Below are 576,716 nucleotides of genomic sequence, written 5' to 3'. Positions count from 1 at the left end.
ACCTTTGAAAAGGGCTATAAATGTTGGGGGTACAGGGAAAAGAAAGCATGGAAACTGAAGCAGAGTTGCTGTCAGGGAACCTGGAGAAAAGGATAAGACAGTAAGTGGTTCATTCTCATCTTTCCCTCTCTACCCAATCCTCAGTAAAATAATCATGTTTTTCCTTAAGACCTTGAAGACATGAAACTGTTCCTTGAATTTGTTAAAGGAAAGTACTAGGTTCTCCTTCAAATTGGTTTTGCTGCAGGAACAATGACTGTTCAAGAGTTACTACATTCAAACAATGTAAAGTTTCTGAATTGTTCATCACCACATTGCTAGTGGGAGTTTGGGATTAGAAACAACCCAATGCCCATCGCTGAGGAATGGGTAAACCAAAATGGAAAACATCCATCTGGATGCCATTTAGCAGGAAGAAGCAACAAACTATGTTGTTTACCAGAAATAGTTGGAGAATATAAAAACAAAATGATGTTATTAACATAGTGCCATTTAAGTAAATGTATAACATGCTCACAGCAATAAAAATACTATGAATTTTACAAGAGTACATAAAATTTAGAGTTGCATATTCAACATATTAGAATAGTGGCATAAGAGTGTACAGAAGTAGTAGGATGGACGGATGGATGGATGGATGGATGGATGGATGGATGGATGGATGGATGGATAGATAAATTTTAAAAATCAAACAAAAATGACAGACTTTGAATGGGCCAGTGATTATGGAATTGGGGAAGATGATTAACTCAACTTTTTATACTAAACCACCTCACTCTTCAAAACATTTCTGCAGCAACCTGGAAATCAATAGCAGCAGTAAAATCAGCCCTGTAGATTTTGCCTTGTTTAGGGACCTTGCAAAATCAATACAAATTGGTAGACCACTCCTAGTGAACTTAAGAGCTAGTTTCACAGATTTAAAAAAGTTAAAATACTATTTAAAAGCTAATCTGAAAAGGCTACATAATATATAGTTCAAGCATACGACATTCCGGAAAAGGCAAAACTATGGAAAGAGTAAAAAGATCACTGGTTGCCCAGGTTCTGGGGATAGGTGGGTGTGGGGAGGGAGAGATGAATAGGTAGAGCATGGAGGATTTTTTAGGGCAGTGAAACTATTCTGTATGATACTATAATAATGGATACATGTCATTATACTGTTGTCAAAACCCATAAAACAAAATATATCACATAAAGTTCTAATATAAGCTCTGAACTTTAGTAAATAATAATAATGTATGGGTTGGTTCATTAATTGTAACAAATTGAACCGCAGCAAAAAAAAAAAAATAGTATTTCAATGCAAGACATGTTATAAGAGAACACAAGGGCACAAGGACCAGGGAGCTACATTAAACTGAGGCTAAGATGACAATCATTCTGGGAGAAGTTGATATCATGTGCCTCCAAGCAGACCAGAACCAGGCTCTGAGCAGAACATGTTTTCTCTAAAGAAAAATGGGATAAATAGGTGCACTGCTTATATAAACTAGAAGTGGTTATGCAAATACTCTTACAGGGAAAAACATGTCTACTATCCTTTGCATATTGCAAAATAATTCTAGCAACTGCAGCAGTATAGGATAGAAGGGGATGAGGCATCCATTTTATTGATTTATTGATTGACTAAAATTTTCTGTGAATTTTCAAAGCCAGGAGAAGCACATCTCAAAGACTGAGGTAGAAGTGACTTAGCTCTTGCATTATAAACTAGATCTGTTTAATTTCCATTGCTGGATCTCTTTCTCTTCCTTTATAAGGGGAACTAAAAGAGCTAATTGATATAGAGTTATTTGAAAGCAGTGTGAAAATGTGTATGTGTATGTGTTGGTGGCAGCAAGGTGAAGGTGGAAATGTATCCTTCCATTAAGAAGAATATGATATGAACTACCTTGATAGCTGGTAAAGGAAGTGGATATAGAACAATGGTCTAAAGAATTATCCTGAAACATTATCCAAGGTCACTAATTTCACCAGGGACTATCGTAAAACGCACTCATGTTGCAATCCTTTCCTCAAGCTCTTTGACAGAGCAGACTGTGTGTGGGGTCATACGATGACTCTTGATAATTAGTCAAAGAGACAGAGCCATGTTTCAACACAACTCAGCAGGCTCTAAATTCAGCACAGAGCAAACGGCTTTTTCCAACTGACCCATATAGAAAGAAAGTCTAATGGAAAAAGGCTAAGGAAACAGATTGATAATGTGGTAGAAAAAGGCAAGTGTTGGAGTCAAAATGATCTGGGCTGTAACACCAATTCAACCACTTATTAGTTACATGGCCTTGGGACAGTTAGAAAATTTGATGTTGTCTCAATTTCATCATCAGTAAAATGACAGTGGGAATATTTACCTTTCAGAGTTGTTACAAGTACTCAAAACAGTCAATATAAATCACAATATCTGGCACACAGTCAGTATTCAATGAAAATGGACATAATATTATGGTTACAGTCAGTGTTTAAGAAAAGTGCTAATCTCCCAACAGCAGTGCTGTAAAAGAGATTATATAGAGTTTTCCAAAGTCCTCAAAAGGATAAGGATATCTAATATCATTGTCCTTCATTTTTTGTCTTAAAATGCACAGAGTGGAAAACAGCCTTCATGGTTATGGAGGAAAATCTCTATCATAGTCTTGGTCCCCCATGGTCTGTATCATCTCCATCACAACAGCAATAACAAAAGTGCCTCTTATCTGTTTAGTGCTTTACAAAAAAATTGTCTCATTTTCTCTGACCCCTTAATTTTCCTGGCTCTCCAAAACATGGTACTGAATTGCTCATATTGCTGCAGCTGGTAATTCAGCTCGTCCCTGGGTCTTCATGCCTGCCTTGCTATGGAATATGTAACGCATTTTCCTGGGGAGACAAAGGCTGAAACTGGCAGTCCTAATGAGTTTACTACTCTAGGGCTGCTATTCCTCAGCTCGATCAAGGCTATGTGAGGCCTGGACTGGGAAGCAAACCACCATCTTGTTTTTATAGGGGTGGAGTTGTCCTAACTTTGAATGAAATGACTTGCAGGAAGATGACTTTGGAACACACTCTGCAGGTCAGGGTCTCTGTCATTGGTGGGCCAATTGCCTCACCTCTGACAAAGCCTGCACACATTTATGGGAATTCCTAATCTATTCTATTTGTCCGGGGAGGCTGTCAGTGGGCTCAGAGGCAAGGGAGTTGGGTCTGCAGCCACTTCCTTATTTCCAGAATTGGGAAACCAAGTTTGGGCTTCCCCACTCACTCTCCTGCTTGCAATAAATGCTATAAGCCTAGTCTTTATGGCTATATATGTTTTTAAGTGAATGGAAGTAAATCACTCGGTAGAATCCAGGGGAGTTATTTTCATAGCATCAGCAGAAGTATTCATGTGACCACAGCTGTGGATGTATCTGAACAAGAAGAAAGGAGTCATCTAGCAGGAGGCAAGGACATGACCTCTGCCAAAAGTCTCTTTCTCTAAGTTATTAATTTTTTATTGCAGTTGTACTCCCAGAGTTCTTAATCTCATGTTTTAAAACCTCTGAATTCTTCCATTTCTCTAATCAATATAAAATTGGTAAGGAATTATATACTTTGGGTATCTAGGTGGCAAGATCTAACAGGATCTCATTTTTTACTTACAACAACTTTCTGGGAAAGGTAATACTATTACAGCCACTCTACAGATAAAAGCATGTAAAACTAGAGAGACTTGGGAACTCACTCAAGGTTACCCAGCTGGCAAGTGACAGATTCAGAAGCTGGATTTAGATTTATTAGACTCCAAAGCTCATTTCTCTAATCAATAAGCTGCAATTACTCAATGCTTTCTCATTTTTAAAGTACATGATTTTGAAAGTGTAGGATTGTTATTTAAGCCTTCTACCAGTCTTGTAAGGTAGGCAGGACAGACACTGTTATCTCAATTTAACAGCAGAGGGCAAGAGGTTTAGGTGGGTCAATGACACAGCCTAGGTCACCAGGTAGCAACTGGCGGTGAATGGAATATGGACTCTCAGTTAAACAGACCTGGATCTGGGGCTGCCCCGATGTTGTATTCAGCTGGAGATGTCACCTATATTCTCAGTGGTCTCATCTGCAAAGTGGAGCTATTAACACCTCCCTTATAGAAAGATTGTGTGTGTGTGTGTGTGTGAAATAGATAGTTTGGGGGCAATTTAACATAGTGGTTAAAAGTGAGCACCGTGGAGTCAGACTGTCTATTTTAAATGGTTCTGTGACTTTGAGAAAGTCATTTAATCTAAGTTTTTGTAAAAAGGGTATAATAATGGTACTTAATCTGTGGTGTCCTTGGGAGGTATAAATGAAATAACTTTTGCAAAATAATTAGTAAGGAGCAAGTGCTCAATAAATATTAGCTGTTATTATTAGTAAAGCCACTTACAACATTCCTAATAGGTGATAGGCAATCAACAAATGCTAACACTCTCCACCATTGCCCACTTCCTTGATCTAGAATGTGCACATCAGGATAATATCCTCCTTGGCTCAGGAGAGACCTCCCTGCCCTTGTGACTTTCACCTGCTTGAACATGGGCCTTTGGGAACCAAGTAAATGAAGGTGAGAGATGCCATTTTCAAATTTAATAAACACACAGCCACTCACAGTGCATCTCTCATTCCCACTGGCAGGTTATAGGCAGTCTTTTCTCAATTACTTGTGGCTAATTTTAATCCAAGACCAGTTGTTTTTTTCACTTTGCTCTGCATGTTCACTTGTGGGCTCCTCCTGAGTCCCAAATGGGATCTGCTCAGAGAATGTAAGCCCATATTAATATCTTGAGCAAAACATAATTAGAAAGCTAAATCAGCGGCCACAAGAATAGCATAATGCTTTCCAAAGCTATATAGTGAGTATGGGGAATGCTGGGCTTTATGCTTTTTAAAAGACATTTTCATTTGCTTCGAATTATTCATATCACCTTTATCAGTTTAGAAAATCAAGAAGATGGGACATCTCTCTTGATTCCAGTGCAGAGGTTGGCAATGTAGGGCCGGCAGCCCAGCCTAGCCCAGCCCATGGCCTGTTTTTGTATGTCAAGTATTATTGAAATATATCCATGCCCATTTGTTTACATATTGTGTATGGTTACTCTTGAGCTACAGTGGCAGAGCTGAGTAGTTGTGACAGAGAACAGATGGCCCATGGAGCTGAAAATATTTACTATCTTCCGTGCTAGAGAAAAAGTTCAGTAATCCCTGTTCTGGCTAGCCTTTAGAACAGACCAAGAGGGGTTCTTTTCTCACTCGACACTGATAGCTACCACCTACTCCTAAGACCAGCAGGTGGCCAGGATTTCACAGAAATGGATGCTTGGCTTACGGAATAACCTAGCAGATGAAGATAACACACACGACATCAGGGCTCCACGGGCCCTTCCTGTATCACTCTGTGCTCATTGCTCCCATGGGATAGGAGCCCAGGGAAGACCTGCTGGATCCTGCAGGGTCTGGAGGTTGCCTTAGAGACGATCTGATTCTTGTGACAGGAAAGCTCCTATGTGGTTGGGATAATCTCCCTGATGAATGTAGCCTGAGTTTCATAACTCACAACCTGTGTGGCCTGAGTTTTACAAATGTACTTGGGGGTTCACTTTACATCAACTATAAACAACAAAGATGGAGGTTGTTTGACAACTATTAGTGTGCCTAAGAATTCCCTGGAGTACCTGGGAATAATGCAGATTCCTGAATACACCAAGAGACTACCAGTTGAATAAGTAGGGTAAGGCCCAGGAAACTCTGTTTTGTTTTTATGTATTTTTTTAATTTAAAAATTATGCTGGTTTTTGTTGTTGTTGTTGTTGTTGTTGTTGTTTGCTGAGGATGGTGCTCCTGCAAGCTGCCAGCTGCCTCTTTCCCTTCTGGTAGGCTTACGTGACAAGCATTCTTCCTGTGTGATGTGGACGTGTAATGCCGACCCCGGTGAAATCACAGGATGGGGAGGGTTACACGAAGCCATATGTATGCAAGCAAGTTACAAACTCTAAAGTGCTATGCACACACAAGTGGTTGTGATGATGGCATGTAAATCATAAGGGGCTGCATTCCAGATTCACATCATCCTTGGTGGTGTGATCATGTCCTTCAAGTCCAGTCTTAACAAAATAGGCTATGTGTTCAGTTTTCCTTCATGCTCCAGAAATTCAAAGCATTGTCTCTGCAGGACATACCTGGTAAAATAACTGACCACTGGGTATTTCCACTTTGGAGTCCTCCCTGCACCCCCAAACTCAATGTGCCCCAAACCCATATGAAATTGGCTCTTCTCCCTCCTTATTTTCTTGTTTCTCTTGTGATTGGATGTTATTTTGTGATATTGATGTATCACCCTTCCCTTCTCTGTATTTTTCTCTTTCTTCCCCCTCCATCATATTTTGTTCTTGCTACAGGGAAGAAAAGCAGAAGTTTGGGACTTTTGCTGTGGGAAAGGGAAGACTATTTTATGTAGGGTGACCAAGGAAGGGTCCCCTGAGTGGAGAACTTTGAAGGATAAATCTGGAGAGCAGGAGAATGAGTCATGAGTATAGGAAGAACAGGGTGCTCCAAGCCAAGGAGAGGGTAGGTGCCAGACCCTGAGCTGGAGCCTGCTTCTCATTTTTTTGGGAATAGAAAGGAGGTCAATATGGCTGAGTAAAATGAGGAAGGAGAGATGTGGTGGATGATGGGGTCACAGAGACCAAATCCCATATGGCCTCAAAGCCATGGTCAGGACTGTGGCTTTTATTTTGGGTGATTCAGGAAATGAAACTTACATTTTGAAAAGATCATTCTGGCTTTGTATTTAGAATCAGAACCACCTTTGTAAAGATCTCCCTCTCGCTGTGTAGAGACAAAGGCAGAAGCCGACAGCCCAGTTACGAGGCTTGTTCACAGCCTGGCAAGAGATGACTTGCTTGGACCTGGGGCATATTTGCAGGAGGTGAGGATGGTGGGATTATGGCAAAGTACTGGATGTATTTTGAAGGGAGAGCCAGCTTTGAATGATGGGTTAGATGGGTTAGATGTATGAAAGAAAGAACAAGATTCAGAACATGACAATTTCAAGATGGTGACATCTTAGGAGGGAATAGGCTTGAAGGTGGGCTTTGTTTAAGCCATGTTAAGTTGGAGATGTGCGTTAACATTCACATGGAGATAGTGAGTAGGCAATTCAACAAATTAGTTTGGAGTTCAGAGGAAAGATCCACACTAAAGTCAAGAGTATACTCCGCAGTGTTCAGATCATGTTTGGCAGCCTAAGATTGGATGAATGTGCTAAGGGAGTGGACGTGGACAGAGAAGAGTAAACTGGACAACTCCTGTGTAAGAAGTTGGACAGAAATAAGAAATTAACATAGGAAACTGGGTAGGGGATGGCTTGTTAGAAGAGAGTCCTATAAGCAAAGAAAACAGTTCAAGTAAAATTATTCAACAATGTAAAATGCCATTGATAGGTCAAATGAAGGCTAAGAAGGGGCCATTGGCTGTCATGTTTGACCTTGACAATAATTGTTTCAATGTAAGCGTGGAAACCAAAGCAGGATTGGAAAGGGCTCAAGAGAGGATGAGAGGAGAGGATTGAGAGGCACCAAGCACAGACAACTCAAAAGTAGTTTGCTGGAAAGGGTAGAGAAAAATGGGACAGTAGCTAGAGAGAAAAATGGCATCAAAAAGATTTTCTCTGGGAAAACATTACTATATGTTGATGAAAATGATCTGGCTGGGAGGAAAATAATTGTGATGCTAGAGATGGAGTAGAAATTGCTGAAGCAAATACCTTGAAGAAGTGGGAGGGGTGAGTTCTAGAGCACAATGAAAGGAGCAGAGGGAAGCCCTTCCTTCAGAACCAAGAAATTGAACCTTCTGGATGTGGGCAGGAGCTGCCCATTTCTCTGTAGTCCCACAAATTTTTTTTTTTTTTTTTGAGACAGAGTCTTGCTCTGTCACCCAGGCTGCAGTGCAATGGCATGATCTCGGCTCACTGCAACCTCTGCCTCTCAGGTTCAAGTGATTTTCCTGCCTCAGCCTCCCAAGTAGCTGGAATTACAAGCGCCTGCCACCATGCCCAGCTAATTTTGTATTTTTAGTAGAGACGGGGTTTCACCATGTTGGTCAGGCTGGTCTCAAACTCCTGACCTCAAGTACCTCGGCCTTCCAAAGTGCTGGGATTATAGGCGTGAGCCACCGCGCCTGGTCCCCATGAACATTTTGAGAGCTGACAAAGTAGATCCCTACAAGGAAGGCCAAGATACATTCCCCCACAGAACCACTCAATGCATATGTAAGTCGACCATTTGTGATCTGTAATTGCATGCATCTCTCTGAGAAAATTTAGAACTATGCCTGTTCAGGTTGGTTCTTCCTCTGTTTGCCTGCCTATGGCCACTGGCCCACCTTGGCTGTCCCACAGTCCCCACAGCCAGACACCAAGACACTTCCAGATAGGCTGAACCCTGCAAAGAGGACAGGCCCAGGAAGTCGGCAAAGGACATTTTAAAACTATCACTGGAATTTTTCGATCAAAGTTATGTAAGTTTGCAGCTTAGTTGACGATATGTGAATTGAAGAAAATACCTTTTCCTGACTCTTGCCTTTTCCTGACTCTGTAGAAAGGCTCTAGCAAGGTGTTCAGAGCCACTCTTTCTATCAGAATGGGAAGTTCTTGCATGTATAGCAGTGAAAGAGGGATCCCAAATTAGATGTTAGATACACTCCCATACGAGCATTGGAGATGTAAACAGAAGAACCCAAATTCACAAAAAGGAAGGAACTATGAATGAGGCAAGGAAAGGTGCAATCCAGAGGGTCTGAGGGATGCTATTAAATGGTGTTGTACCTGGGGACCCAAGGATATCCCTCCCTCCAAACCTACACATCTATCTATCTATATCTATAAATTGTTATTTAATCATTAGTAAGGGTTTGGTCCAAGCCTCAGTGTAATAATCTGATAAGCTGGTTTGGGAAGCATGACTAGGAATGGGGGTTCTTATTTCCCTAAGTATTAAATAATCTCATCCTAACGTAGACTATGAGGCCTGCTCTGTATAATCCCCCTTCTCCCAATTCCCCACAATACTGCCCCAATACAACCACATACTCTAGAGCTAACTTTAAATGTCAGTGCCAGAGAATTCCAGAAGGTTTTGTTCACAAACCATTTATTCAGGCCTTACTATATACTAAGCACTCTTCTAAATGCTTAAAGCACCAGAGAGTTGTGTAAGATCCTTGTTTTCAAGGAGTTTACAGATTGGAATAGGGTGGGGACATGTAGCAGACATATAAACAGATAAAGTGAGTGTCACATGGCAAGAGAGAGACTTACAGTCTCAGGGGGTTGTGGGAGCACAAAGAAGAGGTCCCAAGGCCAGGATGTTGGGAGACTGAGGGACAGATATGTAGGCTACTTAGGAGGCTTTCTAGAGCCAGAGATGAATCTCCCAGGCTGAGCAGACAAAGGAGAATGTTGATGGCAGATAATCATGGGGATGTCACAGTCAGTTTGGTGTTCTTGGAGCAGAAGCAGCAGCTAGGAAGAACCAGGATTACGGCTGAAGACATCACCCTGGGCCATATTCCAGGGCAGTCTATGGGAAAAGCTTTATCTTTATCTCTTAGTATTTGTTTTCTATCTCTGCTGTAACAAATTTACTACAAGCTTAGGATTTAAACCACGCAAATTTATTATCTTATTCATCTGTAAGTCATATGCTTAGCACAGGTCTCATGGGTCTAAACTCAAGCTCTAGATAAGGATTTGTTTCCTTGCTCACTGGGGCTGTTGGCAGGATCCACTGCCTTGCAGTTCTAGGACAGAGGTCCCCATTTTCTTGCTGGCTGTAAGCTGACATCCTCTGCTTCTAGAGGTTGCCACATTTCTTGGCCTGTGGTTCCCTTTCTCCATCTTCAAAACAATAATCACAGGTTGAATGCCTGTTAAGTCACATTTCTGTGAGCCATCTTCTGCTACTCTCTTCTACTCCTGTGATTAGATTGGGCTCACATTATCCAGGATAATCTACCTATTTTAAGGTCAGCTGATTAGAAATCTCAATTCCATCTACAAACTTAATTCTCCTTTTCCATGTAACCTAATATGTTCTTATGTTCTGGGGATTAGGACATCTTTAAGGAGCCATTATGCTGCCAAGCACACTACACATAGTAGAGAACCATGGAAATATTTTAAGCAGGGTTATAGGGAGGATACATATAGGTATTGGTCAGGGAAGATTCCTGTGCTGGCAATGTAGACCATCTTGTGAGGGGAGATTACATTTTTGAATGCTTATTATAATCATCAGATGACATATAAGATAAGTCTATATTAATGCAGTGACAGCTGAATGCAATAGTGTGTCCAGCAAGACCCACTGATTGGATAGATGTAGGGAAGGGGGGACTATAGGAGAAAGAAGTTAGAGCATGATAGCTCTAGGGAGGCTGGGAGCTGGCAATGAGAAGAGTTGTTCCATGCAGACAGAATTTGGGAGTGTTACCAATAGTAGCCTGAAGCAGGTCTGTCATGCCTATTACAGAGTTGATAAGAACAAGGCAGGGCCTGGCTTGAAGAACATAAGATACTTCTCAGTTTATCAAAATAGAGACTTGGATTCAAGGTAATAAAATAAAAGGTGGCAAAAGATTAAGCATAGGGATGAGGTAAATCCTCAATAAAAGCACAAGGTTAGCCCTGGACTGGAAGCAAGATTGTCTTGACCCTTAGGAACCTGACTACTAAGTTCTGTCTCCTTAAAGAGGCTTTAGCAGCAGCACTTTGACCTAGGAGGCTTGGATGGGGCTGAGTTTGTGGTCAAAGTCAAGTGGCTGCAGCTGTAAGAACTGGAGGGCCATGGAGGCAAAGTGCCCGTCTGTTAAACCTCCTGCTCTCAGTGAGGGTCACCCAGGGAAGATTTTGATGGTTGCTTAGACCCCTTGCCTCCTGGCCTTCTACCATCTGTGTGCTCCTGAAATCAAATCACGACTGTTCGGATTTGGGGAAGTTGTCTGTCCTCCCTAATGGGTTGTAAGAAGATGCTTCATATGACTTCAGAAGACTTGATATTTAATGCTTAGTATTCAGCGAATTGGTCAGTTGTGAACCGGTGAATCCCGTCATTGGGTTGTCCAGCCTTTCAAGGTAGGCTAATGTGCCAGTATAGTTGAATTCATTTATTCATACATTCGTTTACTTAACAGACATTTCTTGACTACCTCCTATGTGTGAGGCATTACACTTTTATCATTAAAGGGTCTTTCCTAATACAGTTCTTTTTGTTGTTCGGATTAACCATATTATGTAATTCCATGCAGGATCTGGAAAATTTATACGCTCCTTTCTTATCAGGCTGTCTAATGAACCTGATTTTTGTTCATATAAGCTTTAAGAGGTTATTTTAAAAGTGTTGGACTTGGAGCCAAGAAACTCTGAATTTGATTATGAATTGGTAACTTCTCGCCAACTGAGAGCCTCAGTCAAAAATTATTTTAGCCTCAGCCATAGGTAAATCTAGGATGGGAAAACCACCTTGGCAAATGGTTGTGAGGCACAAATGAAATATTATTATTGCTATTATTATCAAATCACAGCAGCACACAGAATCCGATTTGAAGCTAAACCACACTAGGCTGATAGCCCAAGGCACTTTCCATTGCTCCTTACTTTGCTGGCTTCTTTGGCTTCAGCCTGTCTGCTCTCGTGTATAATATGTTCCCATCAGGACACCGATACCAAGTGGTCAATTCCAAGGAGAAGTGTGTGTGTAAGAGTGAGGATGAGCGTTCCTCATCGTGCACAATGCCAGAAGGAGGTGTCATGGGAAGAGCATCAGCAAAAGAGTCCAGAGCTTGAGACCTAGTGCTGACTTAACCTTGGGGAACTGAGCCTCAATTTTCTATCTGCACAATGAAAGATAATGCCTAATTCATGAGTAAAATGATGTATGTCAAAATAATGAAATATACAATGTTTAGTAGCTATTGGACAAGGTAGGAGTTGCTGGAGCTGCCAGTCCCTACCACTTCTCAGCTTCAAGCTTCAACAAGATATCACAGCATAAGAATTCATGAGAATAGGTGCAACACACTACCTTCAACACACTGCAGCCACCTCTGTTTGCTCACTGGAGAAAGGTGGAGTTTGTCTACAAAAAATGTCCCCCAAGGATGTCTATAATATGTTAGCTTTGATATGTTCTTTACTTCTCTCAAAGTGGATGGTCCACTGGTTTAAATCACTGTGATATACCTGTAATCCCAGCACCCTGGGAGGCTGAGGCAGGAGGATCACTTGAGGCCAGGAGTTCAACACTAGCCTGAGCAGCTTAGTGAGACTCGTCTCTACAAATTTAAAAAACTATTTACTCTGAAGGGTCCTTCCTTTTTTCCTTGTTTCCCTTTTCTGTGAGTGTCAACACTTTATTTTGGTGTAAACACAGGGATCTAGAAAGTATATGGTATTTGAAATTTTCTTGGTTCCTGAGCTAATCTGTTTAAATTCAAATACTTAAAGGGTAGGGGGGAAGGGAGAAATAGGGAGAGATTTGTTTAAGGTCACAAAATTAAGCTATATAAGAGGAATAAGGTCTAGAGTTCTATACCACTATAGGATGACTGTAGATAATAATAACATATTACCTAGTTTCAAATAGTTAGAAGAATGAATGTTGTTGAATGTTCTCAACAAAGAAATGATAAACATTTGAGATGGTAGATATGCTAATTACCCTGATCTGATCACTATACATGTGTGCAACATTACTATGTACCCTATAAATATGTACAATGTATGTCAATTACAATTTTTTAAAAAGCACTCATAAATGTATAGGTAATAAGACAGGATTTTGGTGGAGGTGGCCATGTTAAACTTTGTGAATTTTGCAATGTTCCCTGGGATAAAAAAGAAATTATTTGCCCTAAGAAGTTGAAGGGATGTTTTTGGATTGAGACTAATAATTATTCAAAAAAGTGAGGTTAACTTGACAGATTCCCATCTGCTGAACACGGAGCCTGCCCTTTTCTCACCTCCAGAGAAGTGATTTTTCATCAGAGGAGAAACCTGTCACACCTTTGGGCTGCCAAGTCATAAATCTTCTTTCCACCAACTTGCTAATAGTTTTTCTTGCCACCTTTCCTGATAATCCAGAGTAATTGTTATGAAATATGGGCTTGTTCTGTCTTTCCCAGCTGCGGCCTCTCTGTCCTCTGCGGGTCCTGGGGAGAGGCAGAGGCTCTGTGTTTGTCACTGGCTGTTCGTTAGAAGCACAGCAGATGCTGTTACCAAAAACGTGACATCCCGACGAAACTGGAGGCGCCACACAGCAGCCCTGAAATATGAGAGCCAATGGCCCCTTCTGCCCAAAATCTATCAGCAAGCGGCCTCTGGTTTATTTAGAGCATTCTGTTTCTTGGAGAAACAGAAAGAAAATGACCCCTGTTTAATCACAGGGATGAAAACATTCTTTCATGCATGCTTTTACTTATTCCACAGAAATGTATTGAGCATCTGAAATTGTTCGGCAGAGTACTGGGTTAAGCTTGAGGCAAATGAGCAATTCGACATAAACTTGCATACTTGCACATCTTATAGAAGTCATAGTTAACTGAAAGGATATTTTCTCTGGGAAGACTATCAGGAGACATTGGGCTGGGGGAATTCAGAAAGTGTGGCGTTAAGTCTCCCCTGTTCCTTATGAAGAATATGCTCAGATCAGTGGCTAGGGAGTTTTGCCTGCCCAATACAAGCTCCTGCCAGATCTTGGAAAGCCCTGAGAAAGACTTGCCAAGCCTCTTAGATTCCCTACATGAATCCTGAAATCTCAACATGGTTACCTTAATGGTTGCAAAAACTGCCTTTCAAGTCTCATGTCCATGATACATATCTGGGATGAGGGTCCAAGTTCTTGGTATGCACCTACATGCCATCTTGCTACACTGACCACATGTTCTGTAACAGTGACTGGACACCATAGATACACAATTACCGTGTAACTCTGCAATAATAGATGTCAGTGGACATGTGCAGTTAATTGTCTACGAGGCCTAAGTGGTACCAATTATGGCAGATGAATGCAAAGCCTCGAAAAGCACCTACAATTGCCACAGTGCTAATCACTGGAGATATAAAGTTGAAGATAATCCATGCCCCAGAAACTCAAATAAAAAAGGTTTGTAAACTGTAATTGACCTTAAAAAAACAAACATCCTTGGCAGATCTAGCCCTGGTCTTAGTTCATGGATCCCCTGGCTAAACATGTACCTCAGTCTTGGCTGCTGGCTGCCCAGTAACTGAACATTGGCAAGTTAGGGTCTGATAGGATTACTTTCACAGTTGCTTGAACAGTGATATCTGCATTCTAGCTAAAACCTAACAATTAAATTCCAAGTTTTATAGTTTAATATAGGGAGTGCATTGAGTCAAGTGACACAACACTAAATAAGTTTTGAGTTTCAGATGCCTGTTTCTAAGAAAATGCCAGTACTTGAATTAATCAACTAAAATTCATCAAGCTCCTCCCCTATGCCAGCCACTGGGCCAATAGCTTTAAATGAGTTGTCTGTTTTAATTCACAAACCTCTGAAGTAAATACTGTCATTTTCTCCCATTTTATAGATGAGAAAAACATGAGTTCCAAGGCAGAACTCAAGCCCAGGATGTGTGTGCCTTGAGCCTCCCACCCTAATTCTCATGATAAAACATTTCCTCATGCAAGATTTATTTGGCTGTGTTACACCTTTACTTGATGAATGCTGACACATTCTGGCAGGTTGTGGTACATGTACATAATTTATTCAGCAGAATAGTGAGGGCCAGGGTGGGAGACACAGATGGCAGGACACAAAGATAACATTAGCAAAGAAATATAAAAATAATGATCAGATATCACTTTGGGTCAATTTCCCTACCATCTTTCTTATACAATGCTATTGAATAGAATTTGAAATGCAAATCTCCTTTCTTATCCTTGAGATGAACAAAGATAAGAGTTTTTAAATTTACAGAAAATAGTAGGAGAAATAAGATGTAAAGTCAGAATTCTACTCAAAAATCTCAGTTGGTTAAACATGATCCCATTCTTGCAGCTTTCTTACCTTTACAGGTGATGTTTTTCTTTGTCTGGATCACCCATTTTACCCCTTCCTGCCTTTCTCCTCCAGGACAACTCCTTCTCATTCTTCAAGATTCAGCCTAAGGGTCATGTCCTCCAAAAAGCCATCCCTAAGTCCTAGACTTAATTAAATGGCCCTCCTTTGTTTTCCCTTGTCCTCATAGGATTATAATTGTTTGTGTGCTTTGCTGCATTGTACATTGGCCTATGAACTCCTTTAATATACAAAATGTTTTACTCCTATTTATATATTTAACATGTAACAGAGTGGCAAATATCTAATAGGTGCTGAATGAATGAATACATTCTGACACTGACCAGGTAGGTTTGGTCTGCTTATAACCAGAGTAGTCTACAGGCTTAAACTCAGTTACTAGTCACTTGATTGTAGCACAACACACACTCACCCTCACAACTGGGAATGGAACTCATCATCTAACAGAAACTTAAACCTAGCAGGGATAACAAAGATAAGCTAGTTCAGTCTTTGCTTTATATAGATAAAGAAGCAGAAGCCAAATGGATTGAAGAGCTTTCCCCAAGGCCCCCCCGGTGGTCAGGGATAGAACTGGGAATGAAACCTAGGATTTCTGACTGCTAAGCCAGAAGTCTTTGCACTTCACCAGAGTTCTCTCCCACTGGAGGGTCCTTCCTAGACTGCCCTGTAAGGACAGCATGTCCTTCCCAATGGACACTAAAGAGATTCGAAAGGTAATCAATGAAAAGCAAATTTATTTTCTCACATATTGTTGAAAACAACTCACAAAGTCTCTGATCCCTCATAGTGCTCAACCACTGGTTCTGAAACATGCTTCAAAAACTCAGTTATTCCAGGGTATTGTTTATTTTTTGTAAAATAATTTTGTGCACAAGACATTTAAAAGGCCTTGCAGACAGCATATTTTCTTTGAATGGACAGCCAAGGACATCTGCCATAAGGAAAATTCTCATTTCAGTCAGAATGCTGACTTCCAATAAATCTATTCAAAGGAATAAAGTGGCTGTTCTGCCTTTTGGTAAAATACACTCACAGCTCACGAAGTATTTTGTTGATAGAAATGTTAGCAAGTAGTGACAGAGAGCCAGGCAGCCTGAAGCCAGTGAAATGTAGCATAAGACCCACCAGTTACTAAGAATTTAAAACATTGTTTAGGTGGGCACTAGTAAGTCTAGTATGGTGCTCACAACATTTCGGTATAGATAGTACTGGTGCATTGGAAAGAACAAGGGCTGGGAAAGTGGAAAGATCTGTTTAAGTCCAGCTCCATCATGTATTACCTCTGTAGCCTCCAACAAGAGGTTTCATCCTCTTAGTCCCATCCATCCATTCAAGAAATATTTAATTAGTATCTATTTAGTGCAAGCTCTTTTCTAGGCACTGGATGGACAGCAGTTAAAAGAAAAGAGAGAGAGAAAACTACTCTCATCAAGCTTACATATTTATAAACGGAGACATCTGAAGAAAAACAACACACACACATAGAAAATGCATGTTATTCAGTGACTAGTATTATGGAGAAAAATACAGTTGGGGAAGAGAGAGTGCTGAGAAAAAAACAATTTTATTTTATTTTATTTATTTATTTATTTTGAGATGGAGTTTCGCTCTTGTCACCCAGGCTGGAGTGCAGTGGTGTGATCTCAGCTCACTGCAACCTCCACCTCCTGGGTTCAAGCAGTTCTCCTGCCTCAGCCTTCCGAGTAGCTGAGATTACAGGTGCCTGCAACCACACCCAGCTAATTTTTGTATTTTTAGTAGAGATGGGTTTTCACCATGTTGGCCAGGCTGGTCTTGAATCCCTGACCTCAGGTGATCCACCCGCCTCGGCCTCCCAAAATGCTGGGATTACAGGCGTGAGCCACCGCACCTGGCCGAAGAAACCAATTTTAAATAGGATGATTAGGGAAGATATCACTGAGAAAGTAACATTGGAAAGAAGGTTTAAGGGGTAAAGAAATCAATCAGGTAGGTATATGGGAATAGAGTGCTCCAGGCAGATAGAAAGCAAGATTACAAGCCCTGGAGAGGCAGGGGTCAGAAGGGAGCATGGTGTGTTCAAAGACCAGCAAGAAGTCTGTGTGTCTAGGGCACTATAAGTGAGAGGGAGAGTAACAGGGAATGAGCTACAAGAGATTTAAGAGGGGAAGCAGAGAGCTGGACCTTTTAGGGGCTTGGGAACTATTATGAAGACATTGGCATTTGTTTCCTGAGTGAGATGGGAAGCTCCTGGAGAGTTTTGAGCAGAGGAGCGGAATGATCTGGCCCCAGGTTTTTGTTTTCTTTTTGACGGAGTCTCACTCTGTCACCCAGGCTGGAGTGCAGTGGCGCGATCTCGGCTTCGGCTCCCTGCAACGCCCGTCTCCCGGGTTCAAGCAGTTCTCTTGCCTCAGCCTCCCAAGTAGCTGGGACTATAGGCGCAAGCCGCCATGCCTGGCTAATTTTTTTTGTATTTTAGTAGAAACGGGGGTTTCACCTTGTTACCCAGGCTGGTCGCGAACTTCCGAGCTCAGACAATCCTCCCGCCTTGGCCTCCCAAAATGCTGGGATTACAGGCGTGAACCACCGCGCCCAGCGAGCTGGCCCCAGGTTTTGAAAGATCGCACTATGTTGAGAATAGTCTGCAGGAGGGAAGTGATGGAAGCACACAGAACTGGTAAGAGGCTATTGAAATGATCCATGCAGGAGATCATGGTGGCTTGAACCAGGTAGGCAGCCATGGATAAAGTGAGAGGGGGCAAATTCTAGATATACTTAGAGATAGTGCCACCAGGATTTGTTGATAGACTGCATGTTGGGTGTGAGGGAAAGATAAGTCGATAATAACTTCAAAGTTTTTGACCTGAGCCATTGGAAAGAAGGATTTGTCATTAACTGAGTTGAAGAAACCTAAGGGAGGAACAAGTTTATTGAGAAAAACAGGTGTTTGGTTTTTGATATCTCAGTTTTGAGGTGCCCAGTAAACATCTAAGAGGAAATACTAATTAGGCCACTGGGACCACCTTGTTGAAAAGAGGGCTAGACTGTAGATTTAAATCTGCCTGTAAACGATTTTTAAAGCAATGAGAGATGAGATCACTCAGAGAAGAGTAGTCATGCAAGGACTAAGACCTCAGGTGCTCAATGTTAAGAGGTGGGTAATCAAAATAGCTGCCATTCATGCAGTGCTTACCAGGTGCCAGGCTCTGTTCTAAGTGCTTCCATATATTAATTCATTTACTATCTTCACGGCAACCCCATAAGGTAAGAACTATTTATTATTCTTATTTGATAGATGAGACAACTAGAAGAAAGAGATTAAGTAACTTTCCTAAGATCACCTACTGACTTGCACAACCAGGATTTCAACCTAGGCTTTCTACCTTTAGAGTTTGGGCTTTTGACTTCTTTCTGACACTCTTCTGTAACTGGAAGAGAGATGCTAGCAACAGAGGAGACTGAGAAAGGACAGCTGGTGAGGGAGAAGGAAAAACAGGCAATGTGGGGGCCTGAGAGCCAACTGAAGAAAGTGTTTCAAGGAGGAGGGGAGGGATCACCTGTATCAAATGATGCTGGTAGGTCAAAAAAGATGAGGATTGACAATAGAATTCTAGAGGTCGTCAATGACTTTCACAAATGCAATTCGGTTGATGGGTGGCAGTAAAAGTCAGATTAGAGTAAGTTCAAGAGAGAAAGGGAATTTAAACAATGATTTGACTATTCTTGAGAGAATTTTTGAAATAGAGGGGAATATCTAAATGGGCAGAAGCTGGAGGTGAATATAGGATCAGCTGAAGTTTTTATTTTTTTAAAGAGGAGAACAAATAGCATAAACCTGTTGAGAATTATCCAGTAGAGAAGGAAATATTGATAGGGAAATAAAGATTTAAGAATATTGCTGCAGTGATGTCCTTGAGTAGTCAGAAGGTGTCCTTAGATGAGGAAAGCAACAATTCATTGACAGTAAGTGGAGGAGGCAGAGTCTGCAGGCACAGATGCTGGTAGTTTGGCAAGTGTAGTCATGGAACTTTGTGAACATTCTCTTCTAATTGCTTCAGTTCCTATGCCTCAATTTCCTCATTCATAAAATTGGAATTATAATATCCCTTTCCCATGGTGGTTGTGAGCATTTAATACGACAACATACGTAAAATGCTGGTGTGATGCCTGGTACAACTGATGAGCTCAAATTATAGGAATTCTTTCATCTGTGTCCTTATTGGTTATTATTATTAATTACCAGAATTTATTGAGCACTTACAATGTAGCAGACACTGGTACAAGTACTTGGTATACATTCCTCACAAAATGGCATTTCCATGGTGGGGTCTTATTAAGGCTCTCTAAGCTCTTAGAAGGAACCAGTGTGTAACTTGGTTGACTGATTACGTCTTCAGTTCTTCCCTTTGTATCTTAAATTCATTTTCAAATTTACAAATTCATTTTTAAAGCCATGAGCGATGATATATCCCTTCATGTCATCCCCATGAGAGAAGACTTTCCAGGAACTTATCTGGTTGAGGTTTCTAACATTTGTTCATTCACCCTGATTCATTGGGAGAGTAGTGTCTGGGACACAGAAGCCTACTTTCCATCTAATGTGCTTTGCGGGATTAGATAGGGTACAGTAGACTGGGCTAAGCTATTTGCCAACCCTGGATCTATTTTATGTTGGCTCCACTGGTAGAAAGTCCTTGAAACTGGGCAATAGGCATTTTTCCAAGGGCTGGGGCACAGGACAAGCTTTCTTCTGCTGTTTTTGGAGTAGTGGGAGGCAGGAGAGAAGCCAGTAAAGACCAGACCCAGAACATCAATGTTCTCAATTGGGAAAAGAGAAGTTAGGATGAGAATGCCCTAGAGATCTACTCAGGCATTAACACTGTATTTTTTTTCATCACTTGAACACACTCTCTTTTAAGTTTTGAAATGAATACAGATTTCTCCACTGAGGGTCCCCTTGTCAAAACCGGTCAGCCTTTCTCAACAAAGAGCTTCCATGAAAGTAGATTCCCATTCTGTACTTATGAGGCTGTTTCTAAGAGTAAGCAGCAGAAGTCAGTGTCTTCTTCGTACTGAGCAATCTTGATCAATCTGTGGTTCTGTTTCCCACAACTGAGAATTGGACATCCCAGGATTCTTACATGCTTGAGACCTGGAATTTAGGGCTGCCCCAAATATGTGTAAGTGTCATAACCTGTTTCCTCTGAGGAAGCAGTTAAGGTTCAAATGGACCGTTGGAATGATCCTGGTATTTTACAATACAACTACAAGGACTTTCATTAAGAAATGAGGAGTCCCCAAAGTGAACTGTGCAGAGGGGTGGATCTTTATATTTCTTATGGGGTGCCTACTATGTGATATGCATTGAATGCAATTATTTGTATATACTATCTCACTTACTTCTTGCAACCCTCCTATGGGGTAAGTATTATTATCTCTAATGTGCAGATGAAGAAAGAGATTCAGAGAGGACAAGGACTTTGCCCAAATTCACACAGCTAAGAAGTGATAGAACTCACATTTAAACCTAAGTCTACTTAAATTTCTATAAGCTCTGGTCTATTTGAAAGCCTTTAACTTTAAGTGATATTACCTCCTTATTGATTTCCACAATGTTGAACATGTCTGAGGGTTGCAGAATCCTTCTATGACACTATGTCTATATGGCTTTACCTGGAGCCATTCTGGATGCTATAAGTTCATAAATAATGTCTCTTCAACTTGGTTAGGCTCACAGTGCCAATGTAGACAGATGATCTACGGCTTTGTATGGTATCATTGTTAGCTAATGTGTTACTTCATAGTCTTGGGTTGCCATCCCCTGGAGTGTTTTGATGCGATCAGTTGTCAGTTCCAGGTCTGTTGTTTCTCTCACCAGAAGCCCAGCCGGTGGAAGCTAACAGCCCCAAAGCCCTGCTTGTGTTAGGGGGGCTATCAAGCACGGATAATGACATAAACGAGTCGGTGTTCATCTGGGGAATCTCAGACAAAGCAGCCCAGAGGAAAACCATCTCTGTCGATGAAGGTTTGTTTCATCTGCAACAGGAAAAGCAGCAGCAACAGCAGCAGCAGCAGCGACTGGAGCCCGTGCACAGGCTGGGAAGAGGTAAAGGGAGGCTGAGGCTGCTGCATGTGAGTAGCATTTTATGATTTCTTTGCAGCTGGGAAAGGAATGCTGGGGAGGGGGCTCGGCTCTGAGGTGGGCATATGTGTGTGGGTTGGGGCTGGCAGCAATTAACAAGTGCATTTGAAATCTGTCCTCCTCTTCCAAAGGAGGTAGAGGAGTGTGCCCACACGCACTTGCATTTTCTCTGCAGATCATAAAAAAAATATCAGCAGGTGGGAAATATTTTCTTTTTTTTCCTTCTTGTTCTTCAGTCTTTAAAGTGAGCTGCATGGCGAAAGACATCGCTGTCCAGAAGAGCTTTCCCAGGTGAAAGAACTCCCTAGAGGGTTTCTTTCCCAAGTTTCTTTTGCAGATGTGTGGATCTCTATTTCTTTGCCGTCAAGCTCCTTAATCTGGAGGGGCATTTTCATCCCTCTAGCTGCAAAAAGATGAGGGTGACTTTTGTATCTCTGGTTCTCAGCTGGAGTTGCCTGTAATAAACAGCACCAAATCCAATATGATTTAACCTCTCAGTTGTCAATGTTGAATGTGTTCAAAGAACAGTCTGGGCACGGAAAAGCATGAGTTGCATTTTACCCATCCTCTCAGCCTGGGGAAAATAACGAGGTATTTCAGCATTGACACCTGTTTTGAACTATGGGAAAGTTTTTTCTTTTCCTTTCTTTTTTTTAAATTAAGCCCTGAGATTTGCTATCTGTGAACACTGGATAGATTGAAGTTGAAAGGAGACAGGTAAGAATGATTTTGCTGTAAAGCACTTTCGCGGTGAGCATCAGATTGTCTTAGCATAGGAAAGTGCTGTATACCTTTGGGTAATGGTCGTTACTAATGCTAAATAATGTGCTGAGCAAAAGTGTATCTGGTCATAAAGTTGCCTGTATCCTGGTTATCTGAAGACACAGGATCCCCCTCCCTGCCCTGCCTCTTTCTTTCTTTAGAGGCTTTGATGTTTCTCAGCATGTCATGCTGAATGTCTAGATATTTGGGAATCTGCAGTAAATGCATACTAGTTCATTTAAGAGAGGGGGAAAGAGGGAGAAGGAAGGAGCACGAGAGGAGCACTCTGCTTATCCTTAGAGCTGGCTTTGAGCAGCTGTGTGTAATGAGGGTTGAAGAGTCTGAGGCACTCCACACTGGGACTTGGCCAGGAGTGGCATGGTCGGCTGGATGTTTGGATGCACAACTGAATGCTGTTATGCAGGACAGTCAGGGCCCCAGCTCCCAAGTTGCTATGGGACATACAATGAAATATGAACCAGGGGATGGGAACTGGGGAGAGGAAGGAACCATCTGTCTTCTGCAAGGAATCCTTTCACTGAAGCAGTTCTCCCCATGCTTTCCCCCCCACCCCACCATGACACATGGGGGTAAACGGAGAAAGCTGTTCAAATCAGGTGATAAGTAGCAAGAGGGCTCAAGTGGCCATCCAAGTGGACAGGGCTCAATGCTAGGGACCAGCACCATATCTGGACCCTTCCATGACACAGTGGTGTGCCTTGGCAGACAGGTTGAGAAGACCTAATTTAAGCAACCCAGGAAAAGCCAACAAAATGGGGCAATATGAATAATCTGATGCCTGTGACTCTTTATTTTTTCCTGTGACTATTAATGCATTGCAGAAATGTTACAGTGTTTTTAAAGGATCTTCTCCTAATCTCACCCCTTTAGCACGTCTGATTTTTCCCTGTGCCATCTCCCAATCTTTGTCCATGTATACATTTTTGACACAGTTGTAACCATGGTTTAATATTTGTATTTGTTTTGCTTTATTCCCTAGTATTATTCCAAAATACTTTCCCTTATTCCAGTACAACTTTCATATAGATTATCATCTGTGGTTGGATTGAATGAATTAATCCCTGATATGGATATGCTGTAATCTATTTAGCAATTGTTGGATATAATTAAATTACTTATAGTTTTTTTCATAATTATAATGCCACTTATGAATATTTCTGTGCCCAAAGCATTTTTACTTCCTGGGGGGATGAATTCTTAACATTGATATTACTAAGAAAATATGAATTTTTTACGGCTTTTCATGCCTGTTACCAGACTCTTCTCTGAAACGTGTTTCTATTTTCCAAAATCATCAATAATATGGTCCAGATAAATACAAATTATCTAGAGCCTGATGCACATTAGATTCTTTATTTTTTTCTCTCCCTAAATTAGGAGCTGTAAAATTATACTGGCCCCCTTTTTTAAAACTTGCTTTGAGTCCTAGTGAGCCAAGCATTCTTGTCCTCCCCAGGACAGGCCTGCAGCTTCCCAGGTGCCTTCACTCTGTCCATGACAGGCACGAGGAAATCAAGCATCAAGCTCAGCAGCCTTTCATTTCCATCCCTGTAAAGGATGAAGAAAGGAAAGGTAGAAGATCTCGATCCTGTACCAGGGCACCTGAAAATCATGAGCCAGCGCGTGCAGGAGGGGAAGCCAGCCTAGAACATTTCCAAGCCCTAGAGCTCAATCCTGGCAGATGCCTTGGGGCCTCTGTCTTCCTTCCCTCCCCTAACAGAGCCAGCATAGAGCTAAGGGCACTTCTTGGGCAGGATTTGAAGCTGATGTCTGGCAGAGTGGGTGTGGGGTTTGGGGGAAGGTGAAGACTAGCAAAGGTAATCAGGGGAAAAAAAGGAACATGTCTTATGGTTTCCACTGCCCTGTAATGATCTCACAAGTGCATGTGCTTTAGTGATGGAGGCCAGACAGGGCGTAAGGGTTTCTGAATGTCAACCCCTATCAAATCAGATTTATAGAATACTTCTTTTTCAGTGTCTACCTGCTGTGGGGACAATTTTTTCAAGTTATCTTTTCTTTTATTTTCTCCTCCTTTGTGTCTTATCCATTTAGAGATGAATCTGTGCTTCCTCGACCTCCTAGGTAACTCACTTATAAATTGCTTCAGTGATAATCTCTCTTATTCATTCAATAATGATTTGTGCAAAGGCCAAGAGTGCCCAGTGGCAACCACACAGCAGCTCAGCATGCATTTGCCCACCCTGACCTGCACAAGTGGGAAATAACAGTGTCTTGGGAGCAAGACTTTCCTACCATATAGAAGCGGGTTTCATAAATGTGATTTTTTTTTAGAAGCTTTACTGACTTTTTCAGTCTGCAAGGGCTTATTAGAAGAAGCACTGCTTTACAAAACTGGGGAGCTACTGGAAGCTGGACTCTAATCTGAGTGTGATTTCCAGTGGAAATGGTGGGGCAGTGGTTCAGGAAGGAAAGGAAGCCTGGGATGGACAGACCAGGAGAAATGGCATGCCTGTGGCCTGCAGAAAGGAATAAAGCTTTGGTCCACTAAGGAGAAGATAAGAGGCTTTTAAACGGTAGTATTTAAGAAAGACATTAGGAGGACTTTCTAAATGATAACACTTCTCAATCTTTAGTGTATTATTGGTTTAAGGTCTAGCTTTTCTGCAAAATTATATTCAGGAGGGCAAGTGTGGTTTCAGCTTTATTCACTGCATGCATTCCCATCTCTCACCTAATAATGGCAGCTTCCACTGCTGTGTGTGTTGGCCATGCTTTAAGTGTTCTAGCTACATTGTTTCATGTCATCCTATGTGGTGTGCACTATTATTATTTCCCTTTTACAGGTTTAAAAATTAAGATACAAGGAAGTTATACCAGAGAGCAGATGGGGTCTCACGTATGCCAGCCAGCGGATAAGAAGGCATTGCAGAAGAGAAAAGGGTCTCATGCCACTTGAAAGTTGTAGGACCACAGTTTGAGCCCAAACAGTCTAGCTCCAGAGTCTGCATTCTTAATCACTGGACCATCAGCTCATTTAACATGGGATGAAGGAATGATCAAAAGTCTAAAAGAGCATTGAAACACTACTGTGTAGCTAAAATGTACTAGTAATAATAATAATAACAGTAATGATGATGAGGTCACAATAGTGACTAATGCTATTTACTATGTACTGGATACTTTTTATAGGGGCTTTGAGCATATATTATTTTACTTTTTTTATTTCTAATATTTGTGGGTACATAGTAGGTGTGCGTATCTGTGGGGTACATGAGATATTTTGATATAGACATAAAATTTGTAATAATCACATCAGGATAAATGAGGCATCCATCACCTGATGCCTTTATCCCCCACCCCACTTCACTACCCTTTCCAGCCTCTGGTAACTATCCTTCCACTGTCTATCTCCGTGAGTTCAACTGTTTTAATTTTTAGCACCCACAAGTGTAAGTGAGAGCATACAAAGTTTGTCTTTCTGTGCCTGGCTCATTCCACTTAACATAATCACAACTTCAGTTTTCTCCATGACATTGCAAATGACAGGATCTCATTCCCTTTTATGGCTAAATAGTACTCCGTTGTGTATATATACCACATTTTCTTTACCATTCATCTGTTGATAGACACTTAGGTTGCTTCTAAGTCTTGGCTATTGTAAACAGAGCTGCAAAAAACATGGGAGTGCAGATATCTCAAATGTACTGATTTCTTTTCTTTGGGGTATATACCCAGCAGTGGGATTGTTGGATTTTACGGTAGCTGTATTTTTAGTTTTTTTTGAGGAAACTCCAAACTGTTCTTCACAGTGATCGTACTCATTTACATTCCCAGCAACAGTGCACATAGGTTCCCTTTTCTCCACATCTTCACCAGCATTTGATGTTGGTTTTTAATCAATTTCCTTAATTAATGAGGAAAAAAAGTATTCTTTAAAAAAATTATTTCAATCACTTTTGGAGTACAAGTGGTTAAGTTCTATAGTGGTGAATTCTGAGATTTTAGTGTGCCTGCCATCCAAGTAATGTACGTTGTACCTAATGTGTAGTTTTTTTATCCCTAGCCACCCTTCCTCCCTCCCTCTTCTGATTCTCTAAAGTCCATTATATTACTGCATATTAAAAAGTCAAAAAAAAAAATAGATATTGGCTTGGATGTGGGGAAAAGGGAATGCTTATACACTGCTGGTGGGAATGTAAATTAGTACAACCTCTATGGAAAAACAGTATGGAGATTCCTCAAAGAGCTGAAAGTAGATCTACCATTTGATCCAGCCATCCCACTACTGGGTATGTACCCAAAGGAAAATAATTCATTATATGAAAAAGACACTTAAACATGTGCACGAATTTTTATTTAATCCTCACAACAGCCATGAAAAATAGCCACCATCCATATCTCTTATTTCACCAAGAAACTCATTCAGGTTTTGAGATGTTTTGCAACTTGTCCCGGGTCATAGAGCTAGTGAGTCTGACCCTGATGCCTATTACAGGCATGTCTCAGAGACATTGTGGGTTTGGTTTCAGACCACCAAAATAAAGTGGATGTTGCAATAAAAAAATTCACATGATTTTTTGGTTTTCCAGTGCATATAAAAGTTATATTTAAACTATTCTGTAGTCTATTAAGGGTACAATGGCATTATGTCTAAAAAAAAATCAGTGTATATACCTGAATTTAAAAATACTTAATTGCAGACTGAGCATGGTGGCTCACACCTGTAATCCTAGCACTTTTGGAGTCTGAGGCGGGTGGATCACTTGAGTCTAGGGGTTCAAGACCAGCCTAGGCAACAAAAAATATAAAAATTAGCCAGACTAATACAAGAATTAGTCCCGGCTACTCAGGAGGCTGAGGTGGGAGGATCACTTGAGCCTGGGAGGTTGAGGCTGCAGTGAGGTGTGATCACACCATTGCACTCCAGCCTGGGTGACAGAGCAAGACCCTGTCTCAAAAACAATAAAAATAAAAATAAGTAAATACAAATAAAAAGCTTAAATTGCTAAAGAATACAAATGCTCATCTGAGCCTTCAGGGAGTCATAACATTTTTCTTCATCATTGATGGCTGCTGACTGATCAGGGTGGTGGTTGCTGAAGGTTGAGGTGACTGTGGCAATTTCTTTTTTTTTTTTCCTCTGATTTTCTTTGATTCAGAGGGTGCATGTGGTTGTTTATTACATGGATACATTGCATACTGGTGGGGATTTGGCTTCTAGTGTACCCATTACCCAAATAGTAAACATTGTACCTGATAGGTAGTTTTTCAACCCTTGCCCACCTCCCATTCTCCTCCCTTTTGGAGTCCCTAGTGGTATTCATTATCTCCATCTTTATGTCCATGTGTACCCATTGTTTAGTTCCCACTTATAAGTGTGAACATATGGTATTTGGTTTTCTGTTTCTGAGTTAGTTCACTTAGGATAATGGCCTCCAGCTTCATTCGTGTTGCTGCAAAGGACATGATTTCCTTCTGTTTTATGGTTGTGTATTATCCCATTATGTCTGTGTGTGTGTGTATTATTCCATTATGTCTGTGTGTGTGTGTATATATGTGTGTATGTATGTCTGTGTGTGTGTGTATTATTCCATTACGTCTGTGTGTGTGTATATATATGTGTGTATGTATGTCTGTGTGTGTGTGTGTGTATGCCTAATGTGGTATATGTGTGTGTGGTATATATAAATATATATATATGTATATATTTTCTTTATCCAGTCAATCACTGATGGACACGTACTTAGGTTGGTTTCATGACTTTGCTGTTGTGAATAATGCTGCAATGAACATATGAGTACAGGTGTCTTTTTATATAATGATTTCTCTTTCTTTGGGTAGATACTCAATAGTTATATTGCTGGATTGAATGGTAGTTCTATTTTTAGTTCTTTGAGAAATCTCTATACTGTTTTCCATAGAGGTTGAAATAATTTATATTCCCACTGACAATGTATAAGCATTCCCTTTTCTCCATATCCACATAAACATCTGTAGCTTTTAGGCTTTTTAATAATAGCCATTCTGACTAACATAAGATATCTCATGGTGGTTTTAATTTGTATTTCTCTGACAATTATTGATGTTGAGAATTTTTTCATGGTTTTTTTTTTCTTTTGCTGCTTATATTTCCTCTTTTGAAAAATATCCGTTCATGTTCTTTGCCCAGTTTGTAATGTTTTTCTTTTTTCTTGTTGAGTTGTTTGAGTTCCTTGTAGATTCTGGATGTTAGTCCTTTGTCTAAGCATAATTTGCAAATATTTTCTTCCATTCTATTGGTTGTTTGTTTACTCTGTTGATTCTTTTCTTTTGCTATGCAGAATCTTTTTATTTTAATTAAGTCCCATACTGCTAAAAGTAATCTACAGATTAACACAATCTTTATCAAATTACTAATGTCATTTCTTACAGAATTAGAAAAAACAATTTTAAAGTTCACATGAAACCAAAAAAGACCCTGAATAGCCAAAACAATTCTAAGCAAAAAAAACAAAGCCAGAGGGATTGCATTGCCTGACTTCAAATTATACTACAAGGCTGCAGTGACTGAAACAACATGGTTCTGATATAAAAATAGACACATAGATCAATGGGACAGAATAGAGAACCCAAATATAAAGCCAAGTGCCTACAATCAACTGATCTTTGACAAAGTTGACAAAAATAATCAATGGAGATAGGACGGTCTATTCAATAAACGGTGCTGGGAAAACTGGCTAGACATATGCAGAAGAATGAAACTGGACCCCTATCCCTTACCATATATAAATAATTAACTCAAGATGAATTAAGGCTTAAATGTAAGATCTGAAACTATAAAAATCCTAGAAGAAAATTAGGAAAAACTCTTCTGGACATTTGCCTAGGCAAAGAATTTATGATGAAGACTCCAAAAGCAAATGCAACAAAAAAGAAAATAGACAAATGGGAAATTTTAAAAAATAACAGTGAAGTTTGCTGCATTGATTGACTCTTTCTTTCGCAAAATATTTTTCTGTAGCATATTTTGTTTAATGGCATTTTGTCCACAGCAGAACTTCTGTCATAATTTGAATCAATTATCTCAAACCCTGCTACTGCTTTATCAACCCAAGTTTATGTATTTTCAAAATCCTTTGTTGTCATTTCAACAATGTTCACAGCATCTTCACTAGGAGTAAATTGCATCTAAAGAAATCACTTTCTTTGCTCATGCATAAGAAACAACTCCTCATCTACTCAAGATTTATCATGAGATTGCAGCAATTCAGTCACACCTTTAGGTTCCACTTCTAATTCTAGTTCTCTTGTTCTTTCCACCACATCTGCAGTTACTTCCTCCACTGAAGGCTTGGATCCCTCAAAGTCAACCATGAGGGATGCAATCAGCTTCTTCAAAAATCCTGTTAATGATACTTTTACCTTCCCCCATGAATCACAAATGTTCTTAATGGCATCTAGAATGGGGAATCCTTTCCAGAAGGCTTTTGATTTAGTTTGTCAAGCTCCATCAGCAGCGATATACTTAAGAAGTATATTTCTTAAATAATAAGACTTGAAGTCTGGGCACAGTATATACAGCAGCAATAGACTTAAGAAGTATATTTCTTAAATAATAAGACTTGAAGACTGGGCACAGTGGCTCATGCCTGTAATCCCAGCACACTGAGAGGCAGAGGCGGGCAGATCACTTGAGGTCAGAAGTTCGAGACCAGCCTGGCCAACATGGTCAAAACCAGTCTCTACTAAAAGTACAAAAATTAGCCAGGTCTCGTGCCACACACCTGCAGTCCTAGCTACTTGAGAGGCTGAGGCAGGAGAATCACTTGAACCCAGGAGGCGGACATTGCAATGAGCCAAGACTGTGCCACTGCACTCAGCCTGGGCAACAGAGTGAAACTCTGTCTCAAAAAAAAAAAAAATGTGTTGAAATAACTCCTTGATCCATGGGCTGCAGAATGGGTGCTATGTTAGTAGGCATGAAAATGACATTAATTTCCTTGTAGATCTCCATCGGAGATCATCTTCATCTCCATCAGAGCTCTTCAGTAACTAGATGCATTGTCAATGAGCAGTAATATTTTGAAATAAATCTGTTTTTCTGAGCAGTACTTTTCAACAGTGGATTTAAGATATTTAGTACACCATGCTGTACACAGATGTGCTGTCTGTCATTTAGGCATTATTTTACATTATTTGCGTAGCACAAACAGAGTAGATTTATCATAATTTTTAAAGGCCCTAGGGTTTTTGGAATGATAAATGAACAATGGCTTCAACTTAAAGTCACCAGCTGCATTGGTCTCTAACAAGAGAGCCAGTCTGTCCTTTGAAGCTTTGAAGCCAAGCGTTGACTTCTCCTCTCTAACTATGAAAGTCCTAGATGTCACCTTCTTCCAATAGAAGGCTGTTTCGTCTGCATGGAAAATCTGTTGTTTAGTGTCGCCACCTTCATCAATAATCTTAGCTAGATCTTCTGGAAAAATTTCTGCAGTTTCTACATCAGCACTTGCTGCTCCACCTTGCACTTTCATGTTACGAAGGCAGCTTCTTTCCTTAAACCTCATGAACCAACCTCTGCTAGCTTCCAGCTTTTCTTTTTTACTTTAAGTTCCAGGATACATGTGCAGAACATGCAGGTTTGTTACATAAATAAACTTGTGCCATGGTGGTTCGCTGCGCCTATTGACCCATCCTCTAAGTTCCCTCCCCTTGTCCCCTACCCCCCCAAAAAGGCCCTGCTGTATGTTGTTCCACTCCCCATGTCCAGGTGTTCTCATTGTTCAACTCACACTTATAAGTGAAACCATGCAGTGTTTTGTTCTCTATTCCTGTGTTACTTTGCTGAGGATGATGGCTTCCAGATTCATCCACGTCCCTGCAAAGGACATGATCTCATTCATTTTTATGGCTGTGCAGTATTCCATGGTGTATATGTACCACATTTTCTTTGATGGGCATTTGGGTTGGTTCCATGACTTGGCTATTGTAAATAGTGCTGCAATAAACATATGTGTGCATGTGTCTTTATAGTAGAATGATTTATAATCTTTTGGGTATATACCCAGTAATGAAATTGCTGGGTCAAATGGTATTTCTGGTTCTAGATCCTTGAGGAATCACCACACTATCTTCCACAATGGTTGAACTAATTTACATTCCCACCAACAGTGTAACAGAGTTCCTATCTCCCCACAGCCTCACCAGCATCTATTGTTTCTTGACTTTTTAATAAACTCCATTCTGACTGGCATGAGGTGGTATCCCATTGTGGTTTTGATTTGCATTTTTCTAATGATAGGTGATGTTGAGCTTTTTTTCATATGTTTGTTGGCCATGTAAATGTCTTCTTTGAGAAGGCTCTGTTCATATACTTTGCCCACTTTTTTTGAGGGGTTGTTTTTATCCTGTAAATTTGTTTAAGTTCCTTGTAAATTCTGGATATTAGACCTTTGTCAGATGGGCAGCTTGCAAAAATGTTCTCCCATTCTGTAGGTTGCCTATTTACTCTGATGCTAGTTTCTTTTGCTGTGCAGAAGCTGTTTAGTTTAATTAGATCCCATTTGTCAATTTTGGCTTTTGTTGCAATTGCTTTTGATGTTTTTGTCATGAAGTCTTTGCCTATGCCTGTGTCCTGAATGGTATTGCCTAGGTTTTCTTCCAGGGTTTTTATGGTTTGGGGTTTTTGCATTTAAGTCTTTATTCCATCTTGAGTTAACTTTTGTATAACGTGTAAGGAAGGGATCCAGTTTCAGTTTTTGGCATATGGCTAGCCAGTTTTCCCAGCACCATTTATTGAATAGGAGATCCTTTCCCTATTGCTCATTTTTGTCAGGTTTGTTGAAGATCACGTGTTGTAGATGTGTGGTTTTCTGAGGTCCCTATTTTGTTCCATTGCTCTATATGTCTATTTTGGTACCAGTGCCATGCTGTTTTGGTTACTGTAGCCTTGTAGTGTAGTTTGATGTCAGGTAGCATGATGCCTCCAGCTTTGTTCTTTTTGCTTAGAATTGTCTTGGATATACAGGTTCTTCTTTGACTTCATAAGAAATTTAAAGTATTTTTTTCTAATTCTGTGAAGAATGTCAATGGTAGTTTGATAGGAATAGCATTGAATCTATAAATTACTTTGGGCAGTATGGCCATTTTCACGATATTGATTCTTCCTATCTATGAGGATGGTATGTTTTTCCATTTGTTTGTGTCCTCTCTTATTTCCTTGAGAAGTGGTTTGTAGTTCTCCTTGAAGAGGTCCTTCACATTCCTTGTTAGCTGTATTCCTAGGTATTTTATTCTTTTTGTAGCAATTGTGAATGGGAGTTCATTCATGATTTGGCTCTCTGCTTGTCTATTGTTGGTGTAAAGGAACACTTGTGATTTTTGCACATTGATTTTGTATCCTGTGACTTTGCTGAAGTTGCTTCTCAGTTTAAGGAGTTTTGGGGCTGAGATTATAAGGTTTTCTAAATATAAAATAATGTCGTCTGCAAACAGAGACAACTTGATTTCCTCTCTTCCTTTTTGAATGCCCTTTATTTCTTTCTTTTGCCTGATTGCCCTGGCCAGAACTTCCAATACTATGTTGAATAGGAGTGGTGAGAGACGGGATCCTTTTCTTGTACCAGTTTTCAAAAAGAATGCTTCCAGCTTTTGCCCATTTCATATGATAGTGGCTGTGGGTTTGTCATAAATAGTTCTTATTATTTTGAGATATTTTCCATCAATACCTAGTTTATTGAGTGTTTTTAACATGAAGGGATGTTGAATTTTATCAAAGGCCTTTTCTACATCTGTTGAGATAATCATGTGGGTTTTGTCTTTGGTTCTGTTTATGTGATGGATTACATTTATTGATTTGTGTATGTTGAACCAGCTTTGCATCACAGGGATGAAGCCAACTTGATCGTGGTATGTATTTATTTGATTTGCTGCTGGATTCAGTTTGCCAGTATTTTACTGAGGATTTCTCACATTGATGTTCATCAGGGATATTGGCCTGAAGTTTTCTTTTTTAGTTGTGTCTCCTCCAGGTTTTGGTATCAGGATGATTCTGGCTTCATCATAAAATGAGTTAGGGAGGAGTCCCTCTTTTTCAACTGTTTGGAATAGTTTCAGAAGGAATGGTACCAGCTCCTTTTTGTACCTCTAGAAGGATTTGGCTGTGAATCTGTCTGGTCCTGGGCTTTTTTTTTTGGTTGGTAGGCTATTAATTACTGCCTTAGTTCCATAACTTGTTATTGGTCTGTTCAGGGATTCAACTTCTTCCTGATTTAGTCTTGGGAGGGTGTATGTGTCCAGGAATTTTATGCATGTCTTTAGATTTTCTGGTTTATTTGCATAGAGGTGTGTATAGCATTCTCTGATTTCTCTGATGGTAGTTTGTCTTTTTTTTTTTTTTTTTTTGAGATGGAGTTTCACTCTTGTCACCTAGGCTGGAGTGCAGTGGCATGATATTGGCTCACTGCAACTTCTGCCTCCCAGGTTCAAATGATTCTCCTGCCTCAGCCTCCTGAGTGGCTGGGATTACAGGTGCCTGCCACCACGCCCAGCTAATTTTTTGTATTTTTAGTAGAGGCAGTGTTTCTCCATGTTGGGCAGGCTGTTCTCGAACTCCTGACCTCAGGTGATCTGCCCACCTTGGCCTCCCAAAGTGCTGGGATTACAGGCATGAGCCACCACACCCAGTGGTAGTTTGTATTTCTGTGGGGTCAGTGGTGATATCCCCTTCACCATTTTTTATTGTGTGTATTTAATTCTTCTCTCTTTTCTTCTTTATTAGTCTAGCTAGCAATCTATCTATTTTGTTAAATTTTTCAAAAAAACACCTCCTGGATTTATGATTTTTGGAGGGTTGTTCATACTCTATCTCCTTCAGTTCTGCTCTGATCTTAGCTAGCTTTTGGATAGTTTGCTCTTGCCTCTCTAGCTCTTAGAGATGTTAGGGTGTTGATTTGAGATCTTTCTGGCTTTCTGATGTGAGCATTTAGTGCTGTAAATTTCCCTCAACACTGCTTTAGCTATGTCCCAGAGGTTCTGGTACATTGTATCTTTGTTCTCATTGGTTTCAAAGAGCTTCTTGATTTCTGCCTTAATTTCATTATTTACCCAGGAGTCATTTAGGAGCATGTTGTTCAATTTCCATGTAGCTGTGTGGTTTTGAGTGAGTTTCTTAATCCTGAGTTCTAATTTGATTGCCGTGTGGCCTGAGAGACTGTTACGATTTCAGTTCTTTTGCATTTGCTGAGGAGTGTTTTACTTCCAATTACGTGGTGCATTATAGAAAAAGTGCCATGTAACACTAAGAAGAGTGTATATTCTGTTGATTTGGAGTGGAGAGTTCCATAGATGTCCATTAGGTCCACTTGATCCAAAGCTGAGTTCAAGTCCTAAATATCCTTGCTAATTTTCTGTCTCATTGATCTGTCTAATATTGACAGTGGGGTGTTAAAGTCTCCCACTATTATTGTGTAGGAGTCTAAGTCTCTTTGTAGGTCTCTAAAAACTTGTTTTATGACTCTGGGTGCTCCTGTATTAGGTGCATATATATTTAGAATAGTTAGCCCTTCTTGTTGAATTGTTCCCTTTACCATTATGTAATGCCCTTCTTTGTCTTTTCTGATCTTGGTTCAAAGTCTTTTTTGTCAGAGACTAGGATTGTAATCTCTGCTTTTTTTTTTTTTTCTTTCCATTTGCTTGGTAAATTTTCCTCCATCCCTTTATTTTGAGCCTATGTGTGTTTTTGCACACATAGATGGGTCATAGATGGGTCTCTTGAATACAGCACACCAGTGGGTCTTGATGCTATCCAATTTGCCAGTCTGTGTCTTTTAATTGGGGCATTTAGCCCATTTACATTTAAGGTTAAGTGTGAATTTGGTCCTGTCATCATGATGCTATCTGGTTATTTTGCACACTAGTTGATGCAGTTTCTTCATAGTGTCATTGGTCTTATATTTTGGTGTGTTTTTGCAGTGGCTGGTATTGGTTTTTCCTTTCTATATTTAGTGCTTCTTTCAGGAGCTCTTGCAAGGCAGGCCTGGTGGTAAAGAAATCCCTCAGCATTTGCTTGTCTGGAAAGAAATTTATTTATCCTTCGCTTATGAAGCTTAGTTTGGCTGGGTATGAAATTCTCAGAGGAAAATTCTTTTCTTTAAGAATGTTGAATATTGGCCCCCAATCTCTTCTGGCTTGTAGAGTTTCTGCTGAGAGGTCCGCTGGTAGTCTGATGGGCTTCCCTTTTTAGGTGACCTGGCCTTTCTCTCAGGCTGCCCTTAACATTTTTCCCTTCATTTCAACCTTGGAGAATCGGATGATTATATGTCTTGGGATTGATCTTCTCATAGTGTATCTTAGTGGTGTTCTCTGTATTTCCTGAATGTGCATGTTGGCCTGTCTTGTTAGATTGGGGAAGTTCTCCTGGATAATATCCTGAAATGTGTTTTCCAGCTTGTTTCCATTCTTCCCATTTCCTTGTACGCCAATCAATCATAGGTTTGGTCTTTTTATGAAATCTCTTTTTAATTGGTGGCTTTGTTCATTCTTTTTCATTCCTTTTTTCTCTAGTCTTGTCTGTATGCCTTATTTCAGCAAGGTGGTCTTTAAAACTCTGATATCATTTCTTCTGCTTGGTCGATTTGGCTATTGATACTTGTGTATGCTTCACAAAGTTCTTGTGCTGTTTTTCAGCTCCATCAGGTCATTTATGTTCCTCTCTAAACTGGTTATTGTAGTTAGCAGTTCCTGTAACCTTTTATCAAGTTTCTTAGCTTCTTTGCGTTGGGTTAGAACATGCTCCTTTAGCTCAGCATGGTTTTTTATTACTCATCTTCTGAAGCCTACTTCTGTCAATTCATCCATCTCATTCTCCATCCAGTTCTGTGCTCTTGCTGGAGAGACATCACAATCATTTAGAGGAGAAAAGGCACTCTGGCCTTTTGAGTTTTCAGCATTTTTTTCTCATCTTCGTGAGTTTGTTTAGTTTCGATCTTTGAGGGTGCTGACCCTTGGATAGAGATTTGTGGGTGATTTTGTTGTTGTTGATGATGCTGTTGTTGTTGCTTTCTGTTTACTTTTCTTTCAATGGCCAGGTCCCTCTTCTATAGGGCTGCTGCAGTTTGTTGGGGGTTCACTTCAGGCCCTGTTCATCTGGTTCACTCCCATACCTGGAGATGTCATTCAAGGAGGCTGGAGAACAGCAAAGATGGGTGTGTGCTTCTTCTTCTGGGATCTCTGACCTACCTGATGCCAGTAGAATCACTTCCGTATAAGATGTCTGACAACCCCTGTTGGAGGGTCTCACCCAGTTGGGTGGCATGCGGAGTAGGACCCACTTAACGAAGCACTTTGTCCCTTGGTGGAAGGGGTGTGCTGCGCTGGGGGAAAACCCACTCATCTGGGCTGCCCAGATTCCTCTGGATTAACAGGAGGAAAGGCTAAGTGTGCTGGTCTGCAGAGACTGCAGCCACCACTCCCTCTAGGGGCTCAGGCCCAGGGAGATCTGGGTTCTGTCCCTGAGCCTCTGGCTGGAGTTATCAGAGTCCCTGCAGGGAAGCCCTGCCCAGTGAGGAAGGATGAGCCAGGGTCAGGCCTGAAGAGGCACTCTGGCCGCAGTCTGCCACCGCTGGTATGTTGGGCTGTGGGGGACACATCTTGAGACCAAGCCATCCAGCCCCCCTGGCTCCAGCAGGGGAAGAGCACAGCCTGGAGCTATAGCGATAGATGCCACCTTTCCCCCACCCAGGCAGCTTAGCATGTTAGGCAGTTGTGACTCCCAGTACTGGCTGCTGCCTCTCCCCTAAGGAGCACAAATGGCTTAGACAGCAGGCAGCCGCAGCTGTGGTGCTGGTCGCCCCTCCCCCCAGGAGCTAAGTAGGCTTAAGCAGATTCCAGCTGAGAGGATGTTGAGACTCTGTGCGGCTCCGGGGTTGGGATGATAGGCCCCCGTGGTGTGGATTCACGAATGGGATCTTCCAATCTGTGGGTTGCACAATTCCGTGGAAAAAGCATGGTTTCCCCACCTAGGTAGCATATTCACTCACCACCTCCCTTGGCAGGGGTGTGGGCTCCCCTGCCCGTGGGACTCTCAGGTGGGGTCACTGCACCACACTGTTCTTCCTTCCTCTCCGTGGATCACACCAGCTGCCTAGTCAGTTCTGATGAGAGAACCTGGATGCCTTCATTAGTGGTGAAGGATCCTCATGCTTATTATGGTTCTTTTCAATGGGAGCCTCAGATTGCCACTGTTTCTAGTCAACCGTCTTGGCCCTGCACCTCATTGTCTTACTATGCTATTGCTTCCAACTTTTCTTCTGAAGATTCTTCACCTCTCTCAGCCTTCACAGAATTGAAGAGAGTTAGGGCCTTGCTCTAGACAAGGCTTTGGCCTAAGGGAATGTTGTCACTGGTTTTATCTTCTATTCAGATGAGTATGACTTTCTCCATATCAGCAGTAAGGCTGTTTGGCATTCTTATCATTCATGTGCTCATAGGAGTAACACTTTTTATCTCCTTTAAGAACTTTTCTTTTGCATTCGCAACTTGTCTTGCAGCTTGGCACGAGAACTTAGCTTTTGGCCTATCTCAGCCTCTGACATGCCTTTCTCGCTAAGTTTGATCATTTCTAGCTTTTGATTTAAAGTGAGAAAATTGCCATTCTTCCTTTATTTGGACACTTAGAGGCTGTTTTGGGGTTATTAATTGGCCTAATTTCAATATTGTTGTGTCTCAGGGAATAAGAAGGCCCAAAGAGAAGAAGAGAGATGAGGGAATGGTTGGTGGAGCAGTCAGAACACATACATTTACCATTTAATTTATCTGTCTCATATAGTCATGGTTCATGGCACCCCAAAACAATTACAATAGAAACATCACAGATCACTGATTGTAGGTCACCATAACAGATACAGTAATAACGAAAAAGTTTGAAATATTCTGAGAGTTACTAAAATGTGGCACAGAGACACAAAGTGAGCACATGCTGTTTAAAAAATGGCCCCAATAGACTTACTCACTGCAGAATTGCCACAAGCCTTCAATTTATAGAAAATAAAATATCTGCAAAGCTCAATAAAGTGAAGCAACAAGATGAGGTATGCCTGTGCCTATGACCACACCTTAATGACATACCAACAGGTTAGAGCTAGAACAAAGGCCAGAACAGCAACAACAAAGGATTACCTCAGACACTGGAGGTAGCTCAGTGGCCTCTTCTGATCTCTTTTGGCTTAGAGTTCTGTGATGGCTTTTAGATCACCCACGCATGGTGCTACACAAAACCCTTAGATCACAGCCCATTACTGGTAGTGCTCAAAGGCCAGTTCCTAAAGGAAGAAGGCTTGGAGAAATATCACCATTGGGGAAGTCATTGTACACTTATAAGAGAAAGAAGAACCCCAGCTGAGCCCCCACCTCTGTTCAGTGCTCAGTACCTGTGCTGTCTAATATGCTAGCCATTAGCCACAGGTGGCTACTGAGCATTTGTAATGTGGCCAGTCCAAATTGACATGTGCTATAAGTGTGCATATACATACCAGAATTCAATAACTTAGTATAAAAAAGTAGACTATCTGAATAGATTTGCATTGACTGCGTATTGAGGCAAAACTATTTTACTATAATGGATTAGATAAAATGTATTATTAAAATTAATTTTACCTATTTATTTTTACTTTTGAAAAAATTGTGGTGAAATATGCATAACATGACTTGTATCATCTTAATCATTTTTAGGTTAAGGTTCAATAGTGTTAAGTACACTCACATTGCTGTGCAACCAATCTCCAGAACTGTTTTCTTCTTACAAACTCTGTACCCATTAAACAACTTCTTCCCCTCCCCATAGCCCCTGGAAACCACCATTCTACTTTCTTGCTCTGAATTTCACTACTCTACATGCCTCATATGAGTGGAATCATATTGTCTTTTTGTAATTGACTTATTTCACTTCATAACATTGTCAAGGTTCATCCATGTTGTAACATGTGTCAAAAAGTTTCCTTCCTAGGCCAGGTGTGGTGGCTCACACCTGTAATCCCAGCACTTTGGGAGGCCAAGGCGGGCAGATCACCTGAGGTCAGAAGATCAAGACCATCCTGGCTAACACAATGAAACTCCATCTCTACTAAAAACACAAGAAAATTAGCCGGGTGGCAAGCGCCTGTAGTCCCAGCCACTCAGGAGTCTGAGGCAGGAGAATCATTAGAACCCAGGAGGCGGAGGTTGCAGCAAGCCGAGATTGCACCACTGCACTCCAGCCTGGGCAACAGAGTGAGACTCCATCTAAAAAAAAAAGTTTCCTTCCTTTTTAAGTCTTAATAGTACTCCATTATATATATACCACATTTTGTTTATCCATTTATCCATCCGTGGACACGTGGACTGCTTCCACCTCTTTTTCCTTTCTTGACTGTGTTTATTACAATATTTAAAATTACATCAGTACTTCATATTTGTGGTTTACATTATACCTCTATTAACAGTGCTGCTCTGAACTTTTCTGCCTTCCTTGATGTCTCCTTTATCTCATTGCCTCTCTTTCTCACTCCCATACATAAAGCCTCAACTACCCTTCACCAGGTGTTAGTTTGGCCTCTCTCCTTCCCCTTCCCTAAGACCTAAGCCAAGAATCGCAGCTCTGATCAACCACTAAGATTATAAGGATCTATGAAAGGCTGTCACATTTAGCTAAGTGTTTTTGTAATTAGATGAAACTGTGACATTTCTCAAGAGGAATTTTACCTTTTTTTCCTTAATACATAAGTAGAAGACCCAATAAATTGGGACTGAGAAGGAAAAGCTTTTGAAGTAATTTGATTTTTTAAAAAGTCAACAGCTTTACTCAGCTTACCAGCTGCAAGTAAATTTTATTAACTACCGGCAGGGAAGAGTGCAAAAACCAATAAAGCATAAATTCAGAGCAGAGATTGACACCAGCTTCTCATTTCTGGCATACAGTTTTCCTGGAAAGACCTGGGCATCTAGAGATGCAAGGCATTGGAATGTCATCAGTGTCTTTGGAATTTCTCGTCACTTCCAGAATAAAACCCCAAAGCCTTAGCCTAACATCTAAGGCGTTTCTGCTTGTCAGTTTCCTTTTCTGCCACTCCCTGCAGACCTCTCTATGTGAAGACAAGTATTCCTTATTACTGCCCAAATACGCGGTGCACTCCTGGGCTTCCCAGCCTTTAATACTTCTTTTAACCTCGGCCTGGGAGACCCCATCCCACCTGTATGCATCTGGTGAAACTTTACCCATTCATCAGGATGTAGTTCAAAGGTCACCCCTCTGTGAAGTATCCCTTGACCCCAGTATCCATCAGGGTCCCAGCAGGAAATAGATGTCACACTCCAATGAGTGGTTAAAGGGAGTTGAATGATGGAACTATTTACAAAGGTGTGGGCTGTGTTAAGAGAAATTGAGATGAGAAGGTGAAGCAGCCTAAGGCTGCTGCTGGAAGCCGGAAGAAGGAAGGAGTTGCTGGGACATGGCCAGATTCAGAAGAGTGCTCTAGGTAGAGCAGTGGCTGCACCTAGTGTGGCAGAAAAAGAGATGTCCTTCTTACACCTTCTCATGTCTTGCCATTGTCTCCCACTGACTGAGCCATCTGAAAGGCAAATGGCATGAGTGCCCATAGAGCTCACCAGCCCCAAGGCACAGAGCAGGTGGAAGAAGGTGGTGGAAGATTCAGAGGGCAAGCAGAAACTGTCCAGCACAATTCCACAAACTCTTTCTCCAGAAACACTCGCTTCTCAAGACTCCTTAGCAGCACCGTTTACATTGCAGGATAATCTTTTTCATATTGTCTTCATATCATTCAATGAAATGCCTTTTCCCCAAATACACATGAGACAATGAGTTCTTTGAAGGTCACACTCCTTCCTCTCATTCATACACATATTTCTAACACCTGGCAAAATACCTGGTAGAGAGTAGGTGTTAAATACAGACAGAATAAATGAATGTATTCCTTTATCACATATGTATTTCTAAAGCCCTCTTTGGAATCTACATGATGTATGTTGATTCTAGACTGGGAATTTCTCAATGAATTAGATATATAGAATTAATGTCCCCCTTCTATGAATCTCAGCTAGGGAGTTAAAATGATTCAAATGAATGATTATTAGTGCCTCACTATTCTGTAATTGATAGCACATTAAGTCATGAGGAATTGAGGAAATTGAACTTAAGTGGAAGGAATTAGCAGTAATTTAGGCCAACCATGAAAATAAGTGTTTGTGTGGGTGCTCACAAAGAACAATACAGTTGTTTGAATAAAAATTGGGGAGTAGAAGTTTCATATATAATAAAACTTTTTCCTGGCCTGTTTAATTGGATTTTTCATATAAACCTATGTGGCAAGAAGAGAGAGACCAGAGGGTTTAATGCTTTGTATCTAAAGTGATGGGGATGGAGTGTCTGGGGTACAGCACGAAATGCCAGTTAAAACAGCGAAAAGCAAAGGCTGACCTGAGACTGGACCTTGACCGTGAAGAGTACGTTTAAGGGATAGGTTGACACAGGCATGAGTATTCCAGGAACAAAGTTTCACTGTGACAACTGGACATTCCTCCTAAGCAAACCACTGAGTGAGGATACATCTCTGAAATATGTTGGTGCGTCTTGGTTTGCTCCCTCTACTAGGTCAATTTTTGAACTGGAGTTTGGAGGGTATGTTTGTTTCCTAGAGCTGCCATAAGAAATTACCACAAACTGGGTGGCTTAGAAAACAGAAATTTATTCTCTCACAATCTAAAGGCCAGAATCCTGAAATGAAAGTGTTATTGGAAAGGGATCTGGATCCAGATCCCAAGAAAGGGTTCTTGGATCTCCCACAAGAAAGAACTCAGGGCGAGTCCATACAGTAAAGTGAAAGCAAGTTTATTAGGAAAGTAAAGGAACAAAGAATGGCTACTCCATAGACAGAGCAGCCCCTAGGGCTGCTGGTTGGTCATTTTTATGGCTATTTCTTGATTGTATGCTACATAAGGGGTAAATTATTCATGCCTCCCCTTTTGAGACCATATAGGGTAACTTCCTGACATTGCCATGGTGTTTGTAAACTGCCATGGTGCTGATGGTAGTATAGTAGAGAGGACAACCAGAAGTCACTCTCTTGCCCATCTTGGTTTTGGTGGGATTTTGCCAGCTTCTTTACTACAACCTGTTTTATCAGAAGGTCTTTATGACCTGTATCTTGTGCCCACCTCCTATCTCATCATGTGACTTAGAATGCCTTAACCATCTGGGAATGCAGTCCAGTAGGTCTCTGCCTCATTTTACCTCACCCCTACTCAATATGGAGTTGCTCTGGTTCAGACACCTCTGACAAAGGTGTCCGGGCAGGACTGCCCTTCCTCTAGGGGAGAAGGCTCTAGAGGAGAACTGTTCTTTGCCTCTTCCAGCTTCTGGTGGCTCCAGGAGTTCCTTGCCACGGGGCTGTGTGACTCCAGACTCTGTCGCCTTCTTTATATGGCCCTTTCCCCTATGTGTCTCCCCTGTGCCTGTGTCAAATGTTCCACTCTTTTTTGTTATAAGGACACCAGTTATTGGATTTAGGGCCCATCCTAAATTCAGAATTACCTAATCTGGAGATCTTTAATTATATCTTTAAAGACTGTTCCCAAATAAGGTCACATTCATGAGTACTGGGGGCTAAGAAATGAATATACCTTTTTGGGGCCACTGTGCACCCCCACTATAGAGGTTTATGATTGTTCTCTTAACCTGCCACCTCTCCAAAGCCAAACCTTCCTTTTGAGTCCATGTTGTCTCATCTTCCTGAATCTAGGATCTTGTTCTGTTGATAATGTCCATTTTCTCTTTTGTATTTTTTTCTTTGTTTTTGAGACATACTCTCACTCTTACCAGGCTGGAGTGCAGTGGCACAATCTCAGCTCACTGCAACCTCCATCTCCCATGTTCAAGCGATTCTCCTGCCTCAGCCTCCCAAGTAGCTGGGACTACAGGTGCGCACGACCACTCCCAGCTAATTTTTTGTATTTTAAGTAGAGATGGGGTTTCACCATGTTGGCCAGGATGGTCTCGATCTCTCGACCTCATGATCTGCCCACCTCGGCCTCCCAAAGTGCTGGGATTACAGGCATGAGCCACCGTGCCTTGTCTCTTCTGCATTTTTAACATTTTCGACTTGATCCTTCCCTTCATCCTACAAGTATGCTCTAACGTTAAACAAACAAGTTCTCTCTGACCGATTCTATATTTGACATAGAAACTCCTTTCTAACACCACCAACACCTCACAAAAGCCTCCCCCTCCACAACCATTCCAAGGAAGGATCCCTTCTCTCTTTCATTTTGCACCCATTTCCAGGCTGAGTTTTGCTCTCATTGCAAAAACTGCCTTTTTGAATTTACCAGGAAAGTTCAGGTTGCTCAACCCCTACTTAACCCCATAAACTTTGGTTCTCTTTCGTCCTTGTGATTCCCTCTGCAATGACTCTTCCTGTTTGAAGTTTCTCTCTGACCTTGGAGTATAAAGTTAGGGCTTACAGGGGTTCTCCAGCTAAAAGAAAAACTCCCTCAATAATACTCTGCCTAGATACTAATGGATTATTTTCCAAACTTAACATTTGTTGTATTCCTCCTTTCCATATCAACTGGGTTGACTTTTGCACATGTACCCGAAAACTTAAAGTATAATAATAATAAAATTTAAAAAAAAAAGAATCAACCTAATGCAAAAATAACATTTCCAACTGCCTGTAAAGTGGACAAAGGTGGCTTCTTGTTTTTTGTTTGTTTGTTTGTTTGTTTGTTTTTATAAAAAGATATCTATTACAACAAAAACATTATATCCATCTACCAGTGTAACTTCACACCTGTTCAATAGGTTTGAGCCATCCTAGTCTAATCTAGTAATCACCTGGCTTTGGGAAGGCAACCAAGACGAGGACATATCCCAGTGCTTTGCAATTTCATAAGAAATGGATTTAGACTCTAACCACAGTGACTTTCACCACCTTTTATAGGCAGGGTTTTGGAGTTTCTGCAGAACAAGGCACTCACCATTCACAGTGGGCCCTAGCCATTTGCTAATTGGTCATTCTGAGTGCATGTTCTGGGCCCTCTGGGCACAGCAAGAGACCAGGGATTTGTGAATTCTGCTATTGTTCAGACTCCAGACAGCAGCCACATCTGTGATTGGTTGCTGCTCCCTTGCAATCTTAGTTTTAGTCATTTTCTTAGAAGAGCATCCATGTCATTAAGATTTTTGAGGCTATTGGGATAAATCTGTATACAGTATTCTGCTGTAAAATGTTAACTCTCTCTGTATTGGTAGTTATATCTCTTCTTATTCCTAATATTAATCACTTGTGTTTTCACTTTCTTTTTATCTTTTTAATTAATCTCTTCAATAAATTGGCTTCTGGTTTACTGATTAATTTTACTTAACTGTCTTTCATTCATTTCCTTTTTTAACTGTTATTGATATATAGTGTACATATAAAAAGGCTCACATAGTATAGCGCAATGGATTTCCACAAAGTAAATACACTTGATTACACAAGTGTAATCAACACTAGATCAAGAAACAAAATAGTACTGCCACAGCTCAGTTAATGTTTCCTATTGCATGTTCAATGAGGCTCCATTCCAGGAAAATTCCCAGAACCCCCATTCATGAGCCCTTCTAATGCTACCTCCCAAAAGTAGCATGATCTTCCCTTTTAACAGCATAAATTCATTTTGTCTTTCTCTTTTCCTACTTTATATACAATCTACTTATATGAAACATATGTACTCTTGTGTCTGATGTTGCTATCCTTGTAGCAGGTTTCTCTTCGGTAACTCACTTTGAGTGTTTTCAGAATTGGAGACGATCAATGTAAGTCACCTAACACAGGCTCTGGTCTGTAACTGAGGTGTGTAAGTCGCAGTTATTATCATGAAAAGATGGCATTATCCGCAGATGGGTGAAGTGCAGATGAGAAGCGAAGGTGGGGAAAGGGAAAGGAATATGTGCAGCGGACAAAGCCCAAAAAATTTATCCTCAGAAATTCCCAAATGTATCCTGGCCAGGACCAAGACCAGAAGACCCATATTAGAAAGCAGGATTTTGGTACCTCCTTTCTAACTGCCTGCTGAGATAAGTAAGGTTTTATTATTTTCTTAACATCCTAACGTTTTATTATGAAAATTTTCAAACACATCGAAACATTGACTTTTACAGTGAATACTCACGTGTCTACAACCTGGGTTCTACAATTAGCATGTTACTTTTAGTGCTTTGTTCCATATTTATGTCTGTTCATTTGTGAGTTCATCTTTATATTTTATGCATTTCAAAGGAAGCAGCAGACTTTTAGTAATGTTTTTCTTTAAAAAAATATAATTCATAGAACACAAAATTAGCCACTTTAAAGTTAATAATTCAATGGTATTTAGTACATTCATAATGTTGTACGACCACCACCTATGTATAGTTCCGAAACATTTTTATCACTCCAAAATAAAGCTTCTTACCAATTAAGCTGTTACTCCTCATTCTGTCTTCCCTTCAGTCCCTGGTGACCACCAATTTGATTTCTGTTTCTGTGGATTTACCTATTTTGGATATTTTATGTGAACAGAATCATACAATATATATTTGTGTCTGACCTCTTTCACTTAGCATAATGTTTGTAAGTTTCATCCACTTCTAGCACATATCAGTAGTCCATTCCTTTTATGGCCGAATGAGATCATTGTATGCAAATATCATGATTTGTATATCTATCCATTGATGAGTATTTGGGTTGTTTCCACCTTTTGGAGATTGTGTTATTTGAGCATATGAGTATAAAGATTTGTTTCAGAGGTTGCTTTCAATTCATTTGGGTATATACCTAGGAGGAGAATTTCTGGATCATATGGTAATTCTGTGTTTCCCTTTTTGAGGAACTGTCAAACTATTTTCTTGGTAGGAGGTTTTTGAACTCTGGGAAATCACTTGCTCAATCTGGATCATTCTCTTCTTCAGCTTTTCCCTTGAGTAGCTTCCTCTCTGGATAAAATATGCAGGGATTTTAGTGGCATGTGAAAAGAGGCTCTGACTAGACAGGCTACAGTTTCCTCTCATCTCCTGTAGGCATGTCAACTCACCTGGCATTAGAGGGACCCAGCGGATATAACCTGCAGGGACACCCACAGCTCCGTTAATGGTTCCTGTTGAATGATCAATGAGTCTCCATTCCAGGGAACTGCCACGTAGAGCGAGACCCCTCTGACACTGCGTGAGCCCTTGATGGCTGAAGCAGCACCAGGCCCCCTCATGGTTTCCTGGGTTCTACTAGGAGCTAAGTACAACAGGTTTGAGTCGGAGGGAGTAATTTGCCAAAGAAATGCTTGGGAGTGGCAGCTTCTGAAACAGGCGCTGACAGCTGGTGAGGGATTTCATAGGGCTGCCCCTGCTCCACGAGCCTGAGAAAACAGGAGAAATTCCAACTGTTGCATGATATCATCTGTGCCTTAGTAGCATTTGTTTTTAAACTGTGGATTTAATTGCTGTTCCATTAGCTCCTATTTCTTCTTTCTCCCAGAAAAATGGAATATTTGAAATTCCCATGAAAGCACATTCAATTGCCATTTCTCTTCCAACTTCAAGACAGAATCATCCTTAATAATGAAAATAAATCTGTTATTGCCAAAGCGTAGCCAAGTGTTGCTTTAGGAGAGTCAGGAAAGGGAAGCAGCAAAGGGAGAGTCAGAGCAGAGCAGAGCCAGCCACAAAGGCTGTTTGTAAGCATGCCAATAACCCACCACATTTTGTACAGCATGTTATCATGTGCAAATCAGGTTCACAACAACCTTGTCACGTAAAGCAAGAAGGTGCTGGTGGGTCTTGATTTTGCAGATGAAGAGGTCCAGATTAAAAATTATATGGAACTTACTCAAGGTCATAAAGCTAGCAGGAAACAGACCCAAACCTCAAGCCCAGTACTATTGCTGCTGTATGAGGAAGAGATCATAAGAGTCCAAGGTATCAGGAAAATAAAACTGTGGAGTCATGTAGCACCTGGAATTGCTCTATTTTCATTGTGATTCAGCCACTGACAAGCCACATAACCATGAGTAGGTTATTTAGCCCCTAGCTTCGTTTTCCTTCTCTATACAATGGAACTAACGATGCTTAACCCATAAGGTTAATGTGTAGTTAAAATGTAACAATGTACGTGAAGTACCTTGCATACTAGTAATTGCAGGTGTTCAAAAAGTCGTAGTTTTCTTGCCCAAACTAGAGTATGCTAACAAATTTTAGAAAATCTGTTCTCAGCATCTCCTCAAGTTTGGCTCTTTTTCTCCATAGTGTCCTAAATTGCACATGCTCCAGCCCCAAGCAGAGTTCTTCCAGATGAAAAATATTATTCATGGCATAAGAACAATGGAGGCACTTTGAGATGACGGGCCCCTTTGCAGTCAGAAGGTAGAAAGAATCAATGCTCATTACTTAATTGAGATAAACATTCATTTATATGTACAGCTGTCAGGAAGCAAAACCTGATCAAAGGCCTATTAGTCACAAGGCAGGCTTTGCAAAGGGCCACTTAGTTAAGGCAGTGAATTTAACATGAAAGGGAAGAGGGGCTGGAACACTGCAGCCTGGTACATTGTGCATTAGTAATTATTTTGTTCCTAGTTCTGCAAGCTTCCTCAAACAGAAGTTAACTGGGATCCTGAAGACTGACCATATCAAGCACTGATGGCAGACATAGGCAAGTGATAGTTTTTCATCCCCTTGTACAATTTCTGAATTGGACAAACTTGACAACAAGACTGAGAGGCTTGACACATTTTTCAGAAAATGCTGGTCCTCAAAGACAGACTAACCCTCTTGAACCATTACAGGGCAGAACAGAACTAATTGCTCTGGCATCTCTACCTATCTCTGATACACAATTTGGACTTTGCTAGATTTTGGAAAGGTCATTCAGTCTGAACCTCTGTAAGGTCCATTCTGTACACTAATATTTCAATAGCATTTTTCTGTAATATGGAATTCTCATCCATAACAATTGTAATATTACTAGTAATATTTATATCATTTTGTTCTATAACCAATGTGAGCCATAAATTAATATGCATTTGTTCAACACCCACAGGGCACCAGGTGCTGCTACTATATCAGAGATGGGTATTGAAGAAGTACATGGAGAGAGAAATGATTTTGTTTATTTTTCACATTTTGGAAGCACATATTCATTATACAAGCTCTCAGCACATTTGCATAATCTGCTAGTTGAATTAATACATTGACAATGCATGATGGAATTGCCTTCACTGTGTTATGAAGGTATAATTGTCATTATTGTTATAATTACCCTCACTTAGTGAGCCTCTACTATGGGGGCACCACATGGGGATAGCAGAGAACAATGATTAAGATCACCATCTCTGAATCCACATTGCTGTGTTTGGATCCTGACTCTGCCACTTACTGTGTGCCCTTCAAATGCAGTTTGCTTTCTTTAAGCTTCCGTTTCTCCATCTGTGGAATGGGATTGATAACAATAGCATCTACCTTATAGTATTGTTATAAGGACTAAATGAAGTAACATTTGTAATGCAACCAGCTTACTATTTGGTACAATTTAATAATTATTATAATTATTATCATATGCAGGTAATTTGGTGGAGAAAGCAGAAAGACAAGAAAAAAACTAAACTATTTTTGAGTAAACATCATCAGGTAGCATTCTCTTCTGTTTGTCACCAACCTACCTTTCCAAAAATAAGAATTGCATCAGTCTTATGATTGATTTGATTTCTGGGATATCTCTAGGGTTGTGGTATTATGGTTAGTAGAAATAAAATCTTTGCTAAGATTTTATATTCTCATAGTATCTATTTTTCAATAAGGAATTAAAACTTTGATCTAACTCTGAGTAGGAGTAATAGCAAGACAAGGAGACTTATCCACCCAAACCAAATGTTATCAATGGCTTTGTTGTGTGAGGCAGGTAGATAATATTGGAGAGAAATTAAACTTGGCCTTATGCTGGCCTTGGTCCTGAATTGGGAAGGTGATACTTCTTCATCTAGAATAGACAGGCTTCCCCACTGTATTGGTCAACCATTGTATTCTTCCATTTTACCCATGGAGGGTAATGGTAACCCTTGATTCATCCTCTGAAATGCTTTCCTCTTGAGACAACAAAGGGACAAAGAACCTTGGGTTGCAGGGCTAGAATGCCCTTCATGGATAGCCAAAATATGTCCACCATCACAAGGAAAATTCAGCTGCAACCTATGGACCTGATCTAAACCTTCCTTCCCAAATTCTCAAATCCTTGGCCCTCACCAACTTTTTCATAAGTGGCCCTGCTCTTGTCTTTATTCCAGCCCTGACATGTACATACCTGTGTGTGATTTTTTACCCTCCTGGCACTTTTTGGACTGGCCTTCTGGCTCCTATTGTTTTCACATTTGGCTTATTTTGAGCATTTTCTAAACCACTCTTTACTCCCCTTCTCTGGCCAACTCATTGGCAACTTTGACAAGTAACTCAAGTGCTGATCTTCCTTTCAACGTATGCCTTGCCCCTACTTCTAGGGTTCTGGATCCTAAATGTGCTAGTAATGACAGGTGTGCTTTCTCTCCCACCTTGGAATGTTTACTGCATTTGGCAGCCTCTTGGTGGGAGTTTCCTGTGATATCACCTCCAGAACCAAGGAGACATAGGTTGTCACTCATCCATTAGCTGCATGCCCCTTACTTTACAAACACTATGCTAAATACGTTATCTTGTTTAAGTCTCATAACCACTCTTAAGAGGAAGTTTTTGTTATCTCTATTCATGGAGAAATTTTAGATTGTGTTCTAGTCATTGTGTTGGTATGCTGTGGAGATTCTAGATTCTGTTATATTCCTCTAAATAGTGTTAATATTTTTGTTGTAGCAGGCAGTAAATTTGTTTAGATTCAAATTGCATACTCTGTCTAGTAAGACACCTGTGGTAGGCAGCAGCTCAAATCTCAGTTCAACTCTTTTAGCTGGGCTACTTTTAGTCTTCTTCATGCATATGTGATTTGAGAGTAAGGCAGAGACCTGGCCAGAGTTGACACAGAACCTGGGGCTCCCTACTCTGTCATTTTCCTTTCTGGGCTTCCTTCTTCCCTTTCTTGAAGCCCTGGTCACCTGGGGTTCTATCTTCAATTCCTTAGGCCACAGAGATGGTGAATCTTCTCTTATGCCTTCAGCCAGCCTGTGTCATACCATGACTATGGACCATTCCTAGGACAAAATTGCAGGAAAAAAAATGGGGGAGCTCATGCTCTGTTGATCTCTTCTTCCAAGTTTTAGCTCCCATCTAAAATCCACATACCTTTGTTAGCTGTCCATAGTCTTTGAGTATATTGTGTCTTTTAATATTTTGTCCAGAGTTTATAACTGTTGTTTGTGCATGTCAGATTGCTGGGTGATTATTCCACTATAATGAATGCAGAACTCCAGAAATGCTCAAAAAGTGAATACTCTAATTATTATTCTCATAATAAGTCCTCTCTTTCTGAGAGTCACAGAAACACAGATACCCTGGGCAGTCATCGTGGAGCTGACAGACAAAAGGAGCCAAAATGTATCTCTGGAACATTTACATCACTCAGCAGTGGTTCTCTCCAGAAGCTGTGTGGGAACATCACCCTTTCTGAGTCTCCATATATGTGGAGAAAAGGAGGAAGACTTATTTTCTTGAGTAAAGCACAGTTGGTGAGGTGTTAATTCTCTCCTAGCCACCTCTCCCACGGAGGACACATAACAAAGAGCTCTCACTTTAGAGACAGGAGGATTTTCAAAGTACACCACACCAGCAGGATGGGACAAGCCAGCATTTTAGAGTGATCAAGAGGGCAGAAGACTCCACCCAAGTTCCTTGTAGCTCTTAAAGGAGTGGGGCTCACAAATAGGGCCAGCTCATTCTTCTAACCCCTGCTGCCAGAGCTTGAAGTCTATCTGTGGAAAAGGAGCCAAAGGTTGTTTCTCATAAGGAGTGTGGCAAGGGCCAAAAGGAAAGGTAACTGCCCCTGAGGAGGCCTTTCATGCCACAAGGCAGCAGAAACAGATGCTGCTTGAGAATGATTCACTTCTTAGATATCTCCATAGCATCAGAAAGCACTCCCAATGCACTAAAACAGTTTGAAAACATAGACACTTCCATTCTGCCTCCCCACCATACTGGTTCCAATCACACACCTAGCAAATAGTCAGAGCCAGAACCAACCTCATTTGTGCCAGGACCAAACAGAGGATGATACCACCAGTGGGGCCTAGCAGAGAAGTGACCACACACAGCCAGATGATGGCACAAGCTCCTGGAAGCTGACCTGCCCTATTCATCCTCACAAGCCAGGCACAGTCAAAATAAGTGAAAAGAAGAAATAGAGTCAGAAAGAAGACGAGAGGAAAGACCCGTGTGAAAGATACTGTGAGAATGAGATTGTAGATTAGACATTGTCTAAGACTCTGACTATCAGGACTGGGCTGGAAAAAGAAAAAGAGAAATGACAAAAAAAGAAGCTTCCTGCTCTAGGCAGATAAAGAGTTTGGGGCCAATAAAAAATATCGCAGTTCTGAGGATAAAAGGGAGCTTTGCATCAGAACATGACAAGGTGGTGACTCCCTTTTTGCACTGCCTACATGCACAGAACTCTGAATCTAGATTCTGTAAAAAACATTGGCACATTTGAGCACATGGAAATTTAACCTCTGTAAGTTGGGACGCACTCTCAACAGGCTAAAAGACACATAAGAGGGCAGGGTAATCTATTTATAATAAATAAATTAAAAGACATGTCAACAAAGTAACTCAGAGGAAAGGAACAGTTGGGCAAATCACAAAAGCAGAGAGATGAATGTCTGAGAAACAAGAAACAAAAAAGCCTTTGTTACTCAGGGATTAATGGAAATGCAAATTAAACAAGAAAATACATTTTTCCACCTATCAGACTGGCAAAAGTGTAAAAGATTTTTAATTTTTAATGTTGATACAGAAATGGGGGAGACAGACACTCTTATCTCATGATGCTGAAGTCCAAATTAGGACATACAGTCTTTTCAGAGAGCAATTAACAGTACCTGTCAAAGTATTCAATGTGCTTATCTTTTGATAATCAGTCATGTATCTATCTTATAGATTTTCTTCCAAGTATGTAAGAATATATGTACAAGGATTGTTTGCTATTACTTGACTTGTAATTGGGAGAAACCAGAGGCAACTTCAATGCCCAACAGTAAGGGAATTATTAAAGAAATTATGGCTAATCCACAAGATTCAGGATTCAGGAATATTATTCAGCCACTAATAAGAATGAGGTACATCTGTGTAAATAAAAGAGAAGCTTGTCCAAGATAATCGCTGAGTGGCACAAGGATGTTGCTAAGCTTTTCTGTGTGTCAGTCTCCATTCTCAGAACGTTATACTAATTCACTCATTTAATCCTCCCTATACTCCTAAGACTGATGCTATTGTTTCCACACCACCCCCACCCACCGCCATGTTAACCATGCGGTAACTGAGGCCCAGAGAGCTTAAGTAAATTTTCAAGGTTGGCTACAGAGTATGTGTCTTTAACTGTTATGCTCTATTCCCCCTTATTTGTGTATGTATGCATGTTTTATGTTTTCATAGAAACATAGAAAGTGTGTATGTTTTGGAAAATGCATATAATGCAGTATATGTCTGTAGTGTGCTACCTAGTTGCCCTTTAAAGAACAAGGCACACATTCACCCACATGCTTGAGCCATTAGCTGCTGATGGCTCATCACTGAATCCCTCCCCAGAACTGCCCTCCATCAAAGGGGGCTGCCTCCTCCATGTTTAAAGCCCCTTCTGCAGGGCTGAGGGGCAACTCACATCCAGTGATGCTGGAAGAGCGTGGAATACAAAGACCTGGCCCCTTGCCTCCTTTTAAAACGATTCTGAAGGTCCATCTTGTTAACAGTGGTGAATCCGTGCAGGTCAGCAGCAACCTCAATTCTTGCCTCCTCAGAAGAAAGAATCCAACTGAGAGGCATATGGCAGAAGAAGAGACCAAGGCAAATTCTAGAACAGGAGTGAAAGTTTATTAAACAGCGTTAGAGCAGGAATGAAAGGAGGGAAATTACACTTGGAAGAGGCCCAAGCTGGTGACTTGAAGGACAAGTGAGGGGTTTGACCTTTTGACTTCAGGTTTTATTTATTTATTTATTTATTTATTTATTTATTATTTTTATTTTTTTGAGACAGAGTCTGACTTTGTTGCCAAGGCTGGAGTGCAGTGGTGTGATCTCAGCTCACTGCAACCTCCACCTCCAGGGTTCAAGCGATTCTCCTGCCTCAGCCTCCAGAGTAGCTGGGACTACAGGCACCCACCACCACGCCCAGGTAATTTTTATATTTTTAGTAGAGATGGGGCTTCACCATATTGGTAAGGCTGATCTTGAACTCCTGACCTCAGGTTATCCACCTGCCTCAGCCTCCCAAAGTGATGGGATTATAGGCATGAGCCACTGCACCTGGCCTGGCTTAGGGTTTTATATGCTGACCTACTTCCGGCATCTTGTGTTCCATTTCCCTTAATTCTTCCCTTAGGGTGAGCTGCCTGCATGCTTGGTGGCCTGCTAGCATTTAGGAGGTGAGCAAGCACAGTGTGTTTTTACTGGAGTTGTACACATACTCACCTGAGGCTTTCTTCCCTTTTCTGGTGGAGTGCCCCTGGAAGGTCATAAACCAGTTAAATTCTGCCATTTGCCTCTTAGTGGGCATGTGTGAGCCCACGCACCCAACTCCTGAGATCTTATCAGGAAGCTTCTGATCACCAGTTTTAGGTTTCTCTATCTACAGGGAAACTGCCTTTCCCTGGTACTGGCTGCGACCAATTATTATTTTACAGAGGCAGTGTGACAACTGCCTGACCATCACTTGATGGGTGCCTGACTTTCCTGGTGGGGTTTGGGGGCCCCCTCCTGCCCTGTTCATGTCTGCCTAGCTACCAGTTAGTAACACATCCCAGTTTCCAAGCTCCCCACACAAATCAGCTAAAGCCTTTATGGAAACTAGACCTCAGTTAATCTTCTCCTCTGCCCAAGCTGCTTCCTGATACAACCAAGTTTTTTGTTGTGTTTTGTTGTGTTTTGTTTTGTTTTGTTTTGTTTTTTGTCCTCTTGGCTTCTCCAAGTTTTGTCTGGAAGATTTGATATTTTTTAATCTTCACGGGCTCTGTTGTCAGATGGTAAAGGAAACCTGCTGCATTTTTTTCTCAAATCCCTACCACAAAAAAAAACGTGAGGCACTGAGCCTTGTCAGAGTTCTGAATTTATTATATAAAATGAAAAGAGGTGTGCATTCAGCCCATTGAGAGTAAGATTTGCTGATGGAGAGGACATTGATTGATTTGGTGGTTAGAACAGAAGCCCAGGAATTTCTAGGTCTCCATTTTACTTGAAAAACTGGTGCCTCATTTGTTCATTCATTCTCTGTGCATTCATTCATTCATTCATTGATCAAAAGTATGTTGAGTGCCTAGTCCCTGTCAAGTATTATGCTTTGGGGAGGTGGACGGGCTTGATCACAATCTGGTGAGACAAAACAATGATTTCCTTATTGGTGAGTTACTCTCTAGATGTTAGCAAGGTACCATTCAGTGAACTTGGTCCAATGGAGGACAATCAGTTGCCATTGCACCTGTCCCAGTGAGCTCTCCAGGGTTTAGGTAAATTTGAGATGAAGTGAGTCACTCCAGCCCACAGACAAAGCTACTGGTTTGTTTCCTGAGTGGTTGCAGAGATTCTCTTTTATACCATGTAGAACAAATATAGGAGATTTCCTGTTAAATTTAGATAACAAATATATTGTGATAACTGCTGATGATAAGAGCAGCCTTTTGCTCTTAAAGAATATTTGGGTGAGTGATAAGATTCTGAGCTGACAGTCGAGAACTGAAATCACATATGCAAATGGAACAGTAGGGAAGCCAAGTGGACACTCGGGGAATGGATAAATGAATAAGTGAATCAATGAAACTCAACTGTGCCTAGAAGAATGCTTTACACATTGCAGGTACTCAATAAAGATCACTAAAACAAAATGGAGAAACTGAAGCCTACACACTGGGTAACTTACTTCCTCTCCATCTTCCCTCCAAAGTATTTTGAGCACCTATCATGTGTCAGACATATGCTTGGGACTAATGCCTTTGCACAGGCTAAGTCAAAGCATGCTCTACAATTCCAGGCAGAATTGTTCTCCACACTCCCTCTTACTATTTTGCTATATCCAGATCTTTTAAAAAGAGCTTCTACATCCAGAGAGGAAGAAAGGGAGAGACAGAAAATGAAAGCTCAAAGTCATTTCACATGTAGCTATTGAACTTAAACCAAACTGGCTCTTGAAATGATTCTTTTGACAGAGGATCTGCTCTTAGAGCAACAGAAGCATTATGTCAGTGCAGTGATGACTGAGATATTTTTAGATGCCCATGTTCTAACTTTAAGCAGAATACGAAAGTGGAGCTGTCCAGTACTCAGCAGAAATCGGCATCCAAAGAGCAGAAACCTCTGGTATTGGGGGGACGCAGAGCTAAGGTGGCTGAGGGAAAATCCAATCAGATGTTCAAGCTCAAATTTTTATGAGAGATTAGATAGGACCTTCGTTTGTGGAAGTCACTTTTGAGCTATGAATAGCACTTGCCTATTCTTGAGTAGTCATCTTACAACAATGTAAATGACATGCTTAGCTGAAACCTACTGAGTGAATACCAGTTGACAAAAAGAAAGGATTCAAAGTAAAATGTCCTCAGACTGGTACCATGAAGGAAAGAAGCAGTCAGGTGGGAACAGTGGTGACCTAGAGAGCCTGTACTCAGAGGGAAGGGTCATCAAACTCCAAATTCAAGCCCATTATATACCCTGTGGGAATTCAGACTTTGGTATGAGCCTAGGATGTTTCAAGAGAAGCAGGAAATCTTGACTTCTATTGAAATTTCTCAATATTTAAGAAAGAAATAGGCACCCTCTAGAGACATATTTTTGTTAGGTTTAACCAATGGGAGGCACCAGAAGGCAAATGGCCACCTCAGAGAGTGGGGACAAGGGAAACCAAGAGGATGAACAGGATGTGCAGCAGTTGGATGTTGTCACGGCAACCAAGAATGGGGTACTGGGAAAGGATAACTTCCTTCTTCCCTTTTTTCTTTTGTAGCTTTGGCATTTAGATAAAAACCATGAAGGGTATTGTGTGAATAAAGACCTGATTTACCCTGTAAGACACATTTGGTTTTTCTCTCACACTGTTCTCCTGGCTTTGCAGCACCTCGGAGAAGTCGGGAGAGGCCCTCTTAGTTCTGAGGTGACTGAGCCTCTATCATGTAGGCTGGCTGTGTATCTGAAAATATCGAGCTGTACTCCAAAAGCTTTTCCACCGGGCAAGGGCCCGGTCCTTCTTGCGTGTTGACAGTGTATCTTTGAGGAATTTGTAGGAAAAGGTGGGAAAATAGAATGTGTCACCAACCTTCTTTAGTACAGATAAAATATACCTCATGCTATTCTTTGTTTTATCCTTGGATTTTCTAGAACTTCATTTTACTATCTGAAACTTCCTTTCCAGGCTTGATGAAGAAAGCCTTCAAGTTGTAGAATGAGATGAAAGTGGCTCTGGGCTAGGGATCTGGGGACCTAGACCAGTTGATAATAAGTTGAGTTTGGTCAAGTGTCTCTGAAACTCAGTTATTCTTACTTGTAATGCAACAGCAATAAGGTGATGGGCTACTGTGAAGTCAGGAGCCTCAGACCCAGGGCAGGCAATCTGGGCTCAGTTCAAGATTTGATATAATCTAGATGTGTGATCTTGGTAGATCATGTCTCCTGGTCTCAGTTTCCCAATTGGTAAAATTAAAGAGCTGAGTTGTTCATTTATCCAACAAATATTTGTTGAGCTCTTAATATGTGCCAGGTTGTTCAGGAATTGGACTAATGTTAAATATTTCATAGTTATGTCTTAGCCTTCACTGGTTAAATGTTGCCCTCATATATATATATATATATATATATATATATATATATATGTACCTCCACATCCTAATCCTGGGAACCTGTGATTGTGACCTTATTTGAAAAAAGGGTCTTTGCAGATACAACTAAGAGATAAGATGATCCTAGATTACCAGGTGAGTCCTAAACCCTTTGACAAGTATCCTTGTCAGAGACATGCAGAGGAGAGAACCACATAGGAATAGGCCATGTGAAAACGGAGGCAGAACTTAGTGATGTAGCCACAAGCCAAGGATATCTGGGGACACCAGAACTTGAAAAGGCAAGGAAGGATTATCCTCTGGAGGCTTCTGAGAGAGTATGGCCCTACCAATACCTCGATTTCAGACTTCTGGGTTCCAGAACTGAGGGAGACTAAATTTTTATTGTTTTAAGCCACTGAGTTTGTGGTAATTTGTTATGGCAGCTTTAGGAAATGAATACAATGAGATTCAGGCCCACCACCTGGCAACTGACTTCTCCTCTTTTATGGGCTGACCATCTGTGGATGCACAAAGGACTTTCATGAAACAGCAGCACCATTTGGTTCAACTCAAAGCTCCCTGCTGAGGGTACAATCCAAGATGGTTCTTTCTGCTCAGGTTACCATGGTCCCCACCACATGACGATGTCATTCTTGAGGGAAGCAGCTGGTTTACCAGGAGAAAACATCTGACTCAAGCTTGTAAGCAGGCTGTGATGAACAAATTGGACCGATTAAATTCTTCTCTTTGCAGAGTTTGAATTTAAGACACACAAAAAAATTAGTTGGTAGAAGATGCAAAAGAAGGAAATGGGAAGAACCTACAAGGCGGTGGAAAACATATATAATTTAATAAATGTAATATAGCATTAAATAAATAATTAGAATAAATAATTTATTCTGAATAAAATTTAGAATTTAATAAATAAAATATAGAATTTATGGTAGAGAAAGTATGCTTTTAAAAATCAATTTGTGCCAGGTGCAGTGCCTCACACCTGTAATCCCAGCACTTTGGGAGGCCAAGGCGGGAGGATCACTTGAGGTCAGGAGTTCAAGACCTACCTGGCCAACATGGTGAAATCATCTCTACTAAAAATACAAAAATTAGCCTGATGTAGTAGCAGGTGCCTGTAATTCCAGCTACTCAGGAGACTGAGGCAGGAGAATCGCTTAAACCCGGGAGGCGGAGGTTGCACTCAGCCAAGATCACACCATTGCACTCCAGCCTGGGCAACAAGAGCAAAACTACATCTCAAAAATAAAATGAAAATAAAAATCAATTTGTTATGTTTGAAAGTGGATTGGCCTCCACTGGGAAAAGTATTACTGTTTCAAAGTTAACATTTCCAGTGTCTTATCTTGCCACTCTCCCCATTTGTCAGTGCATTTTCAGGTTTACCCCATTTAAGGTTTTTATCAGGCTGGCCAGAGGCTTCACCTGGATTCTTCTCCTAGGGCTTCTTACCTGAACCATATGTTGGAGATAATGCCGTCCTGGGCTGCAGTCCTGGCTTCCAGAAACACTGGCCTAGCCCACAATGTCTTCTTTTTTTGTTATCTGAGACATGTGCACATTGTCCTACGGAAACTTACTAAAAAGTCACAGAGACCTGCAGTAGATGACTGTTCTCGTTCCATGCCTAGTGCCAGGTTCACACTACCCCTGAAAAATGATTAATAAAAAGGATAATAATAAGTATCATTTCTTGAACTCCAATACCAGGTCAAGTGCCACAGTAGGAATTTAGCATGAATTATCTTGGATTCTCATTATAATTCTGCCAGGGGGATAGTATCATCTCCTTTTCAGGCATTTATTATTAACAGTATTTATCTGGCAGAAAGTTTTTGAAGACCATCGATGATGTGTCTAAAATGGTACATAGGAAACACTTATGTTGGTTGTTGCTGCTGCCACTACTACTACTGAGGAGAGTAGCTCAGGAGGTTACATAATTTCTCCAAGGGTCACAGAGATGGCACTGATGGAGCCAGGATCTGTTCCTTGACCTGTTTGATTCTGTGTCTGTACTACTTTTGACTACTTCCCAGGTCTTTCATGGGGAACAAGGCAATGGCTAAGCCTTAGCCATGGGTGAATCTGGTCACTGACATGACCTGGATTGCTCCAGAAGGGCACTGTGGGCTACACAGTAACTCTTCACTCTCAGAAGGGAAGTGACTGTGGACAACAGTGACCATGATGCCTCACCTGACCTTGGAAAGCACGTGGAACCCACTATGTCCTTTCAGAGAGACCGTGGTTTCTGTATCCGGGCAGTGTCTCTCTACTCGGCACTCTCTAAAATCCCCTGCCTTCTGCTCTAGATACCTACTGCTTCTTTTGCCCTTCAGTTTGGCTCAACGCCAGTGGACTCCCCTGTACTTGATGGTGACATCTGTTTCCATTCTAGCCTCCAAAAAATTTTTCAAAAAGTTCCCCTTGACCCACTTGTTCATTGCAATTTTTGTTGGAACACCCCTCTCAGTCCTCGAAGGTTAACATTGTGATGGATGTCCTGCTAGTTCTTCTAAAACAGAGGTTGGCAAAGCACAGCCACTGGTCAAGACTAGACAACTGCTTGTTTTTATAAATAAAGTTTTATTGGAACTTTATTAAATGAGCCATGCTTATTTGTGTGCATATAATCCATGGTGGCTTTGGCACTGCAATGTCAGGGTTGAGTAATCGCAACAGAGCCTGTATGGCCTACAAAGCCCTTTACAGAAAGAGTTTGCTGACCTCTTCCCTAGACTATAGAATATTTTCTATGTACATACCTTTATATGTGTGTGTGTTTGTTTGTGTGTGTGTGTGTTTGTGTGTGTGTACGGTTTACTGAGACTCAATCCATTAGGTATAGTCATGAGAGGTTTTATTAATTCCAGTAACCATCTTCACCTAAGTCACGTTGCTCTTACTTTCCCTCCAGGTAGAACCTTCTTTAATGATATCTAGGTCCACTTTTATAATTTTCAACCACCTTCAGTTATTAAAAGTCTCTGCCTGGTAAACTGATTAATACATCTCGTTTTTTAGCACCAGCTAGAAGTGTGGCCCTAGCTATTTGAGAACATATTCCCTGGCTGCAAGATACATCCCATGTCCCTTTTCTACTCATGAAACAATTTTAGAGGAATGAGGAGGGAGAGGTGGAAAAGTTTAAAACTGCTTACTTTACTGATGATACTGCATTTCTCTCTTTGGTTAGACAAACTTACCAATCTTGCTGTCTGTCTGTCAGCCCCATGAAGATGGCTGGTGGCTCCAGTGTGGGGGAATGAGTGGTTAGTTGCCAGGCATGGGAAGCCCCTTGAGGCATCCGGTCACTTCTTCTAGCTGGTTTCTAGCTGGTGGCAGTCACCACACATCTCTCTGATATGTCCCTCTTTGCCTCCCCATCCCCCAGTACTGCATAGGCCCTGTCTCCAGCCTCCACTCTCATCTCCTCTCCCCAGCTACCTCTGGGGCATGACTCCCTCCACCTATCTTCCTCCTGTTCTCCTTTCTCCTGGCTGACATCCTTCCAGGGAAAATTACTGTGATTCCTCCTTACAGCACACACTTCCCACCTTAAGATGGGATTTTCTGTAAGCTTTGTCCTCCCTTGTGCTCTCCTCCCCCTTGAGAAGAGGAATGATAACCTCTCACTTCAACCCCTGTATACCTCACAAGGCTAATAGCTTCTTTAGCATCTCTTGTTATTGGCCCAGAGGAAGGGAAAAAGGAAGCACATGTGTAATGGTAGTAGAATCAATTCTGGCTTGGTCTAGCATGGCTTAGAGGAGGGTGGCCACAGCCAGTTGCTAGTTGCTCTCCTTAGAATGTAGGATGCTTAGCATTTGCTCTCGTCTTCGGATTGTAACCACTATACTGATTTAAAAAAAAATCACTTGTCAATTTGAAAAGTTTGCATTTGTATGAATGTATGTGGAGGAGAATATTTTAAAAGGGTGAGGGACTTTTTTCATTTTGAAGAAAATAGGAAAGTGCTCTATTTATCATGTCAAAACTTGCTTTTACCTATTCACTGATATATTGTGAATATCTTTCTGTCTTTGTATGTATACATTTACATTAACCTTTTTAATGTCTGCATAATATTCCATCATACTACATCCTCTGATGTATTTACTCATTTTCCTATTGATGAACACTTAGATTGCATAAGGTTTTACTACCGTAAATAATACTGCAATAAATACACCATATATATGTCCTTGCACTTGATTCTAGTTATTTCTCTGGAAGAAAGTACTAAAAGCAGAATTGCATGCCAGAGCATATACATAATTTTATTCTGATACACAGTGCTAAAGTGCTACTTTAACACTCCCCTTAACAATGAATTAAAGAGATTATTTTTCTTCTACCTGCTCTCCAATACTGAATAGTGTCAATCATTTTAAGATTTGCCAGTAGGAAAAGTGATATTATCTTTTTCTCCCCCTAATATAAATTCAATTCAATTCAATAGATGTATTTTAAGTGGCTGCCAGGCATAAGGCACAAAGACAGGAAGAAGAACCATCTCTGCCTATATCCCCATAAAGGTAGTGAAGGAAGGCTCTAGGGTGTAATGGAAGCAGCACTGTCTTTGAAAGAAAGCCTGGTATTCGAACTGTAGCTTTGCTATTTACCAGCCGGGTCACCTCCAGCAGCAGCTCCCTGAGCCTCTGTTTCCTCATCCAAATATGTGCATGATAATAACCTGGTTCTTGGCACGTATTGGCTGGAAAACGACATCTACTACCGCCACGGCAAGAGAGACTTTGCTAAGTATGTACAATAGGAAAGGGAAAGATAGAAAAGAAAGCATCCATGCTCACTGTTGAAAAGGGAAGGATATCAGGGAAATATTTGTGGATTTGAGTTGGACTTGTTTCTTTGAAAGATGGGGCTGCAAGGGAAGAACTGTTGTAGGAAAATGTGTGGAGAAAGATGCTAAGCATGACAAGGTGGGAGTGGGGGCAGAATGCAGTTCTGAGGGGCTGGGGCAGAGCATGTCACGGAGAGAAATGGGGCGCTGTGTAGTGTATGAGTCAGAATGTGAGCACTGAGTAGCAGGTGCATGTAAGTCATTAAGTTTCCAACCTATCTGCAATAGAGAAGAGCTGAAAATTTTGGAGGAGAAAAGCACAGGAAGAGAGCAAGCAGTATGTCACCTGAAAGGTAAACTTCATAAGGACTTCTAACCCACCATATTCAATTTGCTTCCATACTGACTTATCCTAATAAAACAATGACCCCAAACCGTGATCACCTAAAGTAGCAATGGCCTTTTCCCAATCTATAGAGAAAATTAGGTGTAGAATTGTCTCTGAGCTTAGGGTATTCTCCTGCCTTTTTGCTTTTCTTTCTTTAATCTTTGATAGTCACAAACACTGTCTACTCTAGATTCTAATACAAAATTGTATCTGGCGCATCATAACATTGTAAAGTGTTGCTTTTTTTTTTCAGATGGGGTCTCACTCTGTTGCCCAGTCTGGAGTGCAGTGGTGCAATCATGGCTCACTGCAGCCTCAAACTCCCAAGCTCAAGTGGTCCTCTCACATCAGCCTCCTGAGTAGCTGCAACTATAGGCACGCACCACCACATCCGGCTAATTTTTAAAAATTTTTGTACAGATTGGCTCTCCCTATGTTGCCTAGGCTGGTCTCAAACTCCTGGGCTCAAGTGATCCTCCCAACAAGGCATCCCAAAGTGCTGGGATTACAGGTGTGAGCAACCATGCCTGGCTAGGTGTTTGCTTTAATTTGAATATATTATACCAATACCAACGTGGTGTTTGCAAAAAGTATGAGGAATTCTGTGTCTCCATCTCTGGGACACACTTGTGAACAATTGTTACAAACTATGAGCATCTTCAGGGCAGAGAGAGACTTGTGCACTATTTATTCTTGTTTTCCTCCCAGAAGCTGGTCCAAAGCATAAGACGTAGTAGCGCCTCAAAAAATTCTTGTTGAAATAAGTAGAATATTCTGAATTCTGTAGAGAATGGTAGAACGTGAAAGAGAGATATAAAGTCCTATACCAACCCAGCAAAGAAGTTGGCAAATGGTTCAACAAAAATGACAGACACATGATAAAAACATTAATCAAAACTGTAAAACAAAATGAAACTGTAGGCATGATACAATAAGGTCATTGAGTAAAATTGTGCAACTGATATTGCAATATATGTTTTAAATGAATAGGGTTTATTTATCAATTAAAATTTATTTTTCAAATGCTTCATTTTTCTTCCAAACAAATGACACATACACACACACACACACACACACAGAGTCCATTTCTCAACATTCTTTTCACTGCAACATTTGACATAGGAATAGAAACAGATCGTTGAACCAGCTTTTTAACAAATGTGGAGCAGCAGGTTCTTTGTTGAAAAAATATTTCCACTTATCAAGAAATGTTTTTCTCTGAAAAGAAGTGAACATTGTGTTCAAAGCATTGACTTCCTTATAAAACAAATTGGGAGCCAGCTCATTTTTCCACGCTGATAACGTTCAGATTTGAATTATTTCAACCAAAGAGGGAGATGCTCAGGATTGACCTAACCTAAAGAAGCCAGAGACTATGTGGTCAAGAAAACCACTTTATTTGAGAGGATTGTGATTCCAGCTAGTGCTGCAGAGGTAAATGTATTAACTAGTTGAATTGATATGTAATCCCCTGTAATGTATATGTAAACTTCATGTGCGTACATGAAGAGGGACAGGGAGAGTATCATTTCCCCCACCTCAAATAATTTCTAGAACTAAGTTAAATATGTCACTTATGGAAACAAACTTAATTGGATGGCATTTCCAAATTGCTCTTACCTTGAAAGCTTGCAACAAGATATGTAAAAGAAGAAAAGAAGACAAAAGAAAAATTATCATAAAGCATATGTTTACAAAAGAAAAACAATGTAGCTTGTCTGCACAAGTGCCCCCAGGGCAGCTGGAAAAAAGGGTTGGTACAAATTAGAAATGGTCTCCACTATATAGAGACCAATCTGCCTAGAGGAACCAGTAAGATATTTGCTCTTTCTTTTCTTTTACTTTGTTTGCATCACAGTGTAGGCACAGGGAGTGAGGTAGTATTTTTTTTTTTTTTTTTTTTTTTTTTTTTGAGATGGAGTCTCGCTCTGTCACCCAGGCTGGAGTGCAGTGCAATGGCACAGTCTCGGCTCACTACAAGCTCTGCCTCCCGGGTTCAGGTGATTCTCCTGCCTCAGCCTCCTGAGTAGCTGGGACTACAGGCACCCGCCACCACGCCCAGCTAATTTTTTGTATTTTTAGTAGAGACAGGTTTTCACTGTGTTAGCCAGGATGGTCTCAATCTCCTGACCTCATGATCCACCCACCTCGGCCTCCCAAAGTGCTAGGATTACAGGCGTGAGCCACCGTGCCCAGTCGGTAGTATGTTTTTTAAGCTGTGCAACAAACTGCTGTGAATTTAGCAGCTTAAAACAGCACCCATTTATTAGCTCACAGCTCTACAGTTCAGAAGCCGGGTGAGTTTGTTACACAGCATCTCACATGGCCAAAGTCAAGGTTTTGGCCATCTAGAGTCTTGTCTGGGAGGGTCTGGGGAAGAATCTGCTTCCAAGCTCATTCAGTTTGTTGGCAGAATTCAGTTTCAAGTGGTCGTAGGACTGAAAATCCTTTTTCCTTGTTGGCTGTTGGTGTGGGGTTGTTCTCTACTCTTAGAGACCACGCTCCTTGGGGACCTCCACACTCAATGCCTGCCAAGTTGCTTGGAATTTTCTCATGCTTTGATTCTCCCTGCCTGCAGCCAGAGAAAACACTTTACTCTTCAAGGGTTCCTGTGATTAGATTAGGTTCACCTGGCTAGCGTGCCTTTTGATTAATTCATCATCAACAAATTAATAATTTTAATCATATCTGCAAAATCCTTTATGCCAGGAAGCACAATGTGATCTCAGGCATGATATCTCATGATGTTCACAGTCCCAGGAATCAGGGTGGGCCACCATGGCGGGGAGAGAGGTGTATCCTAGGATTCTGCTTTCCACAGGGAGCATGACCAAGCCCTGTCATGATGGCATGATATTAAATCATTTATTTTATTAATTTCCTTCTAGCACAAAGAATTCAGCAGCTTAGTGACAGGATGTGGGCCATGGTGTCAGTCTACTTGGGCTTAAAACCCAGCTTCTCAACTATGACTGTATGACCTTGGGCAAATTATAAAGTCCCTTCTGCTATAGTGTTTGTTTTGAACATGCCAGTGTTTCCAGAGACATTGGCATATAGGGAAGATTTTGAGCATCAGGTAGGCTTCCCATTTGCTTATGCACAATTTCCTTCTCATGGAATACTAAGTGCAAAAAACGGCACCCAGGAATAAGAACTGCCATTTAGGAATACACAAAATGCACACATTTCAAACAACTTCCTCAGTCCACTGCGTGCGTTATGAGCCACACCCATCCAAGAAGTGCTACAACTTGCCTTCTGATTTCAGATGATCCTCCTTCTACCACTTCCCAAGTTTGCTTTCACAAGTAAACATCAAGCCCCAAGGCGAAGTTCCGTATTTATTGTAGTATTTGTGTATTTCTTAACTATGTAATATGCATAAAACTATACTACTGTTTTTATGAGTTCCCTACCTTCATTTTAATGTGTCACTGATGAAGTTTCTTGAGTGTGGTACCTGTTACAAGTTGAACTGTGCTCCCCAACCATTAGTATGTTGAAGTCCTAATCCCCAATACTTCAGAATGTAACCTTATTTGGACATTAGGTCTTTTCAGAAGTAATGAATTTAAAGTGAAGTAATCAGGTAAGTCCTCATCCATTATAATTTCTGTCCTTATAAAAAGGAGAAATTTGGACACTGACAGACAGGTACAGAGGAAGAATCTGTGAACTCACACAGGGAGTATACCATATGACCATAAAGGCAGAGAGCAGGGTGATGCATCTGCATCCCAAGAAATGTCAAAGATTGCCAGCAAGCCACCAGAAGGCAGGAGAGGGGCATGGAACAGAGTGAACCTTACAGCTCTCAGAAAGAACCAACCCTGCCCACACCTTGATTCCGGACTTCTGGCCTCCAGAACTGTGAGATGCACTTTGTGGTATTTTTTATGGCAACCCTAGAAACTAATGCAGACGTAATCCAAATTTTCTCATAAGCCCTATGGATATTATTTCATGGTTTTGCAGAGTAAAATTATGATTTTCAGCATAATTTTCAGCATAATTTTAGCATAGGAGGATAATAATGCTTAGGAATGTATATATTGCATTATAGCAGAAATGACTGTACTTAAATACTGTCTCAGTTGTTTCTTCTTCTTTTTTTTTTTAAGGTGGAGTCTTGCTTTGTTGCCAGGCTGCCAGGCTGGAGTGCAGTGGCATGAGCTCAGCTCACTGCAACCTCCGCCTCCTGGGATCAAGTGATTCTCCTGCCTCAGCCTCCCGCGTAGCTGGGACTACAGGCACACACCACCACACCCAGCTAATTGGGTTTTTTTTTTTTTTTGTATTTTTAGTAGAAATGGGGTTTCACCATGTTGGCCAGGATGGTCTTGATCTCCTGACTTCGTGATCCACCCACCTTGACCTCCCAAAGTGTTGGGATTACAGGTGTGAGCCATAGCGCCCAGCCTGTTTCTTCTATTAAATGGATTCCTATATGATTACTGTGAGGACTAAATGAGACTGCACGTAAAGTATTCAGAATGAAATTAGCACTAGTGAATGCTGGCTATCACTGCTATCCTAATTAAACTGCCTGTTTCAAAACTGAATTTTGGGTTAATTCCAAATAGCAGTAAGGGTTAAATTGTGCTCCAAGTCCCAAATAAACAGCCTAAAATCTTTATGCAATGGCTCACTGTAGTATAAGCGTGTGGAAACGGCTTCTTTAGAGAGACCCATGTACTATGCAAGCAAGAGAATACGGATGCTAAATATAGTGCCTCCATCAACACTTGCCCAAACTGGGTATTGATAAGGAATATTGCTGATTTGGAAAAATAGACCTTTTAAGAGCAATGTAACTATTTTCAGCCCTTTGATTGGCTAACATCAGGACAAGTTCAGAGGAAACTCACTCAGCTGCTTGTTGAATGCTTTACTTTTTTTTTTTTTCTCTGATACGTGGTCTTACTCAGGGTCTCAGGCTAAAGGGAAGTGTTGCAATCATAGCTCAGTGCAACCTTGAATTCGTAGGCTCAATCAATCCTCCTACCTCAGCCTCCTGAGTATCTGGAACTACAGGTGCATGCCACCACACCCAGCTAATTTTTTGTGGGTTTTTTTGTTGTTGTTGAGATGGGATCTTGCTATGTTGCCCAGGCTTGTCTTGAACTCCTGGCCTTAAGCAATCTTCCTGCCTCAGCCTCCTAAAGTGCTGGGACTACAGGCAGGAGCCATCACATCCGGTCTGAATGCTTTAATTTGGATGAGGTGTCCTAGAGAGCTAGCGAAGCTGTAGAAAAAGAAGCCAGGCTTTATGTCTGGGGGAAGTGCTTATGCCCTGAGCGCAAAGCATGTTGAGTTCCTTGTGAAAGCCAGGGGAGGTCACTGGGTTGCGCAGGCATTGAAAGATGGTCTGTGACTCACAGGAGTGTCCACGATGGAAGCAGAAATCCAAAATGCAGGATCTGTGCAATGTCTGACTTAGTTAAGTCAATAAATTCCCAGAGAAGTAAGAAGTCCTTGGACCAGAATGGCCTAACTGAGCCCTAGGATTTTAGTCTGATGTAAAGAACGTGGGATCTTTGGAATCAGAGATGCCTAGTGCAAATCCCAACCCTGCTGTTTATTCGTTATATGACCTTGAACAATTTTATCTTATTTCCCCAGGCCTCAGTTTTCATGCCTATAAAGTGGCCATAATAATAGTTTACTTGTAAGGTTGTTGTTAGCACTAAATTAAAGAGAATTTATGGACAGGGCCTGGCACATGTTAAGTGCCCAACAAATGACAGGTCCACATTTGTCCCTTCTCTACAGCTGCTATGAGCTATGTTTCCACAGGGCATAGCTCTTCCCACACCAGCTAGAGACCAGGATGTGGTCGTCTGATGAGAGAGAGATGTAAAATGACCTGACCGATTACTGGTACGTTATTGTCCTGTGCTCTACAATGTTCTCTCATGTTTTCATTTCTCAGTATCTTCTGCCTGCCTCTGCCCACCCCAAATAGTCCTAGAAATGACATTTGAATTAAAGTCTACCAGACTTTGGTTCAGATTCGAAACAATAGTCCCAAGGTGCTTTAGAACAGTTGGAATTGCTTTTATCCAAAGGAACTCTAACCCAAGGTGGTATGTTTGGTAGTAAATCTTTACTGATGGTTTAGGATAATGGAAGAGGAACAATAGAAAAAAAAAGGTTCAACATCACTAATCATCAGAGAAATGCAAATCAAAACCACAATGAGATACCATCTCACACCAACCAAAATGGCTACTATTAAAAAGTCAAAAAATAACAAATGCTGGTGAGGTTGAAGAGAAAAGAGAATGTTTATACACTGCTGTTGGAAATGTAAATGAGTTCAGCCATTGTGGAAAGCTGTGTGGCAATTTCTCAAATTTAAATCTTAAAACAGAACTATGATTTGACCCAGCAATCCCATTACTGGGTATATACCCAAAGGAATATAAATCATTCTACTGTAAAGACACATGCATATGTGTGTTTATTGCAGCACTATTCACAACAGTGAAGATAAAGAATCAACTTAAATGTCTATCAACAGTAAGCTGGATAAAGAAAATGTGGTACATATACACCATGGAATACTATGCAGCCACTAACAAGAATGATATCATGTCCTTTGCAGCAACATACATGGAGCCAGAGGCCATTATCCTAAGTGAATTAAGAGAGGAGCAGAAAACCAAATATCACATATTCTCGATTATAAGTGGGAGCTAAACATTGAGTACAGATGGATATATGTGTGCTTGAGGGTGGAGGGTAGGAGGAGGGTGAGCATCAAAAAACTATCAGGTACTAGGCTTATTACCTGAATGACAGAATAATCTGCACACCAAACTCCTATGACATGCAATTTACCTATATAACAAACCTGCACATGTACCCTTGAACCTAAAATAAAAGTTAAAGAGACAATATAGGCAATAACTTAAAAATGAAGATTTTGGAGATTGTATGGCTAAGATAACCCAGGTATCCCTGCCCACCGAGGATCATTTACTGCTGATTATTCCCCAGTTTTGCCCTGCCTTAGATTCCAACTTGCCTTCCTCTTACTGGACCTGTCACTGTAGTCCACCCCATCCTCCCTTCTCTCTTTCCTGCCACCAGTTTGTAACCTCCAAAATGCTTGTTTCTTTCTTACTTGAGAATTTTTATTCTTCAAACTCCAGGCCCACTGAAAGCTTGTTCTAGGCTTATCTGCACATCTTCAAAAATGCATCAATGGTCTGTTAGGGTGGAGTTTGTGCCCAGTCCCTCTCCACAATCTAAGCAGAGTCCTTAGGTGAAACACAGTCAGTTCATATCACTCTTCTGCTCAGAACCTTCCAGCGACTTCTGCAAAAGTCCTTTCCAGCCTACATGATCTTCACAGCTACACTCTGTCAGCCTCGTCTTTTCATCCAGGCATACTGGATTTCTTGCCCCTCCTTTATCAGGCAAGGTATGCTGGTTCAGAGCCTTGGCACTTGCTGTTTTCTTGGCCTGAAGCGCTGCTCCCCCAGATTTCCTATCTTTATCATATTATTTGGGTAATATTATTCCTCATATTTGGGGGACTCAATGGTAGCCCTCCAAAAATATATCCATGGTCTGATCTCCAAAATCTGTGAATGTTATCTTCTACAGAAAAGATAAGATTTAGTTAAGAATCTTGAAAAGGGGAGCTTATCCTGGATTCTTGGGTGGGCTCTAAATGCCATCACAATATCTTTACAAGAGAGAAGCAGAAGGAGATTGGAGGAGGCAATATAACCACAGAGGCAGAGGTGGGAGTGATGCAATCACAAGTCAAAGAATTGCTGGCAGCTGCCAGAAGCTGGAAAAGAATGGATTCACCCCTAGAGCCCAGAGAAGGAGGATAGCCCTACTGAAGTCCTGATTTCAGACTTCTGGTCTCCAGAACTGTGCGAGAATGAATTTCCATTGTTCCAAGACACATAGTTTATGGTAATCTGTTACAGCAGTCATAAGAAACTAATGTAGTCTCTATTTATATTTGTTCATATTTCATCTCAGGGAGATGTCTTTTGACCCTTTTATACAAAAAGAGCCCCCGCTACACACACACCCTATCCCCATTCCACCAGCCAGATTTACTGTTCTTCATAGCATTCATCACTCTCTGACACGTGATATACTTACGAGATCATTTATGTATTATCTATCTCCTACTCTATCACGTAAGCTCCATAAGGGCAGGGACTTTGTTTTATTAACTGATATATCTCCAGAACCTGGAAAAGCACTTGGATCAAAGTGAAATCTCTCTAATTACTTATTGAGTAAATGAATGAAAGCCTTCCCCTTTAACAGCATAAAGAACCTTAGAAACTTTGAAATTATAATTTATATTTGAACACCTCACTGCAATCCAAACCTCACCTTCAAATGTATGACCAGAAAAGTAGCAATAAATACATTTATTCTACTGCTGCCAAGAGTAAATCTCTAGAAGTCAGAGGGGTGTGTGTGTGCGTGTGTGCATGTGTGTGTGTGTGTGTTGGGTGCTGGATAAAAGGAAGAGAAGGACACAATGTCTTTGCGGTTACATCTGCCAAGCTCAGATGCCCTGAGGTTAAGAGAAGAGTGAGCTGCATCTTTCCAGCCCGTCCACACCTGCCAAGTTGTTCTCTACTATTTTATTATTTGCCCAGCAGGTTTAGAACAGGAGCTGTAATGGAGGGATAGTCTTACTTTGTCACAACTCAGAAGTGACATGCTATTTTTCTGTGCACCAATTTTCTACCCCAGGAGGCTTTATGAGCGGTGGATTAAGGGGAGAGAAAGTGGTTCCTATTTAAGTGCTGAATCTTGTTAGTCAAACAGGGCAGAACTGAGGCTTTCACTCTAAAGAACACAGAAAGGGATTGATGGACCAGATCACAAGTTACTTTGATGCTTAATTTTCTGGCTTTATTCCTTCACTGATGTTTCATGTAACATATCTGAAAAATCTCAGGTGAATAGAATGCTGACTTTACACTGGGAGGAGTTGGTACTATCTTAGAATTCCAAGCTTCCCTCCTTCCTCTCCTTCTCATTCCACTCTAACTCATCATGCTTCCACCATTCTTCTAAGGGTGTTCAACACCTTTAGATTCTTCTAAGGGTGTTCAACACTTGTAGATTAAGTGCTTACTAGATTTCTGCCACCAGATATTGTACTCTGGGGACACAAAGGTTGATTAAACCCAGTCCTTATTTGCCAGATGGGTCTTGGTATCCTGGAGAAGCCAGAAATTTACACGTTGGAGCACAGCCTTAAAGAACGAGTAGAAATTCTCCAGGCAGAATCTAAGGAGAAGGAGGTTCCTGGTAGAGAACCAACGAGAATGAAGAAAGTCTGTTCTTCATTTGAGAGACAGCAGATAGTTCTGCATGGCCGGAGGGTAGGGTAATGACGGAGGTGGAAACTGTTGCTTGAGAGGCAACAAAAGCCAAGTCATGAGGCATTCCACCATGCTCAAGTACTGGGACTCTAGCCAGTGGGTAACTTTACAGAAGGACATTCACTGGAGAGTGACCTGGTCACTTCACCCTTCTGGGTGTACATGGAAGATAGATGAGAGAAATGAGCAGAAGAGGGGGACTGGTTTGGTGGCTATGCCAATTTCAGAAGGAAGAGATGAAACTCTAACAAAGAAAGCGGCAACAAACACAGAAAAGATGGAACGAATTAGATGCAAGTGAACCCCACAGGCACTACTAATCTGCTCGAAATAATTATTCTCTCCAATATTCAAGCCACAATTCTGCTGCAAAATGGCAGTGAAGGCAGGACCAGAAACTGAAAAGAACTTGTGCACTCTCAAGTATTCTGTATCTGTCCCATCTTCTCTGCAAGGAAGTTGTTATAGAAGTAACGGATGAATCAGATATGGAAAATGAGATTGTGGAAGGAGCCTGCTGGAGCTCCTAGGATTTTAAGGTTAGGTGTCTGTGCCATTCAACTTCTCTGATGATTGTTGTAGCTGATGAAATGGAGCCAGTGAGCATAACCTATGGATCCCTGTTGTGTTTGGAGACAATATTTTCCCTCAGATTGTGGACAGATCATTGTATTACACATGAAAAATGTAGCAGAAATGTTTTAGTGTAGTCATCAAAGCTACCCTGACATGCATCTAGTGAACCACATGAGGATTATTTTATGACATATTAATTAAGTAGCAATAGTAAACAGTTGCTATAATGATAGCTCTTGGCCTTCTATTTCTAAAGTTAATTCCAGTGTTTTTGCAATCCCCTAGTGAGAGAGGAGATCGGAGGAGGCAGTAGGATAACAGAGAGTTAGTAGTCTTCAGATATCCCTTCCCTTCTCCAAGCCAAGCTTTCCAGCTGAAGCCTTAGACCTGAGCATCCTCAGGGGCATCTTAAAGAAAAAGTCTATTCTGTCCCAATTCCCAAATTTAGGATGTAGCGAATTTGTCTTTTGGGGTTCCCCCAAACTTCACCTGTAGTTTGGATCCTATCTAGGTTTTCCTGGATTAAGAACACAGAACTCTTTATAGAGGGTTCTGTACCATTATTATGGGCTGACTGTGTCCTCCTGAAATTCACATGTTGAAATTCTAACCTTCAATGTGATGGTATTTGGAGGTAGGGCCTTTGGGAGGTAATCAGATTAGGTCATGAGAGTGGAGGAGGAGACATTGGGATCCACCTGCACCCCCACTTTCTGCCATACATGGATACAATGAGACAATGGCCCTCTACAAACCAGGAAGTGAACAGTAGGCCCTCACAAGACCCCAGATCTTCCAGAGTCTTGATTTTAGACTCTTCAGCCTGCAGAGCTATGAGAAATAAATGTCTATTGTTAATCCACCAGTGTGTGGTACTCTGTTACAGCAACCTGAAATGACAAAGACAATTGTCTTCTTACAATCCTTTCCTCCCCACTCCTTCTTTATCATACAGGAAACAAATCAATGTCACAGATCAATCTTTCCATTCTCTTCTCCTCAAGCTAAATCACATGCTGCCAAACTTCCCTCTTCATTAACCTACACTTTAACCAATTAGATATTCATTTGTGTCAAAAGCCATGATTGTTAGGTCCCCTAGGATTACTAGGGTTAGGGACTTCTCAGCAACTCATACTTTAATGAAGTATTTCTTAGCATGTTATATGGTAGTACTACTCAAAGTGTGCTCTGTGCACCAGTGCCAGTCCTCAAGAGTAAGTACTTAGAAACTTTTTAAGCAAACTGTCACTGGCACAACCTCCAAGGCATCATCAGTAGATAATTTTTGTGGAATAGGACATACACCAGTTTGGATCTAGTCAAATTTCTGTGGTTAAGTTCCATGAATGAGCTGAGGGACCAGGTTTTGGCAGCAAATAGAGATGCAAAAATAAAACTGATCATTCAGAAATAGTTTGAGAAGCACGTGTTGACCAGTCTCTTGCATCAGAATACCTGAAGCTCTTATTTAAAATGCAGATTCTGGGCCGCATCCTACGACCTAATGAATCAGAATCTCTAGAGGTAGGGCTATAAGATCTGCATTTTAAACAAGCAACTGAGATGCTTCCTCACAGTAATGTTTGAGAGGCAATTAGTTATGTCAATTTGAACATAGTTTTGAAAGATTCCATTCCTGTTTCAGCCATTTAAAATGATTGTCCTTAAGGGCAGAGATTGCGTTTATCACCGAGAAGTACCCCTGGAAACCCACCTCCAACACTTGGGAAATGTTTCAAACTCCATATACTAGTGAAGCCACATCCTATGTGTGTACAAAAAAGAACTCATTGTAAAGAGTTTTTACATATTAACAGATAGTAATGCACTGCCCCCCGCCCTACAGTCAAAATCTGGAGATACTCCTTCTTTTAACATCATTTTATCTGGAGCCATTCAGTGAAGGGGCAAACAATGCCTCTTTTACTTTAAGGTCAATTATGCATGAGCACATCACTAGACTACATCATAGTACTTAAGATTCAAGGTGACATTTGTCATAAATATAAAGGCTAATTATGTTCCCTACATTCTGTTTAATAAATTACATTTTACAGCAATATTACATAAATGGTTACATGGTTAAATTCTTGAATTTGTAAATGGTATTTATCTGGAGTTCATGAATAGGGAACATCTCATTCCCTGACAGTGTCATATGAAGCAGTGGCTCTCAAACAGGGACAAGCATTAGAATCCACTGGGGGAGATCCTGAAAAATGCCCAAGCCCTTCCCAGCCTTTTTTGTTTTTTCAGGAAGTAGAGTCACAGAATCTGTATTGTTAAGTTCTCCACATGACTGAGGTGTGCATGCAGATTTTGGAAATCACTGAGTTAATAACACTATTCCTATAACATCGTCATTATTATTACAGATAGGATCTTACTCTGTTACCCAAGCTGGCCTCAAACTCCCTTGCTCAAGCGATCCTCCTGCCTTGGCCTCTCAAAGCACTGGGATTAAAGGCATGAGCCACTGTGCCAAGCCTATCGCTAAAATATTGTAACCCAAGTACTGAAGTTCTAATGAGAGAATTGTGTGTGGTGGGGAAATCAAAGCTCTGAGAAACATGGATGTTTGATAATTAAATATTACATAAATAGTATGCAGCAAAATATGTAAATAAGCATCTGCTATTTGGTAGTTAACACAGCGGGACGTTTAATAGGGCTGCTACCTCTATGATCCTGGGGACTGTGTGCATCTGGATATCTATAAAATGAGCAAAAATGCTGACTGCAGTTGCCTTTGAAAAGTCAATCAGCACTGAAGGAGAGAGTGAGGCAATTCAGGTAATGAGGGACATGAAAAAGAATCTCATTCTGCCATGCTATGTATCCTGCCTAGAATTGTACACCCTGAGTTCTGCAGGCTGCATCCCTGGCAGAGCAAGAGGAGCAGAGCTGAGCAGGATCAAAGGCGCAGGAGGGAAGGCACAGATGCCATTAATGGCAGCCTCTGGTTATCAAGTCTGGAAAAGGCCAAAGCCAAAGGCACTGTAGGAAAGTGGAACACAGCAGCTTCTTTTAGAGAACATCTGCTGGAGGAGGACCGGAGAGCAGCATGCATCATGGGGGAGTTTGAGCAATGGCTTCTCCTTGCCAGCAATAGCCCAGGGGCTTGCAGAGGGTTGGGCGACAGTGCTCCACCGAGTCCCATTGGGTGTGTGGTTCTTCCATGAGGTAAAAGTGATTTCTTTTCCTGAACTGCCCAGCAGATGTAGGATCTGCTGAAAAGAGAATTCAGTTTCATTCAACCAGCATACTCAAGACTGTGTCTCAGGCTGATGATAAGGAAATGAAATAAACAGATCTTGCTCCCCAGAGTTCCCAGTCTGTAGGGGAAAGCAGACATAAACAGCTGCCTCAAATAAAACAAGAAGTGCTGGTAGAGGGTTATGTACAGAGTTGGCAGGGCCCGTCCAGGAAGCAGCAGTTCATTCTGCCTGGGGCCTTGGGGAAATTGACAATGTGATATTTGAACTGGCTCTTCAAGGATCCGTGGGACTTCACCAGGTACCCAAGCGGTCAGAGTAAGATGGGGAGGAAAGGAGGGATATTCTTGGCAAAGGAAGTAGATAGGCTGTTTGTGGCATGCCCAGCAATTATAAATATTCTCTGATGTGGCTCCAATATAAAATAGGGCTATGAGCAGAGCAAGCCATTGATATCCTCTGCTTCTGGTTCTGAGGATGTCTCTGTCTTCTTCTTGGCTCATTCATGGAATAAAAAAACTGGAGTTGAAAGGAAATTTAGAAATCATATGACCTGATGTCATTTAAACTTTATTGCAACCCGTTTTAATATGTAGATTGTATACACGTACACTCACCTGGGAAACAACATTTCTCAAAAATATACTTGCCTTTGCAAAGCACAAGGCATTCCAATATTTTCTTTTCTAGTCTGTTTCATTTTTCAAATAATGGCTTTAGACCTCTTGATGGATCACAATTCTCAATTTGTGAAACACTTGCCAAAGGCAAGCTCCTCATTTCTTAGATGAGAATGCTGAGACCCAGAGAGGGGAGCTGGCTTGAGCAAAGTCACAGAGAAAGTTAGTCGTGGAACCTAGGTCCCATTAGGGTTTTCTGACACCCAGTTCAGCACACTTACTGCTGTGCCACCCTTTTTTCAACCTTCAGAATAAAGAAGCATAGTCCCCTGTGGGTATCAGGGTTGGGGAGGCTGCTGGCTGGAGGTGCCCAGAGCTAGCCCTTCCCCTGGTCCCTGCCCCAGTGTCCACAGTAGTCATGGAGGTTCACGTTTTTTGCATGACGAATACAAGACAGATAGCAGTGCTGTCCTGTTCACGTTTCCCTTTGGCAGAGCCCTGTGCTTCTGCTCTGCTTCCTGGTATTAATTGTTTGAGTAATGTTTGAGGAGAGAAGAGGTGACAGAAGGGACGCAGGTAGTATTGTAAATCTTTGCACGATGGTGTTTCAGGATTCTAGAGTCCTTGAGGAGAGGGTCACAGGACAACTACATTAAAAAAACATTCATGCATTCAGATATGCTTTGCAAAGCCTCCTTTAGCCAGGGGCCAGGTATTGAGAATCAAAGATGAGTGAGAGGTGATCTTTGCTCCCAAGCATGTCACAGTTTTGTGGGGAAGAGAAATATGGAAATTGGTCATTTTCATTGAGAATGACAAATAGTTTAAGAATAGAGCATATAATGGGTGTACAGAGAGAAATATGCAGCTGCTTTGCCTGGATGGTAATGGGTGAGAAGGTCTCACAGAGGGAGATGAACCTGGGTAGCATCTTTAAAAAGGACTAGGCTTTTACCAGGAGCACTGAGTATGGAAACCCTCTCCAAGCAGTGGAAACAATAGTCAAGGAGCATGGACTTGGAGGGATTGATGAGTGACTGGTTCTGTATGGAACACAATCTGTGTGGGCTGAGAGGACAGGCAGAGGACGAGGTGGAACACAAAGAGTAGTCCAGAAAGATGCGCACTTGATCACGGGAGTCTGCCAGCTACCCCTGCACACCTCCGAGGCACGTGTGAAATACTCGGCTTTATGGAACAGTTCAGTGCCTTTGGATGAAATTATTCCCTCCCTCTCTCACTCTCTCCCTTCCTTCCATCCTTCCTTTGTATATTTTTTTCTTTCTCTTTCTCTTTTTCTTTCTTCCATCCCTCCTTCCCTCCCTCCTGACTTCCTTCCCTCCCTCTCTCCGTTTCTTCCTTCTTTTCTTCCTTCCTTCCATTTATTCATTTTTCTCCTCCTGTCTGTCTGTCATTTTTCTCTTCCTGTCTGTCTTTCCTTCTTGGGGTTTATTATTTCTTTTTTTCAGTTAATTTGGGAGTTTTGGGGGGTTTTGATCTGTGTGTGTGTGTGTGTGTGTGTGTGTGTGTGTGACAGACAAAGAGAGAGAGAGAGAGAGAGTTACATCACAGTGAATTGAGTCAGAAGGCCTTAGATCAGTGGTTCTCAGCCAGACTTAGTTTTGCCCATTCCCCAGGAGACATTTCTGATTGTCACAATTGGGGTGGTGAGAGGATAGTGGTGGTGTTACTGGTGAGAGGAGGTAAAGGCAAGGGATGCTGCTAAATATCCTATTACGTGCATGACAGCCCCTACAGCAAAAAATGACCTGGCCCAAAATGTCAGTAGTGCAGAAGTTGAGAAACCTTGATTTAGACTTTAATAATAATAATATCAATACTATCTGTCATCCACTGAGTATTTATTCTGTGCCCAACATAGAGCTAAGACTTTCTAAATATTATAATATATATTCATTAAAGCAACCCTGCAAGGAGGATACTATTGTCTCCATTTTACAGATGACTTCTGTCACTTTGCCCAGGGTCACACAGCCAGGACTCCAACCAGGTGTGTTTCTAAAACCTGGGCTCCAATAACCTCTGCCCCACCCATCCTTTTTGTACCTTTGTAAATCCGTGGCCAGTGATACCAGCTCTGCCCTTTCCTAGAGTTGTCATGAGGACAACAGTAAGTGAGATGAGTGTTGTGAAAGCAGCTCATAAGCTGAAATGCAATTTATGTTACATGTGTACAAAGGTAAGCATGGACCTCAGATCCCCTTACCAATAAAACAGAGACCTCAGAACTGACTGAGCTACAAAATCCCACCTGGCTCTCAAACGCTAGGCTTTGTGGATTGATTTCACTGCCAGATGATGATAACACCAAATTAATCTGTGGGTTCATTTTCTCTTAGCAGCTTGGATAGAGGGTTGGAATCTGAAATCCCAATTTCTGATCCCAGAACTGTCATAATTTAATCATGACATGTTGGCAAGTATTTGCCTTTTCGGGGAAGTATTTCCCTCATCTTCTCACTTGGGAATAATAATATTTGCTTTTCCTCAAAAATCTCATCTTGAAGGCCATCCAGTCCGACCAATTTCTCCCTCTGGATTTTGCTGAGGAGTAAATAGAAAATCCAAGGGAGGGCGCCTGAGAATGTATAAAGTGAAATGGTTCTGTTTCTGTATAACAATGATTGTTATTGGGAGCCAGCTTAGGTAACTGAAGCAGTGGGCATTTTCCCAGGAATCTACTGAAGAGAGACACACTGAGAGGTTTTTACAGTTGAAATACTACTTTACTCTCATACCGTCCCCAAGAACATCATGGAAGCTTCAATTTTGCATGTGCCTCAACCCCTGTACCAAAGAAAATCATATAATCCAGGGGGCAAAGTGCTCCATTTCTTTGATGTCAGGGATCAAGTGCCTGGATTTCTGGATGGACTTTGGTGGATGTTGGTTTCCTCCCACCTCAGACGCCGTGGCAGGGGGCAGCTAAGTTGCTGAAAGAACCCAGGAGTTTGGATGCTGGCTGGGCTGGGGTTGCAGAGCTTGAAGGGTGGGCTTGAGTTACCTGAAGTCCCAAGGAGGATTCAAGATGCCCAAGAACTTAGGAAGTAAATGGAGACCAGGAATTCCGCCCATCTAGCTTGGTGGTTTTAGATCTTGTCAAAATGCTCCATCCATGTCCCCCAAAAAAGGCCAATAGCTAAACCATCATTCATTTAATCTGGATAGTTTTTGGAGGGTCATAGCAATGAATTTTACAATGACAGGTCAGGTAAGGTGATATCTGAGTGAAGTCAGAGCAATTATTCACTCCCACAGCTTTAAGGCCTGGCTCTGTTTTCTTTATTTTTAAGGGGCTGCGTTTAAGGAGCTTGTTGGGAAACTAAGCTACAGTCAAAATTCTTTATTTCCTGATCCCAAAGAGCCTGCTAGTGTTCTCTCTCATCACACCTTTGAGCTAGTCATCCAGGGGGAATTGCTCCACATTATCCAAACTTGCCTTTTCCCTCAGTCCACATTAGCCTTATTCTGGAAGTCTCACACCTGGCCCCTCCCCTGTGTTCACCTGGTAACTCCTACTCTTTCCTTAAGACCCAAGCAGTGGTTCCTCTGAATAGCTTTCTCTGAACTTCCTGCCCTTAAATACATTCACTGTCACTGCATCCCTATAGTACCTTTTTTTTTTTTTTTTTTTTGAGACAAAGTCTTGCTCTGTCACCAGGCTGGAGTGCAATGGCGCAATCTCAGCTCACTGCAACCTCCACCTCCCAGGTTCAAGTGATTCCCCTGTCTCAGCCTCCCAAGTAGCTGGGACTACATGCATGTGCCACCACACCTGGCTAATTTTTTGGTTTTGTTTTTGTTTTGAGATGGAGTCTTGCTCTTGTTGCCCATGCTGGAGTGCAGTGGCGTGATCTCAGCCTAATTGCAACCTCTGCCTCCCAGGTTCAAGTGATTCTCCTGCCTCAGCCTCCTGAGTGGCTGGGATTACAGGTGCACACCACCATGCCCGGCTAATTTTTGTATTTTTAGTAGCGACGGGGTTTCACCACATTGGCCAGGATGGTCTCAATCTCTTGACCTTGTGATCCACCCGCCTCGGCCTCCCAAAGTGCTGGGATTACAGGTGTGAGCCACGGCGCCTGGCCTCCCATAGCACTTTCATTACATGCCTACACATTGAATCATCTTAGATGGCAACCAGGACTTTTCTTCTTTCGACTCTTCTTTTCTGCTTGCATTCCTTCACCAGAAACTTCATGTGTTTAACAAATGCTTAGAACACACTTACTATGTGATAACCATTGCAAACATTGGATATTCAAATCCCCCTGATAACTCCATGAGAAGAGTACTATTGCTACTCCATCTGATTTTACAAATAAGGAAACTAAGTCATGGAGAGGTACTTAACCAATATAACACAGCTAGTACAGGGCAGAACTGACGTTCAAACCCAAACTCCAGAGTTCTGGCAAATGAACAACAACTAACAATCCTAATTTTTCTGGAGTAACAGGATATCTCCAAAGTACTAGAATTAGGACTAGGAAGAAGGTTTTTTATTTTGTATGTACAAGGAAGTATGGGGAACAAAAGCAAAATATTAAATGTTGAGATACTATCTTGCTTTATAAGCTGAACCTGTTTCTCAGCATCTTTCTGAATTCTTTCAGCAAACAGGTATCAGATAAACAGGAGTAATTTTGTAAGCCACTTTCTTCCCAGTGGCTCTTGGTTAAGGCCGTTCTCCCCTGAGGTCTGTGAACAGGATCCTGAATGACTAACATTTGGTTAATCATTAATAGAGTGGTTAACACGTAGGCTTTAAAGTTCAGATGATCTGGGTAAAAGTCTCAGCTCTGCTTAGCTGTGTGGTCTTGGGCAACTTACTTGACACCTCTGAGTCTCAGATTCCTGATTTATAAAATGAGAATAATCACTGCATCTACCACTGTATTTATCAGTCAGGATGAGCTTATGTCAGAGTAACAGGCATCTCGCATTTATCAGTGGCTCAGTACAACCAAGGTTTGTTTTTCATTCAAGCTTACGTTCACCGCAGGTTAGCAGAAGGGATTTGCCCATTATGGTTACTCAGGGACATGGGTGGATGGAGCCTCCATCGAGATAAATTGTTCTCCACCTCAGCACTATTAACATTTTGGGGCCAGATAATTCTTTGTTGTGAGGGAAGTCCTGTGTATTGCAGGATGTTTAGAAGCATCTCTGACCTCTACCGACCAGCTGCCAGTAGTACCACCACCCCCAGTGGTGACAACCCAAACTATCTGCAGAAATTTCCAATGTCCCATGGGAAGCAAAAATCACCCCTAGTTGAGAATCACTGATTTACACATGCACTGCCATAATCAGAACAATCAGAATGGCTGAAACAAAAGGAAAGGTTGAACAGAACACCGGCAATGAAATGCTCCCACATGAAAATGACATACTTGCTTTTCCTCGCTTTGGATTGACTAAAGCTGGCCACTTGGCCAAACCTAACTTCAAGGAGGTAGGAAGTACAGTATTAATACAAATCAGGAAGGGGAGAGCTGAAATACCTGTCAACAGTCCTAATAAACAACCATCTAAGGCTGCTGAGAGGATTAAATGAAATACTGCATGTGATGTGTTTAACACAGTGCCAGGCTAATAAGAAGAGTTCACTACTTGGGAACGGTTGATATTAGAACAAAATGCAGGGCTGGCCAGGCTGGGAAGAATGGAGCTATGGGTCAAACTAGCTCTACCAACAGCTCTTTTGTAGGGACATAGAATTTGCACCTCACTTGTCAGAGCTTTCTTTTATCTAAAGGCCAGGAGAGGTTGGTTAGTTTGTGGTGCTTAATTGCAAAGAGTGCTCTTATTAACCAATATTGTTGGCCAGTTGAAGATTCCTGTTATTATTTAACAACAACAGCATCAACAAAGAACCCAGCTGAGCCCTGCCTGAAAGCGGTCCAGCCTCATTTTAAGCTAACCTTCTTCTTACTCTTGTGTTCTAGCCACTCGAGCCTTCTTTCCTGAACACACCATACATACCATCTTTTCTAGCTCAGGATCTTTTATTTCTCCTGTCTAGAAGGCTCCCGTCCCATTTATCTAGTTAATTCTTACTAATTTGTTTGCTTTTCAGAAAAGCACTCGTGACTTCTCAGGCTAGATATTCCCTCCTCCACCCTCACTCTAATAAATGTTCATAGACCTGAAGACTTTCCTTCATCACACATCACAATTTGTAATTATATATTTACTTGTGGGACTAGTCGATTAGTGTCTGTCTCCCTTACTGGTTCCCAAATCAGTCATGACTTTTTCTCTTTTGCTCGCCTTATAACCCCAGGGCCTTTCACCTGGAATATAATAGGCACTCAATAAATATAGAGTGAATGAATGAATGAACAAATGAATGAAGGCAAAGTGAATGAATGAATGAAGGCGAAGTGAATGAATGAATGAAGGCCAAGACTAAACTCTGGGTCTACTGACACCTGCTTTGAACTCCTTCCTTTAAACCATGCTGCAGGTAACGATGTACTCACCCCAACAATACATTTTGCAGGAAAGGAAAGTGGGAAAAAGTCCTAACCTAAAATGTCAGGTCCCTCACTTCCTTGAGGACACTCCTAGCAGAAGGTATGCCACCTGCACACACAGTGACCAAGTGCCTCACCCCGGCATGCCACCACAGTAGGTGTGTTTGCACAGAGCTCCCAGTTCCTGGTTGGGAACCATGGTGAAGAGTCTCTAAACAGAGCTGGCTGGGCAGCCTCATGCTGGAGCCCAGGGGAACAGCCTGAAGGCTGGGAGAACTGACAGGCCATTTCCAAGCCCCAGGTGGTAAGTCTGCCCTTCTTTCTCAGGTTTTAGGGATAGCTCTTGGCCTCATTCATCTGGCCCACTCCCCCTGCCCCTTAGCAGCCTGGCAGCTGGCCTTTCAAACTTGAATGGAAGTCCATTTTATTCTTTCCTTTAACCTGGAGGGAATCCAAATCTCTTCCCCACTGGCTTGGGGCCCATTCACACCCATGTGCTCACCTCCAACTCCAGTAAGGAGTGATCAGTTTCTCCCTGGTTAACTGAACCCTGGTCTGCAGAGAATCAGATGCTCATTGCATCTTTCCCAGGCACACATCGAATGGACCTGCTCAAACACCACTTACTCTCTGCCCACCACCTCTCTGCCTCTCCTTGTGTGCCCGTGAGTCTCTTTCTCTCTTTGAAATATGATCATACTGCTTTTTGCTGAGGCCATGCATGCCATACCTAAAAGTAATACAAGTAAATATTTAAGACAAAACTTCTCATAAATGGCAAAAAAAAAAAAAAAAAGATTTGCTGTAGTAAAGCTGGATTACTAGGAACAAATCCCTTGTTACAAATGTATGCTGGAATAAAAATAAAACATACAAACCAACCCCCAAAATAAGCATCTTAGGTGACATCTCCCATAGTTCTAAATTTGTTAAATTACCTGTTTGGGGTATGTAAAAATGAAAATCGATGGTGTTGGTCAGAAAGAAAAAGTCTGATAATTAATGCTAAAGTTAGGTAACTAGCTAACATAATTATAAAGTACATCTTTAAAAAAAGAGGATGGCAAAACACTGGTGGCATAACTCATTGAGTTTATTCTATTAACTCTGAAGAGCACTAGAAATCATAATGAGCAGAATGGCTGCTGTTCCAGCAGCACAGCCTGCTGAACCAATGACAAAAATGGTAATCTGAGGGAGAAATCTATGGTCTGAATCAAGAGTATGTTGCCTGGGCTATATATTTTTACTTAAATGCATGGCAAAGTTCTCAAGGGGCTAACTACAGATGAAATTATCTTCACCTTATAGATTAAATTTGTTCATGCAAGACTTTATTGACAAAAAATTGTTACAGTGATATGTGAATTACTCAGACATTTAGGTCCATTGCTATTATGATGCTGTCTTTTGTTAGAGCAAGAAGTCATTTTTAACAGTCCAGGAAGAGTTATGCGTTGTATAATTCCAGAGCTTGTTCATGGCTGAAAACCATTCTAGTATCATTCCTGAGGGAGTTGACTTACAAAAGGATGGCCTCCCTCCAGAATGGTGAGGAAGTTTAGCTGTGGTTTCTACTTTAATCTGATTTACTGTTTATGAGTCATAATGTGAGGATCTAGTCGGGTTACAACTAAAATCAATTTTATCCTGCCTCTGGTCTTTTCTTTTTTCTCCCATTTTTGATTTTTAATTACTAAAGTAATACTTGATTGTAAAATAGCCAAGCAAAACAGATGTATAAAGAGTAAAAAGTGAAATTCTCTTTTTAACCCATGTATCCAAGCCAAATCTATTCCCTTCCCTTTCTAGATATAACCACCATTGGCTGGATAATGTTTTCTAAAAATGAACAGGAACACACACACAGAGATTATATATGAAAATAAATTCACATGGGGTTAGATTATCTTAAACTTTTAAATAGAATCACACTATATATTTTGGTCTGCAACAAGCTTTTTTCCACTTAAGAATATGTTGTGGAGAACTATGCCTATATGTGTAGATACACCCTAATTTCTTTTAAACTATTGTATAGTGTTCCATTCTATAGATTGCAATGGTTTATTTAACTTTTCTTCTATTGTTAGAGTTTAGATGGTTCCTATTTCTTCACAATAACAAATACGTATCAGATATATATACACATGCATATATATGTATGTCGGTATGTGTGCATGTAATTGATATGTGTGCGTGTGTACTTCTATAGCATTTCTATATGATGTAGTATTTCTGTAGGATGAATTCCATGAAGAGCAATTAACTGAGCTAAATTGTATATGCAACTTAAACTTTGATATCGTCAAAGATACTATCGTGTGACTTTCTGAAAGTGCTCTGCTAATTTACACTGCGTGATGGTGTGTGTGATGGTGCCCTTTTTGCCATGCCTTCACTCCACTAGATATTATTCATCATTTCATTTTTGCCAACCTGGTGGGTGGAAAATCACATGCCAATGCTGATTTCCGCTGCTTTTCCAAGGTTGGGAGTGAGGTGGACGTAGCCTTATCTTTAGGTTTGTTGTGTAATAAACCTTCAGATGAAACAAAATACAGTCACTGAGAACTGTACAGAACCCAAAAAATGAAAGAAAATGAGACCATTTAAGCTCAGAACTGCATACACAATGAAAAGGAGCCCCAGGCTGGCTTCTTTAATGAGGCCGTACTAATTATGTTAAAAGTTAGCAAGATAAAAGAATGGAAAGGGCCCTATTTAGCCTGTTACATGCTGTGTAGAAAACAAGCTGGTGGAGTCAGACTGCACAAGCTTTGACTGAATATCTGGACATGTACTGTGGGACCATGGACAAGTTACACACCTTCTGTGTATCTCAACATTCTCATCCCTAGAATGGAAACTCTAATGTTGTCATTTTCTTAGGACTATTGTAATGAGACAGTGCATGTCTAATCTTTGGCATGGTGCCTGGAAAATAAACGTTGGGCTCTGTAATTGTTAGCCATAATAATGGTAAACACAATAGCTACTATTACTATTATTATTATAAGTCAAATAGACAGTCATACACCCACAGGGAGAAATAGAGTCTTTGAGCAGTGACTAAGTGGTAATTGAGAAGGTCAGATGGATATATGATTAGGAGAGATGTTAGAGGGAAATTCATTGATCCTTTGTAGAGCCAGAGGAGAATGATTAATTATCTTCTAATTGCAAACTAATTGGATGTCAGAAGAGGAGGGGATCTTAGAGGCCATGGAATACAAAAATTTCATTGCGTAGGTGAGAAACCAAGACTCAGAGAGAAGTGACTTTACCTAAGATTATACAGCTACCCAAGCAAGAGAACCAAAACTGGGATCTGTGCCTCCAGCTGCAAGTCCATGTTTCCTCCATATTCATATTTTCTGCATTATTCTTCATCTTTTAGTTAAACAGAGAAAGAGATAATGAAGAATGAGCCTGCAAACGCACCTTTTTATTTCTTGTTTCTGATTCTGGATGACAGCTTTTAGAAAAATAACCAAGTTAAGAACCCTTGCACATCAATAAAGAAATGACACCTCAAGATAAAAATGGAACAAAGTGAAGACTAGGTAATTCACAGAACAGAAAGTACAAATGGCTAACACACATGTGAAAAGATGCTCAATTTTGCTAGTAATCAGGGCGAAACAAAACACTAGTCCTTCGTTTATGCAGTCAACAAGAATTTTTGAGTGCCTATAATGGACTAGAAGTGGTTCATTTTTCATCATCCAGATTGGCAAATATTTTAGAGCATAACATCAAGTGCTGGTGAGAGTATAAGGAAATAGGTACTCTCAAACATAGTGTGAGGGGTGAGAAATTAATACATACATTTGGAAAGCACTTTGGACAGCTCTTGGCAGAATAATTCTCCTACCCCAAAAATATCCATGTCTTAATCCCCAGAGCCTGTGAATACACTGGGTCACATGGCAAAGGGGAATTAAGTTTATAAATAGAATTAAAATTGCTAATCAGCCGATCTTAAAATAGAGAGATTATCCTATGTTATCCAGTGAGAGCCAATGTAATCTCAAGGGTCCTTAAAAGTGAAAGAGGGAGGCAGATGAATCAAAGTCAGAGAAGGAGAAATAATGACAGCAAGGTCAATGTGCTTTGAAGACTCAACCTGCCATTGCTGGCTTTGAAGATGGAGGAAGGGGCCATGAGCCAAAGAGTATGTACAGCCCCCGGAAGCTGGAAAAGACAAGCAAGCAGATTCCCCCTAAAGCCTCCAGAAATAAATGCAGTCGTAGCAACACTTTGATTTTAGTGCAGTGAGATCCATGTCAGACTTCCAAGATAATAGGTTTTGTATTGTTTTAAGCCACTAAGTTTGTGGTAATTTATTACAGCAGCAATAGAAAACTGATATAGTTCTATTAAAATTTCAATGGAAATATGTTGTGCCATTTGTCTCAGCAATTCCTCTTCTTGTTATTACCTTGGAGAATCACTGAGATTTGTATTTGAGGGGCCACAGTCAGGGATGTCCGCTGTGACATTGCTTGTACTGATGAACAATTGCAGGGACTTCAGCATGTTATCCATGAAATGGGATAGTAAGCAGATGTTAAAGTGAATGAAGCAGATCTGTAAGTACTGACATGCCAAATTCTTCAAAACAAAACACACAGAAGAAGCAAGTTGGAGAATATCACATCCAGTATATACCAATCATATAAAATTGTCACTCTCACACAATGAAATGATACATTTTAATAATCTATACAGGTAAATGGAAGGATGCATGCCAAATAAAACAGTTACAACCATGCAGAAAACAAACAAAACAGTTATAACCATGTGGAAGACTGTTGAGTTTGAAAAGTTTATTCCTTATATAATTTTAAAATAAAATTTAATTGAAAAATAATGAGAGATCATCTGAAGACTCATTCTCCCCAGCTCACATACACCTCTCCTTTGGTTTGGTCCACTTTAATGCAAAAGGACCTTGTGCTAACATGTCTGGGAAGAAAATGCTCCAGCATACAGGAGAAAGGATAATTTTGAATGACTGAATTCTCACTGGGGCTAGAAGTCACAGGACTCCCAGTTTTCTTAGTTCTAGTGAGCGAGGTTCTGGTTCTCTTGAGCCCCTGGTCCTACAGGGGAATGGCAAGGCAGGAATCAAGGGTGTACAGTCAAGGCTCTCTAGCACCTTCCCTACTAGCTATCCTATTACATTTTAGAGGACAACAGAATGTTCCATTTCCCAAATATGCATTAACTTTTTTGTGCATAGAGCACTGTAGTGGCCAATATGGGGAATGGAAATCTTTCATAACTCAATTCAAACATCACCACCTCTCCAAAGTCTTTCCTAACATTTCCCAGCCACGTCCCCAGGTAGAACTGAGCATCCTCTTTTTTCAGCCTTCTTAATGTTAGCTATATTTATACTGAATGCTAGATTGCATTCATTGTTTTTACATATGTCTCCTCAACTAGACATACAATCTCTTGAATTCAGGCATAATGCTTTATTCTTTGTGGTATTTCATGCCTTCCAGATAATAGGGCCTTATATAGCAAGTATTGGATTATTATAAACAGGTTGTACTTTTTTACACTCAAAGGATTTACAATCCAGTGGATAAATGAAAGGTGGTATCATTTGCATATGGTTTGTTTGGCCTTTCCAAGTCTCATGTTGAAATTTGATCCCCAATGTTGCAGATGGGGCCTAATGGGAGGTGTTCAGATTATGGGGGCAGATCCCTCATGTCTGGCTTGATGTCATTCTCAAGAAAGTGAGTGAGTTCTCACTTTTAGTTCCCATGAAAATTGGTTGTTGAAAAAAGCCTAGCACCTCTTCTTCTCTTTTTGCCTCCTCTCTCATCGGCTCCCCTTCACCTTCCACCATGAGACGAAGTACCCTGAAGGCTTTACCAGAAACAGTTGTTGGCACCATGCTACTTGTACAACCTGCAGAACCATGAGCCAAATAAACCTCTTTTCTTTATAAATTACCCAGTCCCAGGTATTCCTTTATAGTAACACAAACAGGCTAAGACAGAAGGCAAGTTAAGACAAAAAAGATTGCATTAAGTTAAAATGTGACTTTCTTATGATAGATGTGATGGTTACCTTTCTAGGGGATAGTGACTGCAGGGAGCATGAAGGTGCCTTTTGGAATTCTGGTTGTATTCTATTGTTTTGATCTGGGAGTTAGTAATACAGGTGTACTCATTCTGTGAAATTTTATCAATTATCTGTATATATGTTCTTCTTCAATAAAAAGTTAAAAATTTTTCAACTCCTCAGACAGGTCCATCTTGACCACTTTATCTAAAATAGCTCCTGTTCTTGCCTTATTTTCCTTATTTTTTTCTTCACAATTCTTGTCACTCCATGGTATTACATTATAAATTTATGCCTTTATTAAATCCATAAGGATTGGATTCCTGTCACTCCATGGTATTATATTATACCATAATTCTTGTCACTCCATGGTATTATATTATAAATTTATGCCTTTATTAAATCCATAAGGATTGGACCACTGTCAGTCTTTTTCATCATCATGTCCCCAGAGCCTCAAGTGGGGCCAAGCACATGGCCCTCAATGACTATTTGTTGAATTTTCTGTGAATACATGTAGTGAAAAGGAATGAAGTATTGACTTTTGCTCAGTAACATCACAAAGGACACCTGATTTTAGTTGCATCATTAGGAGACTATTCTTATCTAATGGATGAAAAATAGAAGGAGATAGATTGTGAGCTCACAGTAGTCATCATTGGACTGCAAAAGTACTTAAATAAATGCCCTTAAATTTTCCCTCCAAATGGGATGGGCCACAAAAAATACCACCCAGGGCATTTGCAAAATCCAATTATCTTCTAGAGAAGTTTTTACTGAGTAAGAAATTTATTCAAGAAGGCTTCAAATGTTGATTTACTTTAAAGTTAGACTTTCTGTTGTTTCTCATGATCTACCAATTACTCAGGAGATAGCCAAGAAGAGAACTGGAAAAGGAATAGGCAAAGACAAATAGTATCCATCCTAGGAGGGCAATTTTCTCACTCTTCCGTTTTCTTGTTCTGTAAGGTTTCTTTTAAGCTATATTTTACAAACCATACAAATTACCCATTTAAAGTGTTCCATTCAATGGTTTTTAATATATTCATAAAGTTATACAACCATCACCACAATCCATTTTAGGGCATCTTCATCACCCCAAAAGAAACCTAGTACCTATTAGCAGTCCCTATCCATCTCTGCCAATTCTCCAGGCCTGGCTACCAGACTCATTGACTTTCTGCTTCTATAGGTTTGCCTATTCTGCACATTTCTTATAATAGAATCATACAAAATGTTGTCTTTTGTGACTAGATTCTTTCATTTGGTATGATGTTTTCAGGGTTCATTTACTTTATTGTGTTTCAGTATTTCCTTCTTTTTTATTGTAAAATAATACTCCAGTACATGGATATACTACATTATTGTATCCATTCATCAGCTGATGGACATTTGTATTTTTTCTACTTCTCAGCTATTATGCATAATACTACAATGAACCTTCAAGCACAAGTTTGCAAGGTCGTATGTTTTAATTTCTTCTGGGTATACATCTACAAGGGGAGTCTCTAGATCAGATGGTAACTCTGTATTTAACTCTTTGAGGAACTGTTTTCTAAACTGATCTCAAAAGTAGCCACAACATATTACATTTCCAGCAGCACTGAATGAAAGTTTTCATTTTTCCACAGTCTTTTAACTTTCAAATACATTTTTTGTAATACCTGATTTGCATATAAATATCTGTCATAAAATCAAATGGGTACAGTTATATCTTAGAATCTGTGATATTTACTTATGTCCCTTATTAGTCCCTTACTAATATTGCTGCTGCTGCAACTACTGCTGCTATTGATGATGATACATAGCATTTATTAAGGACTTATGATGTTCCAGTCACTGTTCAAGTATGTTACATATGTTAACACACATTTAATCTTCCCAGCAATCCTCTGAAATAGATAGTCTAGATGAGAAATAATGATAACTTGTACTGGTGGAACAGTAGTGTGATATTAAGAAGTGAACATATTACATCATTTATTTATTTACACAGTCCACAATATTTATTGAGCATGCACTCTCTGCTAGGCATACCGTGTAGTTTACCAAGTTGACTGTTATGAGCAAAAGAGATTTGGTCTCTGTCCTTAATGAATTTGTAATCTATTGATCTGAAAGATATTTAAGAAATGAAATCAAGATGCATTTTTGATTAACTTGATATAGAAAGTGATGTACAAAAAGGTTTCCAGTTTGGGCAACGGGAAGACAGTTGTGCTATTTTCTTAAGGAGCATGGAGGTTTGGGGAGGTGGAAAGGTGGGTATAAGACAGAAAAAAAAAAATGATTTCTATTTTGAACATGTTGATCTTTAGGGATCTGTGAGACATATAATAAACAGTTGGAAATATGGGTTTGAAATTTAGAACAGAGATCTGCTCAATGTATAAATTTTGGAGTCCCATAGATCACTGAAATCATGGGCACAATTGCCTAGGGGAAGGGTAAAAAAATGATGTGATAAGACCTTCTAGGACTAGACCTTGAGGAACTTTGATATTTAAAGACAAGTTAAAGAAAGACAAGGCTTGTAATGCTCCTGAAACCAGAAGAAAACTGTATTTCCTGGAAACAAGAAACAAGAGCTTGTAATGCTCCTGAAGCCACAAGAAAAGTGTATTTCCTGGAAAAGAGCCATCGACAGTTGTGAATGCCACTTAGAGGCCCAGAAGGGTGAAGATGCTTTGGATTGAGAGGCCTGGCGGTTATTAGTGACTTTCTAGACAGCTATGTGGTAGGGTAGTGTGGGAGAGTACACCAGGCCAGTAGAACATGATGGAATGGAGGCAGAAAAATGTTATAATTCTTTTTAAAAGCTTGGTAGAGAAGAATCTGGAATAGGGTGGTAACTAGCAAGGAAAGAAACATGGTTCATTTTGCCTTTGATAGAAAATGCTAAAAGAGTACTTATGGCTATTGGTAAGAATTAAGTGAAGTATGAAAGTAATGATTTATGTTCCAAGTTCAATTATACTTTATTAATTTTCCTGTACCTTTTGTGTATAGACTGAGAAAATGTTGAAAGTTTTACTAAGCACAGGGTAGCAGAAGAACATGAACTACATCCTGGACCTGTCATGTATAGATTAAGTTATTTAATAGCTTTAAGCTTCAGTTTCCTCATCCTACTTTTCAGGATTATTGCAATGATGAGAAATAGCATATGAAAAGTCATTATTATCACACCTGGCACATAGACAGCTCCCAATAAATGGCAGCACTTATTATTTCACTCCACACAGCTGTGTGATTTGTGTTAGTCAAATCCTTTCTTAGGTTTTCGTTGCTGGCAGGGATGTTGTTTCCATTAATCTAAGCTTCAAATAGCTAACTAGGTTTCCTGTTCCTAAGCCTAATTCTCAAATGATGCTTCATTCTTCCATCATCAACATGTATTCATTTTTTCAACATGGGTTTACCATTTCGATTACATTACTCAGCCATATTTTTAATCATCTACTGTTGTCATCATTGTCATTATCATTCCATAAAAGGGAGTTCCCCAGCATCAACCTGCCATTCACAGCCCTGGGCTTACACTGCTTGACTTGATCTGTTTCTACATCTCACTCCATTCTGCCCTTCTACAAGCCACGTTTTCCACTGTTCTCTTATGCCCATCCTTTCATCACCCTTTGGACTTGATCTATGATATTTTCTCCCTAGAGTTGACCTTGATTCCTTTTAGAATGATTCTTATGGTCTTTGGCAATCTTGGGATATGCTATCCTCAGTTTAATCCAACACTTAGGATTTCTTTTAGAATGGTTCTAATGGTCTTTGGCAATCTTGGAATATGCCATGCCTAATAGAATCCAACTCTTATGACTCTCCTACCCAGGAAAAATGCCCACCTGATTACTGCAGCCTCATCTGGACAAAACTTGGACAAGCATGAAAATAAGAGAAAAATTGTAATGCCAATTGATACGATGAGTAATTTACCTTGACAGAGAACTTCCTAGAATGCAATAATTGTTTCACAGCTTCAACTGTCTTCTTGACACCTCCAATGATGGTTGCAGCATCACCTTGAATTCAGGAGGTTTGAGTATTACTTGCCATTATCAGCTCCATTTCTTAAGTGTTCACTTCCTGGCAGTATGCTATTTGTTCTTCCAGTCCAGACTAATATTAGAATTAGTCAAAACTCTAATATCGGTTTGATACCTATAACCCTTGCCCCATACCACCAACTCTACCATCATCCATTTAGTCATCATTACTCAAACTCTTTATTTTGAATTTATCTATTTTTCCCATTTCCCTGACATTTTAACCTATATCCCAGTCTTCCTAGTTCCTCACTTATAGCACTTAGTGATTAATCTTCTCAGAACTGCACTTTGATCATATCACTACCCAGATAAAAATCCCTGTGACTCCATATATTTGAAAAATAATGTCCAGATGTCCCCATCCTACCCTTTCATCTTTTTAATGTCTTCCTGCTTCTTTTTAAAAAATCTTATTCCAAGCAGTGTGTTCTACTTGTTTTTTTCTTGGTGTCGCCCAGGAGTTGTTCTTGCTTTCTCTCCTTTGCTCATATAGTTTCACTCAAAAGCGATCATCTTCCTCAAGGCTCTCTTAAGTTGAACATCTTTCAGAGAATCAGCGCCTTAGTGTTAATGATTCCCATTCTATGAGCTAAGACCACTCAGCTAGCTTAATCATGTCCTGGATATTAGTCATGTAATGCCTTGTGTTTGCCTGTCTTTCATTTCTTAGAATTTTACATCTGACAGCTTCTTAAAGATGACATTATCTTTGGCTGTTTTGCTAGAGGTAAAGTGTTCATTATACGGGGACTTTTGCTCTCGTGTGTGATTCAGCCTCCACCAAGAATGTCACATCAAAGAAGGACAGTGACCAGATGAAATATGTACAGAGAGAGAGTGCTAAGGGAAAAAAAGGGTGGGGGAGAGATCTGAAAATGGGAATATTCAGGGTTGGTAGGTTGGACAGTTGTCTCCACATAGTTATAGAAAAATATTTAGAGTTAGTCCATGTGACCCAGAGAATAAAGGGATCATTAACATGGGTTATATGAAAATATTTTGCAATCAGTACAGCAGAAACAAGAATCAATTAGAAAGGATATTGGCTGTAGGTCCAACGTAGAGCCCTAGAGGGCCTCCTTGCTGTACTACATGTGAAGCCTTTGGTTTCTGGATCATGGCAAAGTTAGACATTCCTCAGAAAGGTGCTGGGGTTTTAGGGTAGTAGGGGTTGCTGGGGGGAGGTAGTCTGGGCAGTGGTTATCTAACACTAGTACAGAGGTGCTTTAAAAACTGACACATATTCACTAGCACCTGCTAGCTGAAGATCAGATCTGGCCGGTTAACAGGTTGACATTCTGAAACTTGGCATAGGAGGAACCTACCCCTAGAATTGGACAGTCTGAGTAGTGGCTTTCCGAGACTTGGACAGCTTTCAGAAATACTACCAACAGGAGGAAGTTATAGGGAGATATATTCTCAGTAAAATATCATCTAAGTTTTAACCATTGGAGTTAATAGAGCACAATGTTGGTCTAGAAGACCTTTATGGCTCCTTCAAACCTTGAAATTACAGTTTTATAACTTTATCATAACCTACTTTCTTCATTTTATAGATGAGGAACCTAAAAGGAAGGAAACGTGCCTGAGATCTGCCTTGTTGTCACTGTTTTACTTCCATATCATGGATTTGCTTTTCTACGTATATTTGTCTTACTCTCAACTGCAGTTTACTTCTTCTACTCCCTACAATGATTAGAAGCATAGTATGTATACACAGGATGTTAATAAGCATGTGATATATTAATGGATAGATTGTTCATCCCTGTCCACATCTCAAACTCAGGATCCCACAGAGAAAACTTCACTCATCCCCTACTCCCTTCTTCTGCTTCAGACTATTGGAACTCACCACTGCTTCTTCCGTCCCTGACCAAATGCTAATGGAGGTGCTAATGAGGCCCTCTGGCCATCAGAAAGAAAGAGAAAGAAAATCAAATAGTCTAATTAATCCACAAATTATAGTCACTGAAAAAAAGTGGTCATATTTCCTATAGAAAGCCAGACAGGGACTAATGGGCACTAAAGCATTGGTCTTGGCTCTTGTGGGTGTGTAGTTTGGAGGTTACCTGTTGTTTTTTCAGGGATTATGAGGCACCACTTGGCTTCCATTTGGGTGGAGCTCACCAGAACTCTGTTCCAAGTCTGAGCTGTTTGCTTATTAAATGGAAAAGGAGGGCAGAGAGTAACCTCTTTGTATAAGGTGAGCCTAATATTAATAGCAAACATTTATTGAGTGCTTATTATGTGCCAGGAACTATACTAAGCATTTTCCTTGGAAGAGTTCATTGAATCCTCTACCATTATTTCCCCTACTTTATACACAGGGAAACTGAGGCATGGACAGGTTAGGTAACATGCTCAAGGTCACACAATAAGTGGCTAAATATGTGGTCAGAGACATTTTAGCTAGTGCTAAATCCATGAGCTGCATTCTGTAGCCCATGCTCTTGACCGTTTCTGCCTATACCATGTCAATCAGAGTGGCTGCATCTTCCATCAGCGAACTCTGAGAATGCAGAACAGCTCCTGCTTTGAGCATCTCAGAGAGAATGGGGCTGAAACCTCACAGAATGGGAGTTCAATGGATAGGTTTGAGGATGATGGGGAGGGCAGGGGTAGGAATATGCCAGAACCATCTGGGGGGTCAGAGCAGAAAGTGAGGTCACTCTGTGACCTGTGTGACCTGTGTTCGGCAGGTTTAGAGTTCAGCCTCTTTCAGGCCTCCCAAAAACACACAGAAGATTTTCACTATAGCAGGGAGCCACATGGGCCTTTATCCAGTGAGAATCAAGACAACTGCACTTTAAATCAGTATTGTAAGTGAAAAGCACATTGAAGTGTGAAATCAGTAGGTGTGCTAGGTTGGAAATCTAAGAAATGAGTCAAGAAGTTAGGAGTAATTAGATGTAAAGAGAGACCTTGCTGCTCATGGATTAACAAACTCAAGTTTGTTTTTTTCTAAAGGCCTTGTGTACATTATATGTGTGAGCCTGTGTGCATGAGTGATTCTGTGTGTGTGTGTGTGACAGAGAGAGAGAAACACACAGAGAGAGAGAGAGAGAGACTGTGCAAGTCACTGCAAGTCTACATGAATTATGAGAGGCATTCCCCAGTAGGCTTAGTCCCACTCTAGGGGTTCAGTAAGAACCCCCAGAAGGCATCTCTTCTGAATTTGGGCTGGCAATTAGTCACACCTGCTGACCAGTAGACGAGGGGTCCATGGTGCGCAGAAAACCAAGCAAGTATACCAACTTTTAATCTAGTCCTGTGTTTAACAAACTCTAAGGTCCACGTAAATCACCTGGGGTGTCGAGTTAAAATTCAGATTCCGATTCAGTAGGTCTGGGACGGGGGCTGAGACTACATTTCTAACAAATTTACAAACATTTTGCTGGTCTGTGAACCACACTCTAAAGTCTACATAATTTTCTCTTTTTATCCTAATATAATGTGTGTGAATTTCCACATTTGACAGATAAAAGTGCTGAGGCATAGAGTACTGAATGATTTGCTCAGTCACGGAGCTGGTGGGTTCAGTCCATGCGTGATGGCCACAGAATCCATGCTACTTCTGTTATACACCACTGTAGCACACATGCACATTCAAGCTGCAGCTTCTTTGAGACTCAGTGTGGTGGCATACAAACGTGGTCCGTGGCACTGGGACACAGGGCAGGCCCCAGCATCCCTGCTGGTTTACTCAGCCCACTGTTTGCTTGGGTCCCTGGGTTTGGTGTATGCTGGGACAGGAGTCTGGCTTTACCCACTCTCACCCTCTTGTTCAGGACCCCAGTCAACTCCTAACCTAGGGTTTGGCCCACTTTCTATTGTCCCAATCAGACGCTCGGAACAACTCTCATTACTTTTGTTGGACTAGCCACTAGACACAACTACAGGCCCTCACTCTGCCCCTTGGATGGAACTAATGAATTAGAACACCACTTGGAATATTCTAGAGTAACCAGGCCTGCTTTTGGGATTATTTGTTTGCCATTGCCAATCACACCCTCAAGGCGCCAGCCCTTTTCTCCCCATATTTTTAACCCATGCTGTCCTTGATTCTCTTTCCTGGTCTCCGTGTGACTCCTGACATGCCTAATGGCAAGGTAACACTATTTCTGGGATGTCTCTAGCTTCCTGGGGCTAACATTTTGGTTGGGGTAATGAATGCAAATAACCAGTCACTTGTCTCTCTGCTTTGCTCTTCTCCCCTGTCTTCCCATCTTTAAATGCATAAAACCTGAGGAATCTACTGCAAACACCATTTTTCCATAGAACCTTTCCTAATCACCTCAACTTACATTGACCTCTCTTTTCTCTATACCCCCCTGCCCAACAACATCTTCCTTTCATATGTCTCATAGGAATTGACACTTTTGACCTTTCACTATGGGCAGCCTTAGCTGTGGCTTCCCTTGTATCTTTGGTTCCTCAAAGGGAGCTCAAAATCTGGTTGGTCCTCCCATCTCCAGCAATATGCTTTGCACATTGTATGTGCTTAGTAAATGGCTGTTAAATGAATGAAATTATTCCAAGTGAGACTAATACTTGGTATAATGAAGGAACAAAAACCAAAGAGGTGGAAGAACAATCGAATAAAAAGGAAGCTGGGAAAAAAGGAGGAGACTCCCTGAAGGTCTCATAGGAGAAATGAGGTTGATCTCTCTTGAAGGGTGAGTAGGACTTCCATAGTGGGATTACTAATAATTATGATAACTAAAAGGTATTGTGTGCTTACCATGTTCCAGATACTGGCTAGACCATGTGCTCATTTTATCCTCCTCATAGCCCTGTAAAGTAAGTTGTTTCTATGATAGTTTCCGTTTTACAAATGAGGAAACACAAGGAAAGGCACAGAGAGGCCAGTTCACTTTCTCCAGGCATGTGGATTGTTTGGTAATTAAGTTATGATTTGAATCCATCACTGGAACTCCACAGCACACACTTTGAATACTAATGCTCTAGGTAGAGATGGAAAAGCTCCAGGCACAGGTAAAGCCATGAGCAAAGGCAAGACAAGAGAGGGAAGCAGCAATGCGCCCCACACAGCAGGGGCAGACAGGCCGGCAGGGGCAGACAGGCCGGCAGGGGCCACCATGGTGCCAGACAAGGCTGGGAAGGTGGTCTGGGGACAGTCCGGGGTCATGTTTTCCCTTCATGAGAATGAAGACTATGAGCCACAGAGAAGAAATACCGAGTCAAATTTGCACTGAGAAGCATTATTTATGTGCTGTCTCTGGCCCTGCCTGGGGCTGCTGTTGTGTGGGGAACGAGGATCCCAGCCAGTGCCCCTGGACTGTTCTGTGGGCCAAGGAGCTCACTGCAAAGTCACACTTTGGAGAATAAAGCTGCTGGTGATGCCCAGAGTGGCCCAAATAAAAGTCAAATACCACATTCAGTCCTCCAGGGGTGTTTTTGCTATTAAATTAAGTCTGGAAAATAAATAATTGTCTTTGGATTTGATTTGAGAGATTTTTGGTCATTGAACACTCAGGGAAAAAAAAAAAAGGGGGCTAACTATTTCTTGAAAGATTCCTTGACTGGCTCCCCCTGCCAGACGACAGCGGATCACAATGAAGGCACGCTGTCTGCAAAGAGATGCTTTTCTCCCCCTCCTTGACACAATTATCCCAGAAAAATAGAGGGGGGAGGGGAGGCTTCGTCATATGTTCCAATTTTTATTGCTGCATTCCTTGGATGGCTCCATATGTTTACCTTTTGCTGACTTTAGACTTGGTGTTCTCTGTGGCTGCTGGCATCGGCCACAGAATTCTTTCATGTCTATTACTTTATTAAGGAATGTAAAAGCCACATACAGACCGACCAGGGGACACAACAGTAGGAGACACAAATAACCCTGAATGCGCTGGCAAAGAGGAGGCTTCACACCTAATTCTCCCAGATGAGTTGTAAGGCTCTCCAGGACCAAAAGGGGGCACTCTTAGCACTTGCTCCCAAGCCCAATCAATAATACCATTTTAATAAGTAAAATAGTGCAGAAACAGCACCAGGCTTTAAGATTGGTCCTGATGAAAGCAGAATGGGGTGAAAAAAACCACCCTCATTACTAGATATTTAAATTTTTTTTCTGACTTTTCATCAAGTAGAAATAGAAGCTCTAAATCATGGGGAGACGGTTAAAATTAAATGGGATAAATGCACAAAAAATTGCTTTGCACAATGCCTTGGCATATCTATCATAAATGCTCAAAAAGAGTAGCTATTATGTACTCAACTTTTACTACCTCTTAAAAGGGGCACTGAAGCTAGGTCCAGATTGGCTCATAGCACAAGAGTGTAATAATGGAATGGGTCTTTATATTGAATACCATTAGGAGTGAGGGATAACAAGTAATTACTCAATTCCTACAGTGCACCGAGCACTTTGCATAAATTATCTTGTTATCATGACTTTGTAGATAAGGAAATTGAAGCTCAGGATGACTGAATATATTGTCCTTGTATGTAGGAGAGGCGGGATTTGAACCTAGGTCTGTCTGATTGATTCCAAGCCTGAACTTTTCCTTTTTTAAAATTTTATTTTACTTTTTGAGACAGTCTCGCTCTGCTGCCCAGACTGGAGTGCAGTGGCATGGTCTCCACTCACTGCAACCTCCACCTCCCAGGTTCAAGCTATTCTCCTGCCTCAGCCTACTGAGTAGCTGGGATTACAGGCATGTGCCACCACACCCAGCTAATTTTTGTGTTTTTAGTAGAGACGGGGTTTTGCCATGTTGGCCAGGCTGGTCTTAAACTCCTGACCTCAGGTGATCCGCTCACCTCGGCCTCCCAAAATGCTGGGATTGCAGGTGTGAGCCACCGCACCTGGCCAGCCTGAGCTTTTTCTATCAGTCAAAAAACACAGTTTAGGATCCTCTGCTCATAATGCATTATTTTCTCACTTAGTCTCAGACCCCCACAATCACTTTACCAAAGCCTGAAGCCAGTGCCAAAAAGCTCTAATCCCTTGTAGATACAATTCCATTTCTATTCAAAGATCCTAATTAAAATTCTTAACTTTCTCAGCAAAGCTTGTCTGTGGAGAAAGGAAGAACTGGGGGCTAGGTAGTGGAGGTAATTCCTATGCCATCAGCCTCCAAAGATGTTTGTTGGTATCTGGAAGATCCTTGCTTGTTTTCCTTTCAATGAGTCTCTCCAGGCTTCTGCACCTGCTATGTAATAGCAAAACTCTTCTTATGAAACACACCAAAACCAAGTCCTCAAACTTCACAGAATAATTCGCTTTATTTCAGCACCAGTCCTCTCCCCTTTTCCTTCCCAGGATCTTCACTCAACTTGAAGATTTCTGCTTTCATAGGAGTTTATAGTCTGCGCTGTAACCACCCAATACATCAACAGGTTAAAAAAAGAGAGCTCTTGCTCAGAAAGAGCTAGAAAGACTGTATAGAGCTAGGGGGTTTGTTTTTACCTCCCTCCCGGAAGCCAATAGCCACTTTTATTTTTCCTGGGAGGTGCTCAGTGATTAAGAGTAAAAATGCTTTGACTTGACTTGCAACGGAAAGACGGAATTCTTTGCTAAGATGACAAAATGTGTTTGCTTTGTGATTTTCCTTGCAATCCTGAAGTGGGTGAAAGACTTGCAACTGAAGAATGTTTTGATTATCAAGAGTGTTGCCCCTTAGCCAAACTAAGAAAGCCTTCAATCTCACTTAGGATTGAATGTTCTTTCGTTGAGTATAGGAGTATAGGGTGTTCTGTTCTGTAACAATGTCCTGGTTTTAAGGCCTTCAAGATCTTCAGAAACAATATCTCTTTCCATCTCTGCATCACTGGTGAGACTTTTTATAAAACTGGATGCTCTTTCTAATGAGAGCTGGCTATGTGTATCTAATGTTTGCACTGGGGCGGTATTTCCCAAGGCAGTAGTAAAGGCTCTGAGAAGTCCTACAGTAAAGAAACCTATGTCACTTTACTTAATCCAGGGATTCTCATATGTACCTGACCACAGAACCCTTTTAGCTAACATCTATTAATATCCCATGGAAAGAGTTTGGGTATAAACATATAAACTCTTGGAACTGCTTAGAAGGGATAACCTCAAATTATTGATGGATTTGGATAGACTATTTAAAGCAGAACTATTGGTCACATATTTGGGATAAACACTGAAGTTGCCTGCGTGGTCTGTCTGCATTATTTTTAGATCTGTGTAAGTATGTGTGCGTGTGTTTATATATACTACATATAAATATACATTTTAGCTGTGAGGTTAGAAGATGATGAGAAAAAAGGAGAAGATACTGCTTTTTATAAAGAAGCAATTGGTGTCTTGCAGGACAAGGGAAAAATCTATTAATTTTAAGGCATCATTGGTACCTTCTATTACTGGCAGGTTCTGGTCACAAAATTAGCATCATGTGGCTTCCTGTAGTGATAAAAACACCTGGACTCCTGTTCTCCATGAATGCCCTGACAATTGGAGATGACGCTTCTTCTCATCAACCTCCCAAGATTCTTTTTATTCAGCCCAGCCCACTCTTCAGCCCCAATGCAGCACCCAAAACACTCCTTTCAAAGTCATTGATACCTATGTGATATACTCACTGGTACTCTTTTGGAGGATCCATTAAGTAATTCAGAAAATAGTGTTGTCTTATTCAATGTTGTGATCTAGTTTTTATTTCCAGAGCATGTTTCAAACCATCTAAAGAAAGTTCTTAGCAACCCACTCTGTAAAAAAAAAAAAAAAAAAAAAAGTACAATGATATATATTTATTTAATTGTTTAAAAGTCATGGGAATTCTTTTTAAATATTTTAAATGAAACATAAGGTTACTTTCTGAAATAGAACTTTACCCATGTATTTTTTTAATTGTCACATATAGGGTGATTTTAAAGTAAATAAGAACACAAGGTTCATATTATTTTAAATGTATATTGTATTTGTCTTCTCAACGCTGTGGTTTTTAGGTCTGTGAATAGCATCATAGTATGGAGCCAGCCTATTAAGCAGCCTGTTTGGGTAAGGAAACCCTTAGACCAGCACAATGTTGTATTGCTCACTGTGTCCTTCCAATATGGTTAGAATTCCACAACCTAAATGATCATTTGTTGAACAAATTCATGCTTTTATTAGTCAAAATACAGAGAAAACAGAGCCTCCCTGTTTCAAGATATTTGCTAATGCATGGTTAATTATCACATATAGCTTACTATAATTCATTTTACAGGGGAGACCTCCTGCAGGTTACATACTAGCAGTTTATGAACCAAAATAACCTCACTATAGATTAGAGCCGTCCCAGGGCCGCTCAGACAGTTGGTGCTTCTAGACCTTCTCACTTCACATTGCTAATTCGAACAAGGCTTTATTTTTATATTTGTCAGCAGCAAGACTGTAGGATGGTTGTTAAACCTCTCCCAGGCCTAATTAGAGCAGCAATGCTCGCATTCATAATGAAGCTCGTGTCTTGCTCAGGAGGCAGTGATCTGGGCTGTTACAGTAGCTTCCTGGCAGGCCCTCGCTGGCAGTTTTAAGGTAGCTAGTGGCTGTGATATTAAGTGACTGTTGAAATTCATTGACTCCACCATGGCTAATGTGTCTAGATGACAACAAGTTTACACGGTTCTTTTATAGTTACAGCAAATGGGTCCATTTAAATATTTATTAGGTGATTATGGTGATGTGAAATGGAAAAAAAAATGCAAAGTGCAATATCTCAAGTATGTCTGTTTTTAACTGTTTATGTGGGGTCCGGATCATGGTATCACTCAAAATCGCTGCATCTTTCCCTTATAAATATTTATACTAGATCAGCAGTGATGAATGTTAATTTATTTGCATTTCGTTTCTTTATTGACTTCTCCCTGGGCAGAGGTTAGCTGTGAAAAGTCACGCAGGTTTCCTGGATTGAAGGATATTTCGATCTGCCAACCAAGGGGCATTTTGATTAGATGGGGGAGGACAGTTCACTTTGCTGAAACTGAAGAGCCCTTTTTGCTCTTGGACATGCAGCCTGAGAGTGTATTCAGGCAGCTGGTGTTTTGCCCTCTGTCAGAGTTGATGTGCACACTGGCAAGCAGTTTTGCCTCCAAAAGACTGCTTTTCTGTATAGCAACTTGTCAAACCTCGTTGGACTGAATTGGGTGAGGCTGGCTGATCTGGGTGTTTGTCAGGCTTCTAACTCAATTTTTTCTTCTTGTTCTGTGAGTCACTTAAAAGATTACATTTTCACAAAAGCAAAAAGGCATATGTCTTAAATTGAATGGGGCATCTGAGACAAAGAGAGGAGCAGTTGAAAGAAACCCAGCTTTGTGCTGTAAAGACTAAACCAGTATGATACCAAAGAACTCAAAAAGTCTGTAGGGGAAACTGTCAGAAAATTCCAGGCAGATAAAGGGCAAATGGACGTTGTCACTTTGCAATTGAGAATTTTGACTCTCTAGGTAGCTAGAACATAAGATAGTGATTCCCAATACACCATCCATAATGCTGTTTATTATTTTCTTTCTTATGTCTTGAAACAAACTGTATCTATATAGCCTCAATATGTGTAAATGTAGAATATTCAGGAGGTTTTTAGAAGCAGCTTTTGAAATAACCCATTACTACATATAGGATGCCCTGGAGATCTGAGGACTGTCTAAATGAAAGTTTGCGTGAAGCACGTAAGGGCACTGAATCAGAAATCTCTGAAGCCACCATAATTGTTTCAGTTGGCAAAATAAATAAATAAAAAATCTCTGACTCTAATTTGTATCTCTTTTTACAAAATGCAGTCATTCAGAGTTTGGTCTGTTCTAGTGGACCCCAGTCTTGAACCTGTTCCAAGGACATTAATCACCCAAGAATCCAGAACTATCTCATGATGTGATCAATAGTATATCCTTCTGGACACGGATGTAGCAAGAATTCACCGCAGTGTGGTTCTACAAAATCAGGCTATTTAAAGAGATTTAAAATTATGTGGGAATCTCACTATTAAGAAAATACTATGGTCAGGGGTGATGGCTCATTCCTGTAACCCCAGCATTTTGGAAGGCCGAGACAGGATTGCTTGAGCCCAGGAGTTTGAGACCAGCCTGGACAACATAGCAAAACCCTGTCTCTAAAAACATTTTTTTTAAAAAGATGAGAACATTATAGTGAATCTTTGATCATATGAAGACTCCTCTGAGGAACAGAATTATTCTGAAATCTACAAATGTGTACTCTAAGAATCTAATCATATGGACCCTCAAATTAAAACTTGTAATCATGAATTCCTTTCAATGTAAGAATTCATGGCTTCATTTACTGTTCACAGTTGTAGCTATTTGCAAGTGACTCATGATAGGTAGTTAGAGATTTCTATTTAATTTGAATCTTCTGAGCTACAAAGATGATGTGCAGAGGCTGATCACTTAGTGCAAACAAAAACCCACATCTTAGTCCAGCTTCGTTGTTCTCAATTAATATAAAAGTACCTTTTAATCCTCTCAGCTCAGTGAGGATGCATTTACTCTCCCCATTTGATACATGAAGAAACATGACATTAAAGCAACTTTGGTGCTTTTTGGAGATCTCAGGTCTGTTTGAGACGTGTGACCTGGCATGGGGCAGTGCTCCTCTGCATAGCCATATGTGGCCACCTGCTCTCAGGGCACCTCTTGCAACTGTGAAGGCTCCACTGTAATAAGTTATCTAGTATATTTCATAAGAGATTCAATCTACCAATATTTTCTTTATGCACAATTCTTCAATTTTATAAAGCAAAGACTGTCTCTAATGGGTTTTCCTAAAATTGGAATATATCAATAAATCACAAACAGAGTAGGTCACTGGGAAAAGTCATGCCTTAGTCTGTCCAGGCTGTCATAACAAAATACACTCAAATGGGTTGCTTATAAGTAACATAAATTTATTTTCCACAGTTTTGGAGACTACGAAGTCCAAGATTAAGATGCCTGTAGATTCAGCATCTGATGAGGGCGCTCTTCTGGGTTGCAGACTGCTGACTTCTTGCCATGTCCTCACATGGTGGAAGGGTAGCCCTCTAGCTAGTTCTCTGGGGTCTTTTTCATAAGGGCAGTAATCCTACGCATGAGTGGGAAGCTCTCCCGACCCAATCATCTCCCAAAGACTCCACCTCCTAATACCATCACCTTGGTGATTAGGTTTTAAGACATGAATTTTGGGGGGAAACAAACTTCAGACCATAGCAAGCCATGAGGATTCTAGTTCAAAATTGTTTACTTGAAAATCACTATGTTGGTGCAAGTGCCAAACACAAAACAGGGAAGTACATTCTGTTTACACCTGAGAGATTATTTTAAAAATTACCATTCAGGCTTACCTTTCTAGATACCAACCCAGGAAAGTCAACTCTCCATTACATTTGCTGGGGGGAAGTCAGTAAAGATGATATCGACTCATTTTTGTCACTGTCATTAAGTGTTTGTATCCTTGAGTTGGCTGGTTAATTTATTTCTGGTGAAAAAACAAGAAATAGCCTTTCCTCGAGAGCACAGGTTCATCGATTTTTACATGGTGCAAGATAATTGTTGAGGGTCCTAGCTTGCATGTGCACTATGACCCCCAAAGTAAACTAACCCCACATTTAAATTAAAATCAACTTCAGCATGGATGACTTCAAACAAAAGCAATAAAACCCTCAGTTTGCTTTCATCTCCTGCTGTGTTTTCCTTTGTTCTGATGTGCTGAAAAATGACAGCCTTAAAAATAGAATAGCAGTGTCTATTTGTTCTCAGCTCTGATACCATTTGGGATGTGTATACCTGTGTGTGTGTGTGTGTGTGTGTATGTGTGTGTGTGTGTACATATATCTATATCTCCTCTTGTGTGCTCATAGATTTTTGGGCTTTCTGGGCTACATTCCATCACTCTACATTTCCATGTCATATGCCGCAGTCTGTACCCACTAATGTCATTTTCTCTTTGATTCTCAAGCTTTGTCAGTGTAGACAATCATTGAATCTACAGATTCAGTGTAGTTCTGGCTGAACTGTACTATTAGAGATAAGAAAAATAAATCCAAAATGTTTCTTTTTTTACTCTCACACACCACTCAACATAATATTTCTGACGCCAGATGTGTAGGGATATTTTATCATACAACAAGCAGTTCTCCAGCACACACCAGCTGGATGTCTTACAATTCAATTCAATTCTGACATTACATACCTGCAGATAGCATCAGATCCCATAGGTTAAGGCCTCAGTTCTGTAAGACTTACCCCGACTTTTGATGCCAATCGCAAGTAGTAGGATGTTACCTATACTACAAGTATACTGTATAGGTATATGGGCTACAAATTGTGGTTCCAACTACTTCCTTCTTGGGTTTAAGAATGGCTCACAGAACTCAGGGAATCTTATATTTACCAGTTTATTAATAAAGGATATAATAAAGAATATAGATAAACAGACAGGTGGGAGAGATATGTAGGGTGAAGTTGAGAAGGGTCCCAAAGTGCAGGAGCTTCTGACCCTGTGGAATTGGGGTGTGCCATGCTACTGGCACATGGATGCATTTGCCAAACCAGAAACTCTTCAAACCCCACGGTTTAGGGATATTTATGGAGGCATCATCATGTAGGCGTGATTTATTATTCACTCCATTTCCAGCCACTCTCCCCTCTCCGGAGAATGGGGGCTGGGGCTGAAAGCTCCAAGCTTGTAACCATGGCTTGATCTTTCTGGTGACCGGCCCCTATCCAGGAGCCCACCAAGAGCAACCTCAAAAGAGCCCACCAAGAGTAACCTCAAAAGAACAAAAGATGCTTCTATCACCCAGGAAATTCCAAGAGATTTAGGAGCTCTGTGTCAAGAACCAGGCTCAAAGACCAAATATTAGAACTAAAGATTCTCCTAGCATCCCTATTGTTCAGGAAATTGCAAGGGTTTTAGCAGCTCTGTGCCAGAAACTGGGGGCAATATGTGTATTTCTTATTATTTCACAGTATAATAAAGAGTTGTAGATAGAAAATGAAATAACTAATTAAGGATGGCATAGCTATCCAAAGCTATAAGCTGAAAAGATAGGTTCTACTTCAAGCTATTTTGTACCCTAGTATAAAATAACCTAGTGCAAAGAAATGTCAATTCTTTCTACCTCCATCTCAATCAACTATTATGCAAGGCATGTTTGTATAGATGTTGGTTTTATTATTCTTTTCTTCTGATGTGTTGCCCTGATGGACTCTTTGGGTAAAGTTGTGATTTCAGAGTTGAGTAGGGGCACTCTTTTTCCTGAAGGCTGAATCTTCCTGGTATCATTCATGCGGTAAAAAGGTTGAGCCTCAGGCCAGAAAGTAGAACTTAGAAGGCCAGATGTTATTATCATCCCCAGTTCACAGAGAGTGGAATTCTCAAACAGGATTAGTGGCCTGCTCAATCTCATATAGTCCCTCTGCTATAAAAAAAATAAATCAAAGAATCTAGGATTATTCATTCTAGCTTATCCTTTTTATAAGGGCTATAGGTTGGCAAGCTACCTTAAAGCTGCAATGATAATTACTTTAAATGTAGTAGTTGTGCAGCACTATTCACCTTCATAAAATATATTTGTGTGTGTGTGAGTTAACCTCACAACTACCCAGTGAAAAACAATAGGGACTATTTTCTGCCCCAAGTCAATATATCCGGAAATGAGATTCGGAATTCAAATAAATAGCCCTAAGCCACACACAATGGAGGAATTTGGATTAGAACCCAGTTCTCTAGATTCCTTACCTGGTGTTCTTTTAACAACATCATGATGCTGATTATGGGCTTTCTACTCTCTCAGTAGCGGCTGCTGAGAAGCCACATGAAGATTCTCGAATATACAGAGCACTTTTAAGAGAAAATGAATGAGAAGGTCATTAACTTGTTCCAGTCAGTGGGGCTTGAAAACAATTGTTCCCTGCAGCTCCGAGATGCTTTCTTGTTCTTCAGGCTTGGAAGTGATGTACAGATTAGAGCTTTCTGACCTTTGGAATCTGTTTTGTGTTTCTCTTCCTCTGAAGTTATTGATTAAGAGTTCTATTTACTCTATGTTCAAGCTTCAGTGGCCATTAAAAATGAAAGAAAAAGTTTGAGGATCACCTTGTTATATTCTAGTTTATTCAAGAATGAACATAATAGGAAGTAAAAAACTAATCCAGGAAGTAAGCAACCAAGCAGAAAAAGATGCCAAAATTATGAATAGAAATAGATGTCAAAAGTTATGTGAATGAGAAGAAAAGAGGAAATTCCACAGAGAATGTAGTGGAGCATGCTATGAGATATTTTGATAAAAAGGTATCATTTCATGCTCTAAGAACAATAAAAGAGATTTTTAGTGGCCATCACATAAAAGAACCCCATTATTATTCCTGGAGGAAATGATCTGTCAGGAAGAGTTTGACCTGTGCCATTCAGAGGCACCTATGCATGGACAGTCAGTCAAAAGACCACAGTAGACAGGGTATGTGGCAATATACCAGATAAGACCCCTGAGTCTCACCATTCACTGCCCCACATGGAAATGAATGGTGGATTGGGGACCCAGAGACCCCAATGTTCTGTATGGAAAATTGTAGAGGGGCACTCAGGACACAGGTGATGTTTTCAGCTATTCCAGCTGAAGGTCATGTCTTTGGAAAAGAAAGGAGACTAAGGGAATGAACAGCTAGAGACAGTGTTGAAGAGAAGATGTTAATTTCCTGGACTGTGGCCTGACACCAGAACAAATGTCCTGGCTAGTATCTGTAGAATCTGGCTACACGTCACAAAGACTGGGAAGAATGTATTTGGCAGACAATTCTGCCCTGATCAACAGAGGGGAAACAGGGTTTTTGTCAGAGAGAGGAAAAAAAGGCCAAATATACTGCAAAACAGAATTATATGAAAGATGCTATATCTGACATAGCAAGATGCAGCACAGTGTGGGCAGAAGTTCCTAGTAGTTCTTAGGCAATAGTAAATGTCATTTATATACCAAACATACAGAATAGAGGGGACAAACAGTTGAACTTGACATGCCAAGATTCAAAGATATATGCAACCTTCTAGATATTTCTCTATTTGCATGGTGAAGCCTATGACTAGAACATACGATAAATGAACCATTATAAAAAAGCCAAAAGAAGAATATTAATCATATCCAGAGAAACATATTTAAATGGCAAATACTTCTGACCAGAATTCTTGCCCTGGCTAAGTCACAAAAGATAAGAATTCTGTTGCTCTGAAAGATTAGGGTTACTCTTCGTACATACAAACAGACACCCTTACCTGGGATCCATCATAACTGCCCACAAAGGAAATAAGACCATTTATTCAAGAAACATCTACTATAGATTGGGTGGTGGAAATGCACAGATGAGGCAGACACAGCCTCTGCCCTCCAGGAGGTTACAATCTGTTAGGGAAGAGAGATGTGAAAAATGAATATTTAAAATCCAGCGGATCAGATATATTTGGAGGTATAATGGGGGAAAAAGTGAAAATCATAGGGGATTGAAAGGGAATGAGTTTCCCAGCAGAAAATGTGACCCTTCTTTGAATACTGGCTTTGGAGGTTTGTGGATGAATGAAAATAATGTATTCCCTTAGGGTCCTGGCTCTATAAGACACAAATCTTAGAAAACATCAGAAGTTGGATGCTTGAGCTGGGTCAATATCAGCGCGCTAAAGAAGTTTCTCATGAGGCAAATCCCTTGCCCAAGTCTCCCTTATTTACTGCCAGCCCTGATAAGCCCTCGTAGAAACTTCCAACCTACCCATTTCAAGCCTTTCTTGCTTGACATTGGCTTGTGGCTAGTCCTGCTTACTTGTAAATCTTTTCTTAATCCCATCTGAAGAAACCAGGTGGGATATTGCCTATCAAGGATAGGAAAAGCAGAAGAATTTAGACCTGTAAATAATGAGTCATTTACTAGTATAAAAACCTATCGATCAGAGAGGGGAAGTAAAGTAAAAAGCATATCAATTGCAATAAAGTGAAAGAGAATCAAAAGTTCTGTTTTGGTGGAATTATATCATAGGATACCTAGCCAGATAGTGTTTAAGGATGATATTTTTCTTATATAAATTATTTAAAATTATTTCCTAATACACAGTATATTTTAAAAATACAGAGATAATAGGATGGGAGACTTTAACTCTACATACATTTACCAGAAGTCTGATTCCATTGAAACTAGAATATCTCACAAACATTAGCCTCATTGACAATTTTATCATCTAGCAAAGAGAGAGCAAAAATAGATGAATTGCCCTTTGACTTAGAATTGGCCTTCAAAACAGTCTTGAATTAACAGGAATTTTGACAGAACCCTCTCTGAGAGGATAAAGATACAGTACGGATTGCTGGACATGTTACCCAAGGCTTCAAGAAATTCAGAGAATAGCTAGAAGCAAGCTCACATCTAGAAGACATCTAAAGTGAATGAGGACTTCTAAATTTGAGGAATACTGAGAGTTAACACTACGATTACTCAGTTGAAAATAATCCCACTGAAGATAAAAGGAAATGGGCAACTCATGAACCCTACTGGATACATAGCGGGGCTTTGTGCATTTAGATCTCAAAAAAAATCCAGCATGGCACGTGTATACATAGGTAACTAACCTGCACATTGTGCACATGTACCGTAAAACTTAAAGTATAATAATAATAAAATTAAAAAAAAATCCATCCAGAAAATGGATTTGAATCTGAAGACGCAGTATTAGTGCCAGTTATTTGCTGACCACTGGGGACACTAAAAACAGAATGAAGTAAATCTTGGATAAGATCTTCATGTCACTGAAGCCTTTCATAGTACTCATACAGAGTGGGTGCTTGAACAGCTATCAAACTGAACTGCTTTCCTGAATAACAGAGAGTAGGAAGAAAACTCAACTTTTTTTTTTCTTTTCTATTCTTTTTTTTTGAGACAGAGTCTTGCTCTTTCACCCAGGCTGGATTGCAGTGGCACAATCTCGGCTCACTGCAACCTCTGCCTCCCGCATTCAAGCGATTCTCCTGTCTCACCCTCCCCAGTAGCTGGGATTACAGGTGTCAGCTAATTTTTTACATTTTTGTTAGAGACAGGGTTTCACCATGTTGGCCAGGCTGGTCTCGAACTCCTGACCTCAAGTGATCCACCCACCTTGGCCTCCCAAAGTGCTGGGATTATAAGTGCGAGCCACTGCGCCCAGCCACAACATTCAACTTCTGTTTGTTTTTTTGATTTTCTAGCAATAATTATCTTTACACTCAATGAAACGAACAATATAAAAAAGAATTCAAGTCAAGATTGAGGGAGAACAATTAGGCACCCATGAGCTCAACTGTTTAGGCCTTGGAAAGTTTTAAGCTCTAAAATAAATATACATATGTCCTCTTAACAACCTTATTATTAATCTGTCAGATGATACAATGAATGGGAGAGTTCTCAAAAGGCTAGTGATCAGAAGCTATCCAAATTTACTAAAATCTAATTCCTTAAACCTAAATTTTCATTAACATTTGTATGTTTTTATTTTATTTTTAATGCCATTATTAAAATCCTTGACAAAATTCTAGAAAAGATGATTAAATTGTAGGCTAAAAAACCAAACAAACAATAAAGTGATCACCAAGAACCCACCATTGTTCACTAAGAACAAATCATGGCAGGTTAACTTCATTTGCCTTTGAGCTAAAATTTACTATGCTGATAAATTAAGGGACTACTCCCAAACATAGCACTTATTAATTTCAACCAGACATTCAACAAAGTATCTCAAATGGATTCACACCTGGTTGAATAATTGCATTCAAAGACTGACAGGCTTGAGGAAATGTTGTGCCATTAGAATCAGGGGTTCTGCCCTCAGCTTGTGACCTGCTCAGTTGGTTGCCAAAATTGTTTTTACTGGCAGGGATAAAGACAAATCTGGATTTGAGCCCATGTGATTTTGCCCCCATTATGCTCTGTTGCCAACAGACAGAGGAAAGCAATAGAAGGTTGAAAACTTTAAAACCATTCTATATCAGGAAATGTTAATGGAACAGGCAAACTCAGCCTGAAGAAGTGAGAAAAGGACCACCCCACTTATACGGGCTGCTCAGAAGTCACTGTCTTTTTTCTGGCCCTTAAATGCTGTATAGGACATTTCTTCTTATTCTCCATAGCCTCATTGCAGCATTACACATTACTGACCACATTACCAACTTTTTTGTATCATCTTCCCTTTGTTTCCACAGTGTTACACTATCTCGGTTTTATACGTTTCTTCGTATCCTTTTCTCTGTTTGATTATTAGTTAATCCATTTCCTCTGGCAACTGGATGGAAACAAAGTTCAGTCCTTAACCTCTGCTCTTCTATCCCTTGGAGCAGTTGTATTACTTCTGCACTAATGGTTCCTAAATCTATAAACTCAAATTTGACCACTTTCCTAAGTTCAAGTCCCACTTAAGCGATTGCTTGATGGACAAGTATACTTAGAAGTCTGCAATCATCTCAAACTCAAAACATCTAAAACATTACTGATCTCTCTAGAACTCCTGCTTCATCTTGGCTTCCTTAATTCCATCAGTGGCACTGCTGTTTCCTAAGTCAAAACTTGAGAGAAGGCACTGACTTTCCATAACCTTTTTTTTCATATCTAGTTAGTCACCAATTTGTATCAATTCCTCACTTATAGATTCTTTTGAATTTGTCCATTAATACCCATTTCCTAAGCCAGGTGTGGGTTAAATCACTATATAGTCTTTCAGCTTGTTTTTCAGCCCCCCTTTCCAATATCCCCTGCATGGCACCATAAGATCAACCCTCCAAAAAGCAGGAGTATGACTCTTTCATTATGTCTTTCCCTTTCTCACTAGTGGCCTGCCATCCTGCAGCTGAAAGACTTTCTTATTTTCTTGCCTTTCAAATTCTAACCTGCCTTCAAAGTCCAACCAAACTTCTTTTCCCATCCATGATGTTTTGAATCCCAACTCTGCCACCTAGTAGCTGGGTGACCTTGGGCAACCTACTTAAGCTCTCTGTTTCTGTTTGTTCATCTAAAAAGAAGTGAATATTCTAGTAATGCCTGCATCATAGGATTGTGAGGAGAATTAAATGAGTCAGCATCTGGTTAGAGCACTCAGAACTAGTAATGGCTATATAACACATTAAATAAAATAAATAAAAATTTATATGTTCCCTAAGTATGCCAAATTGGAACATATCTCTTCCCCTGTGTTCACTATTAATATATCATAGGTATAACCTTTATCTCATCCATTTATTAAATTATGTTGTCACTTACACTCTCAAGTAGGACATCTGTTAACCACATACAGACTGAAAGCTCATTGAAAGTAAAGGTCACATTGTGTGTTTCTTTATATCTCCACAGTCCCTACTATCAGTCTTACCTACTGGATATATGCAAGTAATGATTTAAGCATCGATTTGCTCCTGGCTTTCTGGATGTGCACCCAGATTCTCTAATTCTCAATCTCACCATCTCTGCTTTATTTCTAAACCTCCCCTCACTGATCTTCTCCAGGGGCTTGGTGTGTGTGCTACAATCCACCTCTCTTGTTAGCCATCTCTGAGCGCTACATTTATCAGGGACAGTGGGTTTTGGCAGGCAGACAAGAAACACAAATCTGTAGACAGCGCCACCACAAGCCAATCTTGCCAGTACAATTCCGCAGTTTGCTGACAGCCGTGTGGTGATTTTCCAAGCCTCTAATATGGAATACCATAGGGCCTTTAAGGAGAAGTAGTTGAAGATCGGGGCAGCTGGCGATTTCCCCTCGATTTTCTATCTTTGAAAGGGCATGTGCCTGACATTTGACTCTAAAGTGATCTGGGATGCCATAGCTGTCACATAAAGAATGGTCTAGCAATAGAGTGAAGTTTTGGATTGGAGTGGTGTGAATGCTTCAGCAAATCTTCTGAAGACCATCCAAAGCCACACATAAATAATGAGTTTGGAAGGGCAACAAGAATGCATGGGATGTGGCCTTCTGAATCACCCATATAGTGTTCCTGGAGTGGTGGGATATTTAGGATAAAGGATCATTCGCAAAAACTCATCAGGGTGTGTGTGGGGGTTGGGGGGGGCAGGAATTCTTTGAGCACAGCGTTCCAGTGCAGTTTGAATTTCCACACAAATCCTCACCCTGATGCTGTGACCTCAGCTGAAGCAGAACAATCATTGTGGGGGTGGATAATTTCCACAAATTCATTAACTGTTTCACACCAAAGCAAGCTCAGACATCCTTAATCAAAAAACACTTCCAACCACATGTCAGTGAGTGTGTAAGATAGCCCCCTCTTTTTCATAACCATGGTGTATTTTTTTTTTTTTTTTGAGATGGAGTCTGGCTCTGTCGCCCAGGCTGGAGTGCAATGGTGCAATCTTGGCTCACTGCAAACTCTGCCTCCCAGGTTCAAGTGATTCTCCTGCCTCAGCCTCCCCAGTAGCTGGGACTACAGGCCCTCGCCACCATGCCCAGCTAATTTTTGTATTTTTAGTAGAGACGGGGTTTCATCATGTTGGACAGGATGGTTTCAATCTCTTGACCTCATGATCTGCCTGTCTCAGCCTCCCAAAGTACTGGGATTACAGGCATGAGCCACCGCACCTGGCCAGTTAGGGCCTACTTTATGGTCTAGGCAGTTTCATAGGAGTCAAAAAAGAAGTCACACAGATGCTGCTCTGATAATTTTGTCAACTGGATGGAAATGACAAGTTGAAAATCTCCTTATTGTTTTGTCCCTCCACACTTATGTCAAGAGTAGCTATTGGCCAAGTTCACTCCACGAAGAGTAAATCATTCCTCTGGCCCAACAAAAGATGCTTTTGCAAGCACATAACATTTATAAGCTAGTGATGGGCTCAATGGACACTGGCCAAGAACTTTAATCATCTGCACCACATGCCTAAAGGGTTAACTCACCTCAAACAGGCTTACAGAATGAAATTCAGACCCTGGAAAATTCTGGCTCTAAAGACAGGAAGCTCCAGCTCTAGAAGGCTCTCTGCGCTTCAGACTTTTGTTTGTTCGTCCATCCTATCCTGTATTTCCTCACGCTGAAGCCTTCATTTCTTGAGAACCAGGGTTGTCCCAAAGCAGCAGCACCTGTGTTTTACAGGTGAATTTGAGCTATTTGGCTTCGATACACCTTTCCCAGTTTGTGTTTTGCTGTAGGAGTTTTGTTATTGTAGACTCTCTGTAATTTGCCTTCTGTTTACCTCTCCAATGAGAACTAACTTCTCCACCCTACTCACACCCCACACAAGCCATTCACACAAATACTCTATGATTCCCCACTCCCACCATTTTTTCTATTTGGTCAGTTTACCCAGAGGCAGGATCTGATCACTCACCCAGGAATGCATTTGGAGGCTGAGACAGATGACCATCACCAATGAGTATGAATGAATTTTAGTTAGCATTCACAGGAAGCTGAGATTCTCAGGAAGGGAAGACATTGCAAAGAATTCCAATGATGAGAAGGAGAATAATTAGGGGTGGGGTTGGGGAGTAGTTTGGGGCTTTTTTATGTTTAGATGAGAGGCCAAGTTTGGGGGCTTCACGCATGGTAGGATAGAGGCTGCACTGTTTGAAATTCCAGCCAGCTCAGAGAGGTCTTTCTTGTCAGGTATCAAAGGCAGTGGTGGAGAGGATGGTTAAGCACAGAAGGGGTTCCAGGATCCTGCCAACACTCAAGTGCCAAAGATGGAGTCATCCCCTTTATGACACTTGCAAACCTCTTCACTTTCACACAAGCAGCGACTCCTTGGGACACACTCCAGCTTGTCCCCCAAAACTCCCCTTATGAGCCACTTCCTCTAGAGCCCTTTCCTGACTCTCACTCAGCTGCAATGGACCATCCTCTTCTCTGCTACAATTATGTTCTGTGCTTGCATCTATTTTTATAGTGCCTATCATATTTGATCTTTGCAGTAGATTGAATTGTGTTCTCCCAAAAGATATATCCAAACCCTAAGCCCCACTACCTTATGAATGTGAACTTATTTGGAAATAAGATATTTGCAGATATAATTAAGTCAAGGGTCTTTGGATGAGGTCATCCTGGGTTTAGTATGGGCTATAAATCCAGTGATGTGTCCTTATAAGATAAAGGAGAGGGAGATGTGACACAGAAACACAAGGGGAAGGCCAAGTGAAGACGAACACAGAGATTGGAATTATGCAGCTACAAGCCAACGAATTGCAAGGACTCCCAGCAGCCACCAGAAGCCAGGAGAGAGGCATGGAATGGATTCTTCTGCAGTCTCCAGAAAAAATCAACCTTGCTGATGCCTGGATTTCAGACTTCCGTCCCCCAGAACTGTGAGAGGTTAAGTGTAGGCTTTTTCAAGTCACCAATTGTGTGATAATCTGCTATAGTAACCCTAGCAAACTGATCACTTTATAATCATCAGTCTGGATTTTTATCCTTATCACAAGAGTTGTGTGCTCCCAGAGGGCAGAGGTTGTCTTTTGTTCATCTTTGGATCCCTCCAGCCTAGCACAAGTGCCTGACAAAAATGGAGGTGCATCTGAAAAAAAAAAAACAAAAACTACTCAGCCCAAACCAAATGAATGCAGAGGCAAAAGGACTACAGAAATTCTGTCTACAGCAGGAGTACTTCTATTGAATCTACTACCAGCTATGGCGAAATGATGAAGGGCTCCATGCTAAAAATCAAGAGTACACCATGGGTTGCACTTTAGGTCAGGCTGTTTCTTTACTTTTTGCCTGCAGGTGGATTTCTAGAACTATTGGGTAATGGGAAGAGTCCATGCGCCAGTCTGCACAGGCACTAAGGTACTTTGGCATGCATCCAGCCTTTCTCTCTGAGTCCATGTTAATCAGGTTGTCCAGAAGATAGACAAGTAGCTTGGGTACTCTGATTTAAACCACATGCCCTCATGGGAGTCCCTAGAATGAGGGTTCCAATGCTGCAGAGAATCTGTTGTTTGGTTTGGGTGCTTTCTTCTCTAACTGAGCAAAAAGATGGGCTTTTTTCCTCAGGAGGAGGTGAGTGAGTGAGGATAAAAATATTTACTTAGGGACCACCTAGGCCAGGTCTGAAAATTCAGCCCAGGTGGGAAACTTCGGTCCAGTGAGAGTTCTCTGTTTTTGTTAAAGAAAAAGAAATTGCAGATGGACAGCCGAGGAGCATTGGAGCAGACGTCTGAGGCACGAATCCCTGAAGCAGACCCAGGGACCACTGCCCTTTCCTGCTTTCCATCGCCTCATTTTACAGATGACAAACAGCCTGGCCACTTGTTTAAAGCTCAGGGTTTTCTTTTTCCTCCTTCTCTTCTCTTACCCTTTTTTCTCCCCTAAAAACCACAAGAGTGTTAGGTGATTTTTCCCTCCCTGCCTAGGGAACATTTATTACAGATGCTTAATCTTTCCCCTCTCCTTGGGGCAGTCAGGCCCTCATACCAGGAAGGAGCTGAATTGTTGCCTTGGCAGAAACACTGCCCACACAAAAGGGGTAGGTGTTTTTAATTTTATCTTGTTCTATAAGGCAGGCATGGGTGAGAAACAAGCAGTGAGTGTGCACTGAGCAGGCAATGGGAATTAGAAACCATGGAATGGGTACAAAAGAAATTAAAGGATCTTTCCCTGACTTCAGTGAGCTGTCAGACCAACAGACAGATATAAAGGGAGTCAGAAAAAATAGAATGTTTTTTGCTAGCAGATGTGTAAAACCTGTAGTATTAGTCCATTCTCATGCTGCCATAAAGAACTGCCCAAGATTGGGTAATTTATAAAGGAAAGAGGGTCAATTGACTCACAGTTCTACATTGCTGGGGAGGCCTCAGGAAACTTACAATCATGGCAGAAGGCAAAGGAAAAGCAGGCACCTTCTTCACAGAGCAGCAGGATTGAGTGCCAAGTGAAGGGAGAAGCCCCTGATAAAACCATCAGATCTCATGAGAACTCACTCACTATCACAATAACAGCATCAGGGAAACCACCACCATGATTCAATTACCTCCACCTGGTCCCACCCTTGACACATGGGGATTACTGGAATTAAAATTAAAGGTGAAATTTGGGTGGACACATAGCCAAACCATATTATTCTGCCCCTGGACCCTCCCAAATCTCATGTCCTCACATTTCAAAACCAATCATGTGTTCCCAACAGTACTCCAAAGTCTTGACTCACATCAGCATTAACTCAAAAGTCCACAGGCCAAAGTCTCAGCTGAGACAAGGCAAGTTTTCATAACTAATTATGCCTTCCAAACAATCCCCTGAGGTCTTAACTCATTCCAGCATTAACTCAAAAGTTCACAGTCTAAAGTCTCATCTGAGACAAGGCAAGTTCCTTCTACCTATGAGCCTGTAAAATCAAAAGCAAGTTAGTTACTTCCTAGATACAATGGGGGTATAGGCATTGTGTAAATACACCCATTCTAAATGTGAGAAATTGGCTAAAACTAAGGGGCTACAGGCCCCATGCATGTCCAAAATCCAGTGGGGCAGTCATTAAACCCTAAAATTCCAGAATGATCCCCTTTTACTCCATGTCTCACATCCAGGTTTTGCTGATGCAAGAAGTGAGCTCTCATGACCTTGGACAGCTCTACCCTGTGGCTTTGCAGGGTACGAGCCCCATCTCAGCTGCTTTCACGGCTAGCGTTGAGTGTCTGCAGTTTTTCCAGGTGCATGGTGCAGCCTGTCAGTGGATCTACCATCTACCATTCTGGGGTCTGGAGAACAGTGAGCCTCTTCTCACAGCTCCACGAAGTCAATGCCCCAGTGGGGACTGTATGTGGGGTCTCCAACCCTACATTTTTCTTCCACACTGCCCTAGTGGAGGTTCTCCATGAAGGCTCTGCCCCTGCAGCAAACTTCTGCCTGGACATCCAGGCATTTCCATCCATCCCAAACCTCAATTTTTGAGGTTCCCAAACCTCAATTTTTGACTTTTAGGCACCCACAGACCCAACACCATGTGTTAGCCACTAAGACTTAGGGTTTGCACCCTCTAAAGCAATGGCCTGAGCTGCACATTGGCCCCTTTTAGCCGTAGCTGGAGCTGAAGCAGCTGGGATGCAAGGCACTGTGTCCTGAAGCTGTATAGAGCAGGAGGGCCCTGGGCCCTGGGCCCTGGGCCAGGAAACCATTTTTACCCCCTGGCCTCCAAGGCTGTGATAGGAGGGACTGAAGGTCTCTGACATGCCCTGGAGACATTTTCCTCGTTGTCTTGGTGATTAATTTTCAGCTCCTTGTTAGTTATGCAAATTTCTACAGCCAGCTTGAATTTCTCCCCCAGAAAATGGGGTTTTCTTTTTTATTGCATCATCAGGCTGCAAATTTTCTAAACTTTTATGTCTGCTTCCTCTTGAGTGCTTTGCCACTTAGAAATTTCTTCTGCCAGATACCCTAAAACATCTCTCTCAAGTTCAAAGTTCCACAGATCTCTAGGGCAAGGGCAAAATGGCACTAGTCTCTGCTAAAGTATAACAAGAGTTGCCTTTGCTCCATTTCCCAACAAGTTCCTCATCTCCATCTGAGACCACTTCAGCCTGGACATGTCATTGTCCATACCACTATCAGCATTTTGGTGAAGCCATTCAACAATTTTCTAGGAAGTTCCAAACCTTCCCACATCTTCCTGTCTTCTGAGCCTTCCAAACCATTCTAGTCTCTGCCTGTTACCCAGTTCCAAAGTCGCTTCCACATTTTTGGGTATCTTTATAGCAGCACCCCACTCTACTGGTACCAATTTATTGTATTAGTCCATTCTCATGCTGCTATAAAGAACTGCCTGAGACTGGGTAATTTATAAAGGAAAGAGGTTTAATTAGCTCACAGTTTCACATTGCTAGGGAGGCCTCAGGGAACTTACAATCATGGTAGAAGACAAAGGAGAAGCAGGCACCTTCTTCACAGGGCAGCAGGATGGAGTGAGTACTGATCAAAAGGGGAAGCCCCTGATAAAACCATGAGATCTCATGAGAACTAATTCACTATCATGAGAACCACCCCCATGATTCAATCATCTCCACCTGGTCCCACCCTTGACATGTGGGGATTATTGGAACTACAATTCAAGATGAGAGTTGGGTGGGGACACAGCCAAAATATATCACTGTACTTTTCATTTTTCAAGAAATCTTCATATCCATGATGTTATTTCATCTTCACAAGATTCCTGGGATATAAAGCAGGTGTATGACTTTCAGTTTCCAGATATGGAAACAGAGAGGTTATGGGAATGGACTATTTGTGTCAAGTTAAGATAAAAATCTCAACCTGTTAGCTACAACTTCTACTTGCCACTTTAATAAGGGTGGCTACCCTCTGCTGGATCCTTTTTCTCTGCCAGATTCTGTTCTAAGCATTATTTCATTGAATGCTCACAAGAGCTCTCTAAAGGAAGAACTGTTGTTACTCCTGTCTTACAGATAAAGAAACTGAGACTTATCCAGATAACACAGCTAGTTATTGTTGAAACCAGAATTCAAAACCAAGTCTAACTCAAAAACTCTTTTTTCTTGTAACTCTAAGATTTTAAAATTTCATTTGATGAGAGAGTGCAGAGTAAAGTAGCAGTTAGCATTAAGAGGACTTGATCAAGGAAATTTCTTAGCAGATGTAAACATTGGAGTCCACTTAAATGGAAACAAAATGGGAGGTAACATTTATTGTGTAGTTAAAATAGGTGAATCCCTTTAGAAGTGACACTAATCTAGCATTCTTTACACGAATGGGATGATTCTCCTAATTTTACAGGAAAGAGGCTGAGGCTTGGAGAGATTGAATACCCTGCTTGCAGTCCCACAGCTAGGACATAGAGACAGGATTCACACTTGGGTTTGTTTGACCTCAGACAATTCACATGTTTCCGCTCTGCCATGCTTAATTGTGCTATGAAGGTGGAAGGTGACTGCAGGCCAGATTGCACAAGGTTGAGCATGTTCTAGTTGTTTACAAGGGGACATGCAGGGACTTTGATCAGAACCACCTATCTGTGTTGGAGGAGAACATAGGTATGACACAGCTAAAATGTTTAGGAGGAAAAAAAAATGGTAAAACTTGGTAGCAGTAGACTTTTATCTTCTCTTTTGATAAATTCTTAAAAATTTTCTTTTGCCCAATAGCTGAACAAATAACTGCACATTTCCATTAATTATTTACTTTGCTTCAGATTCTTTTGACATTTCTATCATGTGCTGACAGATGCAAACACCCTCTTATTTTGTCTCTCTAAGGCTACATTTGTGGAGAGTTATGTTAATGACTGCTACTATTTTTTGAGTACTTACAATGAGATAGCACACATTTGCTTATGTCATTCTCCCAACAACCATGAAAGGTACATATTATTTATCCCGATTTTCAGATGAGGTAACTACAGGCAAGAGAGGTTATATAATTCGTTCAGGTCACACAGGGAGCAAATGGCAGAGTCAAGACATAAACTTGGGTCAGTGTGATTCCAAAATGTATTCTCTTTCTGTTGCCTGAAGGTAGTAACTGGATAGGCTGTACATGGAGGCAGTAGGAGGGTGAGAGGGGGTGGTCTTTTCAGGTCATGTTTGTGTATTTTAATTTGAGATAATAGAAGGAAGGAAATGACATGATGAAAGTGGTGTTTGGGGCAAGTGGGGAGAGACTGGAGGCAAGAAACCCCTTTTTCACAGGCCATGAATAGTAATAGGAATTTGAAATCTTGGGCACCTGGATAAAGGATGGTGGCTGTAGAAATAGAAAATGATGTCTTGGGATGAGTAAGCTCTGTAGAAAAATAACTGGTGAGACTTGAATCATAACTAAAGGAAAAGGAAGAGCTGAAATGGCACCAACGGCGAGTTCTCGGGAGGTACAGTCACAGCATCATCACTGTGAGAAAGGAGATGAAAAGGGTTTTGAAGGCCAGCATTGTTTCCTCCTCAGGCTTAAACAGAGAGGGCTAGAGGCAGGGCAGCCACTGTGAATGACTGGGCCACATGTACCTGTGCCAGTGCCTTTACAGGTGGTCACAGGTAAAGAAAGAGCTTCCTTGGAAAGGGGAATTTCACCGTTGTCAGCCCCTCCCCAGATGCGAAGCCTTGAGGTTATGCTGGCTAAGAGCTAGGAGAAGTATGCTTGAGGCCAGTGAGAAAAAGAAAAACCTGTGCTGAGCCACACATGTGTCTACACACCTGGCATGGCAATCCTGTTCTCCATGACAACGTCCCTCCCTACCCCTCCACAAGCCCAGCCTCCTTGCAGGAGGATTCGGGAAGACCGCCTCTGGAGCTGTCCAGCTTCCAGGGTTGGAAGGAAGCCTTTATCAATCCCATCACCACTTCAAACAAAGCCATGCTTTCTGAGGAGTAGATCTTATTATATTATTTTGTTTTCCATTCTTTTCTGTCCGTTCACTGGATCACCCTCTCTTTTGCTGAGTAGCATGTTGACATTTTTTATGACTCTCTGTTACCCTAAGAATGTTTCTACGTAAGATTTTTGGCCTGAATTATTGACAACAGCTACAAACCCCTGCCTGCAGATATCTATGCATACACTGGAAAGTTCCATATAGGGCAGAGGTCACAAAGTGGCAGCCCAGAAACTAGATGTGGCCCACCGATATGTAATTTTCTTTGACCTACACAATGTTTGTTAACACTTGGAATCAACATGATTAAGTTGGGAAATTTCACACATTTTCACATTTCTAGCTTCTCTTGAAAATATGAAAAGCCGTGGCAGTCCTGGGTCAGAACCCCACATGTCAGTAAGCAGCTGGAGCCGGGTTACTGATACCCCCTTCACACGTAGCATTCGGTCCCTATTTTGCCACAGTCTCCACCACTCTTTATTACCTGACACAAAGCCCACTGCCCTCATTTGTCTCACTTAGCTGGCCTCTGTAGGCATTTAACTTTGAGATCCCAATGTGTGGTAATGGTATTGGTTTAAGCAGAAGCTAGTTGGTGCCCAGAAGTTATAAATGCACTTGGGTAGTAGATACGACTGAATTCTAATTCCTTTCCCCTTCCTTTAGGCATTCTTCTGCTAATCACATTCTCTTCCCAAAATGCTCAGCACCTTATGATGAATGCTGAGCACCAAAATATTGTCCCTTCCTGCCACTGTAGTGTAACATAACCCCAGTTTAGCCTCCTTCCACCAAGACTCTCATTCCATGATGTCTCGCTTATTACTCCCTAGCCCAAGCAGAGTGATCTTGCCAGCTGACTCAGGGAGATATCTGTGACATTGCTGTCACTTGAGTCACATATTGGCAAAGGAAAGTGCAAGAGAAAGAATGTGATGAAATAATTAGTTGATTATTTGGGAAAGGATTTGGGACACCGGGGAAGTGAATAGAGTGACTTGACCAGGTGGAATGATCAGCCTGGAGAGCTCACTCTGGGGACAGAGTGAGAGGCAGGATAGAGGGACAAGGACCTGACATGGGGAGCCCACTAGGGAAGCTGTGGCTGAGCGTTTCCAGGCTAAGAGTGTAGTCCCATCTCTGCTCACTCAGTATGCAGCCACCTCTCTGGTCCTCAGTCTTCATCTGTGACTTCCTTATGACCTTAAAGCATTGGTCCTCTATTACTCACTTTGGCACCTAACACCCTCTACCTGCTGTTTTCATCATCAAGGTGCAGTGAGAGGACAGGATCTGCTCCCTTTGGTCGGAATCTTCCCCTGGTTAGTGCTGTCAGCCATGCAAGGTATGTATTGTGTCGTCATTCCCTGAAGAAAATAAGAAGGAAATCTGGGTCCAGATATTCCCAAATGATATGAATGTCTAAAACGCTGGGTTTGTGGCTATGTGCCGGTTGTAATTTGTGCATTTTGTTAGTAGGTTTTGTTGGATTTAGATTAGTCTTTTTATAAAATAAGCAGCATGGTACAGTGGAGAAAGTGCTGGGATGGGGCTATTTCCAGCCTGTCTATTACTAGGAAATGCGCCCTTAAATGGGGCCTCTTTAGAGGAGATGGGCTGACAAAGCCAAGGGTATTGAAAAGAAGAAATAAGCATGTACCACGCAAGCCTAACTGGGCTTTTTGCAACTCTGAGTTTCTGGGGTTTCATAGCCACAATCTGACCAATAGCACCACTGAGAGAGCTGGTTTTTATCCATTAAATAAAAGCATTACTTCTGTTACTCTCAGCTACACTTACTGCAATAAGCCTAAGTAATGTTAAAGACCAAGTCACCTTCATCTTACATAGATTTTAAGCTTTTCGAAGCAGGCAGATACTATACCTTCACCTTGACTTGAATCTTCCCTTGAGCTTAATGTAGCTGACACTCAACAAAACACTCACAAATTGACTCATTGCTGTTCAATTCTTGAATATATGTATCATGCACTTCCTATGTAACAAGCATTTTACTAAGTATTAAAGAGTTTTTTTAAAGAAAAGGAATGAAGCATGGTGCCTTCTATCAAGGAGATTCTATTCTGGTAGAGGGCCATTCCTGTGATTATATATACATGCAGCAACAACTAAATCCATTTGGTAAGCATTCTGAGGAAAAACCGTAAAAAGTACTATGGAAGCTGAGGTTGGGGATAGTAATGGAAAGTTCCTGGAGTAACTGATGCCAGAGCTAAGCCTTGGAAGATGAGTAATATAAGAAGCTCACCATCTTGCAGGGAAATATATGTGTGTGTGTGTGTGTGTGTGTGTGTGTTTAATTTTTCTGAGTGCATCACTGTAACTCAGTGCAAATAGCCTCACTCCATGTTAAGCCCAGATCACCTGCAGAGATACTTATTATTACTTCTTTTCATTTACTTGCCTTTTTTTTTCCTATTGCATAGTAGCAGCAACATTTAGATAGAGAGTTCCCTTGAATTCTCTGTTTTTTAAAAAGCAATTAGACATCATGATCAAGGGTAATGGGGCTCTGGGCTCAAGTCCTCTATTTCGTTCCCATTAATCTGTGGGTCAATAGGTAAGCCACATCCCCTGAGCCTCAACTGCTTCAAAGTACTCATCCTTGCTGGACAGGCAAGTTGCTGGAAACAAGTTTTCCTTCAGCAACCATTCAGGCGGCAAATGTTTTATTGAACATCTACACTGTGCCAGGTACTAGGTGAGGAATCAGGGTCCAATCAAACTCTCCAAACCACTGCTCAACATACTCCTCCTTTGACAAATGGGTTTTCAAAATAAGCATGCACATAATGTGCCTCCTTTGGCACACTTCCCAAGAGATTTCACTCTGAAAAGAAAGGCCAGCCTCAGCCCTTAAAGTGCAGGCCAAATAAAAACTTGCTTGACTATCAAGATTATATTATCATCTCCCCTCCAGTTCCCACCAGACTTCTAGGAAACAGCCAGACAGCTCCTCCAACCAATCCAGTAGCCAAAATAATCCATTCCAAATCTTCAACTGAGCATCTTAATGAAATAATTGTTTACCTGATTAGTATTCAGCATCCGCAGAAGGAGGCTAAAACCCACCCCTTTCAACCTTTCCTCTCTCAGTCTCACTCTCTCTTTCCTTCCCACCCTGTCTCCTTTCAGATATACTTTCGAATCCCACCCCTTTCAGGGGCACAAAGACCAACTCAAATCTGATCGCAGCATCATCAATAAACTTATTCCCTCCCCACCAGGCACCTCCTAAGATATTTTTCACCATTTCTTTCATTCTTTGAAAACGATTTCTTTGTCACCAAGCCTGTGTGGCACTTCCCCTGCCTCTCCTCTTGACCCTGCAGTGTAATCTGGACACTCCTGGAGCCAAGCCGTGGGAGAGGCAGCCATGCTCAGTCTCCCTGGATAAAGCCAGGGTTCCCTTGGCAACGGGACCGTGTGGACATTCTCAAAGGGGTTTCCCTCCACCCCCCCAGATCCTCTTTCAACTCAAGAGCTCAGTCCCGTGTCTCTCATGGAGGCGTCTCTAACCAGGGTAGGAAAACAATAGTTCTGAATATCGGTAATTGGTGTTTGGAGACCATTGTTTTGCATTCAACAGGCAGGAAAATGTGAGTTGAGTGGGCGAGTGAATTCGGGCGTTAGCTGGTGAGCATCCATGGTCAGACAGAGGGAAAGCTGATTTCATTTCTGTAAACAGGCAAATGTTGCTCCGAAGTAGTTTGGGTCTGTAATGTGTGTCTTTGTCTTTTGGGAGGTGGGAGAATGGGGAGATCAAAGGAGAGAGGCTTCTAGAGACAAGTTTTTACTTTATGGTCTGTTTTCTCTTTTATCCTTATCATTTTATTTATATAAAACAAGGAAACCAGGGATTACTTGTCTCCATGTTAATGCCAACTCTTGCTCATGATTTCTGACTGTTCATGCACTCTCACTGTCTCCCACATGGATTCTCTCCTTCTCTCTCTCTCACTTTTTATGGACTTTATTGTCATGATGATGGAGAAGTAAAATTTTTTCTAAAGTTAGAAGTGGACTTTTTTTTTTTGTAAGAGGTCATCTCTGAAGAACTGAGCCAGGGCTAGGCAGGACAGGACTGATTGACACATACTAACCCTGTGGGTTGTGTTGGTGGTATTGGAATTCCTGTTACTGACCCAGGTTGGTCCAGAAGACCTCAAATGTGCCTTTGGTTGATGGAGGAAATGCCTGTTATTGACTTGGTTAATACTAATCACAGGTTTCTACAATAATTCAGAAGGTTATTATTGAAGTCCTGGCTGAGGTCCTGGTAGGGGATACTAATAGGAGGAACTGATTCAGCTACTTCACTTCCCCTCAGGAGTTCAGAGTAGGTGAGGACCTTACCAAAAAGCTTTTCAAGAATGAACCTGAAGCTTAAGACCTTTGAAAAAACCAGAGATAAGTGCAAGTAAGGCATGAAAGGAGGAGGCCAGAGCACCGTTCAGTTTTCCTTTCCTTTTCTCTCTTTTCCTTCCTTTCTTTCTTTTTCCTTCCTTCCTTATAAAATCACATCCAGAGTGAGGCCTAAGCATAACTGCTTATGGAACCTCTGAGAAGGTACTTGAAGTACTCGCTGAGTTTAAACTGGTTACTGAATTAACCTATTAACCAATATGCCAATGCAAAAAAACAAACTAACAAACAAAAAAAACTTATTCCTTTTACTATGTATTCGAACTTTCAGTAAACCCTTTGGGGACAGGAACTATACAGTTTTCAATATTTTACCCCTGATTCTAACCAGTTAGGGGGCCAGGTACATTTGGGGGGCTCCATTCATGATTGTAGAACTGAATTGAATGAACAGTGTGGGGTATTATTACCATTTGTTCCATGAAGTGTAGAGCTAGGACTAGTCTTGTGGTCAGAAGACTTAGGCTCTAGGCTCAGATCTGACACTAATTAGTGGCAGAACTTGGACCATACTATTTCAGTTCTCTAACCCTCAGTTTCTTCATCCATGAAGTGACAGAGTTTAAATGAGAACAGTGTTTTCCCAACAAAAGTAGTTATCTAAAGCCTTCATGCCCCCCTCAACCCTGGGGGATAGGAGGGTTTGGGAGAGGGAGGCCTGTCTTGTCAAGAGCAGCTGCTGCAAAGAGGAATATAGCAGACAGAGGAGGAAGTAGAGCAAGAAGTGGCTCAGAGACTGGAAGCTGGAAAATGCTGGACCTTAGAGGACTCCTCAGGTCCCTTGTAACTCTGACATTTATTCAGAGTCATGAGACTAATCTCTCCCAGTTTTGTGTCACCTCTCCTGTATTAGGTACTTTTGAAGATGACACAAAGCAGTACTGTCATTTGTTCTGATACAGGCAAGCAAGCTACCTTTCTTCCATGAGACAAGGCTTCTCACTTCTGAGAGGTCTGAATCGCTGCCCTTGGAATGTGCCAAGCAGCTGGTCCTAAGCCAGCCACGCTCTGTCTCTTCATTCCAATATAGTCTTTCATTTATTCGACAATCAACAGGTAATTATTGAAAGCCAAGAACTTTCCTTTTTTCTGGATGGCATGGTCCTCAAAGGTTCTCTTTGAGGAGGTGACAGTTAAGCTGAGGCACCAATTAAGTGAAGGAATAAGCTGTGCTTACACTGGGAGAATAGCACTGGCTCGAGGCTGAGGACCCCCATAAGTATGAGGCTCTTGATTTGGGGAGTCAGCTTGGCATGTCTTAAGGCAAAGCAAGGTACCTGGGGCAGAAACAGAGTGAAGCAGAGAGGAGAGGTCAGAAGGTTGGAGTGAGATGACACAGATCACAGGGGCCTTGTAGGTCATGATAGGGACCAATGGGAAGCCATTGGATAAATTTTTACATAGAAATAATTATATCTGATCACTCCGGCAACTGCGCAGAGAACAGTGTTCTATAGACAATATCTGCAAAGTGGTTGGTTACAGTGAAGGGCTTGGAAACTAAGCAGCCTACGTAGGAAGTCACATGGTGTCTGGGAAACTTGGATGTGGTTGGATAGGCCTGGATTTGAATCCTGATCTTGAGGCTGACCTATTATGTAATTTGGGCAAGTTATTTAACTTCCCTCTTCTCCATTTCCTCATATCTCTCTCTCTCTTTTTTTTTTTTTTTCCTTGAGATAGAGTCTCACTCTGTCACCCAGGCTGGAGTGCAGTGGTGCAATCTTGGCTCACTACAACCTCCACCTCCAGAGTTCAAGCAATTCTCATGCCTCAACCTCTCGAGTAGTTGGGACTACAGGCAGGCACCAACACGCCAAGCTAATTTTTGTTGTTGTTGTATTTTTAGTAGAGACAGGGTTTCACTACATTGGCCAGACTTGTCTCAAACTCTTGGCCTCAAGTGGTCCACCCACCTTCACCTCCCAAAGTACTGGGATTGCAGGTGTGAGCCACCACGCCCAGCCTGTTTCCTCACCTCTTAAAGAGGGACCACATTATCTACCTCAATGAGTTGTGAAGATGAAAGCAGAGAGATTACATATGTTATCTCAAAGCAGCTGCTTAAAATGATAGTGTTATTGTCCAAACTAATCCCATGACCTTTGCACTATGGGCCACAGATGAGCAAGACAACAGGAAACGTAAGGTGCATGGTAGGTTTCATATATTATCCTCTTTATACCTTGCTTCCTTTGGGAATGTGGGAGGTGGAAAAGGAAGGAGTAAGGTGACTTGTGCCAAGTCTTGCAGCTGGTTAAGGTCAGGGCTGTGTCTAGGGGCCAGGTTCTTTTTTCCTGCCTCATGTTCTTTCTTTTATGCTTAGAGTTAGCAAACTACAGCCCCACAGGGCAATCCTAGCTTGCCTTCTGTTTTTATAATAATGTTTTATTTGAACACAGCCATGTTCACTCATTTATATACTATCTGTGGCTGCTTCCACACCAGGGCAGCAGAGTTGAGTAGTTACAACAAAGACTGTATAGCCCCAAAAAGCCAAAATATTTACTTGCCAGCACTTTACAGAAAAAGTTTGCCAGCCCCCCATCTGCACCATTCTTCTCCCTTAATTGGCATGGCTTTATTGTATTTAGCTTAGATGTTACCAAATAGGAAGGGCTGGCCTCTCTAGGTCTCCAAAACAGTGGGATTCAGAGGTTCTCTTGAGGAGAGCACTGTCCTGGTAGAATATTGCAGTGAGAGATCTCAGGCCACTGGGAGCCAGCAGAAACACACTGGTCACCTGGCAGGGGACAGAAAAGGGAGAGGATGGGGACTCTGGGCATAGGTACCTGGGTAGAGAAGAAGGGAATCCCAAATACTTACTCTTAACTATTTCAGACCCCAGAGACAGCTATCTAAAACAGTGAGGAGGAATGTAGAGGGCTCAGGAAATGGGCAATGCAGCAGCTTTATCTGACGACCACAACTTGAATGTGCACTGCTGAGTGGGTCTCTCTGGGACACACCTATCAGGGATCAGCTGGACCTCAGGGCTGCTCATCACTTTATACTCTTGGATGACCATCATTAGCACACTGGGAAACAATGCTTGCTTATTCCCAGAGACCACAGTCCAAATGCAAATGGAGTCCTGGCGACTCCTCCTTCCTCTCTTGAGACTTTAGGAGTATGTGTGGACTGTGGTGTCTTACCAGGGACTATTTCCCTGCCTGGCACTCAAGAAGCTCATAGCTTAGCTTCAGGTGTTTGGATTTCCAAGTTCCCACTGAGGCACTTAAATAGGCTCTTCTACATGGACTCCACTTCCTTTAAACTTACTGATGCATTCAGTCTTGACAAGTGATTACTTACCTACCTCAAGGTTTTAATCTAGTGCTTGAGGGTACATTTATAGGTGTAAATCTATAGGTCAAAAGGCAGTGGAGGCTTCACTTGATTGGATACGTGGAATCCGAACTTTAGCTTTACCAGTACATGTTCCTCTCCACTCCCGTTTTCAGGCTTATTGCCTTAAGCAGTGGAAACTGGGTTACACAGTTCTTCAACTCCAGGTAATATAAATATAGTGCCATGTATTTCTTGGCACTCATAACTTTCCAGCCAGCCTACATGGAGAACACCCCAGCTTTCAGCAATGCTAAATAATCCACCAGACGCATCTGCCATGGTGTTTCAGGCTCAGCAGGCTCCTCCCACTGATCCAATGAACAGATGTGCTGATTTTTCACTTGCTGGGAATGCTTCAGCCATTTGAACACCATGGACTCAGGGTTGGATCAGTCACCCAGTGCCCTAACACTCAAGCTAATTCACAGGCTGAGCAACTCCCCTCACATACACCCCAATGGTTATCTTGCCTAATTCCTAGAAGTTGGTCAGTAACTGAGTTCAAGTGGCATGACAATCCAGTTCCAACATGGGCTCATCCTCCCAACTCAAGACCTTTTTAAAAAGAAAGGGAAGAAGAAAAGCAATCTTAGCCTCCACAATGATCCCTTCCATTTGCCTTCTTCCATCCTGGTGCTTAGATGAGGTTACGGCCCTAGCAGAAATGAAACGAAATGAAACTATAAGAAAAAGTCAGCAAATCTAAAACACTGCTGGCTATTATCAGTGCTAGTAGCCTTCATTAAGCCACTGGGGGCTTGGACAAAGCAAGTGGAGCTAGAACAGCTTCTACTTTCTTGGAATGTACCATCAAAATAAGAAACTGCTGAAATGAATTGAGCAAGCAGATTCAAGGGGGTAAAGACAGACAACAACACAGCATGTGGAGAGGGAGGGAATGTTATAGAGGAGCGCATGCTAAAAATAAATGATTTTTTTATAAGTGTGGTTAACTTTACTGAGGCTTAAAATTGCTAAACACCGCATGTATTTTCCCCCCTAAAATAAAAGCTTTGGGGAATTTTGATCTGCCTCACGTGAAAAGCTACAGAAAAGGAAGGTATCTGTGAAAGCTTTTAAAATTATTACCATATTTCAAGTAGGATAATTATCAGGAATACTTGATGCCATCAGAAGTGAACTAATATAGAATTGCTTTATTTACAGCAATTTAGTCATTCGTGTTGCCCCATTAACAAGATTCCTTAGCATTCTTATTTATAGAAAATATTTACCACCATCTAGGAATGGTCTAGGCCAAAAAAAAAAAAAAAAAAAGCAGAAGAAGAAGAAGAAAGAAGAGGAAGAGGAGGAGGAAGAAGAAGAAGTAGAAGAAGAAGAGGAAGAAATGGGCCAATTTTGTTGAATTCTGTCTAGTGTGAAAACTTCCCCTGTCTCCTGAATAAAAGTCATCATTCTGCATTTAATCAATCAATATCCAGAAAATGATATTCCATGTTAAGTGTGACATTTTGTTTTGTGTTTAGTTGGGATTGGAACCAGTTGATTGACTGAACAGGCTACAGTGCTGCCCCTATGAATCAGCACTTGAGTCTGTAATGACCTAATTTCATAATTTAGAATTGGACATCTATCACACAGGCCCTGCCCTGTCTCTAATTTGCCTTTTATTTCAGCATATCACAGTTAGCCTGAGCAGATAGTACTTCTGTGAGTTCTGAACATTTTTTCAGCAACTCTGAAATAAATATGAGACTTATAGCATTATCTTTGTCCAACCAGCATATATTTCCCCAGATATAATTTTGTTCCCATTTTATAAGATGTTGACAAGTAATAACTGCTAAGTGTTTTTATGCGATGTGATTAAAGCTAGTAGTGTGTGAGAGTGTCCATTGGAGACACACTCTAAACTCTACCCTCCCCCTTTCCAAGACACAAGCATTAATAACACTTTAGCACCAGTAGTTACTGTTTTTCTTGAACATCGTCAGTCTTGCAGTCTGATTAAATGCTTTTGCATTTGAGGTTTGGGTTGTATTTTTGTTTGTTGGACAGAAAGATGGAGGGGCAGAGAGAAATGGGACACTGTCAACTTTCCTGCGTGTTGGTAGAGCAGGGATAGTAATGGAAATAGCATTTTAAAATTATAGGATATAACCAAGAGGGCCGGGGCGGGGCAGGGGATAGGAGTAATTAGAGGATTTGACCAGAGCTGGGGGCAGGGCAGGAGGGCAGGGCAGAGAGATGGGAGGGGTGGGCCATCTGGTGTTAAACTCTCCTGCTGTGTGTTTGCAGTGCAAAATAGTCAGGGTACTTTGTCAAGGTACAGTCTGCTTTTGCAGACACAGATGGAGCAAAAGGGAGATTAATACATGTGGTTCTAACCACCTTTCATATCTTTACAGCTAAACATTATTTATAGAAATCAATTAGTCCTCTGTCTCTGCAATTTTATTATGAGGCTCTGTCCAAGTTTCTGGCAAGCTCTTTAAGAGGATGATTGATGGTAAACTTTCAGAATGAATAAAAAATGAACCCTCCCCTAGGAATTGGTGTAGTGGAGAGAAAGGTAAATGATAAAAATTACAAACTCTGCAAGTTTCTAGGAAAGTAATGTAGGATCAGTGTGGTCCTTGTTACACAGTTTTTCCTTATAGCTAACTTTCTTTTCTCTTTCTCTTCCTTTCTTTCTTTTTTTCTTTTTTCTTTCTTTTTCTTTATTTTCCACTACATTCAGCGGTCTGTTTGCTATGGAAACTTTAGGAGAGCTTGATGCCTACAACTGAACTTGTGGGAAAGTAAAGGTTTATTCATTTGTCAAGCTAGTAAATGCCACTTTGATTACTGATGCTCATAAGAGATAAAGAGTTCCAGGAAAAAAATGGAACAGAGCTCTCATGTTTTGTCTTATGGAAACTTTTATAAGAGATGGGAGCTACCGATTGCTTCCATTAAATTAGTCTAGGAGCCGAGTAATGGTAAGTATGAAATCCCATTGTAACGAATCCCGTGGAAGATGCCTATTGATTTATTCTGAAATTCCAGTCTTGGTAGAGACTGCTGCTAAAGCTCACACCCTCCAGGCTCAGAAATAAAACAGTAATGATACCTTAGAGGTGAAGAAGGAATGATCAAATAAATCAAAGTTCTAAACCCAGGAGAAGACAAGAGACAGTGGCACATAGTGCACAGGTTCTCATGCTATTGAACCTTGGGGTGTGAAGTTGTTCTGTTTTGTTAACTATTTTGAAAAAACAAGAGGGCTCTTTTGGCCTCTAATACTTGAGATGGTGATGATGCCAAAGGTCAAATAGAATTAGAGGAGATTTGTATGCCACTTTAAGAACTATAAAGGTTGCTGGAGAGTTTCCTAGTCTCATTTAACCTCAGTTTTCTCCTCTGTAAAATAAAGATTATAATAGTATTGACCTCAGAGTTTTGCTGTAAGGATTAAATGAGATTATGCATTAAATTGCTTAGCATAGTATAAACACAACAAATTCTATCGTGGTAGTATCATTAGGGTTAACAGTATTCAGAATAACTTTTCTCATTGTCTTAAGGTTTGGTATTTACTATAGAACTTGTTCCTATTTACTAATTGAGAAATGTATCTGAAGGGGTCCTAGTAACTGCCTTCAGGGAAGATAATCATTATTTCCATTTTGTATCCCACTCTGTATTACTTTGATACGAAACTCCTACACAGTAGGTGCTCAATAAATACTTCCTGATTTTAAAATTCTAGGTTTAAATGAAATTTGCTTGAGCTGCTGATACAAACTTATACAGGCTGTATATAATGCAATTTGTTAATATATGAAATAACTAATTTCTAAATTTCCATAATTCTCCACATTACTCAGAACATCTTTCAGCATCTAGTTGGATGAAATCAGCTAACAAAATGTGTGACACATATATACTTAATAAACATTTATTGACTGATGAATTATTGCATAAACCCTATAGAGGACTAGGCAAGGAAAAGATTTTAAATTAAAAAAATTAACTTTTCTCTTAGATTTCAGTTAAAAAAAAATTCATGAATTGGATTCTAAATATAATTGATTGCAAGCTATAGAAAATGTGTCTTCCTAACTTAAAAGAAAATAATTTGTAGAAGATTTGGGACAGTTTTCAGGGTCTATGGGAATGCTGGACATCCATGCTTGCCAAAATGCAGGATGCAGGCGGCAACACAGTTGTGAGAGCAGAAACTTTACCAGCTTCACTGATCAGCACCATGAGTAAGTTTCTGTTGTTATTTTCATCCTAGTTCCACTTCAAAGTCAAAGTCAGAAAAGAGTCTGATTGGCCTAGCTTGGGTCACATGTCCACCCCACCCCCAAGTGTAGTCAGGGCAGGGGGTCTTATTTAGAGCCTCACCAAGAATACATAAAACTAAGGAGAGGTACTTCTCCCTTACCTAAAAGAAGTCAGGATTCTGTAACCAAATTTAAAATGTCCACATTATAAACTTAATAATATCTATATGTAATGAGTATGCATCTATGTTTATTTGCTTAGGGCCGCCTCACAAACCACCATAGACTGAGTGGCTTCAGCAGCTGAAATTTATTGTCTTTCAGTTCCAGAGGCTGGAAGCCCAAGATCAAGGTGTCAAGAGGGATGGTTTCTTCTGAGGACTATGAGGGAAGGGTCTGTTTTAAGCTTTTCTTCTGGCTTATAGATGGCCATCCTGTCGTTGGGTCTTCATGTGGTCCTTCTTCTGTACATATCTGTCCACATTTCCTCTTGTTATAAGGACACAGTCATATTGGAGTAGGGTCCACTTTAATGACTTTGTTTTTTAACTTAAGTACTTTAAAGACCCTACCTCCAAACAGAATTATATTCTGAAGTACTAGGGTGTGGAAATTCAACATATGGATTTGGGTGAGGGAACAAAATTTAGGCTGTAACTACATGTTGTAAACACAGATGAGTGGAAATATCAATTAGCAAACACCTATTTTATCTATAACACTTTTAGTAAAAATGGAGTAATCAGCCAGGTGCAGTGACTCACGCCTGTAATCCCAGCACTTTGGGAGACTGAGGCGAGTGGATCACCTGAGGTCAGGAGTTTGAGACCAGCCTAGCCAATATGGTGAAACCCTGTCTCTACTAAAGTACAAAAATTAGCCGGGCATGCTGGCAGGCGCCTGTAATCCCAGCTACTTAGGAAGCTGAGGCAGGAGAATAGCTTGAACCCTGGAGGCAGAGGTTGCAGTGAGCTGAGATCGCGCCACTGCACTGCAGCCTGGGTGACAAGAGTGAGACTCCATTTCAAAAAAAAAAAAAAGAAAAAAAGAAAAAAAAAAGAGTAATCACTTAGTAAAGTCTACAGAGTTATTTAACATTCCACACTTGCTGGTTGAGCTCGTCAGAACAGAGATAAACAGGTTTTTCTCCTCCAACCTGTTCTTTCTCTTTTAAACCCATACTCGAACCTTAAGAAATGAAAGTTGGTAAAACCCTTTCTAACCGAGGTGCCAGTTTTGCCTATAACATTGTTCACAGAGATTTTTCTAAGAGCAGAGCCAAGCAGAAATGACTCATTATTACCTCCACTATGCATACAGATTTTCATCTGGACACTAGCCACTGTTTAAACTTGACACTGTCCAGCCTTGAGCAATACATGAAGCAAGTAATAGTCATGTAGCGGTGCAGAAAGCCCTGGCTGGCTCCTGGGCTATCTAGCTTGCTTCCTAAAACTTCCAGCTCCCCTGGTTTATAATTCTGTGATTCACATTTTCTCAACACACATACTTGTGGGCTTCTTCCAGGACCCATGCCAACTTTCATACCTCCATACCTATGTTTCCTTGGAAAGATGTGCCCTTGGCAACAGGCTTCTACCTACCAAGGAACTGAGAGGTAGCTTACTCCTGAAAGTTTAGAGGTAGTTTATGCTGTTGACATCTTTGTAGGGGGAAAAGTAGCATAGCAGTGCCACAAGGCCTGCCCATCAACGGGAACTCGTCCATTTAGCTCTACCTAATAGTGTTTGCCTTCCTTTTCCTTCCCTTCCAATGCCTGTGAATATTAATCCATCAGACTTAGAAGACAATCTGAACAAACACACAAGCTACATGACTGAAGGCGCCAACTCCCATCTATGAGGGAGAAAGCATCTAGACATGCAGAACAGTTTTGGTTTATTATTCTTTCCTCAGAGTATAGGCATAATGTGATGTGTTTTGTGTGGTGTGTGTGTTTTGGTGTTTGTACACATCATCATGGAATTTGGGTAAATCCGCATCAGCAATAGCAGGCGTGACTTTGGTGTAAAGAGTAATCCCCCATGTGAGTCAAACAGTAAAAATGTGGACCCCCAAGGCCTCTCATGATCTGTCTTCCATCCATATCTCCAGCCTTGTCTTTTGTTCCCCTCAACTCTGGCCACATACTCCGCTCACCTTGCTTTTCCACCCTTCTGTGCTTTTGGATCTGCTGCTCCCTTGGTCCAGAAAGACCTCCATTGCATCCCACCCTCCTCCACACCCAGATGACTTCTACTCATGTGTTGCATTTCAGCCTAGATGCCAGATCCTCTGGGAATACTCTGCCCATCTCCCTACTCCTTGGTCTCAGTCAGATGCCCTTCCTCAACAAGCCATAGTTCGCTGCCCATCTCTACTGGATCTGTTCTCATGTTGTACCCTAATTCATTGTGAGTTTGTCTGTTTCTACCCAGACTCCGTGCTGCTTGAGGGTGGGGATCTATCTCACCTCTTATTCTCCAGCCCTTAGCACAGTAGCTGGCACATGATTAATGTTTAATGGGTAGATCAATGATTGAATGAAGAAATGAATTAATTATGTGAAAAAAATATTTAGAGGCACAGCTTTCTTAATATCAACAATCTGGAAGTTCTGAAAGCCTCTTTATTTGAAAATAGCAAAGTCTTTTTAACACAGTCAAATGCCCCCAAGATTCCAAGTTGAAAATTGTCTGTGACCTGTAGATTATTCTTGGGGCCTCTCATCATAAAGTTCAGCCAGTTTCTCAGGATAATGCATCAATTTGTTTCTCAATAGAAATCTGTTCTGTCAGTTAAAAGTACTTGATGGTGATAACTATTGCACAAGCCACTCTGGAAAATAAAATCCAGTACAGACTGCCAAAATTATAACCTACTAAGAAGAATTGGTAATATACATAAAATGCTCATTATTATGGTGTAGTGAAAAGTACACTGGATTTAGAGCCAAAAGGCATCAAACCTGGTCCCCATCATCTGCTTGTTAGGTGGCACTGGACAACTTAGTTAATGTTTCAGAGCCCACCTAATTTGCTTTTCATCCTGTAAAATAGGTTCACTCAAGTTGCCTTATGAACTTTAAGCTCTGTGTCAGTATCATGGAATGAAAATTGATATTGCTTGAGTAACTGCTGTGTGCCTTTCATTCTGTTAAGTGTTTCAAAGTTGAGTAAACCCAAATGCAGATTCCTTTAAGGTCACACAGGACCTGTTTCTTTCTATACCATCCTCTATCTAGCTCATGGCTTAGCAATTACTTTTCTTTAAGAAAATATTTCATAATCACCCATCGAGTCAGTGTTCCATGCCATTATACTTGCTATTACATAGACTGCTATTCTATATTACACAAGACCACTATTAACTAGGCCACTCACTATTCTAAGCAGGATTTTATTTAAATGAGATAGGGTATGATTTATGTCTCATTTCCTTGTCAAGTGAAGTAGATCTGCCAAAAGGATTCAAATAAGTGTTGTCTAGGTAACATGTTCTACATACCCAAATTTTTCAGAGTCCTAGTGGAATTTATAAAATGTCCACATCAACAGTCAGCACCACACACCCTCTTGTTGCCTCTGAATCAGCCGTGTGGGATGCTTGGCGTCATATAGACCAAATATTCAGATGTTGGACTCATTTTTTTTTTAGTTTTCATATGGCTGTTTGGCCCTCAGAGAAACAATCAACTTCAGCCTGGAATACAGGATCCAAGGATTGTTTAAACATGGGATTAGTCTGGGTTTTCTGGAGGAAAATGTTCTTTTCAACATCACTTTCCAGAACAGGGATCTGATCCTGTTTATGAACAACAGTGCCAGTGTTGTTACTAACAACGAATTGTTTCTCCTCTGTTGAAATCACACTCATCCATCCTTTTTACCTCTAGTGCCCCAGTTCAGTTCCTAGTCCATGAGTCCTAATTCTACTTGGGAATTTACCTAACCCTTCCCTGCCTCTGTTTTCCACATGTCAGTCTGCCTACCATACTCTCACCATCATTTCAATGCAATCTCCCTGCTGAAAAACTTGCAGAGCTTCCCTCTCACCTACAGATAGTTCAAATGCACTAGATCTTCCAAAATCTGGTGCCTAGTGTGAAGAAAAAATGCATAAAAAAAGAAATCAGGTGGTCTTTGTTCTAGTTCCAGTTATGCCACAATGTAACCATGTGACCTTGGAAGAGCTACTTTCCCTCTCTAGGTTGTAGTTACCTTTGAAGAGTTGCTTTTCCTCTCTAGATCTTAGTTTTCTTGAGCGTGAAATGAATGAAGTGATTGGACAAGATCAGAGATGCCAGATGAATGACATTCAGGCACCACTACTTTCCTATAGTGTCCTTGGAATTCATCGTTAATTGATCTTTGGCTTTTTCCCACCGAGCCCTAATGAGCTTCAAAATTATCCATGCAGTCACTTCCAACAGACCAGTTAACTTTTGAAATCAAAGCCCTTTACCTCCCTCAATGGGATGATCTCTGAGGTTGCTTCCTGCTCTAACATTCCACAATTCTACAGCCTCTTTCCGTCTTAACCACCTACTATTTCTAACGTGAAGCCCATACTGCAGCCAACGGCATTTTGAACAGTTCCTCTAAATGCATTTTGAAAATTTTAGGCCACTGGAAGGGCCTAAAATGCTTTCAGTCACAGTTTTCAGTCAAAATCTGACCCGCCCTACGAAGCTGAGGTGAGTTCCACCTCTCCCTTGAAGCCTTTGCCAGTAAACTTAGCTGGACGTGACCATGCCCTTCACTCCTGAATCCCCATAGTATTTTTTTGTTTAGTTATAACATTTATTGACGACAAACTCTATACCCCCTCTCTGAGCTTTTTGACTGCTGTATTGAATATTTGTGTAGCTTTCTTTGCCTTCCATTAGATTATAAACTCCTGAAATTTAAAATCAGACAACCTATGTTCAAAGTCCAGTTCTTCCCATTAGTTGTCATGAGATAAATCACTGAATCTCTTTAATTATTGGATCAGCCATCACTATATACCCAGCCCCTAGTGCTGTGCCTGGCATAGCTTAGAAACTCAATAATAACTTGTTTAACAGAAGGAAGAAAGGAAGAAATGGACATAAAGAGAGAAATTTACTAAGATCTACCTCATGAGCTTAGTGTGGAAGTTAAATGAATATACATATACACATAAATATTATATGTTAAACATGCTATATAAACATATATCATGTATACATGTATGTTACATATATAAATTCATATGTGTGTGCATAGAGATATGTGTGTGTGTGTGTGTTTGTGTGTGTGTGTGTATATATATGTAATTGAAAACCTTGGCTCAAATGTTGAAAATGTCTAAGTTACTATCAATAATAATAATACAATAATAAGAGATAAAATGCTTATTAAATTCCAATTGTATGCCAAGGACTTCACATAATTATGAAAGCTGGCATGGTGTGGTAAAGCAGTGCAAACTTTGGAGCCTAATTAAGTCTGGGTTTGTAGCCCCACTTTTCTGCCTTAGATGACTTTGGGTGAGTTACTTGACTCCTGAATACCTTCATTGTGTATATTCAAATGTACTGCACTGTAGTTTAGTAACAACTCCAAAATCTCAGTGGTTTAGCATGATAAAAGTTTCTCACTCATACTACATATCCATTGCAGGCAAGCAGGAAGCTCTGCCCCATGTAGTCACTCAGGGACCTAGGCTGATGGAGGCTTCACCACCTTACAACTATGTCATCTGGAACACGTGAAAACTTCCAGTGTTCCAGCAGGGGAAGAGGGAGAGAGAGTGTGTAAAGGCTCTCATTTAAGCAATTAATGGCCAACACAGAAGTGACCTATGTCACTTCTAGTCATAGACCTAACTTCAGTGGGCCTGGAAAATGCAGGCTTCCACATACTCAGAAAGAGAGGTGAACCAGATGTCAGTGACCACTAGAAATGTCTGATGAATAGGCAGGTGTGGTGGCTCACACCTGTAATGCCAGCACTTTGGGAGGCGAAGGAGGGCAGATCACTTGAGGCCAGGAATTTGAGACCAGCCTGACCAACATGGCGAAACCCCATCTCCACAAAAAATACAAAAATTAGCCAGGCATGGTGGTGCATGCCTGTAGTCCCAGCTACTTAGGAGGCTGAAGCACAATAATTGCTTGAACCCGTGAAGCAGAAGTTGCAGTGAGAGGAGATCCTGCCAGCCTGGATGACAGAGTGAGACTCTGTCACAAAAAAAAAAAAAAGGCTGATGAGGATAATAATGGCTAGTGTGACTACTGTGTAGGACTCTTAGGAGAATGAAATGTAATAACCTCATCAGGCAGATAGGACAGGCCTTCAGCAACTGTTGGTGTTTTTCCTCTTTTTTTCCTAATGAATTGGGACAAGTTGTATATGTATTTGTTATTCCTTTTTCATTTCAAACTCAAGTGTTTGCACATATTACTCAGTAAATATTCACTAAATAATTTAAATAAGAAATTTGCGATTGTTTTTCATAGGTTATTTTAAATTCACAGGAAATGTATTTTTGTGGTTATAATCAATTGCAAGACTAACTTACCATTTTGGATAATTGTCATATCTAGAATATCGATAGACATCGTAAGCTTTTAGCTTTGTTTTTTCTTGTTTTGTTTTGGTTTAGTTTGTTTTCACAAACGCTTTTAGAATTCACACAACTTGTTGATAAGCCTATATTTCATTATTATTATGTGGCATCTTGTTAGCATGATGAAGCTGGTTTCATACAGGTGCTAATGAATCCCAACATCACCCTAATTGGAACAGTTACTTTAGAGGGGTAGAGGCTATTTGGAAAGGGAGGTTGAGGAGTGAATGGATAAGTGGAGCCAGTAGGCTTAGACCATTGCTTCTAGAATTTTGACTAGAGATCACTGCCTTTGTTGAGATGTAGTTTCAAAGGAGTCTTGTTTTGTTTTCAATTTAATATGGAGGGAACTGAGCCTGCTTGAATACTGTGAGGAATGATCTGGAAGGCAGGGGGAGTTTGGAGATGTAAGAGAAAGCGGGGAAAACAATGGTCTTTAGAGAGCATCAAAGAGGCACATCCAGAAATCATCTGAAGGACTGGCCCTGGACCAGAGAAGGGGCATGTTCTCGTTTGAAGCTAAAGGAGAGGCGCAGAGGAAGTGTGCAGAGGCAGGGAGGTGTGTAGCCCTGGCAGGAAAAATTTAATTTCCATTAGAGAGCTTCTAATTCTGTTTAAAATTATTATCATTATTATTTTTTTTTTTCAGAGACATCTCACTCAGTTGCCCAGGCTAGGGTGCAGTGGCACAATCATAGCTCACTATAACCCTGAACTCCTGGGCTCAAGCAATCCTCCTGCCTCAGCCTCCCAAGTAGCTGGGACTACAGGCACGCCACCACATCCAGCTAATTTTTTAATGTTTTATTGAGACAAAGTCTCACTATGTTGTCCAGGCTGGTTTCCAACTTTTGGCCTCAAGTGATCCTTCCACTTCAGCCTCCCAAAATGCTGGATTATAGGCATGAGAAACGAAGCCCAGCCTTCTAATATTTTTATGAAGTAGTACGTCCACCAAGTGAGAAGGAAAGGGATGGAGGGTAGCAGGATGAGTGGGAGATTTAAGAAAGGCAGAAAAGTAAGATGGGCATTGATCAGAGTGGCAGAGCAGGCTTCCTAGAGATCCCAGCAGACAGCGCCAAGCCATCCCGAGGGCTCAGTGTAGAGACGTTAATAACACATCATGGCAAGCTGCCCTGCTACTCCTGTTCTGCCCTGTTGGCAGCCTCAGTGATAAACCCTAAAGGTGCTTGTGCTGGGGAGGCAGCAGGCAAGAGCAAGTCCCCTAAGGCTGCTCTTTGTAATCCTAATCAAGTAGGTACATTGACTTTGGTCAATCTGATGATCCATCCAGAAGCTTAGACTGCAGAGATTGGGTTAACAGAGAGAGGCCCTGATCAGGTCAATCTGGTAAATCCACATGGATCGGTGGCAGCTATGCTGAAGAAAAAAGACCTTGCAAGCCCCCATCCCATGTCCTGAAAGTGTCCTCTTGTTCTAAGACTGAGGGATTCATTCACCTTCTTTGCTCCATCTTGAAAAACAAATATGGAAGAATATTAAAAAAATGACCTTGGAGTCAAAGAAAATGATTAGTGAAGGCACCCATTCACTCAGTCAGTCAACATTTATTGAGCTCCTACTGTATTCCTCCTCCAGGAGGAAGAAGGAAGGCTCCCTGCCCTTTCAGGGATACCTGCCCAGAGAGTAAGATAGCCACCTAAGCCAATAATTACCAATGCAAATACAGGAGTACGTATAAGAGCTATAAGAACTCAGAGGGGGAGCGACAGAGTCTGCAGGAGGCAGACAGGTTGCTGGAGCTAAGTGGATCATCGGGAAGTATAGGGATGTGTTTAATGCCAATCTTTATTAAATGTATTAAAATAACCTAACAGGCCGGGTGCAGTGGCTCACGCCTGTAATCCCAGCAGTTTGGGAGGCCAAGGCGGGTGGATCATCTGAGGTCAGGGGTTCAAGACCAACCTGGCCAACATGGTGAAACCCCATGTCTACTAAAAATACAAAAATTAGCCAGGCATGGTGGCGTGTGCCTGTAGTCTCAGCTACTTGGGAGGCTGAGGCAGGAGAATCTCTTGAACCTGGGAGGCGGAGGTTGCAGTGAGCCAAAATCACACCACTGTACTCCACCCTGGGCTACAGGGTGAGATTCTGTCAAAAAAAAAAAATATATATATATATATATATACGTATATATATATACACACACACATATATATACTTACATATATACACATATATATACTTACATATATACACATATATATACACGTATATATACACGTATATACATATATACACGTATATATACATATATACATATATATACGTGTATATATACATATATATACATATATACGTGTATATATACATATATATACATATATATAGTGTATATATACATATATATATATGTATAGTCCCCATATTTATATATCTAGTTACCTGCCCTTACTACCACCGCCATACACACATACATCCCTATTTTCTCAAGTTGATGTAAGTCTCTGGAATAAGAACAACTTTTAAACTTATCTTGGGGGAGCTGCAAGGAAATGGAGAGCAGGCATGGTAAAGCTTTCTCAGGACCAGGTGTGGCAGGGGCTGATCCTCAAGAAAGGTATTTGCAGGAGTTAGAAACTCAATGATAGTCTCTGAAGGAAGCAGGGACCAGCACTGGCGGGGAAATGCATAACATGGGAAATGGCCTCAGGGCTTCACTAGGAACCCTCCATTTGAAGGTAGAAGTACCAGGAAGCATTGTCTTATTTCCATCTCCCCTGGCCCCTTGTACTCACTCTCCCTTTTGAAGGAAGTGAGGGACTAGTGCTGAGGAGACTGGAGCCAGTGGTTTTGATTCATGGCAGGGAAGGAACAATGTACAGACGGGAATCCTGTCTCCAGGATTAATTAGCCTGGTGGATGGGCCAGGAGCCTGTGTTTTTCCCTCTGATCTAAGCAGCACCTTCTATACCCCAGGAGGCTCTCTGCAAACCAACGGTCTACAGCAATGGTTATAACAGCAGTGTGATGAGCAGCCAAGCGCATTCCAGGAAGTTGTGTTGTTTATCCCCAAACTACCTCTCCATTTGTGTGAATGAGTGGCATGATTCATTTTCCATAAACAGCGTGGGTGAACAGAAGGGGAAAAAAAGTCCAAAGGCTGGGGACTGGCATTTCACTTTGTAGAAACTGCCAAGGAAAAGTTTTCTTCATTTTGGTATCCCTCTGAGAAGAGGCCAATTCTCTGAAACAAGAGGCTGTCCACAGCTGGGTCAAATATGCTGAGTCTGGGTCTTCACACAGACCCATTAAGACTGTCCAGGCACAGATGAGAAGATAGAAAACAGCAGGGAAACAAGTGATTGAAATGCAAACTCTACCCAGACATACCCTGAGGTCTTAAGGAAGAAACTCCTAGCTAGCAGGGCTAGCAAAAGAATCAAGGAAGGTCTCTGTCCTGGCTTTTCTATTTATCACCCTGACATTTAACCTCCTTGATCAAGATCTTCTAGAACTTAATCCCCAGCATCCTTTGGTATTTGCTGTTATCAGGAACAACAATAATAATAGCAAAAAACAAAAACAACTCTGTGTTTAATTGTAGGCTTACCATGTTCTTGTTACATACGTGAATGATTAATATAGTTTGTTTTATACTCTCTGCTTTTCTGAAAGGTAAGTATTATTATCCTAACTTTATGAATGAGAAAAATTAATCTCAATGTGATAAATAACTCTGATGAGACAAAGCAGAACTTGATTTCAAATGCATGCGTGTCTAATTTGAAAGAATGCATCCTTTGGAAAGGCTGTGATGCGCTATTCCTTTTATTTGCCTTTTAACTTTAGGGGAAATGGTATGTCTAGTCCTCTTTCCCTCAACAACTCCTGTAGCTTTCTTCTTCTGCATCCTTGATTGCAAGCAGCATCTTCTTCTCACTCTTTCACTTATCTGATTTTTAATTATCATATCAAGTGAAACGCCAAGGCATCAGGCTGGGAGGAACTGTATCCAGCAGATTCAGGACCAGGAAGCAGCAAGCAGGTGACAAGCTCAGTGTGATACAAAAGGCAGGGCCATGAAAGCTGCCATGCTCAGTGCTAGGAGGTGGCAGTGAGAGCTCTTATTGGTCCCAAGAGCAGGACATGGCAGGTGCCAACTCAGAGTCTAGAGGCTGAGCCCAGGATTAAGAGCCAGGGGAGCTGCCAAGTAATTGGAGACAGGAGCATGGGGTGTATTTGCTGAAACAAGCTGTTTGGCCTGGAGAGCCGATATGGGGCATCCAGGGAGTGCTGGAGTGGGAGCACTTTCTCAGCTGGCTTTTGTCCCACGCTGTCTTAAAGGTACTACCTGACAACTGATACTACCGGTCAGGCAAGGCCCATTTCAGGAAGTCCTCTGGAACCAGCCAGCAGACAGGGACACACCGATCCCTCCCTGGAGCACTTGTATCATCTGTTGTCGGCACTGCACACTTAGCTCTTGGCAAATGTCATGCTGTGTGGTTAGTTTTCAGTCCCCACCACTGTGATACAAGGTCCTAGAGGGCAGGCTGAGAGCAAGAATGCCAATTACACTTGTGGGTTGGCTTTCTCCATCCATTCCCTGGGCCTCTATCTGACCCTAAGTAAAATTTGTGAAAGTGGATTTTATCAACTAGCTCCAATAATTGTAGTTTTAGAATGATGTCCTCAAACGTCAGCATGCCTGTGGATCTGTCTGTGTGCCTGTCCTCTGCTAGCTCCTGGCTCCCCTCTCTGGTCACTCCTCATCACTCTTGGGCTCTGCCACTTTGCCACCTGGCGGTTGTCCACACACTCCTGCCTTCACCCTTTGCCTTCTGTTCCCCCTGCATAGAATGTATTTCCCCAGACATGGATATGGCTTCTTTCACCACCCATGTTCAAGTATGTGCTTAAGTATCACCTTGTCAGTGAGGCTTTCCTTAACCGTCCTACCACCCCGGTTTATACTGCATAGACACCTGTGCTTCCTACACCTTTGTATTTCCCCATAGAACTCAGCATGTGCCACCTTGCCATATACTTCAGTCTCTCTCCCAGAAGAATGGAAATTATAGGAGAACAAGGATTTTTGTCTTTTTTTTTTATGCTCCCACCCCAGCCTTCCAAGTAGCTGAGACTAAAAATGCACACTACCATGCCCAGCTATTTTTTATTTTCTTTTTTTGTAGCAACAGGTTCTCCCTATGTTGCCCAGGCTGGTTGTGAACTTCTGGCCTCAAGCGTTCCTCCCACCTTAGCCTACCAAAACGCTGGGATTCCAGGTGTAAGTCAACACACCCAGCCAGATTTTTGTCCTTTTAATTTACTACTGTACTGTCTCTCCAACTCCTAGAACAGTGCCTGGCACAGAGAAGATACTCTATAAATATTTGGTGAATGAATGAGTAAGTATCAGCTGGGAAATGTCAAAATTCAGATTTCTGAGACCCACTGATCCCAAATATTAATTACTTGGCTGACATTCTCCACAATCTGCCCTGAGTATTCCTTCTTCATCAGGGTAGACTCCTGCCTCCTTTCTCTGATACAGCTGAGTCCTGGGGCCAGGCAGGTCCATGCCATCTGCCAGGTTCCCCTGTACTTGCTGTGCTATCAGGTGCCATTGCTGCCTTCCAAGAATCTGTGGGTCAGCTTGACATTGTGGGTGGTGCAGTTGGGAGGGGAAGGACTGCATTCATTCTCTGGAGGCTGCATTCATTTCCTGGGCTGGCCACAGAGCCAGATGCCCGCAGGGTTCTCTCTTTGCCAGCAGCTCTTCAAAGACTTGTGAGCCCACTCAGCCCTCCAGAGACACTCTTCACTGCAAAGCCTCAGGCAGCCTAGCCAGGGGACCCTGGAGCTGATGCCACGTGGAATCCCTACCAAGTGTGCAAAGCAGCCACATTCTGGGACAGCTGGATTGGAGGAGGGAGCAGAGGCTGAAGTTGGCTTCCAAATCTTCCAAGCAGTGATCTTTTTAGTGAATTGCTTGAGGGTTCTCTGGCTAGACCTGGTGCAATTACTTGCGCTCCCCCCTCCTTGGAGTCTCTCTGTGCCTTTGGGACAGCCTCTCCCCCTTCTCACCATCATCTTTGGTGATTCATGGTTGTTTTCTGCCTATGGATCAGCTGTTCATTCCTGCTAAGGGTCCTATAATTAGACAGAGTACAAGAGCTACAGCTCCCTGTTTGTGTTTTGCCCAGAGAAGTCTCCAGGGACACTCAGACCCCTACCTACTCACTCTCAAATCTATTCACTGACTCCCACCTCAGAGAATAAGGATGAACAAAGATTGATCTCCCTAGAGGAGTCCCTCCTCCCACCTTTATGATTCCCTTCATCTTTCCCCTCCCCCAGACTGAATGTCAGTTTGAAAGCCAAGCTTAACCCTGGGGATTTGAGAGGGAGTGGCAGGGAACGGATTTTACTCAGGTCAAAATGAGTCTAAAAGATACATAAGCTTAAGTGGACCGTCTTTCTTTATTTTTCTATTAAGTGGGAGGGAGTTAATTATCTCTCTCTGTGCCATAATTTCTTTTCCTGTTTCCTGATCACCCCCACCCACCTTTTGAAATGAAGAGTAATACAGGAAAAAAACCTATATCCACGTTTGTATTAAGCAAATATTTTCTAACTTTTACACCTAGACTACCATCTACCATTATTCTTTGATGTCTGCAGGATTTTACTTATACATAGTAAGATATCAAAATAAGTGCTCCATTGATTGAGGACCTACTTCATATTGTCATTTTTTAGTCTGGAAAAGGTTACTTATGATATGACAGGGTAGGAATTTTGAGTGCCAGACAGTTAGTTCTTGTCGGTTTGTTTGTGTTTGTTTTGTTTTGTTTTTACAAGGAGAGAGGTAAAACGAACAAACAAAAAAATAACAACTAGCAAAACACCTAGATATAACTGGTTGGGAGTGAAGACACTAACACTCATGGACATTAACACCTTGAAATCCCCTGTGTTGTCACGAAGATGATGCCACTGTACCTGGTGCTGTGAGGTGGTGAGTTGAGTTGTTTGGGGAATTTGCTATACACATTGCAAAGCCCTTGTAAGACATCTTCAGAAATGAGCAACTCAGCTCATGAAGTCAGAGCCAGTGAGGCCAGTTAACAAGTGATGGTGAAGTCCAGATCCCCACCTGCCTTCACTGGATAAAATGCCTTGTCACCATCCATTTCCACCATTCCTCACTCCCTCCTTGGACTACTCAGATATGCTTACTCCTGCAGTCCCAGCTGTAGAACTTTCCAGCCCTATGCATTCAGTTATCAATCAATGGAGATCTCAGCTGCACTTGGGCTGGAGCAGGACAAACCAGCCTTTCTTTATGCCAACAGGGAATGCTTGAAATAACTAGACACACAACTCTGATTGATGCAGCCACAGTTTACACACCACACTTCAGACGGTCTGAAATGGCTGGAATTAATAGCCTATTATAAGATAGTAGGGGGGTGGGGGGGTTGGGGGTGGGGGGTCTGGGAAAAGGAGGCAGGAGAGAGAGAGAGACAAAAAAATACCTTTTTGATGATCTCCTAATTTAAATCTATTTATTTGATTTTTGCAGAGTGTGACATGAAAGTGGGTACTGGGAGGGGAGGATTGTTCTTATCACCCTGCTGTGAGTCCGCTGGGGGGCTCCAGCCAGCTTGGCACCAACTTACTGCATTTTTCTAGTAAATGATGCGAATCCATATGGTTGGGCAAGGAGGGGTTAAAGAGGCTAGGGAGTCAGGGACTGAGGGAGGGAAGAATGGCAATCACTTGGTTCGCTTGCTTTCATGCCAGGTTCTGCTAGCCAGCTGGAGAGAGGGGAAATGGAGTTTAAAACCCCTGGTAAGGAATTTTTCCTTGGTCTGAACATTGTTTAAATTCCTGAAGTGGGTGATCCCTGTAATAAATACCTTGGACTTTGTAAGACAGATATATTTACTCAAGTTTAAAGTTTGGATTTGATGGATATGCACTCGGGAATGCATGGGATCGGAGTGTTTGTTATAGGTTGGAACCCATTCAATGCGCACAAGGAGTTAAGAGAACTCCATTTATAGCAAAGCAGACTGTCTTCACCATTCTTTGTGGTCACTATGTCAAAGTCTGTACTTCATCCCTTATTTCGAAGACCGTTGGCCCTCAAAAGACATTAAATGAGAAAGAGAATTTGGCCCAAGGTACTCAAAGCACTTTTTTAAGACTTATGTGCAAATGGAGCCTTGAACTAGGTCACCTGTCTTGTATGTAGGAAAACATTTCTTTGAGGACAGAGTAGATAATATGAAGCAAAGGACAAAGGTGAAGGTAGAGCCAGAAAGAGCTGAACACTCCAGCTTATGTTCTATTTTCCTGTAATGTCACTGCCTCAGGATTGATTACATATTGTAAGAGAAAAAAATTCATCTTATCATTGGGAGTATGGAGTCTCACAGGACACAATGCCTTTTGTCCAGATTGAAACACTTGCTATTCCCCCTAAAGAATATCACTCAATCCTACTGTCACTTAAAACAAGCAAGCCAGGTAATTCCAAGAAGGCCAGGTTGGAGTTTCCAGGAACTCAAGCCATCTTTGCCCTCTTTGACTGTAGAATCGTAAGGATTTCCCCAGAGCCCCCAGGTGAAAGGCCCCCCTGCCCTTTTCTCCTTGGTAAATGACATGATTCCAGCCTGACCAGCAGAGTGAACAGTTGACTATCCACCACAGATTCTGTTCAACCATTTGGTTTGGTTTTCCCAAGGGGGTTCCCATCTAACCACAGGCCTATGCCAGACCTGCATGATCTTCCCAAGCTTCACGGGGTCCATGTTTAAGAGGGCGCAGCCTCAGGCCACTGTGTGCATGCCCTTCTGCCGCTGCCCAACAACACAGATGGAATTTTGGTTTCCCAGCATGGGAATGAATGCCCATTTTCCATGATGCATATGTGTGATGTGAAAAATCATCTCACCTTGGGCTTAAATAGGCCTCTCAGAAGCAAGAGCCAAGTACAAGCTGGAGATTCCTGTTCCATCTGCCCTGTTAAAATAGGTTACAAGGGAATATTTTTCATAATCCACTTATGATTAATTTTCCTCCTTTGGCTGATGCTCAAGCCCACACATCAGTGACTCCCACGTTCCAGATGGACTTAGTTGTGGGAATCAGAATGTGCCTCACAAAATAAAAGATCAATATAACATTTGTTTGAGAAACCACATTCCTCTTATAGGCTGAAGTACGTGATGTCTGCAACAGCAGAAATAAAGATGTGAAAATATTATTTTCTATGATATTGGTATTTTAACTGCCTAAGCTCCTAATTTTACTATAACTGCCAACATAGGTTTTCGGTTTTGTTTTTATTTTGTTTTGTTTTGTTTGTTTTTGTGAGATCCTGGGGTTTATTTTAATACATTATTAATATTTAAGTTATTTTTTATGCAATATTCTCCAATTAAGTTCATTATTTAGTTAGGATTTCACTGTCACTTAAGGAACATCACAATGGAATTGCTTATAAATACAGAATAACTGCTAAAGAAATTTACCAATTTTTCTTGTGTATTAATGTAACCAGCCCTTAAAATTGATGGCCAATATTTTGGGGGTAGCGGGATGTCATTCGCCCTCCCCTGAAAGTCCATACCAACTTTGTTTTAACCAACTTGAAAAGTCCTAAAAGGTTGTAGGACTCTTCAGAGGGAGAGGTGCAGACAGGTGAACTGGGCCTGGATTAAACTCTGATAAGACCCCAGAATGATCTGACCCATCAGGCTGCTTCATGTATTGTATGACTTGAGGGCACCAAGAGAATCATAAGAACTGCTTCAAAAATTTAAAATAGTTATTTGGGGGACATTGATTTAAATATGCCCCACTATAAATCATATCATGAGATACGTAAAGTTCCCAATATAGTTTGGCAACATAAGCTAATTTTGCGGATGTAAACACATTTTAGCCTATGGATTCCTGAGTACATAGAGTGCTAACCTAGATTCAGACTCGAGGATGCATGTGGAGAATCTCAAAGGTAGGAGCTGTGAATTCAACAGTTGTTTATTAGAATTAAAGTCACTTAAAATCTATACTTATGAAGGTACTTAAGATTCTCTAGGCTTTTCCCAAATCAGACTCTCTTGGCGTGGGCCTGAGGATCTATATATTTTTAAAACTCAACCTTGAAGAATGAGTAGGATTTTTATCCTCAGGGTAGGCGGGAATGACATTCCAGGGGGCATGATGGTTTAGTTGAAAGGCATAGGTCGAGGAAAGATAATGCGTTTCATTTACCTGGTTTTTGCTGCAGAAATTCTCAGACCTTTTATATGCTGATGGACATCATAAAGCATTTGAAGGATGTAACGTGTAGCATTTGCCAAACCTATTTGAACATGTTTCTTGATCATAGGATAAATGTCCCTTAAAACAGACTTCGGGAAATTCTATTATTAATATTAAGTCATTTTCTATGCAATATTCTCCAATTAAGTTCGTTATTTAGTTGAGATTTCACTGTCACTTAAGGAAAGTAACAATGGAATCGATTATAAATGCAGAATAACTGCTAAAGAAATTTCCAGTCACTAATTTTTCTTGTGTATTAATGTAACCAGCCCTTAAAATTGGTTATCAGTTTTTTGGGGGTGCTGAGATGTCATTCACCCTCCCCTGCAAATCCATACCAACTTTATTTTAACCAAGTTCTAAAGCCTGTTTGAACATGTTTCGTGATCATAGGTCAAATGTCCCTTAAAACATACTTCAGGGAATTCTAGGCTTAGGAAAGGAGAAGACAAAGCAGAGAGACTCCCTGTTAACACTTTCTAAGCCTTTACACAAGAGCTTCTTAACACAAGAGCATGGAAAACAAACTCTCCTGTGTTTTCTTAACTGGGAGCAATAGGACAGGCTCCTGCCAGTCACCATTGCTCTCTTGGTGCTGACCTGGCCTTGTTTGGTACATCCCTAGCCTGTTTGAAATGCAGTACTCCTGCTCCAGACAACTTGAAGAACGGAACACATTTTTTCAAAGTGCCAGAGGGGGGATAAAAAAACAGGCAAAAATCGAGACAAGAGTCATTTGTAGGGCAGCAGAATGAGCTTTGGCTTTTCTGCCCCTAGCTCGGGCTGGGAAAACACAGAGACCTGAAGGAGCTGAATGTTAGGAAGAAAGGCCATCTGAGGCATGAATTTTAATCCCTGCTTGGCTTCTTGCAAACTGTGTGACCTCAAGCAAGTCACTTTACCAGTCCAAATCTTGGTTGCTTCATCTGTAAAACTGAGTTGTCTACCTACATAGGAGTTCTCTAAGGAACCAATGAAATCATATTTGTAAGATGCCCAGTACAGAGCCTGGTGTTTAGTGGAGACATACTAAGCCTAATAAAGCATTCCTTCCTTCCTTCCCAAAATCTGGAAGCAATTTACTTTAAGCTTACTTTGATTTAAGAAGCATTCATTGCACATTCTATTATATCAAAATGAGTAGATTGAGCTCATCTCATAGCTTGATGCCTAATGAGGGAAGGTGTTCAATAAATACTTTTGTATGACTGAATATTCATACTTGAATAAATAAGTCAACAAAGAGAACCATAGATTCACAGAGGAAGAAGTGATTTCCAGGGGTTGCATGTAGCCTTCTATTCCTCTTCTCATACATGGAGTATTGGTGGGCACTCTTCTGGCCTCTACCCTTTACTCGACCTTCTCCAAGAGAGAAGTGTGGTTACTCTGATAGTTCACTAGACCACATTTTTCTAGGAGGCAAGGTCATATTCTGTCTCTGAGCTACAAGTAGAATAGAGCCAAATTTAGCAGACCTGCCATTCTTTGTTCTACCTGTTGCTAGGTGTGTCAGCGTGTCTGTGGTCCTCATCCATGTTTATGGCTGTGTAAGGGGACTCAGGGTCTCTTCTGTAAGCCCATTCTTACCTCCTCACATTACCCAAATGTGCAAACCCTAAGATTCAGGCTAGAAGCCTTCATCTGAGCCTCAGACTTCTACATAACATTCAACTAAGCAGTTAAAAGGAACTTTATTATAGAGATGACACTACTGAAAATCACCAAAGTATTTAGCATCTAATTTATAAAATGAAATCATAGGTTCCCCCAGTATACAGTGTTTTCATTGGTAGAACAATTACACTGTTTTCAATCCTTATTAACTCTCCTACAGGCGACATATATTGGTATCCCCCATGACAACATAATTAGTATTCTAAGCATATTTTTCGCCAGCTGCTTATGTCTTCAAGTTAAAAGTCAACAGCTAAATATATAAAATGGAAAGAGCATAAACAGTAAAATTGATTTTAGTACTCAGAATGACTTGATTATCTATATTTACAGCTGTAATTAGAGAAAGACTTAATGCCTTATATAATCAGTTCTTTATTGAAAGTTTCACGACACACGACTTGATGCTAATTTACCTTGTAGCATCGAGGAAGGAGTGCTGTTCTCTAAGCCACACCAATGGCTTTAGCTTCTAGGTTCATTAACTACAAAACATGTTGCCTTACATTATGCGTAGTACATTAAGGGCTCTTTATTGAGCAGCTTTCAAAGGGACTTTCTATTCCAAATTGCTAACATAATATATGCCTTTCCCCAGAGTCCAGTTGGCTGTTTGAGTCTAGGGAATGAGTGATGCTCTTTGTTATTAGAAAAGTAATGTTAATTCTGTGTAATGTCAATATATCTATAGCATAACACAGCGAAGAAGTTTCATTTTTCTTGCATGAATGCCTTTTTATCTGGAAAGTTTTAGAGCTATTCCTATATATTTTTAATATTCTTTTTGTATTCTGATCTCTGAGACTGGAGGATTTCCCCCAAAGTTTTTTTTAAAAAAGTACACATTTTCATAATAGCAGTAACTACTAGTTATTGAGCACTTACTGTGTGCCAAATCCTTTGCAAAGCACTTTATATAAACACTGTGTCATTTCATCTTTGCAACAACCTGACAAGGAAGGCACTGTTATGTGTCTGTTTTACGGATGATGAAACTGAGGCTTAGAAAGGTGAAGTGACTAATCTAAGATGACGCGACAATAAGTGGGAGCACTACTAGTTAAGCTCAGGCAGGCTGGCTTTCGAGGATGAATTTCTAATCATCCATTACAGCTGTAGACCAGTCAAGTGCAACTTCCAGTGATCAGATCACTGCTTATTGCCTATTGTTTTCTTTCTCTTCTTAGCATATACAACAATTACCTATGCATGTATGAATGCATATACACACATATGTCATATATGTACGTATATATGTTTTTATATGCTTATATATACAGACATACTCATTTAATTGTGCCTCGTTTTATTGTGCTTTGCAGATATTGTGTTTTTTACAAATTGAAGGTTTGTGACAACCCTGCAGTGAGCCTATGGGCATCATTTTTCCAATAGAATGTGCTAACTTCATATCTCTGTGTCATGTGTTGTTAATTCTCGCAATATTTCAACCTTTTTTGCTATTACTTTATCTGTTGTGGTGATTTATGATCAGTGATCTTTGATGTTACCATTGTCATTGTTTTGGGGCATCACAAAGTGCTCCCATATATGATAGCAAACTTAATCAATAAATGCATGTACTCTGACTGCTCTGCCAATGGGCCATTCTGCCATCTGTCTCCTGTTCCTTGGATGTCCCTATTTCCTGAGACACAATACTGAGAATAGGCCAATTAATAACCCTACATTGGTCTGTTAGTGTTCAAGTTAAAGGAAGGGCCACTCATCTCTCACTTTAAATCAAAAGCTAGAAGTGATTCAGCTTAGTGAGGAAGGCAGGTCGAAAGCCAAGAGAGGCCAAAAGCTAAGTCTCTTGTGCCAACCAGTAAGCCAAGTTGTAAACTCAAAGGGAAAATTCCTGAAGGAAACTAAAAGTACTACTCCAGTGAACACACAAATGATAAGAAAGCAAAACAGCCTTATTGCTGATATGGAGAAGGTTTTAGTGGTTTGGATAGAAAATCAAACCAGACACAACATTTCCCAAAGACAAAACCTAGTCCAGAGCAAGACCCTAACTCTTTGAATTTTCTGAAAGCTGGGAGAGATGACAAAGCTGCAGAAGAATCATTTGAAGCTAGAAGAGGTTGGTTCATGAGGTTTAAGTAAAGAAGCCATCTTCATAACATAAAAGTGTAAAGTGAGGCAGCAAGTGCTGATGGAGAAGCTGCAGCAAGTAATTCTGAAGATCTAACTAAGATAATTGGTGAAAGTGGCTACACCAAACAACAGATTTTCAATGTAGGAAAAATAGCCTTCTATTGAAAGAAGATGCCATTCATGACTTTTATAGCTACAGAATAGAAGTCAATGCCTGGCTTCAAAGGACAGGCCAACTCTCTCGTTAGAGGCCAATGCAGCTGGTGGCCAAAGTCAAAGCCAGTGGATATTTATCATTCTGAAAATCGTAGGCCCCATAAGAATTAGACTAAATCTACTTTGCCTGTACTCTATAAATGGAATGAGAAAGCATGGATGACAGCACATCTGTTTACAGCATACGGTTTGCTGAATATTTTAAGCCCACTATTGAAACATGCTGCTCAGAAGAGAAGATTTCTTTCAAAATATTACTGCTCACTGACAATGCAGCTCATCATCCAAGAGCTCTGATAGAGATCTGCAAAGGAGATTAATGTCGTTGTCACACCTGCTAACACAGCATCCATTCTGCAACCCATAGATCAAGGAGTTATTTTGGCTTTCAACTCTTATTATTTAAGGAGTACATTTCATAAGGTTATAGTTACAATCAATAGTGATTCCTCTGATGGATCCTGGCAGAGTACATTGACAAAATTCTGGAAAGGATTCATCATTCTAGATGCCGTTAAGAACATCTATCATAGATGGAAGAAAGTCAGAATACCAACATTAGCCGGTGATATAGTTTGGATGCTTGTCCCCTCCAAATCTCATGTGGAAATGTGATCCCTAGTGTTGGAGGTGGAGCTTAGTGGGAGGTGATTGGATCATGGGGGCAGATCCGCCATGAATGGCTTAGCATCCCTTGGTAATGAGTGAGTTCTCTCAAAGTTAGTTCACATGAGATCTGGTTGGTTAAGAGTCTGGGGCCTCCCCTTTGCTCCTTCTCTTGCCATATAATATGCCTGCTTTTGCTTCACCTTTTGCCATGAGTAAAAATTCCCTGAGGCCTCACCAGAAGCCAAGCAGATGCTGGTGCCATGCTTCCTATACAGCCTGGAGAACTGTGAGCCAATTAAACCTCTTTTCTTTATACATTACCCAGTCTCAGGTATATCTTTATAACAATGCAAAAACAGACTAACATAACCAGCATTTGGAAGAAGTTGATCCAGCCTTTGTAGATGACTTTGAGAGGCTCAACACTTCAGCAGATGAAGAAACTGCAGATGTAGTACCAATATTAAGAGAACTAAAATTAGAAGTAAAGCCTTCAGATGTGACTGAATTACTGCAATCTCGTGATACACCTTGAATGGATATGGAGTTGCTTCATATGAATAAGCAAAGAAAGTGGTTTCTTGCCATGGGATCCACTCTTTGGTGAATATGCTGTGAACGTTGTTGAAGTGACAATAAAGGATTTAGAAAATTACATAAACTTACTTGAGAAAGCAGTGGCAGAGTTTGAGACGATTGACTCCTATTTTGAAAGAAGCTCTACTGTGGGTAAAATGCTATCTTTCTACAGCATTTTGTAGAAAGAGATATTTTGTGAAAGGAAAAGTCAATCAGTGTGGGTGAACTTCATTGTTGTCTTATTTTAAGAAATTATCATAGCCACGCCAGCCTTCAGCAACCACCACCCTGATCAGTCAGCAGCCAGCAACATAGAGGCAAGACCCTTCACCAGCAAAAAGGTTAAGACTTGCTGAAGACTCAGAGATGATTGTACGCAATTTTTAACAATATTTTAAATTAAGATATGTGCATTATTTTTTAGACATAATGCTGTTGCACAGTTAATAGACCGCAGTATACTGTGAATATAACTTTTATATGCACTGGGAAACAAAAAAATTAATGCGACTTGTTTTATTGTGAGATTTGCTTCATTGGAACTCAACCTGCCATTTCCCAAGGTAGGCCTGTTTCCTACATGCAAATGATATTAACTTTGATTTTGATATTCAAAACCACTTAATTATATTTGTTGCTGTAATTCCTCAAGGCATATACACATATGCACTCCTTTGTGCTTCAGTGTCATTTGAGAAAATTTTCAAACTTTTTAAATATAAATCATCGTTCCCATGATCTCATTTGATCCTCAGATCTGCCCTGAGAGGTCGGCACATCCTGTGCTATTGTCTCATCTTAGAAACGAAGCGACACATCCAAGGTCAGTTCACCACTTGTGGTAGAACTCAAACCAGAACTCCCCCTCAGCTGTTATGCCAGAATGTTAAAGTACTGTGCTGTCTTCCATAGGTCCTCAGGCAAAGAATAACACTCTGGGCTGCACATAAGCTAACAGAAGGAAATAAAATGTCAACCTTCAAGTAAGTGATGGAACAAGAATCTCAGGCACAGTGCTCATGTAATAGCATTTCATGGGTGATTTTGTCTTTTTTGTGGAGAATCCGCCATCTTTGCTTTTCATCAATCTCTGTCCATGTAGTTAACTATGTAGTTCACCTTGTACCACCTTGAAACCCCGACCTAAACTCCAATCCCAAATGTCATCCCAGAGTGTTATATGGTACATATATACTGATGTGACTTCCCCCACTAGATTGTGAGTTCACTCCTGTGATCCTGTTTTCAACATAGAGCCTGGCAGTAGAAGGTCTCAAATATTTATCCATTCATGTATTTGTTCTGCATAAATTTTTGCTGAATTTACTGGCAATTGGAAAAGAAATGGAGAAATAGAAAAGGAAAAAAGTTTGAGACATAAATCCCAGTTTTAATTATTTTGCCATAGGACAGGGTCTCCATAATCTTTATAACCCCCCTTCCCATAATACCAAACTTTGTGTGGAGAAACATCCCTAAGAGCTTCTCTGTCCAAGAATGGGTCAGAGCACGGCTGGTTGTTCCAAAAATGGCCTACAAAGATGTTCTTTGGGGACTTAATGTGCCCTCCAGGACAGTGGGACCTATAAAACTTGTAGGAGGGAATTCTAGGGAGGAGACTAACATGGCAAAGCAAACTGCTCCCTCCCACCACAGAGTTAAAAACAATGTCCAGCCTTTAAGTTGTGGGAAAGAGAATGGTGAAATCATTCTCTGTCTGGCACAAGTTGCAGACTATTAAGTCGTTTGGGAAATGTGGACTTGTACCAATCTATGAGATTGGCCATGGCCATTTTAATATGTTTTTGAAAATCAGCAAGTGCTTAAAAACTTGTAGTAAAAGCCCTAATAAACTAAATTCGACCAGGACTCTGCCAGAATTGTATTTACCTCCTGAAGTGGAGGGTTAGGAAACCATGTTAAAAATTAAAGCGAAAAAAAGAAAGAAGAAAAAGCAAATAGACCCATTAGTTTGGGCACTTGTTTGGTGAAAAGAATTAACTGTCCACTCTCAAAGGCAGCTCATGTTTCAAGTGACAGGTGAGTTTGTTTGATGGCACACAGTTACAAATAATGCCATCTCCCCCCTTTCTACTTTTGTTTTGTTTTACAAGTCTTATTTGTTTTTACAAGGGTAAGTTTGGAGGGGCGTGGGTAGTTACTGTAGCCAGAAGAATAAATGCTTTGTGCATTGTGCATACCCGTGTAGTATACTGAACAAGTACTAATAAGAATAAAATTATTGGAGCAAATAAAATCACATATGCTTTTTAGTCACCTGGGAGAGGGGCCGTGCCAGCCTTCTTGAGCATATAAAAATAATAATTCCTCACATCTGAATAGCATTATAGAACTTATAAAGCCCTTTCACATATATTATGATGTTTGATCCTCAATAACGCGAGTTAAGAATGATCTGTGTTGTGATACCATTTTACAGTTCAAGAGGGGTTAAGCGGCTTGTCCAAGGAGCTACTAAGAATTGGTCAGTGATTCCAACAACATCCTGGCGCCAGAGCATTCCGCGTTGTCCACTGTGACGCAAAAGAGCAAAAATGTATGAATCGGAGCAAAAATCTCTAAGGTCATTTTGTGTAGAAGAAAACTATTTGGCACAGGAAATGACTTATCCCCTGGCTCCCCAGCTATCAGAGAAATGGTCTACACCAGGACAAGAGCACAGTGCTAAGGATCACATACAGCCCAGTTCAGGCACAGACTAGCTGCATGTTGCTTAGGACACACTTGCAAAATGAGGAACTAGTGTATGGCATCCTGTTACCTAAAGGTGTTAAAAATCGCATGGGGCTGTAGATGGACAAAAACAAGAAACGGGGAAAGGATTCCCTATTTAGTAAATGGTACTGGGAAAACTGGCTAGCCATATGTAGAAAGCTGAAACTGGATCCCTTCCTTACACCTTATACAAAAATTATTTCAAGATGGATTAAAGACTTAAATGTTAGACCTAAAACCATAAAAACCCTAGAAGAAAACCTAGGCAATACCATTCAGGACATAGGCATGGGCAAGGACTTCATGTCTAAAACATCAAAAGCAATGGCAACAAAAGCCAAAATTGACAAATGGGATCTAATTAAACTAAGGAGCTTCTGCACAGCAAAAGAAACTACCATCAGAGTGAACAGGCAACCTACAGAATGGGAGAAAATTTTTGCAATCTACCTATCTGACAAAGAGCTAATATCCAGAATCTACGAAGAAATTAAATTTACAAGAAAAAAATCAAACAACCCCATCAAAATGTGGGCAAAGAATATGAACAGGCACTTCTCAAAAGAAGACATTTGTGCAGCCAACAGATACATGAAAAAATGCTCATCATCACTGGCCATCAGGGAAATGCAAATCAAAACCACAATGAGATACCATCTCACACCAGTTAGAATGGCAATCATTAAAAAGTCAGTAAACAACAGGCACTGGAGAGGATGTGGAGAAACAGGAACACTTTTACACTGATGGTTGGACTGTAAACTAGTTCAACCATTGTGGAAGTGAGTGTGGCGATTCCTCAGGGATCTAGAACTAGAAATACCATTTGACCCAGTCATCCCATTACTGGGTATATACCCAAAGGATTATAAATCATGCTGCTATAAAGACACATGCACATGTATGTTTATTGCGGCACTACTCACAATAGCAAAGACTTGGAACCAACCCAAATATCCATCAATGATAGACTAGATTAAGAAAATGTGGCACATATACACCATGGAATACTATGCAGCCATAAAAAAGGATGAGTTCATGTCCTTTATAGGAACATGGATGAAGCCAGAAACCATCATTCTGAGCAAACTGTCGCAAGGACAGAAAACCAAACACCGCATGTTATCACTCATAGGTGGGAAGTGAACAATGAGAACACTTGGACACAGGGTGGGAAACATCACACACCAGGGCCTGTCGTGGGGTGGGGGCCTGGGGGAGGGATAGCATTAGGAGATATACGTAATGTAAATGACAAGTTAACGGGTACAGCACACCAACATGGCACATGTATACATATGTAACAAACCTGCACGTTGTGCACATCTACCCTAAAACTTAAAGTATAAGAATAAAAAATAAATAAATAAATAAATAACTCACATGGGCTAATGTAAGTTACTGTGCCTTTTGGTATTGCCTAAGAACTCACTGGCTTTGAGGTCGCTTTTTCTATCTATATTAATGAAATGCTGGTGGGTTAATTTCCCAGTGTTTCTGTAACAAATTATCCAAAACTTAGTGGCTTTAAACAACATAAATTTATTTTCACAGTTCTGGAACCAGAAGTCTAAAATCAAAATGTCTTTGATTTTGAAAAAGGCAAGGAAGAGGAATCTCCCTTAAAGCCTTCTTCCTTCTAGGGGGTTTAAAAGATATTCCTCTTCCTTGCCTTTTTCAGCTTCTAGAGGCTGCTTATGAAATAATAAGAGATAATTATTATAAGTATTAAATAAGTATACGTGTTTCCTAAATATGTATATGCATATGTATTTCTTATTATATATAGGAAATAAAATAAGATATATATGTGTGTGTGTGTGTGTGTGTGTGTGTGTGTATGAAATATACATATTGGTCTCTGCTCCCAGTTATTTACACAGAGCTCTTGAAACACGTGTGCTTTTCTGAGTGATAGGGGTATTAGAATCATCTTTTGTGCTAATATTTGGTCTCTGACCTGGTCTTTGACACAGAACTCCTAAATCCCTCAGAATATCCTGAGTGATAGGAGTATCTTTTGCCCTAATGAGGCAACTCTTGATGAGCTCCTAGATGGCTTCAGGATGGAGGCTAGTCACCAGAAAGACCAAACCTTGATTAGAAGCTCAAAATTTTCAGTCCCATTTCCCCATCCTCTAAGGAAAGCATAGGGACTGGAGACAGAGTTAATCAATCCTGCCTATGTGGTGAAGCCTCTGTAAATATCCCTGAACTAGAGCTTCTGGGTTGGTGAACACATAGGGGTACTGGGAGGGTGGTGCACCTCGAGACAACGTAAAAATCCCACACCTCTTCCCTATACCTGGCCCTTTGCATCTCTTCCATCTGGCTGTTCCTGAGTTGTATTCTTTATAATCAACTAGTAAACCTAAGTAAGTAAATGTTGCCCTGACTTTTTGTGAGTCATTATAAGCAAAGTATCAAGCATGAGGAAGGGGATGAAGGGACCCTCACTTTATAGCCAGTTGGTCAGAAGTGCAGGTGACAACCTGGGACTTTTGGGATCCGAAGTTGAATACAGTCTCATGGGACTGAACCCTTTAACTGTGGGATCTAATGCCAGCTTATGATTGATAAACAGCTCCAAAAACACTATCTGCAAAGTCCCTTTTATTATATAATGTTGCATATTCACAGGTTTCAGAGATTAGGACTTGGACATCTTTGAGGGGGCTATAATTCAGTCTACCACAGCTGGAATAAACAAAACTTCAGTCTGAACTTGTAATTCTGCTCTATCATTCATAAATACAATTCTAAGACTTGTGGTTTCAATGGAACAAAATAGAGAGCACAGAAGTCAACCCACATAAATATAGTCAACTGATCTTTGACCAAGAAGCAAAGGCATTATCATGAAGAAAAGACAGCCCTTTCAACAAATGATGCTGGGACAACTGGACATCCACGTGCGAAAAAAAAAAAAAAGAATCTAGACACAGACCTTATACATTTCACAAAAATTAACTCAAGATGGATCACAGACCCAAATAAAAAGCATCAAACTCCCAGAAGATACATAGGCAAAAATGTGGATGGTCTTTGATTTCACAATGACTTTTTAAATGCAATACCAAAGGCACAATTCATGAAAGAAAATATTGATAAGCCAGACTTCATTAAAATTAAAAATTTCTGCTCTGCAAAATATACTGTCAAAATAATGAAAAGACAAGCCACAGACTGGGAAAAAATATTTGCAAAAGACATAGCTGATAAAGGATTGTCATCTGAAATATATAAAGAAATCTTAAAACCCAACAAGAAGAAAACATACAAGTTTATTTAAAAAATGAGGCAAAGATCTTAACAGATACCTCACCAAAGAAGATATACAGATGGCAAGTGAGCACATGCAGAGGTACTCCATGTCTTTTGTCACTAGGGAACGAAAATTAAAGCAGTGATATACCACTATACACCTATTAGAATGGCCAAAATCCAGAATGCTGAGAACATCAAATGCTTGTGGGGATGTGGAACAACAGGAACTCTATTCATTGCTGACAGCAATGCAAGCCATTATGGAAGACAGTTTGGTGATTTCTTACAAGACGAAACATACTTTTGCTGTACTACCTAGCAATCACACTCCTTGGTATTTATCCTAAGGAGTTGGAAACTTGTATCCATACAAAAACCTGCACATTGATTTTTATAGCAGCTTTATTTATAATTGCCAAAGGTTGAAAGAAACCAAGACGTTCTTTAGTTTGTGAGTGGAAAAACTGTGGTACATCAGGCAATGGGGTATTATTTAACACTAAAAGAAATGAGCTAACAAGTCATGAAAAGACATGGGGAAGCCTAAATATTTATTACTAAGTAAGAAAAAGGCCACATATTGTATGATTCCAACTATATGACGTTCTGGAAAAGGCCGAACTATGAAGACAGTAAAAAGATCAGTGGTTGCCAGTGGTTAGCAGGGTGGGAAGGATGATTAAGCAGAGCACAGAGTATTTTTAGGTAGTAATACTCTGTATGATACTATAATGTTGGATACACATTAATACATGTGTCTTAAACCCACAGAATATACAACACTGAGAGTTAACCCAGAGTTAATGTAAACTGTAAACTTTGGGTGATAATGGTGTGTCAATGTTCATCAATTGTAACAAATGCACCAGTCTGGTGAGGGAGGCTAGGCAGGTGTGTGAGCAGAGGATATATGGGAAATCCCTGTACCATCTATCAATTTTGCTGTGAATCTAAAACTACTCTAAAAGATAAAAATCTATTTAAAACAAAAAACAACAATATAGGTGAGCCATCCTTTCCCTCCTTCCTATCATTCATCTCTGTTCTCTATGACTCATGTAGACAGCTGAAGATGTTTCATGAACGAAAGAGGGGAGAAGAAACAGAAGACACCTTAGGAGCGGGCACATGAGTTGCATCTCTTAGCTCCCTTTTTTGCATTACAGTGAATATTTGATCAACCTATTTGAACAGTTCACCTAAGAGCATTAATATTCCTTTGGCCTTCAAACTCCTCCACCTAGATTGGTGTCTTCCTTGGCCCTTTTGGGAAGTTGGATGGCTTTTTTGGTGCTCCCATGCACTTTGCACACAATACAAATAGAACATTTACCATTTTGAATGTTAAAAACTAACTTGTAATCCAGAAATCATGTTTTCTCCCTCTCTAGACTCTATGCTTCTCAAAGACTGTGTTTAATTCATCTCTGCCTATTCAAGGGTTTACCTAGCTCCTGCAGGCAAGTCCTTGGTAAATGTATATGGGACGAGTGCGTTATAGAGGATTTTATTTTACACAATCACAGGTCCAGAGGCAAATTCAGTTCTTACTGGTTCCCCTTTCTTGGCCCGCATCTCTAATTGCCTTATTTCCTCCATGTCATTGTCTCTAACCCTGGTGCCAAACATCCAATCTTTACTTAAACAACTAGCTCTGTAGGAAAACCCAGGACCCAGAAGGAAGCAGATGCTTATATACTCAAAGCAAAAAGAATAACTCTGAGCCCATTTCCTTCTCCTCATCAAGTAAACTCTCAAGGGTCTATGACAGCAGCCAGACTCAGGGCAAATGACTTAAAGTATCACTCAGCATATTATTCCCTTTGCTCTGCGAGTGCCTACAGCTTTTCAGCTTCCATTCCATAACAGAGCATGTATCTTTATTGATGATGTTCCCATGTACTTAAACAAGAAGAAAAAATAAAATAAGGAGAAAAAATAAAAATGCTCAAGCATAGTACATATATATGCCACATTGCAGTATAATTAGTTCCTCCCTCAAATATTTTAACACTGCTTATTAACATAAAAAGGGATACTTAAGAGAAGAGATGATATCAAGTAAAGCATTCAAAACGTGAAGTTATGGGCCTTCTCACCTTGGAAGGCTGAGGCAGGAGGATCGCTTGAGACCAGGAGTTTGAGACCAGCCTGGGCAACATGGCAAAACCACCTCTCTGCAAAAAATACAAAAATTAACCAAGTATAGTGGCTCGTGCCTGTAGTCCCAGCTACTTGGGAGGATCGACTTGAGCCCAAGAGGTTGAGGCTGCAGTTATCCATGATTGCACCACTGTGCTCCAGCTTGGGCAACAGAACCCTGTCTCCAAAAAGGCAAAACGACCACCACCATCACGATAAAAGTGAAGTCATGACACCATTTAGGGGACATGTAGATATAAAGAATTGTTATTTCCTCCAGGTACTCAGTCAGGTAATTCTACTAGGGAATCAAGTATGAGAATTGAAGGTTTAATCAGAGTTGCAGCCAGGAGGACTGGATCAAGTGCCTTTCAGTCCTGAGAAAGGGCCAGGCATGGTGGCTCACATCAGTAATCCTAGCACTTTGGGACACCAAGGCAGGAAGATCGCATGAAGCCAGGAATTCTAGACCAGTCTGGGAAACATAATGAGACCCCTGTCGCTACAAAAATTCTTTTAAAAAATTTAGCAGAGCATGGCACCACATACCCTGTAGTCCTGGCTACTCAGGAGGCTGAGGTGGGAGGCCTGCATGAGCCCAGGAGTTTGAGGTTGCAGTGAACTATGAATGCATGACTCCACTCCAGCCTGGGTGACAGAGCAAGACCCTGTCACAAAGAAAAAAACAAAAAATCCTGAGAAGGAAGATTCCCTGATGCTCTTTTTCATTCTGAGCTGCCATAGCTGTTCTGGTGCCTGATAGACTATTAAGGACTTGGGAAGAAGTTATGGCCCATCAGAAAGGTCATGCACATTGTGTCATGCAAATGACCCTTTCTAACCTGGCAATTTGAAATCCTAATGTGAGCAGGTCTAAGTGTGTCTTGATTTGAATTGTGTCGGTATTTACTTCACTGAAACAACTTTACTGTTGGATATTTCCTAGTACTTCATAAAAAACACTTTTGTGTTTGTTCAAATGAAAGAAGATTTGTCTCCCAGGAAAACCATTTAAACATGTAGAGGCTGCAATCTCATTTTCGAATATTAGGTTTCGTTTTATGACATATCATGCTGTTTAGTACAGCGTATCTATATTAAAAAGCATGAACAAGTCAGCCTTGTTCTGTTCCATTCCTGTCCCTCTCTAATGTACATTTATAAAAACACAGACCTATCTGATTCTGCACACACTGTACAATATTTTATCGATTACAGTGGAACTTAGTTATATCGTGTTTCCAGAGACTGAGAAAAGAAAACATAGAAAGTAGGAAACACTGAATTTGATTATGCTAGGCGTGGAGTTTAAAAGACCTGAATTGTGGGGAGGTCTTGTATGTGGGAATAATAAAAATAGGTTTTACTAAAAACTACCCTTTTACAAACCATCGGACAGAGGTATCCCTAGTGTATTCCTTTGTGTCTAGACACATAGTACACACAGCAAATTCCTAGGGAGGCTGCTGTTAGTTTCCATTTTCTTCTGCATTTTCCTCACTGCTAAACTTGAGTTAGGCTCCTGGCGTCTCTGGGTGATTATTCCAATGGTCTTCTAACTAACCTGCTGACTGCAGGTACTCTCTCCTCAGTTAGCAAATGCTCTGAAAAGGACAAATCCCCTTAAAAACCCTTTATGTCGTCTGACTACCTGGATTTATATCCTTCAAAGACTTTTAAACCAAGTGGAAAATAATTTACATCCAAAGATCAGCTAAACCAGCAGTCCTCAACCTTTCTTGCACCACGGACCAGTTTCGTGGAAGACAATTTTTCCATCCACAGGGGCGTGGGAAGGCGGGGGATGCCTGTGATATGTGCCTGTAGCTCCAGCTACTCAGGAGGCTGAGGTGGGAAGATTGGTCGAGCCCAAGAGGTCGAGGCTACAGTGAACCATGATCGTGCCACTGCACTCCAGCCTGAGCAGCAGAAGGAGACTGTCTCAGAAAAGACAAAACAACCCTAATGTGAACTGTGCATGTGAGGGATCTAAGTTGCACATTCCTTGTGAGAGTCTAATGCCTGATGATCTGAGGTGAAGCAGTTTCAGGATGATTACAGTGGAACTTAGTTGTACTGTGTTTGCAGAGACTGAGAAGACAAAACATAGAAATTAGGAAACACTGAATTTGATTGTGCTAGGCACAGAGGTTAAAAGACCTGAATTGTGGGGAGGTCTCGTATATGGGAATAATAAAAATAGGTTTCATTAAAACTATCCTTTTACAAACCATTGGACAGTTTCAGGATGAAACTGTTCCACCTCACGACCTCGATCTCTCACATGCGCAGTTCACAGTAAGGTTGGCGCTCCTATGAGAATCTAATGCCGCTGCTGATCTGACAAGAGGAAGAGCTCAGGCAGTAACATGAGTGATGGGGAGTGGCTATAAATAGATGAAGCTTTGCTTGCTCACCCACTGCTCACCTCCTGCCGTGTGGCCCCATTCCTAACAGGCCACCCACCAACAGGCACCAGTCTGCAGCCTGGGGGTTGGGGACCCCTGAGCTAAACATTTGTCCTTATTTTCTTCTTTTTGGTTTTATTTCCACATTTCACTCTTCAGTGTATCTGAAAATTCGTGTTTTCTATGAGGTAAAAATTACTATTTTTTCTCCCAATATTCAACTATTTATAACACCTTTTCTTAGGTGATCCTTCCTTCCCTGCTGATCTGTATTTTCTCCCATGTTGTGTAAGGAGATGTTTCAGACACCTGTGTCTGTTTCTGGGCTCTCAGCTCCATTCTGGTGTCTTCCTGCCTATTCCTTCCCAAACACAACTCTGATGTAAGGAATGTAGCTTTGGGAATGTTTTAATGTCAGGTAGGGATTGCTACCACCTTCTCTAATCCTTTTTCTTAATAATTATTTAGCTCTTCTTAGTAACTTATTCTTGCAGATAAATGTTAGAATCATTTAGGAGTTCTGGATATATTCCACTGAGATCTTGGTTGAAATTTCATTAATCCTAAAAAATAAATTTTGAGAAAATTTACGTCTTTACATTATTTGCTCTGCTCATATGAGAATATGGCATGGCGCCCATCTTTTCATCTGCTTTTACATCTCTGATAAATTTTTTCCTATAAGTCCTGCACATTTTGTGGTTTTGTAGTTTACCTATAGTTGCTTTATATTTTTTGTTGACAATCCAAATACAATTTTTCCCATTATGTTTTCTAGCTCGTTATTGCTGTTACAAAAAAAAAAAAAAGACACAGACTTTTAAATGTTTATTTCATACTTTATGACCTTACTGAACTCTCTTCTATTCCAACATTTTTTCAGTTAATTCTTATGGGATTTTTAAGAAGATATTTTCTGAAAATAATGATTTTCTTTTCTCTTTTCCAATAGGCAAAGGTCATGCTCTTCATTTCTGCTCTGGTTCTCATTACATTGGCCTGAACTTCCAGAACAATATGAAATCACAAAATCAATTTTGATTTCCCAACTTTGATGTTTCTCTCTCCCCAGCCCAGCCCCTAAATATCCTCCTTTTCCTGGCATTTGATTCGACTCCCCTTAGTGCATTCCAGCATCTCTCTGTGTCTTGGAAAAGAGCTCCCTTTTCTAACACTCACCCCATGGAACTTCATCCTCTAGTCTGTCCAGGTGTACCAGCCAGGGTCGCCAGATAAAATTAACGACACCCAGTGAAATCTGAATTTTAGATAAGCAACAAATACACTTTTAGTATAAATGTGTCCCATGCAATATTTGGAACACATTTATACTAAAAACCTATTTGTTGTTTATCTGAAATTTAGATTTCACTGGGAATCCTGTGTTTTTCTTTGGTAAATCTGGCAACCCTAGTGCCAGTTCCAATTCTGAAGCCAAGTTCACATCTGGGATCACACATCTCTATGCACATTTGTCTATTATCATTTCGTTAATATTCTGCTATAATGATATGTTCATTTGCTACTTCATATCCTCAGAAGCTACTGGCAGCTGATGTATCCTACGCATTTGGTTGTTAAATGAATTTTCAAAATGCATGAATGATGGCAAGCAGATCATCAACTATTGAGTATTACTGGAACACATGAACTGTAAAATGTTTTGAGGCTTAAGTAGAGGAACAAACAGGTGTGACTGAGTTTACTAACTGCCAAAGAATCCAAGAAAAAGAGAAAAGTACAGCCAGTTTTTAAAATTTTCAAAACTGGAATTTTTTTAAATTCAGAAGATAAGTGAATATATGACTTTATCTTTTTATTATTAGAAAGAACCATGAGCACTAAAATGGAATCAAGAGACCCGGAATCTAATTCTGACTCTACCATGAATTGGCTATTTGGCCATGCACAAGTCACTTCAACTTCCTGGTTTTAGTTGCTTCATCCGTAAAACAAGACCATTGCAATAGGAGTTGTTATCAAGCATTGTTTTAGTGGTGGGGTCCTTAGAAATGAAATATTACACAGAACCTCAACATCTAATGCAGGTAAAAGACAGCAATTCTATTTGAAGAAGATGCAGCAAGTCCAAGGTCCCCCAACTCAACTCCCCCTTGCCCTTCGGAGTGGCCCCTTAAGGAACTTTGTAGAACATTGGACACCCTTGGGCTGTACAGTCTTCAAGACCAGCGTCCCAATCTGCTTTGACATATGTACATGGTACTGTAGTATAATAATCAGGTACAGATTACCTGAGAAGATATAGGCATATAGATATATAGAGAGTAACATCTCAAGTAACCAGTGCTTGATATCTACTCTTGATTCTTCTTTGATGAAGCAGAGGCAATCTATTAGTCTGAAGTCATCCCAATCCTCTATAGCTACAGTCTCATTCAATGAAAATAGTTAGTCATAGAGATGATCAAGGTCATCAGAAGATTCTGAAGCATTACATAAAAAGATTAATTTCTGTGGTATGCTAGATTTCTCCTTGCATCTCTCCAGAATAGCCCCAGTGGGTAGGACTACTGCAATCACCTTCTAATGGTGGAGCCCTCACAGTCCAATCTCTTTGCCTCCTCAAGAGTGACCCTTTCTAAATGACCACCCCATCATGTCACACATATTGCAGCCTTCCCACCATTACTGTTGCCTTTCATTGCTCTTAATATAAAATGAACAGCCTTCAGTAAAACTCACCCAGTCCTGGATACCTCTCAAGCACTCTCTCTCTAGCCAGGATGCTCCTCCTCAAACCCACCATAGTTCCTCCCACCATCAAGCCTTTACATCGCTGTTCTTCTACCTAGAAAACTATTCCCTTCTCTCTTTTCCAAGTTAACACCAACTCGTCCAGCAGACCTTTGTTTGAGCACTCCTTTCTCAGCTGTAAGTAGACTGCCTTATTGTACACTGTCATAGTGGCCCATATCCTCACAATCACTTGTTATCATTGTATATCCATGCTTGTTCATATGATTGTTTGATTAATGTCTATCTTCTTTACAAAACTATAAACTGTAAACCCCATAAAAATCCAGCAGCACAGTGTCTGACATATAATGTATCCTTAATAAATACTTACTGATTAAATTACTTATGAGATAGAAAAATGTGTTCATACCTTTTACAAAGATTTGCCACAAGAGTTAAGAAGTAATAAGTGCTTTGGCTGATCGAATGTTATTTGTGAAAAAAACAAATTAGCTATTCAGTATATCTAATTCTGTATATATCTGTAATGGTTGTGACTTAATGTTTTATTCATACCAGCCACAAGTGGGGAAAGACTACTCTAGCGTTTTTAACACAGAAAATTTAATAAAGTATTTTCACAGGGGTAAAACCAATGAAAAACTAAATAGGAGACCATAAGACAACTCACAAATTAGCAATAGCAGAAAACTACTGCTACCCCTGCACTGGAAGAAGAAATAAACTAGGGCCGTCCAGTGGGCACTGAGACCATGGTGGAAGGATATGTCCATGGGAGCCAGAGCACAGAGGAAAAACTGCTTCTGCCGGAGATGCTTCTGGAGGCAAAGTGCAAAGGGCAGAAATGTCCTATCTTCCCCATTCCTCCAGTCCTTTAATCTTTTCCAACCCTTTCCCAGGGGCCAGAAGGCAAAGTAGCCTGGGAAGTGATTACACTTGATATACAACAGAGCAGGGGGAGAGTTGGAAATGGATGTGAGCTCAAAGAAACAGTTAACCCTCATGGTACCCAAAGTAAATTATATGATCAGCAATAGTATCACATCCAAGAGTTACAGAATTAGTACCTAAATGATTAGTAGGAGTCAAAGACTTTCTCCTCCTCAGCCTAGCCTACAGCAGGGCTTTCCTAACTTGTCTCCATGCCTCCAGTCTGGGTGGCCTTTGTATGGTTACCAACATAATCTTCCTAAAACACTTGTATGCACAGAGAGGACACTAGTGGGGGCTTTCTTAGGTTCTCCACAGTTTGTGGAATATTGAGGAAGCTTCTTATCCTAGCATTGCTAGCCTTCCAGTCTGCCCCTACTCTCCTCTCCAATTAACCTATGTATGATGAACCAAAGAAGTCCATAAATCACCCATGATGTTCCTGTTCCATTTCCCCCCTCCACACCCTTTTCACCATTCACCTATTTATCTTTTGGGGACCAATAAATATTCTGCCTCCTCCAAGAAGATATCCTTGATTTCATCAGCTCAGATGAAGTGATTCATAATGGAAGAACATAGATTTGTATAGGGGTAGATTGTCCTTTATAATAGGGGGGAGATACCATGAAGTGTCTGTATATTAGAATATTATGGAACTGTTCAAAAAGGTTTTGAAAAAAATATAATGATGTGAAAGAATGCTCATTATCACGTAACTGTAAAAAGTAAAAAATCAAAACTGTATTTATAATTTAAAAAAATACATACGCATGTATACACACATAAAATACTAATGAGAAATGTTAGCTAAAATGTTAACCCTTATTATTTTGGGGTCAGGGAACTTTGAGTTACTACTACTGTTGTCTTTTTAGATTTCTGTGGTATCTAAACTTTCTGTAACATGCTCTGCTTTTATTATGAAGGAAAATAAATAAAAGATACAATGAACGTGGACTTTGGATACACACAGGCCATTTCAGACCTTGATGAATATTCTCTCTCTTAATTCATACCATGATGTAGGTAATCTACTGTAAGTTTCCAGGGACATTTTTATTTTTAGGAATATATCATCATTCTGAAGGTCTCCCTAAGTATCTAAGATCTCCACAGGACATACATACATCTTAGGCCTTTTCATCCCCAGTGCCTCAAATTGTAGTGCACACATCCCACACTTTTAATAAGGGACATAATGAAGACATCTCCTTTCCCCGTCCGTCTCCTGTGCCCATTCACTTCCATCGTCATGGTGATGCTCCCCTCATGGTGCTTTTCCGACTGCCCTAGCCAAGTCTAGGCCCTCAATATTCATTCCTGATCTCTAGGACTTTGATCTCCGTGGCCAGTCTCCAAGCCGCGCTTCACACTGTGTTCAGCTTCATTTTCCTAAAACATGACCTCAGGGACTGAGGGAATGCCCACCATCTTGAGCCGGACTGTTGCCATGCCAGAGGGCAAACAGAGTTTCCAGAGTCTTGCCTCAGCAAATAAATGAGCTGTCAAGGAAGTAACTTCCTGCTCTTCGTGTTTGCTCTTTACTCATTGGCTAGAACTAGTTATGTGATTTCATTCAGGTACAAAGGAGTCAGGAAGTCAGCTCTCCATGTACCTAGAATATGGAGAGTCAGAAATGTTGGCAAAGAGTGTAAGTAATTATTACGAGGCTCAATAAAAGTTGGATATTGGTTTAGAATACAAGTTAGGCATAATCTAGCCCGGGGCATCTATTTTTATAAAAAAAATATATAACTAGCAAAGGAAGCTTGTAGTGGGATATAAATTGGGAGGAAGAGGGACAAGAAATGGGCAAACTTTCACACTATGCCTGCTTTTTCTCTGAAATGATATCTGAATGGTCCCACTTAGGAAATCAGGTACTGTTTATTTATTTATTTATTTATTTATTTATATTAAATTAAATTAATTAATTAATTAATTTTTTAGAGACAGAGTCTCACTCTGTTGCTCAGGCTGGAGTGCAATGGCACGATCTCAGCTCACCGCAACCTCCACCTCCTGGGTTCAAGCGATCCTCCTGCCTCAGCCTCCTGAGTAGCTGGGATTACAGGTGCCCGCCACCACACCTGGCTAGTTTTTGTATTTTTAGTATAGCTGGGGTTTCACCATGTTGGCCAGGTTCATCTCAAACTCCTGATCTCAGGTCATCCGCCTGCCTCGGCCTCCCTAAGTGCTGGGATTACAGGCATGAGCCACCACGCCCAGCCTATTTTTATTTTTGAGACAGAGTTTTGCTCTGTCGCCCAGGCTGGAATGAAGTGGCATGATCTCAACTCACTGCAACCTCCGCCTCCTAGGTTCAAGTAATTCTCCTGTTTCAGCCTCCCGAGTAGCTGGGATTACAGGTGTCCACCACCACACCCGGCTAATTTTTGTATTTTTAGTAGAGCTGGGATTTCGCCATGTTGGCCAGGTTGGTCTCGAACTGCTGACCTCAAGTGATCTGCCCACCTCGGCCTCCCAAAGTGCTGGGATTACAGGCACAAGTCACTGTGCCTGGCTCAGGCATTGTTTATGATCATACATTACGGATTGAAAACCACTGTCATAACATAGACATTTCAAAATCAATGTCAAACCCTTTTTGTGAGCTTTGCCCCTGTACCTCCTCCCCATCCGTAATCCCAGCACCACTAGTTTTAAAAACTTTGTATTGGCTGGGTGCGGTGGCTCACGCCTGTAATCCCAGCACTTTGGGAGGCCGAGGTGGGCGGATCACGAGGTCAGGAGATTGAGACCATCCTGGCTAACACGGTGAAACCTTGTCTCTACTCAAAACACAAAAGAATTAGCCGGGCGTGGTGGCGGGTGCCTGTAGTCCCAGCTACTCGGGAGGCTGAGGTAGGGGAATGGTGTGAACCCGGGAGGCGGAGCTAGTAGTGAGCCAAGACTGCACCACTGCAACTCCAGCATGGACGACAGAGCGAGACTCCGTCTCAAAACAAAACAAAACAAAACAAAAACTTTGTATTATACCCTTCTTGGCTCCATTCTCCTAAATCAAGATTTCCCTGGCTGCAGAAGGAGGCTTGCAAATCACTGTGATTTCAGGACTGAATGAAGAGTTTATTTCTCTGTGGTACAAAGGGGTGACTACCCAGTCTTGTTCCCCAAAGCACTCTTCAGATCAAAGACATTAGCTGAGCTACTGAAGTATTAATTAGCCAGGTACAATTGTCAAAAATTAGTTTCTGTGTGAACCAATTAAAACAAAATAATTGGGAGTTGTCAGCGCTTCTAAATATTTATAAAAGTTGATGCAAATATTTATTTACATATCATCTGTTTGCAATTTTTATTGCTCCTGCTCTCTGCAAAGTTACTTATAAGCCTTTAGATCCTTTCTCTTGATACTTAAATTAAAACCTAAACTTATTCTACTCAACTGACAGAAAGCTAAAATATTTTTGTTTGAATTCATTTGACAATGTGTATTTTTGGCAGTGTGTTTATATTCCTCATTTATAATGAAAAGTGATACTATAGCCATCCCTTCGAGGAGAAATTTCTGATTTTTTTTTTTCATAGCCAATTCATTCTATTTTTCCATGTGGTATTCATTAAGTCATTCTCAACTTTGTTGATTTTCATTATATCTATAGAGTGTTAAAATTTCTTTCACACTTCTGCAATTGGTTAGCAATATTAGGCCAGCTTTGCTTGACATCTTTTATTGTGCATCAAATCTACACTAGTCCTGAAATATCAAGAAATGTCAGAATCTCTTGGTTAATAATCCCTCCCCTACAGGAGAAGTAATCACCCTTTCCTCTTCATACATCCTCTATCAGATCACAAGTCTCTTCATCACCTCAAAGCATGCTTCCATCCACATTTTCCCTGCCATTTTGAAATTTATTTTTCTGCTTTTCCTGTCTTTGAGAAATAAAGATCCTCATGACTTTATAATGTTAACATTTGCATTAAAATACTTAAAGTTGATAAATTTTATTATTCCTATTATATATCAAATTTAAATTCATAATAAAAAATTTTGGAGAAAATGCCCACCACTTACCAATAGCCCTAGTATATATTTCAGTGTATTTCCATTTATAATTTTGTCTGTATATAGTATTTTATTTTCTATGTTTTCATGTAATTATCATATTATTATCTATTCAATTTTCTTCTGCTTTATTTTCCATTGTATCATGAGCTTTTCCTCCAAGTAATTACAACTGTTCATAAAGTTCTCCCCTCCCCAGGGCCCATGGTTACATGATAGTCCCCTAGTAGATGGATGTATACAGTTTAGTTGAGCAGTCTCTTACTAGATTTGAGAAGCACAGGATGGAGTTTGTTGCCTGAATCTACCTATTCAACCCCCCTTTCTGCTGGTAGGAAATATGCATGGAGAACGGCAAAGAAGACGATGGGATGGAAAGTACTGGGCCCACACTGTGGTTATCAGCTATGGATCACAGTGTTATTTGGGGGAGAAGGGTTGGCAGAAACATCTGGGAAAAAGAGAAAATGTTTTTGGTTTCAGTTTTGTAAGAATGCCGGTCTAGCATTCGTGACCTGGGAGCATAAATAATTGAACATAGAAATTTTGTACCAAGCGATATGAAGAAATTAATACTATCCCCATGCTTCCCATATCCTTTGGCAAGAGATAGGGATGGGCCCATGCATCCTGTTTCCTTTCTCACAGACTGGCCTTTGAGACACTCCTCTCTACTAGCAAAATTAAGAAATTTCAAAGGTGGCCTGTGTCTCTGGGTATTCTTGTGGCTCAGTTCTGTGCTGTACATTTTAATGTTTTTAATTTCCATTCCAGGTTTGAGCCCTACATGTTGCCCCCTCCTCAATGCTCAATCAAGGGTAGGTTTTTACAATAGCCCAGCATCCTCTACCTCTCAGAGCAGAGTGCCCCAAGAGGGAGAGGCCCCTGTCTAAGCAAGGTGCATGATTGTGCCTTCCCCAGAGTTTCAATCTTGTTCTACTTTTTATATTTCTCCATCTGCAGCAGAATCACAGGAGGCAGTGTCTATTGTCTTTGCTTTCTACACTGGAATTCTGTAGACTAGTGCTTCTCAAAATGTGCCCCCTGAACAGCAGCATCAGCATCACCTGGGAGTTCATTAGAAATGCAGATTCTCAAACTGCTTGCAGACCTATTGTATCAGATACTCTGAAGCTGGGGCCCAGCAATCTGGATTTTGACAAGCTCTTCAGGTGATCCTAATGCACACTGTGTTTGAGAACCACTGCTGTAGTCATGTCTTTGAGTGATGTACCTCCTCTGCTGGCATAGTTATCTCAACAGATCTTCCAACTGAAGCTCTTATGGATGCAGCTGCAGCTGGCTTGCTGAGGTAGGCATTCCATCCTCTACCATGTGCTTCTCCTTTCCTTGGTCCTTAAATCTCCAGGCCTTGAGTGAATTATGCTACTTTCATTGATAGCCAGAACATTGATCTCTACCACCTTCATTCCTATTGCAGTGGCAAATGCCTCTGCTGTTTCATTTGTCTTCTCATTCTCCACTCTTTTCAAACAAACTCAGCTGTTTGTAAACGTGTAATATTCTTCCTAATTTGGCTCCCTCCCTTTTCCATATATGGTGCTAATACCCTGGCTGGATCATAGCACATCTCTCCTTTTTCCTTCTCTTTCTCTTTGCTTTCATCCCCATTCATTTGTTTTCATCATGACACTATTCCAGATTTTGTCCTTTTAGATCCTCCTTAATAATAGATGTGAAGCCAGTAACTTCAGAAGCTGCAAAAATATCCATAGTGTAAGCAAATCTTGTCCACGTCTAACTCTCCAAGCAGGATACTTGTACCCATCAGTGCAACATCTGACTCCATCTGGACTCAAATATTGTAGCCCAGACTGGCTTTCCTTAGACAAGATTTCTATTTTTTCTTATTTGAGACAGAGTCTCACTCTCTCTATCACCCAGGCTGGAGTGCTGTGAAACGATTTTGGCTTGCTGCAACCTCTGCCTCCCGGGCTCAAGCAATTCTCCTGCCTCAGCCTCCAGAATAGCTGAGACTACAGGCACATGCCACCAAGCCTGGCCGATTTTTTATATTTTTAGTAGAGATGGGGTTTCACCATGTTACCTGACCAACACCAGGCTGGTCTTAAACTCCTGACCTCAGGTGATCGCCTGCCTTGGCTTCCCAAAGTGCTGGGATTACAGGCATCAGCCACCATACCTGGCCGTTAGACAAGGTTTCTCAATCTCAGCACTACTGACGTTTTGGACTAGATAATTCTTTGTTGTGTGTGCATTATAGGATTTTTAGCAGGCAGTAGCTTCACCCCCTCCCTGCCCCTCAAAATCCTGATTATCAAAAAATGTCTCCAGACATTGGCAGCTGTCCCCTGGGGGTAAGGTGCAAAATCTCCCAGGGGGAAAGCCAGTGCCTTAGTCTGTCTATCTCATTCTCCCTAAACCTTCCATTAGAAGATTACCTGCATGCAGTTCCTCATGATATCCGCTGATCCTGCCTGACTGCTATAATAACTGTGTCATCTTGGCACTAGTGAAATAATCCCTGAGAAATTTCACTCTGATCTTCCTGGTCATCCTTTATAGTCCAATACAAATTTTACACCCCTTTTCGGTGTGGCTGTCCTATTCCTTAATGCAGCAGCTTTAAGAGTACATCTCCTAGTAGTCCCCCACATCTGGACAATCTTTCGGGACAGAGGTCTCCTTTCTTTTCTTTCTTTGCTTGTTGGATGTTTAGGCACCAGTCATGATGCCTCTTTCATTTTATAATAATAATTATTATTTTTTAAGACAGAGTCTCACTCTGTCACCAGGCTAGAGTAGCATGATCTCAGCTAACTGCAACCTCCACCTCCCGGATTCAACCGATTCTCCTGCCTAGGCCTCCCGAGTTAGCTGGGACTACAGGCACATGACTTTAAGAGCATTTAAAACTTTTCATGTTTATATCATCCAACCTAGTCTCTAAAATAACAACATTTTTCCTAAAAAAGTAACTCCTTTTCTTCCACTCATCAAAGCATCTTCCATCATTTTTCTTTCATTTCCACCAGCTCATGTTCTAAATGCAAGATCAAAGCCTGTGGTTTAAACAATTCCATTCTTCCTTACCTCTCTGAGCAAATTTACCCTAGTGCTCTTATCCTATTGACACTATTTCAAAAGATAGAGAAAGAGGAAATCCTTTCTAAATTGTTCTATGAAGGCAATATCACCCAAATACCAAAACCAGGAAAGGATTTAACGAAAAAAGAAAACTACAGATCAATATCCCTGATGATAGGATATCAATAGGATAACAGCACTAGGGTAAACTTACTCAGAAGGTTAAGGAAGAATGGAATTACCCTAGTGTCAAAGAGACAGATTGTCAAGAAAACAGCCTTTTAAATATACTTCTTAGCTGAATGCCTGAAGATAACAAACCAGAGGCCCCAATTCTCTTTAACCATTATCTGAAACAGGGTCTCCTAAATCAGAGGTCATAACCAGATATGCATTTAAGAAATAATATCTTATATAAGAAATAAGCTGTATTGTTTTTAGGAGAGTGACTTTTTTTATTATTTCAATAGGCTTTTGGGGAACAGGTGGTGTTTGGTTATATGAATAAGTTCTTTAGTGGTGATTTCTGAGATTTTGGTGCACCCATCAGCCAAGCAGTGTACACTGTACCCAATGTGTAGTCTTTTATCCCTCACCCCTCTCCCACCTTTTCCCCTGAGTGCCCAAAGTCCATTGTATCATTCTTATGCCTCTTGTCCTCATAGCTTAGCTCCCCACTTATGAGTGAGAATATACAATATTTGGTTTTCCATTCCTGAGTTACTTCACTTAGAATAATGGTCTCCAGTTCCATCCAGGTTGCTGCAAATGCCATTAATTCATTCCTTTTCATGACTGAGTAGTATTCCATGGTATGTATATTATAGCTAGCTAGCTAGCTAGCTAGCTAGATAGATAGATAGATAGATAATGTATGCATCACATTTTCTTTATCCACTTGTTGACTGATGGACATTTGGACTGGTTCTATATTTTTGCAATTGCTAATGGTGCTGCTATAAACATGCATGTACAAGTATCTTTTTTGTATAATGACTTCCTCTGGGTAGATACCTAGGAGTGGGATTGCTGGATCAGGATGGTTTATTGACTTTTAGTTCTTTAAGGAATCTCTACACTGTTTTCCTTGGTGGTTGCACTAATTTACATTCCCACCGACAGTGTAAATGTGTTCCCTTTTCACCACATCCATGCCAACATCTATTATTTTTTGATTTGTTGATTATGGCCATTCTTGAAGAAGTGGGGTGGTATCACATTGTGGTTTTGATTTGCATTTCCCTGATAATTCATGATGTTAAGCATTTTTTTCATGTTTGTTGGCCATTTGTATATCTTCTTTTGACAAATGTCGATTTATGTCCTTAGCCCACTTTTTGATAGGATTGTTTTTTTCTTGCTGATTTGTTTGAATTATTTGTTGTATTAGTCCATTCTCATGCTGCTATGAAGAAATACCTGAGATTAGGTAATTTATAAAGAAAAGAGGTTTAATTGACTCAGAGTTCTGCATGTCTGGAGAGGCCTCAGGAAATCTACAATCGTGGCGGAAGGCACCTCTTCACAGGGTGGCAGGAGAGAGAATGAGTGCCAGCAAGGGAAATGCCAGACACTTATAAACCCATCGGATCTCATGAGAATTCACCATCACAAGAACAGCATGGGGGAAACCGCCCCCTTGATTCAATTACCTCCCATCGGGTCCCTCCTATGATACATGGTGATAATGGGGATTACAATTCAAGATGAGATTTGGGTGGGAACACAGAGCCAAACCATATCACTTATAGATTCTGGATATTAGTACTTTGTCAGATGTATAGATTGCAAAGATTTTATCCCACTCTGTGGGATTTTTACTCTGCTGATTATTTCTTTTGCTGTGCAGAAGCTTTTTAGCTTAATTAAGTCCCATCTATTTATCTTTGTTTTTGTTGCATTTGATTTTGGGTTCTTGATTATGAAGCCTTTGCCTAAGCCAATGTCTAGAAGGGTTTTTCCAATGTTGTCTTCTAGAATTTTTACAATTTCAGGTCTTAGATTATAGTCTTTAATCCATCTTGAGTTGATTTTTGTATAGGGTGAGAGATGAGGATCCAGTTTCATTCTTCTACATGTGGCTTGCCAATTATCCCAGCACCATTTGTTGAATAGGGTATCCTTTCCCTACTTTACATTTTTGTTTGTTTTGTCAAAGATCAGGTGATCGTAAGTATTTAGCTTTATTTCTGGGTTCTCAATTCTGTTCCATTGGTCTATATGCCTATTTTTTTTGTGCCAATACCATGCTGTTTTGGTGACTATGGCTTTATACTATAGTTTGAAGCCAGGTAATGTAATATCTCCAGATTTGTTCTTTTTGCTTAGTCTTGCTTTGGCTGTGCAGGCTCTTTTTTGGTTCCATATGAATTTTAGGATTGTTTTGTCTAGTTCTGTGAAGAACAATGGTGGCATTTTGATGGGAATTGCATTAAATTTGTAGATTGCTTTTGGCAGTATGGTTGTTTTCACAATATTGATTATACCAATCCATGAGCATGTGATGTGTTTCCATTTGTGTTGTCCATGATTTCTTGCTGCAGTGTTTTGTAGTTTTCCCTGTAGAGGTATTTCACCTCCTTGGTTAAGTAAATTCTAAGTATTTTAATTTTTTTGCAGCTATTATAAAAGGGGTTGAGTTCTTGATTTGATTCTCGGCTTGGTCGCTCTTGGTGTATAGCAGAGCTACTGATATGTGTACATTAATTTTGTATCCTGAAACTTTTCTGAATTCACTTACCAGTTCTAGGAGCTTTCTGGATGAGTCTTTAGGGTTTTCTAGGTATATGATCATATCATCAGCAAACAGTGACAGTTTGACTCCCTCATTACCAGTTTGGTTGCCCTTTATTTCTTTCTCTTGTCTGATTGCTCTGGCTAGGACTTCCAGTACTATGTTGAATAGAAGCAGCGAGAGTGGGCATCCTTGTCTTGTTCCAGTTCTCAGGGGGAATGCTTTCAATTTTTCCCCATTCAGTATAATATTGGCTGTGGGTTTGTCATAGATGGCTTTTATTACCTTAAGGTATGTCCCTTCTATGACAATTTTGCTGAGGGTTTTAATTATAAAGAAATGCTGGATTTTGTCAAATGCTTTTTCTGTGTCTATTGAGATCACCATGTACTTTTTGTTTTTAATTCTGTTTGTGTGGTGTATCACATTTATTGACTTGCAGATGTGAAACCATCCCTGCATCCCTGGTATGAAACCTACCTGATCATGGTGGATTATCATTTTGATATGCTGTTGGATTCTGTTAGCTAGGATTTTGTTAAGGATTTTTGCATTTATGTTCATCAGGGATATTGGTCTGTAGTTTTCTTTTTTTGCTATGTTATTTCCTGGTTTTGATATTAGGGTGATACTGGTTTCATACAGTAATTTAGGGAGGATTATCTCTTTCTCTCTTTTGGAATAGTGCCAATAGGATAAGAAATAAGCTGTATGAAGAAATCCAGTTTGAGACCAGAAGCCTGTGGGCAGGCTACATGAATGAGAAGGTTAGTTTTTCAGCAGTCCTCCTTGAGCCTATGCAACTCCATACAAAAGAAAAAGGAACCCAAGTTGGATCAGCTGAGCTAGTAGTTCCAGTGCCTAGCACTATACCCAAAGGCCCAAACCACTCACTGTAGTTCTCTTTACCTTGCATGAAATGTAGCTGGAGTTTTTTTGCTAGTTGGTCCAAATAACACAACATTGGTCTCAGCAGCACATTTACTACAAGACATTGCTACCAAAGCAAGCCAGAAGCTAAGACTGGCATTGCCCATTCATGCTAAAGCTGTTCACAATAGCTGTACCAAGAGCAGCAGCCTCACATCTGAGTTCTTTGTATTTATTCTTAAGGTTTCCAGGCAGTGCACTAACTTATTAGGATTGAGATGCTAATCCTCCACCCCCTCTTCTTCACTAAATGGTATCAAACTATCAACTTTATTGGTAGCCAGGGAGTATCCAGTAACTTTAACATACAGAGCAGCTGGGAAGCTTGACTAAAGAAGCCAAACCAGGGTTTCTAACTACCCTTCTCTAATTGAAGAGCCTGGAGCTGGCACCAGAGCAATGTAACTCAACCATCCCATCACAGGCTGAAAAGCTGGCCCCAAGACAGCAGGCCCCTGACTTGCAGCATCAACACAGGAACCCCGGTCTCTTGTGTACACGAGCAGTGGCTGTAACCAACAAGCCTACCCACTATAAAAACATGGCCCACACTGGATGTCTGGTTTCGCACAGTCCAGTAAGACAATCTCCTCCTAGACAGAGGAGAAAGTAAAAGGGTGAAGAGAGAAGTCAGTCATTCTCACTTCACATCCCTCACTCATGTGTGGGAGTGTGGAAGCCTCCACCTCAAGGAAAATAGAGGGAGGCAGGAGGAAGGAGAAACATTTCTCCCTCCCATCTATTTAAGCTATCTACACCTTTCCCCTGATTTAAGAAAGCTTTGCTATATACCAGGTGTCATCCTAAGTGCTGCCCATAGAGTAACACATTTCAACTTTCTAACAATCTTGGGGGAAGACTAATATGATCTCTGGTTTACAAAGGAAATTGAGGCTGAAGTAATTTGGGATTTCAGTCCACATAACTCTTACCCCAAAAGCTGTTCTTAAAGCAATAAGCACATGGCTATTTAATATATGCTGAAATCCCTTTGAGTTCACTTCAGTTCACTTAAACATTTCATATGTTAGGGATCGTACTGTGCCCAGGGAGGCAAAGGATGGGAGGACAGTCCTGAAGACTTGTTCTTAATATATATCCACACATCCCAAATGGGCATTCTCATGCCCCAGGAAGCAAGAGAGTAGTATGGCAGAAAGTTTAAAACTAGGGTGTCTCTTACTCCAGATATAGGTATAAAAGATGGATTGAGTGACCTCAGTGGTAATTAATTTAAAACATTTTAGTATTAACACAAACTAGAATGTATTTGGGAGCAGAAGCACAATTAGCCTGTATTTATTAAGAGAATACATCAGACTTCACAAAAATGTGGGGAGGTCTCTTTGGCATATCCTCAAACCTCTGGGGATGTGCCTTTAACTCACCTCTGTTGTAGAGCTCTTTTAGTAGAAAATGTTTAGAGGAACGAAATATGCGTTAATAAGAATACATCCAAGATACACAGTGATGATCTCTGTCTGAGATGGTGAAGCTTGAGGGTGGAGGGCATCAAGAAAAGCTTCACAGAGGGGCTGCTGCCTTTCTAAGCCAAAATTGGTCAAAGAGTAGGAAAAGCAAATTTTGAAAATAGGTAAGCCAGGAGTGTGGCCTGAAATAGTTACATCTCTGAGATTACATCTTTCTTGTATTAAAAAACGGGATGATGCTCCCTATTGCACAGGTGATTTGGAGATTCAAATTAGATCATGCATATGCCTCATACATACATGGTTAGCAAAAAAGAATGCTAGTGTCTCCCCCCGTCATTCTTTCTTCAACTGTAGCTCCCACTAACTCCTCATTCTCTCTAATCTGGTTTCCACTCCTTCCACTCTGCAAAATATCTTTCTCTAAGATTTCCCCTGACCTTTCCATCACTAATCCCAGAGGCTACTAGTCAGCCCTCATTCTCTTAGACCTCTGGAATATTTAACCCACTTGTCCTCTTCAGCCCATTTGAGTCTATTTCTCCTAATGGTTTCTATTATCTGCTGCTGTTGTCCTCTGTGGAAAAAAATGGGCTAACATGCAAACAAATAATATACAGCTATTAAAAATAAGGATGTATAGCAATGTGTACTGATATGTATAAACCAACTGCCCCAAGGCCTCTAGCCTTTTGGGGCAGTAACCCTTTCCTTTCATAACCAAGTTAAATAAATAAGTCCCCATCCACATAACTGGAGGAAATCCACCTACTTTTCCAGTATCTCTGAGGATTTCCTGCATGATGCTTATGTTCACTTATGGTTATCTGTCATCCTCGTCTCCAAACTCCTGCCTCTGGTATAGAGTCACCTTTTGTGGCCAAGTAATTTGGGCTCTGTACAAGGAAGCTGTGTACTTTAGCCCTGACTGGGGATGATCCTGGAGCAGCAGAGCACTGTGCTTAGGTGTGAGAGCAGTACACTGCCTGAGTCCAGATCCAGAATCTATCGCTTACCAGCTGTGACTTTGGGCATTGTTTTTAACTTCTCTGTCTGGCCTTCACCACACCCAGTTTCCTCATCTGTAAATTGGGATGAGAATAGCACCTACCTTACAGGGTTATTGTGTGAGAAAGCCCATTACCAATAAGGTGAGCAGACACACTGAGAAGGCTGAGACAGAGGTGAGTTTTCTCAACTTAGAACAGGGGTCCAGAAAACACAATGAAAGGCACAAGAACAGGAAGATGGAGAGGCATGGGCCCGAGAAGAAAGAATCCGATTGAGACAGGAAAGAAGGAGCTCAGGGTAGCCCAAGCATAGGTTTTTCACTTGGCAGAGGAGGTGCGATTCATGTAGATGAAGGAATCAGAAAGCTGCAAAACTAGTTGGGCACAGATAGGGTCAGCTCCATGGGCTTGCACTTAGTGAAGCCACACAGGACTCTGTGCTCAGTTTAATGCTCTGCTGTCACTGTCTTGAAATTCTTAATAATTTTATAACATGGGGCACCATTTTTTCATTTTTTCACAGAGCCCCACAAACGATGTACCTGGTCCCAGGCACAGCTATCGGTGCCAGAGGCAGCGTGGGTGGGAGGCTGCTGGGCAGACAGAATTGTGTTGCTGGAGAAGCCTAGAGGTTCATTCACCTCACTGCACTCTATTGAATAGCCATGATGTGTTGAATATGCTAGACACCATGGAGGATAAAAAGATGAGTAAACAGTTGCCTGAGTTCATGCTCCGATTCATAAGGAATTCAAGCCATTTACTCTCCTGTTAGAAGGGTTTTAGAGCAGCATCAATTGAGGTCACCTTTTGTGAGAAAGAACTTCAGTGTGGCTTTTTTTCCCCAAAATTTTATGTATGTAGGCTTCATAATATTTTGTAAGTGGCCTCAAAGAAAATGTTCTATTAAAATTGATAGCTAAATATGTAAACACTGGTCATTGATCAGCTTTCATATTATCCACAGCAGTTTTGAAAGCAGATCCTTTATTCCTTGCCAAAAACTACTGCTTTGATATTGGAATAACTAATCCTTGGAAATTTATTATTTAATTATAACATTTGGACAGTAGCCTACGAGACATGAAAGATTTCTGTGAGTCTGAATTGTCAGCTGACAACTTGGAGTTAGAAATTTGAAATGTCTGAAAGTTGAAAATATTCAGAGTCGGATCATAATGATGTCATGTAGAAAAGATTTGAATATAAATGGAACTTCGAGGCATCATTGGAGAGAGTCTTTAGTCAAACAACTCTTGTTCTGCTTTTTTATTCTAGCAGGGTTATTACACTGAAGTGGCTAGTGCAGAAATCAAAGACCTTTCTAAATGTTGATGTCAGTTAATCAGAGAAGGGTGATTTCCATAGATGATACGCTCTGCTAGAAAAAGCATAAAAATGGGAGCCAAAAGACCTAATTTCTATTTTTTAAACAAGGCACACTCCTCTGTGCCTCAATTTACCTATCTGTAAAGCAAAGCCTCAGGTGGAGGACCCCACATTGTTAATGATGCTGCTCTTTAGGTGAAACTCTGCCCAGATCAGCCTAAAGGGCCCTTTCTGGCCTCCTACACCTCAAATTCAGCATCCCATGGGATAATTAAGCCTATTGGGAATTCTAGTCAGAGAAATAATGCTCAAAGAAGGAAAGCTTCTATCGTAGGATGTGAAATAAAAGGAAGAAAAAGGAAAATATAAAAAGAAAGAGAAGATGACGATGGTGCAGTCAAAGCTTGTAAGCTTAAACCCCACACTTAAAATCTCTACAAAATCCTGGGAGATAACATTCTCTCACCCACATCAGGACTTTAGGACAAGGGAGGAATCTTACTCCACAGAACAGTAAATAATTGAGGATTGAATACGAAGCATCCCTGTCATTAAAGGACCTCCCTCCATCCTTCCAGCCAGCAAAAATTTCACACTGCCCTCCCTTCTCCAGAGATCTCACCTCTCTACTGCTCAACAAACTCCCCCTAGCTGACTTTAGGAATTGCATCCCTCTCACTGTCTTCTGTAGCAGCGTTTGACTCCTAGACCACCGATTCAAGGTCTAGACCAACTGTGCATTTGCTAAGTCAAAGACCATTTCCTCATGGTTTCAATTTTAGTGACTCCAAAGAGTTAGCAGAGTTCTTCGAAATTCCACCACGTTATGTTGAACGGAATGCATAGAGCAGTGGTTCTTAATTGAGGAGGAAGGGCCCAGCAATTGTGCCCCTCCAGCAACATTTGACAATGTTTTGTGACATTTTTGTTGTCACAAATGATGAAGAGGATAATACTGACATATGGCAGGTAGAGGCCATGGACACTGCCAAATATCCTACAATGCACAGAACAGCCTCCACAACACAGAATCAATCAGGCCCCAAATGTCCATAGTACTAAGGTTGAGAAACCAATATAGAAATTTATTTTCCCACTGTTACGAGTAAGTTCATCTCTCCTTCAAAGGCAAAGGAAGCTAGTCAGTTTAGCTTTTGAATAATAATTTTTTTTACCATACTATGTTTAAAAATAATTTGTACTTGTCTTTCCCTAGTTAAGGGGTTTTGGGTATAGAACTTTTAAGTGATGTCTGTGTTCCCTGAAGAATAATTAGTGACTTCTAGATTTCTAGCACTGTTATCTCTAACAGATTTACTTGCTAGGATCTTAACAGTTACATGTCCCAGTGGCTCCGCAAATTCAACGTGTCTAAAACTACTTTGGCCACAGCTATAGCTTAGAACTTCATCCTTTCTCACCTGCATTCTACCTCCTAGTGAGTCATTAGATTCCAACAAAATCTTCTCTCATATTGCTCATTTCTGTGGCTAACCATATCAACCACCCCATTCTCCAGGTGTCACCTAATCCCCTACCCACATCCAATAGATCACCTGGTCCTACAGCCTGTTTCTCCTTAGCCCCTTCTCTCTCTCTCTCTCTTTCTCCCTCTCCCTCCCTCTCTTCCCCCCCCCCCTCCCTCCCCTCTTCCCTCCCCTATATTTCTCCTCTGGTTCAGTTCCTCAACACAGATATCTGGGTTAATTAAATAACTCCTTCTGACTATTCCTTTTTCCAAGCTGACCTTTCTAAAATCCATGCTGTACAAATCCATTCATACTTCTTCCCTATTTTAGGAACTTTTAAATACATTTCTTGGATTTCAGAATAATGTTCAACCTCTTACCTGGCTGAGATTATCTAACTCTTGCTTGTCTCTGTCCCATCTCTTTTCACTCTTCCATGTGGAATTCTTTGGTCTAACTTTTTTGAGCTACTTTGTGTTACTTCAGCACGTGCCCTGTCTCGGGGACTTCACACATGCTGTTTTCAGCAAAGAATACTCTTTTCCACATTTTCTTCTTGCCCAACACCTAATCATCTTGAAATCTCAGCTCTGACATGAACATCACTTCTCTGGGAGAGTGTCTCTGGATCACCAGAGCCATCCTTCACCATGTGTGTCCCTCAAATACCCTTGGAATAAAGGGTACTTTCATCACATAAATTTGTGACAGTTCCTCTCCCTGGAATTCATACCCAATATTAGAATATTACAAGTTCTGAAAAAAGACTGCCATAAAAACATTTATTGATCTTTGATCCAATGTTTCCCAAACTTACTTGAACATTTAACTTATTTTTTCTGCAAACCTATTATCATCTTTTTTTGGAAAATTTTGCCTTCATCTGATTTAGGAAGAACTTCCTTTGCTCCTATAGGTACCCCAGGCATAGGTCTATTACAATACTTTTCACACATCCCTATAATTGCAGAGTCATTTTCTAATAGGTCTCATATACAGTAGACTGACTACAAATGTCTCAATAATAAAATAATCACCATGTTTTTATCAGCATTATACATCCAATACCTAGAACACATTTTAGATATCTGATAAATATTTGATAAATAAATACATTATTGGACAAAGGACAATCTAGTTCATTGCTATTAATAATTCACCTATGTTAAAGAGTAGGTGCATTTTTTGATTGATTGTTTTTGTTTGTTTATTCGTTTTTGATACAGAGTCTCACTCCATCACCCAGGCTGGAGTTCAGTGGTGTGATTTCAGCTCACTGCAACCTCTGCCTCCTGGGAGCAAGTGATTCTCCTGCCTCAACCTCCCAAGTAGCTGGGACTACAGGTGTGCACCACCATGCCTGGCTAATTTTTGTATTTTTAGTAGAGATGGGATTTCACCATGTTGGCCAGGCTGGTCTGGAACTCCTGACCTTAGGTGGTGAACCCGCCTTGGCCTCCCAAAGTACTGGAGTTGCGGGCATGAGCCACTGTGGCCAACCAATATAATTGTTTTGATAACATATTTTAATATTCAAGATAGAATATAATTTATGATATTGACATGCTTTCTGACAGTGCCATGTTTAAGTGAATTTCTTAATGTCATTATCCTGAAGATAAGGGTTTATGCTTGATCTGGCTTCTTAATCTGGGATTGGCATGGAAATCTTTTTATTGTTTTGGTAGTCAGTTTTGAATTTGTTGCTGTTGTTGTGTGTTTTGCTTTTTAAGAAGACCACAACTAAAGATCACAACTCAATTGTGAGTTATTTGGGGTCATTTTCTGCCCCAATGGCGGCTACTGAAACCAGTACAAACTGTCAGAGCAGTTTCATTAAAGGTATTAGGAGGCCCTTGGCTTTTTAATATTAAGCTCAAATCCAAAATGACCTTAAAAGGCAGTAACATTGAAGTCAGAAAATCTGTATTCTAGTTCAAATCACTTGTAGCATGATTTGGAGATGATCATTAAATCTCACTGATTCTTGTTTCCTCCAGTAACTTAGTATGCTGGTAAACTTATTCTCTGTCTTCTGAAGGTGTGAGAATTACATGAGATGATCTATGGAAAAACTGTGTAAGCTTGAAAGCATTCAACAAGGCACTCCCAAATGAAATGCAAGCCCCTCAAAGGGGGAGCTCATCACTTATTGATCACTCTCATGCTTAATACAATACCTGGAAAAAGAGATATTCATAAATATTGAATTAATTAATGCAGATAATAAAATGATAAAACTGTAGCCCTGAAGCTATGTTAATGCAATGGGAACAAAAACAAAACACATTTAAATATTGTACTAGTCCAGTCTCCCATTATTATAAAGAAATAGCTTCTGGGTGCTTTGGCTCACGCCTGTAATTTTAGCACTTTGGGAGGACAACTTGGCAGGTGGATGGCTTGAGTATAGGAGTTCAAGACCAGCCTGGGCAACATGGCAAAGCCCCATCTTTATTAAAAAAATACAAAAATTAGCTGGGTGTGGTGGGGCATGTCTGTAGTCCCAGCTACTCGGGAGGCCGAGGTGGGAGAATCACCTAGACCAGGGAAGTTGAGGCTGCAGTGAGCTATGATTACACCACTGCAATCCAGCCTGGGTGACAGAGACTCGATCTAAAAAGAAAGAAAGAAAGAGGAAGGGAGGAAAGGAAAGGGAAAGGGAAACAGAAGCGAAAAAGGAAAAGGGAAAGGGAAGAGAGAGGAAGGAAAGAAAGGAGGGAGGGAGGGAGGAAGAAAGGAAGGAAGGGAGGGAGGAAGGGAGGGAGGAAGGAATGAAGGAACGAACGAACGAACGAAAGAAAGGCAGACCTGAGACTGGGTAATTTATAAAGAAAAGAGGTTTAATTGGCTCACGGTTCTGCAGGCTGTACAGGATCATGATGTTGGCATCTGCTCGGCTTCTGGAGAGACCTAAGGAAACTTAGAATCATGGCAGAAGGTGAAGGGGGAAGCAGGCAGGTCACATGGCCAGAGCAAGAGCAAGAGAGGGAGAGCATAAAGATGCCACACACTTTTAAATGACCAGAACTCATGAGAACTCACTATCGTGAGGACAGTACCAAGAGATGGTACTAAACCATTCATGGGAAATCCACTTCCATGATCCAGTCATCTCCCACCAGGCTGCATCTGCAACATTGGAGATTACATTTAAACATGAGATTTGAGTGGGGCACACATCCAAACTGTATCAAATATGTAAATATGTGCCATATTTATACATCTGCTTGTATATATGCCTATTGATGAAAGGCCTGAAGTAGATGAAAGGTGACCAAATTATGAAAATTTATAAGGAAAATTAAATGTCAATAAACATTAGAATCAAACAGAACCTTATATGATGTACAAGAAATTAATACTTTTTTTAAGTTCAGTGATAGCCAGATATAAGTCTATACCAAGAATAATTTTAAATGGTTAAAAATACATTCAAATATTCTTATAGCAATCAAGATATACAGAAGTCCAAATATAATTTGAAGTGGTTGGAAACATGGATGAACTTTACCTGAAGAAACTCTCTCCCAGCTCTCTGCAGGGGTGACAAAGCGATTTCGAACACAGTTATCTGTAGATGGGAAAAGCTAAAGCTCAGCCTACATTTGTTTGCAGTACAGGAGTCCCCGACACCCTGGCTTGCAGGTTTTGGAGGTGGTGAGCAGATTCAGCCATTGGTGGGCATCTTCTGGACACCATCATTTACAGGGCTGGGGAAGGTGAGGGCACTGAAGCCTGGGAAGATGCCTGCCTCCCAGGAAACAGGGAACACAGGCTCTTTTTCTCTTCAGTCCAAGGGGCCCACCCCATAGAGCCTACTGCCCTGTGTGGAAACTTGTAAGAAATGCAGAATTCCAGTCCCCACCCCAGACCTTCCAAATCAGAATCTGCTTTTTAGCAAGGTCCCAGGTGATCTGTGGACACATTCAAGTATAGGGAGCATTGGCCTTAGTGGTTGTTCTCAGCAGGACTGCTTGCTTTAGATGTATGGCTGGGGAGGAGCCCAAAAGACTCTTTTTGTGTGATACGAAGAGACTTGCCACACTCTGCACTTGCCTGGAGGATCCTGAGAACTTGGAGGCTTCACCTGCACCCTCAGTTGAGGGGTTCTAGCCTACAAGCCTGTTCACCAGGAAAATATTCCTCCTTTCCCTCTCACAACTTGCAGACCCACTACTAGTTAGGAGACCCCAAAAGCCTGCCTACATGTGTGCTGAGAACTTATTTCACTGTAATGGGTCAGAAAGATCTGGATGTTTGCAGACAAGTAACAGTGAGGAGAAAAAATGCACAAGGCCTTGAAGATGACTCAGCAGTTTGAAGGAGGAAAGAACAACACAATCAGAACAGGTGGCTCTCTGTGAGATAGTCTTAAAGAAAGAAAGACAAAGGACACTAAAAGAATATAATGCAAATTCCTAGGGAGACTAGGGAAATTATTACAAAGGAATGATCTGAGAAAAATAGAGTTCTTGAAACTCAAAAATATTGCTGAAAACTGAATAAGGATCTTGAAGCTCAGGTGGAAGATTAGCACACAGAGAAGAAAAACTCAAAGAAATGGAAGTTATGCATGCTAAGTGAAAAATACATATAGAGGACACATCTTATTGTTGATAGAGGGTGAATAGTTTCAACCTTCTTGAAGAGTGATTTGCACAACTCATCTAATATTAAGCTGCATCTACCCTATTATAAAGTACTTGCAATTCTAAGAACTACTTTGGAGTATAAAACCTCACGTCTAAAAGCAAATGTTCAAAATGCTTGGTCATTACAAGCCCACTGTAATTGCAAAAAATTACTAACAACGTAAATGTCTATGAATATGGGATTAGTTAGGACATGTCCATAAATGGAATCCTACTTAGCCACTAACAAGAATAAGGAGATCTCTATATACTGACTTGGAATCTGTGTCCACAAAAATGTCATTAAGAGGATAAAAGCATATTATAGAAATTTATCTAGCATGACCTTGTTTTTGTTATAAAAATTTTCATGACATACGTATGTATGGATAAAAGTTTATATGTGCATGCTTTCATAAGCATAAAAATATTTAGAAGGATACCCTCACATGCTGTTGATAGAATTACTTCTGGAAAACGGGGGTGTTGGACAAAGTGTTCACTTCTTTGTGTGCTTCAAAATAAATCTGTGCAGTTCTGAGTTCTTTTACTTTATTTGAGTGGGTTTTTAAATATTTTCTAAATGTTTGATAATGAAAATTGCTTATTTAGATTAAAAATATTTTTAACTGTTAAAAAGCTATAAAGAAATCAAAACACAAGGAGTCATTTATAAATAAACATGCTAAGTCAGTGGAATGGTTCACCAAGGCCTCAGCAAAGGCACAGAGTCAAGGCTAGGAAAAAACAAAAAACAGCAAAATTCCAATACCGTAGGAGAAGCCATTGGCAGTGTTTATAAAATTAGTAAAACACGAGTGAGGCCAAGGGATTAAAAAGCAACTGTGAGCAAAATTATTAGAAGTCATGAAAAACAATCTGATATCACTTTTTAAAGTTGAGCTCATTGTGGGTCAAATCAGAACCCACAGAGACAAAAGAGGTCATGTCCCCCAGTTATAACCATTTAAGAAACTAGTACAGAATATTTTAATCCAATGGATGGTACAGTTCTTTGTACAGTAAATTTTCAGTTTGGACTTAATGAAGACAACATAACTGTCACATAGTAAGCACTAGGATTGGGCAAGTTCTCTTCCAAATGCTTTATATATATATCCTCCAATAAGCACAACAATCTTAGGAGAAGTACAGTGCTACTCTTATTTCTATTTTATAGATGAAGGCCTCGAGACTTAGATTAAATAACTGGCCAGAGGTCACACTGGAGGTTGGTGGAAGAATCGAGACTTGAACTCCTGGCCCCCTGACATTGCTTCTGCCCCCAGAGTGGGGGCCATGGGCAGAGCCCCTACAACTCTTGACATCACATCCCTATGCCTTCATCACATAGTCTTGGCTTTTAAAGAACACTTGATCAAAGCAAAGAGGAGATACACTATTCATAAATTATTTTTATTATCTGATAACTGGCATATTCTATCTTAAATAAAACCTTCATTCTTAAATTAATTTCACAGGTAATTTAAGTGGTTACCTATACTCCTGAGAATCAGTGGGATAGAAAATAGGTAGTCCTACCATAGCATTAAGCAAATAAGTAAAATTAACATAAAATAGAATTAATTCAAAATTCAGAATAAGAGGACAGTACCCACCTCATCTCAACATTCATAATCTTGAACATATAGAAACTAGATTATTGTGTATCATAAAGAAGAATAGGTATATAGGAGATTTTACTCCATAGGTTACATTATGCAATTATACTTGCATTGATGCAACTTCTTACAAACCATAAACATTTTAAATAACTGACAACTCAAGCTAGATAGGCTAATCAGCATAAAACACTCAGAAATTTCTAAGTGATCTTATTTTCTAATGAGTGTCAATTGTAGGTTACAGATGACAACCAGATGGGATCAACCACAGGAACCAGGGTGAGGAGTTGAGATCAATGAATGGTGTGAAGAATCCCCTGGTTGAGCACTTGGTTTAAAGATAAAGATGTTCTCAGAAGAGATCACAGACAGAGATGTATCCTCAGTGTTCAGCACAGTTCATATGAAAGCGGATTCCAGCAAAGGGACCAAAGAATGTGTCCAGGGCTTCGGACAAAGTCTGTTCTGTATGAACCTTGCTACTGAATCAGGCACATGTCCTACCATGATCCGAGGAGGGTAAACTGCTGACCATGCAGATCTTCTGAGGTGGGCATAGCACAGGGCAGAGCCAGGATGTACCTCACATCTCCCCTGAGGTGGGAGCAGAGAGACTAGGCTTCCCTAGCTAAAGTCTTCTAGGATCCACATAAGAAGATCCCCATTTATGATCTCTTAAAAACCCTTATGTGGTGGGAGAATGGTCTCTGCCAAAGTATACACAAATCATGCAAATGGTGGTCCCTCAAGTGAGCCAGTTCCTGCTGCCCAGGGTTCTTGCACTCGGTGATGTTCCCTTGCTTGGTCTGCTCCACATTCCCCATCTGCCTTCTTATGTCCTGCTCTAGCGTAAGAATAATATCTCCCTAGGGTTATTATGAGGAATAAACTGCTCAGTACCTTAGGAGGTTCTTGATGCATTAAGCACTCCATATTATTAACTATTATTATTAAATATGAATTTTTTACCAGATGCTATTTCAATGCTTCCCCACATTAGACTTCCTGGACCTTTCTATCTGGATTGATTACCCAATTCCGTCTTCCCTCCTCACTGACCACTGTTGTAACTTTGTGTTATATTGTGATGTGATCCCTCTAAACTGTCCAGTTGTCCCTCCAACCAGACAGAGGTTAATCACGAGGGGAGGGGATGTGTTATTAGGGCCCAGCACAGTGCCTTGCACATAGTAGGCACTCAATAAGCATTCAGTGAAGGAGTTAACAATTTGAAGGCCTCTCTTTCTCCTTTAAGAATTCAGGTTTTTCTTTGTCTGTTGTGGAAATAAGCTTTAAAAAAGCAGAGGTGAGTTTTTATGTAACTCTCTGGCCTGAAAGAGCACACTGCCACAGTATGCTTAACTGCTTGATTTATTTTGTACCTCAAGAAAAATGATCAGTAACATTGAATTGAATAGATACATAAGGCAGTCTCAAGGACATCCCTGAATAGTTTTCAAAGTAATCAATAATATTGCTGTGAAAATGTTGCCCAAATGAAGAGTTCTTGTCCAATGAATCTGTGAAGTAATAGACAGATAATTTTCTTTGTGAATACTTTTGTGGCCAAAGAAGAACGCATTATGTGAGGCAGCAGTAAAAACTTTTCTCAGTAGGTGAGAATGTTCCAAATTTGTTTCCTAGCAACAGGTTCTTCAAAGGAGCTGAAGGGTACACAATTTCAGAAGAATTTTCAGTGCTTAGTGACACATGTGAGATCTTGTCGGGTCAAACTATAGAATCCATCTAAGAAATTCAGTCCAATAAAAATGCATCAACCTCTTACCTGTATAAAGAGGAATTATCTGTATTATTTATGGGCCCAGAAATTTAATAATTTAACAATTTGTCAATCCATGAGCCCCACTCCTAACCGTCTTCACAGATAGTAAATGAGGAATTAGGTGGCTTGCTAAAACACGTAGAGATTTTTTAATAAGGATGTTGATTGGAGATACTGAGTAGTTGGAGGAATGAAAATTGGAGAAAAGCAATCTGGATGAGGAATTTGGGACAAGGGTACAGCTTTGACTGTCATAAATGGAAACATCTTACCCAAGCAAAACCTCCATAGCTACCTTCCCAGCTCCCATTTCATGGATTTATCATATGTTCTTAATTTGGTTTTACAACTTGGCCTTCTGATAATAATAATAACAACAGTAACAACACCAGGTAGAATTGGAGAGAGTGCTGGAGAGAAGAAATACAATAAGTCTGGTTGGCTAGTTCAATGGCTTAAGACTTTCATCATTTTCTTGCTTCTGGTTCACACTGACATGAGGAGGACTTTATCTAACTATTTTATATATATTATTTTATTTAACCCTTATGGCAATTCTTTGAAATAGCCACTAGTAATATTTCTATCAATCTCAGAGCATTGAACCAGTTTGCCCAAATCACACTACTATTATTAAGAAATGGCAGAGCTTGGAAAAACATTGATCACTGAAGTAATTAATCTGACCTATCCAGATCAGTGCAGGTGGTGTGGAAAGATCTTTCTGTAGGTCTGAGGACACCATGATTTGAGTGCTTAGCCTTAGAGATGATCTGGAATCACTTGAATCTCAGAATGCAAATAGTTCATATCAATCATAGGGACTTTCCTGCCATTTCCTATTAAACCTACTACACTAAAAAGTACCCCTTTCAATATAACCACAATAGGTCCAATAAATTATGGATTTGGAAGCAAGCTGAATTGTCTGGTGGGCTGTCACACTGAATAAATTACCTGCACAATTGGCCTTCCAAGCATAGGCACAGTCTAATTGTCCCTCCCCTTTCACCAACATCTTGAATAAAGAGAAACTTGGCATTGGTTTCAATCCCCCTCCTCGCATCTCCCACAAAAGCTTTCTATTTCTTGGAAAAGAAAACTGTCCATTTATCCTAATAAGTATGAGTTGAAAAAACCATAATCTTTAGGAGAAGTTTCATTTAAAGGAACAATGTGTCAGAACTTGGCCAACAAGAACAAGGTACAATGTCAGCATGAACCAGAAGCAAGAGAATGATGAGCGTCTAAGCCATTGAATGAGCCAGCCAGACTTACCATGTTTTCTGTCTCCAAGATTGGACCTGGGAGACAAAGTGAGCATCAAGTAGTCTTGAAATTCTAGGATACTAAGGAGCAGGGAGCTGAGCATGTGATGAGATACAGCAGCTAGCATGAATGTTTTCTTTCTAGGCTACAGCCTCCTGTATCCCCAAGAAAATTCTCCCAATAAATACATATTCGTCTGTAGGCTAGGCTTCTCTTTCTCTTTTTTTTTCAGTCAGTGGCTTCGAACGTGACTCCTTTTTCATTTTGAATTGATTACTGTACAATTTTTTAACATTCTTTTTTTCTTTCTTTGTTTCAGAGGCTACTCTTTAAAGACAGGCATTTTACTTGCAGCAAAATGTAAGTACATTTCCTCCTTGAAATAGTATCTACTTCTCAGCTGTAATTCCTAAAGCCTCCTAATCTTTAAGGCTCCCATCTCACATTGCTGCATTTTTAAAGTCTGGCTCAACACACACAGCCAATCTAACATTTCATACTATTGATTTGTATAACATCATGGAACATTTCAGAAACCATTTTGGAAGCAGATTGAACTTAATTGTGGTTGTGACAATATTGCATCTAAAGCTAGATAAAAGTGAGGAGTAAAAAAATAGGCAATATTCATTTATATATTATGACCATGTGACACTAAACATTTAAATATTCAGTTCTCTCAAATGACTAATTTATTACTCTTTTCCCAGTTGCTCCTCACCGTGTAGTCACAGACTGTTTCTCGTTTACATGGTAGTAACCTTAATAATTCCTTCGTGTGTGTACTGTGTTATGGCCACTCGGTAAACCAGTATTCTCTCCAGAACTAATCTCCTGTGTATTATGTTTCTTTATTCTTAGTACTTCCAGCGTCTATACCCAAATTACAAATCCCCTCTATTCTGAAAGACCAAATAAAATTATAGCAGATCTGAACTGGGAGTTCTGAGTTTTGTCTTTGGAATTAGGGTGATTTTTTTTTCTTTTTTAATGAAATGAAGGTAAGAATAATTTTAACAAATGAAAAAAAGAAAGTTTCGTATGTCTCTGGTGTAATTTAATAATATCCAATTTCCAAAAGCAGGAGGTGGATTTAGCTTTAGTATAAAGACCCTAGCTGTTCAAAAGTAGCTCAAAATGTAGTAAGTTGCTTGTCACTAAGCAAGTAATCAACAACTATAAGGTAGATGTTTGAGTCATGTACCCTCATGCAGGATACATCAACTTCTAATTCATGTAGAATTTCCAGCAGAGAATGCACCTCAGTAGTCACTGAAGCATTTAATTAGACATTCTAGTACCTATCAGAATCCAAAGAGTACAGTTGAATTATATATATTATACATGTTCTAATAAATTCTCTTTTGAATCATTCAGTCCCTGAGAAGATTATGTGTTCAGCTGAACTGCAGGAAAAACTTAGTTTTTACTGATTTCCCTGGATGATGGTTTTTTGTTTGCTCTCTAGAATAAATTGATCCCACTGCTGTACATCAAATACTCAAGCGTTAGCACAAAAGACATTCACCCTCAAAACATTCAGATTTAATGTCAACGTATTACGCATTCACTGATATTTTTTAAAATGTCAGTCTCTGTATTATCTTGCTTTAGTCTTTATTGCATTATCAAGACACCTGCACGCTATGAATGTTTTAAGCAGCTTTTACTAAGAAAGTCATGTTAGATTTTATGAGTAGTCTCCTTTTCATGTGCTATCATGAGTATATTGTTTGTACAAATGTTAACTTTTGACTGTATTATTTCTTTTGAACACAGAAAGCTGTTCAGGGGAAATTGCCTATGTTTACTTTCTTGCATATTCATATTTGGTAGCTCTTTACCATACTGTTACTGCCTATTTAGGTTTACTAGTATTTTAAATGAGTTAATGTTAAATACCAAAAGATACTTGGTATATACTAATCATGAAAATTTGATGAAGGGCAATTTAAGGCAGCATTTTAAGTCACTATATGTAAATGTAAACACCTACGTGTTACCCCAGGATCTCTTTATCAAAATTTCAGTTGAAAGCACCGTTTATCTTTCAGACTGCAAGAAAAAAAAGGGTGGGGGGGTGGCTATTTTACTTTAGAGGTCTCAATTTGTGATTGTTTTCTTTTCACATTTTTTTTTCTCAGAAACATACAGGGTGCTTAGTGACCTATTTCATTAGTAAATATTTTGAGAAGGAAGCTTGCACTGGGATTATACACAATCCAGACAAAATGGGTCTACCCAGCTCCCCAAGCAATCTCTGAGCAACTGGGGAAAGGTTGGTCTGACCCATGGAGTCACGGAAACATATTAAAATCACCAGGCAGTCTTGACTTGGGTTCTTTTTGGAAGCTACATTGAACCAGCCCTTCTGGAGTTGACATTTTGTCCTAATGATGATTGTATTATTCAACCAATACAAATGGAAAACAACCTAATCAACGTTCCATTCAAACAAGACTTAGATCTATAGTGAATGACAGGAGACTTTCCAAGTAAAGGTCCTGGAAATGTATATGCAACACATAAAATCCCAACCCACGGATGGAGGACAGCTTTAGCCAAGTCAGGAAAATATGCCCCCATAGAGGAATAAGGCTGGCAATGGAAGGAACTCAGGAGCAAAGATCAAAAGGCCAATGGCTAAGTCCCAGTTCACTCCTTCGGTAGTATGACTTGGAGTATGTTACTTAACCCTTCGGTTTCAAAGTATCTTTTTGGGGAAGGAGAGAGGAAGGAAGACATTTTCTCCTGACCCCTTCGAAAGGTTGTTGTGATAATCACATGATATAATGTTTTGGAAAAATTTTACCATCTAAAAATGCTTTGTATTGCCAATAATCTTATTAAATTATTGGAGACCCTCCCTGTTTTAGTGGGAGTCCTTGGTGTTCTGGTGGCAAGCTTTGGGCCTTCAAATTAATGCTACACAATAGAAGAAAATAGAACACTATTGGGCCAGGTCAGTGCTCTGGAAAGACTTGCACCCACATTCTTTTTTTTCTTTTCAACCGCTCATATTCTTTAGGACCACTGCCTCTGGTGGAAGAGAATTATCTTCTGGGTGGTATGGGTGAGAAAGTTGCCAAAGAAACCTGAATTATCTAGAGGCCTGTAAAATGCGCAATTGCTTTTTAAGAGGCTTGGTGATATCGTGTGTTCCTTTCGATTTTTGGCAGTAACCATTTTCTGCAATTTGTGGTTTTGCAATTTCTCTTTTCACAGACAACACCCTGGCTCTCATTCAATGCCCCATTGGTGGGGGTGAGGCGGGGGAAAAGAGATTCCCTGGGGCCCTGACTGCTCCAGAAAAAGAAGGAAATGTTAATGAAATAAGTCAGAAAAGAACGCTGGAGACTAGTGGAAGCTGGTTGGTTATGGGGGAAGAAACAACTTTTAATAAATTGCATGGTGTGGCTAGGATTTTAGCTGAGGCTTTCATTGTCTGGGCAAAGACCTGTTCTCTTAATTCTTCTTGCCTCTCCACTGAGCTTTGTTTGGGTTACAATGTCAATCTTTTTTCTTCATTTTTTGCCTGTATTCAACAAGCCTAGAGCAGTCTCTTTCACTGGCTCCTTGGCCTCTTCAAGAGGGATTTTCTTTAAATATTCCATCTCTAAGTATCCATTTGCCAATTACATTAACTTGGTTTGTGTAATTTAGCTCAAGAGCTATACATCAGAATTTTTTGCCCTCATTCTGAGTGCCTTTTCTTCCCCTTCCCTATGGCTTTAATGCCTTTTGCAGAGGAGGTCTATGGCCAGCAAAGCAGTACAGGGATGTAGCATTTATCTAGGCAAGAGTGATTTGTTCTGTTTCTATTCATCGCCTCTGGAAAGGGTTTGCAGACTTTTGTTTGCTTTTTTATGGCTGCTAGGCACTGTGCTGAAGGATTTAAAGTTGCATCCAGTGTTAACCTTGTATTCTTTCTCTGTTCGCTTTTTTATATCAAAACAGTCTTCTGTTTCCAAAGGAGTGGATTCCCAGGGCCTTTGCCCATCGTTCTTGGGCTTTCCATGCACAAAGGCTACGTATTTCTTCTCTTGTCATGACCTAAATGTCACTGCTTCTTATACTTCTAAAAGGACAATAAAGGTAATTGCTACTCATATGTTAATTACAATCCCCCAAATTTCACGTATTTCAGGAAAATATGATTTTACTGTGTGTGTGTTGTAAATGTTTAGGGAATTACTTCTGTTATGGAATCATAAATCATGGAACTTTAATTTTGGAAGATGCTTTCAATATGATGCAGTTCAGCAGCCCACCCCTAGCTGTCCTCACAACATCTTCTCTCGAAGCCCTTCCTCTATCTCATATGGTAGCCTAATCCATTTTTTAATAGCTCAGTATTCAAACTTTCTTTCGCTAACCTGAGATAACCTCCCTCTGACTTTGGGTCATTTGTGCTAGTTTATCCCTTCTGGAGCAGCTCAGAAGAAGTTGACTCCTTCCCCACATGACAACCTTCCAAATATTTTGGAATCTGATCCCGTATACTCTCTGAGTCTTCCTTGTCCAGGCTAAACATCCTCAATTCCTTCAGCCATTCTTCACATGACTAGATTTAGTTATCCTTTTCCATTTATCCCAGTTGCATTTTTCAATGCTCCTTTTAAAAATGTTACAGCCTGAACTGAAAAGGATACTGCTGAGATGGCTGACCAGTATAGAGCTTCTAGAAAAAACAAAAACAAAAAGAAATTCTCGTTCTGGTGTGTTAGTTTTATTACAATAACTAAGAGCACATCAAAAATTTTAACAGCACTTTAGTCCGGAGGTTAATCTAAAACCCCTAGATACAAAAGCTGCTACAAAAACAGATTTTTCAGTCATGTATCTTTGCACTTGGTTTTGAATATGATGCCAAATACATTTATCCATGCAACACTTAGTAATTTCAGAATATAAGTGAAACTATTAGGAGTTTTTTGAATTTAAATTATTTTAAATCCTTTGTCAGTTTGATCTGCCACTTGGCTTCATTCAAGAGGTTGGTAAAGACAGTGAATATCTGGATTTTAAGCTCCTCAAAGGTGGAACCATGTTTTATTCATCTTTGTCTCTCCTGAAATGTCTGTGATGTTCTCTTAAACAACCAGATGCTCAGTAAATGCTTACATTAACTCAATCAACAGAATCAAACACAAAGTAGCTTTCCAACACCCAGACTGGGACCTATCTTTAGACTGATATCTGTGCCTTTTAGAAACTAAGATAAATACTTAAAATACACTATACTGGTAATGCTTGGCAATTTTGTAGCATTGTAGAGTTAACTAATAGTGCCACCTCAAGGGCTAGATAGTCTGAATTCTAATCTTGCTAGACTTTACTGGTTATGTGCTTTAGAGCAAATTAGATCACCTTGTCTGTTCCTGACAAATAAAATAGGGTAATAAATTATTTGTATCTGCCTCATAAGGTGTTTGTGAGGCATGTAAATGCATACTCAAATTACATGTAAGGAATATAGAAAAAATTCTGGTAATATAAAAATAATAATAGTAGTAATAGTTGTGTTGTTGTTGCTTTTGTTATTATTTTCAATATATGCTAATAGAACCACCCAATCCTAAGAGGAACAAAAAACAACTTTGATATAACTTGTTCATATTAAACTCATATTGACTTCAACTAATAATTTTATTATCAAAATGCTAGTGTGATCTGAGTGTAACCGACTGCTTCATGGGCCATTTAAGCTCAGACATGCATTGGAAAATGGAAAATCAAAACATCTAAAAAGATGACAACAATGTACACTTTTGCTAAAGCCCTTCAGAGGGAAATTATGTTACATTCCACAGCAAAATATTCTAAAGATCTTCTTAACCCAAATTTCTCATTTTGAGTAACAACTCAAACATTTTACCATTCTCTTTGTGCTTTATAAAAACAAAATGTGCTGTTTTGTTCTTGTTTTTTTCTCACTTACCTCTTCTCTCCTAATCATGTCCAGTTCTCCAGAACTACTAAATTACTAGCCTAATCTTTTCTGTCTACAACTCCTCCATTCCCTATATAATTTTATGTGGCACTTCCAGGTGGCATGTGAAAAGATGTGTATGTTTGCCTGTGTGTACATGTGTGTGTACATTATATATTATATGCCTATATATAATATATATTATGACTTTCACTGATATAATAGATGTGTAACAAAATTTATGATTGATGAATGAATATAGTTTCCATGTAAATGTGGTTGATATTTATATATATGTTAATGAGTAAGACAAAAATGAAACAGAAAAGATATACATCACAGGTCCACTCTTCCTCAATAAATGTGAACAACTTCTTTGCTAAACTGGATAATAGTTTTGAACACAGTTGAATATTTCCTCAAATTTCCATGTTACAATATGACAGCTATAGACAGAACATTCCTTTTTGTTTAATCTGCATTATTAACATTCTCATCACTTTCTTAAATGTAGACAATCAACAAAACAATAAATCAAGACCTGGTTGGTAGCATTTGCCAATTTCTGTGGTGTAAATGCTGCTGCCATGGCCATTTTCAAGTTACCAACATGATGTCACTAAATGTGTAATTAGGAAGATGTGCAGTAACACACCTTTATATGGTATTCACACCATATGCATACAAAACGTTCAAATAAACTAAAAGACATAGGTAATTTAAAATGCAGCAAAATAATTAAGAAGTGATGAGTTTTTAGCATTTATTTCCTTTGGGGTTTTTTTTTTTTTAGCTTTTATTTTAGGTTAACAGGTACATGTGCAGGTTTGTTACATAGGTAAAATTATGTTACAGGAATTTGTTGTACAGATTATTTTATCACCCAGGTACTAAACTAATACCCAATAGTTATTTTTTCTGATCCTCTTCTTCCTCCCACCCTCCACCCTCAAGTAGGTCCCAGTGTCTGTTGTTCCCCTCTTTGTGTCCATAAGTTCTCATCATTTAGCTGCTACTAATAAGTGAGAACGTGCAGTATTTGGTTTTCTGTTCCTGCATTAGTTTGCTAAGGACAATAATCTTCAGCTCCATCCATGTTCCCACAAAAGACATCATCTCATTCTTCTTTATGGCTGCATAGTATTCCATGGTATATATGTACCACATTTTCTTTAACCAATCTGTCATTCATGGGCATTTGGGTTGATTCCATATCATTACTATTGTGACTAGTGCTGCAATGAACATTCACATGCATGTGTCTTTATGGTAGACTAATTTACATTCCTCTGGGTATGTACCCAGTAATGAGATTGCTGGGTTGAATGGTAGTCCTGTTTTTAGCTCCTTGAGGAATAACCACACTGCTTTCCATAATGGTTGAATTAATTTACACTCCCACCAACAGTGTCTAAGTGTTCCCTTTTCTCTGCAACCTTGCCAGCATCTGTTATTTTTTTACTTTTTACTAATAGCCATTCTGACTGGTATGAGATTGTATCTCACAGTGGTTTTCATTTGCATTTCTCTAATGTTAGTGATATTTGACTTTTTTTTCATATGCTTGTCAGCCACACGTATGTCTTCTTTTGAAGTGTCTGTTCATGTCCATTGCCCACTTTTTAATGCTTGCTGTTGTTGTTGTTTCTTATAAACTTGTTTAAGTTCCTTACAGATGCTGGATATTAGACCTTTGCAAGATGCATAGGTGGCAAATATTTTCTCCCATGCTGTAGATTGTCTGTTTATTCTGTTCATAATTTATTTTGCTGTGCAGAAGCTTTTACATTTGATTAGATCCCATTTGTCAACTTTTGCTTGTGTTGCAATTACTTTTGGCAACTTCATCATGTCATTTTTGTCCATTCCTATGTCCACAATGGTATTGCCTAGGTTGTCTTCCAGAGTTTGTATAGTTTTGGGTTTTGCATTTAATTCTTTAATCTATCTTTAGTTGATTTTTGTACATGGTGTAAGGAAAGGGTCCAGTTTCAATCTTCTGCATATGGCTAGCCTGTTACCCCAGCACCATTTCTTGAAAAGGGAGTCCTTTTCTCACTGACGGTTTTTGTCAGCTTTGTCAAAGATCAGATGGTTGTAGGTGTGCAGCCTTATTTCTAGGCCCCTTATTCTGTTCCATTGGCCTATGTGTCTATTTTTGTGCCAGTACCATGCTATTTTGGTTACTGCAGCCCTGTATTATAGTTTGAAGTTGGCTAAGGTGATGACTCCAGCTTTGTTCTTTCTGCTTAGGATTGCTGTAGCTATCCAGACTCTTTTTTGGTTCCATATGAATTTTGAAATCGTTTTTTCTAATTCTGTGAAAAATGCCTTTGGTAGTTGGATAAAAATAGCACTGAATCTGTAAATCAGTTTAGGCAGTATGGCCATTTTAATCATATTGATTCTTCCTATCCATGATCCATAAGCATGGAATGTTTTTCCATTTATTTGTGTCATCTCTGATTTCTTTTTTTTTTTCTTTTCTTTCTTTCTTTCTTTTTTTTGAGATAGAGTCTCACTCTGTCACCCCGGCTGGAGTGCAGTGGCATGATCTTGGCTCACTGCAACCTCTGCCTCCCAGGTTCAAGCGATTCTTCTGCCTCAGCCTCCCGAGTAGCTGGGACTACAGGCATGTGCCACCACCCCTGGCTAGTTTTTTGTATTTTTAGTAGAGACATGGTTTCACCATGTTAGCCAGGATGGTCTCGAACTCCTGACCTCATGATCTGCCTGCCTCGGCCTCCTAAAGTACTGGGATTACAAGAGTGAGCCACCGCGCCCGGCCCTAATTTCTTTGAGCAATGCTTTGTAGTTCTTATTGTAGATATCTTTCACCTCCCTAGTTAGCTGTATTCCTAGATATTTTATTCGTTTCATGGCAATTGTGAATGGGATTGCATTCCTGATTTGAATCTTGTCTTGGCTGTTGTTGGTGTATAGGAATGCTACTGGTTTTTGAACATAATTTTGTATCCTGAAACTTTGCCAAAGTTGTTTATTGGCTGAAGGAATTTTTAGGCCAAGACTGTGGGGTTTTCTAGATATGGAATCAGGTGGTCTGCAAACAGGGGTAGTTTGACTTCCTCTCCTCCTATTTGGATGCCCTTTATTTCTTTCTCTTGCCTGATTGCTCTGGCCAGGACTTCCAATACTATTAGGTTGGTGCGAAAGTAATTGTGGCGTTTACATTTACTATAATGGCAAAAACTGCAATTACTTTTGCACCAACCTAATACATTGACTATGAGGAGTGAGAGAGGGCATCCTTGACTTGTGCCAGTTTTCAAGGGAAATGCTTCCAGCTTTTGCCCTTTAAGTATGATGTTCTCTGTGGGTTTTCATGGATGGCTCTTACTATTTTGAGCTATGTTCCTTCACTGAGAGTTTTTAACATGAACTGATGTTGAATTTTATTGAAAGCCGTTTCTGCATCTATTGAGATAATCATGTTGTTTTTGTCTTTAGTTCTGTTTATGTGATGAATACCATTTATTAATTTACATATGTCAAGCCAACCTTGCATACCAGGGATGAAGCCTACTTGATTGTTGTGGGTTAGCTTTTTAAAATGCTGCTGGATTTGGTTTGCAAGTATTCTATTAAGGACATTTGCATCAATGTTCATAAAGGATATTGGCCTGAAGTTTTTGTTGTTGTTGTGTCTCTACCAAGTTTTAGTATCAGGATGATGCTGGCCTCATAGAATGAGGTGAGGAAGAGTTAGTTCCCTCTTCAATTTTTGGAACAGTTTCAGTAGGAATTGTACCAGCTCTAAACACTCACATCTTTTACATCTCTTTGTACATCTGGTAGAATTCTGCTGTGAATTCATCTAGTCCTGCCCTTTTTTTAATCAGTAGGCTATTTATTACTGATTCAATTTTGGAGCTCATTATTGGTCTGTTCAGGGAATCAATTTCTTCCTGGTTCAGTCTTGGGAGGATGTATATGTCCAGGAATTTACCCATCTCTTCTAGGTTTTCTAGTTTGTGTGCATACAGGTATTCATGGTAGTTTCCGATAGTTATTTTTATTTCTGTGGGGTCAGTGGTAACATCCCTTTTGTCATTTCTAATTGTGTTTATTTGGATCTTCTCTCTTTTCTTCTTCATTAGTCTAGCTAGTAGCTTATATATCACTAATTTTTATAACAAACCAACTCCTGGATCTTTTGGAATGGTTTTTTTTGTGTCTCAATTTCTTTCAGTTCAGCTCTGATTTTGGTTATTTCTTGTCTTCTGCTAGCTTTGGGGTTGGCTTGCTCTTGCTTCTCTAATTCATTCAGTTGTGATGTTAAGTTGTTAATTTGAAATCTTTCTAACTTTTTGATGTGGGAGTTTAGTGCTATAAATTTCCCACTGAAGGCTGATTGAACTGGGTCCCAAAGATTCTGGTATGTTTTATCATTGTTCTCATTAGTTTCAAAGAACTTCTTGGTATCTGCCTTAATTTCATTACTTACCCAAAAGTCATACAGGAGCACGTTGTTTAATTTCCATGTAATTGCATGACTTTGAGCAATTTTTTTAGTCTTGACTTCTATTTTTACTGTGCTGTGGTCCAAGAGTATGTTTGCTATGATTTCAGTTCTTTTGCATATGCTGATTGTTTTATGTCTAATTATGTGGTCGATTTTAAAGTATGTGCCATGTGGTGATGAGGAGAATGTATATCCTGTTGTTGAGGACAGAGTTCTGTTGAGGTCTATCAGACCCATTTGGTCCAATGTTGAGTTCAGGTCCTGAACATTTTTGTCAATTTTCTGCCTCAATGATCTGTCCTCAAAAATACTGTCAGTGGAGTGTTGGAGTTTCCCACTATTATTGTGTGGGAATCTAAGTCTCTTTGTAAGCCTCTAAGAACTTGCTTTACGAATCAAGGTGCTCCTGTGTTGAGTATATATATATATTTAGGATAGTTAGACCTTCTTATTGAATTGAACCTTTGCTATTATGTAATGCCCTTCTTTGTCCTTTGTGATCTTTGTTGGTTTAAAGTCTGTTTTGTCTGAAATTAGGGCAGCAACCCCTGCTTTTTTACTAATTTCCATATGCTTGGTAGATTTCCTCCATCCCTTTATTTTGAGCCTATCGGTGTCATTATTTGTGAGATGGGTCTCATGAAGACAGCATACCATGAGTCCCCTGTATTTAATGTAAGTTGTTTAACTGTAAGTTTGAATAATTTAATTTGTAACAATGATTGTGTTTAAGAAATATACAAATTCTTGAAAATCTGACAATTGCTCCCCGGCAAACTGGTACAAATCTAGCATAACACTGGTCCTTCCTCTTTAGAGAGCAGTGAGGGTAGGAAATGGGAAGAAGAGATTGGGATATGATTGTGAATATTAAGTTGATTTTTTTCTCAAGTTACGATTTTTAAAAAATCTGTTTTAGACTTTTGCCAAGATCAGAGACAATCTCCTAAGTCTTCAGCAGGCAGTTTCTACCATCCTTGCCATGAAAATGTTTTCATCTTTAGTATTGATTATGATTCAAAGATTTCATCATTCTATCTTTTCTAAACAATTTTTTAGACTACAAGAATCACAAGTTAAAGAGAATGAGGAGGAGAGGATTGTAAGATATAGATATTTAATGAAATCCACAAATAGAAAAAAAAAGTTCAGTTGCATCATGTTAATCTGAACTGCAGAGCTCCATATGAAATGGAGAGAGGTTGGTTAATGGCTGGAGGGAAAAGATCTAGTGTTCAATAGTGAAGTAGAGAAAGGTAGTTCACAATAATATGGTGCAATAGTTCAAAATAGCCATAAGCTAACAATTGAAGTGTTCCCAACACAAAGGACAAATGTTTGAGGTGATGGATATCCCAATTACCCTGATGTGATCATTACAACATTGTATGCATGTATCAAAATATCACTTTCACTCCATAAATGTGTGCAACTTTTTAAATGTATCAACTTTTTGAAAGCTAAAATACATATTTTTAAAAAGGAATCAGAGCTGCTCTCTTCTCTCTGGGGCCTCGTGGTATCACCTACCTCTGTTGACCAGGCCAATCTATTTACTCTCCAGATTGCATATGTCCCAAAATGGCAGCTACAGGCATCAAGGATTAGACATTTTAGCTCCTCTTTCCACTTGGGAAATCCACAAGGATTTCTAAACTCCAAAGAAAAAAAATTCACATGGTTCAAGTCTTTTTTCCTTGTCAGGCTACTGGTCAGCATACAAATGGGGTTCCTCAGATTGAAACACTTCTGGTTCCATTAGATGTGACTCTAGCAGAGTTGTGGGAAGGGATAGGGTCAGAGGAACATCCAGGACTATGGACAAGGACAGCTTACACATTCGGGAGCTGTGAATAGAAAAACATAATGATTGACATTTTTAGTATAGTATCCATAGGCTTTTTCATTAAAAAGAAGAAGCGTTATGAAATCTTTCAAACATAGAGGAAAATAATATAATGAGTAACTATGTTTTGTCATGCACATTTAACTAATTTGAGTACATCAATTTTTGGTTCAGATTTTTATAGATTTTAAAGAAATAAATTATTTTAAATATAATTAAATCTTTATATGCCCCCTTTCCTGATCTGATTCTGCTCTATCATTCTCCCACAAAAAATCACAATCCTGTATGCTTATCCTTGTTTTTCTCTATCAGTGAGCAATATCCATCATTGCTTCATAATTTTTAAGTTTTCATAAATGATACCAAGCCATATGTGCCATTCTGTATTTTTTTTTCAGTCAACATTATGTTTTTGAGATTTATCCAACTGGACATGTGGGTATGATTTGCTATTTTATCTCTAGATAGTATTCCATTGCATGAATATATTACTATTTTCATTCATTCATTCATTCTATTGGTGAAAAATTAGGTTGTTGCCAATTTTTGCTATAAAAAAAATACTGCAATGATTATCCTTGTAGCCTCATGTACCTGGGCAGAATTTTCTCCAGGATACTAAGATGTAAACTTATTGGATTATAAGGTATATATCTCATTAATATTACCAGATATTGCCAAATTACCCTCCTAGGGTTGGCCAGTTTACATTCCTATGAGTAGGTATGTAAGTTTCGGTTTCCCCAAGTCTTTGCCAACATGGGTTATTTTCAGACCTCAAAATTTTTCTTCAATATGATGAGAGTAAAATGGTGTGTCATTTTTCCAGTTTTCAATTCCCAAATTTCTAGTGAAATTGAGCATCTTTTAATATGTTTCTTGGTCATATTTTTGTGAATTGCTTATTCACATATTTTACTATTTTTTAATGAGTTACTATTTTATTTTTATGGTTTTGTATAAGTTAATTATCTCTTCCATTTAGTAATCTATTGTATGTTATATGCAAATACATTTTCCAACTCTGTTGTTGGCCTGTTTTTTTTTAACTTTTTGTAGAATAATTTTAATTATAGAGACATTGACATTCTAACATAATCTATATTTTTAAGATTTTCATTTAAGACTTTTTTAATTTCCTACTTTGATGATGTAAAGATATGCTTCTGTACATTGTTATGTAAGTTTTAAAGTTTTGATTTCACATTTGTGTTTTTTATCCATATGAAAGTTACATTTTCTGGAGGCTGAGACAGGAGGATCACTTGAGCCCAAGAGTTCAAGTCTGTAGTGAGCTATGATTGCGCCACTGCACTCCAGCTTGACCAACAGAGTGAGACCCTGTTCTAAAACAAACAAACAAACAAGCAAAACAACAAAAAAAAGAAAGTTATATTTTGTATGCTGTGAAGTAGGGGGTCTAACTTTATATTTTTCTTACGGAAAATCAACTCATCCAGCATGATGTAACAAATAAATAGTCCATGATTTCCCCATGGAATTGCTATGCTATCTCTATCATGAACTTGCTTTCCATATGTCTGGATCTGTTTCTGAGGAATCTACTCGGTTCAAATAGCCTATTGATCATCGTCTGACCCAAAGGCACATTCTCTTAAAATACTGTAGCATTAAATTACAGCAATCTCCCCTTAGCCATGAGGAGTAAGTTGCAAGACCCCTAGTGGATGGTTGAAACTGCAAAAAGTACCAAAACCTATACTATATATACTATGTCTTTTCCTATGCGAGTGGACCTATGATAAAGTTTAATTTATAACTTAGGTACAGTAAGAGATTAATAACAATTAATAATAAAATAGAACAATTAAAACAATATGCCAGTATCACTAGTCTTGTGCTTCGGGGCCATTATTAAGTAAAATAAGGATTACTTGTAAACATAAGCACTGCAATACCATGGATACTCTCACATTCAATTTCATAACCAAGATGCCTATTAAGTGACTAAGGGGCAGGTAGCATATTCAGTGTGGATATGCTGGACAGAGAGAGGATTCACGCCAGGCTGGGACAAAGTGGGATGGTGTGAGACTTCATCACCATACTCAGAATGGTGTACCATTTAAAATGAACAGTTATTTATTTCTGGAATTTTTCATTTAATACTCTTGGTATACTGTTTGACCACTGTTAACTTAAACCACAGAAAATGAAACTGTGAGTAAGGTAGGACTGCTGTAATTTTTCATAGCTGATAGGACAAGATTCTGTACCTAGATCTTTTTCTTCAATATTGCCTATATCTTCTCTGTCTTTTAATTTCTTGTGTGACTTTTAAGATTGGTCTGTCAATTTCCACAAAAATCTCTGTAAGAATTTTGATGAAATTATATAGAATTTATATTCAGGAGAATTGGCATCTTTGTTATACTGTACTATTCCATCCATGGGTATAACATATTGTATAATATACTTAATCTTTTATAAACTTTAAAAATGTTTTACAGTATTCTCTACAAAACTCTGAAACATGTTTTGATGTATTTATTAGTATAGGTTTTTATGTGAATGATCTTTATTCTATACTTTTAAAAATAGTTATTTTGCTATCTAGGAATACGATTGATTTTCATGTTTGATTTTTAATCCAGCAACACTACTAATTTCTCTAATTTTTTAATGGTATCTCTGTAGATTATTCAAAGATTGTCTACAATCATATACTCTGCAAATAAGAATAATTTTGTATCATGCTTTCTAAAATTCTTTGAGCCTCTGATTTTGTTGGTTTTATTGCATTGCCTTGGGTCTTCAATTCATGTTGAATACCAGGATGATGACAGCCATTCTTGACTTGTCTCGGACTTTAATAAGAATTTATTTAAAATTTCACAGTTAGGAATAATGCGTGCTGTACGTTTTTTGTTAAATGACTTCTATTAGGTTAAGAAAAAGTCTTCTCATTCCTTATTTACTAGGATTTTTTTTAAAAAAATGATTGTGTATTTAATTTTATCAAATATTTTTCTGCCTCTATGGAGATGATGCTATGATTTTGTTCTGTTGATCCTTTCATGTGAAATATTCATAGATTTTCTGACATGAAACTATTATTGCATTCTTGGCATAAACTCTACTTGGTAATGCTTTTTAAAAATGTATTGCTATACAATTTGCAAATGTTCCATTCAATTTTTCTCATTTATGTTCCCTTGCAAGAATAGTCTATAATTTTCTTTTGTTGTTGTGGTTGTCATTATATTCTTTTTTACATTTATTTAGCATTGAATTTCTTTGTGCTTTGGGAATTTTATGAATATCTTACTTTCTTTGAGACTTTCCTCTCTTTCTCTTCCTCCCTCCATCTCACTCTCCTTAGCCCTCCTTATATAAAGGTTTTGCTGTTGCCTCTACTGAGAGCCTCACCCAAGACTCCCAGTCCAACCATACCTTTAATAGGGGATTATGCTCCTGCTCCGTGGTGATATTGGGAATATCCAAGAGCCAAGCCTCCAAGCTAGCGATAGTTTGGCTCAGTTGCTGCCTGTGAGGTGAAGCCAGTGTTTCCAGCCTTCCTGGGCCATAACTCAATAGTCCCAAGGACAGTGACCTTTTTCTGCCTCCTTTGACAAACTGAGAAGACCTACATTAACTCCTGGTTTCAAGTAGTAAGCCCATCTTCAGATGTCTACTTAATATGAAGCATTTTTACTTTGTAGTAAACTTTGTAGTAAACTACGGGTGCTACAGCCCTCCCTAATTCTAGTCCTTCCTAGCCCTGATTCCAGATGGAAGTCCAGGTGGCTAAGGGCTTCGCCTCCAACCCCATCTCATCCCCTATTTATCTCCTTAGTTTTCGGTTTAACTTATGATCTATAGAATTATGTATACACACACACATACACACATACAGGCATGCATTTTAAATCTGGAATTAGTTTTAATCTCCAAATGAACTAAGGAGTGTTTCAAGAATGTTAGGTTTTTAATTAAAATTTGAAATCTATGTAATTATCATGTTCTGTAGTTCTGGGCCTTTGAAGACATTTTTAGTTAAATGAAACTTCCTTGTATTGGGGTGGAGAAGCCAGTTAGCCCTAGTTTAGCCACAGACCCTCATGAAATATCAGGGGTAGGGAGTGGAGGGGGTCACTAGGAAAGCAGGAAGGTGGAGATAGGGTGCTGTTTGGAGAGAAGTTCTGAGTGGCATACATAGAATGTGACATGTGACAGAAAAGGAGTGGTGACTATAAAATACTGTGTAAGTGATAAGCTTTCTTTCTCTACTCATATCTTGTAAACTTCAATACATTAATTTCAAAAATATGTATCAACATGTACTATTTGTCAGACACTGTGCTAGGTGAAGTCAATAAAAAGAGACAGACAATGCCTATTCCCTTAAGGAGCTTATATTCCAATGGAAAAGGTAAAGTGAAGATAGGGCAGAATAGCTGTAAGGGAATATTTCCTCAGTAAGATTTGACATAGCATTCCCTGTGTGCTGGTACCCAAAGTCACATGCCTAGAAGAAGCTGGCTCCATGACTCAAAGTTATCGCATCATGAACTTCTCAATCTTCAACTCTCAGGGTCCAGCAGCCAAAGGAGAGAATGAAATTACTCAGCTTAGAAGGGTTTTCTCAATACCAAGGTATGAGTAATCTGAATGAGTGAGTGATGTTACCATTCATCTTTATGATTTTTGGATTTTTGTGCTTGAAACTATATGCTGAGTCGTTTCATGAATCCAGGCAGGCTGCGTATAGCCAGCAGGTAAGGAATGAGCATTGCTGGGTCCAGACAACCTCAGCAGAGCAGTTGGAGCTGTACTTACTAAGAGTACCAGCAGGTTATAGAGCATAAAGAGACCAAGCTTCCTAGAATTCCCACTGTGGCTCTATGAAGCTTGTCCCAATTTGCTCCTCAGTAAAACAGAGAATTTAAGCCACTGCTTTGTGTTTGGAAGGGTTTAATTTAGACAAGTATCACTCAGATGGCCATTTTTTTTTTGTTCCATTCAAATTTCAACACATTTCCTTAGTCTATGTAATTAAGGTTTTTCTAATTTCAACATATGTTTCCCAAAAGAGGCTTTCAATAATATTGAATATATGAATCATACATTGCTTACTTGTCTGTAGCCCCTTGAAATTTGCTCCAAATTTTTTGGATATAGCTCCAAAAAACCCTATTTGTATTTCAAATTCTTTATATTCAATAGTCTATTTCTGTAATAGATAAATTTAACTGTATATCGTTCTGGAAAATAAAAACAGCTAAATCATGTGAGAAATGTTATATGTCTTTGCACACAATGATCCTTTACCAGGCACAGGAATCAGTGGAGGGTCTGAAGCTGTGGTTCCTCAGGTAATTCATTCCCTGCCCTTTATAACTCTCATAAAGAGCTTGTCAGGTAGACAGTGAATCTAGTATTTAGAGGGTTTTTTCCTTTGTTTATTTGTTCTAACATCATGGCACCTCAACAGAAGACAACTACTTTATCTGGTTCTCACCAGTGATCCTTCCTGCCACACTTCTGCTGGACTTCTTGAAAGGTGGTTCTGTAGTGTACTTTATGGGTGATTTAATGAAATTTCACTGCTAGTTTTGACAATTGATTATTTTTACCTTACATGCTAACTTTAAACCCTAAATCCCACATGAACTGTGACTTGATAGCAATTGTAAAATTTCATCAGTAATATTTTAAAGCTGATAGCAAACACTTAAAGTAATACTGTTTTATCTGGATAAAAATTCATTTATAACGTTTTAAAGTAGAAACATTCTAGTCTTCTTTAATTATGTCATTAAAATGAAGAAGAAACAGAAGTGGAAGCTAAGAGACACTATCAAGGGAAAAGCACTTTTCTAAGGAAACCAGAGAATCCTACTTTGACATTTCAACACAGACCTGTAGGAGCTCTGCTGGTAATTGGTTTTTGTAGCTTTGTTACAGCACCAAGTCACGTTTTATGGATTCTTTTAATAGGAGAGCTTTGTTACAACGTATTAAAAAAGAAGACAAAGACAGGTAGCATCAATCTACCAAAAGGTCAAAGAGAAAAAAGCAGATGGACCTCTTCCTCTGAATCAAGTTAAAATGGTCTTGCCTATTAGAAGATAGCATCTCTTTATAGACACAAATATATAATTTTTCCAGAAACAAGCACCTGCAATCAAAGTTGCTCCTTTCTATAGTTCCACACCACCACTGCCTCTAATCAGATGAGTCAGTGGGAGTTGCAATGTGATTCCAAACTGCATCTGAAATATAACTTGGGATACTCAGAGGTCTTCTTCCTAATTTGCTTGTTTGGAGCAAGTCTGACTCGTTCATAGTATTATGGGCAATCACTTCTCGGCCTTTAGGCTATGATGGAGTGTAGTATCATGGGCAGCGGCTTAGTGAGGGTTGAACCGAGACCTTTTATCTGTTCATCTCCTAAGAAAATAATCTGCTCTATTCCCTTCTGTGAATAAAAAAGAAAGAAAATAATATGTTCAAAGATATCAAGTCCCTAACAGATACATTATAATATTAGCCATTGACCCACTTTTGTAACTAAAGTTAATGGCTACAGCTCAGGCTATGTGTGTTGGACCTATTTGGTTTCTAGCCTTTTCTTAGTATTTTCTTTACAAACTCCTTTTGCAATTTTTTTCCCTGGTGGAGCACATGCCTTGAAGGACTTAGCCTACTAAGTAAATAGTTAATTAGCAATAAATGTTATAATTTTTATTAATCAAAACTGGAAATTGCCAATCAGAACTTTGATTTGGCTGATGTCATATGTGAGTTGTTACAATTCCATAAAAAAAAAACAAAGAAACTTCATATTTTCGATTAGACTTTAAAAAAAACACAGGCCATTTCCTTTGATTTATATAATACATAACTAATAATTATGATATAACCTGGTACGTGAATATTAAAGGGTAGACATACATGTTGTAGGGGTGTTTCTATTCAGAGAAACTGAAAAAGCATTATAAAATTCCCAGTTACATCTTCCCTTTTATGTACAAGCTTCAAGCATCAATTACTTATCCCAGAGTTCTGTTTAATTTTTCTTTACCAGAAAACACAGTTAACTAGCTTATGTCAAAAGAACATCAAGCTGAAGTTAAAGATCTGTTGCTTTCAACATGTAGAATGGTTTCCTTCTTAAATCTGTGCTTATTACTAGAATCCTATCTATCATTTTTTTCATTTTCCATTCATTTTTATAAAATAACAACAAAAATACAATAAGCTACTCAGATAATTGACAGATAAATGCTGCTTTGCAGAAAACATTGGCATTGCCATGAAATCTGATTGGCAAGCAGCACCGCATAAAGAAAACTTGAAATGGTTCTTTGATAAGCTAAGGCACAAGTCTGAATTTGACGCAGGAAAGGAAATTTAGGGATTTAAATGTATAATATACAAAAATGCCAGTCATTTGAAAGTTAAACTTTTAAAACTTGAGCACCACATGTATTGCAAGTAAGACACAGACTTTTCACAAATATTTCAGGCCTTGGGCTAACAACCCTAGGTAAAAACAAACAAACAAATCAACAAACAAAACGAAGATAAATACTTCATTTGTATTTATCTGGGGAAGTCTGGGGAAATTGTTACATTTCCCCAGACTTCTAACTTGACCTTGGTATGTTTTCTTCAAAGCCCCATTCTAGAAAATTTCTTAGACAATGGTTAGCAGGGTCCTGTTTGTTGCCTATATCAAATGTATAAAAAGCAATATTGTTTTAACTACTGTTAATTCTGGAGAAGAATTGGACAGAGCAGTGTCTTCCAATCAGACTTGTCTAAACAACATTTGAATGCAACACATTATCATTTCAGAAGAAAATGATGCAATTTACTTAGTAGTCAGCAACCATGAGGCCTTCAGGAAGAGAGATTAAGAGAAGTAACATTGCTGGAGCCTGGCCTTTTGGTCCGTTACATCATTGACTCTTCACCGTGATCTTTTAGGTAGATATCATGATTACCATCCCACAGATGGTCTTAGAGAAGTTAACAAGATCAAGTTAATACACTGGGTATTTGAACCCAGCCTCTGCCCTTAGAGGCTCACCTCATGTTACAGAGTATGAGAAGCCTTGGTGCACGCACCTACAGAGAGAAGAAGAGGTAATAGACCTCTTCTCTGGCAGATGTGTGTCCCTCTACTACCAAATATTGCTGTTGTCTCAAGTTCCCCCAAAATTTGTTCTGCTTCTCATTCATTAGTATACACAATCTCATAGTTTCCTTTTATTGTACAACAGTCTGTGCCAGTTACTTAATTATGTTCCTAATGTATATTATGTCTGGATAAATATTTGTTGAATGAATATAAGACTTTATACATCATTTAATGATCAGAACATATTATGAGGCTTACATTACTATTTTCACACAGGTGGAAGGCAGAGGTGAATCAAGGCCATGCAGTGTGAGTAGAGGAGCTGGAATTTAAGCATCTACCAGACCCCAAAGCCTATCCTCTGCCCAGGAATGACTCTACCCAGAGATTACTCTTAATGGAGATTTTGCTTCTAGGCTCTGAGAATTAGATTTTATTACATTTGGTTTGGAAATCTATTTAACACTTGTCATGGTTTCCCCAGAAGCAGATCCTAGGGGAAGGATGAAAGTACATGTGGTTTATTAGGAGGCGATCCCAGGGAACATGAGTAAGAGAGTAGGGAAGTGAGCGACAAAAGGGAAGACAGCCAAAAAGATCCATTATCCAATAAATTCACGTTGTGAGCAACCAAACTTAATCCTGCTGGAGTGACTAGGACCAAAGGGCACAGGGGAGGTGGTGAGGAGAACGCTGTCATGTGGAAATAGCATAGAATAGAGCTGAAAAATTCCAGGTCACCTATAGTTTGGTTAGAACAGCTCGGGGTATCATTCAGCAAGTAATTTACCTATAGTGAAGATCATCCTAACCTTTGAGATTTTCCTAAGAGAATGTTGTTGAAAGACATAAAAGTAAATCTGAAGTATGCCCGTAATCCCAGCACTTTGGGAGGCCGAGGTGGGCAGATCACCTGAGGTCAGGAGTTCAAGACCAGCCTGGCAACATGGTGAAACTTCATCTCTACTAAAAACACAAAAAATAGCCGGGTGTGGTGGCAGGCACCTGTAATCCCTGCTACTCGGCAGGCTGAAGCAGGAGAATCGTTTGAACCTGGGAGGCAGAGATTGCAGTAAGCCAAGATCACCCCACTGCGCTCCAGCCTGGATGACACAGCAAGATTCTGTCTCAAAAAAAAAAAAAAAAAAAAATGTCCAGTTAATTTCTCATCTGCAAATTCAAAGGAAATCTAATAAAAATCCCAACAGGATTATTCATAGGACTTGATAAACTGATTCAAAACTCCATATGGAAGAACAAAAGTCCCAGAATAGCCAAGACAATTAAAAAAAATAATAAAGGTTAGGCAAACTTTCCATGAATAGACAGCTAGACTTACCAAGTTGCAGCCATTAAGGTAGTATGTGTTGTCCCAGGGTTGCTGGACTAGGATAGAGATCTCAGAAATGGATCCATACAGGGCCCTGGTAAACAAAAGTGGAGGTCGTGAGACATCAGTGGGGAATGGTAGATTGTTCAGTGCTGTGGATCTGTTGGTTTTTTATATGGAGGTAAATTAGGAGAGGATTTTACTTTTTCCCATATAGAAAGCCAACTGTCCCACCTCACTGATGGAGATGTAGTCACTGGGGCAGTTTCCAGGGCTTCTGGATTTTCTGCTGCACCATTGTTAGCATTATTTCCAAGGAAAAAACAAATTTCTGTGGAATGGTGTTACTGTACACATTTATACAGTGGTTGAAACAAAGGTAAGGACGTTGGAGCCCCACTTGCTTAGCTTCCCCTTGATACACCCACCCCCAGCATATCCATAGGAACAGAGGCCCATTTTCTCATTAAAAAATGGAGCAGAAAAGACAACAGTAACCCAAGGATACTCCCTTCTGTATTTCCTTTGGAAACTTAGAGTTCAAAAAACCCAGTTTTACTCTTCATTTAGAATCCAGTGTTGAGATACACCTATTTAAAACATTCCATGGACCCTCCTCTCATATATTTTGCCCACTTCAAAATGCATGGCAAATAAGGCTTCATCTTACATGAGCACTACCATCCACTGAAACAGTGGTTCAAATGATCCTAAAGCCACAGCGCAGCTATTGAAAAAGAAGGGCAGAGTTGTTTAGTCATGTCTGCCATGGGCACAGTAGGGGAAAGTGATGGCATACTTGCCAAGAATTTATCCTTCTTTAATTGACATGTTCCTATCTAAAAATAAAAGCATAATTATTACATCATTAACCCAGGGAGCTTGATATTAATATTGAAAATAGTAAATCACTATCAATTTCTGCACACAGAGTATTTTTTCTTAAAGCATCTATGCCACACAAACTAGATCTATACATCATATCACAGCTCTTCTTAAGTTATGGGAAAACGGTACCCTCAAGAGTTAATTGCCTTGAGCAAGCCAACAGTTGATTAGGAAATATGGTGTTCAGCCCGAGGTTTCCCTTCTCAGTACAATAGACCATTATGTATGACCATTTTTAAAAATAGTGTAACTATCATTGATTATCATCTGAAGCTTTATTACTTTTTAACAATTTGGACAATTTTTCCCATGCAGAAAAGTTGGAGGGCAAGCTAAACCCATCACATCATTTTATTTATTGAATGAATTTATACCTCACCTCTTTCCAGAAACAAGTTGAAACTGCTTACCACAGAGCCAGATATAATCTCGTTAACAACAAAATAAAGATTGGTAATTTTTTTTTCCCAAAGAAAGCTAAATTGTATTTACTCAGTATTTCTTTAACTGGTCTCCTTTAACATGAGAGCTATGCATAGCTTTGCAATGCTGTAAAATAATGTTTCAACTGTCACGTAGAAAAAGTGCTTCTGAAGGCTGACCGCAGTGGCTCATGCCTATAAACCCAACACTTTGGGAGGCCAAGGTGGGCAGATCATTTGAGGCCAGGAGTTCGAGACCAGCCTGACCAACATGGTGAAACCTCTGTCTCTACTAAAAATACGAAAAATTAGCCAGGCATGGTGGCACATGCCTGTAATCCCAGCTACTAGAGAGGCTGAGGGATGAGAATCACTTGAACTCAGGAGGCAGAGGTTGCAGTGAGCTGAGATCACTGCACTCCAGCCTGGGCAATAGAGTGAGACTCTGAAAACACAATATCTGACCCAAAGAGTAAAGTAATAAATGAAATCTTATTAAAGTGCATGTAATTGGTTTTCTTAAAAATGAAGCCTCTGTTTGGGGCAGGTTTTTTTCTAATTAAGCCAACATTTCACTTAATTGCACATAGATCAGGAAAGACTTTTGTGAAGCAGTTAGCAGAATATGTGAATCTCTCCCTACCCAAAAGGTTTGTCCCCATTGTCCAAGGTTCCAGATTAGGCATCCACCTCAGAACTGCACAGTGTTTATTTTTACTTACTTCTTTTGATGGTAACAACCAACTACTTGACCTCATCTCATTTGTGTTGATTCCCACTCCAGATGAAATTTGAAAGCTAACATGGAAATGCATGTTCTATCAGGAGAGTTAAAAGAAGAGAAAAAATGTCACCAATACTCCTAGCTTCTGAAAAAGAGATCTTTGAGACCCTACAAGAGAATCCTAAATTTGAAAAGCTATTCAAGAATGTATTCATCCACTCATTCATCCTTCTATTTATTTAGTAAATGCTTACTGCATGCCTGCTCTCCTTAGAATATTGAGAAGAATGAATTGCAGAGATATCTATTAGATTATAAACTCCTAGAAGGTACCAAGTTGGCTCAAGGCAATTAACCCTCAGGTATTTTTTTGTGAATTACAGACTCCGGCTTAACCACGGAATAATAGAGGATCATAAGCTAGCTTCCATTTGCCATTCAGAGCCTTTGTGAGTTGATTATATCTGCTCAGAGAATGCAAATTCCTTTATACATCTAAGGTTGTGACTACTGAAAGTAACTTTCATCATGTATTTCCACTTCTTCATTCTATAGCTGAAGAAACAGAAGACCTGGAGGTAATAAAGTGATTTGTTCAAGTTACACAGCTAACCAATGATGGAACCAAGACTAGAATTCTTGGTAATATGCTCTTTTCACTACAGAGAAAATGAGGGCATAAAACCTGCAACATAATTATTTAAATGTATTTCTAGTCCAGCTGCATTTATTTGTTTGCTTGTTTGGTTTCCTCCTACTTCTTACAAGTTTTTTCTTTTAAATTTTAAATACTTACAGTGCAATATGATAAAAATAATAATTGATGGACCAGGTATGGTGGCTCACACATGTAATCCCACCACTCTGGGAGTCCCAGGAGGGAGGATCACTTGAGGTCAAGAGTTTGAGACTAGACTGGGCAACGTAGTGAGACACCATCTCCACAAGTAATTTTTTAAAATTAGCTGGGCAGGGTGGTGCATACCTGTAGTCCTGGCTACTAAGGAGAGTGAGGTGGGGGGATTGCAGTATAGTAAGATAATTGAAATACTTACAGTATAATAAGATAAAAATACTTACAGTATAATAAGATAAAAATACTAATTGATGGACCAGGTATGGTGGCTCACACATGTAATCCCACCATTCTGGGAGTCCCATGAGGGAGGATCACTTGAGGCCAAGAGTTTGAGACTAGACTGGGCAACATAGTGAGACCCCATCTCTACAAGTAATTTTTAAAAATTAGCTGGGTAGGGTGGTGCATGCCTGTAGTCCTGGCTACTCAGGAGGGTGAGGTGGGGGGATTGCTTTAGCCCAGAAGTTTGAGGCTGCAGTGAGCTATGTTTGTGTCACTGCATCCAACCTGGATGACAGAGCGAGACCTTGTCTTCAAATAATAATAATAATTGATGTAACCTAGAGTGAGAAAGAAGAGTGAGGAAAATCAAGTGAAGCAATAGGTAGCTTTAGTAAACTAAATGCACTGAAAAAGTTCTACATAGTTGCTAAAAATGGGCTGCCAATTAATGCTGTACTTCCTAGCAGCAGAGAAAGGAAGAAAACATAAATTTTGGTAGGCATCAAATCAAAAGAGTCTAGACTCTCAGAAGAAATACAACTGCTCTCACCCTAAAGCCTCAATGAAATTTCTCCATTAGGGCCTCAGAAAAGACATTGCTTCTATTAATTCAACAGTGAATTCTGACAGGTTGTTTCCTGAGCCATTCTGAAGGCCAGTGGTTGTACAACGCCCAGGACAATGAAAACATCTGGACAAGAGGCCAGGCCGGGCGCAATGGTTCACACCCATAATCCCAGCACTTTGGGAGGCCAAGGCGAACAGATCATTTGAGTTCAGGAGTTTGAGACCAACCTGGCCAATATGGTGAAACCCCATCTCTACTAAAAATACAAAAATTAGCAGAGCATGGTGTCATGCACCTATATCCCAGCTATTTAGGAGGCCAAGGCACGAGAGAATCACTTGAACCTGGGAGGCAGAGATTGCAGTGAGCCGAGATCACACCGCTGCACTCCAGCCTGGGTGACAGAATAAGACCTTGTCTCAAAAAAATAAAAATAAAAATAAAAAGGCCAGAACATTATGAGTCCAGGTGTACAGCTCACTGAGGGCCCAGCTTTTTTCAGGGGTATCCGGGATAACACTTACACCATCTAGAGCAATAATAAAGGATTTGCTTTGATTGGGCTATTGGAGTGTGCCCAGACATTGTATTTTGGGTATTTACATACATATCTTCATATCTTCTGTGCAAGCCCTATTTATTATCTTTTTAAACTGAGTTTTTAATAAGGACTGTGAGATGGAACATTCAAGGTTATAAAGGTCATATATTCTGTCGAGAATTTGGAGAACAAATATTCAGTATTGCTGAAACTTTTCTAATGCTGACCCCAATAGCCTTTTATGAAAATTAATGTTTCACCAGAACAGAACATGCGTCAGAAAATGCTTAGAGGAGCAAAGGCAAATAAAACAATCCTTCAGCACGCTGGATTTCTGAACCACTGCCCCATTCTCACCATCATCTCAGGTAATTGGTAATTTATACTATTCTGGAGCACTACAGTGCCAAGAGAGTGCAAGGTGTGAATGTTTTTACCAATTTTAAAGTTATAACAATGAGATAGTGCTACATGGCCAATGGGAGCCTAAGTGTAGATGAATCACAGTGGTTTTATGCATTGAAAGTTACAACAAAGCTGCCCTGTTGACATTGTCTGTGTGTACCTTTCATTATCTAAGGGTGGTTAGTTGTACTTACCAGATTTTGTGAATGACTATGCTTCTTTTTCGTAGCCAGGATGTCCCAGTATGTCCTTTCCCTTGGTTCTATCTCCATATCTGCTTTCCTGTGGCATTTCCAGCAGTCTAATTTCCCTAGCATTCATGCTGATTCTCTGAAAGAAACAAGGGTCCTCTTTCTGATTCCTTCATAGCAGAGCTTCTCAACCCCTAGTGCACATCAGAATCACCAGGGGAGCTTTGAAAAAGCCCTCCATCCAGGTTGCATTGACCTCAGCCACTCTTGGATGGAACTTTCACAAGACAGAGGTAGAGCAGAGACCAAGAGAGGACACCATGAACATGGGCACCAGATCCCTGGAAAGAAGGGATAGTGAGGAGGGAGGCTGATGAAGGAGTGAAGGACCTGTGCTCTGAAAGAGAGGAATGTAATTCTGTAGCCATGGCTGCAAATATATGGCAACCCCCAGACACAAAGAACCCTGCTCTTTCACCCCTTTCTGCACATCCTGCCTCCAGCCATCAGACCAGTCTGGCCTCTGAAATCCATTAACACTAGACTTAAATGACTGCTGTCAGAGAAGGTCCAAAAGAGAAAGAGTAAGCAATGAGACAACAAACCCTTATAGAAAGGACTGAGGGTGGGGACAACGGTAGCCATGGAAGGAATTCCTCCATTCTAAACCAGCCTTGACCATGGCCTTGCAACTCTTGGCTGATTCCCTTTTATGCCAGCCCTGTGTTGATGGTGTTTTGGAGAAGATGGTACTGTTGGTTGTGTCTCCACAGTCCTTGAACCAGGGGCCCTCAAATATACTGGAGGGAACATTGGTGGCTTGGGATGCAGAGGGGATAGAGTAAGAAGTAATCTCAGCTTTTCTCAGATTCCTCCCTATTTTGAGGCATAGCACAGGTCCAAACACCTAGGAGTAGGATTTATCCGGCTCTGCCAACACAGTCCCCTAACCACAGAGGTTTGCCCCCATGAAAGACAATCGTTACTCTCTTTAGACTCAGGCAGTGTGGGAGGGATATTCCTTGTGAGAAACAGACTGGAAAAATGAAAATGAAAATACTGCATTTCCATCTCTTCCTTGGCCCCACAAAGAAGTCAGAATTAATGACATACATTTAGAAGTGGTTATTTTTTAATGGAAATTTAATCTACATGTTACCCTATGAAAGTGTGGCCTGTTTATAAAGCAAGAAGGTCAGTGTGGCAGTGTAACCCAATCATGCTCTGTAAATGGGTCAACTTTTCACTGGGCTATTATATATCGCACAGCCTTTACACACGCTTGTTAAATGTTAGACATTCAAGACCATCAAGTTTAAAACGTTTGGGTACCGTGATTATATTTTATCATTACTTGTTAAGCATCCATAATCTAATATTAGGAATTTATGTAGGAACTGCAAAATTACCATGGAGAAAACTCATTAGAGATAGTAATTTGGGGCTGGATGCAGTGGCTCATGCCTGTAATCTCAGCACTTTGGGAGGCCGAGGCAAGAGGATTACTTGAGACCAGGAGTTTGAGACCAGCCTGGGCAACCTGGCAAAACTCTATATCTATTTTAATTTTAATAAATAAATAAAATATAGAGATAGTAATTTTGCCTGAAGAAAGAATGTATCATGAGCTGAACCCTGCCCCAAGAGTGGCCATTTCCACTCTGAATTCCTTCATTTTCTAGCAGTGTACATCACCAGTGCTAGAGTTAGTCTGAGAACAGCTGCAAAGGAGTTAGGAAAGATTAATGAAAACATTTTCAAAAACTCAAGCCAAGCCATTTTATTGGGAAATGGGAAATATTTATTTTAATCCCTTGTTTGTGAGCTTGGAAGGAAATAATTATTTACAAATTGCAGAATAAGAACAATGTAATATTTCTTTTAGTCTCTCAAAACTCAGGCATTTTCCTCATGGCAGACAAAAGCCTATTCTTGTCTAGTTCTCTGTCCTCATAAAAGGAGGCTCCAGTGTGCGGGGTTTGCTTTTTCATGGTGCAGAATTATTTGGGGTTGTGAAACCTGGAGTAAAGAACAGAAGAAGAAGAGTCTCACATTTTGAAGGCATAAGAATTGTAGGAAGTGAGGGGGCAGAAAATGAGACTGCCAGCCGACGGTTTTCTTTTTCTGAATGATAGCTTTAGGTCACATGTAATGATTAATTAAAATAAACATTTAAAATGTTAGAAAATAGTATGTAACCCATATTAAGGACCGATTATGAAACAAGCCCTTTATCTATTATACACAAGAATATTTATAACAAATCTAGAGTGGCTAATATCCTCCATTTTACAGATAGAAAATTAAGTTTGGATATATAATTACCAGCCTAAGGCCATACATCTAGAAAGTGACTCATTTGGAATTCAAACTCAAGCCTAGCTCTCTTACCAAATACTACTATCCCCTGATATTATCAAGAGTCACTAAAGGGAGTTAAGTCAGAATGGATCTTTATAATTATTTGTCTACTCATTCATTGATTCATTCATATTAGTCCCAGATTGCCTAACAGCAACATCACAGGCTTTGTCAAGTCTTAGACCTATCACTCGCTATCCTGGTGACCTTAGTAAAGTCACTTAACTCACTTAACTATGGGTTATTGATTTAAAATAGCAATATTGTGATGGGACCAACTTCAAAGGGTTACAGTAGATCAGTGAAATGATTGTCTGAAGTCCTTGGTTTGGTGCCTGGTATAGTAAGAACTCAATAGTTTTTATGTCAGTGGTGGTGGTGATGACGATGATGATAATGCAGTGGTACTTGGGGTAGAGATGTCATTACTCTACTAAGAAAAACTGACACTAGAGGGCTAAGTTAATGATCAGAGATCCTAGAATCCTGGGGCCCATAAGCATCTATAGGATTCACTGTTCCTTGCCTTTGGCTGCAGATGGAACTGCAAACAATAGGGCCACATTAATGTGATGTGCTATGCGTCTGGTTATTCACTGGCCCTTAAACATTAACAATCTCTGTCTTGCTCATACATCTGGAAAAAGAAGGCAAATCTCACAGGCTCAGGCCCTGCAGACACCCGGATGATATGGTGGTGGGAGCATTTTCCAACATTCTCCACACCAAACTTAGTTTCTCTCCCAGGACGATGCCCTCTCAGATCCCTTGCCAGTTTACTCACAGTCACCGACCCTCCAGGCTACGAGGAAATGAGGACACGGGGCCTGTTCAGGGGACTCCCTCTCACCAGCCTTCATCCAGGTGTTTAGCACAGTGGAAACAGATAGCCATAGTTTTCCTCTGGACAATTCGAGAAATTATTATTAAAGGGTGTGACACCCTCAATCTAGAAAACAGGTTGCCATAGGTTTTCCCAAGTAGTATTTGGAGCTCCAGGAGACGATTTTGGAACCAAAGGGGAAACATGTTGGTTTCTTACCTGGCAAAGTCCTCTTCCCTCTCTCTAACCCCTCCACCTTCTAAGAGCACGTTGTCAGCTGCTAGCTCTGTCCCTATTCAGATGCTGCCCTGGAAGCCTCACTGTCATTACTCCACTTTGAATATGAGAAAGATCTAGACACTAACACCAGCTTCTTCAGCAGATTGATGACGTGGCTGCTAACAGTCTCTTCTCCTGGAGGTTTACAATTTCAGCCAGAGTAGAAAGAGCTGGATAAGGACTTACAAATTCAGTTCCTTCTTCTTTCCATGTTCGCTTGCACATGATGATTTTATTAAAGTGATATAGCATTTTTATTTGCCATGAAATCTTCATTCCACAATTTAAATGGGCTTCTGATGGCTTTACCTGTTAGGTGAACTTTTAGGAATTTTCATGACCCATGGTCCAAACTAGAAATGTTCGCCCTCTACTCTAGCTTAAAAATTGTATTTTAAAGACAGCACTAGGCTCTTGATGTGAAAATAAAGACAATATTGTAAAATGGTTGCTATGATGCTATTTTTTTCCTCTAAATTATCTCAATTTTGCTTTCACATTCCCATAAGGTGTGAGGGTTTGATGCTGAGTTCCATGTTGGGAAGATGGTGACACCACGTGCTTTCTGCCACAGACCTGTGTGCATGTGGAGCCTGTTTACCACTGGGCAGAATTTGGAATAAGAGACTGGTAGAGACACAATACTTCAGGATACACACAAATTAACTGGCCCACAGCATCTAGTACTGGCATCTTTATTAATAAAATGGTAGAGGCCAGGCGTGGTGGCTCAAGCCTGTAATCCCAGCACTTTGGGAGGCCGAGGCGGGCGGATCACGAGGTCAGGAGATCGAGACCATCCTGGCTAACAGGGTGAAACCCCATCTCTATAAAAATACAAAAAAATTAGCCGGGCATGGTGGCAGGCGCCTGTAGTCCCAGCTACTCGGGAGGCTGAGGCAGGAGAATGGCATGAACCCGGGAGGCGGAGCTTGCAGTGAGCCGAGATCGGGCCACTGCACTCTGGCCTGGGTGACAGAGTGAGACTCCATCTCAAAAAATAAATAAATAAATAAATAAATAGAATTAAATGGTACAGATGTTCCTTTGCGCTCATGAAATTTCCAAAGTATTAGAGATATAAAGTGTCCGTGTGACTTGAGTGCTTATTATATGTAGACACTGTGACGTGGAGTATTTTATGTAATCTTCACAACAGCTCTGTCGTATAGGTACTATTATCTCCATTTTTGAGGGAACAAAGATGCAGAAAGGTAAAGTAACAGGCCTAAAATCATCAACTATTGAATGCTGAAGCCAGTACTCAAACACACTTCACGGACCTCCTTTTTAATCACCATGCTAGGCTGCCTCTGTGGGATATCATGTGAGATCCTGACTCTTCTATTTACAAACTCTGTAATATTGCTCAAAATTGCCATTTCCACATCTGAAAAAGGAGAGTAGTAGTGGCTGCTACGTTAGGACTGCTTTAAGGATTGGAAGAGATTAATGTATATGATGTGCCAGATATCTGTATATAGGCATTTGATTTTTGGTAAGTACTACTAGGTCAAAGTGGTGAAACTACCTGACTTTAGGAGCCCAATTTTCTATGGATTGTCCCTGTTTTGTCACTAACTCTTAGACTTCTGTTTCCTCCTCCGTAAAATGAAAAGCTTGGGGTAGGGAGGTATTCCCAGTAGAATGACCATAAGCTATTATGAGATTCAGGAAAGGGAAATAAAATGATAAAAAAGAGAGTGAAGTTCATTGGCATCTTGCATCACAGACGATGGAGAAAAAGGAGACTACAAATTTGCTAATTTGCCAGTGAGCTTGATAATACTAGTTCAGTGACTCCGTGGTTAATGAAAACTATATCTAATGTGTTTTCTGTTAATGCTTGTGGCAAATATATAAGCAGTTTCAAGTAAATCCTCTTCTGTTTTCAGCATATAGTTTCTTTTTCAGTCCCATTCTACCAGGTATATATACGATCCAAAAGAGTTGGTATCACTCCCCCACCCCACCTCCAAACACACACACACACACACTTTTCACATTACTCAAAGGAAGTAACATACTCGCACATGCAATTTAGCGGATTACATGCAATTATAAGCATACATCTGCCATCCAAGCAGAGAGCTGTACTGGGTTCCATGCAAGGATAGGCAAATATAGATTTATCTAAACCATGGTGGCCTAAGAATTATCATACCAAATTTAAACTTTTGGAGGATATTCAGCTTTCCCAATGTGACTTCCTGTTTTGCAGAAAAGAGCTGGAAGAAATAATAATAAAAGAAAGCTCATATTCATTTCTGTTCACCAAGTGGCTTGTTCAAAACAACATTTTAATGATTTAAGTGTAAATGAATCAGAGGCATATGGATTAGATTTCCCTTAAAATGCACAAGATTTTTAAATGAGGGAGAGTGGAATAAAGAATTTCCCCAAATTTAGTGCTCCTTGGAATTGCGTTTTCTAATGTTATTAAAAATCGGTGGTGGTGGTGGTGGGGTGGGGTAGGGGTGCTGATTCACTTTACACTGCCTTTGGCAAGTAGGAGCGGGTGGGGACAAGGTTTCTAACATCTCCTTTAAAAGGAGACCATACTTCTCCTTGGTCATCAACTAATTCATCCCAACCAGCATTTTTGATGAGTTAAGTGTAAATGAATCAGTAACATACGGATTACATTTGAAATACACATGGGGTTTAAAAATGAAGGAAAAAAGTACTTGGTAAAGTATGTCTGGGGTTTTGCCAAACCCATAATGTTCAAAAACAATCATTTGAAACAATTGTTGAATCCCTCCCAGGCCCTGCCAGCCTCACCAGGCACAGTAGAAGCATGGCTGTTTGGGTGATTACTCCAGCCACCTCTCCTTTAAACAACACTAGGGAACAGCCAGGTCCAAACAGTCTCACCTGCTTAGTGCCTGGGTGGCTTCCTAATTTTAATATGCACATTTTCTAGACAAAAGACGATCACTTCCCAAATGACAGAGAGAGTTAACTTACTCCGCTTTTGAGAGCATGCAAATACAGTAGACTGTTCAGCCATTTGTTCTCCTAGATAAACATAAAAGGTAATTGAACAGAGATTGGAATCTGTCCCTAAATGGGTTCTACATCTTGCATTTGCTTTTTGGCTTCCTCATGTGGCACCTAAATTAAAAAGCAGTGACCTGGTACTTAGTAGCCTGTGCAGAGTCCCACCCGTAAGCCAGTGGCACCCCACTTGTCACCTGCACGGACCTTGTTAGCTTCCTTTTCTCCCGGCTACTATATTTTGAACAATATTGTCTACACACCAGATGCTGTTATTGAGAAATAATTTTCTCATTTTCTTATTAATCAAAAACTGCCATTGTAAGAAGACCAACATGAAACACATTGAGTTGCTAGCATTTGAGTTAACAAAAAGAAAATATATGTTAGTTCCCCTTTGCAGTTGAAGCTGGGTAGCTCTATAACCCCAGTGAGTGTTTCTGACATTGTATTAGGGTTCTCTAGAGGGACAGAACTGATAGGATCAATGTATATATGAAAGGGAGTTTATTAAGGAGTATTGTCTCACACAATCACAAGGTGAAGTCCCACAATAGGCCATCTGCAAGCTGAGGAGCAAGGAAGCCAGTCCGAGTCCCGAAACCTCAAAAGTAGGGAAGCCAACAGTGCAGCCTCCAGTCTGTGGTCAACTGTCTAAGAGTCCCAAAGCTGAAGAACTTGGAGTCCCATGTACAAGGGCGGGACGCATCCAGCATGGAAGAAAGATAAAGGCTGGAAGACTCAGCCAGTCTAGTCCTTCCACGTTCTTCTGCCTGCTTTTATTGTAGCCGTGCTGGCAGCTGATTTGATGGTGCCCACCCGGACTGCGGGTGGGTCTGCCTCTCCCTGTCCACTGACTCAAGTGTTAATCTCCTTTGGCAACACCCTCACAGACATACCCAGGAACAATACTTTGCCTCCTTCAATCCAATCAAGTTGACACTCAATATTAACCATCACAGACATGTCGGGAATATCTCAGAGAAGACCATTTCTCCCTGCCCAGGTCCCCAAGGGCCATAATTCTAGATGGAGAATCATTAGCCTAAGCGATCTGAAAGGCATTTCAAGATCAAGGTGGAGAGATTTCCAGACCAGCTCCAGTGGAATTCTCTAGGTCCAAGCCCTCCAAGAATTCTGATATAATTTTAACAAATCTTTTCCAAATATTAGGCAGGTTGAAAGACTTGGTAGCTCTGAGAATCATCTCAGAGAGAAGCTAGAGAGGATTGAAGGCTCCACCACCCTCTCCCCAACACAGAGTTTCTGATGCCTCAGGGCAGTCACCAGCCTCTTCCTTCCATCTGGGGCATCCTGCTCCTCATTTGGAGTCTGAAGCCATTTGGCCTGTTCCGTTTAAGACTTCTGCAGTAACCTCAATGGTTTCAATCCGTCGCAGCCACCCAAACACCTATTTTATTTTCAAGAAAATTAAGTGTATGTCGTCAAGGCTCATTAAAGGGATTAAGGGAAAATTGATTTTATTGTTTCCCCACTCTGTTTTTAAGGGTGAGATGGGGGAGGAGGGTTGGAGGGATTATTTGGAGATTTATATGGAAATTCAAAAGTTACCCATTTCAAGTCAAGACTTTCAGCAACCGTATTCCTGCATGTTTTTATCAGAGTAGGTGGGAAGGCAGTTTCTTTTGTAGCATTTGAAAATAAGTTTGCTCTATAAATTCCTATGAAGCAGACATAGCTCTGGCAAATGCCTCGGGAGAACGATCATCTTGAGACAGCCATAGAAACAGTTTGACATTAATGAAAATGTGCAAATGAGATAATAAATGAGGATGGAAGAACCATTTCAAAACAACCTGTGACCTTTTTTATTTTTTTCCTGCCATACCCCCTCACAGAGCAGTAACACAGCAAGATAGTTAGAGAGACGAGCCATAAAAGGAGTAACAATTACAGGAGAAAGAAGATTTTTTCCCCTCTTTGTCTATGCCCTTTCCCATTGTCAAGCACCATTGTTAAGGTGCTTTTGTAACATTAAGCAGCTCTTGGAACTGAATTATGTCTGCGGCTTATGTACATTTGTGCTCGAATGACCAAACGTTAGCAGAGAGGTCAAGTCACGGAGGCACGAATATATGCTTAATTTTATTTCCAGAAAGCAATCAAACAAGGGCACTTAGGCCCTACAGTGGGGCCAACTCAGAAACAAGACAAACATGTTCACAGGCCATTGCTGACATAAGATCGATTGGCCATCCTGGGCCATTTAGCAAACAGTTTACATAGGCAGCCTGGGTACTGGATTTAAACTAAATGAAAGCTATCGAGAGAATTCCCTATAAAGTGGACTTGATCTATATTAGGGAGCAGGCTAATTATAGGGATTGGCATATATGGATTCAAAGTGAAACACTATATGGGACTAGAGAGTGGTGGTCTTTTATACCAGGGTGGTCTGAAACTGGGGTTTAATGTATGTACAATATACAAACATTTTTGACAGACCATTAACACCTATAATCTTGTAAATATTTGCAATTTTCTAGATCATAAATATAGCTGCATAAGCAGTTCTTTCAGAACATCATTTATACACCATTAAAGGTTAATTTACAAGTTAGTACCTTATAGAAAGAAGATATGTGGGCTTTCTGCTAACTTTCTGTAAAGGGAGACTGGTGTCTCCAAAAGCAATTTGTAGCTCTCCTGTGGGTCTGACTGGGGTCCTATTCAAAGCACTATTTGAATTCTTTTCATCAGCTCATGTTCACAGCAAACTTAATCTTCTGTTTTGGGGGGAAAGAATAACAGAGGGGAGAGAAAGATCTGAGGTCTTCAGGCTATACTTCCAAGCATCCAACTGTTTATTTGAGCAGTCTCTTTTGATACCATTCTCATTTGTCATAGTCCCTCTGATACCTGCTGTTGTACCTTAACCTCCATCCCAAAGGACTTTCAACAGTTCTAGATTTAAAGACCCCTTCTAGGGGCCAAGTAACAATGGAAGTCTGACCTCTGAGGCTGCCATTGTGACATTACATTTTGTTAAAAATCAAAGAGAGAAAAGAAAAGAGGAGAGAAAGTGTTTTGTGTGAGACTCCCGTACCCCTCACTTTCCAGACAGGTAATACAGTACTGTAGTCCCACTGAAGACGATCATAGAGACCCAAGTTCCTAAAGGAGCTGTCCACCAATCAAGGTGACAGAAAGATGCCATGGAACTCTGAGAAAAGGATTGCTAAATGTTGGTCAAATCTGTGGGAAAGCCACAGAATAACGTCAGGTGACCACAGTGGATTTGTGTGGTCTCTGAAGAGGCTGAGCTATGTAACTTACTCATATGCTGGAGCCTCTTCTCCTCTGCAGAAGGATTCCATCGATCTCTTTGCCCTTTTTCTGAAATATGAACAGCCAGGCCTGCCGGCTACATGCCTGCCTGGGCTGACATGGACATCTTTTGTGCATCACAAGCCTACTTTGCCTGTTAGACCTCCCAAACTTAGAGGATTCTCAATATTTTTCAGCAGCTCTGGTTTTCAAGAGCTCATTAAGACATCAGAAGGAAATTTCAAGTTTGCAGTCTACATACACTCTCTTTCCCTCCTTTTCTATTGATTTGGGAACATTTCCCACACATATCTCATGTTCCCTGTGCTTTTCAGGCCCCTCAAAGTCAATGAGTTCTCAGGATAACAAGAGAGCTCTTCCATACTCACAGCTCTTCAGCATAGTGAGCATAGAGCACTGACCTTGGATTCTACAGGTTTGGATTCTAACCTTAGCTCTGCCACTTTCTGACCTTAGAAAAATGGCAGTCTACTTGGGCTTCAGTTTCCTCATTTGTAAGTGACTACATTGGGCTGTTAAAGTGGCTTCAAAATTCCTTTCCATGATTCATAGTCCATCTTATTTGGGACCCATGAAACCTATTAGGGCTATATTTTCCCTCTACAGATACTTTGGGGTTTCTTTTTTTTCTTGGGATAAGCAGCATTACCCTCCCCCAGCCCTCTAGCTCAGGCCATATCCTCATCTACTTTTTCGCATTTTTATGTGATACCCCCATCTAAATTATACCCACTCTGAAAAGTCCCTCTTGACTGTCTCTGCTCCACACATCCCTTTCCATGCCAGTTTAATATTATTTCAAAATAATAATAAATGTTGATATAGGCTCATGGGTTTTGTGGGAAGTAAAGAATCACAGATATTCTGAGAACAATCCCAAGATTTGGACAAACAGTGCTCTATTAGTCTATTCTCATACTGCTCTAAAGATACTACCTGAGACTGGGTAATTTATAAACAAAAAGTTTAATTGACTCAGTTTCACAAGGCTGGAGAGGACTCAGGAAACTTACCATCATGGCGGAAGGCAAAGGGGAAGCAAGCGCCTTCTTCACAAGGTATCAGGAGAGAAAGAGAGAAGAGGCAAACTGCCAAACACTTTTAAAACCTTCAGTTCTCTTGAGAACAGCATGGAGGAAACCATCCCCATGATCCAATCACTTCCCACCAGGTCCCTCCCTTGACATGTGGGGATTACAATTTGAGATGAGATTTGAATGGGGACACAGAGCCAAACCATATCATGTGCAATGTTTCATAAAGTCAGAATTTTAGGCTGTGGTTAGAGATTTCAGGAGCCTGAAAAGGACTTTCACTGCATGGAAGCCAAGTATAGGACTGTACAGCTGGCCTTCAGTAATCAAGAAGGATTGGTTCCAGGACCCCCATGGATACCAAAATCTATGGATGCTCAAATCCCTTATATAAAATGGCATAGTATTTGCATATAACATACACACATCCTCTTATTTACTTTAAATCATCTGTAGATTACTTATAATACCTAATACAATGCAAATGCTATATAAGTTGTTGTTACCCTGTATTGTTTTTATTTGTATTCTTTTTATTGTTTTACTCTCTTTTTGTTTTCAAGTATTTTCAATCCTCAGTTGGTTGAATCCACAGATGCAGAACCTGTAGATATAAAGAGCTTACTCTATTGGCAAAGTAACCAGTCAAAGGGCATATTATCCGATAGGGGAGGGACACATGTAAAAAGGTCTTATTACCTGGAGGAGTATCTAGCTACTGGCTTTTCTCTGGAACACCAGAGTAGATAACTTTTATAAGCTGTAAATCATAAAATTTGATTTTCTTGACATTTTTCAGTAGTGCTTGAATCATAAATAACACTGTTTATCTGGGCATTGGAGAGATCTTCCATTTGGAAATACAATCATTTGAACCCTGGGCTATTTATTGTCTCTTTAATTTTTTATTTGGGGCCTCAAATGTAGGCCTCATTGCACGAGCACTGCATACTCTGTGAGAATTTTACCTACCTTTGAATCTAGTTCTGTGGCCTCCCAGACACATTGTTGTTGAATCATCATGAGTCTGTATGCTGCTTCAACCTGAGCCCTTCCATCCTGCCCTTCCATCTCCCTTCCTCTACTGTCAAAATCACTCTACATACATACCTTTCATTCAGAACCCTATTCTCATCTTTCTCCACTAGCAATTAACTAAGGTGATAACCTACTCTGTGCACATTGGTGGTTTCCACTGGGTTAACTTGTTAAATGTCCCTCCTAAGAGTCCTTAAGCCTATCTATCCCTGTGTAAGTTGAGATCTTCTAAACAGTGTGTCAGGTTACATGACCTTAGTTTGCCAGTGTAGACATTCCTACAAAGAGCTATAATTTCATAATGTCCTTGGTTTTTGTTGAATGTCAATAAATGAAACAGTCATATGAAGAATGTTTCTGCATCTTTTGTAAATTTGCTGTTAAAGACCGTGTAATTCAATATCCCTTATATGAAGAACCATGTGACCAATTTTTCTTAGGATTCATCACTAAAAAACAAAAATTATTTTTCCATCTCAATTAATCATTTTGTTTGTGTTTAGTATCTAACAGCCACAAAACTCAAGAATGTTTAGAGGAGTGTTTTTGTTCTTGTTTTTGTTTTAATTTAGGAAAGGGATTCATCTCTCCTCTTTTCTGCCTTGGCTACCAAGAAGTTCAGTGCCTAGTCTTTCACTCAGTTGTCACTGAACCTTATCCTAGTTTCTGAACTCATGCAGACTCTTCTTTCCTCCACTCAGTAGTTTTTCCATCCTCAGCCTCCTCCCACCCCCACCCTCAAGTAGGCCCCAGTGTCCCTTGCTCCCTTCTTAGCTCTCACTTATAAGTCAGAACATGTGGTATGTGGTTTTCTGTTCCTGTGTTAATTCACTTAGGAATGGCCTCCAGCTGCATGTGTGTTGCTGCAAAGGACATAATTTACTGTAAGAAGTGTCTGTTCATGTTTTTGCCCATCTTTTAAATGAGGTTGTTTGATTCTTGTTTGTTAATTTTTTAAATGTCCTTATAGATTATGGATATCAGACCTTTGTTGGATGCATTCTCCCCTTGGTAGTTGTCTGTTTATTCTGTTGATAGTTACTTTCACTGTACAGAAGCTTATTCGTTTAATTAAGTCCCACTCATCAATTTTAGTTTTTGTTCAATTGCTTTTGGAGTCTTCATCATGAAATCATTGACAGGGCCTCTGTTCAGAATAGTATTTCCTAGGTTAGTTTTAGGTTTTATATTTAAGTTTTTAATCTATCTTGAGTTGATTTTTGTGTATGGTGAAAGGAAGGAGCCCAGTTTCTATCTTCTGCATATGGCTAACCAGTTATCCTAGCACCATTTACTGAGTAAGAAGTCCTTTCCCCATTGCTTGTTATTGTCAACTTTGTGAAAGACCAGATGGTTGTATGTGTGCAGCTTTATTTCTAGGTTTTATAACTTATTTCATTGGTTTATGTGTCTGTTTTTGTACCAGTATCATGCTGTGTTGGTTATTGTGGGCTTCTAGTATAGTTCCAAGTCAGGTCTTGTGATCCCTCTGGCTTTGTTTTTTTTCACTTAGGATTGCTTTGGCTATTTGGGCTCTTTTTTGGTTCCATAGGATTTTTAGAATTTTTTTTCTAATTCTGTGAAAAATATTGGTATTTTGATAGAAATAGCGCTGAATCTGTAAATTATTTCAGGAAGTATGGCTGTTTTAATAATATTTATTCTTCCTGTCCATAAGCATGGAATGAAAACTAACAAAGATATTCAGGGCCTATATTCAACATTTCACCAAATGAACCTAACAGATATGTACAGAATACTCCACCCAATAACAAAATATACATTCTTCTCATCTACACATGGCACATACTTTAAAACTCACCACACACTTGACCGTAAAGCAATTCTCAACAAATTTTTTAAAAAACTGAAATTATATCAACCACTCTCTTGGACCGCAGCACAATAAAAATAGAAATCAATACCAAAATATCTCAAAGCCATACAATGATGTGGAAATTAAGCAATCTGCTCCTGAATGACTTTTGGGTAAATAATGAAATTAAGGCAGAAATCAAGAAATTCTTTGACACTAATGATAACAAAGCGTTATCATTAAAAAGCGTTATCATTAAGATAACTTAATGAAGAGAGAGACTGACAGACAGATAGGCAGAGAAAGAGAGTAATACCAGAATCTCTGAGATACAGCTAAAGCAGTTTTAAGGGGAAATTTTATAGTGCTAAACACCCATATCAAAAAGCTAGAAAGATCTAAAATTAATAACCTAACATCATACCTAGAGGAACTAGAAAAACCAGAGCAAACCAATCCCAAGGCTGGCAGAAGAAAGCAAATAACCAAAATCAGAACTGAGTGGATGAAACTGAGATGCAAAAATCCATACAAAAGACTAACAAAATCAAAGTTGTTTTTTTGAAAGAATAAATAAGATTGATAAACTGCTAGTTAGACTAATAAAAGTTTTTTTTTTTTCCATATACATCTTGTTTCCACAGACAAGACTGTAAGCTGGACCGTAAGTTTCTCCAGGATGGAAATCATGCTTTCCCTTTATTTTCAACTCATCTTCTTCCTGCCTGACATTCTTCCCTCTTTCTCAGTCTGCAAATTTTTATTAAATGTGTATGTCATCCCAGGAATTATGCTAAGCCTTGGAGATTTAAGATAAATAAATAAAGACACAAAATGCTCAGAAAATGCTTTACAAATAACTGACTCCTATTCTTTGTGACATTTCCACAGCTAAGAATGCACCTTATTCTATCAGGTACAGGCATCCTGGCAGTTTTTGGGGGGTAGTTATATGACCTGGGCCAGTTGTTTCCCCATTTGACTCAGATTTCTCAAGTGTGAAATAAAGAGTTTAACACGATGTTCTCCAAGCCCTGGAATTCTAGGGTTCTAGGTCATGATAGCTGTTTAATATGAACCAGAAGCCATGCTGACTTTGAACTCTTCTCTCATTCCGACTCTTCTTCAGCATAAAAGAAGACAAATACATTTCACTGTCCCCTCTACCACACATCTCTTCCAGATAAGGTGATTGTACCATTTTAAAGTCATTCACAACTCTTCTGGTATATTCATTGTAATCGTCCATTTTATTTATATGTGTTCTGCAATTTACACAGCCCTCCCAGACAACTCTGGAAGCAGGTAATGAAGGAGTTGTCACCCATTTTACAGATGAGAAAGCTGACTTTGAGATATTACCATTACTGACTTGCCCAAGGTCATGGAGCTCATGTAAGTTTCTGAATGGTGCCAAAACAGTGTCCTCTCTCAACTACATGAGGCTGCAGCACAGCCTAAAAGATAGAGTCAGCTCTCGCCATCAAAAGCCTGGATTTCATGAGAAAAAAAGTCTATGAACTTCTTGAGATGCTTAAGTCAAAATAGTTTTGGTGAAGCATAATTTTAACCCACAGCATAACAAAGCCTTTGGCAAGGAAACAAGGAATACTAGGGACATAGTGTCTGCAAGGAAAATGCAACAGAATGCCACATACATCAAGCAGCTTTCACAGTCTGGGGATGAAAGAAATTAGAGTAGGGAAAAACTGCACCATGTTTGGGGCCCTCTGTTCTGTGAAGTTCTCATTGAGGTCTCTGCAAAACTCAGCCATGTTTTCCCTCATTCCCCTAACCCTTGTGTTTCATTTTTAAACCCAAGTGCCTGCAAAGAGACATCCAACGCACATGTTTCTGATTCATTTACACTTAACTCATCAAGCTCTGTTTAAGAAGAGCTATCTGGTGTCCAAAATCTTTTGTAATATTTTCCTTTCCTTTTAGTAAGCCATTGGAAGTTGTTTTTTTCTTGTTTGTTTTTTGTTTTGTTTTATTTTGTTTTTACTGGCATGTTCGTGCTTGAGTTGAGCACACGTAACAAAGTGGGACACTTAAAGAGCCTAGTGGACAGGCACACCCCAATCTGCTTAGAGACTGAGAGGGACATTTTTGGTTAGCAGAGTCTCCGAGGGTCCACAGTCACGGGGCTTCACAAGGGGAGCCCGAAGAAGCTTGAGACAGGGCAGCTTGCCTATGACCAGGCCCGTGTGGACCACCACAAGGCCCAGCAAGAAACAGACAAGGCTGCAGACTTGAGGGAAAGGGTTTTCTCTGTCCTGCCTAGCCTCCAGGGCTACAGAAAGAGAGAAAAGCTACAGAACTGCTGGCTCAGAAGAAGACAGTCACCCCAGGGAAAGACAGTTCTGCTCGCAAGGTAAGCTGTCCTAATCACCATCATCCTACCTCTAGATCCTGGCAACCCCCTCCTAGTTGGTGGCTGTGCGTCCACTCTTGACCTCCTTCATCCCAGACATAAATCAGAGCATGCCCTCCCCTGGCTTATGGCTTCCTGGAGCACCTTAAATAAAACCCAAATTCCTCACTATGGCCAAAGTAGTCATCATGACCAAGCCTCATTGGCTCCTCCAACCTCAGCCCTTACGATTTTCCCCATCCACTCTACTGCAGTGAAAGAGCTTCTGTTCTCTAACTTGAACATGTCAAGCTCATTTCAGTTTCAGGGTCTTTTTGTTGTTTCCTCAGCCTGTAATGTTCTTTTTCCTGCTGTCATATGGCTGCCTCCATCTTATTATTTATTTCTTTCTTCAGATACTCCTCTTCCCTTATCACTCCAGCTATAGTAGTACCTCCACCCTAATTTGCTCTTTAATGCTTAATTTTCTTCTTAGCACTTAGCACCACCACCTAAAATTATTTTAATTGTGCCATTGTTTGTAAATTTTTTTTTTTAATTTTTAGTTTTTTGGAGACAGGGTCTTGCTCTATCACCCAGGCTGGAGTGTAGTGGCATGATCTCATCTCACTGTAACCTCTGCCTTCTGGGCTCAAGCGATCCTCCCACCTCAGCCTCCCCAGTAACTGGGACTTCAGGCGAACCACCACACCCAGCTAATATTTTGTGTGTTTTGTAAAGATGGGGTTTTGCCACGTTGCCCAGGCTGGTCTCGAACTTCTGGACTCAGTTCACCTACCTCAGCCTCCTAAAGTGCTGGAATTACAGGTGTGAGACACCATCCCTGGCCTATATGGTTATTTCTGTTGGCCCCCACCAAACTGTAAGCTTCAGGTCGGGGACCATTCTTCCTTAGATACCTCTGAATCTTCAGTGTCTAGAGCAATACCTGACACAGGGAAGTAGCTCAATATTTAAATGAGTGAGTAACTGAATGACTGTCCTTGACAACTGTTTAACCCATAGTCATACATAAGCTTAAGAAGCCAGGGAAATAAATGTCTCCTGGTCTTAGAGCAGCAGAAGCAAGCAGACCTAGAAGAACACCATTTCTGTCTTGGATAAGGTGGTATCGATGCATTGCTCTCAAGTATTTGGCCATTCAGGCAGCTGCTGTGACAGTGACCAGGAAAGGCAGGGGATTCTAAAACAGGTGACTATAGAGGACCAACTTCTGACCCAAACCCTTGGAATATTAGAAGGCTTGATGCTATAAGACAAGTTGGGACATGGCACCTGCAAAAGACCAGAGTGGCTCAGGGAGATTGCATCCGGAGCTGGGTAAGCCAAGGCCTACATCCTGCCCCTGAAAGTCACTGGCAATTTGCCTTTCAGCAAGCTGTTTACCCTCCCTGAGCTTGTTTCCTTCTTTGCAAAATGGGCATGATAACAGCATGTTGTATAATATCAAATGTATAAGTACCAAACACAAGATCTGATATAAAAAGGGTACCCAATAAATAGTAGCTGTTGTTACTGGAGAGACTACAGTTGCAAACATTCTAATTATAATGAGCCCAGAAAACATGGTTTTGTTACAATATTAGGACAATATTAGAACACCTGTCCTAATAATGACCTGGAAAATTAACCAATCCAAAAATTGCATTTATTTTTCTATTTTTTATTATGGTATAATACCTTTAGAAAGTACTATCTTAACCACTTCAAATGTACAATTCAGTGGCATTAAGTACATTGATATGGTTGTACAACTATCATCTCCATTCATCTCCAGAACTATTTTCATCTTGCAAAAGTGACAGTCTATACACATTAAACAACTCCTTGTTTCCTCTCCCCTCAGTTCCTGGAAACCACAATTTATTTTCTATCTCTATGAATTTGACTACTCTAGGAATCTCATATAAGTGGAATTATATAATATTTGTCTTTTTTGTAACAGGCTTATTTCACTCAGGATAATATCATCAAGGTTAGCATAAGGTCCCAAAGGTTCATCCACATTATAGCATGTGTCAGGATTTCCTTCCTTTTTAAGGCTGAATAATATTCCAGTGTATGCATATACCACATTTTGTTAATCCATTAATCCATCCATGGACAATTGGGTTGCTTCTACCTTTTGATTATTGTGGATAATGTTGCTATGAAGATGGGTTGCTATGAGACCACGCTTTCAATTCTTTTGAGAGTATATCCACAAGTGGAATTGCTGGATCATATATTAATTCTATTTTTAAGTTTTTTGAAGAACTACCATAATATTTTTCAGTACGTAGTGGTTTTACCATCCAGCGGTGCACCTGTTACATTTTGAAGTGGAGGTTTAAGGAGGGAAATGCAATGAGGGAGTGGAATACCAAGTAGAAGGGATCCTAATTCCACAGTTACCCTGACTGTCTGGGAAAATGTTCTTCCATTTGTTTCCTTTACATTTTTGCCAGGGAAAACTGATAGTTGATGCCTGAATTGGGCCCCTGATTTAACAGCCCAAATATTTTTTCTAGATACAGCTGTTAGTGCATCTTAACAGCCTAAGACATCAATTTGACACAAAAGACAGCAAATTCTATCTTGTACGGGACATGTTGCACATGGCTGACACTCCGAATCTCTCTAAAAAATACTTTGGTGTTTCCTTTCTTTTTTTATATTTATACATAATACAAGACAGACAAAATATTTCACATGACTAAATTTATGTGTACCTTCAGTATCCCTTTTTCATTTAACAGTATAGTGTGTTCATTTTCGTTGTTATAAACAACTCTTTGTAAATGTCTTTATTTAATGGGTATACTACACCCAGTACTATAACTGGCTCATATAATTTTTTAGCCACTCCTTGTTTGACACTTGGATTTTTTCCCAATTTTTTACTATTATAAATAATGTGCTGACACACAAATCTTTGTCTGAATTTTATGTAGCTTTTCTAAGGAAGAGTGTCAGAACTGAATTTCTGAATCAAAAACAATGGAAATGTTTAAGGATTTTGATAATATTGTCAAGTAGATTCTAAGAATACAGTACAATTACAGACACTCACCAGATATTTAATCTTGTTTTTATTCACATATGTAATTAGTGCATTTGTAAATGTTACTAACTGCAACACAACTCATTGAATAAAGAATATTACTGAAACCTAAAGGAAATAAAAAGGATATAAAGAAAAAACTAAAAGTATAAAAATGTTTAAGTTCCCAAAACATAAGAAAAATTAAAATAGCTAATATTATTGTGCATTGGATGTGTGTCAGAAATTTTGTTGAGTATTTATGTACAAAAACATCTTTCATCTTCACAACTATATAGTAAGGTTAGGGCATTTTTAGTTGCAATATCCCAAGCAATTATTCATTTAAATGAAAAAGCCTGGGATAAGTTTAGCTTCAGGTACAGTTTGATTCAGGGTCCCAAATGTTACTGTCTCTCCCTCTATTTCTTGACATTGACTTCTTCTATGTTTGCTTCATTCTCATCAGTGACAGGTTCCCCAAGAGCCTGGGCCAAAATCTCATTGTAAGTCATTGACTCTTAGCATGTCACATTTCTGTGACCACAGTAATACGACATTCTTATTGGATAGATCTGAGTCACATACAAGGGCATCCAAAGCATGGGAACTGGGAATGGGCTAGAGAGCAGAACCCTAAAGAAATCTGGGACTCTTTGACAAGGGGGGAGTCAATGGATGCTGAGCAGCAAAAGTAATTCTACATCCCAGCACTTTGGGAGGCCGAGGCGGGTGGATCACGAGGTCAGGAGATCGAGACCATCCTGGCTAACATGGTGAAACCCCATCTCTACTAAAAATACAAAAAATTAGCTGGGAGTGGTGGCGGGTGCCTGTAGTCCCAGCTACTTGGGAGGCTGAAGCAGGAGAATGGCGTGAACCTGGAAGGCGGAGCTTTCAGTGAGCCGAGATTGCCCCAATGCACTCCAACCTTAGGCAACAGAGCGAGATTCCGCCTCAAAAAAAAAAGAAGAGAAGTAATTCTACTGTAGGCAAAAGCTCTTGCTAACCACATTATTAGATCAGAAACTGAGGCTCAGAGAGCTTATTTGACTTCTCCAAGATCACACAGCTAGTAAGTAGCAGAGAGCGATTGAAATACAGGCTCCCATCTGTCTCACCCTATTAGAAGCACTGAAGAGCTTGACCAGGCCCTCACACCTGCGATCCTAGGGTAACCTAACTCTAGTCCCTTTGGGGCTGGCAATTTGCCTGGGTTTTTTGCATACGGCTGTGGTCTCCACATAGTTATAATTGTTCAAGCTGAATGTATTCATTCATTCAGCCAGAGGAGGTGACTCCCACTCATTCTGACTTGTAGCTTAATGGACCCCAGGTTAAAGCCATTAGATTTGGAGGCAGGTAGGTTGAGTTCAAATCTTATCCCTGGAAACATGTACCTTGCAGTTATCACTTAAGCTAAGCTTAGTTTCCTCATCTGTAAAATGGACTGAATAACAGTCCCTTCTCTTTCTAAAAAGAATTCAGTGAGCTAATGCATGGAACCTGTTTAGGGCCATGCTTGCCTCCTCGTTTTCACTGGTTGGTGATGGGACCCAACGCACCACCACAGGCATCATCACCACCCCTTCATGTGCTATAATCACTGATCCTTACCTCTCCTCAGGAAACGGTTGCTTCCAATTCCAGATCCAATATCTAAAGTTGAGCATAATGCGTGACAGTGAGACAGATAAATTAAGAAAGGCCATTCTTTCATAGAGGAGGATTTAACCCTGCTAAAAATTGGAATATGTGCTGATTACCAAGGAGATGAACATTATGAAAGGGAGTTTCTTCTTCTTTTTTTTTAACAGCCTCCAGACAGAGGGCCCAAGCATCTGTACTTTAAAAATTTAGATTAAAATAGAGGTTTCGGCTGAATACCTCTATTTAAGAACCACTACCATAGACGATTAGGAGAAGACTGTGCTGTTCAGAGTGATCAGAAAAGGCTTAATGAAGAATTTCAGTAGAGCCATGAATGAAAAATAAGACTTAGTTGAAAGTTTAAGTGTGATGGTATTAAGGCTAAGCACACAATGAAGAAAAGCATTAAGGAGGTGTCAAATACAGTGTTTAAAAAGTATAGCAAGGAGACAGTTTGTTTTGGGCAAAAAAAGTAGATGAATGATTGGGCAGATGACCCCCAAATTGTTAAAGACTTTTAGGGTGAAGTCTAGTCTTGAAAACACTGGGGAGCACAGAATATTTCTAAGAAATGGACTTAGTACCTAATGCAGGAGAAACTGTTGAAATGAAAGACAGAAGGCAGGAAAGACAGAGTACATACTGCAGAACTCCAGGCAAGCGATGAATAGGGCCTAGATCAGCACTGTATTTTTTTATTACTATTATTATTATACTTTAAGTTCTAGGGTACATGTGTACAACATACAGGTTTGTTACATAGGTATACATGTGTCATGTTGGCTTCCTGCACCCTGTAAATCAACTTGTCATTTACATTAGATATTTCTCCTAATGCTATCCCTCCCCTAGCCTCCCACCCCACGACAGGCCCCAGAGTGTGACATTCCCCACCCTGTGTCCATGTGTTTTCATTATCCAATTCCCACCTATGAGTGAGAACATGCGGTGTTTGGTTTTCTGTCCTTGGGATAGTTTGCTGAGAATGATGGTTTCCAGCTTCATCCATGTCCCTGCAAAGGACATGAACTCATCCTTTTTTATGGCTGCATAGTATTCCATGGTGTATATGTGCCACATTTTCTTAATCCTGTTTATCACTGATGGATATTTGGGTTGGTTCCAAGTCTTTGCTATTGTGAATAGTGCTGCAATAAACATACATGTCTTTATAGTAGCATGATTTATAATCCTTTGGGTATATACCCAGTAATGGGATTGCTGGGTCAAATGGTATTTCTAGTTCCAGGTCTTTGAGGAATCGCCACACTGTCTTCCACAATGGTTGAATTAATGTACACTCCCACCAACAGTGGAAAAGTGCTCCTATTTCTCCACATCCTCTCCAGCATCTGTTGGTTCCTGACTTTTTAATGATCGCCATTCTAACTGGTGTGAGATGGTATCTCACTGTGGTTTTGATTTGCATTTCTCTGATGACCAGTGATCATGAGCATTTTTTCATGTGTCTGTTGGCTGCATAAATGTCTTCTTTTGAGAAGTGTCTGTTCATATCCTTTGCGCACTTTTTGATGGGGTTGTTTGTTTTTTTCTTGTAAATTTGTTTAAGTTCTTTGTAGATTCTGGATACTAGCTGAAAGGGAGTTTATTCTTATTCCTTTTCCCACAGACAAATCATTCCCTTTATTTTTAATAACTTACCTCTCCCCCAATTTTTTCTCATTCATGATCTATTTTGATTCATCATAGGCTATAATTTAAATGCTTTGAATGAGATGATTTTTTTGCTGAGGGAGCCCCAACTTCACTGCATTTCCTTTGAATTGTGGGAAATTCCATTTTGAGGTTTGTTTAAGGGAAAGGAGGCTTCTTAAACAAAAGTGTACTCTATGCACAATGGTAGTAATGTTTATGGGTTACCCCCACTAACTGCTAAAATCTCAGCTAAAAAATAATGATCTAGAATATAGAAGCCATTCATGCCAAGCTCCCACTACCATGTAAGGGAATGACTATCAAATGGCAGCTGTTTGGTATGTCCAGCTTCTGTTAATTATTCCTACAGTGTTCAATAGAATAAAATATCTGTTTGAATCAACACTAATAAAATTAAGTAACTTTGATCTCATTCTAGAGTAATGACTAAACACTTCCTACACAAACTGGTAACGAGAAGTATAGGAATTTACAATTCCAAATTCTACATGTTTGACTTGCAGGACATCAATCTTGTAAGCTCTTTATTTTTATTTAAGACTATTTGTTATTCATTTATTGACCTACAGAGTTATCCTGTGGTAGCATACTAATAATAATGCTAATTATAATAATAATAATCACTCTCATGTATTGAGTACCTACAATGTGCCAGGCACTATCTTGAATGCTTCATGTACATTTTCTTATATAATCCTCACAGTACACCTGAGAAGACAGTATTTGTATTCCCATTACAGAGGATGTCATTAAAGATTTAAAAAATGGTGTACAAAATCTCATGATAATAAATGTCAGCACCAGACTCAAACCCAAATATGGCTAACTCCATATTAGCCATAGTGTACACTGCTTGAGAACTGAGTTTGCAACCCTTCAGAGTTTGAGTTTTTTCTAGCTCACTCACTGCCATAAAATCATATTTTTAGCCCCAAATTGTACATTCAAAGAGAGATTTTATCAAAGCCTGAAAGCTAGCAGTATAGGTATATGTTTACGTGAGAGGATATTGAGTCACATGATCTACAGTATTTCGAATAATGAGAGAGTGGTATCACAATCAGTGGCATCATCACAGGTGACCTTTTCAATGTATGACTCTACAAATAAGATCAAGACATTATATACACTCTGTGTGTCAGAATGTCCAGTAAGGGTCATTTGAAAAACCCTTGCTTCCTTAGGAATGTAAACATTTATAGAGCAAATATCAAGAGATAAACTGGCTCTATGTTATCAGTTGATAACTTGTTAAAAGCAATTCCCAATAAAAGCCCCTTTGAATTACCTATCCACAACAATATCAGAATGATCAAAGCAGCTTATATCTCACATTGAATGAAGCCTTAACTCATCTAAATGCCTCTTTGCCAACCTCTCTTCCTTCTTAAAGGTAACCACTGGGGAATACAATTCAGGTTCTGGCAAGAGGATCCCTGAGGGATTCCTTCTGTGCTGCCACACACCCTCCCTCAATCACTCCCCTCCTCAGCCATCCTCTTGGATCTAAGTTCTGCAAAATTCCCAAATTAGGAATTAAGTACATGTTTATTCCATCATGATTTTCTCCTCTAATCTGGCAGATAAAAATAACAGAAAGAAATATCTCTTTGAAGTCTCATTTTGTCCTCTACTATCCCAAAAGTAAACTTCAAAATGTTGCTGGTCTCCTTTCTTCATTTGGCCCCAGTCCAAACAGGACAGCTTTAAGGGTAGACCCCACTACAATTCTAGTTCAAAAAATTCCTATTGTTTTAGGAATATGCAGACTGATTCTGAATATGCATCTTGCCCATCACCAGTATTTTTTTAAGTTCTATTTCAAAAACAAGAGAATGGATCTTTTATTGATAACAGTAATTCTGAGAGTGGATGACCAAGAGACAGCTTGAAAGACATCTTAAAATATACCTTATGACCAAATACAAATAATCAAAAACAAAGCCTAACAGCTCAGACATTTGAACTGAACAGGTACATTAGAATAGTCTTCTATTGTCTTGAAATGCCTTGAAGTGATAAAAACTGTGAAACTGACATTTAATTTGAAAGATGTACAACATGAAGCTTAAAGGTGAAAGATCTATTTAGTGTGGATTTTTTTAAGCTTCAAAATGAACAGTGTCTGATTCTTAAAGTAAAAGCTGTGAGACTTTTGCTGGAAGCATTTTAATATGTCGTTTAGTTTTTCTTCTTTAGTAAGATATGTCAGTTCCACATTTGTTGACACCCCTCTCTGTGCCATGCACAGTGCTAATGAGAATATACCAGCTAAGGAAAGTGTAGCCTCTGCCTTTGAGGAGATTAAAAACTCTTATGCTGGAAAAAAAAGGTATTACAAATTCTAATATACCCAATATAAAGAATTAAAAATTATATAACATCAATTTTTCCACCTATTGTCCTATAATTTCCATTTTCTAAACAGAAAGAAGTGGAATCCCACAGAGAGAAATAATAAATGTTCATGCTGAGCAATGTTCTTTTTTCTTGTGATGTCTAAAAGCAGTTTTCTCTAAATGAAATTTAAATAGAAATTGCTAATATTGAAATTAGTAATATTATCAGATATTCTGTGTTTTCACCCAAGAAGCATAAGGCTTCAGGCTTCATAGAGCTTCTTCAGATAGTCTTTTGTTTTTGTAGTTCGAAAATTGACAACACAAAGACAGCTATTGACTTGGCATCCAGGAGTAGAATAACACACCTGGTCCTAATGCCTGTGTTTTTTCTTCCAATCTTCCCCCCTCTTTGTTTTTTCTCTTTGTTGCTTCCCTGAGGATATTCATATATAGAACTTTGCTCAGTACAACACAAAGAGCTAGATGACATTGTCTGCTGGCAGAAAAGTGACAACTATTAGGCTTGGGTTGGAAGCTGCAGTGGTTGTTGATTTTTAAGGTCTACACACAATTATTGAACAAAATATTCATATGACATTTAAAGTAAATCTATTTGTAAGTTTTGAAAATTTAGGCAACTCGCGTATCATTTCTGGGCCTCAGTTTTCACATTATAAATATGAGCACTAAACCAGTGGTTCCCAAAGTTTGCTGCACACTAGTATCACCTTTTAAAAGGAGAGCTTTTAAAAATCCTGATGCCCAGATTGCTTGCCAAACAAATTAAATCAGAACATTTCAGGTCGGGAGCCACATAATGTCTTTTTTTTTTTTTTTTTTTTTGAGACAGAGTTTCTTTCTGTTGCCCAGGCTGGAGTGCAGTGGTGCGATCTCAGCTCACTGCAACCTCTGCCTCCCAGGTTCAAGCAATTTCCCTGCCTCGGCCTCCTGAGTAGCTGGGACTACACGTGCATGCCACCATGGCCGGCTCATTTTTCGTCTTTTATATATAGAAATATATACATATTTCTACGTGTATCTGTGAGCTTTTTTCCAGAAGAGATTAGCGATTGAATCAGTAGACTGAGTAAAGAAGATCCACCCTCATTAATGTGGGAGGGCGGCATCCAATCCACTGAGAAGGCAGAGGAAGGGCGATTCACTTCTTAAACTGGGATGACCATATTCTCCTGCCTTCTAACATCAGAGTTGCTGGTTCTTGGGCCTTCCAGCTCCAGGATTTACGCCAGAATGACCCTGCTCTTTCCTTCAGTTCTCAGGTCTTTGTCCACTGTTGGATGCCCTGGTTCTGAGGCCTTTGAACTTGAACTGAATTCTATACCACCAGCTTCTCTGGTTCTCCAGCTTGCAGATGGCATATTGTGGGACTTCTCAGACTCTATAATTGCATGAGCCAATCCCATAATAAATCTCTGATACATCTATATATATCCCATTTGTTCTGTTTCTGTGGAGAACCCTGGCTAATATAAAATCACAGAGGTTTTTTGTTGAAGTTGACAAATTGATTCCAAAATGTTATAAAAATGCAAAGGATATAGAATAGTCAGAGCAATCTTGCAAAAAAAGAACAAAGTTGGAGGCTAACATGGTTTGGCTATGTCCCCACCCAAATCTCATCTTGAATTCCCACATGTTGTGGGAGGGACCAAGTGGGAGGTAACTGAATCATGGGGGTAGGTCTTTCTCATGCTGTTTTCATAATAGTGAATAAGTCTCATGAGATCTGATGGTTTTAAAAAGGGGAGTTTCCCTGCACAAGCTCTCTTCTCTTGTCTGCCACCATGTGAGATGGGCCTTTCACCTTCTGCCATGATTGTGAGGCCTCCCCAGACATGTGAAACTGTAAGTCCAATAAGCCTCTTTCTTTTGTAAATTGCCCAGTCTCAGGTATGTCTTTATCAGCAGCATGAAAATGGACTAATACAGAGGCCTCAAGACTATCAAACTGCAGTAATCCAGATATATAGTATTAGTGTAAGCACAGATGAGTAGGCCAATAGAGAACAGATAATGTAACACTTGACCCTTATTAAACAATTAATTGATTTTTCAGCCAAAGTGCCAAAACAAATCAGGAAAAGAAAACATTTTCAATAAATGGTTCTAGAACAACTAGATCATAATTTGAAGGGAAAAAAAGAATCTCAATCCCTACCTCATACAAAAATTAATTTTATATGGATCACAGACCTAAATGTATAAGCTAAAATTATAAAGAAGAAAATATAAGATAAACCATTTGCAAAGACTTCAAACAGGACACAAAAAGTACTACCCATTAAAAAAGGATAAACTGTACTTCATCTAAATTAAAAATTCAAAAGATTCCATTTAAAAATATACGAATAAGCAAGCCACAGGCTGGAAAAATATATTCATGTCACATAGGACTTATATTCAGAATACATAAAGAACTACTAAAACTCAACAACAAAAAGACAACCCAATTTTTAGAATAGGCAAAAAACTTGAACAAACACTTCACAGAAGATATAAAAATAATTAGCAGCACATTTTTTAAGTGCTGAAATTAATTAGACATCAAGGAAATGCAAATTAACATCACAATGAAGTACCCCTCACACTATTTTAATGGCTAAAAATATTGACAATACCAAATGTTGGTAAAGATGTAGACAACTAGAATTCACATACATTGTTCATGGGAGTATAAAATGAAATCATTACATTGGAAAACTATTTGGTAATTGATTATAAAATTAAACATATCCCTACCTTATGACCCAGCAATTCTACTCTTAACTATTTACCTAAGATAAAGGAAAACACATGTCCATTCAAAGACCTGTACATGAATGTTTATTGGAGTCTTATTCATCATAGCCCCAAAGTGAAAGCAACCCAAATATTTATCAACAGATATAAGGATAAATAAATTTTGGTATATTCATACTCGATAATATAAAGCAATAAACTACTAATACAAACAACAGCATGGATGAATTTCAAAAACATGTTGAGTGAAAGAAGCTAGATACAAAAGTATTCATACAGTATGAGTGCATTTATATAATAATAAAAATCAGAAGAACAGGTGCCGTGTGTGTGTGTGTGTGTGTGTGTGTGTGTGTGTGTGTGTTGGAGGGAAGAGGGTGTGCAATAGACTAGACCTCTCTGGGGTGCTACAAATGTCCTATCTTGATTGGGGTGTGGGTTACATAGGTATATACATTTATCAAAACATTTGTTAAAACTCATCAGACTTAAAATCTGTATGTAAGCATACACCAAAAATTAAAATTTCAAAAACCATTTTTGTGAACTATAAAGTGTTATATAAGTACTATAAAGTGTTTTAATTTTTGAAGTCTCTCAAGACAAAGATGAGTTTGAGATGACTGCAATAGTGAACTGATGCTAAACAATGATGTAGCTCTGAGTTTCCAGTTTTCATCTGCGTATTTGAAGTGATTACATCCAACAAAATGAGTTTAATTTATAACTTAGAAAATGAACGCAGCACCCTTTAACCCACTCTAACTAGGACTTTTTTTGAAGGCCTGGTACTAGGAGTGATCTGTACCTATCTGTACCTAAACTGTAAGCTTTGACAAAGTGTTGGCACATTCACTTTATGAATTGTTATTCTTGGCAATTTTAGTAAAGTACCTTTAAATTGAAGTTAAAAAATAAAAGTATAAGAAACGTCATACTGGAAATCACATCCTTTTTTCCCCTTAGGTATGGTAGCAGATGGAAAGGAACTGCTACCCTATATGATTTTATTTTGTTTTTTAACTTTTATTTTAGGTTCAGGGGTACATGTGCAGGTTTGCTATATAGGTAAAGTGCATGTCAAGGGAGTTTGGTGTATATATTATTTCATCACCCAGGTAATAAGCATGGTACCCAATAGGTCGTTTTTCAATCCTCTCCCTCCTCCCACTCTCCATCCTTAAGCATACATGTGTCCATGTGTACTCAGTGTTTAGCTCCCACTTATAAGTGAGAACATGCAGTATTTGGTTTTCTATTCCTCCCTCAATTCACCTAGTATAATGGCCTCCAGCTCCATCATGTTGCTGCAAAGGACATGATCTCATGGGTATGTAAACTAGTACAACCACTATGGAAAACAGTGTAGAGATTCTTTAAGGAACTGAAAGTAGAACTACCATTTGATCCAGCAATCCCACTGCTAGGTATTTACCCAGAGGAAAAGAAGTCATTATACGAAAAAGATACTTGCACACATATGTTTATCGCTATAAACAATTTGCAATTGCAAAAATATGGAACCAGCCAAAATGCCCATCAATCAAGAAATGGATAAAGAAACTGTGATATACATATATATATATATATATATATATATGATGGAATACTACTCAGCCATAAAAAGGAATGAATTAATGGCATTCGCAGCAACCTGGATAGAACTGGAGAATATTATTCTGAGTGAAGTAGCTCAGGAATGGAAAACCAAACATCATATGTTCTCACTCGTAAGTGGGAGCTAAGTTATGAGGATGCAAAGGCATAAGAATGATTCAATGGACTTGGGAGACCTCAGGGGAAAGGGTGGGAGGGGGGTGAGGGATAAAGGACTACAAATTGGGTTCAGTTTACACTCCTCAGGTGATGGGTGCACCAAAATCTCACAAATCACCACTGAAGAACTTACTCATGTAATCAAATACCACCGGTTCCCCGAAAAACCTATGGAAATAAATTTTTTTTAAAAATCTTATTCTTTTTTAACCACCACAACCCAACAACTTTAAAAATAGAAAATTATCTGATATTATTTACCGCTTTCAAAAGACTGACTAGGTTATGGTTTGTGTGTTTCCTCACCTAGTAATAGACTTTCAGAGACACATCTGACTGATAAATTAAATGCTCTGTATCCTGGTATTTGATAAGAGTTTCATAGAGATTTGGAAAATGTGTGTGTGTGTGCACGCACGTTCACAGGCAAACACTCATGTTCATGTATGAGAGAAGAGATTGATTTTCCTTAAATCCCACTATAGGCTCTGTCCTACTTTCATACAAACAACATACTCAAATTTCCTCTGGGAAATTTTTGTGGGAAAATTGGCTTGTAAAATTTCAGCAATAGACTTAATTGTTACAAATTCCATTCCTAGGATACTGAGAAGTATAAAATTTCCAAATGTAACTCACCTTTTAAAGTTGTCTTTAAAAGTATGAGATGAAAATACTCCTATGATATTTCCTTTTTTTTCTTTTTCTTCACAAGTAAACACATAGTCAATCTTCTTAAGTGTAAAATGTTTCCAATCAGGGCTAATGATTGCCAATTTATAGTGATTGAATTTCACTTAATCTAATAGAATCGCCCAGCATAGGAAAGCACAGCTCAAAACAATATGTGATGGAAACCATTAGAGTACAAAGCAGGGTGCTATGTGAGGTCAATAACATGTTGTGAAATTTTTGTTTCAGTTTTACATATGCAGTGTATGCATTTACTGAGTCATGGGCAGAAACATTTGAAGGCCACCACACCATGCAATGGCACAAAACGTCCACTCCACAAAAGAGGTGAGAAAATTCAAATCTGGCCTAAGAACAGGAGTTTAGGAGTGTCGACGTATAGAAGTGAAAGAGGTCCAGGAACAAACAGGAAATTCCCAGGCAGCCCCAAAGAGAGGCTTCATTAGTTCATTGAGCACAGCCTTAGTGAGATGAGTAAAGAAGAGCAGGAAAATTCTCCCCAACTCCCCAGAGAAGGAACAATGGCCATAATTGTCAGAAACGTGTCAGAAAGAACCTAAATTACCTGGAATGAGCCGTGTAAAATATATGGCACAAGTCAAGATCTTATTTCTTCTGTGACCTATAAATATTACAGTATTTTTTTGATAGAAAGGAATCTTTGAGTACTTCGGTAAATCACCTCATGGAGAAATCTACAACTACAATGTCCTTGTAATCTGTTCCTCTCTCACAGAATTTTAATTGAACCATACCAATGTCATTTAGGGTGACAGCAGGGGCGTGGTTGGGGACTGTGTGTGGTCTTTCCCTTGCAGACAAATTCCTAGTCTCTAAAGAGTATGAGGCAGACACTGGACAAGCTCCTAAAGACTTATTCCCTGGAACTGCTGGGCTGGAGGTGGCATCCCATCCTTATGTATTTAAGAATCTAGAGCTACCAGCACCCTAGCCCAAGGTATCTTCCCTCTAGAACTTCCTTCTACTCCTTTTCTTATTTGCCTGCCTGCTCTCCATACATAACAAACTCCAGATGACTCCTTTATGCCTTTTTTACTCCTTATTCTACTTCTCGTTAAGGAGTTTCTCAAAAGAAAATGGATGTAGATGAAATTCACCCTCTCGATTAAGATACTGCTCAGTGTTGGAGCAGTATAATGCTGATGTGTTTTCCTTCTTAGCTTTTCTGTCATTAAAACTGGGCTCCTCTCTCCCCACGTATAACTCAACTCCTGCTTCTACACCACAGCTTGTGACTCTATAACTGTTGCAAACACAGACTTCCCTGCCCAGATAGTCCTCTTCCTCGGTTTCCTTCCAATAGTCCTCTTCCTCAATTTTCCAAATAGTCTAATTAGAAGAGATTCCTCTTCCTTTCCAAATAATCCTCTTCCTTGATTTCCCTCTCCTGTGGTTGGCCAGTCTGTCAGATGATGATGATGATGAAGATGATGATGATCACCTCCTACTGATCTACCCAGTGCTGACCTAGTCTTTGTAACACAAATTTTAGTTTACCCAGGACATCTCCATCTATACCTGTTGTCCCAAAGTCCCAGAGTGACTTTATTTTAATTATACCCCCTTTCACTTTCAAAAAATTGTATAAAGCATCTCAGTGTGGAAAAGTTACCCTATCCAGTATCCTGCTCTGCCTGCTTGGTTAACGATTTTCTAGTGGCCTGCAGCTGGTCCATCCTTCAAGTCTGTAATTCCAAATTGGCCTAGACTCAACATCTCCTGCTCCCAGCATCATCTCAAACATCAAGAATGGAAAGCTCCCCTGGCAGGATGAATCTTAGAGAGAACTATGATGTTATCCCGGAGTCTATCTGACCCTATTTTTAGTGTTTCCCTACATTAGGTATCTATTGCTGCATAACAAACCACTCTGAACTTAGTGACTTAAAACAACAATAGTCATTTATTATCCCTTATAGTTTCTGTGGTTCAGGAATTCAGCTCAGACATGTTGGGGATAGCTTGTCTCTGTTTCATGATGCCTGGGACCTAAGGTAGAAGATTCAAAGGTTGAAGATATCAAATATCTGGAATAATCTGAAAATTCATTTGCTCACATGTCTGGAGGTTGATGCTGGCTGTCAGCTGAGGGCCTCATTGTGTCTGTTGCCTAGAACACACCCATACATGGCCTCTCCATGTGACTGGGGCTTCCTTACAACATGGCAGCAGGATTCCAAAGGCAAGTATCCTGAGCCAGGTGGAGGCTGTATCCTTTAGATGACATAGACTCACTTAACTGTCAAGTCACATAGCATGACTTCCACCATATTACATTGATCAAGGAAGTTGCAACCCACTGCCAAGATTCAAGAGCAAAGAACATTAGACCACTACCTTTACACTCCTTTTGGTAAGATGATCATATGGTATGGCATCTATACATATATATGCACATAGAAACATACACATGTATGTATACATATATGTGTATATATGTATATATTTGGGAAATATAATCAGCCACCCCTTCCAAGAACTCTGCCAACCATAGGCAAAGGGTCACCATTCTTGTTACCCTCTTCTATCAAAATTTTCCTAGGATGAGTTCCCTGATATTGTGATGTGGGGGTGAGGCTTCTCTAATCAGAAATACTTTAATCCCTTATAGTTGTGAGGCATGTTACAGTTGCAAGATCTTTGCATTTGGTCTTCACAACTCTGTGACGCAGATAAGGCAGGCCTTATTCTCCCCTTTTTACAGGTGAGAAAGGACATACCGAGAGGTAAATAATTTATTCAAAGTCGCAGAGCTGGGACTCAGTGCAGTCAGTGAGATGTGGCATTGGGTTTCCTTCCATTACCAACCAACCTCGACGAACGGAAAAGCAGCACAGTACTGTAGTCTGAGCCCAGACTTTGTATTGGACAAGCCTGGCTTTGAGTCCTGGTTCTACAGCATCGTGGCTTTGGCCAAAGAGCTTCACTTCCCTGACTTTCAGTTTTCTTATCCTTGGAATGAAGGCAATACAACCTACCTCATGCGTTTATTTCCTGCCATGAGATTAAATGATATTCATGAAGTGCATAGGATGGTGCCTAACACACATTTGACCCCCAAACAGCACCTAAGAGGTTAATTTTGATAATGGTGTGTTATCTAACAGCTGATACACTACATTTAGAGCCAGGTTTTCTTAAAAAGATCTTGAAGAAGTAAACGCTGATCTGGGCCACAACAAACAAAAGATATTCTGCATCTGGGTATAGGTGGGAACCATCCTCAAATCACATGGCAAGCCAATCATCTTAGATCTTTTTTCATAGCAAAATTTGTTCTTTTTCATAAGTTTGTAAATGAAACCTTAAAAAGGGCAACCAATTCTCAAACTCCTCTAAACAGACATTACTGAATGGGATATAGGCTAATATTAAATCTCCAGCTCAAAAGGCTGAATATAGAGGCTGCTGGGGCTAGGGAGGTTTGCTTTGTTACACAGTGTGGGGATGGGTGCTACATAATGATCTTTGAGTGGGCCAAGCTTTGATGGCTGGGCAGAGCACAAGGTTAACACAATTGCCAGGCCTTCAGTAAGTTACCCTCAGATGCCATTTAAATGTAACTGTGTATGTATCCGTTTCTGTGATGGTGGACCCAGAGTCATTGAAAGGCCCTGCATTTTTCTCTCATTGTTTCAAGAAAATGTTCTTGAGTATTCTACCGGCAAAGGCAGTCTGATATTTGCCATTAATGAGAGGCAAGTGAAGGGGCTAAATTAATCAGTGTTTATAGTTCCTGAGAGTTATGCCATGAGGATAGGGGAGAGCCTCACTTTATAGTCCTAGAAGTTGCTTTGTAGACTCAGAAAGAGCCATTTTGCTGGCGTTCAGAAATAGTTTTCCATTTTTTTTCTGCCCATCACTTAGGTCTGACTATAAGGCCTCTAATTCTGCTTCCAAGGCCAAAAGGACAGCAGATTCGCTCATAAGAAAACCCAAGGGATACTTAAAATTTACGAGCCAGTCCTCAGCTCCTTACCAGTGTGAAGTTCTCATTCACGTCAGCAGGAAGCTAGCCTACAGGGCAGGGCATCTCAATTGAGTTCTTTCTCTGCTTTGCTGGTTCAGAATCAAACTTGCCCTGTGGCTGCTTTAAGTGTTGATGTCTTGGCATCCAAAAGCAGGGAGACAGCCCCGTTTCTCCTGGCGCCTGGAGCCCATGCTTCAGGGCAGCTTACCCTCCTCCCTTCGGGATTGCTTTGGAATCCTCACTGTTTATAAAGGAAGCCCACATTGGCCCCGTTGTAATGTGTGGCACTCTTCACTCAATAGCAATGGGGAGTTCAAAACGTCTGAAGTGACCCTCCAGGGTAACCAAAATCCCAAATCCCTAATATGGAGTAACTGTTTCTGCCATAGTGCTGCCTTAAGGAGCTGAACAGCACTTTGTGTTTTCCAAAGCTCTTTCATATACTTGGTCTCCTGTGGTCTGGCAAGCCCTGTGAAAAAAAAAAGCAAGGCAGATATAGTTAGTCCCATTTCACAGATAAGAAAACTGAGATTCAGACAGTTTAATCATGCTGCTAGTTAGTTGTAGGGCTGGGATGCAAACTCCCAGATCATTACATCTTTCACTGCCATGGCTGAGTATTTTATTTTCTCTTCCTTTCCACCCTTCTAATTTTCCCCTTTCCCTTTTCTCTCCAATTCTGTTTTCCTCTGCCCATTCCTTGCACCCTTTTTACCTTCTTCCTCCTGCTCAATCTGTTTCTCTTCATTCTCTTCAACTCTCTTGTTCTACAAAGGATTTCAGGCAGGACCAAGAACCCTCTAGAATTACAGCACCAACTTTACTGTTCACCCAGCAATTTAAACAGGAACTTAAATAACTCATAGGGAATCTCTTTGCTTTTCTGTGACTCATTTTCTCCAGCTACGAAATAAGAATATCATGTGTGTAATTACAAGATAATAGAATTGTAAGGGTTCTTAAGCCAGAAAAGCCCAAGGAAATATTGATATAGGACCTACATGTAACCTATCTCTTTAGATCAAATTTATATATGCCTTGATGTAGTGATTTAACCTTCTCTTAACATTTTGAATAATGTTAAACTGGCACATTTGAATTTCAGTCAAACCCCAGGGAATTCTCCCCCACCATCCTTTCTACTTGGAGAAACATGCAAACTAAATATTCTAAGAACCCAGTGAAGAGTTGAGTCTATTTGGTACTGTAAATAAGGATATCTCAGAAATTGAAAGTGAAAGTATTAAATTCTCTATTTGCAGTCCAGTTTAGGCAGATAGATGGTAATTAGTTTCATTAGCCACTGTACCATGCCTCTTAGTGACCCCTCTTATCTCAATTTTTATTGATTTGCAGATGTTTGAAAGAATATCTAATATCAAAATTACTCTCGGAACGGAGTCTGATCTCATTTCCTCCCCTCCTCTGAAAATTAACGACATGAAGACAAGCTTTCATGAGTGCCTGTCTCCAGCCTCCAAGCCATGAAGGACTGGAATGCTTAGAGAACAATGACTTAATAAATGAGGACTTAAATAGTTCCATCCTAGAGAGGCAAAGAAAGGCAATATCTCAAAACCATGCCCCTCAACTCTTAAAAGTATTATTTCTAGTTTGAAAAGAAGAGTCTGGATCAGTCAGCCCCTTCTATCCTGACAAATGATCAGAATAGATAGACCCCTGTGGAAGCTGTCAGTAATTTCTGAGGGGGCAAAACATCTGCAGGAGAATGTCACTGGATCATTTCAAAAATCTGTGTGTATTTGATTCTAGGACTATGTCTCTTCAGAATCTTTTTTATATCTCCCTAAATTCCTTGTCTGGGATGGTATTTTAACTCATTATTGACTAAACATATGGGATTGTCTATTTGGAGTGGATTCACTCTTATAACAGAAGACACTCATATGACTGGGAGATACCTGCTTACGATGACAAGTAATGTCCAAGTAGGGCAAATCAATCTGGGTCAAGCCTGTGTCAATAGACATGTGCTATCCTACTGCACAGAACTGACCTTCTGATACCCAGATGTCTAATAGCCACACATTTAGAGGCCTTATGGTATTATTTATTTATTATTATTTATTTATTATGATGATGATTATGATTTATCCCAGCTAATTTAACTGGCTTCATTTAGCTAGGCTGACCTGAACACTGGCCAGCTGCCTATAAGAGTGGCCTTGAGTACCCTTCACTTCTCTTGTGAACTTGGCCTGTAGTTCTTTGCTGCAGATGGCCTAGCCAACTAGGATGCTATTGGCTCTTCCTGTGGGCCATTCAGAAATTCTTCAGGGATCCTTCTGAAGCAAGGAAGGGTGATGGCTTCTGACACATGGTTCAGGACATCTGTTGAGCTTCCCTAGTCTATTCACTTATTTCTCTAAAGTATCTTTTTAGCACCAAATACTTGCCTCACAAATAGATTGTCAAATGACCCTAGTTTAACAAAGAACCAGGAATTAGTTAGCTTAGAGAGGAAGGTACTTAATCCACTAGGCTACACGTAATTCTCCTAAAGTTTATGACAAATTTTTATTACCTTTAGGGCTGTGCCTTTCGTATCTCCCAAATACTGCTGCCAGTATTTTGTTCTTCATTTTAATAGAGCATAGGAGAGCCAATCAGGTGACATCTCAGAAGGAGGAGATTTGTGAGAATGTCTGTTACTAAGTAGTGGGCATCATTTGTACCTCCCTCATTTTCCTTTTCATCACTGGCATGGAAATCACAGTGCCTTCCAAAGAGGCAGAGGCTGAGTCAGATTTTTGCTAGGGCAAAGTAAAACTTGGTTTCCTGCAGAGTGTAGCCAAACTGACTCAGAGGTTAAGGATCTAACAATTGCAGGAGGAAAGTTAAATCAGATTTTAGTACTCTTAATCCTCTACCATCTTAGGGCTGCCTTCCAGAAGCCAGAAGTGATGAGATCGAAAGAAAAATACCATCTCCTCTTCAGAGAGTATGGCTCTGAGAAGCTAAGGACCGTGCCTGGGAGAAATAAACTTGCTCTACCAAGAGTGTTCCAGATTCAAGAAGAAATCTCTTGGAAGAAATGGAATGTCCACCCTTTTCTTGTGTCTGTGATGGATCTCCAGGTGGTCCTACGAGGACAGGGGCACAGACATCAGTACGCATTGCTCATTTCCTCCATGTCTTTCTTTTCTCCAATACCAAACCAGAAAGCTTCTCTGTTAGCATCTGTAACCATTTCTAGTTAACATCCACATTCCCTTAAGCAACTGGGAAGTGAATCAAGCAAATGTAGCATCTCTAAGCAAAGCAGTTTGATTTAGGGGGAAAAAAAAACCACTGCCATCTCACCTAGCGAAAACTAGCATGCTAGAAAAGAGCACAGGATGAAGCCCAACTGCCTGGGCTGCTGAGTCAACAACAGGAAAAAGTTTCTCATGCTGAGAAAGCAACCATAGCCCTACTAAACACTCATACTTTGCTCACCTACCCATTGTAATTATAATGTCTTTCCAGCTGAAATCTAATAACTATCCCCAGTGAAGCATCTTTCCTTGCCTTGCATATTCATTCATTCATTTGTTCAGACATTTATTTCATGCCCACTTATATACCAATGGTCATCAATTTTATGACTTCACTTATTCATTCAGAAATTACTTATTTTTGAACCCCTATAAATGGGCCAAGTACTGTCTTAGGTACTGGGCATATGGAGATATATGAGACAAAGTCCATAACATTAAAAATTTATGGTCTAGTTAGTAATTCACATTTTATTCATTCATCTGGTCATTCATTCGTTCATTTGCTTATTCATTTGACAAATCGTTGCTGAAGATCTACTGCATGCCAGGCACCATGTTAGGCACAGGGCCAAACATATTTATCCTAATCTTCTTCCCCATCTTGTTTTTAATTCATTGTATCACACAAATGCCAACATCACCACCAAGCACAGAAGCAAAAACAAGCCCAACAACTTTTCAGGTTTTGTGTGTGTTTAAGTTTGTGGTCATTTTAAAGGGAGAGGAGGGTAGGCTTCAGATGGGTGAGTAAGGTTATTGAGTTATTCCAACGTATTCTTGCAAATATGCACCAGTTTCATGCAGGGTAAGATATTAGAAGGCAGATCCCAGATTCAGGACAGTACAAAGTGAACCTTTAAGTGATGGTGACTGTGGGACAGTGGGATAAGCTGTCTCACAAAGGTGAGATGTGGTTGGAAGTCAGGTGATGACCCACGAAGGACAGCACAGAACAGATGCTACCCAGGAGACTTGTAACCCCAAATCGAGAGATTTTCCACTCTGAGATTTGATTGCCAAAACAATCTCCCTGGCACATACTAAGTCTTCAATAAATATTCGCTACATGAATGACTAAGTATTAGGCCATTTGTTGGTCCTTGGCTCCTTGAGGGAGAGAGCTGGGCCCTAATTATCTCTTATAGTCCCAGGGCCTCTATCCCTTCTCCAGGGATCTAGGGAACAGATCTGGAATGCAGGCCCCCACAAGCTTTCTTCTTAATAACCTAGGCACAAACGTTTTCACCATGTGGTTTAGCCACCTGGCAGATTCTCTCCGCAAAGGAGGAATCCTTTAGAGGCATATTCGGTCATCTTTGTTAAATTTCAGGTTTTGTTTTCTTCCCTGATTAGCAAATTGTTGGTTCACCTCCATCACCATGAGACCTTGTGTACTCAGGGAGCAAAAATTTGTTTTGCTATCAACTTGAAGGGCAAAATAGCTATATAAAGAAACCAAATAATGCCTTCTCAAACCAAACACTAGACTTGGCTTCTGGTTTAGCTCTGTTTAGGGTTATCTGTGGCCCTGTTTCCCTCCAGTGGCTGGTAATCAAGAAAAGAATGCATGATTGCCCCTGGAAACCAAGTGATAGATCCACGGCACTATGGGCCAGGCACCACTGCCTGAAGAGAGGCTAGAGGCAGGGGAAGCCAGGAGCCGACTTCAAGATTCTTAGGCCACAGGCCACACCATAATTCAGGTCATTGGACTTTGCCAAGAAAGCTTATCAAAGAAGAAAACAGACTTACATTTTCTAGCTCTCTGCTTCTCTCTCAGACTGCAAGCCTTAGAAATTAGACTGGCTTTCTCCATCCTAGGCAGAGGGAGTAGAGGTTTGAGAATTTGATTGTTTGATAATACAGAATGTGTAGCCTAGTACAGCACTTGGGATGCCATTCTACTTTAGTTCAAGACACAAAGAATTTCAAACTGGAACAGGGGTCTGACCTGCTTGTTTGTGTCATTCAGGGACAGCCCAAGTCTGGCAGAAATAGCAGAAACTTTCTGCCACAGAACTCAACCCATTAATTTAGATGAAAATATTACTAAATGCTAATTCTAAACTTTCTGTACTCTGTACACAAAGAAACTTCCAGAATCAATGCATACAGAACAAGGCTTGAGCCATCGAGTCCTGGAAGAACTTTCACAGGGCATTTTGATGGGCAAATCTGGGAAGCAATCACCATTCTAGCAAGAGACCATGATCTTTCTGGCAGCAGGAGGAAAATCCAATTTCTGTGACAGCTACAGAAAATGACTGAGTTTGTCTGTGACCATCTCTGAAATTACGTCAGGTAACAAAGAAGCCAATATCTTTTCCCATTATTGACAAAGAGGAGACTGTGTTAAGCCAGCCTATTGGAAAACACTGGGTTTCCTCTGGCTTTTATCTGTTAATGACCACCCCTGGGAGTTAAGGGCTACAACTCTTCCTTGGGGAAACCCCATGTCATGATATGAAAGACTCAGTTTGAAGTGGGCCCAATTCTTGAGACAGTCGTCCTTTCTAGTTATATCACCACTCATTTCAACAAAAAGGCAATGCAGTATGAATTCAAGGAAGAAAGGCAATTTCCTTTAAAATATTGTGGCAGAGTCTCCTTTCTCCAGAGTCAAGCCTTGGTATATCCTCTACTCCTATCACTCTCAAAGGTGATCCCAAGACCGGTAATACCTGTATCAGTATCACCTGGGAATCTTGAAGGGCAGCAGCTGCTTGGGTCTCACCCAGGACTCTTGAAGCAGATACTCTGGGGTGGGGCCCAGCAGTTGTTAACAATCCCTCCAGATGATTCCAATGCACACTGACACATGAAAACCACTATTCTACTCTTCATTAAGAAATCTGGGGTCCACCATGATATTAGAAAAAGCCGTGTGTGTGGGGTGTGTGTGTGTGTTCAATTGCTGTCTTAGTCAGTTTTGTGCTGCTATAACAGAATACCACAGATTGGTTAATTTATAATAAACAGGAATTTTTTCTCACAGTTCTAGAGGCTGGGAAGTACAAGATCAAGGCACCAGCTTCTGGCACGGGCCATCTTGCAGAATGCACCACATGGTGGAAGGGGAAAGAGAGAATGAGAGAGAGAAGGGGGGTGCAAACTCATCCTTTATAATGAACCTACTCCTGAGATAATAGCATTAAGCCATTCATGAGGGTGGAGCCCTCATGGGCCAACTTTCTCTTAAAGGTCCCACCTCTTAACACTGTTGCACTGGGGATTAATTTTCCAACACATAGTTTTTGGGGGGCACATTCAAACCACTATGGATACACGTGTATTAAATATATAAAATTATGGATGTATATGTACTAAATTATGGATTTTTTAAATTCAGGGTTTTTTTCAAATTAAGGTAGTAGCTTTTATTATTGAAACCTCTTGCTGTTTGATGTGATAACTCTAAGTCTCTTCTACACTAACCTCCACATGCTCCCTGTGATCTGAGTACGGAGTTGAGGGGGCAGGGTGTGAACCAGCAACCTAAGAAATCAGAGAACATTCTATTGACTAATTTAAACTAGATTATTAAGAATCTACTCTATGATTTAAGATTCTCCAAAAAAAAGTGAAACATTTGGCCTTTGGCATTTAAATGAGTCTGATGAACAGAAGATTAAATACTAGATATCTTTGTAAAAGAAGCTGATTAAAAAGGCTGTGGGTCAGGCGAGGTGGCTCACACCTATAATTCTAGCACTTTGGGAGGCCGAGGCAGGCAGATTACCTGAGGTCAGGAGTTTGAGACCATCTCTACTAAAAATACAAAAATTAGCCACATGTGGTGGCGCATGCCTGTAGTCCCAGCTACTTGGGAGCCTGAGGCAGGAGAATCACTTGAACCCAGGAGTCAGAGGTTGCAGTGAGCTGAGATCACACCACTGCACTCCAGCCTGGGCGACAGAGTGAGACTCCATCTCAAAAAACAAACAAACAAACAACAACAACAAAAAAACGGCTGTTTAGAGCATGAGCTTTGGAGTCAGACTTAAGTCCACTGCTGAGTGGCACTGGTCAAGTGGTTTAACCTCTGTGGTCCTCTTTTTACATTGGTAATACGGGAAGAGTAATAGTGCTGAGCTCCCAGGGCTCATATGAGGATTAAATTAGATAATACCCACACATAGCATGCTTGGTAAATATCACTGTTCAAGCAACACTTGGTCTCCTTGTTACTATTATTTTACTGGGTTCACCCATGGTTAATAGTACCAGAGTGTCCAGAGAATCCTTCCTGTGAAATGTAGACTCATTGGATCTCTTTGGAATTTTTCTTCAGGGACAGTGTGAGACAATGAATGAGAAAGAGAGTCATTGATTTTGGTGAACTTTTGGGGAAAGGTAATGGATGAGAAGAAAGGCACAGGCCGTGGGGTAAGGGTGGAGGTTGCTTCGGATCATTGGCCTCTGAAGCTCTGTGGTGGCTGCAGTTTTCCTTTCTCCTTATTGTTACGGCGTCTGGGCAGAGAGGAGCTTCGGAGCCAGACCTCTGAGGCTGTGTGTGGTGAGCCTGCAGGGGCTGGCAGTCGCTAAGGGCGGAAACCACTGTTTGGGAGCTGCTGGCGGTTTAACTGTTTCTGTTGCTCATTGCTGAGGATGAGAAAAGGGCAGGAGGGTGAGAGCAATCTACTCGTGATTCTGTTTGTGGTGAGTCTGCTCACCAAGAGCTTCAAAGGTCTCTTTGGAACCACAAGTTTATCAAGCAGCTTCCAGAACAAGATTTTCAGCTGGTTGGACTTCAAAACAACAGTCTCTGAGACTCATTTTGATAATCTCCTTCAAAAGAACCACCTGGTCCGTTGTAGAAGTCACTGATAGCAACCTCATGGGAGATGCAGCTTTCCTCAGCTTAGGAGGTCCTTGCTGCACACCTAAAATTATTTAATCAGGAACCTTCCTATTGGTGGTGTGAGTGTTGTGATCTGATCCTCTAAAATGCAAAATAACCATAAGACGTCTCCTAGTGCCTCACAACCTTAGATGTGCTTCTGTCTCAAGGCTGGAGGTATATCTCAGTCATCTTAGAATTATTTTGGTAAAGAAATATGAAACCTCCAATTAATGAGTATAGAAAAACTGTACAACACTGGGGGATGGTTAATAAATCATGTAATAAAACATTTTGCAACCATTAGAAAATATACTTTTATGTAATTTTAATGGCTTGGGGGGAAATGCTCCTACGGCAATATACAGAGAAAATAGCAAGAACCAAGACCTTGTAGAGCAGTGGATCTCAGAGTGTGGTCCATGGACTAGAAGCAGCAGCATCTGGAAACTTGGAAACTTGGTAAAAATGCCAATTATCAGGCCCTACCTTGGACCTACTAAGTCAGAGACTCCAAGGGTGAGCAATTGTGTGTTTTAATAGCCAAGTGAATTGATGTGTGTTAAATTTTGAAAGCAATTGATATAGAGCCCAAATCAATGGAAAATATATACATATGGAAGAAAATGCACCAAAAGATATAGTAGTTCTCTCTATTATAGAATTATGGACGATTTTTGCTTTTTCCTGTTTATCTTTTGTGAGATTTTTTTCTGTATATTCTACTTTTTAAAAAATGAGTATATTTTGCTTTCGTATTTAGAGAAAAAAGTCAAAAGAATTGTTATCATGTATTCCTGCTACACATGTATCATATCAACTCATACCATATTAAGATTGTCTTGAAGATTTATTCATGCATCTTCAGTGTTTTTCAATTTCTTTTTCTTGCAAATCAACTTCCCTGTATTTTCCTTGATGAATTTTCTCAGCTTCGCTGCTTATTTACTGACTTTCCCACCCCCAAGTCTTAAAGCCCCCTGCTATTATTTATAAACAACATTCTCATCAAAGATCTCTATGCTTTGTTAGTCAGGAACAAGCAAATAGTTGTTTTTTCCTTAAGCACAATATTTCTTTACATATAGAGAGAGAGAGATTAATATATTTTCATCCATTAGTAACAATTTTAAGTTTTGCATATATTTTCACACACAACGTACAGTTTCTTTGAATTTATTTGTTTTTGGCTACATCTTCTCAAAGCATTTTTAACAACTTGACCCTTCTAATTTCAAGAGTTCATTTACAAAGTAAGCAGATATAGTGGATCTGCATTTATACAGGAGAGTTAAGTTCTAAAATCAGAAGATACAGCCAATATCACATATGATCACATTTACCCCATCTCAGTGATACCAGCATAGACTGGAACAGTCTTGGAATAGACTTCATCTGAGTCCCAGCCAACATGGCAGAGGCTATGTTGTGCAAAAATGTACACCTTTAATCACTTTAGCACTGTGAGATGCTCACACCACAAGAGAGTCTCAGTCAGAACCCAAATGAGGAAATAACAGATTCCTTCTATCTTATATTCATTTTCTGGGCAATAGCAGATGAAATTGCCTGAGCTATTTAAATTACTTTGGAGGATTTGTTTTTTGTTGTGGTGGCTGATAGTACAGAAGTGCATTTGCCTGGGTCAAAGCTGCATGTGGTGAGGTCTCCCCATATCTCTCCAGTACCTTCCAGTGTTCCCTGGGCTTCTCTCTTTAGTATCCTCTCCCCAACCCTTGGATGGTCTCCCCAGCAGGAAGGACTCTGACCCCTCCCCTGGTATTCAGGTTGTACCCATCCTTTAAAATTCTTTGCAAAAGCTTCCTCCTACATAAAGCCTTCCTAATCTTAGCAGAAAGTAATCCCTGTACATTCTGAATGTCTTTGGGATATTTATCCCTCTTTATTATATTTACATTTGAATACGACTTAGCTTGCCCAGGGGACTCCCAAGGTTCTAGAAGGCAGCATCCAGGTGTCTCTAACATCAGTCTGGGCTTTGAATCACAGATCCGTTCTTTCTGGCCAATCTTAGGAAAATTATCAAATTCCTCTACGTCTCCCTCCTCATCTGTAGAATGGAGATAGTTGTAGCAGAGACCTCTGAGAGTTGAAGTGAGCATTAAATGAGATACTACATGTAAAGGGGCTAGCACAATAGCTGGCACATGGTAAACCCCAATAAGAGCTAGCAGTTTTTATTTCTATTCTCCATTGTGATTCAAATAGTACATTTAGACTCCATAAGCATTCGTTCGTTGGCTAAATGAATGAATGAATGAATGCTATTAGTTAAATTTATACACACCCCTCTGAATTCTCAATGCTCAACAAAAAGTTTATACTTGTCATCTGTCTACAAATTCACCACAGAACTTAATGAACCAAGGGTGTTCTGTACTTACGGCAAGTGCGGGATGCATATGGTAAATTTTCTGTCTTGAGAAACCTGCCACCAGTTCTCTAGTTTAAACCTCATGGAACTCCGTGTTTTCACCCATGAAATGTGAATTATAATGCTGATCTCTGACTCTGCTTGGGTACAAGGAAAACCTGAGGAAAACTAGGCCTTTAGGGAGAAATCTTATAAACAGGGAATGCTCAGGGTAATTTGAAGAATCAGAGCATGAGTTTGTAAATTAGCACATTTCAGTTACAGAGGTTCCAATCACACAGGACTCTAGATGTCGCTCGATGAGGGCACAGGGCAGAACCAGCTGCTTTTTGGGTTTGTCAAGCATCTCAAGTTATTTCTCAGGAGTTGGGGTTTGGCAAAGCCTGAAATCCACGTTGCCAAGTCCTTCTTTTCCCCCTTAATTTTTAAGCCCATGTGTATTTTAAGGGAAATTTAATCCACATGTTTCTGTTTTCTTTACACTTAACTCATAAAAATGGTTTGTCAGAGCAATTTGATGTCCCAAAAATCTCTGGAGCCTTTATAATGATATTTTTTAGCCTTTCCTCTCTCCCTTAGACACAGGAAATTGTTTTTGTTTTTGTTTTTTTAAAGAAAACGAATTGAACTGAAAGTCTCAAAGTCAGTAGTGATGGGTCAGACAGACAAGCTCAAGGAGCAATGCATTTGAGAAAATGTCATCTTTCACTGCTGCTCCTAAGGATGATAGGAAGATAGATTCCACACTTAGGCAGATGTCAATCATTGGCAATGTGCTGTGATGGAGTCCTCAGATATTTGATTGGTTGCCCACCAGCCTGAGAGTCTTTCTCCTATTTGTGCTTCTGTACTGAGAGATCTGTTCCATGTTGCTTAGAATTTGGGTCCCTCTGCCTTAGTCAAATCCTGAAGTTCAGCATTAGAAACTCATGCATACAAGTAGTCTAAGAGAATTGTAGCCACTAATTCCAAAACATAGTAACTGTTTTTTAGGATAGCTTTCCACATCATCCCTAGAGAGAAAACACAGAATTTGGCATGCTTGTATTAGTAGCCATAGGCAATGTTCTCACAAAGCTTGGTGAAGATGACATTCCTCCAAAGTTAGTGAGTTTCCTGTCACTGAAAGGATTCACACAATGTCCCAGATATCCACAGTGCAGGCAGAAATGTCCCATGTGTTTGTACCACCTCTCAGCCATAAGAGGGGATGTCTGGAGTTGTTTGACCTGCATCAGCTCCACGTTGTTAGCCATGTCACCTCTTCTACCCTCAGCTGGCATTCATCTTTATTTGTCTCCTTCCTGACAACATGCTCATTGCCAGATTGGGCTGAATCTTTCTGGACACTAAGGGTCACAGAGTCTTACATTGTATGGCATGTAATAGTTTGGAACTAATCAACCATAATGGCTTGGTTTAATCTGAAATGCTCTAAAATCATCTGGCTGGCTTATCTCAACCCATTTTCCCTACACAGCATCAGAACTCTGTAGTGCAATGGCCCAAGCTAAGGCTTTCTCTGCCCCAGGGGCCAAAAGCTAGGGGAACACTTGTCTCCCAAAACAAAGTTGCAAATAAGAGATCCAATCAAAGAACGTCCTGGTGGCTTCTACACCTAGCCCCATTTAGCTGGATTTACTGAATGATGAGGACACAGAGCTTTGAAGGGCTTCTCTCCATCACTAAATTGCTTGTAATAGAGAGAGAGAATGGTGAAACTCTGAACCTGAATGGCTGAATGAAAAATAATTGATAACCATGTCTGTAGAACATGAACACCAAACCAGGGTACTGAGACTGCACATGATATTGACTTTGGATCTTGGATGAGAATAGAAAACAACTGACAGGAAGTAGCCAGTCTTAGAAATTCAGTGAGTCCACAGGGCCAGGTGGCTATCAAGGTTTTACATGATTGAGATGTTGTAGGCAAGTGCAATGATCAGAAATCTACCACTCTTCAACAGTCTTGGCAATTGAAAAAGGAATTCCTTGGCAGGAATTTACTTTATAGATTAACCACTTTAAGCCTGGTCCTGGGTCATATATTACCTTACTGAATCTACAGAACTTTATGGTAAGTATCATTCTCCCTGTTTTACAGATGAGGAAACTGGGGCTCCTAAAATTACTTACTGGGGAGACCAAGTAACTTGTCCAAATTTGCATAGTTAACAAAACTTGTCCAAATTTGCGTAATCTGCTGGAATTCAAACACAAGTCTGTTAACCTGCAAAGCCCGTACTCTTTCTTTAAAAGAAAAATGCCGGTAATCCTGTTGCTTGGGGAGCCTGAGGCAGAAGGATCACTTGATTTCAGGAGTTTGAGACCAGTCTGGGCAACATAGCACGACCTCATCTCTACAAAAAATTAGAAACTTAGCCAGGCATGGTGACAGTCCCAGTTAATCATGAGGCTGAGGTGGGAGGATTGCTTGAGCCCAAGAGTTTAAAGCTGCAGTGAGCCATAATCACATCACTGCACTCCAGCCTGGACAACAGAGTGAGACCTTGCCTCTTAAAAAAAAAAAGAGAGAGAAAGAGCGAGAGAAAAGAAGAAAGAAAAAAGAAAAATGTATTTGTCTAATTACAACAAAAGTTCTTGATATTAATAGAAACCCATTCAAACTTAAAGAGATAGAGAACAGAGTTAAAAGTTAAAGTTCTTCATAATCCTACCCCCACAAGATAACCATGTTAATAGGACAGAGTATATATTTCTATATTTTCTACGTATAAGCTACCAAACCAAGAGACATACATATAAATTTTTTACACAAAAATGAGAACTGTTCTAGAACTTGCTTTTTAAAATTCTTCTTGAATATCTTTCTGTGTCAGTAATACATACCTACCAGATCCCTTTAAATAGCTGCATGGTATTCTATTCTAAGAATTGTCATGGTTTAAAGTCCCTTAAGTAGTTTGACTGACTTCAACTTTTGGTGACTAGAGGCACTACTTTAATGAAATGTATGCTGCCTGTTTATATGTTATTGCACATTTAGTGATGGATAATTATAGGATAATATGTAACTCATGCTCTGTCTACTATACAAGGCCACTTCCTTTGGCTTCCACCAAGGGATGTTGTTGATTTCTCAGTAAGTTGGATACCAAATTTTCAGACAAGTAATTTTATCTTTCTTTTGGACTTCATCACTAGGGAATCTAAAAGCCAACAATTCCATTAGACTTGAGGTAAAATCAACACAGTCCGACTCTGAGGCAGTAGAGTTAGCAGAGTAATGAAAGTGTCCTTTTATTTATTATTACATTCAATAAATACCTATTGATTTGTTCGTGTTGGGGATGAGGGTACAGCCATGTGCAAAGTGCTGCACTAGGTCCTGGTTAAACAGTGGTAAACCTGGTAGCTACCTCTAGGCCACTGGAGTAAATAGTATGTACAAAATTCATCTGCTGCTCAACACCAAATTGTTGCCATCCGAGCTGACAAAGCCATAATATCACCAGAACCACTCCACAATGCTCACTTTAGTTTTTATGCCGAGGAACCACTAATGGGAGGTATATTAAAGGAGGTTAAACCAGACTATTGAAGCAGGCTATTTTCACAGTGGATCAACTTTTTAATTAAGCTTCTTATTTTGAGATAACTGTAGCTCTACACACATGCTGTTGAGAAAAATAATAGAGGGAGATTCCATGTACTCTTTTTTTAATTATTATTATTTTTTTTTGAGATGGAGTCTCACTCTGTCAGCCAGGCTGGAATGCAGTGGCACAATCTCAGCTCACTGCGACCTCCACCTCCCGGGTTCAAGTGATTCTCCTGCCTCAGCCTCCCGAGTAGCTGGGATTACAGGCATGCACCAACATGCTGAGCTAATTTTTTTTTTTTTTTGGTAATTTTAGTAGAGACAGGGTTTCACCATTTTGGCCAGGATGGTCTCGATCTCCTGACCTCGTGATCCGTCCACCTTGGCCTCCCAAAGTGCTGGGATTACAGGTGTGAGCCACCACACCCGGCCAGATTCCATGTACTCTTTACCCAGGTTCTTCTAGTGGTAACATCTTCCATCCAATGATAACAGTACCACAAACAGAATATCGATATTGTCAAGAAACAGAACATTCCCATCACAACAAAAATCCTTTAACTTCCACTTTATGACCACACCCACTTCCCTCCTACCCCATCCCCTCCTTAACTCCTGACAACCACTAATCTGTTCTCTATTTCTATAATTTTACATTTCAAAAATGTTATATAAATGGAATAATGTAGTATGTAACATTTTAATGTTGGCTTTTTTCACTCAGGATAATTCATCAAGGTGGTTATGTGTATCAAAATTTTGTTCTTGTTTATTGCTAGGGAATATTCTATGGAATTGATGTAAATAACAGTTTATTTTAACCATTCATCTGTTGAAGGACAACTGAGTTGTTTTTGGTTTTGGCTAATATGAATAAGGCTTTAATAAACATTTGTGTACAGATTTTTGTGCAAACCAAAGTCCTTATTTCTCTGGGATAAATGCCTAATAGTGCAGTTGCTGGAATATATGTTAATTACATGCTTAGTTTTAAAAAAAATCTCCCAAACTGTTTTCCAGAATGATTGTACAATTTCACATTCTTACTCAATGTATGAGTGATCCAGTTTCTTCACAAACTCACCAACATTTGGTGTTTTCTTTTTTTTTTTTATTTTAGTTATTCTGATAAGTTTAATGTGGTTGTGGTTCAATTTGCATTCCCCTAACGGCTAATAATATTGAATATAATTTCACATACTTATTCAATGGCTAATGGTGTTGAGTATAATTTTACACATTTATTTAAAATGCTTGTTGCATTTTTGCCATCTATAAAACCTCTTCAGTGAAATATCTCTTCATGTCTTTTGGCCATTTCCACATTGGAATATTTGGTTTTTATTCTTGAGGTTTGAAAACTCTTTATATATTCTAGATATTTGTTCTTTTTCAGATGTATGTTGTATTAGTCCATTCTTAGCCTGCTGTAAGGACATACCTGAGACTAGGTAATTTATAAAAGAAAGAAGTTTAATTGACTCATAGTTCTGCAGGGCTTGGGAGGCCTCAGGAAACTCACAATCATGGCAAAAGGGGAAGCAAACACATCCTTCTTCACATGGCAGCACCAAGAAGTGCCAAGCAAAAGGGGGAAAAGCCCCTTATGAAACCATCAGATCTTGTGAGAACTCACTCACTATCATGAGAACAACCTGAGGGTAACCAACCCCATGATTAAATTACCTCCCACTGGCTCCCTCCCACGACACATGGTGATTATGAGAACTACAAGATGAAATTTGAGTGGAGGCACAGCCAAACCGTATCAATATGGCTTGAAAATATTTTTTCTCACTCTGCAGCTTTTCTTGGTGTTGAATATAATTTCACATATTTATTTCAAATGCTGATTTCATTTTTGCCATCTATGTATCCTCTTCAGTGAAATATCTCTTCATGTCTTTTGCCCATTTTCTCATTGGAATGTTTGGTTTTTATTGTTGAGTTTTGAGAAATCTTTATATATTCTAGATACTTGTTCTTTGTCAGAGGTATGCCTTGAAAATATTTTTGCTCACTCTGTAGCTTGTCTTTTTAGCCACTGAACAGGATCTTTCACAAAAAGTAAGTTCATTTTGTTAAAGTTCAGCTTGTCATTTTTTAATTTTATGGATGTGCTTTTGGTGGCAAGTTTTAAAACTCTTCCTAGTACTAGATCCTGAAGATGTTTTTCTGCTTTTTCTACAAGTGGTATCATTTTACATTTTATATTTAAATTTGTAGTCCATCTTGAATTAAATTTCATATATAAGATGTGAGGCTTAAGTTGAGGGTTGTTTTTTTGGTTTGCTTTTTTTGCCTCTGGATGGTCACTTGCACCAGCATCATTTGTTAGAATACTACCTTTTCTATGTTGCATAATTTTTGCACCTTTGTCAGAACTCAGCTGGCATATTTGTATGGGTTAATTTCCGGATTCTCTGTTCTGTTTCGTTAATCTATATGTCTATCTCTCTGCCAACATCAGACAGTCTTGATTACTATAGATATACAGTAACTCTTGAAATTCAGTAACCTTATTCCTCCCAATTTATTTTTGTCTTTCAAAATTGTTTTAGCTATTCTGGTTCATTTGCCTTTTCAACTATATATTTTAGAGAAATCTTTTCCATACCTAAAAAACGTCTTGCTGAGAGTTTAAGAAGAATTGTATTAAATGTATATGCTAACTTGGGGAGAATGGACATCTTTACTACGTTGAATCTTCTAATCCATGAACACAGTATGTCTTTCTATTTATTAAGATCTTGATTTTTTTCCACCAGCATTTTGTAGTTTTCAGCATACAAGTCCTGTATGTGTTTTGTTAGATTTACATTTAAGATTTATGTGCAAAAATCACAAGCATTCTTATACACAATAACAGACAAACAGAGAGCCAAATCATGAGTGAACTCCCATTCACAATTGCTTCAAAGAGAATAAAATACCTAGGAATACAACTTACAAGGGATGTGAAGGGCCTCTTCAAGGAGAACTACAAACCACTGCTCAATGAAATAAAAGACGATACAAACAAATGGAAGAACATTCCATGCTCATGGGTAGGAAGAATCAATATCATGAAAATGGCCATACTGCCCAAGGTAATTTATAGATTCAATGCCATCCCCACCAAGCTACCAAAAACTACTTTAAAGTTCATATGGAACCAAAAAAGAGCCCACATTGCCAAGTCAATCCTAAGCCAAAAGAACAAAGCTGGAGGCATCATGCTACCTGACTTCAAACTATACTACAAGGCTACAGTAACCAAAACAGCATGGTACTGGTACCAAAACAGAGATACAGACCAATGGAACAGAACAGAGGCCTCAGAAATAATGCCGCATATCTACAACCATCTGATCTTTGATAAACCTGACAAAAACAAGCAATGGGGAAAGGATTCCCTATTTAATAAATGGTGCTGGGAAAACTGGCTAGCCATATGTAGAAAGCTGGAACTGGATCCCTTCCTTACACCTTATACAAAAATTAATTCAAGATGGATTAAAGACTAAATGTTAGACCTAAAACCATAAAAAACCCTAGAAGAAAACCTAGGCAATACCATTCAGGACATAGGCATGGGCAAGGACTTCATGTCTAAAACACCAAAAGCAATGGCAACAAAAGCCAAAATTGACAAATGGGATCTAATTAAACTAAAGGGCTTCTGCACAGCAAAAGAAACTACCATCAGAGTGAACAGGCAACCTACAAAATGGGAGAAAATTTTCGCAATCTGCTCATCTGACAAAGGGCTAATATCCAGAATCTACAAAGAACTTAAACAAATTTGCAAGAAAAAAGCAAACAGCCCCATCAAAAAGTGGGCAAAGGATGTGAACAGACACTTCTCAAAAGAAGACATTTATGCAGCCAAAAGACACATGAGAAAATGCTCATCATCACTGGCCATCAGAGAAATGCAAATCAAAACCACAATGAGATACCATCTCACACCAGTTAGAATGGCGATCATTAAAGAGTCAGGAAACAACAGGTGCTGGAGAGGATGTGGAGAAATAGGAACACTTTTACACTGTTGGTGGGACTGTAAACTAGTTCAACCATTGTGAAAGTCAGTGTGGCGATTCCTCAGGGATCTAGAACTAGAAATGCCATTTGACCCAGCCATCCCATTACTGGGTATATACCCAAAGGACTGTAAATCATGCTGCTATAAAGACACATGCACACGTAGGTTTATTGCAGCACTATTCACAACAGCAAAGACTTGGAACCAAGCCAAATGTCCAACAATGATAGACTGGATTAAGAAAATGTGGCACATATACACCATGGAATACTGTCCAGCCATAAAAAATGATGAGTTCATGTCCTTTGTAGGGGCATGGATGAAATTGGAAATCATCATTCTCAGTAAACTATCGCAGGACAAAAAACCAAACACCGCATGTTCTCACTCATAGGTGGGAATTGAACAATGAGAACACATGGACACAGGAAGGGGAACATCACACTCTGGGGACTGTTGTGGGGTGGTGGGAGGGGGGAGGGATAGCATTTGGAGATATACCTAATATTAAATGACGAGTTACTGGGTGCAGCACACCAACATGGCACATGTATACATATGTAACTAACCTGCATGTTGTGCACATGTACCCTAAAACTTAAAGTATAATAAAAAAAGAAGTTAAAGCATAAAAAAAAATGAGAGTGCAAAAAAAAAGATTTTAATTTTTTTGAGCAATTGTAAATGGTATTGCACTTTTAAATTGCATCCATGTAGTCATTGCTAGTATACATAAATACAATTGATTTTTGTATGTTCATCTCTTATCTTGTGACCTTGCTGAACTCATTTGTTAGTTCTATTGGTCTTTTTGTAGATTAGTTGGGATTTTTCTATGGACAATAATTTCATCTGCACATAGGAATGGTTTTATTTTTTCAAGCCAGTGATTTTTTTCTAGTTAGCATTTCAATAAAATGCCTTTTATTGCATTTTCTTGCTTTCTATTACTGACTAGAACTCACAAAATTAGGATAAATAAGAGTGACGAGAGCTGCATGACTTATTCTTGATCTTAGGGGGAAGCATTGTCTTTTACCATTTACTGTTCATGTGAGCTGCTGGATTTTTGGTAGATGTTCTTTATCAAGCTGAGGATGTTCGTTCTGTTGATATTTTCTGAGCGTTATTATCATGAATGAATGAATGCTGAATTTTGTTTAATGCTTTTTCTGCGTCAATTGATATGATTATGTGAGTTTGCGCCTTTTATCTGTTAATATGGTGAATTACATTGATTGGTGTCCAAATATTGAATAAGCCTCGCATCCATTGAATAAACGCTACTTTGTCATGGTATATAATTCTTTTTATATATTTCTGAATTCTATTTGCTAATATTGGTTAATGATTTTTTGCATCTACATTTGTGAGTAATATTTTCTTTTTTGGCACTGTCTTTATCCAGTTTTGTTACCAAGATAATATTAGGTTTATAAGATAAAATATTATGTGTTCCCTCCTCTTTTGGGTTGGAAGAGATTGTATAACATTTGTATTAATTCTTTAATTCTTTTTGGAACGTTTGGTAGAAAATTCTCCAGTGAAACAATCTTGGACTAGACATTACTTTTTTTGATGTTTCTAAATTATAAATTCAATTTCCTTAATGGTTAAAAGACAGTTAAAAATCATCTGTTTCATATTGGGTGAGTTGTGATAGTCTGTTTTTTAAGAAAGTGGTCCATTTCATTACAGGTATCAAATTTATACTTATAAAATTGTTTATTATAGTCCCTTATTATCCTTTTAATATCTGTACAGTTGGTAATGACATCCCCACTTAATTCCTGATATTGATAAATTGCATCTCTTTTTCTTTTTCTTCAACAGTTAATAGAGGTGCCAATTTTATCTTTTAAAAGACATTTTCTCTGTTTCATTGATTTTCTCTATTGTTTTTCTATTATCAATGTTATAGATTTCTGCTCTTTTTTTGATTCATAGATTGGAAGAATTTTTTAAAATCTTTTTTGGCTTTCTTGTGGTACAATGGTGCCCTTTCATCCACAGGGGATACATTCCAAAACCCCCAACAGATGCGTAAAATCCTGGATAATACTGAACCCTATATACACTATGTTTTTCTTATACATACATACCTATGATAAAGTTTAATTTATAAATGAGGCACAGTAAGTTATTAACAACAATAACTAATAATAAAATAGAATACTTATAACAATATTCTATAGTAAAAGTTATGTAAATGTGTTCTCTCTCTCTCTCAAAATATCTTATTGCACTCTCTTCACCTTTCTTCTTGTGATGATGTGAGATGAGACAATGCCTACAGGATGAGATGAAGTGAGGTGAATAGCACGGGCGTTGTGATGTAGCACTAAACTACTCCTGACTTTCCGATGATACATCATAAAGAGGATCATCTGCTTCACATGATCCTGGATCATCGAGCCGTGATGATGTCAGTAGTTAGGTATCAGGAGCAGATTAAATCAATGACTAGGGGCATGTAGTGTATACCACATGGATACGCTGGACAAAGGGATGATTCACGTCCTGTGCAGGATATTGGGGTAGTGCAAGATTTCATCATGCTACCCAAAATGGTGTACAATTTAAAGTTTATGAATTGTTTATTTCTGGAATTTCCCATTTAATATTTCCAGACTGCAGTTGACCACGGATAACTGAAGCCACAGAAAGCAAAAACACAAATTAGGAGAGACTGCTGTGCTTTTGAAAATTAAAAATTGGGCCGGGTGCAGTGGCTCACGCCTGTAATCCCAGCACTTTGGGAGGCCGAGGTGGGCGGATCACGAGGTCAGGAGATCGAGACCATCCTGGCTAACATGGTGAAACCCCATCTCTACTAAAAATACAAAAAATTAGCCGGATGTGGTGGCGGGTGCCTGTAGTCCCAGCTACTCAGGAGGCTGAGGCAGGAGAATGGCGTGAAGCCAGGAGGCGGAGCTTGCAGTGAGCCGAGATCGAGCCACTGCACTCCAGCCTAGGAGACAGAGTGAGACTCCATCTCAAAAAAAAAAAAAAAAAGAAAAAAAGAAAATTAAAAATTGTATATAGTTAAGGTATACAATTCCATGTTCTGATATATATTGTGAAATGATTATCACTAGCAAGCTAATTAACATATCCATCATCTCACAGTTACTTTGTGTGTGTGTGTGTGTATGTGTGTGTAGAACATTGAAGATCTACTCTAATAGCAAATTTCAAGTATACAATTCAGTATTATTAACTATACTCACCATGCTGTACATTGGATCTCTAGAACTTATTCAACCTGTGTAACTGAAATTTTGTAACCCTTGACCAACGTCTCCCCATTTCCTCCCCCTGCCCCCAGATCCTGGCAACCACCATTCTACTCTCTGCTTCTGAGTTCAACTTTTTTAGATGCTACACTAGAGTGACATCATGAAGTATTTCTCTTCTTGTGCCTGGCTTATTTCTTATTTCATTTAGCATAATGTCCTCCAGGTTTATCCATGTTGTCACAAATAATAGAACTTCCTCCTTTTAGGGCTACATAATATTTCTCTCTCTCTCTCTCTCTCTCGTGTGTGTGTGTGTGTGTGTGTACCACATTTCTTTTATCCATTACTCACTGTTCATGTGAAGGTGATTCTTTTTATAAAGTATTGTCTCTGCCACCTTCTAGCCATGAGACTTGGGCCTCACTTTTCTCATCTGTAAGTTCAGATGCTTCTAACGCTACTTCCCATCACAGGGTTGCTGTGGGGTTCAAAAGAATTGGTGAGTATAAGGTACTCATCAAGTACAGGTTGAGCATCCCTAATCCAAAAATCCAAAATCCAAAATGTTCCAAACTCCAAAACTTTTCAGTGCCAATGTGATGCTACAAACTACCCTGAGTCATTATATTTTCACTGTATTAATGTATGTCATCTTCTTTTTATTATACTTTAAGTTTTAGGGTACATGTGCACAACGTGCAGGTTAGTTACATATGTATACATGTGCCATGCTGGTGTGCTGCACCCATTAACTTGTCATTTAGCATTAGGTATATCTCCAAATGCTATCCCTCCCCCCTCCCACCACCCCACAACAGTCCCCAGAGTGTGATGTTCCCCTTCCTGTGTCCATGTGTTCTCATTGTTCAATTCCCACCTATGAGTGAGAACATGCGGTGTTTGGTTTTTTGTCCTGCGATAGTTTACTGAGAATGATGATTTCCAATTTCATCCATGCCCCTACAAAGGACATGAACTCATCATTTTTTATGGCTGGACAGTATTCCATGGTGTATATGTGCCACATTTTCTTAATCCAGTCTATCATTGTTGGACATTTGGCTTGGTTCCAAGTCTTTGCTGTTGTGAATAGTGCTGCAATAAACCTACGTGTGCATGTGTCTTTATAGCAGCATGATTTACAGTCCTTTGGGTATATACCCAGTAATGGGATGGCTGGGTCAAATGGCATTTCTAGTTCTAGATCCCTGAGGAATCGCCACACTGACTTTCACAATGGTTGAACTAGTTTACAGTCCCACCAACAGTGTAAAAGTGTTCCTATTTCTCCACATCCTCTCCAGCACCTGTTGTTTCCTGACTCTTTAATGATCGCCATTCTAACTGGTGTGAGATGGTATCTCATTGTGGTTTTGATTTGCATTTCTCTGATGGCCAGTGATGATGAGCATTTTCTCATGTGTCTTTTGGCTGCATAAATGTCTTCTTTTGAGAAGTGTCTGTTCACATCCTTTGCCCACTTTTTGATGGGGCTGTTTGCTTTTTTCTTGCAAATTTGTTTAAGTTCTTTGTAGATTCTGGATATTAGCCCTTTGTCAGATGAGCAGATTGCGAAAATTTTCTCCCATTTTGTAGGTTGCCTGTTCACTCTGATGGTAGTTTCTTTTGCTGTGCAGAAGCCCTTTAGTTTAATTAGATCCCATTTGTCAATTTTGGCTTTTGTTGCCATTGCTTTTGGTGTTTTAGACATGAAGTCCTTGCCCATGCCTATGTCCTGAATGGTATTGCCTAGGTTTTCTTCTAGGGTTTTTTATGGTTTTAGGTCTAACATTTAGTCTTTAATCCATCTTGAATTAATTTTTGTATAAGGTGTAAGGAAGGGATCCAGTTCCAGCTTTCTACATATGGCTAGCCAGTTTTCCCAGCACCATTTATTAAATAGGGAATCCTTTCCCCATTGCTTGTTTTTGTCAGGTTTATCAAAGATCAGATGGTTGTAGATATGCGGCATTATTTCTGAGGCCTCTGTTCTGTTCCATTGGTCTGTATCTCTGTTTTGGTACCAGTACCATGCTGTTTTGGTTACTGTAGCCTTGTAGTATAGTTTGAAGTCAGGTAGCATGATGCCTCCAGCTTTGTTCTTTTGGCTTAGGATTGACTTGGCAATGTGGGCTCTTTTTTGGTTCCATATGAACTTTAAAGTAGTTTTTGGTAGCTTGGTGGGGATGGCATTGAATCTATAAATTACCTTGGGCAGTATGGCCATTTTCATGATATTGATTCTTCCTACCCATGAGCATGGAATGTTCTTCCATTTGTTTGTATCGTCTTTTATTTCATTGAGCAGTGGTTTGTAGTTCTCCTTGAAGAGGCCCTTCACATCCCTTGTAAGTTGTATTCCTAGGTATTTTATTCTCTTTGAAGCAATTGTGAATGGGAGTTCACTCATGATTTGGCTCTCTGTTTGTCTGTTATTGGTGTATAAGAATGCTTTTGATTTTTGTACATTGATTTTGTATCCTGAGACTTTGCTGAAGTTGCTTATCAGCTTAAGGAGATTTTGGGCTGAGACAATGGGGTTTTCTAGATATACAATCATGTCGTCTGCAAACAGGGACAATTTGACTTCCTCTTTTCCTAATTGAATACCCTTTATTTCCTTCTCCTGCCTAATTGCCCTGGCAGAACTTCCAACACTATGTTGAATAGGAGTGGTGAGAGAGGGCATCCCTGTCTTGTGCCAGTTTTCAAAGGGAATGCTTTCAATTTTTGCCCATTCAGTATGATATTGGCTGTGGGTTTGTCATAGATAGCTCTTATTATTTTGAGATACGTCCCATCAATACCTAATTTATTGAGAGTTTTTAGCATGAAGCGTTGTTGAATTTTGTCAAAGGCTTTTTCTGCATCTATTGAGATAATCATGTGGTTTTTGTCTTTGGTTCTGTTTATATGCTGGATTACATTTATTGATTTGCATATGTTGAACCAGCCTTGCATCCCAGGGATGAAGCCCACTTGATCATATTGGATAAGCTTTTTGATGTGCTGCTGGATTTGGTTTGCCAGTATTTTATTGAGGATTTTTGCATCAATGTTCATCAAGGATATTGGTCTAAAATTCTCTTTTTTGGTTGTGTCTCTGCCTGGCTTTGGTATCAGTATGATGCTGGCCTCAGAAAATGAGTTAGGGAGGATTCCCTCTTTTTCTATTGATTGGAATAGTTTCAGAAGGAATGGTACCAATTCCTCCTTGTACCTCTGGTAGAATTCAGCTGTGAATCCATCTGGTCCTGGACTCTTTTTGGTTGGTAAGCTATTGATTATTGCCACAATTTCAGATCCTGTTATTGGTCTATTCAGAGATTCAACTTCTTCCTGGTTTAGTCTTGGGAGAGTGTATGTGTCAAGGAATTTATCCATTTCTTCTAGATTTTCTAGTTTATTTGCGTAGAGGTCTTTGTAATATTCTCTGATGGTAGTTTGTATTTCTGTGGGATCAGTGGTGATATCCCCTTTATCATTTTTTATTCCATCTATTTGATTCTTCTCTCTTTTTTTCTTTATAAGTCTTGCTAGTGGTCTATCAATTTTGTTGATCCTTTCAAAAAACCAGCTCCTGGATTCACTAATTTTTTGAAGGGTTTTTTTGGTCTCTATTTCCTTCAATTCTGCTCTGATTTTAGTTATTTCTTGCCTTCTGCTAGCTTTTGAATGTGTTTGCTGTTGCTTTTCTAGTTCTTTTAATTGTGATGTTAGGGTGTCAATTTTGGATCTTTCCTGCTTTCTCTTGCAGGCATTTAGTGCTATAAATTTCCCTCTGCACACTGCTTTGAATGTGTCCCAGAGATTCTGGTATGTTGTGTCTTGGTTCTCGCTGGTTTCAAAGAACATCTTTATTTCTGCCTTCATTTCGTTATGTATCCAGTAGTCATTCAGGAGCAAGTTGTTCTGTTTCCATGTAGTTGAGTAGTTTTGAGTGAGTTTCTTAATCCTGAGTTCTAGTTTGATTGCACTGTGGTCTGAGAGACAGTTTGTTATAATTTCTGTTCTTTTACATTTGCTGAGGATAGCTTTACTTCCAAGTATGTGGTCAATTTTGGAATAGGTGTGGTGTGGTGCTGAAAAAAATGTATATTCTGTTGATTTGGGGTGGAGAGTTCTGTAGATGTCTATTAGGTCGGCTTGGTGCAGAGCTGAGTTCAATTCCTGGGTATCCATGTTGACTTTCTGTCTCGTTGATCTGTCTAATGTTGACAGTGGGGTGTTAAAGTCTCCCATTATTATTGTGTGGGAGTCTAAGTCTCTTTGTAGGTCACTCAGGACTTGCTTTATGAATCTGGGTGCTCCTGTATTGGGTGCATATATATTTAGGATAGTTAGCTCTTCTTGTTGAATTGATCCCTTTACCATTATATAATGGCCTTCTTTGTCTCTTTTGATCTTTGTTGGTTTAAAGTCTGTTTTATCAGAGACTAGGATTGCAACCCCTGCCTTTTTTTGTTTTCCATTTGCTTGGTAGATCTTCCTCCATCCTTTTATTTTGAGCCTATGTGTGTCTCTGCATGTGAGATGGGTTTCCTGAATACAGCACACTGATGGGTCTTGACTCTTTATCCAATTTGCCAGTCTGTGTCTTTTAATTGGAGCATTTAGCCCATTTACATTTAAAGTTAATATTGTTATGTGTGAATTTGATCCTGTCATTATGATGTTAGCTGGTTATTTTGCTCGTTAGTTCATGCAGTTTCTTCCTAGTCTCAATGGTCTTTACATTTTGGCATGATTTTGCAGCAGCTGGTACCGGTTGTGCTTTTCCATGTTTAGTGCTTCCTTCAGGAGCTCTTTTAGGGCAGGCCTGGTGGTGACAAAATCTCTCAGCATTTGCTTGTCGGTAAAGTATTTTATTTCTCCTTCACTTTTGAAGCTTAGTTTGGCTGGATATGAAATTCTGGGTTGAAAATTCTTTTCTTTAAGAATGTTGAATATTGGCCCCCAGTCTCTTCTGGCTTGTAGAGTTTCTGCCGAGAGATCCGCTGTTAGTCTGATGGGCTTCCCTTTGTGGGTAACCCAACCTTTCTCTCTGGCTGCCCTTAACATTTTTTCCTTCATTTCAACTTTGGTGAATCTGACAATTATGTGTCTTGGAGTTGCTCTTCTTGAGGAGTATCTTTGTGGTGTTCTCTGTATTTCCTGAATCTGAATGTTGGCCTGCCTTGTTGATTGGGGAAGTTCTCCTGGATAATATCCTGCAGAGTGTTTTCCAACTTGGTTCCATTCTCCCCATCACTTTCAGGTACACCAATCAGATGTAGATTTGGTCTTTTCACATAGTCCCATATTTCTTGGAGGCTTTGCTCATTTCTTTTTATTCTTTTTTCTCTAAACTTCCCTTCTTGCTTCATTTCATTCATTTCATCTTCCATCACTGATACCCTTTCTTCCAGTTGATGGCATCAGCTCCTGAGGCTTCTGCATTCTTCACGTAGTTCTCGAGCCTTGGCTTTCAGCTCCATCAGCTCCTTTAAGCACTTCTCTGTATTGGTTATTCTAGTTATACATTCATCTAAAGTTTTTTCAAAGTTTTCAACTTCTTTGCCTTTGGTTTGAATTTCCTCCTGTAGCTCGGAGTAGTTTGATTGTCTGAAGCCTTCTCTCAACTCATCAAAGTCATTCTCCGTCCAGCTTTGTTCCGTTGCTGGTGAGGAACTGCATTCTTTTGGAGGAGGAGAGGTGCTCTGCTTTTTAGAGTTTCCAGTTTTTCTGCTCTGTTTTTTCCCCATCTTTGTGGTTTTATCTACTTTTTGTCTTTGATGATGGTAATGTACAAATGGGTTTTTGGTGTGGATGTCCTTTCTGTTTGTTAGTTTTCCTTCTAACAGACAGGACCCTCAGCTGCAGGTCTGTTGGAGTTTGCTAGAGGTCCACTCCAGACCCTGTTTGCCTGGGTATCAGCAGCAGTGTCTGCAGAACTACGTAATTTCATGATCCACGAATGCTGCTGTCTGATAGTTCCTCTGGAAGTTTTGTCTCAGAGGAGTACCTGGCCATGTGAGCTGTCAGTCTGCCCCTACTGGGGGGTGCCTCCCAGTTAGGCTGTTCGGAGGTCAGGGTTCAGGGACCCACTTGAAGAGGCAATCTGCCCGTTCTCAGATCTCCAGCTGCGTGCTGGGAGAACCACTGCTCTCCTCAAAGCTGTCAGACAGGGACATTTAAGTCTGCAGAGGTTACTGCTGTCTTTTTGTTTGTCTGTGCCCTGCCCCCAGAGGTGGAGCCTACAGAGGCAGGCAGGCCTCTTTGAGCTGTGATGGGCTCCACCCAGTTTGAGCTTCCCGGCTGCTTTGTTTACCTAAGCGAGCCTGGGCAATGGCGGGCGCCCCTCCCCCAGCCTCGCTGCCACCTTGCAGTTTGATCTCAGACTGCTGTGCTAGCAATCAGTGAGACTCCATGGGCGTAGGACCCTCCGAGCCAGGTGCGGGCTATAATCTCCTGGCGCACCGTTTCCTAAGCCTGTCGGAAAAGCGCAGTATTTGGGTGGGAGTGGCCCAATCTTCCAGGTGCCGTCTGTCACCCCTTTCTTTGACCAGGAAAGGGAACTCCCTGACCCCTTGCGCTTCCCAAGTGAGGCAATGCCTCGCCCTGCTTCGGCTAGCACACGGTGCACTGCACCTACTGTCCTGCCCCCACTGTCTGGCACTCCCTAGTGAGATGAACCCGGTACCTCAGATGGAAATGCAGAAATCAGCCTTCTTCTGCGTTGCTCACGCTGGGAGCTGTAGACCGGAGCTGTTCCTATTCAGCCACCTTGGCTCCACCTCCACTTCTCTGTATGTCATATTTTTTTACTGTTAAGTACTTATGTGTGAAAACGTATACAAACGCGATTGCTTATTGGTAGCATATAAATTCTGAGACAGGAATGGCAGTGATGCCAAACAACCACAGATTGTCTACATGGGTTGCTGCGATAGTGACACTTTTGCCTTCTGTTGGTTCAGTGTACACAAACTTTGCTTCATGCACAAAATTAGCTAAAAATGTTGTATAAAAGTACCTTCAGGGTATTTGTATTAGGTGTATATGAAATGTAAGTGAATTTTGTATTTAGACTTGGGTGACATCCCCAAGGTATCTCTTTATATATATGCAAATATTCTAAACTCCAAGAAAAAATCCAAAATCTGAAACACTTCTCGTCCCAAGCATTTCAGAGAAGGGATACTCCACTTGTAGTCCCATTATTTTGTGATATCAGTGCTGTTATTTTGTGATCACTCTCTGATCACAGAATCTAGAACTCTTTGCGGTCTCCTCTTCAGGCCTATGGTTCACCTGAAAACTTGATTCTAAAAAGAAGGAGCCATTCCTAAATATTCTATTCCCATTGAACATTATCTTCCTTCACCCCCACCACCCAGTGTTGGTCTGACCGTAGTGGATCTGCCCCTCCATATCCTGAGGGCTACCATGTGGTTACTGGAAGCCATCCTTAGCCTACCTGACAGTAGACCTGTGTTCTGTGCTTCTGCCCACTCCCACCTTGCCTCTGGTTTGCTTAAAATTAAATGATACTTTTCTGTGAGAAGGTGCTTGATTTTCCACATGTGTCTGGCTGCCAATTCCCAGAGGCCTTTTGATTTGACCCTGTCTGTGGCCCAGCACTGCCTATGTAGTCTAGATCTAGAGTATAAAACAAAGCCAATCCCAGGAGACCTCAGGGTTAGCATCTAGGCATTATTTCTGCTGATCTTACTCTGACCCATTCTCCCAGTACCTCCTTTCACACTCCTTTAGTTGAATCCCTAACATAGGTACTTCCCACTTTCTTGGAGCCTCTCTCCTAATCTCAGCTGCCCTAACTGCCAAATCTCTGGCCCTCCATGGTCCTCCACAAACCTCCTTTCCTTTGCTGGTCTCCAGTTTTTCAGTCTTTGCTACCTGATCACCTACTGGAAAGGTCACTAGCTTCCAGCCTCACACCTCTCCAAACCTGCATCTGATTTTGTCATTCATCACATATTTGTAGGGCACCCACTATGTGCTAGGCACTATGCTAAACCTTGGGGTATTATAGTGAACAAGGGATGGATTCCCTGCTCCCATGCAACTCACAGTCTAAAAGGGAGCAGACTAACAAACGACAAGTAAAGAAAGTAGTTACAAACTGTGGTTGGTGCTTTTAGAAAAACAACAGGGGGGCGGGCACGGTGCTCACGCCTGTAATTCCAGCACTTTGGGAGGCCAAGGCAGGTGGATCACAAGGTCAGGAGGTCAAGACCAGCCTGGCCAAAATGGTGAAACCCTGTCTCTACTAAAAATACAAAAATTAGCCAGGGGTGGTGGCGGGCACCTGTAATCCCAGCTATTCGGGAGTCTGAGGTGGAGAATTGCTTGAAGCGGGGAGGCGAGGTTGCAGTGAGCCAAGATCATGGCACTGCACTGTAGCCTGGGCGACAGAGTGATAATCCAACTCAAAAAAAAAAAAAGAAAAAAAAAAAAACAGGGTGCTGAAATAAAGATTAATGGAGATAAGGGAAGGGTATTTCCTCTCTGAGGAAATGATATTTAAGCCAAGACCTGAGAGATGAAAGGGAGCCAGTCCCGTGAAATAAGGACAGATGTTTTAGGCCGATGGAACAGTATGTGCAAAGGCCTTAAAGAGGACCTCATATGAAGCTGTGCAGATTGTTCAGGGCACAAACAAGCCTGGTCCTGGAGGTAAAGGGAGTGCTGAAACCCAGCCAGGCTCTGTTCCCCAAGCAGTGTGCCACCGTAAGGGGAAGGAACAGGTTCTTTTTCTGAGCGTCATAAAGACACTGTGTGAGCTAGTAATAATCTGAGCCTTCAGATGGAAAGAGGATGGCTCTGAGTCCTTTTCTCTTGGTCCTTGGACTGCAGCCTGGGTTCACATCCTGGGATCTTGCCCTCAGCTTACAAATACCCATCCCCATATGCCTGCCCATTCTTAGATTAGTCTATGTTTGATCTTATCTATCAAATGATAACAACTCAGATTTACATGGCATTTTACATTTGCTTCATATCTCATCTGACCTTCCAATTTCTCTGTAAGGTAGCTAGGGCAGGCATTATTCATTAATTATAATTTGCATACAATACCATGAATAGATTTTGTGTTTTGGTTAGTTATGTTTCAATAATTGTATATACCCCCTAACCAACACCTAAATCAAGATACAGAACATTTCCAACGGGCCTGAAAGTTTCCTTCTGCCACTGTCCAACCAAATATCCCACCAACCCAGTACTACCTAGGTAGCCAGTGTTTTGATTTCTGTCACTATTGATCAGTTTTTTCAGTACTTGGTCATCACGGGAATGTAATTGTGTAGTAAGTATTCTATTGTGTCTAGCTTCTTTTGCTTAATCTGATGTTTCTGAGATTCGTTCACATTATTGTATGTCTCAGTAGTTTATTCCTTTTTTATTGTTGAGTAATAGTCCATAGAATGAATATATCACAATTTGTTTAGCTATTACTCTATTCTTGATATTTGGGCTATTTCCAGGTTGGCTGTTTTAACTAAGACTGCTATATTCTTGTGTAATTCTTTCCGTGAGCATTTATTTCTCTTTCTTGTGGGTAGAACCCAGAAGTCGAAGTGCTGAGTCATAAGGTATATTATATTTAACTTTGTAAAAGACTGTCAAACAGTTCTCCAAAGGTATACCATTTTATACTCCAATCAGCAAACTAAAGGCACTATAGTTGCTCCACAACCTCACCAACTCTTGGTTTTAGCCATCCTAGTGGCAGTAAACTAGTATCTCATTTTAATTTTATTTTATAATTCTCTGAGGACTAATCATATTGAGCACCTTTTTATGTGCTTATTGACCATTTGTATATCTTCTATTGTAATATGTCTATTCTAGCATTTGCAGGGTGACTACTATTAATTTCATTTTATGGATAAGAAAATTAAGACTCAGGTCAAGTGGCCAAAGACTGCAAAGATTCACAGCTAATAAGTAGCAAACCCAAGTCTTTTATTCATATCTCCTGACTCTAACTGGTATTTCATTTCCAATATACTGGACTTTTTCCTACAATGGGTCTCAAGCTTAAGCTGCCCTCATCGGTAATCTTTACAGCATCCTGAACCTCAGGACCTTTTAGATAAGGGCACAGTCAAAAAATTTATAGATGTAGACAAAAGAAGAGGTGAATGATTTTATATTAACTGAAAGCAACAAAATGTTTTTTTAAATAGTCATCAAAACCATCACTCTAATTCTGGAGTTCTTGTTTGATACCTGATACCCTCTCAGGCAGAGATGTATTCTCAGTCTCAACTACTCAATGCTACCAAGCTTGAAATAAGCCCTTCTTGTTCAGGTGCAAATGTGTTTCACTGGGCTACATGTAACTCTCTTCAGCCTATTTGGTTTTAATTCAATCAGTTAAAATAGCCACAATTTCTCCTGTCCATATGCCACATTGCAGTAAGTTAATATTTGCTTAATGAAATGTAGATGCTCCTGAGGCTTGATTTTCTCACTAATATAGCTGGAGGAGATGGTGAATATGGAACATGATTCATTCTCTCTCTCTCTCTCTGTCTTTTTCTTTAAGAATTAAATGTACTTTGAGGTTGAAAATGTCATAGAAAACTCCCACTTTTCCTTGATGCTGAAGATAAATCACTGAAGGAACAATGAGAATGGATAACCAGCCATGGTTATAGTTGTATTTGACAGACTGAGTTTGAGCATCTGACAAATGGGTGAAACATTGTGACTCCCCTTTCAAACTAAGAGGAGACTATGCTAGCTAGCAGGGCAGCCCAGACAGAAGGTGCCTGTTGCTGTCCTTTTAATCCTCTCTGAGCAAAATCTTGTACTTTTCTCCCAAATAGTGAAGGAAGTGAATAAGCCATTGACCTTTTAATTCCATTCAATGCCTTTGCTGTGCTGCAAGGTGCATCCAGTAGGTTTCACAATGCGGAAGAATGACATTGAATATTTGGCATATGCAGTCCTTGAGAAAGCTCCTCTACTCCTTAGAAAGTGGCTAGAGCAGCCCATTCAGACCCTGCTCTATCTGGTTTCATAGGAGTTCAGAATCTGGGACAAAATGAAGAAAGAGAATTTGGACAGGAGTCTGAAGACAGAAGAACTAGGCCAGAAATAAAAGGGTCGCACCAATGTCTGTGAAGAGAAGATGGGAATAATAGAGATGAGGCTACAATTTAACAAGATGAATCAGTCAAGCCTTCTTAAAAGTGTTCCTACAACCTCTTCAACTTTCTTTTTTTTTTTTCCTCCTCTGTTCTTCTTTCTTCTCCAATTCATTAAATGCCTCTTTGTTGCTATATGCCTTAGGTCAGACGCTCCTGACATTTGTACAGCAAACTTCATCTGACGTTTTTAGAAGAAAGGGGACAAAGTTTTTATTTTCAGCTGAGAGTAATTTTAATGGGTAAAGTGGCATTTACAGTCAATGTTTAACTGATAGTGCAGATGGCCTTTATAATTGCTGGGTCTTATTACACAGCTATATGTCTTTATTATTATGTTTGAATGTGCAAATAGAATTAACTTTCCTTGCTTCTCTTAGTATTTCAAATTCTCGCTGTGATTAATTACAAAGAATTCTCTCTTTAATACTAAGGATCTGATTCCATGAAGCTGTGGAGATAAACCAAGGTGGCTTTTCCATTTGTCAAATGGAGGAGGTATTTCTTATGGCAGTAGAAAGCTGAGCAATTTGGCAGGAGACTGGGTCACAAGCCACCCACACAAATATCATCTAAGGAACACTTAGGCTGTGAAATAAATGGAGAAAAGGACCTGGAAAATATGGAAGGCTTCTTTAGAGATTTATTTATTTAGCAGTTAGCCAAGGGTAGAGGACCCTTTTGGAAATTTGGTCTTGGGGGCCTAAAATTTAACTTAAGCCTAGATTCAAATGCCAAACAGAAGTATTCCTAGAAGAACTGACAAAAAAACAAAACAAAAAAAAACCTCGTTTTGATTGGCACTCAAGAGAGAAAAATAAATGAGGGTGGAAGGAGGAGAGTTTTCTTTATGGCTTGACTGACCACCAAAGCTATCCAGATTCCTCACCCAAATCACCACCCACTGAGTGGAGCCACCTAGGGTAATTAAAGGATCAAATGCTCCTGTGCTATATTGTAAGCATTTATAAAGCACCAGTCCCACTAATAGAAACATCTTGTTGGCTTTCTCTGAAGAAAACCTGAATAGAGAATAGAATTCTATTAATGAGTGAGGCACATCTACATTAGTTCCTTTTTAAAAAAGAAAACATTCCTGATAAATAACACACGTTTAAAGCAGATTTCAGCGCACTCTCTGAAGAGATCACATATATTGACTCTGAAATATCAGACCATATGTCCAATACAAACCAAGACTAGCCGGGTTGAAATAAAGCATTTTTTTCTTTGTGGCAGAGTTCTTCTATGTGTTAAGTGCTCTATGGCTTCTTGATATCATAACATGTTAGAGCTTGAAGTGACTTTCAACATCATCTAGCGTGACCCCCTCACTTAGAGGAGAAAACTGAAGGTGTTTTAAAAAAAGAAAAAAGCCAGAAGAATCTTCAAGAACATTCCAGTTGCTGTCCAGAAACATTGCAAATCAACCTTTTTAGATGCTTCAGCAAAAGGGAAAACTCCAGCTTGCCTTCATCTTTGACTCATAGGAAAGGTGTAAATCCCACCCACGTAGTTAAAGCTTTCTTGCTGGACTCCTGCTTATTTTGAATTTAACAAAGGCTAAAAAGCCCATTGTGAAATGTTTGTTTGGAGGGCCAGAATCTAAACTTGCATTCCTTGTCATGGTAATTTTTTTAAAACAAGATGACAGATTGGAGTCACACAAAGGGAGAGACTCCAGCAATGCTAGACATAAGAGACCATCAGAAGAGGATGCTCTTTCTTTCTGGCTTGCTGTTGTTATTTTTATTTTCCACGTACTCCTAAGGGTATCAGGTTTATCACCATGGCTGGGATGGGGCTTGGAATGTGGTGGACAATATGACAACAATTTCCTTCCTGGTGTGTCCCTGAATGGCCAGCGCAGTCAACACATAATCAGACAATCTACAGCTGCACTGTTGCTGTTGACAACTTCATTATGCCTGTGATATTCAGCTGGGTAATTCATTTCTCTGGCTTGGCAATATCTCCTGATATGCCTAAATGGGTTCAATGTAATTTTGTAAGCTTTTGAGGATGCTTCCCCTTCCCTTGTGAGACACGATACACGTTGTCTCCCCTTGTGCTTAGCTTTGTCCTAATATGGGAAACAATGATAACTACCACCAGGAAATAGCGTTGCCTTGTTCAGCTCTTTAGTGCAGATTAAGTCTCTAGACCACAAAGACAGGAAATATTAGTGATTGGAATGACACAGTAGGTCACTTAATGTCCCTTGTAACTGCCTTTTTTTAATTTTATTTTTATTTTTTGGCCTGCCTTTGCATTTAACCTTCATATAACCAGGGCATTTTTCTACAAAATCAGATGGCCTTGCCAAGGATGTAAAAATAGATAATTAATGGTTCTGAGGGGGGTGTGCTGGCCTTTGGCATGATACCTCTACCATCACCAATACTGTTCTGAAATGGAAGAAGCAGATGAGAAATTAGAAATATGAGCGTGCATAGCATCCAACACCAAAGCTGCCCTTTTCCTTAAACTGGGAAAAAGTATAAAATGCATTCCTCTGAGTTATCTTTAATTCTTTTCAATTAAACCTAAATGTATTGAAAATTATCTACCATGCACAGGGCCCCAATCCAAGAGCTGAGAGGGAAATTCAAAAATCAATGAGGCCCAGGTCCTGCCCTCATGGAGATTTCAATCCAGTAAGGGAATTACATAGAGCCCCAAGTAACTCTAATGAAGTTAGGCTGTGCTGAGAGTTTTAACATCGTTATAAATACTACAAGGAGAGAGGAGAAAGACATTCATTCCATTGGGAACATAGAAGAGAGGTGAATAGGCTGTCTTCAGGGCCACCTTCCTTATTCCACCAGCCAATCTGTATTCTTTTAAGAAAATCTGGTCTGCTGAGAATCTTATTGGAGTCAGCTTCTTAGTTCTGAGAGTTAGGACTACTCATCCTATCTGATTTCTAAGTGCTTGTTTGTCATCATTGATAATGATCTGTTCCCAAGTATCTCAAATGAAAATGGAGAAGATAGCATAAAGATAGGTCAAAGAGTCTTTCAGCTTATTCTTCTATCTTTTTATCTACCTGTTTTCTTGACTTTATAAAGCTAAATTCTCCTAAGTGGACTCCTGTTGGCAAGTAGAAAATAGAGACTGAATCTGTGACTTTTAACTACAGATATTTCAATATTAAGATTTTCTTTACAAAAAAAATGAGGAGGAAGAAAAAACATAGACAAAGGAGGAAGAGGAGGAGGAAGGGTCTGCCTAAAATTGAGTGGTCCTTTATCCTTCAGTATTTTGACTAATCAACTCAACCATTTTGACTTGTCTATTAAATAGTTACCTCATGGATTCCAGCTTCCGTGCCTACTGGTGAAGATTCATATGATCTGATGGGTAGCTGTACACATACATAGGGTTTTGAAAAAGCTGAAACTCTGAAGTCTGATAAATGTTCTATTTTTTAATCTAGACAAATATTGGTTTATGAGTTATCAAATCCTAGAGTATTAACCATTTCATTTTCAAATTGTTTGAGAATTCTGCACAATATCCTTAAAGTAAACCAAGACACAAAAATCATCTTTGGCTTTGAATCACCAGTAAAAGACTTCCCCAGAGGAACGGCCAAAATGAGTGTTGTAAATGGAGAGGGATCCCAACATCTCTGCCATGGATAATAGTCCTCTACCACAACTGCACTATAGTCCAGATATCACTATACAAAGGCATGATTGAGGTCCAATTAGCCACCAACCTATTACACACTTTATTCATTATGACCAAATCTAGTGCATCAAAAAATACAGATGGCCTAGGGATTGGTCATAAGAAGCAACCTGTGCTGGCTCCTTTTAAAGAGAGTTAGGTGAATACTGCCACCTATTGATAGGTGAAATTTATGCTACAAATTCCTACTGATGTGCTAATGCTTATCAAAGCAGATCTCATTTCTCAGTTGGCCAAAGCATTTTATCAGCCCGAACTTCATAATTATTTACATGTTTTTGGCGAAAAATAATTATGTTACATTAATATAAAACAGCTAATGAAATGTATTATATTTCTTATATTATTATACATATTATGTATTATTTCTTATTTCTTGGCAAAGGAATGAAATGGAAATACCAAAAACTTTGCAGAAACCTGGGTTTGAGTCTCAGCTCAGTCCCTAAATGCACATAAACAAGCTGATTAATCTCTCTGAACCTTAGTTTCCTCATCGATAAAAAGTGGATAATCCTACTTCGTAGGGTGTGAGAATTCAGTGATACCATTGCGTGGCACGTAGAAGGTATTTGATAAATGGCAGCATTTATTATTATTTTTCCACTGAACTATTAAAATTAACTATTTTGATGTAATGATTGGTAATATGACAAACCACATCATGTATCAGACTCTGGTGAACTCTTCCACATGGTTCCATTATCCTTTGGCAATGCTACTTGTCTAGTATAGTATCTTTGACATCCAAAATTAAGACAGTGTGAACATAAATATTAGAACCTGAAGTGTGCCAATTGAGAAAATAGGGATAAATGGGCTTCATTACCAAATGTCTCCTGACTGCCCTAGAGGATATATGGGGCCGAGCAGATAAAGAATTATGATAAAATGTTGGAGCTGCATATAAATGGGGCTTTGTGACCTGCTGGATAAGGTTGAGACTTAGAGCCAGACTCAGGAGGCTCACATTCCTTCCTCGGCATGGTGTGGGGGATCCTGGGCTCATACAGACAATAGGGGATTCATAGCTTGAGAATTCTAATGATGACTGAAAGGAGGGTGGCAGCCAGGACAAGAAGGCTTTTCAGAAGCATGGACTCTGATTATCACGTCGGTGCTACAGGCCGGTGAGAGGCTGCTGAGAGGACGGATGAAGCCGTTCTTGGAAAGCTTTCAGTGAAGTGTTTGTAACCTCCTTTAAGAGAATCCCATTTCTCAAAAATGTGGCACTGGAAAATCCCACATGATTAGTTCAGATAAACACTCTGTCATCGGACTGCACTACGAGGAATATGGGCCATCTCTTTCCGAAGAGTCTTTTTGAATGCAATGTGTCTCGTCTCCAAGACTTAGAGAAAAATTCCAAAAGAGGCTTTCTCAGGATATTTTGAGGCCGTTACTTTTAGTCTGAAAGGTCAATTGGTGCTTAAAACAAAATAATCAAGAACTAGCATGCCCGTGAGCAGTCTGCATCTTTTCTTTAGAAAAAAAAAAGTCTGCTTTGGATTGAATAGCCAATGCATTCCCCCACCCCTTTTCTTTTTTCTTTGGGGATTAGAAATTGAGAGGGAGGAGGAAGAAGAGTTTCACATTCATTACTAACAACTTTGCACATAATAAGCATATTCAGATACACCCTGGGGTGTTAGTTTTCTTTTCCTATTTTTTTGTCTCCTTTTTAGCAGCTTTCGGTAAGTAGCACATTTTATTTTTTAAAAAAGAATCGGAGCCGTTATTGAGCAGCCGCGCCCTAAGGAAGGTCAAGAGATTAGGGAACGGAAGTAGGCTGGCCAGGCTCTCTGCTGACCACAGTAAGGGAATGCCACTTTCTTATAATTTCATTTTGAGATCCTGATGAAAAGGCACTCCCTAAGAAAAAAAAAAAAAAAATCTTCGCTGAAAAAAAGTGAAAAATTGTTAGAAAATAGCCATCAAAAAGTGATCAATTTAAATTTATGTCTAACAAACAAACCACATGGAACTAACCACAGGGCAGACATGCATTTGCAGCGATATATGGACATTCTCAAAATATGGTCAGGATTTTGCAGGGGAAAGTGGACATTACTGGCTTCTGATATTGGTGGGCTTTGGCCTAATTTTGCAAGTATTCTGAAATTCTACACATCATATGTCACAAATCAGAGGAGAGTATACTAAAAGAGACCTTTGAATTTAACTGATCCAACACTCTCATTTCACAAGTGAGAATAATGAAGCCCAATGATAAAAAGTAACTTGCCCAAGATCACACAGCTGGTGAGGGGCAGCTCAAGGACTCAAGTTCAAACTCCCCATTCTCAGACCCAGGTTCTTTCCAATGAACTAAACAACTGCAGTGGGAAACTGCAGACTCTCACATTTAATGGAAACCTTGTACCCATGCCCCCTGGAAATGGCCCTGAATGTTGCTAGAGGCAGCTCATCTGTCACAGCCTGGGCTAAAATCTTTACCTGGTGCTAAATGGGTTCTTCAAAGCATTCTATGAACGTCTAGGCACATTGACATGACTCCAAGGACTCAGCTTCTGTTCTTTTCTCTGTCTTAAAAAAATAGAGCACAGACCATAACCTGCATGCCATAATTATCTCTAGGTGTATGTACTGGAATAAATTAATGTCATCATCATCCGCCATCATGTAGGCTAAAACTTTACGTCACCTTCAACTTGTCTCTCTCTCATCCTCCCCATCCCCTACCTATACTATTGGCAATCCTGTAAGTTCTATCTCCATATATAGGACTTTCATCTCCTAATTTAGATCTTCACGGGCCTTCACACCATCAGTGTCTTCCTGCTTCTGGGTTCTCACCACTATCCACAATGGCCAGGCCAGGTGGATCCTAATCAACTATTCTGGCATTCTCCTGCTCAGATCACTGTCACCTATGGCATAACATCCAAACTCTTTAACATGGTGTTCGAGCTCTCCCCAATTTAGCTCCTGCTTACTTTTTGAGACCAATTCCATCAGCTCTTCCCTGCATTATTCATTCCAGTACACTGGACTACTTGTCATTCCCTAACAGCCCCGGAACTCTATGCCTTGACACTATGCCTTGATGCCGAACCTGTTTCTTCTTTTCAACCTGTAGAGAGATCTTCATTCCTCCAGTTCCAGTTCAAACGCCACCTTCTCTGTGAATCTTTTCTATGTGTTACAGAAAGAAGTAATAATTCTATGTTCCCTTAGCACATTGCTCATACTTTTTTATGGCACTTACTTAATTCTGCCTTGTATTGTAATCGGTTGCATATCTCTTGCTAAGTATATCTCTTTTATCTTTGAAAAGATGCCCTGTTCATCTTTGAATGGGAGCAATGCGCCCTCCCAACCACATTGCTTCATTTAATATCTGCATATAATAAATGATTTTCTTTCTTAATTTTACTGAGCACTCACTAGGGCAGGAGGTGTAGTGGCTGAAGGAGAAAGATGCAAAATAAAACACAATCCTTGTCTTTAAAGGAGCCTTTAATTGAATCAGTGAGACACATTCGCAAATATCCTAAGCAAGTTAAATAACTGTGGGGGTGGAATTGGGTGGAGGGGAAGTTCTGAGTGTGGAACAAACATTCTCAGTGTTCCAAATGCGAACATTGGTATTATGACATGGAGGGTGGAGTAATGGGGGAGGAGTAGAAGGAAAGAAACGGCAAAGCTGCCTTTAGATCCCATCTCGTGCTGTAGTCATTATTAGAGTCTTCTCTAGGTCTAGCTAATCTCACTTATACTTCCCTCAGAACCAGAGAAATCTTCCCAAAACAAGACTGTGATCATTTAACTCCCTGTTCAAGTGTTTGATGTTCAATGAATCAAGCATCAAATAATTGCAGGCTTATGCTAAGAGTTATAGAGTACCAGTCTGCAGAGATGAGACGAACTCCAGGAAACAGCCAGAGAACAAAAAGGAAGAACATCCTGTAAAAGTGCTAGGAAGTGGGAGACAAAGTAAGAGTGTGATCAATATGGGCTGAGATTAATCCAGAAGGATTAATTAGAGGAGGCAAGCCTTCTGTGGATGGTCACTTGGCAAGAAACATTAGACATACCAAGAGAACTTTAAGGTTCCTTTCAATTCTGAGACTCCATTTCCCATTATTACTTGAGGTGATTTATGTATTCATTCAATAAATACATGCTAAGCACTTCGACAAAACATCAAATACTTATCGAATGCCTTCTATGTGCCAGGAACTCTGCTAAACCCTGGACATACAGCAGAGAATAAGAGACTTTGCACTTAAACTCTTACAATATAATGGGGATGACTGATGCTAAACAATGAAGTGTAATAAAATATAATGGATATAATGATGGCAGAGTATAAGGTGTCGTGCTTTCAGACCACAGAGCAGGGACCCTAACAGCCTAGGGGCTAGAAAAATATCTCTGAGAGTTGAGGTTTAAGCCAAGATTCCAAGGCTGTACAGGAGTTAGCCAGACATAGGAAACTGAGCATCCAGGCAGAAGAACACCCATCATATTTGATGATCTGGTATTCAGAAAGAATATAGCATGTCCAAGGAACTAAGAGATATTCAAAAAAGCTACAGCATGGAATGCAAATAGAAAGGTGGTGAGAAATTAGGCTAGAGAGATAGGAAGAGCCAGAATATGGGAAATTTTTCTAGGGTATGTCAAGGAGTTTATACTTCATCAATAGGCTCTAAGTAACGTTAAAGTATGTAGCACAATGAATCTAACCTACTAAATACTTACTAAATGTCTATTGAAGAGTAAATTAATGAATACATGGATGAATTAATGAATTTCCTTTGCAATAAACATGGGCTTTTTGACTCCACTTGAGTATTTGCTCTAGAAAGTGTTGCTACTATTATCAGAGGTACTCTCCCCTTAGGTCTGCCTGGCACGTGTAACTCATGACCCCTGTGAGGCAACCCCCTAACCTTAGTAGAGTTACTCAGTCACCTAGCTTACCACAGCAGATGTAATTCAAGTAAGTCTGCATTCAAGCCAAAATTTTTCTAGATGAAACGGTAAAGTTTTACCTGGCAATCATTTTGGCCTAAGCTGTGCAAGAGAAGCCGGACTCTCTTAATCCTTGATGAAAAACATAGCCCTCTAAACCTCAAGGGCATGAATATTCCTAAATTAGATTATTCATAGCAATGCTTCCATGGACAAATAAATCCAAGGATAGAAAGTGATAGTAAATGTTCAAAAGAGAGATTTTGCCTTTTTAATAAGAAAAGAAAAAGTAAGACAATTGTTAAAAGCTAAACCAAGCTCTTCCTTTGGCCACCCAGGTTTTATGAGTCACTGAGCCCTGCCTCAGGTCAGAGCTCCAGAACAGCCACCTGTTGGGGGTGAGCGAGCTATCAGGGGGAGATAATGTCTCTAGAAAGGGGGAGAGTTTCATGAATACAAGATGTCATTTCCAGGATTCTAAGCAATTACCAGGCCAAAGTTTAACTCTCCACCCTCTTGTTTATGATCAAGAGACTTTCTCCTGACTTGCTACAGAGTCTCATTCAAAATTTGAGAGTTTATTTGGCTCCAGGTATAAATAACAGACTAGTCAGTGCCTAGCAGAAGAGTCCAAAATTACTCCTGAAGTCATCACAGCAGCTAAACATTCATTTGGCAGAGAAAGAATCAGAACAGAGCTTTAGAAAGATTCTTAATGCTGTTGTTAGTGTCACTGTGTGTGTGTGTGCATGTGTGCAGTATTCATATGTGCTATCAATCGGCAAGTCCCACCCCTCAACATAATAAACAGCCTGTGAAGGTCATTTGCCATTTTATTTCAGTGAGAGCCATTAAAAATGCCTACATATGCAGCTTTCTAGGAAATCTATTTGTGTCTTTCATTAGTCACGTAAAGCACAATGCTGTGAAAGGAGCCCGGTATACCCATATGTGGCTGGCACAGAAGCAGCACTGGAATCTTCTTCCTGAGACTGAGCCTCTTGCTGTCCTAAGTCCCACATCTGCTGACTACTTTCTCAGAACCCGCTCAGACAAAATCCCAAACACAGCTTCAGCAGCCCTGACTGGATTTAGAGCTTTCTTAAGATGCCCCCGCTAGCTCCTGCTAGGAGCTTATAAGGAATTGCGCAGGTGCCCTGTGGTGAAGGGATGTGACGGCCACTTGTGTGCTTCTGGTCCCAGACGGCTGTGGAAACAAGGGGGCATCTGGCCCCAGAAGGGCTGTAGATCATTTGTACTCACAGATTGCTGGATGAGCTCTTGGATGCCAGACAATATTTCTTTCCCTGCCGTTGATGTAGTGACCCACTGCCCCTCTGCTCACCTCTGAGTGACAGTCGGTTCGGATTCAGTCTTGTTTGCTATGAAGCTAGTTGTCTCCACAAGCCGTTTCAAATGGTCCTCACGGATACAATAGGCTAAGCACACACTGAAGTCATGGTATCCTTTTACTACACGCACACAAGCTACAGGAATCAAGCCTTCCCCGGGCTGCAGTGTAGAGAATACACCTAGCCTCTGAGCCAAGCTGTTTACCTCTCCCTTTCTCTCCCTATGCATCATTTGCTCTTTTATTTTGCATTAAGAGCAGCTTCATGATCATGGATTTCGGCTCTTGCCTGTAGTGATCCTGTTCACGTTTTATTCTTTACACAGAATAGGAAGGAGGTTCGCTTGCTTTGCACAGAGGCTGAGCCACAGGAGAAAGCAAAGCCAATGTGATTTATTGAATGAAAGCACTGGACAATTACCAACAACGTGTTCCTCTGCTGCCTCAAACAGCATAAACTGGTAAGTCAAATTTACTGTTGTATTTCTTCATGTGAATATGGAGCTTTCTTAATTACTGATTATTTTTAAATGTGTATATGTTGCTGTGGCTTAAATGATACTTAAAAATCTGCATCTTCCAAAGTTAGCTGCAGGTGGTCCATGAAGAATACACACAAGCACACACACACACAGTGGTCTGCAATTGTATATACACGTCCATGTGGAGAGACAGGATGGGGGTAGGGAAGCCCCATTTCTGATAATTGGGCAATTTGTTTGCAGTAAGCTTAATCACATTAAGTGCTTGCATAACTGATTAGCATTAGCTATGAAAAATAAATTACTGTTTTGTTGTATAAAATCATTTTCCAGTCAGGTTCCTGAATACCTAACAAAACACCTGTTGGGTCAGGTAAAGATGGGTTCCATCGTGCTGATAATCCTAAATGCAAACCCAGATATATTACTGTCTTTAATCCAATTTTCAGACTGGGCAAGCAGAGTGGAATGCCAGCACTCTGTTCATCCTGGGTGAGTGTGCCCATAAATAACATTATGACTGTGATACTGAGGATATCTGCCAAGGGAATCAATGGACATATATTTAAATCGTTGCCTGATCCACCACTACTTTTGCATCTATATTATTTAAGTCTTTTCTTTATTTCATAAAGATATGGTTGCTGAGGTGCACTGGGTTCAAAGTGGGATGTTCTAACTATCCAGTTACCCGTGCTGATCATTGGCCTGGTCACGGCCATCAGGAGCTCCGCTGATAATCAAGACTGAGTTTGCTTCTGTACTGGGCTCCAAAAATCCACATACTCACTTGGTTTCTTCATTTCCTAAATAAGAGATAGGCCAACCTCAGCAGAGAGAGAAAGTGAATGTAGAAAGATATTGCTTTTCTTACCACCATCCCCACCCCCACAAGTCTCCTTAGTCTTTTGTTTGCCTGGCTACCCCAAGGCTTTATGGCAGCACCAATCCATCTCTGGTGAACTCGGAGTCCATATAAGTGTCATATAGAGTTTAATGTCTTTGGTGCACTCTATCTGCAGTATGTCACTGGCTGTTCAGACTGTTCAGACAAAGTTGTGGCCTTGGGTGTGACAAAGATGAATGATGTTAGAACAATGAGCAGCATGCTTCTCTAAATAAAAACCAAAGTTATGAAACTGGAGAGATGGGTGAAGTTCTGCCTGGTGGAAAGGATCTCCAAGCCACTCAATCACAAGAGCCAAGGTCATTCTCCCAGGTGATTTGGCTATTTTACAAATGATGACATTCTAATGCAAGAAGACTGAATTGCCCACTGGTTACAGGAATGGTGAGATGTCAGGATAGTTGCATATTTGTGCTGGTTCCCAGATTAAAGATGTGTCTTTTGGAAATTTCCTTAGCCTCTGTGGATCTCTGTTCTGCCATTCCTTCTATTCCTAATTGTTTCAAAGAAGACATGCTAAGCTCAATTAATGTATTCGTGAGATACTACTTTAGGTTCTTTTGTTAAATGATGAACTAGGTATTCAAGATCATTGTTCATGTACTTTAATCCAGGGGTCATTCATCTGAAATACACAGATGAGAGTTTATGTGAGGATGAGAAGATATATGTCCCTTCCCTCATCTAAGGGATCCAGAACACTCTGAAGGAAGCATGATCACACTTAGGGAATTAGAAGAGGAGAATGGAGCTGAGCAGTGATGTTAAAAAAATTCAAATTCAAATAAATAGGTCATGTAAATAAACAGAATTTTTAAAAATATTGATTAGTGATAACTGATTTGCTATACTTACGACCCCAAGATCCTAAAGATCATTAGTATTTTGAAACAAACATGGAAGTATTTTTTTCAGAGGGTAGTTCAGATATGGGTATAATCCATGTATAGAACTTATGTCAACTTTCAGTTGCTCAAATTGCTCCTGTTCCCATGCATATCGAATTAGCAGCTGCAAATGTACTATGATTTGAGAAGCTCTAGAAGGCTTATTTGCATCCCCCAAAATTTGTCCCATCTCTTAGTATTAGGGCACCTGGAATTCTTTCATCAGAGATTCAATTAAGTATTGATGTCTTTTATAAAATTCAAACATTCCTAGGGGAAATAGTAAAGTAAGCCACTGATACTTTATGATAAATAAATGTATTAAATTGTTTCTGCTTCAAAGTTAACCCAAAGGATGTGGAATTAGTATTCCATTAATTATTCTGCTTTGTATTTGCTTCATACCTGTCTCTAAGCACTTCACTTATAATTATTATTTCACTCTTCATCAGAAAAATAAGTACCCTTAGGGCAAGTTATTTCCTTCTTTTATGGATATCTGGATTAGACAATACCATCTCGATTTCCTATGGGCTTTTGAGAGTCACATTGTGGAAAGCCAAACTCACTATCTTTTCCCTTTCTAAACTCACTTCTCTGCCTATGTTCCTTTAAAAAAAAGTGGGGACGGCAACCTATCATGCACCCAGTCAGCTAATAAGGCTCACAGAATTTATCACTGGGTTTCCTGATCTCTCTAGCCCCTTCATCCAATCACTAACAAAATTTAGTCTATTTTATTTCCTTCATCTTCTGAATCTGTTGAGCCCACCCCATCCCGATTGCCACAAGCTTTAGTTGAAGTCACCAGCACTCATGGGGTAATTTTTTAAGAGTTCCATACTTGGTTGTCCCCCACCACTGTTCCTACATCCCTCCCCTTTCCAGCAATCCTCTAGCTGCTACCAGAGCAATTCTCTAAAAAAGCAAATCTCAATTTTTCCTTCAAAGTCTCCAATGCTGCCCCGTTGGGTACAGGTTAAAGTCTATGATTCTTATCATGGCATGCAAGTCCTTTGGTGGTCTGGCCCTGCTACATACATCTTTAGGCTTCTTTCCAAAGGTCCTGGCGTGGTTGATGAAATGTACCACTGTGAGTGTCCGAGCCCAGAAAAACTTCATGGGGACCCTCACCGGCACTGACTTAACAGTGACACCATGATGTTTCCCATCTCTATAGCCAAGCTGAACTATTATACCTAGAATGCCCCTTTTCCCCTTCCTGCTAGTTAATTCATCATTCATCATTCAAAATCCTTCTCAGGCATCACCTTCTCTAACCCATTTTCCCACCACCTCTTATCTGATGACCACATCCTGTCACACAGAAAGTTCATCACTCACCCCTCTGTGCTACTTCTGTGTCTTAGGTTTCTTGAGAAAAGTGTATAGAGGTTAAGATCTCAAATCTAGACTCATACTACCTAGGTTTGAATCCCAGATTTACTACTCTTTAGTAGTGCCTCAATTTCTGTCTGTGTAAAATGGAGATAATAATAGTCATTCCTTCACATGGCTATTATGGGATTCAATAAGTTGATACATGTAAAAACACTGCAACACACTGAATGCTTATGTTTCTCTGAAAGCCAAATGTTGAAATCTTAACCCCCAAGGTGGTGGTATTAGGAACTGAGGACTTCAAGAAGATATTAGGTTGTAAGAACCCTGCCCTCATCATTGAAGTTAGTGCCCAGACCCAGAGAACTAACTAGTTCCTTCTACCATGTGAAGATATAGCAAGAGGGTTCTGTCTTTGAACCAGAAATTCAGCCCTCACCACACATCAAATCTACTGGTTGCCTTGATCTTGGATTTTCCAGTCTCCAGAACTGTGAGAAATAAATGTTTGTAAATAAATATTTGTGAAATACAAATATTATTGTAAACAATAAATGTATTGTTTACAAGCCGCCCAGTTTATGGTATTTGGTTATAGCAGCCTGAAGGAACTAAGACAGGCATTATTCTAAATAGCACCTGGCTCATAGAAAGTGTTATAGAAGTGTATTAGTCTGTTCTCACGCTGCTACTAAAGGAAATGTATAAAGGAAAGACTGGGTAATATATGAAGTAAAGAGGTTTAATGGAATCACAGTTCTACATGGCTGTGGAGGGCTTACAATCATGGCAGAAGGCAAAGGAGAAGCAAAGGCACATCTTACAGGGTGGCAGGCAAGAGCACTTGTGCAGGGGAACTCCCATTTAAAAAATCATCAGATCTCATAAGACTTATTCACTACCATGAGAACGGTATGAGGGAAACCGCCCCCATGATTCAATTATCTCCACCTTGCCCTGCCCTTGACATGTGGGGATTATTACAATTCAGGGTGAGATTTGGGTGGAGATACAGCCAAGCCATATCAAGAAATATAAGCTAGTATTATTAGTCCATAATTTCACATACCACACTATTTCATAGCTATGCATTTGCATAACTGACTTCCTTTCTAGCATATGAGCTCCTTGGGAACAGGTAGGGTAACCACTCATTTCAATTTGCCTAGTATTTTCCCTGTTTTAGCTCTGAAAGTACTGCAGTCCTGAACAAACTAAGACAGTTAGTTACCCTATGTGGGATACTATCTTACTTTTTAATCCCTTGGGTCTATCACAGGATACACAGGTTACAAAGTAGATCATCCATAAGTATTTGTTGAACTGTAGAATCAATACTAATCATCTTTCTATTCTCTTCTTCATAAACATATGCTTTCATACTTCAAAAATAGTGTTCCTCTTGCCAAGGAGTTACTGCTGACTTTTCAAAACTTATCACTTAATATATATACATTAAAGTGCACAGGAACTAGAAAGGTGGCTTCCACTCTGCATCATCATTGTAATAGGATTGGCCACTCTTTAGCACTCAAAGACACACCTGTTATGTTAACAGCAGGTGGGAAATGGAAAGAGTCTAACTTTCTTTTCTGCCTAGTGACAGGCAGGTTGAAGCCTTAAGGTCCCCTAGTTCACATCACAGCTAGGAAAGCAATCTTTTCCCAGTCAGAAATGTCCCTCTCACTGACTATATCTGTCTACCCACCTGTCAAGCATGGTTAGAACTCCTCTTTTGAATATGCTGTGTCTTACAGCTGCTTCTCATCCAGACTGACTCAGACCTTTTGTCACAGTACAAATATGCTGAGAAAGTCCCACAACCAAGCTCCAGTGAAACATGAACTCTGGAGGTGCCAGGACTCACAACATGACAGGAAGTCTTGACTTCAGAATCAAGATCTAGGGAGATGAAGCTGACAGGCAGCCAGATCGAGGTCCCTTAGAAATAATAATAGCAGAGTTGTTATAAGTATGGACTTTGGAGCCAGAGTTCAAATCCTGCTGCTCAATTTACTGGCTGTAACATCTTGGACAGGTTAGCTAACCTCTCTGGGCCTCAGTAAAATGATAATATAGTCAAAGCAGCTATTTCCTCAGAGAATTATTATTATATCTTGTTTTAGCATGTACAAACAAAACTTAAGGTAAAGCCAATTGCAAATTATCTATTGGGTATTGGGAGATACAACCTCAGGGCATCAAGAGTGAAGAAAAAAGGGAAGTGAGTCAAAGAAGAAAGGAAAACAAAGGTGGCTGTAACTGAAATAGCAATTGCTTCACAAGAAAACACATCTTCTTGTTCTTTTGTATGTGTTGGCTTCCAGGTAGCCCTCAGAACAGTCTACAGCAAGCAATAGAGAAGAAATTATCTACTGGCTACTGAAAGTCTCCTGTGTCTCACTGGTCCAATTTTCTCCATTTTCGGTGGTGTTACTCAGTCTCTTAGGGTAGCCACAAGCGAAGCTAAGGCCTCCATGGGTCTTGCTGGGTCAGGGCTGCTGCAGCTACTGTCACAACAAGCATGATGGAGACCGTGTCAAAACACGCCCTCTACCTGAGACAGCTGGTAGTGTTAGGAGACAGGATGGTGGCGGCAATCGAGGCTCTCTGCTTATGTAAGCAGCAAAGCCCAGGGAACAGGTGCTTGTGAAGCCAACATGAGGAGGCTCCACTCTGCACAGGCTACTCTTCCCATTTTGGACCTGCATTCTCCAGGCTACTGTACTATTTTTTTCCTATGTTTTCTTCTAAACATTTTATAGTTTTAGCTTTTACATTTAGGTCTAGGATGATCTATTTCAGGTTAATTTTTGTATATGATGTGAAATAGGGATTGAGGGTTTTTACATTTTTCAGTATGGATATACCATTGTTCCAGTACAATTTGTGGAAAAGATTATCTTTTTTCCTATTGAATTACCTTGACACCTTTTTCAAAGATGAATTGATCATATACATACAGGTTGTTTCCTGGCTCTGTATGCTGTGCCATTCATCTATATTTCTATCTTTATGATATTGTCTTTATCTATACGGCTATCCTTAATCCAATCCTATATGTCTTAATTACTGTAGCTTCATAGGGAGTCTTGAAATCACATAGTGTAAGTCTTCCAACTTTGTTCTTCTTTTTCAAATTTGTTTTGGCTATTTTAGATCCTTTCCATTTCTATAAAAATTTTAGAATCTGCTTGTCAATTTCTACTAAAATTAAAAGCCTGCTAGGATTTTGATTGAGATTGCATTGAATGTATAGGTCAGTTTGGAAGAACTGACACTTTAACAATACCTATTCTTCCAATCCATGAACAAGGTGTATATATATATAGTTCTTCTTTAATTTCATTATTGAATATCATGTCATGTTCAGCATCCAGGCTTTTCATAAGTAGATTTTTATAGATTTATTAGATTATTCTATGTAAACTTTCATGTCATCTGCAAATGAAGGCTATCTCATTTCTTTCTTTCCAATATATAGGTCTTTGACTTATTTTTCTTGCCCTACTTCACTTGCTAGGATGCCCAGTACAATAGAAAAAGTAGGAGTGGACATTTTTGCCTTGTTTCTGATCTTAGATAGAAGAGCTTAGTCTTTACTCATTAAGTATGATATTGGCTATAGGTTTTAAAAGATTCTTTTAATCAGGTTGAAGAAGTTCCCTTATGTTCCTGAAAGATTTTTTTTACCATGAATAAATGTTGTATATTATTAAATCCAATTGTTTTTTTGAATCCATAGAGATGATCATATAGTTTTTCCTCCTTATCCTCTCTTTTAATGTATTAAATTACATTGACATTAATGGGTAGATAAATGTTATACTAACCTTGCCTTCTTGGAATGCACCCTGCCTAGTCATGATGCATTATTCTTTATGTAATATACATTGCTGGATTTAATTTGCTAACGTTTTTTGAAATTTTTTAACACCATGTTCATGATAGACATTGGTCCATACCTTTTTTTTCATGTCTTGCCTTTTTCCTGGTTTTAGTATCAAGGCAGTACTAGCCTTGAAAATGAAGCCAACATTTTGGAAGAGTTGTATGTCGAATTGGTATCGTTCCTTAAAGGTTTGGGAGGCTGTAACATTTAACATGACATTTATTAAAGATTTTAGGATAAATTATTAGCATACAGAAAAACAAAATGTAAAACTAGAAATTAACATTCCCATAAAACGTGGTCTCCTAGCTAATATCTCCTAAAGCCTGGTCCTATAGCCAAGTTGTACAGACCAGCCCACCTTTGACCAACCGTGTGTTTCCCTCTCTTTGGAACTTGGGTCCCCTACATCTTTATTAAGGAAGAAAATGATACATCTTCTTGCTTAAAGCAAACCCCATGGGATTTAATTTTTTATTAAATATTAAGTATTCTTAAATTAAAATAACATCTAACAATTGAATAAATAGTGGCATATCCATACAATGGAATACTACTCAGCAATAAAAACTGAAGGACTATTGACACAAAGAGTATAGATGGATCTCAAAATGATTATGCTGATTTAAAGAAGGTGGATTTTTAAAGTGTGCATACTGAATATTCCATGTATATATTCAAGAAAATGAAATATGATCTGTAGTATCAGAAAGAATGTTGATACTTCCCTAGAAACTGTGGGGGCAGTGAAGGGATTTTAATCAGGAGAGGGGGGAAATGATTACAAAAAGACACAAAGAAACTTTTAAGGATAATGTGTATGTTCGTTATCTTGATTGTGACAAATAGTTTCATGAGTGAATACTTATGTCAAAGCTAATCAAATTGTACTTTTTAAAACATGCAGTTTATTTTATGTTAATTATACCTCAAAAGACCTGTTAAAGGATAATAACTAATATTTATTGAACACCTATTTTTTCAAGCACTCTGCTAAACAATGTATATGTATTTGCTCATTTAAAATTCTGATATCCCTTTTTGGACAATACATGACTATTACTATTAACATGAGGAATAATGTTAATTATGAGGAAATTGAGGTTCAGGGAAGCTAAATAAGTTGCTCAAGGTCATATAGTTAATAAGTTAAAAAGCCAAAACATAAAGTTCGATCAGCCTTATATCAGAGCCATGCTTTTAATACTGTGCTTAAAACCACCATAAAGAATGGAATAAAATATCCTGAATGGTATTGCCTAGGTTTTCTTCTAGGGTTTTTATGGTTTTAGGTCTAACATTTAAGTCTTTAATCCATCTTGAATTAATTTTTGTGGAAGGTGTAAGAAAGGGATCCAGTTTCAGCTTTCTATATACAGCTAGCCAGTTTTCCCAGCACCATTTATTAAATAGGGAATCGTTTCCCCATTGCTTGTTTTTGTCAGGTTTGTCAAAAATCAGATGGTCGTAGATGTGTGATGTTATTTCTGAGGCCTCTGTTCTGTTCCATTGGTCTATATCTCTGTTTTGGTACCAGTACCATGCTGTTTTGGTTACTGTAGCCTTGTAGTATAGTTTGAAGTCAGGTAGCATGATGCCTCCGGCTTTGTTCTTTTTGCTTAGAATTGTCTTGGCAGGGCAGGCTCTTTTTTGGTTCCATACGAACTTTAAAGTAGTTTTTTCCAATTCTGTGAAGAAAGTCATTGGTAGCTTGGTGGGGATGGCATTGAATCTATAAATTACCTTGGGCAGTATGGCCATTTTCACGATATTGATTCTTCCTGACCATGAGCATGGACTCTTCTTCCATTTGTTTGTGTCCTCCTTTATTTCATTGAGCAGTGATTTGTAGTTCTCCTTGAAGAGGCCCTTCACTTCCCTTGTAAGTTGGATTCCTACGTATTTTATTCTCTTTGTAGCAATTGAGAATGGGAGTTCACTCATGATTTGGCTCTCTTTTTTATTGGTGTATAGGAATGCTTGTGATTTTTGCACATTGATTTTGTATCCCAAGACTTTGCTGAAGTTACTTATCAGCTTAAGGAGATTTTGGGCTGAGATGATGGGGTTTTCTAAATATACAATCATGTCATCTGCAAACAGGGACAATTTGACTTCTTATTTTCCTAATTGAATACCGTTTATTTCTTTCTCTTGCCTGATTGCCCTGGCCAGAACTTCCAACACTATGTTGAATAGGAGTGGTGAGAGAGGGCATCCCTGTCTTATGCCAGTTTTCAAAGGGAGTGCTTCCAGTTTCTGCCCATTCAATATGATATTGGCTGTGGGTTTGTCATAAATAGCTCTTATTATTTTGAGATACATTCCATCAATACCTAGTTTATTGAGAGTTTTTAGCATGAAATGCTGTTGAATTTTGTCAAAGGCATTTTCTGCATCTTTGAGATAATCATGTGGTTTTTGTCGTTGGTTCTGTTTATGTAATGGATTACGTTTATTGATTTGAGTATGTTGAACCAGCCTTGCATCCCAGGGATGAAGCCAAATTGATCCTGGTGGATAAGCTTTTTGATGAGCTGCTGGATTTGGTTTGCCAGTATTTTATTGAGGATTTTCGCATCGATGTTCATCAGGGATATTGGTCTAAAATTCTCTTTTTTTTTTTGTGGTGTCTCTGCCAGGCTTTGGTATCAGGATGATGCTGGCTTCATCATAAAATGAGTTAGGGAGGATTCCCTCTTTTTCTATTGATTGGAATAGTTTCAGAAGGAATTGTACCAGCTCCTCTTTGTACCTCTGGTAGAATTCGGCTGGGAATCCGTCTGGTCCTGGACTGTTTTTGGTTGGTAGGCTATTGATTATTGCCTCAATTTCAGAGCCTGTTATTGGTCTATTCAGAGATTCAGCTTCTTCCTGGTTTAGTCTTGGGAGGGTGTATGTGTCCAGGAATTTATCCATTTCTTCTAGATTTTCTAGTTTATTTGTGTAGAAGTGTTTATAGTATTCCCTGATGGTAGTTTGTATTTCTGTGGGATCGGTGGTGATATCCCCTTTATCATTTTTTATTGCATCTATTTGATTCTTCTCTCTTTTCTTCTTTATTAGTCTCGCTAGTGGTATATCAATTTTGTTGATCTTTTCAAAAAACCAGCTCCTGGATTCATTGATTTTTTTGAAGGGTTTTTTGTGTCTCTATCTCCTTCAGTTCTGCTCTGATCTTAGTTATTTATTGCCTTCTGTTAGCTTTTTAATTTGTTTGCTCTTGCTTTTCTAGTTCTTTTAATTGTGATGTTAGGGTGTCGATTTTAGATCTTTCCTGCTTTCTCTTGCAGTCATTTAGTGCTACAAATTTCCCTCTACACACTGCTTTAAATGTGTCCCAGAGATTCTGGTATGTTGTGTCTTTGTTTCATTGGTTTCAAAGAACATCTTTATTTCTGCCTTCATTTCATTATTTACCCAGTAGTCATTCAGGAGCAGGTTGTTTAGTTCCCATGTAGTTGTGCAGTTTTGAGTAAGTTTCTTAATCCTGAGTTTTAATTTGCTTGCACTGTGGTCTGAGAGACAGTTTGTTGTGATTTCTGTTCTTTTACATTTGCTGAGAAGTGCTCTACTTCCAACTATGTGGTCAATTTTGGAATAAGTGTGATGTGGTGCTGAGAAGAATGTATATTCTGTTGATTTGGGGTGGAGAGTTCTGTAGATATCTGTTAGGTCCACTTGCTGCAGAGCTGAGTTCAAGTCCTGGATATCCTTGTTAACCTTCTGTCTCGTTGATCTGTCTAATATTGACAGTGGAGTATTAAAGTCTCCCATCATTATTGTGTGGGAGTCTAAGTCTCTTTGTAGGTCTCTAAAGACTTGTTTTATGAATCTGGGTGCTCAGGCAAGGACTTCCTGACTACAACACCAAAAGCAATGGCAACAAAAGCCAAAATTGACAAACGGGATCTAATTAAACTAAAGGGTTTCTGCACAGCAAAAGAAACTACTATCAGAGTGAACAGGCAACCTACAGAATGGGAGACAATTTTTGCAATCTACCCATCTGACAAAGGGCTAATATCCAGAATCTACAAAGAACTTAAACAAATTTACAAGAAAAAAACAAACAACCCCATCAAAAACTGTGCAAAGGATATGGACAGACACTTCTCAAAAGAAGACATTTATGCAGCCAACAGACACGTGAAAAAATGCTCATCATCACTGGCCATCAGAGAAATGCAAATCAAAACCACAATGAGATACCATCTCACACCAGTTAGAATGGTGATCATTAAAAAATCAGGAAACAACAGATGCTGGAGAGGATGTGGAGAAATAGGAACACTTTTCCACTGTTGGTGGGAGTGTAAACTAGTTCAACCATTGTGGAAGACAGTGTGGGGATTCCTCAAGGATCTAGAACTAGAAATACCATTTGACCCAGCGATCCCATTACTGGGTATATGCCCAAAGAATTATAAATCATGCTATATAAAGGCACATGCACACGTATGTCTATTGCGGCACTATTCACAGTAGCAAAGACTTGAAACCAACCCAAATGTCCATCAATGATAGACTGGATTAAGAAAATGTGGCACATATACACCATGGAATACTATGCAGCCATAAAAAAGTACGAGTTCATGTCCTTTGCAGGGACATGGATGAAGCTGGAAACCATCATTCTCAGCAAACTATCACAAGGACAGAAAACCAAACAGCGCATGTTCTCATTCATAGGTAGGAATTGAACAATGAGAACACTTGGACACAGGGTGGGGCACATCCCACACCAGGGCCTGTAGTGGGGTGGGGAGCTGGGGGAGGGATAGCACTAGGAGAAGTACCTAATGTGGGGGAGGGATAGCACTAGGAGAAGTACCTAATGTAAATGATGAGTTAATGGGTGCAGCAAACCAACATGGCACATGTATACCTATGTAACAAACCTGTACGTTGCACACATGTACCCTAGAACTTAAAGTATAATTTTAAAAAAGAAGAATGGAATAAAATGTAATGATAGACTTCAACCTGCAGGTTTTTCAGTGAAAATGGCTAATAAAGAATGCTCTTTTAAGAGTGATATCCCAGATTTAACACAACAGATACAGTTTCCTTGTCCAGTCTTTTTAAAGGACTCTGTATTTATTTTACCCGCCGTATATTTATTTAACACTTGAGTATTTTTTTTTTCAGTTCAGTTTAAAGTTGCAAAGAGTACTGTTGCTATCCATTTCAACATACTCTTATGGATGCTATAGAGATTACATGATGTATTATTCAAGATCCCAGCAAGAATCATATAGTGCATTCAAACAGAAGAACAGAGGGGAGGTTACTAATAAGAACACTTACAAAAGAATGGGCAAGTTAGTGAAAACCAGTAAGGAATGGTAAAGCCTGAAGGGACAAAAGGAGGAGCAATTTCTGTAATGCAGAGGAAATAAGTTGTATTGAAAGGGATACCCCCCAGATGAAGAGAGGTAAATATCATTACCTTACTCTCCAATTTCCAGCCAGTGCCTCCCATTGGGTGTGCAATATCAAGGCTTCTAATCCATGAACAAAGAATGTCTTTCTATTTGTTTATATTTTTCTTAATTTATTTCAATGGTGTTTTGTATTTTCTGAAAATTAGTTTTTTTACTTCTTTTGTTAAATTTATTTCTAAGTATTTCAATCTTTTGATGCTGTTGTAAATTAAATTGTTTTCTTTATTTCATTTCCATTTGTCATTTAAATCAGAAAGGAGAAAAAATACAAAAATAAAAGATAAGTTTATGCTCTCCTTATATTTATACTGTATTTTATATTTGTCTGTATAATTTCCTTCTCAATGCTTTCTCTTTTTTAACTTTGGTTTAAGTTCAGGGGTACCAGTGCATGTTTGTTATATAGGTAAACTTGTGTCATGGGGTTTTGTTGTACAGATTATTTCATCACCCAGGTATTAAGCCTAGTACCCATTAGTCTTTTTTCCTGATCCTCTCCCTCTTCCTATCCTTCACCCTCTGAAAGGCCCCAGTATCTCTTGTTCTCCTCTATGTGTCCATGTGTTCTTATCATTTAGCTCTCACTTATAAGTGACAACCTGCAATATTTGGTTTTCTGTTCCTGTGTTAGTTTGCTAAGGATAATGGCCTCCAGCTCCACCCATGTCCCTGCAAAGGTCATAATCTTGTTCTTTTTATAGCTGCATAGTATTCCACGGTATATGTGTACCACATATTCCTTATTCAGTCTATCATTGATGGACATCTAGTTTGATTCCATGTCTTTGCTACTGTGAATAGTCCTGCAATGAACATATGCATGTATGTCTTTATAATAGAATGGTTTATATTCCTTTGGGTATATACACAGTATTGGGATTGCTGAGTCAAATGGTATTTCTGTCTTTAGGTCTTTGAGGAATCACCACACTGTTTTCCACAATGGCTGGACTAATTTACACTCCCACCAACAGTGTATAAGTGTTCTTTTCCTCCACAACCTTGCCAGCATCTGTTATTTTTTTACTTTTTAATAGTAGCCATTCTGAGTAGTGTGTGATGGTATCTCATTGTGGTTTTGATTTGTATTTCTCTAATGATTAGTAATGATGAGCTTTTTTCATATGATTGTTGGCTGCATGTATGTCTTCTTTTGAAGAAAAAGTGTATGTTCATGTCTTTTGCCCACTTTTTGATGGGGTTGTTTGTTTATTGTAAATTTGCTTAAGTTCCTTGTAGATGCTGGATATTAGACCTTTGTCAGATGTATAGTTTGCAAAAAATTTCTCTTTTTCTGTAAGTTGTCTGTTTACTGTGTTGATAGTTTCTTTTGCTGTGCAGAATCTCTTTAGTTTAATTAGATCCCACTTGTCAGTTTTTGCTTTTATTGCAAGTCCTTTTGGCGTCTTCATCATGAAATCTTTGCCCATGCGTATGTCCTGAATGGCATAGCCTAGGTTGTCTTCTGGAGTTTTTTTTTATAGTTTTGGAATTTACATTTAAGTCTTTAATCTATCTTGAGTTAATTTTTATATATGATGTAAGAAAGGGTTCCAGTTTCAATCTTCTGCTTATGCCTAGCCAGTTATCCCAGCACCATTTATTGAATAGGGAATCCTTTCCCTATTGTCTTTATCAACTTTGTCAAAGATCAGATAGTTGTAGGTGCATAGTCTTATTTCTGGGTTTGCTATTCTTTTCTATTGGTCTATGTCTCTGTTCTTGTGCTACTGCCATGCTGTTTTGGTTACTGCACCCCTTTGTTATAGTTCAAAGTTGGGTAGTGTGCCACCTCCAGCTTTGTTCTTTTTGCTTAGGATTGTCTTGACTATTCGGGCTCTTTTTTTGGTTTTATATGAATTTTAAAATAGTTTTTGCTAGTTCTGTGAAGAATGTGAATGGTAGTTTAATAGGAGTAGCATTAAATCTGTAAATTGCTTTGGGCAGTATGGCCATTTTCACGATATTGATTCTTCCTGTCCATGAGCATGGAATGTTTTTCCATTTGTTTGTGTCATCTCTGATTTATTTAAGCAGTGGTTTTAATTTTCCTTGTAGAGATCTTTCACCCCCCTAGTTACCAGAATTCTGGGGTATTTTATTCTTTTTGTGACAGTTGTGAATGGGAGTAGATTCCTGTTTTGGCTGTTGGCTTGACTGTTGTTGGTATACAGGAATGCTAGTAGTTTCGGCACGTTGATTTTGTATCCTGAGACTTTGCTTAAGTTGTTTATCAGTTTAAGAAGATTTGAGGCTGCGACTGTGGGATTTTCTAGATATAAGATCATATCATCTGCAAACAGGGATAGTTTGACTTCCTCTCTTCCTATTTGAATGCCCTTTCTTTCTTTCTCTTGCCTGATTGCCTTGGCCAGAACTTCTAGTGCTATGTTGAATAGGAGTAGTGAGAGAGGGCATCCTTGCCTTATGCCAGTTTTCAAGGGGAATGCTTCTAGCTTTTGCCCATTCGGTACAATGGTGGCTGTGGGTTTGTCATACATGGCTCTTATTATTTTGAGGTATGTTCCTTCAGTACCTAGTTTATTGAGAGTTGTTAACATGAAGAGATGTTGAATTTTATCAAAAGCCTTTTTTTATCTATTGAGATAATCATGTGGCTTTTTTTCTTTAGTTCTGTTTATGTGATGAATCACATTTATTGATTTGCATATGTTGAACCAACTTTTCATCCCGAGGATGAAGCCTACTTCATCATGGTGGATATGCTTTTTGATGTGCTGCTGGATTCAGTTTGCCAGTATTTTGTTGAGGATTTTTGCATCAATGTTCGTCAAGGACATTGGCCTAAAGTTTTCTTTTTTATTATATCTCTGCCAGGTTTTGGTATCAGGGTGATGCTGGCCTCGTAGAATCAGTTAGGGAAAAGTCCCTTTTTTGCAATTTTTTGGAATAGTTTCAGTAGGAACGATACCAGCTCTTCTTCGTACATCTGGTAGAATTCATCTGTGACTCCATCTGGCCCTGGGCTTTTTTTGCTTGGTAGACTATTTATTACTGCATCAATTTCAGAACTCATTATTGGCCTCTTCAGGGATTCAATTTCTTCTTGGTTCAGTGTTGGGAGGGTGTATGTGACCAGGAATTTACCCATTTCTTCTAGATTTTCTGGTTTATGTGCATAGAGGTGTTTATCATATTCTCTGATAGTTGTTTGTATTTCTGTGGGGTCAGTGATAATATCCCCCTTTTCATTTCTGATTGTGTTTATTTGAATATTCTCTTTTCTTCTTTATTATTCTAGCCAATGGTTTATCTATTTTATTTTATTTTTTTCAAAAAAAACTGTTCCTTGATTAATTGATCTTTTGAATGGTTTTTCACGTCTCTACCTCCTTAAGTTCAGCTCTGATTTTGATTATTTCTTGTCTTCTGCTAGCTTTGGGATTTGTTTGCTCTTGGTTCTCTAGTTCTTTTTGTTGTGATGTTAGGTTGTTAACTTGAGATCTAACTTTTCAATGGGAGCACTTAGTACTGTAAATTTCCCTCTTAACACTGCCTTAGCTGTGTCCCAGAGATTCTGGTACATTGTATATTTGTTCTAATTAGTTTCAAAGAACTTCTTGATTTCTGCCTTAATTTAATTAATGACAAATGCCATTCAGGAGCATGTTATTCAATTTCCATGTAATTGTATGGTTTTGAGTGAATCTCTTAGTCTTGAGTTCTAATTTGATTGCAACGTGGTCCAAGAGATTTTTGATATGATTTCAGTTCTGCATTTGCTAAGGAGTGTTTTACTTCCAATTATGTGATCAATTTTAGATCAAGTACCATGTGGCGATTAGAAAAGTGTATATTCTGTTGTTTTGGGGTGGAGAGTTTTATAGATATCTATCAGGTTCATTTGTTTCAGTGTTGAGTTCAGGTCATCTTTGTTAATTTTCTCTCTTGGTGATCTGTCTTATACTGTCAGTGGGGTGTTAAAGTCTCCTACTGTTATTGTGTGGGAGTCTGAGTCTGTTTGAAGGTGTCTAAGAACTTGCTTTATGAATCTGAGTGCTCCTGTGTTGGGTGCATATATATTAAGATATTTAAGATAGTTAGACCTTTTTGCTGAATTGAACCCTTTACCATTATGTAATGTCCTTCTTGGTTTTTGTTGTTGTTGTTGTTCTTTGTTGGTTTAAAGTCTGTTTTGCCAGAGACTAGGATTGCAACTTCTGCTTTTTTCTGTTTTCCATTTGTTTGGTAGCTTTTCCTCCATCCCTTTGAGTCTATATGTGTCATTGCTCAATTCTTTATCTTTCTTCATGTGGATTTGCATTACTATCTAGTGTCCTTTCATTTCAACCTGAAGGAGTCGTGTTTGTGTTTATCATACAGTAGGTATAATATCAAAGTTTTTGTTTATCTGGCAGTATCTTAATTTCCTCTTTTTTTTGAAGTGTAGTTTTTTTGGGTAGAGAAATTCTTGACAGTCTTTTTTGTTCATCACTTTGATTATGTTGTACCACTTCCTTTTGGCCCTTGTGATTTTTGGTGAAAATTAGCTGTTAATCTTTTTGAGGATCCTTTGAATGTGATGAGTCTTTTCTCTCTTGCTGTCTTTAACATTCTCTCTATGTCTTTGGCTTCTAATGGTTTGATTATGATGTATCTAGATGTGGCTGTCTTTGAGTTTATTCTACTTAATGTTCATTGAGCCTGCGGATGCATACTTAAATAGGGGGATATTTTGGCCATTATTTCTTCAAATAGCCTTTCTATACCTCTCTTCTTCTCTTGGGACTCCTATTATTTGTATGTTGGTATACTTGACAGTGTTCCAAGGATCTCTGCACTCTTCACTTTTCTTCATATTTTTTCACTCCTCATACTGGATAATCTCGATTGATCTATCTTTATGTTTGCTGATTCTTTCCTCTGCCTGCTCAAATCTGCTGTTGAGTATATTTTTCATTTCAGTTAATGTACTTTTAAATTTTAGGATTTCTGTTTGGTTCTTGATTTGCTTCATAATTTCAATCTCTTTATTATATTTTCTATTTGGCAAGACATCATTCCAAGAATTTTCTTTATTTCTTTGGGTATGGTTTAGTTCTTTGAACATATTTAAAGTAGCTAATTGAAAAGTCTTTGTGTAGTAAGTCCAATATTTGGGCTTCTGCAGGAATCATTTCTATTGACTGCTTTATTTCCTCTGTATGGGACATAGTTTTTGTTTCTGTGCATGCCCTCATACATAGTTTTCTTGAAAACTAAGCATTTTATTAATGATGTAGCAACTGTGGAAACTAGATTACCCCTTCTCCCCAGTGTTCATTGTTGTTTAATGATTTTTCAGAATTAAATTTGTAAAATCTGTATTTTTTTGTTATATGTGGCCACTGAAGTTGCTACTTGGTTAACTTAGTGGCGAGTTAATGATTGAACAGAGATTTCCTTAAATGCCTAGAACTGATAAGCATCCTAGTTTTTGCTGAAGAGCTCTGCATATGTGTGTTGGGGCACACCTTCAATACTCAGCTAGGCAGCTGAAAATACCACCTTAGTCTTCACTTCCTGCTTGCAGAGCCATGAAGTCAGAGAGAGATGAGATTTTAGGATCTTCTCAGGTCTTTTCTGAGCATGCTCCCAGCCCTGTAGTCTGTTAGATTCTCAGGAAAATGACAGAGCTTTTCAAAGCCCTCTATGGACATCTAATTCCCCATCTAACATAGTTAAACTATTGTTAAACAATTACTAATCTTTGTTTTTGGAAAAAAAAAAAAAGAAGAAAAGGCTATTAGCCCTTCGTGAGCTCTAAGTCAGAGCAAATAAAGATAAGCCTTGTGAATAGGATTTTCTAGAAAACCCCCAGACAGGTGAAAAAATGATAGTTCTCTGGAAGTGGGTTTTAAAGGAGCTACAACCCCATTCTGTCCCCTTCCAGTGGCTGACAGGCTGCTGTTTTTTTGTTTGTTTGTTTGTTTGTTTGTTAATTTTACTTTATGTTCTGGGATACATGTGCAGAATGTGCAGGTTTGTTACATAGCTATACATGTGCCATGGTGGTTTGCTGCACCTATCAACTCATCATCTAGGTTTTAAGCCCTGCATGTATTAGGTATTTGTCCTAATGCTCTCCCTCCCCTTGGCCGCACCCACCGACAGACCCCAGTGTGTGATGCTCCTCTCCCTGTGCCCATATGTTCCCATTGTTCAACCCCACTTATGAGTGAGAACATGCAGTGTTTGGTTATATGCTCCTGTGATAGTTTGCTGAGAATGATGGCTTACAGCTTCATCCATGTCCCTGCAAAGGACATGAGTTCATTCTGTTTTATGGCTGCATAGTATTCCATGGTGTATATGTGCCACATTTTCTTTATCCAGCCTATCTTTGATGGGCATTTGGGTTGGTTCCAAGTCTTTGCTATTGTAAATAGTGCTGCAATAAACATACACATGCATGTGTCTTTACAGTAGAATGATTTATAATCCTTTTGGTATATACCCAATAATGGGGTCACTGGGTCAAATGATATTTCTGGTTCTAGATCCTTGAGGAATCACCACACTGTCTTCCACAATAGTTGAACTAATTTACACTCCCACCAACAGTGTAAAAGCATTCCTGTTCCTCCACATCCTCTCCAGCATCTGTTGTTTCAGGGCTTTCTAATAATTGTCATCCTAAATGGCATGAGACAGTATGTCATTGTGGTTTTTATTTGCATTTCTCTAATGACCAGTGATGATAATCTTTCTTTCATGTTTGTTGGCCACATAAATGTCTTTTTTTGAGAAGTGTCTGTTCTTATCCTTTGCCCACTTTTTGATGGGGTTGTTTTTTTCTTGTAAATTTATTTAAGTTCCTTATAGATTCTGGATATTAGACCTTTGTCAGAGGGGCAGATTGCAAAAATTTTCTCCCAATCTCTAGGTTGCCTCTTCACTCTGATGATAGTTTCTTCTGCTGTGCAGAAGCTCTTTAGTTTGATTAGCTCCCATTTATCAATTTTGGCTTTTTTTGCAATTGCTTTTGGTGTTTTAGTCATGAAGTCTTTGCCCATGCCTATGTCCTGAATGGTAGTGCCTAGGTTTTCTTCTAGGATTTTTATGGTTTAGGGTTTCACATTTAAGTCTTTAATCCATCTTGAGTTAATTTTTGTATAAGATGTAATGACGGTGTTCAGTTTCTGTTTTCTGCATATGGCTAGCCAGTTTTCCCAGCACTATTTGTTAAATAGGGAATCCTTTCCACATTGCTTGTTTTTGTCAGGTTTGTTGAAGATCAGATGGTTGTAAATGTGTGGTGTTACTTCTGAGGTCTCTGTTCTGTTCCGTTGGTCTATATCTCTGTTTTGGTACCAGTACCTTGCTGTTTTGGTTACTATAGCCTTGTAGTATAGTTTGAAGCCAGATAGCATGATGCCCCCAGCTTTGTTCTTTTTGCTTAGGATTGTCTTGGCTATACGGGCTCTTTTTTGGTTCTAGACGAAATTTAAATTAGTTTTTTCTGATTCTGCCAAGAAAGTCAATGGTAACTTGATGAGACAGGCCACTGCTTTTACCATGACTGTAAACTGTTGGTTTCCAAGACTGCCACAGAGCTGGAGAAGATGGGAATAAGGCAAGTTAAAATTCCACAAAGCTTGCTGTTCTTACTAAATTCAGTCATTTTTCATGAATAAAGACATCCTGGATTGCTGCAAGCCTTTGGTTAATTTCCCAGATCCTGAAAAAGTTAATTTTAGCCATTTTTGCTATGGTTCTCTTTTCTTTTATGGAGAAAAGGACTTTTGGAAGTCCTTTCTCTGCCATTCCTATTGTCATACTGTTTTTTTTTATTTTCAATCTTTATGTGAAATGTTTATTTAGGTGTACCATTTGTAAATGGCTTTTTAGGAATTGCAGTTGCAGAGTCTTTGTCTTTTATTAGGAAAAGTAAACTTTTGAATATATTGTGCACACAGATATATTCAACCTATAGTTTTGGTTCTGGAATTTGGCAGGCCCAAATGAAATTCTGATATTGTTACCTACAATCTCTGTGACTTTGGGCACCTTATTTAAATTCCCTGAGTTTATTTCATCTTTTATGAAAAGACAATATTAGGACATTAACCTTACGACTTCATTTTACATTTTCTATTTATTATATTTTTTATGTTTTAATTTTTAAATTATTTTAGATTAATCTTTATTCCACCCTTCCCTCTAATAGTTTGAAGTTTCCACTTCCTATATCTGTTTTAGTATATGTTACTAAAAACAAACACACAGAAGTCTCTACTTGAGTACATAAAATTAATTTCAAGACATTATTTAAGACAAGCAATAAAATTATTTAAATTGTTATGATATACTTTGGTGTCTCTATTTTGAGAAAAAGACTTAAGGTGATCATTTCTACTGTTTATTGAGTGCATACTATGCACAAAACAGAATAGGAACCTTTCATTTGTTGATTAATCTTCACAACTCTAGAAAAAAAGAGTTTTGATAAATGTCTTTTGATAAATGATGAAATGAAGTCAAAGAGTTGAAATAAGATTCCCAAAGTCATACAGATTGTAGGTAACAATATCAAGATTCCAATTGGGTCTGCCAAATTCCAAAACTAAAGCTACACTGATTCTCAATTGCTTGTCTCTTTCCATAAGGGTAAAAATTTAAGAGCACAATTAGTTGGGAGGGTCATGGGTATTTGTAATAACAAATAACAGAAAGTTGTTTTTCTTACCATCTTATCTGACAAAATTTTAAATATAAAGAAGAAAAAGAAAACATAATGATAGATGAAAGCTAGAAGAGTGGAAGCAGCTACAGAATAGCCTGGAAGGAAGGGACAGCTGGGGGAGGATGAGAAGGAAGTCAGAGAGACAGAGAAAGTCAACCTATGTTGACTGAAGGGAACAGATGGGAGGTGAGCAAAGACAAAAGGGGCCATGTGGGTAGGTGTCATCAGTTAGAGGGCAAGTAGCTGGAATTTGATCAATAGACAAGAATTTATTTTCTGGACTTCTGGGCATTGCGGGAGATACAAAAGAATGTAGAGTTATTTTGGGAACAATAATGATGTAGAGAAAACAGATGGCTTGAACTGGGGCATTAATGCTGAAGGAAAAAGCTAGAGACAGAAGGCAGAAAGAAAAAGGTTAAGGCAATCCCCATGTGAGCCAGCTTGCATATGAATCTGGAATTTTTATGGGAATGGAAAAAAATAAGTTAGAGAAAACCTCCTATTTGCTATTGAATCAAAGGTAAAGGATTTGTAGATGGAAGAAAAAAGTTGCCAAATCACCTCCCTTTCCATTTCTACTTTTGAGAAGGTTATTAAAGATTTATAAAAACATACACATACATACACATTACAGACAATGCTTGGCATCATCCTTCCAAATGTAAATATGTCCATTTAGCTAGAACTGCGTAGGGCCTCCCAGACATCACTAAGATTGACTAAGTAGGAACACCTTAAAAGGATCTAGGAAGTCTTTTTTGCCTTGAAGGTAGTTGCAGACAAAACTTAAACGGTGCCTCAGCAGAAGAAACTATCATCAGAGGGAACAGACAACCTACAGAATGGGCAAAATATTTGCAAACTATGCATCTGACAGTGTCTAATATCCAGCATCTACAAGGAACTTGAACAAATTTATAAGAAAAAACAACAACCCCATTAAAAAGTGGGCAAAATACATGAACAGACACTTCTCAAAAGAAGATATACATGTGGTCAATAAACATGCAAAAAAGCTCAACATCACTGATCATTAGATAAAATCCACCATGAGATACCATCTCACACCAGTCAGAATGGCTATTACTAAAAAGTCAAAAAACAACAGATTCTGGCCAGGTTGTGGAGAAAACAAAACACTTTTACACTTTTGGTGGGAGTGTAAATTAGTTCAATGATTGTGGAAGACAGTATGGTGATTCCTCAAATACCTAGAGGCAGAAATACCATTTGACCCAACAATCCCAATACTGGGTATACACCCAAAGGAATATAAACCATTCTATTATAAAGATACATGCATGCATATATTCACTGCAGCACTATTCACAACAGCAAAGACACAGAATCAACCTAAATGCCCATCAATGATAGACTGAATAAAGAACATATGGTATATATACACCATGGAATACTATGTAGCCATAAAAATAAATGAGATCATGTTCTTTGTAGGGACATGGATGAAGCTGGAAGCCATTATCCTCAGCAAACTAATGCAGGAACAGAAAACCAAATATTACATGTTCTCACTTATAAGTAGGAGCTGGATGATGAGAACACATGGACACATGGCGAGGAACAGCACATACTCAGTCCTGTCAGAGGGTGCAGGCTGAGAAGAGGGAGAGCATCAGGAAGAATAGCTAATGGATGCTGGGCTTAATACCTAGGTAAAGGGATAATCTATGCAGCAAACCACCATAGCACATATTTACCTATGTAACAAACCTACACATCCTGCACATGTAGCCATGAACTTAAAAGCTGGAAATAAAAAAATAAAAAAATAAAAAAAGCCTGAGCACTTTAACAATGAAATGAAGATGAATCTCCATTTCTTAAAGTCAAAGTGAATCAAAGTTAGTTTGTGCTAGCAGACATGGAACCCAGTTCAAAGGCATGAGGATGAAATTAACTTCTGGGTAGTGCTCTAGTATATTAAATATAATAGACTCTCATATGTGCACTCATTTATTCTAAACTATCTGTTGAATGCCTACAACAACAAAAATGTTAGCTACTATGAGTCTTCCTATATACTAGGCTCCTAAATATTTAAAGTGATGGGAATCCCAACTACACTGATTTGATCTTTATAAATTATATAAATGTATTAAATTATCACATATACCCCAAAATGTGTATATTTATTATATACCAATTTTAAAAATTAAATTTAAAACATTTGAGGGGAAGTGGTGAGAAGGCAGTGACATGCTCCAGAGAGCGCTGGGCCCAGCGCATCAGAGGCTCTACCAGGGAGACACTTTGCGCATAATTACCTTGGCTAGTTATTTCTCTCATTCCTTTGTTCATCCAATACATATACACATGCCAGGCAGCCTGGGCCTTTATAGCATCAAAATTTCAAGAGCAATACCCAAAGTAATTGTGAGTGGCTTTTGAATGGCATGGCTGATCTGGAAACTGACTGCAGTTGTGACATTGGTGAGGAATGCCAGTAGTGAGTGCCTTGGTGGACCCCAGCCAGGGTATCTGGGGTGAGCAGGGATGGACCTATGGGTACAAATTCCCCAAGATTCTGCATACTGAGATAGTTCGCCAAGCCTCAGATGGACAGAGGACAGAGGTAAGTTAACTGCTACCTCAAGAGATTGGGGCTATGCAGAAGTTAACTTGCATCTGTCCATCTGAGACAGAGCCACACTTTCTTATATACCCAACAGAAGCCAACATCTAGGGGGATGTAAGTAGAAAAGTCCCAATTATATATACCCAAGAGGAATTGAACAGACCACCTAGGTTACAGAGAGACACTTCCTCACTTGGGATAGAGAAGTAAAGACTTGAGTCGAGGTTCAATCATATATATGTCTGTATGTAAATGAATACGTTTATATAGTAAACGGAGGTTGTCATTTCATTCCTGCCACCAATTAGCTCTGTGGCCATGAGTAAGCTGCTTCCTTTCCCTGGGTTTCAGCTTTCTCATTTAAAACATGAAAAAGCTGGGTCTGATCATCTCTAAGGTCCCTACCAGCTATAATATTGTATTTGGATTCCAGATACTGACTGGAGATGATAAAATTATATGTCAACTTATAATTTGTGGTGTAAAAGATATAACATCAGACTTTCCTCTTCTTAGGAATTGTCGTGTGAAAATGACGCAACAAATGCAAAATTTACATCTCTGTCAGTCAAAAAAACATAGTGCTCCCTCATCTCCCAACGCAGCCAAACGCCTGTACAGGAACCTCTCTGAGAAACTGAAGGGGAGCCACTCTTCCTTCGATGAGGCCTACTTTAGGACAAGAACTGATCGGCTGAGTCTCAGGAAGACCTCGGTGGTAACAAAACTTTTTATTCTTGTGTCAGTTTGATTTATTCAGTTATGTTTGGGTTTAAGGATATTCTAAGATGATTCACGTTTACTTCAGAAGTTGATGCTTGCAATTTTATAAATGCTGGAATAGAGTCAGGTAAGGCAGTAACTGTACATATTTATGTTGTTAGACAAAGTCTGAGTGATTGTGAGCTGTTTCCCTTTCTTTTTGTTTCTTTTTCTTCTCCCTTAATTTTTATTTCACCACTACACCAAAAAATAAATAAACCTCAAAAAAGAGCAGCTTGACAAATATGAAGTCTCAGGTTAAATGGGCTTTCTGAGAGTTCCAGTGTTCATTCAAATAACAATATTATTACTTATTTCTAATGTATACCACACTTTCTTTCCAAAGGCATTCAAAATAGAATCCAAAGAATGCACATGTATTATATGATAGACAAAGAAAGAGAGAGGAGGAAGGAAGGAAAGTAAAGGAAAAATGTAAAAAAAAAAACTAGGAAAAGAAAATATTGGGTATAAGAACAAAAATAGATATATCAAAAAATCTAGGCAAATATAGTACCTGTACCTGAAATTTATCATTACATTCATCTCTGACTTCCCAGAAAGTCAAAGCAGAAAAAGAAACACAATTGATTATAGCATCCCATCTGTTGATAACTAAAAATGTCTCAGTCCATCAGGAGGAAAGAATATTCACCTGTTGCTCAGTCCTCTGGACCTTGTAGATGTCATAGTGAGTTATGTAATAGAGAATGGTGTAAATAGTGGAACTGATGATGTTATAGGCATTCTCATATAATAGTTTCTCAGAATGGCCCTCAGTAAAAGCTGAGAGCATAATATTAACATGCTCAGCAAGGGGATTTTTGCAGGGAGTAATGGCACCATTTGTTTGCTCTTAAAACAGAAATGAGTCCTAGCCTTTCCAGATAGAAGCATGCCAAAGTTTGCCAGCAAAAGCTTGGAGGAGGAAATGACTTAAGAGTCAAAGTAAATATGGCACATGAGAAATTAGGAATACTAAGAGCCAAAAACAAATACGCGACTGTGGACAGGGTGGCACTTTAACTTTGAACTCATTTGTTTTCTAATATGTTTTCTCATTTCAAACTCATCTTTTGGGAGGACTTGGCTGTGGTTAATTTGGGGCCTAAGCATCAGAGGCTCTTCAGTTTAGCAGATTGTGGATCAAACACTTTACCATTCAGCAGATTGTCTTGTAGCAAAGAAAACTGCATACCAAAATAGCTTTATTCCCTGGGTCCCCATTGTCAAAACAAGCATTTGCATAATAGCTTTGTATTTTCCTCAAATTTCAATTTTGTGTTATGTACTCAGCTAAAGCTGACCTGCAGCCTTTGATAGGGAGAATTGATTTTTAATGAGACTAAAAATAAAACCTGACCACCTGAACATTTGGTCACTGGAGATCTTCCACATGTTAATCAGGTGACCCCTATGCAGGTTAAAACCAGTGGTATTTCAACTCTTTTAAAGACCAAGCAACTCTTGGTGAAGATACCAGATAGATGTGTAAATAATAAGTGTGTTGGTCTTCTCCCATGTGCTAAGAAATATGTACCTAAAAGAATTCCAGAGTTCTTCTCCTTTGTTTACTATTAATCCTTTGAAAGAACTTTTCAAAGGAACCATATTTTCTTAAGCTATTTTTTTCTGCAAGTGAACTGTATTCTATAAATATTCAACTCTGGTCCCATGAGGTCCAAAACCAATTTGCCATCCAGCCATTGAAACTCTCCCTGAACACTACCACTTGGACTCCTCATCTCAGGGGTCAGAAACTATCAACCCACAGGCAGTGTGGAGCTAGTAGATATTCGGAAATAAGGAAGTAACATGTAACATGTATATTTCAGGAAGATTATTCTTGTATCAGTGTAGAGTGAGAGCTGGGGGAGACCAAGACTAGCAGCAGACAGGTCATTGCCATGGTCCAGACACGAGATGACAATGTAGAGGCTGGGGATGGAGAGGGAGGGGTGAGTTTGAGGAAAAACAGAGAAAGTGTACTCTCAATTCCAAGCTAGCCATAACTGCTACCTGTGCTAACATTACCTATGCCAGCGTTTCTCAAACTGTGTTCTGTAGAACACTATTCCAGGAGTAGTCAAAGCAAATGCAATAAAATACATGTAAAAATTATTAAAGACCCTGAGGAAGCCTACAGGGAAGTAATGGGGTACACTTGGTTTAATCTAATGTTTATCAAATTGATTTGACCACATGCTATTTTCTTCATAGAACATCTCTTAATTACTTTTTTTTTTTTTGAGACAGAGTCTCCCTCCGTTGCGCAGGCTGGAGTTCAGTGGCGCAATCTCAGCTGACTGCAACCTCTGCCTCCTGGGTTCAAGTGATCCTCCTGCCTCAGCCTCCGGAGTAGCTGGGATTACAGGCACCCAACACCACACTCGGCTAATTTTTATATTTTTAGTAGATATGGGGTTTCGCTATGTTGGCTAGGCTGGTTTCAAACTCCTCGCCTCAAGTGATCTGCCCACTTCGGCCTCCCAAAGTTCTGGGGTTACAGGCGTGAGCCACCATGCCCAGCCAAATGAACTATTAGAGTATTTTTCAGAAGACTGGTTTGAGAAAAGCTGAGGTTTGCTCTTATCTACAGCCCAGCCAGGCTATCCTGTATTCTCTCAGTGCATCTATTCAATGTCCATTAGAAATGATGGAGGGGAAGTCTAACAGAGTGTTTACTTTGGAGACCTTGGGATAAATTGTAGTTATTCCACTTATAAGTAGACATGTAGTCCCTGAAACAGTCTTTAAGCTTCAAAAGAGCTAAGCTACAAAGACACACTGGTTTAAGAAACTGTGCTAATCTACTTTTGCTCCTCTCTAGAATTTCCAGGGCAATGAAGCCATGTTTGAGGCAGTCGAGCAGCAGGACATGGATGCTGTGCAGATCCTCCTGTATCAGTACACACCAGAAGAACTCGACCTCAACACACCTAACAGCGAGGGCTTGACACCCCTGGATATTGCCATCATGACCAACAATGTGCCCATTGCAAGGATTCTTCTGAGGACAGGGGCCCGAGAAAGTCCACACTGTAAGTAACCTGAGAATAAACACATGTACTGTTAAAGCCAGATTCCAGCCTTATGCCACCAAAATAGCCATTGCTGACTTTCAGAGCAGGAATTGTTGACTAAGCATAGACTCTGATAGGCTTTGGATGTTTTCATGGACTTTCATGCAAATAGTGACAGCATTTATTGGTCTAAGCATCAAGTTCCTTTCTAAATAGAATATGCTGAATGGCATTAAAAAGGAACCCCCAAAGAACTTCTAAGAATTTTATCACAAGCTTTAAAATATGTGAGATACTCCAAGTGAGGATATAGAATAGGAGATATATATAGAAGAATGAGCATTTGTGTGTTTCTGTTTTGTATCCACAGTCAATGCAGTGGCTTCATTCATTCATTCATTCATTCATTCATTCATTCAATAAACACTGAGTGCAGGACACTGTTCTAGGTGCTAGGAATGTAACAGCAAACAAGACAAAAATCCCTATTCTCATAGAAATTACATGCTTGTTGGGAAGACTTCCAATAAGCAAGTAAATAGACAAAATACAAACTCAAAATAGTGATATATGCTGTGAAGAAAATAAAATGGATGAGTGGCTAGAGATTGATAGGGAAGGGACTATTTTAAATAGGGTTGGTACCCATTGACCAATCTCTCACAATCCCCACCCCTCAGTCTTCGGTAATCACTGTAATTTCTGCTTCTATGATATCAACTTTTTAAAAAATTCCACATGTAAGTGAGATCACACCATGTTTATCTTTCTTTGCTTGGCTTATGCAACATTTTCTTTATCTATTCATCTATTGATAGACACTTAAGTTGATGCCACACCTTAGCTATTGTGAATAGTGCCATAATAAACATGGGGATGCATATATTTCTTCAACATACTGATTTTATTTCCTTTGGATATATACCCAGTAGTGGGACTGGTGCATCGTATGGTAGTTCTATTTTTAATTTTGACAATTAGGAGGAATGTCTGGTGTTTACTGCACAGTAGGGTGATGTTGGAATGGCTAACAGTTAGGTATTGTATATTACAAAGTAGCTAGAAGAGAGGCTTTTGAATTTTCTCACCATAAAGAACTGATAAATGCATGAGGTGATGGATACACTAAATACCCTAATTTAATGATTATACAACATACATGTATATGAAAACATCCAGTTGTACCCCATAAATATGGGCAGTTACAATATGTCAATTAAAAATGAATACATAAATAGGGTTGGGCAAGAAAAGCCTCTCTGATGTGGTGATATTTGAGTTGGATTCTAGATGATATGAAGGAATGAACTATGAGAAGATGTGGGGGTCAAATTATCAGCAGAGTGAATGGCAAATAGAAAGATGCTGAGGCAGGCAAGAATAAGACTGACATACTGGAGGAACCAAAAAAGTCAATGGGTCCAAAGCAAAGTAGCAAGAGGGAGAATGATGATTGAGAGAGAAGTCACAGGGACCAGATTATGCAGGACCCTGAGGCCATGGTCAGTGTTCAACTTGAATTGTGGAGTATGATGGGAAGGCAGTGGAGCAATTTAGGAAGGTAAATGACATATTCTGATTTATATTAGAAGATCACTACAGTGCTCTATGGAAAAGAGACAGTGGTGAGGTAATTGTGAAATTGAGAAGACCAGTTACAAGGTCATTTTAGTGGTCCAGGAGACAGACTGGATGCTTGGACTCACATCACAGTGATGTTGAGTAGTGTCAGAATTCTGGATATATTTTTAACAGCTTTATTGAGATACAATTCACATACCATAAAATTTACCCATTTAAAGTATACAATTCAATGGTTTTTAGTATATGCACAGAGTTGTGCAGCCATCACCACCATCAATTTTAGAGCTTCATTGCCCTGAAAAGAAACATCATACCATTTAACTATTATCACTCCCCAACCTCCCCAACTCTTCTCAGCTCTTGACAACCATGAACCTACCTTCTGTTTCTATAGATTTGCCTGTTCTAGACATTTCACATAACAGAATTATATAATATATGGTCTTCTGTGACTGGCTTCTTTCTGGATGTATTTTGAAGTAGAGCTGATAGTACTTGGGGAAGAAAGTTGCACTGGGGCCAATGGCAGACCCCATCCAGGAGTGGATGGGATAATATCATGCAGCACTCACCCTGTGTCAGGCACTTTTCTGAGCACTTTCCATGTATTAACTCCTTTAATCCTCACAGCAACATTATGAAGTAGGCACTCACATTCCCCTTAGTGAAAACTCTCTGACCCATTGATCACAATGGCTGTGAGCCACTGTTTTTATGTTTCCTTAAAGAAAAGAGTAAACTCATCAAACTGTTAGTTTCACTAATACTGATTCACTTACTTCCAAGTGGTGAGACCCAGAAGGCTGAAAGAGAAGCAAGTAAATATACAATTAGAGGTCACATCTCTGCCCCTAAATTTCATAAATCGCCACCACCCAAAGACTAGGTACAGAAGCAGATCCTTGTATCAGAAAATTTCTTATTATAAAAATGCTAAGCTCACCATATCCATGTCAGAGACAGTGAAGATTTGGATTCGGTAGGATTTGAGCTCTTCAAAAGAGCTCTATAGTCAAAGTGCTGCCCCTTTTTAGTGGAACTGGAGGATTTGGAAGGATGATAAATGAGGATGGAAGAAATTGAAATGGCATCTTTGCTGCCTTCTGGTTTATTCTGCAACAACGTCTGTCCCAAAGATCCAGTGAGAGAAGGGTGGAGAGAGAATCAGAGGGTCTGAACATGGAGAATGCAGACTGAGCCCCATTCTACAGGAACAAGGAGACCATTCATCCAGATGTTGCCATGGCCATCCTGCACTGGGCTGGATGAAACATTAGTCCTACTCACTTACCTGTGACACTACAAAGAACTCTGCATTTTCTGTGAAAACAGTAAGACTCCTTACCTCCCAAATCTCCCTGTGCATAATTAAACCTCTATAAAAGAACTCAAGTACTAAATATCTAGTTAAACCAAAAGCAAATTTGTTCAAGAGATCCCTGGTTTTCATCCTCATTGTCTCTGGGATGATAGCCATGTTACTATCACAAAGTTGTAAAGGACAAATGGTGGGAGATAAACCCAGGTTTCAGCCTCCAGGAAACATGACACCTAAGTCACCTTGGCTACCTAAGAAGGCAAAGAGATACTACCACATATAGACTCACATGTGTAAAAATGGCAATGCAAGATTGGTTGTGTCTCCACATACAACATCTCTGGTTTTCACACTAACCCTACAGGATAAGGCTATTAACTCCATTTTGAAGATGAGGAACTTGTGATTCTGAGAAGTTAACTGACTGGCCCAAGGTCACACATCCAGCAAATGAATAGGGATGCCAGGGACTCAAGCCCAAATCTGTAGGATGCCAACACCTGGAATCTTTCCACACAAACTCACTGCCTTTCCACATAACCAATATGGAGGGCTGTGGCCTCTGGGCCCCTGCATCTCTCCCTTTCTACTGTTTGCTAAAGTCATATGATGTATTTCTTTGTTCTGTTCTGTGCATTAAGGTGTCATTCCCGTTGGAGAGAGGCAGGATAGAAAAACATAGTGTTTTCAGGCATTTTTAATTCACTTTATATGTCAAGTACAAAAGAAGCAGAATGCTTCTGTACATGAGTTTGAGCAAGCCCAAGAGAAAAACTAGTCTGCCAGCCAGAACCAGATAAGCAAACACCTGCCGTAAACTGTTCCCCAGAAGCCAAAGAGGCAGGATATATAAGAGAGGAAAAATAACGATGAGGTCTGAAGCTCTTAGAGTGTTTTACACCTACAAAAATGCTTTTGTCTACATCATCTCCCTTGATCCTCACAACTGGCTTGTGAGGGAGACGTTGTTTTCTTCATCTTTATCAATAAAGAAATTGGAATTTTAAAGGTCAAATAGTTATCCCAACACAACAAAGTTAATAGGTGGTGCAGTCAGGATTTGAACCCAGATCTGTATTAACTCCCTTGGTGTTTGTGAGAAAGCTTTGGCGTGCATCACTGTTACACATTAGATGCTCAATTCCTCCCTATTTTGGCTCTCCATCTGCTCCTCTTCTAATTACAGTTGCATATTTCAAAGCAGAGTGCAGACTCCAGGGTTTCTAACAAGGTTAATTTTCTTTCTTCTCTTTCTCTGTGTATTCTCTTCTGAAAACTAGCCCAGCATTCTTTTCACTATGCCAACCAAGTATCCTCACACAATTCAGAAGAACATCGTCTGTAGTTTTCTCCATTTCTCCGTGCACAGTGACACGGAGGGTTTAGGGACTTAACTCCTAAACCATTGGTCAGGCCTGTCTTCTATCTTGAACCTCTAGAAGCCAGAGCCACATGGATGTGTTCTTTATATGCATAGCTTGAAACTCAACCACGTATGTTTCCTTACTCATAGAAAAATACCAGAAGCAGCCATCTAAACTTGCACACTGCTCTGAAGTTAAATATATACAGAACCACAGCCTACTCATTAGATGAATCTACTATCTTTATTCAATGACTTTTTTCTGTTCCTCCTACCTTTTTGCAAACAGCACAAAGTAATATCCTTTCCTTGCAGAAAAACAATCAGCAGTTATTGAAGTAGAGTCCCAAGTACTTTCTTGCAGACTGATGTGCTGAGCTTAGGAAAACAGCCACCGAATCTGAAAGGACTGCAACTAGGAAAGCCAATGTATAGAGGCACCACAGGACACCTATGGGTATGCCATAGACTGTTTCATACACTTAGGATCCCAGTCGCTATGACTCATGCTCAATTGAACAACTGCTGTCAAAGAAAGACTTGTTGTCTCTGTATATAAAAGCACCCAGTCATAAACCCCTCCCTTTTTCTGACTAACTCATATTCTGCCCCCACCTTCAAACCAATAGCCTCCAGGAGGAGTTTGCTGAATCATCAATGGGAGTCTTGCCTTTCTGAGATGGCCATTAAGGCCCCGTAGATAGTAATCATAAAGAAACTAGCTCTTTTGCCTATTGTGTACAAATTTGGTCACTCACAGAGATTTTATTTCATTCTTTGACTCCAGTACCTAGTACATAGTAGATGCTCAGAAAATTACTGTTGAAATTTTAGCCTTTGTGACAGCCTTGTCTTATGCTACTGGGAGTCACAAATGTCAAGTCTTAGTGTGCACATATACAGTCGTTATGTGTATCATCGACACAGACACACACACATGCATACACAGAATGTAGGGAAAAAAACCTTCAAGTCTTCCAGTAACTTAAACTTTGGGGCACCTTTTGTCGTTAATAATGCTGTTATTGTTTTCCAGACATTGTTACAGAATTTGGTTGTAGATGTAGCCTAGTTGTTTTTATTTTTGCACTATTTAATTATATAGACCAGTAAGAATAGTAGAATACCTCTTTGTTTCAGTCTTTCTGCCCTTTCCCTTAGCTACGTTCTCCTTCTCTCTAGTCCCTCTCCCCTCCCTCTGCATTTCTTGGTGAATGCCTCCCTCTCACTTTCTCTCAGATGCTGCCTGTGGAACTAGAAAGTGTCACTCAGAATTTGTTATGTCCAGTTACTTCATAAAATGCAATTAACAGAATTGCTGTCATTTGAGCATGGTGCAGACACCAGTGTTACAATTTTGGCAGTCTTGTCAGGATGCACCACTCATTTCTGCAGTAGTAAGCGGTTCGTGTTTGTGCTGGGACTGGTCAGGCCATGTCTAAGAGGTGTGACTATAAACTAATGAGGCTGGTTTTATGTAAACAAACACACTAGAAAGTCTACAGTCCAAGCGAATGTTATCCTTCCACATGGTCCTCCTGGGAGACCCCACACTTGCTCCAACAGTGCTGCCATTACTCTGAACACTTTGGAATTGTCCTCAGAGTCAGTTTATGAGAAAATCTGACTCGTTGCTGAGAGTCACACCTGATTTTTGTTCCAAAACAGCATTGCCTAGCATCATCACCCTCTGTGTTCACCAGACTTGGCTTCAAACTATTTAGAGAGATTTCCTGAAATCAAATCCACCCTCAAAGGACAAAGATTTGCAGCCAATAAGAATATGTAAAGAACAAGCCTCAGACAGGTCTCTATAATGAGCCCTCAATATTTTTTTCTGCTTCACTAAAATAGGGGTATAGATCTTCACCCTGACTTACAAATCTGTTCTTATACTGTGCACTCCTCACCCACACCATCCTCCATTCTGTTCCTGTAACGTGCCAGGCTATCTTGCCATAGGGCCTTTGTATTGGCTATTCCATCTACTTGGAATGCTTGAGTGCTTTTAATCTTGTTCATTACACGGCCAAATCCTTCTTAACATTCACATTTCAGATTAAATGTGACATCTTCAAGAGAGGCTTTCTCTGGCCACCAAGTCCAAAGTCTAAAATGACATTTTCTCATCACATCACTCTCTTGTCATTTTGTGCATAGCCCTTACGATTTTTCTTGATGTTTTTATTTGCTTATTTTCGTCTCCTCTGCAATAGAACACAAATTCCAAAGGACAGCACCTCTCTCATTTATTACTGAATCCCCAGCAAACAGTAGACACTCAATTGAATTTAATTGAATCAATCCCAAGCCTATTTCTTTTGAGGGGTGTGAATATATTATCCCTTATGAAAAGAATGATTTTACTTAGTATTGGGCTCATTGATCTTTTTTATGTTTTCAAATAATTATTTAAACATCAGATGGCCAAAGCCTAAGTTCGTGTCACCTGTTCTTTGAGTTGATAGTTGCATTTTTCTGGTTTTTTGCTTTAAAATATTTAATTGACAAGATTGTATACATTCAAGGTATATAATGTGATGACTTGATATACATGTTGTATAAAGATTATCATAATCAAATTAATTCACAGATCCATCACCACCCATGCTGTACGTTAGATCCCCAGATCTTGTTCATCTTCTAATTGAAAATTTGTACCCTTTGATCAATATCTCCCTATTTTCCCCACCCCTAGCCCATAGCAACCACTATTCTACCCTCTGTTTCTATGTGTTTGACTTTTTAAATTTCCAGATTTAAGTGAGATCATCCATTATCTCTTTCTGTGTCTGGCTTTTTTTACTTAGAATAATGTCCTCCAGGTTCATCCATGTTGTTTTATAGCCATCTTTTTTTTCTTTTTAAAAATTTTTAAATATACATGCAACATAGAATATCTTCTCCTTGTCGGAAATGAAAAGATTATAGATAAAGTTAAAAGGTATCTTTTATAGCCCACCCAATGCATCCCCACATGCACACACAATCTAGGTTCCCATCCCCCAAAACCCAAAATATATCCATTATTATCAGTCTAGAGGGTAGGCAGACTTTTCCCTATGAGTTTTAACATAAACACAAAAGCAATAGAATTGTTTGGGGAGCAGCTTTTAAATTAAACCCTTAGAAAAGGCTAAAAATTAAATTCCTGGGGTCAGAGAGTTCTGGCTTCAAATCCCACATCTGAACTTTTGTAGCTGTGGGAAAATTCCTTACCCTATCTGTGGCCCCATTTCTTCATTTGCAAAATGGATATAATAATTGTACTTAACTTGTATTATTATATATTGCTGTGTAATAATTACCCCCAAACAGCAACTAAAAATAGTAAATGTTTATCTCATGTGAGTCTGAGCTGGGAATGGCTTTAGCTAGATGGTTATGGCTCAGTCATAATCTCACGTGACTCCATGAGATTGCTGTCATTTTAAGGCTTGATTGAGCTACAGGACCCACTTCCGAGCTTACTCATGGTGGCTACTGGCATGAGCCCCACATTTCTTACTATATGGGTCTCTCCATATGGCTACTCTATGACATGGCAGTTGGCTTCCCCCAGAGAAAATGATCTGAGAAAGAGAGAAAGAGAGACCAGTCAAGGTGGAAGCAACAGTCACATGTATAACCTAACCTCTGAAGTGACATAGTGTCATTTCTGCAGAATTCTGCTGATCTCACAGAACAACCCTGGTTGTTCAGTGTAGGAGAAAACTATACAAGGGTGTGAATACAAGCAGACATAGGTCACTGCAGGCCCTCCTGGAGGCTGGCTACCTTATTACCCATATAAGATTATTGAGAATTAAGTGGAATAATACCATTAAAACATTTATCACATTACCTGGCCAACTGTAATTGATTTCTAAAAATTGTTAGCCAACATAACTCTCAAAAACAAAATAAAATGACCCAAGAGTTTTTGGTAAAGAATTTAAATATTTTACCCATTAGTTATATAGTTTGTATTCCAAAACACTTCCTATTAAGCACTTTTTAAAATTTGTGTAACTTTTGTGTTCTAAAACTACACTGTCCAACACAGAATCCACTAGCCACATATGACTATCAAACATTTGAAATATATCTATGCCATTGACCAATGGAACAGAATAGAGAGCCCAGAAATGAAACCATGAATGGATGGTAAATGGATTTTCAACAAAAGTACCAAAAACATACAATGGAAAGAGAATAGTCTTTTTAATATATGGTGTTGGGAAAACTGGATATCCACATGCAGAAGAATGAAATTGGACCCTTATCTCATACCATATACAAAAACCAACTCAAAATAGAGTAAAGACATAAACATAAAACCAGAAACTGTAAAACTACTAGAAGAAAATATAGGGGAGAAACTACATGACATTAGTCCAGGCAATGATTTTTTGCATATAAGCCCAAAAACAGATAGCGAAAGCAAAAGTAGGCAAATGGGATTAAAACAAACTAAGAAGCTTTTTCACAGCAAAGGAAACAACAGTGTTAAGAGACAACCTGTGTATTGGGAGAAAATATTTGCAACCTGTACATCCAGTAAGGGGTTAATGTCCAAAAATTGTAAGGAATTCAATTCAACAGGAAGAAAATAAATAAATCAATTTAAAAATAGGTGGCCAGGTGCAGTGGCTCATGCCTGTAATCCCAGCACTTTGGGAGGCCAAGGCGGGAGGATCATGAGGTCAGGAGACCGAGACCATCCTGGCCAACATGAGGAAACTCCATCTCTACTAAAAATACAAAAATTTGCTGGGCATGGTGGCAGGTGCCTGTAATCCCAGCTACTGTAATCCCAGCTACTCAGGAGGCTGAGGCAGGAGAATCGCTTGAACACAGGAGGCACAGGTTGCAGTGGACCGAGATCGCACCACAGCACTCCAGCCTGGAGACAGAGTGAGACTCCATCTCAAAAATAAAAATAAAAATAAGCAAGGAACCTGAATAGAGTTTCTGAAAAGAAGACATACAGATGACCAACAGATATATGGAAAAAAATGATCAGTACCTCTAATCTTCAGGAAAATGAAAATTAAGATCACAATGAGAAATGAGATATCATCTAACACCTGTCAGACTGGCTATTATGAAAAAGATGGAAGATAAGTGTCGGTGAGGATGTGGAGAAAAGTAAACACTTGTACACTGTTGGTGGGGATGTAAATTGCACAGCCATTACAAAAACTGAGTGGAGGTTCCTCAAAAAACTAAACACAGAATTACCATATGACCTAGTCATCCTACTTCTGGGTATTTACCCAAAAGATTTGAAATCAGTTTGTCAAAGAGATGTCTGCACTTCCGTGTTCACTGCAGCACTATTCACAATAGCTAAGTTATGAAACTAACCTAAGTATCAATTAACAGATGAGTGGATTTTTTAAATGTTATGTATTATATATACACATAATTGAATACTATTCAGCCTTTAAAAAGGAAGGAAATGTTGTCATTTGTGACAAAATCGATGGAATTGGAGAACATTCTGCTAAATGAAATAAGCCATGCACAGAAAGACAAATATCTCATGTTCTCATTTATTTAGAGTCTTGTGGACTCTGAAACGATTGAACTCATAGAAGCAGAAAGTGGATCGGTAGTTACAGAGTCAGGGGGTTGGGAACAATGAGGAGATGATAGTCAAAGTGTACAAAATCTCAGTTAGACAGGAGAAATAATTGGTTTTATTAAATTTATTTCACTGTGTCATGAATATAGTTAATAACAGTGTATTGTACATTTCAAAATTGGTAAAAGAGTAAATTCCAAATGTTCTCACCACAAAAAAAGATATATATTTGAGGTGATGAATATGTCTAGTTAGCTTGATTTAATTATTCCACATTGTATTCACAAATCGTAACATTACTTTGTATCCCGTAAATACATATGACATTATTATCAATTTATAATAAAATAAAATTTACAAAAGAAATGTGTCTAATGCAAATGAATAAGTGTTCTAAATGTAAAATTACATTGATTTCAAAGTCTTAGTACCAAAAATAACATAAAATATAAAATTAATAAATTTTATATTGATTACATGCTGAAATGGTAGCATTTTGGATATATCTAGTTAAGTAAAATATATTATTAAAATTAATGCCACCTATTTCTTTTTGCTTTTTTATTGTCATTACTAGGAAATTTTAAATGATGTGGCTCACACTATATGTCTATGAACAGCACTGAAAATATTGGCAGAAAACATGGTTATCTTGTTTCATTACTTAAACCTCCTATGATGCCATGGGGCAATCTCCTTTGAATTTCCTAAATAATCCACTCAAGTGGCTTGCATGTTGTGCTTTTAGAGAAGATGTCCATTTTCCCCTCTGAGTTTGATGAGTCCCAATAGTTCCTTTCTGTGTCATTTGTTCTGGATTCTTAAGAAATCACCAGTTACAATCTAAGTTATATAAGGACTCTGTGAGTCAACATTCTGCTGGAAAGTTGCAGAGAACACTTCAGAGCCCCATGTCTGGGTGTGTAGTAAGTTGTAGGAGAAGAAAGTTTCACAGTCATTAAAATGAAACATTTAATCTCCAGATCTCTAAAACCTTTTTGGAACCGCATCTCAATGTCCTTGGGAAAATCTGAAAATGTAATAACAGCTTGAGACCTAAGTGAAGCCAAAATGAGTCTTGTATCCTGAATCTTAAGATGGATAAATTGGAACTATGTTTTGTGTTTCTCTGGTATAAGAGTTTTTGAATTAAAAATATTTAATTTTTAGAATTCCCCTACATTACTTTGTCATTCCTACCTTAAAACAAGTCAGTGGTGAAGTTGTTAGAAGGCTGTCGCTTATATTCAGCAAAAATAAATTTTATTAACTGCCCAGAGTATATTTGTTACAATGCAACGTTCAAATCTAAGTGACCTTGTTTTCTGCCTTGAAATAGCAGATAGGGTTGAAATTCATATCACTTGCTAGTGTATATTTCTGAACAGTAGCTAGGATGGAAAAAATTTATTTGAGGCAAGAGGGGTTTTTGATGGAAGAACATAGAGTTATTTTATAAAACAAGTATTTTGATTTATTTTGTGTGCTTCTAAAAATATAAGATCAATAGATGTAATAATAATAAGCAAACCTCCGCTAAGAGAGTCTTCTATGTAAAGATTATCATTAATTCGTTACAAGTTATAAGACAAGTGCTGTTACAATGCCAGTTTTACAAATGAGAAATTTGGGCTCAATATAGCAGAGTAACTAGTTAGGATCACCCATATGTAAGGGCAGCACTTGAGCTATAGGACCCCAAAGCCCTTTTACCACATTGCTTGCAGTTTGGAAGTACAATCACATGCGCATAACATTTCCGTCAACGTATATGAAGCTACGTATATGAAGGTGGTCCCATAAAATTATAAGGAAGCTAAAAAATTCCTGTTGCCTAATGATGTTGTAGCTGTCATAACATCATAGTACGATGCATTATTCACATGTTCATTGTGATGCTGGTTTAAACAAACCTACTGTGCTGCCAGTCACATGAAAGTATGGCACATACAATTATGTACAGGATACACTACTTGATAATGACACTAAACTATTACGTTACTGTTTTATATATTTACTATATTTGTTATCGTTATTTTTGAGTGCACTCCTTCTAATTATTTAAAAAAATGGTTAACTGTAAACCAGCCTCAGGTCCTTCAGGAGGTACTCTAGAATAAGGCATTGTTACCATAAAAGATGACAGCTCTATGCATGTTACTGCCCCTTAAGAACTTCCAGTGGGACAAGATGTTGAGGTGGAAGACCGTGATATTGATAATGTTGACCCTAGGCATAGGTGTCACCCTAGATATAGGTGTGTGTGTTTGTGTCTTGATTTTTAACAAAAACAGTTTAAAATTGTTTTTTTAATTTTTAAAAAGCTTATAGGATAAGGATATAAAGAAAATATTTTTGTACAGTGGTACTGTTTGTTTGTGTTTTAAGCTGTTATTACAAAAGACCCAAAAAGTTTTAAAAAGTTTATAAAGCAAAAGAGTTACAAAATGTGTGCCTCTAGGGAAAGCAAAAAAATTGTCAGAAGGAGCCAAGCGTAGCTCAAGAGAAGCTGTCCATCTATGCTAATTTATTATTGAAGAAAGAATTTTTTATACATTTAGTGTAGCTTAATTGTATAGTGTTTATGAAGTCTACAGCAGTGTCAGTAATGTCCTACGTCCTCACATTCACTCACCACTCACTCACTGACTCACCCAAAGCAACCTCCAGTCCTGTAAGCTGCATTCAGGGTAAATGCCCTACATAGCTCTACCATGTTTTATCCTTTATGCCATATTTTTAGTATTCCTAGTGTACTTTTTTCTATGTTGTAATAGATTTAGATATACAAATACTATTGTGTTACAGCTGCCTACAGTAGTCAGTACAGCAACATGCTGTACAGGTGTATAACCTAGAAGCAATAGGCTATACCATATAGTCTGGCTGTGTGGTAGGCTATACCTGCTAGATTTGTGTAAGTATACTCTGTAATGTTTGCACAACAATGAAATTGCCTAAGGATGCATTTCTCAGAACATACCCCTGTCAGTAAGTGACACATGACTGTAATAGGAAAGCAGATTTCAGTTCAGGATAAGGAAACTTTAAAATTCGGAGTTGTATGAAAATGGACAAGGTCATCTCAGTAAACAGTGAGTTCCCCTCATGTAGGAAATTATACAGGACCAAGGGTACTAAAGGAGAGGTATCTGAGGTTGGTTGTAAGGTATCCTTCTAACTCTGAGATTAAATGATTGTCTTAGTGCCTTATTTTCTCATCATTGAAAAAGAGGAACATACCCATAATAACGGAAAAGCTGTTACTAAATTGAAAAATGGCACATCATTAGTAATAGACAAATATGTCCGTCTTTTTCAAGCAAACCAAACAAATTGTTCCCTAAAATTCTTAATTAAAAGTTAAAATTAGTTTACCTTTTACACTCATTGTATTTTCAAGCTTTGAGCAATTATCAACCAGACCCAAATTTAGCAATTGCAGGCAAAGGCAAAATTAACAAACTGTAAGTAGTAATCCATAGGTTAGATTCTAATGGTGAAGAAAACCCCTCCAGTCCCTGATCATTATTTATCTCGGGATTTAAACAGTAACTCTAATTGTATTCTTTGAACACAAAGTTCCCGCCCCACCCCCCACCCCATCCCGTAGTTAATTAGCTGCGTAAGTCTTATAACAAATGCCCACTCAGAAGCACTGGGAGGTAGAAATGCTGTTGATAATTAAACACCACAATAGCACAGAGCCTGTTTCAGGAGCCACTGAGTGGTCTTGCCCCTGCTGGACTGCTTACCATGCAGTCACAGACCCTCCATTGTGCTGGCATGGCTGCTCAGAGGGATAGCTGCTTGGCTGGAGAGGAACCAACTGCAATGAGAGAAAAGACCAAACCTTGCAAAGAGATCAGGAGTATGGCCTCCAGGGAAAAGTGTCCTGTGGGTGGAAGCGAAAGGGGAATGAATCCAAGAAAAGGAGAAGTGGATGGGCAGGAATGATAAAACAGACATAGCCTTTCTATTTTCTAAATCAAACCAACCAGCCAAACTGAGTTCACCAATTTCATACCAAATAGATAACAATCAGGAAATTGTAACATATAAATAATAGGTTGATTTGTATTCTATTTGGTTTACAGAAAATCCACCGAGTTCTTTAAGGTTTAGATGAAGATCATGAATAAGTCATCCCATCTCCCTGAGTCTCAATTTCTTCATCTTTAAAATAAGGAAGTTGAAAATAGCCCCATTCTGCCATCAAATCCAGAGGCTAGTAGTTACACATCTGTAACACCAGATGTTAGTGACAATGAGCCTGATCATTATAGATATTCTGACACCACTGACTCTGATCCAGAGAATGAACCTTTTGATGAAGATCAGCATACACAAATTACAAAAGTCTGAAATTTTTTTTATCAAGAGGTATAAAACACCATGAAAACAAACTTGAATAAACTGAAAATGGACATTTTTTTTTTTTTTTTTTGAGACAGAGTCTCGCTCTGTCTCCCAGGCTGGAGTGCAATGGTACGATCTTGGCTCACTGCAACCTCCGCCTCCCAGGTTCAAGCAATTCTCCTGCCTCAGCATCCCATGTAGCTGGGACTACAGGTGCCAGCCACCATGCAAGGCTAATTTTTGTATTTTTAGTAGAGACGGGGTTTCACCATATTGGTCAGGCTGGTCTCAAACTCCCGACCTCAGGTGATCTGCCTGCCTCAGCCTCCCAAAGTGCTGGGATTACAGGTGTGAGCCACCGCGCCCGGCTGAAAATGGACCTTTTTTTTTTAATGGCAATAGGACATTGTGTCAGATTACCAGTTATAGGAAAAATTCTCTTTTCCTAACCAATCTTGTTTTACCCTATGCATCCACAGGGTTTTGGCACTTGTTGTCCAGTTGAAAAAAGGTTGTGTAGCTGTGTCATGTATATACCTTGTGTCAAAAGGACATTTAAAATTCAATTAGGATTAATAAAGGTGACACTTTCCCATTTTATTCCAGTTTTATAAAAAGTGGAGACAGACTGATGTGTATACATAGGAATTTTTTCCTTTTGTGTTCTGTCGCCAACTGAAGTGGCTAAAGAGCTTTGTGATATACTGGTTCACATCCTACTTCCTTGCACTTGTGGCAACAGATAAATTTGCCGTTGGCTAAGAGAAGTTTCCCAAGGGTTTTGCTACATTCTAATGCATGTATTCGGGTTAGGGGAACGGAGGGAATGCTCAGAAAGGAAATACATTTATGCTAGACCCTGGACCATACACCATCTCCAGCTATTTACACACACCTTTCTTTAGCATGCTACAGTTATTAATCTGGACATTCGAGGAATTGGCCACTGTCACTGCTTGTTGTTTGCACATTTTTTTTTAAAGCACATTGGCGCTAGAAAAGGCAGCTAAAGGAAGTGAATCTGTATTGAGGTACAGGAATGAACCTTCTGCAACATCTTAAGATCCACAGGTGAAGGGATATAAAAGTAATGTCATAGATAAGAAGCACAGCAAAAATGACTTAACCGTATAAATGTGGAGGCTATCAACAAAGAATGGGCTTGAAACATTATAAAAATTGACAATGATTTTTTAAATATGATTTCTCAATTGTAAAAAAATAAATGCCCCCATTCCAGGGTGGCAAAAATGGAAACTGGGTTCCCAGAACAATTTTCAAGCTTTCAAAAAGCCTAACTATCACACCATTACTCAAGATAAACTACACAGTCTACTATAATTGTCATATTTACTTGCTTCTGCTTAAAATATATTAACCCAGTTTGTTAGGTTGATTATCTCATTCTGAACAGATGCTTCTATTGATGGTTATATAGGTCATTAATAATAGGGAGAAACGTGATCACTTTATAAGTCAGCTGGTTTGGTAGACAAAAAAAATCTTTCAAAAGAGGGTGTTTTATTAAGCTATTAAAAAAATCCACTGGAAAAAATAAATAAAGCTTTGCTTGCTGAAATGGTTGGAAACCAGTGGCTCAGTCAGTGCTTCTCTGACTTGTCCATTGAATTACTTTTAACAACAGATGCAAATGATAGTCTCAAGGGCACTTGCTGTCTTAACCTGGAAAAAAGGGATAGAGTTTTACAAAGTTTCCCTTTTTTCAAAATTTTTAATGTTTGGAAACACTTTCCATTCTTCTCCCTAATAGACCTATTTAATTTCTAAATAATATGCTTAATCAAAATCTGCATGTAAAATTTGATGCTCCAGGAAGACACATTCATTCATATTGTGTTTTCAGAGATGATCATTTCACCCCCTACTTCACCCACCATCACCACCATATTACGTTAGAGTTTAGATATCCCAGTTTGAGGTGCACTGGGATCTAAATAATCTTGCAGAGCTCACCCAGCTATAAAATTCTGTCTTTAGTCTCTGAAGAGGCAAAATGCATTATCTTGAAGAGGTGGAATTCCTTTACCATTACAACTCAAATTGCATCTAAAGCCTAGAAGGAAAGGGAAAATGCAGAAACAAAATGTGTGGTTCTTGGGAAAGCAGAAAAATTGTCAGAAGGAGCCAAGCATAGCTCAAGAGAAGCTGTCCATCTGAAATGCCACCTGGAATTCACAGCAGTAATAACTGTTGTGGATATAAAAATTAATAGGGGGGATTTCATAGTATTAGAAAAATTTATTTTTATAAATCATGTGTCTATCACCCAAGTGTTGACGCATGCATGCAATTCAAACATCAGGCATACAATAAAAAGCTCACTGGATAACTTAACAAGGACAATTCCCCCATTTTCTCTATAATTTGGAGTGGAAGAAGGAGGGGGGAGTGGGTAGAGAGTGCAGTTACTGGGTCAATTAATCAACCTGAAAACTGTGACACAAACTCTGACGCCTAACCTATGTCTAAAAATACACAAATGTATACGAATTTGTTTTAAACTGTCAATGCCTATATTTAGGACCTTCCCAGCAAGGCTATAATGAGACTGTGTTTGAGGGCTTCAGTCATAGCAGACTCTACCATTAATCTGAAGTTAGTTAAATTAACAGCATTTAGTACTGACTTGTCAATCTCACTGCTCCAGGAAATTGCACCTTGAGGCTACTAATATTGCCAATTTTTCCACTGGAGTGTGCGCCCGTGTGTGTGTATGTGTATTTTTTTTCTCCAGAACCTCTGCGTTCATACCCCATCATTGCTTCCCTACGTCCACAGCACTTATATTATCATTTATTCTGGCCTCCTTTAGCCTTCCCCAGGGATTCTGCATAGTGTAGCTGCTCAGTGAAAGAGTTTTTTAGCTTTATATTTATTTGTTTATTTTTCTGTCATGGCTCATGACTGAGGCTTTTAAAAAAAAGTGTGACAGTATTTAGAGTACATGATTGACTGCTACAGCAACATTCATTAACCATGACAAATCTGCAGCAAAACACAGTCCTGAGTGTTCTAAACAGCAACTTTAAAAAGAAAGAAGAAAGAAAGAAAAAGAAAAAAGGCTCAACTAATTTTTCATTGACCTCATCTGTAAATAAATTTAGACAGATGGTGCACAGAGGCAATAATAAATTAGTATTCATTTCCTGTAATTAATGCAAACATGCCCATGAACACAGAGAATATGAATATATAACCACCTAATTTCCATTTCAAAATACACCTAACAAATTTTCACTTGAGTTATCTTCACAATATTTTCCCCCTTAATTAGAAGAATGAAATAGTTGGATTTCTTTCCCACCCACCAGGCAGAAATATTGTTTTGGTCACAGGGAGTGTCGAACACATTTCAGCAACAGATCTGCAGGACTTTAGTCTGGTTTACTTGACTGTTCTGTGATCCCCTACCATATTCCCATGCTGAGGCTATCTTTTATCACTTAACCAGGAGGGGCTCTGAAGTGACCAAGTGAACATCATGGCAGGCCCTCATATGCATAACAGCCACAAGACCATGAGAGGCAGCCTCACTGCTCAGCACAAGAAAGGGAAACATACGTTCCTTCCCATTCATTGACATGAACACAAGAGCAGGATGGCTAAACAATCTGATGTAAATCAAATGAAGACTATCACATATTGGGTAAAATAGAAATAGCAAGCTCTACAACCCTTCCCAGCAAGAGGGGCTTATATAACTTGTCCTCTTGAGCGTTGGTATCTCTGGAGATCATTCCTACCATTATACCACAGTCAAAGATCAATTTCTGATCACATTCAAGTCAGCCAGTCATCAGAACTCACTAGCTCCACTGTGGCAGCAGTAGTGGAACTCTTTGTAAGCAATAAATACATTGATTAACAATAATAAAATTATGCCTCTAAGATATACATACAAAAATGTCTATAAGCTGGGAAGAATGTGTTAAAGGCAGAAAATTTGAATCAGGTTCTACCAAAAACAAAACAAAACTTCATCAGAATGCAACTTGCCTCATGGATAACTTTTCCTAGGGTCTTCCTGGCCGTACGGAGTTTTGCCCCTACATGTTTGTCCTTCTAGAGGTCATGGCAACAAATGTGTACTCTCTGGATGAGAAGTGGTCCTCTTGGGTACTTGATGGTGGAATTCTAATTAGCTGAGTTAAGCAGCTAATTGAGGTGTGTGTTACAGCAGGGCTGGAGAGCAATGGGAATATGTTAATGTGATGAATTTACCACTTAATCTGATTGTAAGTGTCACTAATTAGACCTTATCGTAATAAGATACTTGATAACAAACACAGATCCCACTTTTCCCAGGCATTTTTTTTTTTTTTTCAAATCATAGTAGACTCTGGGATATATCTTTCCAATGAAGCAGCATTTCCCCGGAAAGAAAGAGAAGTAATCCCATTTCTTTCTCTTTAGTTGTCAGCCTGGAAAGCCGAGCAATGCACCTCAACACACTGGTCCAGGAAGCCCAGGAGAGGGTGAGTGAACTGTCTGCCCAGGTGGAGAATGAAGGATTCACTCTGGACAACACAGAGAAAGAGAAACAGCTGAAAGCTTGGGAGTGGAGGTATCGGCTCTACAGACGCATGAAAACAGGCTTTGAGCATGCCAGTGAGTATAAGCAGAAAACGTCTACATTTCACTAGACTGAGCTTCAGTTTGAGACAGCCAGGTCTTCTTTTACGGATTTTTTTTTTCAGCTCTACAGGGTCATGGGTGGCCGTTGTCAGCCTGTATGGAGCAAGGGCTCTGAGAGGCTGTCAAAGGGTCTTTTGTCTTGCATGAGTTTCTGGCTCCTGATGGGTGCTCTGACCACAGCCATGAGGCTTCATGCCTCTGGCCTCTCTCCACCATGTCACACTCATCTAGCACTTTCCACCCGCTATGCCCTAATGCCTAATGATCTGGATGGTCTGATGCCCTAGATGGCTATATTTTGGGATACGGAGGTGGAAAAATATTTGTTTGCCTGTTTGTCCAGTTTCTGCTTCAAGCTCAAGTTTAAGTTGTTTTCAACTCTCTACTGCATTTTTTATATAGAGCTATAAACTGAACTTCAGTTAACACAGGCAACTGAAAAGAACAATCAACTCAAGAATTATGCTTTTGTCTGCACTTCCATTTTCTTTACCAATTCTTTTTGTTAGTTTAAGAAAAGCCTTCTTTTTGGATAATACTCGTTAGCACTGGAAAGTAATGCTAAGTGTAGCTCCTGATATAAAAACAAAATATAAAATTCAAACACTTGTGAAATATTAAACTCTCATATTAGAAGGAGATCTTATCTAAACAACAACAAAAAAATTAGGCTGGAAATTTTAAATATAAGGGAAAATTCATTAGTTTGAAAGGTCTCTGCCTCTGTTGCAGGAAACTTAGTTGTGATGTAGACAAAGACCAAAGACAGTGATGATATTTTCTTAAGTACACTAAATACCAAATCAGGCCTAATCCTTTCTCTTGGAGCAAATAACTTAGCAACATTAATGAAAGTTTGCTTTCAACATCAACACTCTCCAGCAAGGCTGGTGCATGGGTTTGTTTAAAGAGATTCAGCACTTGCTTTAATAAATGCATTTGCTATTGTGCCTCATTTAGGACAGATTAATACTAGAAACAGACATATTTTCAGATTTGATGTCAATTTTTGTAATTTGCTAAATTATAAAACATCTTCTATGTGTTAAGCAATACCAAAAGCCATCAGGAGTCCTCTAAAACCTGAGGTTAGTGGACATGACATCCACCCATAAATTTTTTTCTCAGAAAATACTGCTCATTTGTAATAGGAGAAAGCCTGAGAGCAAGGTGAGTTAGAATTCTATCAGTACTGGAAAGAGCCCAGAAGTAGGCAACTGAAGCCAGGGGCTTTCATCCTGGCTATTTGTCTTCACTGTGTTCTTGAACAAGGAATTTGGCCACTTGGGGCTGCAGTTTCCTCATACCAAAAGTGAGTGTGCTATTACTTGCCCTTTCTACCTAGCAGGGCTGCAAAAAGGCTCCAGTGAAATGATGTACTTTATAAAACGTAAGGGTGTCCACCGACAATGTAGGATCCTGCTATCACTTCCTGCCCTTCTCTTCACTGATCCAGCCCAATCTCCTATCATGTTTGCAGGATACTTTAGGAAGGCTTAACTGGTATTATGTACCTTTTCAGAAAATGTTCTAATGCTCAAATAAGACCCCAATGGCAACAAATAAAAGCCATTGAGACGTCTAATGAAAATGTTCAAAAGCAAAAGCTATTAGGCTCTACAAACAAATGTTTCCATAGTGTTCATTTCAGGGTATCCTTTGAAGAGGGAGGAACGTTGTTTGAAAAGGATTTGCTATGTTAAGATCCTTGTGTTTTTCCTTCTGTCCCAGGAGCCCCTGAGATGCCAACCAATGTCTGTCTCATGGTAACCAGCAGCACATCACTCACTGTCAGCTTCCAAGAGCCTCTTAGCGTCAATGCAGCTGTAGTAACCAGGTATAAAGGTACTGGACCCAAGACATTTTTTCATCACTCCTTCTTAAAAAAGCATCTGCTGTTTGAGAATCAATTGTGCATTTTGTGTGTTTGTTTTTCCTACTGATAGGAATGTTTTTATCCCATTGACTTTTGGAGTTGAAATATTTCCATAGGCGCTCATGTAAAGGAACAATCAAGTGACTGAGAATGTCACACAAAGGAAGAACCACAAGACCAGGCTGTCATTTCAAGTCCCTCAATTACTGTTTCATTCATCTTTGCAGAGGACTTGCTCTATGCATAGCATAGGGCTGGGGACAGGTCTGAGTAGGAAACACTGAAGAATCAGACTTGATCCAAGGATCAGAGGTGTTGTGATATGGAACATACTAAGTAGGGGTTAAAAGAAAACAATAACTAAAGCCAGGTAACAGGGTTGAGGTTTTTCAAAAATGCAGATAAAGTACACTGGAGGTCAGGAAAGAGCAAAGGGAAGATAAAATGGTGGGATCGGTAAGGGTTCCCTAGGGTGGAGGTGGCATTCAGGCCTGGCTATGAAGGATAAGTAGGCTTTGGACTGGAAGATATTGAGGGGAAAGTAAATTCCAAATGGAAAGGACAGTGAACACAGGTATAAAACCAAGAACATACCAGGTCAGGTAGAGCAAACTAAGGGAACAAGTAGAGGGAATAGAAAATAGCATGGCTCCGAATAAGCATAGGGTCATGAGAAGGTACAGTAAGATGTTAAGATTAAAGAATGAAACTATGATCAACAGATAAGGACAGAATGAGGCTTGAAATTAAGGCTAGGGAGTTTAGACTTTATGTGATGAATTCAGTAGAGCCATTGAGTAAGGTAGGGACAGGATCAGAGGTAGACTTTTGAAAGATTGGAGTGGTAATACTGTGTATGATTTATTGAGAGAAATCGAGATTTAGAATAAGGAAATGAATTATGAACCTATTCAAGAGGGAGGTCATGACAGCCTGACCTGGCTACAGTGGCAGCATTGGGAAAAGAAAGGGAAAGCCCAGAGGAAAAAGGACTGCAGAGGTATTGTGATGATAACAGCTAATGCTTACATAGCACCTACTATGCACCAGGCACCATTTAAAGCCGTTTAAAGTTTTAACTCTATTTAATCCTCACAATGATCTCATGAGACAGGTATTGTTAGGATTCCAACTTTGCAGATGGAAAAACAGAGGCAATGAGAAGTTAAGGAATTTGCCTAAATGCTTACAACAGAGACAGAATCATCACGTTATGCTGACTCTTGAATACAAGGAACAAAAAAGGAAAGCTATTTTCTGGATTCGTAAGGACATATGGAATTACACTGAACAGCCCTAAAAGCTGATAAAGCTCTCCACACATATTCCAAGGTTCCAGGCTACAGTGTGGACTTTCTTTGCATTCAGGTCACTATGGCTCTCTCTGCCCTCAAACATGTTCAAGTAGTTGCACAGGCCTTCCTTTCTCATTCTCAGGCCTGTCCCTCAGGGGTACTTCATATGTCTCTGCAAACTTTACTCTGCCCACACCCTGTAGCTTTCTTGGGTACTTAGAATTTTCCAGATAACGCTACTGTGTTTGTAATACCTTAGATAAGACAGCATTGAATTGATTATCCCTGGATTTTCTGTATCAGTCTAAAAGAAAGCAGCCTTAGGGTACTAAGGACAGCAGATGAATGAAACCACCCAGGTTGGCCCCCCACAACCATCCTTTGAAACAATTCTGATACCTTCTCTTGGTTGTCTCATCTGCCAAGACTGAAATTCAGAGCAAGCATTTGTGGGCAATGTTAGATATGGGCATTTTCTTTTCTTTCTGCCTCTCTCCAGCTCAGGATTTCGATGAAGAGTTTCATCAGTGCTGCCCACCTTGACGTTTCCTTCTTACTTCGATGAGTGAGCTATCAGGAACCAAACAGTCCAGACTGTCAGCAATTTAATACTTGCCCATAATGCCGGCAAATTCTATCCGCATTCACATATTAACACTTCTCATCTCAGGAGACTTGCATTTGGGTGAGGTTGAAATGAAAGGTCACAAGTGGGTTCTGTTAGAGACTGGAGGGGATTAATTAAGCATTATAAATAGAATTGTCTGTTGCATTATGGAGTAGGTTTCCTTGTGTTAATTTATAAGGTCATAAATTGAGTCCTTAACCTGACCATTCTCAAGGGTTATTTAAAACAGCTGGCAGCCTACTGTACCCACAGGAACAGCAGTGCAGTTTTTAATTCAGGGGTTGAAGTAATTATTTAATTATGAAAATATTAGCGTAATTATTTTGTTTGCAAAAAAGAAAGAAAAGAAAAAGAAGAAACAATTGAGAAATCTACAGAATGAAATGGCAATTATCTAATTGGTTAGAGGGAAAGCTTACTCCTGCAGTATTTAGAGTTTGGCAAAAATATCTCAGACTGTTCTCCAGAATTTCTGGGTTCGGCAAAACCTCAAGCCTATTTTGACAACTCAATGTTTTCCTCCTTCATGCTTAAGCTAGGGTGTATTTGAAAGGAAATCTAAATCCTTCTGTTTCTCATTTGTTTACACTCAACCCATCAACATATTGTTTTATAAGAGTTTGTTGATATGTAGACATCTTTTTAAAAGCACCCCTTTTTAAGTTTGCTTCACAACATGGGGGCATGCACCAGGCCAACTGCCATCACAATTTGAAGGTTAAAGACATCAATTTCCACATTAAACCTAGGAAACAGTTTTCAGTTGAGACCCACATGATTTTTTCTGAATTTCCCCCTGAATGCAGTAAAACGGGGCTAGGAGAGCTACTCTCTGTTTCTAGGTGTTTTCTCGTTGGATTCAAAGGAGGCTTGCATCTTTTGGTCTCATCTCACCCATTTTTATGGCTGACAGAGGAAAACCTACAGTTATTTCAGATGCTTTGATGCTTTGGACAATTGCCAGACGTTTGTTCCACATTTTCTCCTCACTGCCTTGGGTCACCTACCTGAACCTCTCATTTGCAGATTATGTCATTTCTCTGCAGGCCTGAGATAGAAAACATTTGCAAAAGTGATTTTACTGCTCCTTGCAGGGTTGGGGGATGGTTAGGAAGGCATCCTGAAAGAGGTGCGGCACAATACCTCTCTTCCATCCACAAGATGAAACATTTTCGAGTTTTTTTGTTTTTTTTTCTTAATTGGGCCTCAAAGTGGCCACACCTTGGGGTTTGCTAATTACGACATGCTGCAGTAGTTGCTGCATTGCCTGAGTGCAGTACCTGGGTTCTGGGTGGTATCCTTGCCTGTGTCTTTTCCTACCTCATTCCCTAACAGATTAGAAACCACCACCCTAGTTCCTCCCTACAAAGACTTGTAATAGCAAATTGTTTAACTGCTCTTCATTTGATGACATTTTTTAAAATTAAAAAGCATCTCTCCTTGTAGAAACTGCCAGGGCCTTTCAGGAGCTCATAGTGTATCTGCTTCTGCAGTGACCAGGCCCATATGTCTGCCGACCACCACTTTCAGTTTCTTTCTCAGGAGAAGCAGCCAAAAAATTCCAGGAAGGTGTATGAGGGGGCATTTCAGCTTCTAGGAAGGAGAGTCTACCATTGGGATATTAAAACCCTCAGGGTCGATCATTTATAATAATAATAGTGTGAACTTGAACATAACCTGACGACTTGGACTATCTTTTCTACAGGAATGGAGAAAACCCTGACATCACAGAGCACGGGTTCCCATTGCTCTGTGATTTATATTCTTTTTACCCTTTCTGTTTTTTCCTCCTATACCTTGTAGTTGGGTGGATATTTATCTATCAAGAAAAATGCATTCCATTAAATAATATAATTATTTCTATGTTTAATTAATTGAAGGACTAATCTGGTCATAGGTATGAGGTAGCTACCTTCATTACTAGGTTGAAGTGATACAATTCCACAAAGCAAAAGTATTTATAACTTTCTTTAGCCTGTTTGGGGAAAGAGAGGTGGGGAGGTGGCCAAAGATTTGCAGATGAGAGCAACGAGGAGGAGCAGGAAATGTTATGTCCGGAGGGCATGAAACTTAGTGGATTAACATTTTTTGTGTTGGGATGAAAATATGAAAGTGGGGTTAGTGACTAAAATGTATGATGGGGAAAAATAACAAGTCTGGTGGGGGTGAGAGGATGAAAAATGAAAGGCAACACTGCTCAAGAGTCACTTCTAAGCTGCTAAGGCTTCTACATCCTTACTCATCCTACTTTCATTCACTAGTTGCTGAGTTGTCAGGATCCGGCCAATTTATTCTCCAACCATCTTGTAAACCACCTTAAAACCTTTCTCCGATAATGTATATTGTCAAGAATAGCTTTTCTGCATTTTCATCATTTAACAAAATTTTAACCCTCAAACTATATTGTGTAGGAATATATATATATATAAAAGGTCAGGCGGGCGCGGTGGTTCATGCCTATAATCCCAGCACTTTGGGAGGCCAAGGTGGACAGATCATGAGGTGAGGAGATCAAGACCATCCTGGCTAACACGGTGAAACCCCGTCTCTACTAAAAAATACAAAAGATTGGCTGGGCATGGTGGTGGGTGCCTGTAGTCCCAGCTACTCGGGAGGTTGAGGCAGGAGAATGGCTTGAACCCGTGAGGCGGAGCTTGCAGTGAGCTGAGATCGTGCCACTGCACTCCAGCCTGGGTGACAGAGTAAGACTCCATCTCAAGAAAAAAAAAAAAAAAGTCAAAGTCCTTCACCCTTCTTCCAGTCATATTCATACCTCAAACTCTATAGTGAGTTCGATGTATGTCCTTATAAATTCTTTTTTGATAGGTATATACACATGGATATGTACAAAGTTTTGTTTATGTGCTCTAATACAAATATTATATTGTTTTTCTAGTCCTACAACTGGATGTTTTTCAACTCAGTGATATTTTTACAGTTCAACAGTATAAATTACAAATCTATGTAAATGTGTTTGGCTCCTCTTACAGTTGTATAGTATTCCTATTCCACAGAAAGAGGTATCATCATTCTCCTGTTGTTGGATGTTGGTTGTTTTAATTTTTTCTGTTATATAATGTTACAATCCTTATATGTATCTCTCTTTTATCTAGAGAATATTTTTCTAGTATTGTTAACTAGAAGCAGAAGGGACTCTTTGTGGATTCACACATTGTCCCATTGATCTGTCTATACCTGTGTTACTATCATAAATACCATGATTTTACAGAATATTTTAAGATCTGGTAAGGCAAGTTCCTCCCCATTAAAATCTTTTTCAAAATGTCTTTGTTATTCACACACATTGTCTCTTAAAAATGAATTTTAGAATTGGCCTGTCAAGTTCACTTTTAAAAATCTTATTTGTTGGATTTACATCATATTCCTAAATCAATTTGGGGAGAATCTCATCCATGAGATGTCTTCCTAATCAGGCTGAATTGTGTGTATTCAGAACAGTCTAATTATTTTCTTTATATAGATATTCTATACTTCCTATTGAGCTTCATGCTAGCTAAATTTTACAGTTTTTATGGCTGTTACAAATGAACTCTCTTTTCAGGACATTTAGTTGCGGGACAGTAGAAGAGTATTGCTAATTAAGAAAAACTTTAATTGGCTGCTTTACTAAAATCTCTTAGCAATAGCTTTTTATCAGTAGATTATCTTGCATCTCATGAGTTTGTTCTTTTTTTGCATGTTGTCTTTAAGAACAATACATTTGTCTCGTTCTAATTTTTTTTTTCTTTTTCTGGTCTCACTTGTTTGACAAGAATCAATGTGAATTCAGTTCCCACTACATTCTGAATAGTAGCTGTGAGAGTTGGTATCTGTCTCTCTTATCGGCTTTTATCAAAATTCATCTGATATTTTACCATTAAGTATGCCACATCTACTGTAGGTTTCTGGTGGATATCCTTTATCAAATTAAAGAAGTCTTATTTTCTTACCAGCTTAATAAGAAGTGTTTTTGTTTTATTTTGTTTAAGAAAGATATGTTAAATTGTATCGTGATTTTACTATATTTTTCCTAGAAAATCATCATTTTCATCTGGATTACGATTATTGATACAGTGTTGTTGAACATAATGTTTAAATCACTGTGATTATAGCCCCTTTAATATTTCAAAAGTTTATGCTTTTGTGCCTTTTCTTTTATAATTGTTGAACATTTGACTATTTTGTTGGTTTGTTTGAAGAGTTTTTGATTCATAAAATCTATTTTATGCTTATTTTCTATCTTATTAATTTTGGGTTTCATGTTACCAATTCCTGCTACTTTCTATGGGTTTACTTTATTGTTTCCTTACTAGTTTTGCTTTTCTTTTATTTGAAACTTAATTTACTTGTTCCTTTATTTTTCTTGTTTTCTAATCCATGGGTTTAAGTCTATAAATGTTCCCCTGAGTACTGTTTTGTCCATATCCAAAAAGTTTAAAATGTGGTGTTGTAACTGTCACTTATTTGTAAACAATTTGTAATTTGTTTCACTTCCATGTTAATCCAAGAGTTTTTCAAGGAATCACTTTTAATTTCCAAGTGACCAGATTTTATTTGGTGTATTTTTATCGTTAATGTCTAATTTTATTATGCACATATCATATGTTAAAAATCCAAAAATATGGACTACAGTCCTTTTGGGAATTTAACATTCTTACTTGTGGCTAACTACTGAATCAGTTGTATATGTGCCATATGTGATATTTGAAAAGAGTGTGTAAACTCCGTTAGGTTATGAAGTATGAATGTGTGTGTGTTGTTCAAATACCCTGGCTTTTCCTTAAAATATTTGTTCCTTTGGTCTTTGATCGCTGAAAAAGCTGCTTGATTTGTCTTGTTTCATGCAGTTTAACTTGATTTCTATTTCAGTTGTAGTTCACATTGCTTCCTCTACGTTTCCATTGCCTGCTGTCTTTTCTCTACCTGTTGTTCTCCTTTCTAGGACATTTGCAATGCATTTGTCTCTTGTAAAGGGTATATAGTTAACTTATATACTCAGTCTAAGAGTCTGTCTTTTTTTGTATACACATTTAATTGTTTTGTCCAAAGTGATATAGGGGATTTTTTAAAATTTGTATTGAAAAGCTTATAATGAAAAATAGGCAGTGGTTTACTTCATTCTTCCTACTCTCTTCTTCTCATAGTCAGCCACTTTTAACTTTTTTTAGTTCTAGCAATTACCTCTCTAATTAATAAGCTTCTATGGCTATTTCTTTCTTTTTTCTTTTTCTTTCTTTTTTTTTTTTTTTTTTTTTGAGATGGAGTCTCACTTTGTCACCCAGGCTGGAGTTCGGTGGCAGGATCTTGGCTCACTGCATCGCTGCAGCCTCTACCTCCTGGGTTCAAGTGATTCTCATGCCTCAGCCTCCTGAGTAGCTGAGACTATAGGTGCACACTACCACCGCCCAGCTAATGAGACGGGGTTTCACCATGTTGGCCAGGCTGGTCTCGAACTTCTGACCTCTAGTGATCCACCCACCTTGGCCTCCCAAAGTGCTAGGATTACAGGCATGAGTCATTGCACCCAGTCAGCTATTTCTTGATTTATCAATATCTGTGCAATTATAGCTACAAAAGAAAAGCATTTCACTCTCATAATACTGCACTCCTCTGCACTCCCTTATTCTCTCAACATAGCTATATTTCTATTTTTAATTGCCAACTATGTTTATACATTATGAGTGTGTACATTTTTGATATTGCAAAGTAGTGTACTATGATTATATTTCCTTTTCCATGTATTTTCTTCATATCTCTAATTACCTTTTTTCTCTTCTACGTTATTTACAATCAACATATTCTCATTTCCTTTCAAATGTTCCTTTCAGAGTATTACTTATTTCCCCAAGAGTAGTATCTATTTTCCCTCTCAGCGTATTCTCTACTCCTGTTCCACTACATAGTAATAACTCATTAGGGTTGCCATTAGGGAAATGCAAAATAAAACTGCAATGAACTATCATTACATGCCTATCACAGTAACAAAGCGTTTTAATATAGTGACAACAGCAAATGCTGGCAAGGATTTGGAGAAACTAGGTTGCTCTTACATTGTTTGTGGGAATGTAAAATGATACAGCCACTCTGGAAAACTGTTTGGCAATTTCAAAAAAAAAAAAAAAACTAAACATGCAACTACCATACATCCTACCACTTGGCATTTATCCCAGAAAAATAAAAGTTTACTTTTATAGAGAAACTTGTACACAAGTGTTTATAGCAACTTTATGCCTAATAGCCAAATTGGAAATAATCCAGATGTCCTTAAATTGGTGAATGGTTAAATTGTGGTATATCCGTACCATGGAATACTACTCAGCAATTAAAAAACCAAACTATTTATACATACAACAATCTGGATGAATCTTCTGAGAATTCTACTAAGTAAAAAAGGCAATCCCAGAAGTCTAAATTCTACACAATTCCATTTATGTAACACTTTTAAAATGATAATAGAAATAGGGAACAGATTAGTGGTTGCCAAGAGGAGAAGAGGGAGAAAGAAGAGGGTGTGTATAGCTCCCTTTCTTGTTTTCTAGCTAATGGATGCATTTTAAAATACCTTGTTTACCTTTTAAAGGATTTAGAGAGAAAAGGGACAGGTAGGCATGTGTGTTGGTTTGGCCTCTTAATTCAAGTTCCAAGTCACTTCTCCTTCTTATTCAGCTGTATGCTCAGTAAACATGACCTCAGACTAACATTAGCTTAAGCCAACACTTGTGGAAGTGTATCTGGTACTTCAAAAAATTGTGTAAGTTAGCTAGAGACAAGCATAAAACTGAGGTTTTATGTCAGTTGGTGAAGGATTATTCCTGACACTGATTTCTTCTTCTTCCTGTAATATTTGGAAAGTTATAAACCCATGGAGTAATAAGAAGTTTTTGGAATATATGAGTTTTTTCCTGAGATATGAGTTCCTTGAAGGCAGAAACTGTGTCTTTTTCATTTCTGTTCCACACCTGCTACATTACACAAGCATTGGCCTTCTTTTTGCTCTTGAACCAGTTCCCCCACCACAGGACCTTTGTACACGATGGTGCCTGTGCTGAGCACATTGCCTCTCCCACTCACTTGCCCACTGATTGTTCAGGTGTCTTTTAAAAGACATTTCTTCAGAGAAGCATTTTCTTTTTTTTAATTTTACTTTAAGTTCTGGAGTACATGTGTAGAACATGCAGGTTTGTTACATAGGTATATGTGTGCCATGGTGGTTTTCTGCACCTATCAGCCCATCATCTAGGTTTTAAGCCCCACATGCATTACGTATTTGTCCTATTGCTCTCCCTCCCCTTGCCCCCCCACCCCCTGACAGACCCCAGTGTGTGTTATTCCCCTCCCTGTGTCCATGTGTTCTCATTGTTCAACTCCCACTTATGAGTGAGAACATGGGGTGTTTGGTTTTCTGTTCCTGTGATAGTTTGCTGCGAATGATGGCTTCCAGCTTCATCCATGTCCCTGAAAAGGACATGATCTCGTTCTTTTTTTATGGCTGCATAGTATTCCATGGTGTATATGTGCCACATTTTCTTAATCCAGTCTATCATTGGTGGGCATTTGGGTTGGTTCCAAGTCTTTGCTATTGTAAATAGTGCTATAATAAACATACTTGTGCATGTGTCTTTATAGTAGAATGATTTATAATCTTTTGGGTATATACCCAGTAATGGGATTGCTGGGTCAAATAGTATTTATGGTTCTAGATCCTTGAGGAATTGCCACACTGTCTTCCACAATGGTCGAACTAGTTTATACTCCCGCCAACAGTATAAAAGCATTCCTGTTTCTCTACATCCTCACCAGCATCTGTTGTTTCCTGACTTTTTGATAATTGCCATAACTGGCATGAGATGGTATCTCATTGTGGTTTTGATTTGCATTTCTCTAATGATCAACGATGATGAGCTTTTTTTCATGTGTTCGTTGGCCACATAAATGTCTTCAGGGAAGCATTTTCTAAGTATTTACTCTAGACCAGGCCTATCGTAAGTGCTATTATGCCCTCCACCTTTTCTTCAAAGTAATATTTACAGTTGCAAGCATCTATTTATTTATATAGTATATTTTAAAGTTTAAACAGATTTCTTTATTATAGAACTTCTTAGAGTCTTTCACATCTAATATATATAATAAAATATTTCCCGAATTTAATTTGACCACCACTGGATGTTTCATGGGGAAAATGTTTCATGGACGCTTCAGAATATTTAGACCAGGAATTCTCAAACCAAGTTGCACGATAGAATCACTGGGGATCCCTTCTAAGACCAATCAAATCTGAGTCTTTGCAGGGTGAAGGCCCAAGAATGTATATATATATGTGTGTGTGTGTGTGTGTGTGTACATACATATGTGTACACATATATATATATATATATTTTTTTTTTGAGACGGAGTCTCGCTCTGTCACCCAGGCTGGAGTGCAGTGGCACTATCTCAGCTCACTGCAAGCTCTCCCCCTCCAGGTTTAAGCAATTCTCTGCCTCAGCCTCTGGAGTAGCTGGGATTACAGGCATGTGCCACCATGCCCTGCTAATTTTTTGTATTTTTAGTAGAGACAGGGTTTCACCATCTTGGCCAGGCTGGTCTTGAACTCCTGACCTCGTGATCCACCCGCCTCGGCCTCCCAAAGTGCTGGGATTACAGGTGTGTGCCACTGCGCCTGACCAAGAATACATATTTTTTAAGAGCTACTAAATGATGTTAATGTTCATCTAGGCTGAGAACATATGGTCAAGTTTTTAATATCTATCCCTCCCACCAGACTGTAAGTCTCATGTAAGCAAGAATGTTTTGTTCATTCCTGTATTCCTAGCATAGGACTTACCCATATATATAATGGGTACTCAGTTAATTAATGTATTTATTCATTAACAATTTAGTGACAGCTATTATGTGTCAGACTGTATTCTAGGCAGTGGGGATGTAACCATAAACAAACAGACAAAAATCCCCATCTCTGTGGAGCTTACATTTTATGGAGTAATAATAATACATACTAAGTGATTCCTATATGCCAAGCCATGTTCTTATGACTTTATATACATGAATTGACTGAATTCTCACAGCGTATCTTTAGGAGGCATTATTGCCTCTAATTCATGGTTGAGAAAACTGAGATACAAGGAGGTTAAGAAATTTGTGCAAGGTCCCATAATAAGTAGGGGCTGAGCAGGGAGTTGAACGCACACATTGTTACGCAAGGGCCCATGCAGTAACCACCAGCAAATCCTGGGTGATAAAATGTCTCTGAATGAATAAACAAATGCATGAATTGGTCTCTGAATCACCTAAAGCCTAAGGAGGTATCCTGTTCATGATGGCAAGCCAGTCATTTAGCCCCATCTCCTATCTTCTGCTCTACCCCCACAGGTCCCTTAGAGGGCATCTCGAGCCTTGGAGTGAATAGCTCTGCACACAAGGGATGCACCTCCCAGTAGGGCAGCATTTTCCATTGTTGGATAGGAGTTTCTAACCTTTCTGGCTTGTGTCCTTCATTTTAAAATCAGGTGGGCTGAGTCACAGATAAAATAAACACACCGTGGGCACAGCAAACACACTACAGAAACTCCTAATCTTCTCCAAATATTTCACACAGTATGGAAAAATTTCAGAACCAACCAAAAATAAATAAACAACTGTTGAGATGATTTACAGTCTGGCCAATAAGCAGGCTCAGGGTCTATCTGGCTTTCTCAATCTCAGGACCGTCTGCCAATCCTTTTGCTCCAGATTGTGGAATCAGAAACAGCATCAGAAGTTAGAGGAAACATATTTCAGGAAACTTTCTCTAATATTTACCATTTAACTATTATATGCCTCGCATTGTGCCAGCTCCTGTCATATACAAAAGCTCCCTGATAACTTTCCACTGATTTTAGCTCTGACTTCCAAGAGCACCCAGGAAGTCTGAATAGCGGCTCTTCTAATATTTGAAAATTGCTATCACCTTCCTCTTTTTCCTGCCTTAGGTCATTTTGTTCCAGGCCATAAAATATCCCCTGTTCCTTTCATTGGCCTTCATACGGTATAGTGACTCTTTCTCCTAAGTGTAAGGCCCACAGTTAAAACAAAACCTTCAGTCCTGTGGCCTGAGTGGCTCTGATACCAACAGAACTGAGTCTTTGGCCATTTGGATACAATACCTCTGAGGAATCCACCTAAATCTCTTCCTACCTAAAATCACTGCAGGGAAGAGTCCAGTGGAAATTTCGCCATTAACTCAGTCTTTAGACATGTTCTTTCCTTCCTCCAAACCTCTTCTCTGCCCAATAAACCCTTAGTCATCCTCCAAAACTTTGTGCAGGCATTGCCTGCACAAAGCCCTCACTGGCCCCCACCTCCCACCCATACAGAACCAGCCACTTACATCCTCTGTAACACTTCAGTGTCCTGCAAACACTATTTTCACTGAACACATTAGACAACATGACGTTTATTTGCATGCCTGTATCTATGGATAACTTGAGGGCAAAAAGAAATTACACCTTATTAACTGTCAGTGCACAGTACCTGGCTAGTTGTTGAGCTGAACTAAACTCTTGATGAGAAACAACTTTGAAAGCAAAAATTCTATGTAAAAGCAAAAGGAAAACATAAGAAGAGGTATTATTTGTTTGTTATTCAAAAAACCTTCAGCTAGGTAATGTGGGCACAGTGAAGATGTATTATACATGATTTCTCCCCGCAGGGAGCATATAGTTAAGATGTCATTTACTTATTCATTCACTCATTCACCCATCATTCAACAAGCACCACTGAAGTTCCTACTATGTGCCAGGCATTTTTCTAGTTACCACAGATGCAGCAGTAAATAAGATCAGCACAGTTCCTGCCATAATAGTGGAGTTCCTAGCCAAGCAGTGCAGGAATTTACTAATATTTAGGCATCCATTCCTTTACCAGTCAACAAATACTAAGTGTTCATGATGTACCAGGTAGTGCACAAGGCTCTGAGTATGCAGCAATGAACAGACTAAACACAGTCCCCTTGTTTATGGAGCTTGGATGTTAGTGGTGAAAACAAAGCTCACCAACATAAGAATTCGCTTTGCAGTGTAAAGAAAATAAAGCCTGTCATTGACCAAAGTGTTGAGGCAAGACTTTTTAACTGACTTTGTCCAACACCCTCTTTCAGTGAGCCTCACCTCAAATCATTTTCTTTTGTAAGTACTGTGGTTCAGAGCTCTCTTCTCAGACCCCTGCCCCTTGTCTTCAGTTTCATCTTACACTATGGTGGCGCCTCCAAGCTCACTGTCTTCAACACACTTGCTTGCCACTGGAAAGTTTCTGCAAAGGTGATTATGTCACCAACTTAGTAGAGCAGCTTATCCCTCCCTCTTCCCTGTCACACACCCCTCCAGAACTCTGGAGCCATGAAGCCTCTTGGCAGAGATGGAGGCCCACCAGGCAGCTCTTTATTGCCATGCAACTGTGAGATTCCTCTCCACACTTCCTCCTGGGGAAAAGTCAGCCTGCCAGTGGAGATTTAACAGTGGAGCAGTGCATAGTGACGTGCCAAGTTTCCCCTGCCCCCCAGCTACCACCATCCCCACCATCCCTACCCCTGGACTGAACAAATGGCATCACTTATCCCCTGGGAGCCTGGCAGTTGTTGAGCCCATACGCTTCAGGGGCTGATGAGTTTCCAGTGGCCACAGAGGCAGGTCTCCACTCAAGGCACATGCAGACTCAAGCAGAGCTGTGTCTGTGACTACCCAACTGGACACGCAGCCGGCACTGCAGATGATGAGCCGCTTTCTAGGCCACTTTCTCCCCGCAGAGATTTTTCTCTTGAATCATTTTTGGCCAGATCCCTTTGCAGCATTATAGTTTGTCAATAGCCCGCGACTGCTTTCTAGAATTTCTCTCCAGGAAAAAGTGTGTTTTTCTAAGAAATAGGTGTTGTAGCCTGAAGCCTAATTTCATGAGAAGGCTCAAAACTGAAACAAAAATAATCACCCTCAAGTCTGGAAGCTGAGGGGCCTCTCCAGTCCCTGAAGAGTACTTCCCTTTGGGAGGTGGGGGGTGGAAGATGTCCCGTTGGGTTGTTTTAATACAATTTTTCCAATTATAAAAATAATGTAGGCTCCTTATATCAGCTAGGGTTCCAGCGGAAAACAGAAGCCACGCTCATCTTGAATTTTGAAGAAATTTTAATGAAGGGATTATTTACAGAGAGGTGACCAGGGTTCATGAAAGGACAAGGGATTTTAAAGCACTTAGGGACTAACAACATTGAGCCGGTCTTATCACCCCTACACTTGGAAAGGAGTGGGGTAAAAGGTGGGGTGAGAGGAGCACCAATCAGACGCTGTTGTGTGAAAAGACACAACCACAGCCAGACAGAGGCACTGGCTGTACCTAACTAGCAGCTCGAGGGCCAGGGGCCCTGGTGATGCAGTCTATAGGGGTCAGCCTCCCAAAGACACAGAGTGGGACAGAGAAGGTCCATAAAGAATTCCAGGGTGAAAAGACTGAAAAGACAAATTGTTCTAGAGGACCAATGGAAAAACCAATGTAATAATCATAGAACATTGTAGGCCGGGTGCCATGGCTCACAACTGTAATCCCAGCACTTTGGGAGGCCAAGTCAGGCAGATCACTTGAGGTCAAGAGTTCGAGACCAGCCTGGCCAACACGGAGAAACCCCATCTCTATTAAAAATACAAAAATTAGCCAGGCATAGTGGTGCATGCCTGTAATCCCAGCTACTCGGGAGGCTGAGGCATGAGAATCACTTGAACCGAGAAGGTGGAGGTTGCGGTGAGCTAAGACCGCTCCACTGCACTCCAGCCTGGCGACAGAGCAAGACTCTGTCTCAAAAAAGAAAAGCAAAGGTGGGGGGAAGCATGATTCCCTTCCCTGGAACTTCTTCAGTGCAGACTCTGCGTCTAACTCACTTTTGCATCCCTCACAGTGGCCAACATCTGTAGAGTACTAGTTCCAAAAATAGCTATTGAACGAATAAAATTACATTACTTCTCTCTCCTGGAACAAAATGAAAAAAAAAAAAAAAAAAAAAACAAACAACAAAAAAACACTTGTTGTCAGCTGGGTCCCCAGAAACTATAATGTGTGCAGCATCTTTTTCACCTCATCTACACCCTACTGTTTGAGAGCACTTTTTAAGAAGGGGCCACGGGCCAGGCATGGTGGCTCACACCTGTAATCCCAACACTTGGGAGGCCAAGGCGGGCAGATCACTTGAGGTCAGAAGTTCAACACCAGCCTGGCCAGCATGGTGAAACCCCGTCTCTACTAAAAATACAAAAATTAACTGGGCATGGTGGCACACGCCTGTAATCCCAGCTACTCAGGAGGTTGAGGAAAGAGGATCACTTGAGCCCAGGAGGCGGAGGTTGCAGTGAGCTGAGATCGCGCCACTGCTCTCCATCCTGAGCAACAGAGCTAGACTTCGTCTCCAAAAAAAAAAGAACATTGAACATTGCAAAAACCAGGAAAAAATCATTCTTACTTTCACATCCCAAAGAAATCTACTCCTTGAAGAAACCTGTTTTTTTTTGACATTTTATAACAAAGTTGAGATTATATATTTAATAATTATTATAATATTATTATACTTACCTAAAAATAATGATGAATACTTGTCAAGCCCATACCATGTGCTAGCCATTGGGTCAGGACTTTATAAACATTGCTTCTTCTAAACCTCACACAGTTCTGTGGAGTAGGTACTACTATTATCCTCTCCTAATGAATGAGGAACCTAAGGCAAAGAGAAGAACTTTCTGAAGGTCCCACAGTCAGTATATGCCAGAATCAAATTTAATCCCAATCATTGATCCCAGGGTCTTTCCTCTTAAGGACTACACTATTCCACCAGCTTTTCCACCACCCACCAGCTTGAAGGTTCTAATAGTTTCTTCCCCCATCTTGATTTTTCTAGTTTCAAATCACATAGTTGCAGAAAGCTACATGTAGTGTATGAAATAATATCAAACTCTCCTATTCTACCAGTCTACCCCACCTCCAAAGAAAAGAAAAATAAAATAAAGAAACTTTTTAAAATTAGAAAAATTATATATAGTTTTATAAAATTATAAAGTTAATTTTATGCTCATACTCAAAAACATGGGTCAAGTAGCTTAAATTTTAACAAAAATTGGCATCTAAATAGATGAACATCCATCACCCCTAACTAATCCCACTGCCTCAGATGTTAAATGGGAACACATCCATGAATGCTGAGAGCAGGCTAAAAAGGATGGGCTGCCTACACATTCACCGCATCTAAATAAATAGGTTTGGAGATCTTCTAATCAACCATTTCCATTTCTGATGACGTGTGTGCTAAGGACTACACCGATCAATAGAAACAATTCATCAAGGGAATGGTGGTTAAACTGTTCACTGCCAAAGAACTGTCCACTGCCAAAGGAAGGATTTAGTCTGTTCTACAAAGTGCTTTAAATTCTGACAATGTGCATTTGGTTTAGGAAAGTCCATCCCACCCTTCAGACTCTTTACTACAATGACTAATGAACCCCTCAAGAAAAATGAGGTTAACTATATTCTAAAAAATGCCTCACATCAATAGCAAGTGTTTGTCAAAATCTTGACTTGTCTGTTCTATACAGTGTGTTAACTATGGCATGATATAAACTAAGCCAAAGTGATACAATCCTCTGTGAGCCCATGACCTGGGAAGGATGAGGTCATTGCAAACGTTGGTAGCAGAACCACAGTCTTCACTAAGACGGAATTATGTAGAGGAAAGAGACCTAGCCTGAAGTCAGGAGGCTATTGTGCTAGTTCTGGTCCTGCCGTAACTACCTATGTGACCTTGAGTAAGTCATATCTCCTCTTTAAACCTTAGTTCTCCCCTGTGAAGAAATTAGGGAATAAGACTAAATCAGCGGTTTTCAAACATCTATAGAAACTTAGGTCTCCACAGAGATGCCTATGGGACAACATGAAGTGACAGGGGAGGTGGCAGTAGGGGGTTTCCCAGATTCCGCTTTCTAAATTAGGTCTTCCTGTTGTATTCTTTCAGGGGACCATGTAAGTTTCTCTCACAGTCCTTTTCCCACTTTGTAATTTCATCTTTATTTATATATTAATGACTTAATATCTGTTTTTTTCTAGATTATATTCTCCATGAGAGCAGAGACTATGCCTATTTAATTCACCATTAGAAACCCAATGAGTAGCCCAGTACTTGGCACATGGTACATGATACATTATTGAATGAATGAATATATGAATGAATTAATACCTCTCATTTCTGGCCCTGGAAGTGCCTGTGAACATGGATATGATTAGTCTCAGTAAAGAAAACACATTGTTTTCCTCCTTCTCGTTATTGCTACACCAAGTGTAAAGAACTGTGTCTGAGTTATGGTTTGGCCCTACCTCCTTGCTAACTATGTGACCTTGAGTATAAAGATCATAACTTCTCTGAGCTTTGGTTTCCTTTTCTTTAAAACAACTAGGTTAATTTGTGATCCCTCAGGTCTCCTTCTATAGCATTCCATAATTTCATTATTTAGTCTCTTCCTCAATCCAAAAGTTAAATAAAGCTGATGATCCTGCATAAATTTAGTATTCAATAGCATAGAGTTAATCTATGGAAATGCACAAGCTCTCTCTGGTGAAGAGATACCCAGAGATTATATGAGATGCCCTGAGACGTACAACCATGAATTGGCAAAGACACAGAACCAAGAGACAAGTCATTACTCTGCCACCTAACATCTTTGTGATCTTGGAAAACGTTTCATCTCTTCTGATAAGGAGAGTATTACTGTCCCAGCTGCCCCACGTGCTATTATGAAGAACAAAACTAATGAGATAATATAAGTTATAATGCTTTGTAAATTATAATGTGCAGTATAAATGTAAGATAATGCTATCACTATTAGGTTAACATAAAGGTCATAAAGCCGAAATAATTAAGCAATGCCATGCTGGTGCATAATAGACCAATGGATTCGAAAGGAAAATTTGTAAGTAGCTCCAAATACAGAAATTTTGTATAAAATAAAAATGATGTCACATACCAGTGAGGAAAATACACAAATTTCAATAAGAAGGCTACTGGACTACCATCTAAAACGTGAAATAAAATTGTATTCATGTTTCACATTATTCCAGAGTGCATTATAAGGGGACCAGAGATTTCCATATAAAATAAAATAATAAAATTTCTAGAATAAAACATGGGAGAAATCTTTTATACCTACAGAAGGAAAGGCATTTATAGCATAGTACGGTTTAATATCAAGAAAAAACTCAACCTCACTTTTTAAGAGAACTTCAACAAAAAAACTGTGAGCAAAGTAAATAAGACAAATATTCATAACAATGGACATAGGCTCATATTTCTTTTTCTTTTTTTCTTTAATTTCTCAACACACAAATTGTAACCCTTTATTTAGGCTTTGGGTTTTTATTTTTCTGTAAGTTATTGGGGTACAGGTGGTATTCAGTTACATGAGTAAGTTCTTTAGTGATTTGTGAGATTTTGGTGCACCCATCACCCGAGCAGTATACACTGCACCATATTTGTAGTCTCTTGTCCCTCACCCCTCTCCCACTCTTCCCCCCAAGTCCCCAAAGTCCATTGTATTATTCTTATGCTTTTGCATCCTGATAGCTTTGCTCCCACTTATCAGGGAGAACATATGATGTTTGGCTTTCTGTTTCTGAGTTACTTCCCTTAGAATAATAGTCTCCAATCTCATCCAGGTCACTGCAAATGCTGTTAATTCATTCCTTTTTACGGCTGAGTAGTATTCCATTATATATATATATAGAGAGAGAGCATTCCTTTTTATGGCTGAGTAGTATTCCATTTCATATATATATATATTGATATATATACAGTGATATATGTATATATATCTCTCTCACAGTTTTTTTAATCCACTTGTTGATTGATGGGCATTTGTGTTTGTTCCATGATTTTGCAATTGTGAATTGTACTACTATAAACATGCATGTGCAAGTATCTTTTTTGAATAATGACTTCTTTTCCTCTGGGTAGATGCCCAGTAGAGAGATTGCTGGATCAAATGGTAGTCCTACTTTTAGTTCTTTAAGGAATCTCCACATTGTTTTCCATAGTGGCTGTACTAGTTTACATTCCCATCAGCAGTATAGAAATGTTCCCTGATCACTGCATCCACACCAACATCTACTGTTTTTTGATTTTTTGATTATGGCCATTCTTGCAGGATTAAGGTCGTATCGCATTGTGGTTTTGATTTGCATTTCCCTGATCATTAGTGTTGTTGAGCATTTTTTCATATGTTTGTTGGCCATTTGTATATCATCTTTTGAGAATTGTCTATTCATGTTCTTAGCCCACTTTCTGATGGTTTTTTTTTTTTTTTCTTACTGATTTGTTTGAGTTCATTGTAGATTCTGGATATTAGTCCTTTGTCAGATGTATAGATTGTGAAGATTTTCTCTCACTCTGTGGGTTGTCTGTTTACTCTGCTGACTGTTCCTTTTGCTGTGCAAAAAGCTCATGCAAAAGTTTAATTAAGTCCCAGCTGTTTATCTTTGTTTTTATTGGGTTCCTGGTCATGAAATCTTGCCTAAGCAATGTCTAGAAGGGTTTTTCCAATGTAATCTTCTAGAATTATTATAGTTTTAGGTCTTAGGTTTAAGTCCTTAATCCATCTTGAGTTGACTTTTTTTATAAGGTGAGAGATGAGGATCCAGTTTCATTCTCCTACATGTGGCTAGCCAATTATCCCAGCACCATTTGTTGAAAAGGGTGTCCTTTCCCCACTATACGTTTTTGTTTGCTTTGTCAAAAATCGGCTGGCTGTAAGTATTTGGGTTATTTCTGGGTTCTCTATTCTGTTCCATTGGCCTATGTACCTATTTTTATGCGAGTACCACACTGTTTTGGTGACTATGGCCTTATAACATAGTTTGAAATCAGGCAGTGTGATGCCTCCAGATTTATTCTTTTTGCTTAGTCTTGCTTTGGCTATGTGAGCTCTTTTTTGGTTCCACATGAATTTTATAATTGCTTTTTCTAATTCTGTGAAGAACGATGGTGGTATTTTGATGTGGGTTGCATTGAATTTGTAGATTGCTTTTGGCAGTATGGTCATTTTCACAATATTGGTTCTACCCATCCATGAGCATGGGATGTGTTTTCCTTTGTTTGTGTCATCTATGATTTCTTTCAGCAGTGTTTTGTAGTTTTCTTTGTAGAGGTCTTTTGACTCCTTTATTAGGTATATTCCTAAGTATTGTATTGTATTGTATTGTATTGTATTGTATTTTGCAGCTATTGTAAAAGGGGTTGAGTTCTTGATTTGATTATCTGCTTGGCTGCTGTTGGTGTACAGAAGAGCTACTGATTTGTGTACATTAATCTTATATCTGAAAACTTTGCCAAATTCTTTTATCAGTTCTAGGAGCTTTCTGGAGGAGTCTTTAGGGTTTTCAAGGTAAACAATCATATTGTCAGCAAACAGTGACAGGTTGACTTCCTCTTTACCAATTTGAATGCCCTTTATTTTTTTTCTCTTGTCTGATTGCTCTGGCTAGGATTGGTACCAATTCTTCTTTGAATGTTGAAGAGGAGTAGTGAGAGTGGGCATCCTTGTCCTGTTCCAGTTCTCAGAGGGAATGCTTTCGACTCTTAACCATTCAGTATTATGTTGGCTGTGAGTTTGTCATAAATGGCTTTTATTACATTAAGGTATGTCCCCTTGTATGCCAATTTTGCTGAGAGTTTTAATCATAAAGCAATGCTGGATTTTGTTGAATGTTTTTTCTGCATCTATTAAGATTATCATGTGATTTTTGTTTTTAATTCTGTTTATGTGGTGTATCACATTTATTGACCTGCATATGTTAAACCATCCCTGCATCCCTGGTATGAAACCCACTTGATCATGGTGGACTATCTTTTTGATATGTCATTGGATTCAGTTAGCTAGTATTTTGTTAAGGATTTTAGCATCTATGTTCATGAAGGATATCAGTCTGTAGTTTTCTTTTTTGGTTATATCCTTTCCTGGTTTGGGTATTAGAGTGATGCTGGCTTCATAGAATGAATTAGGGAGAGTTCCTTCTTTCTCTATCTTGTGGAATAGTGATAAAAGAATTGGTACCAATTCTTTGAATGTCTGGTAGAATTCTGCTGTGAATCTGTGTGGTCTTGGACTTTTTGGGGGTAATTTTTAAATTGCCATTTCAATCTTGCTGCTTGCTACTGGTCTGTTCAGGGTATCTAATTCTTCCTGATTTAAGCAAGGACGGTTGTATTTTTTCCAGGAATTTATTCATCTCTTCTAGGTTTTCTAGTTTGTGTGCATAAAGGTGTTCATAGTAGCCTTGAATGATCTTTTGTATTTCAGTGGTGTCAGTTGTAATATCTCCTGTTTGGTTTCTTAGTGGGGTTATTTGGATTTTCTCTCTTCTTTTCTTGGTTAATCTTGCTAATAGTCTGTCAATTTTATTTATTTTTTCAAAGAACCAGCTTTTTGTTTCATTTATCTTTTGTATTTTTGTTTGTTTGTTCGTTTGTTTCAATTTCATTTAGTTCTGCTGTGATCTTGGTTATTTCTTTTCTTCTGCTGGGTTTGGGTTTGGTTTGTTCTTGTTTCTCTAGTTCCTTGAGGTGTGACCTGAGAATGTCAGTTCATGCTCTTTTAGTCTTTTTGATGTAGGCATTTAGGGCTATGAACTTTCCTCTTAGCACCGCCTTTGCTGTATCCCAGAGGTTTTGGTAGGTTGTGTCATTATTGTTGTAGTTCAAATAATGTTTTAATTTCCATCTTGCTTTCGTTTTGACCCAAAAGGAGCAGTATGCCTGTATTTGCCATGTATTTGCATGGTTTTAAAGGCTGTCTTTGGAATTGATTTCCAGTTTTATTCCACTGTGGTCTGAGAGAGTGCTTGATATAATTTCAATTTTCTTAAATTTATTAAGGCTCATTTTATGGCCTGTAATATGGTCTATCTTGGAGAAAGTTCCGTGTGCTGTTGAATAGAATGTGTATTCTATGGTTGTTGGATGAAATGTTCTGTATGTATCTGTTAAGTCTATTTGTTCCAAGGTATAGTTTAAATTCATTGTTTCTTTATTGACTTTCTGTCTTGATGACCTATCTAGTGCTGTCAGTGGAGTATTTAAGTCCCCTACTATTATTGTGTTGCTGTCTCTCTCATTTCTTAGGTCTATTAGTAATTGTTTTATAAATTTTGGAGCTCCAGTGTTAGGTGCATATATGTTTAGGATTGTGATATTTTCCTGTTGGACAAGCTCTTTTACCATTATATAATGTCCCTCTTTGAGATAAGAATAGCTACACCTGCTTGCTTTTGGTGTCCATTTACATGAAATGCCTTTTTCCACCCCTTTACTTTAAGTTCACCTTGTGTGTTATGTGAGTCTCCTGAAGGTAGCAAATAGTTGGTTGGTGAGTTCTTATCCATTCTGTGGTTCTGTGTCTTTTAAGCGGAGCATTTAGGCCATTTACATTCAATGTTAGTATTGAAATACGAGGTACTGTTGCATTCATCATGCTCTTTGGTGCCTGTGTACTTTGATTTTTTGGTTTTTTCTTTTTAACTTGTATTTTTGTTTTATAGTTCCTGTGTGATTTATGCTTTAAAGAGCTTCTGTTTTGATGTGTTTCCAGGATTTGTTTCAGGGTTTAGAGCTCCTTTTAGCAGTTCTTGTAGTGGTAGCTTTGTAATGGTGAATTCTCTCAGCATTTGTTTGTCTGAAAAAGACTGTATCTTTCCTTCATATATGATGCTTAGTTTCACTGGATACAAAATTCTTGGTTGATAATTGTTTTGCTTGAGGAGGCTGAAGATAGGGCCCCTATTCCTTCTGGCTTGTAGGGTTTCTGCTGAGAAATCTGCTGCTAATCCGAGTTTTTCCTTTATAGGTTACCTGATGCTTCTGTCTCACAGCTCTTAAGATTCTTTCCTTCTTCTTAACTTTGGATAACGTGATGACAGTGTGCCTAGGTGATGATCTTTTTGTGATGAATTTCCCAGGTGTTCTTTGTGCTTATTGTATTTGGATGTCTAGGTCACTAGCAAGGCTGGGGAAGATTTCCTTGATTATTCCCCCAAATATGTTTTCCAACCATTTAGGATTCTCTTCTTCCTCAGGAACACCAATTATTCTTAGGTTTGGTCATTTAACATATCCCCAGACTTCTTGGAGGCCTTGTTCATATTTTCTTATTCTTTTTTCTTTGTTAGATTAGGTTAATTTGAAGACCTTGTCTTCGAGCTCTGAATTTCTTTCTTTTACTTGTTCAATTCTATTGCTGAGACTTTCCAGAGCATTTTGCATTTCTAAAAGTGTGTCCAATGTTTCCTGACTTATTTATGGTTTTTTCTTCAAGCTATCTATGTCCTTGAATATTTTTCCCTTCACTTCTTGTACCACCTTTTGGATTTTCTTGCATTGGGCTTCACCTTTCTCTGATGCCTCTCTGATTAGCTTAATAACTAACCTCATGAATTCTTTTTCAGGTAAATCAGTGATTTCTTCTTGGTTTGGACCCATTGCTGGTGAACTAGTGTGATTTTGGAGGGTATGGAAGAGCCTTGTTTTGTCATATTACCAGGGTTGGTTTTCTGGTTCCTTCTTATTTGGGTAGGCTCTATCAGAGGGAAAGTCTAGGGCTGAAGTCTGTTGTTCAGATTCTTTTGTTTCATGGGGTGTTACCTTGATGTAATACTCTCCCCCTTTTCCTATGGATGTGGCTTCCTATGAGATCAACTACAGTGATTGTTGTCTCTCTTCTGGGTCTAGCAACCCAGAGAGTCTACCAAGCTCCAGTCTGGTACTGGAGGTTGTCTGCACAGAGTCCTGTGGTGTTAACCGTGTATGAGTCTGTCAGCCATGGATACAAGCATCTGTTCCAGTGGAGGTGGTGGTGGGGGGTGGTGCAATGAACTCCATGAGGGTTCTTAGCTCTGGTGGTTTAACGCTCTATTTTTGTGCTGGTTGGCCTCCTGCCAGGAGGTAGCCCTTTCCAGAGAGCATCAGTAGTATCCATATTTCTAATATATAAATAGCTCTTGAAATATATACGAAAAAATGAGGGAAAGATTGTTCACAGAGAAGCACAGACAACTCCCAAGCATATAAAAAGATGTTCAAACTTTCTCATTATGCAAGAAATGCAACTTAAAACTAACTTGAGGTATCACTTTTCACCTTTCAGAATATCAAAAACTTCAAAAGTTTAATATACACTCTATAGATTAAGTTCTAGGAAACAGTCAACTCCATATAATGCTGGCAGAAGTGTAAATTATTGTCACCCTTATGGAGAGTAGTTTGACAATATCTATCAACATTACAAATGCAAATAATCTGTGACCTAGTAATTCTAAGTAGGGGGATTTATCCTACAACTACACCTAGATATATATAAAATAACATGTGCACAAGAGTTGTTTCTAAGAATTTTTAAAAAGTAAATTGTATCAATGTTGTTTAAAAGAGTAAAATATAGAGTATCTTTCAATTAGGAACTAGTTAAACAAATTATCATACACATACGTATAAAACAGCTATAAAAAAGAATGTGGGATCTCATTATCTCATTTTGAATTGTATATGGAAGGACCTCCAAAGTATATTAAAAAATTGAAAGAACATATATATAATATACTACCTTTTGAGTAAAATTGAGGGAGGAGGATCTATATTCATATTTGCTTGAATATACATAAATTCTGGGAAGATGTATAAGACACTGAGAACAATGGATATCTATGGTGGGAGGGAAAATCTAAGAACTGGGAAGATGGTAGATAAGGAATAAGAGAGTCTTATCGCTTTATAACTGTTTATACCTTTTGGTTTTTTAACCATGTAGATCTGTTTAAAACATTTAATTTAATAAAAGGATCAAAATAAAAATAAAGTTAATGAGATACAGAGGAAACAGAGTGAGGCAAGAGAGGAAAAGGCAATGGGAAAAAATACGTCAGACAGAAGGCTACCATAAAGGAATAGTCTTTAAAATCACGTAAGGGCAGTCAAAAAGAGGAGGCCAGGTACAGACTCTTTTCATCCCATACCCAGGAATAGAAAATATTCAAAAGTATGCCTGAAAGAAGGGATAGCGAGAACAAAGTTTTCTGTAAATTTCCACAGTGTTTTTTTCCCCCTATATTGACAAACAGGAGAAAACAATACAGTAAGCTAAAATGGGCAAATTATTTCAAATCTTTCAGGGAGGAAGAAAAATATCTCCATTGCTATCATTTCTGTAACCATAGAGGATGAATTTCATGGAGCAGGCTCCCATACTGAATTAAATAATAAATTTCCCCAAAAGAGTCTTTTATAGTGCTTATTTAAGCTATCGAGAAAGAGAAGAGTCTTAAATGACAGGAGTGTTTACGTATTTAATTTTTGTGTAATATTAGAAGCATAAACCCTCTCTCTTTCACATGGGGAATATGTGACACATGCAGTTAATTTCTACGTTAAATTATTGAATGAAAAATACACACATTATCCATTGCAACTCCAGGATTAGGTCAGGTTAAATTTTATTGCTTTTGGCTAAAGGCTTTTGTAAGACTTACAAGGCTAGGAGCAGGTACAGTGTGATCTTTGGTATAAGTTATAGAGTTAGAGTGAGGTTCTGAGTGGGAAAATGCATAGCATTTCAGAGGTAATTTCATGAAAGTCATCATGAGACCAGCACAGTACCACGCTGACCTACCTAGAACTTTATAAGATCACTTTAGCTCTGGTTTCTGAAACTGCCATGGTTCATGTATCCACCTGACAATAAATAACCAATCTTTTCTAGATTGATCTGTAATGGATGCTAATTGGAATTAGCCCCAAGAAGTGTCTGGCATGGGGCCAGGTATAAATAGGGAGGGGAAAAAAGGGGAAGGAAATGTGGATAATTCTGTAGCTCAGGGGTTCCAAAAATAAACATTTGATAAGCTAAAATTGTCTAAAAGTATCTGTTTTCAAACTTGGAGGTGAGCTTGGAACCCAGAAAGAGGTTTAATTATTTTACCAGAGTAAACAAAATCTGTATCTGATTAAAAACAGTCTACCATACAGAGCATTTTGAACAAAGTGCTATCCTTTAGATTGATTTATGAGAGAAATGACGTAGGAGTAGTAGCAGTAATACTAGGAAATATTTACTGAATTCTTACCAGGTGCCAAGCTAAATGTTTTATATGTGTTATATCACTTAATCCTCTCAAAAATCTTATGAGGTAGGATATATTCCTTTTTTTATTATTATTATTATACTTTAAGTTTTAGGGTACATGTGCACAATGTGCAGGTTAGTTACATATGTATACATGTGCCATGCTGGTGTGCTGCACCCATTAACTCGTCATTTAGTATTAGGTGTATCTCCGAATGCTATCCCTCCCCCCTCCCCCCTCCCCCACCCCACAACAAGAGTGTGACTTAACTGCATTTTGTAGATGAGGAAATTCAGGTTCAGAAAAATTAAGAAGTTGCCCAAGTCTAACAACTAGTAAGTGAAGAAACCAGAATACATATTTCTCTGAAGTGTGTGCTCATAACATCAAATCAGAGCTCCGTCAGTGTTAATACACATTGAGGCTTTTATTGTTCTGTAGAGTTCACTTATGATCAATAGATTCTTTGTATTTGATTATGGCCTCTTAATCATAGGCTTGAATTAAAGGGAATCCGACCACTCCCATCTCAGAACTCCCAAAGTACCATAGGACTAAAAATAAAATAGAAAATAGATTAGAACACTATCACAAAGAATATTTGGCTACATTAACTGTAGGACATTTTAGCTACATACTTCTGTATCAGAAATAAGTTAAACTAGAATGATCTTAGAAATGTTTCAATAAAATTTCTTGATGCTTTCTTCAATAATGCCAATTACTACAACTGTTTTCAATATAAACTTTCTAGAAGAGCATTGTGTTAAGCACAAATAGCTAAATATTTAAATTCTTTTTTCTTTTTTTGACTGAGTCTTGCTCTGGCACCCAGGCTAGGTGCAGTGGCGTGATTTCGGCTCACTGCAACCTCCACCTCCTGGGTTCAAGCGATTCTCCTGCCTCAGCCTCCTGAGTAGCTGGGATTACAGGCATAGGCCACTATGCCCGGCTAATTTTTGTATTTTTAATAGAGACAGGGTTGCACCATGTTGGCCAGGTTGGTCTTGAATTCCCGACCTCAGGGGATACACCCGCCTTGGCCTCCCAAAGTGCTGAGATTACAGGCTTGAGCCACCACACCCAGCCAATATTTAAATTATTTATAATGGTCAATCAGTTGGCCCATTATAATATTCTGGGTGTCTCTTTGAATATTATCAAAGATGTTTATACAAATTTTATCTTCCTATGTGAGTGTTTGTTAACCATATTTTCTCCATTTCTTTTCTTCGAGATACTCTGGTTAACTCTGGGTTCCTGTTATGAATTAATATAGATATAAATTACTAGCAGTGGATTAGGATACAGACACCTGTGAAAATGGTGGAAGCTCTTATGTGGACCCACCAGGGACACACTCTGCATTATCTTGCTGGTGAAGAAAGAGCAATCAGATTCTTCATTCTCAAAAGCTACATTCAACTCACATATACTGCAGAAAAAGAGACGAGAGGGTCAGAGATACTAAGGTTAGATTATTGGACTAATGAAAGATTTTATTTCTGTTACCTATTTCAAATTATTTATGCCAGGCTAAAAAAGAGAGAGAGAAGTTTGGTGTAGTCTGTGATGTGAGCATCCTTCCTGGTTACAGAGGCAACTAGCTCCTTAAAGATCAGCATTGCAGATTCTATATAGATGATTAAATTGATGTAAAAACAAAAGTTTCTCCTCTCACTTTAGACTGGGTTTGAACGCAAAAATTAAAAACAATAGAGTTAGAAGGCAGTCATGAGATCATGTTACTTAGAATACAAAACGGTAAATGCTTTTAAGATTTTTTTTTTTTTTTTTTGAGATGGAATTTTGCTCTTGTTGTCCAGGCTAGAGTGCAATGGCGCGATCTCAGTTCAAGCAATTCTCCTGCCTCAGCCTCCTGAGTAGCTGAGATTAAAGGCGCCTGCCACCATGCCCAGCTAATTTTTGTATTTTTAGTAAAGACGGGGTTTCACCATATTGGCCAGGCTGGTCTCGAACTCCTGACCTCAGATGATCCGCCTGCCTCGGACTCCCAAAGTGCCGGGATTACAGGCGTGAGCCACCAGGCCCGGCCAAGATTATTTTTATGTCTGTGTCTTATGATTTGTTTCCCCACCTTATAAGATTCCAAGAAAGCAGCTGACTTTCAATAATCTTAAAATCTCATCCTGGGACTGTTTGCACTTACAGGAAGATGGAGCAGATGTACTTTCCCTCATTCTTCCTGCTGAATGCAACCAAAAACACTTAACATTGTACATAAAGCAAGCACAAGAAGACCCTGGAAGGTGAAGAAAGAAAGCAGACCAGCTAGTGGCCTCAGAGACTAAGAACAACAGAGAGATGACTTCTGGGACTCGGAGTTGAAGAACATCTCATACTAGTGTCATTTATTTAAAAGTTTGTTCCTAAAGCCATCAAAATTAATACTGATAGCTGACTGCTCTGTGATGAAGAGAGCCTCACAGAAGTTAATCAGCATCTCTTTAACTGATACTCAAATGGACTTCATGACCCTTGTTCCTCCTGATTGAGCCAAATTATTCCCAGACAGCTACATCATGATTATAATACTCTTATTATGCCTAACTTGTTTCTAAAACGTTAGTTTGATAAGGGAAAAACAGGTACTATTGTTTTAAACACAAGCAATCATGATTACCTTCTTCATTAACTTGAATTTGTTCTCAGTTCCTCTACTTAGCTGTGTGACCTTGAACAAGTTACTTAACCCCTCTGGCCTCAATTTCTTCTTAAAATAGAAAGGCAGTGCCTCTGTTTTCAGAGTCATAAAAATGGATCCACCATTACTTAATATAATATATAATTTTTTTAAAAAACCTGAAAGTAGAGTACTATTAAGCAGAAGAAAAGCCAGGCCAATTTTAAGAGGTAAAACCCCAAATGAGAGAGTTTTCATTTTCTTTATTTTAATTTTATATTGTTGTATTTTTTTGAGACGTAGTCTTGCTCTGTCACCAGACTGGAGTCCAGTGGCACTATCTCGGCTCACTGCAACCTCCGCCTCCCAGGTTCAAGTGATTCTCCTGCCTCAGCCTCCCAAGTAACTGGGACTACAGGCATGTGCCACCACGCCCAGCTAATTTTTGCATTTTTTGGTAGAGATGGGGGTTTCACCATGTTGGCCAGGTTTCACCATATTGGCCAGGATGGTCTCGATCGCTTGACCTCATGATCCGCCCACCTCGGCCTCCCAAAGTGCTGGGATTACAGGCGTGAGCCACCATGCCTGGCCTATTATTATTATTTTTAGTTCACAAAGAATTGCATATAATTATGGGGTATAATATGATTTGATCTATGCATACATTATAGAAAAATTCAATAAAGCTAATTAACATATCCATCACCTCACCAACTTATTGTTTTGTGGTAAGGACATTAAAAATCTTTACTTTTAGCAATTTTGAAATATATAATGTATTACTAATTAACTGTGATCACCAAGCAGTGCAATAGATCACTAAAATTTTTTCTACCAGTCTCACCGAAGCTTTGCATCCTTTGATCAACATCTCCCTTTCCCCATCTCTCCACCTCCAGCCCCCACCACCACCTCTCTGCCAACCTCTGGTAACCATCTTTCTACTCTGCTTCAGTGAGATTTATTGAAGAGATTGTCTTTTCTTGACTATATTATTCCTAGCATCTTTGTCAAAAGTCAACTGATGGTAAATACGTAGGTTTATTTCTAGGCTTTCTATTCTGTTCCGTTGGTTGATGTGTCTGTTTTTATGACAATACTATGCAATTTTGATTACAATAGCTTTAGAATATATTCTGAAATCTAGTTTTGTTTTTGCTCAAGATTGCTTTGATTATTTTGAGGTCTTTGCTGGTTTCATACAAATTTTAGGGTTGTTTCTTCTGTTTCTACCAAAAAATGACTTTGGAATTTTGATAGAGATTGCATTGAATCTGTAAATCACTTCAAAAAAGAGGGACAGTTTGACCTCCTCTCCTACTATTTGGATGCCCTTTATTTCTTTCTCTTGCCTGCTTGCCCTGGCCAGGATTTCCAACACTATGTTGAATAGAAGTAGTGACAGAGGGCATCCTTGTCTTATGCCGGTTTTCAAGGGGAATGCTTCCAGCCTTTGCCCATTCAGTATGATATTGGCTGTGGGTTTGTCATATTCAGCTCTTATTATTATGAGTTATATTCCTTCAATAGTTTGTATATTGAGAGTTTTTAACACGAAGGAATGCTGAATTTTATTGAAAGCCTTTTCTGCATCTATTGAGATAATCATATGGTTTCTGTCTTCAGTTCTGTTTGTGTGAATAATCGCTTTTTTTTTTCTTTTGCGATGGAGTCTTGCTCTGTCACCCACCCAGGCTGGAGTGCAGTGGTGCCATCTCAGCTCACTGTAACCTCTGCCTCCCGGGTTCAAGCGATTCTCCTTCCTCAGCCTCCCAAGTAGCTGGGATTACAGAGATGGGGTTTCTCCATGTTGACCAGGCTGGTCTCGAACTCCTGACCTCAGGTGATCCGCCCACCTCGTCCTCCCAAAGTTCTGGGATTACAGGCATAAGCCACTGCATCCAGCCATGAATCACGTTTATTCGTTTGTATAGATTGAACCAAACTTGCATCCCAGGGATAAAGCCTACTTGGTAATGGTGGATAAGCTGTTTGATGTGCTGCTGGATTCCATTTGCCAGTATTTTGTTGAGGAGTTTTACATTGATGTTCATCAAGGATATTGGCCTGAAGTTTTTTTTGTTGTTGTAGTATCTCTGCCAGGTTTTGGTATTAGGATGATGCTGAACTCATAGGGTAAGTTAGGGAGGAGTCACTCCTTTGCAATTTTTTGGAATAGCTTCAATAGGAATGGTGCCAGCTCTTCTTTGTACATCTGGTGAATTCTACCAAACATGTAAAGAACAAATACAAAGCATACTCAGACTATTCCAAAAAATACAGGAGGATGGGTGGAAGAGGGGGAACTTCCAAACTCATTCTACAAGGCTAGTATTACATTTACACTATAACCAGACAAAGACACATCAAAAAAAAGAAAACTACAGGCCAATATTTCTGATTAATACTGCTGTAAAATCCTCAGCAAAATACTAGCAAACCAAATTCAACAATACATTAAAAAGATCATTCACCATGACCAAGCAGGATTTATCCCAGGGATGCAGAGAGATAATACAGAGAAAGAAGTGGTTTGACATATGCAAATCAGTTAATGTAATATATCATATAATCAGAATGAATGACAAAAATCGTATGATCATTTCAATTGATGCTGAAAAGCATTGATAAAATTCAACATCTTTTCATGATAAAAACCCTCAAAAGGCTGGGCATGGTGGCTCATGTGTTTGATCCCAGCATTTGGAAGGCCGAGATGGGCAGATTGCTTGAGTCCAGGAGTTTGAGACCAGCCTGGGCAACGTGGTGATACACCATCTTTACAAAATATAGAAAAATTTAGCTAGGGATGGTGATGTATACCTGTGGTCCCAGCTACTCTGGGGTCTGAGATGGGAGGATCACTTGAACTTGGGAGGCAGAGGTTGCAGTGAGCCAAGATCGCACCACTGCACTCTGGCCTTGGTGACAGAGTGAGACCCTGTCTCAAAAAAAGAAAAAAAAAACCCTCAAAAAATTGGGTATAGAAGGAACATACCTCAACATAATAAGAGCTACATATAACAGACTCACAGCCTTTTCTGACTGGGGAAAAACTGAAAGCCTTTCCTCTAAGATCTGGAACATGACAAGGATGCCCACTGTTATTCAGCATAGTACTGGAAGTCCTAGCTAGTGCAATCAGACAAGAGAAAGAAATAGAAGACAGTCAAATTAGAAAGGGAGAAGCCAAATTATCCTTGTTTGCAGATGATATGATCTTATATTTGGTAAAACCTAAAGACTTTACACTCAGAAAAAAAAAACAACTGTTAGGACTGATACATTCAGTAAAGTTGCAAGAAACAAAATCAACATACAAAAATCAGTAGCATTTCTATATGCCATCAGTGACTAATCTGAAAAAGAAATTTAAAAAGTAACCCCATTTATAGTAGTCATATATAAAATGAAATACCTATGGATTAACCAAAAAAGTGAAAGATCTCTACAATGAAAACTATAAAACACTGATGAAAGAAATTGCAGAGGACACAATATTGAAGAGGACACATATCCCATGTTCATGGGTTGGAAGAATCAATATTGTTAAAATATCCATACTACCCAAAGCAATCTATAGATTCAATGCAATCCCTATCAAAATACCAATGACATTCTTCATAGAAATAGAAAAAAAATTCTAAAATTTATATAGAACCACAAAAGACCCTGTACAGCCAAAGCTATCCTGAGCAAAAAGAACAAAACTGTAGGAATCACTTTACCTAACTTCAAATTATACTACAGAGCTACAGTAATCAAAACAGCATGGTACTGGCATAAAAACAGACACATAGACCAACGGAACAGAATAGATAACCCAGAAACAAATCCATACACCTACAGTAAACTCATTTTCGACAAAAAAGCCAAGAACATACATTGGAGAAAGGACAGTCTCCTCAATAAATGGTGCTGGGAAAACTGGATATTCATATGCAGAAGAATAAAACTAGACTTCTATCTCTCACCATATACAAATCAAATCAAGATGGATTAAAGACTTAAATCTAAGACCTAAACTATGAAATTACTACAAGATAACACTGGAGGAAAATCTCCAGGACATTGGTCTACGTAAAAATTTCTTGAGTAATATCCCGCAAGCATAGGCAACCAAAGCAAAAATTCTCAAATGGGATTGCATCAAGTTAAAAAGCAAAGGAAACAATCAACGAAGTGAAAAGACAACCCACAGAATGGGAGAAAATGTTTGCAAACTACCCATCTGACAAGGGATTAATAACCAGAATATATAAGGAACTCAAACAAAAAATCTACAGGAAAAAAAAATTTAATAATCTGATTTTAAAATGGGCAAAAGATATGAATAAGCATTTCTCAAAAGAAGACATACAAATGAAAAACAGGCATATTAAAAGGCACTCAACATCATTGATCATCAGAGAAATGCAAATCAAAACTGCCATGAGATTATCATCTCACCCCAGTTAAAATGGCTTTCATCCAAAAGACAGGCAATAACAAATGCTGGTGAGGATGTGGAGAAAAGGAAATCCTCATACACTGTTGGTGGGAATGTAAATTCGTACAACCACTATGGAGAACAATTTGGAGATTTCTCAAAAAACTAAAAATAGAGCTACCATACAGCCCAGCAATCCCACTGCTAGATATATACACAAAAGAAAGAACACCAGTGTATCAAAAAGATATGTGCACTCCCATGCTTGTTGCAGCACTATTCACAATAGCCAAGATTTGGAAGCAATCTAAGTGTCCATCAACAGATGATTGGATAAAGAAAATGTGGCACATGTACACAATGGAGTACTATGCAGCCATAAAAAAGAATGAGATCCTGTCATTTGCAACAACATGGATGGAGCTGGAGGTCATTATGTTACATGAAATAAGTCAGGCACAGAAAGACAAACTTCACATGTTCTGACTTATTTGCAGGAGCTACAAATCGAAACAATTAAACCCATGGAGATGGAGAATAGAAGGATTGTTACCAGAGGCTGGGAAGGGTAGTGGGAGGTTGGGGGGGGGATAATGGAGGTGGTTAATGGGTACAAAATAAAAACAGTCATAAGGAATGAATAAGACCTCGTATTTGATAGACAAACAGGATGACTACAGTCATTAATAATTTAATTTTACATTTAAAAATAGCTAAGAGTATAATTGCATTGTTTGTAACACAAAGGATAAATGCTTGAGGGAATGGATACCCTATTTTCTGTGATATGATAATTTCACATTGTATGCCTGTATCAGGGTATCTCTTGTACTCCATCAACATATATACATGTACTATGTACCCACAAAAGTTTTTAAAAATACATAAATTTAAAATCCCTTTGTTCTTTGTGTTTGTTGGAAATTCGTTGATGCCTTGTCCCTGCTGTTTCTCAAGCAGGGTGACTTAAGAGTCAAGCCCTGCAGCAGGGGCTATATAGTCAGGCACTATATGTGTGGTACAAGTTCCTGTCCCCTCGGGAAGAAGCTTGGAGTTGGAGTTTTCTCCCGAGTTTAAGGCGCTGTGCCCAAGGTAGGGTTAGTGCATGAATGTATCTGCCTTTTTTCTACTCATTTTGTTATGGATATTTGCTCAGTCACCCAGTGTGCAGGAGTCTTTCAGCTGGATTCCAGCTTTCTCTGAAGAGAATTGATCCACGTGTAGGTGTTTATTCAGTGTGTCTGTGGGAGGAGGGATAAGCAGGAGCTTCCTATTCCATCATGTTGCTGACATCACTCTAGACTTTCCATTTTTTTGCCCTGTGTTATAACTGGGAGCCTACTAGAACTCTCTGAAGTCCACCTTCTTTTCTTTCTTAAAGGCGTTAGGTCTTAAGATAGTTTTGTTCACCCAGGAGGATGAGCACTTCTGGGAGGCTTCATCTTTTCTACATGAGTGTTTTCTTGAATCAGAATATACTGTGCATTACTAGTCAGGGGCAGGGAATCTCATTTCTTTCAACTTTTATTTGAGGAGTCTTCTACTATCCAATAGAAATCATTTGGCAAAACTTCCCCAGGATTTTTTAGTAAATTTGTTTGATCATAATTAAGTGGTTTCTGGAGGCATCCTTTTAAATAAGACCTCCCTTTATTTCCTGATGTTTTGTTCTTCCACATCTAAATAATTGAAACTATTTGTCACTGTGGTGATAAATTCTTTGTTACTTGGTAAGGAATTAACAAAGACAAAGGATGTGTTTGTGTTGGTTTGATGTTCTTTGAGATCAGAGGATAAAAATTTGGCCTCATGGATCTTTTGCTCACATTGCCTGATATAATTCTGGAAAATCAAAACCCTGTAATAGGTTTTTAAAACTGAGATTAAAATGATTTTAAGAGAAGCCCCTTTGTTTTAAAACAGTAAAAGTAGTGCAGAGTAATGAAAAGAGTAAAATAAAAATGAAAATGTATAAGTCGATTTTCGTAGAGTTTTGCTTAAGATGGCAGTGCGATGAGATCTTAAAAAGCTAGAATAAAATCGTAAAACACTAGAAGCCATTTAAAATATATGTGATAATAATAAAAGAAAACCCCAGGATTCTGGAATTTAATAACAAAATAAAAGCAGAGATTATCTGCCCCAATTTATTCTTTTAAAACTGAGGAAACTGAGACCCAGAAAGGTGAAGGGACTTTCTCAAGGTCACAAAATTATTTGGCAGAGCCAGGACAAAAATACAAGACTCCCGACTCCCAGTTCATTATATTTCCCCTATAGTATACTACTTTCTAAGTTAAAAAAAAAAAAAAAATCACAAGAAACCACAGAGAGTCTGAAGCCTAGGCTAGGAACTTCACGGGTTAATGCACCTTGCCCAGGATCTGTGCAATTTGTAGAACTGAGGTGAGATTTCTTGAGTTTGCAGAAGTTAAGCATTCTCAACAAGAGAAGCTTGGTTCAACTCTGATCTCAGGGGGATTAGAGTAACATGCTGAGAACTCTTAGGACTTTGCTACTTCTACTGGTTCACACCTCAGCCCTTAGATCTCTGCATTTTTAACTGAGTGGACCATGGGAACCAACTCATCAGGTCAGAATCTCCAGGCAGTTGGCCAACCCCCAGTCAGTGGATAGGAGCAGCCCACTAGCCTTTCTTCTCCATGGCCCTGGCCATGATGTTAAGATATAAATTTTGGGCCAGGTGCAGTGGCTCACGCCTGTAATCCCAGCACTTTGGGAGGCCAAGGCGGGCAGATCACCTGCGGTCTGGAGTTCAAGACCAGCCTGACCAACATGGCGAAACCTCGTCTCTACTAAAAATACAAAAAATTAGCCAGGTGTGGTGGCGAGCGCCTGTAATCCCAGCTACTCGGGAGGCTGAGGCAGGAGAATTGCTTGAACCTGGGAAGTGGAGGCTGCAGTGAGCTGAGATCCTGCCTTTGCACTCTAGCCTGGGCAACAAGAGTGAAACTCCATCTCAAAAAAAAAAAAAAAAAAAAAAGATATACATTTGGGTCGAGTATGATGGCTCATGCCTGTAATCCCAGCACTTTGGGAGGCCAAGACAGGAGAATCACTTGAGGCCAGGATTTCTAGACCACCTGAGGCAACCTAGCAAGACCCCATATCCATGAAAAATAAAAAACAAAAAAATTAGCCAGCCATTGGTGACACATACCTGTAGTATCTACTACTACAGCCTAGCTACTCAAGAGGCCTAGTTACTCAAGACAGAGGATAGCTTGAGCCCAGGAGTTATAGGTTACAATGAGCTATGTGCTCCAGCCTGAGCAACAGAAAGAGACTCTGTCTCAAAAAATAAAAAAATAAAAAAAAAAGGAAAAAGAAATAAGAAGAAAAGAAATATAAATTAAATAATCTGATTTTGCTCCGTATATGGATTCCCTTTAGCATAACCAGCTTCATGGGGCAATGACTACATGGGTCCATAGTCCTAAATAGACAGACAATCTTTTAATAACCTGGTTCCCCATACCTTTCCAGCTTCATCTCCTACCACTTATCCTACAGTCTACGGCCAAATCCCCAGAGCAGCTCATGTTACCTTGGTATATATAATCTCATAATCTCATATACACTCATGCCTTCATGCCATTGTGCCACGTTATTCCCTCTGCATGACATGCCTTTCTACCTCTCCCCAACATCTAGACTGAATAAATAAGTGGCTGCATAGATGAATAGATGGATGGAAAATGAATGAAGGAATGAGTACATATAATTTAAGGAGCACTAGAGAACCTGCTGACTTAGAGTAATTCCAGCTCCCATTCAAAAAAGTAAAATTACACCTCTATTATCTTAATAAATAGTCTCAGCATCCTTGTGGGCCACACCAGTCTTGTGATTATCACCTATGAGGTCTATGGCAAATAGTTAAAATAATGGTTATGATACTAAAGTTGGAGTGGCAAAGTTGGCAAACTATTTCTTTTGTTTTTTAATGTTATGGAAAACTAAAGCTTATCTATATAATATTACTTTTACTCACTTGCATTCTGATACACTATCTTTAGTATGAAAGCGGTGAAATTATACCTAGGGTGCAGGTAATTGTGCATGACCCTGGATACATCAATAGGAATTCAGCATATATGAGAACTCATAATCCACTATGTGTGCTGCAAAAATAAAAGCCTGGAAACTCCGTGGCAGAAATTAATGTTCTATGTTGCTTCTTCTGATTCCTTCTTTTTTTTTTTTTGTTTTTTTTGTTTTGTTTTGTTTTGTTTTTGAGACCGAGTCTCACTCTGTCGCCCAGGCTGGAGTGCAGTGGCGCAATCTCAGCTCGCTGCAAGCTCCGCCTCCCGGGTTCACGCCATTCTCCTGCCTCAGCCTCCCGAGTAGCTGGGAATACAGGCGCCCGCCACCACGCCCGGCTAATTTTTTGTATTTTTGAGTAGAGACGGGGTTTCACCATGTTAGCCAGGATGGTCTCGATCTCCTGACCTCGTGATCTGCCCGCCTCGGCCTCCCAAAGTGCTGGGATTACAGGCGTGAGCCACCGGGCCCAGCCGTCTCATTCTTTTAAAATGAAAATATTTGTGGGGGGGTGGGAAACAAATAAATAATTAATTAAAATACAAAAATGAAAATGATCTCAGAGCATGTCTTTATGCCCTTACCATTAATCACACTTTGATAAAAAGTAGTTTATCATTAGATGTATCTTTAATTTTTAGTTAGAAGTGTTTTCCTCTGTGATAGCTAGGTTCAGATTTTTGATGATGGAAGGCTGGAAGGTAATTCTGGAAGCTTGGCACAATGGTGCAAGACGGTGGGCTTAGTTAGAGGAATGAGATGCCTCAATGAGGAACACATAGGCACTGGGTGAAGTGTATGTCAGTTCTGGATGAAGGCCAGAACAGGGAGAGAGGTCTAGAAAAAGGGAGTCAGAGGGTCCCACGGACAACTATTAACTACCTTGCTATCTTCCTGCTCTCATTCATCTGATGATGCTCATTCAATGAACAGGGCACAAACCCAAAACAATGGCCCTGGGCTCTAAACACTGATACTAAACCTCTTTGGCATTACTCTCCCTTTAAGAAACTCTTGGCCATCATGGCTTTGTCTGCCTAGGAAAAATATAAAACAGCAAATTCTAATAATGCATTAGTACGCATACCCTGTATATTTTGTCTACAACACTCAGAAACCAAGCTTTAGACTTTCTAGAGGTCCACAGACTCCAGATTAAGAAGTCTGTAATCGGTTAAAATTTGCAAACCCTTCAAAAGTTTGTCAAGGATTTTTCATATCATTATGTCATTTAACAACCCAATCAGTGAAATACCGCCTCATTTTACTCATGAGGAATCATAATTTCACTCTGGTTCATCAGAATATATTCTGTCTTTATATACATGGAAAATATCTGGGAGAGTCAATAACTGATATTAGCATGCCTCTGGGACATGAGCTAAGGGGGGATACAACCTTTTGCAACATCTATATTTTTTCCATGTGTGATGTCACATTTCTTTTTGAAAGAAATATGTCAGATCTACCACTTTCACCTGTATTTTTATCCCTCTCAATGGGTGAAATGATGAGTACATTTAGAAAAATCAGATATTTCCAAAGTCTTCTGAAAATAAAAACTAATTTTATCCAAATGTATACATAATTTTAAAACCATGTGCCTCCTAATACTAGTCAGATAATTTGTGCATAAATTATGCATTTTAAAAGTGAGTTTCTTTGCAACATGTTCACACTGCACCTTGCTAATACATAGTACTTATATCTGTCACAAAATGTGTTATTGGGTTGTCACAAATGTCACAAATGTTTTATTGGGTTTCCTTGGCCTTTTACTTGTAAATTGATTTTCCTAGCCTTATTGGACCATGTGGTTTTATACCAAATATTTTGATAAATATTTTGATAAATACTAAAATAAACAAACTTTCATTTCTTCATTCTCCAGTCCGAGGCAGCATTTAGCCAAAGCCCCACCCCTGCTGCCACCACACACATGCACGCACACACATGCACACACACGAATGCACGCACGCACACACACACGCACATACACACACACGCATGTACGCACACGTTTCAACTACTTCTCTGAATATGCTACTACAATTTTTAGATAAATATTCAGTATCCAATGTTGGCAAATGCTTTTTGAAATTCAAAACCTTGAAGTGCAAGATCCTCGTTATTTTTTTTTATTGTAAGCCTTCAGATGAGGATGATGAACGTTTGATAAACCCTTACCATTCAAAATAACTTGAAATAAATTATTGTGGTGACCATTACAATGCCCCGAAATTCTTGATTTCACCCTTGACCCAGTGCTAAAAATGTTTTAGCATTTTCCACTAAAAAAAAATGGAGGAATCTGTTTCACAAAGAAGATGGCCAAAGCTGCATAACTCTTTTTAACTCTGCTGGACTCTAGCTTTTGCTAGACCACGTGCTTGGTCTGTAACTATAGTTGTTTGGGTCCCCAAAGTCCTGGTGCTGCCCTAGGAGGGTGAAAGCAACCATTGGTCCCTGCAGCAGAGTTCTCCAGGGACTGCTGTCAGCACAACTGCAGTCAGATGATGTGACTCAAACTTTTGTCAACACCATCCAGCAATTATTCTGAGGAGATTCCTTTTAGTAACTAAATTGAAGTTTTAAAAAAGTGTAGGTATCTCACTATTCTCATGTAAAGCAATCCTTCAAGGGAAATCTAGGTTATTTGTTCAGTGTTGATAGTGAATGAGCTGAGCAGATCACCCCAAATATTACAGACCAAAGACTCTACAGAAAGCAAGTAGGCTGAGGCCACGCATCACACAGACACGTGGGGTCAACAGGAATTGAAGTCAGAGGTTGTACAGCTAAGCTGTGGCGATTCCTACTCCTACTAGCTAGCAGTGGGCAAAGTCCTTGAAACAGTATGAGAAGCAGCTCACTGATTTGAAATATGAGTAAGAACAGGAGAGCTTGTAAGATTTAAATGTCTCCAATGACTCTCCTTACACCAACACTGGTCATCAAACTAAACCAGGAACTGATCACCTCATTCCCTTGCTCATAAACCTTCAGCATTGCATACAAGGCTTTCCGCATATCAACCCATCCCTCAGCCCCTACGTCTTGCCTTTCTCTTCTTTCTCTTCTGCAGAACATCCATTTTTTCACATGATTGTGCCTGAATTTTTCAGCTCTCAATCTCTCTCCGTGGAATGCCCCAAGATTGAGTGAAATCCTACTCAATCTTCAAAACCCAGACCAAATATTACCTTCCCTTATTTTTCCCATCTTCCTGCCTGCCCCAACTTTGTTGGTCATTGGCACTTCAGCAACACTTTGCTCATGTGCCTGTTATAGCGAGCATCACATTTTTATTGTAATTGTCTGTATCTTTATCCATCTGCATGCTGGGCTGTGATAATTCTAGGGCAAAGATAAATTCTTATTTATGTTTACATCCGTGTCACCCACCAATCTTAAAGATGCTCAGGAATGTATTGGCTTTATATGTAGAAACCTGAGTACATAAAAGATGTTTTTAAACTGGAAAGTGTCATTAAAATGTAGTAATTGCTATTATTGAAGGTAGAGAACCTAAATAAAAGGAGAATTTAGTCTCAGAGTTTTACACTTGAAGGAACTGGTGTTACAGTCCTTCTAAATATAGATGCTACAGATTTTTCCAGAGCCCCACAGAGTAGCAGGTGGGTGCACTAAGGGGTGACACCCTGAAAGACATAAAGCTCTACCCTTCATCATGGACCTGCACTGATCTATAGAACTGTACCATCCCTCAGACTTACTCAAAATGAAAACTTACAAACCTGTGTACCTCCATGATTCCTTCTCTACAACTGCTGTTTTCCACACTTTTGAGTACATGCTGAAGTTTCATTAAACTGTGTGAGAAAGAGGCACTGGATTTTGAACCCAGACAGACCTGGGTTCGAAATCTGGCCCTCGCATTCATTCCCAGTATGTGCTCTCAGTCTGGCAAAGCCTTAACTTCACCTCTAAAATGAGAAAAATACATAACATGGTTGTTGTGAAAATCAAAGGAGAAAAATGTGGAAGAAGGTGTCAAAAAGTAAAAATGTTATGGAACCGCAAGGTGTTACTCTTGTAACAAGAAGTAGACAATTAGCCCCAGTCTCCCCTTCCTTGGTTGCTTCTTCCCCCATATCTCTCTCTTGGATTCCTTGCAGAAGAAACAGTATGAATGTACATCTGGCTGGGCTTGGGTCTGCTTTTCCTGACGGAGTATTTGCTCCAATCCCTAATAAAGCTGATCTACTTTATTCTCTGCAAAGGGGAAACTTTTCTTGGGGAAATAACAGTTTCAGCAGCCCCTGTGGTAACAGAGCATTTCTTTGATCTCTTGCCACTATCTGAGTGTTGTTTTGAAAGTTATTTAAGGATGAAAGCATCCCAAAAAAACCTACTGTCAAAGGGGATTTCAGCTCACCTCAACTCCAACCAACTCTGAGGTTTCAAATGTGTAGAATTGAGATGGTGACAGCTACATAAATATTAAATGAGCAATGAGATGCCAATGTTTTTATTACTGTTTGCAATTGAACTTTGAGTAAAGCTGAGACCCGTTACATACACCTGAAGAGAGAGCATGGTTTTTGATATGACCACGATATTTGATTTGGAAATTTTTAAGTATACACTGTTGCTAACAGCTCTTAGTTAAAAAAAAAAAAAAAAAAAAGTAGCTGAACTCCAGTATTCAGCATTCCTATGAGAGCTCGTGATGCTGTGATGCCAAATATTTGGGTTTACATGGAAATTTGGCTCACAGATGCCTCAATGAATAGGAAAAGGTGGTTTTGGTGGGTAACAGGAAGTCAGGAAATTTCCTCCTCCTCACAAAGGTGGAGATAATGTCCACAATTTAACTGGTACCACATCTGACATAGATCATAGCACCAATGTCTTTCTGGTCTCTTTAACTACAGCATTGACTCTCTCCAATTTTCCTCCTACAAAATACAAGAGAAATTTTCCTAAAATGCAAATCTGATCACATAATGGCCTGATCTTTCAAGGGCTCCAAAATGCTTTCAAATAATATTGATACTTCTTAGCATAACCTGAGCTCCTGTCTCCTGTCCCATCTTATTTCTAAAGTCACACTCCCATCTCACCTCGTCTCTTCTCCTGTTCCTTGTAATTGCCTTGCAATTCCCAGACCACACCATGACTCCATGCCTTTGCACACACAGCAACCTCTGCCTGGAATGCCTTTAGCCACTCTTTCCTATACATCCTTCAGAAGTCTGCCAGGAGCCAGCCTGTCTAGCAAGTTATCCCTAACCACTCCCTGCCAGACTGTTTAGGGTTACCCTAATCTAAGCCTGCCTCTATCATTACTCTCATCAGATTGTATTATAATCTTAAATTGACTTGACTGTCTAGCTCCCCACCATTGTACTGTTACGTCTGTAGGATAAGATTTGGGCTTTATTCATATTTACCTCCCCAGGACATTTCTTTGTCCCTAGAAGGGTGTCAGAATCTGATAAATCAGTCAGCCAATCAGCACACTATATTTAAAGTTGGATTTGATTTCTTATCCTGAATGTACCAGCAATTAGCTTGGTATTGAGTATTTGACCAAAAGATACAAAATTCAAAAAATTCAATTATGTTTATTTAGAAGCTATTATGTATATTTCCCTCCAATAAGTCCACATAATTCTCTTTCCTGTCTATGGGCCAAGTACCTTACTCCCAAGATTTAATCCTGGTCAATGACCTTCCTGTCCCACCTTGGTTACTTTAGAATACATAAAACTTTTCAAAATCTGAAGAGTTCCTTTCTTTCAACCACATTCTCCTCCCCACAGCCAGTGACCTCTTTTGAATGTTTCCAAATAGCAGTCTTGTTCTTCCTGTTCAACTGTCAATGTGACAGTCTTTACTAATTGAACAACTGCATTCATTCATTTAAGACATCTTTATTGGATACCTACTATGTGCCAGCTGCTGTCATGGACCAAAGTAAAAGGCATGCATGAGTCAATCTACCCGTTAAGCAGATGAGCTGGAAAATACTCAACATTATGCATTTTAGGTCAAAGCTACTGTTTTAACTGTGTTTTGTGAATGTTGAAAATTTAGAGATATCACATACAAGTAGATATGGAGAAACCAAAGGCAACACACAAAATAGAGATAACTACAGCACTTTCCCAAGAAAAGTAATTAAGTCCTTCAAATACCCCTTGCTAGGATATGCAATGTATGTTGAGAAGTTTAACCTTTCACAGGGATCTGAAAAAAATAATACATATATCTTGCTTATAACATAAAGGGTTTTCTTTGATCTGCTGAAGCCTATTTGAGAATCCCCCAAAAAAGAACCCCCATGTGACCATATGGAGATTTATGTCTCAACATCAGCTAGTCTGATCATCACAAAAGCAGAAGCTGAGCCTGGGAATGGAGGACAAGGCTCTTTGTTTCCCTGGGAAGCTGTGGAAGCTTCTTGACTTGATGGGAAAATCTAAAGATTGGATTTTTCAGGATTAGTAAGGCACCTTGTTGAGTAATTTACAGGAGAATGTGAAAACAAATACAGAAGAAAAAAAGCCCAAAATAGCACATTCTTTTTAGTGAGACACAGAGGGAAGAAGACTGGGGCTGGCCTCCCAAGATGGTCTGGTTTTTTCTTTTTTATTTATTTTTATTGCCCCACAAATTCCTTTGGGTCCTGAGGACCCACTGCTACTTTGGAGTTGTTTTGTTCCCAAGTCTTCCATCCTGTCTCTCACCTTAGCTTACATGTCTCTAGTCAGAAGAGAGAGAAACAGGTGACTAAAAGATATGAACCTTATCCAGAACTGGGAGTGCTTGGAGTAGGCTATTAGAGGGGGAGGAGGAGAAACACTTGGCACCAGTAAGACTCCATAACACGAACCAGGCTCCAATTATGGGCCAGCAAGTTACACGAGTCTTCTGTGACTGTTTACATTGCTGTTTATTTTTTTTTTACTCAGTAGTTATCTTGGCCACCATTGCCACATGTAGCTGATATGAACATACAGAACACCTTCATGAGACTCATAGACTCAGTACAACCCCTTGTTCTGCTTGGTGGTCACTGCCCCCAACCCTCTCTCCCTCTTGAAATGCATAACAAGGAAATCACAGTATTAGAGACAACCCTGGCCCCTGGGGAAAGGGGACAGAGGCGCCAACCAGGAGTCCCTGCCTTAAGTTCAGTCAGCGAAAGTCCAATATCTCACAGACTATCTGAGCTTTACATAGTGGAGCTTTCTCTAGCCAAAAAGACCTCAAAATGGCTATTAATCCATTTATTACTTTCTCCGCATATGGATTTGGGAGGCAGATAACAGAGACAGGGGTTTGAATCCAGCTTCTGCATTGATAGGCTGTGTGGATCTGAGCTAGTTATTTAAAAGTTTTGAGTCTCAGTTTCCTCATCTATAAAATGAAGAGAACATTACCTACCACATGGGAGTGTTAGGAGGATTAAATGAAATATTTATGGCCGGGTGCAGTGGCTCATGCCTGTAATCCTAGCACTTTGGAAGGCCAAAGCAGGTGGATCACCTGAGATCAAGAGTTCAAGACCAGCCTGGCCAACATGATGAAACCCCATCTCTACTAAAAACACAAAAAATTAGCCAGGCATGGTGGCGAGCACCTGTAATCCCAGCTACTCAGGAGGCTGAGGCATGAGAATTGCTTGAACCCAGGAGGCAGAGGTTGCAGTGAGCTGAGATCGCACCACTGCACTCCAGCCTGGGCAACAAGAGTGAAACTCCATCTCAAAAAAAAAAAAAAAAAAAAGAAAGACATATTTATAACTAAAGCACAAGGCTCCAGTAAATATTAATAGATGGTCTCCCAGCATCCTCCAAAGATTACTAAGTGTTAGCTCCAATAAACCATTGCAGTTTTGATTGTTTCAGGATTTTTTTTTTTTTACTGTTCACCTTTTGTGACATTAATTATATGCTATATCTTAAAAGTTGATTAATTTTCAAATAATTGGAGCTTTTTTTTTTTTTTTGAGATGGTGTGTCTCATTCTTTCGCCTAGGCTGGAGTGCAGTGGCACAATCTGGGCTCACTGCAACCTCCGCCTCTCGGGTTGAAACGATTCTCATGCCTCAGCCTCCCAAGCAGTTGAGACTACAGATGCCTGCCACCATGCCTGGCTAATTTTTGTATTTTTAGTAGAGATGGGGTTTCACCATATTGGTCAGGCTGGTCTTGAACTCCTGACCTTAAGTGATCCAGCCGCCTCAGCCTCCCAGAGTGCTGGGATTACAGGCACGAGCCACTGCACCGGCCCATGACCCCTTCTTAAAATGTGCTCTCAACCAGTAGAGTGTAGATGAGGTGAAAAAGATGCTGCACACATTATGGTTTCTTGGGACCCAGCTGACAACAAGTGCTTTTTTTTTTTTCATTTTGTCCCAGAAGGAGAGAGAAGTGACTGTCATTTTATTCATTCAATAGCTATTTTTGGAACTATTACTCTACAGATGTTGGCCACAGTGAGGGATGCAAAACTGAGTTAGGTGCAGAGTCTGCACTGAAGAAGTTCCAGGGAAGATAAGATATTCCTTTAACACAATTTTTTTAAATGCCTACCATGTGCAGATCCTCTTGTATACAGTGGGGTAAAAACAGACGAACCCATGGATCTCACATTTTCTTAAGTTGACAAGTAGGAAAGGAAAGAGAACAATTTCAGATAGTGATAAGTGATAAAAATAAAATAAGATAGTGTGTTAGGGGACAGGCATAAATGGGCTTGGTAGAAGTCACTTACTAAGTTTGAGAAACTGAAAGGGCAGATGAAGCAAAATGGATAGAATGGTAGAGGGGGGCTTTCAAAGAAACAAGCAAGACCCAGATCATGACGCCTGGTAGGCCAGAGCTTAGCAAACTTTTCCTGTAAAGGATCAGATAGTAAATATTTTAGGCTTTGCAGGTTATGTGGTCTCTTTGCCAACTATTAAATCCTTCCATTGAGACAATACATAAGCCAATGTGTTGAATTTAAATTTCATATAATTTTCACATTAAGAAATATTTTGCTTTTTCTTCAACATAAAAACCACTTTTAGCTCACAGGCTATACAGAGACAGGCAGCAGGCTGGATTTGGCCTACAGATCTCAGTTTGCCAGGTCCTGTTGTAGACTATATTGAGGAGTTTAGATTTTATTCCAGGTGCATTAGAGAACCAGTACAAGGTTTCTATGTAAGAAAGTATTGTGAAAGGATTTATGCTTTGAAAAGATTGTTCCGGTGTCATTGGATTGGTGGGGGTATGAATAAAGGCAGAGAGACTAGCTCAGCTATAAAACTGTTGTAGGAGTATGGGTGTGAAACAATAGTGGCTTGGATGAGGGTAATTATAGCAATGGAGTTTAAAAAATTAATAGGAGGCCAATTTGAAATATGTTGTGCTGGTAGAGTTGAAAATGCATGCACATAAATCATTATAATATGAAGTAGAGTATATAAATGCCAGAAAGAATGACAGTTGAAATTATTCTGGAGGACCAGAGAGAATGACTTGAAGTTGATGAACCACAAGTCTTTCACTTGAGTAGGTTTTTGACAAGAAGAGAAGGGAGAGTCATTGAGATGGGGGAAAATATTGGTCCTCCTGTTTTCATCTGTAAGAAATGGACCATGATGTTAAACTGTAAGCTCCTTGAGGTCAGAGATCATGTCATTTGCCTCTCCATAACCCTACAACCTAGCTGATCAATAATCTAATGTCATTTGTGATACAGATGAACCTGGAGGGCATTATGCTAAGTGAAATAAGCCAGATGCAGAAAAAATAGCACATGACTTCTCCTATATGTGGAATCTTTAATTTTTTAAAAAAGGTTACAAACAGAAAAAGAGGGCAGAATATCAGTTACCGGGGCAGTGGGGTGGGGAGAGGGAAAATGGGGAGATGTAAGTCAAAAGGCAAAAAGTTATAGTTAGGTAGACTTCAGTTAGTAATACTGCATTGTCTACTGAAAAATTTGCTAAGAGAGTAGATTTTGATGCTTTTACCACACACACACACACAAAGGTAACTATGTGAGAGATGAATATGTTAATTGGCTTGACTGTGTAATCATTTCACTATGTATATGAATATCACAACATCATATTGTAAACCTTGAAAATGTAAAGGAAAATAAAATTTAATGGCATCTGCTAAAAAAACTAACATCAATTCCAAAAGTATTTATTGGTCTTCTGCATGCTATGGCATATGCTAGCTGCTGAGGACTATAGTGCCATATAAAGTTGACATAGTCACTGTCTTCATGGAGCTTACCAGAATTAAAGAGATAATTGCACAAATCAATAATTACCGTGCTACAAAGGAACAGTATTTGGTGCTCCAAGAGGATATACCAGGACCCAATGTTGTCTTGGGGATCAGAGAAGGGTTCCATGTAGAACTGACATTTACATTGATGGCTGAAGGAAAAGGAAGAAATAAATAACGAAATAGAAGTCAGAAGTCAGAAGAAAGAGCATTTCCAGCAAAATGAACAGTATGCGTGAGTTTCCTGAGACAGGAAGGAGTCTGGCATGTTTCAGGATCTAAAAACCAGAGACAGAAAGAAAACAAGTAAGCATGATAGAACTGAAACTAGTAGATGGAGAAGGCCCAGACCATCCAGGCCTTGTAGGCCAGGGGAAGGATCAAGAACTTCCAGAAATGATAGGGGAGTTTTGGGTCGAAGCAGACCTAGCTTTAATTCCCAGTTACGCCACTTGTTAAATGGATAGAATGACTAAATTACTGACTTAGCCCATCTTTCAGGAATTGTGAGGATAAATGTTAAAATTATTTATTATGAGAAATAATGATGACATTTTCTGTAAAAGAAGCTGGTGGAATTTCATTAAATGGTTTTTCCTCTCTGGGCACAGGGTAAATGCAGGGAATAATGTGAGCTAAGGCTCAGAAATTAGGTTAAATGCTCAGCAAAGATATCCCTATTTTGTGGCTCCCAGGGAGCAAAATGGAACTATGAAGATTGTCCTCCCCGTATCTGTGTCCACACATAAGTCAAAGCCACTCAATCTGAGCCCCGATTCTGTACTTCTACAAGAGAAAGTGGGGGTGGGTGTCCAAAGATCAATCTGGCGTTGATCCTGTCCTCAAGGAGTTTAATTCATTACTTAAAATTATAAGGAGGAAAATGGGATCTTTTCAATGGATGAGGTAAGTGAATAAAAGAAAAGCCAGAGTGCCCCTTTCTAAATGAAAGCTCAGCATCTGGCAAGAAAGTTGAACTGTTTTTGCTTTTGCCCCCGTGGCTAGTGATTTTAATTTCAGGAATGCCCAACAGGACTCAGAAAGCTGTGAATGTAAACTGACTACATATCTTGGTCTTTGTGTGTATAAATCAGACAGCTAATCCTGTGCTCTCCTTGCTGTGTTCCTTTAGGAATGTAAAATAGCTTGCTGGAGCTCTCTCCGTGCAAGCAACATGGGTATCACTCTGCTGAAAACAAAACAAAACAAAAACGTCAGAATCCCAGGAAACATCTCCAGGAGAGCTCTTGCCCTATGCAAGCGCTGTCAGAGGCTGCCTCTTTTCAAGGGAGGTGTGGTGGGGTTAGCAGCCCAAGCCTGCTGATCTCCAATTGTCACTGGGTTTTAAGAGGTCTTGCTATTGTTCAGTTACATCCATTATAGTGTTTTAAAAGCTCATACTTTTTTCATGAACAAAAATTATCAGGACAGTTTCTCCTAAAAACTAGTCTAAACAAGTGACGATCTATCTGGACATCTTACTCAAGGATATGGCAGGGTTTCAAGGAAGAAGAGAAAGTAGAAGAGTTTGTCTGAGTTAGTGATCTGTGTGCCTACTTTTAGTTCAGTGTCCTAAAAGTGCTTACTCATAAGGTCCAGATAACATGAAATAAAATATTGTAATAATGTATAATAAAATATTACTACACATAGTAATGAAATGTAATAATAATGAAGCATGGTTAGTCCTGTTCAGGCGTAATCTTTTATGCTATCGGGAGTAGTGGCCTGGTATGGCCTGCCATCCATAAGAACAGCATTTAGTTTATCAGTCCATGACTGCTGTCCTGGTTGCTCAGTCAGGTCCACAGATGCCCACCCTGCAGGCTGTGTCCTTCACGAGTTTCTGGGCCAGCCCTGGCTTAGACAAGAGCTAATGCAGGGAACCTGGACTCTTGTACTGCCCAGGACCTGGAGCCTGGCCACTGCACAGACTTCCCAGGTGGTGACTGCTTGGTAACTGACCTTCTGCCCCAGATTCCCTCACTGTGCCACTCCTGTGTCCTAAAGGGGTTTAAGTACCTCATTCTTGACTCCTGATGTCAGGATGTTACCCAAATTATGCCCAAGAAGTCTACACCCCTCAGACAGTCATTATACCTGCTGATCATGATACTCCACCTTCCAAAGTCTGCTTGAGCAATCATCTAGCATTTATACAGTGATATGATGGTAAATGCTTAACAACTGATACCCTGGAGAGGAAAAATCTATATATATAGATTATATGTGCATGTAATTATATACATACGCATATAATCACACAGACATATATATGCATATAAGTCTATTGCAAATTTTACTGATAGAATGTGTAGCACACAATTCACAAATAATAATAAAATACACAATACTCTTTATTGTAGATTCTTTATCACCCGTTGATTCTATCAAAATGCTTTTATTTTTGTTGAACTTTTGAATCTGCAGCCAAATGATGGCTGCAATTAATGGAATGGTGCACTTTCCATGTAAATGTTGTTTGCTATTTTTATTTACTTGAAGGAAGTAAAACCAAAAGCAACAAAGACCTGTTTTAGAACTTATTCATCAATGACATAAGCAACTTCTTTGTTGAATTAAATAATAGTTTTTGAGTATTAGAAGAATATTTCCTCAATTTTTTGTGCAATTTAAAAAAAAAGAAAAGAAACAGTGAGATATACATACACACACATATATATATATGATGGAATACTACTCAGCCATAAAAAAGAATGAATTAATGGCATTTGCAGCAACCTGGATGAGGTTGGGAGACTATCATTCTAAGTGAAGTACTCAGAAATGGAAAAACCAAACATCATTTGTTCTCACTCACAAGTGGGAGCTAAAGCTATGAGGATACAAAGGCATAAGAATGACACAATGGACTTTGGGACTCAGGGGGAAAGGGTGGGAAGGGGGTGAAGGATAAAAGACCACAAATAGGGTGCAGCGTATACTGCCCGGGTGATGGGTGCACCAAAATCTCACAAATCACTGCTGAAGAACTTACTCATGCAACCAAATACCACCTGTTACCCAATAACCTATGGAAATAAAAAAAAAACTGTAATGGTCACAGAAACATTTAGTCTGCATTATTAACATTTTCTCCATCACTTTTTTAAGTCTCAGCCACTGGTCAGCAAATTTCTCTGCTGAGGCAGGAGAATTGCTTGAACCCGGGAGGCAGAGGTTGCAGTGAGCCAAGATAGTGCCACTGCACTCCATCCTGGGTGACAGAGCAAGACAGCATCTAAACAAAAAAAAAATTTAGGTAAGAGCCATAATATAGTAACTATTAGGAGAGCAATTAACAAGCAAATGGTTCAGACTATGGAGGAGACTTTTTGTGGTTACTTATAGTGCTTATGAATTTTTCAAAATCCTGAACATTTAGACACCTCTGCTCCCTACTTGCATCTGTGTGTAGCTCTATCATATGATAAGCAAAACTAGGAGAGTACATGATATATGTAGAGAAGCACATATTATTTTTGTGGATGGCAGAACCTGCCAATAAATAAATGAATCTAGCCTTCTGATTCCAACTTTGCTTTTAATCTTCTAGAAGTAGTGGATGCAAGAAGGCTTTTCTAGTGTCAAAAAAAAAAAAAGAAGAAGAAGAAGAAGAAGACGAAAAAGCCTTTTGCCCTTAATTTAAGTCATTGTTTTTCTAGGGAAATTTAATTTGGGAAAAAAATGTTTTTCTAATTAACTGGATGACTGTGTGCTATGCAAACAATAAAGATTCTTGTTTGAAAGTAATGCATGCCCCTGTTCCTAAGACTACCAAGGGAATTTAAAATAAAAAATGCAAGCAGCTCCGACCTCATATTTTGCCAGAGCTAAACAGAATTCCCAGATCCAGAGTTTTCACGTCAGTTCCTAATTTAAAACCCACAAGTGTTGAGCGGGTTCATGCTGCATGCAGCAAGACACATCTTCTCATCTCTAGAAATGACTGTATTTGATCTCGGTCTGGGTTTCTCGGCACGTCCTTCTCTCCCTCTCTCTTCTTCTTGTGCTATGGTTGGCCTGAAAGGTTAGAAACTGCACAATTAGATGGATCGGGGGAAGATTTCATAATGCTCTGGTGCTGGGTTGGGCAGTCTAGCCAAATTCCGTTCATTAGCTAAGGCGCCAGGGTGAATGTGGCCAGTAAGAATGCTGTTTTGGTTCCATCGAAGAGCTGATAGGGAATAGGAAATACACTTTCAGTTTTTTTGGTTTCTGAGAGGCAGTATGGACAAGTGAAGAGTCCAGGATGCTTGGAATCTGGAGGCCAGTTATTAATCTCCATTTCAACCACTAACTGAGCAGTACAAGTAACTGCCATTCTCCTTTTGACTTTTTTCCCTCCATTCTGACACAGTTGTCTTATGCTGTCTGTACCAGCATGAAATTCCTGTCTACCGTAGACTTCAAGCATTCCAAAGTCAAGAATCAAGTATTCACCAAACATTTACTGAGCCACCTACACTCTGCTAGGTGCTATGATAGGTGCTTTGGAAAGTGATATTAATCAGACATGCTCTTTGCCCTAAGGAGCTTATAGACTACAGAGGAGATGGATCATTGAAAAACAAAAAACATAAAACAATAAAGCAAGTACAATGTGTGAGACATATTAAAATTGCTAAGGGAAAATTGGCAAGGATGATTCCCTTGGGAAGCCAGAGAAAACTAGAAAAAGGAAAGGACTTTGAACCAGGACTGTTTGAATAAAAGGATAGAAGTTTTTGTGGAAGAGGAGGCCATACCACAGGAGAAAACAGCATAAGCAATGGCTGGGTCTAAGGGCAAGTGACCGATAAGGCTAAGTGGAGGATTTGTGTGATGTTTGGTTAAGACGAAGGAATGTAACTTTTACAGTATATTCCTCCCAATGTGTGAACAGGATAAAACAACTCTGGGCTTTGAGGCATTTGAGATTTTAGGGAGAACCTTCACAACAGCAAGTTTTATGAGGGTTTTTTTGATCAATTGAATAAAAATTAATAGGCATTGCTGCACTGTTTTTTCTTTATGCCTTTACATTAGCATAGTTTCACCTCTCCAAAAGCTGGCCTGCAACTTCAGTGTTTTCAGCTAAAACAGGGTGGATTATCTAATCCACATCATAAGCCTTGAAATTTACGTAAACTTTATACAATGTTCTCTGCTTGCGTACCCTAACTCTTCTGAGTTGTGAATTTTCTAGTCTTGTAACTGATTCTGTGACATTTCTCATTACATTATAGACCTCAGGGTGATAGGGCCAGGCTTCAGGGGCTCTTTTTCATTTTAATCTATCAGCCTGTGATTTACGTAGCTGCCATCAGATAATGGCGGTGTTCAGGTAGAACTTCCCTGCCCAAATGACTCTACATATCTGAAACCTAGATAAAAATTAAAGTTTTGTTAAAATAACAAGGAATCCCATTTAAAATAGTCATAGTTAGTTGATATAAATACAAGGAATCACAGTTTGAGCCAGAGCCAAATTTTAGGGAATACTAATATCTAGGTTTTGTCGAGTACCTTTCTTGCTAATTTTGAACTGCTATGAGCCATTGCACAATTAAGCCCTGCTTTTCCTTCTCAGACCTAAGTAGAAACAGTTTCTCTCATCTTTATCTTAAACATTACAAGTTTTCTATAGTTTTAGAACCGGCTTATATGTGATTTTCTCAGGGTTTTAATGGTAAGTCTGTAAACTACCTACATACAACTTTCCAAAGAGAACATTCTGAGTTAACCTTCTTAGAATTCCCAGTTGCAGCCGGGCACGGTGGCTCACGCCTATAATCCCAACATTTTGGGAGGCTGAGGCGGGCTGATCACCTGAGATCAGGAGTTCGAGTTCACGACCAGCCTGACTAACATGATGAAACCCCGTCTCTACTAAATACAAAAAAATTAGCCAGGTGTGGTGGTGCATGCCCGTAATCTGAGCTACTTGGGAGGCTGAGACAGGAGAATCACTTGTACCCAGGAGGCGGAGGTTGGAGGTTGCAGTGAGCTGAGATCGTGCCGCTGCACTCCAGCCTAGGCAACAAGAGCGAAACTCCATCTCAAAAAAAAAAAAAGGAATTCCCAGTCACTCTCAAAGTGACTCCTGCTCACTCTGTTTCCCTCTTCATTCTTTAAATGCCCAGAAATTCCTTTCTTCTTTCTATGGCTTCATGCCAAAAGGAGTCCACCAACCCAAGGAAATACACAGAGGGAAAAAGACTGTTGGTTGCCCCGGAATAGATTGGCCATTCTAACATGGAGAATTGTTTGCCTTTGATGTGAATCTTCTTTTTCCCTAGCCCCTTCCCTTTTGAAACTCAGATATGTTATAAAATCTAATTAGACTTAACTGTTTAAAACCCTCTATTAATTCCCAAAACAGAACCACATCTTCTTACAACCAGCTTCTGTTTATGTTTTGTTCTGCAAGAAGCCTGACACTCTTTTCCACCTGAAACTTGCTTTGTAAAACATGTTTCAGTAAAACTTGAACAATTTCAAAAATAAATTGAGGGTTCTTTAGAAATTCTAAAGATTGTATCTCTGAAAAACTTTTCATTAATCATTTGCCAAATAATCTGGTATTATTCCCGCTAATCCCTTGCTCTTCTTTTGGCAAGTTCTCTTGAGTTCTTAGTCTGGAGTCACAGCCCTTGATTTTCAGCCTTCAGCTTAGAGCTCCCTCTGTTTCAATGGCAACCAAAGATATTTTTGTTTCCAGAATTTTCCTATATTCTTTGCTCTTCCTAAATTTATTTGGAAATTTGCTACACATTTTTGTTTTGTTCTGTTTGTAATAACTTACTCAAGCATACCGTTTTTCTTCTACAGCTAAATTAGGTGTAACATTATTCTCTGATTACAAACCTTCCCCAATTTGACTTTCAGAGACTTGGCTTCTTCAAGAGTTAGTAGCTTGTAAGTGGAATAAAACATTTTGAAAAATGGAAACATATATATAATACATAAACATATATATGTGTTTTAGAATACATATTTGTAAGGAGGTACAGACCCGATTTGAGTTAATATATAATCTTAATCATTTGATTCTAACTAGGTGGTATAACCTGCCTGAGAGCTTCAAGGGGCAAGAAACTAGAAAAGGAGAAGATTCACATGAAAGAAAAATATTTTTGTGTTGGAAAAACTAATCTACTCTAGGTGTGTGTGTGTGTGTATGTGTGTGTGTGTGTGTATATGCATTTGATTTGTAAGTATTTAATAAGCACCCTCGATGCACCAAGCACAGACCCACGTACTAGAAAGGAAAAAAGTGAAAGACACTTTTCCTGTTCTCAAGTTTCTCATGATCAAGAGAAAGAGATACATAGTGTAAAACATAATACATTATAATAAATCTCACTTTTACAGAAATAAGGGACTTAGGAAGCAGAAAAACTGGTGTATTTGATTAATTATTCCTGATGAATTTAGAGATGACTTTGCTAGGTCCTAAATGATTGGTAGAGTTTCACCAAGCAGAGGTTGGAAGATGGGGAAAAGACACAGAAGCAGAAAATGCACAAAATAATCAGGTAACAGAGACTTACAGAACAAAGACTTTCTTCTGAAAAATGGCAGGAATTTAGAAGAGTAATATATGGTTGGGACCAGATAAGAAGGTCCTTGAATGCCTTCCTGAGATTTCATTTTATTTCAAAGCAACTGGACACTATGACAAGATACTAGGTGGAGGAATAAAATCATTCAATCTTCATTTTTCAACTATAATTCAGGGTATAGTAAGAGGATTTTTTTTTCTTGAGACAGGATCACACTCTGTGGCCCAGGATGAGTGCAGTGGTACAATCACAACTCACTGCAACCTTGAACCCCCGGGCTTAAGCAATCCTCCCTTCTCAGCCTCCTGAGTAGCTGGGACAGTAGGGGCATGCCACCACTCGGAATGATAGGCACTCAAATAGAGATTAACAGAAGGAAGTTCGAGCTCAAGGGGGAGGCTGGACATAGAATCACAGTTTTAAGACTCATAGTTAGAGCCATAAAAAGTGGATAAAGTCAATACCAAAGGCAAACATGTGGAGTGAAAAGAGAGCCAAACATCAAACTCCCAAGGAACATCACATCAAAGGGAGAAGGAGAAGGGGCGAAACCAGGAAGAGTCTAGAAAGAGGCAGTTAATGGATAAGAGAAGTAGAAAGGCAAGTGCAACCAAAACCAGTGGGGGAAAGGTTGCACAAAGTAAGGAAGGCCAAACATGGCAAGATTTCCCAAGGGGAGGCTGTTGCCGATGATCAAAGCGCAAGAATTTTAGAAGAGCAGTTTCAAGAGTGTGAGGAAAGCAAGCGAGATGCCCAGGAACATTCTGAAGAAGAGGAGAGAATGCAGAAGCATCCAGAGCAGACGAACTGTGTGACTCGAGGGGCACAGCAGGCTTTGGAGATGGTTTGATTTTGAAATATTAAAGTGTCATAGAGAATGTCATTTAAATCTTAAGATCTATTGTTTATCACGAAGTTTAGAAACAGAGGCCTTGCTTCCCATGGGATTTAAGTCCCTTAAGTCCCTGCTTCATTTACGCTTGCCTTAAATCCCACCAGGTATAAGCAATTACTTAAGATACTTTTTACTGATGATGCACAATTTATCTTTCCTGACCATGGCTTTGTCAACTGATAGAAAATGTGATGAAAGCATATGATATCACAGTAAAATGGGGTGTTAGAATTTGCATGACTTAACTAGGAATAAACATTCACCTTGGGGATGTCAAGGGAGAAGAACATTAAACACCTTAGCCACAAACCCCTTTTTCCAATGAAAAGGCTTGGAAGAGGGTATCAGGGAGAAGAAGGAGAGAAGGAGAAGGGAGCAGTATATAAGGCATTAGGGGAAGAGAATGTTTTCAGAAACAGAAGGTGTCAAATGATGTGGAGATAATGAAAGGAGGCTTCTTTATTTGGAATGAAAATCTCACTCAGACCTTAAGAGAGGATTTTCAGTAGAATATGGCGAAGCAGATGTCAGACTTGGAGAGCGAATAGAAGGTAATGTCCTAGTGGATCCTTTGGTTCTCAAATGCAGTAAATAAGTTATCTACTATATAGAACAAGCTGTTACATGTAATGTGCCTGAGTATGTGTGTGTATATACATATACATGTACACATACATACACAAATGCACACACACAATGTGTTTATATGGCAATGGCCTCATGAGCAATATACTTAATATAACTTACATCTGACATTAAGAACATCACATAAATGTACATGGTACCACAATATACATTATATTTATCAAGGCTCAAAAAACTGATAAGTTTTTATTATTCTTTTCTGCTCTTCTTTTAAAAAAATGTGAACTTGGAAACTAAATTGACATCTCAAGGAACATTGACACACCAATATAAAGAAAGGAGGGTGCACTTAACCCTTTTTGAGAGGGATTGTATGCTAGAGTTTCTATGATACTTCTTGATGTGTGACTGAATTTTATTCTCCCTCTTTCTCTCTCTCCCTGCCCCCCTACTCCTTCCAGTGGAATGGAGTATGTCCAAAGACTTTTCTCCTTTGGCTGGAGAAATCATCATGGATAAACTGCAGACTCTGAGATGCACAATCCCAGGACTTAAAATGGTAAATGTCCCCAGTAGACTTTCCATTTCCCTATTGCTGATATTTGTGCTGGGATATTAGTAGCAAATGCCTATTCTGAAAGCAACAGCCAACGCCCAGTCCTCTGGCAACAACTGCCACTCATTAAGCATGATATGTCTGGTATCTATAATCTGAATTTCACAAAGGAGTAAGCAGACAGCATGAATCACTTTGTAAACTGTCGTGTTCTAAGGAGATCAGAAAAAGACTGGCCTCATGCAAGCCTTGAAAGCTGCTGCTTTTTGGATCACAGTCTAATCTTTTGGGGGGAAGCAGGGAGTGGATCAAAGGCTCTGAGAGATCCAATTTTGACTCCCTGTCTGATGGTAAAAATAACAGCTTCATCTCACCCTCATGCCCACAGCCTCAGCCTCAGTTGAGATCAGTCATGAATTGCAATCACATAATTTCCTGAGAGAAATCCTTTTCCCTTGATTAAAAAAAAAAAAAAGTCTGTCTAAATATGATTTCACAAAAAAGAAACTATATACGGTGGAGCTATGTTTCTCAGTAACCTAAACTAATTTGAACTGTGAGTGAAAAACTGGAACAAACTGCTTATTTGTTTAACTAATATAAACTCAAAAGTTAATTATTTAGAATTATGAACATGTGAGCATATGAAATGCAAAAAAAAAAAACCTTGTAAATCAGTTCAAACTGGAGCAAACCCTGTATTTCCTCAAGCAATTAAAATGCAAAAGATAAAATTCTTTTTTCTCAAAATATTTTAAAAGTAAAATTAAATCAAACCTTTTTCAGTCCAATTCAAATATTTAATATCTTAGGACCTTCAGATGAGGGAAGTAGAGGGATAATTTTGTTATTGTTGTTGTTGTTTTCTTAAAGGTTGGTTGATTAAAATGTTACCTACAAAGTATAATCCTAAAGCCCAGCCTTAAAAAAAAAATGCATCAGGTTGCATTTCTTCAAGTTTAAACCTGCTTATTCTAATGGAATTTTTTATGCTTGGGTAATCACTACGGAATCCTGACGTTTAGTCCTAATCGCATATCTATACCAGGGGCCAGAACTGTGGATTACCAGAGCAAACAAACCCCTGAGTGGGTGGCCCCCAGAGATGCTATCAGTAGAAGACTGATTCCAACCCTATGGCTCACGAGATGGAAGAGGGCCAGAAGGAACCCTAGGGAATTTTCATTGCTTAAAAGAAAAAGTGGTATGGTGATAAAAATAGAAAACTCTCCATAAAGAGTTTCTCTAATATCTGAACTAATTTCCATAGGGATTAAGTTTTTCCACTTGACCATCTAATGAAAGAAATGCAGACACTATTGTAATCATATAAAAGCCTAGGAGTAGATTTATACTTTACACAATCTCTATAACTTTGGGGGTCATAGAAACCCATTTTCAACATTAAAAAATTGATTTCCTAACAGAGTAAGGTCAATATTTTGTGATCCCTAGAAAAGTCTCTCCAAAGATGCGCTTTTTTTTTTTTAACTTCAAACATCATTTTACAATTTTTACAAGCAATATTTCATCAAATGCTGGCTTCTCAAATGTCCTTTGGGTTCACTGGAAAAAAAATATAAAAGCAAAATATAAAATATAAAAACTCAAGCAAAATGTAAAAACTATACAAAAGATTTTAAAACATTATCAGCAAACAAAAACAATTCCTTAATTCTTAACATCACAAAAGACCATTAAAGAATATAAGCCATTGTCTTAACAATGGCTTTAAAATTGAAGTCACATCAGAGAGTCAATTTTTTTAAATGTGTATGCAACTGAATGAAGGATGTTTATTGCAGCATATTTATTGTAGCACAAAATGTGGGAACCATCTAAATGTCCACCAGTCAGGGACTGGTTAAATACATGATACCGAATATTTGCTCACAGTGAAATGTATGCAGCCACAAAAAGAACAAGGCAGGTATTTAATGCACTACTCTGAAAAGATATTTATTATAACTTATTCATTTTCTAAAGCAAGTTGATCACTAAAAGAAGTGATAGCTATTTCCTATAGGAAGGGGAAAATAAGGAGAATGATGTGAGAGTGGGAATTGCTATTTTCAGTAAACCTTGTAGAACTATGTGACTTTTAAAAATTTATATATAGTTTTAGGGGGGTCAAGAAAAGTCATTATGATACTTAAATTTTGAAAAGAAGAAAGTGCATAGAAACTAAGAGGGAACTTCAAATATGGTTACTGTGACATATAAACATAATAATCTAGAAAAACCAGAATGCTATAGTATGGGCAACAGAGTTCCAAAGAGATGAAGGAGTTAATCAAACATAGTTATTAAACTGTATACCCATAGAGTCTAGGGTAAAAATGATTAAATAAAATGCCTGATGCATCATTTCAATACTTTGCAGGGCCAACAGTACTTTGTTCAAGTCTCGGCTTACAATATGAAAGGATGGGGACCTGCTCAGACCACGACACCGGCATGTGCCTCTCCTTCTAGTAGGTGGTGGCTGTGAACTCTCTCCAGCATGGTAACAGACTCCAACTGCAACTCCATCCTCAGGGTGCCATTGCCGTTCCCTTCCCCCACTGCTTGCCACCAATAAGACCTTCTCAGGGCAGCATCTGGGCCACATAATGAATGATTCCCCTGCAGAAATGCTCCTGGGGAACCAGCTCAGTGGAGTAAAAGGAGAGGGAATTTGGAAACAGAAAGGCTGAATCTGATACCCATTATGCCTCTTATCATCTGTGTGGCCTTCAAAAGTTGTTTAACAGCCAGGCATGGTGGCTTATGCCTGTAGTCCCAGTTACTGGGGAGGCTGAGGCAGGAAGATCTCTTGAGCCTAGGAGTCAGAGAGTTCGAGGCTATAGTGAGTTATGATCGCATTACTGCACTGCAGCCTGGGTGACAGACTGAGACCCTGCCTCTAAAGAAAAAAACAAAAACCAAGTCTCTGAGACTCAATTCCATGTCTTTAGAACTGGTCTAACCACACCCTTTCATAGGGCTTTTGTGGGGATGGATCAGATGCCACGGTGGGAGTTGCGGCCCAGAGTACATACAGTCCATTGTAGCTCACCTCTTCCCTTCCTCACCCGCAGTGCACACATCCACATCGACCTGATAAGAAAATGAAATCTAACAAATCTTACCGATTTGACACTCTGTCAGAAAAAAAGCTTTCTTACTAACAGCATTCTGCTACAAACCCACAAATATAATCTATAGCATTTGTAGTGGTGGCTGAGAAACCCAGCAAAGGCCTTCCGATTATTTGAAAATTAACAGTCTATGTATGTCTGGTATGTTTGGGCACTCTCTATTAACCAGAAAATGTAATTAACCGGAATAAATATCTCCAGACATATCATACCATAGATTTTTCTATGTAATGAGCCCAGTACTCTGAATTGTATTTTCATTTTTTAAAAGCACTTTATTAATGTGAGAGTTAAAAGTGATATCATATGTTTCTTGTGAGAGTACAAACTGCTACATCCTTTATGGAACACAATTTGCTATGTTATACCAACTGCCTTAAGAAAATCTGTTTCTTTTTACTCCATAATTCTACGTCTAGGACTCTACCCTAAGTAAAAAGAAATGCGAACAAACCAGTCTGTACGATGATGTGTAGCCATGCACTCATAAAATGAAGCATCATGTGTGGTAGGGAGAACAAATATCCAATATTAATTTAGTAGTAAAGTATGATATATCTATCTTTATATCTGTAACTACAAATAAAATACAATCACTAAACATGGTCTTTTTAAAAAACATTGTGTGGAAAAAAACTTCTACAGTGTAAGTTTTATGTTTTATGTAAAAAAAATGCCAAATGTGGGATTTTTTTCACATAACATTCAACTGTAGGTTTGTATATAATTAGAGTGTGTCCATGTGTCTTAATAACTCTCCAAATTTATCAGTGGACATTTGGGTTATGAGATTATGGTCTCTTTTAGTTTTTTTAAATATGTCTGTGTTTTTTTTTTATAATAACCATTTACTCAAGACCAGCCATGAATCAGGCAGTATGTAAAGGGCTTTCAAACTCAGTATCTCTTAATCCTTGCGGCAATCTTTCATCATTGTTTCTGGCTTGTAACTAAGCCTCATTGTCACTATCATCTGCATCTCTATCAGCAATGGAGATAACCTTTATCAAGACTCATTATATGGGGGGCATTAATCTAAGTACCTCACACGGATTAACTAATTTAATTTTCATAACGTACCTCTTGAGGTGATTTTTATCATTGGGCTCATTTTACTGATGAGGGAACTATAAACATAGAGGCACATATATACAGAGCCCAGCATCTGAACTGGGGTTCAGAGATGTTGCCTTTCCGAAAATCACAACACTCGTACGTGGCTGAACCAGGATTCTAGCCTGAATTGGTCATCTGGCATGTCTCCGATGTTACAGTAACTAGTGCCCTGCTATTAGGCAGACTAAGAGCTGGCCATCTATGCCTGACTACCATCTCTGGCAGATTCAGATAACTACACCAGGTCAGACAGGACCTTGGACCACCAATGCTTGAGATCCCTAAGGTCCCTGACTCTCCTGGCATTTGATGACTTCATTATTCTAGTCTTATTTGGACTAGTCATGTTTTTATTTCTAGTCATTTATTTCTAGTTGTCTTTTTACCAAAGATTTGCCAGAAACACAAACAGAATTCTAAGATTAAGATAAAAGGAACCAATCTCATGTTGGGGATGGGCAGTAGTATGTGTATATTATGGGAGAGACAGAAAATGCACAAAAATGCTAGTCTCAGTTGACCTGAAAGTGAGGAGGTATGTGGGGAGCCCCACTCCAAATGCAAGTTCTGATCTGCATATAGATGCATTTGCTGATAAAGATCAGAGGTTCAGGTTCCATAAGCTGCACGTTCCATTCAGACACTATCTGTCACAGCCCATTTGAGGTGCCATCTCCAGAATGACCAGAATAGTTGTTCAGGACGGGGAGGAGTCACTTATTAACTGGTAATTAACATATCAAATAGCAACCACTTTCTAAAATGGTATGTTTGATTAGTAGGGATAACTGGCAAAGAACTGAAATCCTAACATGTGGTTATAGTTGTTGCAGACATGCCCTATCGCTTGGGAGGAACAATATAAAAACACTCCTATTTATAAACAGAGTATGACATTGTGATGTAACATATATCGGTATTCAGATATTTACTAGAAGACAATGTATTCTAACATGACAGGGTAATTGGAAATTTGGTAATATGTTCCAGTAGGCTATAAAACTTTTTTTAAATATTTTTACAAAAGGCCTTAATGTGTTTTTATAGACTTATGTTATATGGTACGGTACATAGTAAGAGAAAAGGATCCAGACAGGCTTGTCTGAGTTATGATCAGGAAAATCCCGATATCGCCAGTGAACGTAAGCTCGGCATTGTGTCACAGTTGAAGTGTCTCATTACCAGAACAGTGAGCTGTATTATGTGACACAATCTGCTCTTTTCCTACCATGCTAAGTTTATTCCTATCAGGTTCCTGATTTCTTAATATATTTTCAATTTTCTCCCTCATCCCTAAAGTCTCCTATTTTATGTAGTCGTCAGAACCTTCCAAACATCTATGAGAAGAACTCATTCTTTCCAAAAACCTTGGCATTATGTCCAGTGCTCACTTGGGCTGCAGTTTAGCATTAGCAATTTTCTAATGTATCATAAAGTCATCAGATGGAGCTCGCCTCTGATGTAATAGGGCTGAAAGAGACAGGCCTATTTCAGCTCTCCTCATATTGATGGCAGCAGTCACACTCCTTAGAATGAATTAGCATGTTCAGGGATGCGTAGTAATTCAGCCACCTAGGAGTCTTACTCAAACACACAACCTTGCTTATCTTATCATGAGCACTTCAGATGCATTCATCCAACTAAGAGAATAAACTCCTAATGGCCTTTGGAAATCTATGAGAGCAACATTTATTCTCACTGTGCCCCAATTCTGGGGGTGCTAAAAATGATCTAAAGGATACCGAGTGTTTATTTCCTCAAACATTTTTGAACTTTCCAGTAAAAATCCTTTCCTATCTTATCCTACCTGAACATCATCATGCTTCTATTCACAATGCCTCACCAACATTTAACGAGTCTGCTCTGTGCCCCAGATGGTGCTTTGTTTTCTTAAACCTCAGACAAACTAAAAAGAGACTTAAAAACTCTGTAATCCCAGTACTTTGGGAGGCCAAGGCAGGTGGATCACCTGAGGTAAGAGTTCAAGACCAGTCTGGCCAACATGGTGAAACCCTGTCTCTACTAAAAATACAAAAATTAGCCAGGTGTGGTGGCACACGCTTGTGGTCCCAGCTACTAGGGAGGCTGAGGTAGGAGAATTGCTTGAACTCAGGAGGCGGAGGTTGCAGTGAGCTGAGATCGCACCACTGCACTCCAGCCTAGGCAACAGAACGAGACTCCATCTCAAAACAAAAACAAAAACAAAAACCTCACTTTATAGGCCAGGCCCATGGTGGCTCATGCCTGTAATCCTAGCACTTTGGGAAGCCAAGGCAGGTGGATCACTTGAGGCCAGAAGTTTGAGACCAGCCTGGCCAGCATGGCGAAACCCTGTCTCTACTAAAGCTACAAAAATTAGCCGGGCCTGCTGGCACACACCTGTAGTCCTAGCTACTCGGGAGGCTGAGGCAGGAGAATCACTTGAACCTGGGAGGCAGAGGTTGCAGTGAGCCAAGATTGTGCCACTGCACCCCAGCGTGGGTGACAGAGCGAGACTTTCTCAGAAAAAAAGAAAAAGAAAAAGAAAAACCTCACTTTACAAAGAAAAAATCTGAGGCAAAGAGAAATTAAGTCATGGTTCTTGACCACAAGGAACAAAGACTCTACAAAAAGTACCTGTGCCAATTCCCTGTCTCCAGCATTGACCACAATTAAGCCACACCACACAAACTCCAACCAAGCTTCTGACCTTCCTTCCTAAGAGAAAATAGAAAAATAAAAAGCATGTCCATGGTATATGAAATGAGCAATATATTGAGGGTCAGGAGATGTTATTATTGCCCTGGCTGTGCCACTAACAAGCTGAGTCATATACAACTGGATTGGTTATATCAGCCCCGGTCTCCTGAAAAGTAAAATAAAGACAGGTACATGGGGGAGGGTGGAAAGGAAGAAGGATCAGAAAATCTCTGAGGCCCCCTTCTTCATAGGTAATCATCTGATAGGGTAAGAAATGGTGTTTCCATCATGAATTCCCTTCCTTTTAAGTTATATTTACAGAATGCCTATCATGTAATTAGGCATTGTGCCAGACACCTAAGATATCTCTCCTTTAATACTCACAAATATCCTGCAAAGTAGATACTATCCTCATTTTTCATGTTAGGGAGTAGAGGCCCTGTTGGTATAAGTAAATTACCTGCAGACACTGAGCTAGGAATTTTAGGAGTCAGGATTCACACCTGTGTTTACCCGACTTCAGAACCTATGGTCCTCCTAACTGTGCTATATGCCTGGGCCTTGGATGAACCACTATGGAATGCCTTTACATAACTTTAACTGTCATGACATCTACTTAAGTTTCTGAATGAAAGAGACCCCATATTTTAAAATAAATCTGTGGGGGAAGGAGTTTGAAACTTGTTCAACTAGAACTTAAGCCCAAGATACACTCATGAACTAACTGGCTTTTCTGGGGAAGAATGACTAGCAATTTTAGAGAAAGCATCTCAACTAAGAAGGACATTAAGTTGTTGCTTTCTGTTTTTTCCTCCAGAAAGGAAAACTGGAGGAAAGAAAATAGAAGGAAGAAGGGATGGACTCTGAAATGACTGAACTGCTGAAAAAAAAAGATTAAGAGTTGGAGACAGCAGAATTACAATCTTGACATTAGTCCCATATGGGTTATTACTCTTGATATCATTATAGCTAAATGGAATGAAAATAGAAGGGGGAGAAAAATCTCAGTGGGTATTGCAATTTAAATTTGCCTTGTAAGCTAATACTGTATATTTAGAGACTGAGCAGACAGGGTGGTTGGTGGCTCAGAGTATGTGCAGGGGCTGCTGTGCCAGCTAACCAAAGCAGACATTCATTAGAGCAAAATGTAGATTTCCATTTCTTGGCATTTGACATGGGCTCTTTCCTTGGAAAGAAATGTCAATTTGGCCAAAAGTGTGAAACCTACAATAAAAGCACTGGGACTGTGGATTTCATCTAGTCTGCACATTCCCACCCCTTTCTTTCCTACTGTGAAAATCCAGTTGAGACTCGGGGTGCTAAGTGGAGAGATGGCAGAGGAACTGGTTAGGATATAGAAGGCTAAAAGGGGAGAAGGGGTTGGAAGAGGTGAGATTGGACTCCCAAATTCCTGTTTTCTTTTGGCTTTCAATTACCATTTTCTCTTGCCCTAAGACTGCCCGACACAAGAAACCAACCACAATTACTGTTTTGCACAGAGCTCTGAACAATGGCAGCTTCTAAATCCTTGGCATCGCCTGCTTGCTCTGCATGTGCGGGGTGCTCATCCGCGGAGTCTGTGGGTAGTATGAGCAAAACTCCCGCTCCTGAGGCAGGGCAAGGAAGAGGCCTCCCTTGCTTTAAAATTTCACTATGTTTATTTCTTTTGTTCAATAGACTGGAAAGACTATGACGACAGAGAGCCCAGACACAAGGGACAGAGTGAAGTTTTGGAAGGTCTGCTGCAGCAGGTCCGAGCCCTTCATCAGCATTACAGTTGCCGGGGTAAGGATAAAAATCTGTGCTGGGCCATCAACTGAGGTCTCGGTGGCGCCGGTAATTTTAGCAGTTTCCTAACTGGGTCATACCTTCTCATTCATCACGGAGAGAGATATTAATATTTGTACATCTGGAATCACTTTACAGCACTATCTTGCTTTAACCCTTCAGAAGAGACCTCCCTCTCCTTCCCTCCCTTCCTTTCCCTCTCCCTCTCTCCATATGAACGGTTTGAAAACAAGCACAAGAAAAACAGCAGCTGCCATGAGTTCCCTTCTCTCGGAATTGTCCCTTCACAAGACTCCTCAGTGGGGCTAGCTCTTTGGGATATTCACCCAAAAACATTTTGGCTCCAAGGAAAATCCCCTGAGTATCCCTGCAGGAGCCCAACCAATTATAATAACAACAATAATAATAAACCTCCATATTTATTAATAATATAGTTTACAATGCAATTTCACACCAAGTATCTCATTTTCATCCTCATTTTGGCAATTACCACTGAGGCTAAGTGGTGTTCCCCTTAGGTCACAATGCCAGGAAAAGACAGAATCAGGACTCCAAGCTGGATTTTTCTGGTTCTAAGTCCAGTCTTCCTGACACACTTCATTTTTGTCCCGCACCCTTACATCAGGACTGGGCACTGAACTGTAACCTCACTCTGAATTTTAATCTTCCTCTGTACCACTGCTCACAGGAAAGTAGAGCACATATTCCCTAGACTTTCACCAGCTACACCCAGAGAATCTCTGAGAAGGCTTTAAAAGCTTCTTTTCTACTTGGGCTGTTCAATTGGGACAGGGTCAGATTTCTGATCTGTGTGACGATTCGTGGAAGAGGTACTTAGTTTTATTTGGAGAATTAAAGCCTACATAAAGTTTTCATTTTCCATGCCCCCATCAGATCTCTAACTCCATTGTGTGCTGTAGATTTAGGGCACTGCTGGGACAGCTGGGTAAGAAATCCACTATTGTGGAGGATCTCTTGAGCCCAGGAGTTCGAGGCTGCAGTGAGTTATGATGATGCCACTGTGCTCCAGCCTGAGCAACAGGGCAAGACTCTGTCTCTAAAACTAGCAAATTTTTTAAAAGAAAAAAAATCCACAGCTGAAACTAAGAGATACTCGCTGAGTTTGAGCTTGCTATAGATAAGTCATACTGAGCATTAGCAAAAGGTTGTTCCCAATTACTACATAGCTATCACAGTAGGACCCTTCAGCAATGTTGGCTCTAGCTAGAAATGAGGACAAGTGTTTGGAAGAAAATAATATTCTTCTAATGACCAGTTCATTAGGATATGTAAATATGCATGGAGTAGCTCTGAAACCCAAGTGGGATTTCCATTCCCAGATCTCTAAGAAGTCTTTACCCAGACCAGGACCTTCAGCATATTCCACACTGACCAAAGTCTAGTCAGTTCTCGGTTACTGAGGGCTCATTTAACCAGGCCAGTTGTTACCAAAGCTCCTTTCTCATCTTCTGCCTTTCCATCACATCCCTGCCCATTGGTTCCTGTGTGACAGCAAAGGTAACAAAGCAAGTGGACACATCTGTATATATATATATACTATACATATGTATATATATACTATATAATGAATTCTTGGAAATTCTTGGAAATTCATAAGCCACTGTGTGTTTGGTCTTGATCAGAAGGGGAAAAGCTGAAACTACTCACGAGAATGAGAGTTTTTTTAATATTATCTGAGGATTCATGCTCTCCCCATTACCACTGGATTCCTATCTAATAATCAAAAAATGATTGCCTAGATGGCCCAATTGTTTCTATAGTTTCCATCCAACTTCTGTCATGTACATGCTTTTCCCCCAGAGGAATGTAAATATACACACAATATCAGGAAAGAATTAAGTAAGGCATAAGGTAGAACTTTCCAAAAAAGAAGAATATATTTTATATGAAATATACTCTGGACACTTAAACAGTGCTCAAAGTATGTTCCAAAGATCAGTGGTCCAATAATATGCTCAGCTGAAAAAGGTTGTCTTGTCATGTAAGTTTTGGAAATGTTGAATTCTACACCTTCTCTTAGAAATTTAAAATATACTTTAGAATATTAAAGACTCTAATAAACAGACATATCACATTTGCTTAAACAAGCATTTTCCAAACTTCTTTAGCCATGTACAACTTTTTCACAGTATTAGTATTCCAAAGCATAAATTTTGGGAAATGCTAACTTATAATATGCCAAAATAAATTACCTCATACACACACAAAAAGAATGAATCTAAGATGATTTAACATAACCCTAAATGCAGAAGGACAAATGAAGAATAATATAAGTATTGCTTACAGAGAATTACAAAATTTTTTTATTATTATTACAAAATTTTTATTTAAAATATTCAAATACATTGAAATACTATGTGGTTTATTGGGGACATAAACTTTTACCAACTTTACAATTAGAAAAAGTCATTATTTCAGATTCCAATTCTACCGCTTACAAGCTGTATATTATTGGGAAGAGGATTTCACCACTCTGATCCACAGCTGCTTGATCAGCAAAGTCAGGATAATATTACCTATTTTGCAGGATTTCTATGAAGAGTAAATTAGGTGCATTAAATTCACCCGACACAGTGTCTTTCCCTGGCAAACTGTAGCTTATTTTTCTCCCATTAAGAATGGGGCCACTCTCCATCCTCGGCACTTTATGGATATTCCATAGAATTGAAGTGTAATTGGTGACTGTACTGTAATGACCCTGTAATGACTCACTAACCATACAACATATTCCAAATATGGGAGTAATAATAAAAATCACTTCTACTAAAATCCTAAATAGGAGGTACCAACATCTACATTAATTTCTGCATTTTGGCTAACGAACTGGCCAAAACTGATCTGCATGATTAGTATTGGGATGAAAATTCAAGGGAGATGTTAAGCAAGCTTCATTGTTCACAAGGTGAGTACACTGACGTGCATAATGAATTACAATATCAAAACAACAGTCGTGTTCATCATAGCAATATCCTATGGGGATGAATTTATATTATTATCCAGTTATTCAACTTGCAAACAATAGTAACTGAAACCCTGCCTACTATGTAATTTGTAGGTCACATAGTAGGGGCTAGACATGCCAACATGAATGAAGTAAACTCCTATGCTCCATGCACTTACAAGCTAGGGAACTACTGCATTCAGAGTACAGAAAATGAACTGTTGCTCCAGAGCTCCCAACCAAGTAGAGAAGTGCAGTGTAGAAGCCACAAGGTTCTTAGGAGAAAAGTTAGTTTAGGCTCATGTGTCAATCAAGGTGAACCCTACTATGTTACAGTAACCAAATGATTCCCCAAACTTTTACCTCTCCCTCATGCTATGCATTTACCACTGATCAGCTGGGAGTTCTCCTTCTGTGTTATTATCATCCTCTCTCTAGAAATATTTGCTAGCAACCATAGGAGATGGAAAAATAACTCTTGAAGGTCTCATATGGGCAAGAGTTTCTGCATGTTATTACACCCAAAACTCATTGGCCAGAGGTGGTCACATGGCCCCATCCAACCACAAGGGCTCCAAAGTACAGTTTTACCATGTGACCAGACCTGGAATATTTAGCGCTTGCATGTGCCCTTTTCCAAACTGGTAGCAGTATTTCTTAATTTTCTCTTTTTATTTTTAGTCTGATTTTTTTAGTTTAATCTTCGTTTTTATGTGAGCTATATATAACTATGTGTCTCTGAAGCCAGACTGCCTGAGTTCAAATCCGGGCTGTACTTTTACTTTTGCTGGCTGTGTGACCTTGAGCAAACTGCCTAAATGGCTCTGTGCTTCATTTCTCTCATCTCTAAAATGCAGATAATAATTATATATACCTCATTCATTCATTGTTTAAGGATTGAATGACTTCAGTAAGGCAGTTAAAACAGTTTTATTATTTTCTTAAAAGCAATTTCTTCCTTCTTCCATTTTTTTCCTCCCCAAAGATAACCTCTTAACCTTTAGCTAATTCTTTTAGTAGTTTCCCCATATCTCTAAGTAACGTGCTCATATTTCTAATAATGTTTTTCAATTTTAGTCATTACCTCACTAAAGAAAGTAATGATGCATCTCTTTTTACCCCACCCCTCCCTTATTTGCATGCATAGTTCCTATCTTCTCAATCTCTTAATATATGTATATTGAATTTTAGTAAGATCAGTATTTACTGTTTACATCATAATGATAAATTATATGATTATTTTCCTTTCCTGGATAACTTTTTGTTTTCCCTGTAGTTAATAATAATTTATTGTGCATTTGCTTGTTTTTCTATATGGCTATAATAATTAATCCCCAAACTATTCTCAAATTAAATCAGTCTTCTCTCAATATAATCAGATGCTTTAGATGTTTCTTTTTTTTTCTTTTATTATTATTATTATCATTATTATTATTATTATTATTATTATTATTATACTTTAGGTTTTATGGTACATGTGCCCAATGTGCAGGTAAGTTACATATGTATACATGTGCCATGCTGGTGCGCTGCACCCACCAACTCGTCATCTAGCATTAGGTATATCTCCCAATGCTATCCCTCCCCCCCTCCCCCCAACCCACAACAGTCCCCGAAGTGTGATGTTCCCCTTCCTGTGTCCATGTGTTCTCATTGTTCAATTCCCACCTATGAGTGAGAATATGCGGTGTTTGGTTTTCTGTTCTTGCGATAGTTTACTGAGAATGATGATTTCCAATTTCATCCATGTCCCTACAAAGGACGTGAACTCATCATTTTTTATGGCTGCATAGTATTCCATGGTGTATATGTGCCACATTTTCTTAATCCAGTCTATCATTGTTGGACATTTGGGTTGGTTCCAAGTCTTTGCTATTGTGAATAATGCGGCAATAAACATACGTGTGCATGTGTCTTTATAGCAGCATGATTTATAGTCCTTTGGGTATATACCCAGTAATGGGATGGCTGGGTCGAATGGAATTTCTAGTTCTAGATCCCTGAGGAATCGCCACACTGACTTCCACAAGGGTTGAACTAGTTTACAGTCCCACCAACAGTGTAAAAGTGTTCCTATTTCTCCACATCCTCTCCAGCACCTGTTGTTTCCTGACTTTTTAATGATTGCCATTCTAACTGGTGTGAGATGGTATCTCATTGTGGTTTTGATTTGCATTTCTCTGATGGCCAGTGATGGTGAGCATTTTTTCATGTGTTTTTTGGCTGCATAAATGTCTTCTTTTGAGAAGTGTCTGTTCATGTCCTTCGCCCACTTTTTGATGGGGTTGTTTGTTTTTTTCTTGTAAATTTGTTGGAGTTCATTGTAGATTCTGGATATTAGCCCTTTGTCAGATGAGTAGGTTGCGAAAATTTTCTCCCATTTTGTAGGTTGCCTGTTCACTCTGATGGTAGTTTCCTTTGCTGTGCAGAAGCTCTTGAGTTTAATTAGATCCCATTTGTCAATTTTGGCTTTTGTTGCCATTGCTTTTGGTGTTTTAGACAAGAAGTCCTTGCCCATGCCTATGTCCTGAATGGTATTGCCTAGGTTTTCTTCTAGGGTTTTTATGGTTTTCGGTCTAACATTTAAGTCTTTAATCCATCTTGAATTGATTTTTGTATAAGGTGTAAGGAAGGGATCCAGTTTCAGCTTTCTACATATGGCTAGCCAGTTTTCCCAGCACCATTTATTAAATAGGGAATCCTTTCCCCATTGCTTGTTTTTCTCAGGTTTGTCAAAGATCAGATGGTTGTAGATATGTGGCATTATTTCTGACGGCTCTGTTCTGTTCCATTGATCTATATCTCTGTTTTGGTACCAGTACCATGCTGTTTTGGTTACTGTAGCCTTGTAGTATAGTTTGAAGTCAGGTAGCATGATGCCTCCAGCTTTGTTCTTTTGGCTTAGGACTGACTTGGCGATGCGGGCTCTTTTTTGGTTCCATATGAACTTTAAAGTAGTTTTTTCCAATTCTGTGAAGAAAGTCATTGGTAGCTTGATGGGGATGGCATTGAATCTGTAAATTACCTTGGGAAGGATGGCCATTTTCATGATATTGATTCTTCCTACCCATGAGCATGGAATGTTCTTCCATTTGTTTGTATCCTCTTTTATTTCCTTGAGCAGTGGTTTGTAGTTCTCCTTGAAGAGGTCTTTCACATCCCTTGTAAGTTGGATTCCTAGGTATTTTATTCTCTTTGAAGCAATTGTGAATGGGAGTTCACTCATGATTTGGCTCTCTGTTTGTCTGTTATTGATGTATAAGAATGCTTGTGATTTTTGCACATTGATTTTGTATCCTGAGACTTTGCTGAAGTTGCTTATCAGATTAAGGAGATTTTGGGCTGAGACAATGGGGTTTTCTAGATATACTATCATGTCATCTGCAAACAGGGACAATTTCACTTCCTCTTTTCCTAATTGAATACCCTTGATTTCCTTCTCCTGCCTAATTGCCCTGGCCAGAACTTCCAACACTATGTTGAATAGAAGTGGCGAGAGAGGGCATCCCTGTCTTGTGCCAGTTTTCAAAGGGAATGCTTCCAGTGTTTGCCCATTCAGTATGATATTGGCTGTGGGTTTGTCATAAATAGCTCTTATTATTTTGAGATACGTCCCATCAATTCCTAATTTATTGAGAGTTTTTAGCATGAAGGGTTGTTGAATTTTGTCAAAGGCCTTTTCTGCATCTATTGAGATAATCATGTGGTTTTTGTCTTTGGTTCTGTTTATATGCTGGATTACATTTATGGATTTGCGTATATTGAACCAGCCTTGCATCCCAGGGATGAAGCCCACTTGATCATGGTGGATAAGCTTTTTGATGTGCTGCTGGATTCTGTTTGCCAGTATTTTATTGAGGATTTTTGCATCAATGTTCATCAAGGATATTGGTCTAAAATTCTCTTTTTTGGTTGTGTCTCTGCCAGGCTTTGGTATCAGGATGATGCTGGCCTCATAAAATGAGTTAGGGAGGATTCCCTCTTTTTCTATTGATTGGAATAGTTTCAGAAGGAATGGTACCAGCTCCTCCTTGTACCTCTGGTAGAATTCGGCTGTGAACCCATCTGGTCCTGGACTTTTTTTGGTTGGTAAGCTATTGATTATTGCCACAATTTCAGCTCCTGTTATTGGTCTATTCAGAGATTCAACTTCTTCTTGGTTTAGTCTTGGGAGGGTGTATGTGTTGAGGAATTTATCCATTTCTTCTAGATTTTCTAGTTTATTTGCATAGAGGTGTTTGTAATATTCTCTGATGGTAGTTTGTATTTCTGTGGGATCGGTGGTGATATCCCCTTTATCATTTTTTATTGCATCTATTTGATTCTTCTCTCTTTTTTTCTTTATTAATCTTGCTAGCGGTCTATCAATTTTGTTGATCCTTTCAAAAAACCAGCTCCTGGATTCATTTATTTTTTGAAGGGTTTTTTGTGTCTCTATTTCCTTCAGTTCTGCTCTGATTTTAGTTATTTCTTGCCTTCTGCTAGCTTTTGAATGTGTTTGCTCTTGCTTTTCTAGTTCTTTTAATTGTGATGTTAGGGTGTCAATTTTGGATCTTTCCTGCTTTCTCTTGTGGGCATTTAGTGCTATAAATTTCCCTCTACACACTGCTTTGAATGCATCCCAGAGATTCTGGTATGTTGTGTCTTGGTTCTCGTTGGTTTCAAAGAACATCTTTATTTCTGCCTTCATTTCGTTATGTACCCAGTAGTCATTCAGGAGCAGGTTGTTCAGTTTCCATGTAGTTGAGCGGTTTTGAGTGAGATTCTTAGTCCTGAGTTCTAGCTTGATTGCGCTGTGATCTGGGAGACAGTTTGTTACAATTTCTGTTCTTTTACATTTATTGAGGAGAGCTTTACTTCCAAGGATATGGTCAATTTTGGAATAGGTGTGGTGTGGTGCTGAAAAAAATGTATATTCTGTTGATTTGGGGTGGAGAGTTCTGTAGATGTCTATTAGGTCTGCTTGGTGCAGAGCTGAGTTCAATTCCTGGGTATCCTTGTTGACTTTCTGTCTCGTTGATCTGTCTAATGTTGACAGTGGGGTGTTAAAGTCTCCCATTATTAATGTGTGGGAGTCTAAGTCTCTTTGTAGGTCACTCAGGACTTGCTTTATGAATCTGGGTGCTCCTGTATTGGGTGCATATATATTTAGGATAGTTAGCTCTTCTTGTTGAATTAATCCCTTTACCATTATGTAATGGCCTTCTTTGTCTCTTTTGATCTTTGTTGGTTTAAAGTCTGTTTTATCAGAGACTAGGATTGCAACCCCTGCCTTTTTTTGTTTTCCATTTGCTTGGTAGATCTTCCTCCATCCTTTTATTTTGAGCCTGTGTGTGTCTCTGCACGTGAGATGGGTTTCCTGAATACAGCACACTGATGGGTCTTGAGTCTTTATCCAATTTGCCAGTCTGTGTCTTTTAATTGGAGCATTTAGTCCATTTACATTTAAAGTTAATATTGTTATGTGTGAATTTGATCCTGTCATTATGATGTTAGCTGGATATTTTGCTCGTTAGTTGATGCAGTCTCTTCCTAGTCTCAATGGTCTTTACATTTCGGTATGATTTTGCAGTGGCTGGTACCGGTTGTGCCTTTCCATGTTTAGCGCTTCCTTCAAGAGCTCTTTTAGGGCAGGCCTGGTGGTGACAAAATCTCTCAGCATTTGCTTGTCTGTAAAGTATTTTATTTCTCCTTCACTTATGAAGCTTAGTTTGGCAGGATATGAAATTCTGGGTTGAAAATTCTTTTCTTTAAGAATGTTGAATATTGGCCCCCACTCTCTTCTGGCTTGTAGGGTTTCTGCCGAGAGATCCGCTGTTAGTCTGATGGGCTTCCCTTTGATGGTAACCCGTCCTTTCTCTCTGGCTGCCCTTAACATTTTTTCCTTCATTTCAACTTTGGTGGATCTGACAATTATGTGTCTTGGAGTTGCTCTTCTCGAAGAGTATCTTTGTGGCGTTCTCTGTATTTCCTGAATCTGAATGTTGGCCTGCCTTGCTAGATTGGGGAAGTTCTCCTGGATAATATCCTGCAGAGTGTTTTCCAACTTGGTTCCATTCTCCCCATCACTTTCAGGTACACCAATCAGACGTAGATTTGGTCTTTTCACATAGTCCCACATTTCTTGGAGGCTTTGCTCGTTTCTTTTTATTCTTTTTTCTCTAAACTTCCCTTCTCGCTTCATTTCATTCATTTCATCTTCCAGGGCTGATACCCTTTCTTCCATTTGATCACATCGGCTCCTGAGGCTTCTGCATTCTTCACGTAGTTCTCGAGCCTTGGTTTTCAGCTCCATCAGCTCCTTTAAGCACTTCTCTGTATTGGTTATTCTAGTTATACATTCTTCTAAATTTTTTTCAAAGTTTTCAACTTCTTTGCCTTTGGTTTGAATATCCTCCCGTAGCTCGGAGTAATTTGATCGTCTGAAGCCTTCTTCTCTCAGCTCGTCAAAGTCATTCTCCGTCCAGCTTTGTTCCGTTGCTGGTGAGGAACTGCGTTCCTTTGGAGGAGGAGAGGTACTCTGCTTTTTAGAGTTTCCAGTTTTTCTGCTCTGTTTTTTCCCCATCTTTGTGGTTTTATCTACTTTTGGTCTTTGATGATGGTGATGTACAGATGGGTTTTTGGTGTGGATGTCCTTTCTGTTAGTTTTCCTTCTAACAGACAGAACCCTCAGCTGCAGGTCTGTTGGAGTACCTGGCCGGCCGTGTGAGGTGTCAGTCTGCCCCTGCTGGGGGGTGCCTCCCAGCTAGGCTGCTCGGGGGTCAGGGGTCAGGGACCCACTTGAGGAGGCAGTCAGCCCGTTCTCAGATCTCCAGCTGCGTGCTGGGAGAACCACTGCTCTCCTCACAGCTGTCAGACAGGGACATTTAAGTCTGCAGAGGTTACTGCTGTCTTTTTGTTTGTCTGTGCCCTGCCCCCAGAGGTGGAGCCTACAGAGGCAGGCAGGCCTCCTTGAGCTGTGGTGGGCTCCACCCAGTTCAAGCTTCCCGGCTGCTTTGTTTACCTAAGCGAGCCTGGGCAATGGCGGGCGCCCCTCCCCCAGCCTCGCTGCCGCCTTGCTGTTTGATCTCAGACTGCTGTGCTAGCAATCAGCGAGACTCCGTGGGCGTAGGACCCTCTGAGCCAGGTGCGGGCTATACTCTCCTGGGGCACCGTTTCCTAAGCCCGTCGGAAAAGCACAGTATTCGGGTGGGAGTGGCCCGATTTTCCAGGTGCCGTCTGTCACCCCTGGAAGGGGAACTCCCTGACCCCTTGCGCTTCCCGAGTGAGGCAATGCCTCGCCCCTGCTTCGGCTGGCGCACGGTGCGCTCACCCACTGACCTGCGCCCACTGTCTGGCACTCCCTAGTGAGATGAACACGGTACCTCAGATGGAAATGCAGAAATCACCCGTCTCTGCATGGCTCGCGCTGGGAGCTGTAGACCGGAGCTGTTCCTATTCGGCCATCTTGGCTCCTCCCTGCTTTAGATGTTTCTATTGCATCTTCTTAAGGAAACATTCATGGAGTCCTCTGTCCTGCTCCAGTCTAGACTGGTCACTTGTTGCCTAGTGTACAACTGTCACCCTTGGATTGCCTTTTACTACCATATTGAGGACTCTTCTTATCGCTCTCCAATATTGGGTTCCTTCTTTCTGTATTGCATGGTGGAGCTTTCCCCCTAGCAGCATCCTGAAAGGGGGCTTGGGAACTAATTTTTGGAGAAATTGTATATCTAAAGGTGTATTTATTCTACTTAACATTTATTCAAGGTTTTGGATGAGTATAGAATTCTTGGTTGAAATCCTTTTTTTCATATTTTGAAGGTATTGTTTCATTGTTTTCCAGCTTTCTGGACTAAGTCTGATGTCATTCTAATTCCAGAGGTTCTATATGAAACCTTTTTTTTCCCCTCTCTGGAAGGTTTTAAGTTTTCTTTTGACTCCAGTGTTCTAAAATTTCACAGTGACGTACTAAGGCATCTGTTGTCTGTTATACTGGGCACCTGGAAAGTCCTCTCAACATGAAAAGTTATACCCTTCAATTGTGAGACATTTTCTTAAATTACTTCTTTAAGTATTTCTTTGCCTTCTTTTCCTCTCCTCTATCTTACTAGAACTCTTGTTATTCAGATTTTGGTTCTCCTACATTCGTCCTTTAATTTTCTTTTCTTTTTTTCTTCTACTTTCAGTCCTTACATCCTTTTGCCTTACTTTATTGAAGATTTCATCAACTTTAATTGCTAAGCCTTGTATTGGGTTTCTCAGCTTTTGACAACATGTTTTTAATTGCCAATGCTCTCTTTTGTCCTCTGGTTCTTTTTATAGACTCTTACTCTCTTTATAAGGTTGCAAGCCTTCTCTTACCTCTCAGAATATTAATGATACGCTTTGTTTCATTTTATATTTTCTTTCCTCAGAATAATCTTTCTTTTCTCTAATTTGGTCTTTTGTTTACTAATTTTTGGCCTTTGTATTTCATGTTAGATGCTTTTCTCAACTGCCTGGTGATCCTTCAGTGAATGCTCAGATTTCAGAGAAGGGAAATCAATAGCCATTGGGAAGTTCTGAGCACATGGGTAGGGCTCTTTACTTACAGGATTCATTGTAGGGTGACCTGGCACCACCTTTCCATTGGGATATCCCCAGTGTCAGAATCTCTGGGTACGTTCTCTTAGGCTGGTCAAATTTTCCACAGAAATTTCTTCCAGTGTCCTGCTTGGAAGGTATAAGTTTGGATACCAGTGTTCTGAGAACCCAATAAGGAAATATTACATATAAAAACTTATGCATAAATATGCCCATTTGGGGTACACTGCCACCATCATCAGCACCCCATTTTCAACACTACCTAATGTCTCCCACTCCAGAGATGTCTGTTATTGTTGTTTTGGGTGTTTATTTGTCTGTTGATTTCCAGAGAACAACCCACTAGCTTTCTTCTAGAGTGGGGAAGAGGTATTCATCCAGTCATGTAGTAGAGGAGGAGATCGAGAAGTCTAACTACTTTTTGAACAGGCTTCCACAAATCCTCCTTGTTTTTAGCTCACACTCACCCCTCACTTCCAGCAGTCCATGGAGACCAAGGAGTGAATCAAATCACTTCTGAACTTTCTCCACTGCTGTCTTCGACTTCATCTGTCTCAAGTCTTAAATCTTTCTATCCATCTGCTTTCCAGCTACTGAAATTTACTTACTTTTGTCTCCTTTCCCATCTCTCTGTCTTTAAAAATTTATGCTGTTTCCTTCTTTTCTTAATTTCTACTCTGCCTTTAGTGAGGTTTGGGGAAAGGGTAGTATGTAATGAATATGTTCACTCTTCCATATTTAACTGGAAATCCCAGCAGCACTATTTCCAAGCAGCCAAACTCACGTTCAAGTCAGAAAAAAAAATAATTTTGCTTTGTTCTGCAAGGAGTAACCATTACCAACATAAGCTTGAAACTGGCATGAATGCTTGTGTCAGTCAGCTCTTCCTATATAATCATAGCCAAAGACACACTGGCCCTCAGTCATGGGCCACCTGTCCAGGTTTCTATGCCTAACAGTAGTCATATGGACCATATTCTCATCTCCAGTGACATGTCTGTCAACAGTCTGGTGGTGATACCAACAACCTCATTTTCCCTTCATTGCCTAGAATATGAGAGTTAAAATCAGTGATTATGTAGTCCAGCTCCATGCAATATTATTTGCAAAGGCTGTTATAGGAAGTATAGGAAGTCTACTACCTTTATTAGGGCAAGCTCCATGTTATAAGCATAAGACCTGAACAGAAGCAATGAATTATTTGCTTACCATTGTAGCTGCAGAGCCTGATGCATAGTAGTGCCCCCAATCAATATTTGTCCAATTAATGAATGTCTGTTTTCCCAGGCACTGACTTTTTGAGCAATTCTTTTCACTTCTCAGCCTCAGTTTCTTCTTCCGAATAATGAGGATGATAATCATACCCATCCCTACACCCATTTTTGTAAACCAACATACACAATGGAGAAAAAAACTGTTCCAGAATGCTAGCAGTGGTTATACAGAAGTGATGAGATGGTATGGGTGGAGTTTTGCTCTTTTTTTTCTATTCTCCAGACTTTCTGTAATGTGCTTATATTAATTTTATAATGAAAAAAATTAACGGAATATGTAGACTTACAGGGAATACTTTACCAACACTGAGAATTGTATGAATATTAGAAGGCAATTGCGGGAGTAGGGAGAAGGGCAAAGGAGCTGATTCCATGTCTTTTTATCCTACCTTAAAATACATCAAAAATTTCAAAGCAAAGAGTATCAACAGAACACCTAGGTGATCTCTTCTGCAGTTATAAAGACTACTTATCTCCAGCATTTTTGAGGAGTTGTTCATTGAGTTAACCACTGGCATCTCAAGATACCAGAGCTTCTTTTTTTCTCTTTTTTTTTTTTTTTTTGATACTGAGTCTCGCTCTGTCGCCCAGGCTGGAGAGTACTGGCACAATCTCGGCTCACGGCAACCTCTGCCTCCCGGATTCAAGCAATTATCCTGCCTCAGCCTCCTGAGTAGCTGTGATTACAGACGCGCGCCACCACGCCCCGCTAATTTTTGTATTTTTAGTAGAGACAGGGTTTCACCATGTTGGTCAAGCTGGTCTTGAACTCCTGACCTCATGATCCACCCCCCGCTCGGCCTCCCAAAGTGCTGGGATTACCAGCGAGAGCCGCCGCGCCCGGCTACGAGAGCTTCTTATAGGCATGAATGAGCAGAATCCCTACATGAACCTGAGGATAAGTGACACTAAAGGGATGGGGGAGGGGAAGGCAGGAAGGTAGGAAAACGGAATTGGGAGTGTTGATCTGCCCAGTGGAATTTATACTGTATTTTTTAAAATACATTCCAGAAAGTACAAAATTACAAACCACAGGCCGCAAGCAGTCAGTCTCAAGGAGCCTGAAACACCTGTTCCATTCCTCAAACAAGTTTGTGAAGACCTTAAAACGGTGGGTTCTATGTAGTTTTTTCAGGAAATCTTAACTTTTCAAGAATGCGCTGGTTTTGGTTCTGAGTGGAAACTTGGTAGAAATTTCTTTTTTGTGTTCAAAACAATAAAGTTCACTTTTCTCCTGAGAATTTGTGCAAGACAGTAATTTTCTCTCTTTTGAGTTGTAACTAGTGAACTTTTGATACTTAGCAGGAATACGTTCCTAGGTATATTTTAAATTCATCTTTTATCACGTCCAAAAACAATATTTTTCCAAGATGGTTGAGGACAATGCTTTTATTTTCCTTTTTCTTTTTAGGGGACTCTACATAGCTGTTATATTTTATTACAAAGACAATATCTTAGTCACCAATGAAGATCAAGTACCAATTGTTGAAATAGATGACTCTCACACCAGTTCTATTACACAAGATTTTCTGTGGTTCACGAAGGTATGCTAAGTTCTGATTTCATTTTTCCCTACTTTGTACCAATGTTACTGCACAAAAATCTCTGAAACATTAGTTGAGGGGTCTCCAGCGATCAAAGTTTTGGGGTAGAAATAAAGTATCTCAAAGGTCCTTTTCAGCCCTAGTATGCCCTGTGTCATTTTAAAAAGCACCAAAGTAACATGTGCACTACATTTTCAAAGCAAAGAGGCTTGCATCCTGTCACAATGTGTCTCCACTGTTCTGAGTTATGGGATCATTTGGCAAAGACTAAAATGTGGATCTGACCGTTTCATTAGCATTCAGATCTTTTTCCAATTGGACAGAGATCAAAAAGTTGTTTCGTGTGTGTCTGAAAATGGACTGGAGAATAAACATCAGGGATCAGATTTCTTTCTCCCTGCTTTGCTTTGATGCCACAACCTAAATCATGTACTGGCTTGGACGATGACATGACTGCATGCCTTCTTTTGCAGCTGTCTTGTATGTGGGAAGATATAAGATGGCTGAGGCAAAGTGTACCAATATCCTCATCCTCATCCACAGTGCTGCAAACTCGGCAGAAGATGCTCGCAGCAACAGCACAGCTACAGGTAAGGGACCAGGTTTCAACCCAGCCCCCCAAGGAAAATATTTTTAATGTAGAAAATTCAGTTACCAGTCCTACCTAGAAAGGAAAAGGATGGGCTCCCTTCTCTTTCAGACCCCTAAGAATGTGAAGTTCTCTTGAGCAGCTGGAGCTGCGTACCTGTAGGTATGCAGGTTTCGTGTAGGAAACCTGTACCTTTAGCAATCTCCTCCAAGTGAGTCTCTCTTGAACAGTGTATAGGAGTAACTCATTAAACAAGGAGTAAGGAGACTTGAGTTCTAGATTTGATATTAATCAGCCAACTCAGTTCTCCTCTCTGGGCCCCAGTTTCATCACTTGCAAAATAAGAGAAGTTTAATGAGATCACTTGAAGGACTGTTGCTGCTCTGGCGTCCTATGCATTAATGAGCATATGAAGATGGAAAAAAGAGATGAGCAGCTATTTTGAGCAGTTTCTTGGTGTGATGATTTTGGTAAAGCATAGACATTTTTGCTTACTTATAAAAAAACAAACAAATAGAAAACAACGCTTAAAAGATTATCTTTAAGCCTGAATTTATTTATCCTTCCATATTCTCAGTCACATCAGATCAAGTCCCCAATCTTTGTAGTTTACAGAGCTCCTCCTAGAAGTAGCATTAAATTCTAACCAAGATTTTCTGGGTTTTCCTCTTACTGTTTTCTGGTATTAAGTGAATTTGTGAATCTTAGCACAGAAAAAAAATATCTGCTACATGGGATTGGGGCCATTAAGAGATCACTGAGCCTTTATCAGTAACGGGTATGTACCTGCAAATCTGCAGTTACATCAACCCCAGAAATATGCATAACAGGAATCTATGTAAGCTGTTTTTGGCCAGACCATGTAAGTCACAGCATAAAAATAGGGTTATAATAAAAAAAAATTTATATGGCTTTGCCCCCCACCTGCAACTATAGGAATGTCATTTCTTAAACTCTCACAATAATAATTCAACTTCCTGCAATATTTTGTTGATATTACAATTAATTCAGAAATGCAAATTTTGCTCCTCTGTGATATATTCCATTACACAGGTAGCTTGCTGCTTTGTATGCTCAGTGAGATTTTAGCAAACAGCTGTTCATTTCAACTCACTCGGTTTTTTTTGGGGGGGGTTGGGGGTGGTGGTGGGATGGAATCTCTCTCTGTCACCCAGGCTGGAGTGCAGTGGCGTGATCTCGGCTCACTGCAACCTCTGCCTCCTGGGTTGAAGCAATTCTCCTGCCCCAGCCTCCCAAGTAGCTAGGATTACAGGCACCCACCACCACACCCTGCTAATTTTTGTATTTTTACCAGAGACAGGGTTTTACCATGTGGGCCAGGCTGGTCTCGAACTCCTGACCTCAAGTGATCCACCTGCCTCAGCCTCCCAAAGTGCTGGGAGTACAGGCATGAGCCACTGTGCCTGGCCTCAACTCACTCTTGATTGCATAATCTTCTCTTCCAACTCAAGAAGCAATTCTTGGAGTAGGGCATGATGACTGTGCTGAATTCAAAGTGCCTCGTCCTTTCATCACTGACCCACTTGAGTTGAACCATGCCACTGCACCTCATACTACTCTTTCTTTAGGATAAAATGCATTCCTGAGAGGCTCAGACTCCTTAGTGGACCCTCCCATCATCCTACCATACAGCCTAGACATGCCTGGTTCACAGACTGAAAAACCTTAGAATTTCAAGGGGGGCTCTTTATTATGTGTTTGTTGGAGATTTCTTAGAACTTTCATCTGATATCAGCAATATGAGAAGGATCAGACTGTTACAAGTCAGTGCAGTCAGATGCTGAGTGATGCAATGATGGCCAGTGTGACTCTACTCAACTACTCCCATTACAATACTTTTGGACTTCCTCAGCTTCCAAATCTATAGACCTCACCACTTTTCATAATGCATCAGCCCACTTCTGAAGTCATTTCCTTCCTTGACCAGCTTAGATTCCTTTAGCCCATCTTAATCACTTCCTTGAAAATATTCCATTTTCCCCTTCATATTATTTATTTGGAAAAATCCCACGCCTAAATGAATCTAACATGTCTAAAGTAGTTACACATTGCCACATAAAAAAAAAATCACAAAAAAGGGCTGACTGGTTTTATGTTAAATTCATGACTACAATTCTCACACGTAATGTTACCTAGTGGTCCAATTTCCTTTCTCTACTAAATTTGCTTTCTCACACTGTAAAGCAACTATCTTAAAACCTTCTCCCCAGCACTTTGGGAGGCTGGCAGGTGGATCACTTGAGCTTAGGAGTTTCAGACCAGCTGGGCAACATGGGAAAACCCCATCTCTACCAAAAATACAAAAATTAGCTGGATGTGGTGATGCACATCTGCAGTGCTGTCTACTCAGGAGGCTGACATGCGAGGATCACTTGAGCCTGGGAGGCGGAGGTTGCAGTGAGCTGAGATTGTGCCCCTGCACTCCAACCTGGGTGAAAGAGTAAGACCCTGTCTAAAAATAAAATAAAATAAAATAAAATAAAACCTTCTTCATTCTCCCACATCCCTTCTCCTTCCCCACACTCTCCTTCACATCTCAGGTGATGATTTCACTGTATAATTCATCAAAGAAAAAAAATGGAAATTAATAATTTATTCTGCCAAATGTATAAACCTCCTTGCACAGACTGAACCTTCTTTTTTTTCTTTTTATTTCAGAAGATAAATTCTCACGTTTCTTATCATAAGTTCATTCCTCCACATGTGCTCTGGGTCCCATCTCTTCCCTCTCATTTTTATTTTAAAATACTCAAGTCTTTCCAGTTAAATCTCCCCCTAAATTCCTCCCATAGCCCCACATGCCCCTTCAGCTACCAAACTATTCTCTTCCTTACACCCAAACTTCTTGGAAGAGTTACCTACTTCCTCTTTCTCCACTGCCATCTCCATTTCCTACCAGTTCTCAACCCTGTCTCTGACTTTTGCTACCACGATGCATACAAAACTGCTCTTTAAGGGCACCAGAAATCAGAGGCAGATGATGCTGCCAAAGCTGGAGCTTCAGGACCCCTCACTTGCATGAGCTATGAGCACGGGGCCCCTGTGAGTGTGGGACCCACAGTGTTTTAGGGAAGGGAAGCTGGATTGCAGTCAGGAAGCATTTCTCGCAAACTGCCTAAGAAATTTCAGGGGAAAAGGGGACCCAAAATTCCAAACACTCTAGTATTTGCTGGAGAGAAGGAAATTTCTTTTATCCTTCTAGATAAAGATTCACTTTTACACCTAGTCTTGTTTTTGTAATTTTGTATTCTCTATCTTAAAGAGTGCCCCAAAATTGTATGGTTCAGGCCCCCACAAAACCTGGATCTAGTCATGCCAATGACTTCAGTTTCAGTAAGCAACATTTTATACACTTGGTTCCATACTCCTTTTGTAGATTGGCATATCCCTTGGCTTCCACAATTTCACACTCTTCCGATTTTCTTCCAACTTGCTGGTCTTTCTCTGTATCCTTTGCTAGTTTTCAGGCTGTTTCCTTTGCTTAGAATCCCCTTCTTTCCTCACTTTGCCTTACTAATTCCTATATATCCTCCAGGTCTCAGCTTAATTTTTATACTTCCTTAAAGAGCCTTTCTCTGATCCCTTGATTAAGTGAATCACTCTCATAGCACCTTGTATTCTTCATTCAGGAAAGTGATCAGAATCCCAGAGTTTATTATTTGTATTATTATCTGTTTAGTGACCCACTTGGATTGTGAGTTCCTCAGTTCAGGGAATGTGTCTGTCTTGGCTACCACTATATCCCCAATGCCTGGAATGTGGTAGACACTCAGTAAGTACAGGTTGGATAAATAAATATATCTGTCAATCCAAACCCATGTACCCCAGTGATCACACTTGAGGGAAACTTTATCTAGCCAAAGGGAAAAGGGATCACAGAAATGTCTTGTAGCATAGTTACCACCTGGATGGATAGCTCTCTGGTCCTGCACCATGACCGGAGAGCCTCATAGTCTTCAATAAATGGTCACCTTCACAGTGCCCCCATCAAGGCCTGAGTGCTGTATGTACGCCCTTCTCTCCAAGTTTCTGTATGCCTAGTTCAATGATAAAGTTGCTTTCATCACTTTTTTTGGTAGGACCTATTGCCCAAACTATTTACTAGTCTGTACAATGAAGATGTCTGGAAATACTGAAGGCACCTTTTGTTGGGGAGGGAGGTAAGAGCGGTGGAAGGGAGGCGTAAATTATAGAAAAACTTCTGAAGGGAAAGAAAAAGAAATTTGAGGATTGACACATAGTTAATATGTTAGATCACTTTACTAATTTAAAATATTTTACAATGTGGCCAGGCACGGTGGCTCACACTTGTAATCCCAGCATTTTGGGAGGCCAAGGCGGGTGGATCACCTGTGGTCGGGAGTTCGAGACCAGCCTGACCAACATGGACAAACCCCATCTCTACTAAAAATACAAAATTAGCTGGGTGTGGTGGCACATGCCTGTAATCCCTGCTACTCGGGAGGCTAACGCAGGAGAATCGCTTGAACTCAGGAGGCGGAGGTTGTGGTGAGCCGAGATCACACCATTGCACTCCAGCCTGGGCAACAGGAGTGAAACTCTGTCTCACAAAAAATAAAATAAAATAACAATGTTCTGAGGAAAGTAAAAATGCATTATACATAGTTTGATTGGCATCAACCGTAAATAAATTCTATTGATTTTCCTCTGGTGCATCTCATTTAACTCTCCTCTCCTTTCCAGTTTTGTATACTATTGCCTGATTACTCCAATTTGGTCAAAAGCCTCCAAAGTCATCCCTCTGCCACCAGTCTTGACAGCCTCCAATCCACTTTCCATACTTTGGCCAGAATAGCCAATCTAAAAGATTCTGACCAAGGCATTCTCTGACTTAGACTCCTCCAGTTGTGGATCAGACATTTTATCACGGCTCACAAAGGCCTCAATCATGATCCTTCTCCCCCTCATCTGCACTCATAGTCACTGGGCTTAGTCACTGTGTCCAAGTCAGGGGACCTACCTTTATCACAGTGCATTTCAAGCACTGTGCAATTTGCACCTTGTTTTCTGGGTTTCTGCTCTCTAGTGAGCTCCTTTAATATATAATAGTAAATAGTAACCGTGAAGTGACTACTTTCATTTATTTAACAGACTAGGTGCCAGGCACTGTGTTGAGTGCTTTACAAACTTTACTGTCATTTAATCTTTGCCACAACCTAATAAGAAAGTACTATTATGGTATTCTTTTAACAGATCGTAACACTAGGGCCTAGAAATGCTCATTTGTGCCCAAGGTTACATAGATAGGAAGTGGCAGATTCTAGATTCACATCCAGATTTATTTAACTCGAAAGCCTGCATCCTTTCCAGTACTTCATCCTCTTACTGTGTAGTAATTTACAAAAAAAGCAGACACAATTTTAAAGAGAAAAAATTATTCATATTATAGTAAAAAAGAAAAAGAAGTCTATTCTTAATTAAAATTACCTAGGCCAGAGGAGAGAGAAGTATCTCAGCATTTGGGAAAAAAAATTAAGATGAGAAATCCTGTAAGTGACCAAAAGCCCACATTGTTTTTCTTTCTCTTAGGAAAATGTCAGAGGGCCCAAAGAGGGAGAAGTGTACATTGCTCTTACATTGAAAGGTGTCTAAACTACTTATCCCACCAAAACAGTAAAAATCTGACACTGCAGATTGTGCTAAACTTTCCTCCTCCATAGCTTTTAGAAATGAATATTAGTGAGTAAGAGCTAAGTAACAATATATGAATACTGTGTTCTTTACATTTGTTAGGGGGAAAAAAGATTTTCCCAAAATTTTGCTTTTCTTTTTCAGGCCTCCTTATCCCAACTCTGGACTTCCTTCACCTTCCCATGTCCACATCACCCCAAACTGAATAAAGACCTCTAAATATTGTGCCTCTGCCTAGGGCTTATTGACAGCCCTGTGATTTGTCCTGGTTATAACCTAGATGCATTCCTGTTAGCCATCAGGTGGCTCTTGTAGGATCATCAGGAGCCCCAGATCACCTAACCTTGATTATGACAGGTATTAACATGGTCTATTTTTCCTTTAGGCCCTAAAGAACCTTGAATTCTCCCTCATGGAAGATGGTTGCAATTTATTTTCACAATAATATTCTACTTTTAAATTGGGCTCTCCCCAAAGCTAGCTATCCAACCTAATTTGATGTCAATAAAAAATTTCAAGAAGGCTTATAGTGCTTTCTTATTCAACCCCTTAGAAAACCTATCTACAGCTGATAGTGAACCACTGATAATAACTTTGTTTAAGTGAAAAGACCACTGTAGTCAATGTCTACCCATCAGCTTTGGTCCAAAGTGAATCACATTTTCCGGCATCTTAATGATAATACAATATGTTAATTAAGTCAACCAAAAGTGGCTGAGTCCTTTCCATGTGGCAGGCACTGTGCAAGGGACACAGAGACACAAAGATGAAACAACTGTGAATTCATAATGTGAACTCATACACCAATACATGCAGTAAAGCCAGAGACATGCTAAGATGGAAGTTTGTACAGGAAACAGTAAGGGACAAAAGAAGGATGGTGAAGTCTACCTTAGAGAGTTGGAAAAGTCTTCCCAGAGGAGGTGAAATCTGGGATGGGTCTTGAAAAGGAGTAGATGTAAGCCTGGGTGGGATTCCAATCAAAGCAGTAAAGAAAGCCCCCACCCTACATTGCACCAAGTTTGAGGGTTTACAGAATACTTTTTCATGAGTTGCTTGATTTAATCCCTCAAACACTCACTGAGGTAAGGATTAGCATAACAGCTGTCTGAGCTGTAAAGACTCTTACTTTTAGGTGATGATACTCAGGACCAGAGAGGGTAAATAATTTTTCAGAAGTCCAACAGTTAATAAATGGTAGCCAACCCTGAAATTCAATACCAAATATAAGTAAAGGCTTAATAGCAATGGTAGGCTGGAGCCAATTTGTACTGGCCCGAGAGAGCCAGCTGTTAAATATTCAGGGATTTTGAAAGCCTGTTGTCAAACTCTGGGTAGTTTGAAATCCCACTACAGCAAGAGTATTTACACCACAGAAACCGGCGTGTGCTACAAATCAGGGCTTTCTTTTCTTTTCTTCCTTTTTTTTCCTTTTTGGCTAGCCAGTTTACCAGCATCACACTGCTTATTAGTATCCCACAGGGCTGGACTAAAAGCCACACCCACTTCTCTATGATTTAGAAGTCAAATATTGGAAAGAAGAAATATGACTGAGTGATTAGGCCGTTGCAAAAAAATCATAATCTTGCCAAATGAATTTTTATGTCAAAAATTATTTATGAAATGCCTTATTTGTCCTATGTCTGGTCTTTGTAAGGAAGAAGATAAGATTTCGGCCGCAGTCCCTACCTGTGAGGGAAAATTCCAGGGTTTTCATAGGTGTAGATATGGACTTCTTGGCTCATTCATTTTTAGGTCATCCTTGTCACTTTTACAAATCCCAGTTCTATTTCTGTATTCATGCTAACAGGGCATCTCACCACCTCTTATGTGAGCTCACAAAAGTAACAGCTAGGAGCTCTAGGATGATTTATAATGTTTAGAAATCATAGATATTTAAAGCTAGAGGGGATTTTATCCTATTCATCCTGTGTTCTAGGTTAGAAATATTCAAACCCTGCATATTTGTAAAACTCCTGTTTATTTTAGGAATAACTACCTGAGCCCCTCCATATTGAGTGTGGCATCTTTCCCTTCCTACCTTCCTAAAAGTATTGTCTGCCTCAGTTGACCCAGTTTATAAGCAATTTTAACAGATTTTTAAATAAACAGAAGCCCCTGAAATGCAGATAAGTCAAACCAGGCCAATTTCCCAATTAAAGTATCTTGAAGGGAATGTGCAGTCATTTGGGGACCTGTACAATGTGCTACATTGTCAATTCACTTCTTCATTTTAAACAACCCCACCTCATACCAGCTTACTGCAGATCTCCTGAGAACTCCACAGAAGCATACTTTAAATATCAGACATTTTTCTTTAAAACATCTGGGATTCTCTTCAAGTGCTGGTAACTGAGGTTTATGTACTGGTGTGCCTATGTGGGTAAGAAATATTTACAGATACTGAATTTGCTTTTTTAAAAAAACATAATTTTTATGCATCTTGCTGTAATCTTTGCAGGCTCTGCAATCTTTACAAATGTCTTTGTAAAGACCTTTGAGCTTCTGCGAAGTACATTTCTATGATGCCATATAGTCTAGGTTTAAGTGCAAAAAAAAAAGAGAGCAAACAGCTTCTCAGAAATCAGATAATTATTCACGGTGTCTTTTGTTGCTGTTGTGTTGCTTCGTTAGCATAATACCCTCTATGCTACCAGTAATCCATTTGTTTCCAGAATTTACTTGGGACACACAACTTGGGAAGAGTTTACTATGAGCCCATTAAAGATCGACATGGAAACATACTTATAGTCACCATCAGGGAGGTGGAGATGCTTTACTCATTTTTTAATGGCAAATGGATGCAGATCTCAAAGCTGCAAAGCCAGAGAAAGTCTCTATCAACACCTGAGGAGCCAACAGCTTTAGACATTTTACTGATAACCATCCAGGTACGTAGTTTTTTTCTTAATTCCCTGGTATACTTAAGGTTCCAAACCCAGTTATTGAAGGTCTAGTGAAATATTTATTGCAAGAGCCATTTACATATGCAGTGATGGAGTGGAGGGGGTCCAGAGATATGTTGTTGCAAATGCAGAAGCTTATTTTTTATTTATCACTCCCTAGATCTGGAATTCATTCATACAAATAGTGGGCACCCAATAAAGCATTTTCATGCCCTGGCCAATGAGCCAGTAAGAAACATTGAGGCCAGGCGCAGTGGCTCATGCCTGTAATCCCAACACTTTGAGACCAAGGTGTACGGTAGATCACTTGAGGTCAGGAGTTCAAGACCAGCCTGGCCAACATGGTGAAACCCCATCTCTACTAAAAATACAAAATAAATACATAAATAAATAGCTAGATATGGTGGCGCACACTTATAATCTCAGCTGCTTGGGAGGCTGAGGCAGAAGAATTGCTTGAACCTGGGAGGCAGGTTGCAATGAGTCAAGATCGTGCGACTGCCCTCCAGCCTGGGCAACAGAGTAAGACTCCATCTCAAAAAGAAAAGAAAAGAAACATTGAGACAAATAATTGAGTAGGGGATAGGGAATCTCTAGATAGTATAATCAAAACGTTAAACCAATATCTGAATGAACTGTAATAACAATACATTTCTAAATTGTATATATATGTGTGCATGTGTGTGTATTTGTGTGTGTGTACATGGGTGTGTATGTACAAAAACACTCTCACACATATTTACTTCTGCATGTTCCTTACAATACTCCTTTGGGACAGACAGGCATGATTAAGTCCATTTTAGGAATGAAATAACTAGAGGCCTGGTGCGGTGGCTCACACCTGCAATCCTAGCACTTTGGGAGGCCAAGGCAGGCAGGTCACCTGAGGTCAGGGGTTCAAGACCAGCCTGGCCAACATGATGAAAGCCCATCTTTACTAGAAATACAAAAATTAGCCAGTTGTGATGGCAGCCACCTGTAATCCCAGCTACTCAGGAGGCTGAGGCAGAATTGCTTGAACCAGGGAGGCAGAAGTTGCAGTGAGCCGAGATCACGCTACTGCACTCCAGCCTGGGTGATGGAGTGAGAATCCATCTCAAAAAATAAAAAGAAAAGAAAAGAAAGAGAGAGAGAAAGACAGAAAGAAAGAAAGAAAGAAAGAAAGAAAGAAAGAAAGAAAGAAAGAAAGAAAAAGAAAGAAAGAAAGAAAGAAAGAAAGAAAGAAACGAAGGAAGGAAGGAAGGAGAAAGAAAGAAAAAGGAAGGAAGGAAAGAAAGAAAGAAAGAAAACAAGAAAGAAAGAAAGAAAAAGAAACTAGAGCTCAAAGAAGTTAAATGACATAGAGCTACACACAGAGGCAATTTAGTGAAGCTAATGAAGCTTTGATGTCCTTCAGCCTTCACTTGTACAAGCCTCTTCCAGTTCCTCGCAGGGACCCTGGCAGCTTTGCTTTCATAACTTTGTGTTGTTTTCCTTAAAAAAAGACACCAGAAACTATATCCACTTGAGACTCCACAAAACTTGATTTTGTCCCTTGGCACACAGCTAGAAAATGGCAGAGCTGAGGCTTCAATTCAGATCTTCTGATTGCAAATAGGCTTCTTTCTGCTACATTATGTCATATTCTGAGGTAGAAGTCAGGATTTTAGTGAGTGGGGTCCAGGAGATGAAATAAAGGATAAAAGGCTTACTTGAATACTGAATAGCCACCAAAATTCAAAATCCAGGTAGCTTAGATGCAGCCCTTGGCCTGGATGGTGGAATTGGGACACCAACCCTTGTATGCTCCTGAGTCCAGCACACTCTCTCTGCCTCACACATTCTTTTGTGAACATGGGCTTCAAACTGTTTCTTTTTTTCTTTCTTTCTTTCTTTTTTTTTTTTTTTTAAACCCAGTGATAGGGATGAATTGTATAGGACACTTCGGTTAGGTAGAAAAGCTGGCAGAAACATCTACACTGAGCCCCGTGCAAGCAGTAGCATATCCACAGACAGCTAACCTGGAGTAAGACAGAAGGAAGGACCTAGTTGCACAGAAACAACCCAAATCTGAGCTTCCGTCCTGGGAGCCATTTGTGGTCACCCTAAACAGCTAACTTACTTTCTAAGTTACTTTCATTCCCCGCCAAGGGATGGCAAGTACAATAATCTCATTTTTTCATTACTTGCACCGGCCCAAACCAGGACAAAGGCCAATGAAGCAAAGGTAAGCTAATTGGTCAAAGCCAATACCTCTGGATTTAATTTTGTGGAATTTGAGTTCATAGAGAATTGACAGAGAGTATGTGCTTGTGTGAAGGAGGTGGGGGCAGGGAACACAGACACATTTGAGGCTCCCCTCTTCACCTTTTATAAGCAAGTGCTAAAAGAAACATTTAAAAAATCATAATAAATTGAGCTTTTACAGGGTGACTAATACACTAATCCCCTATAGGGATAAACTAGGGTCTGGGCTACCTTTGCTCCTAGAAACACAGCACAGGCCTCAGCATGATATAATACCTGGTTTCTCCTAGACTTATTACATTAAAAATGTGTTACAGGTGCAGAAAAATTCCAATCTGGTGAAAGGTTGTTAGAGAAGGAAACCAAAAATAGAGGCAGGATCGGGTTTCCACACAGATCCAAGTGGAAAATTTACCCCCGCTGACTGGCACATTCCCACCTGATGTCATTCCCACCCACCCCCACACTCCCTGCTCCTCCCCCTACTTCTTCTCTCTCCCCTCCTTCCCATGCAAGTCTCACACTAGAGAGGAAATGGGGAATAAAACTATGAGGGCTGGTATCCAATCCCTCCTAGACTTAAGATTTAATTATATCAGGAGTTGGTCCCACCAACTCAACATAAAGGGAGAGACAGGTCTTGGTGGTACCCAAAGAAGGCTGGTAATTCCCACAATAACAGGCCGCAGACCACTCTCTTTTCTCAGGGGTGGTGGAGTGATGACCACCAGGCCTTCTCATTGGAAGCCTGGGCTTCTTTCTGCTACATCACATCACATTCTGTGCACCACTTTGAAATCAGGATGACTGGGTGTGAATACCAACTCCACCCTTTCTGGTTATGTGTCCAGGGCATTATTTAACTTCTCATCCCTCACAGTTCCTCCTCTGCAAAAAACCTACTTCATAGGGTTCTAATGAAGATAGGTGAGTTAGTACATAAATGATTAAAAGAGTAGTACAAAGTAGTGCTCAATAAATATTAGTGACTTTTATTATGTCTCAGAAAATTTTTTTTTCATTTTTTTTTTATTTTACTTTAAGTTCCAGGGTACAAGTGCAAGATGTGCAGGTTTGTTACATTGGTGTGCCATGGTGATCTGCTGCACCTATCAATCCATCACCTAGATATTAAGCCCAGCATGCATTAGTTAGTTTTCCTGATGCTCTCCCTCCCCTTGTCCCTACCAACAGGCCCCAGTGTAGGTTGTTCCCCTCCCTGTGTCCATGTGTTCTCATTGTTCAGCTCCACTTCTAAGTGAGAACACATAGCATTTGGTTTTCTTTTCCTGCATTAGTTTGCTGAGGATAATAGCTTCCAGCTCCATCCACGTCCCTGCAAAGGACATGATCTCATTCCTTCTTATGGCTGCATAGTATTCCGTGGTGTATACGCACCACATTTTCTTTATCCAGTCTATCATTGATGGGCATTTGAGTTGATTCCATGTCTTTGCTATGGTAAGTAGTGCTGCAGTGAACATACTTGTGCACATGTCTTTATAATAGAATGATTTATATTCTTTTGGGTATATACCCAGTAATGGGATTGCTGGGGCAAATAGTATTTCTGATTCTAGGTCTTTGAGGAATCGCCACACCATCTGCCACATTATTGAATGAATTTACATTTCCACCAATACTGTAAAAGCTTTCCTATTTCTCTGCAGCCTTGCCAGCATCTGTTGTTTCTTGAATTTTTATTAATAATAATCACCATTCATGTCTCAGAAAATTTTAAGCAATGCTAGGCTGCCCTCAGGACACACCCAGTCCACGGAGACCTCTGGTAATGGCCTAATCATTCCGTGGGGCATTTTATCACGTTTTCTACCTTTCCATCACAACTAAGGAAAAGCTGTATAAAAGTTATGATCCATGATGGGGTTTTCAAAAAAGATAAGGGCTTTAACAAAATCTGGGCCCATAACTAATCTACGAATCCCTAGGGCCCCAGGGAAACTCCAGTGTCCAACTCCCTCAAATTCCTGACCTTCTCAAATGCCAGGCCTTCAAAACAGGCCTCTCTCATTTATCTGTGAAAGAGCAAAAAATCCTCCTCACCCTTGCCTGGGAAGGAAAAGAGAGTTATTGTGGACAAGAGTCCCTATGAGCAAACTAATTGGCAATGAGAGTATTTCCAAGAGAAAGGCCCCTCTCAGGTGCTAAGTCGCTCCGACCATTCTCTTCAGGGATCACTTCAGTCCTTGGAAGCCTCACATGCAAGTTTTTTCCTGAAGCTTAATCTCTCACACGTGTACTATATATTCAACTTTCTAACACTTTGTTACATCTGTGATATCATTTGATCCTCATGCAAACCCAAAGAGGATGAGTGAGTCGTTTTGTGTCCAGTTTGCGGAAGAAGCCGTGAATTTCAAGGAAGTACCTTGTCAAGGTCATATCAGCTAGAAGAGGGACCAAACCCACAACTTCTGACTCCTAGACTGATGGCCTTCCCATTTCATCATGCTGCTGTACACACCTTCCTCTCCACCCCCCCGCTTTTCTCTGCATCCTTTGTGATCCTAGGGAAGCTGTGGTGAAGCATGTCTTCTGTTCCTTCTCATCCCTGCATTCCTTTTCTTCTCCTTAGGCATTCCTTATCACCTCTAGGTATTCAGTGTCTTCTTCTTACACCCTAGGTGCCCAGGACCTCTTCTTCCTTTTTCTGCTTTTTTTCCAGCACGTTCCTACTCTTTCTACCCCCAAGCAGCTGCAAACACAAGGATCAAAAACTACATGAATCAGAAAGATTGCTGGAAATGAGGCAATAGGGCTGGACTTAGGAAACAATTGGGTTCATGTAAAAACTTGTTCACCAATGTTCATAGAAGCATTATTCACAATAGCCAAACAGTAGAAGTAAACTAGATGCCAAACAACTGATGAATGTGTAAACAAAATGTGGTATATCCATATAATGGAATATTATTCAGCCATTAAAATGAATAACATATGATCCATGCTATGACATGGATGAACCTTGAAAATGTAATGCCGAGTGAAAGAAGCCAGACACAAAGTGCCAAATGTTGTATGATTCCACTCATATGCTATGCCCAGAATAGGCAAATCCATACAGACAGAAAGCAGATTAGTGGTTTCAGGAACAGCAGGGGGAGAGATAGGGGAATGACAGCTAATGAATGTGTGGTTTCTTTCTAAAGTGATGAAAATGGTCTGGCATTAGACACTGGTGATAGTTGCACAACCATGTGAATATGCTAAAACCACTGAATTACACACTTGAACAGGGTGAATTTTATGGTATATGAGTTATAGCTCAATTAAAATAAAAAGAAACAAGTGTAAGTAAAAGAGACTACATTAATCTTGTCCCCTTTAAAGACAGCAGCTCTGATTCAGCCTCAGCTAATTACAATGGAAGAATGTGGTCTCAGTCTTGAAATATTTTCAGTGTTTTGAAGAGAAGTTGAAAATCAAAAATTTTGGTAAAGTCTTTTTATTTTTCTAATTTAGAAAATAATTCAGAAAATTACATTATTTGCAGTCCATATAATCTTGGACCTACAAAGACCACTAGCCACCATTTTGTCACCTCTACCATCATGGATGGTTGAGTTTTCATATTCCATCCAACAAAATAAAAGTGCTGTAGTTATTGAAAAAGCAACTACCTATTGTTCCTCTAACAAACTCAGGATCTCTGATCAATGACGAGAAGGTGGATATACCCTTCCTAGTCACTGTGCAAGCATAGCATATTTTCTCCCTAAAGACCAGCCCCAGACCCTACCTCCTCTGATCTTCTCAATTCATATTTAATGAATATTTTTTTCAATGTCAACTAGGTACCAGGCACTCTTCTAGGTGCTACAGAAAAAAACAAATGAATAAGTCAAGGTCCCTACTCTCAAGGAATTCAGTCAAACGAACACAGACAGATTTGTAAACAAATCAAGGTAATACAAGACAGCATTAAACTATAGCCTGATAGCAGTACAAACGGTGTACTATGGGGAACACAGACAAAGCAGCTATTAATTCTGCCTGAAAATGTCAGGGAAGGCATTGCAGAAGAGATGGCATTTGACTGAGCCATGAGTGTAGTTAAGTTAACCAGGTGGAAAAAAAGAAAGAGAGAGAACAAAATAAAGGAGAGAAGAAAGAAGGAATTAAATAGATGGAATTAAATTAAATTGAGAGCATGATAAAGAAATGAGGCAGAAACTGGAAGAGTGGATTTCACCCTCCCTTAGGCCCACAATGGGCCTTACACAGTCTTCTTATGGCCTCTATGATGTTGGGTGAGAAAAACTTGCTTACATGATTCTCTCACACTGAAATGTGAGTTCCATGAAGGGAAGGATCATGTTTTATTCATCTCAGTGTCATCAATATCCTAGCCACAATGACTGATACATAGTAAGTGCTCAGTAAAAGTTGGTAAAATGAGTGAGTTTGTGAAACAACAATCAGAACAGTGAGATTAGGGCATGTATGGGGAAAGGAAAAAAACAATCCATTTTGACTAGAGATAAGGAACACAAAAGGGCTATAGTGGAAATGGAGGTTGGAAAAGCAGATTAGAGGTCAAATCAGGTAACATGTAGAACCACAGGCATTCAATTTGGTGTTAGAAGGCCTTTTTAGGCTGGGTGCAGTGGCTCACACCTATAATCCCAGCACTTTGGGAGGCCGAGGCGGGTAGATCACCTGAAGTCAGGAGTTCAAGACCAGCCTAGGCAACATGGCGAAACCCCATCTCTACTAAAAATACCAAAATTGGGTGGGCATGGTGGCGCATGCCTGTAATCCCAGCTACTCAGGAAGCTGAGGCAGGAGAATCGCTTGAACCCAGGAGACAGAGAATCGAGCCACTGCCCTCCAGCCTAGGTGACAAAGTGAGACTCCGTCTCAAAAAAAAAAAAAAAAAAAAAAAGTTGGCCTTTCTAGTGTATCATGGATTATGTGGATGAGACAGCTTCTTTCCATTCCCACACATTTCTCAGGCTCCAAAACATTTAAAGAGGGGAAAATGACTACATAAAGGCAAGGAAACACAGAGTAGATGCTCAGTAATAGTCTTTCAAAAAATTGAATGAAAGAGTGAATTACTCCATCCCAGAATGCTGTTGGTTTTTATATAACCACAGTGTACTCCTAGCTCACATTCTATTTGTGGTCAGTTCTGACCCCCACATGTTTTTCTCTGATACTCTTACCTATCCTGTATTTGTATTCTTGGATGTAGGTCTTTACAAGCACATTTTCATATTAAGTTTCAACCCTAATTATCATAGCCTTATTTTTTCAATGCATAGGGTCATTTAGAACTTTATTACCATTTTCCAGAAAAGAAAAGCCATACCAAATTTGGGACCCACAAATTTGATGCACACATTCTTGATTTCTTTGTCCAGAATGTCAATAAATAAGCTGAACAGACTGGTCCTCAGGACCAATCCCTACTGGACCATCACTGAATATGTCTACTATTTATTCACCATCTCCATTATCTACAAATCTCCCATCCAGATATTCAGCTTGTTAAAAGCAATGTGGTCCAGATTCTACTTTTCCCAGGTTATCCAGTGAAACAGATTACACTAGAGACTTCTCTCTGGTCTTGGAATCCTGTTCTATTGCTAAAATAAATTAAGGTAATCTGTATGCTTTGCTCTCACAGAACCATGTTGACTCCTCTTCAGTGTCTCAAGATTTCCTGGATGACTGCAAATTGATTGTTTGATGGTTCTTTCTCATTTTTCCTAAAGATCAATAAGTTGGCGGTCTTTAATTACTAGGGTCATTCCATGTTTCTCCCCTTCCTGTTTCAAAGACAGCCATATTTGTCCTTTTCTGGTCTTTAGAGACTTCTCCAGTTCTCCATGACTTCTCAAAAATAATGACCTGTGAGTCTGTAGCCACATCTGTTTGTTTAGCAAGTATCCCTAAGGGTGCATATCATCAAATTCAGTGGATTTGAATACTTCCATTTTTCTTTCCCTCATTAACCATTTCTCTTCCTTTAATTAGTGTTCATTTCCCAAATTCCACCTTGACTGAATTTATTGTAGTCAACTACTTACTTGTGATCTAGGCTGAAGAGACAGGATAGAAGACATTAAAAAGTTCAGCCTTATCCATCCTGATCTTAATAAGAATTCCTTCTTCATCATGAGATCAAATTTTTTTCTAGCCTTTTTTTTGGCCAAGTGATCTTTTAAAATATTGTTTAGATTTTGCTTTTCTGTACATGCTCATTAGATGTTTCTCCCAGTTGTGACCATTCTTATTCTATCCCTCTTCTACTATTCTCTTATGTTCTGTTTAAGGTATCTGTCCTAATTTTCCACATGTTGTGTACCTATTTTATACAGAAAAGTACTGGGTACTAAGGACACAAAGCAATGAAAAACATAGCCTTACCATTAATTTCACAGTTTAGTTCAAGAAAATAACACGAAAGAAAAATATAAGTACTCCTTCTGCTGTATGCCTACATTGCCTCTATTATAAAACTGATTTCAATATATTGTGATCATCTGTTTACTTCTCCTTTTGACCTCCTCAAAAGTAGGGATGACATCATATTCATCTGAAACACCAATGTCTCACATGGTGCCTGACACTTTATAGGGACTCAATATGTGTTTGATAAAGGATGAGACAGAGGAGACAATATACAATAACATCTGCTAGATGTTGCAGATGGTTAACTCTACAGAGAAAAGATCACTCCTCTAGAGTATGACGGTCAAGGAAGATCCCATACTTTTCCATTCCATATAGAATTCTATAGACATTTCAATGTTTGTTTTCTCACCTTCCCTGAATTTAATGGTAGAGTTGATTCCCTTTACCTTACCCTTTTAAATATTTTCATTAGTATTATTTTTAATTGACAAATTATGTTTGGATATAGTTGTGGGGTACAAAGTGATGTTTTGATATATGTATACAATGTAGAATGACTGAATCAAGCTAATTAACATATCCATCACCTCACTTACTTATCATTTTTTTGTGGTAAGGCACTGGAACTTTACTCTCTTAGTTGTTTAACCCTTGCTTTTTTGAAAACCAGGATATGCTCCTACCTACAGGAAACTTTCTCCTATAATAAGTGTATTAGTCCATTTTCACACTGCTATAAAGAACTACTTGAGACTGGATAATTTATGAGGAAGTTTAATTGAATCACAGTTCTGCAGGCTTAACAGGAAGCATGCCTGAGAGGCCTCAGTAAACTTACAATCACGGCAAAAGGTGAAGGGGAAGCAAACACGTCTTACCATGGCAGAGCAGGAGAAAGAGAGTGAGGTAGGAAGTGCCACACAATTTTAAACCATCAGATCTTGTGAGAACTCACTATCATGAGAACAGCAAGGAGGAAATCCACCCCCATGACCCAATTACCTCCCACCAGGCCCCTCCTCCAATTCAACATGAGATTTGGGTGGGGATACAAATCCAAACCATATTAATAAGTTACCTGACTCATCACTCCTAACTTTGTGTCACAACCCCCACTGCCCAAATGTAAAAAGTTTTACCTACTGATGTGGGGAGATGGTATCTGAATTTTGTAATTATTTGTTATCTGAGTCCCTGCAGTTGTACAGAGAATCAAAAGTCACAACCCAAATAGTTCACTGGAGAACTGACCACATAAAAAACAAGATATCCCTGTACTTAACTTGGTTGACACTTACTATTGAATCAACAGCTTTGTTCAGTCTCTGCTGCTTTTGGAATATTATGATGTGACAATATAATGCAAATTCAATGAAAATCCATTACAGGGCAAAATTTAAAATCTTGTAAAAGATACAGAATTCAGTGAAGCTGATGATGTAGAGACCTAATCAAATAACAGGCAAAGCCACTGACAACTGAGAATCTAGAAGTGGTAGACCAGTTAAGGATTTGAAAAACATAACACGAACAAGGATTTCATAAGAGTGTGACTTGAATATCAACATTTTTTAAAAGATGCCTGGAAAAAAATGTGAAGACTTCAAATACTTTTCTAAACATTATCTTCTTCATGGTTACATTGTAAAAGTCAAATATAAGTAGTATCATTTTAGCTATCATACAATTTAATTTTAAAAATTAAGCCAAAAAAAGAACCAGTGCTTGATTCATTCTTTCTTCATTCTCAGAATTAGTGCATAATTATAGCTACAACTTAAATGTTAACATAAAATTCAATAAACCTCTTGGCAGTACCTTTTTAATTTTCAAGATAAGGAACCTACTTACTATAAAATTTGGATTCTATTTTAAATCGTTTTACTTAAACGACTTTTCCATTTTAACAATCCAGAAATTACAAAGCTTCCTTAACTGTTCTGTCAGCTTTTATACTTGCAAATACCTGTTTTCTCCCAGCTAAACATTAAAATCTTCAAGGACAGAAATTATCAACTCAATTTTTCTTTATTAGCTGCTTCCACCACCACCTATTCCCAAACACAACTCACACACCTACACTGGCACAGAAATCTTAGGCAAATAAGCATATAGAATATATTAAAAACTGATTACCTGGCCAAGAATTCTCCTTAAGGTAAGAGTAGCTGTACCACCATTTCCCCAGCATTCATGGTATACCTGAGGTTTCTCACCAAATTACTTAGTGACAGCTCTTTTCATCCATGACAAGCCTGCCTTAGAAAGGAAAAGGTTTTGAGATTGCCCTTCGAGGTGTTTTCTTGTTTTCTTTTTTTTTTTTTCAACTGTACAGGATATTCTCTCCTATCACAAAAGGAGTCATCAGCGTCTCTCTCCTGGATTATATCTGGGTTACCTAAAGCTCTGTAGCTCTGTGGATCAAATCAAAGTTCTCGTTACCCAAAAGTTGCCCAACATTCTCTGCCACGTGAAGATCCGTGAAAACAATAACATTTCTAGGTAAGTGATCAGGAGTTAAGATTTTCCTTGTGATGAAACAGTGGCTCAAGTGACCAGCTTGATGTGCCAGAAGGAAACTGAAGTGTTACTTCCCAGTGCAGTTTTTATGGTGAGGTGTCCTCAGATGCCACACTGGAGCAGGGCAGAGCTTAGTTTTGGGGGGTTTTTTTGTTTTGTTTTGTTGTGTTTTGTTTTGTTGTTGTTGTTTTTTGAGACAGAGTTTCACTCTTGTTACCCAGGCTGGAGTACAATGGCGCAATATCAGCTCACTGCAACCTCTGCCTCCCACATTCAAATGATTCTCCTGCCTCAGCCTCCCAAGTAGCTGGGATTACAGGTGTGCGCCACCATGCCCAGCTAATTTTGTATTTTTAGTAGAGACGGGGTTTCACCATGTTGGTCAGGCTGGTCTCGAACTCCTGACCTCAGGTGATCCACTTGCCCCAGCTTCCCAAAGTGCTGGGATTACAGGCGTGAGCCACCGTGCCCGGCCAGAGTTTAATTTTCACACTAGAATAAGGAGGGCTTGCCTGATGGTTGGTGGAAGGCATGAGCCCATTAAAGAGAATACTGTCCTTTCACATTCTTCTCTACATTACTCATGGTAAAACCACTGATGTTCAATTGGTTAATGAACAGCTGACCTTTTCTTTCAACACTGCTATTTCCAGTATATTTTCTTTATAATCTAAAACAGCCATGTTCTTTTTGCTTTCTGTTTTTAAATATCGCCTATAGGAATGGGTTTCATAGAGCCAATGATTCCCCCGATCTTAAAAAATCTCCTCACCCTCATTCTCCCTAACTCTAACCCTCTGGCCTGAGGACCTTGTATGTTTTCTACAACCCTTATAATTCTCTACGGAAGAAAAGAAGTAACAAGGCCCGAGCTTCTGGAAACCTGCTCTACAGTTTGGCATTTGGTGAATTACCCTGTTAGCTTTGGGAAAGTTGTCCAATCTTGGTAATCTGGCTCAACTTTACAACCTCATAGCAGGCCTCTGAAAGTCTGCTATAATGAACTGAATTGTGCTCAACATAAAAAAAGAAAGAGAAGAAAAGAAAAAAAGGAAAGGAAGGAATAGACAAGAAAAAAAAAAAAAAGAAATTATCCAGAATTCTTCAGACCTCAAAGGGCATAAACTAGATACTGCCAAAGAGTATAAACTAGATTCTAGTTACACTCATGGATTTGCTTAGCCAAAGGATACTCTAATTTGGTAGTTTAAAATGTGATCCCTAAAGTGGCAAGACTTTATCAACTCTAATATCTCACTAGGTTTCTTAAGTATTGCTTGATGACAATGGAGGAAATGATGATGAGGAGGAGGAGGAGGGAACTCACTGACTACCATATTCTCTCTTCAGTTGTCAACTACACCTGGATTTTAAGTCTGCCATCTGGTGGTCATTGCCACAATCAACATTCGTTATCGCCTCAGTCCTTCCCAAAAGGTTACATGGTTCATTTGTGGGTTGACTTAGTAAAGATTACACTCATCCATTTTCTAGATTTGTGTCTTAAAGACTTGAACTCTATCTCCTAGTGGTTATATCAACTAGTTTTCCCTTGCCAAGGATCCAGTTTTCATTTGTACAAAAGATTCCAGTAGCCTTTTCTCTGTCAGTTCCATCTCCTTCATCCTTCTAGCAGAAACTGATTAGTGGTAGGTGTTTTTACGATATTCCTACCGGTAATTTATTTTCTAACTTGATTACAAACGCTAGTTTAGCCATGTTGTCCTTTAGGTTTTATGCGTGCATATGCTAGTCACAGAACTCTCGTTTTGTTCCATATCAGTGATGGGAAAAAAGAAACATTTCCCAAGCAGGTTCTCAAAGATTTCAATTATTTGTGAAGCCAATAGTATGCCCAGATTGAAGTAGGATTTAATTTTGAGGTTTTTTTCTTTTCTTACTAGGACAAAGGGTAAATTTTCCGTAGTCTTGTCCAGTGTGAGACTTGAAATAAAACAGATATCTTGAAAACAGAAACTTTTCTAAGAGGGTAGTTAGTTAAAAGAGAGTAGTTTTTGATGAAAAGCTCATGCCACAATCAATTTAGTTTTCTGACCCACAGATTGGAGCCCAGGCTGGTAGAGCCCTTTGGGGAAAGCCTCGGAGAGTTTTCACTAGGGTGGGAACATATGTCAGCACCTCCTCTCTTTCCATCCCCTGAGAGGAGGGCTTTCCTTTCCTCTCTAGCCTGCTCCTGAGAGCCTACTGCTGCTCCCTGCAGAGTTCGAAGGAGAATCTGGGCCAACTGAATGTGTTTAGAGACTTGTGCTAAGAGACCTGTGGAAACAATGTTGCCCAAGAGGCATTTACCTTGATCTTTTCAAGCTCCTTCTGAAGAGCAGCCTTTGGGGGCAAAGCAGATGTGCTTTCCTCTCACTGCCATTCTTTTCCCTTCCCTTCTGTGTGACATTTGGAAAAGTTCATTAGGAAGGATTATAGAGCATGCAGAATAAAGACACAGATGACTGGTTTGTAAGGAGGATGGAAGCAGTGATATGCATCCCTTGGTTCCTTTTATTGGAATTGTCTGGTGTTCCTGTTTGTGATTCTCCTCAAGCTTTTGGAAGGAGAGAAAAACCAAAATATCCCCCACGATTACAACAGGCCAGGGTTGAAATGTGCCAAGTGGTTTGTTGCCTGAGTTGGACCAGAGTCCTGTGGTTACTAAACTGCAGAATTAGCCAGCAGATGCCCCTGTGGTAAAATGTAGGATCTTAGAATTTACAGGGGATCTGCAGAGAAAGAAAAATGAGGACAGTCAGGAAATTATTACAAAATATTTGAGAACCCCAGTCTCAAAAACTGATTCACACAAATTAGGCCTGCTGTTCTGAGGTATATGTGGTTTGATAGGTGAACTAAGCTGAAATTAGAAAGAGATCATTTTAAGCTCCATTTGGGTGGCAAAACGTTCAAATTTCATGAATTACACTGAATTTTAACCACCGAGCATTGGTTATCCAGGTTCTGGACACATACACTAAGAAAGTTCTGAGCTGTGTTCTGAACTTTTGTTATATTTCTAATTTTAACTTGACTCAACGTACAGAGAGGAATGGGAATGGATCCAAAAGCTTTCTGGCTCTGAATCTATGGAAAGTGTGGATCATACTTCTGACTGCCCCATGCAATTGTTCTTCTACGAGCTCCAGATGGCAGTGAAAGCTCTCCTTCAGCAGATCAATATACCTCTACACCAGGTACTAGACTTTACCATTTTTATCTTCTTTTTTTATGGCTCATGGAAACTGCATTGTAACATTAAGTGGGGTGGGTGTGTGTGTGTGTGTGTGAATTTTCCTTTACTTAAACACCACTTTGCAAGTGCATGCACATTTTGAATTGATGCCCACAGGTAGACACAGCCTGCGCTTCTGTTCCTTTCCTCCAGCTCCTCTGTGTTGGACCTCTTCCACGTTTTCTGGACCCCACTGTACTATGGTTTGGTCAGAAAAAAAAAAAAAAATCAATGGCTAGTCTACCTTAAAAGACAACCAGGCTCAGCTTCAAGACAGCATAAAGCAAAGAGAACATACAAATAAATAAAGGTGTACTCACATGTACAAATGATTTCTCTAAGAATAGAAGGATAACGGTGGTATAATCTACAGCAATGTCCCAAGGATATGCCATGCTATTTTTTCCCAAAGAACTTTCTGTCAAAATTATTGTCGTATCTAAATCAAAATGTACAAATCTAACCTCCACTAATAAGCAACTTCACGAAAAACTGTTGGCATAAAGGAGAATAGTAAAACTTTGTTAGGCTCTGCCCAATAGGTTAACATGAAGTAGCATTATTTAATTTTCTGGGGGGGGGGCCTATGTTCATCAATCCTGCCTCCCTCCCCAAAACACACACACACACACACACACACACACACGATGAACCAAGTTTAGCCTGTAAACTGGGAGACCATTATAGGAGCGACTGGCTCTCTTTAAATACAAGAGAGAACCATGAATTGGCCTCTAATCCATGGAGGCAGGGGAATAAATTAGAGTTCTAAGAATGTCCTTCCATTGGGGTGCTCTTTTGATTTTAAGTCTAAAACAGCCAACACTAATGAAGACTAAATTGCACAAGATGCCTAAAGACAATAGGGAAGCAACTGGATTATTCTAAGGGTGGCCGTGTGTTCACTAGGAGAAAAAAAAAGCAAGAGCTCCACTTGTGACAGTAAATACTATTAAAGGGTTTCTTGGACTTAGCAGGTTTGAAGCAGCTCATATTTCATTGGTGACTCTTAGGCTACATATACATGTTGGGAGAAGGCTGCCTAACTGCCTAACAGTGCATACAACTTTTTTTTTGGATACTTGTAAAATTTTCTCAGTCCTTGGCCAGAAACTACGTTTTTCCCCCTTAACCAACTTAAATTGAAACTAGTGGATTTTTAATTCAATCCATTTTTGTTGCTTCATGTAATTATAGTCATCATTTTGAAAAGCCCACAGAATGCAATCATTTTCTGCTTTTATAAGAAGCATAAATGTTGTTTTCAGAGTTTATGTGGAACATTACTGCCTTAAATCTTGATTTTATATAGCATTATTAAATGGGCTGAACCCTAATATTTATGTTGTATAAAAATTCCAAGCTTGAAGTTGTGTAATTTTGTTAGATGTTTTATGCCAGTTTGGTGTTGTTTATGTAAGTGCCATGTTGTAACTCTCCTATTTTTCCTCCGCGCGTGTCCCTCTGCAGGCAAGGAACTTCCGCCTCTACACACAGGAGGTGTTGGAAATGGGTCACAATGTGTCCTTTCTTCTCCTGCTCCCTGCCTCAGACGACGTCTGTACAGCCCCAGGACAGAATAATCCTTACACCCCACACTCAGGGTTTCTTAACCTCCCTCTTCAGATGTTTGAACTTGGTATAGTAGCTTGTTTCACCTAGAAATATTAACCCAGCCTCCTTATAATAAAATCACAAAGTTATATCTGTTCCCCCTTGTCCCAGTGGAGGGTCAATAAATCACATGATGGCTTTGGCAACAACCCTTCCTAGAAATGTGTACAAGTCTGAGAAAAAGCAAAGCTCCAAGACTATGTGCCTGAGCAATAATTATTGAAACCTAGCAAAGGCCCAATGGAGAAGAAGGAATTCTAAACAGAAAGTTCAGTTATCAGGCTGGACTTCTTGCCTCCCTTCTGCTTTCTTAAAACATAAATATAAAAACCGATGTTTTCATGAAAAGCACTGCCCCTTCTCTCTCTCTCTCTTTTTCCCCTTCCCTCTCTCTCCCCACTTCCTTCCTCTCTCCTTTCCTCCCTTTCTCTCTCACCGTCCCCACATCCCCAACCAGAGAAAAAAATAATAATGAAATCAAAATGTAGAGTGCATATCACTTTGGAGGGGAAAAAAGCCTACAATTTTAAGTAGCACTGACTTATTAAATAGACTCTAAATTTCTGACAGACCATTTGAGAAATGGACAGGATCTCCCAGGATGCAATATTGTGATTATAATGTGGGATTCTGAATGGTGGAAGATCTTGTCCTGACTTTCAAAAATGAATAGCCTGGGCTCCAGTTTCTCTACTTTTGCAGAGACCCCTGCTGCCCACTGAGATTGTGAATAGGGAGGCTTTGTCCCCTTCCCATGCTTCATCTTGTAACAGGCCAGTAAGAGGCAATTAGCAAGAGTTCAGTCAGTTCAAATGAATTGTACAATTTGCAGGAGGGTGAGTGAGTGGGTGGGTGGAATGGAGGCAGACCCTCTCTGGATTGCTCCCCAGCCACCAGATTTAGAAGCAGACAAGGCCACTGCCTGATGTCTCATTTGAGCCCTGGGCATCTGCATCTGAATTTATCCCTCAAGGATGATATGCTTAAGGCTCTCAGTTTTCCTTGCTCCAAGCACTTCAGATGCCCAAAAGCTGATGAACAGCAATTGTTAATTTCTAGAGGAGGGAGTGTTCTTACAAGAAGCTCAAATCAGACACGTAGACTGGGACTTGAGAGTCCTAGTTTCCCTATTGTGTGACACTGGCAATTGCTTAACCTTTCTACACCTTTTCTGTGTCACACAATTAATCACATTGGCCATACCACTCCCAAGAGGCCTGGATGTGAATGTGACCATTTAATGAGTTCCTCAGCCAAAAAGCATTTTTAGTCTGTAATATAACAACACTGTGTGGGGCAGGGTATTTCCATAAGTGTCTATTCGGTGCCCACTGTGGAGATTTAGAGGTGAGTAAGACAAAGGTTCTGCCCTCAAGAGGCTTTCGTATGGTGGCAGGAGTAAAATGAGAATACGAATTATTATAAAACAAGGTAGAAATATGCCAGAAATTGGAAGTGTTAATATTGAAAAAAAGAAAGCACATTTTCTCAAAGAAGATATGAGAAAGCCTTCATGGAGGGAAGGGTATCTGATATGGGGTGTTGAAGAACAAACAGGATGTTAATAAACATAAATAAAAAGAAAAGCTTTCTTGTTGGGGGAGTAGAAAGAGCAAAAACATGAGAACAGAAGAATTCAGAAAGAATGGGGAAGAGAACAAGTGGTCCAGTTTGGCTAGATCAGAGAAATGTGAGGAAAAGGTGGGACATAAATCTGTACAGACAAGTTGGGGCCATATTGGGCAATATCTCCAGCATCAGGCTGCGGAATCTGTTTATGACAGATGGGAAGCAGAGGTCAAAACCTTCAGAGATTATTTTATTCATCCAGTGTTAGGGTAGGAACCAAAATAAGAAGAAAAAAAAGGAAAGAAATACAGATATTTTTAAAAAAAAGAAAACTTGCCCAAAAGTAGGTAACTATTTAAATGAGAAAGGGAGAAGTCTAGAGAATACTCTCATTGTTTTCAGCTTCAATGACTATGAGGCTATTGCTGCCTTTATCAGAAGTAAGGAAATCAGAGGGGAAAAAATGGTTTGCTGAAGGAAGTGATGCTTTTAGCTTTGAATATGTTGAGACTGAAGGTGCTAAGTCAACATCCAAGTGGACATGTTTCACTGGCAGTAGAAATGCAGGAGAGAAATTGGATACTAAACACAGAAATCTGTCCAGTGTCTATTAATAACAGCTGAAGCCATGAAAATGAATGATTTCCGAGGGATATATAATTGACAGAGAAAAGAATTAAAGAAAACATTTCACTGGAGAGCTAACCAGGATTCCATTCTGTGTTCAACAGTCATTGTTATTCCATGATTACAGGCAAAAACACATGAAATTCATTTCCCCATGCCTCAATGGCTTTGGTGGGAACAATCTACAACTTGGTATCAATCGTTACAATATATGTGACTCCTAAGGCCCTGAAGGTCCAAGCCATGCAAATATCCTCTCTAGCCTGTTTCTGTGAGGCTCACACACTCTTCTTGAGTAGCCACCCTTTGTCCCACTGTTGTTATTCTCCATTCTATAATTTTGTGAAGTCTGTTAGCATCCATTTCTTTTCTTGATTCAGTTTTTCATTCATTCATCAATAAATGTTCATTGAGTAACCTACTATGTGCCAGGCACTATTCCAGGCACTGAAGAATCAACAATGAAAAAACTTCTCATAGAGCTTACATTCTAGTGGAAGAGACAAATAACAAACCAATCAATAAACCATAATATTGTAAATATCAGAGAAACAAAGGTCATGAAGGAAAATAAATCTGGGTAAGGGACTCGAGTGAAGTAAGCTTCACTTTATACAGCTGGGTGATCGGGGAAGGCCTCTCTGAAGAAGAAACATTTGAGCGGAGACCTAATATTTCCAGGCAATGAAAACAGTAAGTGCAAAGGCCTTAGAGTAAGAGTGTGCTTGGCTAAGAGATCAGCATATCTGGAGTGTAGTAAGCAAAAGCAACAAAGATAGGAGATGAGGTCAGAGAGTCATGGGAGCTAGACCACGCAGGGCCTCACAGGCCATGATAAGGAATTTTTACGTTAAGTATGTTGGAAATCCAGTGAAGGATTTTGAGCAGTAGAGTAACGTATGAAAAGCTCTGCAAAATCCAGTGGTCATCCCCCTAACAAATAAAAAATTAAAAAATAATTTTTTTTAAAGCTCAACTTTGTTTAACCCAGCATTTTCCAAATTCATTTGACCATGACTAGAGCAGTGTTTTTCATGGGACTTATTAATAATCCATAGAACATATACTTTGGGATATGATAGCCTTAGAACAGTGCTTCTCAAATTTTAACCTGCATAAGAATCACTTGGAGGCCGGGCGCGGTGGCTCACGTCTGTAATCCCAGCACTTTGGGAGGCTGAGGCAGGTGGATCAAGAGGTCAGGAGATCGAGACCATCCTGGCTAACATGGTGAAACCCCGTCTCTACTAAAAATACAAAAAATTAGCCGGGCGTGGTGGCAGGCGCCTGTAGTCCCAGATACTCGGGAGGCTGAGGCAGGAGAATAGCGTGAACCCGGGAGGTGGAGCTTGCAGTGAGCCGAGATCGCACCACTGCACTCCAGCCTGGGAGACAGAGCAAGACTCCGTCTCAAAAAAAATAAAAAAATAAAAAAATAAAAAAACCAAGAATCACTTGGAGAGTTTGTTAAAATACAGATTCTTGGAGCCCAACCCCAGAGATGCTGAGTCAGTAGGTCCAGCAGGAGGCCAGAAAATTTACATTTCTAGTAAGTTCTCAGGTAATACTAATGCTGCTAATCCATGGACTACAATTTAAGTAGTATTGCCTATGACAAAGAGATTAATACATAAATACAAAACTAGAGATGTGGTTAACACAGGAATTCAGCCAAATTCAACTGTGCCTGTCCTTTTTACCTGTTTTACCTCTTCACATTGCTAGAAGCAATATGAAAGCATCAGATACTTTCTTTCATCTATGAAAAATAGGCCATAGATCAAAGCCTGACTTTAAGATGGTTTTTCCTAGAGTAAGACATACTTTCTCACCTTCTTGGTCCTCCCTTGTTGCCATATCATTGGTAATCCAACTGATTAATGAGGACCATGTAAGTTTCCAGAAAAAACCACTTGGTTGGGCTTGGTTCCATTGGCATAAACAATTCTATTAGTCTTTTTTTAGGGACCGGAGGAAATGTTGCCAGTAGCAGAAAATTAATACACTCTCTAATACAATGATTATTGTACTTCAGCACCACCAGCAACAATTTCAAAAACATTTCTGGGCCTTGGTCTCAATAAGAATCATGACAAACTCCATCTTATCCCCAAGCAATCAGAGCTTTCCAAGAGGAAGTTTATCATAACTACTTCCTCCATCAGGCATCTGGCCACTCAGCATATAATGACACCTTATATGGGAACTTCCAAGGGCCTGCTACAGTGGTCCTAAGCCTCTCTAAGAAGGATGCTAAGCATTATTTTTTCTATAAGTAGGAAATTCCATTCATAGGTAGTTACATAGTAAAGAGTCAAGAGATACACTAAGCATTTCTGAGAAAGGAGAGAATGTTTTCGGAAATTCAGTCAGAACTCAGAAAATTTTAATAACCACATGGGAATTCTAATGAAACTTAAAAAGGTGTGAATTATGGGAATATGTAAATTATAATAGAATAAAGGGTTGCACTATATTTCAGTTTGACTTGTATAAGTCATCCCTGTCCCCATGAAAGAATTTGAGATTTGGCAAACTGACCTTGTTCCTGCCAGTGGCCTAAGTGAATCATAAATAACTTGCTAACCAGCTATGGAAACTGCATCTGTGCCTATTCCAGCACTGCGTAGATCTAGCAAAGACAAAATGATAAAGGAGCTTAGTTCTCTGTCTCCTGGAATAAGGTCTAGACTGTAGCAAACCCACAGGCTATTCCTTCACAGGATTACTTGTGGGGTCAAGATAAATTGTCCTATTGGAGGATGTTATGAGACCTGGATGAGGAAGACTGAGCTGGGGCAAAGCGGATTCACCAAAAACCCACTCCTCTTTCCACAGCCTGAAGGTTGACACTCTACCATCCTTTGGGTGGGAGCAGGACAGGACCCCTTTGCAGTAATAAAGCATGTTCCTGGGGGCCTACAAGCATCACTATTTACAAAGTTCCCAGGAACAGAAGGAAAAGCAGCATCATGAGCCCTTAGAAACTCTATCAGGTGATGTGGCCCCTTGAGGACTTGCCTAGCCTGCACAGAGGAGGTCATCCTGCCCTGACCTTGTGGGTGCTCAAAACTGACAGCAGGCCTATAACAAGGAAAGTTGGCTTTTGTTGATTTTCTTGGCTTTATGATTTAAACCAATTGGACTAGAAAGACAAACAAAAAAAAAACTAGGGAATTTTTAAAAATAATAGTTTGAGGCCTGGTATATATTTCATACTCGGCTTGTGCTTGGCTACATCCTTCATTCAACAAACATTTACTGAGCTTCTGCTATATGCCAGATACTGTGCTGGGACTGAACCACACAGACATTAATAAGGCACCATCTGCCCATCACAAGCTCAAAATCCATTAGAGGATACAGGTATCCCTACCGATAGTCTTCATAAAACGAAAGCACTGCTAAAAGAGGCAGGCTATTGAGTTTCAAAGGAAAGACATCTAATTCTTCCTTATAGAGATAATACTTGAGCTGTATCTTGAAGGATAAACAGACATTCAGAATGGGAAAGAAAAGGCAGGCAGAAAAGGAAAATCATTTTAAGCAGAAGGGACAGTGTGTACAAAAGCTCAGAGACCTGCAGCCTGATTAAGTACACTCTTAATAGCTCATTGTGATGGATGCTTAAGGCATCTGAGGAAAAGTGACAGAGGATGAAGCTAAAAGTTTAAAAGATCAAAATCATACATGGCTACTTATATAACACTAAGAGGGTACGACTTTATCCCATAGGCAATAGGAAGCAAAGGAAAGATTTTAAGAAAAGGGATGATGTGGTCTTGCTAGATTTTGACAGCTCATGGAGGACTGATTGCAAGAGAGTCAAAAACAAATAAATCAGGCTGACATTGGATATGATGAGACAATTAAGCAATTAAGAGACTACCTCACGGGTCCACCTGGTCATATCTCACGGGTCCATGAATCCAAACCAAGGCAGCAGCCTCAGTGGGGGTATAGAAGAGAGAGCAGAGAGATGAGGAATTTAGGAGTTAAAATGATGGAACTTTGTGATTGATTTGATGTGGTTGAAGAGCAAGATGAAGGAGCCAGAGAGTCTGAATAAGAGTGCCGAGACGGATAATGTTACCATCTACCGAAATGGACCATAGGAAGGAGGAACAGGTTTGGGGCAGGGGAGTGATGATGAGGTCAGTATGACAAATGATGAGTTTCGAGGAACCTATGGAATATCCAGGCAGTGAGCCTAATGGAATCCAGGCCACAGGCTTGCAAGAAATGGCATAGTGTCAACCTAATACCCATTTTACATGATTTAAGAGACCATTCCTTTATTCCACCTGTCAACTCATTCACTACTAAGAATCTTTAGAGGGGCACCTTGTGCCCCAGTTCTTTCTGACACCTTGGCAAAGACTCATTGAACTAAAGTGACCCCAGGAGTTTATCTCGCTGATTCCTTGGCTTCCAAACTAGGCCACATGGCCCAGACTGATTAGGATTTTAGTGAGTTAGATATCCTTAGGAAGAATATTTTACTTCCAGTCCTGTTCTAATATTCTAATCACTACCACTAACTGCCTCATTCTTTCAGGGTAGTAAAAAGGTGTGGCAGAAGGACAAACATTTATTTTGTATCGGGTATGAGCCATATGCTGTGCTGGGCACTTTATATACATTGTATTACTTAATCCTAGGTAGGCATTATAATCCCTGTGTTAGAGATGAGAAAACTGAGACTCCCAGAGGTCACGTGCCCACTGTCACACAGGTGGTGAGCGGCAGAAGTATGGTTCAAACCCAGGTCCGTCAGATAGCTAAGCCCATGTACTTTCCACTGTACTATACTCCTAGTGTTGATGCCAACCTTATGTTAGTCTGCCACTATCTTATGTAGTCTTAGTCTGTGAATTACTAACAAATCATGTGGTCCAGCTAATGACATTATTGTAGCCTTATACCATTTTATCTGTAAAATGCATGAGATTCACATTTTTAAAAATTAGAAGCTTCCAGTCTGCCTTTCTTGCCTCAGTTATGGCTACCAAATATATCATTGCTAAACCACAAAAGACTATGTTAAAGTAACATTTGTTAAAGTAACATTAAAGGGTCTGGATTTAAAAAAAAACCACAGGAGCGGGGAAACCGAAGCGTTATAGTTGAAACCTCCTCATAACTCACTTGTGGTGCGTGGCATGGACAGGGTGGGTGCTGTGAGACCACCCACTGATCCAGGCTCCCACTACAGAGACACAACAAGAGAAAGCTGTGAACACCCCGGCTTGTAAGAATTCAGATCAGACTGATAGTGTTTCTTTTAAAGAAGTTATTCAGTGCCTCTCCCTATTTTTCCAGTCATATTTTAGAAAGGGGAAAAAAACAAATTTTTTTTTTTTACCTCTTGGTTTAGAAAGGCAGAGTGTGAGACACTTCACTCTTGTCACTTTCCAGCCAAGAGAGGACATCTGTCAAGTGCTAACAGGACATAATCCCTCCTTGAAAGGCATAAAGACACATTCAGGGAGCTACCAGGGTCAAGAGTAAGCTAAAAAGTCGTTGAGATTCCTTCCTGTGGAGCTGCCAGGAAATATCATAGACCTGAAACACCTTTCCAAACAGGAAAATCAAGCCCACAGTAAAGGAAAGACAATGGAGAAAAGAGGAGCCTTCGGGCAAAGGGTCTGCCTCTTCAGATCCGTTCATGCATTTATTTATTAATTCATTTGGTCAATAAACCTTAATTGAGAAGCTACAATGTTCCAGGTTTCAAGGACATAAAAATTAATAGGAGGCATATTTCCTGCCCTCAAAGAAATCACAATCTAATGCCAAGGCAGTCAAGTAAACACATAAGTACAATGCAGTAGGATAAGTGTCATGAAATATTTAGAAACAAGTGCTCTAGGAGTGCAAAAGAGGGAGAAACTAGTTCCACCTGGCCGGGAGATGTCAGTGAAAACTTCGCTGAGGAGAAAACATTTACCGTGAATCTTCAAGTATCACAAGTTGACCTGGAGGTTTTAGTAAAGAAAGGTATGTGAGGAGGAGGAAAAGGCATGTTTCAAAGCATGGAAGTATAAAAGGACTCGTAGTAAGTTCAGCTTGACCAAAGCTTAAGGTTGATGAGGGACTAGGGCTGGAAGGTGGCAGCATGAGGGAAGGTATGACTGAAAATATACTCAAATCCTAGATCACAGGGAGTTTTCCTTATGGAGAGATGTTTGGATTTTGTCCTCAGATCCAGAGGGAGCTCTGTAGAAGTCTTTAAGCAGGGAAATGCTATGAGAATTAGGTCATTTGGGAGAAGCTCCATAGCTTGTCATTTACTAAGAGGGCATATGAAATCGGTTCTCTGTGTCAGGCAAAAAAAAGTGCTAAACAGAGCAGAGAAGATGAGAAGGAAGGATCTGACACCACAGGGAAAAATCAAACCAGGACAGAGGCCTCCTGAGTTGAGAAACACCTCCTTGAAATGAGGCATAGCTGGAGTAAGGATGGACCACTCTCACTCTCACCCCATTCTTCTCTTCTACTTCCATGGAAGGAAAGACAGAGCACACTGCCCTGGTATTCACCTAAGATTTATCCCCGGAGAAAAAAAAGCAAGGAAGTAGTAGCCAGTGGTAACATGGGAATTGTAGGGTGGACAAAAATCTCTCAATATGCAGAAAAGTAGGGCTTCCTCATTGAGGTGTAGAGATGACCAATGCCCCATTTTGAGGTAATGTGGTTTTAGCTTCCCTAAATGGCCAGATCTGGGTCTCAGGAATCAACGTCTAATTACTACCTGTAATTACTACCTGTAATTAGATGTTCTTCCTAGAATTCCTCACTAAAGAAGCCAGAATAAAAATGTTTCAACAGACTTGTTGGGTTGTAACAGCCCTATTTCCAAAGCATGGAACACACTGGTACAGGTCAGAGGTAAACAGAGTAAAAGAGGTTCTTGAAGAATGAGTCTCCAAATTCATCAATGCCCTGGAAGAAACCAGTACTATGATAGTCTGAATCAGGGTGTTTTCCTCATCCTACCAGAATCCAAAGTTACGGTATAAGATCAGAGCTGGTCAGAGAAGTACAGGAAATCTGACCACATCAAGCTGCCTATACCAGGCTCAATCCTACACTGCTCTGTTCCTCCTGAAAAAAGAAAATGATGGAAATGAAGGCTGGACTCTTTCCTGTGGTCTCTGTCCCATTATCTGTTGAGAGAAGAAAACCAAGTCTGCTGAAGACAAGAAATGGTCTGTCCAAGCAACAGCTCATATCATCCATCCAGAGGGGCCAAGAAGGGGAGAGGCAGAAGAGGATCAAAGCCTATCATAATAGGCCCTTGGGGAAGTTTTGCAGTCAGACCGAAGACACTCTGAGAAAAGCATGTCTTCTGTCTTCTGGGGGTTCTGGCCTTGGAAAGGAGTAGGCAAGATATGTACTGGAAATCAGACATGAAAACCAAAACTAGGTTTCAAATTGCTACTTGGCTTTTTTTCTTTAAAGTGATAAGCAAGCTTATTTTCCCAGTATGTGTGTGTATATGTGTGTGTGTGTCTGTGTACACGCACACACTCAATCAGCCCCAACTTTAGGGAAAAGTCCACATAACTGCAGCTTTAGCCAGTCCCACTTCCCCATACCTTACTAGAAGTTGGTAAACCTTAAAAGGGAATACTGTCTGACTAAAGCCAGACAACTGGCCCCTTAAGAGCACATTTATAATTTATTTATGGCTTAATATTTTCCACTGATAGGATTAATAAATCATGTTTTCATTCAACTTGTTTTCTCTGAGGTATGAATTTCTCTATTTTGATACCAAATCTTAACATGTTTTATTTTGCTTGTCCATTTTCCAGTTCATTTTTGCAGCTACAGAGAGAAATTTATTAGTCTGTATTGCCGCCTTTCTGCTGTTGTGGAGCTGGATTCTCTGAATACCCAACAGTCCCTCAGGGAAGCGATCTCAGACAGCGAGGTTGCAGCTGCCAAACAAAGACACCAGCAAGTTTTAGATTTCATTCAGGTAATTGTTTGTTCCTTCTGGGGTAAAAGGAAGGGAGAAGAGGCAGGGTGGAAAGGGTGAAAAGCCAAGCATGGGAAAGGACAGCAGTCCAGGCTGATTCAAAGAACACGGTGTGTAAGTAGCCTATTGAGTTGGTTAAAATGTGGAGCTCAGGGAGACAAGTTTTCAAACAAAGCCTTAAGAAAAAGTTACAGATAAATCACAATATTACTAAGAAATGTTATCAGTCACCATGGTGGGTAGTGGTAGCTTTCCATACGGGAGAGAAAAATCACCCCCCAGAAGCAGTAACTAGAATATTATTCTTACCTTGTAGCCTATTGACAATTCTAATGGAAAGAAAAATTGTATTAATTAATTCAATATCTCAGAGAAAAAGAAAATAAAATGACCTACCAGTTTATGTTAACCCAGATCCAATTAGAACTAAAATTCCTCATGTTTTGGGCTTCTTTCTCATAGAATTGACACTTTAATATGTGGCTGTTAAGATCAGAAAATGTGTTCCTCTTCCCATGGTCTTGTCTGGTAAAGCCTATGGTAACAACTCAGGGTCTTGTGAAAGGGGTACTGACTAGTAATCAAGAGAATTTGGATCTGGCCTAAAATTGCCTCTGAATCCCTTAGCCAAATCTTTCAATCTTTCTGTCCATCAGTTACTCAGTTCACAAAATGAGTAGAATAGCAATAGCCCCATGATAAATATCACTATGATACATATTCAGTTCAATTTGATAAACCTTTATTAAACAACCAGGTGTCAGACACTGTATGCGAGACATAAAGTTGAATTAGACATGGTCTCTGATCTTAAGGAGTTTAAAATCCACCAGGGTAGATAAGAAATGTGTGTAAATACAATTTGTAAAATGTGCTAGGTGCCAAAAAAAAAAGATATACCAAAGCAAAACAAACAAACAAACAAATAAGTTTTGTGTTAGCACAAGAAAGTAAAACTTTACTTTCAGTTGTATCAGAAACATTCCCATGAAGGATGTAATTGATATACAGCCTGGCCTACAAGGATAGGTTAGATTACAGTAAGGTGAAATAGAATGTAGAGCATTCAAAGAGAAAGTATAAACAGATGAGGCAGACAGAGCAGAAAAATAGTATTTGGGGAATGATAAATAGTCAGGATTGGTTGGGGCATAAATTGAGTGATGAGAGGTAGAAATTAGGCAAGAACGAAAGATGGCAATGATAGCAGATCACAAGGGCTTTATTAAAAGCCATAGTTAAGAAATCTGTACTTTTTTTCTGTAGGCAGTAGGGAGCTACCCGAAGTTTTGAAGAAAGTTAAGTCACAGGCTCTCAAAACTCTGTTTAGGATAGATTCAAGCAGTGAGGATACTCTTCCCGTATACATTGGTATAGCCATACTGGTTGTTTATTATAAGCATTCACTCTGATTGGTCATGCTCACCAAATAAGGATTTGAGAAGACTAAAGGCAGAGAAACCAGATAAGAAGCTATTATAACTATCCAGACAAGATGTTATGAGGACTTAAGATGAACAAATGCTGTGAACTTTGGGCAAAGAAATCTCTCTTAGTCCCAACAGTCCCAATCTCCTCATCTGTAAAATAGGGATGATAATAATAGGGCTATCTCATAATGTTACTGAGAGAATTCAATGAGATAATACATATAAAACACTTGGCAAAATGCCTGGCACGTAGTAAGTATGTAATACATTATATATTCATTCATTCATTGACAAGATGGAGAAATTCTTTGAAATATGAATATGTGAGATTCGAGGTGTTTGAAACACTCAGGAAGAAAATATTGTAATTTACTTGCAAAGTGGAGAGCAGACAAATCTTTAGGATTATCCTACTTTCCTCATCCCGTGAATGAGATATCTTAGGTGACCTCTCAGAATAGAGAACGAGCTTTCAAGAACTTACTTTCTCCATTGGCCTGAGAATGTAGAATTTAAACATTCAAAACATTTACTTCATTGATTTCATTTCCAGCAAAAATGGAACACAGATGGTGGGGAAGGGGTGGGAAAAGGAAGAGTGCAGCATGAGGAGAATACGAAAGACTGGCTTATTTTTGAACCCCATATAAAGGATAGTGGAGCCTAGTGAGAATAACAACAGATCAGAAGTTGGTCCCAGAGGAGGTTGAGAGGCTGAGATGGGAGGATCTCTTGAGCCCAGAAGTTCAAGACCAGCCTGGGGAACACAGTGAGACTCCATCTCTATTAAATAAAAATAAAAAATAAAAAGAAGTCAAGGAGCACACATTTTTAGTCCCAAATCTTCTGATAAACTCTGGAGTACTGGACAATTCATTTGATCTCTGGGGGCCTCAATTTCCTCATATGTAGAATGAAAGAACTGGACTAGATGACTTCTGTGGGTCTAATTGGCTCTAACGTTTTATGACTTAACAACCAGAGATATTTTTAGAGGAACACTTCTCTACCCATGCCTTAGGTTCTGTTTCTGCCTTATTCCACTTATGCCTCCCTGAATCCAGTATGTTCCTCCAACAAGCAGGCTGACTTTCTTCAGTCTGTTGTGTTCTCAAACTCCTCCCAGAGTTCCCTGGCTTTATTCCTACTCCCTGACTACTACCCTTGCTCCTTTCTTTTTCATGTAGCCTAGGGCTCCACTGCCTTTTTCTCTTTCTTTTATATCACACCATTAAGTGGGTTGGATAAAGGCAGGCCAGGCTGGGAATTCTTCAAAGTTCTAGCCTGCTCTGGTCTCCCAAAGCAGGTAACTTGAGAGCCCTCTCTACATACTTCCCTTCCAGTCAGACAGGTACACACAGACTTGGATAAAAGCCAATTCTCAAAGGGTTCAAAATATAACTTCTTGGTCTGGGTAAAACAAGACCATCTCCCTACACCCATAGCCTTCAATGAACCACCTTCCTTCTCCCAACATGGATAACTTCACTGAGTGGAGACAATTCAATATCATCTCTCCCTTTATGTTGACTTTGTGGTCTCGGTCTCTCTCTCTCTCTCTCTCTCTCTCTCTCTTTCTCTCTCTCACTCACTCTCTCTCTCAAAATGAAAACCAGCTGTAGCCACTCACCCATTGGTGTTCACAGCTCAGCCCACCACACACCATAACCTGCAGGGGTGACCGCCAGTCGTGAGAGCATTTGTATGATTCCAGATCTAAGACAGTGTTGAAGTCACTACACAAACCAAACATTGTAAAGAGCAAGGGAGTCTATGTAAATACAGTTAGGAAAAGAAGCCAAGAAGTGCAGCCAGAAAGGGGGAGGGCTGGGCCAGGGGAGGTGTAGAAAATCATAGATAAGGCATACAGGCTTTATAGACAGCACATGCAGCAGAAATGTCAAAGTGTGAAGACCTGGAGCTTGGCATATTTTGAGCTGCTAAAGCCTAAAGGGCAATTAGGCTATAATTTATATACTGTAATGCTTCAAATTCTCCTAAGCTGTAATAGAAACACAGCTCATTAAATACAGCCAATCTATCATCCCCTTGAGCACCTTGTAGCTGTGCTGTGAGAAAACCAATCACCTTTACATTTTAATAAAAATATTATCTTGCCTGAGTAAAGAGAAAGGAATATAATTTATGAGATGAAAACTGAAATTTTTAAGGGGCAGAGTGAGAAATGGATGCATAACTTTTAATCAACAGACCTAGGGAATTCATGGTCTTTCTTTTTTAAAATGTGTCAGCAAGTCTTTAGAAGGTGAATTTGGACCTTAAAATCAGGGGGATTATGTTGTCAGTTACTTTTAGATCAACAGTATAAGGTAAAATGGGTGAAAATTGGCCTTCTTTTGGAGCAATTAGCTAAGTCTCATTAAACTCAATCCACAGGCCTCCCTATACCCATATGGTTTTTAAGTTTTTTCTTCAGCTAAGACCTCTTCATGTCACTGAGAAAAATTAAGAAGTAAATATTGTTTCTACATACTTTTAAAAAAATTTCTACGCTAAATCCCTGTATTCATCCTCAGCAATAAAGCTGAAACAATCTTATCCAAAGACAGCAGGTAGATTATTTATTAATAATTATATTAACCTCCTAGGATTGCTGTAACAAATTCCCATAAACTGGGTGGCTTAAAATAACAGAAATGTATTCCCTCACAGCTCTGGAGACCAGAGGTTTGAAATTAAAGTGTTGGCAAGGCCACACTCCCTCTGGAGGCTCTAGAGGAGAATCTAGTCTCTGCCTCTTCAGTTTCTGATGGCTGTTAGCATTCCCTAACTTCTGGCCACATCATTTCACTCTTTCTGTACTCACATTGCTTCCTTCTCTTATGTCTGACAAATCTCCGTCTGCCTCACTCTTATAAGAATGTCCTTATGAGGACATTTGTTGTTCGAATTAGGATCCACACAGAAAATCCAAGATAAACGCCTCCTCTCAAAATCCTAAACTTAATCATACCTTTTGCCATATAAAGTAATATTTACTTCGTATCATATCAAATAATATTCACACGTTCTGGAGATTAGGATATGGATGTGTTATGGGGGGTTCCATATTCAGCCCACTACAGTAATCATGATTGTCATTATAAAAACTGAAAATTTTATAACAATATGTAGTTGATAAAGTACACTCATCTACATTATCTTACTTAATCCTTATAATAACTCTGTTTGTGGGTAGAGATCTAAAGAATTAGATCATTCATTCATTCATTAAACAGTGATTTTTTGAGTACATACCTACTTTGCAAAGCTGAAAGCAAAAAATACCAAAACACAATCCCTGTCCTTGTCGGGCACTCTAAAAGCTATCCACAGTTATGCGGTGCCTTTAAAATAACTTTCAACAAGCTTATGCTGCATGAGGTAGGGCCAGTAAAAGCCAGCTGAGAGAACAACAATCTCATTGGGAAAATTCATCTGAGTCTCATCTGGGATTCCCACTTTGGCTTTATCCCCAGACTTTAGATTTCTCCCTTCAAAATGGCTTAGTGCCTCCTCATGGGCCTGCCTACTGCTGAACTTCCTGCCCAACTGACCAAGCTAAAAAAGCCTGAAGCTCAATCTCATGCTTTCATCACTGGCTCTGAATACTCTGCTGAGTCTTGTCACCACAGGAGTGACAAGAACTAGAAAGCAAGGGAAAACGGCTGTAAGACCATACACTGCCATTCACTAGTTCACTCTAGCTAGCTTTTCACTCAGCTTGGCGGACTGAATGTCAGACCTACTCTGTGTTTGTTGGGAGGACCAGGTTTGTGGATATTCTTAATGAGTAGGTTTTAAGTACAGATTAAAGACCTATTAAGAAATTTTGAAAATAAAATATAACACTAGGTAGTGTTTTAGTTTTAAAACTTCCACAATCGGAGAGAGAGATTAACCTTGCATGACTTACATAATGAATACCTTCTATCTGGAAGTTAGGTAATACCAAATTTCCAAATGTTCCTCAAAAATAAATCCTAAAGTTTCAGAGCTGGAAGGGAACTTAGACATCACGTAGACTAACTACCTCTTCTTACGGTTGAGTAAATGGGCCCAAAGAAGTTAATGGCTTGCCCAAGTCATCGAGTGAAATTAAATAGAAAGCCTACCACAAATTCCAGGGTCATAAGAAAAAATATGTTTAACCAACAGCCCCTCCTTGAGATAGAATAACAAAAAAGCTCATGGCCCGTGTCTATCAAGATCTGGAAAACTTTTGTCATCTATATATAGAGAGAGACACAAAAATCTGAGTGAATTTTATGCAAATAGGCTTCAAGGAAACTACTATTGTACTTTATAATGAAAATATCATTAAAATGACTTTGATAACCCAAAAATCAAAATGGAACAACCTAAGATGGACTACTCTAGAAATGTAAGGATGTGTAAATTATTTAAGATTAAACTGTTAAGGCCGTTTTGAACTTTAGAAGCCCTTACTCTGTATGTAAGAAAGTAGTAAGTCTAATATATAAAGTTAATTATTTTCTATTAACATAGGTCCAAAAATCTCTACTTAGCAAAAATATTCCAGTACAGCTTTGCTTTTCTAGTTCACATATAAGAACTAGGACTACATTTCTTTCTTAAGATATTCTGAGATTCAGGCTTTATCATATGCCTTCACAATATCTTAATGAGGAATATTTAATTAAAATCTGGGATATAGTAACCCTTTATATGTATGAGCAATGTACCCTGTGGCATCACAAAGCACTTTGAAATTCATCATTTCAACTAATCATCCCAGCAACCCTGGGAGGTATAAATGAAAAATGTTTTGGCCACATTTTACAAATAAAGCAACTAAGGCTCAAAAAGGTCAAGTGACTTGCTACGAGTTAGTATAGTGCTAATAAGTGATATATCCCAGCTAGCATCTAAGTCTTCTACTATTTTCACTAAATGACAGAGCTTCTCTGGTAAAAATACGCAAAACAAAAAATAAAGAGGTATTTTCTGGCTTAACAAATCTATGTTAAAAATATTTTACTCTTGCTCAAAGCCAATATTGTGGAAAATTGATCATCTTGGACTCTCAGGGAAAGGTATTCCTTTTTAATCACTGCTTGATAACTTAGTGTCTTTTACCATTTTATTCCAAAGCAAATAGATGAAGTCTGGCGTGAAATGAGATGGATCATGGATGCTCTACAGTATGCAAGATACAAACAACCAGTCTCTGGCTTGCCCATCACTAAGCTGATAGACCCCTCAGATGAGCAGAGCCTAAAGAAGATCAATTCTACATCATCATCACATATAGACTGTCTTCCATCCCCACCCCCATCCCCAGAGATGCACAGAAGAAAGGCAGTGAGTGGTAAGCAATGAGATCTGAAGTTCTGTTGTTTAGTCCCTGGACTTTTGGTCCTCTCTCCACTGATGAGGACTTTTATGCTGAGGTATTGGTTCCAGAAAGTGGTTGAAAACACTGCTCAGGGGTAAGAGTCTAACAGCATAGAGGAAACAAAATCAGAACAGTAGAGGAATAGGAAACTAGAGCAGTAACCTAAGATCAATGCCATTTAGGGGCAGGGAAGATTCATTCCAGTTCTAGGTCACATTTACAAGATGCAAAAGGATATAAAGCAGGGATACGGCTTCAAAGATGCAGAATGGGGACCACTGTGATGCCAGGTGAGGGCCACAAAAGCCAAGGGAATCTGAGCAAGACAAACTAAGGAAAGACAACAGGCCCAACCTCTATTAAATAGCATCTGACAAGAACGAGGCAGGAAGCAGGCCCCAACCTGGGTGAGAGTTCAGGAAAAACTTCCCATCCACATAGCACAGTGTTCTAGAGTGGAAGGTGGGAAAGAGAGAAACCTTGGATAAACTAGAATCCTGAAACTGAGTCCATGTAAGTAGCTTGGCCTCATCATGGATATAATGAACTTTAAACAACCTGGAGAAGATACCTAGCAAGGCACCTCTCCACCCTTGGGTATTAAGTCTAACAGCAAAAACCTGACTGGGTTAATATAAATTTCTACAAAATACCTCTATGCTTATAAACAGAGAGAAAGCATACTAGGTAAAGGCAATAAAAAGCTCTTAGCCATGCTAAGGCTAGTGCCATTTTCTGGTCAATTAAAGTAATGGCGATTCAAAGCATCTTTCTTGATTCTATAGTTTGTAAGAGCTCCAATTTTGTAAGCTTCATAATATTTTTAATAAATAGGCCTGATTTGTGGATTTGTCCCATAGGGGGCGGCATGGTGTAACAGAAAGAGCTTGCGCTTAGAAATCAGAGACCTGGATTCAAATCCCAGCTTTGTTTTACTAGCTGTATGAGCTTGAACAGATTACTACATCTGACACTCAGTTTCTATGTATGTAAAATGAGAATAATACCTATACCTTGAAGAGTTACTTGTGAATAAGGTAATCTATACCAAAGATGCATGTCATATAATAGACAATATATTGTCAATATCCTGTTTAATGTTATTTTTATTATAGAAAATTTACTGGGAATCTGAGCCTTTTCTATGAGTAAGTTTGTGTCTGCACCTATATTTTTAAAACTCCAATGTGTAAAGTCAAAACTTGGCAAGTGGAAGAACTTAGGCGACAGCTAATTTACATTACCAAAAGAGTCTATGACTTACCAAATAACAAAATATTTAAGTAGAGTTTCTAGAGTGCATTTTTATAGACTGCCACTGGGCTAGAGATACAAATCAAATATCATCTCTACCAGAAGTTCGGCTAATAAGAGAAACAGATATATTAACAAAAAATTACCTGGTAATTGCCTACCTGCTATGAAGTTATCAGTATTAAACTCCTATGATCAAAGAGAGCCTCCTGGAGGAGATGACGGAATCTGGTATGAAGGATAAGCAGGAGTTGAGCAGAAAAACAGGAAACAGAAGAGCATTATAGGCAGAGAAAGCAGATTGTACAATTGTTTGTAGTTTAGGGAATTGCAAGCAGTTTGGCTGAAACTCAGGATCTAAGAACATTGTTCATTCTTTTCTTTCTACTTAAAAAATATATATTTACTGGCCACCCTCCATGTGCCAGGCTCTCTTCGAAGTAACAGGGATACAGTGATAAATAAAGCAAAATATCCGCTCCCATAGAGCTTACTTACATTCTAGAAAGAGGGACAAAGAGTGAAAACATAAACAAACAAGATAATTTCAGATCTTGAAAATTCCAATGTATAATACAAAACAGCAGTAGGAGTGGGAGTAGGCAGGAAGTGTGTTGAATTCACTAGGATGATGATCAGCAGAGACCTATCTGGAAAGATGACATTTGAACCAACCCCAGAAGAAGAAGCTAGTAATGCAGAGTTCTGGAGTTGGAATACTCCAGACAATAAAACAGCAAAAGGCCCTGAGGTAGGTGAGGGACAGAAAGAAGGCCAAGATCTTTGACACACAGTGAACAAAAGGGCAGATTGTGAGAGATAGGGTAGAGAGCAAGACAGAAGCCAGAAGCCAGAGTAGGCAGCGTTCTGTAGGTCATAGTAAAAAGTCTGGATTTTATCCCACTTGTGATGGAAAGCCATTGGAAACTTTTAAGCAAGGATTGATATAATCTGATCTGTAAAATCAAATCTGGTTGCTGTATGAAGAGACCATAAGGGAAAATTATTGAAGCAGAGAGGCAACTTAGAAAGTTATTAACAAAGGAGACACCAAATTTTCTGGCTTGGGTGCCTCATGGTATCATGATGGCACTTACCAAAAAAAAAAGGTAAGAGAGAAGGAAAAACAAGCTTGGGTGGTTGGGCATGTTGAATTTGCGTTGGCTTTGGAACATTCCGTACAAAAAGAAACATTCAGGAGAAAACAAGCTGCATGGAGTCTAGAACTCAGGAAAGAAAACTGGGCTAATATTATAGATTTAAGAATTTGTTTACATGTGAATGATGTTTGAAGCTAGGAAAATGCTTGGGATTCCCTGGAAAGAGGAGGTAGAATAAGAAGAGGAGACTGTGGAAGGATCCCTGTGGAATGGAGCATCAAGACCTATTAGACTAAGAAGGAACAACCAGAGAAAGAAGATTTAAAAAACCAGAGAGTAGTGTCACAGAATCAAAATGTGTAGAGAAAGGTTAAATTCAAAAACTGAAAAGCTTCAGTTGTTTTGCTTTTCTCAACAAGGAAGTCATCAGTGATGTAGATGAGAGCAGTTTTTGAAAGGAAAGAAATAGAAACTGAACACAAGCTAATCAGGGAGTAAATGAGAGGTAAAGAAGTAGGACAGGAATTTTCACTCTTTTAAAATCTTGGCTGCAAAAGGGAAGAAGGAGGGAAGGTAGTAGCTAGAGAAGTGTAGGGTTGAAAGGGCATTTTTTAAGGCAGGAAAGCTATGTATGCTACGATGTCCCACAATTTGTTTAACTCTACAAACAACTCTTCATTTCTATTTCCACCTTCGCAGCCCCTGTCTGCCCTCTCAGTGCACAGAACATTCCCAGTGTTTAATCTTCTCTTGGCCACAGGGTCCTTAGTGGATTCCTCCCTGGCTGTATGAGGGTGGCCTTCTCTATGTCACAGAAGTGCCAAACTCTCACGTTGGCCTGAAGACGGGTTGCACCACTCCCTGCTAAGAGGATCTGGCCAATTACATTCAGATTTTATTATTAACTTAAAATGTGAGCGATCATCATTCTGTTTCTTAAAATATAACTCTCTCTTGGGTCCATTTACTTCTTGGAAGCCAAGATTCCATGAGCTATGAAACACAAAGATGTGGAAAGCAGCAAATGACAAATGGAACCCAGTGACGGGGAAGTGCTGTTGAAAACTGGGGAGAAACATTTAGTGTCCTACCCATCACAAAAGCAGAAGCATTTCAGAGTAATGAAATCTGTCACTGCATTCTCTGTCCTTCCCACAAGTGTGACCACTTTGAATTATTCAAAAGCCATTTATGAAAAGGGGGAAATGCAATTTAGAAGAACATACCTGCTGGGTTACCCACAGGGCAAAGTTTGCAGCACAATTCCATTCTGTGTGCATAGGATTCACTAACTTCAAAGGAGCCCGCTAGAAATATAGAGCCTATCACAAACCTAGCCTCTGGTGCCAGCCCAAGATTCTGTTTTAAGGCTGTTGAGTATCTTGAATTGGTTTGTGTATATCTTTTGGGAGTAAGTGGATGGAGAATGGAACTCTCACTTACTTCCCATTTCTGTGTGGTCTTCAAAACACAAAGTAGAACTCCTGTGAGTCAATTAAAATTAAGCATCTCTCAAGGACCCAAGGGGGAAAGTTGGCTCCTAGAAAAGGCAGCTCAAGGCAGGGGGTGGAATGATTTGGTCCATCACATGGGTATTTTGGTGTTTTCTCTCCCACTCCTTTTCTGTGGATATAGTGGTCACAGGCAGCAGCAATTTTTTTTTCCAATACTGCTGTTTCTCCTAGTGACACATGGGTGAGGCAATAGAGGGGAGGGGGGTGTTGTTTCCTTCAGATGCATTTGAAGGTTATCCTGATCTTCCAAATGTAAATCTTGGTAACCTTTTTCCAGATGATGTTAAGAGCACTATGGCATAAAATACATAGCTCAAAAAAATCAACAGGAATCTGGAGATATTATTTCTCTTGGGATATCAGAAGGTGAACAAACCCCAGAGGTTCTACCGAAGGCCTGATGAAAGATTCAGTAAAAGTCTTCATTTATAAATTATTTAAAGTCTACTCAAACACAGTGGAAATAAATTCACTGAAGCACAAATTTTATATATATATATATGTACATACATACAGACAGTGGTACATTAAAACTGTGAAGATAGATTTTTGGGCAAATATGGATTATTATTCTTTTCTTTCTGTTCTGCCATGCCCCCTGTCTTTAAGAAAAAAGCAATAGCTTTAAGTCAATTATTCTTTCCTGAAATGTCATCTCCCCATAACGCCCTCAAAATCCACATCAACTCTACTCTGCTGTTGTTGGCCTGACCCACAGAGACCAGGAGTTACAACACTCATTACAATGGCAAGAAAGCCAAGCTTCCTAAGCCAGCACTAATACTATGAGCAGAACTTTCATCAAACAGCTCCTGGGTCAACCAGAGGAGAAATTCAAGGTTCTACCAGTCCTGGCCTGCCCAGTGGGCCCTCTCAGGGAAATTGAGGAGCATAAGCAAGTTTATTAAAATAACAACTGGGCAAGGTGCCTACAATGGTTAATGGAGCATATGGCCTGAATCTGGGGATGGAAGCTGCACTTTGCATTCTTTTCCAGGAAGGGAGGGAGCAGCAGTGGCCTAAGTCCTTGGAAACTCTCCTCAGTGCCCTGGCTGGCATCCTGGAGATTTTCCCAGACTGTTCTGGGAGGGGTATCCCACTCTAAGCAACAGGTTCCACTAAGTCTTCTAATAAATAATACAATCACCATGCAAGTCAAATATTTAGATTCCCACTACAGCAGTGTTTCCCACGTGTGGGTCCATGAACCAAGGAGATAATATTTACCACTTAATATTCAAGCTCTTTTGTATCTCCTTCCTAGGTTACTGTGTTTATAACTAGGTCTTCTCTTGAAATCAAGAGAAGCTTTAAGTCAACAGTCTTTCCTGAAATGTCATCTCCCCATCTTTCCTGAAATGAAATCTCCTATCTCTCATGTTCTGGGAGCTACAGTAAATCAGTTATATCACTCACTAATTCACTCTAAAATGTAGGTTAGGAAATCTACTGGACTAGATCATCACCAGCAGAAGATACCATACAAGAAATTATTATTCACCTTTATTATCAACAGCATTCTCACCTTGAAGTATATCTGATTACTGGTTTATATTTTAATGATCTTAATATGTTATTCTCTATTTAGGGTGAAGAGAATTTCAATAATAATAATATCTTCTGTTTTTAAGGCACTTAAAGCATTTTTTTTTTTTGAGGCAGAGATTTATTCTGTTGCCCAGGCTGGAGTACAGTGGCACAAATTTGGCTCACTGCAACCTCTGACTCCCAGGTTCAAGTGATTCTCGTGCTCAGCCTCCCGAGTAGCTGGGATTATAGGTGCCCATCACCACACCTGGCTAATTTTTGGATTTTTCTTTTTTTTTTTTTTAGTAAACACAGGGTTGCATCAGGTTGGCCAGGCTGGTCTCGAACTCCTGACCTCCAGTGATCTACCTGCCTCGGCCTCCCAAAGTGCTGGGATTACAGGTGTGAACCACCGCACCCAGCCCACTTAAAGTATCTTTGACAAACTAAATTACTCCTCATAGTACTTATTCATAGTACCAGTTCACAGAAGCTAAATGATTTGCTCAAGATCATATATGCAGTAGGTAGCAAGACAGGACTTCAGTCCAGGTTTCTCTAATTTTAAGACAATTGTTCTTTCTGCTATATTTGGGCTGGCTCTTCAGTCAAATATCAGCAAAGATAAAGCAAAATTATCTGGGTGATTGTTTTCAGGAATCTATGGTAGATTAAGTAAATTAGATCCCTTCAGGATGCTTTGCTTTTAGTATTATTTCTAAGAGACAGTCAAATATCACTATTCGTTATGCTCCCAGATTTCAATATTTGTTTGTTTCAGTTCTACTCAACATGCTTTACTGAGAGCCTTCTATGTACCATTTATAGCACAAGAGGTTAATAATACAATGATGATTAAGACACAGTGTAGTTGGGAGGTCTTCATAGTCCACTCATATGTCCATGTTCAGACTACATGATCTGGGAAATACAAAAGATTCTACACATCCCTTTGCTTGATTTGTTCCTTAGTCCATTCCTTTGTTGACTGACTTATTCAATATTTACTAAGCAGAGATGAGTAAGACATACATACTGCATGCTCTCTAGAGTTCATGGTCCAATGAGGAAGACAAATAGGAAATGGATAATTTATAATAAAACTTGGTAAATGCAGTTACAGAGATATAAATAAAATGCTCTAAGAGGCAAAAGAACTGAGCAACTAACTCCACCTGGGGAAAACAATACAGGCTCTCCTTGAGAGATTGGGTCTTAAAATATGATACTCCATTAAAATATTAGACTGTCAGCTCATTTAAGGCACATTTCGTATACTCCTTAGTCCCCTCCAAACAGTACGTTCTCACTATTCGTATGTTGGGAGATCAAAATACAGATAGATTTTGCAAAGTGCTTGACTATGGACTGAAAGTGTTGCAAACTTCAGTGGTTGCTTCTAGTTCTAGTAATTTTTACTATCAGTCTTCTACTGGCCCCCAAAAACTATGTCCATGTCTGAACCCTCATAACCTATGAATGTGACATTATTTGGTTTTTTTGTTTGTTTGTTTGTTTATTATACTTTAAGTTCTAGGGTACACGTGCACAACATGCAAGTTTGTTACATAGGCATACATGTGCCATGTTGGTGTGCTGCACCCATTAACTTGTCATTTATATTAGGTATATCTCCTAATGCTATCCCTCCCCCCTCCCACCACCCCATGACAGGCCCCGGTGTGTGATGTTCCCCTTCCTGTGAATGTGACATTATTTGAAAAAAGGGTCATTGCAGATGAAATTAAAGATCTTGTGATGAGATCATCCTGGATTATATGGGTGGATCCTACACCCAATGAAAAGTTCCCTTATAAGAGACAGAAAAGAAGGCACAGACACAGAAGAGAGGCCATGAGAAGACAGAAGCAGAGATAACAGTGGCATGCTAACAAGAAATGCTGACAGCCACCAGAAGCTAGAAGAGGCAAGAGAAAGTATTCTCCCCCTAGAACCTCCAGAGGGAGTGTGGCCTTGCTGACACCTTGATTTCAAACTCTGGCTTCCAGAGCTGTAAAAGAATAAATTTCTGTTGTTTTAAGCCACCCAGTATGTGGTAATTTGTTCCAGCAGCCACGGGAAACTAATACAAGATCTAGTATGTTTCTCTAGTAGCAGCAATGTCAAGAAGCCCTAAGAGTTTAAGTAATTTAACTCTGTGTACCACAAAAAGTGAATTAGATGAACTAAGCACCACTTCTCAGGAACTTTCCACAGAGAGTCATGGAAATGCTAAGGTGGATGGCAGCATAGCAAGTCTTTGTAGTGAGACAGATTTACATTTGGCTGCCTATTCTACCACTTATCAAGAATACAAATTGGAAAATTTGATAAGCCTAAGCTTCAGTATTCTGATCTGCAAAATGAGAATTGCCGTAAGTGTTAAACAAAATAAAGCACTTAGAGCTCTTAGCATTATGGCTGGCTCACAGTAAGCACTAAGTAAATATCAGATATTGTTATTACCATTGTGGATACACGCACACAGCTGAAAACACTGATCAGATAAATGAAGAAGGAAGTTCAACTACAGTCAATTATGAGTTATTTGCATGGGTCCTATTTCAAGAGCAATTTCAAATCCTCAGTTATGTTCTCTTCTTCCTCACTCCTAAGGCACCTACCCCTGCTATCATCAAAAACAATCAACAATTTTGAAATCCTTGCAGTGTCCTGTTTTTCCCACTAAAGATTGAAAAAAGTACTAAGGCTTTTTTAAAGAATATCAAAGTTATTTAGCCCAGGCCTTTACACATTTCTCTCCTTTTAACCTGGAAATATATGTTTCTTCTTTCCTAACCACTTCCCTCTGAGGACAATGTGTCCTTCCATCTTTCTCACTAAGCACCAATGCCAGCACTGGTGCTCACAATTGATCACCTCTCCTTATTATATTATCAACCTCACCACTCACATATTCAACCATTATGTCTCCAATAGTTTCTTCTTCTCCACAATCACAAATACCTTCCTTCAGCTTTGCTACCCACATGCTCTCAGTTCATCCCCTCCTTGATGTTTTGGCTTCCCCTCAGCTCAACCTGTCCCAAATTAAATTTACCATCCATTCTACCACCGAACCCAAATCAGCACTGAAATTTAACTCCTTTAGTTTAATTTCCTATCTTCCCAGGAATCACAGTTTGATATCTACTAATAACTTTGAGGCCTATACACTCGCTTCTCCCAGTTATCTGGAACACTTATCCCTAAAACTTTCACATAGCTGGTTCCTTCTGATCATTGGGTTCTTACCCAGACTCCCCTTTGTACAGTGATGCTTCCACCCCTGGCCACCTTATCAAAAGCATCTTCCTCCTAAGTCACTCTCTAGTTAAAATCCACTTTCATTGTCTTCACAGAACTTCATACTACCCAAAATTAATCTTATGTGTTTTCTGACTTATTGTCTAATCCACTCTCTTTGAGCTATTTGAAAGCAGAGACCATGTCTGTCTAGCACAAAATAACTGTTCCATAAACATCTTTCAATGAATGACTTTCCTGGACTTCTATTTTCTTCCACACAACCACAGCTCTTGCTTAGCCCCACAGCCTGAACAACATAAATATTTGGAGGGAAAATATAGCTTGGACCACAGTTTCCCAGCTGGCCTCCCTGCTATCTCTTCCTCAGCATGTTCATCTTACATCCTAGTTGCTATCCTAAATCATAGCTCTCATCTTGTCAGTTCTTCAGAATTCTTTGATGACTACCCACCGGCTACAAAATAAGGTACAAACTCCTTATCTAAGCATTCAGTACCCTCCTCTGGTTCCACCCTACCTTTTTAAAAATTAAATGCTGTTTTTAAAAATATGTTTTTTGAAATAATTATAGACCCTGAAGATTACAAAGAAATGTACAGGAAGTCCCATGCACCCTTCCCTCAGCCCCCCACAATTTTAACATTTTATACAACTCATATAATATCAAAACAGGACTACTTGTGCTCTTTCTTCTTCCTCTTTGTTTCTAATCCTCTTACTGTTTGTATATTTACTATTAAAAGCTACCTCCAGTCATTTTTTAAAAGTGGATGAAGACATAAATTAATATAGACATAGAGATGAATGAATGGAGGGAGAAAAATGAAATGATAGAGTATTTCATCAATCCTGTCCCAATAAAATATAATCCCTCTTTCCTATATACCTGCACTTATTTGCTGAACTTCTCTTATAAAACCTATGTTCCGCCACAGTCTCACAGATGCATACTTTCTTTATACATCCATTAAAACAGTAAACTCCCTAGAGACAGATATAATTTCTTATTAATGTTATATCCACTCAAGCACCAAGTACAGTGCTTCTATTAGAGCAGGATCTCAAGTAATATAGAATCTTCATTGTGAATGAATGGATGAATTAAATATCTCTGCCCCAAGAGTAATTAAATATCTCTGCCCCAACAGTTGGGGGATGCTTCCTAATGGAGGTTATGTTTGAGGAAAACCTTGAACAGATCAGTAGAACTCAAAAAGGCAGAAGAGGGAATCCTTTTATTGGTAGCCATTATTTAAAGAACATATAAATTTATCTCATCCTTTGTAGCTGCTGGATAATATTCCATATACAGATGCACCACAATTTATTTAACCATACTCCTATTGGTTAGGATAAATTTTGGGTTTGTGTTACCGAAGACCCAAATAAGAATGTCATAAACACAAGATACTTTCTCTCTTGTGTGAAAGAAGCTCAAAAGGAGACAATTCAAGGTTGATATGCAGTCATAATGGTCTTCAGGCAACAAGCTCTATTTTTCAGCCCCACCGTCCTAGCATGTGGCTTCTATTTCCAAGGTTGCTCCACGACCTCATCCCACACATCTAGTTACAGGCAAACTGGAAGGAAAGAGAAAGAATGTAATGACCCAGCTAAGCCAGGTCCCTTTATGTAGCCTTCCAGAAGTTTCATACCATACTTCCATTTCCATTTCAGTGGCCAGAACTTAATTATATCGCCATGCTTAGCTGCAGGGGAAGCTGAAAAAAGGTGGTCTTTTACATAAGTGCATTGGTGTCCCAATTAAAATTAAGATTTTGTAACTAAACAAACAATAATGGATACTGGATAATGGATACTGGGTAACAACCAGGAGTGAAAAGGCAAAACTGACATCTTGCCCTGCCAATTAAGAGCAAGTATGTACATCATCTCCTACAGTAAGGAAGAAAAACATTCCGTCTAGTTCTAGTCCCTAAAATAGAAGAAATCTTGATACTGACTCCCTAACAAATCAGACTTTATCCATGAATTTTGCAATATTCCGATGATAATCATGTCTGATTTTCCACCATCAACAGACTGTAACCTGGTTAGAATGTGGGCTTTTTCTTCAATTAACTGTTGTATTTTTTAATGAGCAAGGTAGTCCTTCAGAATATGGAGGTGGACGGCAGCTAGGATTTGAAACCAGGTTTACCAACGTCCACCACTGGAGTCTCCTCTTCTTCGTTCACCTTTTAAATTCCTGCTACTTTGTCAAATGCAAAAAATCATCTCTGAAATAATAGGGAATGAATAAATGAATAACATTTAGCTTTCTAGCCTGTTTCATCCTCTCCACAGCTGTCCAGCTAATAATAAAAGCTTGTGCGGGAAATGAGGGAAGGTTCCCCTACTTCTTTCTGGGCTGAACCTGTCAGAGTTCCTCTCTTTCCTTTCCCTTACACCAAGACCAGAGCCCACTACACAATTTGTGGGGCCCTGTGCAAAATGAAAATGTGGGGCCCCTAGTTCAAAATGTATAAGCATTTCAGGAGGTGACGGCAGGACATTAAACGAAGCACAGGACCCTTCTAAGTGCGGGGTCAAATGCACTGTTCCTACGCCTGTGAAGCAGGCTCTAGCTAAGACTATATTTTGCCTAACATCAGTTTCTGGCTTCGCAGATTCACAGCCCTGCTCTGATGAAGAAGCCTGCTCAGAAGTCTTCCTCCCCACCGACAGTGACTACGACTCCAGCGATGCCCTGAGCCCCAGAGACCTGGACCTGGTCTACCTATCATCTCACGACATTGCGCAGCAGACCCTTAGGGGCCTAAGCGGCAGCGCCCCCGACGTCCTACAAGTGCACGATGTGAAAACCCCACTGGGGCCGGGCCAGGATCCCCAGGGCGAGGGCCCAAATCCCGATCGCTCATGTGCCGAGTTTCTCCATAGCCTGACCCTCACGGGGTTCACACCCAAGAACCACGCCAAGACTGTGTCCGGTGCGCGGCCGCCGCTAGGCTTCCTGGGAAAGCGGAAGCCAGGCAAGCACCCCCACTACGGAGGCTTCAGCCGCCATCATCGCTGGTTGCGCATGCACAGCGAGACCCAGTCGCTATCGCTCTCTGAAGGCATTTACACACAGCACCTGTCCCAGGCCTGTGGTCTGGCCCAGGAGCCCGAGGAGGCCAAGCGGGCCGGCCCGGCCCTTGATGGTCCCAGGGGCCTAACTCTGGCCCACGCTGCCAGCCTTCCTGAGGAGCGAAACAGCAGTCTCCAGGACGCGAGGCCTTACGTGGAGCCCCACGCAGCGGCCCTGGTGGCCCAGGACGAAAAACCATGGGAAGGGTTGAGCCCGCCCCCTGGAGGCCGCAGCACCCTGCCCAGCCCCACTGGCCCCGATGTGAGTCAGGAGGGCCCCACCGCCTCTCCGGTGTCAGAAATACTCAGCAGCATGCTTTAGGGAGGCCCATCCCGGCTGTCCACCCCTCCATCGCTACTACCTGCGTTTTACATCACCCTTACCCCCATCCTGCCCCACTGTGTACGCACTCATTTTCAAGCGTTTTGAATGTTATAAATACAAAGGTTACAAGTTCAAGGTCCTCTTTTTTTGGAATAGAGTGGTGAGTGGAGTCCAGAGATGCCAGTGCCATTCCCACTTCAGCCTAGAAAGGGCATGGGGGAGTTGTGTCAACATGGAATACAACATGCAGTGACTCAAACATGCCACCCTGTTGGTGGCACCTATGACTGAAGTTGGCCATCCCAAAGAGAGATCCTCTGTTCTGCGGCTGGTTCTGTAATCTGACCCCTAGTTTAGGGCTCTTTCACGAATTTGTGATTGATGACGAGAAGTTTTACAAATGAAAATAAGATTAGCATCATTTCTCCCTCCATTCCAAACCTTAAGAAGAGTTTGAGGGAAATTCACCAGGTTGTGTCTCTAGGGCAAGGGGTCAAGTGGGCTTGACCTTGGTTCCCTGTCAGCTAAACTAGGTCATTCCAAAGTACGGAGTTCTCAGGGCTCACCTTATCCGATTTATCCATCAGTACTTATCTGATTAAATAGGCCTTGACAGGCCTTTTTTTCTTCGCGTAGTGCTGTGTGGAGACCACCAGAAACAAAAGTAGAGAATTCTCTTTCAGCTCTATCTTGCAAGGACAGAATCGGACAGGAAGTAGCCCTTCCTGTATACTCAGCTCCCATCCAAGCATGAAAATGAACCATAGATTTTTACAGGGGTCAAGGAGATGGCTAAGCAAAGTGAAAGCCTGAATTACAGATAAGACAGGGGAGGGAGAGAAACATGGGCAGAAATATATTTCCTTTACAATTCTAAGTTAAGCAAAGTAAGTCCATGGGGGCTGTGTCTCTGAAAATCATAGTGGATCAGCTCCAGATTCTTTGGTGATGAAATTGTCATTGAACCAGAAAGTGCCCTGCAGATATGGTCAGTCAGCAACGGGCTCCTCACAACCCCACAGGCATATCCACTCACCCTACATCATAGATCAAGGGGCAGATTGTCCAGGGCTAGGGTGGCTGCCTTCCCCTTTCAACCTACCTCTCCTTAGGTCAAATTTGCCTCAAAATCATCTAGCCCAGTTGGCATCAGGGAAAATATGCTCAGAAGCCTTTACCAGTGATTCATTCCAAGGATGTGCTAAAAACATCTGGAAATCGCTTTGGTCTCATTACCTCCTATCTGAATTTCTCACAAGAATCCAAATTAGACAAATCACACTGCATATTCAGAAAAGGCACGAGTCTCCTCATCTCCTGGAGCCAAGACCCATTCACTTCACTGAAATTCTAAATGATCCTTTTCTGCTTCACAGGCATTTCAGTTAAATATTGCTCTTTATGGCCCTATCCTTGTCCACAGAGTTCTACCATTCCTCCTCATGGGAGTTCATACAAAGTCCCCTGTTCACAATGTTATTCTGATCCCTTCCATTTTAAAAACATTTGATTTAAACATAAATAATTACCCTGCTGCAAAGGTACAGATTTGGCCCATGGCCTATGGTCATTAGAAAACTAAAGCCCAGAGCTCAGACTTTATTTTTTTAAGAGATTTTATACTCAATGAAACCCTCAAAGAATCTTGATCAGAATCACTACAGCTCCTTTTTCATGCCTGGGAGGATTTTAAAATGCAATTTTCTTCTGTCTAAGTGAATTCTATGTGCATGGAAAGGGAGAGTGTTAGAACTAGATGGGCCCATAAAATTTATCTAAGTCCATGGGTTTGCAGGTAGGGCAATTAAGACCCAGAGAGGTTAAGTGACTTGCTCAAGGTCCCGGAGCTGGTTTAGTCTCAGAGTTAGGGTCAGAACTAGAATCATTCCCTTTATAGCAGGCCATCCCATTGGGAATTGGTCCACACCTAGTTAACTCTTGATTGTTATCTACAGGGAACCTCCTATTTTGTAGATCATCTACCTACTTCTGATTTCAAATTCAACCTTTACCTAACAAGTTTCCAGTATTACAGAGCTGCTTGTTGCCAAGGAATACAGACTTCATGTAATACACATCTAAGTTAACTTAATTAATTAACCAACAAATTTGGGAAAAACATCATCTCAAATTTATGCCTCTTAGTTAATAACAAGAATGGCAGAGTCATTTGCACTCAGTTTCTACTTATTTCTAATTATAAAATGGATTGCTTTGTTCAATGAGTTTGTGAGATGAGATTCTAGGATTGTGAAAAACTAAGAATCCAAGGGATTTCCTGATCCTGATCATTCTGGTGGCATACGAGGAAGTTTGTGACTGAATCAGGTGGGAGGCATTCAACAAACAGGAGAGGCAGAAACTGACCCACCCTTCTGACCCCTCATTTGGTCAGTAAGTTCTGGCATACTAGACCAAAACCGCATTAATTTTAAACCTGCTATTTCATATTGGGGACATAAGGTTATTTTTTCATCTTCTGTGAGGAAAGAAGGCATGCCCACAGAAAGAATAATGCATGTTACATTTTAATGAGCATTGTTAAATCAATTGAAAATGCATTTTCTTAGCAATATTCCTAAATAAAAGTGGGTATGTTATAGCTTCCATAATTAGCTATTATTCAGGTAGGTTTCCCCATACCTCCACTTTGCAATATTTTGTGAGCCCAGTTTAAATTAATACGTTCTTGTAAGAGACAACTGTGTTCTCTAATTTACAGTCCTTTATTCATTTGGCCGATCTCCTACTTACAGAGACTTTACAATGTCTGAGGATATTTTGTTTTCTTTTATTGTTTTTGTTTTGTTTAATTTTGGATGCAATGGATTTTTGTCTTTCACTCTTTTTTTAATCCAATATGAGAGCTTCTGAAGGAAACTGTCCCAGGTCTTCTTTTCCAGGGTTTTTCTAACATGCTTGATCAGCTTTCATCATTTGTGAAAATCCTCAAAAATCCTTGACTGGGGTTCTCCCATATGTCTATCTCAATTCTAAGTCCCATTGAGATCCAAAGAATCAAGTGTGAAACATAGTCCTAGGCCACAAGAAGCTCACAATCTGATCTAAGAATGTACATTGCCTTACATTCACCATTCATCTTCTCAACAATCTCTTAGAAGAGGCAGGAGCCTGTCTCCTCAGCCAGGCAGACATAGTGCATGTTGGGCTACATCTTTGATTTCTTCTTGCTGTATAGACTCTTGAGGGAGTACAACGTGGAAAATGCAAGTCATGGATGCATATGTTTGGCAACTACTTAACAAAGCTAAAACATCCTCTTAATTGGCGAGGGTGCCTGGGAGACAGTAATTAAAAACATTCACTCCAGGGAATGAGTATTTTAAGAAGTAGGTACTTAAAGATGAGAGCCATTCCCTTTAAAGAACATTCACTAATGCTCAAAGCAATAATTACACTGGAGAAATTGTTTCAGTTGGTTTGAAAATTGAAACAAGTTAGTAATAATATTTTGCCAGTCCTCTTTCCTGAAGGATCCCAAAGCACTTTATGAAAAGCAATGACTGAAGCCTTGTTGTACTCCCCCAAAGAAACCTTGTCCAGGAGCCACCTGGCAAACACCTACTGTGTCCTTGCCAGGAGATCATGCCAGACAAGTAGAAAAGAGAACTGGCCCCTCGTTCATTGTTATCCTGCTACACAAATGTGCGCCCTGGTGAGTTTGGAGCTCTTCCCTTGAAGATAACTCTGTTAGACAAGGAGGCATCTCAGAAAATACTTCCTTGGCCTCCTCTGGTTCTTCATCCTACAACCAAGATGTACTTACCTTCTCTTGGAGAACTCACTTAACAGCTTAAGTGAGTTCTCCAAGAGAAGGTATGTCTGCAACGCATTTAAGTTGCCTAGTTATGTCAACAAGACACAGAATTCACTGGCTTCTGAAAATGTACACATGTTAGGAAGGTGATGACATTTTTCTACAGCTCTCTCAATTTTGTATGTAGCAGAGCTATAGCTAAGAGTGTGTATCTCTTGGTATATGTGCTTGTTAAGCTATCACATACCTATTAGAGAAGGTAGCTATAGATTAACAAAAGGAACACTCTCTGAGAATTCAAACTGTTGCGTGGTCACTTTATAAAGTCTAAATATTTTTCCAGATGATTTAATGAAGCAAACCTGGACTTTTTTCTTCAAGGTCATATCTTTAAGGAAATTTTTTAAATAGCTATTTGGAAAGCAATTGTATTTCTTCATAGGTAATAGGGTGAGCAAGGAAAAAAACTGTTTTCTTTGCTGGTCACCTCTCATAAGATGTTCAAACACGTGGCTTATGACTGTTAAGCTAAACTTCAATGCGGCCTTACAAACAACAAGGGTAGTGTATTTGAAACCATGTTGTACTGCTTGGAAACTTATTCTGAGATCTTAATTCAGACTTTTTCTGAGGTGTTGAACTTTGCCATTAGCAAAAAGTATTTTTAGAAAAATCCATTGACTGTTTATGAAGCACTGATTTTGCCATATTTCGGGTCTCTGCTTTTTCCACCGCATCTGCACACAGTAGTTATATTTGTTTTTTCAATTATTTCTTCTGTTTCCACTAATAATGACTTCATAAAACAGTTATTCAAAAGGATGGTTGGCTTTGTTTAACAATTGGATAGGTGGGCTGTGAAAAATATTCTATTGTGATAAAGGAAGTAGGAGATTTGCTGTTGTGTTAAATATTATCATAGAGTCTTTCTCCTAAAGATATATATTTTTTTAATTTTAGCAAAAGCCAGTGTTTAACTTAGTGGCAAAGGTTATGAAGCTATTAGTTAAGGCTCTTTGCTCCTCTTCCTGCAGTGCATGACATGAAAGTCTGAATATACTTTCACAGTAATCACCCTCCAGTGACTGGTTTTCAAAAGCCAAGTATGGCAAATTATAGTAAGTCACTCTGAGTTGCTGTGTTGCCTCTTGCCTTGTGAAAATCAGATGTTTGGGGGTATCCATGTATGTGACCACAAGCATCAGTTTGATGTTTGTGATTTTAAAAAAAGTGTGTGTGTGTGTGTGCGTGTGTGGTGGTGTCAGAGAGATGTTTCATAGAAAAAGTAATTTAAGTGACATTCTCATTTGGCAGTATTTAATTGCTTCCTTCCTAGTGTGTACATAGCAATCTGGCTGATTATTGGTTGTTATTTGTTCAGAATTTATTGTGTCTTGTTGCTATGTATGCAACTGAGTGTATGTTAAAGTTTAGACTTCAGTACGCTATCTGCACAATTCTGTGTGCTTTAAACCTCTGTAAATATGCAGATGAATCATGTATGGTGTGTTAAATGTGACTTCCACTCTTGAAACAATAATATTTTGTTGTATGTACATTTGAAAACTATTTGAGCAATCTAAATGTGTACTGTAAATGTCCAGTACCCTCAATCAAAAACAGCACAGGTAAAATGTATGCCTCTTCAACCTACCAATTTATAAGAGGTCAGGGATAAATGAGAATTAAGGTAATTTTTCTAATGGCAAGTGTTTTTGGTAATTTCTTACCTGCCTAAGTGTATTTTCAAGAAAAATTGTTGACAGAAGAAATCTAAGCTAACAGAGGGAATGACTTTATTTCATAAGCATTAATTATACTTTATGTCTTACCTAATATTGTTGAGATCTAAGTCAAGCATGAAGTCAAAAAATATTTTTTATTCTTCATTAGATTTTTTGCTGTTTAAGGGACAGTTTCCAAGCCCATTTGTCTTAAGTGTGGAAAAATGTCGATTCAATAATAAACAAATAGAATTATTAATACTTGGCTTACCTAATGCTTTTCCATGTCTCAGTAAAGACACAAATTTTTCAGCCTGAGATTTTAAAATCTCCTCACTGAAACTTTGGAAGAATTATCATTTGTGGCATTGCTTTGGCAATTATCAGCAAAGTCTGACCAGCTGACTCTTGATTAATCTGTACCATTCAAGTTATTTCTCTTTCATAATTGGTTATTGCCAAGAATTGAAAATACAGCAGCAGGTTGCCACAGCAAATACTCTCACCAAGTTGCACCCAGGAGCTTGGCCATCATAATCTCGCATCTTCCTCCACTGCATGCACATTTAAATGTCTTTGGTGCATTGCTGCGTGTACTGTCCCATCTCAATTTCTCCAACCCTTCTATTTCCACACCCGTGAAGCTCTTTCTACCCCCACTCCCGCTGGCTGAGATCTGAGATTTCTTCTGTGTTTGAGAACACTACAAAGAGATTGCTTCCACCCTAGGAACCTGTACAAAGTTTCCCCTGAATTCCCAAGGGTGGGAAATGTGCTGCTTTGGACCACGTATTTGTCTTATGCTGTTTTACAGAATTCTTTTACACACAGACGAATTCAACTCTTTATTGGCATGTTTGTGGTCGGCTTTCTTGACAGTCTCAGAGGGCTGTTTTGTTGTCCTGGCCAAATATGCTGTTTTCCCTCTGTAAATTGTCATCTTTCTAAGCAAACCATTACTTTCTTTTCCTAATTCTTTCTCTAAATAAAAGTTTACCTTCTTTTTCAAACCAAACAGATGACATTCTTCTCTAATATCCCCTGTCTTCTATGAGCACTGTTGGGGTGGTATTGGAGTAGGGACAGAATGAGGTGAAGAGTAAGAGGAGCCTTTTCAAATGTAACCTGCTAAGTAAGAAGTATGCCTTCAGTGAATGCCTAACCCTTTCGAAAAGTTATGCCAAGCAATATGCAGTATTTCTATCTGCCAACAAAAAATCACTCCTTCTTCTCTATAATAAAAAGAAATAATTTTAGGGACGTAAGCAAGTTTAAACCAACAGTTTCTTATCAATTTAAAGTGACTCCTAGACAGGAGAAAAACATTCATAAGGAAATTATCTTACCTGATATTATCATAATATCAAGCAAGTTAGATCTTTGCAATGATTTTTTGACTATGCAAATGCATTTCCTCTTCAGGTAGCATGTGGCATTCCCGTCTTTACATGATACTCCTTCTAGTGGCCTGTCCTGTCAAATGTTGCATTAAGATATTTTGCCAAAGAAAATACTAGTGTTAGATACTGACTACAGGAATTCAGGTACCAGTTCCATACTAGACTAGATCAGATGCTCTAAGAGAAAAACAACTGGCTGCTTTGTTATCCGTCACCCCACCCCAGCACATTTTATAGCACCTGACATAAATATCTGTTAAATGAGTGATAAACCGATGACCACCAGAAATTGTAGAGCACGCACTTAAAATCAGGTTAAATCCCATGCCTTGCTTAATTTCTCCATAAAGAATGGACATTAAGACTTTTTCACATGCCTGCCAGCCTGCGACTCTCTAAAGTGGCTCAGATGAAGCTCAATTTGTCCCCTCAGGGTACCTTGAAAGTATTTCTCTAGGATTTCCTGAAAACTTGCACCACTTACCCCACACATCACCTCCAGAGTACCTTGATTGGGTGGGAATGTACCGTCCAATCTGGAGCTGGCCCACCTAATGGAAGCCAAGGGTCTGGGGAGAAACCTGCCCTTTCTTATGGTGGAAGATGCACCTCCAGATGGCCAGCAGTTTTCAGAGTGTCATGATATCTTGCCCAGTGATTGGGTACCACTGAATTGACATGCAGATCACTCAGCCCAGCCGCACCCTCTGAATACCCAGAAAACCTGCAAAAGTCTCATCCTCAGGCCCAGTAAGGCTGCTTTTGCACACACCATTTTCCTCATCCAGCTTTAATAACTGCAATCTTCTATATGTTTAGAAAACACTTTTCATAAGCACCATCCTTTCTGAGCCTGACAAATAGCCCTGTGAGGTTATAAGGACAAGAACGTATATCTCCGCTTTACAAATAAGAAGAGTGAGGCTCAGTAGAGTGAAAACTAGGGCCCAGGACTCCTCACTTTCCAGAGTGCCACGTGCCATTGAGTTAGGTCCTTTGAGGAAAAAAAAAAAAAAGGCCACTGGAAGCTGTCTCTGTGGAAGACACCCTGAATAGCCAGACATGCAAGAGACATTTACACAGACACAGATAACGATGGCAAATGAAGCCAAACAAGACAACAAAGCACACAAACCCTTTCCCCCAAGGCAAAGTCAGGCACTCTGTGACTGCAACCAAAACACTTTTTCTTGCAGTCACAGAGGGCCTGACTCTGAGCTAGAACCTGGGCCTCATGGGAAAGAGTTTGTGTGTTTTTCCTCTCTGAACTTACAGTACAGATAAAGGCCTCTATAAAATGTGTAAGCTCTATTTCAGCTTTGAAATTCCGTGAATTTAAAACACTCACATTGATTACCTATCAGAGATAAGCAGGGAGTCTCAGGATGTTTCTATTTTGGGGATGCGTTTTGTGTTATTGTTTTTTGGGAGTGCATAGGTTGCGGGAGCTACGTAGATGACATTGAATCTATTATAGAGAAAGAAAGTAACTGTGAGAAGTCCATGCTCAGTGTCCCCAGTATTCCCCTGCCCCGCAAGAAATCTTTCATCGCAGAAAGATTTAGATCAGGCTTCTGTCTCACCTGACCCCCGTCTCTCTCAGGAAACAATTTCACCTATTTCAGTTCCCCTCTCCTTGCTGTCCAAGTCACTAGGATCACAGTAGATATGGTCTGGAATATCCCTTGGATCTTCCCCAGCATCTAATCTGACACAAGCACCGCCCACCAGCTGTTCTCTTAGATTTTGCCTGATCACTGCTGTAAGATCACTTCCCTGGAGTGTCCCAGAAAGGGTCAAGGCATTGCACAACTCCAGGGGGCACTATTATTAAGTGTGGAATGTTCTCTATTAGCCACTTCCTAGAACCTAGGCATGAAGCAAGCTGGCCCTTTGCCAGACAGCAAGCCTGTATTGGGCATCTCCTTTGGGGTCAAGGGGAAGATGAGAGCCTGGTATAGAACAGGGCACCAGGCCCCACTTTATGAAGGATGTTTATCAGCCCACAGTGGGTCTGTTTAGCAGCTCAATGTTGGACACACATCTGACTCTTCCAAGTTGGGGCCAACTTGAGCACCAGCTTGGACTTTGCTTGGGCCATTTTGGCTTGGCTAGATCCAAGTGTCAGGCATTGTTCTCCCTCTGCCCTCAGCAGAGGCTGTGAAGTCAGGGCATCATCATTCTCTGACAAACATTCAGTACATTTCCCTGGGTCCCAGAAGGCCTGATATTGAAATGTTTTCCTCTCCATAGTTATATTTTCCTTGGTTGAAAGAGTTTTGTTTTGGAAGTTGCTACCCTGTCGAGGTAATGAGTCAGTTTGGGAGGCCGGTGCAGAGGGGAAAATGCACATCATTGGCAGAGGCCAGAAGGATGGGGGTGAGAGAAGATGGGAGATTCCCAGTGGGAGAGAAAGACCACACCCTCTTCCCCCTCCCACCCTTTTAGGAAGAACATAGCCCCTCCTTACCAGCTGAGGGCTTCCTCACTGGGACCAAGAGCCAGGCCCAACTGCTGCCTTAGGACTTGATCCTGGGAGAAATAGGTAAGCAGGAAAGGAGCTAACATTTATGGGACATCTTTTGAGTGCCATTTAATCTTCTACCTTATACTTTTTGTGAAAATCAGCAGCATTGTCATCCACATTTTACAGACTGAGAAACTGAGGCTCAAAGGAAGGAAAATTGCATGCCCAGCGTCACACAACCAGCAACTGGCAGAGCCAAGCCTGGAATTCAAGTTTAATATAGGAGTCCAATGCCCATTCTACTACGTGGTCTCTCTGCAGGCTTCAGGCCTACGCAGAAAAACAAATCCAAGAAACTTGGGGATAAGAAGACCCTGTTGAGGGACAGCTGAAATTATCTGACTCTGGGCAGGGAAAGCACTGTTGGCAGAGGGAGAAGAGGAGGTTTATGGACTTAGGCCACCCTTTTTCTTTGCCTCTAATTGCTCCTCTCCTCAACTTTTCCATCCATACATTTTCTTCACATGGAGAGAAAAGTCATAGAGATACAAAAAACACACGTAAACACACAAACACATGCAGATCTCTCACTCACACACAACACAAATACACACGTCCATACAAGCACAGAGGCACACACATCTGGAGGTAAATCTCAGGATTCAAGGGTTGGCCTCATGCCAGCCCTGAGCCCCGAGTAGCCCACTGAGGAGCCCTGGTCTGCCTCACTTTGGGAGGTCAAATCAATGAAAGAGCCCTGGTAGTTGAAAAAAGAGAAAGGGAGAGAGAAAGAACACCAGCACCTCTCATGATGGGAGGTCAGAGCGAATGAAACCAGGAGAAGGGGGTGGGGGCAGGGTGAGAGCAGGGGGGTGGGGAGCCTGGGGCTGGCAGCTGAATTCCTACCCTGGCCTAGCTCCAAAAGATTAAAATAGAGCTCTTAGAGTGTCCCCTCCACAGACCAGCCTGCCAGGGGCCAGACAATACGTGGGTTTGTGCTCCAGCACAGGCCTCCAGAGAGGTGATGTTTTTACCCGGACGGCTAAAGGCACAGAGGCAGGTCTAAGCAATTCCAAGCCTCCTTCGGCTGGCAGTCCCAGAACAGGCCACAGCACAGGGAGAGCTGCAGGCTGCTAGGGCGCGCACAGATCTGCCCTTTTCTCTTCTCACCCCGAGGCAGGCCGCTGGACTCCTACTTCTTCATTTTATCTACCCTGAAACACCCAACTGGCAGGGCTGTGTGGGACAAGGTCTTAGCAGATTGGTTATACTCTAATTGCGAAAAAAAAAAAAAAAAAAGCATGCCTGTAAACAGCCAGCCCTACCCATGAGGGATGGACAAGGCGTCCCTCGGGATTATCTGAAATACTCAGATGAGTACAAACACTTCATTTTCTCTAACCAAGGAACACGGCTTCCCCAGAAGGAAGCCCTGCTGGCCACTTGAGGTTACATCTTGGAATTCTTGAGGGTTTCAGGTGGCTAGGTAGGACTCAAGTCCAACATCTCCGACCAGTATATCAGCTAAGCACACAGGCTCTGGAGTTTGCCAGACGAGGGTTCTACTCCTGATGTGTCCCTTAATAGCATTTTGAACATGGGCAGGTTACTTAACCTTTCTTGGACTTAGGTTCTTTGTCTCTGACAGCACCTACTTATGGTCTTAAGGGTTAAATGATCAAAATGCATGGAAAGTGATCAAACCAATGCCTGGTGTGTCACTGGCAAATGTTAGCCAGAAAGAAAGATTGTTCCATCCTGCCAGATCCCTTATAAAGGGAGAGAAAATAAAATTTATCAATCAGACTTTTGATAGTGAGAATGGGTGCTACCTGGACAGAATCCTGGGACACTGGCTTACCAGGGACTACCTGGGAAAACTGGGACATAGGATCCCATTCTTTTATAGCCTTTCGAAAAGTTCCTATTTAACACTCCATCAAGGTAATCTTTTCTAAAATGGCCCTAAAGTTTACTCTATTGCATAAAGCCCATTAAAAGCCACAGTCTTTTATAGTATGCCATGATATCTATACATAAAATTCTTATTTAACATATAATCGTATGTTATAATATAATATGGTAAATCATTATGAATACAGGACTTAAAATTGAGAAAATTCTGTCATCTTAATTTTTTTCTGTTAATTGGAAGAAATAGCTGTTATTCCATTTTAATGGAAAAGCCCCTTCTTTCATCTCACAGAACATTAATATTCTACAAAAGCAAAATTAAAGAATCAAGAATAGCCCCTAAGGAAGTGAGAGATGGAGGACAACTCTCATGATCATGACATATTTTCTTTAAACAGCTTTAATTATTCACGTATGAAGATCAAGACGTAAGATGCTCAACTGTCCAAGATGCCTAGCATTGAGGACACTGGACTTTCAGTTTTAAAACCAGAAAAGTCCTGGGGACACCAACGAACTGGTTGCCTCAATGAAAGAAGAAAACACCTGAAAAGTATACAAGGATTCCTTAGCACGAAACCAGCAAACAGCCTCAATCTATCAGCAATCATCTTTAGACCCATTACCAAAACCAGACAGCTCTCCAGAAGAAAGTAATCCTGGTCAGCCAGGTGACTTAAGAACTTTCAAATGCGGAAAATGCTTGAACAGCCTTTTGTGTGTGACTGTTTTGAAATACACTCTTACTCTTAAGCCTCTGGTTCCTTCCATTCAACCTGGCCATCCCCTCTGTGTTCCCTGGATGCCTCTGGAATTTGCCTTCCTGAGTCTCTGGAAGACCCCTCCAACATAAGGTCTTGGCGACCTTTTTCTAACTTAATGTTTTTGTTTGTCTGTTTGCTTACTGGCTGGCTTATTTAAAAAGAATAGCACCTTCCTCTGGAGTGTTTTGCTAGCATTAAATAAATTTAAAACACATGGGAAAGGCCATATGGTTTACAATGTAATCTTGCTCTTCAGTCTCACAATGTATAAGGTGGGCAGTATGATTGTGCCCATTTTTTTTTAATGAAGATACCAACTCTAAGAGAATATAGCCAGTAGGTAGAAAAAAAACAACAACAACAACAAAATTCAGATGCAGGTCTTCTGACTTTAAATCCTGTACCATGCCTCAATATTAAAATCCATTTATTTTATTTAACATGGAGTGATATTTAGATATGGTTAGTCCTCGCATTTCAGCTGAGTCATTTAAAACACACACAAACACACACATATACACACACTCACCAACACATATAGACCAATCTCAAAACTGGGTCCAAATAAACTAACTCACCTCACTCCCCTACCCAAACAGTGAACAGATGAATTTTCCTGGATTTTACTTCAGCCAAATAGTCACTCTGAAAAATAAAATGCTGCATATACAGCATGGAATATTGTGCAGCCATAAAAAATGATGAGTTCATGTCCTTTGTAGGGACATGGATGAAGCTAGAAACCATCATTCCCGGCAAACTATCGCAAGGACAAAAAAATCAAACATCGCATGTTCTCACTTATAGGTGGGAATTGAACAATGACAACACTTGGATACAGGAAGGGGGACATCACACACCGGGGCCTGTTGTGGGGTGGAGGGAGGGGTGAGGGATAGCATTAGGAGATATACCTAATGCTAAATGACGAATTAATGGGTGAAGCACACCAACATGGCACATGTATACATATGTAACAAACCTGCACATTGTGCACATGTACCCTAGAACTTAAAGTATAATAATAATAATAATAATAAAAGAAAAAGAAAATGCTGCATAACAAAATAAAATAATGACTTAGCAAATTAAAAGAGAAGGGAGAGGGTGGGCGCAGTAGCTCACGCCTGTAATCCCAGCACTTGGGAGGCCAAGGCAAGCGGATCACAAGGTCAGGAGATCGAGACCATCCTGGCTAACATGGTGAAACTCTGTCTCTACTAAAAATACAAAAAATTAGCCTTCGTGGTGGCGGGCACCTGTAGTCCCAGCTACTTGGGAGGCTGAGGCAAGAGAATGGCGTGAACCGAGGAGGTGGAGCTTGCAGTGAACTGAGATCCCACCACTGCACTCCAGCCTGGGCGACAGAATGAGACTCCATCTCAAAAAAAAAAAAAAAAAAAAAGAGAAGAGAGAGAAGACAGTACATTGTTTATCATACCATTGACTAGCATAAAAGAATATAAAACTTGCTACCAGGTAAAACCAATACATTGGGAAATGTAGCCAATAGAGAGAAAATCAGTAGTAGATAAAGAAATTTGTAAACATGCTTATTGCAAAGTTGCTGGTCGTGACACAACTACCAGGAGACAACCTGAGTGCCCACAAATAGCGAAACAATTGGACAAATTCTGCTGCATCTTTAGTATTGTTATGAAGAACGAGTAAAAGCCATTTACCTTGACATAGAAAGATCTCTATGATGGGTTGGGAGGAAGAAGGTAAGGAAGGAAAGTGGGAGAATAAAATGTATTTTTGTAATCCAGCCTGCTATAAGCAATTGTTTTAAGTTCTATTATATGCATATCTATGTTTATATATATATATGTGTGTGTGTATATATATGTGTGTGTGTATATATATAAACATACACAGAAATAAATATGAAAAGAAATATAAGTTGTTAACTTCAGAGTTTGGGCTAGGAAAAGGAAGGGAGAGATTAGTAACATTTTTATATGATTCTGAATTATTTGACTTTTTATTTTTAAAAGCATATATTCTTTCTGTAATTTAAAACAATAATAAAGCAAGTCAAAAAGAAAATAAACTAAGCCTAGAATTTTGCCATGTCTAATTTGAACAAAGAAAACTCAGATTCCTCCCTTACGTCTTTGGGTTCATCCAAATTAACTCTGTTAATTGGCCCCAGACACTGACATCTGTGTGGGACTCATCCCCTCTTTATTCTCTATATTGGTTTTTAAAATGGCCACCTCTGCTGGATGTTAAGATTTTGGTTGTGAACTATCCTCCCGCTCCCACTTTTCCCTCCACCCACTCACCCCCAAGAAGACTTTGGTTCCTGCTAAAAGCCAGGAATAAATCCTCTCCACCCCAATTATTCTACCAATACATCATCTTCCCTACTCTTTTCTCCCTAACCTCCAGATGTTGGACTCTGGAAATGGATAACTGTGGGAGGCAGTGGAATCTCCCTCTCTAAAGGCCTTTACTGAGGGAGCGAGTCAGCTCTGTTGAGGATGGCTTGGATTTAAGTGCAGTTAGAACAAGTTAGTTATGGGTGGTTTGTCATTTTTGGAGTGCTGATTGCATACAGAGCCCAGTGACAGAGAGGGGCAGGAAATCAGAAGCCCTGGTGGCAGAGCAGACCTGCACAGAAGAAATAAATTGGTTGCCTGATGAAGCAATATTTGATCAATGACTTGTATGGACAACTCCTAGATTACACTTTTAGACCACATAAATCTAAAAGAGATAGCTTATGCTAGATGATAGACTATTATTCAAAATGGTCTTGACCAGCAGATTTCATTTAATAGAGATTAAAGACAATTTCCGTATTTGGTTAAAGTAATCTAAGAACAAGATGAGAGAATTTTAGCTGGGCAAAGGATTGGGGGAAAACAAAGAATTAATTCAGATGTTTTAGTTAACAAGCTCAAATTAATCACAGTATAAAAAGCTGCTTTTTAAAAAAGTCCACTAGTGCAATCTCTAGATATTTTAACAGAAATAGATCCATTCATATAGTCATTCTTTTGTTCATTCTTTCAATAGCAAACATTAGTTGAATACCTACTACATGCCAGGCACTGTGCTTAGAATGTGTTAAGGAACTCTAAGAGTTACATAGTACTCTTTATTCATAGTTTGAGTCTTATGTTCAATCCAGGATACCATGTTTTAGCTTCATTGTCACACTATACAAGGATAATAGATATATACCAAGTCATGCACAGAATAGTCAAAGAAATTGAAGCTGTCTAGCCAGAGGTGTTAAGGTATGATAACTGCAGTGAAATATCTGGAGAATTACTATGACAATTGTTAAATAGATTTACTTTATGTAGCATCATTTAGGAGAATTGACTGTGATAGTTTAAAAACATGTTTAGAAATTCTTTGATACCCTTCAAAAGATGGAGCCTAATTCCCCTTCCCTTGAATGTGGGTTAGACTTAATGACACGCTTCTATTGACTAAAATGTGGCAGAAGTGATTACGTGTGACTTCCAAGACTAGGTCATAGAAGGCATCGTGGATTCCTCCATGCTCTTTCTCTTGGATCACTTTCTCTGGGGAAAGCCAGCTGCCATGTCCTAAGGATACTCAAGCAGCCCTATGGAAAGGCTCACCTGGTAAGGAACTGAGGTCTCCTGCCAACACCCATATGAGCAAACCATTCTGGAAGCAATTGTCCAACTTCCAGTCAAGCCTCGTTTGACAACAGTCCTAACCAACAGGGTGACTTCAACATCATGAGCTATTCTTAGCCAAAACCGACCAGCTAAGCTGCTCCTGAATTCCTGAACCACAGAAACTGTGTGAGATAATAAATGTTTGTTGTTTTTAAGCTGCTAAATTTGTAGGGTAATTTGTTATTCAGCAATAGATAAGTAATACAATGACCAAAAGATTCATCTGGGAAGGAAACCAATTTAACCTTAACAGAAAAAATAATTGCAAATGAAAACTTTTGTCTAAGAGTGGAATGGCACCACTCACAGCTGAAGAAGTGAGATCCCTGTGTTCAACCAGAAGCAGGACCACCAATTCTCAGGATACTGTAAAGGTGATATCTACACTGGGTGCATGAGCATGAGCTTAGAACCCAAATTCTTTATTTTTCATCTCATTCTTCATATTCCAACCAGCCATCATTGATTTCCTAACCTTCAGTCTTCTCTCTGGTTAAGAAAGTAAGGTCACCATCATAGCAATGCAAAGCAACCCTGGCATGATTTTCCTCTGGATCTTATTTGGGGCCTGATTGGCTTGCTCCCACCATGGAGAAGCCATTGCTTTGTTTTTGCAATGGCACCTCCACCATGATTTAGAGACCTACCAAGTTGAAATTGGAGTTAAGACCTTATTGGCCCTGGATTGCACCAAGAGCACAGTAATCTCTTCAAAGCCCAAGCTGCAGCAGTCAGCATTCCCCCTGCTGCTATTGATAATTTGTACCATATTGACTGGGTTACTTAGCATTTGCATACAGGATCCCATGGTGGCTGGATGTCAAATACATGGAAATAACTCTTCATCAACCTGGAGTCTGGTGCCCACCCTCCACCCACCCTTTGGCCACCAGAATGCCGGGCAGCCCAGGCTGTCCTTACCACCCACATACCGAGCTCATTGCCTCGCTAAAGGTAAAGACCTCAACCTCATCATGCATGCAGCTCCTGGGGGGAGGGAGGGATGGAGGGAACTGATGGGGACTGGGGAATCCCAAAGAGTAAACCCAAGGCAGGTGAAACATGCCCAGGACCTGAAGGATGCAATTAAGCCCAATTCACCGGGATCCAGAGTTTTTCTACCAAATTCCTGAGGAAACCAAATTGCATAATGTGTGACTTATTCAGAAACACACATCCCCGTGTTGTTGGCCAAGGCACAGGCAATGTGGTGAGGGTCTTAGGGAAGGGGTGCAGGTGCACAGAAATGAAAACAACAGACTAAAACAACAAGCTCCCTGGCCTATAAAGAACAGCCCCGTGTTTTGCTGGATTCCTCAGTCAGAGCGAGCATGCATATATATGTGGGTTCTTGTGTGCATGTGCAGCTGGGACTGGGGGTGGGGAGCGGGGGGCCTTCCAGGGAGGGAGCAAGAACATGTCTACACATTTTAAATGGCAATTGCAAAGGAAACCATCAGAGGTGCTCTCACATACATTGGGCACTACTTACTTTTTCCCGGCTCCTATAACTTCTGAATCTCCCCCTTCTCATTTCATAAACATTTTGTGTATAGTTTTAGGTGGGAATATTTTTGCTCGTTTGGAAAGACTGTGCCTTTATGGAGTTGAATCAGGCTAACTTGTGCCTTCCATGTTTCTTCAGGGGTGGGAAACAGGAGCAGTGACAAATGCTAAAATGTGGGATGGGGCAGAATGGTTTGAGATGAGAGAATTTGCAGAAAGCCAGGAGGAAGATGATTGTGTAAAAAATAAAATATTGTCATTGTCCCGCTTTGGGTCTTTTCCACACCTTTCCAGTGGAAAGCCTGTTTAACCTGCTTTAAAAAAATTGCAGCAATTGGAAGTTATGAGTAAGGGTTGTGTTGCTTTTCTGTTTGACCTCCACTCCTGCAGGACTGAACAATTCAATCTCTCTTTCCCAGCTTACCTGTGGCATGTGGGGCCTGCTTGACTTGAATAAATGGCTGTTTATGGATGATAGCATCTGGTATGCCCCTGATTAGGTCACTGTGTTATGTTAAGTATTTCTACCTCCTGGTGGAGAAACCAAAGCTGACAGTTCTCAAGACCACCACCGCCCAACACAGACAGCACAGCACCCGAGATGGGATCTACCCCTTAGAAAGGCCAGTTAAGCTTTCTGTCAACTTGCAGCACTCTTCTGGGACCATAGGAGGAGAGCAAAAGATAACAGCTTCAACCTAATAATGACAATATTCATACTCCAATGGAGAACCTATCTGTACAGGACTCTGAACACCTCATCTGGTTTGATTCTCACCGCCACCCTGGCAAAGTTGCTATTGTTGCTTTGATCCCCATTCTACAAATGCATGGATTGAGGCTTGAATAAATTAAGCAACTTGCCCAAGGCCTCACCTGAAGTAAATAGAAGGCACGGAATTTGAGCTCAGGTCTTTCTGGCTCCCAAGTTTAGAACTGTTCTACCATAGGTTCTGGGAAAAGCAGCCTGGAGCAGTGAAAAGAGTCATAAATGCTGTGCAACCCAGTTATTCAACCTCACCTTGCCTCAGTTTCCTTGGCCATAATATGTTAGAATTGCTACCATTACCCTTAATAGGACTGCTGTGGGCCAGCTGAAATCTTGGATATGACTTGAAAATTTACTCAGTACCTCATGGACAGTTTGTTGACTGAAAGAATACCAATAAATTAATCAATAAATAGGTAAACTAACATTTCTTCTGAGTGTAAGTTCCCAAAGGAACCCCTATGACTGTTACTCAGGAGAGTAACTCTAAAGACTCCCACTGCTAGCTCCTGAGTTCCTGAACAGCAATGGAAGATTTGGATCTTTAAGATCGGAGTTTCCTGCATGAAGCAAAGAACTATGTTTTCCTGAACTGTAGGCCAATGAAACTCCAAAAAGACATGTTTTTCCAATGTTCTCTCAGTAGCTATCCTAGGATGTAGAGGAACATGTGAAAAAAAAACCAAATGGATTCGTTTTTTAATAAGGTCTGAAAGGCATACCAAATATTTCGGTTCTCCAAGGTGTCTGCTTCCCTCCAGCTGTCCAGGGTTTTCAGCTGGGTCTCAGAAATGAAGTTCAGGACACCCAGACAAGTAATTCTAACCAGCAGTGCCAGGAAAATATTAATGTTTAAAAAAATAAAGCAGAGATTTGTTTATTTTTTAAACATATACATATCTTCCTATAACGTCCCTCACACCCAAGAGCCCTGGACAATTCTGCTTTCACCTGAGCAGGATTAACAAGTTCAGAGCCAAATCTATTCGTGTCTCGCTAACCCAACCTTGTAAGCATCACCCCCAACCTCTTTTTTCCTCTTGACGCTGATTTTCAAGCGTTCACTCCCCTGTGGGATAAATTGGTTCTATTCCGAAGATGGTGGGGGCGTTCGGCTGGGATGACGCCGTTGTGGTGAGCAAAGCCTCCAGAACTATTGGGCCTGAAACTCTCTCCAACCCTGGCCTTTAAACAGCCAGTTCCCCAGATACGGCAGCCAAGGCCTGCTGCCTCCTGCCTTGAGAAACAGCCCAGGGGTCGCAGAAGGAGACCCCAGAGAGCCATAGGGTTAACCAACCAACCATAAACATTACCTCCTCTGTTGATCTTCAAAAGTTTGGGGAAAGAAAACAAACCACATAAATCTTTATCAGGGCTCCTTACAACTGCCCTGGGAGGTGGCTCCAAGAAGAACTCGGTAGTGACTCTGTACAGAGGATAAAAAATGATTTCAATGAGCAAATCCAGTGCCAGAAACAGATTGCTTTTATTTCTATGTTATTTTTTTACTCTCCACCCACCCCCACCCCCATAAAAATGACTTCTTTTTGTTATTTGCCACCCAGAAACTCCATGGCGAGAATCCCGAGTCTTCTATTGGCTTCATTGTTTCCACTGTAGATAATTCCTGGACAATGCAAAAGAAAGAGGAAACGTCAGCTCAAGGGCTATAGTGTTTAGAGGTCAAGGGAAGAGGTGCCATGTCCATGTTAGAGGCTAACCAGATAACTAATACATCTTCTATGAATGGGATCATGGAGTAGAGTAGATTAGGTGTGGGACGGCCACTCCCTCCTGAAAATCTTTCAGTAATACATCTTTCCATCCAGGAAAAACTCTCCAAACCCTTCCTAAACTTCCAAGCAGACATACAAGGTGGTGTGGCCTGCACCCAAGAGCACAGAATCTAAACCTGGCTTCTGATGCTGACTTTCTATGGGAACTTGGGCAAGCCACTCACCTTCTGCAGTCCCCATGCCCTCATCATAATAACAGTAGGTAACATTTATGAGCCATCTAGTAACTCCAGCTTAACATGTTGTTAAATACCTTGTGTACGTTTTAAACCATAACTCTCTGAGGTTTTACAAATCCCATTTTACAGATAAGGAAACTAAGACTTACAGAGGTGAAGTAATTCATCCAAAGTGACATGAAAACAGGGATAATAGCACTTACCTCATAGAGTGGTGAGGAGTGAATGAGATAATGTCTGTAACGTGCTTAGCATGATTCCTGGCACCTCATGAGCTCTCATTAAGAGAGTTCTGCCGCCTCTGGAAATCATCCTTGAACCCTGACCCTCAACCTGCCCCACCCTCCCCACCTCTCTACTGGGTCCCTGCTCCCAGGCCCTTGTCAGTCACCCCACCTCAGGAGCCCTTCAGGGGCAGCGATGTGTCTCATTTCTGTAGTATCAGCCAGTGTCTGGCACACAGTAGGGGCAGAGTAAGTGAGTGTTAAACAATGAATGAAATGTTATAAGCAAATGCCTAATTAGTAGACAGCTAATGCAAAAAAAAAAAAAAGCAAAAATAAATACTAATAATGAAATGACTTGTTCTAAGGATAGCAAAAGATCCAAAATTTCCTGGAGGAGCCTGTATGCTAGTGGAAAAATGTACAAAAGGGAACGAGGAACGAAGTCATCCTCTTTTTTTAATACCAGTTTTCACTGCAGTTTAAGGGCTTCACAGACTTCCCCAGAATGCCCATGAATCATAGGAAGAGAACCAAGAGTCCTGGGTCCCAGCCATTCTGACTAACTTTAGCAAATGTCCTCCAAGCGCATGGAAGGCAGACTGGTATGGAAACCACACCCATATCCACCTGTGTGCACACACACACCTGCACACATACACATGCACTTACACAACACCAACAAAACAATCTCTCAGCATTGACTGAGCACTTAGCTGGTGCAGTGCCCCTTACAAAATTCAGAAATAAGATATAAAAGATTCTAAAGACCCCAGGACACTGACTGTACAGAATGAACAGTCTAGCTGTGGAGTAGGGGCTGGGCAAATGAGCAAGTGTATTGCCATACAAATAATACTAACTATCATCTTCTGGATATGTGCCAGGAATACACAGAATCCCCAAGGAGAATGTGTTGTTTGAAAACATATGTTCATTCATTCAACAAGTGTTTATTGTGCTTCCATCCTGTGCCAAGTGTTGTTCTAAGTGAAGAGGATAAAACAGTCAACAAGCTGGACAAAGGCCCTGCCTTCGTGGAGTTTACCTTCTAGTCCTAGAAATTTTAAAACCCAATGTTACAAATTTGTTTGAAAACGGGAATGAAATGTAAAACAAACTACAGAAAGTTAAGCTTCACACAAAGCTTCTCATTTACTGGGGAAACACAGAAGATGGTGATTCTTTAGAAAGAAGAGGACAGGTGCCTTTGGCAGAATCTCTAGGAGGTAGGATGGGGGAGGCTGGTGTGTTTCTCAAAAGGCAGAAGGAATTAAAAGAGGCCTCCTTAAAGTTAGGGCACTTACCTGATGTCCTCCAACTTGTAGCCTAGGGATATTTCCACCAGTAAAATTTCCTCTCCCATCATATCCTGAACCACATTGGCAAGATATGGTGGGAGAAAGCCCATTGGCCTGGAAGCCGGACAGAGTGCATGTAAGCCCAAATAGTTCACTAACTCCTATAAAATTGTAGGGTAACCACTCACCTCCCCATTATGTAACAAGAAGCCTGAGTATAAAGCTGCTGCTTAATGATTCTTCTCCTTCTCTTCCTCCTTCTTGTTCTTCTCCTCCTCCTCCTCCTCTTCCTTCTTCTTCTTCCTCTTCTTCTTGTACTTGCTGTTGGCTTCAGACTCACCCCCACACAACGCCATCCTTGATCTCACAGCTTTAGACAGATAAGGGCAGCACTGTTTACTATGGGACAGCGCTAGGCACTGCCCACACATCATCTCATTTAATCCTCTCAACACCCTCAAAGGGATGTATGGCTTGTGATTCGCTCAAGGTCCCACAACTGGAAAATGGCTGAGTTGAGGACACTCAGACAAGTAATTCTAACCAGCAGTGCCAGGAAAATATTAATGTTTAAAAAAATAAAGCCGAGATTGGCTTATTTTTTAAACATATACATATCTTCCTATAACGTCCCTCACACCCAAGAGCCCTGGACAAGGGCTTCATGCACTTAACCACTGGGCCATACTGGCTCCCCGGGATCCTGAAAGCATTGTCTTCCCCAAGGCACTGTCCTAGCTCAAGAACCTCTCTCCCAGCCCAGGTGACCACCAGCTGCACCAGGTTCAAGTGCTCACTCTGGTTGACCAGATTTCCCTATTAGCTCCTGCCATGCCATTCTCTCTCCTGTATCTGTCCTTTTCCCATGTGCCTTCCCCACCCTGAACATTTTTTTTCCCATGTGCCTTCCCCACCCTGAGCATCTTTTTTTGAGCCATCTATCTATCTAAATGTTAAAGGTCCATTTCTTCCCCATAACTTTCTGCAGCTTCTCTGTCCCTCACGGATCTAAATCTTCTCTGAAATGTCTAGCTCACACTTAGAGTCAGCATTGCCTTGTTTAACACTTACCTGTTCTCAACTCAACAAGCATTTATTTATTGAGCCCCTGCTCTATGCCAGGTGCAGTATTCAGACCTGTAGAGAACACTGAAATGGAAAGATCCTCAAGAATTCTGCAATCTCTAAGGGGACGACAAGACGTGCATGCAAATGACTATACTTTACCCAAGACAACATAGTATCAGGTCCATGAGAAAGACCCATGCAGTTTTAGAAATGTTTGTTCAGTGTCCTTGGCTAGGTGTGTGCAGGTGTGCACATATAGTGTGTGCAAACTCACTTCCATCTCCCACCAAATGAGACAGCATAAGAAGGGGGTGAAGAGAATGGGTTCTGGAACCAGAATGCTGGGGCTCAAATCATCAACTGTGTGACTTTGGATAAGTTACTGAACCTTGCCTCAGTTTCCTCATTTGCGAAAATGAGGATAAAAATAACACGTCTCTCACAAGGTGGCTGAGAAGAGTAAATTAGTTTATATATGCGAAGTCACCACCTAGTTCAATGCCTGGTACGTGAAAAGTGCTCAATAAATGTCTGCTTTTATCAACATTAACATTATTATTATCCAGGCCAAAGGAAGTTCTTCTGCTCTGCCATTTTTTGTTCTTTTGATATTTTGTGCAAAGTCCTATCAACATGCCATTTTTAGACTGTATCATTGGACCTTTTCTGCAGTCCTAATAGAATTCTCCTGCTGCTAGTTGAAGGGGGAGAGGGGGCGGGTTTCACTGATTTTATTATATGGTAGTTGTTGCTTTCCTGCTTTCCAACATTTTAACAGATTGCTCTTGTTTTCCCTGTCTTTGGAGGGAAAACGGGGAACACAATTTTCCAAATGAAATCAATGCATAAAGCAAAGAGCTCGGCTCCTCCTTCCTGCAGACATAGCCCTGCCAGCTGCTAGGCGTCCCTCCTTCATGCAGGCAGCCCCTCCAGTTTATGCTTCCCAGTGGGACAGTAATTTTCAGTTCAGGCCAAAAGGCTTTGTTTAAATGTGATGCTTTATGTGGTAATAGAGCGTATTGCAGGGGTCGTTTTTTCTGAGGGTCAATGTTGAATTTACTCTCAAAATAAACAACTCTATCCTTTTCCATCATCTCAAAGTTGTGGGTGGGATTGAAAAAGGTGGAAGAGACTAGAGCATGAAGAAAATGGAAGGAAAAGAAAAAGACAGGGAAGGGTCCAAGGAAGTTTAGAAAAGAAGGAGAAGGATAGGAACCAGTGTCCTCCACAGATGAAGCAAATCTACCTCCTATCTTCCTGAATGATTTCACAAATAACAACAGCAGATATTTACTGCAAATCTGCTGTGTGCCAAACGGTACACTAAATGTGTTACTGACATGGTCTCATTTAATTAATTAGATTTTTTTTAAGAGATGGAATCTCCTTATGTTGCCCAGGCTGGACTTGAACTCCTGGGCTCAAACCATTCTCCCACCTCAGCCTCCCAAGTAGCCAGGACTACAGGCTCACACCACCACACCCAGCTTTATTTATTTTCATCTGAATCCCCCCGCAGTATATGTGATTATGACCATTTTGCAGATGAGGACACTGAGAATCAGAGAGGTGATATAACCTGCCCTAAATTGCATAGCTAGCAAGTTTGTCCAGCTGAGATGAGAACCCAGGTCTCTCTGGCTCTGCTGAATGTGTGCTGTCTACTGTTCCTTGGGGCAGCATTTGAGGACTTTTAGTAATGGAGTTGATGAGGGGAAAATCATGGGATCATACGTTCTAAACTAAGAATCGATATAGAGCTGGACACGTTATAACGAAGCCATGTAACATTTGATATTGAGTCTGCCTAGAATATATAAAATAAATGGTTGCCCTACAAGAGGGTAAGGCTGAGGTAGAAAGCAACAGGACAAGCAAGGAATGAATGGAACTCAGGAATGCATTTCCAAGTGGAGAGGGAGAGGAGAGATTGGGTGCTGGGGAGAGACAGGAGCTAATGGTTACCCTCTAACAGTGAGTCTAGAACTCATGAGATGCTACACCGAGAAGCCAAAGGAAGCCTTGAATCTTGCTGTATGCCAGGCAAAGGAAAGAGTGTGTCACAGAAGCCTTGTAGCTGTAGATTGTCACAGTCACCACCCAGGTGTCTCCAAGCAATACTGTGGAACTCTTAGCACAGAGGAGTCTGGATTTTCCAGCACTCCTCGAAGAAATTGTTTCAAGGGCTTAAGTTTTCTTTCCAGAAACCTAGCTTAAAACCAGTTCTCTGCCAGACATGCTCTCCAGGAATTCTTGACTGTGAATATCCTTCTTACCCAGTTAATTTATGGCATAAGCACCCCCATCTTGAAACAGATTGAATTAGGCAAAATTAGAAGTCTGGATCATCTCTTGAGCCTATCTCCAGGGACAAGAAGAATGATGAAGACATGGAGATTCCAGATAAAATTGGACAAAATGAACACAATTCTTCCTCAGCTGGAATTTTGGAAGGACTTAAAAACCAGTTCTGGGCCAGGGGCAGTGGCTCACGCCTATAATCCCAGCATTTTGGGAGGCTGAAATGGGAGTATTTCTTGAGCCCAGGAGTTCAAGACCAGCCTGGGCAACATAGTGAGATTCATTCCTATAAAAAATTTAAAAAGCTTAGCCAGGTGCGTGATGCATACTTGTAGTCCCAACTACTCAAGAGGCTGAAGTGGGAGGATAACTTGAGCCCAGGAGGTCAAGACTGCAGTCATCTCTGATCTCTCCACTGCACTCCAGCCTAGGCGACACGGTGGGACCCTGTCTCTAAAGAAACAAACAAATGAAAAAAATAAAAAAACAACAACAACAACAACAAAAAAAAAACAGTCCTTTGTCACTTCAAGCCATTGACGTGCTTGGGGCTTGTTGATGTATTATTCATGTTCTTTCTCATCCCATGGAAGTAATGAAATAAGAAATAGATATCAATTCACAAGAATAATGACTGATGATTTGGTATACGGGATGCACAGACCAAAGACTCAAAAGTCAACTCTTATTAAAGCACCATAATCCACATTAATATGACAGACCAGAATAACTCTGAGCAAGCCATTATGGTCCATTATGAAAATAACGTTCATTTGCAAAATGAGGAACATACCAAAATGAAAGTTGTTCCAGTTCTTTCAGCTAAATTACACATTCAGCATGCAGACTTCCTCTTCCAACATTTTGAAATGGTTTAATGTGCACTCAGGCTGGCCAAGCCATGGATTTTCTAAGACTGCCACAAAGGTGAAGCCTAGAAAAATGAGGGCTGATTGCCAGAGAGACATTCAGCCCTCCTGGGGTGTTGATCAGGTGGGCATGACTGTGCTTTGGGACTTCACCTTGGGGGATAAGATTGACACCAAGAGGCAGCTGTGAATCCCAGCTGGCTTCATGCAAGAGCTTATTGGCTGCCCACCTCCAGTAGTTGGTTGTTAGAACTGGGGATGAAGTGCAGTGGACATTTGTTGTTTTTGCCTTTCAAGCATTCATTTGTACCGTCTTCTGGTAACAGTCCCCTGAATTTCCTTTGGAAACCATCTCTTCACTATTCTCAGTCCATGCAGTAATAGCTAAGAATGATAACTAACATACATTAAGCACTAACCACATGCCAGGCACTGATCTGAGCATTTTGCATAATTAACTCATTTAATCCTCATACCAACTCTTTGATACAGGTACTATTATTATTCCCATTTGAGAGATGTCTCAGATAACTTACAGATAAATATGCAATTTGCTCTTAAATGGCAGAACCGAGATTTACAAAGCCAGGTAGACTGCATGCAGTGCCTATGATCCTAACCACTAGTAGTTGCAGTAGGGCTGAACTCTAACACAACTTCAGGCTCATGAACTAGGTCTGGCCAATTCAAGCATCATATATTACCCAAAGTAGGCCAATCTTGTCCACTGCAAACCCAAGGTTTTCTGCTGGAACAACCAAAAGTATTTTCTTGTTTGTTTGTGTCTTCTGAGCCTGGACCTGAGACAGGAAGTCTTGAATGTCTGGGAACCACCATTTAGAGAGAACCTAAGAATAATGCCAATGCAGATAAGATCAAAGCTGAGAAGATATTGGTAACAATACCCAAGCACCTGAAAATATTATACTTCCGGGACTTTTCTGATATATGAGCCAACCAATTCTCTTTTTACTTAAGCTAGTTTGACTTGGGTTTTCTGATATTTGCAACATAAATAATACAGAATTCAACGTGTTAGTCTAAGAATAATACTTTCCATTTATGTACTACTCTACAATTGCCAAAGCTTTTCATTTAATTTCTTCAATATTGCATTTATTTATTCATCAATTTATTCAACAAATAAATATTTACAGTTTATCTAATTACAGTCACTGACATAAGTCAAGGCGATCCCCTCCCCATTCCTCTCTTAGCTATAGTTGGTTCCCATAATTTTGTGCCTATCATTCTTGCAGCACTTAACTCTAATTACTCTACATGGATATCTATAACTTAGTAAAACATAGGCTTCTCTGGCTGGGTGGGCACAGTGGCTCATGCCTATAATCCCAGCACTTTGGGAGGCCGAGGTCAATGGATCACTTGAGGTCAGGAGTTCCAGACCAGCCTGGCCATAACATGGTGAAACCCCATCTCTGCTAAAACTACAAAAATTTGCCAGGCTTTGTGGCTCTTGCCTGTAATCCCAGTTACTCAGGAGGATGAGGCAGGAGAGTTGCTTGAACCAGGAGGTGGAGGTTGCAGTGAGCCAATATCATACCACTGCACTCCAGCCTGGGCAACAGAGCAAGACTCCATCTGAAAAAACAGAAATAGGCATCTCTGAATTAGAGGTTTATTTATCCTGGAATCTCTGATATCCACCTTCACCCCTGAAACTCATTCACATTCATTCCTTTAGGAATACTTACATGCTGGGTACTATGTAACTAGTCAACATCACCAGTTAGACACAACAGAAAGCACCTCTGGCTAACTTAAACATAAATGAAATTCTGAAGGGATATCAAGTAGCCCAGAGGATCACCAGCAAGGTTGGAGAACCAACTTGTAAAATGGATAGGCAGAAAATAAAGGAATTTGGGCAGCCATAGCACAGCCAAGGTTATACCTCAGAGGAGTCAGTCAGGGCATCGGGGCTGACACTACTGGACACCAGATGCTGCTACCAGGGCCACCGAAAAGAATCCTCAGCCCTCCCTGATTCTCTGCATCACTGGTTCCAGATTCTAAGACCCAGGCAGGAGCATCTGACTGGCTGAGCTCTGGGCACATGCTGTGCCCTATCTGTCAGATATTCTCTGACACATAAAGACTTTCCATCTTTCTTATTGGAAGGCAAATCCCTGCCTCTCCTGAAACTTACACCAAAAAAGGCTCCCCAAATATTTCTTAAGTGGCCATGAAGTGACAATTGTCAATGATGAGCCAAAACAAAGCCCCAAAATAAAAGCAAAATGCATGGTCAACATGGTCTTTGCCCTCATATAGCTTATAGATTAGTAAGAAAAGAATCCTTAGAGAATCATTAATTAAATAATTAGGCAAGAAACAGTCACAGCTGTGATGAGTACAGCAAAGGAGAGGAATGATGTACCCTAAGGAATATAATGCTGCAAATGTGTTTCAGGTATCCATTGCTCTGTAACAAACAATCCCAAAACCAGTAGTTTAAGACAAACATGTATTTTTGTTTCTCATGGTTCTATGGACTGACTGGGCTCAACTGGATGGTTCTGACTTGGCCTCTGTCATGCAGTTGCAGTCAGATAGCAGCTGGAGGTGGAGGCACATGAAAGTTCAGCATCATGGTCAGTTGACACTGGCTGTCGGCTGGAACTCAAGCGAGGTCTTTTGACCACAGCACCTACCCACGGCCTCTCCATGTAACATGGGCTTCTCACAGCATGGTGGCTGGATTCCTAGAAGGGGAGGTGTCCCAAGAGCAAGCACTCTAAGAGAACCAAGTGGAAGATGCAAGGCTTCTCGTGACTGTCTCAGAAACTGCACAGTGTCACATCTGCCACATTCTATTGGCAAAAAAAAAAAGAAGGTCGGGGTAGACTCAAGGAAGGGGAACCACAAAAGTGCATGAATGCTGGAATGTATGGTTCATTGGGGATCATCTTTGGAAATTAACTCCCACAAAAATTTTGAAATAGAGGAAATTGATCTAGTTTGGGGGGGGTCAAGGAAAGTTTCCAAGAAAGTGCCATTGCTCTGAGATATAACAGTTGAGTTGAAATTAATGAGATAAAAACAGGAAGTATGTTCCAGGCAGAGGGAACAGTATGTGCAAAGTCCCTGGGGCAGTGAGCAGCAGGACACATTCAAGAATATAAAGAGAGTAGAGCTGATGAACAGAGACTAAGTCAGGATGTGAGACAAGATAAAACAGGAGAGGCTGAGCATAGTGGCTCACGCCTGTAATCCCAGCACTTTGGGAGGCCAAAGTGGGCAGATCACCTGAGGTCAGGAGTTCAAGACCAGCCTGGCCAACATGGTGAAACCCCATCTCTACTAAAAATACAAAAATCAGCTGGGTGTGGTGGTGGGTGCCTGTAATCCCAGCTAGTCGGGAGGCTGAGGCAGGAGACTAACTTGAACCCGGGAAGCAGAGGTTGCAGTGAGCCAACATCACACCACTGCACTCCAGCCTGAATGACAAAGTGAGACTCTGTCTAAAAAAATAAAAAATAAAAATAAAACGGGAGAGTTTGAGTAGAAATTCATTCTGGAAACCCTTCTATAGGCTATGCTAAATATTTTGTTCTTTACCTGAAAAGCAATGAGAATATTTCTAAGTGGCCCTCAGAAAATATTCATAGATTAAATGAACGAGTGAATGGCTTCAATCATTCTATAGATATATACTGAACATTGACTATGGGTCAGGAAAAATAAGTGCTATGAATAAAATCAGCCTAACAGAAGTGGCTGGAGGCAGAGGATGATACAAAAGCACGAGGCATGGCAAAATCTGAGGAATGAGCATTCCCAGTAGAACACAGCAAATGCAAAGGCCCTGTGGTGGAAGTCAGCTTGGTGTGCTCCAAGAGCAGAATAGAAGACCATCGTGGCTGGAGTACTACTGTCCTTGTAGGGAAGAATTCAAAGCCAGCTTTCTATAAATGGCAGGGGCACCAGCAATGCTTTCATATCAGGACAGCACACCACGAGGACTGCGGCTTCGGTGACTCTGGAATGTCTCTTCCTGCTAGAATGTTTGGAATGCTCTTTCTCTCTGGCCTGGCTCTGCCTGTCCTCGGCTATGAGACTCATCTTTCATCATGTACTTCCAAAGCTCAACAACCCCCAAGGAAGCAATTTGGCAGAACGTTCAAAGAACCTTAAAGATGTTCATGCCCTTTGATTCAGTGATTCCCCATCTAGGGATCTAGCCAAAGGAAATAATCATAAATATGGAAGAAGATTATCCCAGCATGATTTATAATAATGAAAAAGTGCTAGTAAATCAAATATTCAACCAAAGGGGAAAGATTAAGTAAATTAATGTGCATCTCCTAGATGTGGGCATTAAAAACTATGCAGCTGAAAGACTAAAATAACAGGAAAGGCTTGTGTTATAATAGTAAGATTAAAAAAAGGATATAAAATAGTATATATGTATATATATGATTTCTTCAACTATTTAAAAAATTATATGCAGGAAACAATGCTGACAGTAATCATTTATTTAAGGTGAAATTACAGGTTATTTATTTTTCCTTCTTTTCTATAATCCTTCTACTTCCCATAATGAGGATTATTACTTTTAGGATAAAAAATAAATTTTATTCATTTTAAGGAAAAAGAAAAAAGAAACAGCAATGGCTTCCCACTGCCTTTAGGATCATATCTAAACATCTAAGCAGGCAGTCAAGGACTTCACAATCTGGCAATGAATTATATTTTCTACTTTAAAAAATTATATTTGTTTCTTGTCTCCCAAGATTGTTTTTTTTCTTTACCAGAATTTGATGTTTCAGCTAACACAAGTTTCATCTGCTTCCCCAGATGACAATTTTTTTGACAATAGACATTTAAGCATGCTATCTTCTTCCTACCCTGGGTTCAAGGAAGGGAGGGAGGGAGGGAGGAAGACCTATCAACCTCCACCTGCTCTCATCTAAATCCTACCCATGTCAACCAGTGGTTCACGCCTATACTCCCAGCACTTTGGGAGACCGAAACAAGAGGATCACTTGAGCCCAGGAGTTCAAGATCAGCCTGGGCAACATAGCAAGACTCTCTCTCTACAAAAAAAATGTTAAACATTAGCCAGACATGGTGGTGCAATCCTGTGGTTCCAGCTACTCAGGTGGGAGGATCACTTGAGCCCAGGAGGTAGAGGCTTCAGTGAGCCGTGACCATTCCACTGCACTCTAGCTGAGTGACAGAGTAAGATCCTGTCTCAAAAAAATAAGAAATAATAACAATAAATAAATCCTACCCATCTCTCCACCTCAAGTCACTCATTCCTCAGAATGCGTTTCCTGGCCATGGTGGCCATCTCTGATCTCCCTTTTCTAACCATCAATATTCATTATCATCACATCTGGCTATACACTCACATATGGGGCTAAACATGCCTGGCCTTACAGTGCTCCTCAAGCTCAAGGTCTTGTCTTATGCCCCGTATAACTAATCATTCCTGATATGATTTTCTTGCCTTCCAGGATCATCCCATCTTGACCCCTAACACAGTCCATCTTGTTAATCTCATGACGGTAAATGAATGTTTTATTAGTGAATAAAAGAGTGACTGTATCTGAACAAGTCTCTAAGACAAAACAGCATCTTTGGGAAATTGCATTCTACATCTAGCTGAGGCCCAGCTCCTGATGGGAATGTCTTTTCTGTGCAGACAAATTTCCCTCCCTCCACTCCACCCTCTCACACCCTCTCATCCCCACCCACCCATCACCACTTACCATCTCCAGCTCATAAGGATTTCAAACCAGGGCTGGCAATGTCAGAGGGAGATTGACACATAAACTCCACACACAATCAGCCTACTCAAGAAAGGACGCTTTTGTTTTCTTTCCCATGGGCCCCCATAAATTATGAGCTACAGCCTTTGTTTATTAAGTGAGCCTAAGTTTAGGGTAGAGAAATCATCACTCACCCTACAGAAGTGCTTTCTATCTTTCTTTCTTTTTTTTTCTGAGACAGAGTCTCTCTGTCACCCAGGCTGGAGTATAGTGGTGTGATCTCAGCTCACTGCAACTTCTACCTCCAGAGTTCAAGTGATTCTCCTGCCTCAGCCTCCTGAGTAGCTGGGATTACAGGTGCACCTCATCACCATGCCCGACTAATTTTATATTTTTAGTAGAGATGGGGTTTCATCATGTTGGCCAGGAGGGTCTTGAACTCCCGGCCTCAGATGACCCACCTGCCTCAACCTCCCAAAGTGCTGGGATTACAGGCGTGAGCCACTGCGCCTGACCCAGAAGTGCTTTCTGTGAAAGCAGATTTGCCCTAGTTTTGAGCACATCCATACCATAAAGCATGTATCTCTGTTTTAATAAGCTATTCATCATCTCCCCGCAAAAATACTGAGGTGTCCAGCCCCACTTTGTGCTCCTACAGCACACACCTCTAAGTGCCTTTCTCTGTTGGCTAAGTTACTGCTTTGCCTCACTCTGTGAGCTCCTTAGAGGGCCAAGCTGTATCTTACCATCTTTGTTTACTCAGCACCAAGAACAGTGCCCGGCACATAGTGGCCCTGAGTTTTGTGCTTCAAGAGGGAGTGAATGAATGAATTATAAAGGCCTGTGAAAGCTCAGAAAGAGCTGGCTTCCAACTATGGATTTCCATAATAAAATTACTTGCTAATGCCCTGTATTTGTTTACTAGAGCTAATGCAACAAATTACCACAAACTTGGTGGCTTAAAACAACAGAAATTTATTTTCACACAGTTCTGGAGGTCAGAAGTCTAAAATCAAGGGATTAGCAGGACCTGCCAAAAGCTCTAGAACAGAATCCTTCCTTGCCTGTTCCAGCTTGCAGTGGCTTCAGGCATCCTTGGCATCTGGCTGCATAACTCCAATCTCTGTCTTCATCTTCACGTGGTCTTTTTCTTTTCTCTCTGTGTCTCTTCTCTGTGTCTCTTATGAGAACACTTGTCATTGGATTTAGGACCACCTAGATAATCCAGAATTATCTCATCTTGAGATCTTTAACTTAATTACATATGTAAAGGCCTTGTTTCCAAATGAGGACACATTCACAGATTCCAGGGATTAAGATGTATATATGTCTTTGCGGTAGGGGGGAGGTTTACCATATAATCCAAGAAGTGCCCTTATTATGGTAAAGATATATTTTATTCTCACCGTAACAGCTAGCATAGAGTCAATTTTTTTTTTTTTTTTTTTGAGATGGATTCTCGCTCTGTTGCCCAGGCTGGAGTGCAGTGGCGTCATCTCGGATCACTGCAAGCTCCGCCTCCCAGGTTCACACCATTCTCCTGCCTCAGCCTCCCAAGTAGCTGGGACTACAGGTGCCCACCACCATGCCCAGCTAATTTTTTGTATTTTTGGTAGAGAAGGGGTTTCACCATGTTAGCCAGGATGGTCTCGATCTCCTGACCTCGTGATCCACCCACCTCGGCCTCCCAAAGTGCTGGGGAGTCAATTTTTTAAATGGGTTGGATGGATGGATGAATGGACAGACGGGTGTTCTGTCACTACCCGTAACCCCTAACACACTTAGTGCCTGCTAACAAAATGTGGCTAAGAACAATTTTTCCCAAGTGCCAATGCTATCTTTTCTCCCACTGCCACTTAAGATTGATACTCCTGGGATCACATGCAGATTATCCCTCCATAATATCTCTACTAACGTAAAACACTGAAGCAGCCATTTGAGGAAAGGCTAGAGTGTTTTACACAAATGTCTTGGTGTAGTAACTACACCAAGCGTTTGTTGAATTGATTCAAATCAGCTTAACTCAATTCCAGAAACATTGACTATGCACCTGAATTTTGCCCACAGAACTTTCCTGAATAAATTGTTTCGTCTCCTGGGCAAACAACCTAGATCAGCAACCCTGAGCTGTCATCTCATAAATCCTAAATTTTACTTAAAGCCAGCCCTATAGCATGGTACAAAGTTCATGTTTTCCTTCACAATTTTGATTAGCCTCTCAGATTAACAGGTGGACAAACAATAGCATAGGCAAAATCAAACCTCATTTGAGTTGTTGACCCAGAGAAAGAGAGGTGATTTTCAGAGAGTGGAGAAGGACAGAAGGAATGCTATGCCACTCTTGACAAATGGCACCAATTTGGAGCCGACTTTCCAACAGGGAACACTTGTGTAGAACCCAAGGACCCAGGTACCAACAGAGCTTGTGTGTCACTTGTAAATGTGTGAGCAATGGGCATTTCAAGCTCAGTCTGACACACCCTGTGAATGCAGCTATTTTGGCAGCATCAATCCCGGTGTCTATGGAGGACAGAACAAACTCAAATTAACCCTAGTTACTTCCTTGAGCTCTGCTCTCTGAGAAGGAGTCAGCCAGGCAGACAGCTGCCACTGCAAATTCCACTCCCTGGGAACAATGTACTTTATTTTTGGAAAGAGGGAAAAGCAAAGGAGAAGAGAGCAATGCCGACAAATATACATTTGCTTTTCTATTTATGCAAAGCCCCTATCCCTTCATCACCTCAGTTACCAGTTGTTTAGAGCAACCTTAGAATATAGTAGACTTGTAAATTGTCACCGGCCTGCATCCCTGCAGAGAGTAACACAAGTCAGCTTCCAGGATGGCACATCCCATTGCTGTAAAGAGCTACACAAATAAAAGGGTTATTTCCATGGCAGGCTGTTGGCCCGGATGGTTATAATTAATGCTCCTATACAATAAACACTCTCCCTGGATCCTTTCTATGTAAGAGTCACTCTCTATAGTAATAGTATCCTGATTATGAGCTCTTCATCATACAAGAAAAAAAGGTGAAGAAAGCAAAACTGCCCCTCCTTGCCATTATTTTCCTATCATTTTCTTCATCTCTATAGTTACTACTTCCCATGTAATTTCAAACATCATTTTAATCATGCTTTCTAAAATATAACCCTACATGAAAAGCCCACTGGTGGACACAAGGAAAGAAGAAAGGAAGGGAGAGAGGAAGGGAAGGAAAGGAGGGAGGGAGGGATGAAGGGAAGGAAGAGAGGGAGGGAGAGAGGAAGGGGGAAAGGGGAGGAGGGTGGGGGGAGGAGGGTGGGGGGAGGGGAGGAGGGTGGGGGGAGGAGGGTGGGGGGAGGGGAGGAGGGTGGAGGGGGGGGAGGGGGGAAGGGGGGAGGGGAGGAGGGTGGGGAGGAGGGAGACAGGAAGAAGTCAAAGACAAAGAAAAAATTTTAAAACAGCTCTACAGGGACAAGGACTGTGTCCTGCTTGCCACTACATTCCCGTAACCTAGCAGGCCTAGTAGCCCTGGTACATAACAAGAATTAATTATTTAATGATAATGGGAATACCGGCAAAAATGATCTAATAAATGGAGCAATAGGCTTAGTTCAAAAATGTCTATATGACAGTTTCCTTCTTCCACTGTTTGGTTCAGAACCCATTTTGTCACTAATTTACTTTTAGGGAAAAGATTGAAAATGAGCATTTAATGAACACCTACTATGTGCCAAGTATTTTGACTTTTTATCTCATGTAAAACCACATGATAACCCAAACTATTTGATAAATGATACATACATGCTGAGAGAGATTAAGTAACTTGCCCATAGTTACACTGCTAATAAGTGGAGAAATGGGAATTTAAACACAAACCTATCTGACTATATAACCAAGAAAATTTGACTGTATCCTGCTGCTTCTCAGGTGATCATGAGGGTATGTCTGCTTCAACAGCTCCTAAGATGGGACTGTGATTCACTGGGTCTCATTGTAAGTAAATTTTACTATGACAAAGCCATTGGGATATTTGGAGAAATTATGCATAATGAGATCTTATTTGTTATGCATAACACTAAGAGGCAGTTTAAAAAAAAAAAAAAAAGATACTAGCACCGTTTGATTTACTCCCTATGGGATTTCTAAAGAAGAGTCATCTGAGAAGTCAGAACCACATATGTATCGCTTACTTATTGACTATCTCTCCTCTGGAATCCAAAAATCCAAAAGAAAAGGTCATATTTGTTTTCCTCACTATTCCAAGCCTAGTAACCAAGAACTATGCCATGTCACTCAGTTTTTAATGAATGAAAGAGATGACAATGAACGCTCCATTGATTAGACTTCTGTATCCGCAGACTGGGACTCCAGACAGACTAGGATGATAACGTGTGAAACTGTGGGGCTTTGCTGAATCAAAAGCATGGTCTTGGTAAACAGCTGAAGAAAATGAATTCATACTATGGAGAATTATTTTCTCCCACTCAGCTAAATTTCACATTCCTCCCACGTGAAAGGCCCTGAATCAGATGGAAAGTAGCAGTTACTCAAAGTTCAAGCCATTTTTAGGGGCAACCCAGCCTCCTCCAATTTCCCAAACAATTACACACGGTGGCTGTGGTCAGCAGTAGGCTATGAAAGAACTTTGATCCACCTGGAAGGACCAGAGATTCAGGATCCTAAGCCAAAGCCAATGAGCTTTCAGACATGGAGATAAGCTGAAAGAACCCATGCTTTATTTGGGGCATGGCCTATGGAGACTCCAAGAAACTTAAAAATTTTTCTCATTTGTCACCAGAAAAATGTGGCCCAAGATCACCCAGCTCATTAGTAGCAGAGCCAAGACTTAAACTCAGGCCTTCTGACACCTTCTTATCTAAAATTATTTTTACTACCCCAGAGGAAGGTGTGTGGTAGAGGACGACATAACATGAAGAAGGGAGCAGACAGCACACAGTCATCATCCTCATGGACTAGATGGTCACTGGGATTCTGAGATAAGTAAAGGACAAAAAGAGGCACATACATGCATTCCCTGGATTCTGGGGAAACTTGTATGTCAGGCTAAAGGAGGCAGAGAAGTGAGTGTTTTTAGTTGTATCTAACCCAGGCATAAGTGTCTCTCTTGAAGGGCAAGGGAAGTTGGGTGCTGAAGAAGAAACAGTACAGACCTGGGGTCAAGAATATAGGTGTGAACCCTGGGCCAGCTGTTTGCTAGTTCTATGATCTGTAGCAAGCTATTTAACCTCTCTGGGTCTCGGTTTTGTAATCTGTTTAATCAGTCGATTGAACCACAATCGGACTTCTGAACAAGGTTCCTCAGTCCAGCACCAATTAGGTGGACTGTCATAAAAGAAGACCTGGGCCAATCAGATTTTTTCTGTCTAGTATTTGAACAATAGAAATACCAGGAGAGTAAAGCATTTAGCAACAGATAGCCAGAGATCATGAGACAGAAAGAAACCAGAGGGATCATGATGCATCACAAACAAAGTGAAATTATGAGAATCAGAAATGATGGGCTGGGTGTGGTGGCTCACACTTGTAACCCAGCACTTTGGGAGGCTGAGGCAGGCAGATCACGAGGTCAGGAGATAGAGACCATCCTGGCCAACACGGTGAAACCCCATCTCTACTAAAAATACAAAAAATTAGCCGGGCGTGATGACACGTGCCTATAATCCCAGCTACTCAGGAGGCTGAGGCAGGAGAATCACTTGAACCCGGGACGTGGAGGTTTCATTGAGCGGAGATTGCACCATTGCACTCCAACCCAGGTGACAGAGCGAGACTCAGTCTGAAAAACAAAAAGAAATGATGAAGTTGAGGCCAGGTGTGGTGGCTCAAGCCTATAATCCCAGCACTTTGGGAGGCGGATGTGGGTAGATCACTTGAGTCCAGGAGTTAGAGATCAGCCTAGACAACATGGCAAAACCCCATATCTACTAAAAAGACAAAAATTAGCTGGGTGTGGTAGCATGTGCCCATAGTCCCAGGTATTTGGGGGGCTGAGGCAGGATGATCACCTGAGCCTTGGGAGGTCAAGGCTGCAATGAGCCGTGATCACACCACTGCACTCCAGCCTGGGCAACAGAGTGAGACCCTGTCTCAAAAATACAAAATAAAAGATGAGGTCAAGAACATAAAAGACAGAGGCTGAGGAAATCAGTCAGTACGAAGAGAAGACCAAGCCATGGAGAAGAGATGAGTCAAGATCCATGCACTCCTGAGACCAACATTCCTGGAACCAGCCAGGATCCAAATGACATTGAATTCCACTTTCTGTCTCTGTATGGCTCAGATTCTGCTGGACTTCTTCATCTTACCAAGGCCAGCTAAATAGCTTTCCGTGAGTTCCCATGCACATGTTAACTTATGACAAACCTATGAGTAACTTAGATGAATCTCTGTTTGCATCCAAACAAGTCTGATTAAGTCAACCTGTTTGCTTTATTTAACATATGACCTGGACTTCCTAGGATCAGCTCAATTCCATGAATTTGTCCTAATTCTTGAAGGGCATGCATTAAAACTATGAAAAAATGTGATTTAATTTTCACACTTTTTTTATGACTTTTGCTGTAAGTAAATTCACAAATAAGAATGGCCTGGGTTTGGGGTTAGGTAATATGGTTCTCTGAATGATGTACCAAGCAGTTGGCTAGGCTCTGTGGGGTGAAAGGATGGGGAGAAAGTGCATAGAGCTAGACAAATCTCCCTCCTTCCACTCAAAAATGCTTTCAGTTGAGATCACTCAACAGAACCCTAGAAAAAAAGGGTTTATGAAATCATTAAGAAGAACTAACGTAAGCTCCATAAGGGCAGAGATCATATTTGTCTTATTTGTTATTTATCACCAGTACCTGGCACCAAGCCTGAACTTAAACAGCACTCCAAAAATATTAACTGAAGGAAAAAAAGAAGGAAGAAAGAAAGGGAGAGAAGGAGGAAAGAAGAGTAGAAGCCATGAAAATTTGCCTCTCAGATCTACTACTACCAAGTGCATAATTGACTGATGGCTCCAGCTGCCAAGCTCCAAATGCAGCACTCTGTGTACAGACCACACATCTCACAGCTGCTCTCAGTCAAAGGGTAAGCATGGCAGTGATACTTGGGCATATAGTTCCTGCAAAACATGAGACTCTTTTAATATGGACTTTGGTTCAAGGACTTTCCTTTGGCCTAGCTGAAACTTTCTTAGAAGTGCACTGCTGTCTGAGACTCTATGTATCCAACCCTCTCTCCTCTCCCTTCAAAGGTGTCAGACCTGCATCATGGTCTAATGGCTCTTCCAGTCTCCTCTGGCTCCCTCTTCTTTTGTTACTTACAGTCATTTCTCCCAGTGGGTCTAAACCTGTCTTGGCATCTGCATCTCAGAGTACCTAGACAATATAAGGAGGGAAGGATTAAGAGAAGGAGGGGGGTTGCTGAGTGTGGCTTTGCTTGAAACTAGCCCATCTCAAAGTTCCTGAGCTTGGAGTTGGGAGGAAAGTTTTTTGGTTCTGTCCCTGTGGTATGGCTAAAGAAAGAATGACCTGCTTGATACGTACACCCAGATATACCCTCTGCCCTCATCTATATGCTCTGTGACCAGGGAGGCTGACCTTTCTGGCCTGTGTCTTCTGGGTTTTTCTACTGGCTGGCTTCAGGTTGGGTTTGGACAGTGCAAGGCACTAATAGGAGATTGTCCATCAGGGAGAGATTGTGAGCAGGACATTTCTTTGTCACCTTTCCCTGCTTCAGCCCTGTGTATCTGCCAATATTCACATTTTCTTGTGACTACAGCTCCTACCAAATGATTGCCTTTGTATTGTTCCAGGTGAGATTTCAGCAACCACTTGGTAGAAGAGAGAGTTGATCTTATTGTTAGGTTAATTATATTAATGGTCAATTAATGGCCTCCCTATGGTTATCTTTTGCCTGTAACTTCATAGTCCTCTCCTACTCTGTATGTTGCCTTGGCTATGTGGGAAAACAGCTCCACAAAACAAAAACAAAAACACTTGCATGTTTCTACTTCTACCATGAGATGGTGATAGCCTCACAATATGACTGAAAGAGCCTGCTGGAGGATCATAAGGAGAGTCCAGTTTTCCCAACCAAGGCTTCATGTACGAGCCTACAGCTAGCCAAGTCCCAAGCATATGAGAATGCTCAATCAAGAACAGCAGAGCCACCTTCCAGACCCACAGCTGACTACAGAACAAAAGTGACCCCAACTGAGACCACAAGGACTATTTGGCAAACCCTCAATTCATGAGTGATAAGAAATATATATTGTTGGCTGGGTGCAGTGGCTCATGCCTGTAATTCCAGCACTTTGGGAGGCCAAGGAGGGTGGATCCCTTGAGGCCAGGAGTTCAAGACCCGCCTGGCCAACATGATGAAACCCCGTCTCTACTAAAAATATGAAAATTAGCTGGATGTGGTGGAAACACCTGTAATCCCAACTAGTCAGGAGGCTGAGGCACTAGAATCACTTGAAACCAGGAGGCAGAAGTTGCAGTGAGCCGAGATCATACCACTGCACTCCAGCCTGAGCAACAGAGAGGGCCTCTGTCTTGAAAAAAAAAAAAAAAGTAAAGAAATATGTATTGTTTTAAGCACTCAGCTTTGGGGTGACTTTCTACCAACATCACTGTGGCAGCAGGTAACCGATACAACGTTTCAATTAGTTTTCATTTCAGGGAGAAAGTAAAGCCTGCCCAGCCAGGTTGTCTTTGTGGTAAGGAGGAAAGGGAACCTGGTAAGGGAGGAGTTGGCAAGAAGTCCCTGTTTTATGACATTAAGGGACAAGTTTCCACTCCCTCAAAGAAAGACCAACAGCCCAAAGACCTGGTCCTGATAAACTTCCTCAGTCCAAACCAGATCTAAGTCAAGTATTAGGGGGCCTAAGAAAGTCACTCTCTAGGGAGGAGACAGGAACACAACTTTTAGGCTCCTGGGCAGAGATGCACTGAAGGTCAAGTTTCAAATGAGGTTGTTCTGAGAATTCTGTTAATGCAAAAGCAATACCCATGGGACTAGGCACTGGTAAGAAAAGCCAGAGTGGATACAGGTTCTACCCCACTGGCTGAGGATCTCAGACAAACCTTTCCACATGGTCAGTAGGCTGAGGAGGGGGAAAAGCCCTGTGTATTAGTCCATTCTCACACTGCTATAAAAACATACCTAAGACATAAATTAAGAGGTTTAATTGGCTCACAGGTCTGCAGGCTGTACAGAAAGCATGGCTTGGAAGGCCTCAGTAAACTTACAATCATGGTGGAAGGTGAAAGGGAAGCAGGCACATATTCACATGGCAGCAGGAGAGAGAGAAAATGAAGGAGGAAGTGTTACTCATTTTAAATAACCAGGTCCCATGAGAACTCTATCACGAGAACAGCAAGGGGGAAGTCCATCCCCATGATTTAATCGTCTTCCACCAGGTCCCTCCTCCAACACCAGCGATTAAAATTTCACATGAGATTTGGGTGGAGACACAGAGCCAAATCATGTCACCCTGGGACTGAAAATCTCTGAGCAGAATTAGATCCAGAGAAGCGGCTACAGATCAAATCCAACCAGAGGCATGGATAAGACAGGAATGATCACACCTCCCTGTGAGTCTGAAAATATCTGGTGTTTTCCTGGTGATGCCCTCTCTCCCAGAGATGGTAATTTATCATCTATAAATACTATTGGGAAGTATATTCAGAGATTTAAAAAAATAAGCCTAGAAAGGAAGTTCTCACTAAAGTCAAGAGGGACTATATATGCATCTAGCTGGAAGGGTAAAGCCACAAGTTAAGGCTCTCTGTTGCTTCAAATAGCCTTTAAATGTGGTATCTTAAACAACACCATTTTATTATATCTCATGTGTTTGTGGGTCAGGAATTTGGGCAGGGCACAGCTGGCTGGTTATTCTGTTCCACATAGTGTCAACAAAGAATTCACCTGGCTGGATGGACAGAAGAGAGCTTCACTCTCACTTCTAACATCTGCACTGCGATTGCCAGAAGGCTAGGCTCAGCCTGCAGTATCAGGCAGGGTAACCAAACTTCTTATGCAGCCGCTTAGGGATCTCAGGGAGAGTGTCTCAAGAGGTTCAGTCCAAAGCTTCAAGGCTTCATATGATCATGCTTTTGAAATTCCAGAATGTCACTTCCACCCCTGTTCTTTCTGCCAAGCAAGGCACTTAGACCAACTCAGATTCAGGAAATAGGAAATGAGATTCCACTGCTCAATGGGAGGAGGAACAAAGAATTTGCAGCCACCTTTTGTCTACCTCACCATATCAATCAACAGTCAACACAATTAGTTTTAACATTCCAGAGGATGCACACAACAATCCCGAGAACTGAGAGAAAATATTAGCATTGCAATTCATATTTATTTTCTCTTAAAAATGAATTAATTGAGCTGTATGTTATTTAATGTCTAAGTTGTCACTTGTGGTCTTCCTTGGTCCATATGACAGAGGAAACGTAGCACAAATAGCATGCAAGGTGTACTGAGGGTTCAGTGGGGCTCCCAAAATACAGATGACTGACAGCCATGCCCTTCCTGGTTTGCCTGATCTCACTGCATTTCTATGTGTATTGCAGTTTACATGTGCCCAGTTAAGTAGATTAATGTTTTATATTACCTAATTTTAACCAAACTTATCACAAAATCAACAAACGGTTTTTAAAAGAATTTTTGCAAAGAAAGTATGGACGAAGGATAATACTGATAACACAAGCACAAGTGACAACAAAAAAAGGGAAAATGACAATCCTGCTTTTCCTACTTCCAGTGAGCTCTCCATCAACTAAATTATCAAATATGATAAGAAAATTGTCCAACAAATCAAATTATTAAGACTATTTGAGGCTGGGCATGGTGGCTTACTCCTGTAATATCAGCAATTTGGGAGGCCATAGCGGGCAGATCACTTAAGACCAGGAGTTCGAGACCAGCTTGGCCCACATGGCAAAACTCGTCTCGGCTGAAAATACAAAAATTAGTGGGCGTGGTGATACACACCTGTAGTCCCAGCTACTCCAGAGGCTGAAACAAGAGAATTGCTTGAACCTGGGAAGCAGAGGTTTCAGTGAGCCACAATCACACCACTGCACTCCAGCCTGGACGAAAAAGAGAGACTCTATCTCAAATAAAATAAAATCTACTTGAAAAATGGGTGGCTACAAATCCACTTGCATTTACAATTAACCTTACTCTAAAGGCATAGCTGCTGATGTGTATTTGGCTAGTACAGTTAGGGAGACTTTTAGAACACTATTTCATTTTTATCTCATGCTTTAAAATTTCTTGCTTCTGAATATATTTTATAATTGCATAATTTATTGACACAACAGCTTTTATTTATATATATTATTCACCAGTACATCAATAAATAAACAAATATTGTGGGTACCTCATCAAAATTATTTTACCAATGAAAGTTATGATCAAAAATATTTGAAAACCACTGTTGGAAATAGTAGACATATAGCAAAGGCAGTGGCCAAAAGGGCAGGTGAGGAAGGCATAGAGCACATGAATTGTGACCTGGAAATATCATTTCCTGATGGGAACATTTGAACGTCTGTGAGTGTCTATAGCTCCTGATTGATCATGAGTCATGGCCCCCAGTGCCTCCCCAGCCAGTCATGTGTTACCATAATTTCTGTTCTAGTCTCCTTCCCAACCCTTTTCAGCCCCAACCCCAGAATAAGAGCTCCAAGCCAAGGATTAGGGACGGCTCATCTCTACATCATCAGCATCTATTGCAGAGCCCTTTCCACAAAGATATTCTGTCATTTACCTAGCCCTTGGATGCAAATGTCCATTGGGGCCACCCAATTCAAGTCATTCTCATTAGCACTGCCTGAAGAGGTTGCTTTTAAATGGAGGCTTTCCACAATGAAGAAACATTGAAAAACCCCCAAACCAAGCATGACCAGAAAAACTGTTTCCCCATGGTTAAAAGGGATCACTAAATTGATACAATATCTCTGGAGGGCTGTTGGACAGTATGTATCAACATGTAAACTGTGCAGACATTTGGCCTGTAATCTCACTTCTAGGAATTTACACCAAAGAGATAATTGGACAAGCGCAAAATGATGTGCAGCAGATAAGGAAGATTACATTACATGAACATTTAACAAATATGAACTCAAAAATATATGACGGCAACATAGAGAGGAAAAGAAATCATTTAAGTAGGCTGGGCACAGTGGCATGTGCCTGTAATCCCAGCTACTCAAGAGGCTGAGGCAGGAGGATTGCTTGGGCCCAGGAGTTTTAGATGAGATTGGGCAACGTAGTGAGACCCAGGCTCAAAGTTTTGAAAATATTAATAATAAAAATAAATAAAAGGGAAAAAGAGAAATCATTTAAGTAGTGTGTGTGTGATTCTGAAATACTTCCACCCAGTAAGCCTAAGTCCAAGGCAAGCTTGATGTGGGAGACAATTAATCTCTTGATCTCTCAAACTGGCCTCAGTTCCCAACTGCCTCTCTTAGAATAAGCATCTCTTCATGCTGCATGTTGAGGCTAGTGTTTAAAGATACATGACCTATGACATAATCCCTACATGCAAGCCAAGCAGAGAATCAATATGTTCCAATGCTCGAGGAGACACAGGATAAAGTGACCTTCTGAAAAATGCTGTGCTCGTCCTCAATATGGCATAACCTAAGGAACTCCACTGTGTTTACAGACAGGCTTATCACAGTACTGCTATCAAAACCGAGTGAAAATTTGGGAACCCTCTAAGTGTCCATCCATATTTCAGTAGGGTTTATTGATGTGCAATACTTCCATTTGATGTAATATTATGCAGCCATTAAAAATGATAGTGTAGTTCTGTATTTGTTAGAATGTAAAGATTAACGCAGCGTGTCATCAAGTAATAAAAAGATTATGTAAATGGACATGCAGTATGATACCATTTTTATTAAATTATAGCCATATATCTCTATGTATGAATAATCTATGTAAATATATCCTTAGAAAAATGCCTAGGTGAAGCTCAGCAAAATATTAGTAGTAGAAATCTCTGGGTAATCGTATTTTGAGTGATTTGAGGGTTTTTTTCTGATTAAAAAAATACCAATAAACATTAAAAATAAACAATAAAGCTACCTTTAAAACTCATTCTATGGTTAGTTCCACTCTCATATAAGCAAATGTTTCCCAACCTTCTCCCCCACTGACCCTTGGTTATTGCTGCCTGGGGTTTGGCCATTCAATCATTTCAGAACTCACCAGAGAGGATACAAAAACTATGATACACATTTGCCAAATTTGATTCTATAGCTGTATGTTCCTTTGTCTTTTCTCTCTTTTGTCTTCACCAAATTAGTCTGTTGGATATTTTTCACTTCAAGAGGGACCAAATCTGTTGTAACTTACTTAGCACAATTCAGGATAGCACCATATCTGCTCCTCTCTAGCACCTCCACATTATTCTCAGAAATAATAACCCATCAGAAAGTGCTTGGAGTGGTGAGCTACTGGTGAACATCCAGCTACATCTGCACCTCCATCTCCAGGAGCCTTTGTCCCTTAGGGCTCAGCTTAGGTGCTGCCTCCTTTTGGAAGTCTCTGATCTCCCTTTACTCCTGAGTTAGCTGCCTTTTCCCATGTTCCCTGGGTGCCAGTCTTCCTTCCTAGCATTGTAGTCTAATCCTAGTACTTCATCATATCACCGTGTATTATTGTTGCCTGTTTATTTGTTTGTTCTTCCAATTGGACTGTGGAATCCTTGAGGGCAAGAGATTTCACCTTCTTCATTTTAATATCCCCAGTGCTGGCACCAGCTTAGCACACAGTGGGCATTTAATATATATATGCTGAACAAATTAATGAGAAGGAATAGAGGTGGGACCACAGACCATTATCATGCATGGGTTTCATAAAATGACTGTTCACAATTTCTTTCCCAGTTTCTGTCTTCTCCCCCACAGAAACACAGTTTTGATTTGCCTGAGGATGGGCCACAAGCCATGACCTTTATTTGAGATAGAACTCTCAGACTAATTTAGGATTAAAGAATAAGGATGAGGAGACTATATTGGTCCATCAAAGCAGGAAATCACGGATGAACCTGGCTCCAGGCACACCTAGGTCCAGGAATTCAAGCACAATCCTCAAGACCCTCTCTCACCTTCTTCCCCATTGCTTGGTACTGATGCTTTTTCTGCATATTGCCTTATTCTCTCCTATTCTGCAAATAGGTCATCACCAAATTGTAAAAAAGATGGCCACCTGCCATCCCCAATTCATATCCTCCTAGCTCTCTGTCATAAAAGGCACCACCTTCTCCTTCAAATCCAAAGTCCCTAAGAAAAAGAGGAAAAAAGGCTTGGTGTGGTAGCTCACGGCTGTAATCATAGCATTTTGGGAGACCAAGGTGGGAAGATTACTTGAGGCCAGGAGTTCAAGACCAGCCTCGGCAACATAGCAAGATCCCCTCTCTACAAAAGTTTAAAAATTAGCCAGGTGTGGTGGCACACCTGTAGTCTCAGCTACTCAGGAGGCTAAGGTAGGAGCACGGCTTGAGCCCAAGAGTTCGAGGCTGCAGTGAGCTATCATTGCACCATTACACTCCAGACTGGATGACAGAGAGACTATCTCAAAAAAAGAAAAAAGTTCCAGGGAAAGATTCTGATGGGTCTGGCTGCGGTTAAATGTCCATTCCTGACAGTGAAATGCAGTCCTGTGATTGGCAGGTCATGACCATGTCCCACCCTCACACTCAGGAGCATGAGAAACTGATTGGCTGTACCACCAAGTCACATGATTGGGAAGTGGGAACAATGTCTTAAAGCAGGGTATGGGGGTTGCTGGACAGAAAAAAATAATAGATGTCTCTCCAAAACACTCTGGGAAAGTAACCCGTACAAGAATTCCCATTGCTGCCTGGAAAATTCAGTCCCAATCTTTGGGGTAGGGGGGAAAAAATATCATATGACAGATCAGTTTCTCCTTCTGCCTGCTCATAACCCTCTTCAAAGAAGATTTTGTTTCTCTCTTATTCATGTCCCCTACCAAAATGACGCTGGGTGGTCAAACTTTCAAGACCCCGCAGAACCTGCAGCCAGACTCTGACAAGCAAACCCAGACCTCACCCTTGGCTCATGAAGCCTCTTACCACAGGGCCTCAGTTAGCTACTGGCTGTGCTGTGCCAGCCCCAATCAAATGCAAGCCCGAGGGCCATTCCCAAGGCCAGCACCAGGCTGCTCCAGGGGGTACATCCTGCCAAGGTGTTATCGGCAGGCCTGTGTTCCCAAACGCCACATTGGGAAGACTGGTGCGTCTTGTCTCAGCCTGGCTTTGACAGGCTGGGCCCCTGGCCTAGCTGGTGGCTGCAGATCAACGGCACTTTGTCAGCCCAACGCACCTCTAAGAAGCTGAAGTGCATACTGAATGGAGGCGTCTGCAGACCTTCTGGCCTCGGCAGCACCTCTGCGTGTTTGGGTAAAGAAATATGCAGCTTGAGCTGTGGTCATTGCTGCCTGAGCCGCTGAGCTGCAATCAACATCAACACCACAAGGATACAATATTTTCTCCCGATTTACAACACGTTCATTTATTTTGGAATTTCTGTGCCAGCTGAGGCTACAGGGCGGTGACAGTGGAAAAATTGTCCTGGGGCCAAGCAAAAGAGAGTGTTGCAACCAAGCTCCTGTGCTGAAAAAGGGTGCTCGAAAGCAGCAAAAAGCAAGCAGAGCTAAGAGAATGACCTTCCACAAACAGCAGCCCACAGGCCATGGGTGCCATTCTGGGAAACAACTAATTTGGAGGTCCACTATTGCTCCTACACCAGGGTCTGAAGACGGGCCACTGGAATCCAGGGTTCCTAAGAAACTACTGAACCCCTTGGAGTTTCCATTATACAAGATGATCTGCTTTCTTTCTCAAAGTTCCCCAGGGAGTCAGAGATCCTGTGACTTCGAAGGTCCCCCCCAAACTCCCCCAAAGTAGGCTTTATTGGAAAACACCACAAAGAAGTGAAAATGATAGGATTTGGAGTGAGAAAAACTTGAGTTTGAATTGTTCACACTGCTAATTACTTACTGAGCGTTTTTAACTTAGCTTCAGTTTCCATATCTGTTTTTAAAATGGACATAATAATATCTAACTATCAAAGTTGCTATGGGAAATAGAGTAATTTATCGAAGTACAAAGTACAATGCCCAACTCTTTGTGGGCACTCTGTACATGAAACTTCCAACTCCTTTGTCTTCTTGTTTTTTACTGGGTCATTTAGATGTTCTCTACTAGGCTTTATTGTGTACCTATAAAATAGATCAGGATGCTGCCAGTATGGAAGGTCTATTTGTTGGGCTCCCTGGGACTGAAAACTTCTCTTGATTTAAGGATACTCCATGAAAGGAGGAAGTGATAGAGAAGGGAGGCAATGAAAGGGAGGGGATGGATGTGCAATTACCAGTATTTCCAACGAGAGGCCCTAGGAGGGGCCCACTCCAGTCATAATCACAAGAGGACTCAACAGACAGGCTAGTCTGTTCCAGATAAAAGAAGGAACCTTCAACTCTCATCTGGAGCAGGCTTCCACAAGATAATCTACTTCTCCAAGACAATAACAAGCTGTACAACTTAAGGCAAAAAGAAAGGGAACCCCAAGTGCATTCTTCTTATCCTACTGAGAAGAAATCTGATGTCTGCCCATGGGAAGTGAGCACTCAAGGTGTCACAACTAGCATGAAGCAGAGCAGTGTTCTGGAACCAAGTCTGACTGATTGCAATCTGGTTGTCTCATTAAAAAAAAAAAAAAAAAAAAAGAATTTTAACAAGGGTAACAAAACACAATCAATTCACATTTTATGTTCTATAAAGTCACCTGAATTAGCAAGTACTGAATCATTGCACCTAAACAAAATACAAGATTAGGTTCCTGCAAGCCTCTGGTCACAAGATCTCCATCATCCCATCAATTTATAATGTTGTTTTAAATGTGTTTCTGTTTAAAGACACCATGACGGTTAATTTTATGTGTCAACTTGACTGGGCTAAGAAATGCCCATATAGCTGGTAAAATATTAAATCTGGATGTGTCTGTGAGGATATTTCTGGAAGAGCATAGCATTTGAATTGGTAGACTGAGTAAAGAGTATTGTTCTCACCAATGTGGGTGGACATTACCAATCTGTTGAGGGCTCAAATAGAACAAAAAGGCAGAGGAAGAGGAAATTTACTCTCTCTGCTTGAGCTGGGACAGCCATCTTTTCCTATTGTCAGCCATCAATGCTCCTGATTTTCAGGCTTTTAGACTCAGATCAAGACTAACACCATCATCCCGACTCCACTCCCAACCCCCAATTCTCAGGCATTCTGCCTCCTGAATCAGACTCACCACTGGGTTTCCTGGTTGTTCAGCTTGCAGATAGCAGATCATGGGACTTCTCAGTCTCATAACTGCATGATCCAACTCCTATAATAAATCTTTATAGGATTATAAATATAAATATATATATATATACACACACACATACATATATGAAGAATAGGATTTATCTGAAGGACAGGATATATATATATTATATATATGTATTCCAACATATGTATATTATCCAATATATAATATTTGTTCTATTTCTCTGGAGAACCCTGACGAATACAGATTTTGTTTGGTACTGAGAATGGTTCTAGAGGAAGAAAATTTTAAGGGTAAGTTTTCTGAATTGGTTCTGGGGTTTCTGAAATGGACTCTCCAATCTGATTAGATTTAAAGACACTGATGACTATGTTTCCAATAGTAAAATGAGCACTGATAATCCATGGAGTGAATTATTTACAAACACAAAAAAGTCTGCATGGGATACTTCTAATCACCTATTTACAAGAAGCAAGGTGCAGAGCTTCCAGATAGCTGAACACATGGAGGTTCCTGGAGGGTGGCATGCCCAGGGAGGGCATGGAAGCTCCATGCCTTTTCCCCTATACCTTGCCCTACACATCTCTTCATCTGTATCCTTTGCAGTGTTCTTTATAATGAACCAGTAAACTCTTTAGGAACAAAGCCATCAAGAAAAAAGAGAGAAATTGAAAGCAGCCCTACCATATAGTTAGACCATCAAGACAGAATTGAATTCATCACCATCAGAGTCTGACTATCTGAATCTAAGTGAGACTTTATCCCAAGGGGAGTCTGACAAAATTTCAGGTTTCTGATCATAAGACTGCTATCTCCAAGGGAATAATAAAGTTTACAAAACAGAATAAGATCTCAGAGACTTTTAATCTCCTCAAGATTAGGAATGCAAGGGAAGCTTCATTTAGAAAGGCCTGAAGCTTTGAAGCAATTGTGATTCCTCATATATTATTCAAATAAAATAAGTACCAAGTTTAAAAAAATACAAAAGAAGAAGTAAGGTGCTAGTAACTCTATATGTGATACTTTCAAACATTTTTTGAAAACCAAGGAATATAATGATGTTGGTGGGTTGCTCCTAATGTCACTGGGCAAAGTGGTGAAAGAAAAGTATGAGCTTAAGGATGTGAATTCAAAGCTCAAGCATTGCATAAATGACCTAAGAGCTTCTGGGTATGCCCTGAAAGAGAGTCTTATCTCCTGTAGCCGTAGGGTTGAAATTGCTGAAAATCAAATGCAGAACCTCATCTTGCAATTTGCTGAATTACAATGCAAGTTGAACTCCCAGCATCACAGGGTGTCCACTGTTAAAGTGATGGCATTGATTGGGGGAAAAAATGGAATCCTTTAAGTTGAAATGGGGATATGTGGGAAGACCTTGATGAACATGGGGACATTGAGTCCCTAAATGAGTCTTCTTTGCCAGTAGAAGGGTTCTCCTCACCCGCAGTAGAAGTGGTCTGTCCACTCCCAATAGCTACAGCCTTTCCATCTCTATCTGAGGGGTTAATCCTGCATTACCTTAGGAAATGATAATAACCTCTCCTGAGGCAGCTACCATGCAAGATGATGCTAGCTCTCCTCAGAACCTTTCCCCATCCCTCTTCTTTTCTTCTAGACCTATAAGCAGACTCATGTCCCAGCAGGCCCCTAAAGGCAAAGTATGAAGCTGTGAGGAGGTGTGCTACACTCCGAAGGAACTACAGTCATGCGCCACATAACATTTTGGTCAACCATGGACCACATATACAATGGTGGTCCCATAAGATTATAACAAAGCTGAAGAATTTCTATCGCCTAGTGACACCTTAATGTTGCCATCTTAATGTCTTGACATCATAGAGCAATGCATTGCTCACATGTCTGTGGTGATGCTGGGGTAAACAAGCCTACTGTGCTGCCAGTTGTATAAAAGTACAGCATATAACAATCACATACAGTACATCATAGTTGATAATGATAGTAAACAATTATGTTACTGGTTTATGTATTTATTATAGTAAATTTTTATCATTATTTTAGAGTGTACCCCTTCTACTTATAAAAAAGATAGTTAACTGTAAAACAACCTCAGGTAGATCTTTCAGAGGTATTCCAGAAGAAGGCATTGTTATCATAGATGACAGCTCCATGTGTGTTATTGCCCCTGAAGGACTTCCAACGGGACAAGATGCAGAGGTGGAAGACAGCAATATTGACGATCCTTACCCTGAGTAGGCCTAGGCTAATGTGTGTATATGTGTCTTAGTTTTTAGTTAAAAAGCTTAAAAAGTAAAAAAATAAAAATATTTAAAAATAGGAAAGATCTTATATAATAAGGATATAAAGAAAGAACTATTTTTGTACAATTGTAAAACGTTTGTGCTTTAAGTTAAGAGTTATTACAGGCTGGGCACAGTGGCTCACGCCTGTAATCCCAGCACTTTGGGAAGCAGAGGCAGGTAGATCACCTAAGGTCAGGAGTTCAAGACCAGCCTGGCAAAACCCCGTCTCTACTAAAAACACAAAAATTAGCTGGGCATGGTGGCAGGTGGTACTTGATCCCAGGAGGCGGAGCTTTCAGTGAGCTGGGATCATGCCACTGCACTCCAGCCTGAGCGACAGGGCAAGACTCTGTCTCAAAAAAAAAAAAGAAAGAAAAAAAAGTTATTAGAAATGGGTCAAAAAGTTAAAAAAAAAAAAAACTAAAAGTTTATAAAGTAAAAAAGTTATAATAAGCTAAATTAATTTATTATTGAAGAAAAAAAGTATAAATTTAGTGTAACCTAAGTTTACAGTGTTTATAAAGTCCATAGTAGTGTATAGTAAATGTCCTTGGCCTTCACATTCATTTTCCACTCAGTCACGGACTCATCCAGAGCCATTTCTAGTCCTGCAAGCTCTACTTATGGTAAGGGCCCCATACAGGTGTAACTTTTTTTTGTCTTTTCTACCATATTTTACTGTACTTTTTGTTTAGATATGTTTAGACACACAAGTACTTAACATTGTGTTATAATTGCCTACAGTTTTCAGGACAGTAACATGCTGTACAGGTGTGTAGTCTAGGAGCAATAGGCTGTACCATATAGAATTTTGTGTAAATACACTCTACAATGTTCACACAATGACAAAATCTCCTACAATGCATTTCTCAGAACATGTCCCCATCATTAAGCAACACATAACTGTACTTGAGTTTTCCAATTTATGCAATCAGAAATCTGGGGAACATGTGTAAGAATGGGTATTAAGGGTGTGGGTTAATGATGGAAGAAACAAAGTCAGATGAAGCTGAATTGATTGATATGAACTCACCAAGCAGTGATTCTGCATTTAATGTTGCAGCTCTAGAAGTTAGAAAGAGCTCTAATAATTTGGTTGGTTGGCTGAAACCTGGATCAAAAGATGGGCTACCATGAGCAAACTGGAAATACCCAGCCTCCTGTGGTTTAATATAGAGGAAGGGATTCAAAGAATTAGGGAGACTGGAATGTTAGAGTGGATTTGTCATTTAAGACCTGCTTACCCACACCAGGAGAGTCCAGAAGACATAAATTTCACCAATACTTTGAGAAGTAAATTTCTGAGGGGAGCTCCAGCATCCTTGAAGAGCTTCATGATCACTATTCTCTGAGACCAGATCTTACAGTAGGAACTGTAGCCACTCAGTTGGAAAATCTAAATGCAATTGGTGTAATTGGATCCAAGTGTGGCACTCAACTGCCAAAGGCAAGATGGACATAGTTACCAACATGGATAGCAGAGTAGATGCAACAATCAGGATAGTCTGACTCATGCAGATCCATGGTATTCACTGGTTCATCATGGTGTTCCTAGAAGTGAAATAAATAAGAAGCCTACAATGCTCTTACTTGATCCATACAAGCAGAAAAGCTCTAGGTCAAGTGAACAAAAGTGTAACTCAAATCATAAAAACAGAGTCACAGCCTCTCAATCAATTCCCAGACTTGAGCTAGTTTACAAACACAAAACTTCTTGAGTGAAGAGGAGGTAGAGTCCCATCAAAGAAAAGCCTAGTTCACCACTGAACATACTTTAGGTTTTATGGTACATGTGCACAATGTGCAGGTTAGTTACATATGTATACATGTGCCATGCTGGTACGCTGCACCCACTAACTCGTCATCTAGCATTAGGTATATCTCCTAATGCTATCCCTCCCCCCTCCCCCCACCCCACAACAGTCCCCAAAGTGTGATGTTCCCCTTCCTGTGTCCATGTGTTCTCATTGTTCAATTCCCACCTATGAGTGAGAATATGCGGTGTTTGGTTTTCTGTTCTTGCGATAGTTTACTGAGAATGATGATCTCCAATCTCATCCATGTCCCTACAAAGGACATGAACTCATCATTTTTTATGGCTGCATAGTATTCCATAGTGTATATGTGCCACACTTTCTTAATCCAGTCTATCATTGTTGGACATTTGGGTTGGTTCCAAGTCTCTGCCATCGCGAATAATGCCGCAAGAAACATGCGTGTGCATGTGTCTTTATAGCATGATTTATAGTCCTTTGGGCATATACCTAGCAATGGGATGGCTGGGTCAAATGGTATTTCTAATTCTAGATCCCTGAGGAATCGCCACACTGACTTCCACAAGGGTTGAACTAGTTTACAGTCCCACCAACAGTGTAAAAGTGTTCCTATTTCTCCACATCCTCTCCAGCACCCGCCATTTCCTGACCTTTCAATGATTGCCGTTCTAACTGGTGTGAGATGGTATCCCACCGTGGTTCTGATTTGCACTTCTCTGATGGCCAGTGATGGTGAGCATTTCTTCATGTGTTTTTTGGCTGCATAAATGTCTTCTTTTGAGAAGTGTCTGTTCACGTCCTTCGCCCACTCTTCGATGGGGTTGTTTGTTTTTTTCTTGTAAATTTGTTGGAGTTCATTGTAGATTCTGGATATTAGCCCTTTGTCAGATGAGTAGGTTGCGAAAATTTTCTCCCATTCTGAAGGGTGCCCGTTCACTCTGATGGTAGTTTCCTTTGCCGCGCAGAAGCTCTTCAGTCCAACTAGATCCCATTTGTCAATTTTGGCTTTTGTTGCCATTGCTTTTGGTGTTTTAGACATGAAGTCCTTGCCCATGCCTATGTCCTGAACGATGGCCTAGGTTTTCTTCTAGGGTTTTTATGGTTTTAGGTCTAACGTCTAAGTCTTTAATCCATCTTGAATTGATTTTTGTATAAGGTGTAAGGAAGGGATCCAGTTTCAGCTTTCTACATATGGCTAGCCAGTTTTCCCAGCACCATTTATTAAATAGGGAATCCTTTCCCCATTGCTTGTTTTTCTCCGGTTTGTCAAAGATCAGATTGTTGTAGATATGTGGCGTTATTTCTGAGGGCTCTGTTCTGTTCCATTGATCTACATCTCTGTTTTGGTACCAGTACCATGCTGTTTTGGTTACTGTAGCCTTGTAGTATAGTTTGAAGTCAGGTAGTGTGATGCCTCCAGCTTTGTTCTTTTGGCTTAGGATTGACTTGGCGATGCGGGCTCTTTTTTGGTTCCATATGAACTTTAAAGTAGTTTTTTCCAATTCTGTGAAGAAAGTCATTGGTAGCTTGATGGGGATGGCATTGAATCTGTAAATTACCTTGGGCAGTATGGCCATTTTCACAATATTGATTCTTCCTACCCATGAGCATGGAATGTTCTTCCATTTGTTTGTATCCTCTTTTATTTCTTTGAGCAGTGGTTTGTAGTTCTCCTTGAAGAGGTCCTTCACATCCCTTGTAAGTTGGATTCCTAGGTATTTTATTCTCTTTGAAGCAATTGTGAATGGGAGTTCACTCATGATTTGGCTCTCTGTTTGTCTGTTATTGATGTATAAGAATACTTGTGATTTTTGTGATTTTTGTACATTGATTTTGTATCCTGAGACTTTGCTGAAGTTGCTTATCAGCTTAAGGAGATTTTGGGCTGAGACAATGGGGTTTTCTAGATATACAATCATGTCATCTGCAAACAGAGACAATTTGACTTCCTCTTTTCCTAATTGAATACTCTTTATTTCCTTCTCCTGCCTAATTGCCCTCGCCAGAACTTCCAACACTATGTTGAATAGAAGTGGTGAGAGAGGGCAAACCTGTCTTGTGCCAGTTTTCAAAGGGAATGCTTCCAGTTTTTGCCCATTCAGTATGATATTGGCTGTGGGTTTGTCATAGATAGCTCTTATTATTTTGAGATACGTCCCATCAATACCTAATTTATTGAGAGTTTTTAGCATGAAGGGTTGTTGAATTTTGTCAAAGGCCTTTTCTGCATCTATTGAGATAATCATGTGGTTTTTGTCTTTGGTTCTGTTTATATGCTGGATTACATTTATTGATTTGCATATATTGAACCAGCCTTGCATCCCAGGGATGAAGCCCACTTGATCACGGTGGATAAGCTTTTTGATGTGCTGCCGGATTCGGTTTGCCAGTATTTTATTGAGGATTTTTGCATCAATGTTCATCAAGGATATTGGTCTAAAATTCTCTTTTTTGGTTGTGTCTCTGCCCAGCTTTGGTATCAGGATGATGCTGGCCTCATAAAATGAGTTAGGGAGGATTCCCTCTTTTTCAATTGATTGGAATAGTTTCAGAAGGAATGGTACCAGTTCCTCCTTGTACCTCTGGTAGAATTCGGCTGTGAATCCATCTGGTCCTGGACTCTTTTTGGTTGGTAAGTTATTGATTATTGCCACAATTTCAGCTCCTGTTATTCGTCTATTCAGAGATTCAACTTCTTCCTGGTTTAGTCTTGGGAGGGTGTATGTGTTGAGGAATTTATCCATTTCTTCTAGATTTTCTAGCTTATTTGCGTAGAGGTGTTTGTAGTATTCTCTGATGGTAGTTTGTATTTCTGTGGGATCACTGGTGATATCCCCTTTATCATTTTTTATTGCATCTATTTGATTCTTCTCTCTTTTTGTCTTTATTAATCTTGCTAGCGGTCTATCAATTTTGTTGATCCTTTCAAAAAACCAGCTCCTGGATTCATTAATTTTTTGAAGGGTTTTTTGTGTCTCTATTTCCTTCAGTTCTGCTCTGATTTTAGTTATTTCTTGCCTTCTGCTAGCTTTTGAATGTGTTTGCTGTTGCTTTTCTAGTTCTTTTAATTGTGATGTTAGGGTGTCAATTTTGGATCTTTCCTGCTTTCTCTTGTGGGTATTTAGTGCTATAAATTTCCCTCTACACACTGCTTTGAATGCATCCCAGAGATTCTGGTATGTTGTGTCTTGGTTCTGGTTGGTTTCAAAGAACATCTTTATTTCTGCCTTCATTACGTTATGTACCCAGTAGTCATTCAGGAGCAGGTTGTTCAGTTTCCATGCAGTTGAGCGGTTTTGAGTGAGATTCTTAATCCTGAGTTCTAGCTTGATTGCACTGTGATCTGAGAGATAGTTTGTTATAATTTCTGTTCTTTTACATTTACTGAGGAGAGCTTTACTTCCAAGTATGTGGTCAATTTTGGAATAGGTGTGGTGTGGTGCTGAAAAAATGTATATTCTGTTGATTTGGGGTGGAGAGTTCTGTAGATGTCTATTAGGTCAGCTTGGTGCAGAGCTGAGTTCAATTCCTGGGTATCCTTGTTGACTTTCTGTCTCGTTGATCTGTCTAATGTTGACAGTGGGGTGTTAAAAGTCTCCCATTATTAATGTGTGGGAGTCTAAGTCTCTTTGTAGGTCACTCAGGACTTGCTTTATGAATCTAGGTGCTCCTGTATTGGGTGCATATATATTTAGGATAGTTAGCTCTTCTTGTTGAATTGATCCCTTTACCATTATGTAATGGCCTTGTCTCTTTTGATCTTTGTTGGTTTAAAGTCTGTTTTATCAGAGACTAGGATTGCAACCCCTGCCTTTTTTTGTTTTCCATTAGCTTGGTAGATCTTCCTCCATCCTTTTATTTTGAGCCTATGTGTGTCTCTGTACGTGAGATGGGTTTCCTGAATACAGCACACTGATGGGTCTTGAGTCTTTATCCAATTTGCCAGTCTGTGTCTTTTAATTGGAGCATTTAGTCCATTTACATTTAAAGTTTATATTGTTATGTGTGAATTTGATCCTGTCATTATGATGTTAGCTGGATATTTTGCTCGATAGTTGATGCAGTCTCTTCCTAGTCTCGATGGTCTTTACATTTTGGCATGATTTTGCAGTGGCTGGTACCAGTTGTGCCTTTCCATGTTTAGCACTTCCTTCAGGAGCTCTTTTAGGGCAGGCTTGGTGGTGACAAAATCTCTCAGCATTTGCTTGTCTGTAAAGTATTTTATTTCTCCTTCACTTATGAAGCTTAGTTTGGCTGGATATGAAATTCTGGGTTGAAAATTCTTTTCTTTAAGAATGTTGAATATTGGCCCCCACTCTCTTCTGGCTTGTAGGGTTTCTGTTGAGAGATCCGCTGTTAGTCTGATGGGCTTCCCTTTGAGGGTAACCCAACCTTTCTCTCTGGCTGCCCTTAACATTTTTTCCTTCATTTCAACTTTGGTGAATCTGAAAATTATGTGTCTTGGAGTCGCTCTTCTCAAGGAGTATCTTTGTGGCGTTCTCTGTATTTCCTGAATCTGAATGTTGGCCTGCCTTGCTAGATTGGGGAAGTTCTCCTGGATAATATCCTGCAGAGTGTTTTCCAACTTGGTTCCATTCTCCCCGTCACTTTCAGGTACACCAATCAGACGTAGATTTGGTCTTTTCACATAGTCCCACATTTCTTGAAGGCTTTGCTTGTTTCTTTTTATTCTTTTTTCTCTAAACTTCCCTTCTCGCTTCATTTCATTCATTTCATCTTCCATTGCTGATACTCTTTCTTCCATTTGATCGCATCAGCTCCTGAGGCTTCTGCATTCTTCATGTAGTTCTCGAGCCTTGGTTTTCAGCTCCATCAACTCCTTTAAGCACTTCTCTGTATTGGTTATTCTAGTTATACATTCTTCTAAATTTTTTTCAAAGTTTTCAACTTCTTTGCCTTTGGTTTGAATATCCTCCCATAGCTCAGAGTAATTTGATCGTCTGAAGCCTTCTTCTCTCAGCTCATCAAAGTCATTCTCCGTCCAGCTTTGTTCCGTTGCTGGTGAGGAACTGCATTCCTTTGGAGGAGGAGAGGCACTCTGTTTTTCAGAGTTTCCAGTTTTTCTGCTCTGTTTTTTCCCCATCTTTGTGGTTTTATCTACTTTTGGTCTTTGATGATGGTGATGTACAGATGGGTTTTTGGTGTGGATGTCCTTTCTGTTTGTTAGTTTTCCTTCTAACAGACAGGACCCTCAGCTGCAGGTCTGTTGGAGTACCCAGCCAGCCATGTGAGGTGTCAGTCTGCCCCTGCTGGGGTGTGCCTCCCAGTTAGGCTGCTCGGGGGTCAGGGGTCAGGGACCCACTTGAGGAGGCAGTCTGCCCGTTCTCAGATCTCCAGCTGCATGCTGGGAGAACCACTGCTCTCCTCAAAGCTGTCAGACAGGGACATTTAAGTCTGCAGAGGTTACTGCTGTCTTTTTGTTTGTCTGTGCCCTGCCCTCAGAGGTGGAGCCTACAGAGGCAGGCAGGCCTCCTTGAACTGTGGTGGGCTCCACCCAGTTCGGGCTTCCGGGCTGCTTTGTTTACCTAAGCAAGCCTGGGCAATGGCGGGCGCCCCTCCCCCAGCCTCGCTGCCGCCTTGCTGTTTGATCTCAGACTGCTGTGGCTAGCAATCAGTGAGACTCCGTGGGCATAGGACCCTCTGAGCCAGGTGCGAGCTATAATCTCCTGGTGCACCGTTTCCTAAGCCCGTTGGAAAAGCACAGTATTCGGGTGGGAGTGGCCCGGTTTTCCAGGTGCCGTCTGTCACCCCTGGAAAGGGAACTTCCTGACCCCTCGCACTTCCCGAGTGAGGCAATGCCTCGCCACTGCTTTGGCTGGGGCACGGTGTGCTCACCCACTGACCTGTGCCCACTGTCTGGCACTCCCTAGTGAGATGAACACGGTACCTCAGATGGAAATGCAGAAATCACCCTTCTTCTGCATCGCTCACGCTGGGAGCTGTAGACCGGAGCTGTTCCTATTCCGCCATCTTGGCTCCTCCCCCACACACTGTTAATCTTATTCCCAGCCTTCCCGCAATGGGCCCACAGCCTTTTATCAGGGTAACTGTGCACTGGGGGAAAGGAAATGATCAGTTCTTTGGGGAGCTACTAGACACTGGCTCTGAACTGACACTGATTCCAGGAAACCCAAAACATCACTGTGGTTCTCCAGTTAGAGTAGGAGCTTATGGAGGTCAGGCGATTAATGGAGTTTTAGCTCAGGTTCATCTTACAGTGGGTCCAGTGAGTCCATTGGACCCCAAAATCCATCCTGTTGTTATATCCACAATTTCAGATGCATAATGGGAATAGACACACTTAGCAGCTGGCAGAATCCCTACACTGGTTCCCTGACCTCTACAGTGAGAGCTAGTATCATGGGAATGACCAAATGGAAGCCACTAAAACTGCTTCTAGTAAATCAAAAGCAATACTACATCCTTGGAAGTATTGTAGAGATTAATACTAACATCACGGAAAATAGTATATCAAAAGCAATACTACATCCTTGGAAGTATTGTAGAGATTAGTACTAACATCAAGGACTTGACAGATGCAGGAATAGTGATTCCCACCACATCTCCATTTCACCCTCCTACTCAGCCTGTGCAGAAGACAGATGATCTTGGAGAAAGATAGTGGATTACTGTAAGCTTAACCAAGTGGCGACTTCAGTTGCAGGTGCTGTGCCAGATGTGGTTTTATTCCTTGAGCAAATTAACACATCCCCTATTACCTGGCAGTTATTTATCTGGCAAATGACTTTCTCTCTATCCCTGTCTATAAGGACCACAAAAAGCAGTTTTCTTTCAGCTGGCAAGGCCAGCAGTACACCTTCACTGTTCTATCTCAGGTGTATCAACTCTGCAGCCCTATGACATAACTTAGTTCTCAGGGATCTTGATCACCTTTCCCTTCCACAAGATGTCACACTGACCCATTATATTGATGACATTATGTTGATTGGATCTAGTGAGCAAGAAGTAGCAACTACTCTAGTTTAGTGGTAAGAAATTTTTGCAGCAGAGTTTGGGAAATAAATTCAAAAAACTTCAGGGCCTTCCACCTCAGTGAAATTTCTTGGGGTCCAGTTGTGTGGGGCAAGTCAAGATATCCCTTCTAAAGTGAAGGATAAGCTGTTGCATCTGGCCCCTCCTACAGCCAAGAAAGAGCATGCCTAGGGGGCCTCTTTGAATGTTGGAGGCAACATATTCCTCATTTGGATGTGTTACTCTGGCCCATTTACAAGTGACCTGAAAAGCTTCTAGTTTTCAATGGAACTCAGAACAAGAGAAGGCTCTGCAACAGGTCCAGGTTGCTGGACAAACTGCTCTGACACTTGGGGGTATATGATCCAGCAGATCCAATGGTGCTTAAAAGTATCAGTGGCAGATAGGAATGCTGTTTGGAGCCTTTAGCAAGCCCTCATTGGTGAATTGAAGTGCAGGCCTCTAGGATTTTGAAGCAAAGCTCAGCCATTATCCACAGATAACTACTCACCTTTTAAGAGATAGTTCTTGACCTGCTACTGAGCCTTAGTGGAAACTGAGTGCTTGACCATGGGCCACCAAGTTACCATATAACCTGAGTTGCCCATCATGAACTGCGTATTAGCTGATCCACAAAACCATAAAGTTGAGCATGCACTGCAATACTCCACCATCAAATGGAGGTAATACATACATGATCAGGCCTGAGAAAGCCTTGACGGAATGGTCAGTTTACATGAGGGAATTGCCCAAATGCTCATGATCCCCACTCCTGCTACACTCCTGTCTCCCTACCAGGCTGCCCCTACAGCCTCATGAGGAATTCCCTATAGTCAGTTGACTGGGGAAGAAAAGACTTGGGCCTGGTTTACAGCTGGTTCTGCACAATATGCAAACACCACCCAAAAGCTGTCAACTTTGGGCGGTGCTTGCATATTGTGCAGGCCATACAGCAGCACTACAGTCCATCTTTGGGACACCCCTGAAGGACTGTGGTGAAGGGAAATTCTGCCAGTGCACCTGGTTGTGCACTTTACTTGGAAGGAGAAATGGCCTTACATGCAGTAATATACTAATTCACGGACTATAGCCAATGGTTTGGCTATATAGTCAGGGACTTGGAAGAAACATGATTGAAAAATTGGTGACGAAAAAATTGGGGAAAGAGGTATGTAGATAGACCTCTCTGAATGAGCAAAACATGAGGATATGTGTATCCCACATGAATGCACACCAAAGGATGGGCTTAGCAAAGGAGGATTTAAATAATCAAGTAGATAAGATGACCCATTCTGTGATACCAGCCACCTCTGTCATTGCCCGATAGGCTTATGACCAAAATAGCCATGGTGGTAGAGATGGAGTTTATGCATGGGCTCAGCAACATAGACTTCCACTCATCAAGGCTGACCTGCCTATGGCCACCACTGATTGTCCAATCTGGCAGAAATAGAGGCTAACATGGAACCCCAAGATATGGCACTATTTCCTGGAGTGATCAGTGAGCTATCCAGCATCAGGTTGATTACACTGGACTGCTTCCATCATGGAAGAGGCAGTTTTTTGTCCTTACTGGAATAAACACTTACTCTGGTTATGACTTTGTCTTCTCTGCCTGCAAATGCTTCTGCCAAAACTACCATCCATGGGCCTACTGAATGCCTTACACACTGTCATGGTATTCCACACAGCATTGCTTCTGATCAAGGATTCCACACAGCATTGCTTCTGATCAAAGAATTTACTTCACAGCAAAAGAAGTTTGGCAATGGGCCCAGGCTCATGGAATTCACTGGTCTTACCATCTTTCTCACCATCTTAAACAGTTGGCTTGATTGAACAAGGGAATGACATTTTGAAGACTCAGTTACAATGCCAACCAGGTAGTAGTACTTTGCAGGGATAGAACAACATTCTTCAGAACGCTGTCTATGCTTTGAATCAATGTCTGATATATGGTGCTGTTATTTGATAGCCAGGATTCATGAGTCCAAGAATTAAGGGTTGAAAATGGGAGTAGCACCACTCACTATTACCCAGAGTGACTACCTAACAAAATTTTTGCTTCCCGTTCCCACACCTTTTATGCCTTCCTGGCCTAGAGGTCTTAGTTCCAGAGACAGGAATACTGTCACCAGGAGACACAACAGTGATTCCACTGAACTTGAAGTTGAAACTGCCTGCCACCTGGCCACTTTGGGCTCCTCATACCTCTGAGTCAACAGGCAAAGAAAGTAGTTTTGGCGTTGGCTGAATGGTGAATTTGCTCTCTCTGCTTGAACTGAGACATCTATCTTCTCTTGCCCTTGGTCATCATCACTCCTGGTTCTCCAGCTTTCAGGCAAACTCAGACTTACACCATTGGCCCCTGGAATTCTCAGGCCTTCAGTCTCAGGCTGAATTACAGCAGATCATGGGACTTCTTGGCTTTCATAACTACATGAGTCAATTCCTATACTAAATCTCCTCTATCTATCTATCTATCTAAGCTAGCTAGCTTGCCATCCTATTGGTTCCATTTCTCTGGAGAACATTGACCAATACAGACACCTTGTTTAATATATTGTTGACTCATTAACATTGAGCTCATAGCCAAAAACACTATAATTCATGCCTGAATGAAGTTTATCTAACATATTTGTTTTCTTTGCAAGGTACATCACACCTTCCTGTGCCTTCAGCATTATGCCTGAAGGCCATTTCAAAGAGCAAAATCACCAACAACAGATAATGCAAAAAAAGTGGTAATAGATAGACCATGAAAGAAACACTTGTTTACAATACGAGCGCTGCAACAAGAACATAAAGTATCACCTAGTTCGACCTCAGTTGAAACATGCATATCAGACAACTCAATTTTTTGCCATTCTGCATAGGTCAGTGAGTGGCCACAAAAGCACTGTGGGTGTTGACTTTGGGACTGCAAATAAATTTTAGCAATGGGAAATTCACAAATAGGAAATCTGCAAATAATGAGGATAGACTGTAACTTATCATCCATACCAAGACACTTTTATAACTGAAGAGTTGCTATTAACAATTACACCAGGACAACTGGCATAAACTGGACTGTCTCAAGCAAATGGGGATGTATGATACCCTAATTTTAGCTTTTGAGATTCCTTTAAGAATCTGATGAAAGCCATGAGCACACACATTTTTTATAGACAATTCCAAGGGATTCATAGACCCCAAGGTTCCTTAGGCTACACATGTCAGCCTTAAAGAACAGTTTTAAAAAATAATATACAAACTGAAATATGGTAAAAGTATGCCTAAAACTTGAGACCAACATAATGATGGAGCAAGTTTATGCAGAGAACTCAAGGCATTCATGGACAAGGCCACTATCAACATAAAGATGTCTATCAGGGCCATTGCCTGCTCATCTTGGATACAAATGCATACTAAATTTGAATTCATACACAAAGAATCTCATCAGAGAAGGGAATGAAAACAGACTATGGAGAATCCCGAAAGCCTGGCATGGATGTGTTCAGAGCCTACCCCATTATCCTCTTGCCAAATGCCCCCATCTTAGCACTTGTGCCCACTATCCGTGTCAGGCATGGGGAATGTCTACAGCAAAAGAGGGGCCATCTAGGAAACAGTTTGGACTCCTTTAATAGAGAGCTCAAGGAGAATGCCCCCCATTGCCTGGGATCAAGAACTAAAGACCACCAAAAAGTTAACTGACACTCCCACCACCCCATACCTCACCTCCATGAGGGAAAAGAAGGAATCTATGGCCACTCATAGGAGCCACAGATAGCACTGAAAACTTACAATTCCAGTGTGATTAAACACTGTAGGCTGATGGGGCCTGAGTGCCATTATCTTTAATCCTTCACCACACTCCTGCCCCCAGTGCTCACCTCCTCACTTGGGAGAGCACAGCTGCCCAGATGTGTGTTTCCCATTAACTCTGCTGCCTCTAGTCTGGGATAAAGAAGACATTTTCATGCCAAATTAAAAACGACTTGGAAGTGGGCATTGTGTTGGGAGAATTGGCCTTTTGAAAGGGATATAAAAATGAGGGAAGCTGATTTCATCACCCGCCAGCAGACAGGCCATCAAAGCATCCTGCCCCTGTGAAGCAGGCAGGCCACCTCTGCTCTTTCCCCTTTACAGACTGTGTTAGCATCTCCATTATTTACCCCCAGGGTGGGATAAAGGCACAGTGCAAAGGCTAAGATCTTTAAACTGCCTTGAGTGCCCATTAAGCACATTAATAACATCCACCGTAGTGAGACTTACCAATATAATTTCCGACTTCAAGCCAGGCGTGAAAAAAAAAGGAAGTCAGCTGAGTTTATCAACCGAGGAGACCACCTTAAATTAGAAGAGATTACTTAGTGATGGGGAAAGGAGAGAGTTAGCATGGAAGACCTCAGAACAGCCTTGGCCATTATTTGGTTAGTATTTCCCCTCCCCCACACCCATGTCATTCAAGGGAGTGGGCTGCGCCAATTTGACACTAAGAGCATTTAATCAGTGATGCTGGTGTTGCAGTTTGGCCTGGGAGGGCAGGGTCTCAACACTACAAGAAGTCATATTAGGATCAATTTTAAAAGAAAGGCAATGATTTGAAAAATGGATCTTGGGATTTGTGTCAGTGCTGTAGTTGCCTGCTCTAAATGTGTGTGTTGGGGGACAGAGGTGGTGTCAGGGGAAGGAGGTTGTTTAAAATAATAAAAGACACCACTTCCTGAAGGATTGGGTTCCAGGCAATTCACATGTCTGAACTAACTTCTACTTCACAGCTCTCCAAAGCAGGTAATACTGGGTCCATTCCACAGATGAGAAGACTAAAGCTTAGAGATGTCGAGTGGCTTATGCTGGGACCCACAAGCTGGAATAGACACTAAGACCTTCTGGGCTCTGAATGAAAGATGTGCTTTTAACTTCTCCTCTATACCACCAGAGCCACTTGATCTCATGTGGGTAAGTGTGACTATGGAAAGAGGGAGGAAGGTTGGAGACAGATCTGTTTATTTACTGGTTTGGAATAGGAGATATTTCAGAGAAGTCTGATCCACATGCCCAGGGTATGGGGCCTCAGGTCTCAGGCCTCAGGGCTGTGTGGGGTCAGAGGAGGGCCTAGCTGGCTGACCCCATCTCCCCTCCTCTCACAGCCCAAAGCCACAGGACTCAGCCTTCCTGTCTCCTCTCTTGCCTTCCTCATTAGCTGGGATTGGGACCAATTTGTGGATGTCTTTGGTGCCCTTAGGCAGTATTTGAGTCATCCTCCCTGATGCTACAGAGAAAAGAAAGGAGGAGACAGCCATCCCCCAGGAGATTGGAGACACCGGGAGAGGGAAGCAGTGATGGATGGAGGTCAGGAGGGAGAGGCCAGTGTTCGGAGGTCATTCCCAGTCTGGCTTTCTTTAACCTCACTCTTCCCTGGGGACCTGCTCCCCCATGAGATCACGTCCCACCACAGACTTCAAAAAAATGGGCTTGCTCAGGGATCAGCCCTCACTATTTTGAGAACTGTGAACTGAAGGGACCCATACCCTTCCAGCCCCCTGGGGCTTCCTAGAGCTCCAAGGACAGAATCCAGGTAGAACTCAGCAGGATTAAGGCCAGCAAGAAGTATAGGTCTTCCTATACTAGCTCAGATGATGCAATCTATTTGCTTCAGAACTTGACAAATACCCATGGGTCTCTGAAACTGGAATAGGAGCCAAGTCGGGAATGCACCATTGAATTAGCCTTAGGGATTCAGCCTGGTGCAGAAATATAGCTCCACCATTTCTAGTGGTGGGACATTGGAGAAGCTGCCTCACCTCTCTGAGACATAATTTCATGACTTCTTATAAGAATGGAATTAAAGTGGTTACAGGGGCTTGTAAGCAATTACACACCAAAATGTTAGTTGTTGTTGTCATCAAAACTAAAATCATGTGAAGGATAACCATCTCAAATGCCTCACTGTATTGGGTTGTAAACCTGGGAGTAGCACCCTGCACCATCATTTTATGTAAACCTCACAAGAGTCCTGAACCATTTATTATCTATTCTACAGATGGGGAAATTGAGGCAGAGCTACGTTAAGTACTTTACTCACTGTCATTAAACCAAGCACATGGCATAGTTGAAACTGGAACACATTGTATCTAGCTGCAATAATGATACATAATTATCCCATATGCCAAAAAAAAAAAAGGAGGGGAAGGGAATGGGGAATCTATGCGAACTGTGCAATGAAGAGAGCAGGACCACGAAGGCAGAGGGAGCCAAATGAAAACGCTAACTGGGCCCCTCCAATAAGTCAAGCACAATGCCAGGTATTAACATAGCTATTAATAACATAGCTATGCTATAACATAGCATCATGTCATTAAAGCAGTGAGCAAAATGTCAGGGACTGGCATGTGATCTCCAACTCAAGGTCAAAGAGAATACTCACACTGTTGGGTTGTAAGTATGAGCACTATTCATGCATTCACTCCATTATTTCTTAGGCTCCTACCATGTGCCAAGCCCGACAGCTAAAAGTTAACCTTATCATCTTGGGCAATTACACACCATTCTGTCATCCTCTCTCCAAATGTCTCACAGTATTACAAAAGCATCCCCAGGAGCTCCTTGCTACTCCTTAAATTTCTCAAAAGCTTATCTGAAGCCCAAAGAAACATGGTTTAGAAACTCAATCCAAGACCCTTTCTCCCAAAGCACTCAGATATCAGGGTCCGTTAATATCTATGCATAGACTTAAATACAATCCAAGCTGCTCTGTGTATCTGTATCGAAGCAGTAGTCCTCCTACCAAAGATCCATCAAATCTGCAGTTTTCCAAATGACATACCTTTTTATAAAACTTTCGCATACCACACTGGGACACTGAGGCATGCTGTCTTCATAGCAACCCCGTGAAGTGTGAAGACTATATGACAAAATCCTGTTCAGCGGGTTAGGGACCTGAGGTTCTTGGAATTCTAGGTAGTGAATACAGGTGCCACAGCTCCAGATGCTACAGCTAGTAAATGGCAAACACCAGCTGGAAGCCAGTCTTCTAATACTTCCTTCTAATTCTAGTGCCTTTCTCCTGAAGTAGGCTACCTGTCAAAGGCCAAGGGCACCTTTTATGAACTATCTCCTTATGGGTGAAAAATCATCATGTGCTATGTTCAAAAAGATAGGCTTGCTTAGGGATCAGCCCTCACTATTTGGGGAACTGTGAACCGAAGGGACCCATACCCTTCCAGACCCCAGAGGCTTCCTAGAGCTCCAAGGACAGAATCCAAACAGAACTCAGCAGGATTAAGGCCAGCAAGGAGAATAGGTCTTCTTGTACCAGCTCAGATGATGTAATCCATTTGCTTCAGAACTACCATGGGTATTCAGAAATACCCATGAGTTTCTGAAGTCTTATTTGTTTATTTTGTTTATTACTATCTCAGCTCCACTTCTGCTGGGAAGGGTTGTTTAAGGGAAACTTAACAAAGGTAAATTCTCAGGACAGTCTTGGTTTGTCACTCTTACTCACTTGAGGACCTGTCACTGATTATATCCCACTGAATATGGTTGACTGGAGTTAGCATAATGAATAGCAAAAAATGCCCACTGTAGTATGGGTAGGTAAAGGGCACTCTTCTGGTTGGTGTGCAAATTGGAAATTTTAAAGGGAAATTGGCAGTACCAAAATTACAAATGCACAAACCCTCAGATCCAACAATTCACTTCTAAGACTCTATTCTAAAGAAATATTCACATGAGTGAGCAGAAGACATGTGTCAAAGCTGTTCTACTGCAGCTCTATCTATTATAACAATAAAAAGAAAAAAATGTAGAGAGCCAAATGCTTCTTATTAGGAAAACTGTTTTTTAAAAAATCATGTTCCTTTCTCCGCCATCATGGTATATGCTTGACTCCCCTTCTCATCGTGTCTTCTCACAAGACTTTCAGGACTAAAAGTTTCCTGGCCAAGAAACAAAAGCAGAATCGTCTCATTCTCCAGTGGATTTGGATGAAAACTGGTAATAAAATCAGGTACAACTCCAAAAGGAGACATTGGAGAAGAAGCAAGCTGGGTCTATAAGGAATTGCACATGAGATGCCACACATATTTATGCTGTGTCAAAGTCACTACCATCTTATCATATCAAGCTGAAAATGTCACTATCTGGACAGTTGGACATGTTTTATCAGAAATACATTTTTTTCTCTTGTGAATCTGTTTATGAACACATTGGTTGGCTGGGTTCAGTAATAAATATGTGAGACTTTTCGTTTCAATAAATAAATAAATAATCATGATGCCTCCATGCTATGGAAGAGCATGCAACCATTACAAAGAGTGTGCTACTCTGCTTGTAATCCTATGGACAAATACTCATGTAGTTAAATGTGTTAAAAATAAAGCAAGTTGAAAAAAAAATAACATCGATAATAGGATCAAACATTTTTGTTTAAAAAAAAGAAGATGAAAAAGAAACAAAGGAAAACTCAAATTGGGACCCACCCCTTGGGCCTCAAATAGAGTGCAGGCTGTTCTGGGCCTAGGCTTCCGGGGAAGGTGGGGCAAGGAGAGGGAGCTGTAAGGTGCTACATTTGACTACTCTTTTCTGAATATCATTAAAATTTAATTTTGAAATTTCTGTTCTTAATGATGTCCTAAGAGGCTTATAAAAAATGCCTACAAGTGCAGAACCATATCAAGCATAATTATCCTGGCCAGCCCCACTGACTGAATTGCCCCAACCCTGTACCCTCTAGGGATGGTCGTCCACTTTATATATGAGTAGATATTGTATATTGTATGACTGTTGTATATACGTACCATGAGGTAAGAACATACACCACCACATCATTAACACTGGTTACTCAAAGGAGGGATAAGGGAGACTTTCATATTTTTACTTTTATATTCCTGCATTTACTTTTTTAGTGTATTGCTTTGTGATTTTTAAAATTTTTAAAGGAAAGAAACATTCACTTAGGCATAATAGAAGAAAATATGAAAATACAAGCCAACAAAATACATCAGATGAGTCATTGTCTCCACGTTGGAAAAATTAAACTGGACTTCTCTCTATCAAACTCTAACCAAACCAAATCCCATTTCATAGCAATACGGCATATCAGCCAGGCTCGGTGGTGCACACCTGTAATCCTAGCTATTTGGTATTTGGGAGGCGGAGGCAGAAGGATAGTTTTGAGCCCAGGAGTTCAAGACCAACCTGTGCAACATAGCAAGACCCCATCTCATTAAAAGTACATGTGTATATGGCTGTCAATATCTTACAAAGAAAGTTAATAGTGAAGGGAAGTGAGGAATTAGTCTATTTTGTTTGTAACCTGGAATGGTGCCTGGCCTATATTAGGTACTCCATAAAATATTATTGAATGTGGAATGAATCGAGAAGAACTCAGGGTATACAAAGAAAGGTGATTTTACTTGATTTAAGCAATTGACATTAGGAGACTGATCTGTGGCCAAATATCAATACCCCTGAGTGCAAGTAACACTGGTCTGTAATTAGCATATCAAGTGTTTACGTACCTGTAACTACTTCTAAATTGCTTTTACACATTCACTCTCCAAACATCTATTAAAGCCCCAAGAATCAGTCCCTACCCTTAAGGGGTTTCCATCGAGCTGTGTGAGTAAACCTATAAATTCACTGTCAGAAAAATACTAGTTAGCAGAAATAGTCCTGGACAAAGATAGAGTCCTGGCTAAGACTTCATCTGCCATAACTAACTGTGTGACCTTTGGCCTCTCACCTTCCTGAGCTGTCAAAATGGCAGGGCTTGAGCCAGACAGATATGTCTCAAATATCTAAACTCATTATACTCCTGAGAACAGGTTCTCCAAAATCCAGGAACCCTAGACCCCAGTTGGAGAGATCTTCCACTAAACATCACTCTCAGGTCCTTTCAGCTCACAAGTGCTGATTCCAGGCATGTTGACTTTTGTCTTTAAAGTGTCCTGAGACCAGCAAGTCCCACTTTACTAAGAGCTTCAAAACTTCCAAGTGAGCACTGATTCTAGATTAAAAAGTTTTCCTACCAAGCTAGCATTCTCTCTGTTTGTCATTGAACTAATGTCATGAATTTAGGTTGGTATTGAGATAATCAAGATATATATTATCCTATATTGCTCCATTTCCTTTTATTGTCTATGGGTAAGAATACAGCCTCAGAGGTGAGATAGCCCTCCATGATACTAGGTAAGTTACTAAAACTCTGTAATTCTGTTTCCTTGTCAGTAAAATGAGAATAATAGCAGTTCCTACTACATAGAATTGTTATGCAGATTAAATAAGAATTTAATTAATCTTGAATTAATTAACATGGGTTGAATATTTATTACATAGTAAATGTTCAGTAAGTTCTAGCTTTAATTATGGTGATTACTTCTGCTAGGTTATAAGCTTCTTGAAATCATGAACCATGCATATCTCAAACTTTATTAAACAATTAGTACTTACCACAAGTTCATTATTATTCATTTATATAATAGTGATGTTTAGTAATAAGAATGACAAAAAAGAAACATACTGAAAGTAAGATTATTGCATTTGATTCTGGTTTCTTTATGTTACACTTCTTTATTTCCTTCAAGTTGATTAGTTGCACTTAATGCAGTTTTCTTTCTTTCTCCTAATCTGACATTAAAATTTTTCTTGAAAAATAAAGATAAATAAATAACAGGCCAAGCATGGTGGCTCATGCTTGTAATTCCAGCACTTTGGGAGGCTGAGGTGGGCGGACCGCCTGAGGTCAGGAGTTCGAGACCAGCTTGGCCAAAATGGCGAAACCCCATCTCCACTAAAAATACAAAAAAAATTAGCCAGGCATGGTGACGGGCGCCTGTAATACCCACCTACTAGGGAGGCTGAGGCAGGATACTCGCTTGAACTCGGGAGGCCGAGGTTGCAGTGGGCCAAGATTGCACCATTGCACTCCAGCCTGGGTAACAGAGCAAGACTCTGTCTCATAAATAAATAAATAAATAATAAAAAGGTTTTTCTGAAGATTCACGTGAAGATTAGGATCACAGCCTATTTTATTTTTTATTTTTGAGATGGGGTCTCCCTCTGCTGTGTAGGCTGGAGTGCAGTGGCACCATGATGCCTCACTGCAGTCTTGACCTCCCGGGCTCAAGGGATCCTCCCACTTCAGCATCCCCAGCAGCTAGGACTACTACATACTTGTGCCATGACAGCCAGCTAATTTTTTTTTTTTTTTTTTTTTTTGGCAGGGACAGGATCTCTCCATGTTGCTCAGCTGGTCTCAAACTCCTGGGCTCAAGCAATCCTCCCACTTCAGCCTCCCGAACTGCTGGGATTACAAATCCCACTGTGCCCAGCCCAAGGAGCACAGCCTTGAGATTTAGACTCAGTTCCAATCCCAGCACCACCTCTTACGAACTAGGCAACACTGAGCAAGTTACTGAATCTTTGTCAGCCTCAGTTTCCTCTTACATCAAATAGGTATAATAATGGGATCCAGCCTGCATTCCAGGTATGGGCAGAAATGGTAGTTTCCCTAAACAGTGACAGAGGATCATGAAAAAGAACTATAGACGTAGGATGGGAGACTGAAATCTGAGGTCCGACAAAGCAAGGGTGACTTTGGGAACACCCTCTCAGGAACTGTAGTTCCTGTTTCCTCCACGGGTTGGGGGCTGGGAGTGGTGGTGGGGTAAGAGGCTGTGGAAGTGGGCAAAGCTCTAGCTTCCCCAGGCTGACCCCTGCTCTGATTATGTTACATTTCTCTCTTGGGTCCAGCCCTGTGCACAGCTCCACGAGCTTCATTGCCCTGAGCCGGCATGTTGCAAGATTGAATCACAAATCAATACTGCTCTTGTCATGAATTCCAATCTGCATTTAAAAAGTTGCAGGCCCTCCCAGGTCCCAAACCAAAGCCCTCCCAGGTCCCACCCCCACCCCCTGGCTCTCCCAGCTCGCTTAATACCACAAAAAGCTGCTACTTTTGCGTAAATAAGAGGAAATTAAGTTCCTGAAAGATCTACCAAGAGGCAGCTAATGGAATAATGGCTTGGGTAAGCTTAGGTTAAAAAGAAGGGGCATTCAAGAATTAATTAAACAGCCATCGTCATCAGTGAAGGAAAGTCACCTAGAAGTAGACCAAAAAAAGGTTTTATTTCCCAATAGTTTTATAATCTGACTTGGTGTCCTGGACTAGGAAACTGAACTGAAAGCCCAGGGGTGTGCAGAAGCATTATGACCAAGTCACCAGCTCTAAGCTCTGAGAGCCCCAAAACCCGATTTAGGGCTGACTATCCCAACTGCCCTCACCCACCCACACATCTACCCTCACAATTTCATGTTGCATCTAACTCACCCTCCAAAGCAACGGGTGTGTTGGGACCCAGCCAGTTGGGAGCCTTTGTAAAGACAAGATCCTTTTGCTTTGTGTTTGTTTTAATTTTCCCAAGCAGCTCAGATCTAACATGAAAAGTGCAATAAACTGGGAGTATCAGTGTCCACTGAAAATATCACTTCACAAGTGAAAATATATCCAAACAGCCAGTTGTAGTTTGAGAGGCTCTCCCTCCTCAAAAATGCAGCTGTCACCAAAAATACATTTGAAATCTCTCTCTTCCTCACTCTCTCTCTTTCTCTCCTTTCCCTTCCTTCCTTCTTCTTCCAGCTCTCCCTCTGTCTTGCAATTTAACTTTAATTGCCCTGTCAGCTCTAAAGGCTGCTAATTGACGCCTTTTATTCTGGGTTAAAACTCCTCAGGAAGAAAAGAGCTCACCGGGCCCCCAGATTCGACCGATTTGGCACGCTTGTCTCCCTGCGAATTGAAGCTGGGTGCTGCTAGTGCTGGGGGCAGGCGTGGGGGAGTCGCGGAGGCGGGGAGGGGGGCTGGGCAGGGGTTGGAACGTCTATTTTTAGTGAGGGTTTTATAGAGTGGATCCCTGTGGCTTGGCTCCACACTGAAATATTGTCCTCGTCTCAATGACATAAACACAGGGCAACTTGGAGATCTTGGCGCCAGCCCTGGCCAGAGCCTGTGAATGGGCAGAATGGTGGGATGGCAGCAAGAACCCTACTGTAATTACAAATAAATCCGCCACCCACCCCCACCCCCTGGCTCTCCCAGCTCGCTTAATACCACAAAAAGCCGCTGCTTTTGCGTAAATACGAGGAACTTAAGTTACTGAAAGATCTACCGAGAGGCAGCTAATAGAATAATGACTTGGGTAAGCTTAGGTTAAAAAGAAGGGGCATTCAGGAATTAATTAAACAGCCATCGTCATCAGTGAAAACCAGAGACGGAGGCAAAGCATGGACTCCTTCTTGAGCTCCTGGAGTAAATCCAGTGTGTTGCTTCCCTCTGAAATTATCAAGCATTCAGGCTGGCCCTGGTATGGAAGAAATTGGAACTGATAAATTGGAACCAATTAGCAACAAGGTCTCAATATGATTCTTTGGAATGTCCCCGGCCAGGCTGGATGAAGCTGTCACCCAGGGCAGCCTCAGACATGGAGCCACACTTTCCAAAGCATATTTAAATATAGCCTTGCTTCCCTCGAAATGTAATCCCAACCCTCATTTTATCCTTGGAAGCTTGGGGGGTGGAGTGCAGGGTGAGGTGGGATTTTCATAACCCCCATCCCCCACTCCCACAACCCTGTAAATAAATAAAAGATTACACCAAATTCCATTTGAAGTTGTCAGTCCCGGAATGGAACTTTTATCCCATTATGAATTTCATGGGTGAGACCGGTCAGACTTTGAATGTGGCTAACACCTCCATTGAAAGGCCCTAATTGCAGTTGTAGGCACTGACTGTTTGCAGACACCGCACTGTACACACCTTCACATTCCTCTGAAGAAAGAGCATCCTATGAGAGCCGGCCAGGGCCTCCCCTCAAGTCAGTAGGACTGTCAAGGTTTCACTTAAACTTTAAACCAAAGTTGCCCTATTGAAGGGCCAGGTGCTAATTTGGGATTCTGAGGTTCGGCAGCTTTGCCTTGGCTGACAGGGCTGTTACTATACCCAGGGGGCTGGCTGGAGTCGTGCTTCAGCCTCAGAGGCTACCAGGAAGGGAGTCTTTCAGTCCAAATGGACCCTTGAAGGACCGCTTTTATTTTCAGATGAACTTCCTCTGAGCCTGAAAGCATCCAGGGCTTGGCTGAGAGACAAAAGAATGGAGAAATGTGTTTTGCACACAGCTACTGGCCTACCAGAAGCAAGAAAGCTGCCTGTTAAGAGTCCCAAGGGAAGGGAGCCTCTGACTTCACTTTAGGACTCCTGGTGAGGAACAAGCCATGGAAAGATGGCCTATGAGGGAGAACTCTTTACAAAGTTCTGCTCCTCCCTCAATGGACACCACTAAAAGTTTTAATTTTTGTGTTGTGGTAAAATATACATAAAGTAAAATTCACCATTTTAACCATTTGTAAGTGTACAGTTGAGTGGCATTAAGTACATTCTCATTGTTATGCAGTCATCACCACCTTCCATCACCAGAACTTTCTCATTATCCCAACTGATATGCTGTGACTGTGTCCCCACCCAAATCTCATCCTGAGTTGTGGCTTCCATATTTCCCATGTGTCATGGTAGGGACCTGGTGGGAGGTAATGAATCATGGGAGCAAGTCTTTCCTGTGTTGTTCTTGTGATAGTGAATAAGTCTCTCAAGATCTGATGACTTTATAAATGGAAGTTCCCCTACACAAGCTCTCTTGCCTGCTGCCATGTAAGACATGACTTTGCTCCTTGTTCGCCTTCAGCCATGATTGTAAGGCCTCCCCAGCCATGTGGAACTGTGCGTCAATTAAACCTCTTTCCTTCATAAATTACCCAGTCTCAGATATGTCTTTATTAGCAATGTGAGAACAGACTAATACGCCAACTAAAACTCCATACCCATTACACAGTAACTCCCCATTTTCCCTCCTCCCAGCCCTTGGCCACCATCATTCTACTTTCCATCTCTATGAATCTGACCACTCTAGATACCTCATATAAGTGAAATTACACAGTATTTGTCCTTTTGTGACTTATGCTTGTTTCACTTAGCATAATGTCTTCAAGATTTACCCATGTTGAGGCCATCAGAATTTCTTTTCTTGTTAAGGCTGAATAATACCTCATTGTATGGATATACCACATTTTATTTACCCATTCATCAATGAACACATGGGCTACTTCCACCTTTTAGCTATTGTGAATAATGCTGCTATGAAAAAAAGATGTATAAATATCTGAGTCCCTGTTTTAGTTATGTGAAGGATATACCCAGCAGTGGAATTGATGGTTTATATGCTATTTCCATTTTTAATTTTGTGTGGGAGTGCCATACTGTTTTCCATAGAGGCTGCATTATTTTACATTCCCACCAGCAGCACACAAGGGTTTGCGTCTCTCCACATCCCCATCACACTTGTTATTTTCCTTCCCTTTTTTTGATATCAGCTATTCTAATGGGTATGAGTGCTATCACATTGTGGTTTTTGAACACCAAAGATTTGTATTTATTTTACGTTTGCTTTGATCTCTTTCCTTTTTCAAAGAAATAATATGGTATAGATACACGTAAGTATCCACCAAGTACTTTACATTCTGTCCCTCTCCCCAGAGGCAAGCACTGTCCCCAAGTTGGTGTGTAGGATTGCAATTCATGTATAAATTTACCAGGCCTATTTGCATTCATTAATAATTTATACTACTATTTTGTGGGTCACATTGGATTCCACTTTTGTGTCCTTCTCCACCCCCATCACTACCTTCCACATTTATAAGTTGTACAAAGAATACCAAAAGCAGAATTCCAGATGAAACCAAAAAAGGCCACATGGAATAAATCAGAAGCTTTGGAGTTAGGCAGAGAGTTAAACCTCAACTGTGTTACTTCCTACTTGTGTGACCTTGGTCAGGTCACTTGACCTCTCTGAGCTTGAGTGTCCTAGATTATAAACTGAGATGTCTGCAGGACTGAAGAAGACAACAAATATAATGCACTATATCAGCACATAGTAAGAGTTCAGTAATTGGGAAGGTGGAGGGGGAAGAGAAGAAAGAGGTTAACGTTAATTTTCTTGGGCCAGGTGCAATGGCTCACGCCTGTATTCCCAGCATTTTGGGAGGCCAAAGCAGGCAGATCGCTTGAGTCCAGGAGTTTGAGAAAAATCTGGGAAACATAGCAAAACCCCTTCTCTACAAAAAAATTCAAAAATTAGCCTGGCGTGGTGGTGCCACCTGTAATCCCAGCTACTCAGGCAACTGAAATGGGATGATCACTTGAGCCTGGGAAGTTGAGGCTGCAGTGAGCCATGATCATGACACTGTACTCCAGCCTGGCCAACACAGCAAGACCCTGTCTCAAAATAAATTAATTAATTAATTAATCAAATGTTCTTGTTGTGTTGTTGCCTCTCCACAGCCATTTCTCATCCATGATCCACTGACTATTTTTGCCTGCATCTTCATGCTGCCCTGAGGTAGGACAGAACATGTGCAAAAGTATAAGACAAAAAAAAAAATGCAGCCCTGTTTGACTTTTACAAAAATGTTGATGTAAGTCATGGAGAGTGAGTGTCCCCCTCTCCCCTTCCACCTCCCACCCAGAAGGCAGTGGAGAGTGGAGGAAAGTAAGGAAGGCGGGAGGCCTGACCCACTCTGCCAAGTCACTCTACTTGGGAGAGAACATTCAGCACAGGCCCTGAGCCTGGCTAGAGAAACTGTAATCTAATATCTTAATCCATTTCTTCTTCAAAGCGTTGCCCTTTGTGCCAGGTGGACAGAGTCCGAATAACATGGAGCTGTCCCTGAGAAGCTCTTGCATTGGGCTGCGTCATTCAGGCTGGGAAAAGAATAGTCAAAGATGCACCTTTGACCTGGTTATCCGGACAATTGTGACTGGGGAATGACAGTTTAGAGGACCTAAAAGATGTCTGTGGAATTGCACCCAGTCGGTGTTGACAGTGAACCCAGCCATTGATCCAGCCACCCCCAGTGAGTGCAGACCATGCCAGATGGTGAGCAAGGCTCTTTGGCTACATAAAGAGGAATTGGACACCAAGGAGAGCTGTCTTCAGAGAGATTAGTGCTATTCTGCCCTTTTGGAAATGGCTTCTGAGTCCACCTCTCCAAGAACATGGGAGGGACTGGGAGCGGTGGGGTGGAAGGGAAGAAAAACAGTTCCAGCAAAAACTAGATCCTGGGGTCCCAAAGATGGGAGTGGGAGCCTGCACCATCTTCCTTTCTGAGGACATGGGCTGAGGTTAGCCTGACATCTCACAGCAGCTGCTGCCTTTCCAGAATGAGCTGGGATCATTCAACTACTCCCCACCCCACCCCAACAACAGCCCAAGCTGCAGCTTCCTGGGAGAGAGCCAACCATCCCTCACCCTCTCCCCTGCCCTGAATTGCTTCTGCTGCCAAAATCAGCTGACTTCAAGATACAGAGCTGCTAATTTGTGAGGATTCAGGCTGCTGAGGGTGTTGGTACAACAACCAGGCCATCTCTAGTTCAACATGGACAAGACATTGGTGTATACCAGTTAAATTGTAAAGCATCTATTTGGGTCAAACTGGTCTTTTTATTTTCCAGACACCTATGAGGAATCTGATTAAACTTTTTTCAGTAAATAGACAGACTCAGCCAAGAAGAAGGATGTGATTTATAAGAGAAGATCAAACATCATAAGCTGTTAATTAAGAAATGGGCATTGTTTTGACCACCATCGCTTCCATCTACCCACTACCAGGATCCAATATGGTAACCAGAAGTAATTAAACAAGTTCAGGTGTTCGTTCATTTACTAGGCACCTACTGTATAATAAACACAAGGCCAGGCACTGGGAATAAGGAGTTGAATTCCCATAAAGAGCTCGTTGTCCAGCAAGCAGGACAGCCATAAGCCTGAATGCAGTCACTAATGGATGAGCTAGAGGAAGGAATGAGATGGTGTAGGACTGACAGGAGGGAGCAATTTATCTTCCCAGACAGAATCAAGAATGGAGGAAGCAACGTTTAAGCAGGATCTAGAGGGTGGCAAGTGATTTTGCAAAAGGGAGAAAGTGAGTAAACAGGACACGTAACAGTGAGGAAGTGCAGGCTATGTGTAGAGACCTCCAAGCTAAATATACAGCAAACAGCAAAGAGTAGAACAAGGTAATAGGAGAAAGGCAGATTGTGGTCAGGTTGGAAATGGCATCAAATGTCATAACTTTATCTTGAGAGTAACCAGAAGAATCCTTAGAGGTTTTTGAATAATTACAATTCCCATCCTATACAGCAGTTTATTTTAGCCTGTTTCTTCTTCAGGAATACTAAGACTTTGGGAGAAATGAGGCGGCACTTCACTGAATTTCAGCAGGAAGCTATCTGTCTTGGGTGGGCCAGTACCATCTGCAAGACTTACTTCTCAGTGGTGACCTTAGCATAACTTTGGTGAGAGATAAAGACCCCATCTAGGATCTCATACCTGTGAGATGAAGAATAGCTGCTACAAAAGACAAGTCAGAGATCTCACCAAACCCCTACCCTGCAACCAGTGACAGCCCTGAAGTCCCTAGAAAACGTACAAGTGCCCCCAAGACTTGCTTTGCTGTCAAAATATTTAGAAGAAGCATATTTAAATCACAGACGGAACAATAGGACTAGCTCAGAAGTAAACGTTCACGCTGTTGAAGAAGCTTAAACCATAAACATTTAGTCTAAAATGTAGCTGCCTCTCCTTCTGGGCTAGGGTCTGAAAGAAAAGCAGAGTTCCATAAAATGTGATCTGCCAGGATTTTTTTACCCCCGTGGCATGATCATTACGATGTCTCTTATTATATTTAAAGCCTTATCCGAGGTGACTCAAATCCTTGAGGAGGTGCGGGAAGCAGCTTTGCATTTTTCTCAATGTATTCTGCTGATCCACTGCAGTAATTCACTTTTGAAACAATGCAAAGGGAAAATGAGATTGGAATCAAAACCTTGCCTCATTACTGGCCCGCCTCCTCCCTGCCACCTCCAGGCACTTTAAGGGCCCTTCTCCCAGCATTTTAGGGATTATCTTTGCGAGTTTAATCAAGCTTTACATTAACCAGTTAACATGGTTAAGCTTTTGTGTGAGAAAAGAGACATTTATCTGAAATTGTAGTGTACTGAATTCATTTTGTAGGGAAGGGACAAAGAGGCCCAAGCCTGGGTACCAGCTCTAACCTTATCCATTCTCTCTATCATGAGTGAAAAAAAAATTTTTTCTTTAAATTTATAAGCATACCAACAATTTATAAAACTAATTTTTTTCCAAAACTCCAATGAATAATGAATCATATCTCAAAAAAGTCCTGTGTTGAAACACAAGCCATGCTGGTAAAGGACTAGCCACTGCTTTATTTATTTTTATTCATATTTTAATTAATAAATTTACTTATGATCTTAACCTATTATGCCAAAGAACAGATTGTAAAACGTTTGCGGTTGCCCAGTGGGTTACAGGAAAAGTAAGAACCCCTTTTAGAACTTTAAGGTGGTTGTTTGTGTAACTTTGAAGCCTTCCTTTCATTTGTTGTAGGTATGTTTTGTGAATTAAAATAAAAAAGAAAATTTTTTTTCCTTAATTGAGGGCATTTTTAAATGAAGCTGAGTAAAGACACTAAGATGAAACCTTAGATATAAGAAAAATAAAAAAACAGTTGGGGGTTTCAGAGACATTGTTTGTCTTAAGAGTGAGGTGGAGAAGCTTGATCAAAAGCCTTGTTTTACTACAGTCATGCTCCATTATGGGAGGTGGGGATGAGGATGGGGACGGGGGAGTGGGAGGTAGATGAAACGAGCCCTCTCCTCTACTCAACCAGGTTGCCAAAAGTCACTGCCCACAAGTAAACCTCCCTGGCCTGCTGGTACTGACGATCTCTGGAGTCAAACGTGGATTCAGAGCAAGACAGCAGATGCATTAAGAAGCCCGCTTTGGGCTCACGGCTCTGAGCTAAGAAGCCTCTCTCTGCCTCCATAGATGATCCTTGAGTCAAGAGCAGAGCATTGAGACACCCCCTCACTTCTCTGGCCCTCAATTTCTCTATCTATAAAATGGGGAAGTAGTTGTCCCTACCTCCCCATTTTACCAAAGGGTAAGTTCCTTTGGTACTTATTTAGGGACCTCATCCTCCAAACCCTCAACTTAGGTAACTTATTTCCAATCATTTGCTTACACACCAAACTCATTCCAGACTGCACAGATTTTTTTCAATCAAGCATGAGAGTGGTTTTTGGTTCATTTTAGTTTTATTTCCCAGCCCAGCAGTGGGTTTTCACTTTATTTGGAAAGCAATCTGATTTCTCTGTAGATGCCTGAGACAGGAAATCAAAGTGTCATGAAACAGTGTCTGTCACTTACTTATATGTGTGCGCACACGCACACACACATGCACACACACATATGCATACGAAAGTTCCACAAATGTACTTCTTCACTTTACCATCATAAATGAGCACTGCACCATTTAACTCAACACAAAATGAACATCACCTAAGAATAAGAATCGTGCCTACCCTGCAGCCTGCTGCTGGCTTCAAAAATCTTTTTAACATTTAGAACTTTAAACACCATTTTCAGTTTTACTAATGCCTAATAGTAACTTTGGGGCAAATTGTTTCTTCTAAATTCACTGATTTTAATCTTTTACTGATTTTTTCCTTAAACACAAAAATGCTGATTGCCATCTTTTTTTAAATCAGATTTACATAAAGTAAAAAGTGAGCTTCTCTCTCTTCCTCACCTCACACTTTAAGGGTAATAACCCCATTCTTTAGGATAATCATTACAACTAATGACTTACAAACATTTTTTAACATATTTCCTCGTACGTAAAATAATCCCTGCATACATATTAAAATCAAGGGCTCTAGAGTTGAAATCCTAGATTTCAAACTTGATGTAACACATAATGAATTTTTATTTTCACTTCTTTTTTTTTTTTTTGACAGAGTCTCGCTCTGTCACCCAGGCTGGAGTTCAGTGGTGTGATCTTGGCTCACTGCAAGCTCCGCCTCCCAGGTTCACACCATTCTCCTGCCTCAGCCTCCTGAGGGACCACAGGCGCCTGCCACCACACCTGGCAAATTTTTTGTATTTTTAGTAGAGACAGGGTTTCACGGTGTTAGCCAGGATGGTCTCGATCTCCTGACCTCGTGATCCGCCCGCCTCGGCCTCCCAAAGTGCTGCGATTACAGGCGTGAGCCACCATGCCTGGCCACTTCTTAATAGGGACTCTCTTGAAATATTTAAGACCTATAATCGCCATATTTAGATGGTTTCTAAGGTTTGTTTCAAATATTTCTAAGCTCAAGTCTAAATTTAAATTTAAATCCTATTTAAAACAGCTTAAGACCCTTCAGTGGTCCACCATGCAAGGCCTCTGGTCTTCCAGTCTCTATTCCTCAATCCCTAACTCTGGGCACTGCCAACCCACCCCCAGAATTTGGATTATGTCACACCTCCTCCCCACTGCCCCATATGTCATCCAGCCAGTGGCCTCTCCTCACCCATTTGTTCTGTAACCACCACTTGATTTTTCAGGTCTTTCAACTTGGACATCAAGCCAGGCATGGTGGCTCACGCCTGTAATCCCAGCACTTTGGGAGGCTGAGGCAGGAGGATCTCTTGAGGTTAGGAGTTAGAGACCAGCCTGGCCAACATGGTGAAACCCTGTCTCTACTAAAAATACAAAAATTAGCAGGACGTGGTGGCGCATGCCTGTAATCCCAGCTACTTGGGAGGCTGAGACAGGAGAATCACCTGACCCTGGGAGGCAGAGGCTGCAGTGAGCCGAGATGATGCCACTGCACTCCAGCCTGGATGACAGAATGAGACCCTGTCTCAAAAAAAAAAAAAAAAGAAAGAAAGAAACTAAAAAATCAACTTGGACATCAAATCTTTTAGGGAGCCTTTTCGGATCCCCCAGCCCAACATTTCTATGCCTCTTCATGGCAGCTGACATCCTGAATTGTAATCTTTATTTTTTTTCCCCAATCATCTGTGACCTCCTCAAGAGATGAGACTCCATCTTATCTCTTGTTGAGCAATGTGTCTATAATTGGGGTACATGCCTGGTGATGAGATAAATGAATAAAAGACTGATAGATAACAGTAGGTGGTCACAGCAAGTCATATCCAAGGCTGCACCATGACTTGGATGGTGAGGAGACAGAGTAGGGGCTAGGAAAAAAGTCAGAGATGTGAAGGTGTTGTGTTAGGTGGATTCGGTAGCTGGAACCCATGATTCATCCCACCCACCTGAAATGAGGTCATTTTTCCCCTTATTTTTCACTCCACTGAGCTTCTGTCTGCTTGTTATCTTGAGCCTTTGACGGGATAAGGGAGACTAGACCTTATTATCTCAATACACATCTATCTGAGGCAATGGGATGAGAGGATGTGGGGGAAATGCTAGTGTACATTGAGATGGGTGTTTGCGTGTTTTTGGCAGGAGGAGGCAGTGTATCAATTTCCCATGGCAGGTTGCTAAAGGGAACCGCCTTCAGAAACCTTTAAGCCCAGATAGGAACAGAAGAGGCAGAAGTATGGGTGTGTGGTGTGTGTGGTTTGTGTGTATGTGTGTGTGTGCACGTGTGGTGTGTGTGGTGTGTGTGTGGTGTGGTGTGTGTCTGTGTGCGTGTGGTGTGTGTGGTTTGTGTGTGTGGTATGTGGTGTGTGTGTGTGGTGTGGTGTGTATGTCTGTGTGTGTGGTATGTGTGGTGTGTTAGGGAGCAGTGCATAGCGAGTGTGTGTGATATGTGCGTATATGCATGTGTGTGCATGTGCACTCGTGTGTTTGTATTGATTAACTACATATGTATTGGGGCCTGGAAGGTAGGCTCTTCAATACAGGTAGACTTTCAGCATCTGAAAATTGTGTGCCTGTGCAAATCTATGACAGTGTATGGTGGGGAGTGGGAAGCAAGTCCTAGAGCATTTAGAGTTTGTGTTTCTATTCGATGACAGTTATCCGTTCACATCATAGCCCCCCCATCATTTTGGAGATTCTTGGCCCACACTAGCAATACTGTATCTGTAGTATTCCATTCATTCCCCTTGAAATACTGGGTCACATATGGTAAAAGTCCATAACTCAGAACCAAGTGTTGTTGGTCTTTAAATTTTATTTAGAATGTGTGTGTGTGTGTGTGTGTGTGTGTGTGTAAAGCAGTGGCTGGAGAGAGAAGGATTGTACAAGGATTTCCTATCCATAGGAAAACGTTGGGTCCATCCTAGACCCAGACTTCAGCCAAGGAAATGCAATGTGAAGCCCAGGAGAGCTGAAGCAGGAAAGGGGAGAAGATATGCCTGCTGGCGTCGCCCCCATCCACCCCCAGGCCCCCCACATCAGGGCAGGCTAAACATGCTGAGGCTTCTGTCTCCAGGGCTGGAGAGAGGCGCCCTCGTTAAAACTCAGATAAACAGTTTATCAGGAGATGAATGAGCCACCGGGCTCCAGAGACGTCTCCCCTTCCCCAGTGTGGAGCCAGATGAGGAGGGGGCTACAGGCAGAGCAGGAGCCAGACTGAGGAAGGGAAGGGGCTGTCGGGGATGGAATAAGCTAGCTGAAGCTCATTTCCTCCTTTGGTCTTAAACTTTGTCTCTATTTTGGGAAATGTATTTCACATGTATTTGCCCACGTTCCCACCCCAGACCACGTTTTAGAGTGATTTCCCACTCTCTCCCTCCTCTTTCTCTCCTATTTTCCCTCTTTTGCCCAGCATGCCCATTTTAGTTACTTCTCTCCAGAATCTAATCACCAATGGGACACACACACACACAATTATAATGCCCTGTGAAGCTGAACTGGGTTCTTTCTACCCTCACTGTGAGTTCTGAACTTGCCAGTGCTCCCCAAGACCCAGGAGGCTACATGGAGTTCACCACCCTCTGACCTCAGTGCCACCTCTACTGTCACCTCCTTCTGGCAGTCAGGAGAGATATGTGGCAAGCCTCATGGCTGACTTGTTCTCCCTTTGCTAAGTGAAGTCAAGCCCAAGAATGCCATTTTGGGGTCTCATTAAGAGAAAGCCCATCAGATTCTACATTTATGGGTCCCAAGAGATTGTCAGAAACAGAGGGTAGAGAATTTCAATGCCTGGGATGACACGAGATGTAAAAGATGGCAGTTCTCATGCATTCTCCAAGGATGTCTCACGGTCCTTGAAAGGTAGAGTGTCTCACCCAAGGTCACACAGCTGGTAGATTGCAAGTTTTCTGACCTCAAGCCCCATGCCCTTTAGGTATCACCCACAGTTGCCTTAGGTCTATGTTTCCAGGGCCAAAGAAGCAAGAAGATTGTCAATTTGTTCTTTGAATCATGATAGAAATAAGAGAAGATACATAAAAGCACCCTCAGGCTCCTCTTGCCTTTGACCTGGAGTTGCCCCAGCGACTGTTTAAAAGAGTGCTTCCATTTACCTTGCCCAGAGAATTTTGCAGGGACAGAAACCTGGGATGGGGCTACCCAGGGACTGGCCTCCATTTATGTTGTTCATTAGACTCTTCCTATGTAGCCTCCTGAGGCCTAAGTCCCCAACCAAGCCCCACTACACTCCAAACACTGCCCACAGCGGTGAGAGTCAAGCTGACAGCCGTACTTCCATTGGCCCATCTTCCACCCACAACTTCCTTTGGAAGAAATACAACCCTCTTTGTCCAGTTTTGTCAAGCTCCCTCTTCAACAGAACCACAGAAGCATCAAAATGGGTTGGCTACAGAATCTCCTAAGAAACTACAGTCCTCCCTCCCTCAAACTCCTGAAGCCTGGCAGCCCTCAAGTTGCACAGATGGAGTGGACAGAAAGCAAGTCCAAAGGTGTTGGAGTTTATTTCAGCAGCATCCTCACCCCTTCAAACTTCTTCCGCTCAAACCTGAGATGGCTGGCCAATTGAGGGCAGTGGGGTTCTCTAAAGAAGTAACATGTTGTAAAACCATTGCCTGATATAGGCTCTGCCCCAGGCACCTTGCTAGGCTAGGCATTCCTTACCTCTTTTACATGGGATGATTCTGAGAAGTGTGTATCATCCCCATCTTACAGATGAGAGAATGGAAACGGGGTGGTTAAGATGACTGTGTTAAAAAGGTAACACAGCTGGTGAGGGGCACAGCCAGAATTCCAACTTAAATCCACCTGGTCCAAAAGTCATGGAGCTTCCCTGTCTGGGACATTTCTTCTTCCACCTCTCATATCCCCAGATTTTCTGGCTGTCCCTCATACAAGTGTGGTTCCCTTCTTCATGTAGATGTATATCCTATCTCTCAAATCTCCTCCTCTCCATAGTCAGATAAATACATCCTTCTTCATGAAGCTCAGCTAAAATTCAGCTCTACCATTAAGGTCTTAGTACTGCTTAGTCTCTAATACCAACATCCCCAGGTTCACTCAGTACCTAAGCGCATGGGCTACTCCAGTGTGGCACAGAGTTAGGAGTTGCAAGCTTCCCAAATGTGGCATTTCAGAACTTCACATTGAAGAGGGGTAGATATGGTTTGAAAACAGTATAGCTAACATAATAATTGCTTGAGCTTCCTTTTGGTTATAATAATGTATTTTTAAAACTTTAAACAACATTCAAAGAAGAGCATGATATTGTTATGTTTATCAAAAGGGGACATGGATTTTAAAAAGAAAAGGTTATAAAAAACTAGTCCACACTGTTATGGGAATTTATAAATTTTTCCGATGTCCTTTTACTATTTTTTTCTTGTGCTTGTCATATCTCCCCTAACTGTACTACAAAAGTCTTGCAGGATGGAGACTGACTATGAATTTTTTCTTCTTTGTATTTTTCCTGATGGTCTTCACCCAGTAGATACTCCATAAACAGGTCACCCAATCTGTTCTCAAGCATGATTTGTTTCTGGTTCCTGAGGGACCTTTTTTGCTGTTCAGTCAAATCTGCTCGGCCTAACTAAATAAAGGATCTGGGTTGGTCTTCAAGCAAAAATAGGTGATTTGAAGGAGAGGAGAGGGGGATTAAAAGAACAGAAACCAGCATGATATAATGTAATTAATTGGAACCCACCATCTCAGGAGGGCTGAGCTAGAGTTTAGCCCTTGAACGCCACTAAATAATTTTCTTAGTTAATTCACATCAGTGACAAAATTGCTCTGGAACATGTAATCTTCATAAGGAAACAAACTAGTGCTGAATCCCCATAAAGCACATCAAAAAGAAAGAGGTATGCTTAGGAGCCTACTATGTGCCAGGTTCTTTTTTTGGCGGGGAGGAGCTGGGGAGGTGGGGACAGAGTCTCACTCTGTTATTCAGGCTGGAGTACAGTGGTGCAGTCTCAACTCAGTGCAACCTTTGCCTCCCAGGTTCAAGTGATTCTCGTGCCTCAGCCTCCCGAGTACCTGGGATTACAGGAGCCTGCCACCAGGCCCAGCTAATTTTTTTTTTTTTTTTTTTTAATAGAGACAGGGTTTCAGCATGTTGGGCAGGCTGGTCTCCAACTCCTGACCTCAAGTGATCCGCCTGCCTCAGCCTCCCAAAGTGCCGGTATTACAGGCATGAGCCACCGTGCCCAGCCTGTACCAGGTTCTAATCACATATTATTTCAAAGTCAGCCCAATTCAAACAACCAATGGGTTGTTTTTATCTCCAGTATCCATCAAAGCAAGATCTCCTTTTGAGCAGTCCCTTGATAGTCTAATTCTAGTTGTCTAGACTTTAAAATTGAGGAAACGCTTTCAGCGGAAACTGCCCACCCCTTTTAATAGAGGTTTTGCAGAAAGACTGTAGTGTGCAACAAAGTGTTTTCTTCCTTAGACAGATGATAAACTTTGGGAGTTGGGGTGGGGCAGGTTGAAAGGAAAAACCAGATCTTTGGGGAAAGAAAGTTGAGGGATTTAGGTTGTCACAATGGGACCTCTTAACTCCCACTCCATGGAAGACTGGCAAATACTTGAGTCATCCACTCCAAGTCTCTCTTCTCCAGCTTTTTCCAGATTCCAATCACATTCACCACAAAGAAAATTGAGTTTGCATTTTAAAGCTTAGATTGAGTTCCTCGTCCAAGGGGAAATTAACCGAAGGTGTCCCTTCAGTACCCATCTCCCATCAAAGAGAAACTGCTTCTGAAAGAGAAAGCATCATGGAGGTTTATTTAAAATCACAGAAAGGTAGGGCTGGAAGAGAAATCTATTAATAGTTATGTCACTAATGGGAAAAGTGAGGAAAATGACTTGTCCGAGTTATATCAGGGTGGACCCCGGGAAAGACTCAGGTGCCTCTGCTGTCAGCTCACCTTTCAAGTTTCTGGTCCCCACTCGCACCCACTGAGACCAGAGACCGATTTACCTGAGGCAGAAGGTGCTGCACGCATTCTTGTGAAATTTGAGGGGACTGAGAAGGAATCTCAGGAAGTTTGTTTACACTGGGGGCTTGGAGAGCTTCGGGAAAATAGCCAGAACCAAAACGGACCCGTCAGCAGACGCAGACACACACAAAGTGACACGGACACAGAAGCAGAAGCTGAGCTGGGCAGAGCGGGCAGCGGCCGACCCACCTCGCACGGCCGCCCCCGCCAGCGCCAGGTGCAGGGCTCACAGCGGGCCAGCAGAGGGCGCGCCGCCCCCAGGGAGCCGAGCGGCGGCCGCGCGGAGCCGGGCGGGCTAGGGGAGCCGCAGGCGAGCCAGTCGTGCCCCTGAGGCTAGGCCACTCAGGGTGCAGGACCCGGCCAAGGAGGAGGAGGATGGTGAGGAGCTGAACCCCCTCGTGGGCCCGAGGAGCAGACAGACAGGAGTGCTTCCTAAGAATTACATCACGCTGCGCAACGCTGCGGCTCTCGGACTCCCTGGTGCAAAGGGGGGTGGGGTAGGGGCTGTGTGTGTGTGTGTGTGTGTGTGTGTGTGTGTGTGTGTGTGTGTTGGGGGGAGGGGACTTAGAGCAAGAGCCAGGGAGAGAGGAAGACGCGCTCGGGGAAAACGCTCCATGCACATGGAGAAATTTCTTGCTCCGAACTGCATGCACCGAGAAACGAGCCCCCAGCACTTCCCCGCTGCTCCCCTCCCAGTGCAAAGCACCCAGCTAGTGAGAAACCCTCCAGCCCCACCTCGAGCACCGTCCCCCCAAACACCGGCTCTGCACCCTCCAGCCCGGCTCCAGCGCCGCCGCGAGCTTTCCCCAGGACTGGCCCTGGCGGGGCGCCTAGAGCCCCAGTTGCATTGCTCCAGGAGAAAGGAGGGGGGCGGTGCATTTTGCAGGAGGAGGAGAAGGGGGGTGGGTGGTGGGGGAGAGAGAAAATTGCGCGGAGACCTGCCAAGCGCCACCGCCGCCGCCACCGCCGCTGCCGCCGCCGCCGCCGCCGCCGCCGCCTGTGAGCTCCGGCGGGCAGCCGGACTGTCGGCTTCCCGGGGCATCTGGGTCCGGCGGGGCACAGCCCTGGGCGCTGCCGAAGCCGCCGCCGCCGCCTCCGCGGCGAGTACAGGCGGCTTCCCCCGGAGCCTGTGCAGCTCCAGCTCCTCGGGGGTGGAGAAGTGGGGGGTGGGGTTGTTGTTTGGGGGGAAGAAGGGGGAGGGGGCAACGCCGAGAGAGTCAGTGGTTTCCATGGTGATGGAGCTGAAAGTGCAGGAAATTTAAAGGCTTGGACCCTGCGAGACAGACAAACCGGTGCCAACGTGCGCGGACGCCGCCGCCGCCGCCGCCGCTGGAGTCCGCCGGGCAGAGCCGGCCGCGGAGCCCGGAGCAGGCGGAGGGAAGTGCCCCTAGGACCAGCTCAGCCAGCGGCGCTTGCACAGAGCGGCAGGACGAAGAGCAGCGAGAGGAGGAGGGGAGAGGGGCTCGTCCACGCGCCCTGCGCCGCCGCCGGCCCGGGAAGGCAGCGAGGAGCCGGCGCCTCCGGCGCCCCGCGGTCGCCCTGGAGTAATTTCGGATGCCCAGCCGCGGCCGCCTTCCCCAGTAGACCCGGGAGAGGAGTTGCGGCCAACTTGTGTGCCTTTCTTCCGCCCCGGTGGGAGCCAGCGCTGCGCGAAGGGCTCTCCCGGCGGCTCATGCTGCCGGCCCTGCGCCTGCCCAGCCTCGGGTGAGCCGCCTCCGGAGAGACGGGGGAGCGCGGCGGCGCCGCGGGCTCGGCGTGCTCTCCTCCGGGGACGCGGGACGAAGCAGCAGCCCCGGGCGCGCGCCGGAGGCATGGAGCGCTGCCCCAGCCTAGGGGTCACCCTCTACGCCCTGGTGGTGGTCCTGGGGCTGCGGGCGACACCGGCCGGCGGCCAGCACTATCTCCACATCCGCCCGGCGCCCAGCGACAACCTGCCCCTGGTGGACCTCATCGAACACCCAGACCCTATCTTTGACCCCAAGGAAAAGGATCTGAACGAGACACTGCTGCGCTCGCTGCTCGGGGGCCACTACGACCCGGGCTTCATGGCCACCTCGCCCCCCGAGGAGCGGCCCGGCGGGGGCGGGGGTGCAGCTGGGGGCGCGGAGGACCTGGCGGAGCTGGACCAGCTGCTGCGGCAGCGGCCGTCGGGGGCCATGCCGAGCGAGATCAAAGGGCTAGAGTTCTCCGAGGGCTTGGCCCAGGGCAAGAAGCAGCGCCTAAGCAAGAAGCTGCGGAGGAAGTTACAGATGTGGCTGTGGTCGCAGACATTCTGCCCGGTGCTGTACGCGTGGAACGACCTGGGCAGCCGCTTTTGGCCGCGCTACGTGAAGGTGGGCAGCTGCTTCAGTAAGCGCTCGTGCTCCGTGCCCGAGGGCATGGTGTGCAAGCCGTCCAAGTCCGTGCACCTCACGGTGCTGCGGTGGCGCTGTCAGCGGCGCGGGGGCCAGCGCTGCGGCTGGATTCCCATCCAGTACCCCATCATTTCCGAGTGCAAGTGCTCGTGCTAGAACTCGGGGGCCCCCTGCCCGCACCCGGACACTTGATCGATCCCCACCGACGCCCCCTGCACCGCCTCCAACCAGTTCCACCACCCTCTAGCGAGGGTTTTCAATGAACTTTTCTTTTTTTTTTTTTTTTTTGGGCTACAGAGACCTAGCTTTCTGGTTCATGTAATGCACTGTTTAACTGTGTAGGAATGTATATGTGTGTGTATATACGGTCCCAGTTTTAATTTACTTATTAAAAGGTCAGTATTATACGTTAAAAGTTACCGGCTTCTACTGTATTTTTAAAAAAAAGTAAGCAAAAGGAAAAAAAAAAAGAACAGAGAAAAGAGAGACTTATTCTGGTTGTTGCTAATAATGTTAACCTGCTATTTATATTCCAGTGCCCTTCGCATGGCGAAGCAGGGGGGAAAAGTTATTTTTTTTCTTAAAGTACAAAGAGACGGGGGAACTTTTGTAGAGGACTTTTTAAAAGCTATTTTCCATTCTTCGGAAAGTGTTTTGGTTTTCCTTGGACCTCGAAGAAGCTATAGAGTTCAATGTTATTTTACAGTTATTGTAAATATAGAGAACAAATGGAATGACTAATCATTGTAAATTAAGAGTATCTGCTATTTATTCTTTATAATATCCCGTGTAGTAAATGAGAAAGAAGTGCAGAGCAGGATTAAAGAAAACCACTAAAACCGACTGCGCTCCACACTGATTTTCTGTGTTGGTGATTGATGGGAGTGGGAGGGCGTGGGAGGGGGCGGGCAGGGGATGCTGCTGTGCCTCCTACCCCGTTGGGGAAGGGGCTCATCCCCTCGGACTCCCCTCCTGTGGTATGATGGAGGTGACTTAGTTTTTTGAGGGCGGTGGGAGGGGGGCGATATTCTCTAACCCCTCACTAAAACATCACGTGGCCTCCGCCTAGTCTCCTAGCTTTTCCCCCTATGTCACCAAAGCTCGGGCCTGTAGTGACCTCGACACCCAGCCGGCCCCCTGGAGCTGACCCCAGGCTGGGCCGAGGGGCAGGGGGAGGGTGGGCGGCCGCTTTGTCCTGCCTGACAGGCCCTTCACAATGGGGACACGTGTCTTTCACACCTACCCTGGGGGCGGAGTGCCGCTGAAACTTGACCCCCGAGGAATGGGGAGGGGGGGAGATCAGAGCGCGCCCACCCAGATCCCGCCACCCCTCCCGCCTCGTACCCCCCACCTCAATATCCAGCCCATGTTAACCCTTTGCATGCCCGGAAGCTGCGGTGGTACGAGCTGAGGCAATCCCTTGGAATCAACAAGGCTCACAGCCTCCGGGATCTTGCAGGTCCGAGCCCCGAAATCCCAGGCCCTCGGCCGGAGGTGCTGGGGATATCAGGGAGATTTGACACTGGCCTCTCCTCTCCCCGGGGACCTAAGGAAGACTGAGAGCCATGGTTTCGGAGGGGTCCGAATCTGGGTGAAAATCACCACCTCTGGCATCTGTTTTTGGGAAGAGGGTATGCCTGTGCTCTGGGCACTTTCTCCCCTTGAGGGGTGGGGAGAAGGGAGAAATCGGAACCGGAATCTTTGCGCTTTAAGATTAGATAGGGGCAGAAGACACGTAACCCCTTAAAGGGACGTGCAAAACATCACTCCCACCCCACCCCTTAAAAAGCCAACTCCTTGGGACCGACGCCTGACTCTCGCATGCGTCCCTCCGCCTCAGTCCCCAGTGGCGCCCGTCCGCACAGCTCCACGTGGGCCAGCTTCCTGACACTGCTCAGCGCTCCCTTTATTTATCTTGGACTCCAAAGTCGCTCTCCTTTGCTCCCTCCCCACCTCCCTGCCACCTCTCCGCGCCTCCCTCCCGGCGTTCCTCCCACCCCACCCCCCACCCCCCTAACCCCCCAAGTCCGGAGTCCCGGCGAATCTATGCTAATTATTTCAAACCTGCGCCTGGTCCCCAGCGCAGTCTCAGTGCCCCCGGCCCCGCCCGCCCTGTCCCTCCAGCCGGGCGCTTTCTTCCCTCCCGACGCAGCCTCGATGGCTCCTCATTTCAATAGCCTGGCCCCGGAGCCGAGCCCCCTCCCCGGCGCTGCCTCCGTCAGCCGTGGGACAGACGTTAGGGTATTCATTAACTGAGAGCCGAGGAATAACGGCATTATTCCCCCCAGAGAGGGCACCCTGCCCCCGCGACTATCTGAGGCTTCATTGTAAAAGGATTAAAAGTTAAAGACCTCCATCTTATGATTCTTTCATTTAATCTTCCTGGCGCCTGGGAGACATGCTCGATGGATGATGGCTTTTAAAATATTCCTAATGTCGGCTACCTTAAGACTCCAAGCTGGGCAAACAAACGTAATTTATTTCCAGAAGAAAGGGGATATTGAGATGTTTAAGTTTATGAACTGCCGTCCCCATGTATATTTGTTAAGTTCTGACAAATACCCAAATAACGTTAAAATCAGCCATTCATCACTTATGAATTTATGCAAAACTTTCTGTGCCCCGGGCCAATATTTTTTTAGACAGAGTTTCACTTGCGAGGGGCGGAGGTGGTGGGGAGTGGGGAAGAGGAGGGGTCTTATGCGAGGGGGGCGAAAGCAAGAATTTTCATGCCTGGTAAACACGCGAATTATGCGAAGAGAGTTATTCCCAGCTGGGCGGGCAGCCAAAACTCGGAGAGCGCGCCGAGGCCAGCGCCCCCACCCCCACGTTGGCAATGTCATTGGATTACAATGCGAGGTCTTCCCCTCCGCGACGCCCCCTCCTCCCTCCGCGGGCCCGCCCGCCCGCGCCCCTCCTCCCCACCCCTGCCCACTTGGAAAACCCGCCCGCAGCCGGCGAGCTTCTCGGCTTTCAGAGCGGGAGCCGGTGTGAGCTGGGAGGACGCGGGTTGCAGACGTGACCGGCGACAGACAGACCACCGGATGCACAGAACCGGAGAGCAGGCCCGAAGCCGCTGCGGCCGCGAGAGAGGACCCAGCGGGACCCAGGCAGTCCCAGAAGCTAACGAAGGAAGTGCTGGTCCTGGAACATTGTGCCTAATGCACAGCTGGTTACCTCTCTATTATTAATGCCGATAATACTAATAATAGCGTCAACGCGGAAAGGAGGGGAGGGCTCTGGGTAAAGTGGCAAGAAGACTGTCCTCTTCGGTCATCTAGTGCCTATCTTCTGTAAGGAGGACAATTGATCTAGGTGACTTCTGCGGTTCTGACACCTGTGTCTATGAATTTATGCAGCTGCTGGGGGGCCGTGCCTCCCCAGAGTGGAGATTTATAACTATTACAGATACATACATGTCAACTTTTTCAAATACTGGAAGAGAATGGCAAGGTTTCCACCAACCCATTCCTCCCACTAGAATTTCGAGAATTCACTCATCAACCTCCTATTTGCAAGCCTCCGCTTTATTCCTTCCTTCCACTTTCAATGTCCTCCCCCCGCCCCCCCCCCACACACACACTCTCTCTCTCTCTCTCTCTCTCTCTCTCTCTCTCTGCACACAAGAGCAAACTGAGGCCCAATGACCAAACTGAGAGGGAAAGTCAGCCCTCTCAATGGAGGGTCCTCTGGCCCCCAGAGTCTGGGAACGGGATTTAGTCCTCTGTTGAGATGGAGAAGGCCAGGGGTCCATTATCAGTCTTGCTTCTGAGACTCCCTGGGAAAGGGGGTTGAAGTTTGGTGGCAGCTGCAAGAAGAAACTGGCTGCGTATTAAGAGCTCTTAGCTGTGCTCGATGGGGACTACAGGGGGAGGGCCCAGCCCATATTGGTATTTTGAAGGGGGTGATTCATCCTTTTTCTTTAATGCTCTTGGAATGTCAGAGCTGGAGGGGAGCTTGGATTCCAATGCCCACCGCTCAATTTACCGATGAGAAGACTAAGACCTCAGCAGCCACTTGCTGAAGATCACACAGATTAATACAGTTGAGATTGGCTAGGTGGTGCCTCTCTAGTGAGCCTCATCATGGTTCTCTTTTTCTTGTTCTCTTTTTCTTTGCTTTTTTTTTTTTAATTGAGGGGAGCGAGTTCTCCCTAAAGTTGACATAGTAACAACCGATCATCAGCAAGCGGATCAATCCTTCTGTTGTACCTGTTTAGCAGGTGTTTATTAATGGTTTGTGATGTGCCAAGCGGTGTGTTAGGCCTTTACACTCATTTTCATCTAAGGCCTCTAGTGTCCAAATAAGGAAACTGAAGCGCAGAAAGTTTAAGCATCTTCCCCAAAGCCTCATAGTAAGTGACACGGTTACAGTTCAAAATCCAAGCTGACACCACCAAAGCCTATGCTTCTTCCAAATAATCTTCCTTCCTTTAAGGACTTGAACACCGATCTTGGGAGACAAAATGCATGCCACGCTGTGAGCTGGTAAGTCTCAAGTCAAGCTCTGTAGGGGTTCATGCCTGGTAAGCCACACGAAAAAATATTTGCACACCCTGTTATGTGCCAGCACCTCCCACTTCCTCCCCCCATACCCCCACAAGGAAGTTACAATGCAATAGAGGAGATAAGAAATGAAGAACTGGTGGCTGGGTGCAGTGGCACACACCTGCAATCTCAGCAATTTGGGAGGCCGAGGCAGGAGGATTGCTTGAGGCCAGAGTTCAAAATCAGCCTGGGCAACTTCATGTCTACAAAAAATTTAAAAACTATCCAGGCATGGTGGCACATTCCTGTAGTCCTAGCTACTCAGGAGACTGAAGCAGGAGGATCTCTTGAGTCCAGGAATTCAAGGCTGCAGTGAACCGTGACCTGACTGTACTCCAGCCTGGGCAACAGAGTGAGGCCCTGTCTCTTAAAAACTAAATAAATAAATAAAAGAAGAAGAACTGGGTAAGAGACAAAAGAGGAGGTAAAGCATCAAATAAACCTGGGCCGGAAAAAGGAGGGCTCACAGCCAGAGAAGGCATTTGACTGAAGCCTCAAAGAACAGACTGAATGTCAACCCACTGAAGTGAGGATGGAGGAGGAGATGTGAGGATGGAGAAAGCAATATATATTAATATCAGTGAAGACATGATGCTGGAAAAGTATGTGTGTGTTTGGGAAATAGCTCAAACAAACTTTAGCGTAGGATAGATCCATGCTGAGAAGAGCAAGCAATAAGATTTGAAAAGCAGGTTGGAGCCAAATTATGGAGGATGTTGAATGCCAACTAAGGGAATAGTGACAGGAAGCCATTGAGAGCTCTTAAATAGGGCAGGGACCCCATTAGGGCACTGCTGCAAAATGAATTATTTATTTACTCAATAAATATTTTTGAGCACTGTTCTGGTTATCCATTGGTGTATAACATGCTACCCCAAAATGAATAATCTTTAAAAACCATTTCATTTTATTCATGCTTTTGTGAGTGAGCAATTTGGGAAGGGATCTGCTGGGCAGTTCATCTCTTATACTCATGATGTCAGCTGAGAGCTGGAGGATCCACTTCCAAAATGGCTTCTAGCACCCAGCTGCCAACTAGGAGCTCAGAAGAAATATTGGCCAGAGCCTCTGCAAGCGACTTCTCCATGTGGCTTGGATTTTCCCACAGTCTGGTGGCTCAGGCTAATTGGACCTACATGGTAG

The 576,716-nt window shown here is 40.3% G+C and overlaps 2 protein-coding genes and 1 pseudogene across 2 annotated transcripts; 2 read left to right on the top strand and 1 right to left on the bottom strand.

Moving 5' to 3' along the window:
* Window positions 1–27,031: 27,031 nt before the first annotated feature.
* Window positions 27,032–60,248, bottom strand: LOC129017586 (tigger transposable element-derived protein 1-like; annotated as a pseudogene).
* A 65,086-nt stretch (window positions 60,249–125,334) lies between these two features.
* Window positions 125,335–487,296, top strand: ANKFN1 (ankyrin repeat and fibronectin type III domain containing 1). The gene is made up of 21 exons (XM_054457189.2): window positions 125,335–125,390; window positions 180,690–180,771; window positions 195,803–195,843; window positions 298,776–298,910; window positions 323,207–323,408; window positions 326,283–326,493; window positions 345,103–345,297; window positions 347,056–347,169; window positions 404,171–404,268; window positions 406,649–406,739; window positions 412,878–412,985; window positions 426,801–426,900; window positions 427,201–427,333; window positions 427,807–427,923; window positions 436,271–436,486; window positions 447,447–447,613; window positions 450,681–450,831; window positions 452,340–452,508; window positions 462,500–462,666; window positions 469,212–469,428; window positions 480,751–487,296. Exons 2-21 carry the CDS (start codon window positions 180,760–180,762, stop codon window positions 481,530–481,532), a joined length of 3,426 nt encoding a protein of 1,141 aa, XP_054313164.1. The 5' UTR covers window positions 125,335–125,390; window positions 180,690–180,759; the 3' UTR covers window positions 481,533–487,296.
* An 83,167-nt stretch (window positions 487,297–570,463) lies between these two features.
* On the top strand, window positions 570,464–571,869 carry NOG (noggin). The gene has a single exon (XM_054457492.2). The coding sequence runs from the start codon at window positions 570,484–570,486 to the stop codon at window positions 571,180–571,182; it is 699 nt and encodes a 232-aa protein (XP_054313467.1). The 5' UTR covers window positions 570,464–570,483; the 3' UTR covers window positions 571,183–571,869.
* Window positions 571,870–576,716: the final 4,847 nt, after the last annotated feature.

This window comes from Pongo pygmaeus, chromosome 19 (assembly GCF_028885625.2).
Source record: "Pongo pygmaeus isolate AG05252 chromosome 19, NHGRI_mPonPyg2-v2.0_pri, whole genome shotgun sequence".
NCBI lineage: Eukaryota > Metazoa > Chordata > Mammalia > Primates > Hominidae > Pongo > Pongo pygmaeus.
This window is presented reverse-complemented; position numbering and strand designations above follow the sequence as displayed.

Excerpts from the sequence above, each read along its gene's own strand:
- ANKFN1 (XM_054457189.2), top strand. Across the intron at positions 195,844-298,775 it reads CATTTTACTTGCAGCAAAAT|AATAGGAAGGAGGTTCGCTT; the intron begins GTAAGTACATTT and ends TTCTTTACACAG. Across the intron at positions 447,614-450,680 it reads GAAAACAATAACATTTCTAG|AGAGGAATGGGAATGGATCC; the intron begins GTAAGTGATCAG and ends CTCAACGTACAG.
- NOG (XM_054457492.2), top strand. The coding sequence starts at position 570,484 with ATGGAGCGCTGCCCCAGCCTAGGGGTCACCCTCTACGCCCTGGTGGTG.